The sequence below is a fragment of the Bos grunniens genome, chromosome 5 (genome assembly GCF_055505025.1).
Source record: "Bos grunniens cultivar Pamir isolate PY7600 chromosome 5, Bosgru_T2T1.0, whole genome shotgun sequence".
NCBI lineage: Eukaryota > Metazoa > Chordata > Mammalia > Artiodactyla > Bovidae > Bos > Bos grunniens.
Window position 1 is genome coordinate 35,531,881 of NC_141169.1, and position 547,271 is coordinate 36,079,151.

The window sequence follows — 547,271 nt, forward strand, 5'->3', positions numbered from 1 at the left end:
GCCCACAGGTCACAACTGAGAGCCCATGTGCCACAACTACTGAGACTGCACACCACAACTAGAGCATCCACACCCCACAGTGAAAGATCCCACATGATGCAGCAAAGATCCTGCATGCTGCAACTAGGATCTGAGGCAGCCAAATAAATAAATAAATGTTTTGAAAAGTAAAGGGATGGAGAAAAATATGCCATGCTAATTCTAGTCAAAGGGAAGCAAGCATAGGCATATTAATTTCAAACAAGAAAAATTATGAATAAAGGGTTAATGCTCTAAGAAGATATAACAATTATTAACATGCATGCACATAAAAAAACTATATGCATAAAAACTGATAAAACTGAAAGAAGAAATAGATGAATCCACTATTATAGTCAAAGACTTCACTACTCCCTTACCAGAAATACACCAGCAGAAAATCAGTAAGGAGATAGCTGAACTCAACAGTATCTTCAGGCAACACCGTATAATTGAGAACTATAGTCTACTTATTCCAACAACAGAAGAATGTATCTTATTCTCAAGCTCACATGGAACATCAGCAAGGTAGACCACATTCTGGAAGATAAAATACACCTTAGCAAGTAAAAATTATAACATCTGGTTTCAAATCACAATAGAATCAACCCAGAAATCGATAATGGAAATATACCTGGAAAATCCCCAATAAGTGGAGATTAAATACAATAATTCTAAATAACACAGGGATCAAAGAAGAAACTTCAAGATAAAACTTGAAATGCATTGGACTAAATGAAAATGAAAACACAACTTATCAGAATTTGGAGTATGCAGTGAAAGCAGTGGTTAGAGCAGACTTGATAGAAGTCAATGTGTGTATTAGGAAAGAAGAAAGACCTAAAATCGGTCATCTAAGTTTCCACCTTAGGAAACTAAAAAAAAGAAGACCAAATTGAATCCAAAGTAAGCAGAAGAAAGTAAATAATAAGAATCGTAGGAGAAAACAATAAAATTGAAAACAGGAAATCAGTGGAGAAAATCAATGAAACCAAAAGCTGTTTCTTAAAAAGATCAGTAAAACTGATATGCCTCAGACCAGGGTAGCTAAAGAGAGAGAGAGAGAGAAGACATAAATGAATAGCATCAGGAGTGAAAGAGGGACCATCACTACAGATCCCATGAACATTAAAAGAATAACAAAACAAATACTATGAACTATGCCCATAAATATGATAATCTAGATGAAATGGCCCAATTTTTAAATGGCAATCTGTTAAAGCTTACTGAAGAAGAAATAGACAATCTGACATCTATTAAATTTAATGAATAAACAGCAACAAGCCCAGATGTGTTCAGTGGTGAATTCTACCAAATATGTAAGGAAGAAATGATCACATATATGTACCAGGCTTCCCTGGTGGCTCAGACGGTAAAGAATTCACCTGCAACACAGGAGACCTGGATTTGATCCCTGGTTTGGGAAGATCCCCTGGAGGAGGGCATGGCAACCCACTCCAGTATTCTTGCCTGGAGAATCCCATGGACAGAGGAGCCTGGCGGGCTACAGTCCATGGGGTCACAGAGTCAGACACAACTGAGTGACTAAGCACAGCATATACACCACTGTGTATACAATTAATAACTGAGAATGTACTCTATAGCACAGAGAACTCTGCTCAGTGCCCTGTGGTGACCCAAATGGGAAGGAAATCCCCCAAATACGGGATATATATATGGCTGATTCACTTTGCTGTACAGCAGAAACGGACACAGCAGTGCAAAGCAACTGTATTCTATTAAAGAAAAAAAAAAAAAAAACTGAACAGGAGGATGGGCTTCCCTGGTGGCTCAGCTGATAAAGAATCCACCTGTAATGAGGGAGACCTGGGTTCGATCCCTGGGTTGGGAAGATCCCCTGGAGAAGGGAATGCTACCCACTCCAGTATCCTGGCCTGGAGAATTCCATGGACTGTACAGTCCATGGAGTTGCAAAGAGTCGGACATGACTGAGGGAGTTTCACTTCACTTCACTTCAGGCTTAAGTGTGGCTATATAAATATTTACATTAAATATAAATATACTGATACTTTAATTAAAAGGATGAGACTGTCAGGCTGAATAAATAAGAAAAAATATTTTAAATGTAAAGAAACAAGTTGAAAATAAAAAGGTGAAAAAAGTTATATTATGCAAACACAAAACACACACACCAAAGAAATTATACAGGTTTGGGGCCTAAATTTTTAAAGAAATTGAAGGAACAAACAGAAAACAGCAAGTCCAGATGTGTTCAGTGGTGAATTCCACCAAATATGTAAGGAAGAAATTATACCAGTTCTCTAAAATCTCTTTCAGAGAATAGAAACAGAGGGAATACTTCTGACTCATCAAATGAGGGCAGCATTATGCTAATACTAAATGGAAAGACATTACAAGAAATGAAAACTATTGACCAATATCTCTCACGGATAAATATAAAAATTCCTCAACAAAATATTAGCAAATTAAATTAAAAATGTATAAAAGAATTATATACTATGACTGGTGGATTTATCACAGGTATGCAAGGCTGATTCAATATTTGAAAATCAGTAAATATAATCTATTACATTAACAGGTTAAAAGAAAAAAAAAACACAAAACCAGGTGATCATACCAATCAGATCAGATCAGTCGCTCAGTCGTGTCCGACTCTTTGCGACCCCATGAATTGCAGCACTCCAGGCCTCCCTGTCCATCACCAACTCCCGGAGTTCACTCAGACTCACATCCATCGAGTCAGTGATGCCATCCAGCCATCTCATCCTCTGTCGTCCCCTTCTCCTCTTGCCCCCAATACCTCCCAGCATCAGAGTCTTTTCCAATGAGTCAACTCTTCGCATGAGGTGGCCAAAGTACTGGAGTTTCAGCTTTAGCATCATTCCCTCCAAAGAAATCCCAGGGCTGATCTCCTTTAGAATGGACTGGTTGGATCTCCTTGCTGTCCAAGGGACTCTCAAGAGTCTTTTCCAACACCACAGTTCAAAGCATCAATTCTTCGGCACTCAGCCTTCTTCACAGTCCAACTCTCACATCCATACGTGACCACAGGGAAAACCATAGCCTTGACTAGACGAACCTTTGTTGGCAAAGTAATGTCTCTGCTTTTGAATATGCTATCTAGGTTCGTCATAACTTTCCTTCCAAGGAGTAAGTGTCTTACAAATAGCTGTGAAAAGAAGAGAAGCAAAAAGCAAAGGAGCAAGGGAAAGATATAAGCATCTGAATGCAGAGTTCCAAAGAATAGCAAGAAGAGATAAAAAGCCTTCTTCAGGGATCAATAAAAAGAAATAGAGGAAAACAACAGAATGGGAAAGACTAGAGATCTCTTCAAGAAAATTAGAGATACCAAGGGAACATTTAAGATGGGCTCGATAAAGGACAGAAATGGTATGGACCTAACAGAAGCAGAAGATATTAAGAAGAGGTGGCAAGAATACATAGAAGAACTGTACAAAAAAAGATCTTCACGACCTAGGTAATCATGATGGTGTGATCACTGACCTAGAACCTGGAATGTGAAGTCAAGTGGGCCTTAGAAAGCATCACTACGAACAAAGCTAGTGGAGGTGATGGAATTCCAGTTGAGCTATTTCAAATCCTGAAAGATTATGCTCTGAAAGTTCTGCACTCAATATGCCAGCAAATTTGGAAAACTCAGCAGTGGCAACAAGACTGGAAAAGGTCAGTTTTCATTCCAGTCCCAAAGAAAGGCAATGCCAAAGAATGCTCAAACTACCGCACAATTGCACTCATCTCACACGCTAGTAAAGAAATGCTCAAAATTCTCCAAGCCAGACTTCAGCAATATGTGAACCGTGAACTTCCTGATGTTCAAGCTGGTTTTAGAAAAGGCAGAGGAACCAGAGATCAAATTGCCAACATGCGCTGGATCATTGAAAAAGCGAGAGAATTCCAGAAAAACATCTATTTCTGCTTTATTGACTATGCCAAAGCCTTTGACTGTGTGGATCACAATAAACTGTGGAAAATTCTGAAAGACATGGGAATACCAGACCACCTGATCTGTCTTTTGAGAAATCTATATGCAGGTCAGGAAGCAACAGTTAGAACTGGCCATGGAACAACGACTGGTTCCAAATTGGAAAAGGAGTTCGTCAAGGCTGTATATTGTCACCCTGCTTATTTAGCTTATATGCAGAGTACATCATGAGAAACGCTGGACTGGAAGAAACACAAGCTGGAATCAAGATTGCCGGGAGAAATATCAATAACCTCAGATATGCAGATGACACCACCCTTATGGCAGAAAGTGAAGAGGAACTCAAAAGCCTCTTCATGAAAGTGAAAGTGGAGAGTGAAAAAGTTGGCTTAAAGCTCAACATTCAGAAAACAAAGATCATGGCATCTGGTCCCATCACTTCATGGGAAATAGATGGGGAAGCAGTGGAAACAGTGTCAGACTTTATTTTTCTGGGCTCCAAAATCACTGCAGATGGTGACTGCAGCCATGAAATTAAAAGATGCTTACTCCTTGGAAGGAAAGTTATGACCAACCTAGACAGCATATTGAAAAGCAGAGACATTACTTTGCCAACAAAGGTTCGTCTAGTCAAGGCTATGGTTTTTCCTGTGGTCATGTATGGATGTGAGAGTTGGACTGTGTAGAAGGCTGAGCACTGAAGAATTGATGCTTTTGAACTGTGGTGTTGGAAAAGATTCTTGAGAGTCCCTTGGACAGCAAGGAGATCCAACCAGTCCATTCTAAAGGAGATCAGCCCTGGGATTTCTTTGGAAGGAATGATGCTAAAGCTGAAACTCCAGTACTTTGGCCACCTCATATGAAGAGTTGACTCATTGGAAAAGACTCTGATGCTGGGAGGGATTGGGGGCGAGAGGAGAAGGGGACGAGAGAGGATGAGATGGCTGGATGGCATCACTGACTCGATGGATGTGAGTCTGAGTGAACTCCGGGAGTTGGTGATGGACAGGGAGGCCTGGAGTGCTGCGATTCATGGGGTCGCAAAGAGTCGGACACGACTGAGCAACTGAACTGAACTGAACTGAACTGATCTAGGTTGGTCATAACTTTCCTTCCAAGGAGTAAGCATCTTTTAATTTCATGGCTGCAGTCACCATCTGCAGTGATTTTGGAGCCCAGAAAAATAAAGTCTGACACTGTTTCCACTGTTTCCCCATCTATTTCCCATGAAGTGATGGGACCGGATGCCATGATCTTTGTTTTCTGAATGTTGAGCTTTAAGCCAACTTTTTCACTCTCCACTTTCACTTTCATCAAGAGGCTTTTTAGTTCCTCTTCACTTTCTGCCATAAGGGTGGATCATGGAAAAAGCAAGAGAGCTCCAGAAAAACATCTATTTCTGCTTTATTGACTATGCCAAAGCCTTTGACTGTGTGGATCACAATAAACTGGAAAATTCTTCAAGAGATGGGAATACCAGACCACCTGATCTGCCTCTTGAGAAATCTGTATGCAGGTCAGGAAGCAACAGTTAGAACTGGACATGGAACAACAGACTGGTTCCAAATAGGAAAAGGAGTACATCAAGGCTGTATATTGTCACCCTGTTTATTTAACTTATATGCAGAGTTCATCATGAGAAATGCTGGACTGGAAGAAACACAAGCTGGAATCAAGATTGCCGGGATCATACCAAGAGATGCAGTAAAAGCATTTGACAAAATGCAACAGCCATCCGTAATAAAAACTTTCAGTAATGTAAGAATAGAGGGGAACTTCCTCGAGTTGATAAAGACTATTTACAGAAAACCTACAGGTTACATCATACAATGGTGAAAGTCTCAAAGCTCTCCCTCTCAAATCAGGTACAAGGCAAGGATGGGCTCACTTTTTTTTTTTTTTTTGAATCCTCCTTTTTTGGGGTCAGATACTCACTTCTTACCCATTCAATTGTAATGAGAAGATTTATAGAGTGCACTAGTCAGCAGGAGTTATGGGTAAGGCAGGATATAATGGTATCATAGTCCATCTGGACTGAGACTAGGCAGCTTCCAAACAACAGAAATTTAATTCTGACATTTCTGGAGGCTAGAAGTCTGAGATCAGGGTACCAGCACAGTTAGATGAGAGTCCTCTTCTGGGCTGCAAACTTCTCATTGTATCCTCAAATGGCAGAATGGGGTAGAGTACTCTGTGGGGTCTCTTTTATAAGAACATCAATCCCATTTATGAAAGCTCTGCCTCATGACCTAGTCACCCCAAAGGACCCACCTCCTAATGCTGTCACTTTGGGGGTTAAGTTTCAACTACGAATTTTAGGGAGACAAACATTCATACCACAGCAAATCATGTAGGTGAAAGTTTGAGCTGGGTGACCGCTCTAAATCTAGCTGGAGCTAAAAGACTACAGCTACTTCTCCCTCCAAGAATATAATTGATGGAGAACACCACTAATCTAACCCTGTATGGGGCTTGAGGAGCAATGCAATTCAAGAATGCAACAATCAAATGTGGACAAGGTTTCCATTCACTACTGGCAGACAGAACTATAATATTCAAATCGAGGTGATGAATAATGGCAGCATCATGATGAGTCAGACCATTAGCACTCAGAGAAGTGAGAATCATTGTGGACAGAGGAAAGTCTCCTCTGCTGTAGCAAAATCAATAGTGACTGACGAGATGGAAATTTGAAACTGGGCAATTCAGATGCTCTTAATGTGACTTAAAGCAGTGCTACTCAAGTGTGATTTGGGAACTGGTTGGAAGTGCACATTCTCAATCATAAACTTTGACCTAGTGAGTCAAAATCTCTGGTGATAAGGGACGGATTCCCCAGGTAATTTGGGTGCACACTCAAGTTTGAGAATTACTGGCTTAGAGGATAGAGGCTTCCCTACCTGATGGAAGAATTCTTAGAAGACAGGGTAGGGAGGAACCTGGGAGGAATGTGAGGGGGCTTGAAGAGACAGATCTTCAGAGAAAATAGCAATTTAAAAGTGGCACTCAGGATTTGTAAGGGGAAGCCCATTTACTCTTAAAAGGATGTTGGTATAAATAAGGAGCTGAGCTTCTGGAAAAAGAAAAACTTCTGCAAAAACACCTCTTTCTACCCCAGGAGACTCTGAACTGACTCACAAGGTCAGAAATAATGATGTCCTCCAGTCACGCCCACCTGTGTGGGATCAAGGACATGACTCGGGGGTTCATGGACTTCTAGACACAGATACTGCACTTACCAGTTAACATTCTGTGGGGGCCCCCAGCAGGGTTTGCCAGCTGTAGCAAATGCTCAAGAATTTCCTCTGTAACATGAATTTTTATGAAAGGTGTGGAATGTAAGGCTGTATTTCTTTTTATAGGGGATGATCATTATAAAAATCTTTCTAATTTTCTCTGAGGGCCTGGGAATATGTAGATAAATAATTGTTTAATACTCAGAATAGATGTTGTTTTTCTTCTGCACAAGTTTATTATGTAGAATGAGATGATGTCTATGAACCAGGCTGGGCACTCTCCTTTGAAGCCAGGCTACTTCACAGAATTTTTAAAAGCTACAGGTCACTGCCATTCTCTACTTGTATTTCCTGATCTACCTCACTCCCAAAATAAATTCAGAGGACATCGGATAATATCCCGTTGCCCTTAATACCATGAAAATAAACAAGATGACCCAAAGGCTTCCTACTTTGTATGATTCCATAAACATCAAACTGAATCAGAGCTTTGCTATTTCTACCAGTTACAATTATTATATCTTCATCAGTTCTTCAGTAACATTCTATCCTGGCTTGGCTAATAAAATTGATGGACTTTGACATATAATATTCACAAATGCTAATAAAGCTATGATGATAGCTATGGTTATGATAAATTGTTTTTGAAGATGCATATTTGGGAGGATGCTGTATTGTAAAAATGCTACTCTTTAAGGCCATGTCTACATCTGTCTGCAGCTCAGTCTCAGAAAATATTGATTTTAAATTAAGTGTGACATTTAATCTTTTCTATCAAAACAGAAGACCATATGGAGACAAAAAGGGAGACAGAGGTTGGACTTTTGAAAAGAAATGAAAAGGATGTGACAGTAGCTCTATATAAAACTGGGTGGTATTTTAAAAGTAACCCATTCAAGAAATAGTGAATTTAGATGACTTATCTTTTTAAAAATTAGCTTATAATCTAACTTTTAGATTATGTGAACAATTTTAGTTGATGAGACAGAATATGGAGAGAATCAAATTGCATTTATAATTTATCATTTGAGTTTAACTATCTTTAGACAGTGCTGTATATGAGAGGACATAGAATTCTACTATTGTTTCTCCAAGATCCAAGTAATGGGATCTCAGGCCACAGACATGGCCAGTGGGAAGATTCAGTAGGTCAGTTATCTCCCCAAATCTACTTGATGGAAACCTAAAGTAATACATTATTTTACATAAATAAAATCTTTAAGAACCATATGAAAAATTTTATTCTTCCAGTCAGGCCCACCCAAAAACTTTGCTTTGGACAAAATGACCACTCTTTAAAGCCTTAATGCTGGACTATGACTGACCATCATTAATAATTTGATGGTTCAGTGAAGTTCCGTGCAACATATTTGAGGGTGCAAGACCCAGATATATCATGCTTTAGGCCAGAATCCTTTGTATCAGACTGAGGGAAGCTGGAGCTGGCCATTTTCTCTTCCTGATAAAGGACGTCTGAATATGAATTAGGGAACCATGGTACCAATATCTAATGATCAATCCATCAGTACTTGCCAAACAACTCTACCTGGTGTATGGCCACATGGGTTGTACTTTCTGAAATTTGATCAAAAAAGTTATTGAATCTATACTAAGTGCCGTGTGCTATGCAGGCATCAAATACAATAAAATACACAGTAGGGTTTGATATAATCATGACAAGTTGCTGTTAGGTCCTCATTGTTTTCAAAGTACTGGCACATTCGTTCTCTCATTTGATCTTCTCAACAATCTTACCCCTCACAGTGGAGGATACTGAGGCCTGTGAGGGGTGGAATGGCTTGCAGTGGTCATTGGTGAGCAGTCTTTGATGACAGAACAAAGCCTAGAATAACTCGCATACTTTCTTGCCATCATTCTTATTTCTGCCAAACTAGCAATTGATTTGTTGCCATCTACCCTTTACTGATGAACACCAAGTGGTGGAAAACATCACTGACACAGGATATCCTGGTGACTGGGCCACTCTTCACCGTGGACGTGAAAGATGTTGCCTGCCAAGTGGAACTGCCCTGGAAGGCGAGAGGTTTGCAGTATTAACAGGTGCTTGTCATAGCGTCATCAATCATAGTCACGGCATTGCTCTGGCGCTTTTAACCTTGCTCCAAAGCGTGATGCCTTTGTTAAGACTTGATCTTGAATGGAAGAAAAAGAATGCCGCTCCTGAAGAGAAGCTCGCTTTATCAAATGCATTTTCGGACAGGACAAAATCTACTCCCTGACTTTGTGTGAATTCTTCTCCCTAGAGCAGATTGGAGATTCTTACCAAAGTCCACCAAACATTAAAAATTGTCTTCTTATTAACATTTAATCCCAAACCTAGGAAAACTCTATGATACTCTCTCTTTTATTTTGTTCCCTTTGCTTTTACTTCCTCTTTTTTTTTTTTTTTTGGCTTCACTTTGTGGCATGTGGAATCTTGGTCCCTGACCAGGGATGGAACCCATGTCCCCTACATTGGAAGTGAGGAGTCTTGACCACTGAACCACCAGGGAAGTCCGTCTTTACATCCTTATCTAAGCCATTAATCGGAGAAGGCAATGGCAACCCCCTCCAGTACTTTTGCCTGGGAAATCCCATGGACGGAGGAGCCTGGTAGGCTACAGTCCATGGGGTCGTGAAGAGTCAGACACGACTGAGCGACTTCACTTTCATGCACTGGAGAAGGAAATGGCAACCCACTCCAGTGTTCTTGCCTGGAGAATCCCAGGGACGGGGAGCCTGGTGGGCTGCCATCTATGGTGTCGCACAGAGTCGGATACTACTGACGCGACTTAGCAGCAGCTGCTAAGCCATTAATAAGTCCTTATGGCTCATTCTTCAAAATCTATCCCCTCTGTTTGACCTTGTCCCCTCCTCTCTCATGACCCTCTAAATTCAAGCTACCAATGCCTCAGCCTGCTGTTCTCTGTCAGGATCCATGGTTCTAACAATTCCTTCTCCCTTCATTTGTGGTCCTTTTAATGTCTAGCCTCCAAAAAAAGGGACCACAGAAACACTTTTAAAAATTTGGACTCTGTGGGAGAGGGAGAGGGTGGGATGATTTGGGAGAATGGCATTGAAACATGTATAATATCATATAAAAATGTAAACCTTGTCACTCCCTATTTCCTGTTTAAAATCTTTCACTGACTACCCATTGATATTGAACTTAAAACCTGAATCCCTTATCTTGACCCACCCCAGGCCCTGACTACCCATCAGCCCTAATGGTCCCCACACCTCTCTCTGTGCTGTCACCACAGCTATTAGAAGGCTGAAAACACTCCCTGCCAAATGGCATGTCCTAATCACTGAAACCTGTGAATGTTACCTTCAGTTCAGTTCACTCAGTCATGTCCGACTCTTTGCAACCCCATGGAATGCAATACGCCAGGCTTCTGTTCAGCACCAACTCCCGGAACTTACTCAAACTCATGTCCATTGACTTGGTCATGCCATCCAACCATCTTATCCTCTGTCGTCCCCTTCTCCTTCTGCCTTCAATCTTTCCCAGCATTAGGGTCTTTTCAAATGAGTCAGTTCTTCACATCAGGTGGCCAAAGTTTGGAGTTTAAGTTTCAGCATCAGTCCTTCCAATAAGTATTCAGGACTGATTTCCTTTAGGATGGACTGATTGGACCTCCTTGCAGTCCCAGGGACTCTCAAGAGTCTTCTCCAACCCCACAGTTCAAAAGCATCAATGCTTCAGCACTCAGCTTTCTTTATAGTCCAACTCTCACATCCATACATGACTACAGGAAAAACCATAGCCTTGACTAGATGGACCTTTGTTGGCAAGGTAATGTCTCTGCTTTTGAATATGCTGTCTAGGTTGGTCACAGTTTTTCTTCCAAGGAGCAAACATTTTTTAATTTCATGGCTGTGGTCGCCATCTGCAGGGATTTTGGAGCCCAGAAAAATAAAGTCTGTCACTTGTTTCCACTGTCTCCCCATCTATTTGCCATGAAGTGATGGGGCCAGATGCCATGATCTTAGTTTTCTGAATGTTGACCTTTAAGCCAACCTTTTCACTCTCCTCTTTCATTCTAATCAAGTGGCTCTTTAATTCTTCTTCGCTTTCTGCCCTAAGGATGGTGTCATCTGCATATCTGAGATTATTGATATTTCTCCTGACAATCTTGATTCCAACTTGTGCTTCATCCAACCTGGCATTTCACATGATGTATGTACTCTGCCTATAAGTTAAATAAGCAGGGTGACAATATATAGCCTTGATGTGCTCCTTTCCCGATTTGGAACCAGTCTGTTGTTCCAGTTCTAACTGTTGCTTCCTGACCTGCATACAGATTTCTCAGGAGGCAGGTCAGGTGGTCTGATATTCCCATCTCTATAAAGTAATGTTACCTTATATGGAAAAAAAAGATGTAATTTTTTTGCAGATGTGATTGTGTCTTGAGATGGAGAGGTTGATGATTATCCTGGATTATCTAGTGGGCTTTAAGTCCCATCATGATGTCCTTCTAAGAGGGAGATTCATCAGACAGATACCGAGGAGAATATTTGAAGATGCTAGTCTTAATGATTAGAGAGATTCAGACATAAACCAAGAAAATCTGGCAGCCACCAGAAGCTGGGAGAGGCAAGGAATAGATTGTCCCCAGCACCTCCAGAGAAAGCATGGCTCTGCACACACCTTGTTTTCAGACTTCTAGCCTCTGGAACTGGGAGAGAATGAATTTCTGTTGTTTCAAATCACCAAGTGTGTGATAGTTTTTTACAACAGCTGGTAAAGAACCAACTTGCCAATGCAGGAGACTTGGGTTTGATCCCTGGGTAGGGAAGTTCCTCTGGAGGAGAACATGGCAACCCACTCCAGTATTCTTGTCTGCAGAATCCCATGGGCAGAGGAGCCTGGCAGGCTATGGTCCATAGGGTTACATAGTCGGACACAACTGAGCGACTTTGCACGTAGGAAACTGATACACCATCTTAAGGCTTTTATGGTTCCTTCTGCCTGGAACTTATCCTATGAAACCTTCTGCCTCTCTCGTGTTCCTGAGGACTCAGCTGAAATACTAGCTCTTCAGGGAGGACTTCAACCCAGACATTCTTTATCATGTCACCTGTTTTATATTCTTCATCATTGTTTGGAAATTATGTTTATTTATTCTTTGACTTGCTTATTATCTTACTCTAGCACATAAAACAGTATTTGACATGTAATAGATGCTTACTAAATATTTGTTAAAGGAAAGAAAAAAAGGAAAGAATATTACTAACTGTTTGATAATAAAGAAAATGCTATTTAATAAATAATATCTAGGCTTTCAAAAAATTTTGGGCTACTATGGTGAATGTCAGGTGGTCTGGTATTCTCATCTTTCAGAATTTTCCAAAGTTTATTGTGATCCACACAGTCAAAGGCTTTGGCATAGTCAGTAAAGCAGAAATAGATGTTTTTCTGGAACTCTCTTGCTTTTTCCATGACCCAGCAGATGTTGGAAATTTGATCTCTGGTTCCTCTGCCTTTCCTAAAACCAGCTTGAACATCTGGAAGTGCATGGTTCACGTATTGCTGAAGCCTGGCTTGGAGAATTTTGAACATTACTTTACTAGCGACATGAGTTTGAGTCAACTCCGGGAGTTGGTGATGGACAGGGAGGCCTGGCATGCTGTGATTCATGAGGTCGCAAAGAGTCGGACACGACTGAGTGACTGAACTGAACTGAACTTATGGTGAATGTCTTCTACTAGATAAGGTTGCCCTATACAGTCTTACAGATAAAATACAGGGCACTCCATTAAGTGGGAATTTCAGATATGCACAAATTATTTTTGTTTTAAGTATATCCGCCTAAATATTGCATGGGGCATACTTACATTGAAAATTATTTAAATTTAAAATTCAAATTTACCTAGGCATCTTGTTTTGTTTGTCTAATTTTTACTACATCTGGCACTCTAACTATAAGCCTCTCTGTTGCAGATAGAGATTGTTATCCTGTCCAGGAGATGAAAGGATAAAATTAAAAAGAAACAGAAACCTTCCCTTGAAAATCTTGTCTCATGCAATTATTCTTCAACATCTTAGAACTACACAAATATCAATGTTTATTCTTCTCTTTTTGAAGGAAAACTAAAGAAGTTGTGCTTGTTTACTCACACCATCCAGAGAAAGACAAACACTCGTTCTGCTAGTGGAAAGCCCTTATGGTTTCATATATGAATCTGCATGAGTAACCCAGAAATGGGCACAGAGCAATTCTGCAGAGTGGATCTGTTTCCATATGTGAAGGCAATGTGAGTAGCTGGAATATGTTTTCATTTCCCGTATAAAGGGCTTTGGGGGAAGTTTGTGATGAGATTTTGTGCATTCATCTGTTACTCTCCATCCACTCCAATTTTATTCCCCAGGATCCTGGCTGGTAAATGAGAAAAGATGTGTTGCTAGAGGGGGTGATATATTTCTAGGACTTTCTGATCATGTCTACCTTAGAGACTAGGGCTCCCTCACCACCCATCCCAATGGAAGACAGCAGAACTGCAGAGCATACTCCCACTTGTCCAGGCTGAAAGGTAGAGTAGACATCTGGCAGCCCTGGCAAGGGCAGCTCCCTTGGACCATACTGACCCAGAGAGACTAGAGGAGCAACCCTGTGCCATGAGAGTGGAGAACACACATCACATGTGCAGTGGCTCTTGGCACACCTGGTCCACTCAGTGGAGAGTGTGACCTGATAATCGCAGTCTGATAAGCCAAACTCTTCCCATGGTGAGAAGAAGTCAGAGGAAGATGGCGGGGATGCACCCTCTCTAGCACCTCCTTGTCACAGAGAAGTGTTTGTGGACACTCCCTTCCAGGAATACGAGAAGAGGAACATGAATACTTCTCCCTAAAGAGAGGGGAAACTGCTTCAGGTAAAGGAGGTATTTATAGGACTAGGTTGTCAGTATTACTGATGAATGTGACCAGCCTTTCAGCCTGCTAACATAAGAGATTCACTGTGAGAACCAAAAGGTTTACACTGGGCAACAGAACTATCTGAATATCCCCCAAAGCATACTCCAATAGCTGTGTTCACCTTGAAATTCCTTGCAAATCTAAAAATAAGTTCTGTGGTGAAAGGTTTTCCATCAATAAGAAAACAGAGGATGTCAGCCATTCAAATAAAGAGCCCCAAACGACCTGCCTCAGTTTACCTACTGTTACACAGCAGAGGCTCGCTTCTGCTCAGCTTGTCTCAATGAATTCAACCATCACAATATAGGAAACCATTCTAGAAGAAGAGGTTCTAACAATGACTAAAAATATAAATCTGTCACTAGGGGCAATCTTGTTTTCTTTTAAATTCACAAACAACATTCTTCTGAACCATTTCAGGAGAAAGGACAAAAAAAGTGTCTTAATAAGGACCCACCCCCATTTTTCACAGATTTCCTTGGACTTTTGTTTTAAAGAAGACCAGAGACTCTCACCAATACAGTTTCTTTTCAGCTCAGCACCAACTTAGAATAGGTTTTGTGATCTTTTTGTTTTCTAAAACACATTAACTTCACATTTTAAAGAAGATACTGAGCCCTAGTGGTTACAAATAGAATTAGGTATATTATCAAAGATTCAAACTTCAAGAACTGAGCCTGAGATAAATTCATTCTTCTGGATCATTGCTTAATATTTCCAATGGATAATTTGTCTAACACTACTCATATTCCTCAAAGTAGTAAATGTAAATCTACTGGATGAACCAGTGAAATTGGATCATTTTATTTAATTTAAAAAGCCATAATATCTGGATTGAGGTATGGACAAGAAATTCCTCAAGTTTAGCTTCAAAATACATTTTATATTATTTTTCTTCTAGACATTTTAAGCAATATTTGAGATTCTTTAAAGTTTTACACATTGGAAAACTTTCTATAATGTTGATGATCAGTCTCTCAGTCATGTCTGACTCTTTGTGACCCCATGGACTACAGCACGCCAGGCTTCCCTGTTCTTTATAGTTTCCCAGAGCTTGCTCATGTCCATCGAGTCGATAATGCCATACAACCATCTCATCCTCTGTCATCCCCTTTTCCTCCTCTCCTCAATCTTTCCCAGCATCATGGTCTTTTCTAATGAGTTGGCTCTTCACATCAGGTGGCCAAAATATCGGAGCTTCAGCTTCAGCATCAGTTCTACCAAAGAACATTCAGAATTGATTTCCTTCAGGATTGACTGATTTGATCTCCTTGCAGTCCAAGGGACTCTCAAGAGTCTTCTCCAGCACCACAGTTCAAAAGCATCAATTTTTATCATTTATCCTTATTTATGGTCCAACTCTCACATCCATATGGAAAAACCACAGTTTTGACTGTATGGACCTTTGTTGGCAATGTAATGTCTCTGCTTTTTAATACGCTGTCTGGGTTTGTCATCGCTTTTCTTCCAAGGAGGAAGTGTCTTTTAATTTCATGGCTGCAGTCACCATCTGCAGTGATTTTGGAGCCCAGCAAAATAAAATCTGTCACTGTTTCCATTGTTTCCCCATCTACTTGCCATGAAGTGATGGGACCGGATGCAATGATCTTTGTTTTTTGAATGTTGAGTTTTAAGCCAACTTTTGCACTCTCCTCTTACACCTTCATCAAGAGGGTCTTTAGTTCTTCTTCACTTTGTGCCTTAAGGGTGGAGTAACAGGCAAGTTTGGTTTTTGGAGTACAAAATGAAGCTGGGCAAAGGCTAACAGAATTTTGCTAAGAGAATGAACTGATCATAGCAAACACTCTCTTCCAACAACACAAGAGGTGGCTCTACACATGGACATGACCTGATGGTTAATATGAAAATCAGATTGATTATATTCTTTGCAGCCAAAGATGGAGAAGCTCTATACAGTCAGCAAAAACAAGACCAGAAGCTGACTGTGGTTCAGATCATGAACTTGTTATTGCAAAATTCAAACAAATTGAAGAAAGTAGGGAAAACCACTAGACCATTCAGTTATGATCTAAATCAAATTCCTTATGATTTTACAGTGGAGATGACAAATAGATTCAAGGGATTCAATCTGATAGACAGGGTGCCTGAAGAACTATGGACGAAAGTTTGTAACATTGCATAGGAGGTGGTGATCAAAACCATCCCCAAGAAAAAGAAATGCAAAAAGGCAAAATCGTTGTATGAGGAGGCCTTACAAATAGCTGAGAAAAGAAGAGAAGCAAAAAGCAAAGGAGAAACGGAAAAACATATCCATCTGAATGCAGAGTTCCCAAGAATAGCAAGGAGAGATAAGAAAGCATTCCTAAGTGAAAAATGCCAAGAAATAGAAGAAAACAATAGAATGGGAAAGACTAGAGAGCTCTTCAAGAAAATTGGAGATATCAAGGGAACACTTCATGCAAAGATGGGCACAATAAAGGACAGAAACAGTATGGACCTAACAGAGGCAGAAGATATTAAGAAGAGGTGGCAAGAATACACAGAAGAATTATACACAAAAGATCTTACTGATCCAGATAATCACAATGGTGTGATCACTCATGTAGAGCCAGACATCCTGGAGTGTGAAGTCAAGTGGGCCTTAGGAAGCATCACTACAAACAAAGCTTCTGGAGGTGATGGAATTCCAGCTGAGCTATTTAAAATCCTAAAAGATGATGCTGTGAAAGTGCTGCCTTCAATACGCCAGCAAATTTGGAAGTCTCAGAAGTGGCCCCAGGACTGGAAAAGGTCAGTTTTCATTCCAATCCCAAAGAAAGGCAATGCCAAAGAATGTTCAAACTACTGCACAATTGTACTCATTTCTATAAAGTATAATCAACTAATTGAAAGGATTAATTATAGGGGGTTTCCTTGTGGACCAGTGGCTAAGACCCTGCTTCCAATCCAGGGGACCTAGGTTGGATCTTTGGCTAGGGAACTAGATCCCACATGCTGCAACCTAAGATCCCATGTGATGCAACTAAGACCGAGTGTAGAAAAGGAAATAGATAATAAAAGGGTTAATTATAAAAATAAATCTTATAGATTTCAAATTTTTGTTTCTAATTAAAAATAATATGTATGTTCATTGTAAAAATCTCAAAGTTTTTAAAGTAAAAAATACAAATTTACATTCCTTCTACTCCAACCCTATACTCCAAAGATACCATGGTTAATAGTTTGACATGTATCTTTTCAGATTTTGTTTTCCTATTCCCATAGAAACACATATGTGAATATATTTTAGTTTACTTTAATATTTATTATGAAAAATTTTGAAGCTGAAGAAAGTAGAATATTATAATGGGAACTTCCTTGGTGGCTCAGACGGTAAAGCGTCTGCCTGCAATGCGGGAGACCTGGGTTCAATCCCTGGGTCAGGAAGATCCCCTGGAGAAGGAAATGGCAACCCACTCCAGTACTCTTGCCTGGAAAATCCCATGGATGGAGGAGCCTGGTAGGCTACAGTCCATGGGGTCGCAAAGGGTCAGACACGACTGAGCGACTTCACTTTCACTTTAATGAGCCAATATATACCTATCACCCAGCTTCAACCACTTTCAATTTTTCGTCAATCTTGCTTTATCCATTTTCCCACTTACTTTTTCCCATCCCTCACTGGGTTATTTGTAAGCAAATCTAAGACATAATAATTTATTAACAAAAACCTCAGTATTTATGTCTAAAAGACAGGGACTTTAAAAAAAATATTACCACACCTAAAATTTTCTAAATAAATAATTCTTAAATAACATGAACTACTTCATGTTCAAATATCCTAAATATTTGAAAATATAATTATATATATAACCATATGTATATAACTATATGTATGTCTAGTATATTTAGCACATATGAAACATAGTGCTATATTTCTGCAGAAAAAGTTAAACTTGAGGAATAAATAATAGATCAGTGCTGTTCAGATCCACTGGAAATTTTGAGCTTATGTCTTTTACTCCTACCTATTAATATCTAGAATTCTATTATCTGAGTCAGGCTTAAGACTCACTTCCCCCATAAATCACAAGTAACATCAAATATCTTTTCATATACATATTTTCCATTCATATATCCTTAGTGAAATGTCTCTTAATGTCTTTGGCCCATTTTTGAATTGAATTATCTTTTTGTTTGTTTCTTTGTTTCACTGTAGATTTTTGAGTGTTCTTTATATCTTAAGATATGAATCCTTTGTCAGATATATGGCTTGCAAATATTTTCCTCCATGCTCTAGCTGTTATTTTTGTCCTAACAGGCCCTTTCACATGGCAAAAGTTTTTCATTTTGATGTTGTCTAATAGGGATCACGCTTTTGCTATCAAGTTTAAGCCTTGGATCACCACAGTTACTCTTATGTTATCATCTAAAAGTTGTATAGTCTATGTTTTGCATTAAGGTCTATGATTAATTTCAAGTTAATTTTTGCATATGTATGAGGCATAGGTCAAAATAAACTTTTTCCATGTATATTCAATTGCCACAGTATCACTGGTTGAGAAGACTACCTTTTCAAAAATCGTTTCTTGCATCTTTATCAAAAATCAGTTGACTGCTCTTGTGTGGGGTTATTTCTGGGTGTTCTATTTCATTCTATTGATCTCTATACCTTTTGATTAATATAAATTTTGTGTAGCATTTCTAAATATTTCCCACTATACAGCCTAGTCACCTTCCCACTATAGTTCATTGCTGTCCTCAGCCACGGCCTCTTAATCATTGTATTCCTGGGGTAAGTTTATTTCATTTGTGAAGAAGATACAGAGAATCCTGAATATGATGGATCTGTTCTAATGGTACTGTGTGAATTTCTTTGTGAAAATATCTAATCTGTTTATTAAAAATTTTTTGAAGCTATTAAAAACAAGAAAAATTTGAGTTTATCTTCATGTCACTTCTTATCTGATGTTTACAAAATCCAAATATCTCACATTTCATATCCCTTTAATGCCCAACTTTCTTTTTTTTTTTTTTTTAAAGTTAAGGAATTTTAAATCATGAGTTCATTTCTTTTTTTTTGTTTGTGTTTTTTTTTGGTCTTTCTTTTTCTTTTTTTTATTTTTAAACTTTACATAATTGTATTAGTTTTGCCAAATATCAAAATGAATCCGCCACAGAGGAGGGTTCAGGATGGGGAACACATGTAATGCCCAACTTTCAACAGTCTGAAGCTCCATTTGCCTGTAGAAATTCGATTCTTTCTCTCAGGTCTCTGAGAACACTCTCTCCTGCTTACCTGTCCCAACAGTGTACCCCAGCTATGTCACTTTAGCTGGTCATCTGGTCCTGACCTCTGTTTAGCTTTTCTATAGGCCCCTCTCACTGCCTTGAGATGGGTCTTCTTCTGCCAAAGTTCTCTCTATACTGCTTTGCTTCAGGTATAGGAACAGATGTGCAGGCCAGTCCCTATATTTCCAACATGGTAGCTGGGACTAGGCTGCCTACTTAACAAGACTTTATTAAAAACTGAAGTGTCGTGCAGAAGATTGTGGCATAGACCATTTGAAACACATGAAAATGCCCTTCCACAGGCCCCCTGCCAGACACTCTCTCACTAGTCCCTGGCCTGCCCTGAAGTTGTGAAGGCTCCCTGCTCTTACCCTTGGGCATCTCTCCTTCTATAATTCAAGATACCAAACTCCTTGAAGCTCCAGAAAAGAAACTTTATTTTAGAGCACAGTTTAAGGCCCATCTTGAAGTAATTTTTTCCTGGGCAAGGTTAACATCTTGAAACATCCTACCTTTCTAAAATTTTTTTTCTTTTTTAAAAAATAATTGGAGGATATTGCTTTACACTATTGTGCTAATTTCTATCACACATCAACACGAATCAGCCATAGGTATGTGTGTGTGTGTGTATATATATATATATATATATATATATATATATATATGTCACCTCTGTCTTGAACCTCTCTCCCATCTCCTACTCCATCCCATTGCTCTAAGTTGTCACAAAGCACGGAGTTTGAGCTCCCTGCATCATACAGCAAATGTCCACTGGCCATCTATTTTACATATGATAAAATATGTGTTTCATTTGTTACTCTTTTGATTGTGTGTCTCTCTCTCTCCTTTCCCCACTGTATCCACAAGTCTGTTTTTCTAAATATTAAAAAAAATTAATTACTGTATTTGGTTGTGCCGGGTCTTAGTTGCAGCATGTGGGATCTTTAGTTGCAGCATGTGAAATCTTTGTTGCATGCAGCATGTGGGATCTAGTTCCCTGACTAGGGATCCAACCCAGGCCCCCTGCATTGGGAGTGCAGAGTCTTAGCCACTGGACCATCAGAGAAGTCCCCAAACACCTATTTTTATAAGGAGAACTTATTTTTATTCAAAGGAGTTGGCCCTAAAGGTCCCACAAAAGCTATCTATAGTTTAGAATGTATAATAAGTAGCCTGATTCTACTGATATTTGCAGAACATAGTCTTAAGCCTCATACTTCCTTCTTCTCACATCCCACATCTGGGAAAAAGATGGAGCAAGTCCAGTTGCTCCTTCCTTCAGGATGGTAGGTGGTTCAAAAGATGAGAGCCTTTGCCTTTGCAGGGACAGCCTCACCCCAGATCCATCCCCTAACCACAGTAACTGCTCAAAGTCAGTCCCATTTTCTTGCTGTCTTGAGCCATTTTGGGCCTGCCTGGGATGCCTGCCCTGCTTGCCCCAGAAAGCCTGCAATTATGTAATAATAAATCTCTTCATACCCTTTTGGTGTTCTTGTGACAACATCAATCTTGACAGACAAATCACATTTTGGATGGGGGTCCATCCTGCTGTGGCTGATTTGGATATCATGACAACATCAGAATATGTCTTAAAAACACACCAGAAAATAGCTTGAGTTAAGTTTTGGCAGTTCTTGGTCTTTTGGCAGTCCAGTGCTCTTCATAATCAAGAGGTAAAGATAAGATTTCACACCTTGTTTTGGTTATGCAAGACACACAAACATTTCCAAGAACAAAAATTAAATTTCAGAGCTTATAGAGTCTAAATTTCTATTTAGCATGCACCAATCTTCCTAAGGGCTTCCTAGGTGACTCAGATGGCAAAGAATCTGTCTTGAGTGTGGGAGTTTGATCCCTGGGCTGGGAAAGTCCCCTGGAGGAGGGCATGGCAACCCACTCCAGTATTCTTGCCTGGAGAATCCCATGGACAGAGGAGCATGATGGGCTGCCGTCCATGGGGTTGCAAAGAGTCGGACCTGTCTCTCTGTGAGAGACTAAGCACAATCTTCCTAAAGGACACAGTAGATGGGAATCAACTCTACTCACAAAGAAATGACCTTTTGCATTTTTATACAGATCAAAAACCCTGCCTCCTCTGGAATATCAACTTTACCTTTTTATAACCTACAGTCTTATTAAATGTGCCCCCCCACCACATCAAATCCCTCCAAAAAAAAAAAAACCAGAAGTACAACGTTGAATCAAATCTTTGCCTGTAAAGAAAAAGAAAAATACATTGAAATTTTAAAATAGCAGGTCTGGACTTCTCTGGTGGTCCAGTGGTTAAGAATCCACCTGCCAATGCAGGGGACATGGGCTCACTCCCTGGATGGGGAAGATCCCTCATGCCACAGAGTAACTGAACCCGAATTCTAGGGCCCATGTGCTGCAGCTACTGAAGCCTGAGTGCCTAGAGCCTGTGCTCTGCCACATGAGAAACATCACAATGAGAAGCTCAAGCACCGCAGCAAAGAGTAGCCTCTGCTCTCCGCAGCTAGAGAAAGCCTGCGTACAGCAATACACCAAGTACAGCAAAAAATAAATATGTAAACTTAAAAAAAAATAAATTGTGAAATGAAATAAAATAGCAGGTCTTACTCTGCTTGTGGGTTTCCTTGCCATCAGAGTAACAAGTTGGATAAAACCACCTCCACCAAAAGCTAACCCAAATTCCTTTATCCCTTGACCTTTCACAAAGTACAAAACTACCACATTTAACAAAAAGCGTTATCCTCTTCAGTGAATGCATTCTTAATTTCCCACCTTGTGAGTTTCCTTAAATGATTAATCAAGGCTTATTCAAAGTTGATATAGATAAGATTGAATTCTTTTAAAAGCAAGAGGTGTATAATTTAGGCATTAATTTACACAGAAATTCCAGAAGCATGAATATTTTCCAACAAAGTTGGCCCCTAATAGGTACTGTACCTTGAAGTCTGTCTGTAGAACTTGACTTACTTAAGCTATTACAATGTCATTTTGCTAGGAAAGCTAATGCCCAAACTAGGTAAGACATGAGAACATGGAGTTTAAGAGCTTTGCCCTTAACTGCCATAATCAAGATGCAATTAACAGAAGTAGTAGCCACAGAGAGGATAGTAGGGAGTCTCAGTCACAAAGATGAACACACACAACTAAAAATCATTAACCATGTAAGGAAAGTAACACCTTGAAAGAGATTCATCAAATAAACTTAAAAGTCAATACCTGAGCGTTAATAGAGTGCATAAATATATTTTAAAATGCCAAGATTAATATCTTCAGAGAAGATATTATACCCACAAAACAAGAAGACCCTACAATTAAAAAGAGCCAATTGGGGATACTATAAATATAAATACAAAAATTGTCATGAAGATAAATGATGTATAAATTGTCAGCAGAAGAACAAGATGATTAAAGAACCAATTAGATAGTGGGAATATTGAAAATTATTAAGGAATTCTTCCAGATTATCAAGCAAGAGAGTAAAGATAATATATGAGAGAAAAATAGAGACATGGAATATAAGCCCATAAATTTCAGTATCAGTATGATGCATGTAGCAGAATAGCAGGTGTTACAGAAGAAGAGAAAAAGAATTGAGAGGAAATAATCAAAAGAATAATAGAATATTCCCACCTAGACAGAAATCTTCAGTTTGAGAGTGTCCACTGGAAGCTGGGCAGATGACACATCACAGTAAAATTTTCCATGTCAAAGACAAACTCAAAAAAATTTTCAGTGAATAGCGAAAACAAAACAAACAAACAAAATGAACAAAATATCAGGTTATCTACAAAGGAATAAGAATCAGGATGTTATACCATAAAAACCATACCTCTTTCAGAGAACTAATTTTTTCTCCCCTTTCATCAAAAGAGTTATGAAACCTATCATGTTATTTGCTTTTTGGCCCTGGATGACAGGAAACTATCATAGTGATTAAACACTGGAGCCGTGTTAACCTAATGTGCTAGAGTATTTTAATTTTCTTTTTTGTTTGTTTCTGGTTGTCAGTAGCTTTGTCTATTTTACTAAGATTTTTTTATAAGTCTTACTTTTTTAAAAATTGTAATGAAATATGTAAGTACATAAAATTTACCACCTTAGCCATTTTAAGCATACAGTTCAGTTTTGTTAAGGATATTCACATCATTGTGCAACAAATCTAAAGGATTTGTTTCATCTTAAAAAACTAAAACTGTGTACGCATAAAAAATGAATTCCTTCCTCAATCTCTAGTAACCACTGTTCTACTTTCTGTCCCTATGATTTTGACTACTCTAGGTACCTCATTCACTGCTTCCACTTTTCCCCCTTCTATTTGCCATGAAGTGACTGGATGCCAAGATCTTAGTTTTTGGGTTTTGTTGTTGTTGTTTAATGTTGAAGCCCATGAAAGCTATGACAAACCTAGACAGAGTATTAGAAAAGGCAGAGACAAAAGGCAACAAAGGCCTGTATGGACAAAGCGATCTATAGTTTTTCCAGAAGTCATGTGTGAATGTGAGAGTTGGACCATAAAGAAGGCTGATGGCCAAAGAATTGATGCTTTTAAATTTTGGTGCTGGAGGAGACTCTTGAGAGTCCCTTGGACAGCAAGGAGACCAACCAGTCAATCCTAAAGGAAATCAGTCCTGAATAATTCATCAGAAGGACTGTTGCTGAAGCTGAAGCTTCAGTATTTTGGCCATCTGAGGCAAAGAGCTGACTCAATGGAAAAGACCCCAATGTTGGGAAAGATTGAAGGCAAAAAGAGAAGGGGTAACAGAGGATGAGATGCTTAGACAGTATCACCGACTCTAGACAGCATCACCGACCCAATGGACATGAATTTGAGCAGTCTCCTGGAGATAGTGAAGTACAGAGGAGCCTGGCATACTGCAGTTCATGGGGTCACAAACAGACACAACTTAGCGAATGAACAACAATCAGGTACCTCATATACATAAATTCACACAGTATTTGTACTTTTTTTCATGACTACCTTATTTCACTTATCATAATGTCTTCAAAGTCCATGCATATTTTACTGTGTGTCAGAGTTTCCTTGCTCATAGAGAAAGAATTGTGGATACAGCAGGGGAAGGAGAGGGTGAGATGAATTGAGGAAGTACCATTGACATATATACACTGCTATGTGTAAAATAGAATAGTGGGAAGATAATGTGTAAAATAGATAAAAATAGACATAATACAGGGAGCCCTGCCTGGTGCTCTGTGATGACCTAGATGGGTGGGATGGGGAGTGGGTAGGAGGGAGGCTAAAGAGGGAGGGTATATATATAGACAGTTATGACTGATTCTCGTTGTTATACAGAAAAAATCAACCCAACATTGTAAAGCAATTATCCTCCAATTAAAAAAGAATTTCTTTGCTCTTTAAGGTTGAATAATATTATATGCATATACTACGTCTTGTTTATCCATTCATCTGTTGAAAACTTGAGTTGCTTCAACCTTTTGGCTATTTTGAATAAAGCTACTATGAACTCGAGTATACAACTCTCTCTCCAAGACCCTGCTCTCCATTCCTTGAGGTATACACCAAGAGTTTGGGTTGTTGGGTCACATGGAAATTTTGTTTTCTAATTTCGAGGAGCTGCCATACTGTTTTCCATAGTGCCAAACCATTTTAGATTCCTACCAACAGTGCGCAAGAGTTCCAGTTTCTCTATATTCTCACCAAAATTTTATGTTTCTTTACTAGTAACCATCCTATTGGGTATGAGGTTTTATCTCATTGTGAGTTTGATTTATATTTTTCTAACAATTAGCGATATTGAGCATGTTTTTATTTTCTTCTTAGTCAATTGTATATCATCTTTGGAGAAATGTCACATTTGTATATCTCCTTTGGAGAAATATCAAATGTCTTTTGCCATTTTTAAAAATTGTAGTTGATATACAATGTTGTGCCAATCTCTGCTGTATAGCAAAGTGATTCAGTTACATACACATCGACATTCTTTTTTTAAAATTCTTTTTCAGTATGGTTTATCACAGGATATATAGTTCCTTGTGATATACAGTGGTACCTTGTTATTTATCCATCCTATATATAATAGTTTACATCTGCTAATCTCAAACTCCCAGTCCTTCCCTCTCCCTCCTCCTTCCCCCTTGGCAATCACAAGCCTGTTCTTTATGTTTGTGAGTCTGTTTTGTAGATAATTTCACTTGTGCCATATTTTAGATTCCACATGTAAGTGTTATTATGTGATATTTGTCTCTTTTTGACTTCACTTACCATGATGATCTTTAGTTACATCCATGTTGCTTCAAATGGCATTATTTCATTCTTTTTTATGGTTGAGTAGTATTCCATTGTGTGTATCTCTATGTATACAGACACACACCCACACACCACATTTCTTCATCCATTCATCTCCTGATGGACATTTAGGTTGTTTCCGTGTTGCTATTGTAAACAGTGCAGCTATGAACATAGGGGTAATGTGTCCTTTTGAATTATAGTTTTGTCTGGGTATATGCCCAGGAGTAGGATTGCTTGATCTTATGCTTATTCTATTTTTAGTTTTCTGAGGGATCTCCACACTGTTTTCCATAGTGGCTGCATCAACTTACATTCCTCCCAACAATGTAGGAGGGTTGCCTTTTCTCCACACCCTCTGCAGCATTTGCTATCTTTAGACTTTTTAAAGATGGCTGTCCTGATGATGTGAGGTGGTATCTTATTGTTTTTGACTTGCATTTCTGTAATTAGTGATGTTGAGCATCTTTCAATGTGCCTATTTACCATCTGTATGTCTTCTTTGGAGATGTGTTTATTAAGGTCTTCTGCTCACTTTTTGATTGTTTTTTGTTGTTGTTGTTGTTGTTGAGTTATATGAGCTGTTTGTATATTTTGGAGATTAAGCTCTTGTCTTTTGCATCATTTACAAATATTTTCTCCCATTCCATAAGTTGTCTTTTTCAAATGGCTTCTTTTGATGTACAAAAGCTTGGAAGTTTGATTAGGTCCTGTTTATTTATTTTTGTTTTTATTTCTATTGCCTTGGAGACTGACCTAAGAAAACATTAGTCAGAGAATGTTTTGCTTGTGCTCTCTTCTAGGAGTTTTATGTCTTATATTTAAGTCTTTAAGCCATTTTGAGTTTATTTTTGTGTATGATATGAGCGTGTGTTCTAACCTTCTTTTGCTACTTTTTAATCAAGTTTGGGTGTTTGTTGTTGTTGCTGTTTATGCCACTATCACAATATTTTGATTACTATAGTTTTGTAGTAAGTTTTGAAATGCAGAAGTGTGAAACCTCTAACTTTATTATTTTCAGGTTTGTTTAGACTATTTGGGTCCCCTTGAGATTCTATTTGAATTTTAGGATGGAATTTTCCATTTAAGAAAAAATGTCATTGGGATTTTGATATTGATTTTATTGAATTTATTGATCCTTTGGGGTATATACATATGCAATACATACATCAATATATATATTACATAAGTAAATATGTAAATATGTTTTCAATGTCTTGCAATTCATGAGTATATATTTCCATTTATCAGTGTTTAATTTTTTTTTACCAATATTTTGTAGTTTTTAGTGTAAAAATCTTTTGCCTGCTTGGTTAAATTTATTTCTAAGGATTTTATTCTTTTTAATACCATCATAAATAGAATTGTTTTCTTAATTTCCTTTCAAAAATTATTTATTGTTGGTGTTTATAAACACAACTGATTTTTGCAGATTGATTTTATATCCTGTGATTTTGTTAAATTCATTATTAGTTTTAATAAGCATGTGTGTGTGTACATGTGCACACATATGTTCATTATCTTTTTTACATATAAAATCATATTATTTGTGAACAGAAATAATTTCACTTCTATCTCTCCAATTTGATGCCTTTTATTTCTCTTTCTTGCCTAATTGTTCTGGCTAGGACTGCCAGTACTATGTTGAATGAAAGTGATGAAAGTAAACACTCCTATCCTATTCCTGATCTTAGAGGTAAAACTCACAGCTTTTCACCATTAAGTATGATGTCAACCCTGGGCTTTTCATATGTGTCATTTATCATGTTACTTTAATTCCTAGTTTGTTACATCTTTCTATCATGAAAAGGTGTCAAATTTTATCAAATGCTTTTTCTGCATTCATTGAAATGATCATGGGTTCCTCCCTTCTTTATTCTGTTAATGTGGTATATTCAACTGATGAATATTTGTATGATGAACACTTCTTGCATTCAAGGAGTAAATCCACTTGGTCATAGTGTGTAAGGCTTTAAAATGTACTGTTAAGTTATGTCTGCTGATATTTTCTTGAGGATTTTAGCAGCAGTATTCATCAAAGATATTGGTCTGCAAATTTTTCTCCTAGTGTCTTTGTCAGGATTTGGTGTCAGTGTAATGCTGACATCATAAAATGAGTGTGGTATTGATCCCTCCTCTTCAGTTTTTAGGAAGAGTTTGTGTTTAGAGAATTAGTGTTAATTCTTCTTTAACTGTTTGGTAGACTTCACAAGTGAAGTTTTCTGGGCCTGGACATTTCTTTTTTGGAAGTTTTTGATTACTGATTCAATCTCCTAACTAGTTTTGGGTATTCAGACTTCATATTTCTTCATAATTCAGTCTTGGTAGGTTTTATGATTCTAAGAACTTGTCCATTTCACCTGGAATGTTCAATTTGTTGGTATGCAATTATTTATACTATTCTCTTATAATAGTTTTTATTTCTGTAAAATTTATTTCAGTATCCCTTCATTCACTTACAATTTCCATTGAGTCTACGGTTCTGCAGTCTTCTTGCAGTTCTCAGTCTACAGTTCTGCAGTCTTCTTGCAGCTCTCAGGCCCCACCACTGCTTCCAGAGACGTCCAACATAATACCCAAACTAAGCCAGCATTCCCATCTGTGCTCCAAGTAATGTGAGAAAGAAACCAGAACTCCAGGCATCTCCCACACAATCCAGAACATTGCAAGTAAGCTCCATTCTTTCCTTGCTGTCCCAAGGGAGCAACCAGAAATTGGTCACCTTCCTCCCAACATACCACACTGCCATGAGCAGGAGGTGGGGCGAGAGTGAGCAGAAGTGCCATGAAATTTCCTGCCATTTTAAGTGTGCCATTTTCTTGGTTAGGCATTTGCTTGTGGCAACTTTTTTTAACTTGTTTCTGGAATTCTTACAAAGCTGTTTTGGTTTGTAGGTTGTTGTTTGTTTAATATTGTGGGAGAATGAGGGTGTAGAGCTTACAGTTTTTCTTCCATCTTTTTGATGTCACTCTCCTGTATAAATCTTTTAAAAAGTAAGTAGCCCTGTATCTTTTTTGGAAATATGTCATAAATAAACTGAATAAATAAAATTACATTCACATCATTTAAGAGGGAAACAATTATAGAATATTAATAATTTTGTGTTTCAGATTGTTGAGTAGAAGAAATAAAGATTTTCTTGAGAGTTTAATGCCCAGAGAAAGGGCAAAGAGGTGCCAAAAAACCCAGTAAATTTCGATGGTTTAAATAGCTATAGACCCAGGGACCCAGAAGTTAAAAAAAGAAAAAAAAACTTCCAAATAATCTTCAGTTAAATGGAAAGTAATAAGATACTATTTAGTGACTGTGTTGTAACATTTGGAGATTACTGAATTGGTGCTTAAGAATTTTTATTTTGTAAAGTAGGCTTTGTACCAGTTAGGCGTATGTTCATTTCCAAGAAAAAATATTATCCATCAATGATTTAATAAATCTGGTTATATTTTCTAATATAAGAAGCCTGGAGATGATAGATTCAGGCTTCAGTTCATCAGTTCAATGACGCCAGAATGTGTGTTGCAATTCTTCTAGTCTTACACTCATGGGGGCTAATAAGTTCCCACTACCCCACATTCAAAGTTGGAAGAGAGAAAGTTGGTGCCAGTTATCAGACTGTCAGACTGCTGCTACTAAGTTGCTTCAGTTGAGTCCGACTCTGCTCGACCCCATAGATGGCAGCCCACCAGGTTCCCCCATCCCTGGGATTCTCCAGGCAAGAACACTGGAGTGGGTTGCCATTTCCTTCTCCAACGCATGAAAGTGAAAAGTGAAAGTGAAGTTGCTCAGTCATGTCCGACTCTTCGCGACCCCATGGACTGCAGCCTACCAGGCTCCTCCATCCATAGGATTTTCCAGGCAAGAGTAATGGAGTGCGGTGCCATTGCCTTCTTCAGGAATATACATAAATTTCCCAGGAACCCCTGGGAGACTTCAGGTTACAGTTCATTGGCCATAACACGGTCATATGGGCTTCTTTGCTACAGAGGATACTGAGAAAGTTAATCTCCACATTTTTCAGTTTATGCTGTGAAAAATGGCAAGAGAGGAGAGAAGTGGGGTGGAACTTACCCTGTTGGGTAATCAGATCCAGCAGTGTTTCCCCAGGGGTACTTAATGAGTAAAATCCAACTTGGTCCTCAGGTAAATAAGCAAGTAATTCTGTGCCTTTATTTTATCACAGACTTCCTTACTCTCCAGAGCATTCTTACAGAGAGATGCATTCACAAAGTATATTCCTCAGTGTCGATTTTAAGACGAGGCTTCCTAATTTGGAACAAAAGCATATATTCCTTTTCACACCTACTAACAATTTTAATAATATAAATACAATTTTTATGAATTCATTCAATCAACATTTATGAGGTATGGAAAAAGCAAGAGAGTTCCGGAAAAACATCTATTTCTGCTTTATTGACTATGCCAAAGCCTTTGACTGTGTGGATCACAATAAACTGTGGAAAATTCTGAAAGAGATAGGAATATCAGACCAGCTGATCTGCCTCTTGAGAAGCCTGTATGCAGGTCAGGAAGCAACAGTTAGAACTGGACATAGAACAACAGACTGGTTCCAAATAGGAAAAGGAGTACGTCAAGGCTGTATATTGTCACCCTGCTTATTTAACTTATATGCAGAGTACATCATGAGAAACGCTGGGCTGGAAGAAACACAAGCTGGAATCAAGATTGCCGGGAGAAATATTGATAACCTCAGATATGCAGATGACACCACCCTTATGGCAGAAAGTGAAGAGGAACTCAAAAGCGTCTTGATGAAAGTGAAAGTGGAGAGTGAAAAAGTTGGCTTAAAGCTCAACATTCAGAAAACAAAGATCATGGCATCCAGTCCCATCACTTCATGGGAAATAGATGGGGAAACAGTGGAAACAGTGTCAGACTTTATTTTTTTGGGCTCCAAAATCACTGCAGATGGTGACTGCAACCATGAAATTAAAAGATGCTTACTCCTTGGAAGGAAAGTTATGATGAACCTAGATAGCATATTCAAAAGCAGAGACATTAGTTTGCCAACAAAGGTCCGTCTAGTCAAGGCTATGGTTTTTCCTGTGGTCATGTATGGATGTGAGAGTTGGACTGTGAAGAAAGCTGAGCGCCGAAGAATTGATGCTTTTGAACTGTGGTGTTGGAGAAGACTCTTGAGAGTCCCTTGGACTGCAAGGAGATCCAACCAGTCCATTCTGAAGGAGATCAGCCCTGGGATTTCTTTGGAGGGAATGATGCTGAAGCTGAAACTCCAGTACTTTGGCCATGTCATGCGAAGAGTTGACTCATTGGAAAAGACTCTGATGCTGGGAGGGGTTGGGGGCAGGAGGAGAAGAGGACGACAGAGAATGAGATGGCTGGATGGCATCACTGACTTGATGGACGTGAGTCTGAGTGAACTCCGGGAGTTGGTGATGGACAGGGAGGCCTGGCGTGCTGCGATTCATGGGGTCGTGAAGAGTTGGACATGACTGAGCAACTGAACTGAACTGAACTATGTGATAGTAATTATGATAGACACTGATAATTCAGAGATGAATAAGATAAGATCCATAGCCTCAAGTAGCTCATAGTCCAGAAGTTAAACACTTTGAGTAGATAATTATATATATATATAAATTATAATTTATTTATAAAAGGAGGATTAATGATCATATTTGATAGTATGTTTATCCAGCTTGATGATAACATATTCTGAGTCTGTGGACGGGGCTTCCCAGGTAGCTCTAGTCGTAAAGAACCAGACTGCCAGTGCAGGAGCTATAAGAGATGCATGTTCGATCCCTGGCTTGGGAAGATCCCCTGGAGTAGGAAATGGCAACCCACTGCAGTATTCTTGCCTGGAAAATCCCATAGACAGTGGAACCTGACGGACTATAGTCCACAGGGTCACAGAGAGTCGGACACAACTGAAGCACACACGCATGCAGTCTGTGGAAAGCCTTTTGAGTTTGATGGTTTTGCTAGGAGATCTGGGGAGAAGGAAATGGAAGCCCACTCCAGTGTTCTTGCCTGGAGAATCCTAGGGACGGCGGAGCCTGGTGGGCTGCCATCTATGGGATCACACAGAGTCGGACATGACTGAAGTGACTTAGCAGCAGACAGAACTCAAAGTTCCTTAAGCAAATGTCCTTTTGTAATGACAGCACCTTTGTTTAATCTTTGTATTGTCCCTGATGTCACTGAAGTCTGTCAGTCTTTAATAAGGCTAGCTTACCCAACTTGATGATAATGCAGAGGTTTGAATTTAGGTACCACAGTGAGGGACAGGGAGGCCTGGTGTTCTGCAGTCCATGTGGTCGCAAAGAGTTGGACATGACTGGGTGACTGAATGACAACAACCGGTGATATACATGAAAACTAAGAATGTGATCAGTATTTAGCTTTATATCTTAAAAGAACTGATGAGTTACTAGGTCTAGTTCACTTGATGTACCTGGGTTCTGAGTAGGAAAAAAAATATGAGTCAGAACCGCACCTGGCAGCCTAAGGCACTCCCTTGTAGAGTCATTGAGATCTGCTGCTCCCAAACAGACAAAAGAGAATGGTTCCACCTTTCCTTCTCTTCTTTCAGCAGCTCACAACTGCCTGGAATCATGAGAAACTTTCATTTCTTTTTTTGGCTAGGGATATTTTCCCGTTTGCCCCATTGGATTATAAGAGATTACCACATGGCATTAAACCTTGCTGTCCTTTACCTATACTTGTAACTCTGTATCTCTATGGAAAAGTCCTTTATTTAGAGTAGAAATCCACGAACTTCAGTCCATGGGACAAATCCTGTAGTCATACGCCCTGTGAACCAAGAATGGTTTCTGTATTTTTAATTAGTTGAAAAACTCAAAAGGAGGATTTTTTGTGACATGTGAAAATTATATGAAATTCAAAACTCTCTGTCCACAAATTCATATTGAAGCACAGCCAAGTTCACTTTTTTACACATTGTCTGTGGCTGCTTTTGAGGTATAATGGCCTAATTAAAGAGTTGCAACAGAGATTGTATCATTTACAAAGTATAAAGTGTTTACTAAATGTTTACTAAAACTAAAATGTTTATACAATGTTTACCTTTATAGGAACATTTATAGGAAAATTTTGCCAGCCTCTGATTAAGAAGAAAAATCTCCACTTTTGCATATAGAGTAGGAATCTATAATCACACTGCTATACTTCACTGAGCAAATTGGGATTGTATATCACTATCAGTCTACCAGGTGTAGGGGCATTGGCATCATGGCACAGCACAGCAGTAATCAAACAGTTTTAGCAACAGAACTGTCTTTTGGAAGGGTCTCTAAGGTCCCTCGGGTGGCCTGTAGGTTCTGTAGCTGTATGTTTGCCTGAGTCTCAGCCTCATACCGTCTGTGTGTTAGTTAGGACTCGGTGTCATTGCTAGGAGGAGCTGTTCAACACCCAGAAGTTTCGTTGTTTCCATCTCAGTAAATGCCACTGATCATAAAACGAGTCAAAACCTATTGTCACCCATGACCACCTTTTCTCTCCTTTATCCACCCATTCAGTCCACCACCAAGCTCTCTCAGGACCATCTCCTAAACGTCTTGCTCAAGTGTCCTTATCTTGCCCTTCATATGCTACCTCATTACCCTAAGGTTACTGGCATCTGGACTCCTGGAGAATCCTCCCGATGATATCATTATTCACTCCCACTCACCAGAGCAGAAGTCACAAGCAACCAGTTGTTGTTTAGTTGATAAGTTATGTCTGATTCTTTGCGACCCCATGGACTGTAGCCCACCAGGCTCCTCTGCCATGGATGTTCCGGACAAGAATACTTGAGTGGGTAGCCATTCCCTCTCCAGGGGATCTTCCTGACTCAGGGATCAAACCTGCACCTTCTGCTTGGCAGGCAGATTCTTTACATCTGAGCCACTTGGGAAGCCCAAGCAACCAGTATGGCCTTTTAAAAACATAGATTTGGTGCAAGATTCCCTGGTTTCATACCCCTTGAGTGTTTTCCCATTGACCGCCCCTTCAGGCCTCTCTTCTCTCTCTCTGCCTAGAACCCAACCCCAGTGGTCTCCATGTAGCTCCTTTATTGAGGAGCGCTCTGTTCTCCCTCAGGGCCCATGCACACTGTTCCTTGCCTTCTCATTCCCTTTGCCTAACTATTCCATTTTATCTTTTAGTTCTTGGTTTTCATTTATAAAGTAAAATATTGAATACTTATTATGTTCCAGCCACTGTGTTAAGAACTCACACTACAGGTATAGAAAAGACACAAGTGTCCCACAGACCTTAGAATCTAATAGGGGATACATATGTGAAGCAAATTATCCTCAAATAATGCATTAATTACCAGTGTGATAATCTTGATGTTTAGTCGCTAAGTTGTGTCCAACTCTTTGCAACTCCATGGATTGTAGCCCACCAGGCTCTTCTGCTCATGGGATTTTCCAGGTGAGAATACTAGAGTGAGTTGCCATTTCCTCCTTCAGGAGATCTTCCTGACTCAGGAATCAAACCGGTATCTTTTGCGTCCCCTGCATTGGCAGGCAGATTCTTTGTACCACTGAGCCACGTGGGCTTAGAAAACTGAAACACAGGAAGATTCCAGAGAGTAAAAGAGGGACCTTAGTCTAATCTTGGGGGCACAGAAAAACCTTTATGGAAGTGATATTTAAGCTAAACCTCATAGAATAATTCCCGAGATGAGAGAGAAGAAAATTCCAAGCCAAGAGAAAAGCGTGTACAAAGGTCCTGAGGGTAACAAGAATTGAAAGAGGTTCAGTTCCAGAGCATGAAGAGTAAGAGAAACAATAGCTTGTCATAAGCTGAAAATAGGGGAGGGTCCGACCATACAGGGTCTCGTGGGCCCTGTTAAGCATTTTGGCCAATTCAGGTAATTTACACATACATGTTTCCTTCCTCCAGAAACCTTCCTTCACTCTCCAGTCTGGGTGAGGCAATCAGCCCCATCCACAGTGCTGACATTTAAATACATTGTCCCATAGTTTCTTTTCTTTGCTGGCCTCACTGCCATGCCTTGTTTTCCCTGCTAGTCCAAGAGTTTCATGAAGGTAAAAACCATGTCTGTCTCGTTCATTGCTATTTCCTCTGCGCCTGGCACAGTGCTTGGAATATAACAAGAGCTCAGTGCATACATGTTGAATGAATGACCCTCCTTCTTTTCTGTCTCTCTACAATCATGGGCTCTCCTAGCGCTTCCCAGAAGTATGACTGTCACCAGCTGTTCTGGCAGCGGCCCTACTGATGGCTCATTCACCTTCATATTGGGGTGACCTTTTGCCTGCTCTCCTGATTTCCATCCTCTTGCCTCTCTAGTCCATCCTCCTCACTGCTACCTAAACTACTATCCTAGAGGAAAATTTGGACCATGTCTTAAAAAAATGTTTTTTAATCCCTAAACACCCTCTCTCAATCCTACTGCATGCAGAATAAAATTCAAACTCCTTTGCTGCTGTTCTTAGACCCTCCATGAATTGGCCCTGACCCATTTTTCCAGTCCTACATATTCCTTCTTTCACATGTCCTGAACTCCAGTCATAGCAGACTTTCCATAGACCTTCAGGTATGCTCCACATTGATCACTGTGTCACCAGGAATTCTCTCTCTCTTCTCTGCCTTTCCACATCTGACTCATCCTTTGCCACCCACCTGAATCCTAGCATTCTGTTCTTTTGAATCTATTTCCATAGCGCAGTGGTTCTCAAAGTGTGATTCCTGAGACCAGCAGCAAACGTGTTAGATATGGGAATTCTCAAGTTCCACCACAGACTTACTGGAAAATGCAAAGGTTGGGGCCATCTGTGGCTAAACAAGTCTTCCAGGTGATTCTAATGCACACTAACATTTGAGAGTCACTGCCCTGAACATATTGCTGTATTTCTAGTTTAGGGTTTTATTTCTACTTTATTATTTTTATTTCATAGATAAGAAAAATGAGACTTAGAAAAGTTAAGTACTTTTGCTTAAAATTGCCCAGTTAGGAATAGAATTTTAACCCAGTCCAGGGGATCTGGACTCCATTTAGTTTAGGAGTTTAGATCACATTGAGTTCTGGTTAGTTGTTTATTTGTCAGCATCCCTTATTAGAATAAGTAGCGTAAAGGCAAGGACCACATCCTATCTATTTTATCTCCACCACAATGAAATAAAGTGGTAACAAAGTACCACTGTGTTGGATAGTTGAACAGTCCTTCTACTCCTTACACAATTTAGGGGTTCCTCCACTGCAAATCTCCCAGATTCCTGGGAGAAATATCAATAACCTCAGATAAGCAGATGACACCACCTTTATGGCAGAAAGCAAAGAATAACAAAGAGCCTCTTGATGAAAGTGGAAGAGGAGAGTGAAAAAGTTGACTTAAAGCTCAACATTCAGAAAACAAACATCATGGCATCTGGTCCCATCACTTCATGGCAAATAGATGGGGAAACAGTGGAAACAGTGGCAAACTATTTTGGGGGCTCCCAAATCACTGCAGATGGTGACATGAAATAAAAAGACCCTTACTCCTTGGAAGAAAAGTTGTGAAGAACCTAGACAACATATTAAAAACCAGAGACATTACTTTGCCAACAAAGGTCTGTCTAGTCAAGGCTATGGTTTTTCCAGTAGTCACATATGGATATGAAAGTTGGACTATAAAGAAAGCTGAATGCCGAAGAATTGATGCTTTTGAACTGTGGTGTTGGAGAAGACTCTTGAGAGTCCCTTGGACAGCAAGGAGGTCCAACCAGCCCATCCTAAAGGAGATCAGTCCTGAATGTTCAGTGGAAGGACTGATGTTGAAGCTGAAACTCCAATACTTTGGCCACCTGATGCGAAGAACTGACTCATTTGAAAAGACCTTGATGCTGGGAAAGATTAAAGGCAGGAGGAGAAGGGGATGACAGAGGATGAGATGGTTGGATGCCATCACGGACTCAATGGACATAAGTCTGAGTAAACTCTGGGAGTTGGTGATGGACAAGGAGGCCTGGTGTGCTGCAGTCCATGGGGTCACAAAGAATCAGACATGACTGAGTGACTGAAGTGAACTGAACTGAATCTCTGCAAATAAATTTATTTGGAAAGGAAGAATATATTATATTTATTACATTTTATTGTGTTATTATAGGGGAAGCCCCTATAATGTGGCTCAGTGGGAAAGAATCCACCTGCAATTCAGGAGACACAGGAGATGCTGGTTTGGTCCTTGGGTCAGGATGAGCCGCTGAAGGAGGAAAAGTAAACCCACTTCAATATTCTTGCCAAGAAAATCCCAAGAACAGAGAAGGCTGGCAGGCTACAGTCCATGGGGTCACAAAGAGTCGGACACAACTGAGCAATCGAACATATTATTTTATCAGTATACTACATTACATTACAGTATACTATATTGCATACATATCTCACTATAGCAATTCATTCACCGGTAACATTCTTGATGATGAATCCTGGACTTGAATTTTAAGAACTTGATAAAAAGAAATTGTTCTAAGGGGAAACTGATTTGTCTTGCCTAATTAGACTTTAGGATTTTCAGCAGTGCTTTGTGGACTTTAATGTGAATATGAATAACCTGGAGATCTTTTAAACTATAATTTCCTGACTTAGTAGGTCTGTAGGAGGCCCGAGAGTCTGCATTTCTCACAAGCTCCCAGGCGATGCTACTGGTCTGAGTGGACCGCAGAGGAAATTTTAGAGACTATCTTCTTGCAAACTGGCTCTGTAGTTTCTTCTGGCAGAAGGAGTTTAGTGTATGGTACAACTTCTTTGTGGTATTTTTAATCAAGCGTGGGTCAAAGGCTCCAGCCAATGGTTTTCAACCATAGCTGTACTTTTGAGTCACCTGGAGGTGCTTTTAAAAAACACCAATGCCTAGGTTCTGCTGAGAACTAGATTTAATGAAGCACTGCCCTAGGCAATGAAGTAAAACAGATGCATAAACTTCTCTTATGTTTTACACAGCAGATCTATGACAAGTCTGCCCTTGAGAAGTTTTTCAAAATGATAAGATGGTACAATGCATATTATGAAGGACTTAACATTTAAATTATTAAAAGGAAAAATAAAAGGCAAACCTTGTTTTGCTATAAAAATGTGATAGACTACCTGCTTTTTAAAATGAAAACCAAACTGTAGGCCTGCTATTATATACATCTATCTCTGCAGACACTTCTAAGGAAATTGTTATTAAGAAGAATAGAATTCTTGATTACTTGCCTGGATAATGAGGTAGGTCATCATTATTTGTGTAGCATGGTGAGTTTTCAGATATTAAGCTGTAGATTGGATTATGTTCCAATCCTTTATTCCCTTCCTTGTTATAGAATTCAAGACTTCCAGGCAGTGCCTCCCACAAGAGTAGGGAGAGCATATTTTCTTGTCTCACTGATGTTGGGCAGGACCAATGAAATGTCAGGACACAGAGACTTGAAATGTTCTCAAGTGGTTTTGGTTGGCTTCTTGTACTCCTGTCATTCCACAAGATCACACCCAGGATAGCTGAGGTTCTGATTGACTCCTAAAAGATCTGGAGTACAGCTCAGACATCTGCATTTGTTAGATATTACAAACAGGTAATTCACTGACCTCTGGTTTTGAAGGACTAGAAAGTAAAACAGATAATGTAAATGCATTTTCTCCAGTACACTTAAGATCTCAGTCCATTAAACTTCTGAAATACACTTCATCTGATGATTTTCTATGATGAAGTTGTCACTGTTTAATTGTCAAATAAGGTGGTTATTAGTGTTCCATGAAGTCTAAGTATTTAATATAAAGATTTATTTTGAGAATGTGATTCTTTTGTTTAAATTGTTCTTTCATTTATGAAATGATGGAGATGGTTGGTTAGCTATTTTTTTGTTACTTAGAAAAATTAGAAGTTGGAAATTGAAAGTTGAAAAGGTTACATACATTCCTAATTTTGGTGGGATACAGTGGTGAGTGCAGACATTTTTGGTATATGAATCCAAAAGTTAGGTAGCATCTTTACAAACTATTAACTTGACTCAGTGTGGATAAATCAAATGGAAGCAGAGGATTAGGCCATTCTGTACTCAAGGGTCCCTCCCAGTGGCTAATGGGATAGGCAAAATATGCCCTAAAAGAAACCCATACTAATTAGGTGCTATCCCTTAGGAGCATATTTTGTCATTTGTGTGTGTGTGAACTTTGCGTTAAGATCTTAAGTGGGTGAGGCATCTCTACAGAAATCAAGGATGGATAGACTTTAGCTAAGCAAATGCAGTATTTACAATAAACCATAGCTAATCATATAGAAGTATCAAAATCACTCTTCCTAATAGTGTTATGAAGTGTGATAAAAATTATAAGCTGTTAATTCCTCTTTCTGGGCTTTCTAGCTGACTGTCAAAAAATAGTAATATCACCTGATGTATTTTGAGTATTAAAAAGATTGGCAACATCTTCACAAATGCTCAGGACTGTAGAACTGAGACAAATTGTACCGGTTGGCTATGAAAGCTTCCCCTGTTTACTTTTTGGAGTGGCGTGGACTCCTTCAAAGCCAGGAGGCAGACGTGGTATGGCAGAGCCCACTGCACAGGGCCAGGCAAGACCTGGCCACCTCTGTGTCCTTGGACATGTCACTGAATCTCTCTGAGACTCAGTGTATCTGTAAAAGGAAGGGTTTAGACAGGTGGTTTTTAAGAAATTTACCATATATGAAATTCTATGATACTGTTTTACATTTGTATAGTAACGTCTCCAAGTGAAGAAAAAAAAAAATGAGGTCGTTATTGTTGTTTGGTTGCTCAGTCTCTGTGACCCCATGGACTGCAGCACACCAGGCCTCCCTGTCCCTTACCATCTTCCAGTTTACCCAAGTTCATATTCATTGCATCTGTGATGCCGTCCAGCCACCTCATCCTCTGAAGCCCTCTTCTTCTTCTGCCCTTAATCTTTCCCAGCATTAGGGACTTTTCCAATGAGTCATCTGTTTACATCAGATGACAAAATATTGGAGCTTCAGCATCAGTCCTTCCAGTGAATATTCAGGGTTGATCTCCCTTAAGATCGACTGGTTTGATCTCCTTGCCTAAGTTTGGCCAAATTATTCCTCCCCACTTTCTTGGTAAAGGCAATATTTTTGCAAATGAGGAAACAGAGCCACAGAAGGGTAATTAACATGCCCCAAATCACACAAAAACTTTATACTTGGTCTTTTGAATCTAGAACTTTGAAATATATATAGATCTATTTTTCCAGAAGAGCATCTCCCAAAAAGTGCCCATTATCTAGATTTTACTTTGGGCAGATATTAAAATTATTTTTACCCTTTTCACAGATTATTAGATCTGGGGGAAATTTTCTGTTTTATAATGAAAATAAACTATTTCTAAGTACTAAGTATCCTGACTTTAAAAAGTCTTTACATCTTCTCTTTAAAAGATAAAAACCAATTCAATAAGCTAAGCAACAACTTCTTGTGTTTTTTCCCCAGTTGTTATTACAAGTACATGTATGTATATGTGACAGAGGGGAAGAGGTAACCTTGTTTAAGATAATCTTGTTTCTCCCATCACTTTTTACTTAAAGTCATTATAATATAGGAATTACCTGAGATCTATAAAACATTGCCCAGGTGAAACCCTGCTGCCCTCAGTGTTTGGATAAAGAGATTGAAGCACAGAGGTATTAACTGTGCTTCTCAAGGTTAACTGACTTTCTCAAGGTCACACAGAAAATTATGGTCAAGGCTGGGATTAGGATCTAAGTTTCCTGACCCAGATGCTTTAATTCCATTAGGCTGTTGTTCTTTCCCAGAGGCAGTTTAGATTTCCAATTCCTTTGCAGAACTTAGAGACTCTGAGGAAATGCACCCTTAATAATCACAGAGGCACAAGTGGCATTTCCAGGAACAGATGATAGGTTTTGAACAGGAAGTTAGGAAATTTACAGCATAAATTCACAGGAAAATAAAGGAACATGGAAGGACAGCCTGGATTTTCACTAAGAATCGAGCCAGAACTTTCACATGGATTCAATTTTTTCCCCCTGGGTTGACCATTCCACTTCCACCAAGCATTTGTTTTTAGCCTGGTGCTCATCCTGGGACTAATTCAATGGCATAAAGACCTTGTTTCTTCTGGGTTTTGGAGTTTTTTTGTTTTTGTTTGGCTTAGTAAAAGCAGATTTCTGCATATTTCATAAAAACTCCTTTGACAGTACCACACAAATAGTATTCAAACAAGTTTCCCAACCCTAATTAGAATATTGTTTTATTACATTGCACATTTCCTAAATCTCACACTAATTAAATGTATATTGTACTTACTTATTACCAATAACTATCTGTGCTCAAGATTTATGGTCGTGTACCGTGGTGGTTGACGACTGTATCAGCATTTCAATTTCAAATGTGTTTCAGAGGTTCAGGGCTTATCTGGAAAATTAATTGCAGCTGAAAACCTGGCACAGCCTATTCTTCCACAGACCAGCCTGGGGCCCTCCTCCAGCTCCTGACTTCTTTTTCTGGAACAGCTGCAGGGGGAGTGGAGTGAGGAGTGGGAGAGAGGGGAGGGAAAGAAGGACGATGGGGGAGCGTGGAATGCCATCCCATTCTCAGAGCTTTCCTTCCGATCTCTGGAATCTGTCTGCAGGGGAAATGAACATTCTTGTCTGCCTAATGCACACAGTAAGTGAACAGAGGCCCTGCTTCCCAGCTCTCCATTAGCAGGAAGGCCATGTGTTGGCTGCTGAAAACACTGGTGGCTTTTCCCCTTTATTATTTTTTAAGCAAGGATTTCAGCTTTTTGTTTGTTTGTTTGTTTTTGTTGAGCTCAGCTGTGGGCATTCAAGATATGGATATATTTATCGGCTAAGAATCACACAGATGACCCTTGAAGGCAATTGGATTTTTCCTGCCAGTTTGTCTCTCGACTTTTCCACAGGGACGTCAGGGAACAATAACACAGTTACCCTGGCTAGTGGACTTGCAACACAAGTATTCGACATTTTTGCTTTATAAGTTGTTCTGTTGTTGTTGTTTATGGGTTTTTTTGGCTGAACCATGAGATTTGCAGGATCTTAGCTCCCCCTTGACCAGGGATCAAACCCAGGTCCTCAGCAGTGGAAAGGTGGAGTCCTAACCTCTGGACAGTTGGGGAAGTCCCTGCTTTGTAAATTTAATTATACTCTATGAGTATAAAAGAACAGTTTGAAAAAAGGGACAGTTCACATATTTTTGTTTTCTTACTAATTTACCAGGAAGGTCCTGGTAGTAGACTAGGAACTATCTTAGGTTATCATGAACATTGAAAAGCAAAGAATCCCTGTTAAATTCAGGGGACATTTGGTTACAAGCAGCAGAAACTAATGGACAACAGTTTAAGCAAATGGAATCTGAGACCTGAAAGGACAGCTGAGACTAATGAGAGTCTGAAATTGGAAGCTAGAAGGTGTTCATGAAACAAAATTCCAGTTCTTTTCCTCTCTCTGTCTCATGCCCATGCTTAGCTTCTCTTTCTCTCCATGGTGTGTTTTGTTTCCTCTCTCCTAGGACATCTGCTTTGCCCTCTGCTTCTTCCTGTGGTCTGGCTCTCTTGATTTACTCATCCATCCGCATCATCCCCAAACTCCTAGCCTCGAGGGTCTCCACTTCCACTCTCTGCTCCAAACTATCACTGATTACTACAGTTTTACTTTCTCAGTTTAAATTATTGAGAGGCTTTGATTAACTCAGTTTGGGTCAGATGTACAGCTGATGCTGAATCAGTTTTGATGGCAGTGGTGGCACCATGACCACTAAATCCATTGCTTACTTTTGTAGAATCTATGAGGGCAGCATTGCCAAGGAAGGGAAAGCTGGCTGGGAATCTAGCCATCCATCCCAATTGTGACAGAGTAGGATCCAGTGTTTCTTCCTCTCTGTCTGTCTCCCTCTCACACACAGAAAATGGCTCAATGACAAGTAGGTGGCGTCTCAAAGAAATATGGCTAAAACAAAATACTTGAGTTTAATTGTTCTTAGTCATTTCTCTCTTAAAATTAAAGAGCATATATACCCTAGGAGGGCCTATTAAAAATGCAGATACCAGGGCTTGCTTCAGAGATCCTGAGTGAAACATGTATCAGAGCTTTCTAATAAGCTCTTCAGGAGAGCCCACTTAGAGTGGTCCACACACCTCATTTTGAGGAAGCCCTGGTTTCTCACTGATTCTTAACATGTGTTCAGGTGTAACAGTGATAGTGGTGAAGGAATTTTTGGACACTTAGCTATGGTAGGGCATAAGGACTTCTGACTCGCTCGTAATGACTGTAACAGATTAAGTAGTGAAAATGAATTGCATCGTACATCTAAGCTTCAACTGGGATTTAGTGATGTAGGTGTATCAACAGTTCAGGGGTCTAGTCAAAGAAACCCCAAGTGCTCTCATTTCACTAGACGTAGTTCCTGTCTGTAAAATAAAAGGTAAATTAATTATGAAATAACATGATTGTATTAATAATGCCATTCCAGTCAGCACTGTAGTGAAACATACCAGAACTGATTTCATTAGCTTGCCTAAGAGGATTGACACTAACCTGAGGATTGATACTAAACTGCCAGGATTCTTCCAATCCACGAAGATGATATATTTCTCCATCTATTAGTGTCCTCTTTGATTTCTTTCACCAGTGTTTTATAGTTTTCTATATATAGGTCTTTAGTTTCTTTAGGTAGATATATTGCTGGGCATACACACTGAGGAAACCAGAATTGAAAGAGACACGTGTACCCCAATGTTCATCGCAGCGCTATTTACAATAGCCAGGACATGGAAGCAACCTAGATGTCCATCAGCAGATGAATGGATAAGAAAGCTGTGGTACATATACACAATGGAGTATTACTCAGCCATTAAAAAGAATATATTTGAATCAGTTCTAATGAGGTGGATGAAACTGGAGCCTATTATACAGAGTGAAGTAAGCCAGAAAGAAAAACACCAATACAGTATACTAACGCATATATATGGAATTTAGAAAGATGGTAATAATAACCCTGTATACGAGACAGCAAAAGAGACACTGATGTATAGAACAGTCTTTTGGGCTCTGTGGGAGAGGGAGAGGGTGGGATGATTTGGGAGAATGGCACTGAAACATGTATAATATCATATATGAAACGAGTCACCAGTCCAGGTTTGATGCATGATACTGGATGCTTGGGGCTGGTGCACTGGGATGACCCAGAGGGATGGTATGGGGAGGGAGGAGGGAGGAGGGTTCAGGATGGGGAACACATGTATACCTGTGGCGGATTCATTTTGATATATGGCAAAACCAATACAATATTGTAAAGTTAAAAAATAAAATAAAATTTTTAAAAAAGGGAAAAAATAAAAATAAAAAAATAAACTCTCAGGAGTGACATGAGAGAGGTGCTGCCAAGTCGCTGCAGTCGTGTCCAACTCTGTGCGACCCCACGGACTGCAGCCTACCAGGCTTCTCTGTCCATGGGATTCTCCAGGCAAGAACACTGGAGTGGGTTGCCATTTCCTTCTCCAATTGAGAGGGGTGGCAGTGCCATTATTCCAACCTCACAGGAGCACCATCAGGAAGGATAATTTAATTTCTCTCACCCTTTTTTCTAGGGTTTCATACCTTCCTGAAAATGCTCATTTTGAAGAGCACAGATTTATAATTTTTTATTCCCAAAGTTAAAAATACTCTTCACATTCGCCAGCTTACTGCTTCATGTGTGGCTTTGGGGTTTGCCATTGGGCCAAATATCTACCTTACAACACCCAGGGTTCAGCATGCTTTATTGGATGGAAAAAGCAAAGCGGTAGAGGAAGAATGAAATTAAAAAGAAATTAAGATATGAGGTGTATACAGCCAAGTACATCATCTTTTTTCCACATGAAGCACAGAGGGTGGTTTTTCCAGGCACTCACAGGCGCATGGCACCTGTGTTCATTTAAATGATTACACATTCAACAAAATTTGAATGTGTGATGTGCAATCATTTGAATCACTCATTATACATTAAAATAAACCAACACAAACACAACTCATTTTCTGCTACTTTTGAGAAACTAAGTAAATTAAATGAAAGAACAAAATGAAGATGATGCCAGGCTGAAGATCATTCTTTGACCATGATCAAACTTTTAGCGGTGGTGTGGGGTTAGAAAAGGAGTAAAAGAAAGGAGAGTGTCTCCTCTTGCCCAGAGCCACCACGCTCCCAGACCACTCCTCCTCACGAGGACCATATAGCACAAAGGGAAACAGTAGGAAAAAACAGTTAGGAAAAAAGGCAAGTGGAAAGAATATAGTCTTTTGGAGAAGTGCAGGTGTTTTCCCCAGCTCTCCCATTATAATCGTCTATGGTTGCTGTGTCTTTTTTTTTATGGTTAATGATTTCTACAACCTACTTGAATGGGGCTTCTGTCCACATAAATACATAGACACTGTTTCAAGGTTTATCATCTTGCCAAATACAAATGTCCCTTTCTTATCTTTCTTGACCTGTCAGCATTTGAATGAATGAGCCCCTGGCTCCTATCTGAAACATCCTCTCTACCTTCCACAGTCAACATGATTCTAGTTTTCCTTGTGATAGTTCAAAATCTCTTCCTCCCCCTTCCATGATCACTGTTTAAATGATTGACAAGTGCCAGACTTTGGTTTGCAGTGGTCTTCTTTTCTCCTCCTGGGGGATCATGTTCAGTCTTACACAAGCATGCAGATGAATCCAGACTTACATATCTAAGTTGAAAGTCATCCCTGAACACACAGTCATCCCTGAACCACCACAAACATATATCCAATGTTTCCTTGATATCCTGTCTCAGAAGTCTTATTAAGATCTGAAACTTAAAACCTGGTAAAAACAGAACTCTTAATTTTGTACTGACTTCTCTAAACAGTTGGGCTTCCCTGCTGGTTCAGTGATAAAGAATCTGCCTGCCAATGCGGGAGACGCAATTTCGATCCCTGGTCCAGGAAGATCCCCTGGAGAAGGAAATGGCAACCCACTTCAGTATTCTTGCCTGGAGAATCCCATGGACAGGGGAGCCTGGTCTGCTACAGTCCATGGGGTCACAGAGTTGGACACAACTTAGCTCCTGAACCACAGCTCTAAACAGTATCTTCTTCATCTACCCAGTTGCTCTGGCAAAAAAAAAAAAAGTAAGAGTTTTTCTCAACTCCTGTTTCTCCCTGTATTCATTCTACATCTCATTAATTAGCAAGTCCATTCAAGACTACTTCCAAAATGTTTCCCAAAGCCATTAAGCTCCATTCACTCTGATGACTATGTTAGCAGTCTAACAGGTTTCTCTCCTTCCAGCAGTAGACAGAATATTCTTATTCCTCAATTTTCCCTATCTTTTCTGAAATCCCTCTTGTCAATCCACCACCATATTTTCCCTGACTAATATCCTAACTCTGCAAGAGGTCCTCTAAAAATACAAATTAGTTTTGATGTTTCCTATAGTAGCTTCCTATTACATTTAGGATAAGATTTGAGATTATCATAGCATACAAAGCTTTGAAAGATATATTTCCAAATTCTATGACCACATTTTCTACAATTCTAATTTCACAGAATGTTCTTTGAAAAATTTAAATCAGACTTTATCATTCTCCAGATTAAGAAACTTCAAAGTAGGGTAATCTTTGCCACATTGTACAATGCTACATCTGTTAAGAATCTTTTTGGCTCCAAGTAGTGGAAAAACTGATCAATGACTACTTAAACAAAAAGGGATTAATTTACCTCCCAGAACAAGTAATCCTGAGTAGGAAGTTGGTGCTATTGGTGCAGCTGTTTAATGATTCCACAAAGTACTTAGTTTCTCTCTTTTTTCTCTTATTATGTTAGTATTTGACCTTATTGCCTATTGTCTCATGTACCCAAGATGGCTCTTATAGTTCCAAACATCACATGTACCACATCCATGTTCAAGGTAAGAAAAATGTAGGAGAGATAGGATTGCTGCTGCTGCTAAGTCGCTTCTGTCGTGTCCAACTCTGTGCGACCCCATAGACGGCAGCCCACCAGCCTCCCCTGTCCCTGGGATTCTCCAGGCAAGAACACTGGAGTGGGTTGCCATTTCCTTCTCCAACGCATGAAAGTGAAAAGTGAAAGTGAAGTCGCTCAGTCGTGTCCGACCCCCAGCGACCCCATGGACTGCAGCCTACCAGGCTCCTCTGTCCATGGGAGTCTCCAGGCAAGAGGACTGGAGTGGGGTGCCATTGCCTTCTCCAGCAAACTCATTCCTGATATAGGGCCTTTGCACTTATTATTTCTTCCAGTTGGAATGAGTTTTGCTGATTTTCACACAGTTTGCACCTTATAATTATTAAAGTTACAACACAAACATCATCTCAGGGAGTTGAGTTATTAATTCAATGTAGTTGTTCTTATTGTTTAGTTGCTAAGTCACGTCTGACTCTTTATGACCCCATGGAGTGTAGCCCACCAGGCTCCTCCATCCATGGGATTTTCCCAGGCAAGAATACAGGAGTGGGTTGCTATTTCCCTCTCCAGATGATCTTCCTGGCCCAGGGATCAAATCTGTGTTTACTGCGTTGGCATATGGATTCTTTTTCCTCTGAGCCACCAGGGAAGCCCCAGTTCAAAATAGTACATCCTAATATTTCATGATAAGTATCTGTTTGTTTGTTTTCTTATTGAAATTTTATTAGTTTGGTAGAGCTGCTGTAACAAAGTATCACAGACTGGTGACTTAATGTCTTATTTCAGGCTGCTGTAACAATAAATACCACAGATGGTAGTTTACTAGACAGAAATTTGTTTCTCAGAGTTATGGAAGCTGTGGAGTCCAAGATCAATGTGCCTGCTGATTTGATTCCTGGTGAGAACCCCTTTCATGGTTTGCAGATGGATACCTTTATGCTATGTCCTCACAAACCAAGGAGATAGAGAGGAAGAATCCTGTGTTTCTTTTTATAAAGACACTAATCCCCTCACGGGGGCTATACTCCCATGATCTGATTACCTCCCAAAAGCCCCTCCTCCAAATGTCATCACACTGGGGACTAGGTTTCAATGTAGGAACTTAGGGGTCATTCAGTCCATAGCACTTAAACAATTAAAATTTATTAACTTGTAGTTCTGGAGGCCAGAAATCTGAGATTAAGGATTTGGCAGGGCTGGTACCTTCTGAGTGCTGTGAGGGAAGGAGCTGTTTGGGTCTTTCCCCCCTGGTTTGTAGACAGCCATCTTCTCCCTGGGCTTTCAAGTCATCTTCTTTTTGTCAGTGATCATACCCAAATTTCCCATTCTTATAAGGATATCAGTCATGTTGAATTAAGTTTCATCCTAAATGACTGCATTTTAACTTGATTACCTCAGTAAAGACTCTATCTCCTAATAAGGTCATATTCTGAAGGACTGGGCTTAGTAATTCAACACACAAATTTGGAGAGAGGGCACAACTCAACTACAACAAACAATAAATATGTGCTGAATGGGTAGATTTTGACCATAGCCACCACTTGTTGAGTGCTTGTAATGTGCCATGTCCTACATGAAGTACTTTATCCTATCTTCTTTAATTAGCACAATGATCCAATGAAGAGGGTACTACATGTGTTCTTTTAGAAATGCAAAAACCATAGTGAGAGAGATAGTGAGTAGCATAGCAGGAGTGTGGAGGCAAGGAAGAAAACAAAGGCTGGGATGTCGCCAGCAAAATGGTAAGGAAACGTCCTTTGAGACCTCTTCATTACCTTTGATTGGTCACATTGGATCATAAGTAGACAGAGTCTAAAAGAGAGAGTTTATATAGGGGTCAACAAATTTGTTTCCTTAAAGTACATATTTTAGCTTTCCAAGTCACATGGTTTCTGTCACAGCCACTCTGCCATTGTAGTATGAAGCAGCCATAGATAATACATAAACAAATGACTGTGGTTGTGTTCCAATAAAACTTTATTTATAAAAGCCAGTGGCTACCCAGATTTTGCCTATGGATCATAGTTTACTAAAACTTCGGAAAAGGAAATTTTCACTTGATTTTCTTTCCTTTTGTTTTCCCCAATGTAATGTAAATCTTATGAATTTAGAAAAACTGTGCTGACTTGATGTCTTTGAGATGCCCAGCATTTGCTTCTATTTTTTAGAGAACATTATACTAAACGATACAAAATCTGTGAGGAACCTTCAAGCCAAAAACGCCCTCCTTAATGTTCTCTTCTCTGGGAAATTCTTCGTCACTTCCTGTTACAGTGTGAACTTATGTCCTCAGTGGTGGTGGAAGAGAGGTGTGCAGACAGGGGAGAGATCAGAAGACAGAGGTACAAAGCCTATCAGTCTGGAGTTTCATTCCTGGCTGAGCGATGAATGAACATGTGGTTTGGGTGCCACATTTCAATTCACCATGAGTTGTCTTCTTTCCTGATAAGATCAGAAAACAGGTTTTACATATCTGAGGATGTATTCCTCATTAAATCTTGAGATCATCTGGATAAATACACTTGATAAAAGGGCAGTGTAAGAATGCCCTGATTTAGGGGTGCTGAAGAATTCTCCCCACACCTGAATATTTATATGTTTTGAACTTGTGATTCCCTGTGCCCTTCATCAGCCTAATTTTTCCCTTCTTTTCATGATCTACCCTGCCTCACTCTAGTCTTTAGAGTCCTTCCTTTTTCAGATTTAGACTCATAACAAGATGAAGTTTCCATTTGCTTTACCCTCCATCCTTAAGGACCCAGGCCTATCTCATTTTTGAGTAGTTTACCACTAAAACAACCTGGGAAACAGAGAAGAAATAATAGAAGTGAGCATGGGGGTTAGATGTCTGATAAAGATCTTACAATAGTGGACCCTGATCAGACTCTGCCATGTTTTCATTCTCTTACTCTAAGGGGGAAAAAAACTTCATTTTTTCCTTATTACAACAGTAACTTATGGGCCTATAATTCTGGCCATATGGTAGGCTAAATATCCTGAAAACCCACCCAGTACAAAATCCCTTAACATGCTAGATAAAATACAGCAAACATTCTTTAAACACAGAGCTGAAATCATAAGACTATGAGAGAAATCTCCAGGAGCCAAAAACAAAGAAGGAGCTAGAAACCTGTGTGGCGAGTTCATCCTGAAGCACTGGCTTTCCAGGGAACATTTGCCAATTCTAATAACCAAGAGGCTTTCATTTTAACAGTTGAACAGGGGATAAAAAATGAAGCTTTAGATCCATGCAGATGGGGCACTGGAGCTTATCAAGACCTCAAGAAATACATTAAGAATGGACTAGAAAAAAATCACCTGCCGGCAAAGAGAAATGACAAGGACATTTATTTGTCATGGTCTAAAATGGTTGAAAAAATGGTCCAGGTTGAAAAAAATTTTTTCCTGATATCATCAAGGCCTTTCCACGTGAGGGCTTGGGAATTGAATTTATATTACCTGAATGACTAGGGAACTCTAGACTGAGGAATTAAAGTGGTTCTTGCTTGAGAGGACCCTGGGGCACCTAGCAAAAGCAAATGAACATCCCCCAAGGAGACTTGTCTCCTTACTCAGGCTCTGCAGGATTCTTACAGATTAAACCCAAATATGACTTCACATTTCAAAACACATAGTAAATACACCACTTTGTGTGATAATGTTAGCAGAAACAGCACAAAGCTAATTAGATACCCAAAACCTGATATTGAATGATTGGACACAGGATATCAGTTAAGTAGATACAATATGTCCTTTTGCCAGCACTGATTTCTACACCTTTATAGTTATAGTTTCTTGTTTAAAATCAAGAAGTATGAAGCCTCTAACTTTGTTCTTCATTTTTGAGATGTTGTAAATATTTAGGGTTCCCTGAAATTCTATATGAATTTTAAGATGGATTTTTCTAATTCTGCAAATAAAGTTTTTGGGATTTTCACAAGGATTATATTGAATCTAAAGATCACTCTGGGTAGTATTGACATATTAACAACTTTATATCTTTGAATCCATTAACATGGGATGTCTTTCAATTTATTGATGTCTTTAATTTCATTCAGCAATAATTTCTGGTTTTCAGTGTACAAGTCTTTCATCTCCTTGGTCAAGTTTGTTCCTGAGTATTTTATTTTGATGCTATTATAAATAGAATTATTTTCTTAATTTTTTCTGATTTTTCACTGTTAATGCTGCTGCTACTGCTGCCAAGTCACTTCAGTCGTGTCAAACTCTGTGCGACCCCATAGACGGCAGCCCACCAGGCTCCACCGTCACTGGTATTCTCCAGGCAAGAACAATGCATAGACAGGCAACTGATTTTTGTTTAATTTTGAATGTTGTAACTTTGCTGAATTCATCTATTAGTTTTAATAGTTTCTTTGTGGAGTCTTTAGGGTTTTCTCTGTATAAGATCGTGTCATCTGTAACCACAGATAATTTTACTTCTTTTCTAATTTGAATGCCTTTTGTTTCTTTCTCTTGTCTAATTGCTTGGGCTAGGACTTTTAGTATTATGATGAATGGAAATGAGGAAAGTTGTAACTCTTGTTTTACTGCTGATCTTATAGAGAAAGTTTTCAGTCTTTCATCATTGAGTATGATGTTAGTGCTGGGCTTTTCATATGTGTCATTTATTATGTTGAGGTAGTTACCTTTTATTCCTGGTTGTTGAGTATTTACATCATGAAAAAGTGTTAAATTTTGTCAAATGCTTTTTTTTTCCATTGATTGAAATGATTATGGATCCCCTACTCTCCTTCATTTTGCTAATGTGGTGCATTATGTTGATTAATATTTGCCTGTTGAACTATCTTTGTACTCCAGAAATAAATCCCATTTGGCCACAGTGCATAATCCAGTTAATGTGTTGCTAATTCTGTCTGCTAATTACTTTCTTCAGGATTTTAACAGCAATATTTATCTAGTCTGATATTGGTCTGAAATTTTCTTGTAGTGTGTTTGTCAGGATTTGGTATCAATGTAAATGCTGATCTCACACAATGAGTTAGTATAAAAAATATTCCCTCCTCTTTGGTTTTTTGGTTTGTTTGTTGTTTTGGAAAAGTTTGAGGAGGATTGGTTTAATTTTCTGTGTGTGTGTGTTTCTAGTAATTTTTCTATTTCATCTGAGATATCTAATTTGATGTACAATTGTTCATGGTACTCTCTTATGATGCTTTTTATTTATGTAAAATCTATTATAATGTCCTCTCTTTCATTTCTGATATTGAGTTCTTTCCCTTTTTTCATTACTTTAGCTAAGGTTTTGTCAGTTTTGTTGATCTTTTTGAACAACCAACTCTTGGTTTCATTGATTTTCTCTATTTTATTTATTTCCCATTTTGTTTATCTCTTTTCTAATCTTCACTCTTTATTTCCTTCTGCTAGCTTTGGGCTCAATTTTTCCTCTTTTTTAGTTCTTTAAGGTAAAAATTTGGCTTTGGCTTGATATTGTTCTTATTTTTTAACATAAGCATTTACTACTATGAATTTCCTGCTTAACACTATATTTGCTGAATCCCATAAATTTTGGTATGTTGTGTGTTTTCATTTTTATTTGAGTCAGGATATTTCTAATTTTCCTTGTGTTTTCTCCATTAACCCAAACATTAAACTGTGTTGTTTAATTTCTACATATTTTTAGATTTTCCATTTTCCTTCTGCTACTGATTTCAAATTTCATTACTGTGTTATTAGAAAAGATTTTTAGTCTAATTTCAATCTTTTAAAATTCTTTAAGGCTGTTTCACCTGACTTATGGTTTATCCTAGAAATTGTTCCATGTACATTTTTTAAAAAATTATTGAAAAATAGCTGGTTTACAATGTCATATTTCAGGTGCACAGCAAAGTGATTCAGATATGAATATATATATATATATATATATTTTTTTTTTTTTTGTACAGTTCCCTGTGCTATACAGTAGATACTTCTTGGTTATCTATTTTATACATGCTGCTGCTGCCTCTAAGTCGCTTTAGTCGTGTCTGACTCTGTGCAACCCCATAGACGGCAGCCTACCAGGCTCCCGTCCCTGGGATTCTCCAGGCAAGAACACTGGAGTGGGCTGCCATTTCCTTCTCCAATGCATCAAAGTGAAAAGTGAAAGTGAAGTCGCTCAGTCTTGTCCGACTCTTAGCGACCCCATGGACTGCCCCCTACCAGGCTCCTCTGCCCATGGGGTATTCCAGGCAAGAGTACTGGAGTGGGGTGCCATTGCCTTCTCCGATGTTATATATAGTAGTGCATAAATGTTAATCCCAAGCTCCTAAAAGTTTCACATATATTTTAGGAAAACATATATTCTGCACCTGTTGAGTGAAGTTTTCTATATATATCTTTTAGGTTCAGTTCAGTCGCTCAGTCGTGTCCGACTCTTCGCGACCTCATGAATCGCAGCATGCCAGGCCTCCCTGTCCATCACCAACTCCCGGAGTTCACTCAAACTCACGTCCATCGAGTCGGTGATGCCACCCAGCCATCTCATCCTCTGTCATCCCCTTCTCCTCCTGCCCCCAATCCCTCCCGGCATCAAAGTCTTTTCCAATGAGTCAACTCTTCACATGAGGTGGCCAAAGTACTGGAGTTTCAGCTTTAGCATCATTCCCTCCAAAGAAATCCCAGGGCTGATCTCCTTTAGAATGGACTGGTTGGATCTCCTTGCAGTCCGAGGGACTCTCAAGAGTCTTCTCCAACACCACAGTTCAAAAGCATCAATTCTTCGGCACTCAGCCTTCTTCATAGTCCAACTCTCACATCCATACATGACCACAGGAAAAACCATAGCCTTGACTAGACGAACCTTTGTTGGCAAAGTAATGTCTCTGCTTTTGAATATGCTATCTAGGTTGGTCATAACTTTCCTTCCAAGGAGTAAGCATCTTTTAATTTCATGGCTGCAGTCACCATCTGCAGTGATTTTGGAGCCCAAAAAAATAAAGTCTGACACTGTTTCCACTGTTTCCCCATCTATTTCCTATGAAGTGATGGGACCAGATGCCATGATCTTTGTTTTCTGAATGTTGAGCTTGAAGCCAACTTTTTCACTCTCCACTTTCACTTTCATCAAGAGACTTTTTAGTTCCTCTTCACTTTCTGCCATAAGGGTGGTGTCATCTGCATATCTGAGGTTGTTGATATTTCTCCCGGCAATCTTGATTCCAGCTTGTGTTTCTTCCAGTCCAGTGTTTCTCATGATGTACTCTGCATGTAAGTTAAATAAGCAGGGTGATACTATACAGCCTTGACGTACTCCTTTTCCAATTTGGAACCAGTCTGTTGTTCCATGTCCAGTTCTAACTGTTGCTTCCTGACCTGCATACAAATTTCTCAAGGCAGGTCAGGGGGTCTGGTATTTCCATCTCTTTTAGAATTTTCCACAGTTTATTGTGATCCACTCAGTCAAAGGCTTTGGCATAGTCAATAAAGCAGAAATAGATGTTTTTCTGGAACTCTCTTGCTTTTTCCATGATCCCGCAGATGTTGGCAATTTGATCTCTGGTTCCTCTGCCTTTTCTAAAACCAGCTTGAACATCAGGAAGTTCACAGTTTACGTATAGCTGAAGCCTGGCTTGGAGAATTTTGAGCATTACTTTACTAGCGTGTGAGATGAGTGCAATTGTGCGGTAGTTTGAGCATTCTTCAGCATTGCCTTTCTTTTAGGTTCAGTTAGTCTATAATGTTGTTCAGGTCCACTATTTCTTTATTGATCTTCTGTCTGGTTGTTCTGTTATTCAAAGTGGGATACTGAAATTTCCCACTATTATTGTAGATCTGTCTACTTCTCCTTTCTAACCTGTCACTGTTTGCTTCATAAATTTTGGAGCTCTGATATTTCCTGCAAATATGCTTATAATTATATCTTCTTGGTGAATTAACACTTTTGTTATTATACAATGTCTTTCTTTATTTCTTATAGTAGTTTTGACTTCAAGTTTATTTTGTCTGATATTAGAATGGCATCCCCTGTTATCTTCTGGTTACTATTTGCATGGAATATCTTTTCCATCATCTCGTTTTTAGCCTGCATGAGCTCATGGATGTAAAGTTGGTCTCTTATAAACATCACATAGTTGGATCCTCTTTTAAAGTCATTCTGCGTATCTATGTTTTATGATGGGGTAATTCAGTCAATTTTGGTTTTAAGTAGCTGCTGGTAGTGAAGGACTTATTATTGCCATTTTCTTATTTGTTTTCCAAATGTCTTACAACTTTTTTTTTTTGGTTGCTTATTGCCTTCCTTTTATGGTATTTGATTTTTTTAAGTAGTTACACATTTTGATTCCCTTCTTATATTCTTTTGTTTTGGCTGTGCCATGCAGCACGTGGGATTCTAATTCCCTTACCAGGGGTCAAACCTGTGACCCCTGCAGTGGAAGTGTGGAATCGTAACCACTGAATCACGAGGGAAATCCTAGATATTCTCTTTATGGTTTCCATGGGGATTATATGTAACATCCTAAAGATATAATGGACTTCTCAGGTGACATTAGTGGTAAAGAACCTGTCTACCAATGCAGGAGACTTAAAAGACGCCAGTTCAATCCCTGGATCTGGAAGATCCCCTGGAGGAAGGCATGGCAACCCATACCAGTATTCTTGCCTGGAGAACCCCGTGGACAGAGGAAACTGATGGGCTATAGTCCACAGGATCACAAAGAGTCAGACAGGACTGAAGCAACTTGTCATGCACAAAGATATAACTATATTATTTTCATTGAATTATAATTAACATACAATGTTATATTTGTTTCTTGTGTATAACACTGTGGTTTGATAGTTTTAAAAGTTATTAAATAATCATATAACTATTAGAAACTGTTACCAACTTAGACACATACAAAATCTACTCCTTTATCTCTCTGTTCCTGTTATTTTTCACAAACTAAATCTTTATATAATGTATGTTTATATATATGTATATAATATATAAATATATGTATAATATATGCATATTATATGTATAAGTATCTATAATGTATACATATTATATGTATAATTTATGTTAAAGCTTTATGTAATATGTATATTGAAATAGATTTGTGACTTTTTTGTGTATTTTCTTTTAAATCTGTAGAATAAAAAAAGTATAGTTATAAAATAAAATTATGGTAATACTACTTTTTATATTTGTCCATGTATTTACCTTTAACAGAAAGGTTTATATTTTTGTGTGGCTCCTTTGTTTGAACTCGAAGAGCTCTTTTAGCTTTTCTTATAGGGAAGGCTTGTTGTTTAGTCACTCAGTCGTGTCTGACTCTTTGTGACCCCATTGACTACAGCACACCAGGCTTCCTTGTCCTTCACTGTCTTCTGGAGTTTACTCAAATTCATGTCCCTTGAATTGGTAATGCCATTCATTCATCATATCCTCTGTCGACCCCTTCTCCTGTTGCCCTCAATCTTTCTCAGCATCAGGGTCTTTTTCAGTGAGTCAGCTCTTCACAGCAAGTGGCCAAAGAATCAGAGCTTCAGCTTAAGTATCAGTCCTTCCAATAAATATTCAGGGTTGATTTCCTTTAAGACTGACTGGTTTGATCTCCTTGCTGTCCAAGGGACTCTCAAGAGTCTTCTCCAGCACCACAGTCTGAAAGCATCAGTTCTTCCATGCTCTGCCTTCTTTATGGTGCAGCTCTCACATCTACACATGACTACTGGAAAAGCCATAGCTTTGACTACACAAACCTTTGTCAGCAAAGTGATGTCTTTGCTTTTTAATACACTGTCTAGATTTGTCATAGATTTCCTTCCAAGAAGCAAGTGTCTTAATTTCATGCCTGCAGTCACCATCCTCAGTGATTTTGGAGCCCAAGAAAATAAAATGTGTCACTGTTGCCACTCTGTACCCTTCTATTTGCCATGAAGTGATGGGACCAGATGTCATGATCTGTTTTCTAAATGCTGAGTTTTAAGCCAGCTTTTTCACTCTTCTCTTTCACCTTCATCAAGAGGCTGTTTAGTTCCTCTTCATTTTTTTGCCATTAGGGTGGTATCATCTGCACATCTGAGGTTGTTGGTATTTCTTCAAGAAGCCTTGATTCCAGATTGTGCTTCATCCTGTCTGGCATTCTGCGTGATGTACTCTGCATAGAAGTTGAATAAACAGGATGACAAGACACAGCCTTGTACTCCTTTCCCAATTTTGAACCAATCAATTGTTCCATGTAAGGTTCTAACTGTTGTTCTAACTTGACCCACATACAGGTTTCTCAGGAGACAGGTAAGGTGGTCTGGTATTCCCATCTCTTTTAAAAAAATATTTATTTACTTATTTTAATTGGAGGCCACCTCTTTAAGAATTTTCCATAGTTCGTTGTGATTCACATAGTCAAATGCTGTAACATAGTCTTGAAACAGAAGTAGATGTTTTTCTGGAGTTCCTTTGCTTTCTGTATGATCCAGTGAATATTGTCAAGTTGATCTCTGGTTCCTGTACCTCTCCTAAACCTAGCTTGTACATCTGGAAGTTATCAATTCTTGTGCTGTTGAAGTCTAGCTTGAAGGATTTTGAACATAACCTCAGTTGTATGCGAAATGAGTGCAATTGTGCGGTAGTTTGAAAGTTCTTTGGCATTGCCTTTCTTTGGAATTGGAATGAAAACTGACTTTTTCGAGTCCTATGGCCACTGCTGAGTTTTCCAAATTTGTTGGCATATTGAGTGCAGCGCTTTATCAGTATCATTTTTTAGGATTTGAAATAGTTCAGCTGGAATTCCATCACCTCCACTAGCTTTGTTGCTGATAATACTTCTTGCTATTCTCTGGAACTTCACATTCAGGCAGGTATATCTTTCCCTTTCTCCCTTCCTTTTTGCTTCTCTTCTTTCCTCAGCTATTTGTAAAGCCTCCTAACACAGCCACTTTGCTTCTTGCATTTCTTTTTCATTGGAATGATTTTGATCACTTCCTCCTGTACAATGTTATGAACCTCTGTCCATAGTTCTTCAGGCATTCTGTCTACCAGATCTAATCCCTTGAATGTATTCATCACCTCCACTGTATAACCATAAGGGATTTGATTAAGGTCAGACCTGAAGGGCCTCGTGGTTTTCCCTATTTTCAATTTCAGTCTGAATTTTGCAATAAGGAGTGGATGATTTGATGCACAGTTAGCTCCAGGTCTTATTTTTGCTGACGTATAGAGCTTCTACACTTTCAGCTGCAAAGAATATGATCAATCTGATTTCCGTATTGACTATTTGGTGATATCCATGTGTAGAATCACCTCTTGTGTTGGTGGAAAAGGGTGATTGCTATCACCAGTATGTTCTTTTAACAAAACTCTGTTAGCCTTTGCCCAGTTTCATTTTGTACTCCAAGGCCAAACCTGCCTGTTATTCCAGGTATCTCTTAACTTTCTACTTTTGCGTTCAAATCCCCTGTGAAAAAAAGGATATCTTTTTTTGGTGTTAGTTCTAGAAGGTCTTGTAGGTCTTCATAGAACTAGTCTACTTCAGTTTCTTCAGTATCAGTGGTTGGGCCTAGACTTGGATTACTGGGATGTTGAATGGTTTGCCTTGGAAATAAACCAAGATCATTCTTTTGTTTTTGACACTGTACCCAAGTACTACATTTAAAGCTTTTTTGTTTAAAAGGCTATTCTTTCAAATAGCCTAGAGGGCTATTTCACTATGAGGGCTATTCCCTTTCCTTCTAAGGGATTCTTGCCCAAAGAGGTAGATATAATGGTCATCTGAATTAAATTCGCTCATTCCAGTCCATTTTAGTTCACCAATTCCTAAAATGTCAATGTTCACTCTTACCATCTCCTGCTTGACCACCTCCAATTTACCTTGATTCATGAACCTAATATTTGAGGTTCCTATGCAATATTGTTCTTTACAGCATCAGATTATACTTTCACCACCAGATACATTCACTGAGCATCTTTTCTGCTTTTGCCCAGCCACTTCATTCTTTCTGGAGATATTAGTAATTGCCCTCAACTCTTCCCCAGTAGCATATTGAACACCTTATGATCTGAGGGCACTCATCTTCCAGTGTCATATCTTTTTGCCTTTTCATGCTGTTCATGTTCATGGGGTTCTTGTGGCAAGAATACTGGAGTGGTTTGCCATTCCCTCTTCTAGCAGACCACATTTCATCAGAACTCTTGACTATGACCCATCCATCTTCAGTGTCCCTGCACAGCATGGCTCATATTTTCATTGAGTTATGCAAGCCCCTTCACCATGACATGGCTGTGATCCACAAAGGGGTTCCCTTATTACATCTTTTCTCTTTAATCACTTTGGTACATGATTTATAGCATGTTTAGCACATGCAGTTAGATAAATATCATACAGAATAAATGGAACTCCAGAGCATCTTTTTTATCTTAATTTTTTTAGTTTATTGAGATATAATTGATAATAACATTGTGTAAGTTTAAGGTATATAACATGTTGATTTGATATGCTATATATTGCAAAATCATTATCACCATAGTGTTTGCTAGCATCTCCATCATGTTATATAATTACCATTTTTTCTTGTGTGTGTGTGTGTGTGTGTGTGTGTGATGAGAACATTTAAGATATATTTTTCTTAGCAACTTTCAAGTATACAATACATACTATTAACTATAATCACTGTACTGTACATTAGATCCCCAGAATCTATTCATCTTATAACAGAAAGTTTGTACTCTTTGACCAACATCTTTCTACTTCCCCCATCCCCAGTCCCCAGTCACCACTATTCTAACTTTCAGTTTCTATGTATTTGGCAATTTTCAGGTTCCACAGATAAGTGATATCATATAGTATTTATCTTTCTCTCTCTGACTTATTTCACTTAGCATAATGCCTTCAAATTTCATCCAAGTTGTCACAAGTGATGGGATCTCCCTCCTTCTCATGGCTGAATAATAATCCTTTGTACCATACCTTCTTTATTTATTAATCTGAGGAAAGACAGTTATGTTGTTTCCATATTTTAGGTACTGTGAATATGCTACAGTAAACATGGGAGTTCAGATATCCTTTGAGATCTCATTTTAATTTCTTTGTGATGTATAACCAGAAATTGGGCTGCCGGATCATATGGTTTTTAATCTTTTGAGGATTATCTATACTGTTTCCTGTAGTAGATTCACCAGCTTCCCACCAACAGTACCTGAGGGTCACCTTTTTTCCATATTTATTATTGCCAACATTTATTATTTATTTCTTCCTTCCTTCCTTTTTTTTTTTTTTTTTTTTGATGAAAGCCATTTAACAAGTGTGAAGTAATATCTCATTCAGTTTTGGTTTGCATTTCCATGATGATTAGTGATGTTGTACCTTTTCATGTCCTAGTTGGCCATTTGGATGTTCTCTTGGGAAAAATGCCTATTCAGATCCTTTGCCCATTTAAAAAAATTTAATTATACTTGATTTACAATGTTGTGTTAGTTTCTGGTGTACAGAAAATTGCCTTTGGTTTTCTTTATGGTTATTTTTGCTATGCAAAAACTTTTAAGTTTAATTAAGTTCCATTTATTTATTTTTGCTTTTATTTCCACTACTCTAGAAGATGGATCCAAAAAAATACTGTGACAGTTCATGTCAAAGAGTGTCCTGCCTAAGTTTTCCTTTAGGAGTTTTATAGTATCCAGGCTTATGTTTGTTTAAGTTTATGTTTGTTAAGTTTATGTTTGTTAAGTTTGTTTATGTTTGTTAAAGCTTATGTTAAGTCTTTAATTCATTTTGGTTTATTTTTGCGTATAGTGTTAGAGAATGTTCTAATTTCATTTTTTTATATATAGTTGTCCATTTTCCCCAGCACCACTTACTGAAGAGACCATCTTTCTTCTATTGTATATTTTTCCTCTTTTGTTTTAGATTAATTAATCATAATGGTATTGATTTGTTTCTGGGCTTTCTGTTCTGTTCCATTGATTTATATGTTTGTTTTTGTACAAGTACCATACTGTTTTGATTATTGTAGCTTTGTCGTATATTCTGAAGTCAGGGAAAACAATTCATCCAGCTCTGTTCTTCTTAATCAAGATTGTTTTGACTATTCAGGGTCTTTTGTGTTTCTATGCAAATTTAAAAAGAATTTGTTTTAGTTCTGTGAAAAATATCATTGGTATTTTGATAAAGATTGCATTGAATCTGTAGATTGCCTTGGTTAGTTTTTTTGTTTTAACAATATCGATTTTTTTTTCAATCCAAGAATGTGGTATATCTTTCTGTTTGTGTCATCTTATTTTTTTCATCAGTGCCTTACAGTTTTTGGAGTACTGATCTTTTGCTGCTTTAGGTAGGCTTGTTTATATTCTTTTTGATGTGATGGTAAATGAGATTTTTTTCATAATTTCTCTTTCTGATATTTCATTGTTAGTATATAGAAATGCAACAGGTATCTGTGTATTAATTTCATAACTTGCAACATTACCAAATTTTTTCTGGTGGTGTCATTAGGATTTACTATGTATAGTATGTCATCATTTGCAAACAATGACAGTTTTACTTATTCATTTCCAATTTGGATTCTTTTTATTTGCTTTGCTTTTCTGATTGCTGTGGCTAGGATTTCCAAAACTGTGTTGAATGAAAGTGGCAAGAGTGGGCATCCTTATCTTGTTCTTGATCTTAGAGGAAAGGCATTCAGCTTTTCACTATTGTGTATGATGGAGAATTTTAAAAATCATAAATGGAAGGCAAATTTTATCCAAAGTTTTTTCTGCACGTATAGAGATTATCATGTGGTTTTCTTCAATTTGTTAATGTGATGTATTTCATTTATTGGTTTGTAGATATTGAAAAATCCTGGCACCTCTGAGATAAATTCCATTTGATCATAGTGTATGATCCTTTGCAGGTGTTGTTGGATTTGTTTATCTGGCTTCCTAGTATTTTGTTGAGGGTTTTTGCACCTATTTTGTTGTTGTTCAGTTGCTCAGTCATGTCTGACTCTTTGCAACTCCATGGACTGCAGCCTGCCAGGCTTCCCTGTCCTTCAGTGATACTGACCTGTAATTGTCTTTATTTCTTTTTTTGATTGTCTGGTTTTGGTTTCAGAGTGGTAGTAGCCTCATAGAATGAGTTCAGAAGTGTTCCTCTGTCTGCAATTTTTTGTAATACTTTCAGAAGAATAGATGTTAACCCTTCTCTAAATTTTTGGTAGAATTGACCTGTGAAGCCATCTGGTCCTGGACCTTTGTTTGTTGGGAGTGTTTAAATTACTGATTCAAATTCAATACTGATAATTGATTTGTTCATATTTTCTATTCCTTCCTGGGTTAGTCTTGGGAGGTTGTACTTTCTAAGAATTTGTCCATTTCTTCTAGGTTGTATGTTTTATTGGTATAGAGTTGCACATAGTAGTCTCTTACAACCCTTTGAATTTATGTGGTGTTGGTGATAACTTCACCTTTCCATTTCTGGTTTTATTGTTTTTGGCTATTTCCTTTTTTTCTTGATGAATCTGGCTAAAGTTTTTTCAATTTTGTCTGTGTTTTCAAAGAGCCAGTTTTTAATTTAATTGTTCTTTTCTGTCAACTTTTTCTATTTCATTTTACTCCTACTCTGATCTTTAAGATTTATTTTCTTTACTAACTTGGGGTCTTGTTTGTTCCTCTTTCTCTAGTCTCTTTACATGTAAAGTTAAGTTGTTTAGTTGATTTTTTATTGTTTCCTAGGGTTGACTTGTGTCACTATAAACTTCCCTCTTGGAACTGTTTTTCTGACTCCCATAGGTTTTGGATCATTGTGTTTTTGTTTTTATTTGTCTCTGGGTATTTTTTACTTCCTCTTTGGTTTCCTCAGTGATTCACTGGTTGTTTCCTAGTATACTGTTTAGCCCCCACATGTTTATGGGATTTTTTTTGCAGTTTTTTTCTAATAGTTAATTTCTAGTCTTGTAGCACTGTGCTTGGAGAAGATACTTTGATACGGTTTCAATCTTTTTAAATTTACTGAGACTTGTTTTGTGTCCTAGCATGTGATCTATCCTGGAGAATGTTCCATGTGCACTTGCAAAGAATGTGTATTCTATTTCTTTCAGATGAAATGCTCTATACGTCATTTATGGCCATTTGATCTAATGTGTTATTTAAGGCATAGGTTTACTTATGGATTTTCAGTCTGAATGATTTGTCCATTGATATAAGTGGTGTGTTAAAGTCTCCTACTATTATTTGTGTTACTGCCAATTTCTCTGGAGAAGGCAATGGCACCCCACTCCAGTACTCTTGTCTGGAAAATCCCATGGATGGAGGAGCCAAGAAGGCTGCAGTCCATGGGGTCGCTAAGAGTCGGACACGACTGAGCAACTTCACTTTCACTTTTCACTTTCATGCATTGGAGAAGGAAATGGCAACCCACTCCAGTGTTCTTGCCTGGAGAATCCCAGGGATGGGGGAGCCTGGTGGGCTGCCGTCTATGGGGTCACACAGAGTCGGACACGACTGAAGTGACTTAGCAGCAGCAGCCAATTTCTCATTTAATATCTGTTAATATTTGCCTCATATACTGAGGTGCTCCTGTGTTGGATGCATCTATATTTACAATTTTCATATCTTCTCACATTGACCCCTCAATCATTATGTAGTGTACATGTCCTTCTTTGTCTCTTGAAAAAGTGTTTATTCTAAAGCCTATTTTGTCTGATATAAGTAGTGATACTCTGATTTTCTTTTAATTTCCATTTACATGGAGTACTTTTTTCCATCACCTCACTTTCAGTCTTTATGTGTCTCTAGGTCTGAAGTTTATGGCATCCAGTCCCATCGCTTCATGGGAACTAGATGGGGAAACAGGGGAAACAGTGTCAGACTTTATTTTTGGGGGCTCCAAAATCACTGCAGATGGTGATTGCAGCCATGAAATTAAAAGACGCTTACTCCTTGGAAGGAAAGTTATGACCAACCTAGATAGCATATTGAAAAGCAGAGACACTACTTTGTCAACAAAGGTCCGTCTAGTCAAGGCTATGGTTTTTCCAGTGGTCATGTATGGATGTGAGAGTTGGAGTGTGAAGAAAGCTGAGCGCTGAAGAATTGATGCTTTTGACCTTGAGAGTCCCTTGGACAGCAAGGAGATCCAACCAGTCCATTCTAAAGGAGATTGGTCCTGGGTGTTCTTTGGAAGGAATGATACTGAGGCTGAAACTCCAGTACTTTGGCCACCTCCTGTGAAGAGATGACTCATTGGAAAAGACCCTGATGCTGGGAAGGATTGGGGGCAGGAGGAGAAGGGGACGACAGAGGATGAGATGGCTGGATGGCATCACCGACTCTATGGACATGAGTTTGAGTAAACTCTGAGAGTTGGTGATGGACACGGAGGCATGGTGTGCTGCAATTCATGGTGTCACAAAGATTTGGACATGACTGAGTGACTGAACTGAACTGAACTGAACTGATGCTCTCATTGACATCTTGTTAATTGTTTTGGATTTATTTTTGTAGGTCTCCCCGTGCCGCCGCCGCCCTCCCCCCACCTTTTTCGTTTCTTTTCTTGTGATTTGATGACTATCTTCAGAGCTGTCTTAGAATTCCTTTTTCTTTTTTGAGGGTATATCTATTATAAATTTTTGTTTTGCAGTTACCCTGAGGGTTTTATAGGAGTATATGATTGTTTTATGTTGCTGATTTTTTATTTTTGAATGTCTTTTTAAAAATCTTGTATTTATATTTTCTTCTGCTCATGATTATTGTTTTTCATATCATATTTTACATCTATTTGTTTTGTGTATCCCTTAACTACTTATTGTGGATATAGTTGATTCTAGGACATCTGACTTTTAACCTCCCTTGCAGTTTTGAGTGTGAATGATTTCTTACCTTTACTGTATGTTTGCCTTTACTGGTAAGCTTTTTCATTTTGCAATGTTCTTATTTCTAGTAGTAGACTTTTCTTTTTCACCAAGAGAACTTCCTTTAACATTTGTTGTAAATTTCATTGGATGGTGCTGAATTCTTTCACCTACTGCTTGTTTGTAAAGCTGTTGATTTTCCCACCAAATCTGTATGAGAGACTTGCTTGCTTGAGTACTCCTGGTTGTTAGGTTTTGCCCTTTCATCACTTTAAATACATCATGCCACTCCCTTCTGACCTGCAGGTTTATCACATTTATCAATTTGTGTGTACTGAACCATATTCACATCCTAGGATATATTCCACTTGATCATGGTGTATGATTCTTTTAGTGTGTTGTTGAATTCAATTTGCTAAGATTTTGTTGAGAATTTTTGCATCTTTATTTATCAGGAATTTGGCCTGCAGTTTCTTTTTCTTGTAATGTCTTTAATTGGTTGTGGTATCAAGTAAAGCTGACTTTGTAAAACTAATTAGGTAGTGTTCCCTCCTCTTCAATTTTTTGGAAGAGTTTGGGAGGTGGATACGTGTTAATTCTTTTAAATATTTAGTAGAATTTACCATTAAAACCATCTGGTGCTAGACTTTTCCTTTGTTGTGAAATTTTAAATTATTCCGTCTTCTTAGTTATTATTGGACTTTTCATATTTTGTATTTCTTCATGATTCAGGTTTGGTAAATTATATGTTTATAGGGATGCATCCATTTCCTTTTGGCTATCCAATGTGTTCGCAAAAAATTATCCATTGTAGTCTCTTTTTCTGCCTGGAGAATCCCAGGGATGGGAGAGCCTGGTGGGCCGCCGTCTACACAGAGTTGGACACAACTGATACAACTTAGCAGCAGCAGCAGCAGCAGCAGTCTCTTGTTCTTTATTTATGTGACATTAGTTGTAATGTCTCCTCTTTCATTTCTTACTTTACATTTTTGGTGTTCTTTTTTCATAGTTTACCTGGAGGTTGTCAACTTTATCTTTTCAATAAATAGCTCTTAGTTGTGTTCTTTTTGTTTTCTTGTCTCTGTTTCATTTATTTCTACTCTGAGCTTTGTTGTTTTCTTCCTCTGATAACTTTGGGCTTAGTTTTTATTTATTTATTTTTCTAGTTTCTTAAGGTGTAAAGTTAGTTTGTTTGAGATCTTCTTCCTCCTTACCTCCCTTCTCTTTCCCTCATTTTTTCTTCCTTCTTTCCATTCTCCCTCCGTCCTCCCCTTTCTCTCTCTCTCTCTCTTTCTCTGTTATAGATATTTATCACTATATACTTTCCTCTTTGAATTGCTTTGCAGTATCCGATAGGTTTTGATATGCTATATTTCTATTTTTGTTCATTTCAAGATACTTCTGGATTTCAAAACATTTCTTCTTTGACCCAGTGGCTGTTCAGTAGCATTGTTTAATTTTCATATATTTGTGAATTTTCCAGATTTCCGCTTATCACTGTTTGCTAGCTTCATACCATCGTGGTTGGAACAGATACCTACCATGACTTCAGTCTTAAATTTTGTAAGCCTTGTTTTGTGACCTCTCATATGATATATATGAGAATGTTCCATGTACACTTGAGAAGGATGTCTTTTCAGCTGATGTTGGATGAAATGTTCTGTGTATGTCTCAGATTCATTTGGTCTAAAGTATGGTTCAAGTCCAGTGTTTCCTTCATGATTTTCTGTTTGGATGATCTATTCATTATTGAATGAGGGGTACTGAACTCTTTTACTATTAGTTTATTTTTCTTATTTCTCCCTTTAGATCTATTAGCATTTGCTTAATATATTTAGGTGCTCCAATGTTGTGCACATGCGCACACACACACATATATATATACAATTTTTGTATCTTCTTGATGAATTGATCCCTTTATCATTACATAATTACTTTGTCTCATTACTGTTTTTGGCTTAATTTCTATTTTGTATGCTATAAGTATAGTAACCTGTGCTCTCTTTTTGCTTCCACTTGTACTGAACATCTTTTACCATCCCTTCACTTTGAGCCTATGTTTGTTCTTAAGGCTAAAGTGAGTCTCTCGTAAGTGATACATACTTGGGTCTTGATTTTTAAAAAATGTATCCGGCCACTCTATGACTTTTGATAGGAGAATTCAATCCATTTCTATTTAATTATTGATAGATAAGGGCTTTCTAATCCCATCTTGTTTTCTGGCTGTCTTATAGGTTATGTGTCCAAGATTTCCAACACCACTTGCTGAAGTTACCTTTTGCCATTGTATATTCTTGCCTCTTTTGTCAAAGATTAATTGACGATAGGTGAGTGGGTTTACTTCTGGACTCTCTGTTTCATTGATCCATATGTCTGTTTTTGTGTCAGCACTGCACTGTTTTGATTACTGTGGCTTTGCAGTATTATCTGAAGTTAGAGAGGGTTATCCTCTTGCTTTGTTCTTTTTCCTCAGGATTTCTTTGGTGATTCTGGGTATTTTATGGTTCCATATAGATTTTAGGATTATTTGTTTTAGTTCTGTGAAAAATGTGTCATGGGTAATTTGATAGAGATTGCATGAAATCTTGAGAGAGTCAATTCCTAGGCGGGTTGATAAGAAGTCTGGGGGTCCCTGAGGAGAGAGGGATCTGGGGTTCTCGAGGAGATAGGGGTCTGGGATTCTCAGTTCAGTTCAGTCACGTCCAACTCTTTGCGACCCCATGAATTTAGCACGCCAGGCCTCCCTGTCCATCACCAACTCCTGGAGTTCACTCAAACTCATGTCCATTGAGTCAGTGATGCCATCCAGCCATGAATTCTCAAGGAGGAGGAAAGGACACATTTTTTTTTTCTCTACATTCCCTAGTCATAGTCACACAAAACAGTCTCTTTCTTTTTTCTTCCTGGGACTGATGATTACACAAAAAACAACTCAGTTTAAACTCTTTACTAGGGATTATATGGGCTTCCCTGGTGGCTCAGATGGTAAAGCATCTGCCTGCAATGTGGGAGACCTGGGTTTGATCCCTGGGTTGGGAAGATCCCCTGGAAGAGGAAATGGTAACCTACTTCAGTACTCTTGCCTGGAAAATTCCATGGATGGAGGAGCCTGGTAGGCTACAGTTCATGGGGTCACAAAGAGATGAACACAACTGAGCAACTTCACTGGTTCACTGGTTTAGGGATTATATAATAACAATGTATCCTACTTGAGGACAGTTTCTCCTTCCTGAAAACCTTCTGACTAATACTGATATCTTAGAATGTATATTATGGGAGTAGGTCTGGTAGGATCTTTCTCTTGTTAAGTTCTAACCCTGTAATCCTAAAATGTAAATTGTGGGAGTGGGTCTGGTAAACTTTTTACAACCTGAGACATTCTTTTGATTTATTGTAATAACTAATTAAAAAGTATATAATTCCCTTGCTAAAGATTAGCAAGGGGGCACTCTCCACCCCCCTTCTGATGTCTGTGTCAGAAGCTTTCTCTGTCTCTTTTCTTACTTTAATAAAACTGCTACACAAAAGCTCTTGAGTGATCAAGCCTGGTCCCTGGTCCTGAAGCTAAATCTTCTTCTTCGGAGATCCCGAAGAAGATCTGACATCGTTCACCATAAGCTATCAATTTGTAGATTGCTTTGAGTAGTATGACAACTTTAACAATATTAATTCTTCCAATTCAAGCGCATGGGATATTTTTCTCTTTCTTTGAATCACCTTCAGCTTTTCCTTTATTAATGTTTTATAGTTCTCAGCATATAAGTCTTTCACCTTCTTGGTCAGGTTTATTTCCAAGAATTTTATTTTGATGCAATTTTAAAAGGTATTTTTTTATATCTCCCTTCTGATATTTCATTTTTAGTATAAAGTAATATAACAAATTTCTGTATGTTAATCTTGTATTCTGCTACCTTGCTGAATTCATTTATCAGTTTGGGTGGTTTTTGTGTGGAGACTTTAGGGTTTTCCATATGCAGTGTCAATTGTGATTTCCATTTTAACCTTATTCTACATTCTGGGGTATTTTTCCTAAATTTCTTGAATGGAAAAACTTGGTATCAGGGAAGGTAAGGCATTCATTCATTTATTTATTGATTCATTCAGCAAGTATTTATTGAAATTCTACTGCCACATCTGCTTAGAAACAATGAGTAAGTACACTATCCTCCTTTTTAAAAATATTAAAAGATCATTTTTAATGGCAATTCTCCTTGCATATGGTTTATAGGATCAGTATTCAATCATGTTTTTCCAATGGGCCTCTTAATGGCACCAGGATATGTAGTTCTGGCTACTTTTGGCATCTAGCCCACTAATATTGTTGGTCACACTTCTTCCTCTGGGACCCTGGGATTTCCAAAACAGGCTGGAATCCAAAATATATACAAAAATATGTGCTGAATGTGGCAGATACACAAAAGAAATTGCAGCAGTTCTCATCAAACTGTGCAGCCCAGGACAGACATCTGGGAAGCAAGATCAAGAGTTCTGCAGGTTTCAGGCAAGGATAAAAGGTTTGTCAGAGCAGAAGTACCAATGCAGTCTTGTGCTGGAGCTGGGCTTTAATAGAAGTCATTGATAGTGACCACAAGATGCATTTTACATGCATTGAGAATTGAAAAGGCACACTGTTTTTTTTTTTCTTTTTTCTGACACTGTCACACTTGGAGTTTTACTGTCCAAATCCAACATGAATGTGATGGTTGGCTCTGACTCATATTTTTTATTAGTATAAAGCAGTAGTTCTCATCCTTGTTGATCATCAAGTCTCTTCACAATCTTAAAGTATTATAAAGCAGTTTTTGGAGCTCCAAAAAGCTTTTATGTGAATAACATCTATTAATATTTAATATATTAGAAACAAAAACTGAGAAATTTAAAAAATTTACTTAATTTAAAAATAAAACCCTATGGCATGTTATACATAAAATGTTTAAATGAAAAATAACTATTTTTCTAAACAGGAGAATCTCTCTCTCTCTTTAGTCACTAAGTTGTGTCCGACTCTTGCGACCCCATGTACTGTAGCCTGCCAGGCTCCTCTGTCCATGGGATTCTCCAGGTAAGGAATACTGGAGTGGGTTGCCATTTCCTTCTCCAGGGGATCTTTTGATTCAGGGATTGAACCCATGTCTCCTGCATTGCAGGCAGATTCTTTACTGACTGAGCTATGAGGGAAGCCCTAAAATGAGAGTATAGTATATTGTTTTATAGTTTTCATATCTGGTTTACAGCTGGATGCTCATAATTGCTTCTGTGTTCAATCTGTGGCCAAATCTCATGTTCTGTAGCCTCTGGAAACTCCACTGTACACTTGTAAGAAAATGAGAGTGAAAAGGGCTAAAACTATTTTCACATAATTATGAAAATAGCTTTAATTTTGTAGACTTCATGAAAAAGTCTCAGACTCCCCTAAAGGAATCTAGACCACACTTTGAGAACCATTCTTCTCAAATCTTATGGCTGACAAGGTGCTTTCAAAATATGTCAATATTTCATAGACATTTCCAGCCAAGTTCCCATGAAGAAAGGAAAGTATAGGTATGACCTAGGGGCCTAGATGAAGCAGCTCACCATAAACATATAATTCCTTTGAAGATTGCTATTTCAAATTAAAAATGCACTCACATTTTGCATTCAATGCCATAGCATATCTGTGATTATTTTGATACAATAATTTCTCCCTTAATCATTGAAACACTCACCTCCAAGAAGATGCCTTATATTCATCCTGTGGTTTTTTTTATACTTCCTGGCACACTGAATCCAGTGTGACACACTAGGGACTTCAAAATGACACTGACTGGTGGAACTATTTAGGCCCATTTCATGGCAGGAAGCTAGAGCTTAGGTTAAATAATTTAGTAGCAATAAAGACCACTCAAGAGGGAGAGGGCTTATGTATACCTCTGGCTGATTCATGTTGATGTATGGCAGAAACCAATACAACATTGTAAAGCAATTATCCTCCACTAAAAAATAAAGAAAAGAAAAAGACCAACTAAATGAGAAAAAGCAAAGCCTATTTATTCTGAGCTTGCTGTAGCAAAGGAATTAGTACTGTCACATGTGTTTTGGCAGAGACTCAAAGGCAGGCAGAGGAGTGGTATATAGTGGAAAAACGGGAAGACTTCAGGTGCGCTCTGATCGGAGGCAATTCGTATGGGGAAGCTGGAGGTGGGTAATAGAAGAGGGCGTCCTGCTTGATTGGTGAGAGGTGCATATTTGGCTTTCTCTGGTTGGTCCTAAGACAGAAGTAGGGATAAAAATTAGGGAAGCTGTCAGTTATTAATCAAGTCCTGGATATTTGGGGCTGATTGTTTCAGAGGCTATTGTTTGGCATCCTGGCCTGTCACTAGAAAGAAAATAGTTTGACTTCCTACAAGTCTGGTTGGCTTCCTAGACTGATATTACAGATAAAGGGTTGGTTTCCTAGGCTGGCTGCTGCAGGTGGTGGGTCAGTGTTGTATTTTTATGTATGGTCTGGCCATTGTCCACTTGCACCTTCAGCCTCCCAGTAGAGGGGTCACACGGGAGATCGTGGGTTTGTGAAAGGAATCCTCTGAAGAGATGAGCAGGAGAAAGAAGAGTTTGTAGTTCTTCCACGTATGATTTCTTGGTCATGGTTGCAAAACTGTAGTACTTAGAAAGGAAACAGACTGAACTGAACTTATAACTGTTATTTCAGATAGTTTAAAGCATTTCATTAAGTTTGCAAATGGAGCCAAACATTCAGAAGTCTTTTTAAAACTGGTAAAATTTGCTAAATTTATGAAAAGAATAGGATTTGGGCTCAACTTCAAAGTTTAAAGGAAAGAACTAGCTTTTATGATCTGAAACCTCAACACACTGACTATACTTTGAAAAACAACAACAACAACAAAAACCAAAGAACATCTCTGAAGTCTCTTTTGGGCAAACAGACTGCCCTTGGTGGTCTTAACTCATACTTCCTGGGACCTCTGGGGAGTGGCCTGGCCTGAGCTAGGGTAATAGCAGGACTTAGGTTTCCTGTTCAGCCACCTTGTATAACTTGAGATTTTCTTCTTTTAACATGTGTATTTCTTTTTTGTTTGTTTTAAATTTATTTTTTATTGAAGGATAATTTCTTTATAGAATTTTGTTTTCTGCCAAACCTCAACCTAAATCAGCCATAGGTATACATATATCCCCTTCCTTTTGAACTTCTCTCTCATCCTCTGCCCATCCCACCCCTCTAGGTCGATACAGAGCCCCTGTTTGAGTTTCTTGGCCATACAGCAAACTCCCATTGGCTATCTATTTTACACATGATAATGTAAGTTTCCATGTTACTCTCTCCATACATCTCACACACTCTTTCCCTCTCCCCAAGTCCACAAGTCTATTCTCCATGTCTGTTTCTCCACTGCTGCCCTGTAAGTAAATTCTTCAGTACGGTTTTCCTAGATTCCATATATATGCATTAGAATATGATATTTATCTTTCTCTTTCTGACTTACTTCACTCTGTATAATAGGTTCTAGGTTCATCCACCTCATTAGAACTGACTCAAATGCATTCCTTTTAATGGCAGAGTAATATTCCATTGTGTATATGTACTACTTCTTTATCCATTCATCTGTTGATGGACATCTAGGCCGCTTCCATGGTCTGCTACTGCTGCTAAGTCACTTCAGTCGTGTCCGAACCTGTGCAACCCCATAGACGGCAGCCCACCAGGCTCCCCCTCTAGCTATTGTAAATAGTACTGCAATGATTAATGGGATACATGTGACTTTTTCAATTTTGTTTTCCTCAGAGTATATGCCTAGGAGTGGGATTGCTGGGTCATACAGGGTTTTATTCCTATTTTTTTTTTTTTTTTAAGGAATCTCCATACCTTCTTCCATAGTGGTTTTATCAATTTACATTCCCACCAACAGTACAAGAGCATTCCCTTTTCTCCACACCCTGTCCAGCATTTTTTGTTTGTAGACTTTTTGATGATGGATGGCCATTCTGACCAGAGGCAAGTGGGCCTTAGGAAGCATCACTACGAACAAAGCTAGTGGAGGTGATGGAATTCCAGTTGAGCTCTTCCAAATCCTAAAAGATCAGATCATGCTGTGAAAGTGCTGCACTCAATATGCCAGCAAATTTGGAAAACTCAAAAGTGGCCACAGGACTGGAAAAGGTCTGTTTTCATTTCAATTCCAAAGAAAGGCAATACCAAAGAATGCTCAAACTACCGCACAATTGCACTCATCTCACATGCTAGTAAAGTAATGCTCAAAATTCTCCAAGCCAGGCTTCAACATTACGTGAACCATGAACTTCCAGATGTTCAAGCTGGATTTAGAAAAGGCAGAGGAACCAGAGGTCAAATTGCCAACATCCATTGGATCATTGAAAAAAAGAGAGAGTTCCAGAAAAACATCTACTTCTGCTTTATTGACTATGCCAAGGCCTTTGACTGTGTGGATCACAACAAACTGTGGAAAATTCTTCAAGAGATGGGAATACCAGACCACCTGACCTGCCTTGAGAAATCTTTATGCAGGTCAGGAAGCAACAGTTAGAACTGGACATGGAACAACAGACTGGTTCCAAATAGGAAAAGGAGTACATCAAGGCTGTATATTGTCACCCTGCTTATTTAACTTTTATGCAGAGTTCACCATGTGAAATGCTGGTCTGGATGAAGCACAAGTTGGAATCAAGATTGCCAGGAGAAATATCAATAACCTCAGATATGCAGATGACACCACCCTTATGGCAGAAAGCGAAGAAGAACTAAAGAGCCTCTTGATGAAAGTGAAAGAGCTTGAAAAAGTTGGCTTAAAACTCAACATTCAGAAAACTAAGATCATGGCATCTGGTCATATCACTTCATGGCAAATATATGGGGAAATATATAAAGTGGAAACAGTGGCTACTTTTATTTTTGGGGGCTCCACAATCACTGCAGATGATGACTGCAGCCATTAAATTAAAAGATGCTTGCTCCTTGGAAGAAAAGTTATGACCAAGCTAGACAGCTTATTAAAAAGCAGAGTCATTACTCTTCCAACAAAGGTCCATCTAGTCAAAGTTATGGTTTCTCCAGTAGTCATGTATGGATGTGAGGGCTGGAATATAAAGAAAGCTGAGCCCTGAAAAATTGATGATTTTGAACTGTAGTGTTGGAGAAGACTCTGAGCGTCCCTTGGACTGCAAGGAGATCCAACCAGTTCATCCTAAAGGAGATCAGTCCTGAATATTCATTGGAAGGACTGATGTTGAAGCTGAAACTCCAATACTTTGGCCACCGGATGTGAATGACTCATTGCAAGATACCCTGATGCTGGGAAAGACTGAAGGCAGGAGGAGAAGGGGATGACAGAGGATGAGATGGTTGGATGGCATCACTGACTCAATGAGTTTGAGTCAACTCCGGGAGTTGATGATAGACAGGGATGCCTGGTGTGCTGCAGTTCATGGGGTCGCAGAGTCTACTGAACTGAACTGAATTCTGACTTGTGTGAGGTGATATGTCATTGTAGTTTTAATTTGCATTTCTCTAATAATGAGCGATGTTGAGCATCTTTTCATGTGTTGTTAGCCATCTGTATGTCTTCTTTGGAGAAATGTCTATTTAGGTCTTTTCTCACTTTTTGATTGGGGTCTTTTGTTTTTCTGGTATCAAGTTGTATGAGCTGCTTGTATATTTTGGAAATTAATCCTTTGTCAGTTGTTTCATTTGCTATTATTTTCTCCCATTCTGAGGGTTGACTTTCCACCTGGCCTTTAGTTTCCTTTGCTGTGCAAAAAGCTTTTAAGTTTAATGAGGTCTACTTTGAACATGTATATTTCTTTTTAAATCACGTACTGTCATAATTTTTTAAAGTTACTTAAAATTTCCTTGTAATAAAATCATGCTGGCAGTGAGATCATGTGTAAGTAAACAAACATCTGGCAGAGTACCTGATGGGGTCAGATAGATATCAGTTATTGAAGATTTCACCATTTTCCCCAAATAAGAAGGAGGTGCTTCTAAAGAATTTCTAGTTGCTCCTTTACTGGACTTAAAATATTTGAAGGGACAAGAACATCATCTGTACCTGTCCCAAGAGCATCATTTAAGAATCAGAGAAAACACTTTACCCTGTTTGTCCAGTTATGGACACTTTTTGACTTAGTTTTATTGGAAGCCTAATGAGATTTAAGCTGGTCCAAAAAAAAAAAAAAAAAAATCAAAGGATGGAATGAATTAAAATCTGGATTCTATGTTGTATTATAGGATTAAAAAAAAAGGTTGGTTTTCTAATGAAAAATTCCTTTATATTCTTTCCCATAATTTTCCCTTCTGTACTCAAAGGCCACAGCAGATCCAAACACAACATTTCTGAGCCTTATTAGAGATGTGTCCTGTCTGGGTGACACTGCCTCATGTCAGGTGACATGCCCCAGGTTTAGAATGCTGCTGCTGTTGCTAAGTCGCTTCAGTTGAGTCCAACTCTGCTCGACCCCATAGATGGCAGCCCACCAGGCTCCCCCGTCCCTGGGATTCTCCAGGCAAGAACACTGGAGTGGGTTGCCATTTCCTTCTCCAATGCATCAAAGTGAAAAGTGAAAGTGAAGTCGCTCAGTCGTGTCTGACTCTTCTCGACCCCATGGACTGCAGCCTACCAGGCCCGTCCATCCATGGGATTTTCCAGGCAAGAGTACTGGAGTGGGGTGCTATTGCCTTCTCCGGGTTTAGCATGCAGAAGCACCTTTATACCTTTAACAGGAAGCACCTCTTCCTACTAGCTGATGCAGCGCAACACTGGCACATCTGGTCTCCAGTTGGTGCCCTATGAGGGCCTCAGTCCCAGCAGTTTCTGCAGAAGCCCTGACTGAAATCCTACCCCTCCATTTTCCCCAGAAAAATCATATTTTAAGTAAGTATAGGTTATGAAAAACATAATTTTACATATACGCCACATAAAAGTGCACATGTTATCTGAGTGACATAAAACTGGTAAACAGATACACATTTGCTTTCTTAAAAACATTATGACAGTTGCATACAGAGTAGGCCACAGTATTGTTTTAAAAATGAATTTATTAAAATGCTCATAATTATAAAAAGAATATTAAAATGCACAGAAATTTGCAAAATATTACAAACTTTACATCTTATGCCACAGTGTATGAAAAGCATCATGAATATTTCAGTTTTACTTAAGCTGTTCATACATTTTAACTTTTCAAACATCTTAAAATATAATATGGACACAAGAAAATGGTACAAGAAGTGTTTCAACAAAGAGCACGTCCTGCTCCCCTATTGTGAATTAATGTTTTCTGAAATTCAAGATGCACATGCAATTATAAGGGAAGACTTTCAGTGATAAACAGTTTGCAAGATGGTTTTGTTTAGTTTTCAAACAAAAACGAAAGCTTTCCCATCCTATTGACATAACTAAAATATCAGGGATATTTAGAGAAAAATCTCCTGAGTATTTTGGTCTAATGCTTTGATCTGTTAAAATTCACAGGCATCACAAAAGGATACAAAGTAAAATTTCTCTAGTGGTTAACATGGGGCAGGTCTAGGGCCAGATTTTCCCTTCATGGGTCCACTGCCACACCCCTCCATTTTGCCAGGGGGCTGCCTCTGCTCGCATTTACAGATCCAGCCCACCAGTGCCTGCAGGCACAGCCCCACATGTTCATCACCCGCAAGTCAGCACTAGACTTACATGAACAGCGTCGGTGTCACAGATGACCCTAGGTCTCCATTGCAACCTGGCCATCTGGGGAGTATTGGCAGTGTCATACTTCACATTTGCTGCCTTTAAACACATAGAGGTTTTTTTCCCTCCTGTCCACAGAAGCACATTTTGAACTATGAAGACGATTTATGAAAACAGAAATGCACAATTCAAGTTCTATTTTATATACAAGGAGATAAGGCAAGAACATTTCCTTGTTTATAGTTCCACAAACAGCGAGTAACTGCCAAATCCAACACTAGGAGATAGTCCTACACTTCAGAGAAGAGAAGAGGTAATACGAGAGGAAGAGGCACCACTTTCAGGAGCAGCATCCCAGGTGAGCAGGGAAGGGACGAGAATGCTTCCCCGCTGGGAAGAAATGCATTTCTCGCTCCCTCTGTGACTAGACCTCACGTGGCCTGTCACGAGCACTCTTTGATCACACATACCCTTAACATTATCAAGAAAGTTAGTGAAATGATCCTGATCCACTGGGACAATTCAAAAGTCCAGAATACTGTTTCGCTGAATCCTACATTAATACTTTTTTACCCCCGTGGTTTGTTAACATTCATGGCAGGCATTTAGAACTATGACCTGGAGTGAAGCTGCCATAGCAGCTATTATAGCAAGCCCGTCAATTTGCTCACTGAAAAGTGTTTCCTTGTTCTTCGCTGCTGGGATTCTAAGTGCCTCGGCTCCTGTGGCACCTGGGCATTGAGCAGCATCGTAATGGGTGGCGAGTGGCCCATTTAGAGAGAGCGGGGTGCCAGACGCTCTCTCTGCACCCAGCCCTGCTCTGTCACCAGTAACTGGTGAGGGATACAGGCCCTGTGTCTTCTCTAGAGCCTATAGAGGGCTAGGCATCCAAAAGGCAGTAAAGTGCAGTAAAGTGTGCTGAACTGAATAAACCGAGGGCAAGATGTGCACAGTGGGACAGGAGTTCAACAGGAAGTTACCTACAGCTGACAGCAGGGCTTGTGACCAAACCAATTGGGTTTTTTTGACCCTTAATTGCCTGATTGGCTCAATAGGAGGCTGAAAATTCAAATCAAATCCAGTCTCTCTTCTTGTTTGGGAATAATCTGGGTATCCCGCCGTTTCTCCGTCTCCCTCCCTAAAAACACTCCCCGGGTGCAAACATGCAATTACAAACAAGTTACTGGACAGAAAGGAAGGAGAAGGGAGGATGTGCTGAGCTACCTTCTCTACGGCAGACGCTTTAGTAGGCTGATCACCAGGATGTGCAGAACCCCTCTTAGGAACACGGTGAGGTCACATCGAGGAGACCTGCTGTTCTCTTGACGTGCGCAGCACTGTGCTGTTACGATGGCTGTGAGCCAATCACAAGGGTCCTTGCAATACTGTACTTCCTAGATCTAACAGTAAAGGGCAACTGGTGGCAACTCGATAGGCTCATCTTTTCCAAACCATTATGTTGATAAATATGTAATTTTAATCACTTGATTTCATTTTTTTCAAGATACGACGTATCTTTGGATGTAAATTAATTATCCTGATCAATAGCACAAATATGCTCAGAAATGCAATCTTCATTTCAATCCATTAAGAGTATTTCTCCGAGACGGAAAGATAGGCCAAGATGAAGACTGAAACTATTTCCTCTTATTACCTGAGGTTTCCTTTTCTATAGGAACATGATAATACACCTAAATATTGTAAAGTCTTGGGTCTATCTGCAACTTAATACAGCATTCAAACTGAATTCTGTGTTAGATATTTTTAATCACACAAGAGCTAGCATGTCTAGCCTTTAATGATGGTACTGTAATGGAAGGATAACTCTGGAACAGGTCTAGCAAGAGTGAAGAAACAAAACAGTGCCTAAAAATAAAAAAAGATCATGTGCTTCAGAACAGAAAGGAATGAAAATAATCAGATGAGGAAAAAACTCCACTCTGCTTTGCTAGATGTTGTTTTTTTAAGCACATGAAGAGAATTCCTGTGTATGATTAAAATTCCAATTTATCCCCAAAAGTAACATTTTTGGTCTTTCTGGTGATTAGTTTTATGCCCTTCTTCAACTCAATTTTACATTTTCCAGTTCCTGCATCACTAGCTGAAACTGAAAAATAATCTGCATGAAAATGGCAATAGTTAAGACTCCTATTTGCCAAAGTGATTTAACTTAAACATTCTCATTAGTGATTCATAGTAAATTTTGACAGAGCTAAATTCTTTAAAGTGCTTCTCAGAACATAAAGCTCTTAATCGGATTTTGGTCGTAAATTGTTATCTACGACTGCTCCTATCATCTTCTCAGCTATGACTCCTATATTTTTGGTCATGTCTTTGAGGTGATTCTCATGAAGAAGCTTCTGGGTTAGGTATTTTTCTCTCTTGATCTTGCTCTTCGTGCTTTTTGATACATCTGGAATTGTATATGAAATGAAGAACTTCACAGAATAGATGATATGCTGAGGGAGAGAAAAAAAAATGTCAGTCAGTCACAAAGAGATGGAGGGGAACACAGAGTCTCTTCCATTTATTTTTGCCGGTCGTTACAGCAGTGTATCAGGCAGGGTGGTAGGTGTTCAAGCTCTACCTCCATGGTGCGGTTCTGCCATGGATCTACATTTTGTTACTTCATAAATTTCAACCATACTATTTGCTATGTAGAGAAGAATATATCTCCCTAACATCTAGAACGTTCACCATGGCACAGATGATGTTATGACATTTTTATGTGTGTTTCTTTCCTGTCTTCTTCCCAGGCCTCATCCCCAAAGGTAAACACTAACCTATCTATCTGAGTAGATGTAGATCATTTTCATTTATTTTTGAATAGTTTAACAAAGTATGTATATATCCCCCAAAGAACATCTTGTTTAGTTTTACTCACTTTAAGCCTTATGAAAACAGTAATGGTACTGTATGGTATAATCTTTTGAAAATTGCTTTTTTCTATTCAAAGTTAATTTTTAAGATTCATCAAAGTTACTATGTATAACTATAGTCCATTTTCACTTCTTTATAACATGCCACTGTGCAAAAATACTTTATTTGTTCCGCTATCAAAAGGTATTGGTCTAGTTCCTAGGTTTTGGATTAGAAACAATGATGTTGGGAACACTCACACACTTGGATTCTGGAGAATACCTGTGAGAGTTTCTCAAGAGCGGCAGCTGGGGTGCAACTGCTGAGACCCTACGTTACATGAATGTTCGATTTTACAAGATGGTACCAAATATTTCCACAACAGTGGCACTACCGCCAGCAGTGTGTGGTGATTTCAGTCACTCTGCACTGTTGTCTGCACTTATTATCATCACTTCTTTTTTTTTCAAATGAACATGATGACTATGCAATGAACTTTATTTCACTTTGAGCTTTCCTCACATTTCCCTGATGACTAATGAGCTTGAAAACCTTTTTATTTATGCACCATTCAAAAACCCTAACCTAGCAAGAGGACAGAGATAATACAGAATAGACATAATTAAGAACAAATAAATTACACATAGCCTTAAAATGTGTAAGAACTATGGGGAAAACAAGAGATATAAGCTAAGTAAAGCAGAGTAACAGTTATGAAGAGTGTTATGGTGGGAGATAAAATTTATATAGATTTTATGTAGATCAGTTTAGACAAGCCTCACTGAGCAAAGACTTTAAGGAAGTTAGGAAGTTAAACATCAGGAGAAAAGACATTTTAGGCAGAGGGAATACCTAGCACAGAGTCCACATGGGGGAAGCCTACTGGGTGTATTCCAGGGAGGCTGAGTGAGTTACCATCAGGGAAGTAATAGAGCGTGGCTAGATTGTGCTGGGCTTTGAATGCTATTATAAGGACTTTGGCTTTTACTTGAAGTGAGCTGTGAAGACAACAGGGAGTCCAATTAGTAGACTGCTGCCCTAATTTGAGCAAGAAATGATGGTGGCTCCAACTTGGGGGCAGCTGCAAAGCTGGTAAGAAGTGGTCAGATTTGTGACATATTTCAAAGCAAAAGCTAACAGGATTGGATGTGAAATAAGTGACAGAGAGAAAACAAGCGGGGCTTCAAGAATTCTGGCCTGAGCAACTGTTCAGATGAACTGCCATAATTGAGGGGAGGGGCAGAAACTGTGGACAGAACAGATTTAGAGCAGGGTAGGGGGAGAATATTGAGTGGATTTAAGAAAATATGGGAATCTAGGGCAGTAGATTTGAGGTATCTGTTAGATATCCATGCAGAAAGGTCAAGTATGCAGTTGGATTGATGGGTTGAACTCAGTAGAGAGGTTTTCCCGGGATATCCATTAATGAATCACAGGCATACAGATAGCACTTAAAGTCTGCAGACTGCATGAAATCACCAAGGCTGTGAGTAAAGAGAAAAGACAACCAAGGAATGAGCTCCAGGATCATTAAGAAGAAAAGGAAGGGCTGGCAAAGAAGCTAAAAATGGGACTGCCTAGTGAGGTAGGAGGGAAGGCAAAACATGTGTGTTCCTGGGAGCCAAGTGAGGAAGACTTTCAAGGAGGAGTGATCAGTTGTGTCAAATGTTTCTTTAAGTTAGGTGGTGTGAAAAATGAGTATTTTGAGATGAGAGAGAGATTAGTGAGTGTGAATGATAGAAATCATATAGTAGTAATAAGGCAAAAACTGAAGTCAGAAAGAGATTTAGTTAGGTTTATTTCCCCCCATTTATTTCTGAGGTAGGTAATATTTATGGATATGAGTATTTTCTATTAAACCACGCTTGTGTTTCTGGGACAAAGCCAATGTGGTATGATGTTATCTTTTGAAAATATGTTGCTAGATTCAGTCTGCACATTTTAAAAAGACCTTTGCATTTTATGTATTGAGTAAGACTAACTTATAATTTCCCTTTCTCATTCTATTGTCTGATTCTAGTATCTAAAAGGAGATGGAGAGTATTTCCTCTAACTTTCCACCTGATCTCTGGAGGAGTTTGTATAAGATTGAAATAAAGTATTGTAGAAAGTTTGGTATCATTCTCCTAGAAAGCCTGGCCTGGTGTTTTCACTGTGGTCAAATTTTCCAGTTACTCAAAGTTTTGCTATCACTGGAGTTTACGTTACCATCTTTAGCATTTTGAAGATATTAGACCCCTCTCTTCTGGCTTCTATGCTGTTGTTAAAAAGTCTACTCTCATTCTAACCTGAACTTTCTTTGTCATCTTTTTTTCTCTGGTTACATAAGATCTTCTCATAGGTGTGATGTGTTTTCCTTACAATGCATGCAAAATAAATGTGGGCTTCTTCAGTTAGTACTTCTCCATTATCCTTTTTTTGAAAGTTAGCTTTTCTCCTTCTGTCTTAACTTCTTTTTTTGTATTTCCGTATCTTTCTGTGATGTGCTAGTGACAATTTTTTTCAGATCGGTCTTTCATTTCACTAATTCTCTCAAGCTGAGCACAGAAGAATTGATGCTTTTGAACTGTGGTGTTGGAGAAGACTCTTGAAGAGTCCCTTGGACTGCAAGGAGATCCAACCAGTCCATTCTGAAGGAGATCAGCCCTGGGTGTTCTTTGGAGGGAATGATGTTGAAGCTGAAACTCCGGTTCTTTGGCCACCTCATGCGGAGTTGACTCATTGGAAAAAACTCTGATGCTGGGAGGGATTGGGGGCAGGAGGAGAAGGGGACGACAGAGGATGAGATGGCTGGATGGCATCACCGACTCAATGGACCTGAGTTTGAGTGAACTCCGGGAGATGGTGATGGACAGGGAGGCCTGGCGTGCTGTGATTCATGGGGTCGCAAAGAGTCGGACATGACTGAGCGACTGAACTGAACTGAACTGAAACTTCTGTTTTATCTGTATGTGAATATTTTCATTTCAACAACTATCTATATTTCTAAAAGTTCTATTTAATTACTTTCCAAAATTGCCTTGTAATTTTTTATAGTTTCTTATTGTTCATTTTGGCTTGGTCATTTATTTAAACGTTTTCATATACAGTTAATATATATTCCTTATCTGATAATTCAAACTCTTAAGAGTTACTGAGAGTCCCAATCAGTTTTCTCAGATTTTATTGGCTAAATCTCATTCATTTTATTATTTAAATTTTTCCCTTTGTCATTGTTAATCGTTGATAATTAGTTCATATTTGCTTATCCCAATCTGGGGAAAAAAACTGAGGTCTAAATTAAGGATACTTTTCTTCAGAGAAGATGTACATTTCCATCTGCTCTGAGACAAATCTAGCCTTTTGTGTGGTCCCTGGCTGAATCTAAGGGTCTGAAGTTCAGCTCTTCTGGCTCACTCTGACCCAAGGCTTGGTCTCTTTGAACCTTTAGTTGGAGGCCTAATAACAGAACTTGTTCTCAGAGCACTCCTGGACTTCAGAGGTGCTCACTACTCTATCTTAAGCCATTATCTTTTTTTCCTCTTTTTATATTCTCTTTCCTTCTAGTAAGCTTAAAACTGCAAAGGAAATTATGTTTCTAGCTGGTTCTAAATGTTTTATAGTGAGATGGCCCCTCACAGTATCCAGTCCATCATGATATCAAATGGAGCCGTCTAAACACTGGCAACTACATATTTGAATATAAACTAGTAACTCTTGTCAACATATCAGACACTGCACTCTACTTGTGATACAGTAAACTAATGAACTACTTTCCTCAGTTAATTTTTGATAACTATTTAAAAAAATACTAGAAAAATTATCTAAGCCAAGTAGCCTGTCCCCAAACCAAATACCTCCTGTTTCAGCCTGTTTAGCTGCTAAGAGGAACCATGCGCTTAGTTCTAGTCAGTGAGATGCAGGTGAAGGTCTGCTCCAGGGGCTTCTGGCAAAACTTTTTCTTTCCTAACATAGGCACAGGTATGGCTAGCATCACCCTTTTTCCTTCTTCCTGCCTAGAACATAAATGTGTTATTTGGAGTTGTGGTAGTCATATTACAACCACAGAGTGACATATAATGAAAGTAAGCCTACAGAAGACAGATACATTCCTTACACCAGGGATTTGGAGTTGATCCAGGAGTACCCACCTGCTTCCAGTGAAATCTGCTATGTGGGAAAAAAAATCAACTCTTACTTGTTTAAGCCACTGTAGATGGGTTTTTCTGTTTCCTGCAGTTAAACGAAATCCTAACTGACCACACCAATCAAATAACTTCTGAACCTTTAGAATTTAGTAGTAGTTATTCACTCAGTGTAAGAAGTAAAGTTGGCTAGATCAATTTCAAATTGAATAGCTGCCTTAGTATTTTTCAGAGCTGGTAAATTTCAGGGATGTAAAAAACTATTCTAAGAAGGTTTAGTGTGAAAATGCAATACAAATAAACTATTATAGCCATAAAAGTTTCTCCAGGAAGATATCTTACTTATCTTGAATAAACTTCTTCATAGCCTAATACGGAGCCCAGTTCCCCAAATAAAAAGGCCTTCAATTAATACTGAACTGAAAGGAATTGAATCTCCCTAAGCCCACATGCCAGAGAAGGCAATGGCAGCCCACTCCAGTACTCTTGCCTGGAAAATCCCATGGATGGAGGAGCCTAGTAGGCTGCAGTCCATGGGGTCGCTAAGAGTCGGACACAACTGAGTGACTTCACTTTCACTTTTCACTTTTATGCATTGGAGAAGGAAATGGCAACCCACTCCAGTGTTCTTGCCTGGAGAATCCCAGGGACAGGGGAGCCTGGTGGGCTGCGGTCTATGGGGTCGCACAGAGTCGGACACGACTGGATTGACTTAGCAGCAGCAGCAAGCCCACATGTTTTTAACTTTACAGCAGATAACCAACTTTATTTAATTACTGAAAGCATTATGGGTATTCTCAGGTCAAATATAACAAATGTTATAGAAATAATTATTAGCAAGAGATAAGACATATTATGTATTTTAAGTCAGAAGTGACAACACTTAAAAGTTAATAAATGGTCTGCAAAAACACTGCCTTATAAACTATTTCAAAGTGAACTTTTCTTACCTCCATGACAATGATAAAAGCCAGCTTGGCTGCAATCACATGCCAATAATAGATGTTGTGTTTATACTCTTGTGGGTGTCCAGGAGGGTACCGGAAATCACGATACCTGGAAAAAAGATGGGGGCATTTAAGGAGATCATTTTTTCTAATCAAAAGTAAACAAGGGCCCATTAAAAAGGTCATACTTAATGCAACACTCTTTTAAATTGGTCATCTCATAAATTTTCTCCAAGGGTTTCTGGGTTTGTTTTTTTTTTTTTGGCCATGCCATGTGGAGTCTCAGTTCCCTGGCCAGAGACTAAGCCTGGGACCACGGCAATGAAAGCCCTGCATCATGACCCTGAGGCTACCGGGGAATGCCCAGATTTTCTCTGGGAGTTTAATTTGATGACAAAACCCTGAAATAACTACTCTAGTAATATTTCATGTAACTTACAAGATGGTAATGATGGTTTCCATCTTTGTAAAAAAAGAACAGAAATATCAAAATTTATCCCTGCTTCCTCAAAAGAGTGTAACTAAAACAAATTACCATATTTTCAGAAACATGCTACAGAGAATATTACCTATTTTTTATAGTTTTCTTACCTAATTTCCTTGTTGTCAGACATCATATGCTATTGCTTGAGTGTATCTCCCTTAGGCAGCAAATCTCTAGCTTTCCACCTGTAACCTATTAGACCTGGAAGTTTAATTACTCTTTAGAATTATGTAAAGTAAGAGTAAGCCAGATGCAATGTGTGATTCTGAAGAGGCTTTGCTATGTGTAATCTAGAAACATTTATTTGGGGCTTATTTATGGTTTTTTCATTGTGTTGTAGAGAATGTGAATAGGAGACAGCTTTGAGGAGTTTAAATTTTAAAGTCTCTTTAGGTTTTAGACTTTGATTGAAAAAAACAAAACTACGATACCATACAGTCAACAAACTTATCAATTAATAACTTAGTTGATGTACACTGTCCACAGTTGATCTTATCAGCCATTAAAATCAATGCAGAGAGCTTTGGAATACTTTTAGAGAACACTGCTAGGCTGGGCTGAGGTATCAACTGTTTTTGTCTCTGTATTGCTTTGTTAAGTGATGATACTATTTTGTCATCATTCAGTACCGTCAGGTTGTGGTTGAATAAAATATTAGTTGTAACAACTGAAATATCTTGCTTTTTGGAACTCTCGGAGTTTCTTAATTTCTAAGATGTAAGACTTTCCCCCGAATAAGTCTTTCGGTAATCATTTGAAACTCTCATTTTAACATCGTGCCTTATGGGGGTTTCCCTGGTGGTACAGTGGTTAAAAATCTGCCTGCCAATGCAGGAGACACGGGTTCAATCCCTGGTCCAGAAAGATCCCACATGCCATGGAGCAGCTAAGTCCCTGCACCGCAATGTCTGAGACGGTGCTCTGCAATAAGACAAGCCACCACCACGAGAAGCCTGCACACCACAAGGAGTAGCCACCATTCGCTGCAGCTACAGAAAGTCCAGCAGCAGCAATGACGGTCCAGCACAGCCAAAAATAAGCAAACAAATCTTTTAAAAAGTTATAGGTATACTTTACAATTTGTAAAAAATAAAATACAATCCTGCCTTTAATACAATCAAGACTTTAAAACTTAAACTCCTCAAAGCTGTCTCCTATTCACATTCTCAACAACACAATGAAAAAACCATAAATAAGCCCCAAATAAATGTTTCTAGATTACACATAGCAAAGCCTCTTCAGAATCACACATTGCATCTGCTTACTCTTACTTTACATAATTCTAAAGAGTAATTAAACTTCCAGGTCTAATAGGTTACAGGTGGAAAGCTAGAGATTTGCTGCCTAAGGGAGATGCCTAAGGTTTGGCTTGAAAGTTCTAATCTTAATCTATAGTAACTTTTATATTTTATACTTTTTTAAGTCTGATTGAAAAGAAAGCGAGGAAAAAAGAAATCTAGCAACTTCACTTAAATACCAAATAGAATGATATTACAATGAAAAAGAAGACATGTATTTTTAAACACTTGGAAGTAGAACTTGCCTGCACGTGTCATATTTAGACCCAGCGTATGGGTTTTCCTTGACTCCGCTTTTGAAGTCGGCAGTATTGAAGATGGAGAGGCTTATGTTGATGTATCCTTCCATTGAGTAGTCTAGGTGGTCCCCATATGGCGGGATGGAGAAGGACCAGTAATACACCAGGCGGGGGATCATGTCTGATGTGAATGCAATGATCATGGCCTGTGTTGGAAGAAAATGGTAGAGAGGGTATTAATTTAGAGCCTTTATAGCTAGGGTTAACAGACATGCCAAAATTACATTTTCATCAGTTGAGTGTTTTAAATTAAAAATTCAGGAATTGTCAAATGGATATAAGTAGTGAATGTCCTAAAACTTTCGAGCAGCTGCTTTAAAGTAGTTTGTTTGCTTTTGGTCTTTGAAGGGAATGTCCAGCAGTTCACCTGCAGTTCAAAAGCAAAGCCCTGATAGTTGCCTATTATGTATCTTAAGTACAGTAAGAATAATTGTAGACTAGGGTATTGTGGATAACTCGAGAGCCACTTGCATATGTTACATGTAATATATTTTTTAAAATAGAATATAATAAAATTCAATCAACCCTGGAGCACTACTTGATATAATTTAATTTTTATGATTTAGAAAGTCCTTTTGCATGTGAAATACTAAGATCAATATTATGGAAATAATCTGGCTTTATATGATTCCTTTGTAGATAAATAATTGATAAAAATTGCTTTTTTAATCACTGTCTCTTAAAAATAGAATACTAACTGATAACAAATATTTTCCTTCAAATTTATACTTTCTCCCCTATAGTATCTTGACTTGTTGAGATAACTCAACCCCACAGTCTGATTTAAACTTTCAGTATATACTTATGTCTGTTGCTTCATTAGAGAGCAAGAATTCTTTACTATTCAATAAAATATAGTAGCAAGAAACTGTGTTGGGATTGTTCTATTCACATAATCAAGCAATGATATCTATTTTGTTAGACTTAGTGTCTAAGCCTTTCAACTTCCAAAAGGTTAAATGGATAAAGACAGAAAGATTATAGTTATCAAAAAACTTTAAGAGAGTTTAGTGTGTTTCCAGATTAAAGGAATAAATATGGATCAGTCTTAAATCTGAATCTGTGTCAGGAAGACTTTCATTAGGATCTAAAGCTATTATTAATTACATGAATTCTCTCCAGAGTTCAAATTTGGGCTTCAAACTCTCCAACATGTAACACTGGTGTCACAGAAGGAGAAAGTAATGAATATGCTTCAATCCAAATTCTATGTGAGTAAACAAAGCTAGATGTTTCAGTCATTTCTGAAGCAGAAGAACAGACATGTTTTGCACAACACGATTTTAACAGTATTCATCTGAACATATGGTTTAGACACAGTGAGACCACAAGCCAACAAAGATCTCATGCAAAGCAAGAAAAACAACTGAGGGGCTTTTCTATTGCAAAATTTCCCCTACCAGAACCAGCTTTGTCATTTCCTCTGATGTAAAGTCTCTCTGGGTGTGTATTCTTGCCTGTTGGTGATGGTGGTGGTGCTGTAAGGCAACACTATTTTACTTTTCCCAGAGTTCAATAGATTAAAATTTCCTGTTATCATTTAACTCAACTAGAGCTTTTTACAGAATCACCTGCAGATGTGCTTCAAGAAGCTATGCAAATTCCAATACGGAAGATAATTCTATTGTCTTTTGACAAGATACTTTTTCCTCCTGAATCAGCTGCTCTAAGACACATTGCAGGAGCACAAATAAATGCAGTGTGCTTCATTTCCCATGCTGTTCCAAACACAATTTTCCATTTATATCAAAATAAATTAAAATTGGTCGTCAATAGCAGATGCTCTGGCATGACACAACAATGTCAATTCAGCTTATTTATTGAACCAGCAGCTTTAAAATGAATGATTTTATACCAAACTCTGGCCTGATGCCCTTTCAAATCCTGAGGAGCTGTTCTCTTCTTCCTCCTTCCTAAAAGTTCCCCTATTATGGAAAGCTAGCTGTTACTGAGCATGTGAGGTTGGGAAGGCACAAATTAGGTATGTGAGGGGATAAAATACATGTTTAATTCTTATAGAATTATATGCAAGCGGACCTGCACCTTGGAATCTCTAGCACCTTAATATGGAAAAAAGGACTGTCCATAGTTTAATTAGGCTTCCCTGGTAGCTCAGATGGTTAAGAACCTGCCTGCAATGCGGGAGACCTGAGTTCAACCCCTGAGTCGGGAAGATCCCCTGAAGAAGGGAATGGCAACCCATTCCAGTATTCTTGCCTGGAGAATTCCATGGGCAGAGAAGCCTAGTGGGCTACAGTCCATGGGTTCGCAAAGAGTTGGACATGACTGACCAACTAACGCTAGTCACTATAGTTTAATTGATAATTGAATAAACAATTTTTCTAGTGTATAATAAGCCAGCACCTGAATTATAAGAACAAACAACTACTGGATGAGAACCAGTAGAACCAATCAGTGGGTACATGTGTGCTCACCCACACATGCAGGTAGAGCAGCCTTGAAGATACAGCCAATATTCCATCTGCATTAATGGTGAGGAGCCATGCTTGGTTGACGAGGAAAAGGTGCCTCATACAATTAAGACAGGATGCTTGAGTAATGGGGAGTAGGAGTCAATTGAATTTTCTGGTTAGCTGAAGGTCAAACAAAAACCTTTTAGTTCCAAACCCTGTTGCTAAAAATTTCCTTAAAGCACGTAACTCCACGTTCCAGCCTGGCTTCATGTCATATAGTATATTGAACATGACAGACTCATACTTTTCTGACTGTGGAGCTTGAAAGGCCTCACTGTCGTATTTCTGAACATCAGCCTGTTTTGCAGCGTGGTGGATGCTGAAGGTGGGGGCTATTTGGGTGAATGGAGATGGATATAACCTCACAGTTGTTTTTGTGTGTGTGATTTGCCAACTTTCTCCAAAAAGGAGAGACAGCAAGTGATCCAAATAAACTGAGGGTTCTTGGGGGGTGAAAGCTGGGTTCCACATAACTTATTGTGTAAAACTGTGACCATGGTCTAGACAGTGACATATTGTAAAATTCTTGTGCCTCTAGTTTCGACACCTGGCAAAGCTTATGGAGTTGCTGTAAATGATGCTGTGTGATGAAGATGATAACAGAGTGTGTGCATGCATGTGTGCTAAATCACTTCAGTTGTGTCTGCCTCTTTGCGACCCTATGAACTGTAGCCCACTAGGCTCCTCTGTCCATGGAATTCTCCAGGCAAGAATACTGGAGTGGCTTGTCGTGCCCTCCTCCAGGGGTGACTAACAAGAGTAGCTGCTAATATCCCAAGGACCAGGCTCTGTGCATCCCATGCACTGACTCACTGAATTCCCCATACCCCCTTTGTGGTATATAATAGTCTGAAAATATGTGACAGGAAATTATTCAATCTACAAATTGTAAAATGAAGCTCCGAAGTGTTAAGGTCTGGGCAGACGCCCCTCAGCCGGGAGCCTGACTCACAGGCACTGCCAGACTCTTTTCTCTTTCTACAAGGGTTTGTGGGAAAAGGCAGGGGACTCAAGGCAAGTGGGACTTGATTAAGAAGTTAAAACTGGAATATTATTTTGTTAACCTGGGAGTGAAATTGGCAGTGGAATAAGGCAGGAAATAACCTTGAGTGTCTGGATATTTCTGGGGAAGGAGGTTCCCTGATGGGCTGGCACTGCGAACTGCTCTGCTTGACAGCTCCCTGCCGACCTGTGGGGGCAGCAGTAGGGAAGTAGACAGACTGTTCAGACTGGTCCATAATCAGTACAGACTGCAACAAGTGAGTTCTATTCCCTCATCACTCAGACACATGCAGGACACGAAGGTGCTTAGCTAATGACTAACACTGGACAGCGAAGACCAAGGGTGGGGCGAGGAGGAGAGTTGGAACCTGCCCTAAGTCCACTTCCTTGAAGAACCTCTGTCCCATGACACAAGGAAGGTAAGGAATGACGGGGAATGCACAAAGCACATACTTCTTCATCAAGTAGTTACTAGTTTAAATTGATAATTTGGAATATACAGTAAAATATGGTGGAATGACTGTTCTTATTTTAGGGTCTACAAACTCTAAATGGATAGATTTCTATTTCCATTATAAAAGTACTATTTGATAATTCCTTTTATAGTCATGCGAGGATTAAAAGAGTTAGTACCTACTGTTAATACTATTACCATGCTTCTATTGAATAAAACTAATAAATGAGCAACAAAAGCATAATAGTCACTATTGTTAGCAACGGCCTCTGTAAGAGGTCTTGTAAGTCACCAACAATAATTATAAACAAAATATATTAAAAAATAATAACAATTACATTTACAGCAACTATGTTGTTCATGTGATTGAAAGTATTAGCGTCTTCCTCCACATTATGAAATACCAAACACTGGATTCCTTAGGCAGCAACACTAATGCAGTTTTGGACTTTTCAAGGTTTTTACCCTGCGAAGCCTATTTACTCACATTGGTCACCACAGCCAGAATTGCTATTCCTTGCATGATGGGCTGCCATGCTCCGATGTCCTGGGCTTTTTCTGGCACCATGCGTCTATACTGGGTAGTCAGTTTCCACGCGTCCACTCTTATTTCCAATATATTGTTCACCAGAGCCAACAGAGGGGCCAGTGGAAAAGAGGCCACAAATAAGGTGACGAACCCAAACTGAATAACTGTCAATGGAACGGACACACATCATGGAGTGGTGGATGGATGGAAGGACAACACGTATTCCTTTACTCTTATAAAGAGAAAGGCAAACAGTGAACTCAATCCCAAAGAGAAAAGACTTTCATGGTAATAATAATGTTCAACAGTGAAAGAATCAAAACAAAAGACAAATATAAAGTCTCTGGAAAGAAGTCTAAATATAGCCTGTTTACTTCACAAATATACACAATAGGAATAACATATTTAAAAATCTTTAATCAACCACAATTACTTGTTGGCAATAAACCTGGGGCACTTTAAGTAAATTATTCATTCCCAGTGTAGAAATAGAATGTTGGGAGAGGATTTGTGATTTAGGATTAAAAAAAAAAGAAAAAGAAAGAAAAGGGATATTGTGGAAATATCTAAAGTTAAAAAGAAATAAGAAATGTACCTTTGGGAGAATGTTTAGAGAATGTTGGAGGAAATATACGGAAAATAGGCAAATGAGCAAGTTCCCCTGAGTCTGTGAATGCAAGGGCGGCACACTCTGAGAATTTGTGATACTACAAATCATGGAAATGTATGCAATAAGTGTCTTAATAAGTCAAAATATAATCCTTCAGGAGCTTTTATTTTGATATTGTGGCAGTGTGTGTGGTCCCAGTAAGTTAAAATTATGCTGGTGGCTTAGAGATTCTTTTCTCTTTGTCTGAAACCTATGTGGCTTTGCTATAGGTGGGCAGCAGAGATCAGGGTGGGGGCGGGGCGGGGGGGCAGAGGGGCTGGACCACAGGGAGGGAGCAGTGAGCTGTGATAAGGCCAGGGATCTAACTGGCAGACCTTTGAAGTAAACTACCATAGGTATTTGTAACCGAGACAGTGGATGAGAGGAAAATTTGCAGCCCCTTTAGGACTACTGCTCAGCCAAGGGGCATGGACCACTCTGGCCAAGAAGGGCAAGACTGTGGAGGTATAGCTGGGTAGGAGAAGCTGACATTTGCTTCTGATCTGAGAGGCCAGAATGTATTGCAGAAAAGCAGTCAGGGTTGGAAAGACTTGGCGGATCTACAGGCCAGGCAGGTGCCACTGTATTCAGGGAAATCAGACAGGCAAGGACCACAGCTGGGGACATCACAGAGCGTGGCACCCACAGTGATGCCAACACCCATGACTCACCCAACCCTAAAGGAACTCATCTGCCTCCAGGGGCCAGGCAAGTAACAGAAATGTGTGGCATGGGTACAGTAACTGGCAAAGTGGCAAGTGGATGTCCTAATGAAAGGTACCATATTGGAATGAGGGCCCCATGCTGCCAGGTCCCCTTCATACTCAAGAGAAGTCAGAAATTAGCACTTTATTAGCAACAAATCCAGTTAAAAATCCAAAAGAGAAAAACACAGTTTATAATGAGAACAAAGGCACAGACTACTTAGAAATAAATTAGTGAGAAATGTTAAGATGGTATGATAACTGACTTAAAAATAGAGAAAAACAAGTAATGATGAATGAATGGTATGATACACCATACTCTTAATTGGAAAGATTCAAGTTTGGGAACATATTAAATTCCTTCCCCAAAGATAAAATTTAGAATTTGAATGCAAATTTAGTTAATACTTCCAAGTGGATTTAAGGAACAAAAGCTGAAAGTTGAGGCTAAAGTTCTTCACAAAATGTATACAAGTACCCAAGTGAAATAATGTGGAGGGATGTTTAAAGTAACAGTGTTAGGGACATTTCTGCAAAAGGATAAAATAAGACCACCTCTAACAGATATTAATGTATATTATAAAGCTATGGCAATGGAAACAATTCAAAACTAGTGCATTAATAGACAGTACAAATTAAATAGAATAAATTTCAAGAACATATGGAGGTATTCATGGGATTTCAATATATTATAAAAATGATGTTTCAAATCATTAGATTCAAGTATTGAAGTAATTAGCTAAATCATTAGAAGAGCTGGTATGGAGTCTTCACTCTTGATATCAAAAGGAATTCCAGATGGATTAAACTTTTTTTTTTAACTTAAAAAAAAAAAAAGGCAGAAAAAACCAAGATGGTTTAATCTCTTCTGATATTCAGGTGAGAGGAACTTTCTAAACAACTTTTGAAACCAAGAACAACCAAGGCCTATCAAAGTAGCAAGGCAAAAAACATCCATCGAAAAAACAAAAATAACCCTCGCCTGAAACTTGCTCATGATCCTGAACTGCCCTCTGATATGCTTTCTTTTTTATTTATAAGTCACGTTTCTTGAAGAAGTCCCAACATTGATTATTTCTCTGCCATTCCAAGCTCTACGTCTTCTGCGGCCCTCACCATGGCACTGAGACTCGTCTTGCTCACTCTGTTGGTGGCTGCACACGCCAAAGCCAATGTACATATTCAGTCCTTGTTTATGATTACTAGGCAGTTCTCTCCCACCCCAGACAGCTTTTGACACGGCCAAATATTTTCTTCTCTGTGGAATGTTTTTCCCTGTTGATTTTTGTCTACTTAAATAATTTTTAAAAACCAAGGTAGAAGTGTGTGTGTACATATATACATACGTACACACACACACACATTTTACTTTTAACTGCTGGATAATTACTTTGCAATATTGTGATGGCTTTTTGCCATACATCAACACGCATCGGCCATAGGTATACATTTGCCCCCTCCCTTTTGTACCCCTCCTCCCACAACACATATTTTTAAAGACTAACTATAGTGCTTCTTATATTTTTCCCCATAGTCCTAGCAATTATGGGGCCTTGAGCTCTTGTTTTTTTCCTCCCTGTCCATTTTCATTATGCTCCTTTTAGTCAATGTTCATATCCCTCTCAAGTAAGGTTATAGATGTCTCTTTGTTCACACAAGTCTCCGCCAGTTTTCTCCCAACTGTTCTGCTGTTCTTCTCTTCGTGGATTTCTTTCCCACACTTTACCCTTTAAATGCCCCCTTTCTCCAGGGCCTCCACTCTCCACTTGGCAGGCCTGAATCATCCCAATGGCCTCAGCAATAGCTTGTCTTAGCTCCTGACTGGTGAAACCAACTTAATAATGGACCTCACCTCTCTGATGTCTCATAGACACCTCACGGTCAAAATATCCAACTTAGAACTGTTTCCTCAAAACCAGCTCCTCTCCTTGTATTCCATCCAGGAGACTTGTATTCAGTCTCCTGGAAGTTATCTCAACAATTCTATTCCTTACCTGCCACACTAGTCATCTCTGTAACACCTATCAAATCTGTCTCCTTTACCTAAGCCCATAGACTCCACTTAGGTGCTTTTGTCAGGTTATGGTGTGGCCCCCTTATATATCCTCTTCCCACCAAATATGGGCACAACATAAAATATTATCTTTCATTCTGCTGCCAGAATAATTGGATCTTCTTCACATACACATTATGCAATTTTCTTGCTTACAAATATTCCAAAGTGTCCGTATTTTTTTAAGGATAAGTTCAGGTGTCCTGGCTAAGCACACAAGACCCATCAGGGTACAGCCCTTGCTCACCTGATACTTCCACCTGATATTTCTATGGCTCCTTTGTTCTAGCCATACCTTGTTTACTTGCCGTTCTCTGAACTGGCCAAGCTGTTTCGTGTCTTTGTACCTGTGACTGCATCCATCTCTCTGCATGAAATGTCCATTCTCTCTATCACACTTTTGATAGCTACCTTCCAATCACCCTTCCAAAATCTAGTTTATCACCTGTTCTAGAAGTCTGATCTGTGCTCACCTGCTTAGCAACCCACCAAGCACTTGCTATCCCTCGCTTGGCCCTGGGAGGCCAGACACCAAGTTTTACTTGGCTTGGTATCCCCAGCAACTGATCCAGGGTTTGGCACAGCAGTTGCTCAATGTTTGTGAGATGGATGGATGAATGAATGAATGAATAAGTGATTAAGAGATGAGAGGCCTACAAATAGGTTCCATTTTGGAATGTTTATCCTGCAAAGATGAGGAAGCATCAGGGCAGGTGGTAGGCAGAAACAGAGCAGAGACGGGGGAGTGGGGGAAGACAGGCCTGGCTCTGGAGAGTGTAGGGGACGCTTGGGTGGGTGTCGCACTGTAGAGGGAAAGAAAGGAGTAGGTACAAGGAGATGTTGAAGAACCAGTGATATTAATTATAGTAAATTAGATGGAGAAAATAATACATGAAGGTAAGATCAAGTGAACATGCAAGGATGGAAGAGGTAGTACCAGAGATGAGCAGAGCCCACTTCATCACGGCCCTGCATTTCATTTATTGCACCTGCACACTGGGAAGGCACCACTAAGGAATCAAGAGACTGGTGTTTATGCTGTATAGTGTTCTAAGTACAAAACGGTACCCTATGGCTTTTAGATTTTAAATCTGACACACAATTCTTTCACCTATGTCCTGTGTCTGAGTTCTCAGAAGTCAGGACCATATACTTAGGGAAGCAGTTTTGGATAACAACCGAGAATTACTCTAATCATCTCAAAGGATGGCGGGGAATTCACTATCAAAATAAAAGAATTTCACTAAAAAAAACATGGGCCATACAGAATCTGGTGGGGGCTGCTGGGGCAATGCTACTATTCACCCAGTTAACAGCTGTATTTGTGTGTGTTGAACTCCAAGCTCAAGTCACTTAAATAAATATTCATGAGGGTCCAGGCAGCAGTGCTCCAGGTGAGGACTGGAAGATGCAGAGGCCCGAGTGCTACTTCCAACAGGATCAGTCCAGCTTGGGAGAGAAGCATGCACACAACCACATACCGTCAGGACAAGAGTCAAGTGCTACTGATGCCCAGAGAAGAGAGCAGGAAATCTGTTTGAAAAGTTGATGGCTCCTGCTGAGGCTCGGGAGGAATCTTTTCAGGTAGAAAAGGGAAAAGTTTGTCCAGGCAGAGGGGAGTTCTAGTTCCCTTCATGGGGACCAGAGCTGGTAGCTGGTCGCGAGTCCTAACCAAGCATGAGGGGAGGCCTCCAGGGTTGTCTGTCAGAAGACGGTCCCCTTCAGCAGCTAAAAAGGTAGATAGTGCTATCATTAATGAGTAAACTGTGGGGATGAGCTCACCACCACAGGCACTCTGTGTTAACTTTAGAGCAACAAAAATAATTCAAAAGGCATGTGGAAATTCTATCTCCCATAAACCCAAAGAACAAAACATAGATTTCACTCTGGTTTCGAATACAGAATAACAGACTGCCTATGCTTGGAAACCGATTAATTTTCTAATTCATTAGGAATTATGTGAATAATAGGACAACAATTTAATAAATCTAAAAAAAATTGGGGGAGGGATAAATTAGGAGTTTGAGATTAGCAGATAATTACTGTATATAAAATAGATAAATGACAAAGTCCTACTGTATAGCACAGGGAACTATATTCAATATCCTGTAATAAATCATAATGGGAAAGAAAAAAAATTTAAAAATCTCTCTATAACCACTGTTATTCCATCCTGTCTTATGCAGGCGGGTGAGGCTGAATTATTATCTTTATTATTTTTTTTAATATAGTTTCCTGCATGAAAACAGCAAGACCTTGTTGTTTATTTTATATAAAGTAGTATGTATCTGTTAATCCCAAACTCCTAATGTATCCCTTTCCCTTTCCTCCTTTGGTAACCATAAGTTTCTTTTCTATGTCTATGAGTCTGTTTCTGTTTTATAAATAAGTTCACTGTATCATCTCTTTAGATTTCACATATAAGTGATATATTTGTCTTTCTCTGACTTACTTCACTTGGTATGATAATGTCTAAGTCCATCCTTGAGAGGCCAAGTTATTTAGCTGGTAATTATTTTAATGAGACTATGAAATTCTAAAAGTCCTATCAATTTCTCCCCAAAGCATGACCATATAACTTTTGCCTTCTATACCATTTATTTGACTAACTACAGAAAAATAATTTTTTTCCAAGTTTTTTTGGTGTTAAAATAACAAATGGTATTCTGCCCCATAATATTGTTGTTATTAATGCTGATAATGACTCCAATAAGAAATATTTACAATTATGACTCATTTTGGAATACAGATAATTGTCTTGTAGTCCTTTTGAAAATAAACAGAATAAAGAAAGATAGCTTCTACATTATGGACTGCGGCTACACCCTTAATTGAACCTGGTCATGAAACATAACAAAAGCAGAAATGAAATTCAAATCAGACTTCTTGCTGCAAAGCATTGTTGACTAAAGAAACTACAAGAGGAACCATTCAGAAGCAGATGCGTTTCCACATATAATGTATATTTTTAAAAGCAATTATTTTATATATAGAATGTGACTTAATAAAAACCTCCCTCTATATGCAGACTTATAAAGGAACCACAAAGGGGTGTCTCTGCAAATACACAAACCCGCATGCATAAATGCAAAACCTGTCAAAATCCTTTCCTGTTTCCCTAAGCTTAAAAAACTGTAATTCAATGCAATGGTGAGCTGAAAGGGCACAGATACAAAACATGTCCATTGTTAGCCTTCTAGTAGATAAAAGTGTGTCATGCATAATAGAAAAGATGGTGTTTCCAATGGAAATCTATTTTGAGATGCATTCATTTAAAGGCAACCGACAGCTTAAAATCAAGTTCAAGTGAAGAGAAAGAGAGCCCAAGCAAATACTACAGAAACAGACAGAGACATCCAAGAAGGAGGGAGCCTGTATTAAATCTTAATTCCAGACCAGCAAAACAGTTTCAAATTCAAGCCAGTGAATTGCCATGAGGTCACTCAAGGAATTAGGCAGAAACCACCAACCAGAAGCAATAGATACAATGTCAAAGGCAAGTGTGAGATGTGGAGGGGGTTGGGGGGACCCTGTGACCCTTGTTCCCATGGGCTACTTGCACAGGCTTGCTCACACGAGTCTGTTCAGAAGGAATCAGCCAACAGCTGTGCTGCATGAACTCCAGCCAGGGCTGAGTCACAGCTAATAATAGCTCTGAGTTCATCTTTAGACAACAGCCTAAGTATCCTCAGAATTAATGGTGAAGATGTACCTCAATGAATATTCCATTTCATCACTGTGTAATACATTTTCAGCTTTGTGTAACACAAATATTGACAAAGATACACACAGTCACTGTATTTGAAAGCCTGATGGTATTTTACCTAGTGGAGAAAAATGGACTCCATTTCAATAGGCTAGATAATAATTTGGCTCTATAACCGATGCTTTGGGGATCCAAAGCATGCTCCAATATATTTCATGCAACCCCAAATTTCACTAGTGACTTACTCATTTCAAGATATTCATAAAATAACCCCAGTTTGCCCATGGGCTGCAGATGGTAGTCTTGTTCCCATCGTGGGGTTATCTTTTCTGCTCCTGAAACGGTGCGACACCGTCCAAACACGTTCATGACCCAGCTGCCAAAAAGATCAAATTATCAGTCAGAATACTGTCAGACCAAGAGCATAAAAGGATTACTGACATTTTGAGCTGAACACATCATCTTTCCAAGAATTCAATTTCTTGTTTTCATGCTAAATTTATTTTTATTTCTGCCTCTCTATCCCAAAATATTTTGAAGAATAATATTGACTACATACCTGGTTTTATCACAACTGTAACTATGATTTGTCCTCCTACCTTCTATTCATGTGGGCATTTTAGTTTTTTCAAAATACTTTTCCCCATTTGATTAACTTTAGCTCCGCCCCCTGCCCCCACCATTTTCCTGCTCTTATCCAAAGTGATCTTTGCAGACTGAAAATTACCAGAGAAAATAAACAAGGCATAGAGGCCAGAGTGCGTGTGTGCTCAGTCACTTCTGACTCTTTGCCTGGCAAAATACTGGAGTGGGTTGCCGTGCCCTCCTTCAGGGGATCTTCCTGATCCAGGGATCAAACCTGCGACTCTTGTGTAGCAGGCGGATTATTTACCTGCTGAGCCATCAGGGAAGTCTGGAGGCCCATGTGGTCGAGGGCAAAGAGAAAAGTAAGTCTGTTGATTGTGGGGGTTGGAGCCTAGGAGACCACAGTGAGGTTTGGGCATTATTTTACACTGAAGGAAGTGGGGAATCATTGAGGGCACTGTGCAGAAAAGTGACATCCTTTGACTTTGGATAAGACAGATCCAAGGCCCTATTTTCAGCTGAACAAATTAAAGACCAAAGATGTGACATATTTCTTCAAAGTCAGTGCAGAGCTCGGAGGAATCCTGGCCCAGTGCTGGAAGCTGCCCTGCAGAGCAGTCCTGTGTTTCCTCTTGGGTATGTGTTTTTCTTTCTCAGAAGATTCTGGGCCAGCTGAATGCCCCACCCCCCTCTACCCTTTTTAATGGCAATTTCTCTTGAAAAGAAATTGGAAACAGTTGGCATTGAAACAAGGTGTGCAGCTCTAGCTTATAGGGCTGTTGTCCCCTGAAATAACAGCTGGCTTGTGGTTTACTTGTCGAGTTCATCAGAAGATGCACCACAACAGCAAAAAACGTAGCATCTGGTTAAGCTCTGGCTGATTACACAGCACATTTATAAGGACTTCACTGTAAAGACCACTGTATGTGTTGCACGTGAACACCTGTATGTACACACATACCCACGCACCCACACAGAGTATAAGATGTGAATTACAAATAGCTGACCATGCTGGGTTTCCCAGTGCTCCTGATCTCAGTGTTAACTGCTCACTGACACTTCCCCAGGCTTGCTAAGGGGAGATTTCTCTACAAGCAACGGTGCCCTTGGCTTCACAATCTTTCCCTACTTCTTTCTTCTTTGACATCAGGGGAAGAGCAGGAGGCTGTGGAAGTGGAGGGGATATGGGTTCAGACATATCCCTGGATCTGAATCCACACTTCTTATTCGTTATAACGTTAGTCAAGTTTACATAAAATGGGGTGATAAAACCTACACTGCCCAGGGTTGTTGTCAGAATGAAATGACTCAGAACAGATGAGGATTTAGCAAACTTGCTAACACATCAAAACCCCCTGTGTGAGATTTTCTTTTGACGAACAGAGGCTAATTGGCTGAGGCCAACAGTAAATGAGAGCAAAGTTATTTAGAGTCTTGGCTTGCATCTCACTTCAGCACTTACAAGAATGATGTGGAGCACTTGTTGCTGGTGTTACTTCCGAGGCCGCAACCCGGAGCTCTGTAATCAAGTCTGAGGTTTGGCCGGGAATGCACCGTTCTTCAGACATTCCAAGGGCCCTTGTGGTACACGTGGCAACAAAGACCACACACATCCATCTCCCTTCGTGACACCCAAACTCAAGATCACTGGGTTCTACTGGTTTAGTTTTTGCTCTGCCCTCACACTTTCAGCCTCAGCCTCTCGCGAAATCCTCTCCAGGCTCCAGAGAAAACGATCTTTCACGGTCAGGGACCCAAATCCATCATGACTTGGATTCAGGATGAAACTTCTGTCCTGGCAGCCACTTGCATGACTGACTCATCTGGCTCTTGTTCCTTGTACTGTATTGCCTCCCACCACCAATCCTATTAGGTCAAATCAGAAGTCCCGACTAGCCTGCTTTTCTGAGCTTCACACTCTGAACCTCGTGCTCAGTCTGAGTTGAATGGCTCATCTGTAGCAGGAAATCTTGGTTTGAAGTCCATCTGTTATTGTTCGTGGTCTTTTGGGTTTTTCTATTGGGTTATGATTCTAGTACAGGAATATCAATTTAATTGCCCATGAGAATCACCTATAAAACTTTAAAAAAGTATAGACACACTGGATGCTTCTTCCCCTGGTCAAGGCTGGGGAAAAAGATTCTTCCTCTAAGCGTGGGTTACAAAGTAATTTTCTTAGGAATGGACCATGCATATTAGTCAAACACTATCATAAAAAAAATTGCCCTTTATTGAGTATTTACTACATGTAAAGTGTGGTATGAAACACTTTACACCTCATTTTGTCTTTGTCTCTTTATTACCACATTTTATCCATATATTATAGATCATCACCATTTCCTTTTGACATATTTAAATGGTGTGAAAATAGCCACTAACTTTTGTAAGTTTTCTTTCTCCTTTCTATGTGTTTTTGGAATCGGTGTAGTTCTGATAGCAAAAGAAACTGATAGATCTATGTTAGAATGTTGTATGAAAAAGGAAGGAAGGAAACTGGCACCTTTATAAAGAGCAGAAGCTATTCTCTAAATGGCCTAATTTTTTAAAAAAATAATTTATTTATTTGGCTATGCTTGGTACTAGTTGCAGCACACGGGATCTTTGATCTTCTCTGTGTCATTCAGGACCTTTGTGGCAGGATGTGGGATTTAGTTCCCTGACTGAGGATAGACCCTGGCCCGCTGTACTGGACGCATGGACCCTCAGCCACTGGACCACCAGGGAAGTCCCGAACTTGCCTAACGTTTAGCACTCCCAGTTTTCAGAGAAGGGAAACAGAATTCAAAACACATTACCTAAATATTCTAGGTGAGTAATCAAAATATCTGAAGGCAAAGTTCAGCTCACAAGAATTTACAAAAATATGTTTCCTTAAAGTGAAGGTATAGACAAACCACTGATACTATAATGTATCCTTTATTTTTAACTATTTCACATGAACAAATTCCATTTTGTATGAATTTCTCAGTACTGGTTTAGGAAATATACCCTTCTCCTTGATTGTTTAAATCAGAAAGTAGCTCACTGATGAATTATTCACTAACACTCAGTGTTAGGTAACTAACCTATTTCCTTCAGAAAATGCTTTTTTTTTTTTTTTTTTTTGGTAATCTGAGTTAAGCTTTTCCTCTATTTGATACATTCATTTTCATATGGAAACATAGTATTATTTGCACACAACCTACTTTTACTCATCTGGAAAAAATCTAACTGTGAGCCCAAGGTAAGGATTGTCTACTGCACAGTAGGGCAAAAAAGTATTCATTTCACAGCTAAGATCAGAATCTGTTTTTGAGGGAAATGGATGGAACTGGAGAAAAAAGGATGTCCTTATTTACAGACAGACCCTGATAATTCACACTGAAGACAGAAGATAAAGCTCCAGTGAAGAAATGTGGAAGGACATGCTGAAACCCAAAAGGTTTTGCTCTTCAAAAACAGAAAAGAAAAAAAAAAAAAAGTCAAGAAATTAACTGCTCTACAAAGAGAATAAACAGAAACTTGGTAATGAGGGAGAGAGAAGAAAGGTTAGGAGAGGGAGAAGAAAAGATGAGAAGGAAGCTGGGTGTGGTGGCAGGAAGACAGGGCAGAATGTTCGTGTTCTGGAGCCTACAGAGAAGGGTAATAAGTAAACAGCAACAGCAAGATCCTCAGTAGTACAGTGGGATGAAAGACTAAAGAGATGGAGTTTGCATTTCGAGAGTCAAGTTGCCTAAGTTTCTCCTCCACGCCCCAAATGTCAATAAGGCCTGCTTGTGTGAGTGGTTTTGGAGGACGTTGAGAAGGTTGCATTCAGCATTCAGGCTGGCAGGAGCAGAGTACCGATGTGGGAGCAAGACAAGAGAGGGATCAACAGTTTTGTGACAACAGAAACTCAGAGCCAGAAATCATCTTGAAAAGGGTAGTGTGGCAGGCAGGAAAATAGTCTTCCCAAAGATGTCCACATCCTAATCCCCAGAACATATGAAAATTATGGGTGCAGATGCAGGTAAGGGTGCTAATCAGCTGACTCTATGAGAGACAAGACTTGATTATCCAGGGGGGCCCAGTGTACTCAAAGGGTCATTAAAAGTGCAAGATGGAGGCAGAAGAGAAGGTAGAGAGGGGTGTGGGAGGGAGGTGTAACCACAGAAAAGAGTCAGAGACAGGCAACCTTGCTGGCTGTGAGATGGAGAAAAGAAGTCCTAGGTCAAGGGATGCAAGTAGCCTCTAGGAGCTGGAAAAGGCAAAGATACAGATTACCCTAGAGCCTGGAGGAAGCAGCCCTGCCAGCACCTTGATGTTAGCCCAGTGAGACCTCTGCAGACTTCTGAGTTTCAGGACCCACAGGATATTAATATTCAATTTATTATTTTGTGGGGCTCCCCCCTCATTTCCTTCCAATAATCATTAACTGTGGGGATATTTGTTAAAGCAGCAATAGAATGCTAAGACAGTAAGCTGAAATATGTAGAAATTGCAGATGGCATTGGAATTGTCCACTCTGATATGGGATTGGGTTTCATTGAAAAAAACAGAGTGACCTTAGCTAACATCTGTTCTCATTTCCAGGAAAAGAACTGTAAGTCAAAACCTTTGTAGTTATTTTTGACAACTGTCTTCTAAACTGCTACATAGCATGGTGCTTTAGGACCATAAATGAACCTCTGTTCTTAAAAGCACATGGATTTGGAGCCATGGGGTTTTACACTTGAACCCACAGTAGCCTCTTATTGGCTGTGTGAACTCGGGCAAATCATTTAACCTAATGAAGACATGGATTCTTTATCTGCAGAAGGGAAATAAAAATAAGCATTGTTTGCATGATTAAATGAGAGAGTATATAAAGCACTTAATACACTGGCACATACTTAGAACTCAACAAATTATTATTACTGATTTTTAAATGCATGTATAAAAGGTGGAGAAAGTTGTAACAAGCTGTGAAAAAACTTAGTCTGAAGCTCCAACAAGGGCCATCTCTCAGAGGGCTATGATCCATCAGCCCCCAAGGATGGGCTAATAGGCAGAAACTATAGCAGATGGGGATTTATGTTTAATAGAAAGGTTTTAAAATATCATTATTAAACACTGGATACGTGCACACTGTTGGCTGGATAATAAGCAGAGAGTCTCCTCCAAGTTAGAGGTGGGCGTGCAGCAATGTGGACATGCAGGGAAGTGAGTGTGATGGGTGGGCCGTTCTATCCTCAAGATTACACAACTCGGTACTCACGGAAGTAACACTTCTTGTATGTTATTCCAGATTGCTTTTCCTCCCATGATGATTATCAGCTGCGTTGTCAGTTCAAGTAGACACCCACCTGGGTCACACTGAAATATTAAAGAGTCCCATTTAAATTTTAGATGGATCTAACATGAAATAGTCATTAATTTTATTTATTTTTCTAAAATTCTAGTTTAGGCTAAAAAAGATTGTAAGGAATATACAATGAAAATGTAAAGAATATACTTTTCATTGGGCAACTAAGAGAAAACACGCAACAGCTTAAATTGCCAAGAGAACATAACTCTATGTTCACACCTCTTCATTTCTGTATTTTCCCAGCCAATAAACTGGATCTCCTGGATAACCCACAAATTTGCCCTTAAAGAATGCGATGTAGAAACACGAAGAGTAGTAGTTGACAAACTGGAATAAGAACATCTTCATGGTTAAGCTGTTCTCATAATCAGTCTGGGTCCTTGGGAGTTCTGTAGTTAAAAGAAATGTTAAGATTTTAAAATTGCTAACAGCTTTGAGACCCTAATCAAAATCATACTGATACATGAGTTAACATGATTAAAAAAATACAATTCAGTTTCCATTTCAGCTGTTCTGAATTTCTTAATGTAGCTACAATGTTAATTCCAAGTTTACACATTGTTGAGTTTCCCCCCTAGGAGAAACAATATCCCAAAGGGCAAAAAAGTAGTCAACTGTTCCTTAAAATTTATAACCACAATGATATCAAATAGGCAAGCACTATCCTCTTTCAGTGTAAGACAGAAAATTAATGTTGAACAGTATGCTGAATGACATTCTCTTGTCTTCCTGAACTGCAATAAGGTAGGTCTGTTGGAAAGGGAAAGTTTGCTGGAAGCATTTGGGGGAAGACAAAATGGGTTGTCCTCTGAGTTTAGAATTTAAATCAGTCTTATCATTTTCAGAAGATGACCACTGAACATAACATTTTGGAGAACGACCCAGCCACATGCAGTGTGTAGGAAGCACTTAACTCTGGCTACTAAGCAGCTGCCTGGGATACAAGCCAGAAAGAAGAAACATTTACAACAATCGCCAGAGCTGATGAGAGTGGAGCTATATTAATATGAACAGCGTGGGGGGAAGACGCATAACAATCTAACGGTTTGTCCTCTCGGCAATGCGGGAACAGATTTACCACTGGCATTATGACCCTCTTCCACTTATTTGCAATAAAAAGACTATTTACTTTCAACAATAGGGTACATAATACAATGTAATTGAAAATATTATTCAGCACTGATCTGTTTACACAGAGCTTGGACATCATAATGACTGTCTTTGCTTTGTCCCTTTTACTAATGCAAACCTGGAGATAATTCATTTCTTGGACAGGCTGGATAAAATATGTTTACACTTGAAATTTTCTAAAAATTGTAACATACTGTAATTGGAATGCCTAAAATACACAGTCCCTGTTTTTACTTGGTTCTAAAAATGGCTTAGAAAAGACCCATGTTATAGATATATAGCAGGACCTTACCAAAGTTAGTAATCATGATTGCCACTTTCTCATATATAGTGTTCAGAATCATGATGATGATAAAGCTGATGAGGGAAGCAGTGATGGATGTGGCCATCTGTGGAGTTACATACTTCTGGATTGGGTCTGTTCCATTAGAGATCTTGCGAAGGTTTACAGAAAATATAACGAACACTGAGAGCCTGTAGACAATGATCCCAATAACGGAAGCAATGATCAACAGGATCTGAAAACACAATATATTAACACATCAGTGTGAGACTCGTCAATAATTATACTTTTACACTTAAAAACCGGCCCCATGCTGAAATGGACAACATGTGTTGCAAAGTGATGTAAATCTCACATAAGTGCCACAAGAGGGGTGAAAATCAGAATGTTAAATTTCAAAGAAAGCAGAAGCAATGATAGTAAGTCAAAAGAATTGGCACACCCACTAACGGATGATGCTAACAGCAGGAGCCGCTGTGAGCAGGGAAGGAGGGGTCTGTGGGAACTCTGTACTTTCTGTGACTTTTCCTGTAAACCTGAAACAGTTCTAAAATAAGAAGCCCTAACAAAAAGAGAGAAATAGGGAGAGTCTTTACAGTATCTTCAAAATGGAGTGGTAGCATGTTCTGGTAGAAGAAAAAAAATCTGTGATTGCAGAACCAGTGAAAATATCCCTTCTAGGTATGGAATTACTTAGGTTATAAATGAGCGGTTTTTGCTTAGTTGTAGTCCATGGCAACCCACTCCAGTATTCTTGCCTGGAGAATCCCCATGAACAGAGGAGCCTGGTGGGCTGCAGTCCATGGGGGTTGCAAAGAACCAGACACTATGGAGAAACTAAGCACAGGACAGCATAGCCCAAGAAAAGGATATGTTTCCTTCCAACAGAGAACCTCTCACTGACTCGAGGGGGTGGGTGAGCAGGTGCTGGTTGCTGTCTTCATCCCCACAGCTGAGGAAACCCTGAGGAGAAGCAGTGAAGCTGCAGAGGTGCCCCGAGGTCACTACCGGAAACGGCAGCAGGCAGCTCTCTGCTGACAAACGCTTCACACGCGTTTTATACTTGGATCTTGAGATCTTAAACCGGCAGTTATTTATACCTGCACCTGCACAAGATTCATTTCCCTAATCCATTGTAGTTTGACTGCACAGACCCAGGATCAGTGGGGGTGTCAAACACAGCAGACACTTCCTCACTAGGTGGGTTTTCTCTGGCCTCTGAACGGGGCACGCTGAAGGTTCCATTTTTAAACTGCATTCCTTTGAATCTACCTTCTTGGACACATTCCGGAAGCATGTATTCAGTGTCTCTGATGGCCTGTGATGACTGCCATGATAGAGAAAGCTACAGTGAATGTGAATTACGGGGCCAAGCAAATCATGTTGTTTACAGTCACAGAGGGGAGCTGGTTTCTACCATTTGGGGGCAGTAGAGGGAGCGATCACAAGCCTGGCCGCACTCCAGAGTTCAAATCCCAGCTCCTCCGCCTAGTGCAAATTATTTAGCCTTTGGGGCATTCAATTTCCTCACCCATATAATGGGGGGATAATAACAGCAACTAATCGATAGGATTATTGTGAGGCTTCAGTGAGTTACTACAGGTAAAAACAGAGCATTAAGCCCAGGCACATGAAAAGCACTATCTAAAGTTTAGCTATGATTATGGTGGCCCAAAGAGTTAAAAAGATGTTTTCCTTACTTTTGAAGCCATCAGTTTGTGGGTAAAGCATTATACTTCCTGCTCTAAACTCTCTCATTATCTCCTTTTCTTCACAGTTAAGGCTTCACACTTGTGAAAGGAAATAATACTGTGCGTGTATGTGTGAAAATTAGTTAAGGCTGAGAGAAATGTACAACACACATAGGCCACTCACTGAAATAGTTTTTTTTAAGTCTGCTAGTAATTTTTAAAATTCAGTAATCATTAATAGTTGAGATTCTTTAAATGCTTACTATTGCTTCAGCATCCACATATTTTTTAAAATCCTCACAACTGTCCTGTGAGGTAGGTAGTATTGTATTTCTTTTTACAGATGAGGAAATAGAGCCACAAAGAGATGAAGCAATAAGCTCCCAATTAAGCAACTAGTGAGAGAACTGAGATTCTCAAGTCCAAGAAACAGGAAATTCTATATGGCACTGCCTCCTACATGGTTGAATTCTAATTCATTTCAGAACTTTTACAACCTTGACATGTTTCCATTTTTCTTTAGAGCACTTAATGGGTTCAATACTTCTTAAAGAGACAGGGAAACTTTTCATCCTTCTTCCAGTTTCTTACATTTCATTTTTTCTGATCATGACTTTAATGTATGTTTTTAGAGCAAATTGTAAAGTACCCTGATTGTGGACACTGGACACTGGTTGCTTCTGCTGCCTGGGAGCTATTCCCTGTCTTAGAAAAGCACCTAGTTTTGTTTTAGGGTAAATAACCTCCTCTCTTTTTTTATTCTAGTGGTTTGGGCTCTACTGCCCACCCTCCCTGGGCTCCACACGTAGATCCCAATTGGTTTGAGATAAGTGTCTCATCCTATTGGCTCAGCACCTGATTCAAGGATTGGCAAATAACCTACTAAGAGCCACCAAGATGTGAGGACATAATGCTAGTACCCACATGATAGATGAGCTTCCTCTGTCAACATGGGAAACTGTTAAGTAGACCTTTTTTGGCTTGGATGTGACGTGAGATCTGGAAGACTGCAGCCATCGTGTGCCCTTGAGGGATGCCTAGAAGCACTATACTGGGACGCCACTGGACACAGACTGAAGTCAGAACACAACCAGCCTTGACATCATCTGGGCTACAATACCCTTGACTGAAGTCACACCTCAGACATGAGATTTTTCAGTTATAAGAACCAAGAAATCTCACCCATTCCCATTTTTGATTATTGTTTAAACCAACCGGAGACTGATCTTCTGTCACCTACAATTGAAAGACTCCAAATATCAAAATGAATAAAAGATAAAAATAGGAAAGAATGCATCTATATGTAGGCCTAATTCCTCCAGAACTATGTACTCTTTGCATCTAAAAGTTATTTTACATATTAACTTTGTTCCTAAGCCCATCATAATCTTAACATTTTTAAAGGTCATAAAGTATTTTTGTGGACATACTTTTTCATGGCTGTCCAATATTCTACTGTATGAAAGGTGGAAGGAGGACATTTTTGGCAGAGATTTTATATATGTATATATAATATTTATATATGTACATGAAATATATATAAAAATGTCTGAGTAAATCCATGCTGATTTTTATCATTTTGAAATACTTCCTGATTAAAAGTTTTTAAAAGCTGAATTAGTAGATTAAAGCATAAGAATATTTTTGACTTTTGATATGTACTGCCAAACTGCTTCCTAAGAAGGCTAGAGCAGTGTATAAATCCAGTAGTCTAGGTATGAGAGTAGATGCTCACTTGGCACTTCATCCTTAGAGTCTTATCATCTGAGAGGTGAAAAACTGTATTTCATTTTCATGTGCGTTGATTGAATTACCACTGAGGCTTGACATCTGCCATTGTATCTTTTTCCTTTCTGAATGCATATTCATCTCCTCTGCATTCTTAACTCCCGAGATTTTTGGTGTTATCTTAGAAGTGCTCTGAAGTCTTTATGTATTGAAGGAACTAGCCCTTTGTCCTATTTGTTGACAAATATTTCCTCTGGATGTTCTGTTTAAATTTAGGATGCTTTTGATGCATAGAAACTGGGAAATACTTTCCTCTGAAACTTCTTCCACATCTAGAAATTGTATATAACGACTGAGCGACTGAACTGAACTGATATCAATATTTACTTCTAATTTTTTATGATGTTACCTTTTTAATGTTTCTTTTCTGGAATTTATCACAGAATGTGGTTTAGAGTATGATTTCAATCTTTCCTTTCTTTTTTTCCCAAATAGCTAACAATTGTTTCATTGCCACTTACTGAATAATCTTTACTGATCTCCCTGATTTGTAATGCCTTCCTTTTCATATGTTAAATTATTATTGAGCTCATATCTGGGCTTCATGTCCTATTCTCTAACCTGGTTATCCTTAAGCTAATGTTGTACCATGTGCTCAGTTGTGTCTGATTCTTTGTGACCGCATGGATGGTAGCTTGCCAGGCTCTTCTGTTCATGGAATTTTCCAGGCAAGAATACTGGAATGGGTTGCCATTTTCTTCTCCAGGGAGTCTTCCCCACCCAGGGATTGAACCTGTGTCTCCTGTGCCTTCTGAATTGCAGGCAGATTCTTTACTGCTGAGCCAGCAGGTAAGTCTCTTGAGCTAATAAAACTCATTATGTTACTAATATGATTTTATTAATAATAAGCCCCCAAAAGATGGACAGAAACAGCAAGGACCTAACAGAAGCAGAAGAGACTGCGAAGAGGTAGCAAGAATACACAGATGAACTGTGCAAAAAAGGTCTCAATGACCTGGATAACCATGACGGTGTGGTCACTCACCTAGAGCCAGACATCCTGGAATGTGAAGTCAAGTGGGCCTTAGGAAGCATCACTACAAACAAAGCTAGTGGAGGTGATGGAATTCCAGCTGAGCTATTTAAAATCCTAAAAGATGATGCTGTGAAAGTACTGCACTCAATATGCCAGAAAATTTGGAAAACTCAGCGGTGGCCACAGGACTGGAAAAGGTCAGTTTTCATTCCAATCCCAAAGAAAGGCAATGCCAAAGAATGTTCAAACTATTGCACAATTGCACCAATTTCACATGTTAGCAAGGAAATGCTCAAAATCCTTCAAGCTAGGCTTTAGCAATAAGTGAACCAAGAACTTCCAGATGTACAAGCTGAATTTAGAAAAGTAATAGGAACCAGAGAACAAATTGCCAGCATCCACTGGATCATAGAAAAAGTCAAGAGAATTCCAGAAAAACATCTACTTTTGCTTAACTGAGTAGGCTAAAGCCTTTGACTATGTGGATCACAATGAACTGTGGAAAATTCTTAAAGAGATGAGAATACCACACCACCTTACCTGTCTCCTGAGAAACCTACTTCCAGGTCAAGAAGCAATAGTTAGATCTGGACATGAAACAACAGAATGATTCAAAATTGGGAAAGGAGTACGTCAAGGCTATATATTGTCCTTTTACTTATTTAACTTATATGCAGAGTACATCACGTAAAACGCTGGGCTGGATGAATCACAAGCTGGAATCAAGACTGCCAGGAGAAACAGCAACAACCTCAGATATGCAGATGATAGCCCTCTGATGGCAGAAAGCAAAGAACTAAAAAGCCTCTTGATGAAGGTGAAAGAGGAGAGTGAAAAAGCTAGCTTAAAACTCAACATTCATAAAACTGAGATCATGGCATCTGGTCCCATCACTCCGTGGCAAATAGATGGGGAAATGTGGAAACTGTGACAGATTTAATTTTGGGGGCTCCAAAATCACTGCAGACAGTGACTGCAGCCATGAAATTAAAAGATACTCACTCCTTGGAAGAAAAGCTATTATAAACCTAGACAGCATATTTAAAAAGCAGAGACAATACACTGCCAACAAAGGTCCATATAGTTACAGATATGGTTTCTCCAGTAGTCATGTATGAATGTGAGAGGTGGACCATAAAGAAGGCCATAAAACTGATGCTTTCGAACTGTGGTGCTGGAGAAGACTCTTCAGAGTCCCTTGGACTTCAAGGAGATCAAACCAGTCAATCCTGAAGGAAATCAACCCTGAATATTCGTTGGAAGGACTGATGCTGAAGCAGAATCTCCAATACTTTGGCCACCTGATGGGAAGAGTTGACTCATTGGCAAAGATCCTAATACTGAGAAAGACTGAGGGTAGGAGAAGAGGGTGACAGAGGATGAGATGGTTGGATGGCATCATTGACTCAATGGACAGGAGTTTGAGCAACTCTGGGAGATAGTGAAGGACAGGGAAGCCTGGTGTGGTGCAGTCCATAGGGTCACAAAGAGTCAGACACAACTTAGTGACTGAACAGCAACAATATGATTTTATTAATAATAAACACAAAATTACTTTAAGTTCTGATATTTTAGAAGCACTGTCTTTTTATCTAGAATCATTTAAGATTTCATGTCTTTTAGAAGTTTTATTTTTGATAGTTCCTATTATCTTTATATTAAGGCAACTCTTGGAAAATTTTAGAATACTTGATGCCTCCCATCTGGTCTTTCTATTAGAAACTGGAAAACCTGAACCATGGATCTGACTTAAAGAATAGAGGTAAAAAAAAAGCTGGAAGAGCCATGCGTAGTGGGAGTTACTGTGAAACCTTGAGAGCCACTCCATGTGGTGGCTTAATTGTTCTCTGGAGTCAATCTTTTTTATGAGACTGCACAGTTTCCAGCTCGACTTTTCAGTTTTCTCAACATTTAAAATTAGATACTGAAAAACACCCGTTGCAGACTCTTACCCAGAAAAAGACAGCACTGGCACAGAGGGTTACACGTATACACTTTCCCCATGTGGTAAAGGGAACACGCTCTTCTTCCTAATTAAAAAAGAAAAAAAAGTCAATCAAGGATTTCAACAAAATCATTTTTCTCCTAATTGGTTTGCTGTATCCTAGGTTTAATTTTTTGTATGTAAATGTCACAGAAATTTATTCATAATAACACAAACTAGAAGAATCCCAATTGCCCATCATCAATCTATTCAAAGGATAAACAAATTGTAGTATATGTATGTAATGATAAGTTACTTAGTAAAAGGAGAACTAAGAATACACCAAGCAGTTTGGGTGAATCTCACAAGGATTGTGATAATTAAAAGAAACTAGACACAGAAGACTATATCCTAGTCATTTTCATTTATATAAAAATTCCACAAAAAACAAGACTATAGGAAAAATCACTTTTTCCTATGGCTATAGGAAAAAATGATCAGTGCTTGTCAAGGTGAGGATTTCAGGGAGGATCTAGAATCCAAAATTATTAATATACAAGGGGACACTTGGCATAAAAGAATTGCTCTATGTTTATGTTTGTGGTGGTGGTTACCTTCCTGTATATGTACACGTTTCAAAATTTATCATATTGTACATTTAAAGTTGATAAACACACATACATACACATATAAACATATACACACACACAGTGAGTGTGGAGAATCCTTAAAAAACTGGAAATAGAACTGCCTTATGATCCAGCAATCCCACTGCTGGGCATACACACTGAGGAAACCAGAACTGAAAGAGACACGTGTACTCCAATGTTCATCGCAGCACTGTTTATAATAGCCAGGACATGGAAGCAACCTAGATGTCCATCAGCAGATGAATGGATAAGAAAGCTATGGTACATATACACAATGGAGTATTACTCAGCCATTCAAAAGAATACATTTGAATCAGTTCTAATGAGGTGGATGAAACTGGAGCCGATTATACAGAGTGAAGTAAGCCAGAAAGAAAAACACCAATACAGTATACTAATGCAAGATGGTAACGATAACCCTGTATGCGAGACAGCAAAAGAGACACAGATGTATAGCACAGTCTTTTGGACTCTGTGGGAGAGGGAGAGGGTGGGATGATTTGGGAGAATGGCATTGAAACATGTATAATATCATATGAGAAACGAATCGCCAGTCCAGGTTCGATGCATGATACAGGATGCTTGGGGCTGGTGCACTGGGATGACCCAGAGGGATGGTATGGGGAGGGAGGTAGGAGGAGGGTTCAGGATGGGGAACACGTGTACATCCGTGGCGGATTCATATTGATGTATGGCAAAACCAATACAATATTGTAAAGTAATTAGCTTCCAATTAAAATAAATAAATTAAAAAAAATAAAAAATAAAGATAAAATCATTAACTTATCCCAGCCCCTATAAACAGCAATGATACAAAATTAACATTTGACTTCCAGGAAAAATGCATTTTTGGGTGCTCTTAAAAAACACACGGTCTCAAAAGCCTAGGCTTAATTTTTTTAAAAAATTAGTTTTCAAACTCAGCCTCCTTATTCAAAATTGCATGTTTTTTTTTTTTTTTTTGTTAACAATTTCAAACATACACACAACAAAACCAGTGCAGTGTTTATTTTACTAACAGTTTCTGAAAAGGCAAGTGTGAATAACATACTGTTTAACTGCTATGATTTGAGCTCAACAGTCTGGGTGTCTGACAACGCTATTCCTGAGCTTGTCTCAGATTTCAGAAGTGACTGCAGTGATAGCAAAGAGCCTGTGCAGGACAGAAAGTTTCGCAGATATCTGCAAGTACCAGGTATCCATTGTAAGTTTCCTGACTGAACTTTTGTATTAATACAGTGTAACTCTTGAGTTTTTAGCATTTCTATTTTATCGTTTATATGAATATACTGAGATTGTTTTTAGAGACCCAATCAACCATGTGATCATAGCTGTAAACATATACATGGCATTTCCTTTGTTCCAGGTGTTATTCCAAGTAGGTTCTATTCCTTAACTTCATCAGCTTACCACAATCATATGAGGAAACAACTCTTGTATTTCTGTTTTACAGCTGGCTAAACTATGGCACAGAGAAGTTAACAAATTTCCAATATCACTCAGCTAGTAAGTTGTTGTGTTAGGATATGAATTCCATACGTTTTATCCCCAGGGCCTCACCATAACACTGCTGGCCTCTCTATACAAAGGAGGGTGTGTTTGCAATAAAAGCAAAGTGAGGAATAAGAAGGGAAAAAATGAACCTTCATCTTTAATTTTTTACCAAGCAATGCTACAATGGAAATTTAACTTATTAGCTGGCAATTTTAAATTTAAAATGGGTAGGTTTAAATTTCTAAAATATCTTTTCCTCAGTATTTTTCATACGTTGCCAATAACATAGCCGTTTGTTTTTCAGTACTCAAAAACATGCACATCTGATTTTGTCTAAGTTTCAGCCTTCTTTTCTGAATGTACAATCTTTCACAAACACATGCTTTGACCCCCGTCTTTCATTGTAAACAAGAGAACTATTCATAATGGAAATTATTTGAAGCCTGTTACATTATAAAAGACAACTGTCACCTTCTGTTGAGTAACTGAACCTCACTTTTTTCCCATTTATAAAATGAGGGGGTTGAACTGCTCTCTCCAGACCCTTTTAGTGCCAACATTCTGTAAATCTGTGATTCAATTTATAAGTCTATAGCTGGAGCCATTTTCAGATGCTCTTGGTAAAAAGCATTTTCTTTCCAAGAGTTATTCGTATTCAAAACCTACTGTCCTTATACTGATGACTGCAAATACAATCGGCTCTAAATTTTCTATGTTGATGGAAAGAAGCAATAATGCAGATGATTTTAAAAAATCATCTTTCACTGACTTTGAAATGTTTATACAAAGAGATAGAGAGTCTTATTTTTAAATTCTGCAGCAACCGTAAAAGCAGCATGTTTACCTTTCTAGTTATACAAAATGCCTAATATGGGGCCTGAATATAGTGGGATCTCAACAAATGTTTCCCCTTTTCATCCACTCTCCGGTTTTAGGGTAACAGTCACTCTGTTCTGTGCACATTCCAACCGGAAGGGGGAGCAGTGGCTGAGGCTTAGTGCAAGACAGCTAGTCTGATGAAAAGTGAGCTGTAGGGACCTCCCTGGCAGTCCAGTGGTTAAGACTTTGCCTTCCAATACAGGCTGTGTGGGTTCAATCCCTGGTCAAGGAGCAAAGATCCTACATGTCTTGTGGCTAAAAAACGAAAACATGAAACAGAAGCAATATTGTATCAAATTCAATAAAGGCTCAAAAAAAAAAAAAAAAAAGCGAGAGAGAGAGGGCTGTAATAATGAAGGTACATGTGAAAAATTGAGAATCAACTATGAAAAGCAATGTGTCTATTTTTTTTTTTTTTTTTTTACTGGTATGGAAAGATACAAATCAATACATCTTTTATACATTTCTTTCAGAGTTTATGTATTTTTCATTTTACTGTTATTAAGAAAGAAAGGACCACAGTTGTCTCCTGTGTCCACTATTCTGAACAGTGCTCCTTCACTTTGGTTGTACATTAAAAATCACCAAAGAAGCTTTAAAAAAAATTTTGTGCCAGAATGTATCATGAGTGTACATAGACAGAAGCTGGGCATCAACATTTTATAAGCTCCTCGGTGATTCCAGTGTGCAACCAAGTTTGAGAACCCCAGCAATATATAGATTGAACTGCACGCAGACGACATCCTACTTACCTGAGTGATCTCATTGATCACCACGTGAGTGCACCGTGCCTCGTATTCTGGTCGGGCTTGCTCTTCCTGCTGCAACTCAACGGTGTCCCATTCGTACTCAAGTTCTGCCTGGCGCCGCTTCCAAAACTCCAAAAACAAGGTTACTAACAAAGAGAAAGAAAAGCATCATGTGGTTCTTCAAGGATCAGTGATGCTTCAGAAATCTGTACTGAATAATAGTAATTACTCACAACACTTTTGTACATGGTCAATAAAATCCGATTTTAATTATAGATGACACTAACACTTAAAAGAGAAAAGTGAGCTAATGTTTGTTTTTTAAGGAAAATGTTGATAATTTATCCAACTTGTGAAACCAGGCTATATCATGGGGATGGTAGTAGTGTGATGGTCAGAAGGAATGTGATCGTGTCTACCACTAAAGCATCTGCTACTAGCACATTACTGCCAATAAAAAAACAAAGGCAACTATAATAATTCAAAGCAGTCCATGGTCCATCTTTTAGTCTGCTTCTCCTTGCATTCCTCTCCCTCATTCCCTCCAAAGGGCCTGGGGGATGAGAATACTTTAGTGGTCCCCAAATCTTTATTTTCTACCGCCCAAGTCACCCCAATTAAAATAATGTTCTTAAATATGGAAATATATTTTTCAATTTGTATAAAGTATGAGTAAAACAATTTTTAGAAATCTTTATTATTTTTCAAGACTAGCCACTTCAAATACTAGACAGAAACAATACTAAGTGTTCATTGAAAATATGGTTTCAGGGTAAATCCCCTAGGCACTTCTTCCAATCAGACTGTTACCCATTAGCCTTTTCTACACAGAAATTCTGCAATAACCAGTTACACCCACAAATATTTCTGAGTCTCTACTGAGTACCGAGAATAAAGAGGAAAAAAGATACGGTGTCTGCTTCAAGGAGCTTCTAAGTGTATAGGAATGACAGTGAAGTGCTACTTACAGTGGACTTTTAAGAGGGCTGTGATCTAGTTAAGTGCTGGGTGGTCTGGGCACAGAGTCACAATGTATCGATAGCAAGGCTGTCCCGGAGAAGAGGGCCTCTGGGGTGAGTTCTGAGATGCCACAGAGCTGATCAGGTGAAGGTAGAATGTCAAGGCCATTTCCCCCAGGGAGCTGTGTGTGCAAAGGCAAGATGCTAAAGAGACACAGGAGCACTACTTTCCAGGAAGTTCAAATAGTCCAGAACTGAGCCCAGAGTGTGGTGAGATGGGTGGGGCCGCCAGGTGGACAGATGGCAGGGGAATATCACAAAGGACTCTGTGTGCCTTAAAGATGGAGGAGACATCAAAGGCGGTCAAGAAGGAGTAGAGGCAGCTAGACCCAAGGGCCGGTCCAGGATGCTTCAGCTAGGAGGTGAGAGAAGATGGCATCTTAGCAGGTAGACAGATTGGATGCAGGTGTGATGAAAGGGGACGATCAAGGATGCTTGCCAGGTTTCTGGCTTTGGCAGTGTCCTGAATTCTAGTGTCACTCCCTGAAATAAGGGCAGGAAAAGGAGCAAGTCTGAGAGAGAAGACAACTGATTTGGTTCTGATCAGCTGCCTGCGGGCCCCAGGAGAGATGTCTGGTAGGCAGATAAAAGTCTAGAACTCGGGAGAAAGACCCAGACTGAGCAGAGAATTTGTCCTGTTTCCAGCGGTAACTGGGGTAAGAGTGGACGAGCTCTGCATGGACTATGGAGGGGCAGTTCTCACTCTGGCTGCGGGAGAAGCACTGAGAGCTCTTAAAATGTTTTGAACCTGGGCACCACCCTCAAGGTTCTGATTTTATCGGTCTGGCATTGTTTTTGGTCTTTGGAAAGGTCGACGGGGCAGTCAGGGTTAAGAATCAACCTGCAGACAACAGGGAGCCTTTGGGTAGAGGGCAAACAGAGGCTGTCTTGAAATCCTGCAGACCCTGCCACGGGCAGTTGGACATGCGGGGGAAACCTCGGGATGCGCCATGAGGAAGGTGAACGCAATGCTTCCCGATGGCAAGGACAGCGGAAATGCTCAAAACACCCACCTCCTGGCAGTGTTTGTTCTGACTTCACTGATGTTCCAACAACAGTAAGTGAGAGTAGAGATAATCTGGACATTGGAATCAAGTCTGAATTCTGGTTGTGACAATCACTAGATGTTTGACTACCGGTTACAATGTTTCCACAGCCTGAGCTACTGCTTCCCTCTATGGAAAATGGGGGAAATAGGAAGGAGCTTACAGGCTGTCCTGAGCTAAATGACATAACATTTATAAAGACCCTCATGACCCTCTGAGGTAACTGCTATTACCACCCCCATTTTGGACATCAGGAAACAGAGGCACAGAAAACTTCAAATACTTGCCTGAGATAAGGAGTCAGGTATTGAACCAAGGTATGCTTGGCTTCAGAGCCCAAGCCCTTCTTACAAATGAGCCCAACTGCTCCATATCCCGCCTCCTGCTGGCTCTGTTCCAGCACCCACTCTGCTGAGATGTCATCACTGCTTGCCTGCCCAGTGTCTGATTCTCCTCCTCCAGGACATAGAGCTAGTAACTGCCCTCTGTCCCAACACTGCCTTTGTGGGTACACTAACCCTCATGATGCCACTGCTGTGATCACCTCATGTTCACAAGCATATATGGGTGGCAGCCTGGCTTTTTCCCACAGATGCTGCTGTCAATGGAGGCAAAGAGCACAAAGTGGGGGAGGCCACTAATCATCTGTGCGGTTGGGAAGCTAGAAAGATTTCAACCAGTCCCCAGAGTGGCTCCTGCTTTCAGGACAGGCCCTTCTCCTTCTACATGCCCTTCCCAGAATGAAAGAGTTTGTTCCTCATTTATGGGTAAGACAGCACTTTGTGATTCCTTGACCAGAACCTTCAAAAACAAACCATTTTGCTGAAACGGAAGCATGGTACCACAGCTCAGCTACTCTACAGCCTCGTCTGGGTCAGGGCAAGGGATCCACAGTGTTGAGTGTTCTGTACAGAGAGCGATGCCTCCGCCACTGAGAACCTGCCCAGCCATTCGCACTTTTCCCCCATCCGGGGGGAATGAAGTATCCATGGGATGAAAGCCTTGAGGGCACCAGCTAACTGTGGACTAAGCTGTGACTGACTGGCCCTGCTCCCCATCTGACCCATGCTCGCCTCACATGCAGATACTCCAAAAAGAGACCCCAGCTTTGGGGAATGAGCCAACTCTCCTCGGGCTGCACATGAAGCAGAACCAGCACCCACTTACTAAAGACCCCTGGGCTCATACGACCACACACCTTATCTAACAGAAGACCCCTACTTTTTAATTTGAGAATCCTATTGCCAACATTGCATTACACCTTCCACCCATGAAGTTCTTTCCACTCTGTCTTCCCCTCTGCAGCTATGAAATCAGTCCAGAGTGAGTGTACACTCTGCAAAAAAGGCACACACTTTATTCCCTACGCTGATCTCCACTTGTGCACGTCACAATGGATAGCACTCACACATCCTGACCTTTGTCTGCTCCTGCATTTATCATTTACGATGTCCATGAGGGCAGGGATTTGGTTTAGCCCATGGCTGAAACACTAGCAAACAGCAGGCACTGGGTAAGTATTAGCTCAATGAATGTACTGTGGGAAGTCATTCCAAAAACTGGAGGATGGCCACTGCCTGGGACAGCTGAAGGATGTAATCGTCTACTTGGGGAGCCAAGCTCGCTCCAGCCGCTCCCTGCTATGCCTGACTGACCACTGTCTACCACTCTCTGCTCTGCCCATCTTGAGGGCCTGGAGCAGCTGAGAGGAGGATGCAACTGTTGATGGGTGAGGTTGTGGTGGCTCCGGCCCTTTGAGTGCTGGGAGTTATTCAGGAGAGAGAGACAGAAAATATCACATGTACCATCCTGTCCCATAGTTCACTTGACCCAGGACCACTCGCCAGGGGACATGCTGGCCCTTTCCAACCTCAAGAAAGGGACTGTGGGTGGGTGAGAAGATGGTATCTTTCCTTTAATAGCCACTTTATAAGGCTAGCCTGGAAAAAGCTCTCGAAAGCCACTTTGGATACTTTCCCTGTGTTTATGGAATCTCTCTAAATTTTGTCACTTTAATTGAAATATGAGAAATACAGCTATTTTTGAAATTTTTATTGCTTTTCAATGAAGAAAATTCTTATTTTCTTCTTCTAAGTAAAGAAAATTACTTTTCACTTCATTTTAAAGAGCAGCGTACTTTCACGAATTTGTATCTTCAAGCATAACTATTTGAAAAAAATCTGTGATGCAGGACACGAAAGCCCTACTGTGTTTTGGGACCCACAAGCAGGTGGATAAAATGAACAGGACTGATCTCGTGAGGCTGGGCTTCCTTCCTCCTGATCCAGAAAGAAGGGTTTATACCTGCATAGGTGGGGTAGGACCAAGGTTGTAGAACCATTATTTTCCAACCCATTTCTCAGATCCCCAGATAAGATAGTGCAATTATATCAAATAAATACTTCCATATCCTTTTAAAGGTCTGTTACAACTTTATTACTATTCCCTGCATTTTGTCACTGATTTAAGGGCTGACGACAACCAAAGTACCTACAGAGCTCTGATTCTGTGATTGTCACTTTTTGTCTTTGGGGCCTCTAGTAATTTGCTGCATCTGCCTGAGTGTCATTTTCCTCATCTTTAGAATGGGAGCGTAACAGCCACTCATTTGCTCAGGAACAATCTAGCGACAGTATTAGCAGGAGATGAGTTATGAAAACTTCTCTTTTCACAAAAAGCAAGAGAAGCAATTTAATCAGTTGCTATAAGGAAAGGACAGTGAATACCCTTCCCCTTCCTCCCTGAACTTGAACATAAAATGGATGCTTTTTACCAAATCCTGAAGTTGATGCATTCTGAGTGGAAAGTGGTAGGACTTCTGTGCAAGCCTGAAATGGCCTGACGAAAAATAATGCTGCTGCTGCTGCTGCTGCTAAGTCGCTTCAGTCATGTCTGACTCCGTGCGACCCCATAGATGGCAGCCCACCAGGCTCCCCCATCCCTGGGATTCTCCAGGCAAGAATACTGGAGTGGGTTGCCATTTCCTTCTCCAAGGCATGAAAATGAAAAATGAAAGTGAAGTCGCTCAGTCATGTCCGACTCCTAGCGACCCCATGGACTGCAGCCTACCAGGCTCCTCCGTCCATGGGATTTTCCAGGCAAGAGTACTGGAGTGGGGTGCCAATGCCTTCTCCGGAAAAATAGTGAGTGGGCAGCAAATCCTCGGAACCTTGGAGGGCTGTAGGAATGGGTGGGAGTTTCTTAGTTCCTCATGTCATAGAGCTGAGAACTCAGCAGGGTCTATGACATGTAAGGATATTATACAGCTAAAGAAAATATCCATCTGATGGAAGATTCCAATACACAGTGTAGGTGGTTGTATCCAGCAATGTCTAAGCACAAGGCCCACTCTGTAGCTGGGATCGTTCTGGTTGCTTTAACAGTTTGCTGCTAAAGGCCTGGCAGGTTTTATTGGGTCTTGAAACTATTCAGACTTCTGTAATCACTCACAAAGGTAGATGAGTTTGCTTAGCCTAGATTCCTACTTCCTAACTGAAAGACTACAAGGCTGAAGATACATTTCTCAGGATAAATAACAAGGTCATACTGTATTGTACAGGGAACTATATTCAATATACTGTGATAAACCATAATGGAAAAAATATGAAGAATTCCTGTATATGTATAATTGAATAACTGTGCTGTACAGCAGAAATTAACACAATGTTGTAAGTCAACTATATTTGAATAAATTTTAAAAATTGTAATTCTAAAAAAAAATACATCTCTCAGACTCTCCTGCAGCTAGGATTCCAGATGTGGTTTTTAAAATGCCCATCAGATGCACCTGTGTGTCACCAACATCAGAAATGCAGCTGGATGGAAACAGAGGTGGTCACAGGAGTTGCATCATTTTGCTAGTGTGGATGCTGCCACAGAAGCAGAGACCTGAAACGAACAGTTGTAATAGTCACTTTCTGATCTCCAAGTGAAGCTAGTCAGGGTGACGGCTTCCTGAAATCCCCCTTCTTATGAGCTAGGTGTCTGAGTTTTTCTAGGAATCACTAGGCCCACCCTAGAACTCAAAGGTGAAAATTAAAAATGGCAGTCATGCAGCCAGCCAAGAGGCTGGTGGGGAGCATCAAAGAGAAGTAGGTAAGAAACGACAAGGAATGGGGAGGGGAAAAGGCTTTCAGAACCTCTACTTCCACCGGGAGTAGTTGGTGTTTAGCACTCTAGGAGTCAGTAGGAGCAGATGGACTGGCTTGGCCTAAAAGGGGGGATATTTTTCAAAGAAGTACATGATTTATGCAAAATTTATTATACAAGGTTTTCTCCTTTCAACTTTTATAGTTTCCAGGGAGAAGAAAAATACTCTGCAACATACATCTGGGCACAAGAGATGGTACAGGAGTATGATGATGGTGATATGAAAACTTCAGTTTTGCAATTGCAGGCTTTCTGTAATGAGGTTCCCAGCAGTAGTTCTCATCAGGCAGAGGTAACAAGAAAAGCAATAAGGCATTTAAAATAAAAACTTCATCATACACACACATATCCTTAAAGATACACATATGGTGCCATGAGCAGGGCTGAAATGTTTTCTGCATTCTAAAATCTGATGAAATAAAATCAGCAGCTCAATATGCCTGTCGCTTCTATAAACATGGTGTAGTTTAATGATCACAGAAAGCAGAGCTGGTTAGGAAATTTGAAGCTTTTCTTTTGTGTCAAAGTAATTTTTGCTTCATTTAAGAAGTCTCTTTTAATTAGGGCTATCAGCTCTATTAATATACGGAGTTCAATAGATGTGTTTGAATTTTATAGATTATGAATTAGTGTTGAGACTGAGGTTTGGGCAGTTTAGTTAAAACTGCCTCTGCCCACATGTTCAGCACTCACCCTCTTACAAGGATAAAAAAAATGAAAGGTGTATTTCACAGTGAAGGAGACAGAGAATCTTAATATATGAACTTGATCTTTATTCTTCCGTGTGGCAAATATTAGCTACTGTTTGGTCTCCAGCCAAAACATGCTAAATGTCTGAATGACAATGTGACTTATTAGGTACATTTGGCTATCTTACAGTTTACTTCATGCAGGAGTGGCAACTAATATCTCTTAAAAGTGTCCAAAGTAATTGGCCTGCCTGTTTTGTGATTCATTTGGGGACCCTTCATAGGCACAACCACTGCAAAAGGGAAATACCACCAGGGACACCTATAAACAATGGTGTCTGTATGTAAGGAGCATGTGTTGACAGGCTGTCTTCTCCAAAATAAGAAACTTGGTTCTGTTTCCTCCCCCACCTAGCTACACCCTGAACTGTTTTATCCCAGACTCACACAATGAAATTGGAAATGCATTATCTTTGAAAATGAACATTTTTTTCTCCTATGGTAGAACATTCACATCAATTAAACATGTCAAAGTCTGTATAAAATGATAATTGCCTCATTACATTAATGATGCTTTTCAAGATAAATAATATATAGTGTTAAAGCTTCTATATACAAATTATATTCTTAAGGATCACATCTGTCCTATTTATTAAACAGAATGTTGTTATGATAAGAGTAGCAGCATGTATTCATTATCTAGTTACTCATACAGAAGTATATAAACAAGAAAGCTTACCTGGAATCCCCACGTTGCTGCTTTTCCTGAACCCCTACCCCATGAAAATTAGGTTGGATCACAGCTAGGGATGCTATTACAACAACAGCTGCCAGTGAACCATGCCTCCCTGTATTATCTAAGCCCTTAAGCTGTCCTCCCATCTCTTCACATTGTTGTTGGGTTGACCATGACATGCTTTGGTTGATGGAACATTTGCAAACTAGATGCAAATGTAGGCTTAAAAAATGCCTGGTGTGCACTTTTCCTTTCCTGCTTCTCTTTGGAACCCTGAACTGTCATGTGAAGAATGCTGGTCCAGCTCCTGGAGGTTGAGAAACCATGCAGACCAAGACGAGGTGGCCCGGTTGAGCCCTGTACACCAACCCTGCTTGGCGAATTTCCCACCTGACACGAGAACCATGAGAAATAATACATGTGGGTTTTAAGCCACTACATTTTGAGGTAGTTTTTTTATGCAGTAATTGATACAATGGCCCTAAGAATTATAAATGTGGAGTTCCAGGGGAGCTGAAGCTTGGGCAATCCAAGAGACTGAAAGTGGGTTGTTTTGATAGTCTCTGTATATAAAACCGTATAAAGATGTTAAGTTCAGTACTTATGTGATTTTAGGGTTTTTGTTTGTTTGATTTCAGTTAAGAGGCAAAAGGAAACTGAAAAAAAAAAATATATATATATATATATATAACTTACCCCACACCCCCATAAATACTGCAAAGACTAGGGTTCCAAAACTGTCAAAGATGCACAATTTCTGTAAAATACAATAATGACATTTACATGAATTATGTTCTTCACCTACTAAATTCATCAAATATGCACTGCTTTGTATATCTTACAGTCTGGAAATTTCTTTTAAATCTGTTGCCTAGTTTGACAATCACCATATCTACTACATACTTACAGACGAGATTTCTCATTCTCCTGAAAGCACATAGCTTTTACCAGACTACATTTTCCAAAGGAATCTTTCTGTGTCTTGATAAAGAAATAAGCACAGCTGCTAAGATTCCATTTTGCGGAAAGCCTCTAACATACTTTTGAATAACAGCCTCTTTTTATGGACGATCAGAATGAATTTGAGGAAACAGAATGGCCCAAAGAGTACAATGAACTCCAAACAACTTTGAGATTTATGATTTGCATCTTATCATCCCACCCTGGTCAGAGGGCAAGTTCCCGAATTCCTGGTTTTCTTGTTAAGAGAAGCACAAAACTGGTGTTTACTTTAAGATGGCTCTCCTCCAGAGCTTGTTTTCCTCAAATCCAATGATGACTTTTCTATCATGGCTGACAGAAGCTTTCATCAGGATAAAGATGCAAAAGTGCTTTTGCTGACATTACAAAGGGTACAATGATCACGAATGAATACACTACATACTCTATTTACTAGCTTACTAATTTTCAAATTTTTGCTAATTGTCTCCCTCTATTAATTCCTGAAAAATTTTCCAATTAGCTACCAATTTTTCATCAGTGAGCATTTTTATATCTCCTAAAAAGGTCTATAAAATTAGTAGAAAAAGTGGCAAACACATTATCAACTTTATGAAAGAGCTTATGAAAAGTAAAGAAGACATGCTAGAAAAGGAAGCTATAGGCTAAAAATAAATAAAAGCAAACTCTTCAGTGCTAAAGAAAATTCAAAGCTGCTTCTAAGTAAAGAACTTGACTTTTTAAAAGTTCTTTCTGGGTTGCCCTTATACTGATGCAAAATGAATAAACTTCCATCTAAATAAAATATAAGTTAAGGTTATTTTTGTAAAATAATATCCACCTACCCATCTTCCTTTTTTTTTTTTTTTTCAATAATAGGACTATTTAATTAAACATATGAACGTACTGATTTTGTACAACACGCATTTCTTCCTTTCCTCTGCCCCAGGAAGCCAGCGCTCTAGAACCCCATGTTTATAAAAACACACTTTGGCAGCTACTATGCAAGGTGAAAAGAGTGCAATTCCCAAAGTAACAACACGTAACCAAAGTGGGCAACAGAAAAAGGCAGAGGGGAGTGGGCCCAGTGCTGCTCATCTTCTTCTTTTTTTTTTTTCCTTCTTTTCTTTTTTATTTCTTTCTTTTTTTTTTCTCTTTATTAGGTTGGCACTAGTTCTTTTTTTTTTTTAATTTAATATATTCCTTACAAATTTAAGAACCCATCCTGAACCCTCTCTCAAGAGGAAACAATTTAAGAACAGAAACTCTTGAGCATTATTTAAGCAGTACTGCCCAACTCTCTTGGTAGCATCTCTCTTTCAATTCCATTTATCTTGATGTTGTAACTAACTAATCTGTTACTTCTTTAAGAAATACTGCCCTAGTTTATATCCTTTTCAGTGGCCCACATCCCTTTGAGCTTCAAAAACACAGAAGTCGCTCAGTCCTGTCTGACTCTTTGCAACCCCATGGATTGTAGCCCACCAGGCTCCTCAGTCCATGGGATTTTCCAGGCATGAATACTGGAGTGGGTTGCCGTTTCCTTCTCCACCGATCTTCTTATATATCCTTTTCCAAATCATGTAGATGCCCCTCAATCACACATATATTTCCTGAGCAGAAAGAATAGTCCCAAACTGTCATTCAGTTACTCCTCTCAAAAATCCAGCTTAAGGAAGACAGAATTACCAAATGAGTGATCAATCTGGGGAACAGTGCTCCCCACCTACTCTAGTCCTAGGATTACACAGAACACAGATTTCAAATCTTTTAGCTTTGACTCTCTTGAACCATCTTTTCCAAGCTCTCTTTTAATGTCATGTCTTACCCTTTATTGAAAAATTATTAGAGGAAAAGCCCTATGAAATACAGTTCTGCGTGTTATAATGTTAGTACTAAAGATTCTGTTCAGTGTTACCTCTCTTCTAGGAATCAGTGCAAACCTCTCTCTATGTGATACCTCCCTATTTGCCCTGATGCCTCTACCCTCCCACTCAAGTAAGAGAAAATCTTATTATGCTGACAAAAAGCCACTAAAAGCACATCTGTCAATACCAGAGAAGTGGGAGGGAAAGGAGCAGCAAGAAAAGGCAAGTGTACTGCTAAGGCCAAGCTCACCGCAGCTGCTGAGCTCAAGACATCTTGCAAAGCAAGATGTGCCTTGCACTCCTATGAGAGAGAGTTAGGTGGCTCGGAGGAAGTTACCATTTTTGCCATATGGGTAAGAATCAAGGAACTGAAAGTGTAAGATGGTTGGCCTCTCTGCTCTACATGCCCCAGAAACAACATGGAAGCAGGAAGTAAGGCGGAAGATAAGCAAAGAGTTTTCTTGGTAAGAAGCTTAGCTTAGCTTGCTTGGCAGGATGGCAGAGAGGGAAAGCTGGCTGTGCTAACAGTGGCCTCGAGTCAGCACACTGCTTTAGTCATGTGGAGCAGGAAGGCAGAGAGAGCTGTACATGCGGGCATGATGATTTTAAGTGGATGATAGAAATCTAGAAAAGTGACAATTTGCTATGCTTTCTTCCTGCAAAGGAACAAAATCAAAATTATGTAACAATGCATTTCAAAGACCTAAACGTTATAACTTAACCATATTTCCTCTTTATCTTGCCAGCTAAAAAGCTAAGAACTTTAATGCTCAATCACAAAACCAGTATCAATCCTGATTATTTCCATAACTGTTTCTTCATTTCCTTGATCCTGATTATCTATTTCTAATTTATTAATAATTCTGGCATATATATCTAGTGAATTTTTCATCACTTTCCAAAAGGAAAGAAATGACTATAAATAAATGAAGAAATGATTGAATTAACCAACAAACAGGAAAGGTGTTTCTCTTTTTTCCTTTTTTACCTTATTTTTTCATTTCATTCTTTTATTTATATTCTTTTATACACTTCCCTCCCTTTGTAAATCACTCTGAAAAGACTCAAAGGATTTTTTTTTGAAACTGGAAGAGAATGATTCACTTTTTTTTCCCCAAAACATGAGAGTATGAAAATTTCTTAAAGAAAATGGAATTTCCATTTGTACTCTGTGGAGTACAGTTTGCCTCTGGTCTTATCCCCCGCACTTGCCTTAAATCCTGTGACCTGGGGATACCCACTAAGGCCCTTTATGAGTCAACAGTACTGGAAGGCAGCTTCTCTCTTACTACCTCCAAGTCTTTCACTTTGAGCGACCTCTGATGGTTATTTATAGTCTAGAACTTGTGTTGGTTGAAGGGGAGTGGGCGATGAAATCTAATTTAACTCATAAGGTATAAAAATACATGTGTTGACAAGATCCTGAGATCCTCTTAATTAAGTGGTGGAGCAATTTTTCTGAGTTTGATTCAAGAGTGAAGTGCATGGTCGTACAGTCAGCCAGTGAGGAACATGGTAATAGCAAGGAAGGCAGATGTGTTGTCATTTTCTGGCTTGTCTGTCACTAGGCGGGTGGTTGAGCAAATTATTTAATCCTGCAGATTCAGTGTTCTAATCTGTAAAATAGAGGTAACACCTGTTCTGCCTGCCTCACAGCACTGTTTTGTATGTCAAGTGATAATACAGGTATGAGTATAACTTGGCGAAGTCTGAACTATAAAGTTGCATCACTATATTAGCTGTGTATTCAGTTAAAGTAAGACTTACATGGAGCAGATCAGAATATTCTGAGATCATAGAAATATTCCTAAACTTTCAGAGCAGAGTGAGGGGACAGAGAGATCAAGACAGGGAAGAATTCTATGAAGGTCAAAGTTATCAGGAAAACCTTCTGAAGCAAGCCAACCATCTTTCTTCCTGTCTAGCCTTTCTGGCATGCCTTTCAGGAAGCTCCCTCCAGTCTCAATGCCTTTGCTAAACCTCCTGGATTTTAAGAAGTCATATAGCTCAAGACCATCTATCTGCATGTGTAAGGGGAACCAGATGTGTTTGGTAGGAATGTTTAGAGACAAAGTGAATATCTGTTACCATTTGAAGACAAAACCTTTCTTATGCATTTTTATAAATACAGTCTAAATCTGATCTGCAAAGTCTTTAAAAATCCAAGGAGAGTTTCAGCATACTTTCAAAGTGGAAAAACAAGTACAGATTTCAGGTTTCCATTCACTTGAATTAAGGAAAATACTTATAACAGTAAACCTATTAAATAGTATTTATGAGATAAGCCAGGTTTGAGAAATCTGCTTTGATTACTTGAAACACTCAAGCAGTTTCAATTCCACAGTTCTTCACTGACCTTTCAGGAGATTATTGATAAGGCTTTTCATTTCAATGTATTATTTATAAACAAGGAATAACACATGTATTTTATATCTATCTTTGAAAATGAAGGCTTAGCTGAAAATTACCTTTCTAAATTCCTCAAGAGGAAAAAAATTTAAGCACTATGTTGTACTAAATTTATTAGAAGGCAAAAAAAGCTTTCATTACTTGTAAATGTTTGAAAGAAATACCTTTGAGGACTCGCAAGTAACATTGAGTGACCAGAATGGACACTCATCATCACACTGAGGACACATTATGATCTGGCCGCCAATATTAGGATCACAAACTTCTTTGCTAAAGGAAAGAGAAAAATAAAGTTTAATTTTTAAAAATTTAATGAACAAGACTTTTTATCAGAATGATAAGATCCAACATCCATTCATGATAAAAAACTAACTAAATTCTTATAAAACTAGGAATGGAAATGAACTTCATTAACCTGATAAAATCTTGCCATATAAAACCTATAAAAGACATTATACTTAACAGTAAAAGGTTGAAAGTATTTCCTTTACATCAGAAACAAGATAATATGTCCCACTACCATCACTTCTTTTCACTGGTTGTGATACCACTGCCAACATAGTTAATAAAAAAAAACAAAAAAAACAAAGACAGGGGGAATGGCAAGGAAAAAAACCTGCTATCCCTAATAAATTACATAATTGTTTATATGGACAACTCAATAAAACTTGCATATAAATTATGAGAATAAATGAGTTTAGTAAGTTTGCTGGACACAAAATCGGTATATAATATATATATGTAGGGTCCCAAAAAAGAAATTGTGTCTCTAAAGACCTGCCACAGTTAAGAATTTTAATTTTTTATAACTGTTTTTCAACAACTTAAAAATATGAAGAGCCCAGGAACAAAAATCTAATTCAAAATGTACAAAATTTATATGGGGAAAATGTTAAAATTGTTGTAAAAGAGTGAAGAACCTATATAAATAGGTAAATTATCATGTTCATCATTTGGAAGAATCAATACTTGAAGATGTCATTTCTCCCTTATTTGAGCTATAAATTTAATAGAAAAGAAAAGCCTCAGAACAGTCAAGACATCTCCTAAAGAACAAGGTGCTACTGGGGTTGTTTAGTTGCTAAGGTCTTGTGACTCTACAGACTATAGCCCACCAACTTCTGTTCATGAGATTTTTCAGACAAGAATACTGGAGTGGGTTGCCATTTCCTTCTCCAGGGGATCTTCTCAACCCAGGGATCAAACCCACATCTCCTGAATTGACAAGCAGATTCTTTACCAGTCAATCACCTGGGAAGCCCTTTAAGTTAAGAAAAACTGAGCAAAAGAGAAAAACAGAGTTCAGCAAGAGACCTCTGCATACACCAAAACTGATATATAATAGGCACCATCGACCCAGCAAACCAGTAAGGTAAAAACTGATGTTTGAATAAACAGGGCTGCTGCAGTGGAATATCCATACAGAACAAGGTGAAAGTGAACCCCTAAATCCTATTACATATAAATCAAATTCCAGGTGGAAAATAAAACTGAAAAAGTACCAATTTACAGAAGAGTATCTAGATAACCTTGGGGTAAAGGAAAATACTACTAAAGAAAAACAAAAAAGCATAAATCATAAAGAAAAATATTAATACATTCAAAATCTTTTAAAAGTAAGAACCTCATTAAAGCACTACAAAGAGAGGGGGGAAAAAATAGCCACAGACTGGCAGAAGTTTTGCAATATACAGGAATGACAAAGGACTACTCACAAGTTTAAAAACTCCAGCAAGTTAGTAAGAAAAAACCAGCAAACTATTAATAACAACAGGTTGCACACTGCTCACTCTAGGAGAAGCTATGCAGATTGACTTCAATGTGAATGGGATTGGAATTGCAGAATTAGTTAGCACTGCAAATAACTCAGTAAAAAATAACTGGGCATGAGAAACACTTCAAGAATATCTGAGTAAAGATCTTGGAAAACATGCCCCTCCACAAAGCAAAGAACTTGACAAAATCTGTCAAAATTAACCTCTGCAGAACTGCAGAAACTAAACAAAGGTTTCCAATAGTATGAGAAGTGTTTATTTGAGAAAAAACAACTAAATCTTTTCCATAAAATAGTGAGTTTTGTGGCATTTTAACTTGGCTTATCCCCATCCCCATAACCTCAGCTTCATGTTGCCCATTAAAGCCAACAGTCTAACAACCAAGGTATCCTCAGTTCAGTCCAGTTCAGTTGCTCAGTCATGTCCGACTCTGTGACCCCATGGACTGCAGCACGCCAGGCTTCCTTGTCCATCACCAACTCCCAGAGTTCACTCAAACTCCATGTCCATCGAGTCGGTGATGCCATCCAACCATCTCTTCCTTGTCATCCCCTTTTCCTCCCGCCTTCAATCTTTCCCAGCATCAGGGTCTTTTCCAATGAGTCAGTTCTTCACATCAGGTGGCCAAAGTACTGGAGTTTCAGCTTCAGCATTGGTCCTTCCAATGAATATTCGGGACTGATTTCCTTTAGGATCTCCTTGCTGTCCAAGGGACTCTCAAGAGTCTTCTCCAACACCACAGTTCAAAAGCATCAATTCTTTGGTGTTCATTCAGGTTTCTTTTGGTTCAACTCTCACATCCATACATGACTACTGGAAAAACCATAGCTTTGACTAGATGGACCTTTGTTGGCAAAGTAATGTCTATGCTTTTAAATATGCTGTCTAGGTTGGTCATAGCTTTTCTCCCAAGGAGCAAGCATCTTTTAATTTCACGGCTGCACTCACCATCTGCAGAAAGCTCAAGAAAATAAAGTCCATCACTGTTTCCACTGTTTCCCCATCTATTCGCCATGAAGAGATGGGACTGGATGCCATGACCTTCTTTCTTTGAACGTTGAGTTTAAAGCCAGCTTTTTCACTCTCCTCTTTAACTTTCAAGAGGCTCTTTAGTTCTTCTTTGCTTTCTGCCATAAGGTTGGTGTCATCTGCATATGTGAAGTTATTGATATTTCTTCCGGCAATCTTGATTCCAGCTTGTGCTTCATCCAGTCCAGCATTACTCATGATGTACTCTTTGGCTTTAGAGATCCAGATAAACTGATAGTGAACATAACAACTGCCTGATGGAATGCTGAAGGCATTCGCCAACATGCAAACACAGAGCCACCTGGCAAAGGCTCAATAAAATGATTGATTCCAGGCATTGAAAGAAATCACTGTCCAATCATTAGCAGATAACTAAGCTTTTGTATACAGACCTCGTGGCCGTGCATGATAAACAATATAACTTTACAGAATTTGTTCAGGAAACTAACTAAATAAATCCTATCATCAGCAGCAATGACAATAGAAGCAATAATAAGCTCTGAGGAGGGGTAAAATCTGGTTTTCAGATTGACCACATTATAATTAAAATGCCCAGTTTTCAACAAAAAATTACAAGGTACATAAAGAAACAGAAAAGTTTGGCCATGACACAGGGTGAAAAAGAAGCCAATAGAAACTCCCTGAGGATGTCCAGAAATTGGACATACTAAATGAAGACACAAATAAGCAATTATACATATGTTCAAAGAACTAATAGAAATCACACCTAAAGAAATAAAGTATGTGAGCATCTTACTGTACAGAGAATATGAACAGATAAAAATTACTTGAAGACCAACTAGAAATTCTAGAGATATAAATATAATGAGTAAAACAAAAAATTCACTAGAGAGGTTCCTTTGCAGAATGAACTGGATGAAGAAAAAGTCAGCTAACTTAACATTAGGTCTATTGAGATTATCTTGTCTGAGAATCACAAAGAATAAGGAATGACAAAAAATGAATGTAGCCTCAGAGATGAGTGGGACACCATCAAAAATACACATAATAGGAGAGCCAGAAGGAATGAGAGAAAGAAAGAGGCAGAAAGAATATGTGAAGAAATAATGGCTGAAGAACTTTCAAAATTTGATGAAAGCAAATTAATATAAATTAATTTGTATATCCAAGAAGCTCAACAGGCTCAAAGTAGAATAAACAGAGAAATCCAGACATAAGCACATCAGACTCAGTGTATCAAAAGTCAAGAACAAAGATAGAATTCTGATAGTCGAAAGAGAAAAGTCATTCCACATATACAAAGACTCTTCAGTAAGATAAGCAGTTGATTCCTAATCAGAAACCATGGAAACCAGAAGGCAGTTGGATCATACTGTCAAAATGCTAAAAAAGGAAAAGATTGTCAACCAAGTAGTCTATATGCTGCAAAACCATTTTTTCAAAAACAGAGGAGAAATGATGACACTCCTACAAAAATAAAATCTGAAAGACTCCTTTGCTAGCAGACCTGCCCTACTAGAAACACTAAGAAGAATCCTTCAGGCTTAAATGAAAGTACACTAGGCAGTAAGTCAAACTCACTTGAAAAACTAAGGATCGCTGGTGAGGTAACTACATAGGTTAAAAAACATATATAATATATATAAATACATTTTTACATAATATATATTTATATATATTAAGTGCAACAAGGTGCAGATACCCAAATAACACAATCAGCTATATATTACTATATTGTAATAGGTTTATAATACTTTCACACAAATAAGACATAAAAAACAAACACAAAAATAAAACAAAACATTTTTAATCTTACAGTAATACAGTACAACAGCTGGCATACAGGGGCTGGCATCGAGTAAGCAGATAAAGAGACTGCACTACTGTACTTACTGTACTCTATACAGTACTGTAAGTACGGGAAAGTACTGTAAAGTACCCAAAAGCACCATCACTTCTAGACAACGCATGCCTGTGACAATGTATCCCAGACATGTTAACTAACTTACATGACTGGATATGCAAATGCACGTTTGCATCTTTGAAAGCTCACAATTTGAATGTTCATATGTAGGGGACTTACTGTAGTAAAATGGCAGATTTAACTCCAATGTAATGCCAACTTAATCAGAAAGTGAAGTGAAGTGAAGTCACTCAGCTGTGTCCGACTCTTTGCGGCCCCATGGACTATCCAGTCCATGGAATTCTCCAGGCCAGAACACTAGAATGCCTTCCCCTTCTCCAGGGGATCTTCCCAACCTAGGGATCAAACCCAGCGTCTCTCACATTGCGGGCAGATTCTTTACCAGCTGAGCCACAAGGGAAGCCCTAATCAGAAAGTACTTTGATGTAAATAAATTAAATATTCTAATCAAAAGACAAAAGGCAGAAATAAATGGAATACAGAATAGATAAGCAACAGAGAAAAATCAACAGTTGGTTCTTTGAAAAGATCAATAAAACTGACAACTTTTAAGCTAGACTATTCAAGAAAAAAAGAAAGAAGATTTAAATTCCTAAAATCAGAAATGAAAAGAGGAACATTACTATTGACATTACAAAAATAAAGAAGGCAATGTAAGGGATTACTGTTAATAATTATATGCCAACAAATGGAATAATCTAGGTGAAATGGATAAGTTCCTAGAAAAACATAAATGGTTGAAGTTGACTCAAGAAGAAATAGAAAACCTGAATAGATCTATAATGAGTTAAGAGACTGAATTAATAATCAAAGAAATGTCAAGGCCAATATAGCTTCACTGGTGAATTTTATCAGCCACTGAAAGAAAACTGATACCAATGCTTCACCAACTCTTCTAAAAATAAAGGGGGTAGAAACCTATCTCAATTTATTCTATGAAACCAGTATTACACCAATACCAAAACCAGACAAAGGCATCACAAAAAAACTACAGACTACTATTTCTTATGAATATAAATGCAAAAATCTTCAACAAAATATTAGCATATCAAATCCAGTAAATCAAATCAAGTGGGCTGTATCCAGGAATGCAAGGATTGTTCACTGAACAAAAACAAATTTATATAATATGCCATACTGATAGAATAATGGATTAAAAACAATGAACAGAAGAGAATGTCCTCAGCTCAATAAGGGGAAAAAAACACACATAGCAAAGATTATACTTGACGGTGAAACTCTGAACAGATTCCTTCCAAGTTCAACATTGTACTAGAGGTTCTATTCAGGGCAACCAGGTAAGGAAAATAAATTAAAAATCTCCAGATTAGAAAGAAATAAGGAAAATCATTTCTATTCCAGATGACATGATATTGTACATTAAAATCCAAAGAAATTTACCAAAAATCTGCTAGACTTAATAAGTCAGTTCATCGAGGTTATAAGCTGCTGCTGTTAAGTCACTTCAGTCATGTCTGACTCTGTGCGACCCCATAGACAGCAGCCCACCAGGCTCCCTCATCCCTGGGTTTCTCCAGGCAAGAACACTGGAGTGGGTTGCCATTTCCTTCTCCAGTGCATAAAAGTGAAAAGTGAAAGTGAAGTCGCTCAGTCATGTCCGACTCTTCGCGACCCCATGGACTGCAGCCCACCAGGCTCCTCCGTCCATGGGATTTTCCAGGCAAGAGTACTGGAGTGGGGTGCGATTGCCTTCTCCGGAGGTTATAAGACAAATCAATATATTAAAAGTAATTATATTTGACTTTTTTCTTGTTTCTTGAGGTATGCCTGTATTGCTATGAGCTTTCCCCTTAGCACTGCTTTTACAGTGTCCCATAGGTTTTGGGTTGTTGCATTTTCATTTTCGTTAGTTTCTATGCATATTTTTTATTTCTTTTTTGATTTCTTTTGTGATTTGTCGATTGTTCAGCAGCGTGTTGTTCAGCCTCCATATGTTGGAATTTTTAATAGTTTTTCTCCTGTAATTGAGATCTAATCTTACTGTATTGTGGTCAGAAAATATGCTTGGAATGATTTGCACCTAGATGTCCATCAGCAAATGAATGGATAAGAAAGTGGTGGTACATATACACAATGGAGTATTACTCAGCCATTAAAAAGAATACATTTGAATCAGTTCTAATGAGGTGGATGAAACTGGAGCCGATTATACAGAGTGAAAGTAAGCCAGAAAGAAAAACACCAATACAGTATACTAATGCATATATATGGAATTTAGAAAGATGGTAATGATAACCTTGTATGCCAGATAGCAAAAGAGACACAGATGTATAGAACAGTCTTTTGGACTTGGTCGGGGGGGGGATGATTTGGGAGAATGGCATTGAAACATGTATAATATCATATAAGAAATGAATCGCCAGTCCAGGTTTGATGCAGGATACAGGATGCTTGGGGCTGGTGCACTGGGATGAGCCAGAGGGATGGTATTGGGAGGGAGGTGGGGGGGGGATTCAGGATTGGGAACACTTGTATACCTGTGGCAGATTCATGTTGATGTATGGCAAAACCAATACAATGTTGTAAAGTAATTAGCCTCTAATTAAAATAAATAAATTTAAATTAAAAAAAGTAATTATATTTCTATACATTAATGAATAATCTAAAAATAAAATGAACAAAATAATTTCATTTACAGTAGCATCAAAAATAATAAAAATACTTAAGATTAAATTAGAGAAAAGAAGTGTGAAATATATATACTGAAAAATACAAAATATTGATAAAAATTAAAGATGACCTAAATAAATGGAAAGCTATTGTGTGTTCGTGAATTAGAAGCCTTAGTACTGTTAAGATGGAAATAGCTCTCAAAGTGACCTACAGATTCAATGCAATTCTGGCTTTTTTGCACAAATGAGAAAGCTGATTCTAAAATTATAGAAATGCAAGGTACCCAGAAAAATCAAAGCAATCGTGAACTTATTAAAAAGCTATAACAATCAATATAGTGTGGGACTTGCATGAAAGACTGCCATATGTATTGACAGAAAAGAATTGACAGTCCCTAATAAACTCATGTTTATGGCCAATTATTTTTGCACTTTATTAATACTTTGTACTAGTAATTAGTAATTAATACTTTGGCCACCTGATGTGAATAGCTGACTCATTAGAAAAGATTCTGATGCTGGGAAAGATTGAAGGCAAAAGTAGAAGAGGGAAGCAGAGGATGAGATAGTTAGACAGCATCACTGATTCAAAGGACATGAGTTTGGGCAAACTCTGGGGGATAGTGGAGGACAAGGAAGCCTGGTGTGCTGCAGTCCACGGGGTTGCAAAGAGTCGGACATGACTTAATGACTAAATGACAATAACAATTTTTGACAAGGGTGCTAATGGGGAAAGATTATGTTTACAAAAATGGTGCTGGAACACTAGAATATACACCTGGCAAGAAAGAAAGTTGAATCTTTATTTTATACAGTTTACAAAAATGAAATCATAGACCTAACACTAAAAAAAAAAGAAACTTTCAGAAGATAAACACTGAGAAAATCTTCATGACTTTGGCTTACCAATGCTTTTTAAGATATTACGGTAAAAGTACAAACAACAAAAGAAAAGTCTCAGGTAAACTGGACTTCATTAAAATGAAAAGCTTTTGTGTTTCAAAGGACAACATCAAGAAAGTGAAAAAGAGTCCATGGAATACAAAAAAATATGTGATAAGGGGATTTTATCACAGTAGATCAGTTGGTAAAGAATCCACTTGCAATGTAGGAGGCCCTGGTTCAATTCCTGGGTGGGGAAGATCCTCTGGAGAAGGGAATAGGCTATCCATTCCAGTATTCTTGGGCTTCCCTTGTGGCTCAGCTGATAAAAAACCCACCTGCAATGTGGGAGACCTGGGTTTGATCCCTGGGTTGGGAAGATCCCCTGGAGAAGGGAAAGGCTAACCACTCTAGTATTCTGGCCTGGAGAATCCCATGGACTGTATAGTCCATGGGGTCACAAAGAGGTGGATGTGACTTTCACTTTCACTTTTTTACCACAAAATACATAAAGAATACTTAAAACTCAACAGCTGTACTGAACACTTGTAAGAGATACAATGGCAAAATAAGCACATGAAAAGATGCTCAACATCACTGGGAATTAGGGAAATACAAATCAAAGTCAACAATGACATACCACTTCATACCCATTAGAATGATACACACACACACACATACACATTTACTTGTTTGCTTATTTATTCAAAATTCAGCAATAACAAGTGTTGATGAAGATGTGGAGAAATCGGAATACTTATTCATAGCTACTGGGAATGTAAAATGGTGCAGCCACTTAAAAAAAATGCTTTGGCAGGTCCTCAAAATGTTAAATCTAGAGTTATCATATATCCCAGCAATTCCATTTTTTTATATATTCTCAAAAGAATTGAAAAAATATATTCACACAAAACTTGTACATACTTGTTCATAGCTATTCATCATAGCTAAGAAATGGAAACAACCCAAACATCAATTGATGGTTGGATAGATAACGTGGTATATCCATACAATGGCATATTAAAGTAAAGTGAAGTGAAGTCGCTCAGTTGTGTCCGACTCTTACTGACCCCATGGACTGTAGCCTGCCAGGCTCCTCTGTCCATGGGGTTTTCCAGGCAAGAATACTGGAGTGGGTTACCATTTCCTTCTCCACAATGGCATATTATTTGACCACAAAAGGGAAAAGAGTACTGATCCATGCTATATCATGAATGAATCTTGAGAACACTGTGTTCATGCATGCAAAGCTGCTTCAGTTCAGTTCAGTTCAGTCACTCAGTCATGTCCGACTCTTTGCGACCCCATGAATTGCAGCACGCCAGGCCTTCCTGTCCATCACCAACTCCCGGAGTTCACTCAAACTCACGTCCATTGAGTCGGTGATGCCATCCAGCCATCTCATCCTCTGTTGTCCCCTTCTCCTCCCGCCCCCAATCCCTCCCAGCATCAGAGTCTTTTCCAATGAGTCGACTCTGCTTTAGTAGTGTCCAATTCTTTGCAACACTATGAACCATAGCCAGCCAGGCTCCTCTGTTCATGAGATTCTCCAGGCAAGGATACTGGAGAGAGTTCCCATGCCCTCCTTCTGAGGATCTTCCTGACCCAGGGATCGAACTCACATCTCTTACATCTCCAGCACTGGCAGGTGGATTCCTTACCACTAGCACCACCTGGGAAGCCCCCTTGAAAATGTGCTAAGTGAAAGATGACAAAGATGGCACCACATACTGCACACGCAGTGTGGTTCACTTATAATGAAATGTCCAGAAGAGGCAAATATGTAGAGACAGAAAGTAGATTAGTAATTGCCAGTGGCCAAGGGAAATAGAAGTTAGGGAATGACTTCTAAAGGATACTGGTTCCTTACGGGGTGATGAAAATGTTCTAAAATTAGATGGTGGTGAGGGTTACAGAACTCTGTGGAAGTACATCAAACCACAAATTGTAAACTTTCAAAGGCTGTATTTTATGGTATATGAATTATATCTCAATAAAGTTGCTATTTTAAAGTATGTATAAGCTTTAAGCCTTTTATGGAAGAGGAAATACCTACAGTATCTTCCACTTATGCACAGATATTTTCAAAAGCACACAAAATTATATTTTATAGGGGTAAAAGTACATATGAAAAAGAACATACAGTGTATGATAAAAATAAAAATTTAGTATAGTTATTATTTCCAAAGTGGAAAGTGAGGGGATACAATTGAGCAAAGAACTTCCTGGGTAACAGTTATGTTTTCTTCTTAAACTGGGTAATGGATTATTCTTCCTTACATCTTAAATCTATCTTCTATTCTTGTGAATCTACTCAGTTCATAATAAAATTAACTGTAAACACATATAGGAAGTATGTGGGGTGACTGTATGGTGACTTAATAAAATAAATTATAATGAGAACCACCACCATGCAAGAACTATATAAAAATGCTACTTTTTCACTCTGAAAGCTGAGATACCTTTTTTTGGTTGGAACAATGGAGAAGCCAAAGACAAAATCAGGGAAAAAAATATCAACATTCAGCCTTTAGCTCTAAACTCTTTTTCAGTGAAGAGAGACAAGTACTTCAAGGACCACCTGCAGCTTTCAAGCTAACAGCCATAATGGGCACCAACACTCAGAATCCTTTGTTAAATAGAATGGATAATTACGCCTGTACATCAGAGCTGCCATGTACACTTCTGCCTCTGGAGTCAGGCTCATACGCTGCAGGCTAGAAAAATTTGGTCATCAGCTTGTCACTGTTGCCCAGAAATTCTGATCTGGCTGTCACACCTGGATAGAGGCCAGAGGAACAAGAGAAAAGGCCTGGTTCAGTGCCACACCCATTCTGGAGGTTGAGGTCACCAAAAGCAAAGGACCAGTAACACACTTCAGATCAGAGATGGTGAAATTCAGTGTTTTGGCATCCACATGTTTCCCTTCACACAGTATAGCTGGTATTTTAGTTTCAACGTCAAGCACAAACTCATTCTTTATTACTTTTTTACCCCTCTAACACTGTGGGTTTTTTTTTTTAAAGTAAACAAAAAGTATCATTTACTCGAGTTTTATGATATATACTTAATATATACAACAAAGTCATAGACTTCCCTGTGGTCCAGTGGTTAAGAATCTGGCCACCAATGCAAGGGACATGTGTTGCATCCCTGGTCAGGGGAGATTCCACATGCCAAGGGGCAACAAAGCCTGTGTGCCACAACTAATGACGCCTCCATACCCTAGAGTCCGTGTTCCATGACAAGAGAAGCAAAAGCGATGAGAAGCCTGCAAACTGCAACTAGAGAATAGCCTCCACCTGCTGCAATCAGAGAAAGCCCACGTGCAGCAACGAAGACCTAGTGTAGCCAAAAATAAGTAAATTAAATAAATCTATAATAAAAAAGAAGTAATTTCTAAAAACCATAGAAACAATGGTTTTACCAGTTTTGCCATTGAAACCCTGATGCAATCAGAGCTGCTCTAGGTTCACATCTGTAGGGCTCAATGAAGCATTCCTCAGGGGGCCAAAAGTTCAAAGATGTTCCTCTCTTCAAACCTCCTTTCTTTTTCAAAGTATTGCCTTAAAATCCTGGAGTGTTTCCTAAGGGTAACAGTCTTGTCAGAGGCTGGGCTGCATTATCTAAGAAAAAACTTTTTTTTTTTCCATTTCACTTAGTTATTATGCTCATGACAAAAGAGATGTATCATCCAAAGCATAAGTGTTCTGTAATGAGTCTTCTTTTACTAAAACAGTCTAAGACCCAGAAAATAATTTTATGTCTAAGCAGCTTTTCAGCACGGTAACAAGGAACAGAGAGAGGTTACCTCCATGTACAGTTATCCTCAGTAAAATATCCATAGAGAAAGCAAGCCACTCCCACGATGGCTGCCAGGAGAAGCATCTGAGTGTAATAGCCCAGCCAGGCAAAATAGATCCCGATCTTCTCTCCATAATATTTCCTGAAGGAAGACAGAAGTTATTTTCAGAGGAGACATATGATCCATCTGCAGCTTTATCCTCATATTAATTTCTGATTATAAATAAAGGGGGCTTTAAACTTAAACCTCTGACTCAATGCACATTTAAAAACATATCCATTTTCGTAGCAGGCCCCCGGTTCTACTGTGAAATAAGACGTAGTTTACATATTATGGAAGTACTGACCACTGGTTAACCTCCTGCGGCAAAGTAAACTAGAATAACACAAAGAGGGGAAATTGCTGAATATGGAGCAGATAGAGGATATTATCATCACTCTTCATAAAGACTGGCAGATCTGGTAAGTTTCCCCAAAGATTATTCTTGCCATTTATGAAACGAATGAACATGAACCGTTTGTTCAAACCTGTTTTTGCTTTATTTTGAGAACTTTCTTGGAGCACATGTAATGTAAAATCACAAATAATAAGTAAATGCCAATAATAATAATACTAACTATGAGTGGAATGTCTCTCTAGCCAAACTATTTATAAAACTCCTTTCGAGAATGGGAAAGGGCAGGATGGATATGACTGAGTAATCTACTGTCCCGTATTCTTTGTATGCAGCATTTCTATTTTTCCTAAGTTTTAAAAACTCTTCAATGTTTTTAAATTAATCTGGAGTAAATGGAAGAGAACAGGTAGTCAAAATAAAAAAAGAGGCAGGGCATGAAACAGGGCCAGACTGTTCCTGAAAGGGAGACAAACACAGACAGGCAGAGAAAGGGTTTAGGGATGAGGACAAAGCAATAAGATGGCTGTTTAGGCAACTCTGGCATATACCCTTCCTTGACTCACTTTTCACTTCTGGCTCAGTACAGCCTGTAGATTGGTACAACCTGTAGATTGCCTTAGCTCTGAGGCCTCTATGAGACTTCTGGCTCAGTCTGACACTGAGCTGAGCTCGGTGGGGACTGAGCTCTGAGAACAGCCTGGAGTCTGGAAGACTTCACAGAGGAACATCCCTGAGCTGGACCAGCCCTCACAGGGTAGTTCTGAGACCAGCTCCCTGGTCAGAGGCCTGGGCGTGGGCCACATCCATGGGGAAAAGGAAGGGCTGAGACCGAGATGGGATCACGAGCTGGGAGGAATGCAGTGCGTCCATTCTCATGTGACTGGGCTTTGTGGTCTGGCTCATGGGTGGCAGGCAAATGACAGCTCAGGAGATGGTGTCTGGGAGAGACAGCGGGTTTGAGACATTTTGGACTCTTGGCTATTAGGCTCTTTGTAATACATTTCTATCAAACATCTGCCCTGGAAATGCCACAGTTAAAATTGGAAAGAATGCTAGAAGTTGCCCACTCGAACTGCCCAGTAGTAAAAACACCCTGCAAGAGGGCTGGTCACTCTACTTGGATATCTACAGTGACAGGGGGTTCAGGACTTCCCATGGCACCTTTGTTACACTGCTTAGACAAGAAGCTGAGAAAGAATTTTTGAATCCTAAACAGAAAGCCTGTCTCCTGGTTCTTGTTGAAAGGCTGGGGAAAATGAGGATCCCTTCAAATGTAATATCCTCTGATCATTATCTTTCTCTGCCCCAAACATCCCAATTCTTAACACCAATTTTTAAAAATTCAGCTTTGGTTTTAAAAAAATCAAAGCTATAACTATACAGTCAATAAAGAGTCAGTTCTAGAACACTAGGTATAAAAAGCAGCAGCCCTCAAGAACCACTCCCATTTCCTGGCGAGAAGTAACCACTTTCACTTCTTATAGCTGACTCTTAGAATATTTACCTCCACTTCTGTAAATAATATACTTGTAGTGTAGTTCATAGGAGAAGGCAATGGCACCCCACTCCAGTACTCTTGTCTGGAAAATCCCATGGATGGAGGAGCCTGGTAGGCTGCAGTCCATGGGGTCGCTCAGAGTCAGATACGACTGAGCGACTTCACTTTCACTTTTCACTTTCATGCATTGGAGAAGGAAATGGCAACCCACTCCAGTGTTCTGGAGAATCCCAGGGATGGGAGAGCCTGGTGGGCTGCCGTCTGTGGGTCGCACAGAGTCGGACACGACTGAAGCAACTTAGCAGCAGCAGCAGCAGTGTAGTTCACTGACTTCTCGGTTTTACACATCACCTCCTGATGCTTTACTTTGGATGAGAATTGAGCTCTCTTTCAACCCCCGTCTCATCTACACACCCATAACTCCTTTCCTGCATCCTCTTGACATAGTTACAATATAATTTTGGTTAGAGTAATAGCCTTGCTTTGCATTATTAAGATGCCATAAAGACTGTTCACAGCTGCATCAAGTCATCTGCTGTGCTTACTTTCTCTTTTCTGCACAATATCTCGTTTTCTCTGGAGTTAATAATTGTCTTGGTGGTTCACTGTTTAGTTTTCTGTGTACTTAGCAACAATTCAACCCCAGACTTTCCTTTCAGGTGTAACTTTCTCACTGCTTTCTAACACATAAGTCAGTCTATCAATTTCATCTCCTTGAATTAATCTCTTCAGTCTCCTGCCACCTGGATTAATGGCTTGCTAGTAGTCCTGCCACAGAGCTGTTACCTGGGCTCTCCATGCCCCTCTTTTAGCTGGAAACCCCCATTTATTGAACCCATGTATTTCTCTTTCTGAGTGGAGTACCTCTGTACTTCCTGCATTACTTTGCACATTTAAATTATGAAAATTTCCTCACACTGAATGAAGAATTTGGCCATATATGGGACAGTGAGTTAAAAAAAAAATCATCTTCCTTGGCAATATGAAACTGTTGCTCTCTTTTCTTGTACCTTGAAGTGTTGATGCTGAGAAATTCAAAGCTATTCTGAGTCTTGCTCCTTTGTATGAAGCCTGATTTTCTTTCTGGAAGCTTGCAGGACCTTCTCTCTGCTCCAGTGTTTGAGAGGTCACATTTCAGTGACTTGATGGCTCCCTGTCCATTCTCCAAGCTGGGTGCTCTGCATGCTGTGTCCACACAGAGACTCAGGGTGCTCAGTTCTTCAGTTCAGATATTTGTCTTGAAATATTTCTCTCATTTCCTCCTCACATTTTCTCTGGTCTTATTTTTAGCATTCTTATTTTTTGTTCATTGTGCATCCTGGACTGATTTTTAAATTTTTATCTTTTCCCCTGTGTCTTCATATTTTGACTTCATGTTTGGTACAATTTCTTCAACATCATTTTTTAATACTGCTGCTGGTTTTTTTCCCCCCATTCCGCTCATTTTTGATTCCTAAGAGCTACATGTTACTCTCAGAATTATCCTTTCTTCACTTTTCTTTAAACTAGAACCCTGTTTTTGTATTGTGGATATCATGTATTCTCTTAGCACTCTGAGTGAGTGTTATAGGAAACTTGCTTTTTTTTTTTTTTTCTGTGCAAGGTCTGTTTCCTCCAGGTGTTTTTTCCAGTTTGCTTGACTTGCTTTTTGGGAAAGAGTTCATTTTCCCTCTGCTAATCCCTGGGAACCAGAGAGGAAGGTTTAACATCCTGAGTGCTCAAGGGGTTACTAATGGGAAGTGTCAACTGCAAATTGACACTTGCCATTGGCTCTTGCCATCTACCTCTACAAGGATTAAATCATGCAGCTGCTGATGTTTGGCATCCCCTGAAAGGTGCTCAGGGTAAAGAGCAGAAATGAGGCACTCTGTGCTCTGAGGAAAACTGGCAGAACAGGTCTTCAGATAGTTAAATCTTTTCAGAAGCTGATTTTATGAGCTCAATTCTTATATCTCCTCATATCTAGAAAAGCACTAAAATTCTTCATGGTGAAGATGTTTCCTCATGACTAGCAGAAACATTCTGCAAAAAAGATATGTGCTTGACTGCATGTATTCCCCCTTCATCAAAATCACATATATATATATGGACCTCTCCCACTGCCTCTCTGGAGCAGTTTCTCAGAGCTGAGATGCTGTCTCTGGGCTCATTTTGCCCCAAATAAAACTCAACTCCCAACACTCATGTTGTACATTTCATTTTTAAGTTGACAGAAGCATCAAAGGGGACAGGTGGACCAGGGGCAGGGAATAGTTAAATGTATTTTCCTTAGCAAAAGGTACTTAAAATCCTGGGGAAATTGTTTTCTTCATAGAACCCCTGCCCCCAAACAAAAACCCATAAAGAATGATTAAAAAGCCATCAAACCAATCACTCTGCCAACAGATGCTATAGGTTTAGTACAAAATGAAAATAATGGAATAGAACCCTCATGTAAATATCAGCTTCAAATACTGACATGTATATAAACATCCTTTTCCAAAATTTTATTCTACAGGGTATCTGAGTTAATGAGAGAAACTGTCTCTTTATGATTCTAATCCAACTAGTAAATAAAGGAAGAAATCATACTCTAGTACTTTGGCTACCTGATGTGAAGAGCTGACTCACTGGCAAAGACCCTGATGCTGGGAAAGATTGAGGGCAGGAAGAGAAGGGGGCGACAGGATGAGGTGGTTGGAATCACGGACTGAATGGACATGAATCTGAGCAAACTCTGAGTGATAGTGCATAGGGTAGCCTGGCATGCTGAGGTCCATGGGGTTGGAAAGAGTCGGACACAACTTAATGACTGAACAACAACAAATGGCCAAATAAAATCCCCGAGGAAATGACAAATCTAGACAACATTCATTAATGGCTGCTACCATCACAGAAAAGATAGACAACCGGACATTATATACCTACTGACAGAAATACGAAACTCACACAAGTTTTCTTGTGCAAAGTTCAATCTCAATCAGATCAAGCCTTGAGATGAGGATCAAATGACTTCACTAAAGCAAATACACAGGACAGAGAAACAAGTAACACCTCAGGGGAGAATGAAATCAGCCAGATAGGAAACAGAGAAACAATTACGAGGAAAACAAGAAAGAAATTGGAAAATTATAGATTAGAAGCTATTTGAGAGATGTTACTTGCAACATCTGGACCTTGTTTGGATACTGATTACAACCAAAAAACTGTTAAAAAATGTATTTTTGTGACAGGAAAACATGAATACTGATTATTTTACGACTTTAAACAAAAGGAGTATTCTGGTTATATTTAAAAGAGATCTTGTCATTCTATCAATGAAATGTTATGTTATTTGGAGTTTTCTTCAAAATGACCCAGTAGGAGGTAGAAAAAATGATGAAACAACGGTGACTATGAGTTTAGAATGTTTGGAGATGGGTGACAGACACAGGCAAACTTGCTGTATAATTTATTCTCTCTACTATTGTATATGTTTAAGACTCCCCTTGTGCTCAGTCAGGTCCGACTCGTTGTGGCCCCATGGACTGCAGCTTGCCAGGCAAGAAATTTTCCAGGCAAGAACACTGGAGCGGGTTGCCACTTCCTACTCCTGGGGATCTTCCTGACCCAGGGTTCAAATCCATATCTCATCTCCTGCAGTGGTAGGCATATTCTTTACCACTAGCACCACCCGGGAGGCCCAAAATTTCCCTTAATAAAACGTAAAACAAAATGAAAATTCTTCAGTGTTTTAAAATTCTCACTTTTAAGGTTAAGAGGTTTTCCCCAAGTTCAGGTGGACAGGCAATGAGACATCATGGGAAGAACAGGCACATGGTTCCGGGCCCACCTTGACCCTCCTCTTCTCCTCATGCCACATATCCAATCCATAACCATGTTCTGTCCACCTGACTCCCCAAACACCTTCCATATTTGCCCCAGGACTTCTCATCTGGTTTGTGCTAATAGCCTCTTACTGGCTTTCCCTGCTCCCTGCCTCCCCCATCACTTAGTCTCCATAGTATCTTTGCAAAATGTGAGTGAGATACAATTACTGAAATGGTTAAAATATTGCAGCAGTTTTTCACTGCACTTGTCTACACTCCTTTCCACGTTCCTGATACCCTTCTAACCTTGTGAGTCATCTTTGTCTTTCCCCTTAGCACTGGTTTTCACCATTTCCTCAAGCTTAACAAGTGCTTTTGTGCCTTGAGGCCTCTCTTCCTGATATGACTTTTTCCCAGATCCTTAAAATACTGGGCTTTTTTTTTTCCCCCCACTAGACAAATCTCAGCTCACATGCCAGTTACTCAAAGATAACTTTCTTGATTCACTTTCTTCCCCACTTCCCAGTTCCTCTCCATCTCATCACTGTGTCATTTTCTTCATTTCACTCAGAAATGTTGTTTACTTATTTATGTGCTTAGTTGTTCTTGATCTATTTTTCTCCAACAGCCTTGCCCAAGCAACGTAAGTTTCTGGAGAGCAGCCGACACTGGTGCTTTGAGAAGATGCATGCTGGACATTACGTTCCTGTGCTATTGGAAATGGTACCCAATAGAAGATACAGGAAAGCAGTGAAAACTGGCATCTCTTATCATGGCTCAGGTCGTAAAGAATCGACCTGCAACGCAGGAGACCCATGTTCCATCTCTGGATCAGGAAGATCCCCTGGAGAAGGAAATGGCTACCCACTCCAGAATTCTTGCCTGGGAAATCCCATGGACAGAGGAGCCTGGCAGCCTACAGTCCATGGGGTCACAAGTCAGACACAATTTAGCAACTAACCACCACCATCATACAATTTAAGCTAAATCTAACAATTACTCCTGTTTAATGAAGAATTTGGTGGGTCTTCGGTCCCAGTTCCTGGGAGGTAACCTCATATGCCTTGGAATTTCCCAAGATAAGACTGACTTCGTTATTCACGGTGGACCCTAAATAGTTTGTGCTAATGAGATGATTCAGGATGTGGACTGGCCAGGCCAGAAAGACCAATCACATGATTGGAACCATGTGATATTGCAGGACCACTGGGAGAAAAAGGGGCTGGAGATCAAGCCATGTGGGCAGTGACTCAATCAATCATGCCTAGCAATGAGGCCCCAATAAAAATTCTGGGCAACAAAGTCCAGAGCTGCAGCGAGCTTCCCTGGCTGGCAATACTCTTAGAGGACTGTCACACTTGAAACCACAAGGGCAATCCTGAGCCCTTCCCACTGGAGTGCTCATTACAACAACTCACCTGATAAGATCCAAGGGCTGCTTTTTGTATATGCTTCGAGGATGAGCCCATTCCCTGTACAGAAGGTACCGCTCATTGGGGCAGCTGAGGTCCTCTGATGGGGTGCTGAAGTTGCACTGGGAAGAAGCAGCAAAGAAACGAGCATCACAATCGGTATGTGTTTGCATTTGCATGTTCTGTTGGCTAAATGTGGCCCTAACATGTCACAGTCATTTGTAAATGAGGGGTCTCATTTGCTGGAACAGACCGGGCCCCTCTGTCCATGGGATTTTCCAGGCAAGAGTACTGGAGTGGGGTGCCATTGCCTTCTCTGGGAAATACCATGTAGTCCTTAGGAATTCTCAACTGGGAGTAATACTAATGCCTGGAGGGCCATTTGTGAATGTGGGTAGAAAGGAATGCTTGGATGTTACAATCCCAGGGACCACCGCAGGTACCTTGTGAGAACCCCAAGGATACTTAATGTACTGTAAGTGGACCAGCTCTAAATAATGAAAACCTGGGCTAGCTCAAGGGCCCAAACTCTCATGGCAGAGGAACGCCTGACAGCCCAGTCCCCTCCTTGGACACCGAGAGCAACCAGCTGTTTAGTGACGGCATCAGTTCTAAAACCCAGGCTTTTTTGTCCCTCAATTCAGCAGTAATTCTGTGAAAATACAGAATATAAACAACAAAAAAAGCCTGATGTGATGTTATACATTTAGCTTATTCAAGAAACCAAACTTCCTGCCTCTGCTTAAATGCAATCTCTCTTCTTCCCACCTCACTCACCTTCTTTCCCTCATACTAGAATCAGAATTACCTGGCTCCACCACTTGCTAGCTGGATGACCTTCTGGAAGTCAGTTAGCCTCTCCATTCATCAATTTCCTCATCAATAAAATGGGGATAATAATTCTACCCACCTCAAAGAGTTGTTAAGATGATCGACTCAGCCACAGCAATGTTCAAAGTCCCTGGCATATAATAACTACTGACAGATGTTATTATCAACCAGAAAATTATTAATATTAAAGTTTTAACATAAGTCCTGACCTCTACTTGCCTGCCTTCTAAATACCTCATGAGATCATCCCTTAACCTGGACGTGGGACCAGCGCAATTACAGGAAGATTTAGTGGAAAAGAACTGGGCATGGGCAGATGTCCACTGAGTACTACAGAGCCTTGACATCCCATACTGATAATCACGACAGCTATTTGCAAGTGTACCCAAGTTTATATCATGCTCACTGCTAGTTTTGTTGGTGCACAAATATAAAATACACGGACTGTCAGGTTGGACTGCTCTGTTGGGTCTTTTAGCAGGAAACTCAGCATCTGCTTCCCCATCCAGCTCCCAGTTCTCTGTGCATGCGTATCAAGGAGCATGCCTGCTGTTCCAGTTTTATTATCTTACACAGTACATTTCAATACTGTCTTCATCCACAAATACATGTATTTCACAGTAGCGATTATCAATGAGTCTTTGCTTTGTTTGGCCTTTTAGTTCAGTTCAGTCACTCAGACTGACTCTGTCAGACTCATGTCTGACTCTGTGTGACCCCATGGACTACAGCAGGCCAGGCCTCTCTGTCCATCACCAACACCCAAAGTTTACTCAAACTCACGACCATTGAGTCAGTGATGCCATCCAACCATCTCATCCTCTGTCGTCCCCTACTCCTCCTGCCTTCAATCTTTCCCAGTATCAGGGTCTTTACAAATGAGTCAGTTCTTCGCATCAGATGGCCAAAGTATTGAAGTTTCAGCTTCAGCATCAGTCCTTCCAATGAACATTCAGGACTGATTTCCTTTAGGATGGACTGGCTGGATCTCCTTGCTGTCCAACGAGTTTTCTCAAGAGTTTTCTCCAATACCACAGTGCAAAAGCATCAATCCTTCAGTGCTCAGCTTTGTTTACAGTTCAACTCTCACATCCATACATGACCACTGGAAAAACCATAGCTTTGACTAGATGGACCTTTGTTGACAAAGTAATGTCTCTGCTTTTTAATGCTGTCTAAGTTGGTCATAACTTTTCTTCCAAGGAGTAAGCATCTTTTAATTTTATGGCTGCAGTCACCATCTGCAGTGATTTTGGAGCCCCCCAAAAATAAAGTCTGACACTGTTTCCACTGTTTTCCCATCTATTTGCCATGAAGTGATGGGACCAGATGCCATGATCTTCGTTTTCTTAATGTTGAGCTTTAAGGCAACTTTTTCACTCTGCTCTTTCACTTTCATCAAGAGGTTCTTTAGTTCTTCTTCACTTTCTGCCATAAGGGTGGTGTCATCTGCATATGTGAGGTTATTGATATTTCTCCTGGCAATCTTGATTCTAGCCTGTGCTTCATCCAGTCCAGCATTTCTCATGATGTACTCTTTGGCCTCAGAGATCCAGATAAACTGATAGTGAATATAACAAAGTAACAGAGCAATATAAAACAGGATTTTATTTATTTTAATGACAGACTTTTAAGAGCTTAGGTAAAACATCCTTGCATTTATAGAATCATTAAGCTTCTACAGCAGTCACATTTTAAAATTTTCATTTCATGAGTGATCTTATCAGCTAGAGGAGTGCTCTTGAATTTGAGGAGTTGCTGTCATCTCAGTATGCTGTCCTTAAAAAATGTCAACACTCTGCTGTATTGCCATCCTGACAAGAACCCTGACAGATGCCTTTTTAGAAGCCCTGTGATATTCCAGGACACAGTTTGAAGATGGTTATTTCACAGAAGAAAATGCCTGCCTGAATTCCAGAAAATGGTAAATGAAATGATCTAACATATTTTTCTTACAAAGAACCAATACTTTTCTGGTTGATAATAATATCTGTCAGTAATTATGAAAACAGCTGACAGATATATAGTACTTATTATGTGCCACGAACTGTTCTAACATCCATGTGGATGAACTGATCCTCATAACAACTCTACGAGATAGGAATTATTATTATCCCCATTTTACTGACGAGGAAATTGATGAATAGAGAGGTTAAGTGACTTTCACAAGATCCTCCAGCTCGAAAGGTGTTTGAGTCTGAGTCTATGCTCTTAATTGGTCCACACATTAACTCTGGGAAATGCTGTCTATTCATTCGTTCACTCATTTTAACTAAGGGTTTTTCCCTGTGCCTGGGATTCAGCAGTAAACAATACAACACGATTCCTGCCCTAAATGAACTTACAATCTTGCAATATGTCCTCTTCATTTTACCAAGGAAGAAACAAGTTCAAGAAGGTTAGCCTTTCCCTAACATTAGAATACATTTTAGATATTTTATTTCATTTTTGCCATTTGACTTACATCATGGAGAGGGAAAGCGGCCTTGTAGATTCCAGAGTTTACGAGTTTGTTAATCCCAAACTTTTTAACATTGTCCCTTACTTGGTACATTATCCGAGAAAGAATGAAGTAAACCTAAAAAAGATTCCAAAATAGAGTGTGTAGTTTATACAGTGTAACTAGCCAATCATTGCTTCCTGTCCTAACAGGAATCTGTAGGTGTATTACTTTTCTTTCTTTTTTTGGGGGAGCTTATAAAACCCAAACCAAACCAACCAAATTAAACCACTAATTATTCAACAGTAGGTTTTAAATCACCCCAAGACAGCAGCTAAATTGGGTTTAGACTTACAATGCGGCTTCTGGTGGCTGGATTGAAGAATGTGTCTCTATCTTGAATGTAAAAGTCATTCATGCGGTTCTTCTCAAACGGGGCAGTGAAAAACTCTTGCTCTGGCTTGATGATACTTTCATCCACTTGGAGGAGTTTGGTAAACCAGTTGAAATTATCAAAGGCTGAGGACCGGGTTTTCAGATCATTGGGTTTCAGAGGCAATTTGATGTGCATTATCTCTGCATAGGTACATAGCACCTCCCATGGGGCATGTACTTTTACAAATACAAGCTTGTCATCCACAAGCTATATTGAAAGAATAAGCATACAAACCAGGAAACCAAATCAACTACTGATATTTTCACAAATTTAAAACAGATTATTCTTATGTTTTAGTTCTTTCATAAAATCACCAGTATTTTAGATGAAGAAAAGCAAATGTGTTATTAGTCCAAATTAGTAACTAAACATAAAAACATTATATTGTAGTGTTATTGTAATGACAAGTTTTAAAATTTCTTAGACCAAGGAGAAGGCTGTTTAATTTATTATATATCTGTTCAATGTCATTATGTGATCATTAAAAAGGATTTAAAAGAACTATATTTATTAATATATAAATGCATTTATTATATGATAAAGAGAGAAAAGCAAACTTTAAAACTGTGAAATGATAATTTCCTTTTAAGGGAAAAACGTATATATTTGAGTAAAAGAACATATTTAGAAGGACAAGATTATTTATGGATAAAGTACAGATGATTTTCAATTCCACTATTCTTACATTTTCTAATTTTTGGGGGGTAAACTATCATTTGTATTATATAAAAATCTTTAAAAAGGTTCTATTCATACATAGATTTATTATTAGATTCTTTGGCTATTAAGAAAGATCCATGGTTTTTATCAGCAACAAACATATACTCTATAGTGCAGATTCTGACTGACTCCCGTCCCAGCCTGCAGTTAAGGCGTGGCTGGGGTTACATGTTTCAAATGCCTTTCCAGCACTCTGAGTGACAGGCTAGTTCCCAGGAGCAACAGTCAGTTGGCGGTTGGAAAGGGTCTGACACTTACGGATCTGGTTGCTTCTAGCTGCAGACCATCACAGATGAGGTTAGATTCATATGCTTGCCTTTTTCTCTGCCAAAAGAAATTGGAAATATGTTAGGCCTTCAGTTTTACTGGGGCGGGGGCGGGGGGGGGGGGACCTATGTGTTTTTTTAATTAAAAAAAAAATCAAACCAATTTGAACTTAATGAAGAGATACATTTGCTCAAAACAGCACAGAAGCAACGGAGGTGCTCTGTCTGTTGGCGGCGTGTGAGTTGAGACTCCTCAGAGGCAATGCTGTGGAGGATAACTGGATTCTCCTGCGACTCTGGAGGACCCTTGGTTGTCCTGTAGGTTTCTGGCCACTTGAGGTACATAAAAATCTCCAGCTTTGGCACAATTTCAAAGACTTTTTTTGGCTTATGACAGATTGTATACATAAGTGGAGGTTTTGGAGTCCCGCTCACCCATGGAATATACCAGAGTTACAGTCCAGATCTGACATTCTAGATTATTATAATTTTGTTTCTACATCAGACATTGAAATAGTTTGGTTTTGGATGTATATATTTCATCTTTACATGCCTTGACCAATATTAATAAAACAACACACAATTTTGGTAAAAGGTAAGAAATTTTTCTCTTTGTAAGATTGAAATGTTAGTGAAGCTATAAAACACACACCTAAATCTACAAAATGAACTGATAATACATCTGACAATGTTACAGGGCCATTTATATGAACCACATAGTGAAACATATCTCAACTAAGATGTTAAAAACAGAGGGAGTAAAGGAAGAATATATTTCTAAAAAACAAAAACAAAACCACATAAAATATAAACTAGAATTTCCATCTTTAGTAATCACAGGAGGTGAACTAGACCAATTCTCCCACTGAAGACAACTAAAAATGCTGCATTAAAATCAGTTTTTAACTTCAGCAGTTAACAGGATAGAGAGGAATTACTGGGCCAATGTTCTGTATCTAGTGGGTTGGGCAGTCAGGCCACTGTGCCCATGCTTTGCCCACTGTGGACGGGCAGAGAGGGAGCTCAGCTGCTGTGCCACATACAGCACCTAGAACATAGAAAGCACCTAATAAATTAAAGTGGATGCTGCATGTAAAAAGGTCCAAGGTGAAAAAATACACCTGGCATTTGACTTAATGTGAGTGCCAGTGGAATCCCTAATATATTTTGTGGAAGTATGAGAAACAGAATATTGCTTTATTTTCATATATTTAAAAAAGTTATATAGTATTAATACTTACTGTGCCAGACACTGTTCTAAGAACTTTACAAATATAATACGTTTGTTACACATGAGCACAAAATAGTCACTTAGAGAAAAACATCAAGTGCTATACACAAATAAGCCAAACTTATTATTAGGAAAGGCCAGTGAGATGAGAGCTAGGGGGTGAGATGGGGGTGTGGAGGTACAGCTTTCCCATTGTTCCCAGCAGGTGGCTGCCCCCCTGCCCGCCTCCCACCCCCTATCTCTGCAGTGCACTCTGCTAGGATTTTCAGTCTTCTCTACCCCTCATTCACCATCTGTCCACGTCAGTTGGGAAGGTGGTTCAGACCCACTCTGCTTGGTACCCAAGCAGTATTTCTTCACCTTAGACTCAAACCCTCATACTTCAATTCCTGCATGGCAGCCCAAGCATTGTTCCAGATGGAGTCTTTCTTTACTATTGTGTAAAAGCATTTCTGGTCTTTCCAGCCACACCTGACAGAGTACTCAGCAGGAGTACATGCCCAATACATGTTTGTTGAAAGAATATACTCAACAAACATTAATTTGTTCTACAAACATTTCCTGAGAGCACTCTTCAAAGTGATGAAGATTCAAAGAGGAATCTGAAATGGTCTGCTGCAGAGGATCTACAAAGTCAGCAACCAGGGATCTAGGACTGTGTCCAATACAAAAGGACTGGAACACTCATTCATGGGTCTAAGGCACTGTAATGGACACCCGTCATTCTATATAACCACTCAGCATTTCCACTCCCGCCAGAGCCCCACGTCCCCTACAGTGAATAAAAACAGACACACCTATTCCTTGTCTCCCATGAGTTCGCTACTGGCAAGTGAGTAGCTATTAAGCAGACCACTTAAGACTCTAATCAGAAGCTGGAGATGCAAAGAAGTCAGGCCAAGCAGAACTCCTCCTGAGGCGGCTGGGAGAATGGGAGCCAGTGACAGCAGTGGCAGAGGTCTCAGCAGGAGCTTTCGGGGAGGACTGCTGGTCAGAAGTGACCAGAAGCAGTTCTGGACTGGGGAGCAACCTTGCTTTGTCGCAGACCAGCTGTGAAATGGAATTTGGAGCACTGACTCTGGCTGCCTCGTCTCCAGGTTTTGTTTGTCTGAGTCTTCCAATGAATCTGTGAGCTCCCTAATATTCTTTACTAATAGACTCTTTGTTTCTTTGTCTGCTTAAATTAGAGCTAATTTCTGTTACTTGCCAGCAAGAATCCTAATAGGGTAATAACGATGAACTAGGGAAAACCTGTTAGGCTAAAAGCAAAATCACTGTGCGGTATAGGGAGGGGTGTTCTGTGCAGACCGGACACTCTGACTTCCTCTCTTTCTGGGGAGATGCCTCAACCTGAGGTTGTACAAATGGCGACCCAGCTTGTCCCACTAGAGGTCATAAGTAGAATTCAACTGTCTTCTGGAGTCAGGCAGCAATAATTTCAGTTAGGATGTGAAAGCTCAGACTCAAGGCTTTTAGCTCACATGAACAAATGTCCTTCTAGTTAGATGACTAGGTGGTTGCTGTTCAGTCGCTCAGCCGTGTCCGACTCTTTGCAACCCCATGGACAGCAGCACTCCAGGCTTCCCTGTTCCTCACAATTTCCCAGAGTTTGCTCTGACTCATGTCCATTGAGTCAATGATGCCATCCAACCACCTCATCCTCTGTCAACACTTCTCCTCCTGCCCTCAATCTTTCCCAGCTTTTCCAGTGAGTCAGCTCTTCCCATCAGGCAGCTAAAGTACTAGAGCTTCAGCATCAGTCCTTCCAATGAATATTCAGGACTGATTTCCTTTAGGATTGACTGGCTTGATCTCCTTGCAGTCCAAGGGGTTCTCAAGCATCTTCTCTAGCAACACAGTTTCTAGAAGGCTAGGAGAATCAGTTAAAAGGGCAGCTTCTTGGGTGGCTTAATGGGTGTGTGAACAATGAAGTGATGGTAGTAAGAAACCACATACCTGTGTTAACTCATAAAATTCCACAGTTCCCACCAAAAGCATACCGTGATGCACAACTGTCCCCTTCCTGGCCCCCCTCCTCCACTGGGGAGTGGCTCCAAAACTTTGAAGGTGCTCCTTGCATTCGACACTTCACTTCAGGACGCTTCAAGCGCTGTGGTCTCCTTCCTCAGACAAATGCAGCCACTCACAAAAAGTCCTGTGCATGCCGCCTCTCTTAGGAGGACACCATCTTTCTCCTGGGTATCAGGAGATCACACCTTTTTCCTGTTTTTCCTGAGTTTGCTTCGGCAATACCTTCTCTTTTCAGTCCTTTATCTTCATTGCTCTTATTCAGCAAACAAACACCTTAAATGTTTCTTTTCTTAAAGAATATAAAATCCTCCCTCAGGCCTGGCTGCTCTTTAAAGGGTTATCATTCCTGTCCCTAGGGATGTCTGTCTTTTAATCTTGATATCCTTAGCACTTAGAATGGGCCTAAAGTGGAAGAAACAAGCAACAGATGTCTGATGAAAGAAGGAATGAGTGGATGGTGCATGGATGGCTACCGGTTTTGTGGGAATTGACTGAGGAATGTAGTGTAGCAACCAGGCGCCTCTTTCCTGAGCTCCCCTTCCCCCACAGCGCTCCAAGAACTTTTACTTAGGGGCATTACAGGACATGATGGAGAAAGAGAGATAGAGTTTAATTCTGGAACGTGCTAGCACCAAATAGCTCCAGGGTACCCAGAGCAGGAAGACATCTCTTGATCCCCTGGGAGTCTAAATTACCAGATGACAAAAGGGGGCCAGTTCAGAGAACCTGCAAAGAACTAGCCCCACGAGAGGGCAGTTGCATCATCACGCATACCAAACACAAACTACTCCTGCCTTGGCTGTATCCGCTGCATCAGCCATGACCGTGACAAGCGGCATGGTGCAAACTAGACATGGTTAGATTCCAAGTCAAAATTTAAATCCTGGTCCTGCCATTTGCTAGCTCTGTGACGTTGGGCAAATAAACTCTGCAAGTATCAGTGGCTTCATCTCAAAGGTGGTGTAAGAAATAGCTTCATAAGTATAAAGTGCTCAGCATAAGGCCTGACACATAATAAGCCCATAATAAGACATGTTAACCATTGTTATTTCCTTTCTCTGTCTTCAAATATGCTCAGCCTCCTTTATTCCTTAAAAAAAAAAAAAGTCCTCTCTACCTTGTAAGCCTCAGAGGCTCACCTCTTTTATCTAATGTCAAACACCATAACAAAAACAAGCAACCCGAATCATTTAGCTTCCACAGTGTACACCCAGTGACAGCTTAATCCCTTCCACGGGATACCAATGACATTATTTTACCAGAACTCCAGGAACTGGATCTTAAATCTGAGTCATTTAGCTCACTCTCCTCTTGACTCTATACACTATATTGTCCCAGTCCTCAGGTTACCTTCTTTGATATATAATGGATGTATATATCCTTCTGGACTTCCCTGGTGGCTCAGTCGGTAAAAGTGTCTGCCTACGATGCGGGAGACCCAGGTTCGATCCCTGGGTCAGGAAGATCCCCCTGGAGAAGGAAATGGCAACCCACTCCAGTACTTTTGCCTGGAAAATCTCATGAATGGACGGAGAAGCCTGGTAGGCTACAGTCCATGGGGTCACAAAAAGTCAAACACAACTTAGTGACTTCACTTTCATATATCCTTTTCATTCTCTGAAGAAAGAATTAATACTGTTAAAATGGTCATACTACTTAAAGTAGTATGACAGATTGAATGCACTCTCTATCAAAATACCCATGATATTTTTCACAGAACAAATAATTCTGAAATTTATATGGAAGCACAAATGACCCAGAGTCGCCAAAGCAATCCTGGGAGAAAAGAACAAGACTGGAGGTATAACCCTTCTAGACTTCAAACTATACTACAAAACTAAACTAATCAAAAAAAAAAAAAAAAAAAAGCAAGGTATTGGCTCAGAAACAGACACACAGATCAATGGAACAGAATAGACAGCCCAGAAATAAACCCACTCGTTTATGGTCAGTTAATTTATGATAAAGGAGGCAGAAATATACAATGGAGAAGAGAGTGTCTTCAATAAGTGGTGCTGGAGAAGCTGGACAGCTACATGCAAAACAATGAATTCAGAACATTCCTTCATACCATATACAAAAATAAAAACTTAAAATGGTTTAAAGACTAATTTAAAGCCCTAAGTGTAAGATATGACATCATAAAACTCCTAGAAGAAAATACAAGCAAAACATTTTCAGACATAAATTATAGCAATATTTTCTTAGCTAAGTCTCCCAAGGAAAAAGAAATAAAAGCAAAAATAAACAAATAGGACCTAATCCAACTTAAACATTTCTGAACAGCAAAGGACACCATCAATGAAAGGAAAAGACAATGAAAAGAAAATGAGAAGAGAGATTTGCAAATTATGAGGCCAAAAAGGGGCTAATAACCAAAATATGTAAACAGCTCACATAACTCAATATATTAAAAAGAAATGCTGATTTTAAAATGGGCAGACATTTTTGCAAAAAAGAAGACATACAGATGACTAACAGGCACATGAAAAGATGCTCAACACCATTAATTATTAGACAAATGCAAATCAAAACCATAAGGAGAAGGTCTCCCTGGTGGTTCAGTTCCACGTTCCCAATGGAGGGGGCTCCACGTTCAATCTAAGGCTCCACATTCCCAATGGAGGGAGCTCAGGTTCAATCCCTGGTCGGGGAACTCGATCCCACATGCCACAACTAAGAGGCTGCATGCCACGACTAAAGATCCTGCATGCCACAACAAAGACTGAAGATCCCACATGCCATAACTAAGAGCTGGCACAGCCAAATAAATAAATAAAAATATTTTTAAAAAACACAATGATATATTGCCTCACAGCTGTAAGAGTGACTAATGTTAAAAAGTCAACAAATAACAAATGCTGTCAAGAATGTGGAGAAAAGGAAATTCCTGTACACTGATGATTGGAATGTAAACTGGTACAGCCACTGGTGAAGCCAGTATGGAGTTTCCTCAAAAAACTAAACTACAATTACCATGTTATCCAACAATTCCACTCCTGGGTATATACTGGAAAGAACAAAAACTCTAATTTGAAAAGATACATGCATCCCAATGTTCATAGCAGTACTATATACAAGAGCCAAGATGTGGACACAATCCAGTGATTGTCTTAAGAAGATGTGATACACACACACTTGTGAGCTCAGGTACACACATACACACACACACACATACACACAGTGGAATGCTACTCAGCTGTAAAAAGAATGACATATTTCCATTTGCAACAACATGGATAGACCCAGAGATTATTAGGCGTAGTGAAATAAGTCAAAGACAACTGCTACATAATACCATTTATACGAGGAATCTAAACTATAAGTGAATACATATACAAAACAATTTATTCACAAACTGTTGAATGTTTTAGTTGTTTCTAATTTTTCATAATTACGAAAATTCTTGTAGAATAAGTTTTGTGTATCCTCCTCAGAATAAAGTCCTAGATGCAGAATTGTTGAAAAGTGCATACAACTTAAACTTCTTTAATAGATATTGCTGTACTGCCACTGAGAAAAAGTTATACTATAGCGTATGCAATTTTAGTTCTTATTTGGTTCTTTACAAAGACCTTGTAAGATATTTACCTGATATCTCTTGATAACTGGCAGATCTTGGAGTTGGTTTATAATGCCCTCTGTTTTATTACTAACTATAAATACTTAAATAGTTGAACCAAGGAAAGGGCATTTTTATTTGCTTAAACATGTTAATATATCACCTTGGTGTTACTTTAATAAGACAGTTCTTGTTTTTTCCCTTTGGCATGGCAGTTCACAAAGAACTAGTGGAATATTTTAAAAATTGATCAAACCAGTTTTCTTGGTTTGTCAGGTTGCTAAAGTAAATTAGCATATGTGCTATATTTGTCAAACAGGAATACATCAGGAAAAGACTGCTTACTTAAGAAAAGATTGCTTAAATCTATTTAATATGAGATCATCAGCTTTACTGCAGTGTAGAATTTACACTTGGATAAGTAACCGTGTTCCTGACATTTAAAAAAAATTAGGGTAGAGCTGTCTTCCATGTTAAAAATGAAAGAAAATTAATATTGCATATTGAATGACATACTCATTTCTTAATAAATATTTGCTGAATAAATGAGTATCTGAGGCCACACGGTTTTTAACTAAAAATTATCTATGTACCTTATTGGAAACCTTACAGGTAAGAATCTAAACCTATGTTTATAGTCTATGGTGTGTATTCGGCAGCACAAAATGATTAAACCAGACTGACTGGCTCTGAAAAAAGCCCAGTCATATGCGAGATTATGTTGTAAGTTCCTCTGTCTCTAGGAGAGTAAATTCCCTGGCACTGTAACCTAGATCTCTCTCTTTCTTTTCAACCTACTTCTAGCAAAGCCAAAGAGACTATAATCACTGAGGATCTACGGACATCACAAAAAGAGGCACATGATTCTGCTACTGTCAGTGGAGAATGGTACTTGGGGTTCAAAGTAGAGAAGGACAAGAGCACTTATCCCACCCCAGAAACTGAAATTTTATTCATACCTCTTATGGGAGGTTAATAAAGCTGTCAGAGAAATAAAGAATAAAGCAATCAAAATCACAAAGGACAGACTGGCATAATTAAGGCAGCTTTCTGTCCCCTAAGCACCTGAGATTGCACATCTCATTTGGCTTAATAAAGTCACTGTTGGGAAGGACTTGCTTGTGAATTATACAGTAATAATACTGATTTTAAACACCAATGTCTACCATTTCCTTTATGTTGCTCTGCTTTATTGCATAAAAAGCAGGGGTTGCAATGTCTAAGAAGATTGCTAAATACACTCTGATGATAATATATCAGCATAAATCAGTTGAGATTAATGAAATAGATTTATTTCAAATATTCTTCCAGCTTTGTCAGGCAAAATACTGACGATGCTGTCACTGTACTTCTCAACTTGCCAATCTTTGTTACGCCTATGGAGTTGGGTAAGAAGTAAACCAAAGGGACTTAATTTGTGCAAAAATATTTCTTTCTAATTACTCAAAGTGCTTCTTACTTGGTAAGGTCTGGTAAGCAAGAATACATTATTTAATTGGGACTTAAATTCACGTGTTGTTGATAAAACATTGAATGTTAGTGGACTGATTTAGGTGACATATGTTCATAAGGAGATAGAAAACAGACAAGCGTCCTAAATGACAAGCATAGAAAGGAAGTGAATATGTAGCTGAAGCTTATTTCCAACTTTTCTTTTTAAATTAGCATTTTTGGTGTAATTATGAAAATAAATAAATGGTAACTTAGAAATTTTCCAAGAAGGAAAAAAAAAAAAATCACCTGTTATCAATCCACTGCTAGGATAACTCGGAGAAGGCGATGGCACCCCACTCCAGTACTCTTGCCTGGAAAACCCCATGGACAGAGGAGCCTGGAAGGCTGCAGTCCATGGGATCGCTGAGGGTCGGATACGACTAAGTGACTTCACTTTCACTTTTCACTTTCATGCATTGGAGAAGGCAATGGCAACCCACTCCAGTGTTCTTGCCTGGAGAATCCCGGGGACGGGGGAGCCTGGTGGGCTGCCGTCTATGGGGTCGCACAGAGTCAGACACGACTGAAGCGACTTAGCAGCAGCAGCAGCTAGGATAACTACTGTAAACACTTCAGGGCAGTGTTTTCTACCTGCTTCTATGAACAGCCTGAAGCGCCCTAGTTACAATGCAGATTCTAGGGCCTCTCTTCTCTACATGTTGGCTCAGTACATACAGGACAGGCCTGGATAATCTAGTTTTAACATGCAAAGCAGACTATTCTTATTATCAGGCAAATTTAAGAAATATTATTTTCTTTTTTCCCCCAAACTTTAAACTTTTTATTGTGCATTGAGGTTTAGCCCATTAACAATGTTGTGGTAGTTTTGGGTGAACAGTGAAGGAACTCAGCCATACATATACATGTATCCATTCTCTCCCAAACCCCATCCCATCCAGGCTGGCATGTAACGATGAACAGAGTTCCATGTGCTATACAATAGGTCCTCGCTGGTCATCCATTTTAACACAGCAGTGTGTATGTGGCCTTCCCAAAGTCCCTAACTATCCCTTCCCTCCCAGCAACCGTAAGTTGTTTAGGAAATACTATTTTCTTAGAGCATATCTTTTCTGTGCACATAAGCAAGCACTTCTTTTATGATTATTTATTTTCTTCATGCCTGTTCTGTTTGAGAATTTGGTATAGTTGATGTTGCCCAGCTCTTTACCCTTTTACAGAAAATGAGGCACAAGTACCTGTTTGTCTAGGGCAAATGACAGCTTTTTCATTCAGAACTAACTCAGAAGGACTAATCTGGAAAAGGATTTTTCTCTTCTCCACCTCTTTCTGAGATGAAGTAGAATAAACAGATTTTACTTTTCAGAATTTCACTGTCCTCTGCATTTGTCTGTTTTTAAGGATTAGACCCAAGGACACATCCCATTTTGGAAATACGAAGCAAGATTTGGATTCACTTCTCCTGTGCTGAGTACACAAAAATAAAACCAAATATGCTTATACCAGCAACACATCTTGTAGTTGTAATTTGAAACTGCTGATTCTAATTTAATTTATTCCTTTTAACCTACAATCTTAGTTTAAGCAAGTGGAGTGTAAAGGAAGGAGATAAAAATATAAAGAACTTCCTGCTTTAGTTTAAAATATTAAGGAGTTAAAGCCAAACCTGATTTCATATCCAAAAACAAAAGACAGAACATCTACCAAAAGTTATCTGAGGAGATGAAACCACCCAACAGGAGTTGTCACCAGCATTTAACCCAGCATAATATTTTTCATGGACTATTTGTGGCAAAAATGTCATTTTTAGGAAATTTTTTATACTATTCTGATTCTTCATAATCCCCTTCTGCCATCCCTTTATTTCTTCAATTTGGAGAATACAAGTCGATGTTAAGTTGACTCAATCACACCTTCTCCTTTAGGAGACTCCATGGGATAAATTTCTTTCTGGGGGATATTAGACCAGAAAGATTATATTTCTTTTGAACAACCAGTTTGGTTTTTATTGTGCTGAAACTTTAAACCATGGTGTTGATAACATCCTCTATTTTCTTTGGCTACTAGGAAACTCAAGAGGCAAATTTGCAGCTGAACTCTAATTTCTGAATAGGACTTTATGGTTAATAATAAGTCATTTTGCTTATTACTTTGATACATAGCTTCATTTTATTTTTCTGGCTTTTACATTTTTGTTACCATGATTAGTTCAGTTCAGTCACCCAGTTGTGTCCGACTTTTTGTAACCCCATGGACTGCAGCACGCCAGGCTTCCCTGTCCATCACCAACTACCGGAGTTTACTCAAACTCATGTCCATCGAGTCAGTGATGTTATCCAGCCATCTCATCCTCTCTTGTTCCCTTCTCCTCCTGCCTTTAATCTTACCCAACATCAGGGTCTTTTCAAATGAGTCTGTTCTTTGCATCAGGTGGCCAAAGTATTGGGAGTTTAAGCTTCAGCATCAGTCCTTCCAATGAATATTTAGGACTGATTTCCTTTAGGATTGACTGGTTGGATCTCCTTGCAGTCCAAGGGACTCTAAAGAGTCTTCTCCAATATCACAGTTCAAAAGCATCAATTCTTTGGTACTCAACTTTCTTTATGGTCCACTGGAAAAACCATAGCTTTGATATCCTCATCTAATTACTTTTATTTATGTTATATTCTGTATGTGACCTCAAGTACTTTTTAATGAATTATAAATAAACTATGTTATAACATAGTATTAACATAAGTAGAAAGCTAGTGACTATAAAAATGATACATTGCATATTAAAGCCAATAATGAATGATGTTTGAATATTCTATACTGTTAGCTATCATCTTATGAGCTACAAATAATCATATACTTTATGCACTAAGACTTACTGATAAAGCAATGATGCAAAGAAAGCACATTTGATAAATTTAAAAACCCAATTATAAAAGCTCATAGCAATATCAACTAGAAGAGAACTCCTAACTTTTTAAAAGAAAACTACCAAAAATTTATAGCAAATGTATATTTAATGATGAAATTTCAGAACACTTGCACCAAACTCAGGAACAATATGAGTGACTAGTATGTGCTGCAGGTTTTATTCAAGAGGTCTTAGCCATATCACTTGGACAAGATAACAAATGAAGTATAAAGAAAGGTACAGTGAAGCTGTCAGTTGGAGACAATATGGTCTTCCTTTGAATAAACTTAAAACAAGCATCAGAAACTACTGGAACTAAAAAGTTTCTCAATGTAACTAGATCTTATAAAAAAAATCAATAGACTTCTTTCTTAACACAAAATACTAAATCACAAGCAAAAAAATAAAAAAAATAAATGTGTCTGATAACAGCAACAAAAATGTAATATAATAGTTAATAAAAATGTATAAGATCCTCAGACATTATTATAAAACTTTACTAAAGTATGTAAAATCTTAATATATGGAATAGTGCACTGTGTTCACTTTATTAGAATTTTCAGTTGAACTTTTAACCATTTCCAAAGGGATTTCATCTAGCTTCTATGTAAACCGTTCCAGCCTCATGATAACTCGTATAAAACAACGGATAACAGTTTTAAAAGCTCAAGGGATCTATAAACAATTAGTCAGTTCTTCCACATTATTTGAAGGTTTGGGTGTAATTTAAACACTTATTTTTTGGAAAATTTCTTACTCTGTACTCTCTATTGGCCAGATCCACTAACAAATTCTTAAGGCCTGATATACAAGATAAACTTATACTTCCATAACTTTTCATCAACTTCAAGGAAATATTTTTTCTATCAACTTTTAGGGATGGATTCTGCTGATAAAAAAGCATTACATTCAGGATGACTTATACTGTTCTTGTGCTATCTAGACTTTTCTATTCTCTTTATCATCATCTGCATTATATCATTACTTGGTCATAAACACATCTGTTTAGAAGGGAGGCCAAGTGTCAGACAAAATGAAATTCAGAACAGATCAGTTATGTCATCCATTAACAATTCTAGATAAGGGAAATGGGAGAAAGAAGAATGACGAACAAAACTGAGCAGGAAGAGTTGGAGAAACATATGGAAACATGTTTCATTTAAAACACTTTTGCTCTTCACAGTATGGAGCAAACTTATTTAGATATATTTTAATCATGAGATGTGCCAGGCATTGCTGGCTGCCTATTCAACAGTCATCTTCCCCTTCTTCATTACCAAGAAAAGCTGACAGTTTTTCAGATACTAAGTGATCAGATGATTTAGGAAATGAAAGACTAGTCTTGATTAGTCTGTGCTAATGATGGTAGTTTCATTCATCTTGCCAGTGGTTGGTTTAGGAATAGGCCTGTGAGAGACAATCAACAGTGAAAGGAAGTCTGCCATTCTAGGGGAGATTTCTTCCCCTTTCTAAAAGCGGGCTGAAAGAAAGGGCATTCCTTCTTACTGCCACTGGTGTCTGGAAACACAACAAACATCATGAAACGAAGTGAAGACAGTTTAAGAACAGCCAACATTTGAGGATGGCAGGGTAGAAGGATATAATGAAGCTCGAGTCCTGATGACCCCATTAAGCCAATAAATTATCTAACTCAGAAATGCTCCTATCTCCACACTATTTCTTAAATGAGAGAATTATTTCCTTTTAGCACTTAAAACATTTTGAGTTTGGTTTCCCTGTTACTTCCAGTAAAAGACATTCGAACTGACTCCATGCCATGGACAGCAGTACGGCCTAAACAAACACTTATTCTTGGAACAACTTATGATCGACCCCATCTGTAATATAGACGGTTTATGCTTTTCCAAAGGGAGGTGTGAGATTCTGAGGTATTTTCACTAATACAAGTGGACAAAGTTATATGATATTTGGAGGTCTGGCTAGAAAAATAATTTCTCTTTGCTCATATGCAGATGGAGACTTTTACTCCTGTATGTTTCTGATGCTCACAGCACCATCAGTTTTATCTTTCTCTACCTCTAACAAGAATTTAACAATACTTTTTAGATCAGCCCCTGCAAAGTCAACCTTGGGGCTGTTTTAGGAAATCAATATGATTTAGACATAATTTTTTTTTCCTCTCAAAGAAAAGAGAATTTTGAAATTGCCTTTCCTTGGCATTGTCCTAAATTCTGAATACGGCCTGATAGAGAGTATGATGGAACTTGCAAATGATTTTCCAATTAATAAAAATGTGATTCCAAAGCTGAGCTTCAAATTCTAGTAGAATCTAAATTAAGTAACATGTATACATAGTCTCAAAACACTTAAAAGCATAGCTTATAAATAAATACCAACATCATGGTACATCAATCCATGAGTTTAGATACCAAAATTAATGATGGTTTTTTTTTCTCTTGATTTATGAAAGTTACTTCAGCACCTTTGTTTCTGTATAACTCAAATGCAGACCTTGTTAATAATGTAACCAGCTCTAGGCTCCTTTACCATGGGACAGAGCCCTTATATAAAACTAAAACTGTTTCCTCTATACTGTAATGGATTAGGTTTGTTTAACTTACTTTATATAGTGCTCAATTCAGTTCCATCAGCATGTGGATGCCTAATAAATATTTGATGACAGTGACCCTGACTGCACAGAAGATATCTTAGTGTTCACAGGAAAATGATAAAATACTCTAAGCTAGCTTAGTGACAAAATTATATAATGATCAGAGAGTGATGCCTTTTCATACCAGTGTATACCCCAAATAAAAGAGAAGGTACAAAAATTAACATCTAATTCTAACATGTGCTGAAAATTTATGTAGCTGTATACTACCTAAATTTCTGTATACTATTCTGTATACTACAAATTCTGTATACTACAAAAATTTCTGTATACTATTTTATTCAATCCTAAACATAATTATCTGGACTAGGTATTGAGATTCCTATTTTCCAGAATTTAAGATGCCTCTAGTTGTATGGTGAGCCAATACTTTATGTGCCAATAAAAATTCATCCAATGAAATTATGATACACTTTTTTAAAGATGTACCCTGATTTCAGAGATGTTAAAATGTAAAAATAAAAGGCATCTCCAAATAATAATAAAACATGAGGCTGATGAGAAAATTCATCCAACTCACACAGTTAGCTGGAATCTGTGGCAAACACAAGCCGCTGATGACCAAAAGTTAATGTTCCCCGTCCATAGCATGGAATTCCTACTGAGAAATGTCTGTCCAGCCAGAAACTATACTTTCCACCTTCCAGAGTTCTGACCAAAAGAATGTGAACCCAACTGATGAGGTCAGTTCCAACCCAGACAGGTAAAGAAGCATGAGTGCGTTCTTCATCCTCTCCCTTACTCTACCTACCATTTATTGATGCCCAGAGTGATCTCAGAAACGACCTGCTGAATATGGCAAAGCCTTTGTGTTAGGCTGGGTTCCTGAATGACTGCAAGCAACAAAGCCCTGCCCATACCTCCAAGACACTGTGCCAAACAGGGATGCCATGACTGACTTGAGCCATAAGTAAACTTTTATTTTATTAAGCCACTGTAATTCTAGGCTGGTGTTGCCTCAACTAGAATTACTCCAAACACTACAGTAGCAGAATCAGAATCTGAATATCAGGTTCCAAAAGCTGGGCTCATTCTGTGACACTATGCAAATACAAGCCTCCAAAATTACCCTTTCCAAAACAAACAAAACAAAAAAATAAAAAGGACTGTTTCCTTCATTTTAAGTAGGTTTCATTCTTGGTTTGAAAAATTAGACAGAAATCAATAGATTTGAGGATGACATATTTTAGAGAGAAAGCCCAGAGAGGGACAGATGAATAGTTGTGTATTTGTAACAGCACAAATGTGAGAAAAAACAAAACCAGAATGAAGAAGTGATTTTCAAAGTGGGTAAAAGTCACACTTGTATATTTTCTTTTTTGTCTTGTTTTAGTCTGATACAGTTTGGTAAAGAAGTTCCAGGAAGTTGTTATATATTTAGCAGGTTAAATGGCTTAATATCTTGAGATAAAGATGGCCGCCTTACCTGAAAGAGCCTGATGCAAAGGAAAAGTAAAGCCTGACTGGCAATGAATGAAAGGGAAAGGAAGGGAAGAAAGTGGGAGACGTCAAGAGCACGGGTTCGCGATTCAAGACAAGAGTATGAATTGTAGCTCCACCAGTTCTTACATTAGAGTCCATGAACTTGGGCAATCGTTTAATCTCTCTAAGGGCCGATTTTGTTATCCAGAATGGTATGAAAATAAAAGGCACCTTATAGGTTGTTCTGGAAAAGACCCTGATGTTGGGAAAGACTGAAGGCAAAAGGAGAAGAGGGCTGCAGAAGATGAGATGGTTGGGATGGCATCACCAACTCAATGGACATGAGTTTGAGCAAACTCTGGAAGACAGTGGAGGACAGGGAAGCCTGGCGTGCTGCAGTCCATGGGGTCTCAAAGAGTCAGACACGACTGAGAGACTGAACCACCACCACAACAAGGTTATTCTGAGAATTAAATGAGCACATGCATGCAAAATACACAGACCATCCATGAGTTAGCATACCCTGACACTGGATGGTTGGTATTATCCCTGTTGTCGTTATTTATTATTAGCTTCCTTTCATATCTAGTTGCAAATAGCCAAGTGTGCTTTTAGTGTAAATCTCTTTTACAGATAGAAAGGGCAATTCCTTGGAAGAAAATCTGCCTTCAGCTTAAGAGCCTGAGGAAGTTTCTGTTTAAAACTCAAAAAAAAAATTTTTTTTTTAATGTTTTTTGTTACCATGCCTTGAGGGAATGATGAATAGAGAAAATATAAAGGTATGCCTGACTTGATATCTCAAACACCAGTTTCACTTCATTGCTTCCACAAAAACAGCAGTTTATTTTTTTCATTTTACAATATTATAAAGAATAAAAATAAAAAAAATAGGAAAATAAACTTACTCTTTGTTTTTCATTTGAACCCTTTTTATTGGTCTCTTTTCTACTTTCATCTTCATACACTAGAACAAAGTCAATTCTTCGCTGACCATCATTGAAATAGAGGGAGTCAGGTTTTCCATTAAATTCTTCCTGTGTGGAAAAGAAAAATAAATTTTAATATAGTTTCTTGAAAAGTGTCAGTTCATAAGTGCTTATTTTGTAGCTTTAGTAGGTACATCAGAATGTTTACAGAAAATGAAATACATCCTTTACTAGTCATTTGACCAAGAGGGCATGACCAACATGATCTTTGCAAGCATGGTCTGTTTTTGCTGAAAGAAAGTCCTTGAATTGAGCAGGTTAGCATTATTCTTGGAGAAGGAAATGGCAACCCACTCCAGTGTTCTTGCCTGGAGAATCCCAGGGACAGAGGAGCCTGGTGGGCTGCTGTCTATGGGGTCGCACAGAGTCGGACACGACTGAAGCGACTTAGCAGCAGCAGCAGCAGCAGCATTATTCTAAAATATACAGGGAAATATCAGCATTCTGGATTATCCCAGAATTATTCCCACAAGAACAAGAAAAGGAGTTTCAAGTTTGGAAATAAACACAGTAACCAGAGACACCTATCTGAAGGATTAAAGTTGTTTTAACAAGAGAAAAAATATTTAAGGCATAGCACTGTTTCTGAAAATCTCAGGGCTTCCCTGGTGATGGTAAAGAATGGTAAGAATGGTAAAGAATCTGCCTGCAATGTGGGAGACTCAGGTTCGATCCCTAAGTTGGGAAGATCCCCTGGAGAAAGGAATGACTCCCCACTCCAGCATCCTTGCCTGGAGAATTTCACAGACAGAGAAGCCTTGCAGGCTACAGTCCATGGGGTACCAAAGAATTGGACACAACCGAGTGAATGACTGCATCCTACCTATGTCATATTATCTAACCTTTTCATCAATTTTCATGACTTCTCTCTGAACCACATCACTTTATAAAAAGTATCATTTTATAACCTTAAACAAAAGCCAAAAAATGCTTTGATACACACAAAATACACAGCAGTTGTTGGTATTTGTCTCCAAATCCACACAAAATACCCACTCACTCCTAGCAAAATACAAACAAAAATCCCAGAAACAAGAACAAATAAATGAGCCTTTAATTTAGAGCTTAAAAGCCTTATGGCATAAAAACAAAGTCATAATGCCAGAACAGACCTAATACAGCTTAAAACAATCTCTTACCATATGGATTTGGATAGTATTGTTTTATTTGCTCTAAGGAAAAACTTGAGTTTGTGTTTCTCACATAGCTGGTCAAGATGCTTATGTGAATTTTGCTTTAGTATTGAAATACGTTTTAACTAAGTAATACTTTTTAATTTTTCAAGTTTTTTCCATTAAAAATTCATGGGAAGGTAGGACTTTGCAGTCATTTGCTGAAACCACTTAATTACTAAGTGTGATTAATTCTCTGCACTCAGCATCATTTAGTACATAAATCACCTTATTTTACCACAACCACTTTCTCCTTTTTGTCACGCTTTTGATACGATGTGGTTTTTTGCCAAATGTATACAATTTGATGGGGAAGCCCCAAGTGGCTCAGTGGTATGGAATCCACCTGCCAAGCAAGAGACATGGGTTTGAGCCCTGGGTCGAGAAGATCCCCTGGGGAAAGAAATGGAAACCCACTCCACTATTCTTGCCTGGAAAATCCTATGGACAGAGAAGCCTGGCGGGCTCCACAGGGTTGCAAAGAGTCGGACACAACTTAGCAACTAAACAACAACAACAAATACCACCTGATACTTGTCTTTCCTTTCTTCTTTCCTGCCACAGAGCATTTGAAGATTGTTAACAGTTATTTGAAGTTCCTTTCATTCAGCAAGATATTTCACCTGCAGAATGCACTCTGGCAATGTAAGCTAACTTGCAGCCCTTCACCGAGGTTGCATTTGACCAGGGACCTTCACTGTGAACAGTGTGACCTGTCCTGAGGCCTTGCCCAGCCGGGGCACTGAGGGACCACGGAAACAGACACATCAGTGTCCAAGGCTGAGGCCACTACTCAAGTCTTTTATTTGCAATTTCAGCTCTTTAACATTGGTAAACTTTGAGAGTACTTAAAGTTATACAAGACACAAAAAACAAGATTATGGTCACCAGAGGGGAAAGGGTGGGGGAATAAATTAGGAGTTTGGGATTGACATATATACACTACTATATTTAACACAGATAACCAACCAGGAGCTACTATAGAGTACAGGGAACTATACTCAATGTTTTGTAATAACCTATAGGGGAAAGAATCTGAAAAGAATATATATATATATATATATATATATATATTTATCAGATCAGATCACATCACTCAGTCATGTCCGACTCTTTGCGACTCCATGAATTGCAGCACGCCAGGCCTCCCTGTCCATCACCAACTCCCGGAGTTCACTCAGACTCATGTCCATCGAGTCAGTGATGCCATCCAGCCATCTCATCCTCTGTCGTCCCCTTCTCCTTCTGCCCCCAATCCCTCCCAGCATCAGAGATTTTTCCAATAAGTCAACTCTTCGCATGAGGTGGCCAAAGTACTGGAGTTTCAGCTTTAGCATCAGTCCTTCCGAAGAAATCCCAGGGTTGATCTCCTTCAGAATGGACTGGTTGGATCTCCTTGCAGTCCAAGGGACTCTCAAGAGTCTTCTCCAACACCACAGTTCAAAAGCATCAATTCTTCAGCGTTCAGCCTTCTTCACAGTCCAACTCTCACATCCATACATGACCACAGGAAAAACCATAGCCTTGACTAGACGAACCTTTGTTGGCAAAGTAATGTCTCTGCTTTTGAATATGCTATTTAGGTTGGTCATAACTTTCCTTCCAAGGAGTAAGCGTCTTTTAATTTCATGGCTGCAGTCACCATTTGTAGTGATTTTGGAGCCCAGAAAAATAAAGTCTGACACTGTTTTCACTGTTTCCCCATCTATTTCCCATGAAGTGATGGGACTGGATGCCATGATCTTTGTTTTCTGAATGTTGAGCTTTAAGCCAACTTTTTCACTCTCCACTTTCACTTTCATCAAGAGGCTTTTGAGTTCCTCTTCACTTTCTGCCATAAGGGTGGTGTCATCTGCATATGTGAGGTTATTGATATTTCTCCCGGCAATCTTGATTCCAGCTTGTGTTTCTTCTAGTCCAGCGTTTCTCATGATGTACTCTGTATAGAAGTTAAATAAACAGGGTGACAATATACAGCCTTGACGAACTCCTTTTCCTATTTGGAACCAGTCTGTTGTTCCATGTCCAGTTCTAACTGTTGCTTCCTGACCTGCATACAGATTTCTCAAGAGGCAGGTCAAGTGGTCTGGTATTCCCATCTCTTGAAGAATTTTCCACAGTTTCTTGTGATCCACACAGTCAAAGGCTTTGGCATAGTCAATAAAGCAGAAATAGATGTTTTTCTGGAACTCTCTTGCTTTTTCTATGATCCAGCAGATGTTGGCAATTTGATCTCTGGTTCCTCTGCCTTTTCTAAAATCAGCTTGAACATCAGGAAGTTCACGGTTCACATATTGCTGAAGCCTGGCTTGGAGAATTTTGAGCATTACTTTACTAGCGTGTGAGATGATTGCAACTGTGTGGTAGTTTGAGCATTCTTTGGCATTGCCTTTCTTTGGGATTGGAATGAAAACTGACCTTTTCCAGTCCTGTGGCCTGCCGGGAGCCGGCATATTGTATATTGAGTGCATATTGCATATTGAGTGCAGCACTTTCCACAGCATCATCTTTCAGAATCTGGAATAGCTCAACTGGAATTCTATCACCGCTGGGAGCCAGCGTGAGGAACTCCGCCCATGACAAAAGGTCATGAGGAAGGAGGCTCGGCATACGCAAAGGCGGGATCGAGCCTCAGGAGTCCCCCTGGAAATTCTTGAACATCTACCCCCAAAACCAGAGTCTGCCTACTTTCTGCTTTGTGCTTTCACCTACACCTCTGACTTCACGGGGGGCTGTCCCCCACTACCTCTCTCTGAAAAAAGAGTTAGCTTACAGCTCCAGTTAATAATTCCCGGGCATGACAGTGTTTAACCTACAAACTCCTTTGGAAATCCTCTAGCCTGCCTGAATAGGTTTTTTCGGCCACATGTGATTGTTCAGAGCCTCCCAACTGTGAGAGGCAGGAGATGTTCTAAACTGTCTAAACACAGATTCCTTTGAGTAGTTAAAAGATTGATTAGAAATTGTACTGGTGAAGGGTTTTTTCACTTATTGGGCCAATGTTTGCTGCTAAGTCTCCATACTCCTTACCTACTGTGTCCTTGGCAGTGTATTGATTGATATATGGGTGTATAGAAATTAAGTAGTAGCCTTAATGTTTGTAACCTTGGACCCTTAATTCTTTTCTTGATTGAGCCCATCTCACCTTTGCCCTATAGGAATGCAGCTTTGTCCAATGCTTTTTTGGAGGCTGGTGCCTGACTTTGGAATAATCACCTTAAGAGAAAGATAAGTTTCTTAAAATGTTAACAGGCCTCCTGGCCAGAAGATGATGTAATTCACCTGAACTTTTGCATATGATAAGTTTGAAAGCCTGGCTTCGATTAGGACCAGGAACTGCTGTCCTTGCATGACTCCACCCCTTCCCCCATTATCCTCTATGCACAACTTAAGGTATAAAAACTACTTTGGAAAATAAAGTGCGGGCCTTGTTCACTGAAACTTGGTCTCCCCATGTTGCGCTCTCTCTCAAATTCTGGCTGAGTCTCCATCTGGAGCACGGAACCCGCCATGCTTGCTAATTATGCCTGGGCTTCTAAGATCCAACCGGGGAGGCCTCAGTGTCTCCTCTCCTTCGGGAGAACAGAAGGATGCCTGCGGCCTACGTAAGTGGTGCAAACTTCTTGTCTTGAAATTTTATTGGCCTCCCGCGTAAACCAAGCTACTCAGCCTCTTTTCTCCACTGAATTTTCCTACTGAGCTATCCTCATCCTATTACTCTTTATATCTTTGATAAATATTTAAATAAATAGGTTGCCGAGGCCGTCCCCGCTTCGAATACCCTGGATCAGCCAGGGCTGGTCCCCGGCAGTGGCCACTGCTGTTTTCCAAATTTGCTGGCATATTGAGTGCAGTACTTTCACAGCATCATCTTTCAGGATTTGGAATAGCTCAACTGGAATTCCATCACCTCCACTAGCTTTGTTCATAGTGATGCTTTCTAAGGCCCACTTGACTTCACATTCCAGGATGTCTGGCTCTAGGTCAGTGATCACACCATCGTGATTATCTGGGTCGTGAAGATCTTTTTTGTACAGTTCTTCTGTGTATTCTTGCCATCTCTTCTTAATATCTTCTGCTTCTGTTAGGTCCATACCATTTCTGTCCTTTATCGAGCCCATCTTTGCATGAAATGTTCCTTTGGTATCACGCCCCCATGCCCGAGGCCAGGGGCAGCGACGAGAGGAGTTACCCCGCTTCCCAGGTCAGGGGCGGGGGCCGGGAGGAGATACCCCATGGCCCAAGCCCGAGGCCAGGGGCGACGGGCGGGAGGAGCTACCCCACGCCCCTAAGCCCGAGGCCAAGGGCGGCGGCCAGGAGCACCAACCCCATGTCCAAGGAGCCGTGGCTGTGTGGGCACAGGAGGGCCTAGAGGAGCTATCCCACATTGAAGGTCAGGAAGGGCGGTGGTGAGGAGATACGCCTTGTCCAAGGTAAGGAGCAATGGCTGCGCTTTGCTGGAGCAGCCATGAAGAGATACCCCACGCCCAAGGTAAGAGAAACCCAAGTAAGACAGTAGGTGTTGCAAGAGGGCAGCAGAAGGCAAACACACTGAAACCATACTCACAGAAAACTAGTCAATCTAATCACACTAGGACCACAGCCTTGTCTAACTCAATGAAACTAAGCCATGCCCGTGGGGCAACCCAAGACGGGCGGGTCATGGTGGAGAGATTTGACAGAATGTGGTCCACTGGAGAAGGGAATGGCAAACCACTTCAGTATTCTTGCCTTGAGAACCCCATGAACAGTATGAAAAGGCAAAATGATAGGATACTGAAAGAGAAACTCTCCAAGTCAGTAGGTGCCCAATATGCTACTGGAGATCAGTGGAGAAATAACTCCAGAAAGAATGGAGCCAAAGCAAAAAGAATACCCAGCTGTGGATGTGACTGGTGATAGAAGCAAGGTCCGATGCTGTAAAGAGCAATATTGCATAGGAACCTGGAACATCAGGTCCATGAATCAAGGCAAATTGGAAGTGGTCAAACAAGAGATGGCAAGAGTGAATGTCGACATTCTAGGAATCAGCAAACTGAAATGGACTGGAATGGGTGAATTTAACTCAGATGACCATTATATCTACTACTGCGGGCAGGAATCCCTCAGAAGAAATGGAGTGGCAATCATGGTAAACAAAAGAGTCCGAAATGCAGTACTTGGATGCAATCTCAAAAACGACAGAAGGATCTCTGTTTGTTTCCAAGGCAAACCATTCAATATCACAGTAATCCAAGTCTATGCCCCAACCAGTAACGCTGAAGAAGCTGAAGTTGAATGGTTCTATGAAGACCTACAAGACCTTTTAGAACTAACACCCAAAAAAGATATCCTTTTTATTATAGGGGACTGGAATGCAAAAGTAGGAAGTCAAGAAACACCTGGAGTAACAGGCAAATTTGGCCTTGGAATACGGAATGAAGCAGGGCAAAGACTAATAGAGTTTTGCCAAGAAAATGCACTGGTCATAACAAACACCCTCTTCCAACAACACAAGAGAAGACTCTATACATGGACATTACCAGATGGTCAACACCGAAATCAGATTGATTATATTCTTTGCAGCCAAAGATGGAGAAGCTCTATATAGTCAGCAAAAACAAGACCAGGAGCTGACTGTGGCTCAGACCATGAACTCCTTATTGCCAAATTCAGACTGCAGTTGAAGAAAGTAGGGAAAACCACTAGACCATTCAGGTATGACCTAAATCAAATCCCTTATGATTATACAGTGGAAGTGAGAAATAGATTTAAGGGCCTAGATCTGATAGATAGAGTGCCTGATGAACTATGGAATGAGGTTCGTGACATTATACAGGAGACAGGGATCAAGACCATTCCCAGAGAAAAGAAATGCAAAAAAGCAAAATGGCTGTCCAGGGAGGCCTTACAAATAGCTGTGAAAAGAAGAGAAGCAAAAAGCAAAGGAGAAAAGGAAATATATAAACATCTGAATGCAGAGTTCCAAAGAATAGCAAGAAGAGATAAGAAAGCCTTCTTCAGCGATCAATGCAAAGAAATAGAGGAAAACAACAGAATGGGAAAGACTAGGGATCTCTTTAAGAAAATCAGAGATACCAAAGGAACATTTCATGCAAAGATGGGCTCGATAAAGGACAGATGTATAACATGGAATCACTGTGCTGTACACCTGAAACTAACACAACACTGTAAATCAAGTATACTTGAATTAAAAGCATAAATTAAAACTATATTTTTAAAAAGTTGTACCCACATGCCAAGGCCTGTCTTTTTGCATTTCAGCAATGGAGTCCTTAAGTCCCCTCTCTTCAATTTCTCTTTCTTTCACTGAAGATGTTACTATTGGTGACAACCTGGGCAGTTACTAGAGGAAAACTGTGCGTAGAGGAAAAACTCTGAGGCCAAGGGGAAGTGAGGTAGGGTGGAACACAGTCCCCAAAACCTGGTCATCATCACAGATGTCTGTGTACAAGAGCAGCTCGTGCTCTGGAGCCCACGTTCTGCTGCCTTTCCTTGGTGGCATCCGCAGGTGCTCACTGAAGTCAGGTTGTGAAGAATGACACATGGAAAGAGAATGATGTCTGCATGGGGCCCCCGGCATTCCTCCCTGCATGGCCCTCGCTCAGCACATATGTTGGCAGCCTGCTACCAGACAATCTGGTCTGCAGGCATGTCTCTCCTGTGTGATAGAAGACCATGGCCCTTTGTTGGAGGAAAACCCCACTGGCTTGGCAAAAGCTGCCTGTGTGAAATAACTAGGTCAGACTCTATGGCATTATTAGAATGCAATGCTGGGGGAAAGGAGCCAACTCTGTACTGCTGTGAAATCCAGGTTTCCCATCTCTTGGCAGAAAACAACTGGGAAGAAGGGAGGAACAAAACGCTGGGCTGGAAAGCATTCCTAACAAAGAAGGAAACTGTCCCACATCAAAGAGGCTGACCTATGAACACATCTGTGCTGTTTAAAAAAAAAAGGCTGGATTGTTTTAAGTTATAAGTTCCACTACAGGACTGACTCATCCAACAGGTATTAAAATGACAGAAAACTAAAAACCAAAACAACCCTCTTCTAAAGTTTTGAAGTAAAGTTTCAATAGTTTCCCAGATAAATACTGATCATCTTAAACAACTGATTAATCAGAAATGGATTATTCTAGTCCTGACTCTCGAGGTCAACTCAAAATTTGATCTTTAGTTTTTCTCTACCAACTCAAATGCCATCAAGGTGAAAGACAAAAAAAAAAAAAAAAAAAACCAACCCCTGAAACAATCTTTCCAGTTCAGCAGCTTCAGTTTAAAAACACTTTAACAGATGGTTTAAAATTTATCAGGTCAAATCATCTTAGAGATCAGAGCTTATATATGGGAACTGACTTCTCTACCAGTTCAGTTCAGTTGCTCAGTCGTGTCCAACTCTTTGCAACCCTGTGGTCTGCAGTACGCCAAGCTTCTTTGTCCATCACCAACTCCTGGAGCTTGCCCAAACTCATGTGATCAAGTCAGTGATGCCATCCGACCATCTCATCCTCTGTCAGCCCCTTCTCCTCCCACCTTCAATCTTTCCCAGCATCAGGGTCTTTTCTAATGAGTCAGCTCTTCGCATCAGATGGCCAAAGTACTGGAGTTTCAGCTTTAGCATCAGACCTTTCAGTGAATATTCAGAGTTGATTCCTTTAGGATTGGTTGGTTTGATCTCCTTGCAGTCCAAGGGACTTGCGTTTTCTCCAACACCACAGTTCAAAAGCATCAATTCTTTGGCACTGAGACATCTTTATGGTCCAATTCTCACATTCAAACATTACTACTGGAAAAACCATAGCCTTGACTAGACAGACTTTGTTGGCAAAGTAATGTCTCTGCTTTTGAATATGCTGTCTTGGTTGGTGATAGCTTTTCTTCCAAGGAGCAAGTGTCTTTTAATTTCATGGCTGCAGTCACCACCTGCAGTGATTTTGGAGTCCAAGAAAATAAAGTATGTCACTGTTTCCACTGTTTCCCCATCTATTTCCCATGAAATGATGGGACTGGATGCCATGATCTTCAAGTTTTGAGTGTTGTGCTTTAAGCCAACTTTTTCACTCTCCTCTTTCACTTTCATCGAGAGGCTCTTCAGTTCTTCTTCACTTTCTGCCATAAGGGTGGTGTCATCTGCATATCTGAGGTTATTGATATTTCTGCCTGTGATCGTGATTCCAGCTTGTGCTTCATCCAGCCCCACATTTTGCATGATGTACCCTGCATATAAGTTAAATAAGCAAGGTAACAATATACAGCCTTGACGTACTCCTTTCTCTATTTTGAACCAGTCCGTTGTATCATATCTGGTTCTAACTGTTGCTTCTCCACCAGGAAGCTTATTAATTCTTATGTTCATCAGAGTAACTTACTGTTACCCTAAGGGTCTTAGGCAAATGTCTTGAATGTCAAAAAAGTCAAAAGTCTCTAGTTGTTGCTACTTCTTTTGTCCTGGAAAAATAACGAATAAACTTCTGATTACAGTTTGGGGTCTATAATATGCTTTATCTGTTCATAGCCATTGCCTTCTCTGGTCCCAAGGATACTAGATGCCACCAATATAGCATTCATTTACTCATGTGCAGCAATCTGACCCAAAGCTGTAAAGACTGCAATGGTTAAAAAGACTAGCCATGTTTATTTGTCATTATATCAAAATAAACAAAAACCAACCAGCCAACCACTGCAGAAGAATGACCTGATCACCTGTCTTAGGCTGTTAGCAATCATATTTTACGCTTGAGAAGAAGAAAAGACATGCTTGTTCTGAGCAAGGGGTGAGCTAAGAAATAAGGTCCTGGCAAAGCAATGTAGGAAAGAAGGGATAAGAAAGGTCAGGTATGATGTACCCACGTGATTCTTTCCAGGTCTCCCTGCTCTCAGCTGGCTTCTTTCCTCCTTTTATTTGCAGGGCATCTCCTAGTGGTTCAGACAGTAAAGAATCTGCCTGCAGTGCAGGAGACCCAGGTTTAATTCCCAGGACGGGAAGATCCCCTGGAGAAGGGAATGGCAACCCACTACAGTATTCTTGCCTGGGAAATCCCTGGACAGAGGAGCCTGCCAGGCTACAGTCCATGGGGGTCACAAAGAGTCTGACCCAACGGAGTGACTAACACTTTCACTACTCTCACTTTCCTTCAATGAAGAGCCTTTGGGCCCTTTAACCAAATGCTTAACCAAAACGGGATAAAAATGTAAGCAGCAAAATTACTCTACCAAAATCTGTGGATTCAACCAAACTCAGGTTAAAAAATATTAAAAGAAAATTCCAGAAAGTTCCAAAAAGCAAAGCTTGAATTTGCCATGTGCTAGCAACTGTTCACATGTTATGCAGATTGTATCCACAGCTACTGACAAGGCCTTTGCATTGTACTAGGTATTATAAGTAATCTAGAGATGATAAAAGGACATGGGAGGATGTGTATATGCTATATGCAAATACTATGCCATTATATCTAAGGGACTTGAGCATCCAAAGATTTTGGTATCCACAGGGGTCAAAGCCATCCCCTGTGAATACCAAGGAACAACTGAAATTCCTTGGTAGGAAAACTTCTCTTAAGTAATCTCAGAATCCAATAAGGCATTGGACTTCTTGAACAGGATGCTTCGGGTACACGAAGGGTCACATGATGCTTGCTGCTGCTACTGCTAAGTCGCTTCAGTCGTGTCCGACTCTGTGCGACCCCATAGACGGCAGCCCACCAGGCTCCCCCGTCCCTGGGATTCTCCAGGCAAGAACATGGAGTGGGTTGCCATTTCCTTATCCAATGCATGAAAGTGGAAAGTGAAAGGGAAGTTGCTCAGTCATGTCCAACTCCTAGCGACCCCATGGACTGCAGCCTACCAGGCTCCCCCATCCCTGGGATTCTCCAGGCAAGAACACTGGAGTGGGTTGCCATTTCCTTCTCCAATGCATGAAAGTGAAAAGTGAAAGGGAAGTCGCTCAGTCATGTCCGACTCCTAGCGACCCCATGGACTGCGGCCTACCAGGCTCCTCCACCCATGGGATTTTCCAGGCAAGAGTACTGGAGTGGGGTGCCATTGCCTTCTCCCACATGACGCTTACATGGTGGAAAAAGAAGGGCTGGGGATGGAGAGAACTTTGGGAGACAGCTACCTGGGTGACACTGCTCCATGGCATTTATGCCAGTTAGAGATAAGCAGCTGATCTCACAAAGCACCCTCCTGGAACCCTTGACATCAGCACTTGGTGAGTCCAGGACTTGCTCCTCAACATGTGTCCAACCTCACACTTCTCAAGTGTCTTTAAATAAAAAAAGTGAAAGTGTTAGTTGTTTCTCACTCTTTGCGACTCCATGAACTGTAGCCCACCAGACTCCTCCGTCCATGGAATTCTCCAGGCAAGAATACTGGAGTGGGTTACCATTCCCTTCTCCAGGGAATCTCCCTGACCCAGGGATTGAACCCAGGTCTCCTGTACTACAGGCAGATTCTTCACCATATGAGCCACTAAATAAGTAAACAAAATGTTTCTGCAAATAAACTCTGCAAAACCCAAATTGGAAGTCCTATTTCACAACAGAGGCCATCTATTCCTAGAGTTTAAAATGCAAATGTTAAATGATTTGCCCAACATCTGGATACAAAGCAATCAGATTGTTATCTTTGCTCAAACTCTTGTTTATGTATAATGATGCTAGAAACTTGCCTTACAACAAGTGATATTATCTGACTGTATCAGATTAAAAATTCTAGAGAATTTCCATACCCTCTATTCCTGCCCTGACAGGGTTGTTGTTTACTATGAGATGAGAGAGTATTCCAGCTTTATTGAGATTAATGGTCTCAACCTTTACAGAAAGTAGGACACAAAAAGCCTTATTGTCTAACAATGATAGTTGAGGAATTACATTATGAAAAGTAAACAATATCAAAACATGTAATTAAAGAGCAAGTGATATGTGAATATGGAAAACACATGTGGCTCTCTATAGTCCTTAAGACTAGCAAAACAAAGTAGTTAGTTAATTCCAAGAAGAACACAAAAGACAAAAACAAACTTTAATCATAGCAGAAAACTAAAATGAAAATACAGGATTTTCTGTTTTTCAGTAAACCTTGGATCTCTGCCCATAGCAAGTTATAGGGAAACAAAAATTTAGAAGCAAAAGCCTTTATGTAAATATTTAGATCCCACGAAATCTAGAACATAGTGAAAATTTATTTATATGCCATGTAGTTATAAATGAGGTATCAATATATTCTGGTGTTTTCCCTAACTGTAGCAGAGTCCAGGCAGATTCAAGGCATAAGAATTAGTGGAACATTTTTTTTTTTCTTTAAACAATTGTGCAAAATTAGTGCAAAGGATAGCAGAGACTGGATTAATTCTTATTCCTTTTATTCAGGCCACCTCCTTGGCCCGAAAGAATACTTGACAGTGAGAAAATGCAAAGTACAAAGAAAAACGCCAAGAACTGCAGGTGTGGAGGGCTGAATGCTGAAGGTGGAAGATTAGTATTGTGAGAAGCAGGGACGGGAGTAACACGTTAGTCCCAGGGCTTACTTCCACTTTCACTACCAGGAGTAAGGAGAAGTAAACACACGGATGTACAAGGGAGCCAAAGGGAAGTCAGTCAAGTCAATGGCATGTTATGGGGATTAGTCAACATGTTTCTGATGAGACATTCAAGAATGTGTGGGCTTCCCTAGTGACTCAGACGGTAGAAAAATGTGCCTGCAAGGCAGGAGACCCGGGTTTAATTCCTGGGTTGGGAAGAGCCCCTATGGAAGGGAATGCCTACCTCTTCCAATATTCTTGCCTGGAGAATTTCATGAACAGAGGAGCCTGGCAGGCAAACAGTCTGTGAGTTGCAAATCAAGTCGGACTTCACTGAGAGACTAACACTTTGACTTCACTTTTCATGAACGTGTGAGGGGAAAGAAATGCAGTGGAAAAGTTACTCATTCAAGGAGGAGGTCTCTGTGACAACTACAACTCTGTTAGAGTCCAAGAACATCCCTTGTTAGTCACTCCATGACAATCAGGGGAAACTCGACTCAGGAGTGACCCAGAATGACATTTGTACAAACTACACTGTCTCCTTCTCCACTCAAACACACCATCAACTTCTGAAGGCCGGTGGCCAGTTCTTGTTCACCTTGAGTTCTCTGCTGCGTCTTCGCATTTAGCAGGAGCTCGGTTTGCTTTTCTCCTAGGAAAAAATACCTTTCTTTTTTTCCTGATGATAAAAGTACTATATACTCAGTAACAAAAAAATTCTGAAGATATAGAGAAGTATAAAGGAATAAAAGTCATATGTAATCCCATCTCCCAAAGAGGAGCCACGCTTGTCAATATTTTGGATCTCTCTCTCACACACATGCACATTCACTAAGAGAATACCATGCTATGCACACTGTTCTAAAAACACCCATCACAACCATTTTTTTAGCTTGATATAAAGCTCTACACCATCATGTTTAATAGCTGCAATACCATCTAAACAGTTCCTCCACTGATGAACATGTATAAGCTGCTTCCAATCTGTTGCTTTCATAAACTGCTGCAAGGAGCATCTTTGTACATATATATCTGTGTACATGTTCAATCACTATTTTCTTAGGCTAAATTCTACAAGATTTTAAGTTTTGGAAGTTTTTTGATATATATGTTACCAAACCATCATCCAAAATATTTATAAAAATGAACACTTCCACCAGTAGAGTATGAAGTGCCTTTCCCTCACTGGATTTCATTCTTTCTCACTTTTCCCATGATAAAAAAAAAAAAAAAAAAAATTCATTTTCACCTTTTAATTAGAGAGCACTAACATTTTTGTGGGTACTGCCCAACTGAATTACTGCTTTTCTGAAATGTCAATTACTACTTTCAACTTGGGCTTCCTAGGTGGTGCAGCGGTAAAGAATCTGCCTGCCAATGCAGAAGACACAAGAAATGTGGGTTTGATCCCTGGGTTAGGAAGATCCCCTGGAGTAGGAAATGGCAACCCACTCCAGTATTCTTGCCTGGAAAATTCCATGGACAGAGGAGTGTGGTGGCCTAGAGTCCATGGGATTACAAAGAGTCATATGACTGAGTGCACTGACATACACACACACACACACACACATTCTTGACCTAACTGAACTATCTTATTATTTATAACACATTCTTGACCTAACTGTCTTATTATTTAATCCCTTTCCAGTAGGTTATCTTGGTTTTTACTCATGAGATTCTAAAGACCACACTGTAAGTAAATGCTAATACAGAAGCAGACCATATAGTTACTTCCCAAAAGAAAAAGAGAGAAAGACTCTAGGGCGCTGTCCACCAACTCTGTCCTCAACAATGCTGATGTGTTTTCTGAAATGTAGACATTTAACTGGAATGTGTGAGAGTAGTTTGAGAAGGTCACTGCCCCCTGGACACACTTTCCATTACAGTTTATACGCCTCCTATGCAACTACCAAATATGAGGATATATTTTGACTCATATTTCTTTAGAATATAGAACTTACTGCTTATTTAGTTTACAAATGATTTCTGTTGCTGGTTAAAAACTGATGTACAAATTCTTAAAAACAAAAAAAAAGACTTGCTATTTTATATTTGTAAATGGCTATAGTTTCCAAATAGTACAATTGACTACTTTCAGTCATTTCCCATCAGAAATATATGTAGTTCATTTATAAATAATATTAGATTTTGCCATGAAAATGCTGCTACTGCTGCCGTTTCTTTTTTTGTTGTTATATTGATAAAGGAACGTTCAATGCCGATGGCTCCCTAGTTTGGTCTATGTATTTTGCCTTTGTTTGCCTGTGTTAAAATAAACTCTGGAGTTCTATTATTAGAACATCACGTTTCAAACACAGGATGAGGGTGGAGGCATAATGCCTCAGGCATAACTGTGGTTCAATATTTCCCTCTAGCCTCTGCCAAGGAAGCAGTAGTTTTAGCAAACAGAGTTCCCTATGTTTTTAAATATTACATTCTTAAAATTTATGAACCAGGCTAGAGGAAATATGAAAATAGAACTATGACATGACATTTACAATAAAGCTTCCTTAAAAGGAGTTAAGCAACCAAAGCAGATAATAAGCTTTCCACAGTGGGAAGATGCTTATTAGTTTAGGAGCCTTCCCAGAGCGGAGGGACTCTGAGTTAACTTTTCCTTATACCCACAGTTGCAGTTGGGGTTGGGATTTGCGTTAGCACGATTTCAAACTTGTTTTGCTTTCCTGTTTCCCCACAGGCAGTCCACCATTTTTATAACTTTTGCTTAGCCATCCTTAAAGGTGATCTGCAGAAAACAAGAGGGAAAAAGAAAGGAAAAGGAAGAAAAGGAAAAGAAGAGGGAAAATGTGAAAAAGTCTGGAGTGGCTGTTTTCATACTTCCCCTTTTCCAGAAGAAGCCATCATCTGCTTGCACTGTTCTCATCCAGTAGTGGTAACATTAGAGAAAGGAATGTGGGTGAGATTAAGCTATAAGATATTCCCAATAAAGTCAGGAATGATAAAATGATGGATATGATGAAACAAGACAAGTGTGTGCAATAGGACATTTTTAAGAGAATGATTATCTTCCTGGAGGCTGACCTCTAATTTGATATCCCCTAAGTTTTACTATTCTATTATAGATTTAACAGCATTCCAATTATCTTAAACTTTTTTGAACCTACTAACATTTTCAGTTCGTGTCACCTCTCAAGGAAGATTATGCAATAGATTTTCGATGCAGGCATGATGGCTGTCCTAAATGACATTTTTTGATCTTTAAGAAATAGCTCCCAATCTCATACTCTGGAATCAGAACAAAAATAATATTGCTATAACCAAATCCTTCATGACTTAATGGACTAGCACACTATCCCATCTACAATTTTAAGATCCTTAGACTTAACAATAACTTTAGCTTGACTTTATTACCATAGGTTTTCCACCGCTTACTCTCTAGTTACTCTTAATTAATCTGATTTCAATAGCATACTTAATTTCAGTTTTTGGAAAATTAAGTGGTTATGACTCAGAAATATTAACTGTTAGGCTAATTAATACACCAAATCCACAGTTGTGAACTGCCCCCTCTTTTCTCAGTAACGTGAATTGCATGGGACCTGGGTTACCACTGATATTTCATGCTTTTGAATGAAAGCCTATCTCATAAAATGTGAATATGATCTGAGAATAAACAGAAAAGGGAGTTTCAAGATACTGTTCTTCAGATTTTTGAGCTGAAGAAGATACATAAGGTGTAACTGAGGGCGTAAGTAAGGCAACAGGTGTTCATCTCACTAGGTTCACATGTAATTCTTCTGCAGACTCCCTCAAAATGACAACCCATCATTCCCAGAGAGCTCTTTATCTTCCACAGGAGATTCCCCTGCGCCGTCTAAGAACTGCCCTGAGTTATTTTTGGCTGCTTAGGGTTTGCAGCACAAGCGTCCTGTCTTCCACAGTGACTCCCCTATTGGACTGTTATATCCCCATGTCATAACATGTGCCTTGGGCATAATCTTCTCAGACCATCTCTCTGGGAACCGATGTTTGCAACCTCATTCATAGCAAGAGGAAGAAAAACAAATCAGAGCATCTGGTGCCCAGCAAAGCAAGGACGGTGCCAACTCCTGTCAGTTGGTTAATGCTTTATAAAGATAGTATTTTTTCGGTTGTAACTCAAGACGCAGTTTACAAGAATGGCTGCTCTTCGTGGCATCAAAATGAGGATGCAGAGATGTTTCCAAAACAAAGTTAAAAAACCCAAGTGACTCATTTAAAACAATGGCACAAAAATCTATTAATTGACTACAAATAATAAATAACACCTTAAAAAATCCTCCTCCCAATCAGTTATTGGGAAGTCTTAAGAAATAAAGTGTTCTGAGGAAATGAGTATTCAGATGAACTTTACACCAGTTAAAAGGTGACTTTAACCTTTTGTGCTCAAAATTTCCCCAAATGTAGTACATAACATTTCTGATCTTTAGAGAGGACACTGCACACAACTACTATTACTACTACTACATTATTAGTAAGGAGGTAAAAATGGAGAGAGAGCTTCAATTAAAAATAAAAAACATGGGTTGTGGTATCTGGCAGAGCTCGGTTCAAATCGCAACTCAACTATATACAGCTAGCTAGCTGTGTGCCTCTGTGTATATATTTTATCTCTTTAAACTGAATTTATTTACCTGTAAAAAGGGGGGAAATCATAGAAAGAAATTCAGGGTTCTTAGGAAGATTAAGTGAGATGTGCATGTAAAGCAACTACACAGAGCCCAGAACACAGTAAAAGCTCAATAAATGTGAGATCTTGGTGTTCTTTACTTAACATGAAATAGTTCTTTATTGACTACTTAATTGGTTATGTTAAGTGCATTCACATACTTTACAGTCATTATGAACTTTCACCTGCATCTTGCTGTTTCTCTCTGCTACCACTCAGATTACAAAGTCTCTTATTTTGTTATGAATTTACCAGTTTTTAATAGGTATTCCACTACTCCTTTATGATAGTGATATACTGCTATCATAGATATACTGCTTCTATCTGCTTTGGGCAACCAGATTAACCAAATTTGTTGACTTTCTTTGAAATGGCCGTGGTGCTTTGGTTTTGGATGTCAGAGGCGACTGAAACAAAGGGATCCATCCCAGAAACGAATAAAATATGGTAGAGTTAACATATATTACTCCGCTTATCCCAATCTCTTTCAAAAGAGGTCCTATGATATCTGGCATCAAACAGAATGAAAATAGTAAGATTAATGAATTGTAAATAGAGACAGATTAAAAAAAAAAGAAATTCCACCATCTACAACAACACGGACGGACTGAAGAGAGCATTATACTAAGTGAAATAAGTCAGACAGAAAAAGACCAACGCTGTATGCTATCACTTATACGTGGACTCTAAAAATAAAACAAGACCAAATTGCCAACATCCACTGGATCATAGAAAAAGCAAGAGAATTCCAGTAAAACATCTACGTCTGCTTTATTGACTATGCTAAAGCCTTTGACTGTGTGACTCACAACAAACTGTGGAAAATTCTTAAAGAGATGAGAATACTAGACCACCTTACCTGTCTACTGAGAAACCTGTAAGCAGGTCAAAAAACAACAGTTAGAACCAGATATGCAAAAACTGACTGATTCAAAATTGGGAAAGGAGTATGTTACGCTGTATATTGTCACCCATTTATTTAATTTATGAAGAGTACATCATGCAAAATGCTGGGCTGGATGTATCACAAGTTGGAATCAAGACTGCTGGGAGAGATATCAGCAACTTCAGATACACAGATGATATCACCGTACTGGCAGAAAGCAAAGAGGAACTGAAGAGCCTCTTGATGAGGGTGAAAAGAGGAGAGTGAAAAAGTTGGCTTAAAATTCAACATTCAAAAAACTAAGATCATCTCTATCTGGTCCCGTCACTTCACAGCAAATAAATGGGGAAACAATGGAGACAGTGGCAGATTGTATTTTCTTGGGGTCCAAAATCACTGCAGACGGTGACTGCAGCCATGAAGTTAAAAGACACTTGCTCCTTGGAAGAAAAGCTATGACAAACCTAGAGAGCATATTAAAAAGCAAAGACATCACTTTGCCAACAAAGGTTCATATAGTCAAAGAAACAATTTGATGCTTTCAAACTGTGGGGCTGGAGAAGACTATTGAGAGTCCCTCGGACAGCAAAGAGATCAAACCAGTTAATCCTAAAGGAAATCAACCCTGAATATTCATTGGAAGGACTGATAATGAAGCTGTAGCTCCAATCCTTTGGACACCTGACACATAGAGCTGACTCACTGGAAAAAAAAATCCTGATGCTGGAAAAGATTGAGGGTAGAAAGAGAAAGGGGCAACAGAAGATGAGATAGTTGAGCAAACTCTGGGAAACAGTAAAGGACAGGGATGCCTGGCATGCTGCAGTCCATGGGGTCGCAAAGAGTCAGACACGACTTAACAATTGAACACAGCAGTGAATACAACAAAAAAGAGAGTCACTCACAGAGAACAAACTAAATGGTTACCATAGGGGAGAAGGAAGGTAGGGAGGCAAGATAGAGGTAGGGGATTAAGAGGTACAAACTATTATGTATAAAATAAACAAGCTACAAGGTAATATTGTAAACACAGGGAATATAGCCAGTATCTGTAAATGGAGTATAACCTTTAAAAATTATGAAAACTGTGTTGCATACCTCTAACATATAATATTATATACATCAACTATACCTTAATATTGGAGAAGGCAATGGCACCCCACTCCAGTACTCTTGCCTGGAAAATCCCATGGACGGAGGAGCCTGGTAGGCTGTAGTCCATGGTCACTAAGAGTCGGAACGACTGAGCGACTTCACTTTCACTTTTCACTTTCATACACTGGAGAAGGAAATGGCAACCCACTCCAGTATTCTTGCCTGGAGAATCCCAGGGACAGAGGAGCCTCGTGGGCTGCTGTCTATGGGGTCACACAGAGTCGGACACGACTAAGGCGACTTAGCAGCAGCAGCATACCTTAATAAAAAACAAATAAATAAACATAGATGGAGAATCAGGGCTATTGAACATAGGAGGAAGAAATGCTAACCACAGGAACAATTTTAATTGTTGTGATTTTAACAGGAGACTGGCACAAGGCCTCCTGGCAGCAGAGCAAGAAGGAAGTGTGTTCAGTGATACAGTCCTTGTTATCAGAAAAAAGGAAGCATTCTGATTTTTCAGGGAGGAGAAAGCTTCATGTATGATCTTACACAGAAACACCCACTTTTTATCCATTTTTCTAACAATGTCCTTGGCAAGGAACTGGGGTTATAAAATACAATATACTGGTAACCTTTTGACTTTTTTGTCCTTAGTTCTCATATTGCTTCTACTTTTGAAGCCATTAGTCTGCATTTCACTTAGTTTCATCTATTACCATCACCCTCGCCCATGCTCTTGACCTTCGCTAACTAGATGACAATGAATATCCCAATTCATCTCCTAGTATCCAGTTGTCTTGTCTGCCAATTCAATTTATACACTGTCACTATATGGATGTTCCTGAATCAACACATTCAAATCACAGATTCAAAAACCTTGTTACCTACAACGTCCTCTGGAGAAAGTGCAAACTTTTCAGATAGGTATTCAGATCTCTCCTAATCTGATTCATCTCACATTATATTTATTGTCCCTCTCCATTCCTAACCCTCCAACCCAACCATGCTTTCTCGTCAGACCTTGACTGTATCATGCTGCTTTCTGTCTCTCCTCCTCTGCTCACATGATTTCCCCTCTGGAAACCCCTTCCGTGCTTCTTTCCACTGATACAAATCCTAATTTTCCTCAAAGGTGTAGCTCAGTTCTTCTCTCACGAAGCCTTTCTAACAACTGGCTTCATGTTTCTTTCTCCGGCACCAGACTACTGTCCATGCCAATGGATGTGGGTTCTGTGGACCTCTGGGGATTCCTGAAATCCTTTGAGGGGGCCCATGAGGTCACAAGCTTTTTTATACAATACTAAAATGTTATTTCTTATTCTCATTGTGTTAACATCTACAATGACGGTACAAAAACCAGCACCGTAGCACATCTCAGTAGTGGCACCAAAGTGTGCAAGTCATCATCGTGCTCTTCACCACCAACTCACAGTCTGCAGGACAGACTCCCCTCTCACCCCTGTATTAGCCATCCTACCTTCTCTCCACCACCACCAACTCACAGTCTGCAGGACAGACTCCCCTCTCACCCCTGTATTAGCCATCCTACCTTCTCTCCACCACCACCAACTCACAGTCTGCAGGACAGACTCCCCTCTCACCCCTGTATTAGCCATCCTCCCTTCTCTCTCCCCACTGGTAACCACTTGTTTGTTCTCTATTTGTGAATCACTTCACTTAGGAATGTTCTTCATGAAGCTGAAACAATTACTAACTTTATGAAACCTTGACCCTTGAGTACCTGGGTTTTTAATATTCTGTAAAGAAATGGAGGTACTCAGAAAGCACTCCTGCTGTGCATCAAAGTATGATGGTGGTCTTCAGGAAAATTGCCGAGCAATTTTTGAGTTGTCGGTTTTTTCCACAGACCCTACTTTCACTTGACAGACAACTGACACAAAACGCAGTTATCAAGCTTAAGTGTTTGGCAGATATTTTCCCTAAAATGAACAAAGTGCAACTGTCATTTCAAGGAAAACAGCTGACAATATTTGTTGCTAATGATAAAATTCACGCTTTTGAGCAATTAACGTATTAGAATTTAAGACAACTTGTATTTGCCACTGGGAACTTGACAGGTTCCCAATATTTAATGTATTTTCTTATGAGATTGATGAAATGGAGATTGGAGATATTTTTTAAAATATTTTATATCATGAAATGGATATCATGAAATGGATCAAAATTTGTAAAAGTTAGTTAATTCAATGAACCAATATTTTCCAACTGCCCAATGCACAATAATAAAATCATGCTTGGATAAAGATTCAATCAAAATGCAAGACAGACTTCACCTCCCACCCCTATATTAACCATCCTCCCTTCTCTCTCACCACTGGTAACAACTAGTTTGTACTCTCTATGAATCTGCTTCTTTTTCTTTTATTCACTAATTTGCTGTATTTTTTAGATTCCACACATAAGTAATATCATACAGTATTTGTCTTTGTCTGTCTGACTTACTTCACTTTAGCCAAATACCATCCAAGTCCATCCAGGTTGCTACTATGCCTTAGAAATTGTAATTAATGTTGCTGTAAACATCGGGGTGGATGCATCTTTTCAAATTAGTGTTTTTGTTGCTTTCAGGTATATACCCAGGAATGGAATTGTTGGGTTATATAGTAACTTTTAGTTTTTTGACAAACCTCCATACTATTTTCCACAGTGGCTGCTCCCACCAATAAGACAGGAGAGTTCCCTTTCTCATATCCTTCCCCACATTTGTATTCCTTTATTTATTTATTTTTTGATGACAGCCATTCTGACAGGTGTGAGGTGATTTCACTGAAGGTTTGATTTGCATTTCCCTGATGAATAGTGATGTTGAGCATCTTTTTCTGTGCCTAGACAGCTACTCGTAAACTAATGAAATTAGAACATTCTTTAACCCCCCACACAAAAATAACTCAATATGGATTAAAGACCTAAATGTAAGCCTGGATACTATCAAACTCCTAGAGGAAAATACAGTCAGAATACTCTTTGAAATAAGTTGCAGCAATATCTTTTTGGACCCATATTCTAAAGCAAAGGAAACAAAAGCAAAAATAAACAAATGGGGCTGAGTTACATTTAAAAGCTTTGCCAAGGACAACCTGCTGAACAGGAGAAGATACTTGCAATTGATATGACTGATAAGGCATTAATAATCAATATATACAAACGCTCATACAACTCAACATCAATGGGCAGAAGAAAAGAACAGGCATTTTTCCAAAGAAGTAATGCAGAAGGACAACAGGCATATAAAAAAGATGCAAGACAGGCTTTTAACACACAAAAGCTCACTGAAATGGTTTTGCATTCCATATTATATGCAATGTTTAAGAACTACTACTTATTGAATTTTAATGTGGCATCAAAGAAGAATATTGACATCGACCTGAAAAGGCTTTAAAATACTCTTTTCTACCTACCTATCTCTGTAAGGCTGCATCTATGTCATATACTTCAACCAAAACAACATACTGCAACTTTTAACTAAAGTTAAAAGACTCAAATAGAAGAAACAGCTGTCTTCTCTTAAAGAGATCTGTAAAATATACAAAATAATGCCACTCTTCTTGCTAATTTTTGTTTTAAAAAAGTCAATTTCTCCCATTCTGAAGGCTGTCTTTTCACCTTGCTAATAGTTTCCTTTGATGTGCAGAAGCTTTTAAGTTTAATTAGGTCCCATTTGTTTATTTTTGCTTTTATTTCCAATATTCTGGGAGGTGGGTCATAGAGGATCCTGCTGTGATGTACGTCAGAGAGTGTTTTGCCTATGTTCTCCTCTAGGAGTTTTATAGTTTCTGGTCTTATGTTGAGATCTTTAATCCATTTTGAGTTTATTTTTGTATATGGTGTTAGAAAGTGTTCTAGTTTCATTCTTTTACAAGTGGTTGACCAGATTTCCCAGCACCACTTGTTAAAGAGATTGTCTTTAATCCACTGTATATTCTTGCCTCCTTTGTCAAAGATAAGGTGTCCATATGTGCGTGGATTTATCTCTGGGCTTTCTATTTTGTTCCATTGATCTATATTTCTGTCTTTGTGCCAGTACCATACTGTCTTGATAACTGTGGCTTTGTAGTAGAGCCTGAAGTCAGGTAGGTTGATTCCTCCAGTTCCATTCTTCTTTCTCAAGATCGCTTTGGCTATTCGAGGTTTTTTGTATTTCCATACAAATTGTGAAATTATTTGTTCTAGCTCTGTGAAGAATACCGTTGGTAGCTTGATAGGGATTGCATTGAATCTATAAATTGCTTTGGGTAGTATACTCATTTTCACTATATTGATTCTTCCAATCCATGAACATGGTATATTTCTCCATCTATTAGTGTCCTCAAGCAACCGACAAACAACTAATCTCAAAAATATACAAGCAACTCCTACAGCTCAACTCCAGAAAAATAAATGACCCAATCAAAAAATGGGCCAAAGATCTAAATAGACATTTCTCCAAAGAAGACATACAGATGGCTAACAAACACATGAAAAGATGCTCAACATCACTCATGATCAGAGAAATGCAAATCAAAACCACTATGAGGTACCATTTCACACCAGTCAGAATGGCTGCGATCCAAAAGTCTACAAATAATAAATGCTGGAGAGGGTGTGGAGAAAAGGGAACCCTCTTACACTGTTGGTGGGAATGCAAACTAGTACAGCCACTATGGAGAACAGTGTGGAGATTCCTTAAAAAACTGGAAATAGAACTGCCTTATGATCCAGCAATCCCACTGCTGGGCATACACACTGAGGAAACCAGAAGGGAAAGAGACACGTGTACCCCAATGTTCATCGCAGCACTGTTTATAATAGCCAGGACATGGAAGCAACCTAGATGTCCATCAGCAGATGAATGGATAAGAAAGCTGTGGTACATATACACAATGGAGTACTACTCAGCCTTTAAAAAGAATACATTTGAATCAGTTCTAATGAGGTGGATGAAACTGGAGCCTATTATACAGAGTGAAGTAAGCCAGAAGGAAAAACATAAATACAGTATACTAACGCATATATATGGAATTTAGAAAGATGGTAACGATAACCCTGTGTACGAGACAGCAAAAGAGACACTGATGTATAGAACAGTCTTATGGACTCTGTGGGAGAGGGAGAGGGTGGGAAGATTTGGGGGAATGGCATTGAAACATGTGAAATGTCATGTATGAAACGAGATGCCAGTCCAGGTTCAGTGCACGATGCTGGATGCTTGGGGTTGGTGCGCTGGGACGGCCCAGGGGGATGGTATGGGGAGGGGGGAGGGAGGAGGGTTCAGGATGGGGAGCACATGTATACCTGAAATTTAAAAAAAAAAAAAAAAGTCAATTTCATAAAAAATTTTCATATGTAAAAGATTTTCATATTTTGAGTTTCTTATGGATTGTTTAATTATTTTTTTCAGTTCTAATACTATCAATTATTTAATACAGATAGATATATCCATGTTAAAGATGCTCTTGGGGGTCAATATTTTATTGAGTGTAAAGTGTAAGAATATAAAAAGTTTAGAACTGCTGTTCTATAGCATTCATTCTGGCTCTTAATTTTAGATTATATAAATTGTAATAGTATGATACCATATAGAGTATGTGAAGTCACTCAGTCATGTCCGACTTGGCGACCCCATGGACTATACAGTCCATGGAATTCTCCAGGCCAGAGTACTGGAGTGGATAGCCTTTCCTTTCTCCAGGGGATCTTCCCAACCAAGGGACCAAACCCAGGTCTCCCGCATTGCAGGCGGATTCTTTACCAGCTGAGCCACAAGGGAAGCCCATATAGAGTATAATGCCACCTATTTTTATGTATACATACTATAATTTTAATTGGATTATAATGTGAAGGAAAAGAACTGTTTTTAACCTATAACAACTAGGAAAGTAAGCCAACAGATACTTGCTGAATTGCCTTGAGATAACATATTCAAGTCAAAGTGTTTAATAGACAAGGTTCTGCCTTGTCAGTTTCCAAAGGCTGTTCCAGGTGGTCTGGAAAATTTAAGATTATGCTCTATCCCAATGCAGTTGTCAGCTACTATATTCCATTAACATGTTTTCGTTTGTTTGCTTGTTTTTGGCCTTACCATGTCGCTTGTGTGATCTTAGTTCCCCAACAAGGGACTGAAACTGTGTCCCTGTGGCAATGAAAGTGCAGAGTCCTAACAGCTGGATCTCCAGGAAATTCTCACTAATGTTAACCCTTATTGACATTTTTTTTTTTTTTGAAGTTTGCAAATTCTTTATATTTCCAGCTGTTGAGACAATTTCTGAGAGCTGAGGTTACCTCTAGCGGCGAAACCAGAGCCAGCTATTAAGCCGCCAGAATGCTACAATAATTGAATACATGACCATTTCTCTTTCAGCCCATTCTTTGTTCTCCTCTTTCAGAAGTTGTAGACATCTATTTAGTTTCTCTGTCGTCTTAATCAAGCTGCATCTACAACTGTCATGTCCTCTGAAGTTCCTTCAATCATTGCATCTATATTTGAAATGCCATACCTGACGTTGTCATGATGAGGATGAGAAGTGGTGGCAGCAGACCCATCACACGACACAGGAATGGAGTCAGTTTTGACCAGCTGTCCATTTTGGCGAAGAGCATTTTCACTCATAGAGCGTTCTCTTTTTAGCCTGCCAACTGCACGGATTTCATCATTTTGAGGGGTTGGAGCAGGTCTTTCTAAATCCAGAAAATCTAGCGGTCTTTCACTCAGCGTAAGCACACGAGGTGGTGTTTTTAGAGCCAGAGGCTTAAAGGGAGTTGTTTGACTGTATAAGGTCAAGATCTGCTGGTCTTGAAAATGGAATGTCTTCATTATTTCCTGCTACCACAATTCTCTCTGGAATTTGCATAATCACATTAGCATTTGAAACTCCTTCTTGAAATCCTTGTTTCAGGTCAGCATTTGGTGGTGCTACCTTTAATTTTTCTGGGACCCTCATTCGCTGACTAATACCTTCGGTGTATTCCATTTCATACTGAATTCGACTAATTTCCACCATCTCAGCAGCAGTGGGAGAAGAAAAGGCTGCCCCACTCACTAAATGTGTACCAATTACTTCTTGGTCTTTGGCATTATTTGCTTCTGTGCTTCATATTAAATCCATTAACTTGCCTCAGTATGCACGTGCTGGATTTAGAGCCACTTTTGTCCCCCTGGGCCCGCTGGAGGGTCCGCCAGCTCCTGGGGTGCTCGGGTGGGCGGTCTCAGAGGCCATCGGCCGAGCGCACGGAGGCGCCCGGGCAAATCACCGGCCGGAGACGCACGCAGCCAGCAGGGAAAGAAAACCCTCAATGACATTTTGAATGACTATGTTGTTCCATACAAGTATTTTCCCCTATCTCTGTACCTGTAGTTTCCACCTCCTAAATTTCCTTCTCTCCCTCTCCATGATTCCTGATTCTTCACGGAGCCCTTTCCTGACCTTCCTTGTAGCTTGGGTCTCTCTTTGACTTTCTCTCAGAGCACCTTATATTCATCTTTAAATGTCACTTCACAATTTTAATTGTGTAATTATTTGATTAATGTCTGTCTCTCTCACTGGAATATATGCCCCAAGGGATATTTCAGTGAAATTTCTCAATTGTATCTATTTTACAGGGTTATAGAAATATTAAATGCATAAATATTATTAAATAAATCAACTGAAATTAATTAACCCTTTATCCTATGACATTTAGTAATATGATAGCTAAAGCATCAGGAGGAAAATTTTATTACACGTTATAGAAGAAACAAATTGATCTGTTTTCTCTTTTTAGACAAACTGCTCAGAAAGTAGATCATGGATGGCAGAAGTGTGTACAGAGGGACTGTGTGAGTCCCGGAAAGAGAGGTGGCAATGCTTCTGAGGGGGGCAAGAAGACAGGGACAGGCTCAATCAGCAGGTTTATAAGGGGCTGGGAAGATTCTGAGGTTTCCAGCCCAAATGGCTGAAAGGATGGAGATTACTTTTACCAAAATTCAAAAAGCTGGAAGAGAAATACAATTAGAGGGGGAAGATTATGAATCAGTAATATTTTCAAGTGGAGATGCCACGGGTCTGGGGTTGAGAGAGAGCTGAGGCTGCAAGTATAAACTTGGGAGGTGTTAACACAGAGCTTATAATCGAATCTGAGGAAGTGAGTGAGAAGAGCGGGTGAGTTTGGGTGAGCTCTGAGGACATGGGACAGACAGGAGGGGCTTGGGTGAGAGAGGAGCAGATAGTGGGAAGGCAGAGAAGTGGTGGGAAAGATGGAGAGAGGGGCAACCACATGGTAAACTGACTCCCTTCTCCCCCACTCCCTTCTTTCCCTTCCCACTTTCTCTGTCCCCCCCACCCACCCCCAAACAGGGACTACCAGAGGCTACTAACTGGACAGCTTATGTTCTGTTTCTCCTTCTTATGCCCCCTACATACTCATGCCACACTGATCTCTCTCTGGCTACACTGTTCAATACAGTAGCTACAAGCTGCATGTGGTTATTTAATTTACCTGAATTAAAATGAGACAGAATTACATATGCAGTTCCTCTGTCTCACTAGCCACTTTCAAGTGTCTCCACAACCACGTGTAACTAAGTGGACAGCACAGACACAGAACAGATGGAAACACGGTCAGAGCTGCCCCTAGACATAGCTTTGTCTCCTCAGTTCAAAAGTCCAGACCCTTAGTTGGATGCCGGAGCCAGCCAGCAAAGTCGATCAGGTCCCGAGAACGTGCACGGCGGGGCTAAGAAAGAAACTAAAGCAAGAGACTACAAAGATGGGGTCGAGAGGTTCAGACACGTCACCACGAAGGGACGCAGTCTGACACCAACTTTATTCAACATCTCATATTTATACAGAAAAGCGTGAGAAAGACAAGACAGTTGACATTTTTTCTTGGTTAGCCTATACATCTTACAAACAGTCACAAGAAATCTTGAGAGCATGGGAATGGCTCCCTGTTATTATTTCTTACACCAGATAACATTTCTCTGTGCGTGAGAAGTTTGCACAGAACTCCAGGTGCCTGCAGTAAATAAGCGCCTAATCTCTGGGGTGGCGGGACAGAGAGCTATGTTTGCAAGCAAACCCTCAAGGACTGAGGCAGCTCCCAGAGCTGTGTCCTTCAGACAAAGGACCCCGTTCTCACGGGCAGCTCCCCGCAGTTGGAGACTGCTGCAGTCTACCCAAAACTAACTTTTATATTTTTTTTAACTTTTGATTTTATATTGGGGTATAGCCGATTAACAATGTTGTGACAGTTTCAGGTGGACAGCAAAGGAATTCGGCCATACGTATACATGTAACCATTCTCCCCCAGACTCTCCTCCCATCCAGGCTGCTGCATAACATTAAGCAGAATTCCCTGTGCTATACAGTTGGTCCTCATTGGTTATCCATTCTAAATATAGCAGTGTGTACATAACAATTCCAAACTCCCTAACTCTCCTTTCTCCCCACTCTCCCTCCCTGGCAACTATAAGTTCACAGAACTAACTTTTTAACTTCATTTTCTTCCACTTCCCTAGATCAACCTTGTGCTGGATACAAACTGAGCATACCTCACACACTTCCACTTTCATTTCTTGACTTAGGCTGTGCTATTTGGATACCCTCCAGTAAAATATCTACTGAGACGGTTGGGTTTATGCACCACCTTGCCTGGGTTCTGTGCTATGCTGTGCTTAGTTGCTCAGTCGTGTTGGACTCTTTTTGACCCCATGGACTGTTGCCCACCAGTCCTCTGTCCATGGGGATTCTCCAGGCAAGAATACTGGAGAGGGTTGCCATGCCCTCCTCCAAGGGATCTTCCCAACCCAGGGATCGAACCCAGGTCTACCACATTGCAGGCAGATTCTTTACCATCTTGAGACACCAGGGAACTTAAGCAATCAGACACGAATCTAAGAGTTGCTATGAACTTATTTTGTAGATGTGGTTAACTGATGTGGTAATCAGATTACTTTAGGGAACAGAAATTATTCTCAATGATCTAAGTGGGACTCAGGTAGGCAGCTGGCTGGCCTTAAAAAAACTGAGGCCTCTCTGAGAAAAAGAAATTCCGTCTCGAGACTGCAGTGTCTGCCCCTACCCAAGGGTTTCCAGCCTGCCCTTCCTGCCTCTCTGCACCACAGATTAGAACCCACAGTTGTAGAAGCAGGTTCCTTGAGATAAGTCTCTTTAATAAATATTTCTCTCTGTGTGTGTATTAATACAGATACATACATGTACATTTGTGTATATACATGTATGTGTATGTGTGTGTGCTAAGTTGCCTCAGTTGTGTCCAACTCTTTTCCACCAGGCTCCTCTATCTATGGGAGTCTCTGGGCAGGAATACTGAAGTGTGGTGCCATTCCTTTCTCCAGGGGATCTTCACAATCCAGGAATAAACCTGGGTCTCTCATGCCTCCTGCGCTGGCAGTCAGGTTCTTTACCACAAGCACTACCTGGGAAGCCCATACACACGTACAGACATAGCCAAACACACACATATACATATGCTTACACGCGTGTGTTTGTGTCTAGATATTCTATGAGTTCTGCGTTCTGGTAAAACCTTGACTGGTACAGATTTTAGCACCTGATAAAATGTACTCTTCAAGGTTGCAATACATACCACCTTCTTCAAAAATACAAACCTGATTTTTCAAAGACAATGATGCTAGACCTGGCTGCACATTTGAGTCACCCTTGTAAACTTTATATAAACATACTCAGGTTCTGTATATAAACATAGGCAAGAGCAAGATTAGTACATGAAGGCGGAGCGTGGGCGTTCATGTTTTAAAAGAGTTTCTCCGGTAATTCTGACACACAGCCAAGGCTGAGAACTACAGTCCAAGCCGAACTCCTCTGGCACTTTTGCTGTAAGTGCCACTGAAAATCATCAAACACAGCACACCGTCTTACATTCTTTCAACCAGCCAACCAACCAGCATCAGTTACATGATTTAACATCTGTCAGATAATAATACAGTGTGCAGGGGATACAGGCAACAGTATACCCACTCTTGATCTTGAGGGCAAACCCTGAGATATACAGCTTAATATTATTCTTTGAAGCACACTGATTAATGAATTATTATGTGATGGGATACATAAAAATTTTACTGCAATATTTAGAGAAGCTGATAGTGGTTATTCAAAACAGTGCATAATTTAAGTAGCTCTTATTTCAACTGAAAACTCTATCAGCAAGTGTCAATAAATGCTCTATATATGTATTTATTAACAGACTGTACTGTTGGTATTTGTGATACTGCCAGGCATGATTAATTCTCAACCCAGAGATCGTTTGGTAGGCACAAAAGTGTCTGTAACTACTTTCTTAGCAGCAAAAGCTACAAATGCTCCTGTGAGCTCGATCTAAGGACAGCAAAACCAATTCCTGAGATCAACATAGTCTGATTTAATCTGCAAGAGCAGGAGGAGGGTTTGGCTACACTGAAGAATATGGGTTGGGGCACTGCAAGGCTGGCTAGCCCCGTGCCTGCAAGATGCTTTGCCGACTTGCAATCCATAAATGTTAGGTAAGACTTCTCACTGTATTATTATTTTATGAACACACTTTTCAGATAGCTAAAATGCTTTTCAACCCCTGTGCAGTCACTGAACGACACTCTTGTGAGGAAATCTACTGCTGATTTTTCTGCTTTTATACATTCAGAAAACTAAGATCATCACATCCGGTCCCATCACTTCATGGCAAATGGATGGGGAAACAGTGGAAACCGTGGCTGACTTTATTTTTCTGGGCTCCAAAATCACTGCAGATGGTGACTGCAACCATGAAATTAAAAGACACTTACTCCTTGGAGTCCCTGGTGGCTCAGATGGTAAAGTGTCTGCCTACAGTGCAGGAGACCTGGGTTTGATCCCTAGGTCAGGAAGATCCTCTGGAGAAGGAAATGGCAACCCACTCCAGTATTCTTGCCTGGAAAACCCCATGGATGCAGGAGCATAGTAGGCTACAGTCCATGGCGTCGCAAAGAGTTAGACACGACTGAACGACTTCACTTCACTTCACTTCACTCCTTGGAAGGGAAGTTATGACCAACCTAGACAGCATATTAAAAAGCACAGATATTACTTTGCCAACAAAGGTCTGTCTAGTCAAGGCTATGGTTTTTCCAATAGTCATGTATGGATGTGAGAGTTGGACTGTGAAGAAAGCTGAGCACCAAAGAATTGATGCTTTTGAACTGTGGTGTTGGAGAAGACTCTTGAGAGTCCCTTGGACTGCAAGGAGATCCAACCAGTCCATTGTAAAGGAAATCAGTCCTGGGTGTTCATTGGAAGGACTGATGTTGAAGCTGAAACTCCAATACTTTGGCCATCTGATGCGAAGAGCTGACTCATTTGAAAAGACCCTGATGCTGGAAAAGATTGAAAGCAGGAGGAGAAGGGGACAACAGACGATGAGATGGTTGGATGGCATCACCGACTCAATGGACATGAGTTTGGGTGGACTCTGGGAGTTGGTGATGGACAGGGAGGCTTGGCATGCTGCAGTTTATGGGGTCACAAACAATGAGACACAACTGAGAAACTGAACTGAACTGAACTTATACATGAGGAGACTGAGCTCCTAAAAGGAAAATCAACTTTTTCCCCAAGGGACTGAGAGCAGAGCCGCGAAGGGATGGAGGGCTTCCGATCCCCTGGAATTCCATCATGCTTAATTTCCTAGGGGTGCTTTTAGGACTTTCTTTTATGAAAAAGAAAAAAAATATTCAAAAAAATAAAAACACTTTTCAAAGTTACAGAAGTGCGTCCTCTCATTCACCTCTCTCTTTCTTACTTCCTCTTTCACAAGACAGTTTATTTAGTTTACTTGTTAAAAACACTTGAGGCTCATGAAAGTTCATGAAAGGGTGGTGATACCATTAGCATCAGTAAATGATCTGTCAAAACTTTCATCATGTGTTTTTATTCTAATGGATTTGGACTTCACAGTCAAATTTTAATCCAGCTTCAAGTATGGCCTTGACTTGATATGTTTTAATTCATATTAACGTTGTAAAGATCCATATTATTGGTTTGTCCATTATAATTAATGAAAATTCTCTTCAGTAGCCATTACAATCTGTCAGATCACATTAATCTACATTTCAAAAAGTGGCTTCGGAGAAGGAACTGTAAATACATTTTCCTTTTTTGAAGGAGCCATTAGGGTTTTCAGGGTAAAAGCATATTTATAGTTGGTTTTTTTTTTTTTTTTCCCTCAAACCAGAGACAGACTTAAGGAATATATTTGAGACTTGAGTAAAAATGCACTTTTTATTATTACTGTTGAAATAAGAAAAACTACAGTTAAGTATTAAGACTTCAGGAATGAAAGAATTTTAAATCCTCTTTCCAGAGCCCTTAAGCCTTCCAAATTAATGAAGAGTTCAAAATGCGGGAGGGTCAGCTACAGCTGAAATCTCACTGAGCTCCCCTTTTTAATTTTCTAGGAATCCTGTGAATTCATATTGTGTTTACATTTCCACCAAGTTCTGTGTTTCTCTTTAAATTTTTATTACAACTTTTTTACATTAGCGCTGTTTTTTAGGTCACGGCACGGTCAGGTCATTTACTGGCAGACTTTCAGCTTTAACTCAATTCTTTTGCTTTTGTGGGCTTTTCTGGCCATTACTGAGATATGCTTCTAGATGACTTATAATCAAATGAGTTCCATGGTAAATACTGCTATCACATCTTTGTTCAGAATGTCCAGGGCTCCCTGCTTTCCTCATGCATGTTTTTGTCAAATTAATTTTGACATTCCCCAGATAACAGATAGCTTGCTGAATTTCAAATGGGATGCACTGTGGGAGAGCCATTCACAAAGCATTTTACAGTCAAGGGCTTCTGAAACCAGGGAATAAAACCAGGTAGAATGAACACTGCTCTGTGGAGGAAAGGGTTTTAATTAATTACGTCATTTGGCTGCTGATGACAATAGGCTGAATTAGGGAACTAAAAAATAGAACAAAAGCAACTCAGATGCATCCATGAGCCAAATGTAACTGACTAAATGGTACATTCCCAGAAACAACCTCTTTCCCTCCTTCCCCACTTTCCATCAACTACCAAGTCCTGCAGCACATAAAATATGCATGCCCTTCCTTTCCTTCCCTACTGGCTTGGCCAAGTATTCATCATCTGCCGAGACTACTACCTAGTCTGTCCGTTTGTGAATGACTCCAAGGTAGCTCAATTATGAGACCATCTTTCTACTGAAATGCAATCTGTCTGCCTATGTATACCTTCTATCCCTAGGTTTTAATACCATATTTTGCACCATCATCTACCTATTACCACTGTCAAAGTATGTACCTGCCGTCATTTTCTTGCCTGGGTCAGGATCCACCACCATGCTCACCTTTCTCCTCTCCATACATTTTCCCTTCAAATGGAGCACCCAGATGGGGAGGTGGCTTCACCAATATTGAACAGAAAAAGTCTAGTAATTTCTTGGTTTTGGATAGATAGGTGTGAATACAACCCAGATTCACATAAAATTTCTGACATCGTTATTACATGCTCAATTCATACTGAGTTTAATTATAGCCTCCATGCGATCAGTTATTGGCCTCAGCTCTTGTGATCTTTCCTTAGGCAACTGATACTTACGAATTAGGAGCTGGAGCTGACTTTAATTCATATTGATTTTTGTCTCCTCTAGAAATTGATTTCCATCCTTATTCCGCAGTCTTGGCAAGATCAATTGCCCAGATAAGCACACTCTCACTAGGCCCACATTTCTTCAATCTGTATTTAAAAATGATTATTTTCCCACACACCTCGCTAAACTCAAGACACAAAATGTCTGCAGCTTTCTCCTATTCTAAAAGCCTAATAATGCCCATGAAAAAAAAAAAAGGAAAGAAAAGGAACATGCTGTCAGTTTGACATGACTTATTTTTACTGTTTTACTGAACTCAAGTTGGTTCCTGATGACCTTTTAACAGTCACAACCCATCTGCTTAAAAAAAAAACACCTCAGCTGTAATATCCCTGGAGATAAATGCCCCAGCTTCAATGTCTCCATTTATCAGAATATAGTCCATCATGCCCAACTTCCACCCAACCCCATGCCTTTTTGAAGACCATCATATTTGTCCCTCTTTCTATTCTTCTGGCACCTGTCCTGGTCCCCATATGACCTCAAGATTATCAGCTGTGGTTCCATGAACAAATTTATAAGCTCTTTTAATGCCCTGATAGATACATAATTTTTCTAGTCAGGAAGCTTAAACTGCTTTGGAAAAATTGTATTCCTTTCTAAAACTGTCTAGTGTAGTGTGGGCTTCTATAGCCCCATATTAGAACTTGAGCCATTGCAATCAAAAGATTAGCAGAAAACCTTCATTAGCAAAAAAGACAAAAGTAGTAATACAGAAGCTGATGAGCTCTTTTTTTCTCTGTCATCTTGTACCATTAAATTTTCCTCCTCAGGTGTGGGACTCCTCACTGCTTTAGGGTTTAACATAACTCAAAGTCTTTCCTTCTCTTTCATGATGCTAAGCATTTGTTCACAGGCCTCAGCTCACTCACTCACTCTGCACCTTAGTTTTATTTGCCCTTCTTTAGTAATAATGGAAAAAAATAAGGTTGGAGTATTCCAGAGGATCAGTGCTAATGCACAGAATGAACACTTCTTAGCACTCTGTGTTCAGCTGCATTTAGCAAGTCTGGCCTGGCTGGGTATAGAAGCCTACTCACCATTGATGACTGTTGCTCTGGGAAAATACACTCTGCATTCCAGAGAAGTGACTCAGAAAGAAATTTCTCAGATTTTTGTGTCTTGGACTGCCTTTTGCTCCTAGGCCCCAATCCTAGCAAATCCACAGATGTAGCTTCTGAATCAATCACATAAAACATATGAGTAGATCCTCTTCCTCCAGATTCAGGAAAAACACCATCACTTTATTTCCTCTTGAATGCACAAAAAGCTTTCAACACCAAAATGCCCTGTGAATTTCTACCACAGCAAATGGACCAATTTAGGAAATCTTACTAGTCTATTTACCTTTGATCTCATTTCCCTTTTTGACCATCCTTATGCCAAATTAACATTCCTTTGTTTGGGTGATACCCCTTCTTTTTAAAAGGTTTTTTATTTGAATAGAATTGACATACAATGTTGTGTTAGTTTCAGATATATGGCAAAGTGAATTAGTTGTGTGTGTGTGTGTGTGTGTGTGTGTGTGTGTGCATAGGCTCCCCAGGTGGTGCTAGTGGTAAAGAACCTGCCTGCCAATGCAGGAGACACAGGAGGCCCGGGTTCAATCCCTGAGTCAGGAAGATCCCTGGGAAGAGGCCATGGCAACCCACTCTAGTATTCTTCCCTGGAGAATGCCAAGATCAGAAGAGTCTGAGGGCTACGGTCCATGGGGTCACAAAGAGTCGAACACGATTGAAGTGACTTAGCGTGCATGTACACATATATACACACACACACATATATACACACACCTTCTTTTTCAGTTTCTTTTCAGTTTCATATGGATAAGGCAATGGCATATAAGTTATCACAAAATTGTGAGCAGAGTTCGCTGTGCTATACAGTAGGCTCTTGTACTGTGTGCTAAGTCACTTCACTTGTGTCTGACTCTCTGTGACGCTATGCACTGTAGCCCACCAGGCTCCTCTGTCCATGGGATTCTCCAGGGAAGAATACTGGAGTGGATTGCCATGCCCTCCTCCAGGGGATCTTCCTGACCCAGGGATTGAACCCATGTCTCTCGCATTTCCTGCATTGGAAAGTAGATTCTTTAACATTAACACCAGCAGGGAAGCCCACAGTAAGTCCTTATTAGTTATCTATTTTATATATATTAGTGAATATATGTTAATCCCAATCTCCTAATTTGTCACTCTCTGCCCCATCCCACCCCAATATCCCCTTTAGTAACCATAAATTTGCTTTCAATATATGTGAGTCTATTTCTGTTTTGTAAATAAGTCCATTTGTATTATTTTTTATTAGATTCCACATATAAGTGATATCATATTTATCTTTCTCTGACTTACTTCACTTATAATGATAATCTCTAGGTCCATCCATATTGTTGCAAATGGCATTATTTCATTCCTTTTTTATGGCTGATATTCCATTGTATATATGTACCACATCTTCTTAATTCATTCCTCTGTCAATGGACATTCAGGTTGCTCCCGTGTCCTGGCTATTGTAAACAGTGTTACAACAAACACTGGGGTACATGTATCTTTTCAACTTACGGTTTTTTCCTGGATATATGCCCAGCAGTAGGATTGCAGGGTCATATGGTAGCTCTATTTTAGTTTTTTTTAAGGAACCCTCCATACCGTTCTCCATAATGGGGGGGAGGGGGTATCAAGTTACATTCCCAACAACAGTGTAGGAAGGTTCCTTTTTCTCCACACCCTCTTCAGCATTTATTGTCTGTAGACTTTTCAATGATGCCCATTCTGACCTGCGTGGGGTGATACTTCACTGTAGTTTTGATTTGCATTTCTCTAAGAATTAGTGCTGTTGAACATCTTTTCATGTGATTTTTGGCCATCTGCATGTCTTCTTTGGAGAAACGCTTTTTTAGTTGCGCTTTTTTTGTCTCCTTTAGTTTAGTGAACTTAGTGCCATAAAGCTACAAGGCAAAGCCGGTCTGTTTCTTTATTTGCAGAAGGCACAAGAGAATAGAAATACTTGAATGGAAGCTTTATTCCCAGTCTTCTCAATCCTGAAGATCTTGGAGTCCGAGGCAGTCTTTGGGACTTAAGTTGGGTTTCTCAGGATTTCCAAGGAAGACCCTGGATTGACCATAAAATAAACCTTATTCTCAATAGACCCAGCACCAATTCAGTTGCCTCAGGGTCATTTAGACTAGAAAAAAAAAAATGAAGTCTGGATTTGGGGGGAGAGTGCAGGAAATAAAGATGAAAATTGATCCTTGAGCCCACTTTGAAACAAAACTTGACCAACCATTTTGAATCAAAACATGGAAACAAAGCTGCAGACTCGGCTCGCTCTGATTTTTCCCCCAGAGCGTTCACACCTCAGGGGCAGAAAGACTGACAGTTCCCTGGTTCTCTGTGCCACTTCCAGATCATCACTCTCCAGTGTTCTTGGGGGAAGAAATAGTTCCTTTTAGGTCCATGCAAGTAGAATACACCCCCAGGCTTGCCTAGAGCCTAGCATCCCCTACTTCTTAGCTGCTGCTTCTAGTTCAGTGCAAATCTGGCCCCAACTCACATCGTCCCTCTCTGTTCCAGGTCTCCCATCAGACCAGAAGCACATCTGCATTCACAGATAAGACCAGTGCACACTGGCCTTTCAGTAACTGGACTCTTCATCTCCAATGTGCTTCTCCCTTTCATGTATTAACCTCCAAGGTCCCACCCTGGACCTTGTCATCACTTGAAACATTTTCTGTTCCAAAGTCACCTACTCAAGAACCCCTCTTTCTGAAGACAACAACATCTTCTCATTTCACAGTGACCACAGAGGTCCCATGACTTTTCCTAATTAATCTGCTGATCCTCTTTTTCTTCCTTCTTTCTTAAAGTTCCATAACCAGGTCATCCTTTCAGTAACACTCTTACCAGAACCCTTTCCATCAAGGTCACTGAGCAAAGCTCCAACTCTGGCTAAAACTAGCTATGTGCTTTCTTGGTGTCTGAGTGATGCTGGAGAGAAGCCGCAGCAGGGCAGCTTGGCCTCATCATAAATTGAGGGTCCTCGGCCCCACATGGGCCTTCAGAAAGCCTAGCACTTTTTCCTCAGTTTCTCCAGGTCAGCTTGGTCCCCAGTTCTCCACAAGTACTTCAAAATGCTGACTCCTCACACTTAGCGTTTTCTCCACTCTCAGCAGCTGAAACTTGAAGCAGTCAGATGGGAACTCCCTCAGCTTCTCTCCATCAAAGCCATAAACCAACAGCATCAGCCCACTGCACCTGTGTCTCAGGAGACAATGCTCTTCCTACGGAATGCTGATTCCTTTATATCTACAAGCCATCCACGGCCATTTTCTAAGTTGTACTTTCCTCTAGAGTCAACAGTTCCTCTCATGTGGATCCTTCCTATCACCATTAAAACCTGTTCAAGTTTCTCTATTTGACAGAAAAAAACCATCCCTGGCCTTCATATTCTCCTCTAGTTCTCTGAGCCCTTCAGAGTCAAACCCCTTCCTTGAAAGAGAGCTCAGTATTTTCTACCTCCTTTTCTCCTTCTCGTTCCATGATCCACCCTAACATGGATTATAGGAGCATCTCCACGCTCCCGAGAAGCAGCTCTATCCGAGGACACCAGTGACCTCAATGCCTTTTCAGTATTCATTTCACTCAGTTCAGTTGCTCAGTTGTGTCTGACTCTTTGTGACCCCATGAACCGCAGCACACCAGGCCTCCCTGTCTATCACCAACTCCCAGAGTCCACCCAAACCCATGTCCATCGAGTCAGTGATGCCATCCAACCATCTCATCCTCTGTCATCCCCTTCTCCTCCTGTCCTCAATCTTTCCCAGCATCAGGATCTTTTCAAATGAGTCAGCTCTTTGCATTAGGTGGCCAAAGTATTTGAGTTTCAGCTTCAGCATCAGTCCTACCAATGAACACCCAGGACTGATCTCCTTCAGAATGGACTGGTTGGATCTCCTTGCAGTCCAAGGGACTCTCAAGAGTCTTCTCCAACACCACAGTTCAAAAGCATCAATTCTTCGGTGCTCAGCTTTCTTTATAGTCCAACTCTCACATCCATACATGACCACTGGAAAAACCATAGCCTTGACTAGATGGACCTTTGTTGACAAAGTAATGTCTCTGCTTTTTAATATGCTGTCTAGGTTGGTCATTTCACTCAGTGGCTCTCAAATGGGGACAGTTTTGCCTCCAGGGGATATTGAGCAATGTCTGGAGCTATCTGGCTGGGGAGAGGGTCCTTTGCATCTTGTGGGCAGAGGCCAAGGATGCTGCTAAACATTCTATAATGCACAGGAAAGCCCCCATAACAAAGAGAAATCCAGACCAAAATGTCAGCGGTGCTGAGGTTGACAAATCCTGAGATGACGACCCCTACAAAACTCGTAAAACTACTCACCACTTCATCTGTTTCTTAGCTTCCCTCTGGCCATGCTCCAGATTTTCTTTAGCCTCTCCAGCGCTCTCCTTTTGCAGCCATCTATTGATTCTCGAGTCACTGCCCCTTATTCCTTGGAGACTTAAGCCCTGGCTCACTGTTAACTTCTCCAACACACTACTCCAGACATAATTCTTAGGGATTTCTCTCTCCACAAATGTAATCCTTCCCACACCCTTTCCCTGTGGCTCCACCCTTTCTCAGCCTTGCATTCCCGAGCTCACAGCCCAAGCCTGTTCTGTACCACTTACTGCAACTTCACCTTCAATTATACACATCTGACTCTCCAACTCCAGCCTCCTATCTTTCCAGTTCACTCTCTTCAATACCACAAATTCCAAAAATTACCAAACCCCACTACAGACTAAATCTATTGATCCTACTGTCTCTTCTTCCTCATGTCTGTGGTCTCTACTGTTACAAAGACCCTGCAACTCTCTCATCCTTATCTTCTTTTGCTGAACTGACCCCCAAATAAGTTAAATCAAATTCTACCTACTCCACACCTGCTCCCCGCAAGCTGGACTTGAATAGGAAAAACAGCTGACCTCAAGTGGGCTCTTAGGGCCGCCAGGCCATCATGTTCCATTACCCAGTGCATTCACTCTCAGATGACTGTCTCATAACTTCTCTCTCTTCAGACCTCTTCATCTCTTTTCTTCCTCAACCTTAGCTAGGCTTTGTTTCCCATTTCATTGGTAAATGGGAAGCAATCAAGTAAAAACTTCAACAAGCTCCTACTAGTAAATCTACTGAACTGCTCCACCTGGGCCCCAACAAGCTGGCCTCCCTCCTGTCCCTAAGAATGAACTGTCTCTACAGCTATGGGGGGACACCCACCCCACCACCCCCTTCTTGCCCTGTCAAGGTCATCATTCCAGAAATTCTTCCTCCTCACTCCTGTCTGATTCACCAGGGAAGCCCTCCCAAGGGTTACCCCTGAGAACTCAAATGTTGTCTGCCGTATCAGTAAACAAAGGATGTTCCATCACACGGCAGCCTCCTGGACAGTGAGCCCTGAGGGAACTCGGGATGGAGACAAACTGCCCACTGCCAAGCCCATCGGACAGCCAGCCGCTGCAGATACCCCCGATGGTGTACCTGAGGAGGCGCAGGATGAGAAAACAGAGGATACTGGCCCCAGAGAGCTAAGGTGCATATCAAAGGGGTAGTTCCAGTGAGCCCAGACTCTTACCTTCTCTTACAAAGCAAAGCACTAAATTCGTTAATTTGAGATGTCTGGTATTTTCTCATTAAGACTGACCACTTGGTCTTTTGTTGCAAAAACTTCTGTATATCTTTGCTTGCCTGCTTGACTCTTCGGAGCAGTATCTGAGAGTTACTTGAGTTGCTGTCTCCTGGGCTTGAAGTCTTAAGATTAAGTCCACTGAATAAAACATAACTCTCAACTGTTAGGTTGTGCATTTTTTTTCCCAGACAACATCCTCAAATAAGTTCCCAACTCAGAGTAAAACCAAAGTGTTTGCAATCACCTGTACAGTCCCCACTAGCTACTATTCTCACCACCCTTCACTCTACTCCAGTCACACTGGCCTCCTTCCATTTCCTCAAACATTTCACCAACTCCCACATCAAGACCTTTGTGCATGTTCTTCTGTGTGCCTGGGATGCTCTTCGTCTAGATTTCCAAAGAGTCTGCTCCAGCACCCCTGCTTCAGGCCTTTCCAGGCATCACCTTCTCAGTGAGATATGCTTGTACACCTTGCTGAAAACCATAACCAACTCCCTGCACAACACACACAAATAATCCTTCCTTCTCTGAAGGATTTAATATCATCCTGTGTATTTTATTTTGTGTTTTATATCTGCACTACCAAAACGCAAGCTCCACACATGCAGAATGCTGTTTGTCCACCATAAGCCTTAAAATAGTAGATATCAAATAAAAATTTGTTTAATGAATTAATATCTTAACTCTTCAGGGTCACATCTATCTTCACCTAGTTAAAGACAATCAAACTTGAATTTCAGGAAATCTTACTGTATTTTCTATTAAGTAGTACAGGCATGCTCAGTCATGGTCAAATCTTTGCAACTCCATGGACTGTAGTCCATCAGGCTCCTCTGTCCATGGAATTCTCCAGGCAAGAATGCTGGAGTAGGTTGCCACTTCCTTCCCCAGGGAATCTTCCCCACCCAGGGATCGAACCTGTGTCTCCTGCATTGCAGGTGTATTCTTTAACCACTGAGCCTCCAGGGAAGCCCTAGTGGTAGTATCCTCTCTCAAAAAGAGAATGCAGTTAAACAAAATTCCAAATAGCGTAAGTACTCTTCCCACATCCTTCTCTCTGCATAATCATGAGTGCTGAACTAAGGGAACATACGTGCTCCACTTTAATTCTCATCTTCCTGAGTCTGTCTTTTCTAAATTCTGTGGTTTCTCATCATCTTCCCTGATTTATCCTGTTATAATCCTATACTCTTTTGCCAGTCTAGACTTTTTCGTATTACTTATGCCAAATCTCATAGAAGCTAAACAAAGGAAACATCATCAACTGACATGAGATAAGGGATAATAAGAAGCCTGAAAGTGAAAGTCCTTCAGTTGTGTCTGACTTTTTGTGACCCCATGGAATTCTATACAGCCCTTGGAATTCTCCAGGCCAAAATACTGTAGTGGGTGACATTTCCCTTTTCCAGGGAATCTTCCCAACCCAGGGGTTGAACCCAGGTCTCCCACATTGTGGGTAGATTCTTTACCAGCTGAGCTGTCAGGGAAGTCCTGCCTCTAAAACATCCAGAGAGTCAGACAGAAATCTCAAGTTCTGGAAAAACTTGAACTATTTGAAACTTGAAAAACTTGAAAAACTCAAAAAAGAGGCTCTTATTCTCAAGACTTAAATCTTAAAATGTAATTTTTTAGCCCTGTTATTTCATTCCATGTGCTTCCATATTGACTGCAGCCTGGTTTCTATCCAGCTTGCTGCTGGATAGATCCGTGATTGCTAGATGAGAATTCCTCTCCATACCCTATCCTTCACCCCATGTATACTCAAGCAATCAGGCCCATGTGAGTTCCTGGGTTAGTGCCAACAGAGGCAGGGTTTCTACACAGAGCCTTGACCACTACCCAAACTTTCTGCCTATTAGCCCCCAACCCCCAGGTTTTTTCCTACTCCTTGGGGTTTGGAATCAACCTGGGGTCTGCTGGGCAGTCATGACTGCTGCATCCCTGCACTGAAACATCATATCGCCTTTGCTCTCAACTATATCTGGGAATGGGGACACTAGTGGGAGCCTGGGATGCCCCATGTCTGTGCTGCCATTCTGCAGGGTCACCCTTATCTGCTCCGTCACCATGTGAATGGTTCCCCATCCCTGGTTCTAACCAGACTGCCTAGTGCTGTAGTCTCCACTTCTCAGTGTGAACTCTACACGTTTATCTGGGTCTCTGGTACTCAGTCCCCAGCCTCACTTTGGTTGATCCCCTTCTTCAGACTCTGATACCTGTTATCTTGCACCTCATCTACATTCAGGGTCCGGGTCCCAAAATGATAGTCACCAATCACATGGTCACAGAGCATCCAACCATGCCACCATTTACTCGATGAGATTCCTCTGGAACTAACTGCTTTGAAAATTCATAATGTGATGAATTATAGTTTACTGACACAGTGAACAGAAAATGTCAGCAAAGATAGCAATGTCAGAAACAAAAAACCAGCATGGAGCTGTACAGCTCAAATGTACACTATGCTACACGTCGATTATACCGCCATGAAAACTGGGGAAAGAACAGAATGGGAAAATATTTGGGATAAAATATTAAGTTAACAAAGCAGTCATAATGCAGATTTTTATTGTGCTTGAACAAAAAACCAAACCACAACTGAGGTGGTTTTCCACCACAATGAGGTCACCAAGGGACTCTCTGAAAGGTCAGTCTTTAGCCAAGACTCTTTCACTTTGACCATCACCCACACATGCATCTCACCTCAGAGCGGCTCGATGTCCAGTTTCAACATGTTCCCAGCTCCTCACAAGTTTGGGGTGGCAACAACTCATGCACCAGTGTCCACATCTCCACTTACCCCTTAACATGTCAGCATGGTTCAGCTAACCTCACCCACTTCAACCTGCAGAGTGGAGTGGGAGGTAGGGACGAGCAGCATGAGATCACGAGACAACACGTGATCATGAGATCACAGCCCTACAAGGTGGCCGTTGTCTGCAGGCACAGGAGGGGTTCACGAGAGCATTTCCTACCCACGATTTACACAGACAATACAATGGTACTTTGTCGACTAGTCACATTACAGATACCTGGGCTGGGAAGGAAACCTTTAATGTCCTTACCATGCCGCAAGGAGCACTGTTTTCAGGACTTGTTTCAAATGAAAGAAAGACAACAGCTGAAGGAAACAAAGTAATAGCGATAATAATTCTGTGCTCCCCCTTGGTCAAACGATATAAATACACTCCACTGTATAAAAACACAGCTCTGGAGCCTTCTAAAATCTGAACTATTTGAGGATAAGGCCTGAGTAAACATGGTCTAAGACTTACTTTATTTCAGTTCAACTCAGCAAACTGCGGCTGGACCTTCCAAAATGCCACCCTGAGAAGAACAGAATACGGATTCCTCAGTTCCTTTTATTCTACTCTGCCTTTTCTGCTTTCAGTTTTGCTTTGTCTTTGGGCTCATTTTGCTCCCAAATTTGCACTGCTGTCACTGTCCTAATTTAAGATTTTGGTTTGGGTCAACTTACCCGACTCTGTCCTGGCATGTTCCCAATCGGCCTCCCTACCCAACAAGAGCCACCCATTCTTACTGATGCTGTAACTTTCTGTCTACAAAAGAGGCTTCCCTTAAATATCACACCGGGTTCCCCTGAGAGCCCTATTCTCAAGGTGGCTTCTATATCTCCTGTTTTTTTACCATGGAGACCGCAGTTTGGGGAATAGATGTTTACCGTGGAACTGGGAGAACATGGGCTAGACTGATGCTGAGGAGAAAACACGAACAGCTATACACATGCTACGAAAGATGCAGCAGGTAATGAGCATCAGACATGTGAAAGTCTCAGTTCAGTTCAGTCACTCAGTCGTGTTGGACTCTTTGTGACTCCATGGACTGCAGCACGCCAGGCCTCCCTGTCCATCACCGACTCCTGGAGCTTACTCAAACTCCTGTCTATTGAGTCGGTAATGCCATCCAACCATCTCATCCTCTGTCACCCCCTCCTTCTCCCACCTTCAATCTTTCCCAGCATCAGGGTCTTTTCAAATAAGTCAGTTCTTTGCATCAGGTGGCCAAAGTATTGGAGTTTCAGCTTCAGCATCAGTCCTTTCAATGAATATTCAGGATTGATTTCCTTTAGGATAGACTGGTTGGATCTCCTTGGAGTCCAACGGACTCTCAAGAGTTTTCTCCAACACTACAGTTCAAAAGCATCAATTCTTTGGCACTTAGACATCTTTATGGGCCAATTCTCACATCCATACACGAATACTGGAAAAACCATAGCTTTGACTAGACAGACCTTTGTTGGCAAAGTGATGTCTCTGCTTTTTAATATGCTATCTAGGTTCATCATAACTTTTCTTCCAAGGAGCAAGCATCTTTTAATCTCATGGCTGCAGTCACCATCTGTAGTGATTTCGAAGCTCAAGAAAATAAAGTCTGTCACTGTTTCCACTGTTTCCCCATCTATTTCCCATGAAGTGATGGGACTGGATGCCATGATCTTAGTTTTCTGAATGTTGAGTTTTAAGCCAACTTTTTCACTCTCCTCTTTCACTTTCATCAAGAGGCTCTATAGTTCTTCAATTTCTGCCGTAAGTGTGGTCATCTGCATATCTGAGGTTATTTATATTTCTTCCAGCAATCTTGATTCCAGCTTGTGCTTCATCCAGTTCACGATTTATCATGATGTACTCTGCATATAAGTTAGATAAGCAGAGTGATAATATACAGCCTTGACAAACTCCTTTCCCGATTTGGAACCAGTCTGTTGTTCCATGTCCAATTCTAACTTGCTTCCTGACCTGCATACAGATTTCTCAAGAGGCAGGTCAAGTGGTCTGGTATTCCCACCTCTTGAAGAATTATCTACTGCTTGCTGTGATCCACACAGTCAAAGGCTTTGGCATAGTCAATAAAACAAAAGTACATGTGAAAGTCTATAAAACACAAGAAAATCACAGATTCCTCCCTGAACACAATGTGAACACACAATCAGAGAAAGATACTAGCCAGGACATGGAGATCTTATATCAGCCACTCAAATAAGGAAACTCTGATTAACAATTTCAGCACCATCATGTGGTCTACAGAAATGACTCTAGATATTCTTTAAGGCATGACAGTGGAAAACAAAAATATGGAGACTTAACCTAAAAATCTCCTTTCAGTGTGGGTATTGTAAGACTCATTGTTAAGACAAGGGTCCCCAAAAGGAAGCATAGCCTATGATCTTCGAGTTCCACCCCTGGTCATTCTAGCCTAGTCTCACCAGTCTTCACACTTTGATAAGGGAAAAGTGGTGGGTTAGCAATGAAGGTGGAAGAATATTAGCAGTGTAATTCCCAATAGACTGTAGCAAAGACACTGCTGAGGCATGCCAATTTCAAACATCATTGTTACATACTGAAGTCTGTTTTATTTTCACACGGGGAACTGGTGTGGACAATGTATGTGTTTACCAGGCATACTGACATCTTACTGCACACAGCTCTTTTTAGAGCTGCACACACATTGCTTAAAGATTATCAGTGAAAAGCAGTTAAGAAAATAACAGAAAAGGGCCAACTCCATAAGTCTGTGTGAGTATCATACTCAAACATGAAAAAAAAAAATCTGTGTCAATTCTCCTTTGGGGCCGTAATAGCAGAAATCGGAAAAACCAAAAACTGCTCTGCTACTTTAAGATGTGGGAATATTGGTGAGCAGTCACAATTTTGCTTCGCTGAAAATCTCGCTGAATATAATAGGGAAGTCATTGAATACTATGTCTTTCTATTATATCCAAGTGATTTTCACAGTAGGCAATCTGCTAGTACACCACAGGAGTCCCACACTTTGAAATAAAACGGCACCATGGATAGAGTCTCCTATGTGGCCCCTTTTCAGTCCAGAGCCCTGCCTAGTTTCCTTACTCTTGGCTGAATGGCGGGGGCGATCCTTAAAGAATCAATGAGAAGAAAGAAACCACATCATGAGGTGGGGTGGGCTTTTTTTTTTTTTTTGTCACTATCAATAATAACTGTGCTCTGCCAATTACTGGAGAGGTGATTATATATCGTATTTCAAAAATAAATTTGAAAAACAGATTTTTTTCCATTGCTAATGTGGTGGACAAGCCATGTGCAGCAGGGGGCAAAAAGTAAATCTAGGTGCCTCCTGGCATGCTCTGCTCACACATCTGGTGCAGTAACGTGGTACATGAGTCAGAGAAACGCTTCTTCCCATCCCCCTCTTCAAAGAGCGCAATATAAAATCCAGTCAAGGACATTCTGTACCAAGCATCCTATGTGCTCCATTTTCTTTAAACAAGGCATGAATACAATCCCAGTAGCACCTAATAAGATTTTTAATTCCTTGAGGGTAGGAACCATGGCTGATTTTTAATGAGTCTAATTTAGTGAGAGCATTTAGTCCCCCTCTTAGCAGAAACAACCAATAGAATAGCCCTACAAGACGTACCCATACAGATTGTGTGACTGAAAACTCCAGAATGAAACATGAATCGGACTGGTCAACGTCCTGGATGTGCTCACTAGACTGGTTTCCAGGGTTATTGATAGCAGAAACTGTAGTAAGGGTGCCAGTGAATAAAGGGGGAGTTTTAGAAACATGATGCCATTTTACTGCAGAGTTCTCATTCATCATTACAAGCAGTGTGAAGAGCGGGCTTACGGTGCATGATGCTAAGACACTACTTCAGGAACCTGCTCCCCAGAGGACCAGAGCTTTGCATACACATTCCTACCAGCCAGACCTGGGCCAGACCTAGATCCCCTGAAACCAAGAATTCAGTTTAAGACAAACAAACCCTCTTTCTCTAGGTAACTGATACAAATTTAAGATAGAGTAAGTAGTACTCACAAACTCTGGGGTTCGGAAGTCCTGCTGACTTTTCAATGATCCAAAACCAGAGACATTTGTCTGTTCAAGGTTTTCCAAGGCTGAAAAGAAACAAACGGAAAAATAAATGAGCATGAACTTTCATTGACTTACATACATTTTTTTTTTCACTTTAAGTCAGCAGCATCAGATTAACAATCGTGCCTCTGGCACACTTACAAATTGACATTATTTAATGCTTTCAGGTACCAGGACACTCAAAATCTTCAGCAGCTGTTTCATCTATTGGACAATGCCATGTTTATATTAGGTCTTAAAATGCTCTGGGCTAGATCTACCATGGAAAATCATTTAGCTTCTACCTGTAAGGACACGGCAACTAAATGTTATACAATTCTAGTTCAGGAAAACTTTATCCTACTGATGTCCTTTTTTCCTCTACTATGTCTCAGGAAGCTGATGTGAAATCATTTTAGGGTAGCAATTTCAAAATCTGCTGAAAAGCACTATCTAATAGAAATATACTGGGAGCCAAACAAAATGTTCTAGTAGCTACATTAAGAAAAATAAATAGGTAAAATTATTTTTAGCAATAAGATTTATTTAACCTGATATACCTAGATTATCATTTCAACGTGTATATTCAATATAAAAATTATTAGTTAAATATTTTACATTTGTGGTTATTAGTCTTATACTCACAACATCTCAGCATGAACTAGCCACATTTCAAAACCTCAATAACTTCATGGGACCAGTGGTTACTACAGTGGACAGCACAGTTAGAGAGATAAAGAAGCCAAATTCAGAGAATGGGTCATTCTGCAAGACACTAGTCTCCTCTTGTAAACAAGTTCTCGATGTGAATAAAAGGGACTGTTCCAGATTAAACCACATTAAGAGAACAAAACAATCATCTGAAGTGTTTGGTTCTGGGCTGGATCCTGCTTTAAACGATCCAGATATGAAAGACTTCCAAACAAAATCAGGAAAATTTGAATATTCATTAAGCATTGGATTATATTAATAAGTGTGATTTGCAATTTTGGCCATGTAGGAAAATGTTCTTAGTTAAATAAACTAACATAAATAATCTTAAATATTATTAAGCATTTAAATAATCTCATGTATCAACAGATCCAGCCTCTTCAACAAATCAATGACATGAAATATGTTGAGTATTAGAGATTTGAAGAACCCTAAGGAGCTTCAAACAGTGTTCTGTGACAACCTAGAGGGGTAGGATGAGCTGGGATGTGAGACAGGAACATATGTATACCTATGGCTGATTCACACTAATGTATGGCAAAAAACCAATACAGTATTGTGAAGCAATTATCTTTCAATTAAAAATAAATAAATTAAAAAAAAAAATAAAGAGCCCTAAGGAACAGAACTCCAGTGTGTGTTTTTTCCCATGCCAACAAACAATTAATTCTGACATGATCTATCTGAACTGCACAGCGTATGTACGGCCTCAAGACTGCCCCCACTGCAGATGCCAATTGGAAGTCCAGGTTGCTACCTGTGCTTCTGACTAACCAGCTATATAAACCAGAGGTTCCCACCACCCTCTCTTCAGGTTCAATTAATTTGTTAAGAGTGGCTCACAAAATTCAGAGACACATTTACTCACACTTACCAGTGTGTTACCAAGGATGTTATAAAGGCTAGAGATGCACAGCCAGATGAACAGGTACAGGGGAAAGGGGTGTGGGAACAGGGGCAGAGCTTCCACACCTTTCTAGGTGCACCGCTCTCCCCACATCTCCACGTGTTCCCCAACCTGAAGCTCTCCAAATCTGGTCCTTTGGGGTTTTTATATGTGTATACATGAAAGTCACTCAGTTGTTTTTGACTCCATGAACCCGCAGACTATACAGTCCATGGAATTCTCCAGGCCACAATACTGGAGTGGGTAGCCTTTCCCTTTTCCAGGCAATCTTCCCAAAACAGGGATCGAACCTACCCCCACATTGCAGGCAGATTCTGAGCCACAAGGTAAGCCCAATGGAGGCTTCATTACAGAGGCGTGATTGATTGATGATCAGTGGCCACTGGCAACTGATTCATTTTGTCCTCTCCCCTACCCAGGGGCCAGGGAGGTGGAACTGAAAATTTATATCCTCAAATCACTTCGTGGGTTCCCCAGGTAGCCAGCCCCTTGGTTACCTAGGGGCTATCAGAAGACCTTACTAACATAATAAAAGGCATCTTTATCCCTCTCATCACTTAGGAAATTCCAAGTGTTTTTTAAAAAGGAGCTCCATGGGAGTTCCCCAGAGTCTAGTGGTTTGGGTTCCAGGCTCTCACTGCTTCCATCCCTGGTCAGGGAACTAAAATCCCACAAGCCACAAGGTACAGTCAAAAATAAATAAATTTAAATAAATAAATAAGTTGCCCTTGGGACTTCCCTGGTGGTCCAGTGGTTAAGACACTGTGCTTCTAATGCAGGGGATGACGGTTCAATCCCTGATTAGGGAAATAAGATCCCACATGCTGCACAGCATGACCAAAAAATTAAAAAAAAAAAAGCTCTGTGCCAAGAACCAAGGAAGAGTAAATATACACTTATTACAAATCACAATATCTCAACAACCACTAGCTACAGGTGGTATTCAACTGGATCCTAACTTCAAGAAACTAGCTGTAAAGGTTTTTGTTTATCAAAACTAGGGAGACTGAGCATGGAATAAGCATTAAGTTATGTTAAATTACTTTTAATGTTATGAAATGTAGTGACTTTTAATTGCATAGTAATTTTAAAAAATCCATTAGAGGATTTTGTGAACAAAAAGGCTAGGTTCCTACAGAACCAGAAAAATTCCCTTCAATGGCCCAAAGGACAGCTGGGTATCTATAGGTGAGGGTCACTAAGAGATCTCTAAGTGACTGTTTAACAAAACCAAACTATCAGTCAACAATTCAGCTACTTAGCTTTGGCACTTCACTACCCCAATATCTGGATTAGATCTTAGGTTCACTCAGAATCTTGCCCGCTATAATCCTATGGATTGCAAGAAAATGCCAGTAGAAAAGGACACAAACTATTCTAATGCTTCTGAAAAACTGAGTTCATCACAGTGAACCAAAGCAAAATCAAGAAACAGATGAGGGGAGCCAAGCAAGGCTTACAGAGCTGAGATCTGAGCCAAAAGTAAGGTGCCTGCTCCTGAGAACTCTGGTGGACGACAGCAAGTACCGCAGTCTGTTACACTCAGGGAACTGGAATAAACTGGTTATTTCAACATCAGACCAAGAGTTGTCCAACATAATTATATGCTTGCAGATCACCTTTAAAAGCTGTCAAAATATATGTTTAGACTAGTTGGCTATGAGGATGGGTTATCAACTGGTGTTTTGTAGTTTGGTTTAGAGCAAAAAGAAAAGATCTAACCTTTTCACTGAAGTAAAATAGATATTGAATAAATTATATCTGTGGTATTTATGATTCATCTTTTTTTTTCTGGCAGAACTAGCAAGTCAATGAAACATAATACTACAGGTATTTTTTTAAATGATTACCATCAATCTGATGGAATGACTTGATTTTGCATCTTATCTGTATTCTTTTATAAATAGATGCTCAGTTTATCCATTATGTACCTGGGGTCAGCAGATGGGACAGAGCTGCTATCGGTGATTTTTTCTTTTAAATGAAAGGATAAGCTTAAGAAAGTACAAATTTTGCCTAAACACAGAGAAGAAAGCAGATGTATTACCCAGATGTTCTATCAAATTTAAGGCATCTATGCAGCTTGACAGTATTTGAGGGAGAATATATAGAACTATTTATAGTTTCAGTTATTCTGCTGGTAATGGAAACTAATAGATTCACTAGTTAATGTCAATGCAAAGGAGAAACTGTAAATTTAAGTGAATAAAACAGAAACAGTTACTGAAACATCATCTAGGTAGAACAAAGCTGCAGCTGTTGCTCTCATGACCTAATGCAGTACTGAGAAGCAAATGATTTATGATGCTAATATGATAATTATACTTCCCTACTAAGGGGCTCCGGTTACTGTTTGACATTCTCATTTCTGGTAATCTAACATAGTTGAAAAAGTTCATTTCTCAGCAAAAATAAAATAGTCAAAATCAAGGTGACACTTTGAGGGCTTTTTATCAAAATAGGTGCAAAATCAGAGGGAAAAATTCTAAAAAGGCAAAAATGTTCATTTTGTTTCCTTCTTGATATAAGTCATTTTAAAATGTAATATTTGGGAATGCATTTTTAGCACTGCCATAATGCCTCACTTTGTACTACAGAAGTACCTCCTTGAATGGTATCATGATTAGCTCATTTAGTTCTGGCACTTGGAATATAAAAAGCATGTGGGACTTCTCTGTTATCTGTTCATCAGAGCTGCTGAGAAAACTGGTTATTCTATGAAAAGTCTTTGCTTTGACACGTCAATAACATTTTGTATGGATGTGAAATTAAAGTTCAATTGGAAATCAGGTTCAACAAATATTCATTGCCCGGTTTACACATATTTTGCACAGTCATTGTCTTCTTAGGCCCTGGGGATATCAAGAAGAACCAAAGTTGCCTCTTCTTGAGTAAAGGAATTTGAAGCATGATAAATGCTATTTTTAGGATAATTAGTTAAGTGCTAGGCTAGACAGACTAATGGAGTATTGTAGGACTACCAAAGAAAACACAATATGCACAGATATCAACTGATTTATTACTGGTAAAACTCAAATAATTGAGGATTTGGTCAAAAGAAATCCACTATTTAGTTTTCCTAACTTTATGAATCACATAACAATTAGTTTAAAATTTTAAAAAAATAGTTTTAAAATTTTTATCAATGCAGTTACTATAGTAAGATTAAAGGAATAAAGTCATTGGTGGTACTAGCTGTGACATCCATGAAGGGCCCAATAGAAATGTGTAGAAGTCCACTCACAATAATGGGTTAATAAGAAAACAGTAGAAACCTCAGCAGAAAGTTGCAGGTCACCTGATTACTTGTCCATCAATCAGAAATGGAAATCAGTCCAACTGCAAAATGAAGAGAAAACTTCTACAGCAAAGATGAGTAAGATTTACTTAAAATGTGTAATAAAAAGATCCATAATCTACATTTTATAATTTAGATAATCTATCATCCATCAGAAAACACAAAATGACCTCACGAGAACCTCATGGGTAAGACCCAGAGTGCCTGCTAAGCACTGCCCCTGCAATGAAAGTAATCAGAATTAGGCATACACACAGCATCAGTACAGCCGGTCATTGGGTTCAAATGACATATTCTTTATGGTGACTGGTCATGACTGAAATCATCAGAGAGACAGCAGAGAAAAACAGACCACAGCCAGGTGCAAAGGGCATGAATTAAGGAGACTGACTGGGTTGATCTGCAACTTAGCTGCATGATCCTGGGCAATGACCTATTCTCAGTTTATCTGAAACTAGTGATAAAATTACTACCCCTGGTTATCCCACAGGTTGCACAAGGAACACGAATGACAATTCAAAAACATGTTGTAAAAAAATAAAACATGATCTAAACATAAATTAAGTTCCTGTACACAGAACCTAATCATACCATGTCATGATATGATTATATCATATATAACCATTATATCATATATAATATATAATTATATCTTTATATCATGATATAAAGAAATGTAAACAGAATCTTCCTGGGTGTATTATAAAATGTCTGGCACTTCTAAAGGTTTGATCTTACTTCATCTTCTTTTTATCCTTGTTTTCACAGATGATGAAAAATTGCAGGTTATTAGTTGCCTGAAATCAACCACTAAAACTGATATAATGGGAATCTAATTCCAAAATTGTACATCTTTTTTAATATACTAATGTCTCCTAAACTGCTCTAAATAATTCCAAGAAGCTCTCTAATGCTAAATATTAGTTGATAAGAAATTAAATTAGCACTGTGAGTATAAGTCAGAAGTTTCTTGAAAAGCAAATAATTAAAAAAATGCAGTGAAATTTATTGATATAGCATTCACAATTAGAAGAATTAATAGAAAAGCTCCACAAAATAAACAAATACAATATTCTGACAAGTAATTAAAGATATTCATGTGCCAAGGATGGAGCTAAGCAATATGAGTACAAATATCGGGATGAAGATGGCATAGAAATTGTCCTCAGGAATCCCATGATTTAGTGAATGTACAGTTGAAGAAATGTTAAAAGAATGGCCCATATCACCTTAGGATATGAAGATACATTCACATATTCAGATTGGGCAGGATGTCTAGTGATCTGCCAGGTAGTCCTATACCTGAAACTCTCTTTGCCCACTGGACTACAAGTCTATGAAAACTGGATATTGGCACATATCTAATATTTGACCTGAATATCAACACCCACCAGCCACTATTTTTAAAGCAACCACACACTTGGACCACCATTTCCTGTCACTCCATAATATCCAGATATAATGCAGGCTTGCCCAGTCTCCATCCCCACACCACCTAAGGCTAAGCCTACACCCTACGTCTATCATCCTATGGTATCATACTTGGTCTCCAGGTTCCAGTGTCTCTTCCTCTGGCCTCAGTTTTACAGGATCTACTGAATTTTGATAACAGGTAAGTGAAAATCTCTTTTCCCTATTTCCAGAGGCTGTAAATTTACAGATTATAGGCCTCAAAATATTAACTGCAATTCTAAAATGGGGCCAAAGAGTCATTATCAATGAAAAGAAAGTTAATAATGAAATATAAAACACAAAGACAGGAGAATTTCTTTCCAGGCTAAGATGGCTGTGCTCTACTACCCAGGGCAATGGGCTTGATTCATAAAACCTCTACGCAGTATAACCCTGTGGCTTCAGGCACATCCATCAACCCATCAACCTTAAGTCTCAGTTTCCTCACCATTAAAATGTAGATTATAATACCTACAGGCTCTGGTGGCTCAGATAGTTAAGAATCTGCGTGCAATGTAGGAGACCCAGGTTCTATCCCTGAGTTGTGAAAATCCCTGGAGAACGGAATGGCTACCTACTCTAGTATTCTTGCCTGGAGAATTCCATGGACAGAGGAGCCTAGCAGGCTACAGTCCATGGAGTCGCAAATAGTTGGACATGACTAAGTGACTAACATTTTCACTTTCTATAATACCTACATCAGAAAGTGAAAAATAAACTAACTGATACATATATAAAAGTGACTTGAAGACTGTTAAATATTAATACTACGTAACTACTTTTTAAAAATTTCATTCTTTAATAAATTTTGTCATCCTTTACCTTGTTAGGCACCCATTTTTCCTTCTGACTTTTTAGGTTGATTATCCCTACCAATCATTCTCTTTTTTAATATAATAAAAGAAGTTTAAACATAGAAAAAGGTAACACTAATTCAGCAAATATTTTTGAATGACCTCAATGTGAATCAGGAAATGTTTCCTCACTTTCCTGAATCTGGATGGATCAGTCTCTTACCACAGCTTTTACGAGCATATAAACTCAATGACCATACTATTTAAATGAAAAAAAACTGTGGAATTCTCCTCTAATCATTCCTGGAATGCAAATTCAAAATTGAATTTCATGGATTCATTTAGAGTTCTGGTTTTCTCATCCTCAGAAAGGTAAAAGTGTGCACCCCGACCTCTCAGATAATTCTGGAAGTGAAAAAAAATAGCTAGTGAGAAGAAGGAAACAAAAAAAAACACTCACGGATATGTAAAATTTGTTAGGGCAAGACCTTTCCTTTTTTCTTGGAGTCATGACTGGGACCTAGTACTATTAATACCTACCCATCAAGTAATTTAGAAAATTAATAAATACACTCCCTACATTATGGTAAAAACTGCCTTGTTTCAGAGTTCCCCCTGTTGTATCTGCCTTCTTGATTAATGTATTAGCATCAATTCAACCACCCAAACTAGAGTTGGGCCGTTTTTTACTTTTCTTTTCCCCATTTTTGATATTTGGTCAGTCATCAAGTTTTATCCTTTTTATATTCAACCTTAAAGTACATTTGGTCTAGAATGCACTTCCTCTCAACTCCATTTTACCTTTTGTTTAAATTTTTATTTTAATGTCACTATTTATGTTAAGGTTAAATTAGTTGTCTGAACCTCATGGTCTTACAACATTTTGCAGGTCTCAGTTCAGTTCAGTCACTCAGTCATGTCTTTGTGACCCGTGGACTCCAGCACGCCAGGCTTCACTGTCCATCATCATATTCCGGAGCTTGCTCAAACTCATGTCCATCGAGTCGGTGATGCCATCCAACCGTCTCATCCTCTGTCATTCCCTCTTCCTCCCACCTTCAATCTTTCCTAGCATCAGGGTTTTTGCAAATGAGTCAGTTCTTCACATCAGGTGGCCAAAGTATTGGAGTTTCAGATTCAGCATCAGTCCTTCCAAAGAATATTCAGGACTGATTTCCTTTAGGATGGACTGGCTGGCTATCCTTGCAGTCCAAGGGACTCTCAAGAGTCTTCTCCAACACCACAGTTCAAAAGCATCAATTCTTTGACACTCAGCTATCTTTATAGTCCAACTCTCACATCATTACATGACTACTGGAAAAACCATAGCTTTGAGTAGAAGGACCTTTGTTGGAAAAGTACTATCTCTGCTTCTTAATATACTGTCTAGGTTGGTCATAGCTTTTCTACCAAGGAGCAAGTGTCTTTTAATCTCATGGCTGCAGTCACCATCTGCACTGATTTTGAAGCCCAAGAAAATAAAGTCTGTCACTGTTTCCCCATCTATTTGCCATGAAGTGATAGGATTGGATGCCATGATCTTTGTTTTTTGAATGTTGAGTTTTAAGCCAACTTTTTCACTCTCCTCTTTCACTTTTATCAAGAGGCTCTTTAGTCCCTCTTCACTTTCTGCCATAAAGGTGGTGTCATCTGCATATCTGAGGTTATTGATATTTCTCCCGGAAATCTTGATTCCAGCTTGTGCTTCATCCATCCCAGCATTTCACGTAATGTCCTCTGCATATAACTTAAATAAGCAGAGTGACAATATACAGTCTTGACGTACTCCTTCCCCGATTTGGAAACAGTCTGTTGTTCCACATTCAGTTCTAACTGTTGTTTCTTGACCTGCATACAGATTTCTCAGGAGGCAGGTCAGGTGGTCTGGTATTCCCATCTCTTTCAGAATTTTCTACAGTTTGTTGTGATCCACAGAGTCAAAGGCTTTGGCATAATCAATAAAGCAGAAGTAGATATTTTTTCTGGAACCCTCTTGCTATTTTGATGATCCAAGGGATGCTGGCAATTTGATCTCTGGTTCCTCTGACTTTTCTAGATCCAGCTTAAAGATCTTGAATTTCATGATTCATGAATTGTTGAAGTCTGGCTTGGAGAATTTTGAGCACTACTTTACTAGTGTGTGAGATGAGTGCAATTGTGTGGTAGTTTGAGCATTTTTTGGCATTGCCTTTCTTGGGATTGGAATGAAAACTGACCTTTTCCAGTCCTGTGGCTATAGCTGAGTTTTGCAAATTTGCTGGCATACTGAGTGCAACACTTTCACAGCATCTTCTTTTAGGATTTGAAATAGCTCAACTGGAATTCCATCACCTCCACTGGCTTTGTTCATAGTGATGCTTCCTAAGGCCCACTTGACTTCACATTCCAGGATATCTGGCTCTAGGTGAGTGATCACACCATTGTGGTTATCTGGGTCATGAATATTTTTTTTGTATAGTTCTGTGTATTCCTGCCACCTCTTCTTAATACCTTCTGCTTCTGTTAGGTCCATACCATTTCTGTCCTTTATTGTGCCTATCTTTGCATGAAATGTTCCCTTGGTAACAAAATCACTAAACTTTGCAGGTCTAGTATTAATAAAACCCGTTGTGTCACTATGGAATAAAAAACTGAATTACTGTATTACTAGCTATTAATATTAAAATACAGTATTTTTCAGTTGGTCTTCTCATTAAAGTACAGAAAGATGTAAAATTGAGTGATTATTTTAAATAAATTAATTTGCAGCTTATACTGAACAGAATCTCAATCACACAGTAATGTGTGTGCATGCTAACTCACTTCAGTTGTGTCCGACTCTTTGTTACCCCATGGACTGTAGCCCTCCAGGCTCCTCTGTCCATGGGATTCCCCAAACAAGAACACTGCAGTAGGTTGCCATGCCTACTTTCGCACAAATTGGCTACCTCTAAGAAGAGAAAATCTGGGTGAAAAAAAGAGAGAGAAAAGCTATCCATCTCATTATCACACTGTATGATCATGACTTGATTTTGTTCTCCACTTGGTCTATGAGCTCTTAGAGAGCAAGCCACTGTCTTAAGCTACTTTATTTCCTCAGAACCTGGAACAACACTTAGCATATTAAGAATGCTCCATCGGGCAGTGAACAAATGATGGAATGAATTATAAGCATTTGTCAGTCTAGAAAAGTTACTAGCACTCAGTTCCTCAAAATGAACTTAATTATCTATGTACTAATAGAGATATTTTATATTTCCAGAAATATATTGCAGTGAGCCACACTGAGATATATCCACATACAAAACAGGCCAACAGGAGAATGTCCCTTCAAGACAGCAGTCTTCTAGTGTTTGGACAACATTCATAAAAAGAAGGGACTCTGCCTCTCCTCCACCCTGCCCACTGATCCAGCAAAATGTCAGCCAGACATTTCCTACCTGCAGCACAGAAGACACCATGGAAGAAGGAAACGGACAATTCGGTGAGTCCCTTGGGCATCTCATCCTCCCAGCCTTACCCCAAGTGGCAACTCTAAGGATTTCCTTCATCCACAAATAACAATACTACTCCTGAGAAGAGCTCCAGGAAATACGATTTCTCCGTCTTGTTACGTTCCCAGTGATGCTTGGTGTTGTTTTAGTTCCTCTCAATAGCCTTTCCCTATTCCCACAACCCTCTCCCAATAAGTCAGCTCCAAAGATATTCCTGGAAGGTAAACATGCCTCTTTCTGAACTCACATTATTCATTCTCACATCCCAACCAGATGAGCTAATGCTTTTCTAGGAAAGCCCAATATATATAACAAACCTATCAGATTCTAATTGAGTTTATTAGTTTCTTCATCATCTAAAAAAGTTTTATTGTAGTAACATAATATACATCACAAAAATTGCCATATAAATCATTCTTAAGTGTACAATTTGGTGGCGTGAATTCTGTTCACAATGTTGTGCAATCATAACCACTGTTTCCAAAACTTTTTCTTTTTTTAAAATCACCCCAGAGACTCCGGGAACCATTAAGCAACAACTCCGTATTTCCTCCTTCCTCTAGTTCACAGTAACCTCTAATCTACTTTGTCTCTCTGAATTTGCCTATTCTAGATGTTTCATATACATGGAATCATGATATTTGTCCTTTTGTTCACTTAGCATAATCATGTCAAGGTTCATCTATGTTGCATTGTGTATCAAAACTTCTTTCCTTTTTTTGGTTGAATAATATTCCGTTGTAGGTATATACTGCATTTTGTTTATCCATTCATCTGTTGATGAACACTTGAGTTGTTTGCACCTTTCAGCTATCGTGAATAATACTGCAATGAAACAATAGTGTATACTTATTTGTTTAGGCCTCCTGTTTTCAATTCTTCTGTGTATATACCTAGTAGTGGAATTGCTGAGTCATGCAGTAATTTTATTTTTAGCTTTCCAAGGAACTACCAAATTGTTTTCTGCAGTGGCTGCACCATTTTACATTCCCATCAGCAATGCAGGAGGGTGTCAACTTCCCCATATCCTTGTCAATACTTATAATTTTCTGTTTTTTAAAAATCAGCCACTGTAGCATATGTGAAATGATGTCGTGATTTTGACTTGCATTTCCCTAATGACAAATGATGCTAAGCATCTTTTCATGCACAACTGACCATTTGAAGATCTTTTTTGGAGAAAGATCTACTCAAGTCCTGTGCTCATTTTTTACTTGGATTGTTTGTCTTTTTGTAAAGCTGTAAGAGTTTTTTATGTATTCTGGATATTAAAGGCTCATCAGATATATTATTTCCAAACGTTTTTCCCACCATTATTTTGTTCATTTTCTTGGTAATACCCTCTGTTGCACTGAAGTTTTCATTTTGAAAAGTCCAATTTATCTATTTTGCTGTTGTTGTCCATACTCTTGGTTTTTATCTAAGAATCCACTACCAAATCCAAGGTCATAAAGGTTTACCTCTATTTTCTCCTAACAGTTTTATTGTTTTGGCTCTTATATTTAAAGTTTTGATCCATATTGAGTTAACTTATATATGTGATGTGAAGTTGGGGGCCAACTGCATTCTTTTGGCATATGGAATCCAGTTATCACAAAAACATTTGTTTAAAAAAAGACTCTTTTTTCCACATTGAGCGAACTTGGCACCACTTTCAAAAATCAATTGGTCATTTCCGGGCAATTTCGTAACTCTCAATTCTGTGCTGTTGGTCTATGTGCATGTATCTCACTGTTTTGATTACTGCAGTAGCTCTCTAGTAAGTTTTGAAATCAATAAGTGTGAGTCCTCCAATTTTATTCTTCTTTTTCAAAATCGTTTTGGCTCTTCGGGGCCCCTTGCAATTCCACATGACTACGAGTCAGCTTTTTCATTTCTGCATCCTTTATCATGTTAACAGATGTATTTTTAAAATTTTAGATTTAATAACATGAACAACAGTCTTAAAATTGAACTAATTTTTATTTAATTTTACCAATTTGGTATTATTTTTTAAAACTCTGGCTAAGATGGTTGATGCTCTGTAAAGGACAAGTGGTATCAATTATAGAAGTATGTTCCAACAACAGCTTGGAAAGCTATCACTGTCACTCCACAGTCCAACTGCTTCAAGTCTCTTAAGACCCCCAGGGTTCCCAATGGAACACCACCCTGAGTTTGCTGTTGGCTATGGTTCAGCTGAAACTTCGTTCTAGTCATTGATCTGTCAGTTCCCAGATTATGGTGATTATACATGTCCTGGGGATGAAAGAAGATACCACACATACATTTCTATTGTCTTTAAACGCAAAGCACATGTAAGTCATAACTCCATGCTTAACCTACCACAGTAGGCCTGATTTCAAAATCAGTTTTTTAAAGCCTAGGAGAGATGAGAACATAGAAATACAAGGGAAAAAAAACCCACTATAGGTCCACATTCCCTTATCTAAAACTTTTGATGCCAAAGTTCAGAATTTTTCAGAATTCAGAAAGAAAATAACTCTTCTCTGTATATATTGTATATTACTATGCAACCTCAGTGGGGACTGGGACAGCATCTCTTACTCAACCATGATCATGTTTTGCAGCCAAAAATGTGAACACTCTAATGGGATGAGTAAAAAACATAAGGAGTCTCATGTTGGCGGTGGTCAGGTTTTTTCCATCAGATCTGACAGTTTTTGTAACATGAATTACCAGAAAATTTTTTTTCTAGCACTTTTTGGATTTTTGAATTGTGAGTAAAGATTTATGCAAGTTTAACTACTAAGAGTATATTTAGAACAAAATAACAGAAAAGCTCTATTACAGCAGCTTGTCAGATACACATAGAGCAAAGAACTTGCAACTACCTTAGAATGAAAGACTAAGAAGGAAAGATTCCTAGACTTTCATCACTTCTCAACATCTCACAAACTGGCTGTGGTAGTGGTTTAGTTGCCAGAAGTTGTGTTAACTCTCTGCGACCCCATGGACTGTAGCCTGCCAGGCTCCTCTGTCCATAGGATTTCCCAGGCAAGAATACAGGAATGGGTTGCCATTTCCTTCTTCAATCTCACAAGCTCAGTGTTCAGCAAATCAAAATTTCCCCCAGTAATCAGCTACAAATAAACTCTAACCCAGAAAGTGAACCCTAAATTTGCATAAAAGGAAAATCAGAATTGATATGTTGTTTCTAATTATCAAATTTACAGAAAATAGTTATTAATACCTAACATTAGCAAAGATGCAAGGACAGATATTGCCACCGCTGGATTGTGTAAGTTGCTTGGTAGCAATTTGACAAATGCAGTGACAGTTTCAATACTAGTCATACCCTTATAAATTCTAGAAATAGAATTTATAATTCTATTTCTATGAAACAATACTTGCTTTCTTAAATCAACTAGGACACAGCTCTATGATACATAATGCAATTATTTAATTTTGGAGGAAAATACTCATGACATGGAAAATTTTAACAATGTATTTAATGTGAAAAAGATTATAAAATGAGATTTTAGTACATACCCAAAATAATTGAAAGCAGGAACCCAAATACTTGTACACTAATGTTCATGGCAGTGTTATTCACAGCAGCCAACAGGTAGAAGCAATATAAGTGTTCACCCACGGATAAACGGATAAACAAAACATACAATGCAACTTTGTTTAGCCTTAAAAGCAAGTTCTGACACATGTAACAACATGGATGAATCCTAAGGATATTATAAGTGAAATTAGCCAATCATAAAAGGCCAAATACTCTATGATTCCACCTACATGAGATCCATGAATAGTCAAATACAGAGGGAAAGAATGTAAATGGTGGATACCAGAGGCTGGTGGGAGGGAGGAACGGGAAGCCATTGTTTAATGGGTGCAGTTTCACTTCTGCAAGATGAACAAGCTCTGGAGATGGATGGTGGGGATGGTTACACAACGTGAACTTGTTTTATGCCACTGAACCATACATTTCAAAATGGTTACAATGGTAAACTTTACGTTATATATATTTTACTACAATGAGAGGAAAAAAAAAGGGTAGTTTAAAGTCTGCCAACAATTGTGGATAAGGTTGTAAGGCAGTAGGGACTGGGAGTTCTTAGATGAGCAGAAATAAGATTTGTGTCATGCTCTACCCTCCTTAGCAGAAACTTCTCTAAAGGGACCTCCCTGGTAGTCTACTGCTTAAGAATTTGCCTTCCAATGCAGGGATGTGGGTTCAGTCCTTGGTTGGGGAATCAAGATACCACATGCCATAGGGTAACTAAGCCTACAGCCCTCGAGCTCTAGAGCCTGCAAGCTCCAACTACTGAGCCCATGCACTGCAACTAAAGAAGGCCATGAGCTACAACCAAGACCCAGTGTAGACAAAAAAATTGAAAAAAAAAAACCCTCTCAAGTTCAAAATCTGTGTCGGTGGTAGTGGGTATAGAGGGCTCTCATGGTGCTCTTATTACCTGGCTTGTATTTTAACTCTCCCTTTTGCCATGAAACATTTTCCAATTAACTGTAGAGGGTATTAAAAAAACCCCCAAAACCTCCTATATACACTATGATATTTAAAATTTGTGTGGAGGTAAAAATAAACTTAAGCAAAAGATAATGGGTGGCAGAATATCAGGTGTTTTCTCAGTTCAGTTCAGTTCAGTTCAGTCGCTCAGTCATGTCCAACTCTTTGCGACCCCATGAATCGCAGCACGCCAGGCCTCCCTGTCCATCACCAACTCCTGGAGTTCACCCAGACTCACGTCCATTGAGTTGGTGATACCATCCAGCCATTTCATCCTCTGTCGTCCCCTTCTCCTCCTGCCCCCAATCCCTCCGAGCATCAGAGTCTTTTCCAATGAGTCAGCTCTTCACAAGAGGTGGCCAAAGTACTGGAGTTCCAGCTTTAGTATCATTCCTTCCAAAGAACATCCAGGACTGATCTCCTTTACAATGGACTGGTTGGATCTCCTTGCAGTCCAAGGGACTCTCAAGAGTCTTCTCCCATACCACAGTTCAAAAGCATCAATTCTTTGGCACTCAGCTTTCTTCACAGTCCAACTCTCACATCCATATATGACCACGGGAAAAACCCTAGCCTTGACTAGACGGACCTTTGTTGGCAAAGTGATATCTCTGCTTTTTAATATGCTATCTAGGTCAGGGGCGGTGGCCGAGAGGAGCAACCCCATGCCCGAGGTCAGGGGTGGAGGCCAAGAGGAGCTACCCCATGCCCGAGGTCAGGGGCAGTGGCCAAGAAGAGGTACCCCATGCCCGAGGTCAGGGGCAACAGCCGAGAGGAGCTACCCCATGCCCGAGGTCAGGGGCAGTGGCCGAGAGGAGCAACCCCACATCCAAGGAGTGGCGGCTGCGTGGGCGAAAGAGGGCAGAGAGGAGCTACTCCACGTTCAAGGTCAGGAGGGGTGGCCGTGAGGAGATACCCCTCGTCTAAGATAAGGAGCAGTGGCTGCACTTTGCTGGAGCAGCCGTGAAGAGATACCCCACGTCCAAGGTAAGAGAAACCCAAGTAAGATGGTAGGTGTTGCGAGAGGGCATCAGAGGGCAGACACACTGAAACCATACTCACAGAAAACTAGTCAATCTAATCACATTAGGACCACAGCCTTGTCTAACTCAATGAAACTAAGCCACATTGTGTGGGGACACCCAAGATGGGTGGGTCATGGTGGAGAGGTCTGACAGAATGTGGTCCACTGGAGAAGGGAATGGCAAACCACTTCAGTATTCTTGCCTTGAGAACCCCATGAACAGTATGAAAAGGCAAAATGATAGGATACTGAAAGGGGAACTCCCCAGGTCGGTAGGTGCCCAATATACTACTGAAGATCAGTGGAGAAATAACTCCAGAAAGAATGAAGGGATGGAGCCAAAGCAAAAACAATACCCAGTTGTGGATGTGACTGGTGGTAGAAGCAAAGTCCAATGTTATAAAGAGCAATATTACACAGGTGTTTTTCACTTGTATATATTTTTCAAAATTTCCACAGTGAACATAATATAAATGTGAACATGTCAAGAAGCAGCTCAGCCTTAACATGCTCAAACCAAAGTTGTTGATTTCTGCCCTGCACTCTGCCTTCACTCTATAAAAGACTTGTGAATAGTGAATTATCAATAACCACAGAGAACACTAAACAGCGTTAGTTGCTCAGTCATGTCCGACTCTTTGGGGCCCCATGGATTCAGCCTGCCAGGCTCCTCTGTCCATGGAATTTCCCAGGCAAGAATATTGGAGGAGGTTGCCGTTCACTTCTCCAGGGGATCTTCTCAACCCAGGGCTTGATCCTTGGTCTCCAACATAACAGGCAGATTCTTAACCATCTGAGCCCACCAGAAAAGCCCTCTACAAAAGACTTGCTATACCCCAAGTCTCCCCCATCTCAGTAATTTCGTCAAATTAATCAGACCCAAACTGTTGGAATCATCCCTGACCCCCAACTCTCCTACCCCCACATTTGGCTCCTCAATAAATCACATCAGTTGAATTTTCACAATCTACCCAGAAATCAGCTACATGTCACCATTCCCATTGGGCCTAGACAATAGAGACTAACACTTGGAAAGTGCTTACTATGCTCCAGCGCCTGTTTTGTGCTAAGTCCCTTTTATATATGAACCCATCTCCTCCTCACAGTTGCCCTAAAAAGGTAAAGATAATAGTTTCTTTTATACTGATGAAGAGGCATGGAGAAGCCAAAGATTTTTCCCAAGATTACACAGCTCATAAGCAGGAGAATCCTAATTTGAACCCAGGAGCTCACAGGCTGTGCTTGTACCTATATTATACTAGCCTTGGATACGGAGAAAGCAATGGCACCCCACTCCAGTACTCTTGCCTGGAAAATTCCATGGACCAAGGAGCCTTGTAGGCTGCAGTCCATGGGGTCGCTAAGAGTAGGACGCGACTGAGCAACTTCACTTTGACTTTTCACTTTCATGCATTGGAGAAGGAAATGGCAACCCACTCCAGTATTCTTGCTTGGAGAATCCCAGGGACAGTGGAGCCCGGTGGGCTGCCGTCTATGGGATCGCACAGAGCTGGACACGACTGAAGCGACTTAGCAGCAGCAGCAGCCTTGGATAGCTTGCTTTCCTGCATTATTCAAGTCTCTGTAAAATACCCCTGCCTCCGAGACACTGTCCCTCAAATCCTAAATTACACAGCCCCAGAGTAGAGCCCTTGCTCACCTTTCCTGTGGTACTTAATAATCACTTATTACAGATTGTAAGTGAGGGCTTCCCTCATAGCTCAGTTGGTAAAGAATCTGCCTGCAATTCAGGAGACCCCAGTTCGATTCCTGGGTCAGGAAGATCCACTGGAGAAGGGATAAGTTACTCACTCCAGTATTCTTGGGCTTCCCTTGTGGCTCAGCTGATAAAGAATTTGCCTGTAATGTGGGAGTCCCGGGTTCAATCCCTGAGTCTGGAAAATCCCCTGGAGAAGGGAAAGGTTACCCACTTCAGTATTCAGGCCTAGAGAATTCCATGGACTGTATAGTCCATGGGGTCGCAAAGAGTCGGACACAACTGAGTGACTTTCACTTCAGTTCTTCAGATTATGTGAGTTCCACGAGGGCAGAGATTGTGCCCTGTTTGTAGCTGAATCCCAAGCACCTAGGATAGTGTCTGGGCCACAGCAGACGCTCCGCAATTCTCTGCTGAATGACTGGCCAAACGGATGTCTGACCTCTCCAAGACTGGCTGCCTGCTGGAGTCAGACAGACCCAAATTCAAATCCAGACCCATCACTTCCTAACTCGGTGACTTTCGGCAGCTTAACCAACCTTTCTATGCTTCAGAGTCTACACTGACAAATGGGGCTAATAGTATTGATACTTCCTCTTAAGGCTGTTTGGCAAAAGAAATGAGCTGTAAAATGTTTAGCATGGCACCTGCACAGAGTAAACATTAGATAAATATTAGCTACAAGTATTATATAATGAGAGAGGGGAAAATGTTACCTTTGAACCTTCCTGAAGCTCTTTTCAATTAAAAAAAAAAGGAATACAGCCTTTGGAATATGTCACAGAATAAGAATGCTGACAGCAGTTTATTAAATCTTTGTATCAAAAAATTAGGAAGGTGTTTGTAAATTCAGTCTAATACTGAAAATGAAGAAATGTAAATCCAATTTTTATGCATTCCCTACTATATTAATATTTAGATATTTCTGTGCATTATTTAAAGTTTGAATATATAGACACATTTTTCAAGCCACCAGTTGAATAGCAGGCTGAGACAACAAAAATTTCTTCCAAATGCATCAGTTTTTAATAGTTCAGGACGTTATCTTAGGCTAAAATAGAACTGAAGGTCCACGCCATGAAGGTGACTGAATTCCCATCTAAAGAGCCTCTAGTGCTGCCACCGCTCCAGGAAAATGGGATAAGAAAATAAAGGACAGCCCAGCAACACAAGCCTCATCCTCTTCCTCGTTCACCCTCTAATAGCCAGGGCTGCTCAAAGGTGGGACACCTAGACCTGGGCCCTTCTGTTGAAGGAGTGGCAAGGGACATGACCGTCCTAACTGAGGACCTGGAAACTGTACTATTAACAGGTGGCTGTTTGAAGGAAGCTCCGATTTTGGATGTGAAGGGAGGAATCATAGCAAGAAGTATCTGCCCGAGTCCCAGGGTGCTGAGCTCTTTCTGCAGGACTGCAGCCCTAGCGATGAGGACTGCTCTAGATGGGCCTAGGGACGTGGATGATTCCCAATCCTCACTCTCACAGTCTTCTGAGCACAGTGCTTCTTAGCTAGGAATGTAATGCTTTAGAAGGTTTGAACCCATGCTCTTTGCTCCACAGAAGAATAACCAACTCCTCATGTCTCTTCGTTCATTAAGCTCTGATTGTGTAACTTGAAATACTAGTTCAGTTGCCAGCTGGTACAGACCTCCTCCTCCTCTCCCTGGCAGCTGGGGGTGGGGCATGGTGACAGGGGAGGCAGGCAGATCCAGACAGGAACATTCCACCCCAATTTAGGAGCTCTTTTAATGAGCTGGAAAGCTGTTTCTTTTAGAATCCCATTAGGGACTTCAGCCTTGTGATTATCCTCCAGCTGGCCAGAGGCAGCTAAGATGGCTCAGGCATTTCTACTCTAGAAAATATCACCAGATAGTTCTTTAATGAGACGTCCAAAACAAAGAGATCACCTGAACCCAGGGAAATCACCTTAGAGAAGAAAATATTTAAAATTTCTCAATATATGTATTTAATGTGCTAATAACAGAAATCATAATACAAATTACTGCCTCTCCCTAAGCAGTGATTAAGAATCCTAAGACTTGTTCCAGGATCAAATGTCTTATATTACTGGTGCTCTGTGAGTTTATCTCATGCCTTTTTTTTTCCTGGTCCTTCCTGTCCCTGTAGCAAGTTTATATAAGCATATTTAGTTCACACAAAATAATACCTATCATTTATTTAGCATGCAATGTGAACTAAGCACTACAGCTTAGTAAAAACAGCCATTAAGACACTGGCATGTGGGCTTTACGTAAATAAACACACAAGTGACATCCAGAGAGAACAGATGCCTGCACAGGGTTGGGGAACAGAAGAGATTCCTGAGTCGCTTGGCTGGGCTGGAGGAGGCTGCCTCTAACATGAGCCCTGAGGAAACAGGAGACCATCTAAGAGTCAGCTATGACAACAAAATCCACACTGGAACTAAACTGGAAAGGTGAAAAAGCTCGGTAAGTGGGCGCCTCGTGAGCTGACCACAAATCAAAAAGGTCAAGGTTTTTAAGTGTTGTCTTCTCTTATTCTACGCATCAATGAACCATTTCTCAATTGAATTGTGACATGCGATGGAAAGTGAATTTTATAAACGATGACTGGTGACAACCAGCTCAGTGGCTGGACCGAGAAGAAGCTCCAAAGCACTTCCCAAAGTCAAGCTTACACCAAAAAAAAAGTCATGGTCACTGTTTAGTGCTCTGCTGCCCATCTGATCCACTATAGCTTTCTGAATCCCAGCAGTGAAACCATTACATTTGAGAAATATCCTCAGTAAATCAATGAGATACATCGAAAACTGCAATGCCTGCAGCCGGCATAGTTCAACAGACAGGACCCAATTCTTCTCTATGACAACGCCTGACTGCACATCGATACTTCAGAAGTTGAGCAAATTGGGCTACAAAGTTTTGCCTTGTCCGCCATATTCACTTGACCTCTTGCCAACCAACTACCACTTCTTCAAGCATCTTGACAATTTTTTTTCAAGGAAAATGCTTCCACAACCAGCAGGAGGCAGAAAATGCTTTCCAAGAGTTCACTGAATCCCAAAGTGCAGATTTTTATGTTACAGGAATAAACAAACTTATTTCTTGTTGGCAAAAATGTGTTGGTTATAATGGTTCCTATTTTGATTAATAAAGGTGTGTTTCAGCCTAGTTATAATGATTTCAAATTCATGGTCCAAAACTGCAATTACTTTTTCATCAATCTAAATAACATAATGACAGTAGTAGTGGGAATAAACAGAATTAGATGAAGTTCAGTGATATTAAGGCCTTAGAATCAACAGGCTGATTGGAAAGAAAGATAAGAGATACCTAGACCAGGAGTCCTGACTGACCTGGGCATCTGGGGTCACTAAGCTAGAAGGCCCTTTAAGCTCTGTAGCTCCTCTTTCACCAATTTCAGTAGGAAATCTTAACCTTCTATTTGGGAGAGACAGTGGAAAACTAGATGCTTTCAAATGAAAACATCACTGAGTTCTGTTGCCCCATTAACCAAACTACATTCATTTGTTCATTCAAACAGCAAGTATCTGCTGCATGTCTGCCACATACCAGCACAGGGCAAAGCTCTGGGGATGAGAGTGGCTGCAGACCCTGCCCTCCGGCCCTCTTCACTGTGCCCACCCTCCTCAGCCTAGAGCCTCTCTCATGGCTTGGTTTCCATTCCCACTCAGCTTCTCATGAGTGAACATTCAGCCATTCAGCACTTTTTTTCCGTGATTTCAATCTACTGGTATTTGCCCCTTATGGACACTTTTCATGCTCAAAATTCTTCCATCTTAAAAAAACAAACAAACAAACAAACAAAAAACCCTTTTTCCTTGGCAACATAGCAGGATCAAAATGTCAAATGTGCACGTCCTCTGTCCCCACTTTAGGAATTTGTTAAATGGAAATTTGTGTACACATATGAAAAAATACACAAGTAATATATACAAGTATGTTCTGAGGAAATTATGTGAGGGAGCAAAAATGTCTAAATAAAACTCAAATATCCAGAGAATACTACAGCACAACAGAATACTATATATCTGCTGCATGTAGCCACATGCCTAAAATACACAGATTGTACACCTGAAACTATCACAACATTGCTTATCAGCTATACTCCAATATAAAATAAAAAGTTTAAAAAAATAAATAAAAATAGAAAAAGAATATATGGATAAGAATCTAAGAATACAAGCTTCAGCAGACTATATAGCAATAAACCCAATTTTTAAAAAGTGTATGTATGTGGTAGCACATGCACCAAAAATTCTGAAGGATGTGCCTCAAATTATAAACAGTGGTATAAATGTGACTATGTGAGAGAAATGAGAGAATGTGATTATGGAGGTGAGTCTCAGTCCTATTTTTTTAATTTAAAAATTTTATCATGAGTACATACTGTTTTAGTAAGCAGAATAAAACAATAAAGATAAGACACTACCATAAAAAGGAAACACAAGTTTATCGACCTTTCCCACTGCATCTACTGCATTATACTACTATTACTACTACTACTAAGTCGCTTCAGTAGTGTCCAACTCTGTGCAACCCCATAGGCGGCAGCCTACCAGGCTCCCCCTCCCTGGGATTCTCCAGGCAAGAACACTGGAGTGGGTTGCCATTTCCTTCTCCAATGCATGAAAGTGAAAAGTGAAAGTGAAGTCCCTCAGACATGTCCAACTCTTAGTGACCCCATGGACTGCAGCCTACCAGGCTCCTCCATCCATGGGAGTTTCCAGGCAAGAGTACTGGAGTGGGGTGCCACTGCCTTCTCCGCTACTGCATTATAACAGTCCAAAATCCTTACTTACTCCCACCAGGGCACTGGGTGAGTTGGTGGGCCTCTGGTGGGGATCAGCCTCTACTACCTGGCACCGGGCTCTAGCTAAAGTCATGCATGAGGCACACACAGATAAACTTATGTGCTTTTTTCCCCCTTACCTTAGTGATATCTGAACAGCCATTAACATAACTGACCATGTGACCGTGACCTCTTATGAAGATTCTCTTCCCTTGCTTTCCTTCACTTGGAGATTCTTACATCTCACTGGTCTCTTCTGTTGGTGCCTCCGCCCTAACTGAACGTTCACTTCTAAAAATATCCAGGGCTCTACCTGAGGCCCATTCCTCTGTAATGTACCAGAAGCATCTGTTAACACCTCTAGGCCAAAGCTTCCAAGTGCATCACTCTATTTCCGATGTCTTTTTTGAACACCAGGTTTATACATCCAACTGCCTATGTGATGACTGAGAAATCTCCCAGGCGTCTCAGATGCAGTATTCATACAGAACTTATGTTTACACATGTGTGTGAACACACACAGAGCTATTCTTTCTCCATTACTTCTGGTTTCAGTAAATGGCACCACCATCTATTCAGCTCATCCAGCCAGATGCCTGCGTGTCCTCCCGGACTCCCTTCTCCGCCTCATCCCCACAGCCAACATCACCAGCGTATGGTGCTCTGTGTTTCTTGATGCTGTCTTCCTCTCTCATCTTACACTGCTAAGCCTCCAGGAGCCCTTATCTGGACTATAGCACTAATCTCCTGACCTGCCAGCAACTTTTGTCCCTCCCAATCCTTTCTCCCTAGAGCAGCCAGAGACCTTTGAAAATACAATTCTGACCAAGTACTCTTCTACTTTAAACCCTTCAGTGGCTTCCCATTAACAAGAGATTTTCAAATTTATGACAACAGGCATGTGTTATTTCTGTAATGGAGGAAAATAAGAACAATACTTTTTAAAAGAAGTGTGGTTAAAAAGAGACTGTAAGTACAATGAGAGCAGGGGTCATGTCTATTTAATCTGATGCAGACCTTCTGTGCCTAGTCAAGGTCTCTGCATTGAACTGACCCTAATAAATACTGGACTACTGAACACGGAATAAATGAATAAGATACAGCAGAACTTAGAATGGTCGTAGAGTTGAGGAAGGTATATTTTTGTTTGTTGTGCTTTGTTTTGTAAGATGAAATACATATCCACATGGTATATATTATGTATTAATATACACACACATGTTGATAGGCAAGAGTAAAAGAAAAACACGTAGGAGGGAGCACTGATGGAGAAAGAGGGGTGAACCTCAATCAGAGAAGCAAAGATGAGTGTAAACAAAAAGTTACATGTACATTACACACACACCCATTTATATATGGAAAAGAACGAAAAGCCATAGAGAGCATCTCCTGAAGGCTTCCGCTTCCTCTCTGGTTTACGGAGATGCTCTACTAAGCACGAGGGGAAAGGGTGTGACTAAGGACATGAAGAAAGCAGTGAGGAGTAGAAACCTTATCTGTGATTGATGAGAGCCATTAGGTGTGTGTGCTTCAGTTTCTTTTCTGCTGGCTTTGCCCTGAACTCTTTCAATGCTCAAGATCGTTTTTCTTTTTGACCTCTTGCTCCTGAGAAACAGTTCCCCGGAGTCAGTACTAGAAACAAGTGTTTCATAATAACTGGAGGACTTTGATAAAATAATTCCTACACCCCACTCCATGAAGATCCTCTCTTAGTAAGCGGAGGAGGGGTGGCTCTCATTGCTCTAAGAAGTTTGGTCTCTTGAGACACAAGTCACTTCCCTCATGGACCACATTTTCTCCCTAGTCACTGTACTGACCACTGCTGAGCACACTGGGTTAGCGATCACACCCGTCAGTCAAAACCATACTGACGTGAAATGTCCACTCTGTCTTTCCATCTAACTGAGAAACAGCAACATGGAGCAGAGAGGAAATATAGATGGGCTATTATCTACTCACACATGGCTGGGATGGGAAGGGCACATTTCCTGGTGGGTTACAATCAAGACAGTCATCCTTGCCACAAGATAAAAGGGGAAAAATAGACTTCTTTCTTTATTATCTTTCTTGTCCTCCTGGCTCAAAACTAATACTTTATCTACTTATGAGAACTTGAATCCAAGTATGCTTTGGAGTTGAACTGCTATCGCCTGAAAATAGCAAAGAGGGAAAAAAAAATCAGAATTTTTAACCTTTTAACAGTTTTTTGTTCATGAAATATGGGCTGCAATTTTACTTGAGACTTCAAAGATGTCAGAGTTACAGAAACTGACAAATACAAGGAGAAGCTTACATTCTGGATTTTTTCAGCTGGCTGCTGCAATTTTGTTACTAAATCTAGTGCTCAGTTACACATAAGTATCCATTTAGAGATAAAACAAACTTATGGGTACAAAGAGACCTGACAATTATCTATTTCAATTCCCTGGTCTTCTAGATGAGGAAATAATGATGACAGAGAATGCTCATGATTAAATGCATGCATGCATGCATGCTCAGTCGTGTCTGTCTCTGCCAATCCATGGACCCGCTAAGCTTCTCTGTCCATGGGATTTCCCAGGTAAGAATACTGGAGTGGGTTGCCATTTCCTCCTCCAGGGGATCTTCCCTACCCAAGGATCAAACTCACCTCTCCTGAGTCTCCTAAATTGCAGGAGGATTATTTTATCACTTGAGCAATTGCGGCAGACCCAAGATTAAATGGTTTGCAGCAAATCTGGGGATAAACCCCAAGTCTCCTAAATCCCAGCCCAGAGAACATTCCACCACACACCAGCCCCCAACTTTGACTGCAAGGAAAGATGTGAATGTGGTGAAACTGGAGATTCAGAGCATATGTAGAAATCTGTTTCACAAGCATGATCAAATGCCTCATTAACAATTATTTAAAGAAGTACTAAATATATGCATTTAGTTCTGTTCCCTCTTCAAGTACAAGAACAAAAAAGAGATAAAGACAGAAAACAGAACTAGAGAGAGTAACACAATTTTGAAAGATGGAGAGCAAACAGACAAATGGCAACTGGCTGAATAGACTAGAGAAAGCTCAGTCCCAAACTGGGACCACTTAGAAGCAGCCCCATTTAAATGATAAATCCCTAAGACTCCGAAGCTGGTGGCACCAGGTTCCTCTGGAAATGGTGGTAGAGGTGGGGCAGGGCAACGGCTGAAAGTCTGCTTAAGAAGTTTAAGACCCTCAGTACTCTCCCTCAATCCCTGAAGACAAGTGATTGTTCAACCCCCCAGGTGCCACCTAGGAGAAGACTAGAAATGTATCTCCTGAAAACAGCCAATAAAGGATCTTTGGACTAGAGGAGTCTAGGCATAGTTGGGAAGGGGATTCCATACTGAAGAGATTACATGAAAAATTACTGCTCAACAGAGAGGCCACCAGCCTTCAACTTGGCTTTCTGACTGGTCATGTTTTCACTGGGAATCTGATTAGGCTCATTAAAAAAAAAAAAAAGACATAACTATACTAACAGCAAGATTTCCAAAATAAAACAAACAGCGTAGCTTGGTCCCCATAGAATGAAGCCCAAAACTGCCAAACCCCATTCACTTTCAAAGCTAATCTAAAACAGGAAGAAACAGAAAGACTTCCCAGATATTAAGGTAAGCACATAGCAGAGAAACACCAAAGCAACTTGGAGGAAAGAGAAAGTCACAAAAAGATGAAATCTAAAAATAAAATTAAATAAAAAACTCAAGCATCTTCAGAGATCTGAGAAAAGCATATTCATGACATAAGGATAAAATGTTATTAAAGACAGAAAAACAGAGAATGAAAAAGAGCTCACAGACATTAAAATGAAGGCAGATTAAAAATTCAATAGATGGCCTGAAAGAGAATTCAGGAATGTCCAAGAAAGTTGAATAGGATGACAGAGATGAAAAATAGGAAAGATAGAGAGTTTAGGGGCCAAATAAGGCAATGGCACCCCACTCCAGTACTCTTGCCTGGAAAATCCCATGGATGGAGGAGCCTGGTAGGCTGCAGTCCATGGGGTCGCTAAGAGTCGGACACGACTGAGCGACTTCACTTTCACTTTTTACTTTCCTGCATTGGAGAAGGAAGTGGCAACCCACTCCAGTGTTCTTGCCTGGAGAATCCCAGGGACAGGGGAGCCTGGTGGGCTGCCGTCTATGGGATCACACAGAGTCGGACATGACTGAAGCGACTTAGCAGCAGCAGGACAGCTAACATCCAAATAACAGTGTTCATAGTCAAAGAAAAGAAGTAATTGTGATTTCCAAAATCAAAGGACATTTTCTCCCAGAATTAAAGGACATTGTTTTTCCTTTACAGAAAGAACAGAAGTAGGATGTGGGAGAATGGGGTTTCCATAGTAAAAAGGCCAACTGGGTTTCCAGCATATAAAATGCAGGCAGACCTACACCAAGGTACGTGCCTGAGTGGGTGCTTCCTTGTGTTCAACTCTCTGCAACCCCATGGACTGTAGCCTGCTAGGCTTGTCTGTCCATGGAATTTCCCAGGCAAGAATATTGGAGTGGGTTGCTATTTCCTTCTCCAGGGTATCTTTCTGACCCAGGGATTAAACTGGTGTCTTTTGCATTGGCAGGTGGGTTCTTTAACACTGAGCCACCTGTAAGCACACCCAAGGTACATCATAGTAATTCCCAGAGAAAGAGCTTTCATATGAAGGATTTTAAGTCAGAATGACAGGAATTTCTCAAATGTAACTATGGATGGGAGAAACTTCAAAATTCTGAGAACAGGTGATTTCTGCCTTAGAATTATAAACTTAGTCAAGCCATCAATTAAATGCCAGTGGAGAACAAAGGCAATGTCGGATCTACAAGTCTCAAAAAGTTACCTCTCACATCCACTTTTTCATAAGAAACTGGAGAATGTGCTCCACCAAAATGAAGTCATAGACAAAGAATAAGTCATAAGTTCCAGAGACTGACAGCTCCAAAACAGTAGAGGCAAAAGGAGACCTCAAAAGGGCAGCAAAGGGGAAGTCCTAGCTGTTTTATGACTGAGAAAGCAACTGAGACAGATCAGAGGCTCTGGGAGGAGTTTCCCCCAAAGATGAATCTGGTAGATCCTCTATGTTGGCTAATTTAGGGAGAAGATTTACAACTGGGGTAGAGTCTGAGGCTGAATATTCATAAGTCCATAAAAAATTAAGAGATTAAAAAAGTCAGTATCCGCTGGGCCGTCTTGAGAGGAAAAGTAATCAAACGACATTACAGGGCTCTTCTGTAGAAAGTATCACGAGCTATAACAAACACTGCTTACTGATCTCACCAAAATTACAATACAATACAAAATTACAATATAACACAGCTAAGAGGGTGGGGCCTGGAAAGTGTGTGAGGAGGGGAGGGGGCAAGGGTAGATGAAGGAAGCTAAATACTCACTTTTTCGGCAATCGATAACTCCTCAAAAGAAAACAAATAGATAAGTAACAACACAAATATGTTAATTAAAGATATAGAAGTAATTACTAAAATAATGAGCTAAAGTTGAAAACATGTGCCTCTGGGGAATAGAAAATGAAAGAGGAGATACTGCTATTTTTCATAACAAATCTTGAAATATTAATTTTCTAATTATGTAAAATGCTATAAACTAAACTTTGACAAAAATAAAAGCTTAATTCTTTTCCATTAGAAAAATGGGGGGGAAAAAAAAAGAAAAATGGGGGGGATGGGTGGCGAGAGCTTATGTTAAACATTATGTTAAATATGTGACAGACACATATCACACAAGAATCCATGTTCCAGCACCTACTCTGCATCAGTGTTGTGAGAGAGGCAGAAGATGCAACAGCTAATAAAGCAGAAGTCTCTTTTCAGGGAAATTATATTCCATAACAACAACTAAACATAAATCCTTTATAAGTAACTGATTCTGCTTAGGGATAAAGAAATACAGTGGTCATGGTAGAGAAAATAAGAATTTTTGAGTAGTGCGGTCAGATCAGAGGAGGTTCCCTGAGGAGTGATATTTGAGACCTAAGGGATGAGACAGAGTTGGCTATGCAGGACTAAAAGAAGAACACTCAGAAAGAAAGAGCATTCAGGATTGGGGTGGCAGGGGGACGGGCGGGCGGGTGGGGAAGCAAGCCAAGGGTTCTGAATCAGAAACCTTGCTGTGTTGAAGGATATGACTAAAAGCAGTCAGTGTAGCTGAAGACTGGAGGAGTCAGAGGCTGAGGAATGAAGTGAGGCTGAAAAGGAGGTGGGGGGAAGGGACACACGCACTGCTGGGTGAGCAGAGAATGGCATCTCAGTGTTTCTGAGTGCTCTGCCGATCTCTGAGTTGGGAACGGTCTCCTGGAAAAGGGAAGAGCAACCCACTCCAGGACTCCTGCCTGGAGAATCCCATGGACAGAGGCGCTTGGTACGCTACAGTCCATGAAGTCGCAGAGTTGAACATGACTGAAGCCACGAAGCATGCATGCACACGCCGTGGCAAGACGAGACACAACAGACCAGTTGCTAGACACTGTCAACGGTGAGTCAGGCTGTCGCTGGCACCAACCGCCACCTGTTTCCTAAAGGTGTCACTTGCTCCACAGATGAGCAGTAAGCACTGGTCCTGAGAAGGGCTTGTCCCCCAAACAGCTCCCATAGGGCAGCCTGAGACCTCACCTCACTACCCGTGTGGCTCCCTTTCAAGTAGCAGCTTGTGGAGGGCAAGAAGCTTTTCATTAGGCAAATTCAGTGTTGGTGCAAAGACTCATGAGGTAATGCCAGTGAGGGGTCACACTGTGGCAGAGCAGACACAAAGCTGTGTGACCCTGGGCACATGTGCAACTTCTCTGAGCCTCCATTTCTTCACCATATTGTGACAATGAAACAGGAGGACAAGTCTTTGCTCAAACTATCATACAACTGAACTCATTTCACATGCTAGCAAGATCATGCTCAAAATCCTTCAAGCTAGGCGTCACCAGTATACGAACCGAGAATTTTCAGAAGTACAAGCTGGATTTAGAAAAAGCAGAGGAACTAGAGATCAAATGCCAATATCCATTTATGATCAAATGCCAGATCATAGAAAAGACAAGGGAATTCCAGAAAAACATCTACTTCTGCTTCATTGACTATGTTAAACCCTTTGGCTGTATAGATCAAAACATACTGGAAAATTCTTAAAGATGGGAATACCAGACCACCTGACCTGCCTCTTGAGAAACTTGTATGCAGGTCAAGAAGCAACCATTAGAATCGGACATGGAACAACGGACCGATTCCAAATTGGGAAAGGAGTACATCAAGGCTGTGTACTGTCAGCCTGCTTATTTAACTTCTATGCAGAGTACATAATACAAAATGCTGGGCTGGATGATTCACAAGGTGGACTCAAGACTGCCAGGAGGAATAACAACTGCAGATATGCAGATGATAACATGCTAATGGCAGAAAAGGAAGAGAAACCAAGGAGCCTCTGATGTAGGTTAAAAAAAAGAGAGAGTGAAAAAGCTGGCTCGAACCTCAACAGTCAAAAAATTAAGATCATGGCATCCAGTCCCATCATTCGTGTTGCTTGCTAAGTCACTTCAGTTGTGTCTGACTCTTTGGGACCCCATGGACTGTAGCCCACCAGTCCATGGGATTGGATTGTGGATGGGATTCTGTCCTCTGTCCATGGGATTCTCCAAGCAAGAATACTGGATTGGGTTACCATGACCTCCTCCAGAGTATCTTCCTGACCCAGGGATCGAACTCACATCTCTTATGTCTCCTGCATTGGCAGACAGGTTCTTTACCACTGAGCCACCAGGGGTAGACCTTTGGTGCCATCACTTCATGGCAAATAGATGGGAAAAAGTGGAAGCAGTGACAGATTTATTTTCTTGGGCTCCAAAATCACTGCAGACAGTGACTACAGTCACAAAATTAAAAGACGCCTGTTCCTTGGAAGAAAAGCTATGACAAACCCAGAGAGCATATTAAAAAGCACAGACATCACTTGGCTGACAAAGGTTCATATAGTTAAAGTGATGCTTTTTCCAGTAGTTATGTACAGATGTGTGAGTTGGACCATAAAGAAGGCTGAGCACTGAAAAATTGATGCTTTCATACTGTGGTGCTGGAGAAGACTCAAAGAGTTCCTTGGACAGCAAGGAGAGTAAACCAATCATTCCTAAAGGAAATCAACCCTGAAAATTCACTGGAAGGACTGGTGCTGAAGCTGAAGCTCCAGTACTTTGGCCACCTGATGCCAAGAGCCATCTCACTGGAAAAGACCCTGATGCTGGGAAAGACTGTGAGCAAGAGGAGAAGGGATGGCAGAGGATGAGATGGTTAGATAGCATCACTGACTCAAACTCCAGGAGATAGTGAAGGACAGGGAAGCCTGGCGTGCTACAGTCCATGCAGTTGCAAACAGTCGGACACAGCAACTGAACAACAACAAAGGTACTGGAGCAAAGGAGGACAATTAATAGAAACCCAGGATAATACCCCATTTCTGACACTTTGCAAATGGGGAGGATGATGGTATCAAGATGGGATGTGGAAAGGCAGGTTCAGGGAGATAGGATCTGGAAGTGAATCAAGAGTTCTCCTTGAGCACGAGGCATCCGAAGTGTCCAGGAAGCAGTCAGATGTGGGGCCTGGAGGTCAGAAGAGGTCAGTATTGGACACATACGTACAGTGGGGAGTCATCAGCTAATTGAAGGTGTGTAAAGCCCTGGGACGGAGCAACCCACTCCAGTAGTCTTGCCTGGAAAATCCCATGGATGGAGGAGCCTGGTAGGCTGCAGTCCATGGGGTCGCTGAGTCGGACATGACTGAGTGGCTTCACTTTCACTTTTCACTTTCATGCATTGGAGAAGGAAATGGAAACCCACTCCAGTGTTCTTGCCTGGAGAATCCCAGGGACGGCGGACCCTGGTAGGCTGCCGTCTACGGGGTCGCACAGAGTCGGACACGACTGATGTGATTTAGCAGCAGCAGCAGAGCCCTGGGAACCAATAAGCGTGCAGAGTGAGAAGCAGGTCTAAGCCACAGCTTGAAGAATTCTCCACATTCAGAGGTCCCCAAAAGGAGATGCCAGCAAAGGATCAAATGGCTAGTAGGTAGAAGGGAATTTCAAGAACAGAATGGAAAACTGTGCTAAAAGCTAATCAGGGATCTAGTAAGACAGGATGGGAATGTACTTATTGGAGGCAGAGACACATAGAACTTGAATGACCCTGAGAAACCACACAAGAGTGATGAGAAAAGGTATTAGACCATCAAGGGTAAGGTAACATGAGTAATAAAGAGCTATAGTACATCTAGACGTTTTAGAAATTCTAAAAGGGTACAGAGAAAATGGGGGGAGAGACAGACAGGGATATTAGGGTCTAACAAGATATCTGGCTCTTTAATTTTTAATACAGGGCTACCAAAGAACTAGGGGGCTTCCCAGGGGGCTCAGCAGAAAAGAATCCACCTGACAATGCTGGAGATGCCAGATACCCAAGTTTGATCCCTGGGTCAGGAAGATTTTCTGCAGTAGGAAATGGCAACCCACTCCAGTATTCTTGCCTGGAGAATCCCATGGACAGAGGAACTGGGAGGCTACAGTCCATAGGGTCACAAGGAGTCAGACACGACTGTCATGACTGAGCACACACACCAGAGCATTAATTCCCTATTCCTTCAGTTGTTCAGAAAATGTGTATTAAGCACCAGAACATCATCCTTAGGGATCTTTCCAATATGCCAGAGGACAGAGGCAATAAACAAATACCCATTTGCATATTTCAGATGGGGAGAAATGTTTTGAAAACAAGTAAAGCATGTGAAGAGGACACAGAGTAACTGATATTTCAAATGAGTCAGAGGGCCAGCTCGGAGTGGGTGGCTTTGAGAGAGAACTGAATGAAGTGCAGGAGAAGGAATTCTAGACAGGAGGGGTTTGGGAGGTGAGAGGGGATGACGACAGTGTTCTGGGGTAGGGCTAGGGGGTGCAGCTTGTCAGGGAACAGAGAGAGTCTGGTGTGTCCAGGGCACTTCAAGAGACAGGCAGTGCTGGAAGAGACAAAGTAGGAGACAAAGCTGAGAGTTTGAACTGTACACTATTTGGAGGGAATCCACTGAAGATCTTATAAAAGTCTAACACAGAAGGATCGCTGTGACTGTGTCTGAACTTGGAGCGAAAGGTACACAGCTGAGGCTCACTTAGGCAGTGGTTGCAGAATTCCCACAAGATTTGGTGGTAGTCTGCACTTGGATTTAGGAGTGTGGGTGGGAGGTTAGGAGCACTTGCATTTGGAATGGATGCTAATGGCTCACATATGAGATTGGAGAGAAAGGCAGGGATCAAAGACTTCAGTTTCTCAGCGGGGCAACTGAGATGAGAAACAACAGGCATGCAGGGTTAGAAAAGAAATCAAGAACTGGGTTTTGCACGTGTCAAAATTGAGATGGCTGTTTGACAAACAAGTAAAGAGATTAAACAGGCAGCTGCAAAGCAAGGGAGAGATAGGAACTGAAGATAAGTCTGTGAAGTCAACATGTCAGTTTAAGGTTTTTGAGGCCCTGGAAGTGAAGATCACGGAGGAGTAAGTTAAGATGGGGAATAGGACAGAGAACAAAGCCCTTGGGGCTGCAAAGTTTGAGGACCAGGAATGGGGAAAGACAGATCCAGCAGAAGAGACAGAAGAAACGAGGGAGTTGTGAGCAGTATCAAGATGGAGAAGCATCACGGAAACCAAGGAAAGAAAGAATTTCAAGAAGGAGGGAGTGGTCGGCCAAGCCCAGGCCTGCTGAGATAAGCACAAGCTCCAGAAGAAAGCACAGGGGCCTCTGTGACTCATGATGAATGAACGATGCTCTGAGATAACATTCCTGGAATAGGGACACTTTTATCAAAGTTGTAAGCAGATACACAGCAATCAAGCTGTTACTGTTCTTGTCTTACTGACAAGGAAACTAAGGCATAGAGGTCAGGTCTCTTGCCCACCATCACACAGCATATAGTACGGCCAGGGTTCTCCAGCTCAGGAACTGCAGGGCAAAGCATAAACCATCAATCATTTTGCTTTGCTGCCTCCCTCAAATCAAAGGCATGATGTCTGAGAGAGATCACAAAATTATATCTGACACTGTATGTCTTGTGGCTAAAAATAGCCACTGCTGACCATTCCTTTCCTCCCTTTAAAATCATGACAATGAATACAGTGGAACTCTTGAGGGTCACTACAATAACGACATGTCATTTTAAAACCAGAACTTTTTAAGATATTGTGAGGACGTGCTTTTAACTGTGTCACGTAAGTCTGTAAATGTTAACTTACTGGTGTTTAATAACAACTCTAGGGGAAACTAAGGCCAGCCTTCTTCCACCAGCACAGAAAATGCTCAGAGTTAATAAACAGGCTCTTTTGGAGATATCGTCATTCTCATGAAAGGCCATGTTAAGGGAAAAATACAAGGACTCTGGAATCAGACAGACAGGATTCAGATTCTGGCTCTGCTCCCTAGTGGAGAGGTGAGTACAGACCTCTTCACATGCAAAAATCAATGTGAATAATTCCTAATTTGCTGGGCAGTCATATTTGATGGCACAATATGGATGAAAACATGGTGTCTTACATATTTAGTAGACTCTTCCTTTCCCTCCTTCCCCTTGGATGTACTCCTGAGCCTTCAAAATTGGTGAGACAGAAGTTGGTTACTTAGCAAAAACCTATATTGGTTTAATTTTTCATCCAAATAGCAGCAAAGAAGAGCCTGGAAAAGTGGTGCTTTAAAATTTCTTTAAAATTTTAAAGAAATTTAAAATGGTTCTTTTAAAGAACCACTTTAAAAGTGGTTCTTTAAAATTTCTTACCTTAAAAAGTTATACAAATGTTGACTTTTATTCCACAATATAATGAAATTATAATATAAAATGTTGTATATTTACCTCCAGCTAAGTAACTTAGCTTTCTCCAGAAATTTTTAAGGACATTAGTTTGAGGAAGATTTCCCAATGAACAGTGGCTTCACTTATACTCTGCCACATGCCACTTACATGGAATATGAAAACTCTGAACCTATGAAATCTTAGTAAGACTTCAGAATGGTTTCATACACATGGGTCATTACTGGCTACTGACTGCAACCTCTCTACATCCATCTTAACATCTACCCAACAATGTAGCCCAGTTGGTAGCTAAGTGGCTAAGTCACATCAGTCATGTCCGACTCTGTGTGACCCCATAGATGGCAGCCCACTAGGGTTCCCCGTCCCTGGGATTCTCCAGGAAAGAGTACTGGAGTGGGGTGCCATGTTGGTAGACTTGACTCCAAAAACTTTAAACTCTAAATTCTCCAAATGAGAAAAACAGCAACTTTCTGCTACCCTATGTAGAGCCTCCAGGCCACCTATAAGGTAAAAAGATACGGACTATATTCTAAGACAAATTTCTGTAATGGCTATAATAGTAAACATAAATAATGAAAATCTGGAACCAATTTTCAAATAACAAGGTAATAGGATAAACATGACCTTAAGCAAACTGAGATGACAGAAGAGTGATGGTTTTTCATTGTTATTTTCATTTTTTATTTTTCAGGTACATATATATATTTTTTCAGATTATTTTCATTATGGTTTATTATATTGAATATAGTTCCATTGATTTTTATGTCCATTTCTGTGCCAACACCATTCTGTTTTGATTATTATACCTTTGTAGCACTGTCTAACGTCTGGAAGGGTTATACCTCCAGTTTTGTTTTTCTTCAGTACTGCTTTGGCAGCTCTGGTTTTTTTGTGGATCAATATAAGTTTTAGAATTATTTGTTCTAGTTCTGTGAAAAATGTCCTGGGAATTTTGACAGAGGTCATATTAAATCTGTAGAGTGCTATAGGTATTAGGAGCATTTTAACAATGCTACATCCTCTTCCAATCCAAGAGCATGGTATTCCCCTCATTTCTTTGAATCACCTTCAGTGTCCTTTATCAATCTTTTGTAGTTTTCAGCAAAGAGGTCTTTCGACTTCTTTGTTAAGTTTACACCTAGATTTTTCTCTGTGTGTATATGTATGTGTTTGGTGTGATTATAAATGAGATCTTTACTTTTGCTTTCTGATATTTCATTGTCGGGCAAAGAAATGCTACAGGTTTCTATATATTAATTTTGGATCCTGCTACCTTGCTTAATTTATCAGCTCTAATAGTTCCCATGTGGCATATTTAGGCTTCTCTATAAAATACCATGTTATCTGTAAATAATGACAATTTTACCTCTCCGTTTCAATTTGGATACTTTCATTTCTTTTGTTTGTCTGACTGCTGTAGCTAGGACTTCCAATACTATGTTGAATAGAAATGGTGAGAGTGGGTGTCTTTGTCTTATTCATGAATTTGGTAAAAAAGCTTTCAGCTTTCACCTTAAGTATGTGGGTTGTGGGTTTGTAATAAATTGCTTTTATCATGTTGAGAAATGTCCCCTCTATACCCACTTTGGTGAGAGATTTTTATCATGACCGGATGTTGAATTTTATAAAAAAATGTTTGGCCTCTATTGAGATGATCATATGATTTTTGTCTTTTCTTTTGTTAATGTGGTATATCACATTGATTTGTGTATGCTGAACCATCCTTGCTACCCTGGAATGAATCCAACTTGATTATGGTGTATGATTGTTTTTTTTTTTTTGGATTTGGTTTGGTAATATTTTGTTGAGAATTTTCTCATCTATATTCAAAGGTATTTACCTGTCATCATTTTCTTTTTTCATGGAATCTTTGTATGGTTTTGGTATAAGGGTGATGGTGGCTTCACAGATGAATTTGGGAGTATTCCCTTCTCTTTAATCTTCTGGAATAGTTTAAGAAGGACTAGTTTAAGTTCTTCTTTATATGTTTGGTAGAATTCCCCAGTGAAGCGTTCTGGTCTTGACTTTTGTTTGTAGGGAGCTTTATTATTATTATAGATTCTATTTCATTTTTAGTGATTTGTGTGTTCAAAGTATCTTTTTTCTTGATTCAGTTTTGACAGAGTATATATTTCTAGAAACTCATCCACTTCTTCTAGGTTGACAAACTGTTAACAGCATTTTCTTCAGATTTTTTGTATTTTGGTGGTATTACCTGTCTTTTCCAGTGAGTCAGTTCTTCACATCAGGTGGCCAAAGCATTGGAGCTTCAGTTTTAGCATCAGTCCTTTCGATGAATACTCAAGATAGATTTCCTTTCAGATTGACTGGTTTCACCTCTGTGTAGTCCAAGGGACTCTCAAGAGCCTTCTCCAACACCATAGCCCCAAAGCATCAATTCTTTGGCACTCAGACTTCTTTATGGTCCAACTCTCACATCCATACATGACTACTGGAAAAACCATAACTTTGACTATACAGACCTTGTCAGTAAAGTAATGTCTCTGATTTTTAATATACTGTCTAGGTTGGTCATAGCTTTTCTTCCAAGGAGCAAGCATCTTTTAATTCATGGCTGCAGTCACCCTCTGCAGTGATTTTGGAGTCCAAGAAAATAAAGTGTCATTGTTTCCATTGTTTCCTCATCTATTTCTCATGAAGTGAGGGGACTGGATGCCATAATCTTCATTTTCTGAAAGCTGAGTATCAAGCCAGCTTTTTCACTCTCCTCTTTCACTTTCATCAAGAGACTCTTTAGTTCCTCTCTGCTTTCTGCCATAAGGGTGGTGTCATCTGCATATCTGAGGTTATTGATATTCCTTCTGGCAATCTTGATTCCAGCTTGTGCTTCATCCAGCCTGGCATTTTGCATGATGTACTCTGCATGTAAGTTAAATAAGCAAGGTGACAATATACAGTCTTGACATATTCCTTTCCCAATTTGGAACCAATCTGTTGTTCCATGTCCAGTTCTAACTCTTAAACTGCTTCTGCTACATCCTATAGACTTTTGTCATGTTGTGTTTTCATTGTCACTGAACTTGAAGAATTTTCTTATTTTTTCTTTAATTTCACCATTGATCCACTGGTTTTGCTGAAAAATGTTGTTTAGTCTCGATGCATTTTGTTTTCCTGTTTTTCTTTCTGTGGTTGATTTCTAGTTCCATTCCGTTGTGCTCAGAAATGATGTTTGAAATAATTTCTATCCCCTTAAATTTGTTGAGGCTTGTTTTGTGTCCTAATTTGTGGTCAATCCTAGAGACTGTTTCAGGCGCACTTGAAAAGAATGTGTATTCGGTATTTTTTGGATGTACTGTCCTGTATATTAAGTAAGTTAAATTGTGTCATTTGATATCTCTGTTGACTTATTAATTTTGTCTGGTTGATCTGTCCATTGATGTCAGAGCAGTATTAAAGTCTCCAACTCTAACTGTATTTCTGTCAATTTCTCCCTCTATGTCTGTTAGTATTTGTTTTACAAATTTAGGTGCTTTTATGTGCTCTGCTTAAGTCACTCAGTTGTATCCAAATCTTTGTGACCCCATGGACTATAGTCCATGAGGCTCCTCTGTCCATGGGGATTCTCCAGGCAAGAATACTGGAGTGGATTGCCATCACTCCTCCAGGAGATCTTTCCAACTCAGGGATCGAATCTACGTCTCCTGCACTACAGGCAGATTCTTTACCATCTGAGCCACCAGGGAAGCCCAAGAGTACTAGAGTGGGTAATCTATCCCTTCTCCAGGGGAACATTCCAACTCAGGAATTGAACCGGGGTCTCCTGCAATGCAGGCAGATTCTGTACCACCTGAGCTACCAGGGAAGCCCAGGTGTTTCTAAACTGGGTGTACATATGTTAATGAGTGTAAAATTCTCTTCTTGTATTAATCTTTATTGTTATGTAGGGTCTTTTTTTGGTATTTTTAAATTATTTATTTTAATTAGAGGCTAATTACTTTACAATATTGTGCTGGGTTTTGCCATACATTGAAATGACTCAGTCACAGGTATACATGTGTCCCCCCATCCCATTTTTGTCTTTCTTTATGGACTTTGTTTTGAAGCCTACTTTGTCTGATATGAGTATTGCTAACCCTATTTTCCTGCAGATTCTATTTGCATGAAATATCTTTTTCCATCCCCCAACTTTCAATCTATGCGTGTCTTTCAGCCTAAAATGAGTCCTTCATAGGTAGTATATTGTAGGTTCTTGTTTTTTTTTTTTTTTAAATCCAATATGTAACTCTATGTCTTTTGTTCAGAGCATTTCATCCAAAGACATTTGAAGTAATTCTTGATAAATATATAATTGCCATTTTAAACCTTATTTTCTAGTTGACTTTGTAATTCTTCTTGTTCATTTCTTCTGTTTGTCCTTTTGTGATTTGATGGTTTCCTCCTGAATTATTCTTGAGTTCCTTTGTTATTTATTTTTGTGAATCTACTATATAATTTTGATTTGTGGTTACCTTGGTTTTTAAGTATGGTGATCTGTAACTATAATGACTGGCTTTAGACTATTAGTCATATAAGTTCAAACACATTCTAAAAGATTTTTTTTTACTCCCTTCCCTCCACATTTTGTGATTTTGAGGTCCTATTTGATTTCTTCTTGTTTATCTTTTCTATTAATTGTAGTTATAACTACTTTCACACAAAAAAAATTCTGATTTTTCTTTTTAATCTATGTACTGGCTCAGCTAAATGATCTTCAGTCATTTTATATATTTGCCTTTCCTATTATGATTTTTCCCTTTCCTATAGATTCTTGCCTCTATTTCTATGCAGGAGATGCTGGAGACATGGGTTTGATCCCTGGGTCAGGAAGATCCCCTGGAGGAGAAAATGGCAACCAGCTCCAGTATTCTTGCCAGGAAAATACCATGGACAGAGGAGCCTGGCAGGCTACAGTCCATGGGGTTGCAAAGAATCAGACATGACTGAGGGACTGAGTACATCCATTCCTGCATAGGGTGTCCAATATTTTTGGTGCTGGGGCTATTTCTGGTATAAATGCCTGCCACATCTTTCCTCAGAGCATGCTGGGCATTATCCCCTTGATAGGGGGTGTGACTGACATTCTAGTGTCCAGTTCCTGCACTGGATATTGGGCAGTGCCTCCTCTTTGCTCCATGGCTGTCACAGCCCTCTCAGTTGTGAGGTCTGCTCCACAGCTGTTGGAGCAGAAATCCTGAGGGTCAGGTTCAATAAAGCTCCACTGCCCTTAAATATATAATTTGCCCCTAAGGAGGTGAGCGCTGAAGCAAGTGAGACGAATGTCGTCACAGTGGACTTACGTGCTTCCCATGCAGGTATCCACAATTTTGCCCAAATTAGCCCAAGGTCACATTCCGTTCTCTGGTATATTCATCCCAGACCTAGTGCTAAGCTGGTGGAGGGGCCAGAGCACTGTGGCTCCAAAAACTAAGGTGACTGAACCGTGGCCTGGGACCTACGTTGCCTCTGTGTCAGGTCTCTTCCTAGATCTGTCCACCCCAGATCTAGCTCCAAGCTTTGGTGTGAAGTGGGTGAAACACTCCTACTGAGAAGGAAACTGCGACACACTCCTGCCTGGGACTGTCCACCGAGGACATGGGATTCTGTGATGCCATCAGCCATGTCACACGCGCATGAACAAAGTCCACTGCTGTTCAAACCTGCCCCCACTCTTGGACGGCTAATAAGTTCAGATGTCAGCCCTACCCCAACCCTGTACATGCTTACAAAAGCATAAAGCACCAAAGCCGAGCCCCGCTATGAGGTAGCTATCAATAACAATGGAGCTCCACTGGTGGACCCATACCCTGCCCTACTCGCACTAACAATGGACCACACTTCAAGTCCTCCAGGCTGTCACCATGAAGCTAGACCAAGTCTTCTCCCAGGGTCCCTTCGCTGGAGTTTTAGGACTTTAGCACATACTAGCTGCCCCACCTAGCATGCATTTCAGGCTTGGAAATGCAGTGAGGTGGCAGTCCTCAGTGTCAGTGCTGGACTCACTCTGTCCTGACTGCTAGCAGGCCAGCATGTGCATGTTCCTCAAGAGCAGAGTCCCCGCCCCCCCAGCTGCCTATCAGTCCTGGCAGGTGTCCCAGCAGACAGAGGAGTTTCACAAAGCAACCTGCCTGTGCACACACTCTCTCCTTTATAGATCCCTGCCAGGGAAGCTGGTCTCATTATTTTCAGTCCTACTCAGTTCCATGGGGATCTTTCTTGAGCAGCTCTGGTCATTTAAAGAGATCTTCCCCGAGTGTCTGGCTGGTTTTTTGTGAGAATTATTCTATTTGTAGATATAATTTTTGATATGCTTATGTGAAAAGTGAGTTTTGTATCCTTCTATTCTGCCATCTTGATCTCCCCAGTAGTCTTTTAATCAGTTGAACAGACTTTAAAATACTAACCCAGAGAAGCCAAAGGATTTAATTCAGCTATGCTAGTAGATGTGGTTAATCAGTTACATACACAACATGATAAAGAAAATTAAAAAAAAATTTTTTTTAGGTAACGCTAGGTGCTCCCTTTCACTGATGCTACACACACTTGTGTGTAGGGCTTCCCTTGTAGCTCAGTCAGTAAAGAATCTGCCTGTAATACAGGAGACCCAGGTTCGATTCCTGGGTTGGGAAGATCCCCTGGAGAAGGAAATGGCAACCCACTCCAATATTCTTGCCTGGAGAATCCCACGGACAGAGGAGCCTGGTAGGTTCCCAGTCCATGGGGTTGCAAGAGTCGGACACGACTTAGCAACTACACCACCACCACCAACCACCACATACACTTGTAAGTATGTTATTTGGAAGTCCCTAGATGTTATAAACACGCTTTACCCTGAGCAACAGGTAAAGTCACAGAAATCTTGCTTTCATTACTTTTTCATCAAAATCTCCTTGATAAACTCTCCCCCTCCCAAGTCTCTCTCTTGCAAGGCAAGGGTGGGCAGTCTTTGTGTTTGAGATCCTGACCCACAGCAGAGTGGGCGGTTGGAGAGGAAACAATAACATTTGCTCTCAGAAGCTACTTTCAAAAGGAGTAGATTATTTTTAAAAACTCATGAGGGCTAACTGGCAAATAAAGAGTTAGGGAACTTCAATTCACCAAATATTATCCTCAGACTGTCAGCTCTAGAAGGACAAGGCTGCTGTCTTTGTCCTTTTGTCAACTTGCTAGCGTGTGAAGACACTACGGAGCATGCACTTCTTCATCCCATGCCAGCAAATTACCAAAAGGACAAGAAAGACATGGATCTTTCCTTCTAGAGCTGACAGTCCGAGGGGAATGGTAAGGAGGGTGCCATTAAATATAAAGGACGGACATCTTACCCAGGCTGGATGGGAGAGTGGGAGGAGCCATTAAAGGCCTCTTGGAGGCAGGAACATTACCTAAAGGATGAGGAGGCATCAATAAATAAAACAAACAAATATACCTGGGCCAGGCTAGGCAGCAGACAAACCAGTCAAAGGCATCAGACCTGAATTCCAGACATGCCTGCACAACAACCAGGATCCGACCTTGAGCAAGCCACCTGACCTTTCCAGTTTCCTTTCCCTCATCTATGATATGGAATGGTTAGATTGTGTCAGTTGACCTTAACCCTTGCAGGGCGTCAGAAATAGTCTGGGAGCTTTCTAAAAATCCTGGATCCTGGATCCCCCACAAAATGTGGTTTTGATTTTGCAACAGCTTTCCAGGTGATCCTTACCTGCAGTCCAGGCTGAGAACCACTGGGTGAGATGAGCCCTCAAGCCTGCGGTTCTCAACCCTTAGTGCACCGTCACATCCTCGCAGTGTAGCCTGCGTTCCCAGAAATTAAGCAAGACTCTCCGGGGTGGGAGCCTGGCATCAGTATTTTTGAAGGTTCCCAGGCTGATTCCCCGGTGTAGCTCAGGTTGAGAACCACTGTTCTAGGCCTTCTCGCAACTTCAGTTTCCGATATGGCCAGTGAAAGATGGAAAAGGGAAGGAAAGAAAAGCCCATTTCTCCCATAAGAATAAGACTTTTTGTGTTAAATTAAAAAAAAGAACTGAGTGTCAAAAGCTACCAATAGATTTTATACAGAGTTGTACCCCACAGTAAGGTTGATTTTGGATATGTGTATAATTCACATTGATGCATGACAGGTAGACAACGTCCATCCCAAAATGCTCTCAGTTCTAAATTCAAAATTCCATGAACTGCGTCTTTAAAATGACTCCATGGTGTGTTCTCTGCAATACTCTGAATCTGATTTGCATGGTTGACTGTAATATGAACATTACATTCCCTACCCCCAAGGTTACTTAAATCCACTTATTAGGCAATGCTGAACTAAACAAACAGTAATTAGAAACGCTCCAGACTACCTTTTAAATCTGTTGCTAAATTATATTTTGCCTGCACCAAGCTCATACACACAGCATGTCTACAAGCGTCATGAAACCAAAGTCTCAGAAATATTTACATTAATAAGAGCATAAGCTACCTCTGGGCCCTCACATGGGATTCTTCAGGGATGTAAGGGCTACTTCAGATGAAGGCTGTTCATTACTGTTATTTCCCACATCTGGGTAAATAAAGCACTGCCCACATGTGGTTAGAAATCCCAGGAGAAAATGAACTCTCTGGAGGTCTGGAAATGAAGAGCACTTCTGATAGACTGCCTCATTTCCTGAAATGAGTCAGAAATGAAAGTAATTCTTCAGAAAAGAACATCTGCATGGTGGCACAGCTTATAAAATAACACCAGATGATACCTGTGGCCAGGAGGCTGGGTCTGGGGACAGAGAGAGGGCCTAGAGAACAGGGCTGGGGCCCCTGCTCTGCACTTAATCTTGGAGCTGCTGCTGTTAGCTTGGAGGGTCTGCAAATCCAATGAGCGACTGGTCATCCTGGTCTCAGCTGTAAATCTTGATTAGCAGCAAGACTGTTCGCATTCCATTAGAAAGCTGGCCCCTGTCCAAAGGGTCGGAGCAGCCAGAAAGGATTCATGTGTCATTGCGGACACAGAAACAGCAATTCTTGCAAGAAAAATGGTTTTGCTTAACTAGAAATAGCCTATGACTGTTGAGCTGGGAGAGCCTTTCCCCCTGAGGAGGAAGGACCACTGTACAGAGATGATCCAAGGCCACCCAGAGAAGGTCCTCCCTTCACATTATGCAGGAAGAAGAGGTATTAGCGTAAGGTCAGGGACTGGAGGGTGAGAAAGACAAGCACCTTTCACAATAACAATCCCAGTAAAAACCAAGAAACAGGAAGGTGATAAACATTGGCTGTTGTCACCAAAATCGGGCGCCAGTTATTTTTATTAAGTGAACTGTTACTATTCTTTCCACAATGCGTATTTAAAAGAACCCCATTGTTTATAAAGGGGGGGGGGGGTGGGGCGTGGTGGCTGGGGAGGTTGGAAACAACCTGAGTGCCTATTAATAAATGACTAGTTAAATTAAAATCTGGTATGCACACAACAGAATATTGGATAGCCACTTAAAAGAAGGCGAATTCAGAGCATGTGACATAATATGTACTCTGGATGATACATTAGGGCCGAGAAAAAAATGCTCCTGGACTCCATATAGTAAACATGTATTGGTGTAAATGTTTTTAAAGAAGCTGCCTTAGAGTAGGAGGAGGGGGCTAGGAGGGTGTCATTCTTCCTTTTACAACCTCAATACAGTCTGAGTTATCTTTTCCTGTACCTACCACCCCAACGCTTTTAAATAACAGGCATTAACTAGGAAGGCTATTTTTGGTTTTCTCTTTGTACTAGTCTCTAAGTAATTTAAAACAAATGAATGCTATTTTAAATAGATATCATGGGCTGAACTGTGTCTCCTCAAAATTCATCTGTAGAAGCCCTAATTCCTGATACCTCAGAATGTGACTCTATTTGGAAACAGGCCTCTAAAGAGATGATGAAGTTAAAACGACATTGCTAGGGTGGGCCCTACTCCAATCTGATCGGTGTCCTTAAAAAAAGAGGAAATATGGGTACGGAAAGACCTTGGGAATGTTCACACACACAGGAAGGACCATGTGAGGACACAGTGAGAAGATGAGGTCTGCAGGTCAAGGAGAGAGGCCCCAGGAGAAACCAAATCTGTGACACCCTGACCTTGGACTTCACAGGCTACAGAACTGTGAGAAAATAAATGCTAGTGTTCAACCCTCCCAGTCTGGTATTTTGTAGGGAAGTCCTAGTACACTAACACAGTACAAGTAGACCTAATTTTATCGCACTTCATTTACTGCACTTTGCAGATTTTTTTTTTTTTTTTTTTTCAATTGAGGGTCTGGGGGAATCCTGTATTGAGCAAGTCTATTGGTACCATTTTTCCAAAACAGCATTTGGTACTTCATGTTTCTGTGTCACATTTTGCTAATTCTCACAACATTTCAAACTTTTTCACTGTTGTCATATTTGTTACAGCAATCTGGGATCAGTGATCTTTGACATTATTATTGTAATTGTTTTGGGGCGCCATGAACTGCACCCACATAAGACAACAAATGATACATACTGTGTATGTTCTGACTGCTCCATTGACCAGCTGTTCCCCATCCTGCTACTTTGCCCTGGGTCTCCTTATTCCCTGAGATACTTACCACAATATTGAAACTAGGCTAATTAATAACCCTACAAGGGCCTCTTAAGTATTCAAGTGAAAGGAAGAGTCAAGGGATGTGGCAAACTCCATTGCTGGGTTATTTTAAGAAACTGCCACAAGAAACCACCACCCTGATCAAAAGGCAACCATCAACATCAAGGCAAGACCTTCCATCAGCAAAAAGATGCTAACTTTCTGATAGTGAAAATCAGATGACTTTCTGACTTTTAGGTAATGGTTAGTATTTTTTAGCAATAAAATAGTTTTAAATGAAGTTATACACATTGTTTATAGGAAACAATGCTATTATATACTTAATAGACTACAGAATAGCGTAAAATTTTATATGCAGTGGGAAATCAAAAAATGTGTGACTTGCTTTATCACAGTATTCACTTTATTGTGATGTTTGCTTTGTTGCATTCTTTGCTTCACATGGTCTGGAACTGAGCCCACAATATCTCCCAGGAATACTTGTATATACACAAATAGATGGATGCAATTTAGACTAACGTAAAATGGAGAGGTACCCGCAAGTCTTCAGTGGTCAAAACCCCACCATGTCTGCAATGATGTAGATGGCCTCATCTGACATGTGAAGAAACTGAGGCTCACTGTGCTTCTGACCAAATCAGGGTGACCCCGTTTAGTGACTTGAGCCAGGACTAGAACAGGTTTCCCACCTCAGTCAGGACTCAGACCATCTATGTCATTTATCTTTTACGATATTTTTAACAACTCCCATAACTCAAAGGACTACCTCAAAGTTCAAGATATTTTACTAGTGTCTTTTAAAGGCTTAGCTTATATTCAACAGGCTTTCTTCTTGCGCCGATAACTAATGAAGAAGAAGGTGTAACCATAATACTATTAATCAATTAAAAAAATAAAAGATGTGGTATCTGGGTTTCTAAAAAAAAAAGTCCAGAGAAACAGCCATATGACATATTTAGGCGCCCATCTAATTTTTTATACTTTAATACATGTGGTCTCAGGTCACAATGCAATATATTTTATTAAAAGTATGATATTCCAAGACTAAAATTTATGAAATTTTATATATTTTTATAGATTAATCAATCCTTTCTTTAAAAACTAGAGTTTAGTAATCAAAGATAAGCTGAAACAGACTTTACTTATAGATTCCATAACCCAGAAGTAGGCTGAGATTCAGGCACATGAAAAGAAGACCAAAACTTGAAGGCAGATATCTGGTACAATCAGTGGAGGTCTCATTCAGAGGAAGGCAGACTCACTGTTGCTTTGACTGGTTAGGGAAAGTTTCACCAAGGGCAAGAGTTGGAAACCAATTTGGGATTAGACATGTAGAGGCTAAGGAGAGGTAACGTGTCCAGGTCTGCCTGGGCACTGAGTATAAAATTTTGAACCAAGAACTGTGTACCTAAGATCCTAACAGAGTGCTTGGCACACAGGGGTTTGCCTGCGTGGGGGCAGTGGGGAAAAGACACAGTATCTCACCCCGGGGTCTGTGAGGCAGGTCCTGTAAGGAGGTTGTGGGATATAAAGGAAAAGAAGTTGGGGCCAACCTGTAGACTGATTATCTCACCCCGGGGTCTGTGAGGCAGGTCCTGTAAGGAGGTTGTGGGATATAAAGGAAAAGAAGTTGGGGCCAACCTGTAGACTGATTAAAGTCTGGGGAGGCTTTAAAGGTGTTTCTAAAAGAGAATATTAAAGAACACAGATGGGACCAGCACTGACGTACAGACTGGACCAGAGGTGGTAGGGAAATGACAGGAATCAATCAATCAATGGGTTACTCAAAGGAGATAATCAGGTGACCTCCTGGGAACCGTCTCAGCTTCCTAATCTATAAAATGGGCATCACACTACCCTATCTCCATACCTATGCCTGTGAACACTAAAGTGGGCACAACACATGGCCTGACAGTAAGCACTTAAGAAAATGCAATTGCTGTTATCATCATGAGTATTCCATGCTAGAAGCTAGACAAAGAAATGAGTGAGAGAAAAGCACCATGTGCAGAAGCAGGGTATGTCTCCTTGGATTCTCAAGTCCCTTAAACAGAGGATGGATATGGCTATTTTGGAAGTGCAGTGTACAGTATTCATTCCTCATTTCTCAAGAACTTAATATATCAAATACAGGAGACCTAACACAGGAAAATCAGATGTCTGAAATGATCTTTAAAAGTCAAGATACTCCAAAATCAATTTTTAAGTTGGTTTTGTATAAAAGTAATTATACAGGTTAAGGCTAATCAGTTTTCAAACACTAAATTAACAGTTCAGTTCAGTACAGTCGCTAAGTCGTGTCCAATTCTTCACGACCGCATGGACTGCAGCAAACCAGGCCTCTCTGTCCATCACCAACTCCCGGAGTCCGCCCAAACTCATATCCATTGAGTTGGTGATGCCATCCAGCCATCTCATCCTCTGTCGTCCCCTTCTCCTCCTGCCCAACATCTTTCGCAACATCAGGATCTTTTCAAATGAGTCAGCTCTTCGCATCAGGCGGCCGAAGTATTGGAGTTTCAGCTTCAACATCAGTCCTACCAATGAACACCCAGGACTGATTTCCTTTATGATGGACTGGTTGGATCTCCTTGCAGTCCAAAGGACTCTCAAGAGTCTTTTCCAACACCACAGTTCAAAAGCTTCAATTCTTCTGCACTCAGCTTTCTTTATAGTACAACTCTCACATCCATACATGACCACTGGAAAAACCATAGCTTTGACTAGACAGACCTTTGTCAGCAAAGTAATGTCTCTGCTTTTGAATATGCTGTCTAGTTTTGTCATAGCTTTTCTTCCAAGGAGCAAGCATTTTTTAATTTCATGGCTGCAATCACCATCTGCAGTGATTTTGGAGCCCAAAAAAATAAAGTCAGCCACTGTTTCCACTGTTTCCCCACCTATTTGCCATGAAGTGATGGGACCAGATGCCATGATCTTAGTTTTCTGAATGTTGAGCTATAAGCCAACTTTTTCACTCCCCTCTTTCACTTTCATCAAGAGGCTCTTTAGTTCTTCTTCACTTTCTGCAATAAGGGTGGTGTCATCTGCATATCTGAGATTATAGATATTTCTCCCGGCAATCTTGATTCCAGCTTGTGCTTCATCCATTCCAGCATTTCTCATGATGTACTCTGCATATAAGTTAAATAAGCAGGGTGACAATATAAAGCCTTGACGTACTCCTTTTCCTATTTGGAACCAGTCTGTTGTTCCATGTCCAGTTCTAACTGTTGCTTCCTGACCTGCATACAGGTTTCTCAGAGGCAGGTCAGGTGGTCTGGTATTCCCATCTCTTGAAGAATTTTCCACAGTTTCTTGTGATCCACACAGTCAAAGGCTTTAGCATAGTCAATAAAGCAGAAATAGATGTTTTTCTGGAACTCTCTTGCTTTTTCCATGATCCAGTGGATATGGCAATTTGATCTCTGGTTCCTCTGCCTTTTCTAAAACCAGCTTGAACATCTGGAAGTTCACAGTTCACATATTGTTGAAGCCTGGCTTGGAGAATTTTGATCATTACTTTACTAGCATGTGAGATGACTGCAATTGTACGGCAGTTTGAGCATTCTTTGGCATTGCCTTTCTTTGGGATTGGAATGAAAAATTAACAGACTTAGCTATAAATCCAGAATAAATATTTTCATAATGAAAATGCCAATGCCTTTTTAATTAAGGATGGAAGAGACAACATAAAAGACTTCAGATAAATGAAGAATTGTTCTTTTCTATCATAAATTAAAAGACCTGATAACTAAATTATTTTGAGATACTGATTACCAGAAATTGTTTAGAATCTAAACTACAGAATTTTCCAACTGCATAATAATTTTCACCTCATAGTGGGGCTGACAGCCTCAGACCAAACTTGGTGCTCTGGCTTTTTAAGATCGTTTTCTGGACCACAGCTCTATAGTCCATGGGGTAGCAAAGAGTCAGACATGACTGAGCGACCTTCACTTTCACAGCTCTATATTTTGAGTCAATAGATAGATGAAATTCTACTGAAGATAGTAGCATTTAGTCCAGCACAACACAATGTTAACTTTTTTTTTTTTTGGTCAAGTTGACCTTAGAGGGAAGAGTTATTACACATAAAAAAATATACCCACATTTACATAAATATGGTTCGCTGGTGCCTTAGACAATGGTAAAGAATCGGCCTGCAATGCAGGAGACCCAGGTTCTATCCCTGGGTTGGGAAGATCCCCTGAAGAAGGGCATGGTAATCCAAAGAAGTATTTTTGTCTGCAGAATTTCAGGGACAGAGGAGTCTGGTGAGCTACAGCCATAGGGTTGGAAAAGAGTTGGACACAATTTAGCAACTAAATAACAACATATATATTCAATACTAAAAATGAGTAAAATCTTGGAAGAAAACAGCAGAGAACAAAATCAGGAATTTAGGAGTGGGAAGAAGAAAGGGTTCTTGTAAACAGAAAAACAAAGGCTTAGACAACATGGTCAGGTAATGGGGCGACCACCAGATAAATCAAGAGAACGAGTTGAATTTCTCTTCTTTGTCCACCCAACTGATCTCCTTTAGAATGTATAACTTCTCTAAGCCCTTGACTCTTCATCTGTGTCTGAACAGGGCAATACTGCACCATATCCAAAAGTCTCTTGTAGCTTGGATAACAGACCGGAAGTTTTCTGTCCAGATGATAAACAGATGCTTTTTTTTTAATAGGCTATTTTTATTGCACAGTGGGTTTCAAGTGTACTTGTCTAGAGTTTCACAGAAGAGAGCCAAGCTTGTCAGCATATACACAGAGCACAGCCGTGAAGCCTGATCCAAACCAAAGCCTCTGAAATGAGTACAAACAGCCAGACAGTCCAAATGTTCCCTGTGCGATGTCTACTTCAGCCATGATCCCTCTGCCTCTGCACTCCCAGGCTCTTCCCAGTGAGATAACACTCTTCACTCAACCCCAATGCTTCACACAATCCTGCCGAGTGCAACAAGACATACATTCATTAAAAAGCTGGTAGAGTTCACCAGGTGCAATAGGCAATGAAAATGTTAGGTCACCATTCTCTACCTTGAGAATGGCACAGTGATTGACAACAACCAGAGATCTAACAGAACACGCTTATGACCCTGTCACAAGCAGTAGTCCAGTAGTTCTCCTCTTCAAAATCTTCGTAAGATAATCTGAAATGTGAACAAATATTTATACCTACACTTATCTCACAGTATTACTCATAACAGTAAAATAATCTGCCATACCTTAGAGATACAATAATCAAGGGATGATTGTGTAAATGGTACCTCAACTTACCACTGAAAGAGGAGAGTGAAAAAGTTGGCTTAAAGCTCAACATTCAGAAAACTAAGATCATGGCATCTGGTCCCATCACTTCATGGCAAATAGATGGAGAAACAGTGGAAACAGTCGCTGACTTTATTTTTGGGGGCTCCAAAATCTGCAGATGGTGACTGCAGCCATGAAATTAAAAGACACTTGCTCCTTGGAAGGAAAGCTATGACCAACCTAGATAGCATATTAAAAAGCAGAGACATTACTTTGTCAACAAAGGTTCATCTAGTCAAGGCTATAGTTTTTCCAGTAGTTATGTATGGATGTGAGAGTTGAACTATAAAGAAAGCTGAGCACCGAAGAATTGATGCTTTTGAACTGTGGTGTTGGAGAAGACTCTTGAGAGTCCCTTGGACAGCAAGGAGATCAAACCAGTCCATCCTAAAAGAAATCAGTCCTAAGTATTCATTGGAAGGACTAATATTGAAGCTGAAACTCCAATACTTCAGCCACCTGATGCGAAGAGCTGACTCATTTGAAAAGATCCTGATGCTGGGAAAGACTGAAGGCGGGACGATAAGGGAATAACAGAGGATGAGATGGTTGGTAGCATCACCAACTCAATAGGCATGAGTTTCAGTAAACTCCGGGAGTTGGTGATGGACAGGGAGGCCTTGCATGCTGTAGTCCATGGGGTCACAAAGAGTTGGATATGACTGAGCGACTGATCTGAACTGAACCTCAACTTGTAAACTCTCCTCCACAGCCCCATGCTTAATCTCTACAATAATCAAACTGCTGGCTGGTAGACAACCTCTTCAGTAGACTTAAGATCCAGGAGGCAAAAATTGTTTTGTTCACAGCTTCACCCATAAAGTCTACCTCACAGTGAGCACAGTAACTATTTGTGACATGTTTGCTAGCAAAGGTTTCTACATCAATTCTGCCTTGTGGAGTATCTTGCAGCTATTAAATGTGTTTAGGGAAGCATTTTTTAATATAAGTAATGCTGATGATGAAAAGATCCTAAAACACAAGAGCAGTGAATGTATATAATGCCACTGAATCATACATCTGAAATTGGGTATGTGTGCTCAGTCAAGTCTTGTCCGACTCTTTGAGACTCCATGGACTGTAGCCCACCAGGCTCCTTTGTTCATCGGATTTTCCAGGCAAGAATACTGGAGTGGGTAGCCATTCCCTTCTCCAAGGGATCTTCCCGACCCAGAGATCGAACCTGCATCTCCTCCATTGGTAGGCGGGTTCTTTATGAGCTACCTGGGAAGCCTGAAATTGGATAAAAAGGTTAATTTTATGTACTGTATACTTTGCCACAGTGAAAAATAAATATTAGGAAATGCTTATGAGGCAATTTAAGTGAAAGACAGGATACTGTGTGTCTAAACTCTATATAAAATTATGTGTTTTAAAAAAACTGGAGAGAAGTACATTAAGGTGCTCATGTTTGGTTTATCTTTGAGCAGTAACATTATGGGTGATTTTTGTTTTATTTACAATTTTCTGTTTTTTTTTTTTTTCCCCCCCAAAATATCTACAATGGTCCACTTACAGTTGCCCCCTGGTCTCTGCAGGTGACTAGTTCCAGAATCCCCTGAAGTTACCCAAATCTAGGATTCCCAAGTCCCTCATATAAAATGGTGAAGTATTTGCATATAACTTCCACATATCCTCCTATATGCTTTAAGTCATCTCTAGACTACTTTGCTTTGCCAACAAAGGTCCATCTAGTCAAGGCTATGGTTTTTCCAGTGGTCATGTATGGATGTGAGAGTTGGACTGTGAAGAAAGCTGAGCGCCGAAGAATTGCTGCTTTTGAACTGTGGTGCTGGGGAAGACTCTTGAGAGTCCCTTGGACTGCAAGGAGATCCAAACAGTCCATTCTAAAGGAGATCAGCCCTGGGTGTTCTTTGGAAGGAATGATGCTGAAGCTGAAACTCCAGTACTTTGGCCACCTCATGTGAAGAGTTGACTCATTGGAAAAGACTCTGATGCTGGGAGGGGTTGGGGGCACAAGGAGAAGGGGACGACAGAGGATGAGATGGCTGGATGGCATCACCAACTCGATGGACATGAGTTTGAGTGACCTCCGGGAGATGGTGATGGACAGGAAGGCCTGGCGTGCTGCGATTCATGGGGTCACAAAGAGTCAGACACGACTGAGTGACTGAACTGAACTGAAGACTACTTATAATACTTAATGCAGTGTGCTGCTAAGCTGCTACTGCTGCTAAGTCGCTTTAGTTGTGTCCAACTCTGTGCGACCCCATGGACTGCAGCCTACCAGGTTCCTCTGTCCATGGGATTTTCCAGGCAAAGTGTACTGGAGTGGGTTGCCATTGCCTTCTCCTAATGCAGTGTAGATACTAAGTAAACAGTTGTTGGCTTGTGGCAAATTCAAGTTCTGCTTTCTGGAACTTTCTGGAAATGTTTTTTGGAATATTTTTGATCCATGGTTGATTGAATTTGTGGATGCAGAGCCTGTGGATATAGAGGGCTGACTGTATAACACTCACAATCAGAAAAATATGTGATATGGCAGCTGTTGGGGATAGGAAGGTTTGGATATCAACAGGTTTCGTCTGGATGGGAATCATTCACCTTGCTATGATCCTTGATGTGCTTGTATGCTGCATACCATCTGTGCTTGCCTACACTGTGAAGACAACCCAAAAGGCATGCAAACAGGATTAAAATTTTTAACTTTATTATACTGAAATGTCTTTTTCTTCTTGCTATGCTAGAAAGCACGTATTACAAATTTTCTTCTCCCTAAGTATATTTTGTCCTGGCTGAGAAATAGCAACAGATGATTGTTTTTGGACATTCAAGTGCCAAACTGGATCAAATGCACGGATGTTTTCAGAGGTGACATCTTTCTGGACCTGGGATGGGCCAGTCTGGAACGCCTCATAGAGAATGAGGCCTCAGTAAACATGAGATTCATCACATTTACAGATAAATTAGAAGCAAGGCCTCTGGAGTTGCACTAACTCAGGACTGAAGTTAACATATAACAAAGACCTAGGACTGCCACCTGTGATTGTCATCTTGAGTGTTCCTGGCCTCAAATAAATAGCAATAATAATACCTGCCCCTTGAGTATTAAATGGGATGATATCAACAAATCCAAGACATAGGAAAACCCAGAGCAGAGCCTGCGGTCAGTAGGTGCTCAATCTGTATCACTGGTTTTCTTCTATTTCCTTCTTTAGATAAGTGTCTAATCTGGGAAAGCAACAGTATAAATGAAATAATCAACTGTCTATAACTCATCGAGTTAACATGACTGGAGAACAGGAAGATAGTTTCAACAATCTTTTAGTTTATCCCATTAATTCAGAAGCCCTCATGATATAGTTCAAAACAATTTTCTATTCTCTGTTCCTTAGTAATATGTGCTAAGTCGCTTCAATTGTGTCCAACTCTGTGCGACTCTATGGACTATAGCCTGCCAGGTTCCTCTGCCCATGGAATTTTCTAGGCAAGAATATTGGAATGGGCTGCCATTTTCTACTCCAGAGGATCTTCCCAACCCAGGCATCAAACCCACATCTCTTGTATTGGCCATCGGGGCGGCGGGTGGGGAGCAGGCAGGGTGGGGGGAGCGGGCGGGGTGGGGTCCTTACCACTAGTGCCACCTGGGAAGCCTTCTTTAGTGATAGGAAAATATTAATCACTATACTCTGTGTACTTCATACACCTGAGATCATGAAGCCACCCTTCAATTCCTTCTTCAATGTTCCCATCTTAAAATCTTTGATTGCTTTAAACACGCTGTGGCTCCTCGGGGCCTTTGTGAATTCTCCCCACACTATAAGGAATCCTCTGAATTCTTTCACACAAGGCAGTCACCTGTTCTATGCATACCAGTGTTGCCCTTGGAAAACACAACTAATCATTATGTTTCTGAAGGTCACTTGACTTGGGGTAACTGATGGGGGCGTGTGGGTACTCCCGAGACAGATCCAAGTGTGACCAAGAGTGCCCTCCACGTCTGCTTCCATTGTAACCTTTGTCCCTTCCTTTGCTTCATCATTATCAACAGTGTTCAGCAAGCTGATAGCTTCTGAGATTGTATCAGATTCAACAATGCATCAAATCTCTTCCTTCAAGAGCAGTCTTATCTATGCAGAAGATCTGCTCTCTTTCTTATCGTCTCTTTTTCTTCAGTGCCTCACAGGGCAAAGGAGGAAAGGAACCAAGCAAAGATAATGGAGATCTTCAGTTGTTCAGGTTTTCCTTTGTGCAGGCTAAACTCTGAACCCTACTACCCTCAGGCTAGAAAGCTCAAGTGCATTCTCTCAATAAACACGTCCTGGGCCTAGCACTAAAACCTGGGCATTCAAAAAGAAGCTAGTCTTGACTTGTGGAAGAAAAGAGTATTACCAAGTTCACCACAGTGCGACATGTTCTACAACAGAGGTATGCCCAGGGTGTTACTATAGCTGAAAGGAGCAGGAGAGGAGGACACTGGGCCTGCCCGGACGGGCTTCTAGGAGTCAGGCAATTCACACACCTCTTTACTGGCTGCTGAGCAATGAAGGAGCTGACCCTACAGTGTCTCTGGGGGGTTAATGATGTTGCAGTCTGTTAATGCAGTCTGTTTAACACCACTGTCACTGAATTGCTTTGGTTACTGCATATACATGCACATTCTCCTCACATATTCACCTCTTTATTTTCAGAATAAAACATATGGTGCTTCCATTCCCTTCTGAGGCTTTCAACCTCATCGTGCTTCCTGCCCTGGAGAGTTGCTTTGACTATCAGGAAAAGAACACTGTAATGACTTAGATGGAGCAAACAAAGAGGGAAGAATGGCCTGCTTGCTGAAAGGAACTAGAAAAGCAGGTGCGGAGCCACTACCAGAAGTGCCCATGGTGACCAGGCCCTTGGTGGTCCCAGCTGGTGAGTGACTGCCCTGTGGGTGCCCACATGCATCCCCATCAGCTGCAGCTAGGTGCAGTTTATCTTCTGATCATTTTTCATCCCCCACCCCTGGCCTCACCCATTTCTAGTGGTAGAATACTCATCAAGAATGGTTTTTAACCTTTCACAGGCCAAGCAACTCTTTGGAAAAATGGTGAATTTCTAGGATCCCGTCTCTAGAAAATTTCTCAGAAGCACATAAACATAAAATATTATACACACATTTTGGACATTCACAAACTCCTGAAGCCCAAACATGGATTACGAGGAGGGGCATACTGTTCAGTTTGAATGTTTTTGAATTTCTATCTTGTGCCAAGCACCTTGGAGAACCCACCTCAGACTCAACTTGTCACCATTCTCAGTGTCGAACTCTTTTCCATGCCCAGCTACATTATCGGCAACCAGAGGGTACGTATGGGTTGTAACTTAATCATCTTTTGTTTCCAGCTTCTAGTAAGTTCCTTATTCTGGAGAAAAAGAGTCCACTGAATGAAACAGACACAAATTCACATAATTTTATCACTGAGATCCTGATGGTCAACATTATGGGATGAGTGACTTTAAGCTAAATCCCAGAGTAGGGACAGCAGTAAATAAGAAAAGTTAGAGGTGGACGTTACAGGCAGAAGAGCACACAGACAGGAAACAGCATGTACAAGAAATGAAGTAATTCAGGATTCACGGTGACTAAAAAGACAGGCAGGAGGAACCTGTAAGAGTTGAGGAGGAAGCAGTAAAGAAAGCTGAGGTTATAGAAGGCACTGAAGGAGGTGTAAGGGAGCCCAGATTTATTTTGTAAAGGTAGGAAGTCACTGAAAGACATTTTTTTCCTTTCCCACTTGAAAGTAATAGATGATAGTTGTAGAAAATGGGGGGAAGTCATAAACATTTAGAACCCTACCATACTGAGCAAACCACTAACACTGTTCTTTCATCATATATACGTATGGTTGCCTAGTGGTTAGGATCACTGGCTTTCACCCTAAGTCATGTCCAGCTCTTGCAACCCCATGGATTGCAGCCTGCCAGGCTCCTCTGGAGATGGAATTCTCCAGGCAAGAACACTGGAGTGGGTTGCCATTTCCTTCTTCAGGGGATGTTCCTGACCCAGGGATCGAACCCAGGTCTCCTGCATTGCAGAAAGTTTCTTTACCAACTGAGCTACCAGAGAAGCCAATAACCTAGATTAAATCCCTGGTTGGGGAACTGAGATCCAGCAAGTTGTGCAATCAGAGAGAAGAAAAGAAAGAAAAAAAAAAAGAGAGAGAGTAAGAACAAAAGTGCACCCAGATTGATACTTTAAGTAACACTAGGGTTTCAAGTCAAGCAGAGGAAGAAGGAGATCAAGAAGGAAGAAACAGTCAGACACAGAGCAGAAAGAATACTAAGACCATCCTGCCCTTGAGCTTTTTAGGAAGAATATTTTTTTTTTTTTCAATTTGAAGGTCGTTCAGTCAACGTCAATGATTAAACAAAATCAGATTAAAAAGTCCATGATAAGGATAAGAATTTACATCCCCTGGCGGCCTCTCCGAGCTTTACCCACCAGCCATATGGAGTTGACAATTAATATTCAGTAGGAAGTAGATTTATAATCATGTGCCTGCCATTCAAATGTGAGAAGAAATGTTTTCTTCTCAGTACACCCAATAATACATTAATACATCTCCAGTTTAAAATACATTTATGAATAACATTATACATTTTATAAGTTTCCTGGCAAGAATGATAATAGAACAATCTATTTTCACAGCTATGTGAAACAAAAAAAAAGGAATGAAAGGTTCAGTTAATCAAGGAATTTAATATGCTTTATAATAAATATCAAACAGTCATTACTTGGCCTATACAAAGGGTGGCGGAGGTCAAAAGACAATTATAACAGCAAGAGTTTGTGCCCATATTTATTCTCTGTCAGTTGCTTACATTTGCATAAAAAGTCTCCTCTACTCATGAATTTTTTACCACATTAGAATGCTAGAAATCAAATTTGTTTTTTCTGATTTATATATGGGCAATAATAATAAGATTTTGTAGTGATTAACAGTAGGAACAATCAAATAAATGGAAAACACCAGCCCTTCCAAGGTGCCAACACAACGACCAAAAGACAGATATGAAAATAAATTACCTTCACTGCCTTAGGTAAAGACTGGAAGGCTCAGAAAGCCAGGAAAGGGACAGAATTTGAAAGGATTACTGTGTCAGTTTTTGATACAGCCAGGAAAGGCCAAATACTGTGAATTCTTCATCTTCTGTCGTTTTTGCCAATAGTAGGTATGTGTACACAACATACGCACACTCAACTTGATGGCAGTATGATCATAAAAAGAGAGGCAATAACTTCAAGATTATAAGTGGCGAGATGTGGGCTAGAAGGAGATGCAAGCACTATCTATCCAGGAACTGAAGGAGTCACAATTTCCTCTCTTGATAACTACGTGGAACTAGAGGTCACAACTAGTAGATACCAAAATGTAATAAAATGACTTGTACAAGTGAGCTTATTTACAAAGCAGAAATAGAGTCACAGATGTAAAACATAAATTTACAGTTACCAAGGGGGATACCAAAGAGTCAGGCATGCCTGCATGACTAACACACAAGGGGGATGGGGGAAAGAGAAATTGGGTGATTGGGCTTGATATATAGACACTACCATATATAAAATGCTATTGTGTTGTTATTTAGTCACTAAGTTGTGTCTGACTCTTTGCAACCTCATGGACTGGAGCCCACCAGGCTCCTCTGTCCATGGGGTTTCCCAGGTAAGAATACTGGAGTGGGTGCCATTTCCTTCTTCAGAGGTCCAAATCCAGGGGTCAAATTCTGTGTCTCCTGCATTGGCAGGCAGGTTCTTTACCACTAAGCCACCAGGGAAGTGCCCCCATATATAAAATAGATAACTAATAAGAACCTACTATATAGCACAGGGAACTCAATACTCTAATGACCTATAAGAAATAGAATGTAAAAAAGAGTGGATATATGTGTATGTATAACTGATCCACTTTGCTGAACAAACTAACATCGTAAATCAACTACACTCCAATAAAAATTAACTTTAAAATAAATAACTTTAGGATGATCTTCCTAAACTGAGAATCCTATGATTCCATGATGATTCCTTTAGGAATAACATCTGTCACATTTACCTCCAGCAACATTTCTGCTTTTAATGAAGGAAAGAATTTCAAAAAGAGGCAAAATATGGTAATGATGGCTAATCATCTCTAAGTGTTCAAAGGTGAGCAAGATTAAGGGCTTCCAATATATTAAATACTCAATAAATACCAGAATAATAAAATCAAGGAAGGAAAGAATAAACAACTAAATGATGGGGCGGGGGGGGCGGGGGGGATGGGCAGGGGGAAAGGTGCTAAAAATTAAGAACACTCTAGTAAACAGGAATAAAGTTTTATTGAGTTTGATGATCTGGACAGGCAACTTAATTTCCACTGTCTACAATCTAAGAAACATCTATCATGGCAAGTTTAAGTAAAAAATGAGCTTACTCTAGTATGTAAAGCAGTTACTAGTTTGATAACTTAAATCTTGCCAGGGTTATTAAATATGATTATCTCATGGCATAATATTTAGATAAAAATATACACTAAGATCACAGAACTAGGAAACTTTATGCATTCAAATATATTGAGTTTATCTGTTTATAGAAGAACTTGGTCATAATGGAATTTCTACTTCATCTTCAACTGATAACTGGGTTTCATTGTTTGTATTTATAATTTTGAAAAATATCCACTATTCATTTAATCATAAGTATAGCTACTGAAGGAAGGAAGGAGCAGGAAATGGCAACCCACTCCAGTGTTCGTGCCTGGAGAATCCCAGGGACGGGGGAGCCTGGTGGGCTGCCGTCTATGGGGTCGCACAGAGTCGGACACGACTGAAGTGACTTAGCAGCAGCAGCAGCATAGTTACTGAAAAGAGTTAAATGTCACCATTTTATGTTCACTCCAAAGTGTGATAAACACTTGATTAGTCAAACTAAAAAAGAAAACAAAACAAAACAACACAAATTACTGATACTAAACTACACTTATTTTCAAAAAAAACCTTAAAATCTGACAATAAAGAGAGTTGGTTCTTTAAGTACAAGTCATTTTAGCATTTTCATGCCTTCAACGAACCTGCCCAGTCCTGTGTAGCCCGGTCTTCTGGGAAAGAGCTTGCACCATGGTCAAAGAAATGGCCTCTGGAGCCAGGCGGCCTGGCTTCAATTCCCAGCTCAACCACTCGCTGATATTATGACCTTATGACCAAGTTACCTCATCATTCTGTGTCTCAGTTTCTTCACCTATAAAAATGGAATCATAAGAACACCTAACCAACCAAAGCTGTGTGAGGAGTAAATACATTAACGTGAAGGACATAAAAGAGCTCCTGCCATACAGCTGTTGTTCAGTCGCTCAGTCGGGTCTGACTCTCTTTGTGACTCCATGGATTGCAGCACGCCAAGCTTCCCTGTCCTTCACTGTCTCCCAGAGTTTGCGCAAACTCATGTCCACTGAGTTGGTGATGTCATCCAACCACCTTATCCTCTTTCCCTCTTTCTTCTCCTCTTTCCCTCAATTCTTCTCCTCTTTCCCTCAGTCTTTCCCAGCATCAGGGTCTCTTCAAATGAGTCGGCTCTTTGTATCAGGTGGCCAAAGGATTGGAGCTTCACCTTCAGCACCAGTCCATATAAAGAATATTCAGGGTTGATTTATTTTATGACTGGTTGGATCTCCTTGCTGTCCAAGGAACTCTCAAGTCTTCTCCAAAACCACAGTTCGAAAACATCAATTCTTCGGCATTCTACTTTACGGTCTAATTCTCACATCAGGATGTGACTACTGGAAAAACTATACCTCTGACCATATGGACCTTTGTCAGCAAAGTGATGTCTCTGCTTTTTATCATGCCGTCTAAGTTTGTCATAGCTTTTCTTCCAAGGAGCAAGCATGTTTTAATTTCATGGCTGCAGTCACTATCCACAGGGATGTTGGAGCCCAAGAAAATAAAGTCTGTCACTATTTCCATTGTTTCCCCATCTATTTGCCACGAAGTGATGGGACCAGATGCCATGATCTTCATTTTTCATATATTGAGTTTTAAGCCAGCTTTTTCACTCTCCTCTTTCACCCTCATCAGGAGGCTCACAGTATATACTCAATAAAGATTGGCTTATTATTATAGTTTATTACAATTATTGTTATCATCATCATTATTAAAACTATTACCTATTTTGTGGGCTTTCCATGAAACAAAAATCAACTCAGGTCTGAGTACTCTGGTCTAACTAATAAGCAGTTCTCACAGAATACCATATGTCCACCACAGCATAATTAGTGTCTAGGACCTGTACATGCTTTCGGTGAACTGTAAGACACTTATTAGTCAAAGGCTAGTGAGGGGTAGATACAGGTCTGGACTGGGTATTCTGACTCTTGATGATGCTCCTGTTTCTCATGGTGGTTTCTAATCTTGCTAGGCTTTCAGTAAACCACAGCAACAGGCTCAAAAACAAAGCTATAAGTAAATAAATAACCCACCAACGAACATATTTCTCCACAGACCACAATAAAAGCAAGGGAGATATACTGAAAACATCCAGTTGCAAGTTTTACGGCCTCAATTCTTTGGCCATGTGTGTTCTCCATGTGAAAGTAAAACAGGAAAAGTAGTTATCCCTCAGCCAAAGCCATGTTCTAGCACGCACCGCCTGCAGGCAATCACCAGTAACACCCCATGTTTCACTCCTACTTCTTGGCCTACTTCCAAGAGGTGTGGCCAACTGTGTTACAAATCTGAATTTCCAGAATCTTGGAGTAACCTTCCCCAACTCTTCAACTATAACTCATAAGTCTTTCCCTACCGACTTCTCCTTTCTGTACCATCCAGTATGCATCAACCCCCTCATTCATAAGACAGGTGAGTGTTCTGGAATAATAACATGCAGAGTTCTGAAGTGCTTTTGAAAATCTAAAGTGTAAACCAATATCACTAGCCTCATTATAGGAGTTATTAATGCACAATTATGCAATCAGCAAGCTGGGGTGGAGTATTATCTAAACTCCTTATTGTATAGGTAAGGAAACTATGATACTGCTCATTTAGAGCCAAAATAACAACTCATTCAAAGCAACTTAATGTGTTCATATAACTTTTAAGGCACTCATTAAAGAAAAACTTATTTATACACTTTGACACTTTAATGTTGTGAGAGGCTAATCATCTAAATCCAGGTTGTTAATAATACTGTATACCTTATAACTTGTAATCATGTGCAGATTTAGAATAATACTTTAACTTTCTAAATCCTGGGCTTCTTCCATGGACCCACATTTCACATTTTGTCATTACTAACGGCATCAATGTACTTCTCAAAAATTATTTTCAAACAATGAATAACTGTGTGTTTAAGCTTTCTGAATTCTGTCTTCTCTTCTCTGCAACTGGATCAGGGCAGGAACTTGGACGGACATGAGATGCACGGTCTGGACTCCTGACTTCAACCAAGAAAGCCCAGCGGGACACAGCAGGGTAAGGACATTTTACAAGATGGTAAAAGTATCTGCCTGCAACGCAGGAGACCTGGATTTGATCCATGGCTTGGGGAGATCCCCTGGAGAAGGGAACGGCTACCCACTCCAGTATTCTTGCCTGGAGAATTCCATGGACAGTCGAGCCTGGAAGGCTACAGTCCATGGTGTGGCAAAGAGTTGGACATGACTGAGTGACTTTCACTTTCACACATCTTTTCCTAAGATGTTCTCTGCCTTTAACAAGATGCACATATCCTCTTACATTTACTAAAGGGAACTTTTTCATTATTATATATTTGGCAACCTATGCACATGCTAAGTCGCTTCAGTCATGTCCGACTCTTTGTAACCCTATGGACTGTAGCCCTCCAGGCTCCTCCATCCATGGGATTCTCTGAGGCAAGAATACTGGAGTGGGCTGCCATGCCCTCCTCCAGGGGATCTTTCTGACCCAGGGATCAAACCTGTGTCTCTTATGTCTTCTGCATTGGCAGGTGGCTTCTTTAGTGCCACTTGAGAAGCCCAAGGTAAGTCAAAAGTAAATTCATAGACAAATAAACAAGGAAAACATTTATTTTTCAATTCTGTATTTCTTACACACAAATTGAAGTTGGTAGAATCAGACTATGAAAACATTCAAACGCTTTTAAGGGGCAGAAGAAAGCTAATTGTTTAAAATATACAGCAAGTTTACATATACATGGGGAAATATCCAGAGAGATATAACCCAAGACCAATTTTAACCAGACAATATAGATCATGAAAGATCAGTCCACTCTGATTAGCTGGGGCCTGTGCCATACTGGCTCTTACATATTTTTTATTTAATTTATATTTTATTAAACATAAATGTTTAACTCCTGATATAAAGAAAATGTTGGTAAACATTTGTAGCTGCTATCATTTTGAGTCTTCCTCTGTGTTTTCTCATCTTCTTCCAGTGACAATGTAATTTTTATGCCATTAAGCAAATGTGATGTTAAATAATCCACACTATAGAATGTTCTCTACTCGCTGAAAGGATCTTAATTTATGTTATGCTCATCTATATAACATCTCACTATAATAAAGCAAAGAAATTTTTTTGACAGAACAAGGAAGGGTGGCCACTTTTAAAAACAGACACAGAGAGCTTTTCATAAAAAGCTAATTACTAAAAGACAATAAGTGTTAATAAAAGGTTAATCAATAAAAGGCTAATAAAAGTGTTGATATCTTCAGTATCTGCAGAGAATAAAGCAAGAACAATACAATGGTAACTTTTTTCCCTGAGCAAGTCTCATGAGAAAGACATCCACATCTGAATGAGCCAGGAATCCCATTATGTGAAGTTTCCACAAATCCCCAAAGCTAACTTAGAGAAAGAGATTATAAAGATCAGGTCCTTACTGTAATTTGTCCCCTCAGGGACAAAATTTTTATTTATATTTAGGTGTGTCAATGAACAAACCATTATCTATAAAGTGTAATGAAATAAGACAACATAACATTTTTTAAAAATAATGTAAATGTTGTTTCCCCCACTATTTCCTTGGACAGAGGAGCTGGCAGCCTACAGTGCAGAGGGTTGGAAGAGTTGGACATGATTTCCCAACCACCACCATCACCACCACCATCTCCTAGTTCACTTTGAGTCTCAGTAAAAATGGGAGAGTTCTTTGGGCTCACAGTGGGTGAATGAATGCCCTGCTGTGGTGGCTGGTGCAAGGGCCCTGCTCTCAGGTTTTTATGGGCCTGGGTAACAAAATCCCTTCACAGCAGCAAAATGAGTATTTAATGAGGACACTGACTGTCAGCCAAATTTCAGCATGTGCCTCTGTCCAGGAAGCAAAGGAGAGATGTCATTTCTTATACGTTATAGCTAATAAAAACAATAGCTTAAAAAAATAACCAAAATATAAGATTAAAATTTAAAAAATCACTTCCAAAAAAATAAGCATCTTTGGAGATACAGATAGGTTTGTGTTTAGAGATTTCTAACCACTTTCCTATAATATCTGGCTATTTATTTCTTTAAACCCTTCACAACATCACCTGTTATGTTCAGAATAAATACAGGTATCCAGGTGAGATGAGTTCAAAGTGTTTCATTTAAGTTCAATATTACAGAAACACGATGCATCAGATCACGCGGTTTGGCTGTTGAACAACAAATTACCCTCAGTTTTCCAAATGCTGAAATAATCTCTTCATGGTTATTTGTGTGCTCAACCAGATAAAGCCAGAATCTCCCCCCAGGTTCTCTGCTTCAATTAACCACACAGAAATAAGAAGGCTGTATCCTTAATGATTAGAGAAATGCAAATCGAAACTACAATGAGGCACCACATCACACAGGTGAGAATAACCTGCATGAAACACTCGAAATAACAAACGCTGGAGAGTAGAGAAAAAGGAGCAAACCCTCCTATACTGTTGACATGAATGTAAACTGCTGCAGCCACTATGGAAAACAACAGCATGGAGGTTCCTCAAAAAAATAAAACGAGTTACCATACGACCCATCAATCCCATTACTGGGCATATATTCAGACAAAGCTATAATTCAGAAAGATATACGCAGCCCTACATTCACAGCAACACTACTCACAGTAGCCAAGACATGGAAACGACCTACATGTTCATCAACAGATGAATGGATAAAGATGTGGCACATACAGACAATGCACTAGTACTCAGCCATAAAAAGAATGAAATAATGCCATTTTCAGCCACATGGTTGGACACAGAGATTATTATACTAAGAGAAGTAAGTCACAAAAGAAAGACAATACCATAGGATACCACTTACATATGGAATCTTACTGTGATACAAATGAATTTGTCGATGAAAGAGAAACAGACTCACAGACACAGAGAATAGACTTGCCAAGGCAGAGGGGGTGGGGGAGAGATGGATTGAGAGTTTGGGATTGGCGGACACAAATTACATACAGGATGGATAAACAAGATCTTACTGTAATAAGCGATACTGAAAAATACGGAAAAGAAGTATATATGTATAACTGAATCACTTTGCTGTACAGTAGAAATTAATACAACATTGTAAATCAAATACACATCAATAAAATAAATTTTTTTAAAAAAGAAAAAAATAAGTTTGGGAAACACCTTGTTCATTTCACCCCATGTCAAGCCTTTGGAAATATGCTCTCAAGCTCCACTTTTCAAGATCTTAGTACTCTTTATATTGTATAATAATAATAGTAAAGTTTAAACAGTGGTTGAGGGACCTTAAGATGTAAACTGAACAAATAAATGTTTATAAAAATTAAAAGAACAAGAAAACATTTCCAGAGAATGGTCAAGAAAAAAATGAATGGGCAACAGGGTATTAATTTTGGTCATCAGCATTCTCTCCTAGGGCATAAGGATGATTTTTCTATCCTGCCAAGATTTTGAGAAGGCTAAATTCAAAACAGCAAGTTTTTACAAAAAGGATTAAAGAGCATCAGAATAAAGAGATTGTTAGTAGTATATGACCTAAGCAAGTTTTACTCTAGTTGATGACAATAAAATTTTTTTTTTAACCACACACACAAAAAAAACAGCAAGTTTTACAACAGGTGAACAAACTTTACCATCCGTGGTGAATGGGACTATAGCAACTTTGAAACATGGCCGGCCATTAATTCTCTGAAACTTGTCTCATTAGGTGATGGAGGCTGTGTCCCCTCCCCTTGAATCTGGGTGGAATGGTGACTGCTTCCTCCAAATCGAGTATGATGGAAACAGTGCTTGTGAATTCAAAGGTCACGCAGGTCCCTTCTCATCCACGGGAACATGGGGCTCTGAGCCCTGAGTTCCCCTATCATAAGCCCCACTACCCTGAGGCTGCCAAGCTGATGGACAGCTCCAGCTGAGATCAGCCTTCCAGACTCCCTGCCAAGGTTAGACAAACATGAGTGAAGCCGTCTAGGACATGACTATCTGCCAGCTGGGCACTACTCACAGAGCCGTGGCTGAATGTCTGTGTAAAGTCACATGGCTATTGTTCTAAGTCACTAAGCTTTAGGAGAGTTTGTTATGTAGCAGCTTGTAGAGAACCACAGAATTTAGAAGGTGCTTTGAAGATCTCCAGGTGAAACACTGTTTGCTATTTGCTTTCGAGGAAACAGATCCAGATTAGTTAAGTGTCCAAGGTTTCTTGTTAGCAATTGGGTTAAAACTAAAAAACAGGTTTTGGGGCTCCCAGGTCTGTTCTTTCAAAGAAACCACCTTGGTTTCATCACATCCCATCTCCACATTTTTATTCTGTTATTGTGGGAACTCAAAAAGTAGTGTTAGGGCCATGCCTTTAGAAGTTGTGTCTTCCATTAAAAATTAAGGACAATCTGACATGTTTTCTTTCTCATGCCTTTATCTTAAACAATTTCCTTGGGTGAAACTGGGAAGAATTACTATTTGGAGAGTCTGAAATAAAAGTTCTAACCAGAATTTGCTTCAGTAATGTGGATAGTAGTGTTAGCTTCAAAAGGTATGCCTAATATTTCAGCTCTATTCTCATTTCATGTGAAATATCTTCAGGGTAAACCTTGGTGGCACTTTTGATAAAAGAAATTTTCACATATTGTGATACAGGAAAGATATTCTGGCTTCTTCATGAGTTAACTTGAATTTGATACTAATCAGAACAGCCTGTTTGTAGCCTATCAAACACACATTGTACATCTGCTTTAATTATTAAAGAAAAGGCACAATGACCAGAAGTAAAGAATGTCCATGTCAAAAATAAAGACTAAATGCCTTCCTTCCTGAGATGCAATGTTGGTCCACCTTCGATAAGACTCCCTTCCCAGTTGCCAAAGCCATACTGATATACTGTGTATATGGTAATCTGTTTTTTTGTTGAAACCTTAAAGGACGGTGTCCTGGACTTGTTTGATGTTCTGTTCTGACAAGATACAAAGCAAGGCTGAAATCCATTCATCTTCAGAGCAGTCTCTCATAGTTATCTGAGAAGCTGTCTTCCAGGCTGTAGTCCTCAGTTTGGCCCCAGTAAAAATCTTTCCTACTTCTATTATAGATAGATCATTTTCACTGACATTTTCTTCTAGTATTTATATAGTCAATGCTTTGCTCCAACTTATTAAGATAATCAATGACCTGTGATTAGCACTAGTAACCCAGTTCTTGAGCTTTACTTATACCTTTTCAGTTAGCTGAACTAGATGTTAAAAGTCAACAAACACTAAGCTTCACAAGGGGCCTTTTGTGTGGTATTTTCACAAGTTCTTCAGGCTCCATATGAACCTGAAGGTACAGATCAACAATCTGCTCAGTCAGAAGATTTCTCATTAAGTACTTCAGTCTTTTGGATGCTCTGGTTCATTAAACTGTTAATTAGCAAGGAAAAGAAGACAATACAAAGATAAAGAAACAGGCACTGGCAGCCATTTAAAAGGAAAAGTAGACAAGATACTGACGTGTAGGTAACTGGCACTCTGTAAGTATCTAAAGGTCACTGTAAGTACCAAAAGGTCAGACAGTCAAAAATAACTGAATCATCTGGAGGATCCTCAGTATCATTTTCCTCCAGAAGAAATTTACTCTACAATTCCATGAAATATCATCCAAATTTTTGAAAATCAAGTTTAATATTTGACCAAGTGCCTCTTCTTTCCTTAACAAACCTATATCCTCCATGCCTTATCCCAAACAAACAAAAAAGAGATCCCTAAAATGCTTCAAAATGGGAATATCTTGCCTTGCCAATGCATTTGTCCTGGGGGAGAGGGGAACCTTCTGATTTTGCAAACCTTTATAAACTGGCAGAATGCTTAATAAATCAAATTCAAAATGTCAGACTGTTACAGTTACTTACTCTTGGCCCAGGATGTTACAGCAGTTGGGATAATGCTCTGTATTAGCTTCAAATTTAGAATTTTTTGAAGCAGTTTCACACCTACTCTATCAATTCATTCCTACAAAAAGTCCTATGTGGTACCACCAGTAAGTATTATTAGAGTTTTAAGACAACCTAAAGCTCAGTGAGGCTGAGCTCCATCACCAGACTAACAATCCTTCCATCTCCACAACAGATGCATTCTCAAAAGTGTTATAAACGGCAGGTCTTACTTTTGGCTTAAGGCTGGCCCAATGAGCCCTGACCGGATATCCTTGGAGTAGCATCAGTCAATGAAAAAATATTGCCTGCCATATCAGTAAACAAAGAGTGTTGCAGCCATCAAACCATCACATTACAGCTGTCCTATGGTGAGCCCTGAGGAGCCTCAGGATAGAAACTGGATACCCATCATCAAGCCATCAGTCAGTGATGTACCCCAAGGAGATTCAAGATGAGAAACCACAGGATGCTGGCCACAGATAGCTGAGGTACATATCAAAGGAACGATTTCAGTAAGCCCAGACTCTTGCATCTTCCCATACATAGCTAGTGGAGGTGATGGAATTCCAGTGGAGCTATTTCAAATCCTAAAAGATGATGTTGTAAAAGTGCTGCACTCAATATGTCAGCAAATTTGGAAAACTCAGCAGTGACCACAGGACTGAAAAAGGTCAGTTTTCATTCCAATCCCAAAGAAAAGCAATGCCAAAGAATGCTCAAACTACTGCACAATTGCACTCATCTCACACGCTAGCAACGTAATGCTCAAAATTCTCCAAGCCAGGCTTCAGCAATACGTGAACCGTGATCTTCCAGGTGTTAAAGCTGGATTTAGAAAAGGCAGAGGAACCAGAGATCAAATTGCTGACATCTGCTGGATCATCAAAAAAGCAAGAGAGTTCCTGAAAAACATCTACTTCTGCTCTATTGACTATGCCAAAGCCTTTAACTGTGTGGATCACAATAAACTGTGGAAAATTCTGAAAGAGATGGGAATACCAGACCACCTGACCTGCCTCTTGAGAAACCTATATGCAGGTCAGGAAGCAACAGTTAGAACTGGACATGGAACAACGACTGGTTCCAAATAGGAAAAGGAGTACGTCAAGGCTGTATATTGTCACCCTACTTATTTAACTTATATGCAGAGTGCATCATGAGAAACTCTGGGCTGGAAGAAGCACAAGCTGGAATCAAGACTGTCAGGAGAAATATCAATAACCTCAGATATGCAGATGACACCACTCTTATGGTAGAAAGAGAAGAATAACTAAAGAGCCTCTTGATGAAAGTGAAAGAGGAGAGTGAAAAAGTTGGCTTAAAGCTCAACATTCAGAAAACTAAAATCATGACATCCGGTCCCATCACTTCATGGCAAATGGGTGGGGAAACAGTGGCTGACTTTATTTTTGGGGGCTCCAAAATCACTACAGATGGTGACTGCAGCCATGAAATTAAAAGACACTTACTGCTTGGAAAAATAGTTATAACCAACCTAGACAGCATATTAAAAACCAGAGACATTACTTTGCCAACAAAGGTCTGTCTAGTCAAGACTATGGTTTTTCCAGTGTTTATGTATGGATTTGAGAGTTGGACTGTAAAGAAAGCTGAGTGCCAAAGAATTGATACTTTTGAACTGTGGTTTTGAAGAAGTCTCTTGAGAGTCCCTTGCATTGCAAGGAGATCCAACCAGTCATCCTAAAGGAGATGAGTCCTGGGTGTTCACTGGAAGGACTGATGTTGAAGCTGAAACTCCAATACTTTGGCCACCTGATGCGAAGAACTGACTTGTTGGAAAAGACCCTGATGCTGGGAAAGATTGAGGGCAGGAGGAGAAGGGGATGACAGAGGATCAGATGGTTGGATGGCATCACTGACTCAGTGGACATGAGTTTGGCTAAAGTCCGGGAGCTGGTGATGGACAGGGAGGCCTGGGGTGCTGCAGTCCATGGGGTCGGAGTCGGACGTGACTAAGTGACTAAACTGAACTAATACATGGAAAAATATTAAATTCCTCAACTTGAGATATCTGGCTTTCTTTTTTTTTTTTTTTACTTTTTATTAGAGGATAGTTGATTTACAATGTCAAGTCAGTTTCAGGTGTACAGCAAAACGAATCAGTCATACGTATACATATGTCTACTCTTTTTAGATTCTTTTCCCATATAGGCCATTACAGAATATTGAGTAGAGTCCTCTGTGCTATACAGTAGGTTTTTCTCAGGTATCTATTTTATACATGGTAATATGTATATGTCAATCCCAATCTCTCCATTTATTCCTCCCTACCCACCTTAACCCCTAGTAACCATAAGTTTGTTTTCCACATCTGTAACTCTATTTCTGTTTTCTATATAAGTTCACCTGTACTCTTTTTTTAGACTTCACAAATAAGCTATATAGATTGTCATACTGAGTGAAGTAAATCAGACAGGGAATAATGCACAACTTTAAATGCTGAGATTAACTAACTATAGCAGTAAATGCTGGAATCATCAAAATCCTCAAGATAAAAAAAAAAAAAAAATCCTCAAGATAACGTTACAGGCCATGACTAACACACATTTTTTTTAATTGGAGCATAATTGCTTTACGATGCTGGTTTTATGGGTTTTCTCCAACAGTAATCTTTTGATGTCTCAACTACCTGGTCTTTGCTGCAAAAACTCCCATAAACAGTGGCTTCTGCCTTACCTCTTTGGAGCAGTCTCTCAGAGTGACCTGAGGGGTTACCTTCTGGGCTTATGTCCTCAGTTTTGTCCACCAAGTAAATTATAATTCTCAACTTTCAGGGTGTGCTTTTTTTTTTTTTTTTTTCCAGTTGACACATTCTAAGACGGACTCAGTGGGGGACCCATAATACCAGCTATTGGTATAACCGTTTGCTAAAATGCCTTTTGCTAGTGTCTTCTTCCGTATTCCTTCAGGTCAACTGACTCCAAATTCTTTTTTTCTTTTCCGAAAAAGTTTACTTACATGAAACACATTTACTTTACTATCTCATGTATCTTCCCTATAGACACACACACACAAAAATGCAGCCACACTATTTGGCAAAAGGTTTGTAAACTGAGCAACACAACAGTGTGGTCACAAAAGTTCAGCGTAACATGCAGGTGGGTTTCATCATCCATCAAACAGATGTCCTGCCAACGCTACATGACTGTTTTAAGAATCAAGTAAGACTCAAGCGCTGTGTTAACTGTAAGTGCCACAGTTACACAAAGTGAAGTCATAACCATTACATATGCCTGCCAAGGGGGGAAAAAAGTAACTTTATACCAGTATTTATCAAACTCTTTCCTTCATTAACTCCAAGGACTCACTATTATATCCAGATCAGACATTATATCCTTCTACCTAGGGAAAAATTAGCAGGGTTTTCAAGCAGAAGAAACAAAATTAATGGCAATGAGATTCCTTATGAAATAAGATCCATAGTCCTCCAGTACATTAGCTAATCAAACATGTATACTGTTCGTATTTCATTTCCATTTTGGTATCCATAACTATACTGTCTAGGAATCAGCATAATGATTGAGCCTAAGTTCCAATTCTGCTTTCTTCATTTACTTGCTGTGTGACTTTAGTGAATTACTTACCTTTCCTGACCCTCTTTTATCATCCATAAAAAGGGTATTATAATAATAGCACTTATCTAACAGTGGAACGAAGCAGAACTCTGTGGGCCCTCCACGCCCAAGTACAAAGGCCCATCCATGTCTCCTGCCTCTTGTTTGTAGAGAATCTGAAGTCTCCCAGGCCTCCCTGAGTCACAAAGGACCAGGCTCAAGCAACTAATGATTAGGTCAGTAGAATCACAGTATCTGATGCACATACCTGAGTTGTTTTACAAGTACTTTAACTGACATCAGAGGAAAAGGGCTGACTGCATGATGACCAGACCACAGCCATAATATAAGCTTCCCCATCTTGAGCACTGTCAGTGGCTAGCACAATTCCTAGGACTGGCCTTAAAAGAATGGGATTAACACTATTGCCCATAATAATCTACATTTTTGTGCACATCAAAATAATCATAGCTTGTCCTGCCTGTATAGGGTACAGCCCTATGTCAATACTTCACACTCAAAGAAAATGGTATCCTGTGTCAGCAGGAAGAAGTTACTGAAGACAGATCTCTGCCCATTATCCCATGGAAATGGAATGATATTCTGACAAGTGGGGGTTTGTAAGCAACTTCAGGGAGGAAAGAGCTTTTTGCAGAAAAGAGCTCTCTGCAGGAGGCTTCTTTGTCTTGTCACTAAACCTTAAACCAGACACTGGCAGGCTCTACTCATCTCAGGTCCAAGCACACCTTTCAAATCTTTCAATCACACAATAGTTTGCCTAACTTGTTAGGTCTTTCCACAGACCAAAGAAGTAGAAATGAAAAATAAGTAATTAACAGATAACCAGATCTCTTCCCCAGTTCCCCCTTCAGTAGTCTCGAGAACAAACTGTGTGAATAAGATAGAATCTAAAGAAAAAATCACAAGCCTGCACACAGTGGGAAATGGAGATGACTCTGACCCCCTATTCAACGATTAACTGAGATTACTTTCCTTTTTCCTTTTAAAAGCTTTTATAGCTGAGGGACTTTCCTGGTGGCCTAGTGGCTAAGACTCTGTGCTCCCAATGCAGGAAGCCTGATTTGATCCCTGGTCAGGGAACTAGGTCCTGCACGCCGCAACTAAAGACTCCTCATGCCACAACTAAGACCTGGCAGAGTCAAATTAATAAATAGATAAGTATTTTTCTTCAAAAAGCTTTCATGGACTAGCAGAATCTCTGAGGGTGGTTTTAAGGGAACGTTGAGTCCACTATCTCCCCAGATGGTCAGCATTTTGATTAAAAGCAACTTTCCTTTCTATCAACATTTCTTTCTCCCTCCCTCTCCCTCTCCCGTATTGATTTTCAAGCAGCTAGCAGCCAGACTTGATTTGGTAACAGTAGCATTATTATAACCAGTAAATGTATTAATACCTATAAAATATGTGTAATTATACATGGTGCTTAATATATGTTCCTCTTTTTATACAACTGCTTAGTGTTTAACACTGATAGGCATACAGCAGACAATTAAATTCCGGTTGATGGATTTCATTAGAAAGCGGGATGGAACAAATCCACATGGAATCATCTGGTATACCATCACAGGCAGCAAGGCTGTAACAATCAGACCAACCCAACTCCTGCTTGGTCTACTTTTAAACATTCTTAGGGAAAAATCTATATTTGGAACACGTTAAGTGTTTAACAATCTATACCACTATCTTAATTATAGGAACGAATTCCCTGAATCTGCTAGGATTCCCTCTTTATGCATTTTCCATAGCTGGCCTCTCTACATGATTACAGGCTACTGGTCAGCTTTCTTTTTTAAAGCCCACAACCTCAGCCCCATTACTCTGCCCTCAGGGTTAGCAATGTTTATTTTGTTTGAATTCCCAAGTGTAGAAATGTTTCAGGCACTATACTGACCCAGGTTAAAAAAATCCTGAAAAACTCAAAGAGGATTACACTGGAAAGTGCAAGAAACCCCAAAACCACAAAGTAAACTTCCAATAGGTTTCAGTCTTGTACTCATCGGCACCAAGGAATGTCGCTCATACAACAATTCTGATCAAAACTATTTCCTGAAGAAGGTAAATGAATATATTCATTTTTATTCATCCCTATTACGATATTATGAAAAGTGAGCCCTAGTACAAACTGAATAAAGTCCCCCGAGGAATAAAATCAATTATAGACGTACTGTGTACTTACACTCAGACTTGGAAATTCAGCACTTTTAGCTAATTTCCCTCTTGATATTTTCAAATTTAGTTCAATAACCAAGTACTGCTTATTAGTAATATTAATGTACCATATGCTATCTCTGTCATCTTAACAATCTTCTTGGTTTTTTTTTTTACTAAAATGTCAATCTAATCCTACCCAAGAGAATCTATGCAATGAACATATTCATTCTATAGACATAATAATTAGCCATGAACCCACGCATGAATGCCTATAATTAATTTCTTGTATACATTATAATAATTTTACTTAAAATTATAAAATTTGCATAATTTGGCTAATATAAACAGCTACTAGTCTAAGGCACTGTACAAAGTCCTTTAAGTACATTTTCTCATTTTATCTTTACAAAGAGAGAAAATAGTTCAGGGAATCACCAACTTACTCAAGTTTGCACAACCAGTAAGCATCAGAGTAAAGATTTTAATTCAGTCATCCTAATATCAGAAAACCTTCCCAACAAGACTTTTCTGCTTCTTTACACTGGAGAGGTATTTGAAAAGCATTTGTGGTAACACAGGAAAAAATCAGATTAAGCCAGGGAAATATCTTTTCTATAAAGAGCTGTCACCACCACCAACACAAGGAAAGAGAGGAGGGCTCCAATGAGCCTCCTCCCTCAAAGAAAAATCAGTTTTACTGTTTTGTTTGTTTTTAAGACAGAACTATAGAAAAGGTATTATGACTTCAATTTTTATATTAAGAAAAAGCAAACATAAAACTATTAAGTTACTGTGACTATTAAAAATTACACTTCAGTGCTGTGAACTGATTATTTCACCACAGTTTTAGTTTCAGAATTTAATGATACAAAAGTTCAAAAGAAAGTTTTCTTTATGTGGTTTAAATACCTCCACTCTTGGGGGCTCATCAACAGACCCTGTGACTCATGTCCACAATGGTGATTACAGAGGTGGTTATATAATCTTATCAGTGTTATCTGGTGGGATTTCTAGGGCTAAGAAGTTACCTGAATGCTTTCTTTCTGTGGATGATGCGGTAAAAGGTGGGAAACCACCACTATCCTCAGCTACAGCGGGAGAGCTGGTGCAGCTGAGAGTCCCTTCCATAAGACCCGAGGGCAAGGTTGGCTCCTGGAACTAAAACCACCCCTGAGCTTTTCACTTCTTGTACGAATAAATTGCCTTGATTATTCAGGCCATTTGATTAGACATTCTGTTCCCTGTGACCAAAGATTCCTAATTAAAACAGAAAGTCAAAAGTCAAGAAACATAAAAAACACATATATAAGAACATCCTCTATTCCTTCCCTAGTCTTCCCCCAGTACAGCCACACAAGGGAATCCACTGTCATGAACACATTTGAAACCAGGTGGACCTTAGGATTGCCAGTGTGGGAGCAGATGATGACAGCACATTCCGAAAGGCAGCACTGTTCGTGAACTTACAGCCTGTGCAGTTGACAAACCTTAATGCACGACTTCTCTACCATAATCCTCCCCGTCTCACTCAACTGGCAATTCAGTCCTTTTGGATCAACAAGTCCCTTAAGAGTCTGATGAAACCACAATGAGGCACCATCTCAGGCTGGTCAGATGGCTGCCATCAAAAAGTCTACAAACAATGCTGGAGAGGGTGTGGAGAAAAGGGAACCCTCTTACATTGTTGGTAGGAAAGCAAACTAGTACAGCCACTATGAAGAACAGCGTGGAGATTCCTTAAAAAACTGGAAATAGAACTGCCATACGACCCAGCAATCCCACTGCTTGGCATACACACAGAGGAAACCAGAATTGAAAGAGACACGTGTACCCCAATGTTCATCACAGCACTGTTTACAATAGCCAGGACATGGAAGCAACCTAGATGTCCACTAGCAGATGAATGGGTAAGGAAGCTGTGGTACATATACACAATGGAATACTACTCAATTGTGAAAAAGAACACATTTGAGTCAGTTCTAATGAAGTGGATGAAACTGGAGCCTATTTGTGATTATTTCTATAAAACACAGGACAAAAAAAAAAAAAAACCCTTGGTACAATCTCCCTTTTTATACTATTCCTACAAGAAAATAAGCTTCCAATTTAAGTTATTTAAATATTTCTTTACAACACACTCTTCCAGGGGATTAAATGAAAGTGTACTATGTCTGAATCTCTCTTATTTAACTGCAGTAATGAATTACACCAAGAAGTGCATCTATAATCACTCTAATAAAACCAGAATGCAGGTAAACTCAATCACTCTTTTATATTTGAGGAGAGAGATTCATAGAAAAATAAAATGCTTTATTCCAGGTTGTCATGAGCAGATAACATTAAGAAAGTGGTGCTTTTAAAAGTTCAGAATGTGGGACTTTCCTGATGGTCCAGTGGTTAAGAGTCCACACTTCCACTATAAGGGGCACAGGTTTGATCCCTGGTCAGGGAACTAAGATCCCACACGCTACATGTTCTGGCCAAAGTAAAAAACAAAAAAAATGAATGCACGGATGGACAAGGTGACTCCTATGTACGATAAATTCATTTAGACTTCAAAAAGTTACAAAGCAATTTGTCACCATATTTTATTATCCAAATAATCTCTTACTACTTGTGGACAAATAAAGTCACGGATTATGGATTTTCTACATGTGTTTACAAAATATTAATACATACATCTCTATTCCAGTAGCAGATTAAAACTCAGCAGTCACATCAGCTTTTTTCAAAGGCATGTGAAACACTGTAACCTTAGATATGGTATAAAATTTTAAATTCTGAAGAGAATCTTTCTCAATCTCTTTTCAGCTTCACATGTGAAAGCTTAATAAAATGAATGACAAGGACACACACTAGTGTCATCAGAAGTCTGATAATAAACCTTAAACAGTCTGCCTATTCACAGCATTTATCACTTTTCTAAAACAATTAAAATGTGAACCTGATGTCTTCTAGGTTCTGTGCCAACAAGGTTAGGGCTGTCTTGCCTGTGTGTTTACCTTAGCTAATTTCCCTACCAAACGCAGGTTAAGAACCCTCTTTCCATCATATATAGCCTCTGCCATTTCCAAAGACAGCCTGGCCCAGGGAGATTCAAGATGAGGCTGTGGAGGCGGCCTGGGAGGAAGCAGGCCTGGGAGGAAGCAGGCCTGAGAGCAAGTGCCTGGACCAAGCCCAGGGCAGGAACCAGGAGGCAGGCCACCTGCCAGAGGATGTGGTGACCAAGGAACGTGAAGGCAGACAAGCGCGCTGGCTCAGAAATGCCATCAGCACCAGGGAGGGAAGGGGAAAGCTCAGAGTGCTTCTCTACCTTTTAGATCTTCAGCACATTTTCAAATACTGGAAATTTTGACCGGGGACTTTTCTTAAAAGTGTACATGCACAAGACTGAGAAAATATCCACTTTTCATATCAAAGAACAGGGAAAGAAGGTTTCCAGCCCCAGCTATCACACTCTCAGCTGAGTACCAGCTCAGCTCAGTTACCCCGATGCTTAACCTGGTCCCTCCTCAGCCCTGGGAATTGCTTTTGAATAGAACTGTTTACTGCCAGGCACAGACTTCTACCAGGCCCAGAAGGTGGTGTGCCCACATTCCAGTAAACACTTGATTTCTTTCTTAGGTGCTGGGCTGAAGTTACATCTCCTATCTCTTATTGCAGGAAACTGTATCCCACTCTTACTCACAGTCAGCATGCATGACTAATGAAATGGAGTGAAAAGAAATACATTTTGATGGAAAACTGCCAAGATTTAAGGTACCACTGGTAAAACAGCTAAAGAAAGGGACAGAGATACAGCTCGTGTTATCAAATCTGAGGATAGACGCAGGCCTATGGGGGCCTGGCAAGGGGCAGGGGGCACCACACAGGAGGAGGAAGGCCTTCACTTCCCACGAATGGGAGAAATGAAGAGATGCTGATGAGACTAAGACAGGACCTGAACAGCTAGAGAGACTGGCGTTCTAGGCATGCTTCTGAGAAGAGTTTAGGCAACTAGGGATAAAAGACTGAAACGAAACACAAGCACAAGTTGACACTGCACTGATACTAAAAGTTCAGTTATAAAATCCTGCTTGCCTGGAGTCAGAATTGGTTCCAGACTGCGGAGTGGCTGAGCCAGGAGGTGGGAATCAAGGGCGTGGGAGCAGGGGCGGGCTGGGGGGAGAGGGGGATTGGTATACTGTGAAGGTTGGAATCCGGCGGAATCTAACAGCCTGCTTTAATCCAAGCAGTGTGGATGACTAACAGTGGAAACCAGACTCAAGAAATCATGAGTCACCCTTAAGAGGAACCAAGGTCAGTGTCAATAACTTCTCTGGGAACTTGGAACACATCTGCTAGAACAAATATTTTGGAACTGAATATCCTGCACCAACACTGAATCACTCCTTCATTTTGGATAGATCACTATAAATGTCCTTGTTTTCAGAGCTCTTCAATTACCAAATGAGGCTAATAATATCTGTTTAGATATTTTTACCAGTAAAAAAAAGTCAGTAACAACTGACCTTTTAGAAAAATGAATTATTACACTTGAACTTCTTACCCTGGAGAAAAGTGCCCACAAACAGTCCACTCTGGACTGAAAAATTGTTAGTGGGCTAATGCTCAGAATGAACACGCTGTTTGTTTTCAAACCACAGCAGGGTGATTAAAATCTGAATTTCTATAAAATGAGATATGAGTTCATTTTCCTCACACATTCTCTCCCAACTTAAAGAAAACATTTGCTAATTCCCTATTACAGGCAAGGCATTGTATGAGCTTCTAAAAAGATTACAAAAGTACAAAAATAACTAAGATTAAAAAATACTTGACCTTAGAGTAAAGATAGAATCAAAAGGTTAAGTATTGTTAGTTTGCTCTTTATCAGAGATGTAATATGTTAAGACTTAAATCAAAATATTTTTCCAGATATTCTTACAGTTAAAATATACTAGACATTCATCCACAACATGGACGAACTTTGAAAAGTACTATGCTAAGTGAAAGAAGTCAGCTACACAAAAGACTAAATTCTCTATGATTTCATTTATATGGAGTTTCAGAACAGGTGAAACCAATTTATGTAGCAGATATCCTTAAGTGTTTGCCTGGATTGTGGGAGGGGGTGGTGACAGCTTGAAGTGAAAGGGTGATGAAAATGTCCTCTGTCTTATTTTGGGTGGGTGGTTATACAATTGTCAAAACTTACCAAACTGAACATTTAACTGCATCTTACAAGATGTGAAATATGTCTTTTACATGTTAAAAAAAAAACACTACTGAACTAAGTAAACATGACCAGGAGTGGAGCGTTCAGATAAAAAGCATGGCAAAGGGTTAATGGCATCTCTAGATCTCTAGATCTCAATGGCATTTATAAGAAAACAGTCTCCATCTGAAAGGAACTAGTTGTAATGGATATAACAATAAGTTTAACAATACAACCATACTGCCTACTAGATTTCAGTCATGTATGAAAGATTCTAACACAGAAAAACAACAGGATGTTTTAAGAGTAAGTGGAAACAATTTGCATCTGTTTCTTTCCGCCCTATCAACTGAAAACACAAAAGTAGTTTTAATTTGAATCTTCCATACCACTCCAGTAATTCAGTTGGTAAAGAATCTGCCTGCAATGCAGGAAACCCAGGTTCGATTCCTGGATCAGGAAGATACCCTGGAGAAGGAAATGGCAACCCACTCCAGTATTCTTGCCTGGAGAATTCCAAGGACATTCCTGGCAGGCTACAGCCCATGGGGTAGCAAGAGTCAGACACGACTTAGCAACTAAACCACCACCACATGCTACTCTACTATCAGGGTGCTTTGGCTATTCACAGGGAAGGAATTCTAGAGAATGTTTCTTTTTTATATTTATTTTAGGTTCAATATTTTTTTATTGATGTGTAGTTGATTTACAATGTTGCATTAATTTCTGCTGTACAGCAAAGTGATTTTTTTATATTCCTTTCCATGGTTTAACATAGGATATTGAATGTAGTTCTCTGTGCTATACAGTAGGGCCTTATTTATTAGAAAATGTTACAGGAGACCTCCTGCAGTGCAGGAAATCCAGGTTCAATCTCTGGTTTGGGAAGATTCCTTGGAGAAGGAAATGGCAACCGACTCCAGTATTCCTGCCTGGGAAATTCCATGGACAGAGGAGCCTGGCAGGCTGCATGCAGTTCACAGGGTCACAAGTGTTGGACACAACTTAGTGACTCAACTGCCACCACCACCACACTAGTTATAGGATTTGTCAGGGGGAGAAATTCTTGAATATGTACCTCAGAGTCTCTGTGGGGCTTTTCTACCATCATACAAATTCTGATTCATGCCTCAGGGGCTTGGTTGACTCCCAGCTAACATTGGTCACTTCCAAACAGGAATGAGTCACACCCCTCAGCTGGTGGGGCAGGAAGACAAGAGAACCAGTTTCTGGCTGAGAATCTAGAAAAGGAATTCTTGCTAGCTCCCCGCCCCTCTAAGTCAGGAGAGGAAACGGTGAGGCACGGGAACAAGAGGTACGTGCTCCACCTCCCCATCCGTCCTCCTCCTCTGGAAGCTCAAGGAAAATACACAGAATTGCTTGGGCCATATCTCACCTTCTCCTTCAACTTCCATCAGAGCACTATGCTAAACTGAGCTAAAAAGAAAGAGAAAAGTTTTGCTCCTGTCCAATCCAGTGCTTGGGCTTCCCTTGTGGCTTAGCTGGTAAAGAATCTGCCTGCAATGTTGGAGACCTGGGTTCGATCCCTGGGTTGGGAAGATCCCCTGGAGAAGGGAAAGGCTACCCACTCCAGTTTTCTGGCCTGGAGAATTCCATGGACTGTGTAGTCCATGTGGTCACAAAGAGGCGACACGACTGAGCGACTTTCACTTCCACTTGACTTCTCTGGTGGCTCAGATGGTAAAGAGTCTGCCTGCAATGCAACGCGGGAGACCCGGGTTTGATCCCTGAATTGGGAAGATCCCCTAGAGAAGGAAATGGCAACCTACTCTAGTATTCTTGCCCTGGAAAATCCCATGGATGGAGAAGCCTGGAGGGCTACAGTTCATGGGGGTCACAAAGAGTGGGAGATGACTCAGTGACTAACACTTTCACTTTCAATCCAGTGCTAACATTTTAGCCAATCTACCCAGGGGTACACAGACACAGGCCCACTGGCACAGTAACAATGCTACTTGCTCACTTTTGCAAGGTGCATTTACAGCTACTGAAATCCATACCAACAAAGCTCCCATATGGAGGATTCCCCCCCAGTACAACTGGAGTTGTAAGCCTGAAACCACGTGTGCTGTTGTACACATTAATCTAATGTACATCTTGAACCTTCTCGAAGACGTGCCTTTTAAAGACTGTAGTCTAAGGTCGTGCTATTTTTAGAATTATGAGAACAACAGCTGCACTTGTCAGCCATCCCCCAGGGAGGGCCCAGTCCTCTGACCAGGCTTCGGATATGCCCCACTTCTGTTCTTGGCTGTGCTGTCCTGGTTCTGCCTCTTTTTTCACAATCTTTAAGTATAAATTTGATGGTGACTGGTTGGCATGTTTGTCTTCCCTGCCAGCGGGCCTATTCATTGAGGGCAGAGGCTGTTTCTTCTGTCTTGTGTATTGAATTCCTAGTGCCCAGCACAATGCCTGGCACAGAGAGCGTGCTGAATAGACATTAGGTAAATAAATGGATTTCCATGTGCATGTGTGGGGGGGTAGCATTTGATTATTAGACTATAAGCTCTACCAGAGATGGGGTCTTCTCTACCTGGTTCTGTGCCCTTAGACCTTAAACAGCACATGACCTATAGGAGGTCTTCAGAAAATATTTACCAAATTACTAAAAATTGTGAGATGAGATCAAGCCAGCTCGGAGCTAAATGAAATCCTGGCACATGACTTTTTAAAAAAAGCAACAAACCTGATCTGATCTATGAAGGCCACTGCTAGCAATACTATGATCAGCTTTCAAAGGGATTTTTGTGTATGTGCCAAATAAGTTAGTCAAGACTGTGATTGAACTCTTCAAAATAAGCGTTTTGAAGTACAAAACAAGCCACTAGCCACAGTTTTGAGGCAACTGTAAGCCTCAAGAAAACCATGATTACCCCATTGCTCAAAAGCCATGTGCTCTGTTGCTCACCATTAAGAGTGGATGGCAAGGCCTGTTAGAAATGTTCCCATCTCCTCTGTGACTTGGAAGCTGCAATATGCCTGTTATAGAAGCATGTACCCAGAGAGCACCAAACACTATCTAAATTTAAATGGGGGCAGGAAATATGAGCCAGTCAGGCATCTTGTGGAGGGAGCATAGGCTGAAACCCAGGGGACAAGAAACACAGTTCTAAGTGCAGTAACTGAAGGATGTAACTCTGGCTTTTATTGAAAAGTCACTTCTAGGGAAGACTTACATATAACGCAAATAACAGTAAACTCTATTTGGGGATCAAAGCAGCCTCCCCCTTTTCCTTTGCTCTCGCCTACCCAAAAGGAATGGAATGTCTAACTTTTCTTAGGTCTGATGCTGCTGGAGGGGGACCTGGCAGTGTTCCATTTCTAACAAACGGATATGGGCTGACTCATTCCCAAACGTCAAGCTTATAAAATGAGGAACCTTGTTTCATATACCTATTTTGCAAATTATATATGGTCTATTTCCTTATTTTATATCACTAAATTTAAAGCAATTCAAACCATAAGGGTAACAATTTCTTTACGTGTTCATGTTTTGTCATTTTGAGCTGTGCCACATCCATCTCTTTCAATAGGTTTTTTAATTTGACTTCAAATTTTTCAATAAAACTCAACTAACAGAAATTTTAGTCTTGTGGGAAAATTAAACATTTTAGAATTTTCCCATTAAAAATAACTGATCATTCACATGATAAGTAAAATTACATATTTATTTAAAACTACGTATCTTATTAAATGTTTATTTTATTAAAAGTTCACATGATCAATATCAACAATTACCTTTTAGGCCTTGATGAAAGATACTTTCAAAAATCTTAAATTTGTTGGATTAAGAGACACTCTTATTTCTTATACATTTTTTTAGTGTAAAGCTTATCAAAGTATCACTTAAATTTCATTATGAATTTTTATCCTATATTCTCCTACCTTTCTTACTAAAATTATATATATTCATGATATAATTCTACTGTGAAATGCATCTACTGGAAAATCCAACTTAGGTTATGCTAGTCACTTATATTTCTTTCAGTGGCTCAGTAGTAAAGAATCAGCCTGCAATGTGGGAGACCCAGGATTGATCCCTGGGTTGGGAAGATCCCCTGAAGAAGCGAATGGCAACCCACTCCAGTCTTCTTGCCTGGGGAATTTCACGGACAGAGGAACCTAGAGAGCTATGTATGGTCCAGAGGGTCACAAAGGGTCAGACACAACTGAGAGACTAACACACTTTTTATATTTCTCCATTTTTAATTGTTTGATAATGAATGCCACTATTATGTATTGGCCTATTATGTGCCTGGAACTGTCCCTCATCCTTTTGCATGTCAGTTTTAAACTTTATAAAAATCTTATAAAGTATATAGCATTACCCCTTCCGTATTATTATCTCTACTCATTTTTCTGATCTGGAAACCAAGGCTCCAAAGTTACATGAGCCTATCCAAGGGTCGATCTGTATCCAACATCCCACCTTTCCAATTATACCATATCACTCTTCAATAATCAATATCTTTCATTCATTGCCTAACTCATTCACCGAGATTGTATTGATCACCTACTCTGAGCCAGGCATTATGCTGCTCACTGAGACAATAGCTCTCAAGATGCCCTTAGTTTAATGAAAAAGACAAAAACAACAAGCTGTATAAATGGAAGAGTAGTAAAATCTCTAATAAAAAGCAAAAGAGATACATCTGTGTTAAAATACAGGAAAAAACAGCTATCCACAATACTAACATCATCTCCTAATTATGGAGGACTTTATTCTATGAGACACCACAATCCTGCAAAGTAAGCTTTTTAAAATTATGTCATTTTTTACATAATCACCTTTGAATAGGTTCTATATTTTACAGAGGAGGAGAAAGTTACATTAATCACTCAAGGTCACCCAGCTAGTGAATTTATAGGTTAGAATTTGAACTTCTATCTGCATAAAACTTAAGGTTAAGTAGTGGTGGCCTCCATCTCTGCAGACCCAGGCTAAGGGCCTGATGAAAATACAGGGGCAAGACAACAGACCCTGAGGAGATTAGAATGACAGCAGGAGAAGCTGGTGTGGGATAAATTAAAAGGACCACAAACCAGCAGAGTGGCCCCTTTGTCCTTCATTACAGACATTCGCAGTCCAATAGGAAGCAGGTCCACAGCCTTGGCCAAGGTCAGGCTATCTGTAAAAGATGGTGGAAATAACCTTTCAACACAGGGAAAAGTCATCCTCTTTTACCTTCAACATAAGTACCTCTAATGAAAGTGAAGTTTTCATCTGCAAATCCAAGCCTCAAGTAAAGACCACTTTTACCTGATCCCTAATACCCACACTTATCCAGGGCTTTGTTGGTGGTTAGGGATCCTGGGGCCTCGTCTCTCCTCCCCTCTGGATCAAAGTAGATGTCGATTCCCAAGGCATCCCCCAACCCTGTGAGAGTGGGTTTAAGTATGCCGGGCCAACAAAGGCCGAGAAGGTCCTCTCTCAGAGACTCAGGGATAATCTCCGAAGATATTAAGAGAATGTGGGGCCAAGACTGACAGTGCCTGCAAACACAACGGTCAGAAATTGGGAGAGGGCTGGTGGGAAGAGTGTCAAAGAGGGTTTTTGGTTTTCAGTTGTGCTAGGCCTTCTTTGTTGCACTCAGGCCCTCTCTAGTTGCCATGAACAGGGACTTCTCTTCATTGTGGCACACGGCCTTCCCACTGTGGTGCCTTCTCTTGTTGCCAAACACAGGCTCAAATGCATTCAGGCTTCAGTATTTGCAGCACATGGGTTCAGCAGTTGTGGCACACGGGCTAAGTTGCTCCGCGGCATGTGAAGTCTTCCCAGGCCAGGGACTGAACCCGTGTTCCTTGCATTGCAAGGAAAATTCTTAACCACTGGACCATCATGGAAGCCCTCACAGAAGTTGTTAACATGAGGTCAATAATCATTCCTTCACTGCCTTGTGACTGCCCTTTCTCCAAGGAATGCTGAACTCTCTGAAATGCTCCAGTATCTACCATTCAGTAGAGACAAAGTAATCATGGAGAACGCTGAGCACCAATAATCTCATCATCAATCATTCCCTCCTCAGTCCTCCTGTGATCTTCTAAAAGCTCAATTTGTAATAAAAGCTATTCACCTCTTGAAAGTCTTCTTCCTCTCTTCTTGTGCATACAATTACATGGTGACACACGGGGGCTGACGGCAATTGGGAGAATGGGAAAAGCCACAGGTGCTACCGATGAAAATACCATCTTACACTTATGAGTCATTTATCGGGAGCCCACAAAGTGTCAGCTGTTGGAATCTTTTGCTAAGATTCCCTGAAAGAGATTCCCCCTGAAATAGGTTTCCTGGAATCTGAAGAACATTATCATCCCGTCTGAAGATCAGTAAGGATATAGGAAAACACATAGTAATTATCTCTTTGCAGAAACCACATGCTATTCTTCAACTCTTTTATCTTTAAGTACATGTGTCTGCAGCACAGCCACGGTCATGATCTCCCTTAACCTGACACTAAGTGGGCAGTTCCTGCACGCATAATGTGACACAGACAGCGGGGAAGGACTTGGGGCTCTCCGAGGTTAAGAGCAGCCGTTCCTATGACTGCTGTTAAGGAAAATAATTCATTATGATGGTGATATTGTAACTGCCACTCAGGTAGTATGAGTGAAAATGCCCCATACCCAGCACAGTTGGGGCTTCCCAGGCGGCACTAGTGGTAAAGAACCCGCATGCCAACGCAGGAGACATGAGACGTGGGGGAGATCCCCGGGAGGAGGGTATGGCAATCCACTCCAGTATTCTTGCCTGGAGAATCCCATGGACAGAGGGCCTGGCTGGCTGCAATCCACAGAGTTGCAAATAGTCGGACACAACTGAAGCAACTTAGCACACCAGCAGTATACCAGCCTCCTTGCCTCTTCTTAGCAACCCCACAAGGCCGAAAACACAGGCTGTGAAGTCAAGAAACTTGCTCCGATTGATAGATTCTAGGGGGCCAAAGCCAACCGCTAATTCAGGTCTTCCGACTACAGGCCTGTCTTCCCTCCTCACGACTCTGTATTAGCACAGGCTTCATAGGCTCTTTCTTCCTTTTGCTTTAAATTGTCCTCTTTAGGGAATAACTCACTCCAATGAACCCAAGAGGCTCTGTCTTTAAAATCTTCTACTTTCCCTAAGGAGCATCTATGATCAGTGAGCTTACACTCTTTCTTCACTATCTGTATTACTTAGAAACAAAAGTGGGTTTGATTTGTTGGTTTTTCTTTTTTTGCTTGTTGGCTTTAGAAAAATAAAAGTATCTTATGTTTTACATAGATTGAGCATTCAGGACTTGTTTTATAAGTAACAGCAGAAGGAAATAATACAACAAATGAATGCAATTGTTTAAAATCATAATATAAATTATAACAAAACATTTAAAATAATGTTAAGGGTTTATATGTGGGGAGGTTGTATTATTTTTGTTTTAAACTTAGTGGGGAATAACTTTTATTAGAAACTTCACACAAATCAGAAAAAAGTAAAAATAAAAACATGTTTTAGTTTATGTCCATGTGATGCCACAAGAAAAATCTCACCATCATCTTGTCTGTGCCAAGTCAAAGATTATTTTTCAAACATCTAGATAGAATGTCTGAAGAAATCATAAAAAATAAATTATGTAAACACAATGTTAGTTTATATAAAACAAGCTTTATAAACAAACCTATAATTTGCATAATTGCACTTTGTGAAAGAACATCTATTTACATGACTTTGACCTTTGGCTTAAGTTCTGCCAAAGTTAAAATAAAAATTATAGAAAAGAGAATTTTAATGACTAATATCCTTTTTTCCCCCAATTTCAAGTATTTGTACTTTCAAATAATGTAGGAAACAGTAGAGTTTCAATGTTCTAGATTGAAAGCATTAAATATAAAAGTAACATCTGGACTTCACAAAAGAATACATTTTCTTCCATTTGCATTTTTGGCTGCTGAACAACTTACTGTAGCAAGTTCTTTCAATTAATATTCAGACATGTAGCCAGGGCAGTAATAAGTACCATGGCAGAGAAAGTTGCCTATTAACCCTTCAACTTGTCTTCTGTGCAAAACATTCCATCTGATTTGGGGCTGAACAGTATTTGGATTGCTCTTCGGCACATGTCCAAAATATTCTATTGTTGACATTTTCATCAAGCAGTCTTTAAACTGGCTACTTCTTAAGATGGGTGCTAAATAATTTTAGTTGCATTTTAAAAGGCAAGACAAAACTAAAGGAAAAGCAATAATGACATAAAACAATGACTATTCTGTATTAAATTCTCACAATCTCTACATTTACATATGAGTTACCGATCAGTCAAGAAGTACATTTCCTTGGTTGAAGGTGACTGGAAATATATTTTTCTGTTCTAAAACTAGTGATTTTTGCATAGATCCAAACCCTGAATGATTTGTATCAAAAGCAGATCAACCAGCTTATAACTTGTAACAAAAAAAGCTTCGCATTACAATCTAAAATACCATATCTTAACAAATATTTGGACTCTTGGAAAAGCATTATGATACTTAGGTTGTAGGGTACAAAGGAAATAAGATAGCACTTCCCCTTCTAAGGCTATAAAGTTTGCTAAAATGTGCTAAAGTAACTGGAATGCAAAACACAAAGTGATGTGTACGATAAAAGAAGAAAACCTAAAGAATTAGCTACAGTGGAAACTTCTATAAAATACAGTGATTTTAATTTAACTTGCTACAAATAACACTGAGAGTGCAAGACCATCCTTTAACTAAACATTAGACTGGGACTTCCCTGGTGGTCCAGCGGTCAAGACTCCATGCTTTTATGGCAGAAGGAACAGGTCGGATCCCTGGTCAGAGAACTAAGATCTCACATGCTGCTTAGCATGGCCAAAAAATATAAATAAAGCTAGACTGTGGAGTTCTTAACATATTATAATCTTCCTCCAAGAATGTCAGAATTTAAATAGCATCTCTGAGGGTAATCTTTACAGGAGTCTAAATTTCTTGGTTTCTAAAAGAAAGAAAAAAAAAAAAGAAACACATGGCCATCAACCTATGTGATTGTTGCAACCTCTTGAGAAAAAAAAAGGGGTAGGGTGTGTGTGTGTGTAGAACTCTTTCCCTCTTTTAGAGCTGCTTGTGTCAGATCCAAAGAACAATGAGACAGGTAAGAGAAGACTGGGGAATCTTTTGGAAAGCAATTATTTGACTTGAGAGTTAGAACATGGAAGATACATTATGACTGTGGATTTGAAATTAAAGATAACAAAAGGTTTACGCAACAGGGTAAGACTGACTATGCTCAAACAAAAGGACTTTAAGAATAGTTTGCTTTTTAGCCATCATACCCTGGTAGAGAATACACACATACACATGCACACCATATTCATAAGAGCCGCTTGTCAGAGCAAATAAGGCCAGGACAGCATCGAGGATGATTTGCTGAGAAATCAGGCCACATTTAGGAATGCTCAGAACACTCCACTATTTTAGTTAGCCCCATCCCCTCACCTATCTGGCCATTCCTTGAGGGCCAGCACTGCCTCTGTAGAGCCATCCTGGATTGTTCTAAGCAAGGTTACATATTTTGTCCTTGGTGCCACCATGACACTGGTACACACCTTGATCCCAGTCTAGCATTAATCACAGATGACTGCAATTATCTATTCACATATCTGCCTCCTTCCCAGACAGTGAGGAACTGGAAGGTCAGGGATGGCAGAACCTAGCAGAGAGCCTGGAAGAACATGTACAATCAGCACTTTTATAATAGATGATTGTGGGCATCTCCAAGTGCCAAAGAAAAGAACTGCACAAGGGCCATAAAAACCACTAACCATTATGCTTATTATTTACTTAATTAAATTTACTTAACTTACATAAATTTATTTATTTTAATTATTCAGAGTAATTAATTTCTTCTTCCTTTCAACAATAATTTACTTGGTTTCCACTGAAGATATCAAGCATCATTCTAGGCACTGAAAGTAACCCAGTCGTGTCCGACGCTTAGAGACCCCACAAACCATACAGTCCATGGAATTCTCCAGGCCAGAGTACTGGAATGGGTAGCTGTTCCCTTCTCCAGGGGATCTTTCCAACCCAGGGATTGAACCCAGGTCTCCTGCATTGCAGGAGGATTCTTTACCAGCTTGAGCCACCAGGGAAGCCCAAGAATATTGGAGTGGGTAGCCTATCCGTTCTCCAGAGGATCTTCCTGACCCAGGGTCTCCTGCATTGTAGGAGAATTCTTTACCAGCAGAGCTACCAGGGGACTAACTTAGAACAGAAAACACACAAAACACCACAGAAAGTTTATTACATTTTAGAGGAGGGCGAGGAAGAGAGAATTTTCTTAAATTATAGGAATGGAATGTCTATAACATTTGGTATATTCTACATGACCTAGTCTCAGCCCTCAAGAAATTTACATTATTTGTTGGTGGAATTAATGCAAAGATAATGAATAACAAAAATACAAGGTGAGTGCTAATTATGTGGAATAGAAGAATTAGGGGTGTGAGCATGCTCTGGTGGCCACTTTGGGCTTAGAGAGATCAACAACAGCTCTCTGGGATTGTGATGGGTTTGGAAGGAGAGGGAGCTGCTGAGAAAGAGAAGGAGAGTCTGGTGTTGCTGGGAAGGGGAATGGTCTGAGCTACAGCAGAAGAGAAAAATGTAAGGCTTGCAGAACAATGCAAAATTCTCCCCTCCTGTACATCTGTTCTCCTCCTGCTGCTATTACTTTCCACCTAACCTCTCAGCTCAAGTCCCCACCTTGGACTCCTCTCTGTTTGCTGGAAGCCTTCAGTCTCCAAGACCTTAAAGGTGCTGCCTCTCTCACAAGCTCTCAGTTTCACTTCTCTCTATTCCCATGACCACCACTGGCCATTTCTGAACCTGACTACCAGAAAGGCTTACCTCGACCATCTTCCCTCTCCAACCCATTTCCCAATGCACTGCCAGGGAGACCTTTCCAAAAGCAAATTTGATTCTATCACTCCTTTCCTAATCATCTTTCATGAGCTCCAGATCACCTACAGCTGGGGTCCCCAACCCCAGGGCTATAGACCTTCCTTTGCATTACTGCCTGAGTTCTGCCTCCTGTCAGATCAGCAGCAACATTAGATTCTCAAAGGAGCATGAACCCTATTGTGGTGAACTGCGCGTGTGAGGGATCCAGGCTTCATTCTTCTTATGAGAATCATCCTAACTATCATCCCCCACCCCATCCATGGAAAACCTGCCTTCCGCGAAACCAGTCCCTGATACCAGCTGGGGACCACTGACCTACAGGGTAAAATCCAAAACCCTTAAAATGTTTGGAGGATTCTTCATGGTGCCACACTTTCCTGGCTCTGCAGACTTGTCATTGCTCTCCTCCACCACAGGCAATACTTGGAACTCCAGACTTTCTGCCTGCCTGCTTCTTCAACACCTGGCCTAGCAGTCTCCTCTGTGCAGCCGTCTCCTGTCCTCCATGGTTGTGGACAGACTTCAATAATAGCACTTACTGCAAATGGCTGGTTCAGTGGAACCTACTCTCTACGGCCAGGACATGCATCTTACTCTCCCCACAACAAGCTCAGCACTTAATCCTCCAACTAGCACAGGTTTGCTCAACTAATGGTGTCAAAGCAAAACCGGTACAAGAATCAGATATGCAAGTGACTAAAGGTAAAGTTTGTAGTGAGGGGACAGAGATAGTGCGGAAGATATGTCTATATAAAAATGCAACAGTAAAAGGAAAGCTAACAAAGATACTTGAGAGGTACAGCTGGACCATTGCCTCTCAAAGCTAATAGGCCTCTTCCCACCCATCCCCCACTCCAGTGAAGGACTATTAACCATGGGCTCAGAGAGTAAACTCTACCATAGGTAGTCTGGAATCCAAAGCAGTCAAAAAATGTCACCAGCCTTTCAGTAAATAAAGATGTTACTGCCATAAACTCATCAACCATTGCAGCCACCCCATGATGAACTCTGAAGGGAACTCAGGATGGAGGGAAAACAGGATACTAGGTCCTAGATAACAGTTAAGATGAATATCAAAGGAATTATTTCAATAAGCCCAGATTCTTGCATTCTCCCATACACAGAAAAGCACTAAAACCTCTAACTTGAGATGTCTGGTTTTTGTGATTAGCAGGAATCTTTTGATGTTCAACTACATGTTTCTTGTTCTTCATGCTTTTAAAGCAAAAAAACTCCTATATATCCTGGCTCCTTCCTTGCCTCTTTAAAACAGTCCCTCAAAGCTACCTGAGAGGCTGTCATCCCAGGCTATGGTCCTCAGTAAGCTCCAGAACAAAACATAATTCTCAACTTGCAGGTCATGCTTTTTCTTCTAGTTGACACAACCAACCATCTAAACAAAAACCTTTTGCCTGAACTATCTGAAGTGTTCCTGATAAGCCTTTTTGGAGAACAAGTTTCTTCCCTCAGCTAAGTCTGAACAATGGAAATGCAAGAAACAAAACAGCATACTAGATATCTACATTCTGACTATAAAAGATATTTCTATCACTTTCTACACCAACAGGAAGAGATGTTAATTCAATTCACTGCTTAATGAGGTGGCAGGATGTGGGGGTAGTGCAGGCAAGGCAGCTAAGGACCAGCACACCAGGCACACAGAACCCACCTCAACTGTGATCTCCATCCGCACCAGTGCAATAAAGGCCACGACCCAAATACCTCCTGCCATCACTGCCCGGATGTGACATCTGTGGTTCGTTGTTAGAAATGATTTAGAAAATAAGTGGCATTTTGCAAAAATGCTCCCGTGCCATTAGGCTCTTTCACAGACCTCTGGCGATTATTTCATGCTAAACAAGGAAGCAAGCCCTACACTTAAAGCACTCAACAATGCTTTGAAAGTAAGCAGAAACCCACACGTCTAAAAAAATGGGGGACAGTGCAAATCTCAGTCTGCTAGAAGGCACACTTCTAGTAGAAGTATCTAGTTTAAATAGCTTTTCTTTTTGTCTCTTGCCAATTAATTGATGACAGAGTTTTACTCAGGAAATTGCGTCAAAATAACTCTTCTGCTCTGAATTATAAAGTTAATAGCTATAGAGAAGTTTCATAGAAACCTTCAGTAACTGAGTGGGTTTTAAATTATTACACAACTCTCAGTAGTGACAAGTGATGGGAGAAATATGTTAGTCAATAGGTTTAGCAGAGCCCTGCATTACAAAACTAGAGGTAGAGGTTAAAATTATAATCTTCATATCACCAGAGTCTTCTATGCCATAGTTGGCAATTATAATTATTTCATAAAAGGTTATATACCATTAGCCTACTTCTGGTAAGCTCTAAAAAAGCTTATTTTACAATGACAAACTTTCCACTGATGTGGTAAACATCTCCTGATATAAAACCACTGCAACCCACATTAAATTTGTATAACAACTCCAGATTGTTGAAACCTGGTATTTGTTGACTGACACAAAATATGTTGACTTGACCCCTATATACAATAAAGTATTAATATCAGTAGACTCTGAAGGGTGGGATGAAAGAAGAATAGAGATGTTTATTTTCTTAAATACACCTACACTGCTTGACTTGATACAACCATCAGGTAAATACAGAATAGCCCAAGTTAGGTTTTTTCCCCCTAAAGTGAAATCTCTTGATGGCATGGTTAACAAAGCTCAGTCTTGCTTACTTTAATTTTTATTTGGGTTTTCACCCTTCTTTATTTACAACTGTCAATGTAAACAGTGACACCTCACTATAACAGGCAAAAGTGTTTTCCTATGAAACAGACTGTGCTAATTTTATTATAACTTTTTAAAGTTTGCTCCTATGATTCATATTTGTATGTAATAAGAATTTGGGCTTCCCTGGTGGCTCAATGGTAAAGAATCCACCTGCCAATGCAGGAGATCCAAGCTCAATCCCTGGTTCCAGAATATCCCCTGGCAAAGGAAATGCCAACCTACTCGAGTATTCTTGCCTGGAGAATCCCATGGACAGAGAAGCCTGGTGGGCTACAATTCACGGGGTCGCAAGAGTCAGACACGACTTGGTGACTAATTAGTACTAGTATACTGAGGAAATTGGGTCAAGCTGGAGGAGTAGAGGGATATGTGCTCATCTTCTCCTGCCTGAGCACCAACTCACAACTAGCTGGTGAACAAGCATTGACAGGAAGACACTGGAACCCACCCCAAAAAAGATACCCCGCATCCAAGGACAAAGCAGAAGACACAACTAAATGGTAGGACAGGCAAAATCACGATAAAAACAAATCCTGTATCTGTAGGTGGGCAACCCACAAGCTGGAGAACAATAATACCAAAGAAGATTTCACACTGTTGTGAAGGTTCTAGGCCCCACATCAGGCTCTCCAGCCTGCAGATCCAGCCAAGAGACTAGGAATCCCCAGGGAATCTGACTTTGAAGGCCTGCAGGATTTGATTACAGGACCTCCACAGGACTGCAGAAAACAGGATTTACTACCACAGCCTGCTAAACAGTAGTATAAGACCCAGACAGCTGGAGCGACAAGGTGGAAGGGCATCAATCTGCACAGGTCTTGGAAGTCAGAAAACCTGGGTTTGAATCTTAATAAGCTGTGTGAGAAGTTCGGCAAATCAACCTGTGAGCTTCAGTTTTCTCTCCCATAAAAATGAACACATTACTATCTGCTCCCTCCATATGGATGAATACCTTATAAATTATTCTCAAGTAAATGAAAGTATGGAGTATATAATACCTTCTATTCAATTTGGCTTTGGATTTAAATGAGCAGTGCCTACAATACCTAAGATATGGAAAGAGAATAATTATCTGTCTACAGGTGACTGAACAGAGATGATGTGATATGTATAGGTATGCTGCTGCTAAGTCACTTCAGTCGTGTCCGACTCTGTGCGACCCCACAAACGGCAGCCCACCAGGCTCCCCCGTCCCTGGGATTCTCCAGGCACGAACACTGGAGTGGGTTGCCATTTCCTTCTCCAATGCATGAAAGTGAAAAGTGAAAGTCAAGTCGCTCAGTCGTGTCCAACTCTTCAAGACCTCATGGACTGCAGCCCACCAGGCTCCTCCATCCATGGGATTTTCCAGGCAAAAGTACTGGAGTGGGGTGCCATTGCCTTCTCCATGTATAGGTATACATACATGCATATACTATGGGATATTAGAGCCATGAGAAAGAAGGAATCCTGTCATTTGCAACAACACAGATGGAACTTGAAGGCATTATGTTAACTGAAATAAGTCAGAAAAAGAAATACTGTGTAACTTACATGTGAAATATCTTAAGAAGGTGAAGCACAGAAACACTAAAATGAGGGGGAGAGTGGGGAGATGTTAGTCAAGGGTACACTTCCAATTATAAATTGAGTAAATTCCAGGTATCTAAGCATAGTGCTTAAGAGTTAATAACATTGTATCTTATACTTTGAGATTAGATCCTAAATGTTCTCACCACAAAAAAGACATGGTAATTAAACGACATGCTGGAGGTGTTAGCTGTCCGGTGGTGATCATTTTGCAATATATAAATGTGTCAAACATGTTTTACCTTAAACTTATGCATTGTTAAATGTCAATTATATCTCAATAGAGTTGAAAACAACAGAAAAATAAATACATGAGCAGTACCCAAAATGTGAACGAAAAACCACACCGAACTCCTAAAATTAAGTTACTACTAAAGTTATTACAGAAGACTATGTTAGAATATATTAGAGAAGAGTGTTAGTACGTATGCAGGAACTGTTACGTTATTGAAACTGATTTGGCGTCCAGGAAACTGAGTCGGAGTCTGCCTTGTAATTTAATTGCCAGTCTTCCGGATGGGCTCTATCTGTCATCATTAGATGACAGTGTTCTCTTTAGGGACCTGACTTTGTCTCCACTCCAACTGCTTTGCCCTTCCTCACTTCCTCCCACCCCTTTCGGTTAACTCTTAAACAACTCTCCCTCGGCTCCGTGCACCACTTCTACAGAATTTTTAACCAGAAATAGGGCACGCAGGGCTTCCCCCCCGCCCCGAGCTACGGGGCCCCCTGGACGGGTAGGAAATGCCCAACAGTCCACCCTGCCTCAGGGCTTCCTCCACCGCATCACTTCCCCCGCCCGCGCCGCGGAAAAAGGATCCCGGCCCACGCCCAGCGGACTCAAATCAGTCCCGGGCCGCCCCACCCAGCCCCAGCCCTCCGAACTAGGGCCGCGCGTCTGCTTTCACCTAGAGGTGGCTTCAGGCGGGTCACAGCCCTGCTCTCCTAACCAGGGCGCGCTCCTTGAACCCCACCCTCGGGCTCGCAGCCCGCGCTGGCTCCCCGGAATCCCCCGCGCCAATTCGAGCCGGAGAAAATGACCCAAAGTTGGTGTCCAAAGTCAAGACTTCCCGCGCGGGGGGGCTTCCCCGTATCTACGATGCCCCCGATCAGGGCCCTCGTCCCTCGCCCTTCCCGAAAGTGACACGGAGACCCGCGCCTCCCAGGCCTTTCCCGGGGCCACCCTCTCGCCCGCCCTCCGCGAGCTGAGCCGGGAGGCGGTGGGTCAGCGGCTGAAAGCGACCGCATTGCGGCCGCTGGCGGGCGGCGCGGGCTTCCTTCTCCTGGTCCCTCTGCCCCCGACCTGCTGCGGGTCCCAACAACCTCCCTCGCCGAGAAGGGTGCGGCGCCCACGCGCAGTCCCCGAGTCCTTCCTGCCTGGGCTGAGGATTTCGGGGACGGGCGCCCGGCCCCGCGCCGCAACCCCCCTACCCTGTGGAAACCCCTCGCTCACCGATATCCCCATCTTCTTCGTCGTCCTCCTCCAGCTCCATTTCTAGCAGAACGTCCCTGGTCATCATGGGCATGTCTCCCCCCGCAGCTCGAAACTTGGCGCGAAGTTGGGGGCTCCTTGGAGTCCGGAACTTCGGCTCTCTGACCCGGCGGGCACCCTGGCAGGGACGGCAGGGCGCGTCTCACTCCCGGCTCAGGGGCCGCTGTGCTCAGTCCGCTCTCGGTGAATCCGGACCCGAGTGGTGCGTCCAAGACAACCTCTGGCTGCCGGAGCCGTCCGGGCCACTGAGCATGCCCAGTGAGCGCCGTGGCTCGCTGCGGAGTGATTGAACTGCCGCGGGTTTAAGAGCTCCCAGAAGGAAGTCAGGGGAAGAGAGAAGGGAGTAGCTGGTATTCACGCTGTGCCGGCCAGTGAACTCGCCGAAGGGGGAGGCGAGAGCGTGGACTCCGAACGAGGCAGCTCTCTGTTTCAAGTTCATATATGGGCACGTCCTGGGCTCGCTTTCTTTGATATCTGCTACGCGAGAGGGGAGAGACGCTGCTGCAGCTCCCAGGAAAGACCCTTTAGGCGAGCGAGTCTGGATGGTGTTTAAAGGGGAAGTGGAGCCCATGGCGGATCTTAAAGTATCAATTACTCTGACTCCAAGTGGGGAAACATGTATTCTGTAGGGGAATGGGGAGGTGGCAATTACAGAGAAGAGGCCAAACTCGTAGATAAGAAACAACAGAAGAAAACAAGACCAAGAGAGCGAGATCCAAAGACACGTTCACAAGAAGCAGGATTTCCGCATCTAATGGGGTTAGGTTAGGGAAGGGAGAAGCTTCCCCTACTCCCGCCCGTAGGGGCGCATTCTGGGAGTGGTCGGATGATTGACAAGAGATCATCTTGAAAGCTTCATCCTCCGTGTCACAAGGGCAAAGGAAGCGAAGACCTACATTATGGTTAGGTGTGAATTCTACTCTGGAGCAATGGTTAGGCGTGAATTGTACTCTTGAGCAATGTGAAAAACCATCGTAACCAAAGGAAACAAAGTCCTGAAATAAAGTTGAGGCAGAGAGTATAAGAATGCATTCCTGGTGACCAGAGGGAGCAGTAAGACAAATACAAAGGGATTTCTGCTTTCAGACAGATGGGGTAATTTGAACTGCGGGTTCCTGGGGTTGTACATCAGCAGAACTTTTTTCCAGAGGAGCTGGTGTGTTCCCGTGGGTCCATTTTGACTTCTCCAAAGGGCTGCTGCTGCGGCTAAGTCACTTCAGTAGTGTCCGACTCTGTGTGACCCCATAGACGGCAGCCCACCAGGCTCCCCCGTCCCTGGGATTCTCCAGGTAAGAACACTGGAGTGGGTTGCCATTTCCTTCTCCAATGCATGAAAGTGAAAAGTGAAATTGAAGTCGCTCAGTCATGTCCGACTCTTAGCAACCCCATGGACTGCAGCCTACCAGGCTCCTCCATCCATGGGATTTTCCAGGCAAGAGTACTGGAGTGGGGTGCCATTGCCTTCTCCACTCCAAAGGGCTAGAAGGTGCATTTGAAATCCTTGTTATATTCATTGTTTCCCTAAAACTTATTGAAACTTTTTGTATTTTTTCCACTTAAGTTCAAAATTGTTATGATGATGAGAATGAATATTCAGATGACAAATGTGCATTTTATTCTCCTATATACTTATTTCTCATGTATTCTTATGAAAGAAATAAAGCATTGAGATCAACTGTCAGTGGGAGTGGGAAAACAGCTATGAATATGCATTATAAGACAAGAAGAAATTACTTTTAAGAAAATATCCAGGAAACATATTTGCTTCTTAAGGAAACTTTTGGTGGAAAATTATTTTTAATATAAAGAGAAACCAACACAGCATTTTAAAGATAGGAGGCTGAAGGAAAAAAATGAGGAGAAAAGATTATTTTCTTTTAGTATACTTTGCCCCTAATGCTTATAATATGGTTCCTACTAAAATGGAAATTTCAGAAGTATTTTGGTTACATGTGAATGTGATTAACATTCACAATTTTCATTTAAAAAATGCATACAGTAGTTTTTATGTGCTAGGCACAGTTCTAAATGTTCTGTTGTTGTGCTTGCTTGCTTGCTCAGTTGTATCTGACTCTGCGATCGGATGGACTGTAGCCCGCTGGCCTCCTCTGTCCATGGAATTCTCTAGGCAAGAATACTAGAGTGGGTTGCCATTTCCTACTCCAGAGGATCTTCCTCACCCAGGGATCAAACCCAAGTCTCTTGCATCTCCTGTATTGGGTGGCAGATTCTTTACTCCTGTGGCACCTAGGAATCACTCTAAATGTTTTACATTCAGTGGTTACTCTTCATAATAACCCTAGGATTCACCACTCCTTCACTCAAGCACAGAGCCATTGAGTAGCTTGTCCAAAATCACACAGGAATTAAGTGGTTGAGCTCGGAGTCAACAAGCAGCTTATTCCAGAATCTGTGTTCGTAAGTCACTTTGTAAACCCCTTCAGAGACATTTTTAAGCCATTTTTTAAAATCACTTTTTTTCCCACCAATTTTTAAAAAAATATTTATCTATTTATTTCTTTGGATGCATCAGGTCTTAGTTGCAGCATGCAGTATCTTTAGCTGCTCCATGTGAACTCTTAGTTATGGTATGTGATATCTAGTTCCTTGACCATGAATTGAACCTGGGCCCCCAGCATTGGGAGCATGGACCATGAATCAAACCTGGGCCCCTTGCATTGGGAACATGGAGTCTTAGCCACTGGACTATCAGGAAAGTCCTTCCCCACCAATTCTAAAGCTTTAAAATCCTCATCAACTCCCTGCAATAGTTCTTTCACCAAATAGTCTAGTTCTTTGGGCCTAGGATTTTGTTCAGTATTAATCAGTAGTTAGAAAACTCTTGTGATTGATTTTCCATTAGGTTTCACTGAGTCATTTGAAATTCTCTGCAGATTTAAAGTTTACATTTTTCTTGCCTGATAAATGTTGCAGAGACATTGCTAGACTTATATGTAAAGGTGACTGTTGCTAGAAGGGAAATGAATTATTTACTTTGGTTATCTGTAAATTTATTATTAGTAGTCAGTTATTTCATTTAATCCATTTTATTTCCTACAGCTTCTTTCATGCATTATTTTTTTCAACTGAGTAATATATGCTTCAAAAATAATCAAGGTAACAGGCCTGGGTAAGAACCACACCTTTGACTCTGAAAAATTATCATCTATATCATGAATAGTTTATGAAATAAAATGTGCGTAACAATCCGTGGCCAGGTGATGGGACTGGCAAAGCTTTTCCAAGTCAGGAATCATAGACCAAGTATCTTCCCCTTCATTGATCTTCTGATTAATTGCAAGCTTTGTCTGGCCACAGAATGGCCCATCTTTCTCTGCCCATGCCTTAAATGTTGGTACTTTTCTGTCTCCCATCCTCAGACCTCTGTTCTTCTCATTTTTCCCTACTTAACTTATTCAGTCTTATAACTGTATTATCTTTTCCTAGCAGGGCTAGTTTCATGGGCATACCAACAGTTCATTCACACAGGGCCCTGCACTCAGAAGGGCTTAATATACTTGAGGTCTTGAGGTCTTAATGCTCTGTGGTTGCTAGCTTAAAGATCTTACTAACAGTATCTTTGGGTTTTTGTTTTGTAAGTGAAGTCCGTTGACAGAGTGGAGGATGCCTCCTGCCATTTCTCTGCCTCCCTGGGATAGGTTCAGCTGCCAACTCCTCTCATTTTCTGGCATTTCACTCCTAATCACTCTCCCCCTCACCTCATCCAGGACCAGGGAGAGACTTGGGCACAGGTGCAGGGACGGTGAGGTTCATTTGTGTGCAGGGCATGGTGGCAGCTGTCCTGGACTGTCAATGCCATAGTGTACCTAGGGGTGACTTGTTAGGAATGAGCCTCTGACCCATGCGCAAGTGCATCCTAGCCTGAAATTTTAGTCTCTTGGAGGTGTGCCTCTAATGTGGTTTAGAGATTAGGGGCCATAGGAAGGGGCTCAACTTCTCCACCTCCATCCAGAGCATTCAGTTCTACAGATTTTTGGGAGGAGGACCAAGCAGCTCATGGATCTCAAAGGCTCTTTGAACAAGGGACCCTGAATTTGCATTTTGCATTGGGCCCTCCAAATTGTAGAGTTGGCCTTGATTTCAGGATATTTATTTCCAGCTCAGCTTTCTGTGTTGCACATGGTGTATCTGCCTACTTGCTTGAACATCTTCACTTGGATATTTGTTAAGACATTTCAGATTCAGCAGGTTTAAAACTAAATTTATAACCTCTGCCCCATATCTGTTTCCCTAAACTAGGAATGGCACTACTAGTTACACAAGCCAATGATTTGAGCCTCACTTTGACTCCTTCCTCTCTCTCTTTTCCCTCCTATTCAATCAGTTGCTAAATCCCATGGCATCCACCCTATTTTCAGAATACCTCAAGTACATCTTGTGTTTGTTGCCTATCATTACATTGTTGCATAACCACACAGCCTGACATTTTAGCAGAGACTTGAAGAAAGTAAGAAATCAAGACATAAAACTGTCTGAGGGAGTAGAGTTTTAGGCATAAGAGAAACCAAATATAAAAGTTCTAAGTCAGTTCAGTTCAGTCACTCAGTCATGTCCAACTCTTTGCAACTCCATGGACTGTAGCACATCATGCTTCCCTGTCCATCACCAACTCCCAGAGCTTACTCAAACTCATGTCCATCGAGTTGGTGATGCCACCCGACCATCTCATCCTCTGTCGTCCCCTTCTCCTCCTGCCTTCAATCTTTCCCGGCATCAGGGTCTTTTCCAGTAAGTCAGTTCTTCACATCAGGTGGCCAAAGTTATGAAGTTTCAGCTTCAGTGTCATTCCTTCCAATGACTATTCAGGACTGATTTCCTTTAGGATTGACTGATTGGATCTCCTTGCAGTCCAAGGGACTCTCAAGAGTCTTCTTCAACACCATAGTTCAAAAGCATCAATCCTTTGGTGCTCAGCTTTCTTTATAGTCCAACTCTCACATCCATACATGACTACTGGAAAAACCATAACTTTGACTAAATGGACCTTTGTTGGCAAAGTAATGTCTCTGCTTTTTAATATGCTGCCTAGGTTGGTCATAGCTTTTCTTCCAAGGAGCAAGCGTCTTTTAATTTCATGGCTGCAGTCACCATCTGCAGTGATTTTAGAGCCCAAGAAAATAAAGTCTGTTACTGTTTCCACTGTTTTCGTGTCTATTTGCCATGAAGTGATGGGATTGACACCATGACCTTCGTTTTTTGAAAGTTGAGTTTTAAGCCAGCTTTTTCACTCTCCTCTTTCACTTTCATCAAGAGGCTCTTTAGTTCTTCTTCACCTTCTGCCATAGGGTGGTGTCATCTGCATATTTGAGGTTATTGATTTTTATCCTGGCAATCTTGATTCCAGCTTGTATAGTTCCATGGAGAACCACAAAGAGGTCATGGCAATGGTGGCATAAAAGCTTAGCCTCAAAGGTAGTGACTTAGAGTGAGGTGGAAGCTACAACATCTTTTGTAACTCATACATTATCATTTCTGCTGTTGGTCATACAGATCAGTCAGCTCTAATCATTGAGGGAGCTTATACAGAGGATGAAGACCAGAGGTGGGGATCTTCGGGAGCTATCTTGGAAGCTGGTTGCCACCCATCTCTATTGTCACTGTTCTGATACATACCACCATTCTCCATTCTTAGTTCCTGAGAACTAACTATTTGCTGGCCACTTTCCTGGATGTTGGGGATTTAATAGAAAAAAAACAAAACAAAAACAAAGACAGATGACATCACTGCCCTCATGACCTTCCATTCCAGTGGATGAAGACAAATAATACAAATGTACTTATTTATTTGTCTCTTTCAGGAAGCAACAGTTATAACCCTGTATGGAACAACTGATAGGTTCAGGTCTGAGAAAGGAGTATGACAAGATTGTTTGCTGTCACCCTGTTTATTTAACCTATACACTGAGCACATCATGAGAAATGCCAGGCTGGATGAGTTACAAGCTAGAATTAAGATAGGCTGGAACTATTTACAATTGCTAGACGTGGAAGCAACCTAGATGTCCATTGGCAGATGAATGGATAAGGAAGTTGTGGTAGGTACATATACACAATGGAATATTCCTCAGCTATGAAAAGGAAACACATCTGAGTCAATTCTAATGAAGTAGATTAAACTGGAGCGTATTATACGGAGTGAAGTAAGTCAGAAAGAGAAAGATAAATACTGTATATTAACACATATATATGGAATTTAGAAAGATGATAACAGTGATCCTACATGCAGGTCAGCAAAAGAGACACAGATGTAAAGAACAGACTTTTGGAGTCAGTGGGAGAAGGCGAGAGAGGGATGATTTGAGAGAATAACACTGAAACATGTTTGTTACCATATGTGAAATAGATGACCAAGGCAAGTTAGATGCATGAAGCAGGGCGCCCAAAGCCAGGGCTCTGGAAGAACCCAGAAGGATGGGGTGGGGAGGGAGGTGTGCAGGGGGTTCAGGATTGGGGGACACATGTATACCTGTGGCTGATTCATGTTGATGTATAGCAAAAACCATCACAATATTTTAAATTAATTATCCTCCAGTTAAATTACTTAATTTTAAAAAAAGATAGGCTGGAGAAATATTAACAGCCTCAGATATGAGGATTATATCACTCTAATGGCAGAATGCGAAGAGGATCTAAAGAATCTCTTGGTGAGGGTAAAGGAGGAGAGTGAAAGAGCTGGCTTAAAACTAAATATTATATATATATATAAAAAAAAACTAAGATATGGCATCCAGCTCCATTACTTCTTGGAAAATAGGAGGGGAAAGGTAGAAGGAGTGACAGATTTCCTCTTCTTGGGCTCTAAAGTCACTTTGGATGGTGACTGCCACCATGAAATCAGAAGACGGTTACTTCTTGGCAGGAAGGCTAAGAAAAACCTGAACAGTGTGTTGAAAAGCAGAGACATTACTCTGCTGACAAAGGTCCATATAATCAAGGCTGTGGTCTTCCCAGTGGTCACGTACAGTTATGAGACCTGGACTGTAAAGAAGACAGAGTACCAAGAATTGATGCCTTCAAACTGTGGTGCTGGAGAAGACTCCTGAGAGTTCCTTGGACAGTAAGGAGATCAAACCAGTATCTTAGGGAAATCAATCCTGAATATTCATTGGAAGGCCTGATGCTGAAGCTGAAGCTCCAGTAATTTGGTCACCTGATGCAAACACCCGACTCATTGGAAAAGTCCTTCATGCTGGGAAAGATTGAGGGCAGAAGAAGAAATACCTGTCAGAGGAAGAGATGGGTGGATGGCATCACCAATGCAATGGACATGAACTTGAGCAAACTTTGGGAGATTGTGAGGGACAGGGAGGTCTGGTGTGCTACAGACCATGGGGCCACAAAGAGTCAAACACAATTGAGTGACAGAAAACCACCCACTGGGATTCCCAAATAAGTACATGTGTTTTATTTGCCTGGGCAAGAGTAATAGGGAATGATGGTTAGGGGATGGATTTACAGAATGGTTAAGGAAAACCTCTCCACTAAGGTGACGTTTTTAGCAGAGATCTGAAGAAAGTGAGGGAATAAGACATGTAAGTATCTGAAAGAACAGTTTTAAGGGGAGGTAAATGCAAGTGCAAAAGCCATGATGACAAGTATGTTTAGTGTCTTCAAGAAAAACACAGAGGCCATGGTGAATGTAGTGTCAGTGATGGAAGAGGAGAGAGGTAGGAGGTCAAGCTTAGTGGGGAAGGGGGAGTGCTGCAAATCACTTTTGCCATCAGAAGACTTGGGCATTTACTATGAATAATGTGGGAAAACTTTGGAAAGTTTTGAACAAATGGATGGCAGATTTGGACTTATATTTAAAAGGATCCTTCTGACTTTATCAGACTATGCAAGAGGAAGCATACAAGAAAGAAGACAGAACTTCATTTTAAAGACAGAACTTCAAAGAGACAAAGTTCTTTAATTTTGACAAGGGGTGACAGTCTTGAACCAGAGTGGTAGTGGTAGATGCGGACTATAGATATTTTTTAAGGTAGATCTTCAAAGAGTTTCTGATACAGTGAATATGAATATTAGAACAAAAGGGAGTTAAGGATGACTCCAAAGTTTTGATGTGAGTAACTAGGGGAATGGAGTTGTTGTTTTGAGATGTGGAAGGACTAGAGGGCAGTAAGGGATAAGGGAGTTTGAGTTTGGATCCATAAATCTGAAGTCAATATTAGATATCCATGTAGATGTTCAGTAATCATGGGTCTGGAGCTTGGAGGAGAAATCTGCACTGGAGATATAAACTTAGGTCTGGAAAAGACTGCTTGGAAAATTAATCTATATAAAGAGATAAGTCCATGGGATTGAGCTCTAGGACTCTCCACTCCAACACTTGCATTGCGAAAATGAGGAAAAACCAGCAAAGGAAACAGAAGGAATGAGAGTCCAGTGAGGAATGAGGAACAAAAGAAAAGGGTGAGGTTCACTTAAAATTTTTTTTCAAGAAAAAGGAGACATGGGGAACCCAATGCTAAACCATTCATAGACGATCTGCTTCTGGATAGGGGTTTCGTATGTAGCAGAGCAGTTCCCTTGCTGCAATCTATTGAAAGTCAGCCCTTGACACAAGGGTTTGAAGAAAAAAAATTTTTTAATAAAAATGAGAAAAAAATTTTTAAGTAGAAAAAATATTTTAAAAATGAGATAAAATTAGAAAAAAAATTTTTTAAAGGATAAAATGACCTCCTGTGTCAAATAAACCTGATAAGATGACTTTGTAAAGACTTCCAATTTTTCTGTAGCTGGAATCATTTTCTTTGGGTGTGAAGAGAATTGGTCATTGGATTTAACAATGGGAGGTCAACAGTGACCTCAGTTGAAAATAAGTGGTAGGGGACAAAAGTCTGAAACTGGTTCCCCAATAGGCTTTGTCCAAACCACAAGTAAGTCTGAAGTTCTCAACAGGCACTTGACTAAGTGTCCTACAATTTACTCAATTCTGACACTATTTACCTAGAGAGAGCATCAGGTCACATAAGTTAAGTGTTTAGTCCCACAAAATCGCATCCCCTCCTCCATTTCAGATGCCAGTCATAGGTCCAGGTTGTCACCTAAGCTTCTGGCCAACCTGACGGACTGGAGGTTCCCACACCCCCAACTTGGATTTGATTAATTTGCTAGAACTGCTCACAGAACCCAGAGAAACATTTATTTACATTTACCAGTTTATCAAAAGAATTTCTAGAGGAAACAGATAAACAATCAGATGAACAGGTGCACAAGGCAAGATCCAGAAGCACCCCAAGTGCAGGAGCTTTGGTCCCCATAGAACCCAGAAACTCATCAAATCTTGTTTTCAAGATTTTTTATAGAGCTTAATCTGTAGCACTTTCCTTCACCTCCTCAGAGGTTGGTTGTTGGGGCTGGAAGTTCTAACTCTAATCACGTGGGTGACTAGCCCCATCCTAAGGTTACCCAGGAGTATCACCCTAAGTCACCTCATTAGCATAAGCTCAAAAGGGGATCCTCAGGAAAGACAAAGGACACTCTATCACTCAGAAAATTCCAAAAGGGACTTCCCTGGTCATCCAGTGTCTAAGGTTCCACATTCCCAAGCAGAGGGCCCAGGTTCGATCCCTGGTCGGGGAACTAGAGCCCGCATGCCACAGCTAAGACCTAGTGCAGCCAAATAAAGAAAAAAAAAAAAAAGGAAAGTTCCAAGTATTTGAGGTTTGTGCTAGGAATTAGGGACAAAGACAAAGTGCATTTCTTAACATACCACAAGTGCACAGGGGAAGGAGGAAAGAGGAAGTGATAATGATGACTGCAGACAGCCCTCCTGAGGAGATGTGAAACTTTCTGAGACACATGAACTCTAGACTTCTATATCCACCTCCACTTGGATTCTAACAAGCAGCGAAAACTTCGTATCCAGTGTGGAACTTCTGATCTTCTTCCAAACTCTGGTCTACATATGATCTCCATCTCAAATAATCAGTTCATCCTCTGCTTGTTCAGGCCCCAAACCCTGGAATCACTTTCAATTCCTCTCTTTCTGGTATACCCCATATCCATGCCATCACATTCTTTTAAGTCTATTAAAATATACATCTAGAATTGAACCACTAAACACCACCTTTACCACAAACATCTCCTCTAACATCATCCTCTCTTCCTTGAATTATTTTTCTACCTCGTTTCCCCGCTTCCACCTTTGTCTCCCTGCAGTCTATTCTCAACACAGTAGTCAAAGTGATGCTGGAACCATCACCAGAGTCAGATCATATTGCTCTCTGCTCAACAACAGCTCTTTATTCTAACACTAGGAAAATCGAAGGTATTTACAAAGCCACTCTATTTAAATTGCAAAATCTCCAGAGTCACTCCACATGGTTGTGCAGGATGTTTATTCTATACAGGTGCCTGGTCAAGGGAAATAAAGTGAAGCCTGAATTCTACCTGAGGCTTTGCTTGCCAAATCATGTGCCTTGGTATAAGGCTCTGTCTGTACAATGTTTCGTAGAGGTTGTTAACACACCTGGATACATCTACACACGTACTCCCTCCTTCTTACTTTGCTATCTTTTCTCTTTATTTCCTAGCTTCCTCTTGTACGTTATTTGTTTACTTATTTTGTTTATTATCTGTGTTCACCAAGTAAAAGATGAGTTCCATGAGAGTGGTGGTTTTGTCTTTTGTTCATTACTAGATCCTCAGCACATAGTAGGTATTCAGTAAGTATTTCTGAAATTGAATTGGGTTTTTTTGGAAAAGGTAGTGGGAAAATGCATCAGTAGATAGAAAGGTATGTGGGCCAAAAGAGGGAAAATTTTTCATGTGGGAGAGAAAAGGAAAAATTGCTGACATAATGTCCTCAGGTAAGTGAAAGTGATAAGCTCTGCTAAATCATGGAGACAATGACTGTACAAAGCAAAATAAAACTTCCATCACAAAAACCACAGGAAAGACATAGCATATGAATGCAGATGCAGGTGTGTTGGTAAATGTTTAGGTAGGAGCTGTAGAAGCTATCATTTTCCCCTCAAATGTTTATTTGGAAAGCTTTCAGACATACAGAAAAGTTGAAAGAATAGTGTAACAGACATCTCTACATTCATCACCAAGTGTCAGCAATTGCAAATATTCTGTTCTATATGTTTTATCTGTTTGTCTTTCTGTGTATATTTCACTGACTCATGTTATTCCTGGAGACCTCATAACATATCATCCCTACATAAATAATATATTCACAAAGAAGATACTTCTCTCACACCAACTAATACGTAATCCATATTTAAATCTCAGAGATTTCAATGGTCAAGGCTTTTTATACATCTTATACATTTCACACATGCAACTGATTATATTCCTTGATGTTTTCAGGAGAAGAGAATGTGAATGATTTTTTTCCCCTAATGCTATTCAATGTCTAGCATTTGTTGTAAACTGGACATTAAGTGTGGAGAAGGCAATGGCACCCCACTCTAGTACTGTTGCCTGGAAAATCCCATGGATGGAGCAGCCTGGTAGGCTGTAGTCCATGGGGGTCGCTAAGAGTCGGACATGACTGAGCGACTTCCCTTTCACTTTTCACTTTCATGCATTGGAGAAGGAAATGGCAACCCACTCCAGTGTTCTTGCCTGGAGAATCCCAGGGACGGGGGAGCCTGGTGGGCTTCCATCTATGGGGTCGCACAGAGTCGGACACGACTGAAACGACTTAGCAGCAGCAGGACATTAAGTGAGAGGTTATTAGATTCAAGCAAAATATTTTTGGCGAGAATCTGTCATAAGAGATGCTGTTGTTTCCATGTGGCATTACAATAGGAGGTATACACTTGCAGATTATTCTACCATTATTGGTACCAAGTTAGAACACCAAGCTACATAACAAATGCCAGATCTTTCCATTAGGTCAAGGCTTGAACCCAAACAGTGTGACTCCAGAGTCTTTGCCTCTAACCACCTTACTGTAGGGCCTCTTGAGGTAAGAGCACTGGCCCCAAGGACCAACAGCACATACACAAGTAGCAAGGCTAGGGTGCGAAATTGATGGCTCCACCCACTCCACGTGGAAATGACCTGTCAGTTTATAATCTTCAAAAAGGGCCCTGGGAACTTGTAGCTCCTGGTGAAGGTAAACTCCTTCACGTGTTCTCTATTTATTGAAGAAAAGACAAATACATGTGTCAGCTTCCAAGCTAGTACCAAGGATTGGGTTGATTTGCTCCAGGGAAGAGAGAACTCAGATTGTAACTGATTTTCTGGATTCTATATCAATTTATTATCATTCCCCAAGATCCATCTTTCTTATGTACAGAAAAATGAGTAAATGAAGTGGGAAAGTGGCCTTTGATAAGGGTATTAATCTCTTTGATTCTGTGATAACCTGAGTTCTGAGGGAAGAGTGTTCTAATATTGGCAAAGCAGAAATTTGAGATTAGAATTGTTTTCTTAAGGGCAATTTAGGCCAGATTACCTGTAGCTCTGCTTAAAAGCAATGAATTAATCCAGATAATTTTTTAAAATATTTATTTATTTGAGCTTCCCTTGTGGCTCAGTGGTAAAGAACTTGCTGGCCAATGCAGGAGATCAGGGTTTGATCTCTGGGTCAGGAAGATGCCCTGAAAAGAAAATGGCAACCCACTCTAGGATTTTTGCCTGGGAATCCCATGGACGGAGGAGCCTGGCAGGCGCGCTACAGTCCATGGGGTCACAAAGAGTCAAACACAACTTAGTGACAAAGCAACAACAATAAATCTATTTATTTATTTACTATTCTGGGGTGTATGGACTTCCCACTGTGGGGCTTCTCTTATTGCAGAGCATGGGCTCCAGGCACATGGGGCTCAGTAGTTGTGGCGCACAGGCTGAGTTGCCCTGGGGCATGTGGGATCTTCCCAGACCAGGGGTCAAACCCATGTCCCCTGCATTGGCAAGTAAATTCTTAACCACTGAGCCACCAGCAAAATCTGATAGCTTTTTGGTTACTAAATTTTCAGAGGTAGGTATTTTTGATTTTATTTTGCTAGGGAAGATCGACAAACGGACTTCACTTGAAGAGGCTGGAACAAAGTGAGTTAAGTGCCTCCCCTCTGGCAGTCTCCAAAGCCCCAACACAGGGCTGCTTCACTCTCCTGCAGTGGCAGAAGGATCACAGCAACAATTAGGATAAGGATTACCCACAATACTGGCTTAGATTGGAATCACAGCATCAGGACAGGTAGATTAGAGGTGGGCAGGACACTTTCTTAAAAAAGAAACTTTCCTACTTGGCTTTTGTTCTGTTTGTTTTGTTTATGTTCTTTGCCTATGAAACTGAGTGGAGGCTTCAGCTTGGCCTATAGCTGGTCGTCAGCTGCTGTACAGGATGGAAAATACCAAATATCCCTAAATGTTCACACAGCCGGTTTGATACTACAGAATCTAAGTCATTGCTGGTGAGGAGGGGGATTTCTATAACAAAATTTCAAAGTTCTTTTGATTTTAATCCCATTTTTAATGTTTGTTTGGGGCTGTGCTGGTCTTCGTTGCTGCACACTGGCTTCCTTAGTTGAGCAAGTGAGAGCTACTCTTTTGTTGCGGTGCGCTGGCTTCTCATTGTGGTGGTTTCTCCTGCTGCGGAGCCTGGGCTCTAGGGCTGGAGGGCTTCGGTAGTTGCAGCCTACAGGCTTTAGTGCGTGGACTTAGCACTGTGGTGCATGGGCTTAGTTGCCCCATGGCATGTGGAATCTTCCCAGACCAGGGATCCAAACTGTTTTATGAGTGTAGTCAACTCATAGAATTATCTAAGCCTTCTTGGAATCATTTAATGAGTCTGCTGCTGCTGCTAAGTCGCCTCAGTCATGTCCGACTCTGTGCGACCCCATAGACGGCAGCTCACCAGGCTGTCCCTGGGATTCTCCAGGCAAGAACACTGGAGTGTGTTGCCATAGTCAAATGGCCTGCAAATCTGAAAATATTCACCTTTACAGAAAGTTTGCCAACCCCAGTTTATACTCTCCCTTCTCTTGACCCAACATTTGGAAGGTGCATTTTACTTCTGAGACAAAGCTGTTTCAGCAGGTAAAAAATCTGCACTAATGGGTATCTATAAAGAAACATTTATTTATGTGTTGATTTTCATGTGTTATTTTCAGCAATTACACATTTTTGCCCTGTAGATTATCGTGGAAGAAATCACAAAAGATGTCCTAGAATTAGCAGCCAATTTAAAGTAAGTGCTCTGCTGGGATGTTTTTGACAAGTGCTAAATGTCATTCTGCTTGCATAGTACAAGCAACGAATACCTGCCCACGAATGGAGTGGTGAGTCCAGCTCAACATTAAATTTTCCCCCAAAACTGGACTTGAAGCCCATCAACATTCTTGAATTAAAAAAAGCCAGATACTTGGGTCTTGGCTCTATCCTCCAGGCGTTGGGGGAAGTCAGTTCTCATCCACCCCGAGCAGCACACACGTTCCCTTTCCTCCACTTCTTGAGTTCCCTGGCATAGATTCTGGTTGGTAATGCTGAGATTTGTTACTCACTGTGATGTCCTGGCCAGTCCTCCTTCACCTGCATTCCATTCTTAGTATCTTCCTCAGACTTCTTCAGGGGTCCCAACACTTCTTCTTTCTGACAGGCTCACAGGGCGACTTCCTCTGTAGTCTGGGCTGCAGCCTGAAAGTTCTGAGACTTTCCGCTAGATACCTTCACGTTTCTTTCTGTATTGGCAGGGTTTTCTTGTGGCAGTAGCTCTGCACAGATATCTCTGTTTTGTTTTCATTGGCACCTCTGCTTGAATATGGAAGTGCCTGAGACCAGATGGTAGGGGAGGCAGTGGCCAGGGACAAGAAACCTGGGGTGAACACCATGCACTGGACTGAGAGTGGATTACATTGCAGACTGAAAGATTTTTTTTTCCCTTTAACTGTAATAAAGACCATGTAAGGTAAAATTTACCATCCTAAGCATTTCTAGGAGAAGGCAACGGCACCCCACTCCAGTACTCTTGCCTGGAAAATCCCATGGACGGAGGAGCCTGGTAGGCTGCAGTCCATGGGGTCGCTAGGAGTCGGACACGACTGAGCAACTTCACTTTCACTTTTCACTTTCATGCATTGAAGAAGGAAATGGCAACCCACCCCAGTGTTCTTGCCTGGAAAATCCCAGGGAAGGGGGAGCCTGGTGGGCTGCCGTCTATGGGGTCGCACAGAGTCAGACACGACCGAACTGACTTAGCAGCAGCAGCAGCAAGCATTTCTAAGTGTAGGTTCCATAGGGTTACATATATTCACATTGTGCAGCAGATCTCTAGAATGTCTTCTTGTAAAACTGAAACACTATGCTCATTAAAAAACTCCCATTTCCCCTCCCCCTAGCCCTGGCAAGCACCACAGAACAGAAAGTTCTATGAATTGAGTTACTTTACATACCTCATGTACATAGGATTATATAGTGTTTGTCTTTTTGTGATTGATGTAATACAATGTGCTCAAGATCTGAAAACTATCAAATAATTTCTATTTACTTGTGCATGCTGCATGCTAGCGTGCTCAGTTGCTTCAGTTGTGTCCTACTCTTTGCTATCCTATGGACTATAGCCCACCAGGCTCCTCAGTGCATGGGGTTCTCCAGGTAAGACTACTGGAGTGGGTTGCCATGCTCTCCTCCAGGGGAGCTTCCTGACCCAGGGATCGAACCCTCATCTCCTGCATTGCAGGTGGATTCTTTACCCACTGAGTAACATGGAAACCCCTAAAATAGAAAACACACGTCAGTAGCAAGCATAAGAATGTGGAAGGATGTTTAAACAAGGAGAAGGTTTGGAACACTATCTAAGAGAGCTGGAAAGTAAATATACTAGTGAAACAGCATAGGATCACACTAGAGACCCATATGAGGTCAAGAATCTAAAGTAAAACCTGTTAGCATGCTCATATTTTTTTTCCAGGCACATTCTGATACTCAGGTCCATGTATCAAATAGGTGGACAGTTTGATATAACTAGGATGGGGTTTTAGAAGTAAGTTCAACAGAGGGAAAGAAGGGGTGGAAATTGATGGTATAATCAAAGGAATGCTTCTTCATTCTGCTATTTTTCTCACATCCATATCCTATCCATTCAATAGATCTGATTTATTCTACTTCCAAAATGCATTAAGCGTCTTATTATCTCCCATGATGCACCCTGATCCAAGTAACCATCATAGATGACTAAAGCAGTCAGCAAAATTTTATCTGATCTTCTTAATTTCCCTTTTTGCTACCCTACAACCCATTCTTCATTCAGTGACTAAAGAGATTCTGTGAAAATCTCTAGATGAATATATTCTGTCCCTGCTTAAAACCCTCCACAACTGAGGAAACTGGAACACTCCCTAGATATTTAATCATATTAAGACATAATTATGAGGTAGTTACATACGGATGTGAGAGTTGGACCATAAAGGAGGCTGAGCCCTGAAGAATCGATGTTTTCAAACTGTGGTGCTGGAGTAGACTCTTGAGAGTCCCTTGGACAGTAAGATCAAACCAGTCAATCCTAAAGGAAATCAGTCCTGAATATTCATTGGAAAGACTGATACTGATATTCAATACTTTGGCCACGTGATGCAAAGAGCTAACTCATTGGAAAAGACCCTGATGCTGGGAAAAACTGAAGACATAATAAGAAGGGGACAACAGAGGATGAGACAGTTAGATAGCATCAGTGATTCAACGGACATGAGTTTGAGCAAACTCTGGAAGATAGTGAAGGACAGGGAATCCTGGCATGCTGCAGTCCGTGGGGTCGCAAATAGTTAGACTCGACTTAGTGACTAAACAACAACAAAAACAACAATGAATTTTTAAAGTGTGATAGTAGTATTGTAGTTAAAAATTTTTATGTGCATACAACTTTATAGATAAATGATATGATTTCTGGGACTGTTTCAAAATAATCCAGAAAGAAGGGGTATTGATACACAAACTGGTCAGGGACTGAGAATTGATGCAAGGTGATGGGGAGGGGTCAGTATGCTCTTATCCTTATTTTTTGTGTTTTAAATTTTATTTTTTTTTAAAGGAGGAAAATCCTTCAGTGTTTTTTTCATCCTCTCTTCTCTTCCCTTATTTTTGTCTTTAAATAAATTCATTGCTTTCCTTCCCTTTCCTTCCTTAGAGGTAGCCATGGCAGACCTCTCCCTAGCATGGAGCTGTATCAGAGAAAGAAGGGCTGGAGAAGGTGCTTCGTGCAGCTGGGGCACATGCTGGGTTGGCACAGGAAACCGGCCAGAGCTCCAGGTCATTTCTTCTTCTCAGTCATCCTCCCAAGAGTGAGCAGTTATGTGTGTGCATTCTTCGGGAGTGGACGCTTAGTTTCTGACAGCCCTCCTCTATGTCCCACTGGTTTTCAAGTCAGCTAGGATGACTTTTCTTCCAGGGCTGGGCTTCTCATTATGTGGCTTGAACCCCTCATTTTTCAGGGAGGATCTCTGAGCCCATGATATTCCCCTTCTCTTCTACATCCCCTGCTAGGAGCACAGGTACCTACCTGATTGCTACTTCTCCCTTCATACCTGATCCCATGTGAATCTTACTTTCCTGCCTTGGCTGTAGGAAAACCTTTCTGCCAGTCTCCAGCTTGTTTACAGTGAGAGCGGCTCCACATGTAGATGCATTTTTTGTTGTTGTCAAACTTTTTATTTTATATTGGAGTATAGCCGATTAACAATGTTGTGATAGTTTCAGGTGAACAGCAAAGGGACTCAGTCATATACGTAAATGTATCCATTTTCCCTTAACCTCTCCTCCCATCCAGGCTGCCACATAACATTGAACAGAGTTCCCTGTGCTATATGTAAGACATTGTTGTTTATCCATTTTAGATGTATTTTTAATCAATTATAAAATGTTTATTAGTAAGATACAATTTCTGTGCATGTGTTAGTCACTCAGTTGTGTCTATTTGCGACTATGACATTTTCCAGGCAAGAATACTGGAGTGGGTTGTCATTCTCTTCTCCAGGAGGATCTTCCCAATCCAGGAGATGAACCTTGGTCTCCTGCATGGCAGGCAAATTCTTTAGTGTCTGAGCCACCAGGGAAGCCCTACAATTCCTGGGCAATATATAAAATTAATCTTTTGGAAACCATCCCCCTAACAGAGGAACATAATTTTTGATGTTAAGAAACATACAAACTCCTCCCTGATACAAGTCCCCATTACCAACCCCATTAGTGGGGGTACTCCTTTAGAGCATGGAATTGTCATAACTAAGATGATGATCCGTTTGTCTTCCAGTGTATTTTTGATGTGCTCATGGGGGGAGGTGAATTCAATATCCTCCGTTCTGCCATCTTGCTCGCCTCCCAGAATGCAACTAATAAGTGTTGAATGAATGGTGAAATTAGGAAACCACCACTTGGCAACCCCAGTGATAATGATTCAGGCATAAATCATCAATGGATCCAATAAAACCAGGCAGTAAAAGATTATTGAGGAATGGGATATTTATATAATCTGAAAGTTTTTCTTTCACAAGATAACTTATTACCTGGGTTAAAAATACTAATTTTATAGTGAAGAAATAGGAATAGATCCTCCTTAATCAAAATCAACATTATAGGAATGAGACAAATTAATGTCATGAACTCTCTTACATGTTAGCTGAGAAGAATACAGCACAACTTGTGTGAATTTCCTACCAAAAAAGCATAATATGAATCTAATTTTGAAGAAACCTCAGAGAAACCCAAACTGAGGAGCATTCTGCTGAATAGTTGGCCTGCAACCTTTCAAAATGTCTAGGTCTTGGAAGACAGGGAAAGACAGAGGAACTATTCCAGGTTGAAGTAGACTAGACAGATATGACAATTAAATTCAACCCATGGTTTTACATTGAATCTTCTACCTAAAGATGACAATTTTCTGTAAAGTATATTATTAGGAATATTGTAGAAATTAAATGGGGTCTCTTAGCTTATAGGTTTGTATCAATTTCCTAATTTCAATAGTTACGGCATGGTTTTGAGGGGCACATGGGCGGAAGGTATATGGGAGTTATTTGTATATTCTTGCCTCTTCTCTGAATTTTGAAAGTAGTTCAAGATAAAAAATGAAAAAATGATAACAAATAAACAAATCCCAAGCAAGAGGGTCCAGTGTCTTATTGCCACATTTAGCTGGACAAATATATTCCCTTACTTGGCCCTGCTGGTCACTGCCTTTGTCTCCCTTCACTTTACTCTTGTTGGAACCACTCCAGCCACTTTTTCTTCTTTCACTTCTACAAACATGAGTCAAATGGGTTTCCATGTCAAGGTTTTTATATTTGCTGTTCTTCCTTCCTCAAAGTACTCCTTCCAGTCTTCACACGGAAGACTTCTTTTTCATTCAGCTGTCAGTTCAAATGGATCCCATAAGGCTCTTTTATCTTCTGCACTGCTCTTGTGAAGCTTCCTTGTTTATTTGTTTGTTACTCATCTCTGTTCAGTAAATGTAAGTTCTCTGAGGGCAAGTACTTTGTCTATTTTAACCCCCTGGGCTTCTGGGATGGTGCTAGTGGTAAAGAGCCTGCCTGCCAATGCAGGAGATGTAACAGACACAGGTTCAATCCTTGGGTCAGGAAGATTCCCTGGAGGAGGGCTTGGCAATCCATTTCAGTATTCTTTCCTGGAGAACCCATGAACAGAGGAGCCTGGCTGGCCATGGCCCATAGAGTCACAAAGAGTCAGACATAACTGAAATGAGTTAGCACGCATGCATACACCCAACAGCTAGGATAATGCCTGATGAATAATAGCTGCTTATTCTTCATCATTGTGTCTGACTGATTCTGAAAGGTCTGTTGAATCATTGACATACAGAGACTTTAAAACAGTCTTTCAGTTTAGTATTCCAGTCCTTTGACATGTCCTGGTTAAAAGAGAAAAAAAATAAAAAACTAAAAAGACAAAAAGAGACTTTGGTGGTTAAACACGTGAAGGAAATGCCCCACTCTGTGCCTCCCTTAAAAACTCACAGAAGCCCTACTGAAATGAATTCTGCTTCCCTTTATTTACCAAAACATGTCTTAATTGTATTTGAGCATGGGATCCTTTTTTTCAATTTGGTATGAGAATATAAAACACTGTGCTGGGATCTTTCTGTCCTCCATTTAATATGCTCCAGTAATGGAGGCAAAACCTATGGTGTATACATATGTGAAGTGAAGTGTTAATCTCTCAGTTGAGTTCAACTCTTTGTGATCCCATGGACTGTCGCCTGCCAGGCTCCTCTGTCCACGGGATTTTTCAGGCAAGAATACTGGAGTGGGTAGACATTCCCTTCTCCAGGGGATCTTCATGACCCAGGGATTGAACCTTGTTCTCCTGCATTGCAGGCAGATTCTTTACTGTCTGAACTATCAGGGAAGCCCATGGTGAAAAAAATGAAAAAAAAACCAAAAAACAAAAAACCTGAACATATTAGAAGATGTCTCCTGTTTGACCTTACAGTGAAGCCATGGATGCCACACTGTGTTCACTGCCATCTGGGGCTGCCTCGTCTTTGACAACCAGATGTACTATGTCCCTCCCTCCTCCAGCAGCTCTCCCCAGTAAAGCTGTCACTAGACGCTGTGCCAAAAGGTCATGAGAGCAAGCGGGGGATCCCAACCCAACTGCCAACACCAGTGAAAGAAATGTGCAGGCAATAAGGAATTATTGCTTATCTCCTGGATTCCAGAAAAGAGAACTCAACAAAGCAACATAATTAAAATGAATTTTGTAACCAATAATAAAGTTTTTGCTTAGTAATTTATGAAAGGTGTAGTGTTCTTAAATAATCATAACTGTATTACAAATTTTATACTATTTTTGGAATGAATTTTGATAGTATTCATTCTCTTCCTACATGCAGATTGCAAGTGTGGATTACTAAGGAAGTTTATTTTATACCCAACTAGTACCGCATTGGAGAAGGCAATGGCACCCCACTCCAGCACTCTTGCCTGAAAAATCCCATGGATGGAGGAGCCTGGTAGGCTGCAGTCCATGGGGTCGCTAAGAGTCAGACACGACTGAGCGATTTCACTTTCACTTTTTCACTTTCATGCATTGGAGAAGGAAATGGCAACCCACTCCAGTGTTCTTGCCTGGAGAATCCCAGGGACGGGGGAGCCTGGTGGGCTGCCGTCTATGGGGTCGCACAGTCGGACACGACTGAAGTGACTTAGCAGCAGCAGCAGCAGTACCGCATTTGGCACGGTTTGGTTTTACTAGCTGTTTGGTACTTTCATATCTCCTTCAAGTAGAAAACTGACTACATTTTAGAAATGAAGTGTTAAAAGAAGACGTTACATAGCTTCTTCTCCACGAGGAATTTCTCTAATCTAAATCTGCTTCCCTTTACTCTTCTGTCCTTGGGCTATACCCAAGCTGCCCTATCCACTCTTCCCCTGCCCCACTCCTGTCTCCCATAACAGCAGTAAGAAAACAGAAAGGAGGCTTAGTGTTTGCTACCAAATGCCTACAAGTTGCAAGATCATTGCTTTCATAAATTTTTTTTTTCCCTTTTTCACTAAGTCAACAATTTAAAGTCCCTCCTCCCCAAGGTCTCCCTTCCTCAAATACATTTCTGTTCCCTTATTATCTTTCCATATATGTTCTAATGTGAGAAAAACATTTTTTCTATCAAGATATAATACAAATCTTAAAAGACCCAAAGTTCAGGTGAGGGAAGGTTGTGTAGGGTAGGATCTTCCTTATCTGTATACTTCATCACCACTGGGGTAGCTGTGGGGGTAGACTTGATTTCTAAGTGGGAGCAAAACTGTATAGGTACAATCATTGCTCCAGAAAAGCAAGTGGGATTGAACACAAATTCTACCATTGTTCTTTGCAGCTACAATTTCTCACAAAAGAGTGTTCACCAGTTAAGACTCATGATGGCAAAATCTAAGAATATTTTTCTATCCCCACATCCAGGGGCAGAACTGGAAGGGTACTGAGATGGTTTCCAAACACTCACCCTGAACAGAGTCCACCTTTGTTATTCAGGTTAGAGAAAAAAGGAGTGAGTGGTAAGAGAAGGAAGGGGTAAAAATGAAAGAATGAAGACAGGAAGAAAAAAGTATTAAGTCCTTATCATCATGAATATCTGAGACCCAGTACAATATTTACAGATAATACTTGAAGAACCTTTCGAACCTGGGCATACATACAATATTAAATACAAATAAACATTAATTTCGTTTATTTGAGTTGAGTGGATCCTAAGAAGAAATACAGAAGGATGGTCAATTATAAGTTTATGTTTTTCAAGTTAGTAATTCAGAGATAGCATGGAGGAAGCGCTTCTGAATCTAAACAGAGAAAAAAAATTCATCTGGAATTTTTCATTCTCACCTGATTTTTAATATGCAAATATCACTGCATAAGCATCCAACTATAATGTACTTAAGCCAATATCTTTCATATCAGTTGCAAAAAACAACATACCTCTAAAAATAGCAATGGCTTATAAAAGTAGAGACTTTGGGAGGGAAAGTACGTTGGGAAGAAAAACTCTGCCCCTTTCTGAATTCTGAGTCTTGAGTCAGTTATAACTAGCTCTTTATAATCAAAACCTCAGTAGCCATCAGCACAGAGAAACTAGTTCCGGTTATCCCCTCGCTGAAGAGCAGCAACTAATCTGGTCGAGGATCGGTGACTCTTCAGTTGCTCTGATACTCATAATAAAAGTATAAAGGGTGTTGCAAATGAACTCCAGTTAGAACATGATAGCTCTGCTGGTGGCTTCTCTCTTTTTTCTTTCCTCTCTAGAGTAAATACCACCCAGGATTGAAGGCTGGAAATTTGCTAGTCTGGCTATTTAACAAAGATCTTTTTCGAGAAAATTCAATAAACTTTTTTTCCCATAGGGATCCCAAAAGTTCAAGTTATACTATAAGATCATTGGACTAAGATGGGAGGGGTACTTTAGAACAGTTTATACCCTCTAAAAGTAACTAGTAGGAAAAATGACCACTGCTGTAGGGTTATATAGTACCTAGAGAAGTTTGTAAAATATACACAAATACTTGAAATGCTTTCTCCTTAAGGTTGTTTTTCTTTCTCTATTAGTGCTCAAACATATTTCTTGTCTCAAAGTCTGCTCTCAAAAAAAAAATTTATCTAGATTGAAAGTGCAAAGATCTTAAAATGTGGAGCCACTAAAGTCCAGGTTTGGGACAAATATTGACTCTGCTACTTAAAAACCAAGCCAGCTTGGAAAAGTTGCTTAACTTTGTATGTCAGTTCCCTGCTTCCTTGGGTTGGGGGGAGGGAAGAGAAGTGATGAAGATCAAAATAGCCAACTCATTTTATAATGTATCAATGTTCTCTACACTCAACAAATATTGAGTCTTACTGTGTGCTATGCACTTGGGATTCACTGGAAAAAAGACACAGTACTGGCCCACAAGAAGCATATGGTCTTGCTCCTTAACAACCAAGGTCTGAGATATCTGGACTTAAGGAAGAATGACATCAGGCTCAATGGTATACTACTCTTGCCGTTAAGCCATTAAGAAACAAGCAGAAAGCCAAGGACATGCTGGAAAAGAAACATAGCAATGGTGTGGATATGATGAGAAGGCTGGAGGGCTGGTGGTGAAAAATGAAATCTTGAAGACAGTTTAGACTAGAATTTTGACTGCTATGATGGGACATCATGGATGAATTGACCTGGTGACCCCTAGATCATTTTTTTCCTGATGAAAAATTAGGATATGGTTGCCTATTCTGTGGACCATTCTGAGTCTAGAATGGCTCAGATAGTTCTGGGAAATTGTGGAGGGCATGACATCCGAACAGCTACCTTGGAGATATTAAGGGTCACATGTTATACATAGATTAGTCACTGAATTGCAGGCACCACAGTAAGGAGACTTCCAGTTCAGCTGTACACTTAGCTTCTAGATGTCTTTGAATATGCCATGTTAATGTTGTCTCTGGAATATATCTTACCTGCCTACTGGGGTATTGGGAGAATTTAATTTAAAATGTGCATGAATGCAAAAAAAAAAAAAGTTGGGGGGGTGGAGCTTACTGTGTGATGAAAACTTCTGAGTGCTTTTAAAAAGTTTTTTGATTTGCCAGGGACTTTCACACATACGGAGAAGGTGATGGCACCCCACTCCAGTACCCTTGCCTGGAAAATCCCATGGACGGAGGAGCCTGGTGGGCTGCAGTCCATAGCGTCACGAAGAGTCGGACTCAACTGAACGACTTCACTTTCACTTTTCACTTTCATGCATTGGAGAAGGAAATGGCAACCCACTCCAGTGTTCTTGCCAGGAGAATCCCAGGGACGGGGAGCCTGGTGGGCTGCCATCTATGGGGTTGCACAGAGTCGGATACGACTGAAGCGACTTAGCAGCAGCAGAGACTTCTGAGCACTCACAGCTTAGAATTTATCTAGGGCCTATCAGGGGCCAGTGTTGTGCTAGACACTGGAGATTTAACAGGGAACCTTGTTGCTGGACCAACTGGACTTCATCTGATTAACTCAATGATTTCCTGAATTTATTCAAACAACACTTGGAGTGTCTTAGACTGGAGTGTATTTTGTACTGTGCAAAATATACAACTGTATGATTTAGCTGTATCATTAACTCTGACATTCAGTCTCTGTACTTTAGATTCATTGAAAAAGTACAAGAAACACGTGTTCCTAAGTTGTTGAAGGGAAGACAACAAATATTTATCATGCTCCTTTCATTTGCCAGACTCCAGTCCTCCTGTGTATTTCTCACTTAGGCTTCATAACAAAGATGAGGTGTAGGCATTATCCTGTTTACACAAGAATTGTTGAAGTTACAGTCTGAATTGCTGTAATGAAGAAACCAGAAAATATAGTGGCTTAATTAATTAGTGAGGAGTCAAATTTGCTCAGTTGTGTCCGACTCTTTGCAACACCATGGACTGTAGCCCACGAGGCTCCTTTGTCCATGGACTTTTCCAGGCAAGAATACTGGAGTGGTGTGTCATTCCCTTCTCCAGGGAATTTTCCTGACCCAGGGACCGAACCCAGGTCTTCTGCATTGCAGGCAGATTCTTTATCATCTGAGCCGCCAGGGAAGCCCTTACTTCTGTTTATTTCTTAACAGCCCCATTGTGAGTGTTCCAGGTTGCTGGAGCAACTCTACCCTATAGGGTTATTCTGGGGCCCAGATTCCCTTTCTATTGCTACTGCCATCTCCTGCATGGCCAAAGCTCAGTCACCAATACACAAATGTTCCAGGTTATGGGAAAGGAAAGAAAATAATGTGTTGGCTAATGAATTTGTTGGTTTTTTCCATAAAATGGCTCTAGGAACACTTAGTTTTCTTTAACTTCAATCAAAACAATTGTTAGATTGTATTGTGACAGCTGCCATATCAGCATACATTTAAAAAATTGTCAAAATTGGTGAATTTTGTGTAGCCATTTTAATATTGGTGATGGAAGAAAAAAAAACATTTAAAGCATATTATGTCTTACTATTTCAAGAAAGGTAAAAATGCAACTGAAATGCAGAAAAGGTTTGTGCAGTTTATGGAAATGTTCTGTGACTGATCAGATGTGTCAAAAGTGGTTTGCAAAGTTCTATGCTGGAGATTTCTCACTGGACCAATCTCTACCATCAGGTAGACCAGTTGGAAGTTGATAGCTCTCAAATTAAGACATTAACTGAGAGCAATCAACATTATACCATGTGGGAAATAGCCGACATACTAAAAATATCCAGATCAAGTGTTGAAAATCTTTTGCGCCAGCTTGGTTATGTTAATCACTTTGATGTTTGGGTCCCACATAAGTTAAGCGAGAAAAACCTTCTTGACTATATTAAACCTTCTTGACTGTATTTCTGCATGTGACTCTCTACCTAAACATAACAAAAATGTACCATTTCTAAAGCAAGTTGTGACAGATAATGAAAAGTGGATACTGTACAATAATGTTGGATGGAAGAGATCATGGGGCAAGCAAAAGGAATGACCACACCAAAAGTTGGTCTTCATCCAAAAAAAGTGATGTTGTGTATATGATGGGGGTGGCAGAGAGTCCTCTATTATGTGAGCCTTCCAGAAAACCAAAGGATTAACTCCAATAAGTACTGCTTCCAATTAGACCAACTGAAAGCAGCATTTGACAAAAAATATCTGGAATTAGTCAACAGAAAACACATAATCTTCCATCAGGATAACAGAAGACCACATGTTTCTTTGATGACCAGGCAAAAACTGTTATAGCTTGGCTGGGAAGTTCTGATTCATCCACCATATTCACCAGACATGGTACTTTAGGGGTTCCATTTATTTCTGTCTTTACAAAATTCTCTTAATGGAAAAAATTTTCAATTCCCTGGGAGACTGTAAAAGGCACCTGGGACAATTGTTTGCTCAAAAAGATGAAAAGTTCCAGGAAGATGAAACTATGAAGTTGCCTGAAAAATGGCAGAAGGTGGTGAAATAAAATGGTGAATACTTTGTTCAATAAAGTTCTAGGGGAAAATGAAAAATGTGTCTTTATTTTTACCTTAAAACTGAAGGAAACTTTGGCCAACCCAACATATTGCACAAGTGGCTTTGTCCTGAAGGTGATAACCCAGAAACGGGAGCAATCTTTTCTGCTCATATCCTTCTAATCTGAATTTAGATGCATGGCCACATCGAGTTGCAAAGGAGGCTGAGAAATGTAATCTATAGATGGGTAGCCTTGGACTCTGCAAAACGTAGTGCGTTCTACTTTATACAAGATAGTTAGTGGGAAGTTGCTCTATAAGACAGACAGCCCAACCTGAAGCTCTGTGATGACCTAGAGTGGGGTGATGGGAGGGGAAGGAGGCTCAGGGGCAGGAGAATAAATCTAGAATTATGACTGATTCACGTTGTTGTGTGGCAGAAACCAACACAATGTTATAAAGCACTTTTCCATCAATTAAAAAAACTTTAAAAATAGAGTGTTTATGTTCAATTAAAACATAAATTGACAATGAACATTTAGAGTAGTTAGTAGACTCTGGCATAGGTAATAGGTAATGAAACAGGAATTCAAGCTTAGATTTACTTGAATCCAGTACCTTGCCACTCTCCCTTAAACACAAGAGCTAAAGAAGTCTGCCTCACCATCCATTTATCTGCAGAGGAGAATAATAATAATATTTTGCTATTATAGTTTATGCATGAGCAATTAAAATTAGGTGTCAACTTTTCAGAAACATAGGAGCATTTTTCTAAAATATTAATTTGTCTTCCTATAGATGCCAATATCTCCCTCTCCCACCCCTTCAATTTTCTTGGAAATATCTTAAATTTTAAGCAGCCTGGCCTTGTGACTCATGTGAACTACTTGTTGAATAAGTTACAGAAGAAAGAAAGGAAAATGCGGTAACTTCAAAAAATTTCCATTTCTTTGCCAAATCTATCAGAGGAGATACTTTAAAGATAATACAGTGTAGCAAAGTATAGGTTTGGTCAAAACTGGATAATGTGTAAAATGTCAATAAGTGAAATGCCTTTCTTTAAAAAATGGTTTCTTTGCTCCCATCACACTTACAAACAGAGATCCTTGAAACTACTTCTGAGGATAAAAAAGGAATAAACCATGTTTTCGTATCCTTGGCAAAGAAAGAAACAGTGGTTTCTTTTTAAAGGGAAGAAAAACTGTCTGTAGTTCAGAATGAAAAAAAGATGCCATGTTCATTGTAAACTATTGTTTCTATAAGGGAGAAACCATTGTTTGTTTTTACTTATTTTTTTATCTTTATAAGTAAATTCAATTCTTATATAGAATGTATAGGGTGAACAAATAGCAACCTTTAATGCTGGCCTTCTCAGTGTAAAATACATCCTTTTTTGTTTCCCTTTCCCTCTGCACTTGATGGGTAATCACTAAGCATAAGGTAGTTGTCTGGATCACAGTCACCACAAATCCTTTTTCCTTCTTTTACTTTTTTTCAGTCCCTGAAATCTTGGACCTCTATCTTTGATCCAATCATTCTAGAATGCTTTCGATAAGAGCTTCTAATTGGCAAATGTAACATTTGTGCAATCCTACTACACTTTGCTTTCTTGGTGGCTTAGATGCTAAAGCATCTGCCCGCAATGTGGGAGCCCTGGGTTCGATCCCTAGGTCGGGAAGATCCCCTGGAGAAGGAAATGGCAGCCCACTCCAGTATTCTTGCCTGGAAAATCCCATGGACAGAGGAGCCTGGTAGGCTACAGTCCATGGGATCATAGAGTCAGACATGACTGAATGACTTCACTACACTACACTTCACTTCACTACACTACATGCAGCTTTGATTCTACTGACCACACTTTTTCTTTTTGCAACTCTCATTTTTTCAGACCTTGACTTCTAAAATATTTTGCCCTTGACCCTCAGTTCTCTCTGTCTTTCTCTCCAACAGCCCATTCCCCCATCTGATCTCACCTCTCCTATTGCTTCAACCTGCAGCTTTACACTGTGGTTTAGGATTTAATATCGAGTTCCTGGACCATGGAAAGAATGAAGTTGCTAACACATGTCTTGTGTCAGATATCTTTCCTTTTCCTGCACTTTGCTTCCACCTGAATCTATTCTGCACTGTATTCCCACTCGAATCTTCTTAAAGCACTACCTTCATTCAATCAATCACCCTCAATAAATCTTCAATAACTCCCTGATGACTAAAATCCCAATACCTTACTCTACTTTTAATTTCAGCATATGCCAGACATGCTTTTAACCATTAGGTGAAGGTATCTTTCTCATCCCATAGCAAAGTTCATGAACTTCTTTTTACATTCACAGCTACCACCATAGTCAAGCAAGCATCAGCCCTTACCAAGATATTGCTAGTAACTCCTGTTTCTATTTTTGTCTTACTGTACTACACTCTTCAAAGTCAGAAGGGTCTTTTAAAAAGTGAATGGCTTGTGCAATAACTGGCCTATGTGCTGACAGTTTTGGTTTGTTTTTTTGTTTTTTTTTTTGGGTTACTGATTCAACCTCCTTACTGGTAATTGGTTTACTCATGTTTTCTATTTCTTTCTGCTCAGTCTTGGAGCTTGTAATTTGTAGAAATTTGCCCATTTCTTGAACGTTGTCCATTTTATTGCCATATAATTGTTGTAGTATTCTGTTATGATCTTTTCTATTTCTGTGGTGTTGGTAGTAAAATTGGTTTATTCACGTTTTCTATTTCTTTCTGCTTCAGTCTTGGAGCTTGTAATTTGTAGAAATTTGCCCATTTCTTGAACATTGTCCATTTTATTGCCATATAATTGTTGTAGTAATCTCTTATGATCTTTCCTATTTCCATGGTGTTGGTAGTAACTGCCCCTTTTTTATTTCTGGTTTTATTGATTTGGGCCTTCTCTCTTTTTTTCTTGTTGACTCTGGCTAAAGAGTTATCAATTTTGCTCATCTTTTCAAATAACAGCTCTTAATTTCACCAATCTTTTCTATTTTTAATTCCCCCCCCCCTTTTTTTTTCAGTTCTGATCTTTATGAATTCTCTCCTACTTACTTTGGGTTTTATTTGTTCTTTTTCTAGTTCCTTTAGGTGTAAGTTTAGGTTGTTTGAGATTTTTCTTTTCTCCTGATGTAGCCTTGTATCATTATAAACTTCCCTTTTAGAACCAGTTTTGCTGAGTTCCAAAGATTTTGGATCATTATATTTTCATTTTTACTTACCTCCAGTTATTTTAAAAATTTTTTCATTTGATTTTTTTTAGTGATTCATTGACTGTCTAGTAGCATATTGTTTAGCCTCCATGTGTTTGTATGTTTTGAAGTGGTTTTTTTCTTGTAGTTGGTTTTTAGTCTTGCAGTGTTATGGTTGGAAAAGATGCCTATTATAATTTCAATCTTCTTAAATTTACTGAGATTTATTTTATGGCCTAGCATGTGATCTGTCCTGGAGAATGTTCCATGTGCACTTGAAAAGAATGTGTATTCTGCTTTTGTTTGGAATGTTCTACATATACCTATTAAGTACATCTGATATAATGTATCACTTAAAGTCAGTGTTTTGTTATTGATTTTCTGACTGGTTTGGTCCATGATGTCAGTTGGGTGTTAAAGTCTCCTACTATTACTGTGTTATTTTCAGTTTCTCCCTTTTTGTTTGTTAATATTTGCTTTATGAATTTAGTTGCTCCTATGTTGGGTGCATATATACTTACAATTGTTTTATTTTCTTCTTGTATTGACCCTCTGGACATTATGTAATGTCCTTTTCTCTCTTATTACATTCTTTGTTTTAAAGCCTATTTGGTCTGGTATAAGTATTACTGCCCTGGCTTTCTTTTAATTTCCCTTTACATGGAATACCTTTTTCCATCCCCTCACTTTCAGTCTATATGTGTCTTTACATCTGGAGGTGGTGTGTAAGCCTGCTGGTGGGCAGGGGTAGGGCCAGGATTCAGGGGTTCCTGGGGCTGATGCCTGCCCACTGGCAGGTGAGGCTGGTTCAAGGGCTAGTGATTGTGCACTGGTGGGTGGATCTAGTTCCATGATCTCTGGCTGCAGGGTCCTGCAGTTCCCAGAATAGGTTATCAGGGCCAGGTCCTGGTCCCTCTGGTGGGTATAGCTGGGTCCTGGGGCAGCTGTGGTCTCAGGTGGTCTTAAGGCATCAAGCCTGTTGGTGGGTGGGGCTGTGCCCCTGCCTGGCTAGCAGTTTGGCCTGAAGCGTCCCAGGATTGGTGTCAACAAACCGGTAGGTAAGGCTAGGTCCTGGAGCTAGTAAAGTTAGAGGGAGCAACCCAATCTGGCAATTACCAGCAGCAGTGTCCTTGCGGTGGAATGAGCTCCCCAAATTGGCTGCCACTCATGTCTATGTCCCCAGGGTGAGCTTCAGCTGCCTCCTGTCTCTCTGGGAGCCTCCCCAAGATGAACATGTGGGTCTGATTCAGGTTCCCTTCAAATTATTGTGCCTACCCTGGGTCCCCAAGCATGAAATTTTGTTTGTGCTATTCAAGAGTGTAGCCTCTATTTTCCACAGCACTCTGGGTCTCCTGAAAGTAATTTCTGCTGGAATTTAAGCCAAATGTTTTAAGGGCTTATCTTCCCAATGCGAGACCCTTAGTCTTGGGAGGTCAAAGTGAGACTTGGACCCCTTACTCTTTGGGAAGAATCTTTGCAAATGTAATTATCCTCCCATTTGTGGCTCACCCGACCAGGAGCATGGGTCTTGGATATAATGTGACTTAGCCCTCCTATCTGTCCTGTTATGGTTCCTCCTTTATATCTTTAGTTGTTGAAGATATTTTCTGCTAGTTCTCTGGTCTTTCTCATCAGTAATTGCTCCATAATGCCTATAATTTTGTTGTGCCTGTAAGAGGAGGTGAGCTCAGGGTGTTCCAGCTTGGCCATTTTGGCCACTCTCTCTTTATATTTAATTTGGTATTTGTAATTTTGTACTCTTTTTCTTAAAGAAGGATCTTCATATTGTTTGAACTTCAAGCCCCATACAATCTAGCTCCACCTTTGTTAACTACTGTTTTCTTGGGACCTGGAATTGTTTGCATCTTATAATAAATACTCAGTAAATGAAAGAAAGATGCCTTGCATTTTATAGGAATAACTAATATGTCTTCCCATTCCAGGGAGGTAATTTCCACTCCTCTCACATTTATTCTGTACTTTGCTTCTGCATTAAACATCTTAAAATACCACCGTCATCCTGCCACTTCCCTATTCTAAACATCTCCAATAACTCCAACATCAATGGAGAATAAAATTTAAATCTCTTAGCCTGCCATTCCAGACTTGAGACAACCTGAGTTACCTCCTACTTCTTGTCTTCGTGAATACCGCATTATAGGCAGACAGATCTATTTACCACTTCAGGAACATCTTTACTCCTTCTATTCCCAAGTCTTCACATTAGCCATTTATGTTATCTGGAGGAACTTTCCTCTAATCTTAGTGATCTGGAAACCTTATTCCTATGCAAGACCCTTTTCCATGAAGTCTGCCCAGATGCCAGCAGATCCAGTGTTCTCTGCCTTTCCTGAACTCTGGCCAAACATGCCATTCTATTATTCAGAATTGTCTTTTATTACTAGTTATCTTCTCTTGTCTCTGGTTCTATCTACACATATGGATTATTCAAGCACTTTTCTCATGGACCATAATCTCACTGGAGCTATTCCCAGCTTAGAAGCCTCAGTGGAGACTGAAGAGGTCATAGGGAGCCAGGGCTACCCAGATGGTGCTAGTGGTAAAGAACCTGCCTGCCAATGCAGGAGACACAAAATATGCAGGTTCAGTCCCTGGGTTGGGAAGATCCCCTGGAGAAGGAAATGGCAACCCACTCCAATATTCTTGCCTGGAGAATCCCATGGACAGAGGAGCCTATTGGGCTACAGTCCATGGAGTCACAAGGAGTCAGACACAACTGAAGTGACTTAGCACACAGCACAGCACTGGAAGAAATAATAGAATTTTACAGCTTCCTTAGAACCAAATAAAATCACCAAAAATATAAACAGAAAAGAAATAAAGTCTTGTAAGAATGGCAATATAATACTTTAATCTAAGTTCCTAAACCATAAACTCTTCATGGGCAGCTATAAACCGGAAAAGTAACTGGAGCGGGCTGCAAAATTACACTTCCAAAGATATTACAGTATAGCAGTTGGTAATGTGATGATCATGGTGGTGGTGATGATAATAGCAATGTGAAGAAAGCTCTTGTTCTTTAAGCTGTATGAGGCATTGGTATTGCTTAATGGGGTCCTGCATGAGAAGAATTTACTCTTTTATTGCTTTCTATGTAGGACACCAAAGGAAGCAAACTTTTTCCAAAAGAAAGAACACTTTATATGTCATTTTTAAGAAAATGGCTACATTTTCCCTGAGGCATAATGGAAGACTCTTCTCCAAACAATACACTTCTGGAAAAGAAAGTACTTTTAGGAAATGAAGAGCTTTTGTTTCCTGTTAACATCAGGCTTCTTTGTATTCTTTTATGTGTTTCAATGATAGGCAAAACAACAGTACCTTAGTAGAAGTTAAAATTATAACTTAAAAAAATCTACTCAAATATTATACTTTATTTCAGTGTAGACTCATTTCCAATTGTGCTTAATCTTTTCCAGCTTTGTTATTGCTTTCTCTTAGAGTTTCCACTGTGAAATGACATTTTTGGTCTCTTTTGCCCTCTGTTGAATTGCCCTGGTAATAACAGTAACTAGCAAAATGCTAGTTCTGTAGCACATGGGGGAAGACATAAATATTTGATTTCAGATCAGTGGTGTGTGTAATTGTTACTATAGAGAAAATTTTTGATTGCTGTCCAAAACTGGAATCCTATTAAAATTTGATTTCTGGGTCTTCTTCATATATATAAAGTACAGGACATTTCATAGCATATAAGTTAACCCTTGGCTGGTCCTGTGACAAACTATATTTTATTTCTACAGGGATTGAAAAAGAAGAAACACAACTCATGTGCAGGAATACTATTTATATATTAGAGAGTAATATTATCTTTAATTTTTTTAGGGTTCCTTCAAAGAATCCTAAAAGTCAAGATTTAAATATCAAAGGAAACTGTAGATTGTCTACTGTAGATATAATTATAGACTCTCAATTTTTTGCATATCTTTCTGTTACTAATATTGCTATTTTCTACAAAATCAAAGAAAAGCAAGATAATAGAAAAAATAGATATTTTAAAGAAATTATGTATTAGCTTGGGTTTCAGTTCAGTTCAGTCACTCATTCATGTCCGACTCTTTGCGACCCCATGAACTGCAGCACGCCAGGCCTCCCTGTCTATCACCAATTCCCGGAGTTCACTCATACTCATTTCCATCTAGTCAGTGATGCCATCCAGCCATCTCATCCTCTGTTGTCCCCTTCTCCTCCTGCCCCCAATCCCTCCCAGCATCAGAGTCTTTTCCAATGAGTCAACTCTTCGCATGAGGTGGCCAAAGTACTGGAGTTTCAGCTTTAGTATCAGTCCTTCCAAAGAACACCCAGGACTGATCTCCTTCAGAATGGACTGGTTGGATCTCCTTGCAGTCCAAGGAACTCTCAAGAGTCTTCTCCAAAACCACAGTTTAAAAGCATCAATTCTCAGCCATTAAAAAGAATACATTTGAATCAGTTCTAATGAGGTGGATGAAACTGGAGCCTATTATACAGAGTGAAGTAAGCCAGAAGGAAAAACACCAATACAGTATACTAACGCATATATATGGAATTTAGAAAGATGGTAACGATAACCCTGTATACGAGACAGCAAAAGAGACACTGACGTATAGAACAGTCTTATGGACTTTGTGGGAGAGGGAGAGGGTGGGAAGATTTGGGAGAATGACATTGAAACATGTAAAATATCATGTATGAAACGAGATGCCAGTCCAGGTTCAATGCACGATACTGGATGCTTGGGGCTAGTGCACTGGGACGACCCAGAGGGATGGTATGGGGAGGGAGGAGGGAGGAGGGTTCAGGATGGGGAACACATATATACCTGTGGTGGATTCATTTTGATATTTGGCAAAACTAATACAATTATGTAAAGTTTAAAAATAAAATGAAATTAATTAAAAAAAAGAAAAAAAAGAAAATACATAAAGCAAGGGAAAAAAAATAAAAGCATCAATTCTTTGGCACTTAATCACTTTAAAAAATTGAATCAATACTACAAAACTAGGAAAGCTATTATTTAACAGCAATTTAATCATAATTCATAAATCATATTTACAGAATTTCATTCTTAAAAAAGAAACAAAATGTGAATGTTCTTAGGGCAAAATGGCAGAAATATATGAAGTTTTACCCCCAATACTTAACATCACAGTTGTAAGTGGGATTTGGCTAATGGCTAAGTCATCTCATTAGATCCAGATGAATGAAGGACTAAAGAAGTAGATAATCCTGAAGCTTAATTTTGTACATTAGTTCCTAAGTCTCTCAGCTGTACCCAAAGCTGTTATGATAACACAAATAAGTGATCTATCTTCCACCTCTTCTAGGTCCCCTTCTTTGATAGCTGTGCTTAGTCGTTCAGTCGTGTCTGACTCTGTGACCCCATAAACTGCAGCCTGCCAGGCTCCTCTGTCCATGGGGACTGTCCAGGCAAGAATACCAGAGTGGGTTACCATGTCCTCCTCCAGGGAATCTTCCCAACCCAGGGACTGAATCCAGGTCTCCTGCATGGCAGACGGATTCTTCACCAGCTTAGCTATCAGGTCTCAATTTTATAGTCTGTATAATGAGAAGGATAAGACTTCACAGAATTTGGGAGGCAGTCCTAAGATGGTGGAGGAGACCACTTTCTCCCCCACAAATTCATTAAAAGAACATTTGAACGCTAAGTAAATTCCTCAAAACAACTTCTGAATGCTGGCAGAGGACATCAGGCACCCAGAAAAGCAGCCCATTGTCTTTGAAAGGAGGTAGGAAAAAATATAAAAGATAAAAAGAAAGACAAAAGAGGTAGGGACGGAATCCAAATGGGGAAGGGAGTCTTAAAAAAGAGAGATGTTTCCGAATACCAGGAAACACTCTCACTGGCAAATCTTTGAACCTCAGAGGGCAACATAACCGGGAGGAAAAAATAAATAAATAATTAAAACCCACAGATTATGTGCCCAACGGTAACTCCCAGTGGAGAAGCAGCGCAGACGCCTGCATCCACCACTAGCAAGCGGGGGCTGGGCAGGGAGGCGTTGGGCTGCATTGCTTAGGGTAAGGACCAGGCCTGAATTCCCCAAAGGCAATCTGAGGGAACTAACTTGAGATAGCAGCCTAGATTGTGGGATAGCTATCCCGCCAAAGCCCTAACCTAAGACACTGCCAGGCTCACAGAACAAAGGACTGAGCAGAGCTAGCCAGCTGCAGACGGGCCCATCCCCTGCCAGAGAAAGGCAGGCGAGGGCAGTCAGAGCCAAAAGGGGGCAATCACGGCCCCAGAGAGGCATCACCTACCAAACTGCAAGCAGGCTTTGCTGCTAACCAAGACTTCTTGGGATTCTGGATGGTCAACATCTGCCGAAAGGGTCGCAGCCAGAGATCAGCTCCCCAGAAGAGACACATGGCACATCTGAGAAGGTGCGCTGGTTGTACACCCAGAAAACTGAGCGGCAGGGATGGGGGGAGGTGATAAGTTGTAGCAACCGCAGTCACCAAGCACCTGGTCACCTGAGCTGCTCAGACCAGGAAAAGGCACAAAACACAGGCCCATTCAAGTCTGCGCCTTTGTGGAGTACCCGAGAACCTGACCCTGAACGGCTTAGAACTGGGAAATGCACTCGACCCAGGGCCCGCCTCAGACAGTTTCCAGCAGAGCAACCTAGAGCCTGAGCAGTGTAGACTGGGAAAGCATACATGCCGTGAGCAGGGGAGGGGGAGGTTGGAGAGGTGGTGCAAACCCAGTGTGGCTGAGACACTGGGAGCACATGCCAGTGTTATTTGTTTTCAGTGTTTCTCCCTCCCCACAGCATGACTGAACAAGTGAGCCTAAAAAAGTGTCCACCACCCCACTCCTTGTGTCAGGGCAGAAATTAGACACTGAAGAGAACAGCAAACAGAAGGAGCTAAAACAGAGGGAACCACCTTGGAAGTGACAGGTGCAATAGATTAAAACCCTGTAGTTATCACTGACTACATAGGAAGGGGCCTACAGATCTTGAGAAGTATAAGCAGGATCAAGGAACTATCTGAAAATGAACTGACCCCACACTGCCCACAACATCAGAGAAAGTCCTAGATACATTTTTACTATTATCTTTTTTTAAATTAAAAAAAAAATTTATTTTTAAGTCCTCTATTACTCCTTTAATTTTCATTTTTATAACCTATTATTTGCGGGGAAAAAAGACCCTGTTTTTTAAAGCAAACTTCATATATATATATATTTTATAATTTTTGTGAATTTGTGTTTTTCTTTAATATTGTATTTTTGAGAATCCAACCTCTACTCTAGATTTTTAATCTTTGCTTTTTGGTATTTGTTATCAATTTTGTACTTTTAGGAACCCAATCTTCAGTACCCATTTTTACTTGGGAGCAAGATTACTGGCTTGACTGCTCTTTCCCCCTTTGGACTCTTCTTTTTCTCTACCAGGTCACCTCTATCTTCTCCCTCCTCCTTCTCTTCTCTACCCAACTTTGTGAATCTCTGTGTGTGTTCTGGACTGTGAAGAACACCTAGGGAACTGATTACTGGCTGGATCTGTCTCTCTCCTTTTGATTCCCCCTTTTATCCTCCTGGCCACCTCTGTCTCCTTCCTCCCTCTTCTCTACTCTGTATAACTCCGTGAACATCTCTGAGTGGTCCAGACTCTGGAGAGCACACAAGGAAGTGATTACTGGCTAGCTTGCTCTCTCCTCCTTTGATTCTCCCTCTTCTCCTCCTGGTCACCTCTATCTCTCTCCTCTCTCTTCTCTTCTCCGTGTAACTCTGTGAACCTCTCTGGGTCCCCCTCACTGTGGAGAAACTTTTCATCTTTAACCTAGATGTTTTATCATTGGTACCTTATAGATGGAGAAGTCTTGAGGCTACCGTAAGAAGAAGACTGAAAATCAGAGGCAGGAGGCTTAAGTCCAAATCCTGAGAACACCAGAGAACTCCTGACTCCAGGGAACATTAATTGGCAGGAGCTCATCAAACACCTCCATACCTACACTGAAACCAAACACCACCCAAGGGCCAACAAGTTCCAGAGCAAGACATACCACACAAATTCTCCAGCAACACAGGAACATAGCCCTGAGCTTCAATATACAGGCTGCCCAAAGTCACTCCAAACCCACTGACATCTCATAATTCATTACTGGACACTTCATTGCACTCCAGAGAGAAGAAATCCAGCTCCACCCACCAAAACACTGACACAAGCCTCCCTAACCAGGAAACCTTGACAAGCTACCCATCCAACCCCACCCACAGCAAGGAATCTCCACAATAAAGAGAACTCCACGAACTGCCAGAATACTGAAAGGCCACCCCAAACACAGCAATATAAACAAGATGAAAAGGCAGAGAAATATCCAGCAGGTAAAGGAACAGGATAAATGCCCACCAAACCAAACAAAAGAGGAAGAGATAGGGAATATACCTGATAAAGAATTCCAAATAATGATAGTGAAAATGATCCAAAATCTTGAAAATAAAATGGAGTTACAGATAAATAGCCTGAGGACAAGGATTGAGAAGATGCAAGAAATGTTTAACAAGGACCTAGAAGAAATAAAAAAGAGTCAATATATAATGAATAATGCAATAAATGAGATCAAAAACACTCTGGAGGTAACCAAGAGTAGAATAACAGAGGCAGAAGATAGGATTAGTGAGGTAGAAGATATAATGGTAGAAATAAATGAAACAGAGAGGAAAAAAGAAAAACAAATTAAAAGAAATGAGGACAATCTCAGAGACCTCTGGGACAATGTTAAATGCCCCAACATTTAAATCATAGGAGTCCCAGAAGAAGATGACAAAAAGAAAAACCATGAGAAAATACTTGAGGAGATAATAGTTGAAAACTTCCCTAAAATGGGGAAGGAAATAGTCACCCAAGTCCAAGAAACCCAGAGAGTCTCAAACAGGATAAACCCAAGGCAAAACACCCCAAGAACATATTAATCAAAGTAACAAAGATCAAACACAAAGAACAAATATTAAAAGCAGCAAGGGAAAAACAACAAATAACACACCAGGGAATTCCCATAAGGATAACAGCTGATCTTTCAGTAGAAACTCTTCAGGCCAGGAGGGAATGGCAGGATATACTTAAAGTGATGCAAGAAAATAACCTACAGCCCAGATTACTGTACCCAGCAAGGATCTCATTCAAATATGAAGGAGAAATCAAAAGCTTTACAGACAAGCAAAAGCTGAGAGAATTCAGCACCACCAAACCAGCTTTCCAACAAATGCTAAAGGATCCTCTCTAGACAGGAAACACAGAAAGGGTGTAACTCAAACCCAAAACAATAAAGTAAATGGCAAAGTAAATGGCATATTTATCAATAATTACCTTAAATGTAAATGGGTTGAATGCCCCAACCAAAGACAAAGATTGGCTGAATGGATACAAAAACAAGACCCCTATATATGTTGTCTACAAGAGACCCACCTTGAAACAAGGGACACATACAGACTGAAAGTGAAGGGCTGGAAAAAGATATTCCATGCAAATAGAGACCAAAAGAAAGCAGGAGTAGCAATACTCATATCAGATAAAACAGACTTTTAAACAAAGGCTGTGAAAAGAGACAAAGAGGGACACTACATAATGATCAAAAAGATCAAGAAGAAGATAAAACAATTATAAATATATATGCACCCAACAAAGGAGCACTGCAATATGTAAATGCTAACAAGTATGAAAGGTGAAATTAACAATAACACAATAATAGTGGGAGACTTTAATACCCTACTCACACCTTTGGACAGATCAACTAAATAGAAAATTAACAAGGAAACACAAACTTTAAATGATTCAATAGACCAGTTAGACCTAATTGATATCTATAGGACATTTCACCTCAAAACAATGAATGTCACCTTTTTCTCAAGCACACACAGAACCTTCTCCAGGATAGATCACATCCTGGGCCATAAATCTAGCCTTGGTAAATTCAAAAAAATTGAAATCATTCCTAGCATCTTTTCTGACCACAATGCAGTAAAATTAGATCTCAATTACAGGAGAAAAACTTAAAAAAATTCCAACACATGGAGGCTGAACAACATGCTGCTGAATAACCAACAAATCACAGAAGAAATCAAAAAAGAAATCAAAATTTGCATAGAAACAAAACGCAACAACCCAAAACCTGTGGGACACTGTAAAAGCAGTGCTAAAGGGAAAGTTCATAGCAATACAGGCATACCTCAAGAAACAAGAAAAAAGTCAAATAAATAACCTAACTCTACATCTAAAGCAACTAGAAAAGGAAGAAATGAAGAACCCCAGGGTTAGTGGAAGGAAAGAAATCTTAAAAATTAGGGCAGAAATAAATGCAAAAGAAACAAAAGAGACCATAGCAAAAATCAACAAAACCAAAAGCTGATTCTTTGAGAAGATAAATAAAATTGACAATCCATTAGCCAGACTCATCAAGAAACAAAGGGAGAAAAATCAAATCAATAAAATTAGAAATGAAAATAGAGAGATCACAGCAGACAACACAGAAATACAAAAGATCATAAGAGACTACTATCAGCAATTATATGCCAATAAGATGGACAACTTGGAAGAAATGGACAAATTCTTAGAAAAGTACAACTTTCCAAAACTGAATCAGGAAGAAATAGAAAATCTTAACAGACCCATCACAAGCACAGAAATTGAAACTGTAATCAGAAATCTTCCAGCAAACAAAAGCCCAGGACCAGACGGCTTCACAGCTGAATTCTACCAAAAATTTAGAGAAGAGCAAACACCTATCCTACTCAAACTCTTCCAGAAAATTGCAGAGGAAGGTAAATTTCCAAACTCATTCTATGAAGCCACCATCACCCTAATACCAAAACCTGACAAAGATGCCACAAAAAAAGGGAACTATAGGCCAATATCACTGATGAACATAGATGCAAAAATCCTTAACAAAATTCTAGCAATCAGAATCCAACAACACATTAAAAAGATCATACATCATGACCAAGTGGGCTTTATCCCAGGGATGCAAGGATTCTTCAATATCTGCAAATCAATCAATGTAATACACCACATTATAATGGAAAAATAAAAGCCATATGATTATCTCAATTGATGCAGAGAAAGCCTTTGACAAAATTCAACATCCATTTATGATAACCCTCCAGAAAGCAGGAATAGAAGGAACATACCTCAACATAATAAAAGCTACTTATGACAAACCCACAGCAAACATTATCCTCAATGGTGAAAAACTGAAAGCATTTCCCCTAAAGTCAGGAACAAGACAAGGGTGCCCACTTTCACCACTACTATTCAACATAGTTTTGGAAATTTTGGCCACAGCAATTGGAGCAGAAAAAGAAATAAAAGGAATCCAAATTGGAAAAGAAGAAATAAAACTCTCACTGCAGATGACATGATCTTCTACATCAGATCAGATCAGATCAGATCAGTCGCTCAGTCGTGTCCGACTCTTTGAGACCCCATGAATCGCAGCACGCCAGGCCTCCTGTCCATCACCAACTCCTGGAGTTCACTCAGACTCACGTCCATCGAGTCAGTGATGCCATCCAGCCATCTCATCCTCTGTTGTCCCCTTCTCCTCTTGCCCCCAATCCCTCCCAGCATCAGAGACTTTTCCAATGAGTCAACTCTTCGCATGAGGTGGCCAAAGTACTGGAGTTTCAGCTTTAGCATCAGTCCTTCCAAAGAAATCCCAGGGCTGATCTCCTTCAGAATGGACTGGTTGGATCTCCTTGCAGTCCAAGGGACTCTCAAGAGTCTTCTCCAACACCACAGTTCAAAAGCATCAATTCTTCGGTGCTCAGCCTTCTTCACAGTCCAACTCTCACATCCATACATGACCACAGGAAAAACCATAGCCTTGACTAGACGAACCTTTGTTGGCAAAGTAATGTCTCTGCTTTGAATATGCTATCTACATAGAAAACCCTAAAGACTCCACCATAAAATTACGAGAGCTAATCAATGAATATAGTATAGTTGCAGGATATAAAATCAACACACAGAAATCCCTTACATTCCTATACATTAATAATGCAAAAATAGAAAAATTAAGGAAACAATTCCATTCACCATTGCAACGAAAAGAATAAAATACTTAGGAATATATTTACCTAAAGAAACAAAAGACCTATCTATAGAAAACTATAAAACACTGGTGAAAGAAATCAAAGAGGACACTAATAGATGGAGAAATATATCGTGTTCATGGATCAGAAGACTCAATATAGTGAAAATGAGTATACTACCCAAAGCAATCTATAGATTCAATGCAATCCCTATCAAGCTACCAACAGTATTCTTCACAGAGCTAGAACAAATAATTTCACAATTTGTATGGAAATACAAAAAACCTCAAATAGCCAAAGCAATCTTGAGAAAGAAGAATGGAACTGGAGGAATCAACCTGCCTGACTTCAGGCTCTACTACAAAGCCACAGTCATCAAGACAGTATGGTACTGGCACAAAGACAGAAATATAGATCAATGGAACAAAATAGAAAGCCCAGGGATAAATCCACGCACCTGTGGACACCTTATCTTTGACAAAGGAGGCAAGAATATACAATGGAGAAAAGACAACCTCTTTAACAAGTGATGCTGGGAAAACTGGTCAACCACTTGTAAAAGAATGAAACTAGAACACCCAAAAAAGATGTCCTTTTCATTATAGGGGACTGAAATGCAAAAGCAGGAAGTCAAGAAACACCGGAGTAACAGGCAAATTTGGCCTTGGAATACAGAATGAAGCAGGGCAAAGACTAATAGAGTTTTGCCAAGAAAATGCACCAGTCATAACAGACACCCTCTTCCAACAACACAAGAGAAGACTCTATACATGGACATCACCAGATAGTCAATACCGAAATCAGATTGATTATATTCTTTGCAGCCAAAGATGGAGAAGCTCTATACAGTCAGCAAAAGCAACACCAGGAGCTGACTGTGGCTCAGACCATTAACTCCTTATTGCCAAATTCAGACTGCAATTGAAGAAAGTAGGGAAAACCACTAGACCATTCAGGTATGACCTAAATCAAATCCCTTATGATTATACAGTGGAAGTGAGAAATAGATTTAAGGGCCTAGATCTGATAGATAGAGTGCCTGATGAACTATGGAATGAGGTTTGTGACATTGTATAGGAGACAGGGATCAAGATCATCCCCATGGAAAAGAAATGCAAAAAAGCAAAATGGCTGTCTGGGGAGGCCTTAAAAATAGCTGTGAAAAGAAGAGAAGCGAAAAGCAAAGGAGAAAAGGAAAGATATAAACATCTGAATGCAGAGTTCCAAAGAATATCAAGAAGAGATAAGAAAGCCTTCTTCAGTGATCAATGCAAAGAAATAGAGGAAAACAACAGAATGGGAAAGACTAGAGATCTCTTTAAGAAAATCAGAGATACCAAAGGAACATTTCATGCAAAGATGGGCTCGATAAAGGACAGAAATGGTATGGACCTAACAGAAGCAGAAGATATTAAGAAGAGATGGCAAGAATACACAGAAGAACTGTACAAAAAAGATCTTCACGACCCAGATAATCACGATGGTGTGATCACTGACCTAGAGCCAGACATCCTGGAATGTGAAGTCAAGTGGGCCTTAGAAAGCATCACTACGAATAAAAGCTAATGGAGATGATAGAATTCCAGTTGAACTATTCCAGATCCTGAAAGATGATGCTGTGAAAGTGCTGCACTCAATATGCCAGCAAATTTGGAAAACTCAGCAGCGGCCACAGGACTGGAAAAGGTCAGTTTTCATTCCAATCCCAAAGAAAGGCAATGCCAAAGAATGCTCAGACTACCACACAATTGTACTCATCTCACACGCTAGTAAAGTAATGCTCAAAATTCTCCAAGCCAGGCTTCAGCAATATGTGAACCGTGAACTTCCTGATGTTCAAGCTGGTTTTAGAAAAGGCAGAGGAACCAGAGATCATATTGCCAACATCAGCTGGATCATGGAAAAAGCAAGAGAGTTTCAGAAAAACATCTATTTCTGCTTTATTGACTATGCTAAAGCCTTTGACTGTGTGGATCACAATAAACTGTGGAAAATTCTGAAAGAGATGGGAATACCAGACCACCTGATCTGTCCCTTGAGAAACTTATATGCAGGTCAGGAAGCAACAGTTAGAACTGGACATGGAACAACAGACTGGTTCCAAATAAGAAAAGGGGTATATCAAGGGTATATATTGTCACCCTGCTTATTTAACTTATATGCAGAGTACATCATGAGAAATGCTGGACTGGAAGAAACACAAACTGGCATTAAGATTGCAGGGAGAAATATCAATAACCTCAGATATGCAGATGACACTATCCTTATGGCAGAAAGTGAAGAGGAACTAAAAAGGCTCTTGATGAAGGTGAAAGTAGTGAGTGAAAAAGTTGGCTTAAAGCTCAACATTCAGAAAACGAAGATCATGGCATCTGGTCCCATCATTTCATGGGAAATAGATGGGGAAACAGTGGAAACAGTGTCAGACTTTATTTTGGGGGGCTCCAAAATCACTGCAGATGGTGACTGCAGCCATGAAATTAAAAGACGCTTACTCCTTGGAAGGAAAGTTATGACCAACCTAGATAGCATATTCAAAAGCAGAGACATTACTTTGCCAACAAAGGTTTGTCTAGTCAAGGCTATGGTTTTTCCTGTGGTCATGTAAGGATGTGAGAGTTGGACTGTGAAGAAGGCTGAACGCTGAAGAACTGATGCTTTTAAACTGTGGTGTTGGAGAAGACTCTTGAGAGTCCCTTGGACTGCAAGGAGATCCAACCAGTCCATTCTGAAGGAGATCAGCCCTGGGATTTCTTTGGAAGGACTGATGCTAAAGCTGAAACTCCAGTACTTTGGCCACCTCATGTGAAGAGTTGACTCATTGGAAAAGACTCTGATGCTGGGAGGGATTGGGCGCAAGAGGAGAAGGGGACAACAGAGGATGAGATGGCTGGATGGCATCACTGACTCGATGGACGTGAGTCTGACTGAACTCCAGGCGTTGGTGATGGACAGGGAGGCCTGGCGTGCTGCGATTCATGGGGTCTCAAAGAGTCGGACACGACTGAGCGACTGATCTGATCTGAGAACACTTTCTAACACCATACACAAAAATAAACTCAAAATGGATTAAAGATCTAAACGTAAGACCAGATACTATAAAACTCCTAGAGGAAAACATAGGCAAAACACTCTCTGACATAAATCATAGCAGGATCCTCTATGACCCACCTCCCAGAATATTGGAAATAAAAGAAAAATAAACAAATGGGACCCAATTAAAATTAAAAGCCATTAAAAAGAATACATTTGAATCAGTTCTAATGAGGTGGATGAAACTGGAGCCTATTATACAGAGTGAAGTAAGCCAGAAAGAAAAACACCAGTACAGTATACTAACACATATATTTGGAATTTAGAAAGATGATAATGATAACCCTGTATGTGAGACAGTAAAAGAGACACAGATGTATAGAAAAGTCTTTTGGACTCTGTGGGAGAGGGCAATTGTGGGATGATTTGGGAGAATGGCATTGAAACATGTATATTATCATATGTGAAATGAATCGCCAGTCCAGGTTTGATGCATGATACGGGGATGCTCGGGGCTGGTGCACCGGGATGACTCAGAGGGAGGGGATGGGGAGGGAGGTGGGAGGGGGTTCAGGATGGGGAACACATGTATACCCATGGTGGATTCATGTCAATGTATGGCAAAACCAATACAATATTATAAAGTAATTAGCCTCCAATTAAAATAAATAAATTTATATTAAAAAAAAGACTTCACAGAGTTGTTCTGAAAGTTAAATGTAACAATATCTATAAAATATTAGGGAAGATTTGGCCAGAAGAGACTTTTGATTAGTGTTAGTCATTATTAGTATCATCACGATGATTATAATTCTCAACATTGTCATTATTATTTTTAGCATTAATAACAAAAATAACAGTGATAGCATTAACAGGGAAAATTGCCCTAGACATTTGCTGGAAAAGAAAGCTGAGAGGAAGTTTGACTTCTTTGCATGCTTCTTCCCAACTCAATATTGTGTTTGAAGCTGTGACCCAGAATAGGATTTACAGGATTCCTTGGCATCACCCAGGAACACCGTCTGGTCCTATGCCTCCTATACATTTTCTAAGCAGGGCTTAGAGCTATTTAGGTATTGATCAGCCAGGAGCCACAGAGGCCTTGAGCTGTCAGCTAAGCAATTCTTTATTTCTGACATGCACAGTCCTGGTTTGGGCCAAGAAGTAGAATAAGAGAATTATTTGACTTAAAAATTTTTTTCACATGGAAAAATATTGCATAACCCTAGGCCCCGAAAGTCAAACAGGATGAGATTTGTACTGTCAACGCACATGTATAATTCTGCAGTAACAAGTAGCATTTTACTTCAAATATAAAAATTTATAAATTGGAAATGGATTTTTTTTCCTTTTCTTTTTTTCTTTTCGTGTTGAAGATACCAGCCATCCACATTCACTTACCATTGCCTTTTTTCTTTTGGGGGGTCAGGAGAGGGAGATGTGTGGAAATATATTGTCTTCTCCATGGACCATTAGCTGTTCTTTCAGATGCTCTTTGCGGATGATATATTCAAGTAAAGAGGAAGATTCTGAATTTGGAAGTGATTTTCTCCAAGAACAAAGAAACTGTTATTAATATGTAACTGGAGACACTTGGGGAATCTGAGCAAGGTGACTAGGGTTGAGTCTCTAATGCCAGTTATTATGTAATCTCTCTAAAGAAAGACTAACTTATAAAGGGAAATGAACGCTGAAAACCAAGGAGGCTAAAATAATCAATGTGTTTTCTTTTTCTCAAGAGACAATATGGAATCTGAAATACTGGTATGACTAGTATTAACTAGAATATAAAAGGAATGTTTTTCTAAGGAGGTGGGACGGAATACCAAGCTTTTATGATTTGAAATAATCTCTTCTTCAGTCTTACTCCCTTACTCTCTTTCCTTTTTTTCCCCCTTGTTTTCAAAAATTTAGTTAATACCTATTAAATGGCTGCTACGTGCAAAAGAGCACATAGGCACCTTGGTCACACAAATGTGACACCATCCCTGGTCAGCTTGGATATTATGGTAACAGGAAAGAATGCGTGTTTTTTCACAGCAATCTAATTAATTAGGATTTTGATTTATGCATCAATCAGGGATGATTTGGTTAATGTGAGTCCCAAAGAGGCTGATTATTTAAACACATTGACCAAACTGAGCTTCTGAACCTACAGAGCAGAAGCTCAAAGTAGGGAACCAAAGAAGCAGAGAACCAAACCTGGTCCCTGGAGACCCACTGAGGCACTGTGACCCAGGGTGCTGCCTCTGGTTGGTCAGTGGGCATCCTTCTCTCTGAAAACTCTAGCTCGTTCTCATTAATTTCTCCATGAGGGAGTTCCTATGCCAATTCATGCATATCACCATTCAGATACCCGTGTTGAAAAAGAGGAAAAATGGACTTGATTTTTGTTTTAGTTTTTAGTGGCAGTATATGTTGACCTGCCCCTCATGGTATGTATGTGCAATTCTAGAAGGATAAGATGATGGGTAGAATGTACTAGAAACAGAGGAAAGTGAGGGGAATTTTTTAAATTGCAAAAATTGGCATTGAGGCACTGGATATAATCCAACAACCAAAGAAAGTATTATTAAAACAATGATTTCACAGCATCAATCAAGCTCTTTAGATCCCATATTTTCAATAATTTGTTCTATAATATTTTTATTATTTTATATCCTGAAGTTACCCAAGTTGTGGGTCTAAATCTAACCATGTGATTATAAATTTCCTGAAAAGTCATGAAGTCCTTCACGAATTATTCATTTACTCAAGATTAAGTGTTACATTGGCTATTATATTCTGTAATAAATCCTAATATTGATTATTTGTACAAATGATTTACACATTTAACTGCAGTTTAGCTTGTTGTTTGTTAAGTCTTAAACCCTTAAAAGGAGAGAAAAAAAATTGCTTACGATAATATATTTTACATGGATTAAATGATTTAAAAATAACTTTAAAAGAAGTAAAGTCAATTGTATCTACTAAGAATAGCAAAGTAATGCTCAAAATTCTCCAAGCCAGGCTTCAACAGTACGTGAACCATGAACTTCAAGATGTTCAAGCTCGATTTAGAAAAAGCAGAGGAACCAGAGATCAAATTGCCAATATCCGTTTGATCATTGAAAAAGGAAAAGAATTCCTAAAAAACATCTGCTTCTGCTTTATTGGCTATGCCAAAGCCTTTGACTGTGTGGACCACAACAAACTCTGGAAAATTTTTCAAGAGATGGGAATACCAGACCACCTGAACTGCCTCTTGAGAAATCTGTATGCAGGTCAGGAAGCAACAGTTAGAACTAGACATGGAACAACAGACTGGTTCCAAATAAGGAAAAGGAGTACGTCAAGGCTGTACATTGTCCCCGTGCTTCTTTAACTTATATGCAGAGTATATCATGAGAAATGCTGGAATGGATGAAGCACAAGCTGGAATCAAGATTGCTGGGAGAAATATCAATAAGCTCAGATATGCAGATGACACCACCCTTATGGCAGAAAGCGAAGAAGAACTAAAGAGCCTCTTGATGACAGTGAAAGAGGAGAGTGAAAAGGTTGGCTTAAAGCTCAACATTCATAAAACAAAGATCATGGCATCTGGTCCCATCACTTCTTGGCAAATAGATGGGGAAACAATGGAAACGGTAAGAGACTTTATTTTGGGCGGGCTCCAAAATCACTGCAGATGGTGACTGCAGCCATGAAATTAAAAGACGCTTGCTCCTTGGAAGAAAAGCTATGACCAACCCAGACAGCACATTAAAAAGCAGAGACATTACATGGCCAACAAAGGTCCGTTTAATCAGTTCAGTTCGGTTCGGTCACTCAGTGGTGCCTGACTCTTTGTGACCCCATGGACTGCAGAATGCCAGGCCTTCCTGTTCATCACCAACTCCCGCAGTTTACTCAAACTCATGTCCACTGAGTCGGTGATCCCATCCAACGATCTCACCCTCTGTTGTCAGCTTCTCCTCCTGCCTTCAATCTTTCCCAGCATCAGGGTCTTTTCAAATGAGGCAGTTCTTCACATCAGGTGGCCAAAGTATTGGAGTTTCAGTTTCAGCATCAGTCCTTCCAATGAATATTCAGGACTGATTTCCTTTAGGATTGACTTATTGGATCTCCTTGCAGTCCAAAGGACTCTCAAGAGTCTTCTCCAACACCATAGTTCAAAAGCATCAATTCTTTGAACTATGAAGCTCAGTGTTCTTTATAGTCCAACTCCCCATGTATAGTCATCCATACATGACTATTGGATAAACTGTAGCCTTGACTAGCTGGATCTTTGTTGGCAAAGTAATGTCTCTGTTTTTTAATATGCTGTCTAGGTTGATCTTAACTTTTCTCCCAAAGACTAAACGTCTTTTAATTTCATGGCTGCAGTCACCATCTGCAGTGATTTTGGAGCCCGCCCAAAATAAAGTCTGACACTGTTTCCACTGTTTCCCCATCTATTTGCCATGAAGTGATGGGACCAGATGCCATGATCTTTGTTTCATGAATGTTGAGCTTTAAGCCAACTTTTTTACTCTCTACTTTCCCTTTCATCAAGAGGCCTTTGAGTTCCTCTTCACTTTCTGCCATAAGGGTGGTGTCATCTGCATATTTGAGGTTACTGATACTTCTGGCAATCTTGACTCCAGCTTGTGCTTCATCCAGCCCAGTGTTTCTCATGATATACTCTGCATATGAGTTAAAGAAGCATGGGGACAATATACAGCCTTGACATACTCCTTTCCTTATTTGGAACCAGTCTGTTGTTCCATGTCCAGTTCTAACTGTTGCTTCCTGACCTGCATGTAAGTTTCTTAAGGGGCAGATCAGATGGTCTGGTATTCCCATCTCTTTCAGTTTTCCACAGTTTCTTGTGATCCACACAGTGAAAGGCTTTGCCATAGTCAATAAAGCAGAAAGATGTTTTTCTGGAACTCCCTTGCTTTTTCGATGAGCCAGTGGATGTTGGCAATTTGATCTCTGGTTCCTCTGCCTTTTCTAAATCCAGCTTCAACATCTGGAAGTTCATGGTTCACATATTGTTGAACCCTGGCTTGGACAATTTTGAGCATTACTTTACTAGCATGTGAAATGAATGCATTGTGCAGCAGTTTGAGCATTCTTTGACATTGCCTTTCTTTGGGATTGGAATGAAAACTGACCTTTTCCAGTCCTGTGGCCACTGCTGAGTTTTCCAAATTTGCTGGCATATTGAGTGTAGCGCATTCACAGCATCATCTTTTAGGATTTGAAATAGCTTAACTGGAGTTCTATCACCTCCGCTAGCTTTGTTCATAGTGGTGCTTCTTAAGGTCCACTTGACTTCACATTCCAGGATGTCTGGCTCTAGGTGAGTGATCACACCATCATGATTATCTGGGTGGTGAAGATCCTTTTTGTACAGTTCTTTGTATTCTTGCCACCTCTTCTTACTATCTTCTGCTTCTGTTAGATCCATACCATTTCTGTCCTTTATCGAGCCCATCTTTGCATGAAATGTTCCCTTGGTATCTCTAATTTTCTTGGAGAGATCTCTAGTCTTTCCCATTCTGTTGTTTTCCTCTGTTTCTTTGCATTGATTGCTGAGGAAGGCTTTCTTATCTCTCCTTGCTATTCTTTGGAACTCTGCATTCAAATGGGTATATCTTTCCTTTTCTCCTTTGCTTTTGGCCTCTCTTCTTTTCATAGTTATTTGTAAGGCCTCCTCAGACAGCCATTTTGCTTTTTTGAATTTCTTTTTCTTGGGAATGGTCTTGCTCCCTGTCTCCTGTACAATGTCATGAACTTCCTCAGGGACTCTGTCTATCAGATCTAGTCCCTTAAATCTATTTCTCACGTCCACTGTATAATTGTTAGGGATTTGATTTAGGTCATACTTGAATCGCCTAGTGATTTTCCCTACTTTCTTCAATTTAAGTCTTAATTTGGCAATAAGGAGTTCATGATCTGAGCTGCAGTCAGCTCCTGGTCTTGATTTTGCTGACTGTATAGAGCTTCTCCATCTTTGGCTGCGAAGAATATAATTGATCTGATTTCGGTGTTGATCATCTAGTAATGTCCATGTGTAGAGTCTTCTCTTGTGTTGTTGGAAGAGGGTGTTTGCTATGACCAGTGTATTCTCTTGGCAAAACTCTATTAGCCTTTGCCCTGCTTCATTCTGTACTCCAAGGCCAAATTTGCCTGTTATCCCAGGTGTTTCTTGACTTGGTATTTTTGCATTCCAGTCCCCTATAATGAAAAGGACATCTTTTTTGGGTGTTAGTTCTAGAAGGTCTTGTTAATTCTAGAAGGTCTTCATAGAACCGTTCAACTTCAGCTTCCTCAGCATTAATAGTTGGGGCATAGACTAGGATAACTGTAATATTGAATGTTTTGCCTTGGAAATTAACAGACATCATTCTGTCATTTTTGAGATTGCATCCAATTATTGCATTTTGGACTCTTTTGTTGACTATGATGGCTATTCCATTTCTTCTAAGGGATTCTTGCCCGCAGTAGTAGATATAACTGTCATCTGAGTTAAATTCACCCATTCCAGTCCATTTTAACTCTCTGATACCTAAAATTCAACATTCACTCTTGCCATCTCCTGTTTGACTACTTCCAATTTGCCTTGATTCATGGACCTAACATTCCAAGTTCCTATGCAATATTGCTCTTACAGCATCAGACCTTGCTTCCGTCACCAGTCACATCCCCAACTGGGTGTTGTTTTTGCTTTGGCTCCGTCTCTTTATTCTTTCTGGAGTTATTTCTCCACTGATCTCCAGTAGCATATTGGGCACCTACTGACCTGAGGAGTTCATCTTTCAGTGTCCTATATTTTTGCCTTTTCATGGGGTTCTCAGGGTAAGAATAGTGAAGTGGTTTGCCATTCCCTTCTGCAGTGGACCATATTTTGTCAGAACTCTCCACCATGACCTGTCTGTCTTGGGTGGCCCTACACAGCATGGCTCATAGTTTCATTGAGTTAGACAAGGCTGTGGTCCATGTGATTAGACTGATTAATTTAGTCAAGGCTATGGTTTTTCCAGTACTCATTTATGGATATGAGAGTTGCACTATAAAGAAAGCTGAGTGTCAAAGAATTGATGCTTTTGAACTGTGGTGTTGGAGAAAACTCTTGAGAGTCCCTTGGACCACAAGGAGATCCAACCAGTCCATCCTAAAGGAAATCAGTCCTGAATATTCATTGGAAGGACTGATACTGAAGCTGAAACTCCAGTACTTTGGCCACCTGATGTGAAGAACTGACCATTTGAAAAGACCCTGATGCTGGGTAAGATTGAAGGCAGGAGGAGAAGGGGATGACAGAGAATGAGATCATTGGATGGCACCAATGACTCAATGGACATGAGTCTGAGTATCTCTGGGAGTTGGTGATGGACAGGGAGGCCTCATGTGCAGCAGTCCATGGGGTTGCAAAGAGCCGGACACAACTGAGTGACTGAACTGAACTGAAGAATTGCAAAATGAGTTCCATCTATGTGGTTTAAAACTCTTCTCTATTCTTATTTGACAACTTTTATCCAGTACTTAGGAATGATTAGTTTTCCTTAATTACTCTGACCCTACAGTGGGAATAGGAATAAGAGCACAAACAAACCCTGACACATTTCTGCAGAAAGCTCACCTTGGACTTGGTTAATGCATGCAAAAGAGCCTTCAAGGGCTTTCTTTTTTCTGGTCTCTTTTTCTCTCTGGCACAATTCTGGAAGTGATCAATAGATTGTCTCCCTTTGAAGGCCATGGTTCTAGTTGAAAAAGACTTCAGCCAGGAGTAGCTATCTATCTTCTTTGTGCCTGAGGAATACATGCTCATTAATTTAAAAAGAAGTTTTATTTTAGTGCTGCTACATTGCTTCAGTCACGCCCAACTCTTTGTGACTCTATGAACTATAGCCTGCCAGGCTTCTCTGTCCAAGGGATTCTCCAAGCAAGAATATTGGAATGGGTTACCATGCCCTCCCCCAGGGGATCTTGCCCACCCAGGGATCAAACTCACGTCACTTTATATCTCCTTTCATTTGCCACTAGCACCACCTGGGAAGTGCACAATGTTAATATTAATATTAATATTACTGTTAAAAAATTAACTATGTCAACCAGGTAATCAGCTTGAAAGTGAAAGTCACTCAGTCGTGTCCCACTTTTTGCAACCCCTTGGACTACACAGTCCACGGACTTCTCTAGGCCAGAATACTGGAGTGGGTAGCCTTTTCCTTCTCCAGGGGACCTTCCTGATCTAGGGATGAAACCCAGGTCTCCCACGTTGCAGGGGGATTCTTTACCAGCTGAGCCACAAGGGAAGCCTTATGGATATAAAATACTTCCTACTAAAAAACTGGCTATGTCAACTGATTAATCAGCATGTAAATATTAAGACTAAATTGTGTTATAGCACACCTTGTTTTGAAATATAGTCTAAATTTTAGACTCATTAAGTTCACACACACAAAAAAAATTACAAAGAAAACAGGTAAGTGCAATCTCAAAACAGTTAAAATTGAGGGACATGCTATGTGGCTGGCACCATGTCAAATGCTTCATGTGTTAAATCATCTAATCTTGATGACAATTTTGGAACATAGATACTATTATTCTTCCCATTTTAGAGATGAAGAAGGTGGAGTCACAGAGATATTAAGTAATTTAATCAGCAGGTATAGCAAGCCACAGCAGCAAGATCTGACACCAGGCAGTCTGGCCAGAACACGTTCACCATTCAGCTGTGCAAAGTCTTGGTGATACAAACTCATAAATACTAATTCAGAAGGGAAGTCAGGGATCATTAATTCAGATTCTTTTTAAGACATGTAATCACTGTTTTCCAAGGCCTGTGGGAAAAATTAATGTCAAAAAACAGCACTTGTGGGCAGTGCGTATGCCATACCAAGAGCAGACAGTGGGCTTTAGCTGTCAGACGTCAAATGTTCTGGTCCCACCAAGTCTGTTTGTGGAAGACAGATGCATCAGACCCAGATGCTATGGAACAGTTGTCACCTTATGATGTTCTGGTTGCTGCTTGCTTTTCCTGTCAGCCTGCCTAAAGGAAAAGAATGCTCTGACCACGGAGAAATGAGTGTTTTGATCCCTGAGATGTCCAAGTCTTCTTATAAATTATCAGACTGATATTTATTTGCAAATGCCCTGCAGATAAAATTGGCCACATATCCAGCTTTAGATGTAAGGGAAAGTAGCACACCCTTGGCTGTACTCAAAGTCACTCCCTTTCCCATCTTCTCAATGTCCTTGGACCCAGACACTGAGCCTCGGAATGGAGCCTCCTCAGGAGCTTCCATCTTTCCTCAAATATACACTGGTGTATATTCCAGCCCATGTCCCCCAGCATGTCAGGCTCTCCAAGTGGATCACTGTCTCAACAACATCCTGAAATAACAATGCTGCTGCTGCTGCTGCTAAGTAGCTTCAGTTGTGTCCGACTCCGTGAGACCCCATAGACAGCCACCAGGCTCCCCCCGTCCCTGGGATTCTCCAGGCAAGAACACTGGAGTGGGTTGCCATTTCCTTCTCCAATGCATGAAAGTGAAAAGTGAAAGTGAAGTCGCTCAGTCATGTCCGACTCTTCGCGACCCCATGGACTGCAGCCTACCAGGCACCTCCGTCCATGGGATTTTCCAGGGAAGAGTACTGGAGTGGGGTGCCATTGCCTTCTCCAAAAACAGCAATCGATATATAAAAATTCTGGCATGGCTCTGATAAGGAAACAGAAGCTCTTTGTTTAGATGACGATTAAGGAGCATTGATGAGTTAATGAAGAGCAGGACCAAACCCCAGGGTCCTGATTCCCAGTTCTGTGCTGTCGCCTAGTGGTCTAATGTTAATAGCCCTCTTACCCACGGTAGGGAACAGCAGTGTTCTTCCCTTCCTCTCCTCCTTTCCCTCAGAAGAACTAGAATAAATGAACGGATTCACAGAACAGCGCAGGAGTTGGATCAGAAAGAAATCTCCTAATTTTAATAGAAATGACGACCCTATCAAAAATTCTTCTGATTTAACTAAAATGGCATGACTGCTTTACAAATAAATTTAAAAGGCTCATTTGAGGATTATTTGGTGCTTTAAAGGAGATTGGTCCTGGGTGTTCTTTGGAAGGACTGATGCTAAAGCTGAAACTCCAGTACTTTGGCCACCTCATGCGACGAGTTGACTCACTGGAAAAGACCCTGATGCTGGGAGGGATTGGGGACAGAAGGAGAAGGGGACGACAGAGGATGAGATGGCTGGATGGCATCACTGACTCGATGGACGTGAGTCTGAGTGAACTCCAGGAGTTGGTGATGGACAGGGAGGCCTGGCGTGCTGCGATTCATGGGGTCGCAAAGAGTCGGTCGGACACGACTGAGCCACTGAAGTGAACTGGTGCTTTAAAAGGTCAGAACAGTTAGGATAGTAGCTTTTGAAACACATTGTCGTGTGTGCCCCCCACAAATCATTTTCAAGGGATAGGCTAGAATCTTAGAATTCTGCCTTTCTAAGCTATACTGTTTGTGAATTTTTATTGACTTTGAAGTCTGTGAGAAGGAAGCAAATATTGGTACATAAAATGCCAAATAAAAATATTGTTTCTCTTTAAACTGTTTCAGAGGAATGGACTGCATTTGGTACGTATTCTTTTCATTCTCTCCTGATATGTTCCTAATAATGTATGTGCTTGCAAATACCATGTGACAGTATGTTCAGTGGAATTGGCAGTTTCAATCTGAAGTTTCAGTAATGTGTCCAAAATCTTACATATATCTATATATACACACATATACTCACACGTATCTATGTATGTATATCTGATTATATATTAATTACTGTATTCTACAAAACATTACACAGGTATGTGAGGGGGAAAATATTCTGCTCAAAAGCAAATTCACATATTGTGATTCGGGTTAAAAACTTGAGTATAACCTTTCCAACTTCACAAGCCAAGAACAAATTATCAGTGTCCTGTTTCTTCAGTTTATCCTAAGAGACAGAGGGTTCTGATCACTTAAAACTTGGCAAAATTGAGGTTTAAATCAAGTTTCACAAAACACTTGCTACAGCAATAAATTTGAACCCATGAGGAAATAGCAATTCTGTAAATGCCAACTCTTGATTGCAATCTACAATATGGTCTGGGATCGACTTTTGTTCACAACAGGTGCAACAGATGGTGTCGCCCTCCGGCAGTCCCCAAGATGCCTTTGTTCTGCCCTTTTACTGTTGTTGCTGTTTGGTCACTAAGTAATGTCTGACTCTTTTGTGACCACCCCCAGGCTCCTCTGTCCATGGGATTTCCCAGGCAAGAATCTTGGTGTGGGTTTCCATTTCCTTCTCCCTTTTAATCAGCGGGCAAAAAAGCCACCACTTAGTTTGGTGAATTGTGTTCATCTTGGAGGGCAGAAGACTTTACTTTTGTCTCCATTTTCAGTGGCTTGGTGGTCCACAGTGAAGCAGCCAGGAAGTGGTGAGGTCATGCTGCTCTCTCTTGGCTAAGAGAGAAAAGAATACAGCATTCTCTGCAGTGTTGATTTGGGATCTGTTGAGATGGGCTGGGTTTTGTGTGTTTTTGTTTTTCTTTTATAAACTCGTTGGAATGTAATTTCCTCTGCTTTGGAAATATTGATGTCTGTCATATGGGATGAAAGACTTTTTACCTATTCAATCATGGTGACGTTTGCAGAATGCTCTGAGCAAAATCTGCTAAAAGGAGGAGTACTGAAAATATATGATAAAGAAGCTCCAATTTAACATGATAGAAAAATCCAGGTCATTTGTCTAAATGGTCAAAATAATCTTGAGGAAAGTGAGTAGAGGCTTAAAAACAGGATTTATTTAAAAAGTGAGAATTTAGAATCCCTGATTTGACGTCTGAATGGTGACTTAAATGATTTTAAATACATGAACTGTTTTAATAATTTCAAGATGTAGACAAGCACCTATTTTGCATACCCATTACTTACAGATTATAGCAGGGAGGCTTCAGGATATGAACTACACAAAGAAAATCTTTCTTACCATAAGCAGTACTATACTTCATTGATTTACTAAAGGAACAGGCAGTGCAGGGACACAGCACAGAATTTTCGCATAGTTAAAATGCCTAGTGAGTTTGCAGGAATCCCTTATACAACTTGCTTCATGGATGTCAAATAGCTTTTCCCTAAATGCTTTCAGTAATAAGAAAATCACTATCTTAAAGGGCACGTCATTCTGTTTTCAAATAACTTGAATCATTAGGCTATTCTTTCTCATTGTAAGGTGAAATCTATCCCTGGAAATTTCCATTCCTTGGTATTCTCTCTGGAGCTATAAGAATAAGATTTGTAAGACAAATCCTAACAAGTATGAAAGGAGAAATTAACAATAACACAATAATAGTGGGAGACTTTAATACCCCACTCACACTTATGGATAGATCAACTAAACAGAAAATTAACAAGGAAAAAAAAAAACATGTATCTATAAAGCTCACTAAAGCAAAGCACAGTAAAATGAGGTATGGCAATAAAGGCATTAAATTTATCAAATTAAAAAAAAAATAAAGTGCTGAAAAATTAAAAAAAAAAAAAAAGATCATATCCCAACATAAAAAAAAAAAAAAAGAATAAGATTTGTTTCCCTTCTGTAAAATAATCCACTAGATACTCAAAGTTCACCATTATCAATATATTTAACCCAACTCTCTCCTCCTTCCTGGATAAATACCCTATTTTCTCAAAGGATCCATGATTTAATCAATAATTTTTTTCTTACCCATCCTTTCCTGATTGCGTTCAAATTTAATGTTTGAAATCTCTAATGTATTTGCCTTTTCATACTGTTCATGGGGTTCTCAAGGCAAGAATACTGAAGTGGTTTGCCATTCCCTTCTCCAGTGGACCACATTCTGTCAGACCTCTCCACCATGACCCACCTGTCTTGGGTGGCCTCACACGGCATGGCTTAGTTTCATTGAGTTAGACAGGCTGTGGTCCATGTGATCAGATTGGCCAGTTTTCTGTGATTATGGTTTCAGTGTGTCTGCCCTCTGATGCCCTCTTGCAACATCTACTATTTCACCTGGGTTTCTCTTACCTTGAACATGGGGTATCTCTTCATGGCTACTTCAGTATTCTTGCCTTGAGAACCCCATGAACAGTATGAAAAGGCAAAATGATAAGATACTGAAAGAGGAACCCCCCAGGGGGGTAGGTGCCCAATATGCTACTGGAGATCAGTGGAGAAATAACTCCAGAAAGAATGAAGGGAAGGAGCCAAAGCAGAAACAATACCCAGTTGTGGATGTGACTGGTCATAGAAGCAAGGTCCAATGCTGTAAAGAGCAATATTGCATAGGAACCTGGAATGTTAGGTGTGTGAATCAAGGCAAATTGGAAGTGGTCAAACAGGAGATGGCAAGAGTGAATGTCAGCATTCTAGGAATCAGTGAACTAAAATGGATTGGAATGGGTGAATTTAACTCAGATGACAGTTATATCTACTACTGCGGGCAGGAATCCCTTAGAAGAAATGGAGTAGACATAATAGTCAACAAAAGAGTCTGAAATGCAGTACTTGGGTGCAATCTCAAAAACGACAGAATAATCTCTGTTCGTTTCCAAGGCAAACCATTCAATATCACGGTGATCCAAGCCTATGCCCCAACCAGTAATGCTGAAGAAGCTGAAGTTGAACAGTTCTATGAAGACCTACAAGACCTTTTAGAAATAACACGCCCCCAAAAATGTCCTTTTCATTATAGGGGACTGGAATGCAAAAGTAGGAAGTCAAGAAACACCTGGAGTAACAGGCAAATTTGGCTTTGGAATATGGAATGAAGCAGGACTAAAGGCTAATAGAGTTTTGCCAAGAGAACGCACTGGTCATAGCAAACACCCTCTTCCAACAACACAAGAGAAGACTCTACACATGGGCATCACCAGATGGTCGACACCAAAATCAGACTGATTATATTCTTTGCAGCCAAAGATGGAGAAGCTCTATACAGTCAGCAAAAACAAGACCAGGAGCTGAGTGGCTCAGATCATGAACCCTTTATTGCCAAATTCAGACTTAAATTGAAGAAAGTAGGGAAAACCACTAAACCATTCAGGTACGACCTAAATCAAATCCCTTATGATTATACAGTGGAAGTGTGAAATAGATTTAAGGGCCTAGATCTGATGGATAGACTGCCTGATGAGCTGTGGAATGAGGTTCGTGACATTGTACAGGAGACAGGGATCAAGACCATCCCCATGGAAAAGAAATGCAAAAAAAGCAAAATGCCTGTCTGAGGAGGCCTTACAAAAAGCTGTGAAAAGAAGAGAAGTGAAAAGCAAAGGAGAAAAGGAAGGATATTCCCATTTGAATGCAGAGTTCCAAAGAATAGCAAGGAGAGATAAGAAAGCCTCCTTCAGCAATCAATGCAAAGAAATAGAGGAAAACAATAGAATGGGAAAGACTGGAGAGCTCTTCAAGAACATTAGGGATACCAAGGGAACATTTCATGCAAAGATGGGCTCAATGAAGGACAGAAATGGTATGGACCAAACAGAAGCAGAAGATATTAAGAAGAGATGGCAAGAATACAAAGCAGAACTGTACAAAAAAGATCTTCACGACCCAGATAATCACGATGGTGTGATCACTCATCTAGAGCCAGACATCCTGGTATGTGAAGTCAAGTGGGCCTTAGGAAGCATCACTATGAACAAAGCTAGTGGAGGTGATGGAATTCCAGTTGAGCTATTCCAAATCCTGAAAGATGATGCTGTGAAAGTGTTGCACTCAATATGCCAGCAAATTTGGAAAACTCAGCAGTGGCCACAGGACTGGAAAAGGTCAGTTTTCATTCCAATCCCAAAGAAAGGCAATGCCAAAGAATGCTCAAACTGCTGCACAATGCATTCATCTCACACGATAGCAAAGTAATGCTCAAAATTGTCCAAGCCAGGGTTCAATAATATATGAACCGTGAACTTCCAGATTTGAAGCTGGATTTAGAAAAGGCAGAGGAACCAGAGATCAAATTGCCAACATCCGCTGGCTCATCGAAAAAGCAAGGGAGTTCCAGAAAAACATCTATTTCTGCTTTATTGACTATGCCAAAGCCTTTGACTGTGTGGATCACAAGAAACTGTGGAAAATTCTGAAAGAGATGGGAATACCAGACCACCTGATCTGCCCCTTGAGAAACTTATATGCAGGTCAGGAAGCAACAGTTAGAACTGGACATGGAACTACAGACTGGTTCCAAATAGGAAAAGGAGTACATCAAGGCTGTATATTGTCACCCTGCTTATTTAACTTATATGCAGAGTACATGATGAGAAATGCCGAAATGGATGAAGCACAAGCTGGAATCAAGATTCCCAGGAGAAATATCAATAACCTCAGATATGCAGATGACACCACCCTTGTGGCAAATAGCAAAGAAGAACTGAAGAGCCTCTTGATGAAGGTGAAGGAGGAGAGTGAAAAAGTTGGCTTAAAACTCAACATTCAGACAACTAAGATCATGGCACCTTGTCCCATCACTTCATGGCAAATAGATGAGGAAATAATGGGAGTAGTGAGAGACTTTATTTTGGGGAGGCTCCAAAATCACTGCAGATGGTGACTGCAGCCATGAAATATAAAGACGCTTGCTCCTTGGAAGAAAAGCTATGACCAACCTAGACGCATATTAAAAAGCAGAGACATTACTTTGCCAAAAAAGATCTGTCTAGTCAAAGCTATGGTTTTTCCAGTAGTCATGTATGGATGTGAGAGTTGGCCTATAACGAAAGCTGAGTGCCAAAAAATTGATGCTTTTGAACTATGGTGTTGGAGAAGACTCTTGAGCGTCCCTTGGACAGCAAGGTGATCCAACCAGCCCATTATAAAGGAGATCAGTCCTGGGTGTTCATTGGAAGGACTGATGCTTAAGCTGAAGCTCCAATACTCTGGCCACCTGATGTGAAGAACTGACTCATTTGAAAAGACCCTGATGCTGGGAAAGATTGAAGGCAGGAGGAGAAAGGGATGACAGTGGATGAGATGGTTGGATGGCATCACCGACTCAATGGACATGAATTTGAGTAAGCATGGGAGTTGATGATGGACAGGGAGGTCCGGCGTGCTGCAGTCCTTGGAGTCTCAAAGAGTTGGACATGACTGAGCAACTGAAATGAACTGAACTGAATTTTTGTTTTCTCTGTTTTTTTCTTTTAAAAATAAACAAGCACATGCTCAATCTCCATTACCTTCTAGCTTTCTTTCTATTTCTTTTCTTTATTCAAGTTTTTGAAAAAATATTTGCACTCATTTTCCCTACTTTCTCACTTCCAAAGCCACTGCAGGCTGGCTTCTGTCTTGATATCCTGCTGAAATTGTTTATGATTATATCACTAATGACCCTTGAAGGTGAGTTGGTAAAGTGGTCTGAGAATGGGCTATGGTGTCAGACAAATGTGGTTTCTCAGATCTACCACTCGCTGGTTGTGTGACCTTGGCTATGTATTTAATGTCTCTCAATCCCAGTTTCTTCATTGATAAAATGGATTGTTGTGAGGACCAAATGAAATGATGTAAGAAAAGTGTCCAGTGGCACAGCCCACGGTTGGTGATCAGCTTCTGTGGTCGTCATCATGATGTTCCTATAACTGCTCACATCAGTGGGTGTCAGATTGCAGTGCATATCAGAATCTCATGATACCTTTCTTTTGATTTCTATTTGCATGGAATACCTTTTTTCCATCCCCTCACCTTCAGTCTGTTTGTGTCCCTAGGTCTGAAGTGGGTCCCTTGTAGACAGTATATGTATGGATCTTGTTTCTGTATCCATTCAGCTAATCTATGCCTTTTGTTTGGAGCATTTAATCCACTTACATTTATGGTGATTATTGATATGTATTTTCCTATTGCCATTTTCTTAATTGTTTTGGGTTTATATAGGCCTTTTTTCTTCCATTCCACATTTGTTCTCTTCTCTTGTGGTTTGATGACCATCTTTAGAATTGAGTTTGGGTTGCTTTTTCTTTTGTGTGTGTATCTTCTGTAGTTTTTTGGTTTGCATTTCCCTTGATGCTTATATGTGGCATCTAAAAGATATGGTACAAATGAACCTATTTGCAAAACAGAAATAGAGTCTCAGATGTAGAAAACTAACTTCTGGTTACCAAAGGGGAAAGAGGGAGGGGAGGGATAAATTGGGAGATTGGGATTGACATATACACACTACTATAAATGAAATAGACAACCAATAACAACCTACTATACATAGGCGAATCTACTCAATACTCCAATGACTTACATGGGGAAAGAATCTAAAAAAGAGTGGATATGTGTGTATATAAATATATAACTAATTAAGTTAGCTCTGCAGCTGAAACTAATAGAACATTGTAAATGCACTACATAATCTAATAAAAGTTTTTTAAAAAGAATTGCATGGTAGATTTGTTAAAACAGATGTCTGTGTCCCACTCCTAGGGTTTCTGATTCAGGAGGTCTGGGGTGGGGGGTAAGAAAGTTCATTTTAAGCAAGTTACCTGGTAATGATGATGCTTCTGGTTCAAGAAGCACACTTTAAGAAGCATTCTGGCCTCAATCTTTGCCTTTCAAGTGTACCATCAGCATTGACACTACCGAGGGGCTTTTTAAAACTGCCGCACCCCAGACCTCTTGAATCAGATTCTGCATGTTAACAAGACACTGAGTGATTCCTTCACATGTTAAAATTGGAGAAGCACAGGCCTACCATGTGATATTTCTTGGTTCTTACAGCAGTTGATCAAGTAATACCTAGTGCATTGTTTCTCCCTTCTTTTAGTTATTTCTTTAGCTTTTCAGATAAAATTTTCTCCTGGTTTTCTTCCTATCTCTTCGATTATTCATTCTCAGTCTGATTCCCCCACCTCTGTAGCTAAAATCCTCTCTTGGGTTCTGCTGCTGCATCTTCTATTTCCACTCACTGTTCTTGTATTGTTTAAGATTAGATTCAACAGCAAGTAATAGTAATGCCCCCCCCTCCCCCGCCCAAAGACAGTGGTTTAGACAGGATAAAATACCACTTCTTTCTTATGTTTAAGTCCAGATATGGGCAGTCCACTGTTGTGTAATGTCTCTGCTCCTCCAAGCTTTTGATTACTCACTCCTTTTACTCTGGTTCTTCATCCCTCATGGCAGCCACTCCTGATGTCACTCTTGGCTTAAATACACTCATCACATCTGCATTTCAGTCACCAGATAGCAGGAAAGAATGCAGAAAAAAAGGGGCAAAGGACAGCTCTCAGCTGTCTACTAAGGAATACCACTGGAAGCTGCCACCAGATACATCTGATTATGGCTCATTGGCCAGAACTTAGTGACCTGGCCAAATGTAGCTGCACTGGAGAGTGAGAAATGTATATTACTTGGCTCAGCTAAAAAGTGAGGATGTGTTTAATATGAGATAGATCAACTAGCAGCCTGCCACAGGTGCCACAATTCACCTGTTTATTAGCCATCCTGCTGCACATAGAATACACTCAACTTCTCCCCAGGGGAGATGTATTAGCTTGTGAGGGCTGTCATAAAAACGTGCCACAGGCTGGGCAGTTTAAACACTAAAAGTATATTGTCTAGCAATTCTGGAGCCTGGAAGCCTAAGGTCAAAGTGTTGGTAGGATTGGTTCCTTCGTAAAGTTACGAGAGAAAGAGCTATTCCAGGTCTCTCTGCTTGGTTTGTAGGTGATCATTTTCATGTTCATATGGTGTTCTTCCTGAATGCCTGTCTATGTCCAAATTTGCCCCTTATGTAAGGATATCAGTCATATTGGATTAGAGGCCCAACCTACTCCAATAGGACCTCATCTTAGCTTATTACATCTTCAATGACCCTATTTTCAAATAAGGTCACATTTTGAGGTATTAGGTGTTAGGGCCTCAGCAAATGAACCTGGAGGGACACAATTCAATCCATAGCAAGATATAGTTGCTATTTTCTATGCAGTTATTGACATCAACCCCAAATCTAGGATACCTTGGGTCAAATGTCCATATCTGGTCCACATGTTGAGGCTGGCATGCTGGAAGAGAAGGTAGAAGATATTGCCGTCATGACTGCCTATATCTTCCAGATGGTCAGTCATTATGTTCAAGGTGGTTCCCTTGGAAGGGATGGGGTTGGACACATCTACACCATTGATGTGATGGCTAAAGCTATCAATCCTGCCATCTGCCTAACATCTCCCCTTTCTTTCACACAAACATATTTGCATACTTGCTGCTTTCTCTTCTTTTCTTTTTTTAATTATTGACTCATTTGTTTTATTTATTGATTTTTCTTGAAGCATGATTTATAGTATTATATTCAGTTCAGTTCAGTTCAGTCACTCAGTCGTGTCCGACTCTTTGTGACCCCATGAATCGCAGCATGCCAGGCCTCCCTGTCCATCACCAACTCCCGGAGTTCACTCAGACTCACGTCCATCGAGTCAGTGATGCCATCCAGCCATCTCATCCTCTGTCGTCCCCTTCTCTTCCTGCCCCCAATCCCTCCCAGCATCAGAGTCTTTTCCAATGAGTCAACTCTTCGCATGAGGTGGCCAAAGTACAGGAATTTCAGCTTTAGCATCGGCCCTTCCAAAGAAATCCCAGGGCTGATCTCCTTCAGAATGGACTGGTTGGATCTCCTTGCAGTCCAAGGGACTCTCAAGAGTCTTCTCTAATATCACAGTTCAAAAGCAGCAATTCTTTGGCGCTCAGCCTTCTTCACAGTCCAACTCTCACATCCATACACGACCACAGGAAAAACCATAGCCTTGACTAGACGGACCTTTGTTGGCAAAGTAATGTCTCTGCTTTTGAATATGCTATCTAGGTTGGTCATAACTTTCCTTCCAAGGAGTAAGCGTCTTTTAATTTCATGGCTGCAGTCACCATCTGTAGTGATTTTGGAGCCCAGAAAAATAAAGTTTGACACTGTTTCCACTGTTTCCCCATCTATTTCCCATGAAGTGGTGGGACTGGATGCCATGATCTTCGTTTTCTGAATATTGAGCTTTAAGCCAACTTTTTCACTCACTACTTTCACCTTCATCAACAGGCTTTTTAGTTCCTCTTCACTTTCTGCCATAAGGGTGGTGTCATCTGCATATCTGAGGTTATTGATATTTCTCCCGGCAATCTTGATTCCAGTTTGTGTTTCTTCTAGTCCAGCGTTTCTCATGATGTACTCTGCATGTAAGTTAAATAAACGGGGTGACAATATACAGCCTTGACGAACTCCTTTTCCTATTTGGAACCAGTCTGTTGTTCCATGTCCAGTTCTAACTGTTGCTTCCTGACCTGCATACAAATTTCTCAAGAGGCAGATCAGGTGGTCTGGTATTCCCATCTCTTGAAGAATTTTCCACAGTTTATTGTGATCCACACAGTCAAAGGCTTTGGCATAGTCAATAAAGCAGAAATAGATGTTTTTCTGGAACTCTCTTGCTTTTTCTAGTTTTTTTTTTAATAGAATATTGAATATAGTTCCCTATGGTACACAGTAGTACCTTGTCGTTTATTTTATTAATAAAATAGCTTTTACCTGCTAATCTAAAACTCCTAATTTATCCCTCTGCCATCCTCTTTCCCTTCTGGTAACCATAAGTTTGTTTTCTATGCCTGTGCGTCTCTTTCTGCCTCATAAATAAGTTCATCACATTTTAGATTCCACATATAAGTGATATTCTATGGCATCTGTCTTTTTGCTTATTACTTCACTTAGCATGTTAATCTCCAGATATATCTGCTGCTGCTGCTAAGTCGCTTCAGTCGCGTCCGACTCTGTGCGACCCCAGAGACGGCAGTCCACCAGGTTCCCCTGTCCCTGGGATTCTCCAGGCAAGAACACTGGTGTGGGTTGCCATTTCCTTCTCCAATGTATGAAAGTGAAATGTGAAAGTCAAGTCACTCAGTTGTGTCCGACTCTTTGTGACCCCGTGGACTGCAGCCCACCAGGCTCCTCCATCCGTGGGATTTTCCAGGCAAGAGTACTGGAGTGGGGTGCCATCACCTTCTCCGCCAGATATATCTACGTTACTGCAAATAACATTATTTCACTCTTTTTAATGGCTGAGTAGTATTGCATTGTGTGTGTGTGTGTGTGTGTGTGTGTGTGTGTGTGTGTGTGTGTTGTGTATACCACATCTTTATTCATTTCTCTGTTGATGGATATGTAGGTTGCTTCCATGTCTTGGCTATTATAAATAGTGCTGCTATGAACATTGAGGTGAATGTATCTTTTCAAATTATAGTTTTCTTCAGATTTACGCCCAGGAGTGGGACTGCAGGATCATATGACAACTCTAATTTTAGTTTTTTGAAGAACCTCCATACTGTTTTTCATAGTGGCTTCACCAATTTGCATTCCTACCAACAATGTAGGAATGTTCCCTTTTCGCCACACTCTCATCATTTATTATTTGTAGACTTTTTAGTGATGGCCATTCTGGCTGTGTGAGTTGGTAACTCATTGTAGTTTTTATTTGCATATCACTAATAATAAGTGATGTTGAGCCCCTTTCAGATGACCTATTGGTTATCTGTATACAGAGTGATTTGTACCTGTCAGTCACTTCCCCTATCTTGCCCCTCCCCTTTTCCTCTCCCGGCTGGTAAACCACTGGTTTGTTCTCTGTATCCGTGAGTCTGTTTCTGTTTTGTTATGTTCATGTTTGTTTCATTTTTAAGATTCCTCATGAGAGTGAGAACACGCAGTATTTACCCTTCTCTGTCTGACTTATTTCACTAAGCACAAAGCCTTCTTGATACATCTTCACAGAGAAGACTTTAGGGACCACCCTGTCTGCAACAGCCCTTTCCTCTCACCACTTTCTAGCCCCTTACTATGTTTCATTTTTCTTTTGAAAAATTTATCACTGCCTGACACTGTATTTTACTTATCTGTTTTTTTCTCTATATCCTCACTAGAAGGTAAATTCTATGAGGACAGGAATTTTGTATATTTTATTCACTTCTGTAGTGCAAGCATCTAGAATGCAGTGCTCAGTAAATCATTAAAGGAATGAACAAATCCTTCAGGATTTTGTTTCCCTTACGTAATGCAGATTTTGTAATCTGTAGATGAATAATATCCTAGAGTGAGAGAATGAGTATCCTAAGTTTTGCCTCTATTATATTATACATAGAGTTTCTATTATATAGAAATATAATATTTCTATAAGTTTATGCTTCTGTATAAGTTAAATAGGTATGTAGGCATAATGGCCATTTGACACTTCACCTGGTTTGCAGATTCCTCTGTTTTCCTATCTTATTTGATAAGCATGTACTAAACCACAGGTTCTCATTAGAACAATGTTTTCAAACTATGAGTCATGACCCATCTGCTGCTGCTGCTAAGTTGCTTCAGTCGTGTCCGACTCTGTGCGACCCCATAGACAGCAGCCCACCAGGCTCCGCCGTCCCTGGGATTCTCCAGGCAGGAACACTGGAGTGGGTTGGCATTTCCTTCTCCAATGCATGAAAGTGAAAAGTGAAAGTGAAGTTGCTCAGGCGTGTCCGATCCTCAGCGACCCCATGGACTGCAGCCTACCAGGCTCCTCCACCCATGGGATTTTCCAGGCAAGCGTACTGGAGTGGGTTGCCATTGCCTTCTCCGAGCCATCAGGGGTCATGAAATTGATTTAATGTATCACAACCATTATTAATAAAATGAAAAGAAAACAGATTATATGTCAGAGTTTGTCGCCTGTTTCTAGAATAAATACTGTTTTGTGAAATTTCTCCTTTGGTTTTATGTATCTGTGTACATATGTACTGGGTTACAAAGTATAATGTATTTCTTACTTTGGGTAATGGTCGAAAAACAGTCACAGCTTCTGTCCTTGAGTGACAGAAATGCAAGCTTATCTTAATGTAATCTTTAGTGATTGAATTTTAACTCACTTCTTCAATTCAGGTCTTCTGAGGCAAGAACAATGGATTTGGTTAATACTTTTTGTTTTTCAAAACAACCTTTGCCCTTGAAAATCTTAAATTGTAGCAAGGAAATCTTATATTGTACCATACACAGTATGAGAGATTCAACATGAAGCAAAATCTTATAGGAATCCAGAGCAAAAAAAGCATTGAATTTTGCCAAGAGAGTTCTCTAAGAAATATGTTCACAGTTTAGGAGATGTAAAGTGCTATGATATATATATATATGATATATGATATGTGATATATCATATATATATATATATATGATACATGATATATGATATCTAGCACTCATGACAAAAATATGGGAAACAAGTTTTGTCTCCTTCATGCTTTTGATTAACTCCATCCTGGGTGGAGGAATGGTCTTGGACGACCAGCTGTGCATGAGTACTCAGTCACTCACTCATGTCTGACTCTTTGTAACCTCATGGACTGTAGCCCACCGGGCTCCTCTGTCCATAGGATTCTTCAGGCAAGAATACTGGAGTGGGTTGCCATTTCCTCCTCCAGGGGATCTCCCCAACCCAGAGCTAGACCCTGCGTCTCCTGCATTGGCAGGCAGATTCTTTACCGCTGAGCCACCTAATCTATTTTGCTTGGAGCTTGATAGCATTTGGATGCATTTTAATATCATAAATATATTCTCTTTTCATAGTTTTGTATACAAAATTCTCCATAGGAATAGTCAGATAACATATTTGTTCTGGTACCCATGGGAATATAATAACAATCTTAATGTAGATTTTAGGCATTGCAGTTTAACTAATTCTTTTCCAATTCAGAATTATTTTCATTTATGGAGGAGAAGTCCAATTATGTGTTTTTCTATACGATATCTATTGCTTTCAGCACCCGAGATCAGGGCACCCATACTTCCTGGGTTTTTCCAGGAAGGTTATCCTCACCATCATACAATTGCATTCTTTTGTAAAACAATGAAACATTAAATATTTGACAAAGTATCACCAAGCATTTATACATTTGTAAGAATTTGATATAGAAGAATCACAAACATGAGAAATCCTTTATCAGGCTAAGTCTTGATTTGGGATCTCTCAATCATGGTCAATACACTCAACAGTACAATTTATCATGTGTTGAATTGTTACTTGATGTCAGTGTATATGAGCCAGAGCTTTGGGTTGCAAGTTACAGAAGCTGGGACTCTAGCTGGTTTTAGAGTGATGGGAACACGGACTTGGCAGTCACTAGTTTGTTCTATCTTCTTTCTGCTCTTCTCTGCATATTGCTGGCTTTCATGACACAGTGGGAAACATGTCAATAACTTTTCTCCTCATTCTTGCCAATGTACCATTGAGGAGGGGCCAAGATGCTCTCTAGTCCCAAGTTAATAAACAAACAAACAAAAACTATAGCCTAAGGAAAAGTTTGAATGACCTTAACAGATATCATTTTCCCCATCCCAGACCAGTAAATTGCATGCAGGGTGTGGGATACACTTTCTGTCTGATAAGCATCTGTCAGTCAATCAATGGTGCTGACTAGTTGGGGTTTGTAAGAAAATGGCAATTTCTTTTTTAATCATGTGCCTAATTCCAAAAAGAGGTATTATTTTGAGTGGATCTGAACTTCATTTCTTACTTATATGTAATGCTATGTATCTTAACGCATATTACTTCAGAGAATCCAACCACATATGCAAACAATCCTTAGGATTAAACTCAGCTTATTATCAAATTGTTTTGTCTTCAGGTATAAAAATACAGGTGCTTTGGGGCCCCTCTATGTGGGTCATTCTGGAAGAGAAGTCTGATAAAATCTACCCTACCTGGTCTTATTTGCTAGTGGTTTGCAGTGATGGAAGAACAGATTTTAGATGATATAGCAAGAACTATCAAAAAACACTGTAAGAAGGTTTACCTTGAAATTTTCTGTGCAAAAATGCTGATTTGACCTTTTTTTCCCATATGGGCTGACCCATTCTCTGCTGTTCTTAGCAGTTTCTCTGAAGGTTACAGAGTCTGTTGCTTACAGTTGCTTTAGCAGAGAGTGGCCAGACTGAGCTCCAGCCTTCGGTTTGTTAACCCCTTATCAGTGAGTTAGAAATCTAATAAGGGTTACTTATTTTATAGACAGGCATTTCTGTTCCAGTTCAGTTTTGACCAGAGGAGCTGATGAAAAGGAAAATTCTTATTTCCTTCCTTTTTTCTTTCCCTTGTTTCCTTCTTTGCCTCCTTCCACTTCCCATTCCTCCCCCTTCTTTTCTTGCAATTACCATTTATTGCAAATATGGGATAATAGGTTGATTTTTTTTTAAATGCTACCTGGTATGCCCCTTCTTCCCCTATCACAATTCTAGACTCAAGATATTTTCACTTTACTTTTCTCCCTTAGCAATATTTTAATTAAAAAATTTCTTTAACATTAAAAAATAAGCTCTGGTGTGATATGACTTCTTTTAATATTTTATTTACATAAGGGAAATCATAACTCAACTTGTCAAATGTTATTGCTAGAAATGCAAAAAGGAAAAGGTAGATTGTTAACTGTCATTTCAGACTCGTGACATCTTTAGATGTATTGTAGTGACAAGAATAGGAGAAATAAATTGAATTCTAGAAAGACATGAATATTGTCTATTTGAGCAAAACAACCTGCAATTGAAGGACTTTAAAATACAACTTTATTGACTTTATTTGCTATAAATAAATACTGCGTAACTACTCTTTTAGTATTCTCTAATCAAAGAACTGTGAGTGGCTCAAGTTGTCTATTCAAGTATTTACCATATTTAGCATGTACTAGTCATGAAGGAACAGAAGTAAATAAGACTGACATTGTCCTTGATATGATGGAGCTATTTAGTGTAAGAAACATTAAATACACATTCCCCAAGTAACAAATTACAATTTGTATGAATGTCATGAAAGAAACGCACAGTGTGAGGTGGAAATATGTAATATGGGGATGGTTCCTAGTCTGGTGTTTGAATGCAGAAGCATTTTAGGGCTGGTGTCTCTGAGGCAGGGACATATAAAGATAGATTGAAGGTAAGCAAAGGCTGGCTAGACCAAGAAAGAGAAATAATATACCATTCAAGAAAACAACATGTGTAGAGACTCCAGGCTGGAAAAGGGGTTTGGCAGATTTGAAGAACTGAAAGAGTGATTACAGCATAGTGTGGGGAGGAAAAAGAGGGAGCATGGTATAAGGGCATATTAAAATTTTTAAGTTGATTTTACTGTCACTGTATCAGTTAGCTATTGCTGCATAACAAACAACCACTGAATCTCAGGAGCTTGAGACAGGAAGTGTTTATTTCTTGTTTACACATATCATTTGAGTTGGGTTGGTTTGGCTAGAGGCTGCAGGTCTGATGGTCAGCTAAGAGGCTCTGCTTCATATGGATTGTTCTAGAGCAGTGGTCTAAGGGTCAGCGACTGAGGAAGTTCTCTTCATGGTGATGGCAGAAGCACAAAAGAGCAAGCCTGGAAGCAAACAATAGGCAAAAATTTGGCTGTCACATGACTAATATTTCATTGGTTAGAGTAAATCACATGGTCGTGCTCAACATCAAGGGGGCACAAAATGTAATCTTCTAAAGGAGATGATAGGAGAGGGAGTGAGGATTTTTTTTTAAAATAATATAATCTCCTATACAGGACACAACAACTATAACCTGGAAGTGGAGTAAACAGATTTGTTTTTAAAATGGGCATATTAGGGAGTGTGGAGAATGGATTAGAGGCTTCAGGAATAACTGTAAGAAAACAAATTAGGAGATTATCATGTTATTATAAGAGACATACAATGGTGACTTGAGCTAGGTGGTGCTAATGGAGATGGATGTGATGGATTCACATAATATATGGATATAGATTGTAGTTATAATAAGATGTGCTTAGAGTACAGGAAATGTCAAGACCAACACTCTTGTCTTCGTCATAAACTCCTGGGTGGATGGACATACTTCTCATTGTGATAGAAAAGAAGATCTTTAAGGGGCAAGATGATGAGTTTAGTTTTGTACATATTTAATTTCAGTAGGACAGTTTGATATCTAAGTCAAACATCATCTATGTCATCCTTGTGAATCACATCTTAATCACCCCATGTTTATTTTCATAATTTCTCCAATAATAGTACATGTTGTACTTATATTTCTAGTAACTAGAAGAAATTGCGAGTGGATATTTCAATAGATACATTTAACAAATAGCAAATAATTTTATGGTTTTGAGATAACTTAGTCTAACTCCTTCACTTGACAAATAAATTAAAAAAGACCTAGAGAAGTATTTTATTCTCTCTTATTAGATGCATTATTTATGAAATCATAGCCTACATGGGTCAATCACTAAACAAAATTTTTTGTTGGACATTTTTGGAACATTTGTATTTTATTCATGATTTGTGGTATGAAAATAATTTTAATAACAATTATGAACATTAACAATATAAAATATTTCTTAAGTGCTATATGCAAAGCATTTACAAAGTATTTTTCAAGAATTATCTCACTGATTCTTTATTAAAAGAGTGCATTTATTAAGAAACCAAGACTTACAATGGTTAGTAAGTTATCTGATGCCCATGTTCTTAACCACGATATTATTTTGGTCCCTGACTTACAGCAGTTAACAACATGATGAGAGGGACCAGTAATGCACAAACATAGAAAACTGTAGAGAAAATATAAAATACTATTTATTAAATAGTACGTTTGGAGGTTACCAACTAATAACTGCTATAAAATTGCATAGATTAGAGAATTCAATTTAGAGGAATAATAATGTAGGCTTTATGTGAAGTTCATTCACTTTGGAATCAGGATGGATATGCTCGCCCATGAACTACTCTAAAGTATGGTTTCTCACTGTTACCCTTCCAGAGAGTTTGCGTGTGCTGAGCAGATCCATCCAATAACCTCTTTAAGATTATCATCCTGATTTTGAGATAATGCTTTCAGCCTTGCCTGACTTTCCCTTTTCTATCACCCTCGTGGCTCGTGGCTTGTTCCTCTTGTATAAAAAATTAGCATCTTAATCTGTGCTTTAGATTCTTGTTTCCTAGAAGATGTGGGTGAAGACAATGTTTAAGGTTTCAACTCCTTGACAGTGACACAAAGTTTTCATTGCATGCACTGATTTTTAATTTTGTCAAGGCAAGAGGATAAAGCATAAGCTTCTCAAAGGTGGTGAGCTTCTCAAAGATGGTGGGCTTCTCAAAGGTGATGAATGGGATCAAGTCATTTAGAAGTGAGTGAACACTAAAAAGTACCAATAATCCATATCACAGTGGCACTTAATTAGTTTATATTTTTTCCTTAGCACATTTGGGGGGTATAAATCACCTACTACATTGTTTGTATAAAGTATGAGGATACATCATGCCCACAATAATGCAAATGACTGTGAGGCATATATAACTTGGGGATCCCCAAAACTCCAAAGTCTTTAGGATGCTGCAGTCATTTTAACTATCTTGGGATGATGGAATTCTGTATTTTATATGGTAGAATTTTGTGGGTCCCATTTAGAGCACTATGGCTGGGTTTTAGTGTATTTCATTCAGCTGTGACATACTGAAATAAATGGGCATGTTACGAAGTGGAATGCAAAAATATATGTGAGTTTTAGAAGACAAAATTCAAGACTTCAAAGAAATAATATGCTTGGCATAGGCTGCTTTGAGATAACATGCCCAGTTCCTCCTGGAATTCTTGCTTGTTAGGAATAATTACTTTGGAAATTTGAGAAATGCTGTGTGGGTGTATGTATAACTTTCTCCCCATCATATATATTTGTACATCTATAAAGCGAATAAAAATGTTATTTCAAAAACTTCCCTCATGTCTGGGCATGTAGCAGAATTATCTTTCAAAGGAAGATTACTTTTTAATTTGGAAGAAATCATTGCAGTGGGCCTCTTGGTTTGCTACGTTAAGTAAATCCCAGGGGCCAGTCTGGAAGGGAAAGGCTGAAACACAGAAGGTTAAACTCCTTCCTCTAGGAGTGTAAATAGCTGCTGTCATTCCATGTAGGTTGTCAACTTTTACAGATTATTATGGGGCTCCCTGGTGTAGCCCCTACTGGTTGGGCTTAAGGGAAAGGAATGTGTGGGCTGTGGACATGGAGGGAGAGGTTGGGCAAGAGCCAGACCCTCATTTGAACTGACGTTGGTTCCAGCAACACAGCAGCTGGCTGGGGGCCTATGGAGAGCCTGCCAAGAGAGGACCCTACTTCTAGGATATGATAACAGTGAGAGTTGATAACCCAGTTGAAGCTCTGTCTCTCTGCCCTGCAAATCTCCTCTGTTCTTGAATCCTCATTTGTGCTTTGTGGAATAAAGGGGGTCTGCGTTTGGGGGCAATGTGCACCTGTGAACTGTTGGGTAGGCATATAAAAGTGATGCTGCTGCTGCCAGAAATGATTAGGGAAATTAGGGGAGCAGAAGTTTGCATAAGAGGACAACCACAGTGGAGTGTGAGCATTTTCTGGGTATTCTCAGAATTATGCAGAGGAGTTTAAGTTGGCTTGTTTGGACACAATAAGTATCGAGTCATTTCTGTTTGTGTTCTCTGTTAGATGCAGCTCTATGGCAGAGAACATATCTGTCTCATTTACCATTTTATATCCCAGCACATGGTATTGAGCATGGAACACTACAGATGCTTAGCAAATATTTGTCAAATGAACGAACAGTATAGAAGCTGGAGATTCACTGGGGCTCATCATATCTGTAAGCTGGAGATCTTAAAACACCTTGATGGATAGTTTTAACACAGTCAATGGCATGAAATAATTTATCAAACTTGGAAAGCTACAAAACTTGCTAGGAATTATGACTGATGTAAAAAGGTAGCTTGGCCTGATAGGGGAATACATTTCAGGTTTTTTAAGCCAAATATTGATTTTAAATGTTTTAGGAGGATTTGATGTTAAGAGAGTAGGAGGACCCAAGAGCAAAAAAGCACATGGCCCCAGTGACTTGTCAGAGCCTTGGCTGGCCTCCACAAATGCTTACTGTAGGAAGCATTTTTTAAAAATCTTATGCTTGTTTGAGGGCAATCTACAGTTGTAGGATGTTTAGAATTTTTATTTCTTTTCTCTCTGTATCTTTTGGCATGAGAGAATGGGAAAACTAATTTTTCTTTCAAAAATGGATTAACACATTCAAGATTAACACACACACTACTACTATATATAAGACATATAACCAGTAAGGATATAGTGTGTAACACAGGGAATTCTACTCTATTTTCTGTTATAACCTATATGAGAAAAGAATCTGAAGATGAAGGAACATATGTATAACTGAATCACTTTGCTGTACACCTGAAAATAGCACATTATAAACCAACTGTACTCCAATAAAATTAAAAAATGAATGCATTCTTTTGAAAATTAGTTTTCAACTACAAATAAATACTGGTTCTGAATGAGAAGTTTGAAAGAATAAAATAACTAATTCTAGACAACAAATTCCTTGAGGACAGGACATACCTTGAGTATGAGGAAATACTCATCTTTAAGTCCTCAGTACTGAGCATTCAGGACTTCCCAGGTGGCACTAGTGGTAAAGAGCTTGCCTGCCAATGCAGGAGACTTAAGAGAAGTGGATTTGATCCCTGGGTTGGGAAGATCCCCTGGAGAAGGGAATGGACACCCAGTCCAGTATTCTTGCCTAGGGAATCCCAAGGAGAGAAGAGCATGGTGGTCTATGGTCCATAGGGTCACAAAGAGTCGGACACAACCAGAGTGACTCAGCAGACACACACACACTGAGCCTTCAGTCTTGGCAATAATAAATTATTCAGAAGTATTGCTTTCTCTTTTCATGAATGAAGAAAGACAGTATCTTGAAAAATCAGTCAAACTGCTTATTTTGGTTAGCATAGAGACCAAAAATTTTAATAATTGATAGATTATTTTGATGTTGTAGATATAGCCAGAAGAAGTTAATCAAAATCAGTCGAATATTTCAATTAGGTTTCATCATAATGTTTATTTCCAGCCTATCTATCTCCATAAGAAAACCATAAATACAATGAAGCAAAACATACAAAACAAAAGCCAAACAAAGAAAATTACATTAAGAAAATTTTTTTGAAAAAATTCATAGCAGTTAAGCAAGACCCTTAGCTCTGAGTTTCCTGTCAGCCAATGCCAAGAGGAAGACACGAAAGAATACATACGTTTCCTTGTCCAGCAGAAGGAAACAGCTTATTTCATCAGGAGAGACAAAGATTTTCCTGCTTCTGATATAATTTATAATATGGGTCTTTGTAAAAAAGTGAGAAAAAGCAGGGACAAGATCTTTAATGCCAATATTACAAATAAATATGAAAAATCAAGAACATAATTAAATCATGGTTCTATAAAAGCTATTACTGAGGGTGAGATGAGTAGATTTATGTTTCTAAGGAATGATGTGGCATAAAACTTGGAGAGGATTAAGAACTGAGTATTTTCTGTCGCCCTTAGTTCTGGGTATCTCAGAGTTCTAGGGTCAATAGCAATGCATCAGAAGTAATTGGTGGGAGGACCCTGTGTGATTTTGGGGGCCCAGGAGGACCAGGCAATGTGGGAGAATTCTGAGCCTTCACCCCAACTCTGCTTCAACCAATGATGGTCCTCAAATGCAGGTTTTACATTTTAAGTTTTTTTTTAAATAAATTTTCCTTTGAAAGTTCTGCTAGGAGATATGCAAATAGATTACATACTTTTATTGATGAAGCCTGTTCTGAATACATGATTTAAGAAGCACCCACCTGCCCTAACCCACTACATCTCATCAACTTTCCCTGCTTTGTTTTTATCAACAGCGCTTACCAACATTTAAATTACTATATAGTATATTTCTTTGTTTAGTGTTTTGGTTATAATAGGAAACAATCCCCTTGAACTTGGTGATCCAAGGACAAGCTAATAAAGGAAATATTAAGCAAGTGTGGGCAAGGTTTACAGAAACCTGTGAGTGTTACTGTAGTGTCATGGGGCCACAATGGTGGTCATGGTGGTGGGGAGCCATTGCCACTCCTAGGAATGGAGAGGCAAAGTGAAGGAGCAATTTCTAGAACAGAGAGAGAAATTTAGAGAGGATAGAGGCAGGAGGAGGGCTGCCTTTGAGAGAAGGATGTGGCCATTCCACAATGAATAAATGCCCCAACTTTACTCTCATTTTTTGTCACAAGTGCCTCCCTTTGGCCAAATGCAACCAGAGGTCAGAGGGTGAGTCTGTTGTGTGGTCTGTACGGACTCATAGATTGGGGTGAAGAAGGTTAGAGAGTTGATCAGGTGATGTGTACAGAAAATAGACACTGTATATTTTTTGTCATCTTTCTCCTCCAACTAGGACCTCAGTTCTGTGAGGGCTGGAATTTTAAAAAAATTTTTATTGGAGTATAGTTGATTTACAATGTTGTGTTAGTTTCTGCTGTACAGCAAAGTGAATCAGCCATATACATATATATATAAATATATATATATATGTATCTCCACTCTTTTTTTAGATTCTTTTCCCATATAGGTCACTACATTATATTGAGTTTCCTGTGCTATATAGTAGGTCCTTATTATGAAAGTTGCTCAGTCATGCCTGACTCTTTGTGACCACATGGACTGTAGCCTACCAGGCTCCTTGGTTCATGGAATTCTCCAGGCAAGAATACTGAAGTGGTTCGCCATTCCCTTTTCCAGAAGATCTTCCCGACCCAGGGATGGAACTCAGGTTTCCTGTGTTGCAGGCAGATTCTTTACCATCTGAGCCACCAGGGAAGCCTAGGACCTCATTAGTTATCTATTTTATATATAGTAGTGTGTATATGTGAATCCCAGTCTCCCAATTCATCCCTCCCCTCTTTTCCTCCCTAATAACAATCAGCTTTTTTTCTTACATCTGTGACTCTATTTTTGTTCTATAAATAGGTTCATTTGTACCAATTTTTCTTAGAGTCCACATATAAATGATACCATATGATACTTGTTTTTGTCTGACTTACTTCACTCAGTATGACAAACTCTAGGTCCATCCATTTGCTGCAAATGAATTCGTTCCTTCTTTTTTATGGCTGGGTAATATTCCATTGTATATAAGTACTACATTTTCTTTATCCATTCCTCTGTTGATGGACATTTATATTGCCTCCATGTCCTGGCTATTGTAAATAGCACTGTAGTGAACATTTGAAAGCATGCATCTAAGGCTGGAATTTTTATCTGCTTTCTTCTCACTCTATCCCTGGTGCCCAGAACAGTGCCTGATTCATGATTGGTGCTGAGTAAAGATTTCTTGAATGAAACAATATCAGTTGTTTTTAATGTGAGTTTAAAAACAACTACAACAGTCCAGCAGTTTTGAGGCTATGTTGGACACAACTGAAGTGATTTAGCAGCAGCAGCAGCAGCAGCATAATATATCACTGTGCTTCTGCTGCTGCCACTAAGTCGCATCAGTCATGTCCGACTCTGTGCGACCCCATAGACAGCAGCCTACCAGGCTCCTCCGTCCATGGGATTTTCCAGGCGAGAGTACTGGAGTGGGTCACCAGTGCCTTCTCCGATATCACCATGGGAGACACTTTTTGAGTGAATTTTCTTTGTCTCCCTGATTTATATGAGTTATAAGTGCATGATGCTCAATAAATTATACATATGTGTACATATAATTTATGTGCATGGTATCCCAAATGGTATATTTAAAATTGTTATATTATTAACATTTTGAAATGGTTTTAAACTAGTAAATTTTGAATAATCATATTTAGAAAAAGAATTTTCTGCACGAGCATTTTCTGTATATTAACATAATTCAAATCATTAAATCATCTTTATTTCATATGTGCCTGATGTTGCTGAGGACTGCCTTATCTTCTTAAGTCCTTTACATTTTAATGCAGAAATAATCATAGCATAAAACGTCAAGCTTAACAACATTTATACTACTAAACTGGTAAAGATTTATCACAGAGACAACTGTTTTGAACACCCTTCTACTAGGGCAAAAAAAAGAGAAAGGTCAGTGATTTATTTGAATGGACAGATGGGTCATAATGTATTCCTTCAAAGTGATCTAATTTGGTCTCTGTCAGGCTGACTCAGAGTGCAGTGTCCTTCACTGGCAGAAATGCGGCCTCCGGTGGAGGAATTTCTCTAGCCACTCACTCTGACTCCGGGGGCTGGGCAGGGGTTGAGGTCTGCTTCTTTAGGTACTGGGATCTTACACAACCTAGGAATTACAAAAACCAGGAGCAACACCTTGACTCGCCTCAGGGACTCTCTAAGAAGAGTGCCATCTGTCAGTGTCAGAGGAGCTGAACTCAGTGTGGCCAGAGTGACTGAGAAGATGAGCAGGTCTCTGCTGTCCTGGCAGAATCTCATGATGTCTTGAGACTGTGGCTTCACAGGTGATGCTTCTTCCAAGGGAACTTGGTGATGTTGCACCAGGTCACCGTCACAGTGAGGGTGGCAAATTGTGTTAACGCTCAAAACATTTGCTGCCCCTCTATGGGATGCTGCACCTTGAAGGAGGGTTTCATGTTCCCTAGCTGTTGGTATCCCCTGAAGGAGGGCATGGCAACCCACTCTAGTATCTTGCCTAGAGAATCCCACCTACAGAGGAGTCTGGAAGGCTATAGTATATAGGGTCGCACAGAGTCGGACACGACTGAAGCAAATTAGCATGCGTGCACACACGCTCTGTTGGTATCGGAAGTGGCCATATGATTGCTTTGTTGATGGAGTGAGGACAGAAGCTTTAAGAATGAGCTTGTGCTCTGTCATGCTTCATTTGCCTTGCCACAGACTTAATATTCCCCAGAGTGACTGCTTCATTCGCTCGGGTCCTAGAGTGAAGAGGACGTGGTGCAGAGATGAAGCCAATGCACAGTGGGCATATAACACAGATGACACCTCTGTTGTTGTAAGGTGCTGAGGTTTGGGCTCATCTGTCACCACAGCTTAACCTAGCAGACCCAACCGATACAAGGAAGTCACACCTCTCACTGTCCCTATTTGCCCAGCCTGTGGCAAGAAATGGCTGTTATTGTGGGCAGTCAGCTTGTAGGGCTCGCCCAGCTGGTGAAGGTAAAGCAAGAACTGTTGGACAAATGGATAGTAAGCAGTACACAATGCTTTGCTTCCTGAGAAACAATTTGAACTTGGAAGTTGCCTGAGCAAGGCTGTGCTGGTTTGTTCCAGAGGCTGACTGCTCATGCTGGTCTCTCTGGGCTTCCTAGATGATGCATTGGAAGGGGGCCAACCAGGGAACTGTTCCAGCAAGACTAAACCACTGGCACATTTGGGCTGTTAAGTGCTACCATGATGCAACAGTAACACCTGGAATTGGCATTCCTGAAGAACAAGTATTGGAAGCAGCAAGAGGCAGGAGCATTAATAACTGTCAAGAGCAGGGCAGACTGGCTGACTTAATGGGTGAGCTCAGTCCACTCGGGGCCTGACGTGCCCCATCACTCTCCCTTCCACAGTCACTCCCCTAGGAGACATATAAATCATCCGATGACCTAATAAAATAATAAGGTTTGTCTGAGTTTTGACAACAGAAAATAATAGAGGACCTCAGATTCAGAGGGAGAGATATAGGAGGCGTTTTAAAATTGCTTTCTCACTGGAATAGAGGAAGTCTAGAGATGGATAAAAAGTTATGCTCTGTTCACACAAAATTGTCAGTTTTCTGAAAATGCCCACAAATCTACAACACTTTACAGAGCTATAGAAAAGAGTAAGGTTAAGTGACACTTTTCTGCTGGATATTGTCTCTGTTAGGTATTGATACCTGAATGGTCTCTTTCTGGCATGCAATTAATTTACTGGAAGTTAAACTTTTTTCTTCATTGTTGCATTGTTACATGTGTTTAAGTGAAGCAGGGCTGAGTTTGCATTCCAGCTCTGCTTTCTAGATCCATGATTTTGGCAAAGCACTTAATTTCTCTGAGTCACTTTCTTCAATAGTGTTGTTGTGAGGAATTAAATGAAACTGCAGTGTATTAGGGTATTTGGCATAAAGCCTGACACTGAAAAGCTCAATCTTTGTTAATTTCCTTTAATCTTTTAGAAATATTTAAAGGTGGGAGGGGAGGCATTTGTGCTTCTGCTTCAGGTTAGTCCTGGAATGTAGATTAGTGTGATGCATTTGGTAATCATTATATTTCAAGTAATGGGCAACTACTGAGTGTCCCATTTGCTCTATTAAGTGAACGCATGGCTGATCCAGCCCAGGGTTCTGTTCTAAATATCTATTGATATATTGCATTTCCCTGTAGCTGATTCCTGGATATTCTGTTTCAATGACACTTTTTCTTATTCACTAGGAGCTGGTAGGTTGTGTTAACAGCTACGTGTGTGCTAAGTCACTTCAGTTGTGTCCGACTCTTTGTGACTCTATGGACTGTAGCCCGCCAGGCTCCTCTGTCCATGGGATTCTCCAGGCAAGAATACTGGAGTGGGTTGCCATGCCCTCCTCCAGAGGATCTTCCTGATCCAGGGTTTCTTGTGAATCTGCATCAGCAAGCGGGTTCTTTACCACTAGCGCCACCTGGGAAGCCCAGTTAACCTCTATTGAATTCAGTATTTGAGTTCCTATCACACACAAGGCACTGTAATCTTTTCTCTAAGGCTCTCCTTGGCCCCTGCTTTCCTGACTTCTCTCCATTTAACAGAAGAAAAAATGATGCTATTCCTTTCTACCTGTGTTCTCAATTCTATTTTTTCTAGACCTTCAGGGAACTTGCTTTGTCAAATTATTTCTTCCTTTGATTACTGTCATTCACCTTTTTTTCTGCTGCTTCCTCCTCTGCTAGGGCAGAAAAGAGAAGGAAAAACACCACCCAAAATACCCATAAGGAGCATCTTCATACAACTCAGTCTCCTTCCTCAGGAAGCCTTGGACAAGCTCCAGCAAAGGTCCAGACACTATGAAGAGTGGGCAGGGTGTTGAGGGCAATGATCAGGATAATTAATTGCGACTGGTGGAGCTGACCCCTTTTCTCACCCCCATACTGTGTAGTTGGCAGCAAGCAAACTCACGGCCTCCAGATTACAGTTCCGACTACTTCTGAAATAAAGTGAGTATAATTCTTGGTGCTGGTCTAGCATGAGCTGTGGATGCAGAGAAAGAGTTGCAGTTGTCTGGAACTCACAATTAGGGGGAGGAAAGAGGGAAGGGAACAAGAGACTTTGGCATGTTCTCATGGCATAAAATCTTAATAGAGTTCAGTAGGCTTTCTGACAGAGGGGACATTCAGCCGGATGTCAGCACCAAAGAAGCGCAGGGAACTCCCCCTTCCAGTGGACTAGCCACCGGTACTCCCTGCCTTATGGAAAGCTGGACTCCTCTTCCTTTCAGAGGAGGTGAAGAGTTGCAGCATTTGGGTGTTGAGTTTTTAAACAGATCCAGTATTGTCATTGTCTTTTTTGGACAGCTGAAGAAAATGTTCAAGTAATGGGAAAGAGCCCAATGTACTACAATTTTGTGCTATTTGTTTTGTCATATTAAACATTCTGATATCTTCACTTCTGATATCTTATTAAAAATTCTGGTATGTGAATTTAAAATATGAAATGAACCTATCTGCAAAACAGAAATAGACTCACAGAGAACAGGCTTGTGCTTGCCAAGGGCGAGGCGGGAGGGAGGGGTTGGTAGACGCAAACTACTACATTTAGAATGGAAAAGCAACAAGGTCCTAATGGATAGCACAGGAAACTATATGGAATATTCTGTGATAAATCACAGTGACAAATAATTTTAAAAAGAATATATATACCTGTATAGATGAGTCACTTTGCTGTACAGCAGAGACTGGCACAACATTGTAAATCAACTATACTTCAATAAATTATTTTTTTAATTCTGATATCTTTTTTCTCTTTTAAATTAATTTTTATTGGAATGTAGTTGCTTTACAATGAGATAGTTTCTACTGTCTGAAATCTTATTTTCTACATATTTAAGTCCTAAAATGTTAGGTTCAGGCTATTCAAGAAACATACCTATACTGTACCAATCATTCAAAATCATAAAAATATTTTAAAATTAATAAAATAAATCCTATTCTTTACTGAGACAGTTTTGACTTCTGTAGATTGTTTGTATCTCCATGCACATCTTTGAATCAGCTTGTCAATTACTGTCTTAACCTTCTTACCCCTTAATCTAATACTCTTGACCCACTCATCCATTTTGTTGAACTTGAGTTCTAAAGCAAAAAACAAAATGCAAATATGCCAAATGTAAACAGCATGCAAATAATGCAAATATGCAAATGATGTGCCAGTGATGTGGAAAAATGCTCGCTTCCGCAAGTAGAGCACACAGAGATGACAGGTAGATGATGTCATGACTTTAGAGGCAGATGGGCTTCCTACCAGCTGCTGAGTATGGGGGAGAAAATAGAGTCTAACTTGTCCAGCTCCTTTGGATTAGGTCTTTTAATTAATGAAAATGTGCAAATATGCAATTAATATGAAAATGAGTTAACAGAGAAGAATTTCATACTATTATTACCTGAGGTGACCTGACATGACCTTTAAAAAAACACAACAGTTTCTAGATAGTGATGGGATTTCTGTAAAAATCATTATTAAATATAATATTTCAAAGTGGGGAAATGTATGTGAACAAAATGGTTTCATTATTTTTCTCATCTAAAATTGTCAAGCTACTGGAACATAATTTGATAGACCCCTGGAGACCACCAGTTATCTATAAGCCACACTGTAAGAAATATTAAACGTCTAGGTGACAGTGGAATTCCAGACAAGGTGGAATTTAAGGTTGAGAAATACTGCACTGGAAGAATAAAGATGTATAATTTTCAACTAATTACAGGAAATGAAATGATTAAAGAACACTATTTCATAAGCATTTTCTCATGTCATAAAAATCCCTTTAGACCCTACTCTTTAATTGGCTGTTTAATTTTCTATTGTGCTGTTGGGCCAGCAAACAGAATTCAACAGTATAGAAAAAAGATTTTCACACCACAAGAATGCAGCAATGATGTTATTAGAATTTTTATTAACACTATAAATCAAATCAATAGACTCAGAGAAAAATAACATCAATGGATAGTGAAAAGGTACTTGATGCAATTCAACAAAAATTTCATGTTTTCCTATATTCTTAATAGTTTTTGTGCACAAGAGACTTATATTTCCTTGAAAGTTAGAAAGAACTAGTAGGAAAAATCCTGAAAGTTTTCTGTTTTTTAAAGTAATGATTTGGTAACCCTCCATTTCTTGGTTATAGATGATTATTCTTCTATGCAGATTTTGTTGATTTTCTTAAATTTATATTTTCACAGAAAAGTGTCTGTTTTTTAAGACTAAATTTTATAGGCAAGGAATTAGAAATGGACCACTACCATCATTAATTACTCTTTTTCTAGCTGTTATAATAGCTTTTTTTGTCCCTAGTTTTGTTTTTTTGTGGTTTTCAACTTTTCTTGATTAGATTTTCTAGAAGTTTATCCATTATATTTTTTCACCAAGAGATTCTTCATTTAACTGTTCAACCTACTTTTCAAAATTCATTAATTACTGTTTATTTTTATTATTTTTCTCTTCTTTACTTAGATATTTTATTAGATAATTGAGTATACTTTATCTCTTTCAACTTGAGTTGGGATTATTTATTTTCATTTATAGTTTTAATAATAATAATTAAAATATGCATTTGCCTTCAGAGGAATTATTTTTTTTTTCAGACAGAATATTTTAATTTATTCTGTTGTACTTAATTTTTTTTAAATTCATGAACATTAAAAAGTAGGAAATAAGGACATTTAATATCTTAGAGTTGGGAATTCCCTGGTGGTCCAGTGGTTAGGACTCAGCACTTTTCACTTCAGGGACCTGGGTTCTTTTTTTTTTTTTTTTTTTTATTTTTAAACTTTACAAATTGTATTAGTTTTGCCAAATATCAAAATGAATCCGCCACAGGTATACATGTGTTCCCCATCCTGAACCCTCCTCCCTCCTCCCTCCCCATACCATCCCTCTGGGTCATCCCAGTGCACTAGCCCCAAGCATCCAGTATCGTGCATCGAACCTGGACTAGCAACTCGTTTCATACATGATATTATACATGTTTCAATGCCATTCTCCCAAATCTTCCCACCCTCTCCCTCTGCAACAGAGTCCATAAGACTGTTAATTCATTTAACAATTTTATTGAAAGTCTACTGTGAGCCAGGCAATATTTCAAGTGCTGGGAATTTAATACTGAATAAAACAGACAAAATCTCTGGCTTTGTGACATTTACATTTTAGTGGGAGAAGGTGGAAATTAAGTAAAAGATAGAGTAGATTATGTAGTATATGAGAAAGTGATAAATTTTAGGGAAAAAAGAAAGCAGAAAGGGTAGAAAAAGAATTCTAGGGAGTAGAATTGGTAATTTATTATATTTTGAGAATTCTCAATTTAGTACCTTAATTTTATTTTAGTCCCAGTATAAATTTGCATGCTTATTTTCTGCTTTTCCAGTCATCATTGAGAAGAATACTCTAAATTTTATAATTGATTTTAAAACTCTTATTTATTTCTAGTTTTCTTGAATTTAGTTAGAGACTGTGTACAGAAAGGTTTTGTGTTGGTGTATTTGTTGATATTTCCTTTGTAGCCATTTAAGTTAGTGTTATACCTAGCAGCAAGTACCAGAAAACACAATCAAGGAAGAGGTTGACTTATGTTCCAGAACAAGGGGCTGACTTATATCCTGGAACAGTAGGAAGTTCAGGACAACCATGAAGGAACAAAGCTCTCTCTCTTCCTGCTCTCCTGATCTGCAGAGATGGTGCTGCCATCTTGGGCATTCCATGTATGGGCTAGACAGTTAGGAAGAGTGAGGCAATGAGGCAGCCCTAGGAGATTCATGCTGCTGGGTCTTTGGCCAGAACAGAACCACATGGGCACCCCCAGCCACAAGGGAGAACACAGATAGGTTTCTGTTTAGTTTCTGGTCTCAAGTAATAAAATTCAGAATGACTGTTTGGTAGGCCAACCTAGTGAATACAGTACACTATCAATTTTTATAAACATATTAGAAAACTATATATTTTTTCCAATTAAAAATTTTTTTAAAAATGGAAATATAGATAATTTACCATGTTGTGTTAGTTTCAGGTATATAGGAAAGTGATTCAGTTATATATATATATATATATATGATTCAGTTATATATCTATATATATGATTCAGTTTTTTATATATATATATATATATATATATATGAGAAGGCAATTGCACCCCACTCCAGTGCTCTTGCCTGGAGAATCCCATGGACGGAGGAGCCTGATGGGCTGCAGTCCATGGGATCGCTAAGAGTTGGACAGGACTGAATGATTTCACTTTCACTTTTCACTTTCATGCACTGGAGAAGGAAATGGCAACCCATTCCAGTGTTCTTGCCTAGAGAATCCCAGGGATAGGGGAGCCTGGTGGGCTGCTGTCTATGGGGTCGCATAGAGTTGGACACGATTGAAGCGACTTAGCGGCAGCATATATATATATATATATATATATATATATATATAGTTGTTGTTCAGTCCCTTAGTCATGTCTGACTCTTTGCAATCCCGTGTACTGCAGCATGCAAGTCTTCCTTGTCCTTCACCATCTCCTGGATCATGCTCAAACTCATGTCCACTGAGTCAGTGATGCCATCCAACTCTCTCGTCCTCTTCATCCTCATCTCCTCCTGCCTTCAATCTTTTCCAGCAACAGGGTTTTTTCAGTAAGTCAGCTCTTTGCATCAGGTGGCCAAAGTATTGGAGCCTCAGCTTCAGCATCCGTCCTTCCAATGAATATTCAGGACTGATTTTCTTTAGGATTGACTTATTGGATCTCCTTGCAGTCCAAGGGACTCTCAAGAGTCTTCTCCAACACCACAGTTCAAAAGCATCAATTCCTCAGCACTCAGCTTTCTTTACGGTCCAACTCTCACATCCATACATGAACACTGTAAAAGCCATAGCTTTGACTGGATGGACCTTTGTTGGCAAAGTAATGTCTCTACTTTTTAATATGCTGTCTATGTTGGTCATAGCTTTTCTTCCAAGGAGCAAGCGTCTTTTAATTTCATGGCTGCAGTCACTATCTGCAGTGATTCTGGAGAGCAAGACAATAAAGTCTGATACTCTTTCCACTGTTTCCCCATTTATTTGCCATGAAGTGATGGGGCCAGATGCCATGATCTTCATTTTCTGAATGTTGAGTTTTAAGTCAGCTTTTTCACTCTCCTCTTTCCTCTTCATCAAGAGGCTCTTTAGTTTTTCTTTGCTTTCTACCATATGGGTGGTGTCATCTGCGTATCTGAGGTTATTGATATTTCTCCTGGAAATCTTGATTCCAGCTTGTGCTTCATCCATCCCAGCATTTCACATGATGTAGTCTGCTATAAATTAAATAAGCAGGGTGACAATATACAGCCTTGACATACTCCTCTCCCAGTTTTGAACCAGTCAGTTGTTCCATGTGTGGTTCTAACTGTTGCTTCTTGACCTGCATACAGGTTTCTTAGGAGGCAGGTGAGGTGATCTGGTATTCCCATATCTTTAAGAACTTTCCGTGGTTTGTTGTGATCCACACAATCAAAGGCTTTAGTATAATCAATGAAGCAGAATAGATGTTTTTCTGGAATTCTCTTGCTTTTTCTATGATCCAACGGATGTTGACAATTTGATCTCTGGTTTCTCTGCCTTTTCTCTTCTTCTTTTTTTTTTTTTTTTTCCAGTTTTTAAGCATCTTTATTGAGGTATAATTACACAACATGAAAGTCATCTGTGTTAAATTTACAATTTCATGAATTTTAGCTTGTTAACAGAGTTGCACAAATGTCACTATAGTCAACTTTTAAAATATTTCCATCACCCCCAAAAGATCCCTTGTGTCCATTTACACTCAAACTCAAGAAAAACACCATTTTCTCTCCCTCTAGATTTGCTTTTTAGGGGGAGTAGTCCTCTGCCTTTTCTAAATCCAGCTGGAACATCTGGAAGTTCTCAGTTTAAGAACTGTTGAAGCCTATCTTGGAGAATTTTGAGCATTTCTTTGCTAGTGTGTGAGATGAGTGCAATCGTGTGGTAGTTTGAACATTCTTTAGCATTGCCTTTCTTTGAGACTGGAAAGAAAACTGACCTTTTCCAGTCCTGTGGCCACTGCTGAGTTTTCTAAATTTGCTGTTGTATTGAGTACAGCACTTTCACAGCATCATTTTTTTTAGGATTTGAAATAGCTTAGCTGGAATTCCCTCACTTCCACTAGCTTTGTTCACAGTGATGCTTCCTAAGGCCCACTTGACTTCACATTCCAGGATGTCTGGCTCTAGGTGAGTGATCACACCATTGTGATTATCTGGGCCATGAAGATATTTTTTGTACAGTTCTTCTGTGTATTCTTGCCACCTCTTCTTAATATCTTCTGCTTCTGTTCGGTCAATACCATTTCTGTACTTTATTGTGCCCATCTTTGCATGAAATGTTCCCTTGGTACCTCTAATTTTCTGGATGAGATCTCTAGTCTTTCCCATTCTATTGTTTTCCTCTATTTCTTGGTATTGTTCACTTAAGAAAGTTTTCTTATCACTCCTTACTATTCTTTAGAGCTCTGCATTCAGATCTTTCCTTTTCTCCTTTGTCTTTTGCTTCTCGTCTTTTCTCAGCTATTTGTAAGGCCTCCTCAGACATCCATATGCCTTTTTGCATTGCTTTCTCTTGTGGATGATTTTGATCACTGCCTCCTATACAATGTTATGAACCTCCATCCATAGTTCTTCAGGCACGCTGTCTATCAGATCTAAACCCTTTAATCTATTTGTCACTTCCACTGAATAATTGTAAGGGATTTGATTTAGTCATACCCAAATGGCCCAGTGATTTCCCCTACTTTTTCCAATTTAAGTCCAAATTTTGCAATACGGAGTTCATGATCTGAGCCACGGTTAGCTCCAAGTCTTGTTTTTGCTGACTGTATAGAGCTTCTTCATCTTCAGCTGCAAAGAATATAATCATTCTGATCTTAGTATTGACCATCTGGTAATGTTCATGTATAGAGTTGTCTCTTGTGTAGTTGGAAGAGGGTGCTTTCTATGACTAGTATGTTCCCTTGGCAAAACTTTGTTAGCCTTTTCCCTGCTTCATTTTGTACTCCAAGGCCAAGTTTGCCTGTTACTCCAGGTATCACTTGACTTCCTATTTTACATTCCAAAATGACATTTTTTTTTTGGTGTTAGTTTTCTAAAGGTCTTGTAGGTCTTCATAGAACCATTCAACTTCAGCTTCTTCAGCATTAGTAGTTAGGGCATAGCCTTGGATTACTGTGATATCAAATGGTTTGGCTTGGAAATGAACAGAGATCTTTCTGTTGTTTTTGAGACTGCACCCAGGTACTGCATTTCAGACTCTTGTTGACTATGAGGCCTACTCCATTTCTTCTAAGGGATTATTGCCCACAGTAGTAAATATAATGGTCATCTGAATTAAATTTTCCCATTCCAGTCCACTTTAGTTCACTGATTCCTAAAATGTCAATGTTCATTCTTGCCATCTCCTTTTTGACCACTTCCAATTTACCTTGATTCATTCCAGGTTCCTGTGCAATATTGTTCTTTACACCATTGGACTTTACTTTCACCACCAGATACACCTACAATTGGGCATTGTTTCTGCTTTGGCTCAGCCTCTTCATTCTTTCTGGAGGTATTTCTCCATGCTTCTCCACTAGAATATTGCGGACCTCCTGACCTGGGGAGTTCATTTTTCAGTGTCTTATATTTTTGCCTTTTCATGCTGTTCATGGGGTTCTGAAGGCAAGAATGCTGAAGTGATTTGCCATTCCTTTCTCCAGTGAGCCATATTTTTTTTCAGAATTCTCTACCGTGACCCATCTGTCTTGGGTAGCCCTACATGACATGGCTCATAGTTTCATTGTGTTAGACAAGGCTGTGATCCATTTAATAAGTTTTGGTTAGTTTTCTGTGATTGTGGTTTTCATTCTGTCTGCCCTCTGGTGGATGAGGATAAGATGCTTGTGGAAGTTTCCTGATGGGAGGGCCTGGCTGTGGGGAAAACTGGGTCTTGCTCTTGTGGGCAGGACCATGCTAAATAAATCTTTAATCCAATTTTCTGCTGAAGGGTAGGGCTGCATTCCCTCTCTGTAATTTGGCCTGAGGCCAAACTATGGTAGGGTTAATGGTATAATCACAAACTCCTTCAAAAGGACTTATGCCAGGACTTATGTTCCCAGGACTGTTGTATTCAGTGCCCCTGACTCAAAGGCAGGCCACTATCAACCCATGCCTCTGTTGGAAACTCCTGGACACTCACAGGCAAGTCTGGTTCAGTCTCTTGTGAAGTCACTGTTCCTTTCTCCTGGGTCCTGGTGGGCACAAGGATTTGTTTGTGCCCTCCAAGAGTTTGTTTCCCCACTCCTGTGGAAGTTCTGTAATCAAATCCCACTGGCCTTCAAAGTCAAATTCCGTGGGGTTCTCAGTCCCTTTGCCGGATCCCCAGACTGGGAATATCATATATATATATATATATATATATATATATATAATATATCTTAAATGTGGAATCTAAAAAAATTAAATGAATCTATTTACAAAACAGAAAGCCACAGATGTAGAAAACAAACTTATGGTTACCAAGGGAGAGTGGGATAAACTGGGAGGTTGGAATTTACATATATTCACTCAGTTCAGTTCAGTCGCTCAGTTGTGTCTGACTCTTTGTGACCCCATGAACTGCAGCATGCTAAGCCTCCCTGTCCATCACCAACTCCCAGAGTCCACCCAAAGCCATGTCCATTGAGTTGGTGATGCCATCCAACCATCTCATCCTCTGTCGTCCCCTTATCCTCCTGCCCTCAATCCTTCCCAGCATCAGGGTCTTTTCAAATGAATCAGCTCTTCGCATCAGGTGGCCAAAGTACTGGAGTTTCAGCTTCAATATCAGTCCTTCCAATGAACACCCAGGACTGATCTGCTTTAGGATGGACTGGTTGGATCTCCTTACAGTCCAAGAGATTCTCAAGAGTCTTCTCCAACACCACAGTTCAAAAGCATCTATTCTTTGGGGCTCAGCTTTCTTTATAGTCCAACTCTCACATCCATACATGACCACAGGAAAAACCATAGCCTTGACTAGACAGACCTTTATTGACAAAGTAATATACTCACTGCTGCTGCTGCTGCTTCTGCTAAGTCGCCTCAGTTGTGTCCGACTCTGTGTGACCCCATAGACGGCAGCCCACCAGGCTCCCCCGTCCCTGGGATTCTCAAGGCAAGAACATTGGTGTGGGTTGCCATTTCCTTCTCCAATGCATGAAAGTGAAAAGTGAAAGTGAAGTCGCTCAGTTGTGTCTGACTCCTAGTGACTCCATGGACTGCAGCCCACAAGGCTCCCCTGTCCATGGGATTTTCCAGGCAAGAGCACTGGAGTGGGTTGCCATTGCCTTCTCTGAATATACTCACTACTATATATTAAATAGATAAATAATAAGAACAGGAAACTCTACTCAATACTCTATAATGACCTACATGGGCATGCATGTGTGCCAAGTTGCCTCAGTCCTTTCTGACTCTTCACGACCCTATGGACTGTAGCCTGCCAGGCTCCTCTGTCCATGGGATCCTCCAGGCAAGCCCTGACCTATAGGGGAATACAGTCTTAAAAGGAGTGTATATATGTATATATATGGGCTTCCCTAGTGGCTCAGCAGTAAAGAATCCACCTGCCAATGCAGGAGACATGAGTTTGATCCCTCGTTGGGAAGATTCCCTGGAGAAGGAAATGGCAATCCAGTCCAGTATTCTTGCCTGGGAAATTCCATGGACAGAGGAGACTGGTGGGTTACAGTCTAGGGGGTTGAAAAGATTCAGACATGACTTAGCAACTGGATGACGGCAAATGCTTATGTATAACTGATTCGCTTTGTCATATAGAAGCAACTAACACAAAATTGGCAGAAGGAAATGGCAACCTACTCCAGTATTCTTGCCTAGAGAATCACTCAGACAGAGAAGCCTGGTGGGCTGCTGTCCATAGGGTCGCACAGAGTCAGACACGACTGAAGTGACTTAGCAGCAGCAGCAGCAATACAACATTGTAAACTAACTATACACCAATAAAACTGATTTAAAAATAAAATTTTCAGATTCTTTTCCATGATAAGTTATTGGAAGATACTGAGTATAGTTCCCTGTGCTATACAGTAGCTCTTTACTGTTTACCTATTTTATATATAGTAGTGTGTATATGTTAATCCCAAACTCCTAATTTACCCTCCACCTTGCCCTCTTGGAAACCATAAGTTTGTTTTGCATGCCTGTGAGTCTGTTTATGTTTTGTAAATAGTTCATTTGGATCATTATTTTAGATTCCATAAGTGATATCATATGATATATTCTCTCTCTGCTTAACTTATTTTACTTAGTATCATTATTTCTAGGTCCATCCATGTTGCTGCAAAGGCAACAGTGAACTACATGTTTTTTATAGGGCTCCTTTTCCCCTTGCTAAAGCTGATACTTTGGCCACCTCATGTGAAGAATTGACTCGTTGGAAAAGCCTCTGATGCTGGGAGGGATTGGGGGCAGGAGGAGAAGGGGACAACAGAGGATAAGTTGGCTGGATGGCATCACTGACTCGATGGACATGAGTTTGAGTGAACTCCAAGAGATGGTGATGGACAGGGAGGCCAGGCGTGCTGCGATTCATGGGGTCGCAAAGAGTTGGACACGACTGAGCTACTGAACTGAACTTTCCCCTTGTATTGCAAATGCCATATGTCATTGTTTATTTGTTTGTACTTGATCAGTAAAAGGTTAAAAATGATCTTCTAGAATAACATGTTTTTCGTTTCTGCTTTTATTTTTACTAATCATTATTTTCTTTCTTCTTCTTTTTTTTTTTTTGGCCCTACCTTGTAGCTTGCGGTTCCCTGACCAGGGATTGAAACCACACCCTATGCAGTGAAAGCACTGAGTCTTAATCATGGGATTGCCAAGGAATTCCCCTCATTACTTTCTATATTTCAAAGCTATTTTATTTACAGCTTAAAGGTTAATGATACTTTTTTATTGTGAACTGATGCCTTTTATGTTATTTATTTCTTTTTTACTTGAACTTTGCAAAATTTATCCTGCTTCTTCTGCTTTTTTAATTTCCCCTTGGCTAGAATATCTTGGTCCATCCTTGTATTTTAACCTTTGTCATTTTGTTTTAGGGCATCTCTTATTTGCATCACATACTTCCTCGTTATTACAACTATTTGCCCTGTTCCTATGATGGGCCTGGCAGTTCTTGATACTGGAGAGATAACAGGAAAGAGAACAAAGGGTGCAATTGTGGGACCATTACATACATTGGACAAGTATAACCCTTGGAATGTAATTATTGAGCAACTTTATTTTTATTTATTGGCATCCCTTCAAATTTACTCATGGAATTAATTCATCTTTATGCTGATTTCCTTTCCTCCTCTAAGTTTCAATAAAATTGAGTTCAAAAGAAAAACTACATTAGAAGATGGGAAGGATCAGTAACAGTGCCCAAACAGATTTTCTCAGAGGGTTAATTTGTAAAAGGCCTGAGTTGGGGAAGGGGGTTGTCTTTAAATAGTGTTTAAATTTTAATTATTATTTGACATATTAATTATTACCTGAAGGTAATGAGGAGAATCATAGATTTTTTTTTTTATTCTTTTTTTATTTTTTTTAATTTCAGATATATGCATGCTCCCCATCCTGAACCCTCCTCCCTCCCAACCTCCCCATACCATCCCCCTGGGCCTTCCCAGCGCACCAGCCCCAAGCATCCAGCATCGTACACTGAACCTGGACTGGCATCTCGTTTCATACATGACATTTCACATGTTTCAATGCCATTCTCCCAAATCTTCCCACCCTCTCCCACAGAGTCCATAAGACTGTTCTATACATCAGTGTCTCTTTTGCTATCTCGTATACAGGGTTATCGTTACCATCTTTCTAAATTCCATATATATGCATTAGTATACTGTATTTATGTTTTTCCTTCTGGCTTACTTCACTCTGTATAATAGGCTCCAGTTTCATCCACCTCATTAGAACTGATTCAAATGTATTCTTTTTAATGGCTGAGTAATATTCCATTGTGTATATGTACCACAGCTTTCTTATCCATTCATCTGCTGATGGACATCTAGGTTGCTTCCATGTCCTGGCTATTATAAACAGTGCTGCGATGAACATTGGGGTACACGTGTCTCTTTCCCTTCTGGTTTCCTCAGTGTGTATGCCCAGCAGTGGGATTGCTGGATCATAAGGCAGTTCTATTTCCAGTTTTTTAAGGAATCTCCACACTGTTCTCCATAGTGGCTGTACTAGTTTGCATTCCCACCAACAGTGTAAGAGGGTTCCCTTTTCTCCACACCCTCTCCAGCATTTATTATTTATAGACTTTTGGATCGCAGCCATTCTGACTGGTGTGAAATGGTACCTCAGAATCATAGATTTTGCATTAAATTTCACGTCAGGAAGAAGGAAGAGCCAGACCCATATGCATACACTTCTCTCTCCTTTTCACGTAATCTGGGGTCCAGATTGCATTTATTATTAAATTATAATTTTTACAAACCTTCTGTTTTGAATTGTTCTTACCATATCAATTTGATTTTGTAACTATATTTTCAATGATTATTTAGAATGAGTTTCATTTTTAATTTCTTTTTAAGTTGCACCACATTTTTTATTTTTTTTGCAACCACATTTTTTATATCACTTATTTTCTCTTCTAAATTTTGATTTTTTTCTCTGTAGGTTAGAACATAAGTTTTTACATATCTGAGATAATGTATCTACGGCCTAAGTAAATTATAAGAAATTTATCAGGTTATTACATTCTTGAGCCTCACAGTCTCGCCCTTGTAACTTGTGATCTTTGATTCAGTGTCTTCCGGCATTAGTGGTACATGAAATTTGAAGTGAAGCTGGCTTTGTTCCTCAGTAGGAAACTAAACGGTTTGTGTGAAAGGCTACAGAAATTTTTCATTATCCTTGATGTTCAGGAAACTTGCCAGAATAGTTGACGGTTAATTTAATTTATTTTGTCTGGGATGTAGTGTGCCTTTTAAATCTGCATACTTAGCACATTAATAAAAATTTCCTTAGTTTTGGTTCCGATCTTTAGTTTATTGTTCCTGTAGATTTGCAATTAGATTGAAGAAGAGTCTCCATCAAATTTAAATTCAAATACATGCTGCATAATTTTTCCACATTCATTTATTTTTGTATAGAAATATTTGAGTAATAAGAGTGATTTAATAATTTAGGTAAGTATTTTTTACATACAAAGCCAAATTTTAAAAAGTATCTAACAACCTTTAATGAAGTCTAAAATTCTAGATAGTATTATCATGACAATTCAAGATAAGGGTGTGGTAGGAGAGACAAAAGGACAGTTAGAGTATGTTACAGTACTTGTCTTATTTAGGAAAAATAGATCATAAGTTTAAGAAATTTACAGAAAAAGAAATCTAAGAATGAGTACTCACCAGAAAAATAAAAATAGAATGCATAATTTTCACATCAGACAAAATTTTACTAAGTAGAAGACAGAATATCAGAAATAAAGTACAGTAAAGTATAGAATAAGATAGCAGAGTAAGTTTGAACACAGCACAAATTAAAATGAATATAAATGTGTTGAACCGATGATAGTTCACATACTCTCGGATAGAATAAACAACAACCAAGATCTAGCAACATTTGCTCCATATGTTACTGGGGACTTGTGCCAGACTCATTGTGTGTAACAGGAAATAGGGACTGCGGTAGGTTCCCCAGACTGTAAAGATAAAGCTAGGACATCTACCAGACCTTTATAATTTATGGAAGGTGGTTTATATGGGGAGGCAAGGGAAGATGAGAAGAAGAGAATGGCAATCCACTCCAGCATTCTTTCCTGTAGAATTCCATGGACAGAGGAGCCTGGTGGGTTATATGGGGTCTCAAAGAGGCAGACACGAGTGAGCAACTAACACACACACACGAGGGAAGATGAAGTGTTACTTGCTTAGTATGGAATTCATGGGTGAAAGTGAAAGTGTTAATCGCTCAGTTGTGTCTGACTCTTTGTGACCCTTTGGACTGTAACTCATCAGGCTCCTCTGTCCATGGAATTCTCTGGGAAAGAATACAGGAGTTGGGTAGCCATTCCCTTCTTTAGGTTCAGTCCACACCTAGGGACTGAACCTGGATCTCCTGCACTGCAGGCAAATTCTTTACCATCTGAGCCACCAGGGAAGCCCCATGGAATATGTGGGTACCCAGTGTAAATATAACACTGCTCTTGACTGTCAGGCAGATGCTAAAGGGAAAGGAAGATGAAAGGGCTATTTTTTGTTTGTCCTGTGTCACCAAGCAGATATCTTCTCCATCAGTCTGGTGGGGGAGTTATGTGAGAGGGCAAAGAGAGGCCTGGAGTGTTCCTTTAGAAAACTCCCTCCACAGGACAGGAAACATTGAGAGTAAAAAGAGGTTTTCCTTATATTAGTCTCCTTTTTAAAATGCATTTAAAAATTGTGGTAAAATTCACATAATATCAAACATACTGTTTTAACCATATTTAACTGTACAGTTCAGTGGCACTAAGTACATTCAGACTGCTGTGTAACTCCCACCATTATCCATCTCTCCAATTTTTCACCTTTCTAAACTGAAACTCTGTTTCTGTGTTAAGCACCAAGTCCTCTTTTCCTTTCCCTCCTCGGGCCCTGGCATCTACCAATGTACTTTCTGACTCTGAATTTGACTGTTTTAGGTATCTTATGTAAGTGGAATCAAACAGTATTTGTCTGCACCTAATGTATGCAGCAGCAGCATCAGTGTATGTTGGAACACATTATTAAGATTAACAATATATGTCCTACAGATTGTACCTTCTTCCCCCACCCCCTGTGCTACACAGTAGGCTCTCATTAGTCATTTTGTTTATTCACAGTAGTGTATATATGTTAATCCCCAAATTTCCCAATTCATCCTACCTCCTCTTCTCACTCTTATTCTCCTTTTGAAGTCGTTTCTCATACTTTCCTACTTCTCTCTCAATCTTCTGGCTTGTTTTAATATCTTGTCTGCCACTTGGAGGACCCCAAACAGGGTCTTCTGCTTTTCCTATCATTCACCTGTGCCTTTCATCTCATGTCTGGTTGGGTCTCTATTGAACCATCATTTGCAATCTTGTGTGTTTATCCTCCTCTTCTTGGACTTGAGGACTTGTGAGGTGCATGCAGGGGAAGTTAGAGGAGATAGTACCTACAGTGCAAATTATGACCACAAGCAAGCACTACAAAAATCACTTCACTACCCAATCTATTCCTTAAGCAGGCTTGTGAAGTTATTGTATGTATGTGTGTATGTGTGCTCAGTTGTGTCCAACTCCTTGCAACCCCATGGACTAAAGCCTGTCAGGCTCCTCTGTCTATGGAATTTTCCAGGCAAGAAATACTTGAGTGGATTTCCATTTCCAATCAAGGGGATCTTCCTGTCTCAGGGATTGAACCTGAATCTCTTGCATCTCCTGCATTGGCAGGTGGATTCTTTACCACGTGTGCCACCTGTGGAGTTATTAGCACTCTTATTTTATAGAAGCAGAAACTGAATTTTAGAAAAATTAAATATCTTATCCTCAACCACTCTCCAAAGTGGAAGAACCAGAATTCTAAGCTAATTTTTTTTTTTTTTTTAGTCCTTTGCTCTGCCTACTATAACATGGTGGTTCATTTTTTAAAAGTGTTTCTTTTTCAGCATTTCTTGACTTGCTAGCCTCTTTCTCTTTAGCCTGCAGATAAGAGAATGCCAGAGTAATTCTAGAAAACAGACATATGCGAGAACATCTTTTCTTATATGTTTGAGAGAATCCATACAAAAGTACTTTAACAATTAAGCATGCACACATTCCGTCCAAGTGTGCACACATTCCGTGTTAGTTGGTGCTGTTATCTTCCCAATGCCCAGTCCCTGATAACCCACATTTGACTGATTATCTCTTTAATCCCCACTTGTCAAATTTGGAAAGTAGGTTGGAGCAAGTGGAACAGTCCATTTCCTAAAGATTCTTCTTTCAACTGGTAAATCTCTCTGGGAGGACAGACATTATTTCCTTTTCACTTTAGGTAGAATAAATTGGTCAACCGTGCTCTTTCCAGCTGGAGATCTTAGTGCTAACATCAGCTTCACTTTCTCCTCATCTACACTCTCATCTGGACCCAACTCCCTTAGTTTCAGGTTCCATATTGCCCAGTCCCAGAATTATCTTTTCAAACCATCAATTGACCTTTTAAGGAAAAGGTATCATAGAACATTTCAAACATACACAAAGGCAGAATAGTAAAATAAATCCCTCTATATCCATCATTCAGCATCAATAGTTATCAAAACTATACAATGTTGCTATATATATTTTCTTTGCTGAAATATGTAAAAGAATACCCCAGGCTTCATGTCATTTCACTCCTACATACTTCAGAATGAGTTGAGCTCAGGTTTTTAAACATCATCAACACTCCTCTAAGAAGTATGGATCTTATTCTCTATGTTCATGATTCACCAAATTATTTTGTAAACACCCCATGCATTTGGTGTTCAAATTTCCAACTCAACTATATAAAATAATTTAAATGAATCCATCGTTTGTGTTTACTTCAAAATCTATGAGGAAAAAAAGTCTGCATAATTTAAACCAGTGGATCAGTGGCCAACAGTTACGTGGCGTAATGGCTCAGCTGGATGGAGGGGTAGGAAAATCTAGTTGGAATGGCTGCTCCCCAGCTGACTCCTGCAGAGCAGGAGGCCCTGACCTCCCTTCCCCAGCCTTGCCTCCAGAACGACTGCCATCGGCTCTGCTCCCTGCTGTACGATTGGCTCAGCTGTGCAGCAACAGGCTGCCAGCCACAATGAAGGCATTCTTTAAGGTCAGCTGGAGTCCCACCTGCTCAAGGAAGGCTTTCACAGATACAGTTTCCAGTTGGTACTCTCACTTTCTTTCCTTTTTAAAAAATTTGGCTGCGTTGGGTCTTAGTTGCAGTGCGCAGGATCTTCACTGCAGTGTGCCTGCTTCTTCAGTTGCAACACGGGAGCTATTCTTTAGTTGTGGCACTTTGGCTCAGTGGTTGCAGTGCTTGGGCTTAAGTTGCCTTGAGATGTGTGGGATCTTATTTCCCTGACCAGAGACTGAACCCTTGTCCCCTGCACTGGAAGGAGATTCTTAACCACTGGACCACCAGGGAAGCCCCCCAGTTGGTAGTCTCTTTAGCACACAATTTAGCCACTGTTTCGCACATATATCTTGTCTTCCTAGGTAGACTGCAGCTACATCAAGATAGAAACCATGTTTTGTTTTCTGCCATGTAACTACCTGTACTCAATAATGATGGCAAGCAGGTGCTCAATAAATATTTATTAAGGAGCAAACGGAGTTCAATTTGAATTTTCATTTGGGCTGAAGTTTTTAGTGGCCATTTTTCTGCTCAGCATAAAAAGAGAGAGATAGAAAAAAACCTGCAGAGGCCCTTCTGTCTGAGAATGTAGATAAAAGCCAAGTTGAGTTGGCCCTCACCCATCTACTTGTTCAGCTTGCCCTACAAGTCCTCTTAAATCCTGCCTGTTCTCTGCTTGAACAACCGACAAATGCTCTTTTCTTTTTCTTCCCTTGCGCAAATGACTAGGGCAATTTTCTGTTGTTGGCACACATTGTGGTATGACCACATGTTTAAGAATCATGAAACCCTACGTAAGAGATCAGTCCCTAAATGAACCTTTACCCATATCAACAGGCTCATTCCTGCGGCAGCACCATGGTGCCACCAAGTGGACTGTTTTCAAACAACCCAAATCATCGTGAACTGGCAAGTCAATTTGGAGTTGGAGCACGGGTGGCCAGCACATTTAGGGAACTGCAGCTTTTATTCTCTGCATTCGTATGCCTTGAATTTTTGATGAATTCTGAAAACTGCTTCACTTAAACTTCTTGAAATTTTATTGTCTTTAACTTCTGCTTGATTTCTTTAAGAAAATTCCTAACGAAAGTGTCATGGCATACAATATCGTGTGTGCTTACCTTTTATTTTACTATATTTTGGGGAAAAAATCAGATCCTCATGATTTGGGGGAGAACTTTTAAACACTATATCTCCTAGAGAGGTCTATTTAAAGGCTATGACCACATGTTTAAGAATCATGAAACCCTACATAAGGAATCAGTCCCTAACTGATGCACGTTGCCTATGTACAGTTTTGATGTTTAAGATTTTCTGGAGTTAGACTATCTTATTATTCAGAACAGCAAACAAATGGTGCAGGAAGAACTGGACACCTGTATGCAAAAAAAACTGAATCTCAAGTTGTACCCTGCAGCACATACAAAAATTAACTTGAAATGGATATGATTGTCACAGATATCTCAAGCCTCAGCTGACTGCCCAATTTGAGAAAATCCTTAAAGAAATTAGATAACTCTAAGATGCCTTACTCTCTCCTACTCTCCAGAGGCTAAAGATCTCTTACCTGTATTTTTTTCAGTAAAGTCCCAAATAATGAGTTTTCTTTCTTTAAAAAAGTATTTGGTTGATTTAATATTTAATTTTTCTAAAACTGCCTCTTTACAGTAGTGTAGTAGGGAAGTGTATTGGACAAGAAACCAGAAGCCTTGTATTTCATGCCTCTAAGCACCTGATTATGGGGAAAATCACTTAATGTGTCTAAGTCTCTGTTGTATTATCTGCAAAATGATAGTAGTCAATTACCTGAATATGTTTAGTTATTCTAAGGTTCAAGTGAAATAAGGTTTGAAGTTGTTGTTATTCAGTCCCTCAGTCATGTCCAACTCTTTGCAACCCCATGGACTGCAGCACACCAGGCTTCCCTGTCCTTCACTATCTCCCGGAGTTTGCTCAAACTCATGTCCATTGAGTCAGTGATGCCATCCAATCATCTCATCCTCTGTCATCCCCTTCTCCTCCTGCCCTCAATCTTTCCCAGCATCAGGGTCTTTTCCAATGAGTCAGTTCTTCACATCAGGTGGCCAAAGTACTGGAGCTTCAGCTTCAGCATCAGTCCTTCCAATGAATATTCAGGGTTGATTTCCTTTAGGATTGACTGTTTTGATCTCCTTGAGGGACTCTGAAGAGTCTTCTTCAGCACCATGGTTCGAAAGCATCAATTCTTTGGCACTATTTAATATTCCTCAAATCATTCTGAAAAAATGTTATAAATAGGTAATCTGGGTGAAAATATATGTATATTCTCTGTGCTATTCTTATTTGTGCAACTTTTCTGTAAGTTTGAATTTATTTCAAAATAACAACAATTTTTAAAACGTGAGACAAATATTTTAATGAAGTCTTCCATTCAGTCTCATTATTTTTAGTTATTATAAAACTAAACATCTGCATGGCTCCTAACCATTTAGAGTACTTTCACACATTTTATTTATTTAATCCTCATTAAGAAAGTGCCATTTTAAATGCCATTTGGAGCAACATGGATGCAACTACAGATTATCATACTAAGTGAAGTAAGTTAGAAAGAAAAAGACAAATATATATGATATCACTTATATGAACTTATCTATAAAACAGAAAACCCGGACTCACAGACATAGAGAACCGACTTGTGATTGTCAAGGTGGAGATAAGAGAAGATACGTATTGGGAGTTAGGGGTTAGCAGATGCAAACTATTATATACAGAATGGATAGAAACAAGGCCCTACTGTGTAGCATAGGGAACTATATTCACTACTCTGTGATAAACCATAATGAAAAAGAATATGAAAAAGAATGTGTGTGTGTGTGTATATATATATATATATATATATATACGCATGTGAATAACTGAATCACTTTTCTGTAACAACAGAAATTAAAACAACATCTTCCATAAGATCTTAAGAAAAAACCTGAATGAACGTTTTGGCCAACTCAATAAATCTATTGTACTTCAATAAAATAAAAATTTTAAAAGCCTGATTTAATAGATAAAGAAACAGTCAGAGGCTTCTTGTGAGGCCTTTACTAAGTCATCTTTATATTTTCACTGCCTTGCCCAGTGAATGAATGAAGGGAGGAAGGCAGGGATGGTGAACTGACTTGCCCTAAATTTTAAACCTAGAGTTGCATGAACAGGACTGAGACTCAGCGCCTGGGATCCTCTTGCTATTTTGTGGCTATCAGACATCATAAAACACACTTAAGTCTTAGACCAGGATTAGCCATTATTTAATTACTCTTTGATGATTCACAAGTCACATACTCTTACTGTGCCCTAGGCTAACTTTTATATATGCCATTTATCATCCTGTAGCTAAGGGAAATAACAGTTGGAAAAAATGTTAATCAAATCCTGGAAGAGTGAAAACTACCCTGTAGTAAATTCCAATATATTGCCTTTATCAGTGATGCTGCTTAACCTAACAGGAAAACAACAACAAAAAAATCTTATATAGACATTTTCTTAAACATGAGAATAAAGAAGATGCCATCAAGATACCTACACTGCTTATTTTGATGGCAAAGCTCACCCCTAATATGAAATTTTGTGTACTCTTACTTGGAGCTCTTGAAATTTAAAAAATATTTTTAGTATTTTTTCCCCCCTGCATTTAAGGTGAAAATCCTGGAGAGCTAAAGGAAATTTGCTCTAACAGGTGAAGAAGAGACATGTTACCAGCAGTAGAAATAGTTTCTGGGAACAGGTTATTAATCTTCTTGGTTTTAATCCCTGTGAAATATTTTTGACGTTAGCTGAATTCAGTTTTTTTTTTTTAAAGTGTAAAAAGTTATACTAATTAAAAGCAACAGCAGCACAAGAATAAAGAAAAACAGAAATGTTAAGAACATGAATGGAATCCTAGGCTGCTGGTACTGCAAAGGATTTCCCAGTCTGAATGCACCTATCTGGTGAGAAGAAAATTTAGTATCAGTGGCAGTTGTGGGAATACATCATGACCAGACTTCCTTTCATGACTGGGCCTTTAGTCAGCCTGAATTGACTTCTCTTTTGTTATGTGAGTACTGAATCTAAATCTGGACACTCATGTGTAGAGAGGTGTTATGGTTGGGAGATGACAAGGGTGTCATCTAGGGAGGATAGTTGTCCACTTGACCCAGCCTGAAAGGTGATTAGACAACTGATTATGGCTTATTAATCACCCCTCCCTAATCGGGCCTTTGGGACAAATAGACATATGACCCCTCAGTCTACATTCAGCTCTCCATCTCTTTTCCATGTTGTATCATCCTGCTCATCAGTGAACTGAAAATCAGATGCAAGTTGATTCTTAATGCTAAGGCAAAAGAAAATGGTTTGCAGTTATCCTCATACAGATTTCTATTGGCATAATTCATAGCAAGAGAATCTCCTCCTGTGAGTTATCCATCCTCCATGAATGCTCAGTTTGGTAGATTATGTGAGCAGATTATGTGATTATGTGAGCAGACAAGCCTACCATTGTCATTTTAGGAACAACAAATTTACTCCTCAATTCTTTAGTCAGTATATTGTTATTGAGCACATTTACGGACTGATGGTTCAAAGATGAATAAAGCTGTCTCTCTGCTTTGGGGGAAACATGATCACCAAAAAATAATGTGCAGTAAGATAGAATGGGGGTGAGCACAAAGTTCTACAGTACAATTTTTGAAGTGAAGTTGCTTAGTCGTGTCCGACTCTTTGCGACCCCATGGACTGTAGCCCACCAGGCTCCTTGGTCCATGGGATTTTCCAGGCATGAATACTGGAGTGGGTTGCCATTTCCTTCTCCAGGGGATCTTCCCGACCCAGGGATCAAACCCAGGTCTCCTGCATTGTAGGCAGATGCTTTACTGTCTGATCTAACAGGGAAGCCTAACAGTACAATTTTTAGTAGGCTCCTAATCTATTCTATGATAGTTACTTGACTCCTTTATGGAAGTCAAGTAAAACCTCCGGAGAAGAAGATAACTAAGCAGAGCATTGAAGGACTCATAAAGGATAGCCACAATAAGGAAACCCAAGGGAAGAAGGGAATTCAAGTGGAGGGGCTAAAATATGTAAAGGACTCGAAAGAGAACAGGATAGATTAAGGAAATAGCAAGAAGTTGGTACAGCTGGAGTTAAGAAAGTGTCAGATCATGAAGTTAAGGAAAAGTCAAATCCTTATACAGCACTTCAAGAAGTTTGGATTTTATACTGATGGTTTTAAGACCACACTGAAGGGTTTAATGGATTGACATGTGGGTGAGTCTGGAAGCAAAAATTCTAGCTAAGAGGCTATTGTGCAAATGCAGACTAGGAAGCATGGTGGCCTGGCCCCAACTCCAAACCCAACATGGCACACCTTCTTACAGCTGTGTGCTGTGGATTGAATGTTTACCGAGAAAGAAGAAATGGGGGTGGAGAAATCTGGAACCCATTTGTGCTCTCCATCCTTTTAAGAATTGTTAAATCATGTCATATTCAGTTTTAAAGAATCACATACTTAGAAGGCTGTGGTCTCAATAACGTAATCTGATAGAGGGTAAAAGTCTTGCTATTCAACACTGAAACACTGAGCGCTGACCCATGAATACCTAAAAGATGGATGAAACCAGGTAGGAAAATTATTAGAAAATTATGGTGTCATATTTCACCAAAACTTGTTATTATATCTTCTCATAGTTATTCATATTACTCCATGAATTCTACATGGAGTATCTTCATGAAGTACATGTATTCATCAGTTTAGTTCAGTCACTCAGTTGTGTCTGACTGTTTGCAACCCCATGAACTGCAGCATGCCAGGCTTCCTGGTTCTTCACCAACTCCTGGAGCTTGCTCAAACTCATGTCCATTGAATTGGTGATGTCATCCAACCATCTCATCCTCCATCGTCCCCTTCTCCTCCTGCCTTCAATCTTTCCCAGCATCAGGGTCTTTTCCAATAAGTCAGTTCTTCGCAGCAGGTGGCCAAAGTATTGGAGTTTCAGCTTCAGCATTAGTCCTTCCAATGAATATTCAGGACTGATTTCCTTTAGCATTGACTGGTGTGATCTCCTTGCAATCCAAGGGACTCTCAAGAGTTTTCTCCAACACCACAGTTCAAAAGCATCAAATTCATATATTCATAGGTTAGAGCTGAAAATTATTCCTTTGTTAATTCTTAGTTTTGAATCAAGAAGACTGTATTATGTTCATTTTAGCACACTCAGAACCTCAGACAGGGACTGCTATATAGTAAGTGCTTAATAGGTGGTTGAAAATCAAGAATTAAAAACACATTGACTAGAACTGATTTTCTAGGACCTTTGATGATCTTCATGAAAATTCTAAAAAACTTATTTAACACCAAATAAAATATTAATTGGAAGTAAAATAAATAAATACCATATTCATTGATGATAAATACAGCTTTTGAAGTGTTTAATACAGTTTACAAAAAAGCAGTGGGAATCGTGTGGGTGTAACTGAGTGAAGAATTTGGTCTTTTGTAATTCTGAGCTATTTGAAATGAGAAGGGTTGAATAGTTTAAAAAATGGATGGGAGGAGCTGGGGGTTTAATTGCACCCTGCAATTTTCTTCTCATAACTGTGACTACAGAAAGAACACTTTCTAATTTTTTCTAATGTTCACAAAGATGATTCTGGATCAAGGACTGTGAGAACCTTTGAATATAAGAGCTAGAAAAGCTTAAATGGATTCATGCACCTACCTCTTCATTGCATCCAAATTTTAAATATAATAAAATAATAATCAATATATATATCACTATGTAATTGTAATTTATAATTATATAAATCCTTTAGCTTTAGGGAAAAAAATCACATTATATACTTTTTAAATACTAGTATTTCATTTTCCTTGGTCATTTTGAGCAATGCTTTGTAATATGAAGCCTCTGTTTTTGCAATAAAAGCAAAACTTTTCAGCAAGTAGAGTGCAAATTATGCACCTTGTATCCTTACACCATAGTACAGTCATGAAATTTATATTATACCAAACAAATTATTTACTAAATGCATGCTAGTACTTTCTTTGTCTTTTTCTTTGTATTTTAGTCATGCAGATAAGGAAGAATATTTTCATAGAGATTCCTTACTAAATACTTGTTAACAATAGTGACCAGTCACTACAGGCGAAGCCCATACTGTGCCTATACCCAGAGCACATACCTTTGTGTCTATTATCCCAGGAGGCCTCCTCTTTTTTTCTTTTTTCTATTATAAGATGCAGTTTTATTATTTTTTTAAGTTTCATTCATCTAAGGAGCTCTCTTCCATTTTTTCCTGTTGTCCATATTGTGCTTTAGTTTATTTCCTAAGAATTACAAGTAGAGGAAATGGAGAATTTTGGTTTAAGTGGAGGCACGGGAACTTGCATTTTCCTGTTGGTGGCAGCACTGCCTTTGTTTTCTTTGTCCGTACAAGGAGGGCTTGCATTGAGAACAATCATACTAAACATGCAGGGGAGCTTTGAGTACAGAATGTTTTGAACGAATCAGAAGAACAAAAATGAAACTACCTTATATGTACAGTAAAGCAACTTCATTTTAAGAAAACCAAATGAATTAAATCCGAAAAAACAAATTTACATTACAAAAACATTGCAAAATCTTCAACTAGTGAATTTTTTTTTATCAAATATACATTTTTTATACTGATAAAATTTTTACTTAGTCATTCTACAGAGTACTGTATGATAATAAAATATTTTGTGATAATAGAACATTTTGCATTTGATAGGATTTTTTAAGTTCTCAAAGCTTGTGACTAGTTCTTATCTCACATCTTCTACTGACAATGTGTAATATTCTATAGCACAAGAAACACAGCATAGTATCGAACGTGTAACTTCTAATTCAGCACCCCTTTCACAAAACTCCATTCCTATGAGGTGTTTTTTGTTTTTAGTCTGTTGGGCTTTTTTTAGTAGAGGCATATGTCTATTAAAAATAACATAAAATTGTTTTGAACCCCTGGCTATATTAAAATACTGTGCATTTAGCAGAATATTGAGATATATCATTTAAACTCTTAAATAATGGACGTATTGTAACATATTTTAAAGTTACTTCCCTTTTATTTGAATATGTTTTAAGCAAATCTATAACACGCTGTATGGTAAATTTAGGAGATACCAATCTTCTTAGTATGTTAATGAACATTTTACTGGTATTTTATTTTATATTCTGGAGTAATAATTTGACATTACTTCTATGTGTAATGAAAATTATTGGCTTATCAATTTATGCCAGGCCCCTGGATTTTTTTTTTTTTTTTTTTGAGGAAATAGTATAAGCATGTCTTTGATCCAATAGTTTAAAGAAATAAGCATAACACACAAAAAGAACGAGTAGAAAATTTGCCCTCAGCACCACCACTTTAATTTTACAAGAGGGACAGAATCTAATTTTATTCTGTTGAGAACAAAAGGGGGTGGAGGTGTGCAAAAGCACCAAACACTGGTGATTTGCATCCAAGATCAGTCATTAAATTGAGTGCTTTAAACAAATCTGGTGTAACTGATTTTTCATGTAGCTGGTGCTCAATAGTACTGACTGATCAGTTAATTGACTTTGATAAGTTATTAATTTGGCTGGTTTAGTTCATAATTTGTTTTCCTATTTGCTGCCTGATTGGTCCATCTCTTATCAATTAGCTTCAGACTAGGTTTTTTTCCTTGAAACTAACCTTCTTCTGTTGTTCCATATATTTTTTTCTGAAATGGCTTTCTTTTCAAAAAAGGGCTTTGTTTTTGAGCAGCAGAGTTGAGAACTGTGACCAGGTTTCCTGTTAAGAAAAATAGTAGCTGCTCTGGGACTTGGAAGTATATCAGTGCCACTGATGTAGGGAGGCAGCCAGCCAATTTCTCACAGGTAATTTGCTTCCTTTGTCGTCTAGTGTCTGGGTGTGTGCTCAGTTCCTCAGTTGAGTCCAACTCTGTAGCCTCACGGACTGTAGCCCATCAGATTCCTCTGCCCATGGAATTTTCTAGGCGAGAACAGTGGAGTGGAGTGCCATTTCCTACTGCAGGGGATCTTCCTGACCCAGGGATTGAACCTGTGTCTCTTGTGTCTCCTGCATTGGCAGGCAGATTATTTACCATTAGTGCCATCTGGGAAGCCCTCTGGACAGTAGTTCTTAACCCAAAGGAAAGTGTGGAGTATCTACATGGCCCCTTGCCTCTTGCTCTGCCCTGTCTCCCAGTTCTTGAGTCTTCTGGCACTATTTGCTTTTCAATCTGTCCACCTTTCCAAACTTCTCCTGGCCTCTAATGCTCTACTTAACCTTGACTACTCCGAGGTGGTGTCCCATTTTCCGAAACCATTTCCATATCCTTGTCTCAAGATCAAAAATTTATTTTGATAGAGATTTTGCTACCTGGTTGTTAAAAGAGTAGCAATTAAACCAATTCATAACAACAACTGCAGTAATCTTTATAAGGGTATTAACATTTTAGAAGAATAAGTTTTTAAACCAAAAAATAAAGCTGTAATGACAGAAGTTCATATCAGTAAAGATGTGTTTAAGCCAGGAATCTCCAGGTTCTTATTAAGTGGAGGTTTATTCTCATTCTTATTCTATCTAGATCTTTTAAAGAATGAGAGACAGTTTGTTGCGATAAAAGCTAACAGTTTGCCTATAAACCGGCGCCATACTTGGTCAAGTTCTACTTGGGCCTGACAGCCTTGTAAATGGTTAAGCACACTTGTAGTTTAGTGAAGAGAATCTCAGTAATTTAATTTATCACCTTCCTTCTCTGATATGAACAAAAGAGGTGACTAATGTTGTAGAATTTGCACCAGAGATATATCAAGGGAAGTTTCTGTTTTTTGCTGAGTGTATGGCCTTGGGCAAGTTTCAGAAACTTTCTAACCTACAGCTTTGATATTCACCTCATATAGTTGATGTGTGTGATTCCTGGATAGGGAAAATTGCTAAAATTCTCAAGTATGTGTTTAAATTTGAAGTAATTTGGATCAGAGTGCCATTATTGTTATTGTTGTTTTTAACTCATCAAAATAATTCTAAAGTTAATATGGAAGAGAAAGTGTACAAATATTCTCAAGAAAATTAAGAAAGATACAAATAGTGAAGGGGAAGCTGTCATATCAGCCAGTAAAACTTCCTGTAAGAGTAATACAATCAGAAATTATGAATATTGGCTCAGGAATGAATGAATTGATCTATGAGACAGAGAGCGCAGAAACTGATTCAAGTATTCTTTAAAGTAAAAACTTAGTGTATGGGGATGCTAACATTTTACTTTAGTGAGAAGAGGGAGAATTACCTTATAAACAGTGTTAAAGTAAAGGAATATTCACCTGGAAGGGAAACAAAACATATTTGTATCTTACAACAAGTATAAAGAGAATGTTAGAATATAATGAAGGTGATTATGAATCTTTAGGGTAGGGTTGAGGGATTTATGGGCAAGACAAAAATTCATAATTCATAAAAAATGGACAGACTTGACTCCATAAAAACCTAAAATTTCTGAATGGTAAAATGTACTATTACAAAGTTGAGAGGCAAATGATAGACTAGAAAATAATATTTGCAGCATTTATAACAAGGTGTTAATTTCCCTCATATATATGAACTCCTGTGAATGGATAAAAAACAAGAAATATAATTTAAAAATAGGTCCTCAAGATGATCTAACAAATCTCAAAAGAAGGATACAAATACCCAATAAATATTTTGAAAAGATACTGTACCTCAATGGTAGTTAAGGATATTAATATTAAATAAATAAAAGATACATTATTTTTTAGGTATCAGGGAGATAGAATTAAAGAAAAAACTTTTCAAATTGACTTTGGCAAAAGGGTGGAGAAAATTGATATCTCTTAAGCACTCTTGGTGAATGTGTGAATTATTAAAACATTTTTGAAAATCATCTGGTAACATGAATTTAAATGTGCTTATCTCTGACCTAGAAATGCATTTCTAGGAAGCTAACTTACATAAATCAAATCAGCAGTTTTAACGAAAAAGCTGAGTGAAACTTCATATTGCTGCTTTTAAAAATGGACATTTCCAAACCCTGGGAATACCCTGAATATTCACCAATATTGACAAGTGTTTGCATAGATTATTATTCATACATACTATAGAATATTGTGCAAATATTTACATAGGTTTATAGTTTACAAAAATTTCCATGATTTATTACAAAATGAAAAAACCAAGGGGCTAAGCAGTATGTGTAGTATGATTGGATTTTTATAACAGGAAAAGACTATATATGTGTGTGTCTAAACATAAGATGAATATGTGGTGTGTATGAGCATGTGTGAGTGAGTGTGAGTATGTGCATGCGTGTGAAGACATCGAAAAACTTATGTAAGGATACATTACAAATGTTAAAAGCAGAGGAATGGAATTGGATTACAGGGAGAGACCACTAATTTTTTTTTTTTTATTTCCATGTTGCTTGAATGAGTACACGAAGCTTTATGACTTATGATTTGAATTGTGTTCCCTCTCCAAATTCATAAGTTGAAGTCATAACTCCCAGTACTCAGAGTGTGATATTATTTGGAATTAGTTACAGATGTAAATTGGTTAAGCTAAGATGAGATCATATTTGAATAGGTGTCCTTATCACTGCTGTCCTTATAAAAAGGGGAAATTTAGATACAGAAACAGCCAGGCATAAGAGAAAAGACAATGTGAAGAGATACAGGGAGAAGATGGTTATCTGTATGCTGAAGAGAGAGGCTTGAAAGTCATCTTTTCCTCACAGCCTCAGCAAGAGCCAACTGTTGCTGCCAGCACCTTGATCTCGAACTTCTAGCCTCTAGACTCATGAGACAACAAATTTCTGTTGTTTAAGCCACATTGTCATGGTAGCCCTGGAAGATGAAGATAATTGCTGTGCAAATTAAAAACCAATACAGTAGGACTTCTCTGGTGGTCCATTGGTTAAGAATCTGTAGGAAACATGGGCGGAGAAGGCAATGGCACCCCACTCCAGTACTCTTGCCTGGAAAATCCCATGGACAGAGGAGCCTGGTAGGCTGCAGTCCATGGGGTCGCTAAGAGTCAGACATGACTGAGCGACTTCCCTTTCACTTTTCACTTTCATGCATTGGAGAAGGAAATGGCAACCACTCCAGTGTTCTTGCCTGGAGAATCCCAGGGAAGGGGGAGCCTGGTGGGCTTCTGTCTATGGGGTTGCACAGAGTTGGACAGGACTGAAGCGACTTAGCAGCAGCAGCAGCAGCAGGAAACATGGGTGCAGTCTCTGGTCCAGGAAGATTTCACATGCCGTGGAGCAACTAAGCCCAATGTGCCACAACTACTGAACCTGTGCTCCAGGGCCCTCAAGCCACGATTACTGAGCCCACGTGTGCATCTACTGAAACCTGAATGCCTAGAGCCTGTGCTCTGCAACAAGAGAAGCCGCAGCAATGAGAAGCCTGCGCACTGCAGTGCAGAGTAGCCCCCACTCTCCACAACTAGAGAAAGTCCATGTGTAGCAGTGAAGACCCAGAGCAGCCAAAAATAAATAAAAATAAAAATTAAAAATCTGTTGAAAAGAATCTGCCTGCCAACGCAAGGGACGTGGGTTTGACCCCTGGTCCGGTAAGGTTCCGCATGTTGCAGGGCAGCTAAACCTGTGCACCACAACTGCTAAAGCCTGCGCGCCTCGAGCTTGCATTCCACAAGGCACCGCAGTTAGAGAGTAGACCCTGCTTGCCACAGCTAGAGAAAGCCCGTGCACAGCAGCAAAGACTCAACACAGCCAAAGATAAAAGAAATAGAAAACAAAAAAGCACAGAAGCTTAAAAAAAAAAAAAAAAAAAACAAAACCCAATATAGTATTTTTGAAAAGGCAAGGAATAAAAAGTTTATTCATTTAAAAAACACTTATTAAAGGTATTCCATTTGGAGAATCATGGATTCTAATACATAGATTGTATGGATCTAATACAATATTGTAAAGTTTAAAAATAAAATAAAATAAATAAAAAAAATAAAAAAATAAAGGTATTCCATATTAATTCTTTTACTTAATTTTTTAGAAATGTTGAAGGAAAAGATATAGTGACCACATTTTATAGAAGCTCAGTAACTTTTTCAGAGTCACATAGTGAATACATTTGTGGGTAGGAGTCCAGCTGACTTCAAGTGCCTGGGGAACAGTCGCTTTTCTGTGCTGAATCCCACTGCTGAGTGTTTGATCTCTTCATTGCCCATTTCAAATCTAAGGTGAGCATTCAGGGAAAAATTAGTTCTCCCCTTCGCATCTCTATAATGTCAACATGAATTGCAGAATAAAAATGTCAGAATGACATTGCCCATAATAAATGATACCCAAGTGGAATGATTTTAGGGCATCTCGCTTTATTGTATCATCTTGAAGGGAAAGACAGTGAACAATGGTCATAGGCTTTTCTTGGTTGTTCTCAACATTTCATGTTCATTTTTATCTTGCTAGGTATATAAACTGGAGAGCTTAAAATCCAGGAGGCTGGAAGAAAGGAATATTTCACAAATCGTAAGACTTAATCACAGATATATGTTTGGCTCAATGACATGTTTCAGAGTTTTATCAAGGATAAATCAAAGAGAAAACATCCATGACCTTGTGATACAGACGTTATACTTTCCATATCTTTTAGTGTAGGATTTCTTTGTTGCTCTAATTGCTTGGGAAGGGAACTTTGATTATCTTATCTGTCAGTTCTAGTGATAGTAATTATCCATGTTTAGATGCTTATTGTTTTATTGTATCATTTATAGAGAAACATTTAATTCACCCTTAACATCCAGCTCAATTATCACTTTCTGTCCTACTCTCTCTGGTCAATTAGTTGTACCCACCTCTTTGCACAAGAAACACATTTTTAGATACAGAGTATGTAATGTGTTCTCAATGACATGAATTCTCTTGTATTATTTATATATCAGAATCTCTTGCTAAATTACAAATTCATTAGGGTTTGAGGCCACTCAATCTCTATGTTTATTAGCATTTTAAAAACTTTCATGTAAGAAGTGACCACGAGAGCAGAGGGAATTAAAGGTACAGGACGGGTCAGGAATGAGATGGTGGACAAGCGTCTTCACTATCTGGGCCTTCATCGTTCATTTATCACATGTACTTCACCTTCAGTTGGCATGATCACAGCTCAGTAGTTTGCATTCCCTCCTCAGAATGTACTTTTTCCTTTCTTCTTTTGTCTCCTTTCTCTGTGGCAAAAACAGTTATTAGTAGTAATATCAGTACCATTACTAATACTGGTAATACTAACACTTAGCATGCATTGTGTCTGGCATTGTCCTAAGTGGTTTCAGTTCAGTTCAGTTCAGTTCAGTCGCTCAGTCGTGTCTGACTCTTTGTGACCCCATGAACCACACCACGTAAGGCCTCCCTGTCCATCACCAACTCCCGGAGTTCACCCAAAGCCATGTCCATTGAGTCGGTGATGCTATACAACCATCTTATCCTCTGTCATCCCCTTATCCTCCTGTCCTCAATCTTTCCCAGCATCAGGGTCTTTTCAAATGAGTCAGTTCTTCGCATCAGGTGGCCAAAGTACTGGAGTTTCAGCTTCAACATCAGTCCTTCCAATGAACACCCAGGACTAATCTTCTTTAGGATGGACTGGTTGGATCTCCTTGCAGTCCAAAGGACTGTTGAGTCTTCTCCAACACCACAGTTCAAAAGGATGAATCCTTCAGCACTCAGCTTTCTTTATAGTCCAACTCTCATATCCATACATGACCACTGGGAAAACCATAGCCTTGACTAGATGGACCTTTGTTGGCAAAGTGATGTCTCTGCTTTTTAATATGCTATCTAGGTTGGTCATAACTTTCCTTCCAAGGAGTAAGTGTCTTTTAATTTCATGGCTGCAGTCACCATCTGCAGTGATTTTGGAACCCAGAAAAATAAAGTCAGCCACTGTTTTCACTGTTTCCCCATCTATTTGCCATGAAGTGATGGGACCGGATGCTATGATGTTTGTTTTATGAATGTTGAGTTTGAAGCCAACTTTTTCACTCTCCTCTTTCACTTTCATCAAGAGGCCCTTTAGTTCTTCTTCACTTTCTGCCATAAGGGTGGTGTCATCTGCATATCTGAGGTCATTGATATTTCTCCCGGCAATCTTGATTCCAGCTTGTGCTTCATCCAGCCCAGCGTTTCTCATGATGTACCCTGCATATAAGTTAAACAAGCAGGGTGACAATATACAGCCTTGACGTACTCCTTTTCCTATTTGGAACCAGTCTGTTTGTTGTTCCATGTCCAGTTCTAACTGTTGCTTCAAGACCTGCATACAGGTTTCTCAAGAGGCATGTCAGGTGGTCTGATGTTCCCATCTCTTTCAGAATTGGCCACAGTTTATTGTGATCCACACAGTCAAAAGCTTTGGCATAGTCAATAAAGCAGAAATAGATGTTTTTCTGGAACTCTCTTGCTTTTTTGATGATCCAGCAGATGTTGGCAATTTGACCTCTGGTTCCTCTGCCTTTACTAAAACCAGCTTGAACATCTGGAATTCATGGTTCACATATTGTTGAAGCCTGGGCTTGGAGAATTTTGAACATTACTTTACTAGTGTGTGAGATGAGGGCAATTGTGCGGTAGTTTGAGCATTCTTTGGCATTGCCTTTCCTAGGTGGTTTACCTGTGCTAAATAACTTAACTCTTAGAAAAAATCTCTTTGGTAGGCACTATTACTAGCCTCATTAAAAATAGGTGATAAAACAAAAGTATCAATACCTGCCTGATTAACTTGCCTGCAGTCATGTAACTCCTAAATGACAAACCTATAATTCAACTCAGTCAATCTGGTTCCAGAGTCTGTGCTCTAAAGCACTACGTCTTTACCAGGAATATCATACCTGTAATTGTAATGTGGTAGAAAAGGGGGATAACATTCTTTCTTCCTATCTATCTGTGCTCAGTCATATCCGACTGTTTGTGGCCCCATGGTCTGCAGCTCACCAGGCTACTCTGTGCGTGAAATTCCTCAGGCAAGAATACTGGAGTGGGTTGCCACTTCCTACCCCAGGGGATTTTCCTGACCCAGGGACTGAACCTGTGTCTCCCGCGTCTCCTATCTACCTATCTATCTATAGCTGTTTATGTTAAAACATATAAATGCCTCATTTAGTTGCCAAACTTTAGTACAGGGCCAAGACTTTTTCTTTGAGAATGATGCTGCTGATTCAAGTTTCTGCTGGTTCATCTTGCATTATCTCTGTTCCTTCTGCATTGTTCTATAATTTTAGTTTTGGTTTCATTAAACAGGAAGAGAAATTTAAGCGCATTTACAAAGGAATCTAGGCTTAAAATCCATCTAGATGTTTTTTTTTTAATTTTATTTTATTTTTAAACTTTACATAATTGTATTAGTTTTGCCAAATATCTAAATGAATCCGCCACAGGTATACATGTGTTCCCCATCCCGAACCCTCCTCCCTCCTCCCTCCCCATACCATCCCTCTGGGTCGTCCCAGTGCACCAGCCCCAAGCATCCAGTATCGTGCATCGAACCTGGACTGGCATTTTAGAGTGTTCTTCCAGTGATTTATAGGTGTCTTACCTACACCTAATGCAACACCAATTTCATTTTTTATAGTGACTAATTTATGAAGCCTTTCCAAAGCAATCATTTTTATAGACAAATCATTCTCTTCCTTATCATGCAAAAATAGAATGTTTAATATTTAATTCAATTCAGTAATTACAGTAATAAGTATAATTGGCATAAACACTGGAGAATAAATGCCCCTGACTTTTGATAAGCACTTAAGTCATCAAGTGAGAGGGCAAGGCTGGCACATTCTAGAGGGCGGTTATTGCCACCAGCAACCTGTAGCCATGATCATCAGGAAGTATGTTTACAAAGGGAATGGGAGGGAGTGTCAGTAAATCTGGTGTTGAGTGGAGGTGGTTGAGCAAGTGCTAATGTGTTCTGTATCTTCTGAAGCCTCACTCAACTATTTCCTCCTCTGCAAGCCTTCTCTGGGAGTCTCTCCACCACACACAGAGGTGGTCACTTCTTCTGTGACTACAGTACATTGTTTATGTTTCTATTATATACTTATCGGAGAAGGCAATGGCACCCCACTCCAGTACTCTTGCCTGGAAAACCCCATGGATGGAGGAGCCTGGTAGGCTGCAGTCCATGGGGTCACTAAGAGTCAGACACGACTGAGCAACTTCACTTTCACTTTTTACTTTCATGCATTGGAGAAGGAAATGGCAACCCACTCCAGTGTTCTTGCCTGGAGAATCCCAGGGACGGGGGTGCCTGGTGGGCTGCCGTCTATGGGGTCACACAGAGTCAGAGACGACTGAAGGGACTTAGCAGCAGCAGTATATACTTATAATTTAAAATATACTTTTCTCAATTGTTTATGGTGATAAAACACATGCAGTATAAATTTACCATTTAATTATTTTTAAGTCTACAGTTCTGTGGCAGTAAGTATGTTCACTTTGTTGTGCAACCATCATTACCATCAGTTCAGTTCAGTTCAGTCGCTCAGTTGTGTCCGACTCTTTGTGACTCCATGAACCACAGCACGCCAGGGCTCCCTGTCCATCACCAAGTCTCAGAGTTTACCCAAACTCATGGCCATCAAGTCTGTAATGCCATCTAACCATCTTATCCTCTGTTGTCCCTTCTTCTCCTGCGTTCAATCTTTCCCAACATCAGGGTCTTTTCCAGTGAGTCAGCTCTTCCCATCAAGTGGCCAAAATACTGGAGTTTCAGCTTCAACATCAGTCCTTCCAATGAACTGATCTCCTTTAGGATGGACTGGTTGGATCTCCTTGCAGTCCAAGGGACTCTCAAGAGTCTTCTCCAACACCACAGTTCAAAAGGATGAATCCTTCAGCACTCAGCTTTCTTTATAGTCCAACTCTCACATTCATACATGACTACTGGAAAAACTATAGCCTTGACTAGATGGACCTTTGTTGACAAAGTAATGTCTCTGCTTTTTAATATGCTGTCTAGGTTGGTCATAACTTTTCTTCCAAGGAGTAAGTGTCTTTTAATTTCATGGCTGCAGTCACCATCTGCAGTGATTTTGGAGGCCCCCCCTCCAAATAAAGTCAGCCACTGTTACCATCCATATCCAGAACTTTTTCCATCTTGCAAAACCAAAACTCTGTGCCTATTCAACAATAACTCCCATTTCCTCTTTTCCCAGACCATGGCAACCGTCATCCTACTTTCTGCCTCTAGGATTTTGAGTGTTTAGATACCTCATACAAGTAGACTCACACAGTATTAGTTTTCTTGGTGTGATTGATGTATTTTAATTAGTATAATGTATTCAAGCTTCTTCCATACTGTAGGATGTGCTAGAATCTTCTTCCTTTTGGGGACTGAATATATACATTGTATGTATATACCACATTTTGCTCATCCATTCATCTGCCCACAGATGTCCAAGTTGCTTCCACATTTAGCTCTTGTGAATATTGCTACTATGGGCATGGGTGTACAGCCATCTCTTTGAGATCCTGCTTTCAATTCTTTTGGGCATTAAATGTATCTTTTTTAAAGGTAGCTCTTCCCCAGTAGAATGTGAACCAAATTTTCCCTCTTCAGTGGATATCACATTTCCTGACACATAGTACTGTAATAAAGGCTTATTAAGTAAAACATATTCCACACATAAGTGGAGGTTGTATCTAAGACAGATCTAGAGCTATGATTACTAGCTGTTTGCAATTTTGTACCTTGAGAACTATTCAAACTTGAAGTGAAATTGCTTTGTGAACTTTACATAATTTCTGTCCTAAATCCTAAGGTTTGCTTTCCTCCTTTCTTCTTTTCTCCATAGGTAATGGTGTATAGACTTGAACAATGTGTTTTCCTTCTAAAACTAGGTCTACTTAATTTTTCTAACTGTAGCTTCCTATATTTAAATTCAAGGTGACAGAATTTCCCCAGGAAGCCACAAAACACTATTAATTCTTGATGTCTGTTTACAGAAGAGTCTAAGCCTTTAGAATACAACATGAAATCTCATATTTTTTACTTAACGTTTGATGCAGACATGTTGGATAACTACTGAGTGTTTATATCAGTTAACTGATCATCATTACTGCCACTCAAAGAGTCAATTTCTAACTGCTGAAAAGACTGTATGTAACTTCTATAGGGAAGGCATACATTTTAGAGTTTAAAAAGAAGAGAGAAAAGAAATGCTTTGAAGCATAGGCGCACACAAACAATTTAGTGGAGAAACATTTCAATAGAGAAAAGGAGCCAAACTTTGATGAGGCTGATCACTGTCAGGAGCTGTTTCAGCTAAACTGCTGACCTAGTGAGGTCGATGGTGTAAGTGAAGTGTAATTAATCATGTTTTTAATGGGATAAGTCCTGCATTTCTTCTCCTTTGCTGCTATTCTAAGGAAAGTATATATTTTGTACTTCAGTCATGGTATAGTAACTTTATTTTTACAATGACTTCCTGTATGTACATTTTTACTGGTATAGTCTACAAGTAATTGTTTGAGATAAAGAGATTAAAGGAATGGAAAAAGAAAAAAAAGAAAAAAAGAAAAAAGATCAGGAAACACAGTAGCCTTATATTTATGAGAATTCTTCACCAACAAAACCATTTTCTTTTTGGTTTGTGTTCAGATTGTAGTTATCTAGCCAATTGTTTTTCCATTTCAGTCTTATTGGGCTAGAACAATAAACTTATCTTTAAAATTTAACATTTTATTATTTAGCAAATGATATTTTTGTATAAATATATTTGAAAGGATAAGGGCCTGATTTTAGTAATGTGCTTATATTCTCATTCAAGGAAACAAGCTGAGGTGGACCGCAGAAGGTGAAAAAGACCTTCAGAGGTTTCCCTCATGTTCTAATCACAGAAAACTGAAGACATCTGTCAGCAAATACTTTTTATTTTTCTGCTCCCAAATTAAAATTATATAAGATTTCCCTAGTTTTAGTATTTAATTTTAATATGTACATAAAAATCTGGAAAACACTTATACTTTGTGGTATTTGTCAGACATATCCCCAGGCAACAGTAAATTGGTTAATTTTTCTGCAATCCCTGTATGTCCTTCTTTCTAGCCAATGCTCCCTTTCTCACCCCAATACGCACATCACACACTGCCCAGCAGTGACCCAGAGAAGAAAGGAGAAAGGGTTATTATTTACAGAGCTTGCAATCTAGTTGGGGAGACAGGCAATAAAAAATTAATTTCTAACATATGTCAGGAAAGGATGAGTCCACCGAAGAAAATTAAATCTGGAAGAGGAATTAGAGAACCATGAGCATCAGAATGTGTTTTTTTAAAAAACATTGATTTTATTATTATTTTCTAATAGTGATATCAGTACATTTCCAAATTAAAGTATCTCTTATTTATCTTTGGATAAATACATATGCAAAACATTAAAAATGTAATCATCTCAGGCATGTTCATAGATAGGAAGATTCAATATTGTCAAAGTGTCAGTTTTTCCCAATGTGATCTATAGATTCAATGTAATCTCAATCAAAATCCCAACAAGTCATTTGTGGATATTGATAAGCTGATTCTAAAGTTTATACAGTGAAACAAAAGATCCAGAATAGACAACACAATGTTGAGGGCAAAAAAAAAAAAAAAAAAAATTGGAGAACTAATGCTACCTGATTTAAAGACTCACCATAAAGCTATAGCAATTAAGACAGTGTGGTACTGACAAAAGACAGATCAATGTAACAGAACAGACAGCCTAGAAATAGATCCAGACATTTAGTCAACTGATATTTGATGACGGACTAACAAAAGTACAATGGACAGAAGATAGGTTGTCAAGAAATGGTGCTAAAACAACTGGATATCCACACACAAAAAAATGGATCTAGACACAGACCTTACATTCTTCAAAAAAAATGAACTTGAAATGGAATGTAGAATTAAATACAAAGTGCAAAACTGTAAATCTCCTGGGAGATAGCATAGAAAAAAATCTAGATGGACTTGAGCAAGGTGATAACTTTTTAGATACAATGTCAGAGGCTCAATCTGTGAAGAAATAATCAACAAGCTAGATTTCATTAAAATTAAAAACATCTGCTTCACAAAAAGCAATGTCAAAAGAATGAGAAATCAAGCCACATATTAGGAGAAAATATTGGCAAAAGACGTACTAAGTAAAGAAAGGATCACTATCCAAAATATACAAAGAACCATTGAGACTCAAGAGTAAGAAAACAAATAACCCGATTGAAAAATGGGCAGAAGACCTGAACAGATGCTTCACCAAAGATATATATATATGATAAGCACATGAAAAGATGCTCAACATCAAATGGCATTAGAGGAATGCATAATTAAAATAATAATGTGGTACCACTACACACCTACTAGAATGGTGAAAATCCAAATCATTGAAACACCAAATGCTGGTGAGGATGTAGAGCAACAGGAACTCTCATTCATTGTTGATAGAAATATAAAATGTTACAGCCACTTTGTGAGACATTTTGGCAGTTTCCAACAACTCTAAACATATTCTCACCATATGAGCCTGCAATTGTGTTCTTTGATATTTATCCAATTGAATTGAAAACTTATGTTCACACGGAAACCTACACATGGATATTTATAGCAGTTTTATTTATAATTGCCCAAAACTTGGAATTAACCAAAACATCCTTTAGTAGGTGAATAGATAAATGAACTGTGGTACATCTCAACAATAGATTATAATTCACTGCTAAGCAGTTCACTCAGACTCACGTCCATTGAGTTGGTGATGCCACCCAGCCATCTCATCCTCTGTCATCCCCTTCTCCTCCTGCCCCCAATCCCTCCCAGCATCAGAGTCTTTTCCAATGAGTCAACTCTTCGCATGAGGTGGCCAAAGTACTGGAGTTTCAGCTTCAGCATCATTCCCTCCAAAGAAATCCCAGGGCTGATCTCCTTCAGAATGGACTGGTTGGATCTCCTTGCAGTCCAAGGGACTCTCAAGAGTCTTCTCCAACACCACAGTTCAAAAGCATCAATTCTTCAGCGCTCAGCCTTCTTCACAGTCCAACTCTCACATCCATACATGACCACTGGGAAAACCATAGCCTTGACTAGATGGACCTTTGTTGGCAAAGTAATGGCTCTGCTTTTGAATATGCTATCTAGGTTGGTCATAACTTTCCTTCCAAGGAGTAAGCGTCTTTTAATTTCATGGCTGCAGTCACCATCTGCAGTGATTTTGGAGCCCAATAAAATAAAGTCTGACACTGTTTCCACTGTTTCCCCATCTATTTCCCATGAAGTGATGGGGCCGGATGCCATGATCTTTGTTTTCTGAATGTTGAGCTTTAAACCAACTTTTTCACTCTCCTCTTTCACTTTCATCAAGAGGCTTTTGAGTTCCTCTTCACTTTCTGCCATAAGGGTGGTGTCATCTGCATATCTGAGCTTATTGATATTTCTCCTGGCAATCTTGATTCCAGCTTGTGTTTCTTCCAGTCCAGTGTTTCTCATGATGTACTCTGCACATAAGTTAAATAAGCAGGGTGACAATATACAGCCTTGACGTACTCTTTTTCCTATTTGGAACCAGTCTGTTGTTTCATGTCCAGTTCTAACTGTTGCTTCCTGACCTGCATACAGATTTCTCAAGAGGCAGGTCAGGTGGTCTGGTATTCCCATCTCTTTCAGAATTTTCCACAGTTTATTGTGATCCACACAGTCAAAGGCTTTTGCATAGTCAATAAAGCAGAAGTAGATGTTTTTCTAGAACTCTCTTGCTTTTTTCCATGATCCAGCAGATGTTGGCAATTTGCTCTCTGGTTCCTCTGCCTTTACTAAAACCAGCTTGAACATCAGGAAGTTCACGGTTCATGTATTGCTGAAGCCTGGCTTGGAGAATTTTGAGCATTACTTTACTAGCATGTGAGATGAGTGCAATTGTGCAGTAGTTTGAGCATTCTTTGGCATTGCCTTTCTTTGGGATTGGAATGAAAACTGACCTTTTCCAGTCCTGTGGCCACTGCTGACTTTTCCAAATTTGCTGGCATATTGAGTGTAACACTTTCACAGCATCATCTTTCAGGATTTGAAATAGCTCAACTGGAATTCCATCACCTCCACTAGCTTTGTTCGTAGTGATGCTTTCTAAGGCCCACTTGACTTCACATTCCAGGACGTCTGGCTCTAGGTCAGTGATCACACCATCATGATTATCTGGGTCATGAAGATCTTTTTTGTACAGTTCTTCTGTGTATTCTTGCCACCTCTTCTTGATATCTTCTGCTTCTGTTAGGTCCATACCATTTCTGTCCTTTATCGAGCCCATCTTTGTATGAAATGTCCCCTTCTTAAATGCATATTGTTAAATGAAAGAAGCCAACCTGAAAAAGCAACATAGTATATGATTTCAACTGAATTGAAATATATGATGTTGTGGAAAAACCATGGAGACAGTGAAAAATGATTTGTTTTCGGGGGTTAACAGGAAGGGATAGAGGAATAGGCAGAGCATAGAGTAATTTAAGGTAGTGAAGCTGTTTTTTATGATACTACTGTTATGGATACATGTCATTACACATGGGTTAAGACCCACAGAATGTACAACACCAGGAGTGAAAATGTAAGCAATGGACTTTGGGTGTTAGCTGATGTTGGTTAGCTACATCAGCGAACCAACTGATGTAGGCTCATCAGCTGTAGCAATCATATCACTCTGGGGTGGGATGTTGCTAGTGGGAGGCTGTGTGAATGGAGGAAGATGAGGATATATAGGAACTCTGTGCTTTCCACCCAATTTTGCTGTGAACCTAAGACTACTCTAAGAATAAACTCTATTTTTTAAAAAAATCATTGTTTTGAGCATCATTGTCCTTAATCTCCTAATGTTCAGTGTCTAGAAAATCACTGTTTCAATCATATATATTTATGATGGGAGGGTTAATCTGGCCCCTGTTACTTCATCTTAGCTGGAAGTGAAAGTGTCTCTTTTCCAACATCTGTGTTGGTCTCACTTCTAAAATTAAATCAGAAGAAACAAATTACACTTACTTTAGTGTAAAAATTACACTTTATATGTTTTAAGCCAGAGAGTATAAATGCAAATTTCTTTAAGAGCCATTAATTTAAGGAAACATTTAAAAACACTTCACTAATAGCCATAAGTAGGCTTTGTCCCCAGTTTCATAAAAGGCAGCCTTGAGCATCACCCCCAACCCCCACTCAGTTCAGTTCAGTTCAGTTCAGTCACTCAGTCATGTCCGACTCTTTGCGACCCCATGAATTGCAGCACGCCAGGCCTCCCTGTCCATCACCAACTCCCGGAGTTCACTCAAACTCACGTCCATCAAGTCAGTGATGCCATCCAGGTATCTCATCCTCTGTCGTCCCCTTCTCCTCCTGCCCCCAATCCCTCCCAGCATCAGTCTTTTCCAATGAGTTACCTCTTCTCCAAACTCCAAAGTACTGGAGTTTCAGCTTTAGCATCATTCCTTCCAAAGAACATCCAGGATTGATCTCCTTTAGAATGGACTGGTTGGATCTCCTTGCAGTCCAAGGGACTCTCAAGAGTCTTCTCCAACACCGCAGTTCAAAAGCATCAAGTCTTTGGCACTTAGCTTTTGTCACAGTCCAACTCTCACATCCATACATGACCACAGGAAAAACCATAGCCTTGACTAGATGGACCTTTGTTGGCAAAGTAATATCTCTACTTTTCAATATGCTATCTAGGTTGGTCATAACTTTCCTTCCAAGGAGTAAGTATCTTTTAATTTCATGGCTGCAATCACCATCTGCAGTGATTTTGGAGCCCAAAAATATAAAGTTTGACACTGTTTTCACTGTTTCCCCATCTATTTGCCATGAAGTGATGGGACCAGATGCCATGATCTTCGTTTTCTGAATGTTGAGTTTTAAGCCAACTTTTTCACTCTTCTCTTTCACTTTAATTAAGAGGCTTTTTAGTTCCTCTTCACTTTCTGCCATAAGGGTGGTGTCATCTGGATATCTGAGGTTATTGATATTTCTCCCGGCAATCTTGATTCCAGCTTGCATTTCTTTCAGTCCAGCATTTCTCATGATGCAGAGTTCCAAAGAATAGCAAGAAGAGATAAGAAAGCCTTCCTCAGCGATCGATGCAAAGAAATAGAGGAAAACAACAGAATGGGAAAGACTGGAGATCTCTTCAAGAAAATCAGAGATACCAAGGGAACATTTCATGCAAAGATGGACTCGATAAAGGACAGAAATGGTATGGACCTAACAGAAGCAGAAGATTTTAAGAAGAGGTGGCAAGAATACACAGAAGAACTGTACAAAAAAGATCTTCATGACCAAGACAATCATGATGGTGTGATCACTCACCTAGAGCCAGACATCCTGGAATGTGAAGTCAAGTGTGCCTTAGAAAGCATCACTATGAACAAAACCCACTCAGAGGTGCCTTATTTCTCTCTCTGTACAGTGCCTTAGGATGACCTGAATCTCCACAATTCCTTTCACATCCTACTTTACTCCAGTCTGCACACTTTCAGTTCAAACAATCTGCTCTGGACTGTGTCCTGTTTGTTTTGTTTTTTTTTTTTTTTTGACTAATATATACTGGAGAGAGAATGGATATTATTGGGTAAATATACTGTGTGTGCATTTTAATGGGCCTTCTGTGAATGTTTTGTGCACAGAAATGACTCCAATGATGGAAATTCTAGGTATTTTGGCAGGTTCGTGGAAGTGATATTTTAGGTAGGTCAGAGTTTTGATGTTCCTGCATCACACACATTTGGCTGGCTTGTACTATCCCTTCTTTAGGGTCAAACCCATAAACAGATACATGCTTCCAGATTTATCTTTATTAATAAATGTTAGTTGGTTTCTACTTCTAAATTTCTCTGCATTGCCTTTAAAAATAGCAACAAGTGAAAGTAAAATGAGTATGTCATTCTTTCCCTTCCTGTTAGTCAAAGAAAACAGTCGAAGAGCTGTGACAGCAATTAACTATGTATCTTAAAGAGTCCAGGAGTATTTCCGGTCTATAAATGTCCATTCTTTATGGCCTTGAACATTGAAACTAGTTATCTGAAGCCTAAGAGGTTTTTCATTTAATTGAACCTGGTCTGATTTTACAAATATGAAAGTGACATTCAAGTTACCTTTGGAAATTAGTGGATGGGGAAGAGGACTGAAAATCAGATCAATAAAGTAAAGTACAATGGGGGAGCAGAGTTACTATCTGCTGAAAGTGACTTCCTTTGTGGTCCAGTGGTCAAGAACCTACCTTTCAATGCAGCAGATGTGCGTTTGATCCTTGGTCGGGGAACTAAGACCCCACATGCCTCGAGGCACTGTGCCATGCTAGATATAAGCCCACATGCTGCAAGTAAGATCCAGCACAGTCAAAATAAAAATAAATAAATAATATGAAGTAAAAAGTAAAAAATATATAAGCTGTTGAAAGTACATGATGGCATATGTGTCTTCTGATCTAGTTATTAATAGTCTGACAATATACTGCCTGAATCGGACATTACTGAGTGACTGAAATGAACTGATACTGCCTGAACTTCCTGAATAAACACGATTTGCTACTTTTGTGGTAATCAAGTCATGGAAAAAAGAGGAGTTGGTAAGTAATGAGTTGTTGGTATCTATCAACAATAGCATGGCTTTATCTTTGGTATTGGGAATAGTAACATGAAGCAACAGAAGTAGAGTGTGTGTGTGTGTGTGTGTGTGTGTGTGTGTGTGTGTGCTCAGTCATGTCTGACTCTTTGTGACCCTATGGACCGTAGCCTGCTAAGCTCCTCTGCACATGAAATTTTCCAGGCAAGAACACTAGAGTGGATTGCCATTTCCTAGTCCAAGGGATCTTCCCGACCCAGGGATCGAACTCACCATCTCTTGAGTCTCCTGCCTTGGCAGGCAGATTCTGTACCACTAGTGCCACCTTGGAGGCCCAAAGATAGAGTCCTTGTCTTCAAATGATTTATAGCCTATGTGAGTCAGATTCAAAGAAAACTATTTTACCCAGCAGAGAATAAAAACATGGAAGGTGCATAAACACATAAATATTTTTACTGGCTCATACCTTCAGATCTTCCATTTTCACCCATGTGAGAGAGTGATGATGCTTTTAAATGTTAACTTATGAACAAAAGCATGGAGTGTGGTGCTCTTAGGCCTCAGGTCTGTGGCTTACATTGCATCATTTGAACTGAAGTTCATTGTAATAACAGACCAGGTTTGTTGTGATGAGCCAGCAACTACATGGACCAACGAGTCTGCTTAAAGTGTCCTATATTTACACAAGTTGTTCTCTTCATGACATCATACTCAGTGTGGTTATGTTTTACTTATTTCAAACCAAGGGACACCAGTCTTATTTTTCAGAAACCAGACCACTAGAGGAGAAAAAAATTTTCTGTTTCATTTAGAGAAAGTATATATTTAAGTGTATGAACTGTATAAGCAACACAAAAAGTAAGTACATTTTATTCCCATTCAATGAATATTAGATACTGAGAGTATCATGTTTATTTCTATGGGCAAGAGATTGTCAATGTCTAAAAATTATAGGTAGTCATTGCAGTTGCATAATTTTCTATTCTAATATTCTTTGTGGTTGGGAAGCAAATTCATGTATTGTAACCAACTTAAAGATGTGTTACAGGGTTATTTCATACATGGCAGATTTTCAAAGTCCTGCAATGATGACACTGATGTAGTGCTGCTACTCTGTTATAACCTTTGTATATTCTTTAAGTGTAACAAATACTTCATTCATTGCTTGCCCTAAACTTTGCATTTGGTGACATTCTTGCTGCTGTGTTAATATCAGGTCTATTAAGCTGGACCTCATGGTCCATTACCCTTTCTTTAGATTTGACCCCGTGACGTTTAGGGGTCTTGAGCACAGTGTGAAAAAGCAAAGGGTTTCACTCTCACCCAAGGAGCTCATTAGGACTTTATAGAAACACAATAAATACTCACACAGTACTAACATTTGCACTGAGGGATGCTCACCAGACGCACAGCCTGGTGTCAGGAGGTGTCCATTGTTCCCTTTATCTAGGCCTGCACACTAATTTAGCCCACTAACTAAAGAGAGCACTTATTTGTAATCTGGCATTTTTTTCTTTGAAGGAAAGATTCACTTACTGGTATCCTAGCTTTGTGGGATTTTTTTGGTACATTTCCCTGTCTTGCTTCCTTTCTTAAGGCTCTCACATACATTTTAGACTGCATAATTAAAATCAACTCCCACAGTTCATGAAAGAATTACACTGTGAACTGCTGGCAGCAATATCTGGACTGGAGGCCTTCATTTGGTCATAAACTACATTGTAGTACATTAATCCATTTGCCTTATTAAACACAGTTTAATCCAGGAAAATACTATTAGATCAGTTTAGGGGAGACCTGTCATCCACAGTACTACTTTAGCTTTAATTTTAAGGTCTAGTTGCATTAACTCTTTGATATGCCTTCTAATATTTTCAATTTTATAGTAAAGAGTTATGTCATTACAGAGGCCAACATTTGATTTCATCATATTATTATGCCCAATCACTGCCATAAGCAGGTTTCCCTCTTTGAATTGTATTTCAGTCTGAAAATGTCATGTCTTCCAGGGGCTTGCTGGCTGCACAAAATGGGATTTCTACCCAGAAGTAGAAGTAGCCTGTTAGTGCAAAGGAAGGCTCCAACTCCACTATTCAAATTAATCAGATTTTCTTAGGCAGAATGCCTCTGGAATCCCCTACAAACACTCTTCTCCTCCCCGCTACATTGCAAATTACTTAATGAAAACACTGGATTATAGGAAACAAAAGGGTTTTTTCACTGATGTCAATCAAGACACGATGGCTTTTTTTGTTTGTTTCTAAAACAAGAAAATGAAGGGACAATTTTGTTTCACAAAGTCTGGATGAATCATCTCACTGCATAACTTTCCAAGGAAATTTCACTGAAGACTTGAAAAAAAAAACTGGCAACTCAACAATTTCCAATTCAAGTTCATGTGATAAGATTCAAATATAAGCCAAAATGAATCATCTTCTTTTACCAACCAGCTACTCTTTTTTTTTTTTTAATGTTTTCTTATTATGGTAAAGGTCACATAATATAAAACATACTTTTACCCATTTTTAACTATACAGTTCAGTGGCACTAAGTACATTCATATTGTTGTGCAACTTTCACCATCATCCATCTCCTGAATCTTTCACCTCACTAAACTGCAACTCTGTCCCCATTAAACACTAACTCCCCGTTCCCCACTCCTTCCTCCCCTCCCTCCAGCCTCTGGCATCCACCAATATACTCTTTGACTCTTTAAATTTGACTGTTGTAGGTACGCAACCAACTCTTTAAAGAGGAAACTGATGTAGAAGATGGGGTATGCTTTGCTTTGGCATATGCCAAGAACACTCACTAATCCTTTGCTGTGTATTAGGGACTCAGTTACTCATATTATAGATACAAAAATGAACAAAACTACTCTAGGTTTCGACAGCCTAGTGGGACAGATTCAACTAATCATCATACAACACAGAAACATGCACCAATAGTGGAGGCTGTGCTGAGGAGGGGAGAGGTAAGGAGATAAGGAGGACAGGAAGGAATTGATATTTCTATTGGTGACACTGAAAGATTTTAAGGATCCATTAAAATTTTTTAAATTTTAAGGATTTTGATGGAGACGAGGGAAACCACTCATATGGTCAGATCAATGCTTCAGGAATATAATTGATGGCAAGGAGGAGAATGATTTGGAGGAGTAAGTAATTCATTCCTGGCTAGATGTTATTTTAAGAATCCAGTAGGCGGTCCCTGACGGTCCTACCTAGAAAGGTGGTTAAGGGTAAGAAGTCACATATTTAAGAGACATTTAAGAAGTAGAATTAATGTAACTTAATGATCAAACTCTTATGGAAATGAGCAGTGAGAGATAAGAAAAAGAGATAAGCCTAAAATCTCTAGGCTGGATGATTCCCAAGTAATTCCCAAGAGCAGGTTTTTGGAAAATATAATAAGTTTGATTTTGAACAAGCTGAGCTTGAAATACTAAGTGGACAATGACTTTAGGTTATTGGAAATACAAAACTCAAACTCAGGAAAAATGTCAGGTAAAGTCTTGGAACCATCTTCATAGGTGTGAATGTTGAAGTTGTAGGAGGAGACAAAATCATTCAGGAGAGAGGTGAAAAGGAAGTAGATTTCCTGTTGCATATCATCCAAATGACAGAGCTTTCTGAGGTGTTGCATTGAGAAACAATTTGAGGTCACCTTCAGGTATGGTAAAGCATCCGTCTGCAATGCGGGAGACCTGGATTCGATCCCTGGGTTGGGAAGATCCTCTGGAGAAGGAAATGGCAACCCACTCCAGTATTCTTGCCTGGAGATCCCATGGACAGAGGAGCCTGGCGGGCTACAGTCCATGGGGTCACAAAGAGTCGGACACGACTGAGCGACTTCACTTCAGGTATGGTGGAAAGAGTGCCATTAATTATGGGCAGGATCTACCATTGGTTCTGGAGATGTGAGTGACTACCTGGGACAGATGTTAGCCATCCCCGGTAATCGAAGGAGGAGATTCAAGAACAAGTCCCCACAGGACACCAGTTTCTCAGGGATGGTGGGAAACTTGTGGCTGCAAAAGTAAACAACAACTGTCAGAGTTAGGAGAAAAATGAGCCAGTACACAGTACTGTACTTATCTCAGTATCTCAGACATCATACCCAATAAATATTTATGGAAGGAATAAATGAGTTAATAAAGTGAAGTGTTGACAGCTATACTGCAATTGGAGCAACATAAAAAGTCAGCACATAATTCATAGCAACACTAGCAATATACCCAGGTGTTGTTGGTTAAGGATATTAATGTTTTGGGTAATTTCTCCATAAGAGCTTGCTTTTTTCTGACTTTTCACGTTAAGATGGAACTTATTCTATTGCATAACCAATTGGAATGTTTGGAATAATTATAAAATTATCAAAATAGTAACATGGAAAAGTTTGTATGATTTGATGTAGAGAATTAAATTGAGAAATTAAGTGTAGAAAAATAGTGGTTAATGAAAAAAGGAAATGAAGGAAATACCTTCACATATCCAGGGAAGAGTGAGCTAAATTCTCTCTTTTATACCCTAAAAGACAAATTCTTAAAAAAAAAAAAAAAAAGATGCTCTATCTACCTAGATAATACACAGATTCAATCAATTACTTGTAGCTTGCAGCAGGCAGGTAAATATCACTATTCTGCTATTCAAGTATTTTTAATTTGAAAAGACTTTGCTCGTGAAATTGGGGCCTAAAAATAATTAACCACTCACCCATTCAACACTGTACTTTTTCTAAAGTATTAAACCTATGGATGACACTGGTCAACTTGTTATGAGCATGTGGCAGAGTAAACAAAAGGATGCAGGCACTTAGAAACAAGTGGAAGGTAGTTGTTATCATGAAGAGACAACTTTTTGGAGTTGTATTATGTCTGCTGAATTGTGATAGTATATGCACAGCAAGTGCCAACACAAACCCACGAATAACTAGAATATTCAGCAATTATAATACATGGGCTTCCCAGGTGGTACTAATAGTAAAGAACCCACCTGCCAATGCAGGAGACATAGGAGACACGGGTTTGATTACTGAGTCAGGAAGATCCCCTGGAGGAGTGCATGGCAATCCACTCCAGTATTCTTTCCTGGAGAATCCCATGGACAGAAGAGCCTGGTGGGCTATGGTCCATAGGTTTGCAGAGAGTCAGACACAAAACCAGGAATAACTAGAATATTCAACAATTGTAATACGTAGGATGAGATAAAGTCCAAAGAAGGAAGCCATCCCCTTTATTTTATCACAGGAAGGAAGATAATCTGAAAAGCTTCTTTGGAGAATGTAGGATCTACACTGAGTCTTAAGGAAAAACACATATAGTTTTAGTCCATGGGCAGCAGAAGTAAAGGCAAGGCAGGTAATTTGAGTGAGGGCAAAGGAAGAAAAGTCTGGTAAGTTCTGGAAGAGGGAATGAACCTGTTGAGCCAGAGAAGACACCTAGGAATCTTGAGTCTCTGACTGCTCTTAACCTCCCCGTCTTACTCAGGCCACCTCTCTATTTCTCCTCTGGCTTTGGGTCAGGCTTTGGCTGTCTAAGTTCCTCCCAAAGGAGAGAAAAGTCTGAAGGTGCCTTCATGTCTGCTTCCATTTCTCATCTCTCCTGATGTGCTGAGATGATGCCAGCACAAGGTTTTGTAAGCCAGCTTCCTCCAGCTGTTGGAACAAGAATTTACTGATGTAGTCTCAAAACCTCAGAGGACCTAAAACAAAAGAACACTGACTAAACATGGGAAGGCCGAGCTAGTTATCTTACATGTGTTGTGAGGAGGCGCTAGAGGAGGGACTCCAATATTTCTGAACTTTTGTAGCTTTCAGTGTTGGAAAATATGATTTGTATTTGGATAAAGGTTTCAGTTTTTTTCTGCGAATAATAGAGTTGTTTTTTTTTTTTTTTTTTTGAAGCTGTTTAATCAGGCAGATGTGATGCACTCTACTTATTGTTTTAAGAGAAGCCCTGAATGGGTAATCTAAATGCGGCTGTTTTTGACTGAGAGGCAATGCAGCCTTGCTTTGATTAAATGCTGAACTTTTGACTTTCATTTCCCAGAATTTGGTATAAGTTTCTTGATGACAAGATCTTTATTTTGTACTTATTTATATCTGCCACATTTTATTTTATGTCGCTTACTACATGATTCTGTGTTGAATGAACATTGCCTGTCCATCTACTTGACTCAGAGTTATTTAAACACATCACATTGAGATAGAGGAAGCTCTGAGAAAGATTTTCATTATCCCTTAAGGCTTTTAATAGCTTTAATAAAACTTACTTTTTAAAATATAAAATTAATTCATATGTCACAATAGTCAATAGTTAGATACAACCAATTTGTCCACTAACAAATAAATGGATAAACAAAATGTGGTGTGCACATATAATGGAATATTATTCAGCCATTAAAAAGAATGATATTTTGATACATGCTCCAACATGGATGAGCCTTGAAAACATCATGCTAACTAAAAGACATCAGACACAAAAGGTCACATCTTGTGAGACTCCACTTACATGAAATGTCCAGAACAGGCAAGTCTATAGAGACAGAAATAAGATTAGTGACTTTCAGGCACTATGGAGAGTGGGGTGTGGGGAGCGAATGCTTGATACGTACAGAATTTCCCTTTGAGGCAATGAGGAAGTTCTGAAACTGGGTAGTAGTAATGGTCGCACAACACTGTGAATGAACTTACTACCACTTAATTGTACACTTTAAAATGGTTAAAATGTTAATTTTATGTTACATCTATTTTACTACAAAAAATAAGTTTGAAAATTAATTCATGATCTTTTTAGAAAATTTATCCTCCACTAAATTAAACTCCTTGAGAGTTAAAGTTGACAGATAAAATATTATACTACAAAATTATTATTTGCTTAAAGTTCAATTTTAATTGGAGGTCCTGTATTTTTTATTTGGCAACCCTGTTTGGAGCAGGAAATGGCAACCCACTCCAGTATTCTTGCCTGGAAAATTCCATGGACAGAGGAGCCTGGCAGGCTACAGCCCATGAGGTCACAAAGAGTCAGATATAACTGAGCAGCTGAGCAGATATTAATTTATATGCACTTATTATAGATCAGAGAGATGAATTCATTACCTACCACTTTTTAAACAAATATTGTTTTCAGTTTATTGTTAAATTTTGGTTGTTCCTTTTGTGAGAGAGGCTTTACTCAAGAATAAGACTGCTGGTTTATCTGTCACTGTATCTTATGATTTCCTTTGGCCTGAAATATAGTGGCAGGGTCAACATCACCTTCAGTTCTCTGGATTTTGGAAGAAGACAAAAATAATGAATGCAGAGAAAAAGCAAGATAATTTGATTATTGGAGAGCAACATTAGCCAGCTGGCTTCCCTGCCTGCTAGGGTTTTGTTTGTTTCAACCATAGGCTGAAGCCTCTACCTGTTTCACTGTGTGTAGCTTTTCCTTACTGAAAAATAAAAATTTTCTCAATTTTTTTATTTTTAAGAAAATTCACTTTACTTGTTTGATTCTGTGTCTCATTCAGTGTTTTGGGGAGCTACAACGTTTCATGGCACTTACACAATTGGAGAATTCAAATGCCTTATACCTAAAGTTTAGAACTGCCCTTTAGGACACTCAAATTGATATACTAAGAACAACTCAGCTCAGACAAACTGACAGTCTTGTAACAATAGGCCAGTGTACAAGGTGACCACTGGGGTGTGTGTGGGAAGAAAATACAGCTTCTAGTTACATTTAGTGTAGACTGCATTTTAAAGGTTTTATTATTTATCCACCTTATAATATCTTTCAGTAAATAAACATAAATTGGAAGAATGTACTAATTTTTTAAAGATAAAGATGAACAAAAACGCCTTGGAAATGACTGTAAGAGGTGATTGGAAAGTGTAAGCATTGCATTAAAGAGGTATCAAAGAAAAGAGTAAGAATGAATGTAGAACTGAGTAGGGCTTCATTCACTTCTATTGGTCCTCACAAAGCTGAATGGATCCAAAGGTTATTTTTTGTCAGATTATTTTCCACTTCTTTAGAGAGTATCTGAATAAAATCTGATTGCACTGAGGAGACTTACTGAGGCAGAAAGTCTGAACTCTGCCAATGGTGAATCATTAGTAATTTTACAGTAAAAAACCTTTATAAGCTCAAACAGAGTGATGTTATTTTAAACCAAGTCAACTAAGTTTTATTTCTAAGAGATGTCTTGCTTAGCAATTAAGGCAGACAAATAAGTGAACAATTAGGCTTCTGGAATAAGGGTTCTGATATTCACTGGAAAGTGAAAGTCCGACTCTTTGCGACCCCATGGACTATCTATATAGTCCATGGAATTCTCCAGGACAGAATACTGGAGTGGGTAGCCTTTCCCTTCTCCAGGGGATCTTCCCAACCCAGGGGTCGAAGCCAGGTCTCCCTCATTGCAGGTGGATTCTTAACCGGCTGACCCACAAGGGAAGCCCTGATATTTACTAAAGTGGAAGTGAAGTCGATCAGTTGTGTCTGACTCTTTGCAGCCCGTGGACTGTAGCCTACCAGCTCCTCTGTCCATGAAATTTTCCGGGCAAAAGTACTGGATTGGGTTGCCGTTTCCTTCTCCAGGAGATCCTCCTGACCCAGGGCTCAAATCTGGGTGTCCTGGATTGCAGGCAGAAGCTTTACTGTCTGAGCCACCAGGGAAGCCAATATTTACTAAGTACATTGCATTTTGTGAATTATAATTTTTTTTTATCATTCTGCATGTTTTTATCACAAGTCTAACCTCAGCATGCAACAAGATATCCAATACTTCTCTCATTCCCTCTTCTGATTTTGTCACAGGCAAAACCTAGGGACATGGTGCTGTGTCTGCTTTGAGCCAGTCCCTTCTCCAGTGTCTGCTCTGGCTCACAGTGACTGCTTCATTTCCCTCCTATCCTGCTGAGGCGGGGTCCCTAGCAGCCATGTTGACTGCCTTGCTTCCCTCTCATCCCACTGAGGCTGGGTCCCTGGCAGCCATGGTGAGAACTATAACCTTATCTTTCAAATAAAGCTTTTATTATCTTTACAGTGCTGACTGCAACATGGTGGAAAGCTATATTTCTCCATGCATATTAAAGGAGCAGATGAAATGAATGACAAAAGAGGGGAAAAAAATGATACAACACAGAGTGAAGGAGAGGTAGGGAGAGCAGGATGATGGATTTTCTCCAGATTCCCTTTTACAGTACTCAGTATCCTTGTCTTCCCTTGAATTCCGAGAATCCCCTTGAATTCCCCTGAATTCTGTTGAATCATTACACCCTTGTAATACAGTCCTCTTTATTTTTGTTTTTTAAAAGCTAGCTATGATTGGCTTCAGATGCCAGCGAGCAGAGTCCTAGGGAGCCTACTGTGTATATCTTGGTCTTCACAACTGTAGAACATGGAACTATGTGCTGGCAGGGAGAAAGCTGTTCATTCTTCTGTTAGAAGTCACGCTGAACACCCAAATGTGGCCTCTGCTTGGCTTAACTCAGCAGTCACAGTTTCCCCACCAGGTCTTTCACATACCTGTTCGTAGTCTGTGTGATTGATAAGACTGTAGTTGCTAAAGGGCTGAAGTCGCTGACTTCATCCTGATGACAGTTACATTTTAGTGTATCACATGGCCAGACCCTTACTCTCTGTGATTAAACAACTGTATTGTTTTGAATGTGTCTGTAGTTCTGTGGGAGCATTTTTCCAGTGAAACTGTGGGCTCTTGGGATTCTTTTTTTTTTTTTCCTGCAGAAGTTGAGGAATGGAGATTTGACAGTGGCCAGGCTTGAAGATCATAAGGGTTTCTTCTCTGATGAGGTCATGATCATAGGTGATGATAGCACCCTCAGAGGAGCACCCTCAGAGGAGCAATAAGTTCCTTAAGGGCAACTGGGAACTCAACTTAGGTGTGACTTGGGTGCATAGGAAATTACTTTGTAGTCAGAATGGTGAGCTCTGAACATACTGGTTACACTTCTGCAAATAAGAAACTCTGCTTAACTCATCAGCAGACAGCTGCTCACATAATTTGATTTGAAGAATACTGCAAAGTTTCTCTCTCCAAAAAAAAATTTCCTCAAGGAGGACATCACCCACCCCTACAGGAAATTCCAACCCTCTTTGATCAGACAATTTAAGGAGAGCCAGGGTTTGTCCCCAGAAGGTTAGTGTTAAACTGCAGATGTTATCTGGGAGCAGAGGAGAATCCTGGGGGTTCTATTGATCTCATTGTACAATGTCAAGCATTGGTTTATTATTAGACTAACAAACCATTGCCTAGGAAACTAGAAGAGAGACGAGGTGGGGTGAAAAGTGCGGATGAGGGATAAGGTGAGAGTATGTTATCAAATAGCTTGGGCTAGACATGCATCCTCAGGGCCAAGCATGAAAAGTTGGCACAAACAGCGCCCACACAATGACCCTATTGTGGTTGGGATGCCAGAGAAACAATGAAAGAAACCAAGGGCAGTGTGAAAAAACGTCCTGGGTGAGGATACAAAGGCAGAATGTCTCAAAGACCTCAAAGGTTTCCCTTGGCTATCTTGTTGATCAAAACAACCAGCTATTTGAAGAATTTATATTAATACATGAAAAATTTCTCCTGGGTTCCTCATATAGCCACTATAATTGTAAGACTATAAGACTCAAGCTATAAATTTGTTCTTCTGCTCTTTTTTTCTCCCAAAACATTACCTTCCCCTTAACACCAAGAGGATTCATGGTGGCTATACACATATAGCCACGGGACTTCCCTCATAGCTCAGTAGGTAAAGAATCTGCCTGCAGTGCAGGAGACCTAGGTTCGATTCCTGGGTTGGGAAGATCCCCTGGAGAAGGAAATGGCGCTCACTTCAGTATTCTTGCCTGGGAAATCCCATGAGCAGAGAAGCCTGGCGGGCTACCATCCATGGGGTCGCAAGACTCAGACACAACTTAGCGATTAAACCACCACCACCATACACATATTGCAATAGCAGAATCGGATGTGAACAGATTCACACCCACACTAATTCACTATTGCCCAGAAGTTAACACTGACAGTGGTGAAACTGTCACGTGTTTGGACTGGGGATGCCAGATTTAGCAAATAAAAATATAGGACCTTCAGTTAAACTAGAATTCCAAATTCAAATTTACCTGAATGTTCTCTATTTTACCTGGCAACTCTACTTTGGAACTAATTAGGACTGTCTTTTTCTCATAAACTTATCATAATGGGTTGCCATTTCCTATTTCTGGGTCTGGAAGATCCCCTGGAGGAGGGCATGGCAACCCACTTCAGTATTCTTGCCTGGAGAATTCCATGGACAGAGGAGCCTTGTGGGCTGCAGTCTATGGGGTCGCAAAGAGTTGGACATGATTGAGTGCGTACACACACACACTTACAGAAAGCAACTAAAACTGGTAATTAAAGATTCAATTCAATTCAGAAAACAAATACTGAGCAGGCATTTCCTTTTACAAAGTATTTATTGTGTAGATAAGCTGTGGGGAAATCAAAGGTGATAAAAATACAGTCACTGTTTCTCATATGCTTATAAGCATGAGTGTGAATAACCGTCATTACAAGGCAGAAGGAAAGATGCCAAATACAGTGTGTCTTAAGACCCCAGAGGAAGGAGTGATTAAATTTGATGGAAAGAATTTGGGTAGGATTTTTGTGACGAGAGAAGTAAAGAAGGGTAATCTAGGCTAATGGAACAGTAAACATGAGCAAAAACTTAGAGGAATGAATAGTCATAGTACATATTTGAGAAGTGGTGAGTAAACCAATGTCTAGAGTGCAGAATGTACAGAGAAATTAGATGAAGTTGATGCTGAAAAAGGTAGGTTAGGGTTGGATGGAGAAGGGTCTCGGATGTTGTGCTACAAGTTTCATGGCAAAGATGTGGAGGTGTAGGAAGAGCCTAAGTACTTACTCTGAGAGGCGCATAATCCATCCTGTGTTTCAGGATGAAACACGTCTAGCAAAGTAATGATGTTTGGTGAAGCAAGCGTTTAGAGGTAGAGAGCTAGCTTATCAGGATGAATGCAATTATTAACAAATGATATCTTAGGATTTTAGTAAAAGGTAATCACTCTCTCTTTAATGTGCTGAAAAGCCTACTTTCTGCTTCTGAAGTGAAAAGAGTCCTCTCATTGCCACCTGTTGTTGGTCCTGGCCTCTGATGTCTCCCTCGATCCATATCAGCATTTCTCTGCCTGCAGGGCTTCCCGGGTGGTGCATCCACCTGCCAGTGCAGGCGATGCAAGAGGTGTGGGTTCAATCTCTGGGTCAGAAAGATCCCCTGGAGAAGGAAATGGCAAGCTGCTCCAGTATTATTCTTGCCTGAAACATTCCATGGACAGACGAGCTTGGCAGGTTGCAGTCCATAGGGCTGCAAAGATTTGGACACGACTGAACACAGCACAACACGGCATAGCTGGCAGCTCTGTGGATCACAGGCTGCAACACTTCCCTACACATCCAAGTGGTGCACAGGCCTGTTCCTGGGATAACGTATTCCTGGACATCTATGGACTCACCACTCTGTTACCAAGTAAGGGATGTTCTTGTGATGGTCACAGGGACTGGGAGAGTCATGGATAGATTACTATCCAAGAACATCTTCTTTCCATAAATTTGTGATTTCAGGTTCTTTATAGAAGTGATACTTTTATTTTACAATTATGCATGTATCCTCAGAGTAATAATAATGTAATCTTAATTTGAGTTTTTGTATTGACCACATTTATATCTATAATAAGAGATAAAACAAATCAAAACACATAATTATAACTAAAACTCACTGGACACAACATTTTGCTGTATTGAGATGGGAATACCAGACCACCTGACCTGCCTCTTGAGAAACCTGTATGCAGGTCAGGAAGCAACAGTTAGAACTGGACATAGAACAACAGACTGGTTCCAAATAGGAAAAGGAGTACGTCAAGGCTGTATATTGTCACCCTGCTTATTTAACTTATATGCAGAGTACATCATGAAAAATGCTGGGCTAGAAGAAGCACAAGCTGGAATCAAGATTGCCAGGAGAAATATCAATAACCTCAGATATGCAGATGACACCACCCTTATGGCAGAAAGTGAAGAGGAACTAAAAAGTCTCTTGATGAAAGTAAAAGTGGAAAGTGAAAAAGTTGGCTTAAAGCTCAACATTGAGAAAACGAAGATCATGGCATCTGATCCCATCACTTCATGGGAAATAGATGGGGAAACAATGGAAACAGTGTCAGACTTTATTTTTTTGGGCTCCAAAATCCCTGCAGATGGTGACTGCAGTGAAAGTAGAAGAATGAAAATTATGAAATGAAAAAAATGAAATTAAAAGACACTTACTCCTTGGAAGGAAAGTTATGACCAACCTAGATAGCATATTCAAAAGCAGAGACATTACTTTGCCAACAAAGGTCTGTCTAGTCAAGGCTATGGTTTTCCCAGTGGTCATGTATGGATGTGACAGTTGGACTGTGAAGAAAGCTGAGCAATGAAGTATTGATGCTGTTGAACTGTGGTGTTGGAGAAGACTCTTGAGAGTCCCTTGGACTGCAAGGAGATCCAACCAGTCCATTCTGAAGGAGATCAGGTCTGGGATTTCTTTGGAAGGAATGATGCTGAAGCTGAAACTCCAGTACCTTTGGCCACCTCATGCGAAGAGTTGACTCATTGGAAAAGACTCTGATGCTGGGAGGGATTGGGGGCAGGAGGAGAAGGGGATGACAGAGGATAAGATGGCTGGATGGCATCACCGACTCAATGGACGTGAGTCTGAGTGAACTCCGGGTGTTTGTGATGGACAGGGAGGCCTGGCGTGCTGCGATTCATGGGGTCGCAAAGAGTCGGACACGACTGAGCGACTGAACTGAACTGAAGATATCATTAAAAAGCCATTTTAACTTATTAATTCTGTAAAGATTAAGAATAAATTACACGAAATGCTGGTTTTGATATAGTCTTATGTACTACTACTAAGATGAAAATTGGTAAGACTTTTACGGAAGGCCGTTTTTCAATAACTGAAAGTTTCACGCTCCAGAATTTCTAAATTATATGTGAGGGAATTCATGCCAAAGAAATAATTTTAAATATATATCAAAGATTATGGTATAGTTACATTCATTACAATGCTAGTATTGGGAAATGAAAAAGACCTAATTGCTTAACAATAAGAGATTTGTGAACTGTTTTTTTGAAATTTACTCTACAAGGATATTTGGTTAGGAAAATAAAAAGTTATGACTTTCTTATTCATTCTTTAAATTTCTTTGGAAAAGTTATCAAAACATTTAAAAATGTTCCCTATGTTAACTAAGACACTACTTATTTTTCTTTATACTCTATCCAAACAGTGGAAGAATAAATAAGGCTAAAGATTCAGCAGTTAATTTTTTGTTTCTTCAATTAGCAGTCATTATTCTTCAAAGCATAAATTCTAGAAACTATTATATAAGTATTTGTATTTATGTAATTAAACCCATCAGATAAGTCTTATATCATTAATGATTTATTCTCTTCAAATCTTTTCTCATAGGTTTGGTTTAGGCTGCAGTGAGCCAGTTTTTTTTTTAAAAATCTTTTTTTCTTTAAAATGTGTTTTATTTTTCAATGAGAAAAGAGATTTGCGTATCTAGCCAACTCATTAAATTCTTTTTCGTTTGCTTAAAAGAAATACCAAGAAAATTTTTTCTTGAATTCTATTGCTGATTTGATTTTCTCCTATTGAGTCTTTAGCTTTTATTCCCCTCTCAACACACAAATTTGGTTTCATTTGGTCTTTTCAAGTCTAGTGGGATCTCAGTCTAAATTTTTTTTTATCTACCTGACAGTCAAAAGAACTCCTGGTTTCTATAAGGATTAAGTCAGGAAGCAGTTTCTAACTACAACAAATTGAAACGTTTGCACAAGGAAGTGTTGCTTTTATAAGTGATGGGAAACTTCAAATTTGATTACAAGCAACCTTTGGCTTCCTATCTGTTCAACAATAGGCCATGTTGTTAAGGGCAATTTCCATGCACAGCATGTGGGTCCCATTTTTTCCATCCTTAGACATGGTTGTTTACTGTTCAGCACTGTTTATGCATTTTAATCAGGCTTTTTCAGTCTCCCTTAATAAATCACTACAAAGCGAATGTACCAAAACAAGAACTATTATGCAGTATTGGTTGCCCTTACACATTATTTGTTGCCCTGGAGTTTCACTCAGTACCCAAATTTAAAAAATAATGACCACAAGAACAAAATCCATAGCTAAGAGTATTATATTTGGAATTGCAACATTTCTGGCTAAATACCCTCTTAGAGCACCATTCTTTAACAGTAGGAGCCTGACTTTAAAATTCAGTTCAAGCAAGAATGACTTAACAATTGGAACCTGCCATCAGTCTTGGGGACTGAAAGTCTTTCTGATGGGATGAAGCTGACAGCCTAGTTCCTGCCTGGCAGGCATTCACATGAAATGTGCCTGTATTAGTACAGATAAATGTTTAGACATTCAGGTATCTTGCTGTCTGAGAAGAGTATTACCGATTAAGGCAATGGTAAGCAGGAGAAAAAGGAGTTCTCAGGCATTTATGCCTGAGTGAGAAAAAACAATGACGTGTTAGCATCATCTGGCAAGCAGGCAAAAGAAAGAGTGTGGCCTATCTCTCTTCCCTTTTTAAAGCTAAACTTTCATTTGCTTCTAAACAAAGACAAAAGCACAAATTTCCCTCCAAGAATTTTTTGTTGTTGTTGAATTAAGTAGGTTTTTTTAACTTTGGTTTCCAGCATCAAAGACAGGTTATAATAAGCTACAATATTTTAAAGCCCAGGCCAGAGGTAAGAAAGCCTTAAAGGAAAAAAGAAAGCAAGGAGCATTGTACAATGTAGATTTGCATTTTAAAACATGACAGCACTTAGAATTTAGATCCGCTGATGTATTTCAGAATAGTCACTGGAAAATTAACAGCATAAATATGTATTACAATTTCTTGGGAACTCGGGAGGAAAGTTTATAAAAAATAGGAATTCCCAGAAAATGTTTTAAATGAATAGATGGTCCCCAAACCAAGTAATTATTTGGAAATGTGAATGCTAACCTACTTTACAAAATATCTTGTATTTCCCTTTGACATTACTGTGTAAAATCCACTTGAGTCCCATGGAATCCAGCAGAGGCAGGCGCTGTGCATAATTCCTTACAAACCCAGCCAGCCGAAGTGCTGTTTTGGACATGGCCGGGAGAGAATATTTCATGAGTGAGAAATCGGACTGTCATCTGTTTAATTAAGAGGCAGAATAAAGTGTTTAAGGACCTTTTCTGAAAGTATTCATCATGAAAGCAACAGCCACACTTTTAGAGGTGTTTTTTAATTTTTTTTTATTTTTAAACTTTACATAATTGTATTCGTTTTGCCAAATATCAAAATGAATCCGCCACAGGTATACATGTGTTCCCCATCCTGAACCCTCCTTCCTCCTCCCTCCCCATACCATCCCTCTGGGTTGTCCCAGTGCACTAGCCCCAAGCATCCAGTATCGTGCATTGAACCTGGACTGGCAACTTGTTTCTTACATGTTATTTTACATCCTTTGCATCCAATGGTATAGTACACAAGTATTCTGCCTGAAAAACAGAAACGTGGCATTTAATTGACAAGTTTTCTAAATTGTAGCAAAATCTCCAGAAATTCACTCTTTACCTCTTTCTTTTTGACTATAAATTTTTAGTCCTTTTTCTTTTCTGAAAAATGTTGTTTTTTTTTCTTTCCAGCCCAGGTCCTCAAGCATTGATTCCTTTCCTCAAGATGTCCCCCTGGCTGCTGGTTGCAGTAAGGATAAAGTAACCTGGAAAATATCTTTTCACAACAACTCAATTTGTCTTTCAGGAAATTCATCACAATTCTCTTTATTTCTTTGTCCATAGAACTTTGAAGCACAGACTTTTAATTTGTGACCCTGATCCAGCCCCTTCTCTTTAGTGAATAAACGCACTTATGCATGGGTAAAGGACTATATTTCCCAGTCTTCTGTGGCTAAGTGTGATGATGTGACTATGTTTCAACCAATAAAAGACAAACAGGAGTATTGTGTAGACTCTCCAAGAAGTCTTCCTAAAAGGAGTTTCTTTAGCCTCCATGCTCACCTCAAAATCCAACTGCTTAGAATATACATGTGATGTTGGAGCTCTAGCAGCCATATGGACCCTGAGGATTAGAATCACATCCTATAGGTGGCAGAGTGGTATACTGCAAGGATTCTGAGTCTTGGATAACTTTATGGAACTTTGAGTCCAGTCATGAGCAGTGTTAGGTTTTTCTGTTATACACAACTGAAATAATCTTAATGGATACACCTAACTGAAATAGAGGGAAGTTTTTTTAAATGGTGATTTTGATATAATTAGAAGAAATGTATTAAACTATTTTTTTAAAAAGGTCACAAAAAAAGACAGCTTAACACAGATGGAATTTTTATGCTCAGGAATTTTCCTTTTGAGTATATGTTTTTGATAGCTAAGTATCTATTTGAACCTGTAAATGTTTATGATTTGGACAAATTCTCCCTCTGGCCTATGGTAAAGTCATTGATTGGCCAACTATATAGAATTATTGGCATAAGACTTTGAATCTAATGCTGCTAGACATCTGGGGAACATGTTGGAGATGTAGGGTTTATATCTGGTTTGGTAAGTACAAAGCATTTCTTTAAAGTTCTGCTTGCCTTAATAGTTCTGTCTTGGACTGCTCATGGCTAAAAAGAAACACATTTCCCAAATATATTAATCAGAATGATGCTATGATTATTTTATTATTATTATTGCAACATTTACTGAGCACTTACTACATATAAGTACTTTACTAAGAATCACTTTATCTGTGTAATTTTATTTAATTCTTTCATCTATAAGATAGAGATGTCATTGTTTTTATCATTTTACAGCTGAGGAGATCAAAGCCCAGAAAGTAAATCAGCAGTTTTAGGAACTGGAAGATAGGCAATTTAGACTTATCTCAGACAACTGGAAAAGTTGGGAGGAACCCCCAAAACATTTGCTTGAACATAACATTGCTGATACTGTTCATGGGGTTCTCAAGGCAAGAATACTAAAGTGGTTTGCCATTCCCTACTCCAATGGACCGCATTTTGTCAGAACTCTCTACCAAACCCATCTGTCTTGGGTGGCCCTAAATGGCATGGCTCATAGTTTCAATGAGTTATACAAGGCTGTGATTCATGTGATCAGATTGGTTAGTTTTTTGTGATTGTGGTTTTCAGTCTGTTGGCCCTCTAATGGAGAAGGATATACAAAAAAGATCTTCACGACCCAGATAATCACAATGGTATGACCACTCACCTAGAGCCAGACATTCTGGAATTCGAAGTCATGTGGGCCTTAGGAAGCATCACTACTAACAAAGCTAGTGGAGGTGATGGAATTCCAGATGAGCTATTTCAAATCCTAAAAGATGACGCTCTGAAAGTGCTGCACTCAATAACCGGCAAATTTGGAAAGCTCAGCAGTGGCCACAGGACTGGAAAAAGTCAGTTTTCATTCCAATCCCAAAGAAAGGCAATGACAAAGAATGTTCAAACTACTGCACAATTGCACTCATCTCACACGCTAGTAAAGTAATGCTCAAAATTCTCCAAGCCAGGCTTCAACAGTACATGCACCGTGAATTTCCAGATGATCAAGCTGGATTTAGAAAAGGTAGAGGAACCAGAGATCAAATTGCCAACTTCCACTGGATTATCGAAAAAGCAAGAGAGTTCTAGAAAAACATCTACTTCTGCTTTACTGACTATGCCAAAGCCTTTGGCTGTGTGCTGCTAAGCTGCTAAGTCGCTTCAGTTGTGTCTGACTCTGTGCGACCCCATAGACGGAAGCCCACCAGGCTCCCCTGTCCCTGGGATTCTCCAGGCAAGAACACTGGAGTGGGCCGCCATTTCCTTCTCCAATGCATGAAAGGGAAAAGTGAAAGTGAAGTCACTCAGTTGTGTCCGACTCTTAGCAACCCCATGGACTGCAGCCTACCAGGTTCCGCTGTCCATAGGATTTTCCTATGGACATAGGCAAGAGTACTGGAGTGGGGTGCCATTGCCTTCTAGCTAGCCTTTGGCTGTGTAGATCACCACAAACTGTGAAAAATTCTTGAAGAGATGGGAATACCAGACCACCTGACCTGCCTCTTGAGAAATCTGTATGCAGGTCAGGAAGCAACAGTTAGAACTGGACATGGAACAACAGACTGGTTCCAAATAGGAAAAGGAGTACATCAAGGCTGTATATTGTCATCCTGCTTATTTCACTTACCTGCAGAGCACATCATGAGAAATGCTGGGCTGGATGAAGCACAAGCTGGAATCAAGATTGCTGGGAGAAATATCAATAAGCTCAGATATGCAGATGACACCACCCTTATGGCAGAAAGTGAAGAAGAACTAAAGAGCCTCTTGATGAAAGTGAAAGAGGAGAGTGAAAAAGTTGGTTTAAAGCTCAACATTCAGAAAACTATGATCATGACAACTGGTCCCATCATTTCATGGAAAATAGATGGAGAAACAGTGGAAACAGTAACAAACTTTATTTTTTTGGGCTCCAAAATAACTGCAGATGGTGACTGCAGCCATGAAATTAAAAGATGCTTACTCATTGGGAGAAAAGATATGACCAACCTAGACAGCGTATTAAAAAGCAGAGACATTATTTTGCGAACAAAGGTCCATCTAGTCAAGACTATGGTTTTTCCAGTAGTTATGTATGGATGTGAGAGTTACACTATAAAGAAAGATGAGCACGGAAGAATCGATGTTTTTGAACTATGGTGTTGGAGAAGATGCTTGAGAGTCCCTTGGACTGCAAGGAGATCCAACCAGTCCATCCTAAAGGAAATCAGTCCTGAATATTCATTGGAAGGACTGATGTTGAAGCTGAGACTCCAATACTTTGGCCACCTGATGCAAAGAACTGACTCATTGGAAAAGACCCTGATGCTGGGAAAGACTGAAGGCAGGTGGAGAAGGGGACAACAGATGAGATGGTTGGATGGCATCATTGACTCAATGGACATGAGTTTGAGTAAACTCTGGGAGTTGGTGATGGACAGGGAGGCCTGGTGTGCTGCAGTCCATGGGATCGGAAAGAGCTGGACACGACTGAGAGACTGAACTGAACTGAACTGAACATTGCTGATGAGGTAGTGAATAATTATAGCCTCCAATCCAGAAGAATACAGAAACAGAGAAATATGAGTTTAGTATTTGAGGAAGGGTATACAAGAAGATGGGAACAGTTCCCCTGTTGGAGCTTGAAAGTTTGCAAAGGATGGCTGAGGAGTACTTTTGATAGGTTCATAGGACTAGGGCAACAAAAATTGGAGTCAAGGACTTGTTAATGTTGAGTGCTCAGGTGAATACTTTGGCTTGGGACCCTGAAGGGCTACACTCTACTAACAAAGGTGAAACATAAGCAATCCAGCCCTTCTGTGTGTCCTAGAGAATTTCAGTTCTTGAAATTGATTAAAGGTAATTCTTGATTGCTAAAATCCTTAGATGCCTGGCAAAAGCAGATGGAAAATCTTCTCTGGAGAATGGTAACATTACCCCAGGTCTCAAAATCATTTCACAAACAAATTTTTATACACAATGTGTGGTACACAATAAAAGATAACATGACACAAAATGAGTTAGTTAGCATAGAGAGAATTAGTAGAAACAACAGATCAAAAACAAACAAACAAACAAACAAAAAACCCCAGAAGCTTCAGATATTAAATTAATAAGACACTGTTTTTAATATAACTTCCTTGCCAAGTTCAAGGATATAAAAAATAAAATTAAAAAATTCAGTTGAGAGCTAGAAAATACAAAAAATATTGACATTTGACCTCTGCAAAATATCCTTATCCAAATAATTTTATAAGTAAAAAATATGGCAATTAAAATCAAGAAGTTAATGAATTGATTAAACAGTGTATTAGACACAAATGAAGAAAGAATTGGTGAACTGAAAAGAGAGTTCAGAAGAAAATATCCAAACTTCAGATGGAGAGATAAGGCAAAAGGTGATGAAAAGAAAAAGGAGAAGGAAAACACAAGGAAAGAATGTAAGGGTATAATCTATATTTAAATGAAGTACCAGAAAGAGATAAGAAAATGAAAAGAAGCAATATTTGAAGAGAGAATGGCAGACTTTTTCCAAAAGTTGCTGAAAGACAACAAAGGTTTAAGAAAGAACAACAGGTTTAAGAAACTGGATATAACTGGATTCAGGATAAATAAAATGATATTCATATCTGGATACATAATAATAGAAATGAAAAAACAAACAATTAAAAAGAAGGAAAATAGCCAGGGGAAAAAAAGATAACCACTAAAGTAATAACAGTCTGAGATGTGATCTATCAACTGTAACAGTGAAAATCAGATGGCAATTGTATGAAACCTCTAATGTGCCAATCTAGAATAATTTACCCAATCAAAATATCCTTCCATAGTAAAGATAAAATTTTAAAAATGGAGAGAACTTATTACCAGCAGATAGTATATGAAACCTGAAACTTCCTTTGCTAAGTCACTTCAGTCGTGTCTGACTCTATGCGACCCCATAGATGGCAGCCCACCAGGCTCCCCCATCCCTGGGATTCTCCAGGCAAGAACACTGGGTTGCCATTTCCTTCTCCAATGCATGAAAGGGAAAAGTGAAAGTGAACTCGCTCAGTCGTGTCCGACTCTTAGCGACCCCATGGACTGCAGCCTACCAGGCTCCTCCACCCATGGGATTTTCCAGGCAAGAGTACTGGAGTGGGGTGCCATTACCTTCTCTGGAAACTTCCTTTAGGAAGAAGGAAAATGATGGTAAATAAAGAGTCAGAGACTAAGGAAGATAAAAAGGAGAATAGAAATGATAAAAATTTGGATAAATATAAGTAAATACTAACTTTATAAAATAATTATCATGACTCAAGTAATTAAAAATATATATGGAGTTGAAACATGACAGTTTCATATATAGCTTATATATTGGGAACAGAGTTAATGGTGTTCAGTATTCCAAGATTGTTTCATTATCTCAGAAGGGAGTAAAAGCATCAACTAAGATTAGATTTTGATAAATTATGTATGAACATTGAAACCTCTGAAAAATCACTAAAGAATAACAAAAGAACTAATTTCCAAGCTAGTTGAGGAAAACTATGAAATAATAAAAATAATTGATCCAAAATAAAGGAAGAAAGGAGAGAAGGAACATAGAAGAGACAAGATGAATAGAAAAACTGAGTAAAATGGCATATTTTTATTTAAGTAAACCAATGCTTACCTTAAGTAGTAATGAATTGAACATCCCAATTAAAAGAAAAATATTGTCAGGCTGAATTAAAATATACAACTATGTATCTTTATAACAGATTCATCTAAAGCATGTGTGCTATATATTCAGAAAAATTAAAGGTAAAAGAACAAAAGAGGCTCATTTTTACAGAAAGATAAACAATTATAAAAATGTATGAAATTAATCGTAGCCTCAGGAACTTCTTCAAATGCAGGGTGTGCAGGTTCAGTCCCTGGTCAGCAAACTAGGATCCCATATGTTGTGTGGTGTGGCTAAAAAAAGCGACCTCAAAATATACAAAGAAAAAAATTGACAAAACTACTGGAAAAAAACCCCATGATTATAATGAGTAACTGTTATAAGAGAGCAAGCAAAACATAAAACAAAATGAAGCAAGGATATAGAAGAATTGAACAACACAACTAACAATATAGACATGATGGAAATAGATGTAACACTTTACCCAACAACTGCAGAAAGCACATTATTTTTAATCACGTACAGAATATTTACAAAGATTGACCACACACAAGCAAATTTCAAAAAATTTCAAAGGATGTTTTCACACCAAAATCGAGTAAGCTAAAAAATATGATGAAAAGATAATTTGAAAATCCCAACATATTAGGCAACTAAAAATACACTTGTAAGTAATCAATATGTCAAAGGAGAAATTATAATACATTGGAAATTAGAAAATATTTTTAAACTTAAAATTTTTGGTAAAAGCAGTGCTTAGAAAATATGCAGTCTTAAAATGCAAAATACTTGGAAAAAATTCTGAAATTCATGACCTAAGTATCTATCTTAAGAAGTTAGAAAATGAATAGCAAAATTAACTCAAATAAAGTAAATAGTAGGAAATAAAATAGAAGCAGAAACTAATGAAGCAGAAAGCAAAAAGATTAAGAAAAAATGTAAAAGACTTGACTAATATGCTAAGAATAAAAAGAGCACAGTTTTGTAAATCATGCAGATATAAAAAAGACAGTAAAAGGGTGGTAAAAATAATTTTATACCAGTAGAATAACAAATGAGGGGAAATAGGTATCAACACATTTCTGAAAAACATATTTAGCCCAATACTGACCCAAAAAGAAAATTTGAGTATTCTTACAATTGTTTAAAAATTAATTTTAAACTCAAAATTTTCCTACAAAGTTCCAGGCCCACATAGTATAAGTGGCAAATTCTAAAATATATTTAAAGAAGAAATAGTTCCAGTTTTGTAAAACTCTCCCAGAAAAGTAGAAAAACACTTTTGTGAACTCATTTCCACAAGTTAGTATAACTTTAATCCAAAAGTCTGACAAGGACACTATGAGAAAGGAAGATTAAAGTCAATCTTATTTATAAACATGGATGGACATAACAAATCAAATTCAACAATAATATCCAAAATATATAATAGATCAATTATATCATAAACTGGTTGGGTCTTCAAAAATTCTAGATTAGATACAATTTGCTAATGAATTAGTATAATTTGTCACATTAATGAAGTTAAGGAGAAAAATATCATTGCAATAGATGCAAAAAAATGAAGCTTCCACTGTAATTTAAAATTCTTTTAGTAAACTAGGAGTGGTTTATTGATAGAGGGTTTCTAAAAACCCTTATAGATATCATCAAATTTGATGATGGTTAAAGGTTGAAAGCTTTCTCTTAAAATGAAAAACAAGACAAGGGTATCTGCTTACAATTGTTTATCTGTCTAATATTGAAATGGAGAGTATACTAGGGAAACTCTTATGTGCATGTAACAGAAGGCCCTATAAAATATGGGTTAAATCATGAGAAAAAATTTTAATCTAACATAACAGTTCAGTTCAATTCAGTTGCTCAGTCATGTCCGACTCTTTGCAACCCCAAGGACTGCAGCACACCAGGCTTCCCTGTCCATCACCAACTCCCACAGTTTATTCAAACTCATGTCCATTGACTCAGTGATGCCATCCAACCATCTCATCTTCTGTCATCCCCTTCTCCTTCCACCTTCAATCTTTCCCAGCATCAGGGTCTTTTCCAATGAGTCAGTTCTTCTCATCAGGTGGCCAAAGTTTTGGAGTTTCAGCTTCAGCATCAGTCCTTCCAATGAATATTCAGGACTGATTGATTTCCTTTAGGATGGACTGGTTGGATCTCCTTGCAGTCCAAGGGACTCTCAAGAGTTTTCTCCAACACCACAGTTCAAAAGCGTCAATTCTTCGGTGCTCAGCTTTCTTTAACATAACAGGAACTCTGCTAAAAAGTGCCTGGATTTTCCCAGAGGCTTAGTAATGTCATAAAGGATCCAAACTCTCCTCTGTTCCGCTCAGGTTGGTTCTTTAGCTTACCCTTTCATATTTTTCAAGATGACTGCCACAACTTCAGGCATCAGAGACAGAACAATATTTGGCCAAAGAAGAACTGCATTGCACTCATTACCTCCTATTCTCTATTTAACAGCGAGGGAAACCTGTCCTGGGGTATCTCTAGCAGGCTTTCTTTACAGCCCATTGGATAGCATTGGATCACAGGCCAATACCTAACCTCAAGGGAAGCCACAAGAATCATCAGTATTTTTGGCCTCTATAGGGATGTAAAGGCTCTGTCAACCAGAAAAAGGCAAAGGAGAATAGGTAGAGAATGTCTTTTGTATAGTGAACAATAATGTCTGCCATAGACAGCTTAAGTAACTCACCCAAGGTCACATTTCTAGTAAGTGGCAGAGCTGGGATTTGAACTGAAGCAGCCTGACACACTCTGAAAGCCTATACATTCTTGGCCTAGTATATGACTTTGAAAACAGTGTACTTTAACTTAATTCTCCATCCAGAACCCATGAAGTCATCTGAATACATTGACTCTCAGTGCTACCCTCAAAGTCTTTATAGTACTCTATTACAGTATTCACAGAAATTGACAGTCATTGAAAAGCTTAAATAAGCTAAAATTCATCTGTTTTTTCACAGGAAAGTTTTAATTTCACAGAGAACTTTTTTAGAAATAATTATTTATAACATTTGGGAATTTTAAAATCAATCTATTATGTGTTTGAAAGAATGTGAGAACAGCTCATCAACTTTGAAAAGCAGTAATATGCATACAAATCACATAAAAGGTTTATAATAAGATTAAGTATCACTAAGCAGAAAAAGAAACACAAAATACAAGCACACATTTAAAAATAAAATGGGTACATCTTAAAATAAATCTTTTCAGCAAAGTTAAAGTAGTAGAAGATGCTTATGCGGGAAAAAAAGTTTTTAAATTGTGAAATCATATTTTTACTTTATAGAACACAAAATTATATGAATACTATTAAAATTACATTATAACAGAACAATTGTACCTATTTATCACCTGTTGTAATAAAAGCAGATACAGCTAATTGATTTAAAATACCCTCAAGTAGTTTTAATTATATAAACAAAAATTAGCTTCTATAAACATGTGTGTGTGCATGTGTATATTTAAAATTGGTAAGCAAAATAACTTCATGAAATTAAGTTACTCAGCCCTAATCATTATTATGAGGCCAGCATCTTTTAGCTTCCATAGTCTATAGTTGTATTTTTATACTGAAACAAGACCACATATTGCAATAAATAATAATTTTTTTTCCAATTTCCAGTACAACTTGGGCAGTATTTTATCTTCACATCTTTGTGGGTATTTCTATGGTTTACAAGTCAAAAATGACTACTCAGCTCTATGCTGTCTATCCCCAAAGGCACTGGCCAGTCTTGCTTGAGATGAGGGAGAATGGGGTAGAAACAGGAGGACTCCTCTACCTGGTTCCCTGCAGGTTATTTTCCACCATCCTAGGTACAGTGCTGAAGTCTGGAGGCCCCAGGGTGAATAAAGGGGAGAACTCAATAAATGGGTCAGTACATTTCTATTGACCTTTGACAACAGTTCTAGGTACTATGGAGAATAGAAACCACCCTATATCTGTGGTTCAGGGGCTCACAATCTATTGTGGGAGACATAATTATATATAAGTAAATAGGTAAGTGGCAGATTACATTAGGCAATTATAGTGATATGTGGAGAAATGAATCCTGACTTGGTAAGAACATGGGGAAATTTCCTAGAAGCAGCAGGAGAGAGTAGCGATAAAGCCATACTGTGCAGTAGGATCAATTTGAACTAACAAGTATATTGGTGTGTAGAAGGTTTTAAATTGAATGGGTAGAGGATTTCAGAGGAGTATGCTTGAGATCAGACTGGAAAGGTAGGAAACAAACTCCTTACTAAATCCCTTTTATTAATATGTCATGTTTCCCCAATTGAAATCATCACAGGAAGTCTAAGCCCTTACGGTCTTCGTGTATTGCCCGAACACTTGCTGTCCCTGTATATCCAATAGTCTAACCCAAATCCCACCCATCCTTGATCTCCAAATCCTTCCATGATGCCCTTTGGAGCTTCTCATTGCCATCAGCAAAGTCCCCTCTATCCTTGATTTCTTTCTCCGAAGGCTCCATCCACATACTTGCTCTAACACAAATCTTGTACTTCTCTAAGAGTAGAGCATCACCCAAGCCTTCTCAAGTGATGGCTGCTCCCACCTCCATCTTGCAAATCACTGGACCTGAAAGTGAGATGGTTGCCCTTTTACTCCTTTTTGTTATTTCCCAACAACCGTTCTTACCTCCTTGTTTAAAAATTCCTCTTCTTTTGATGAATTATATTGGTTTATCACCCTTCACTCCACCACACTGCAGACATCCATGATCCTTCTGGTCACTTTTCCTTATTCACTGAAGATTTTAGCACATCCCTCACTGCTTTTCAAACGTCTACACATGACTCAATGAACTGTCATCATTTTTGGTCATTTCTGTTTCCACACGACTGTTTCATCCCAAATCCTGAAATTTCAGTTCCTCCCTGACCTTCTTCCTGCCTGTGATCTTGTCTTCACTCCTCCTGGTACCTACTTCCATAGAACTTGTCATTATCATACACCCACCACCACCACCACCACCATCCAAACCATCTTATTAATCAGTTTAGGCTTCTGTCACAGAATGCCGTAGACTGGGTGGCTTAGAAAAAAACATGCATTTCTCACAGTTTGGAGGCTGTGAAGTTCAAAGTCAAGTCCCAGATCAAGGTAGATCCAGTGTTTGGTGAGGGCACTCTTTCTGGTTTGCAGAAGGCATCTTCCTCTTGTATCTTCACATGGCTGAGAGAAAAACCATCTCTCTGGAATCTCTTCTTATAAGGATACTCATCCCATTCAGGAGGGCTCCATCTTCATGACCTTATTCATTTCCAAAGTCTCTACCTCCTAAGACAATTACATTGGGAGTTGGGATTTCAAAGTATGGATTTTGAGGGGACACAACATTCAGTCTGTAGCACTCCCAACAGCAAGCGTTCTACTCTCTAGAGAGCACCACTTAATATCCTTTTAGTTCAGTTCTTCAAACACGAAGATTTTCACAATTCTTTGAGCCCATGGGAACTTTTTTGAGCCCATTGACCTCACCAACTTTTTCAGTTCATCACCCACCTATGTACTCACAACTCTTTTTACCCAGCTTAGGTTCCATTGTTAATTATTTTAAGTCCCTTCAACCTAAACTCAGCTTCTTGCCCTTCTGTCCCCCTGCTGTATTCACTGGAAAAAAATACAAACCATGTTTAAGTCAAATTCTCCATCTTCTCTGCTCCTAGTGCAGCTAAACCCAAAATCATACAGAATGCTCTCGTTTTAAATTTACAGCCACAAATCTTAAGTGGGATCTCCAACATCTGTCAATTCACTTCCTTATTTTCTGAGAATACTTTACAAAAAAATAAAAAAACAGTTTCCTTTGTCCTCAAATGTAAAATTGACTCCTGCTCCACTCATTCACTGTTGGTATCTTTATTTATTTCATTATATGGAAAAGTAATTGGTTAAGAACTTATTTTAAATCTATTAACCAATGACATCTGCACTTACAGCTTTTGCCTTTCCACCTGTTGAAATGGATAAATCGTCTAGACTCCCTTGTAAGGTCAAGTAATCCAGTTGTACATGGACCAGTAGCCCAGGTATGCAGGTGAGGATCTTCTCACCTACCCTCAGACTTGGCTTCTGTCATTAGCCCTTCTTTTTTCTGAATTATCATTTTTTCCATAACACTTTTCTTATTCTTATTAGTGTCTTAGAAAATGAAGCAAAACAAAAAACCTTACACATTCCCATGCAGATACTGCTCCCCTTTATAATAAAATTCTTCAAGAGATGTCCTTAAATGCATTGCCACTCCTTCATCTCCTATATTCTTTTTTTAAAATTATAGTTGATTTATAATGTTGTGTTAGTTTCAGGTATACAGCAAAGTTATTCAGTCATATATATTCTTTTTCAGATTATTTTCTATTATACGTTATTACAGGATATTGAATAGAGTTCACTGTGCTATGCAGTAGGTCCTTGTTGGTTATCTATTTTACATACAGCAGTGAATATCTATTCATCCCAAACTCCTAATTTCTCCCTCACCCTTTCCACTTTGTTAAGCATTAGTTTGTTTTCTATCCCTGAGTGTATTTCTGTTTTGCAAATAAGTTCATTTTTATCATTTTTTAATATTCCACATATAGGTGATATCATATGGTATTTGTCTTTCTCTTTCTTCACTAAATATGATAATCTCTGGGTCCATCCATGCTGCTGCAAATGGCATTACTTCATTCTTTTTTATGGCTGATTTATATTCTATTATATATATATACGTATATATATACCACATCTTTCTTATACATTCATCTATCGGTGGACATTTAGGTTGCTTTCATGTCTTGGCTACTATAAATAGACTTCTATATTCTTTGACCCATTACAATCAGGCTTTAGTCTTTAGACCAGGTCTAAAACAAGGTCCTTATAAACTCAGTTTTGTCAAATGTAGTCATTCCTTTTAAAAAGTGTATTTCCAATTTAAAAAGTAAGGATAACTTGGCAGTAGAGTTTGGTCGAGAAGAGTCTTGCTACTAAGTATGATTCATGAACAAGCAACATCTACATCTCTTGGGATCCTACTAGAAGTGCAGACTCTCACGTCCCATCCAAGACCTTGGGCAACCTCTCTGAGCCTCAGTCTATCTCTAAAATGGATAACAGTCAAGTCTCGATCCCTGCCTTACTCAGTCTTGCTGCAGAAGCTGACTGGTTGGTTCTTTCTTCTTCAACTGCTTGGTTTACTTGGCTTCTAGGATGACACATGGTCCTAGCTTGCCTCTAACCTTAACTGCAACTCTTAGTCAGACTCTTTTGAATTCTTCTACGTCTTGACCTGTAATTGTTGGATTGCTCATGATATTCTTTTTCACAGTTGTCCTAACCATCACGAACACACAAACTATAAATATTTCCATGATGTGATTCCTGAAGTCTCTGGACCATCACTTGAAGCTTCAGGCAATACTGTCTATTTGCTTTTTCACGTGTGTGAGTGTGTGTGTGTGTGTGTGTGTGTGTTCCATCACCAGGTTGTTTCCAGTTCTTTGCATCTCCATTGACTGTAGCCCACCAGGCTCCTCTGTTCGTGGAATTTTCCAGGCAGGAATACTGGAATGGGGTTTTCATTTCCTCCTCCAGGGATCTTCCCAACCCAGGGATCAAACCAGCATCTCTTGCATCTCGTGCATTGGCAGGTGGATACTTTACCACTGCTCCAGCTGGGGAGCTTGTTTTTCAAGTGTACAAGTAGTATAATTTTTTATGTGGGCCACTGCATGAAAATGATTAGAAAGTACTTTCAGGATGATCACACCCAATTGCTTGGTTTTAAATACCATTTATAGGGAACTCCTTGGCAGTCCAGTTGTTAGGAGTGCCCACTTCCACCACAGGGGGCAAGAGTTTGATTCCTGGTTGGGGAACTAAGATCCCCATGCCACGTGGCATGGCCAAAATAAATAAATAAAAATAAGTAAATACTATTTATATATTGATGATTTTCAAATTTGTATTTCTAACCTCAACTTTCCCCTGAACTCCAAGCTCCTGTATCTAGTTTCCTATGAAATACCTTCACTTCTATGTCTAATAGGTCATCCCTAACTAAAACTACCAAAACTGATCTCCTCGCACCTCATGGAATCTCATGGGATTCAGGGAAAATGAAAAAAGGAGGAATTCTTGACTTACATATTTACAGAAGCAAATATGGGAACTAAATTCAAAACAGTCCCCAAATATGACCACTTCAGGGGTTTCCTCATAGCTCAGTGGGTAAAGAATCCGCCTGCAACGCAGGAGACCCCAGTTTGATTCCTGCGTTGGAAGATCCTGTGGAGAAGGGAAAGGCTGCCCACTCCAGCATTCTGGTCTAGAGAATTCCATGGACTGTATAGTCCTTGGGGTTGCAAAGAGTCAGACACGACTGAGTGACTTTCATCTTCAGTTTCATGACAACTTCTCATTGCCTCTACTACCTCTACCCTATTCCACACCACCATTACCCTTACTTAAATGTATACGATTCCCTTCCAGTTTCCCTACTTAGAGGATTGAGTGACTATTGGACAATGTAAACAAATCACCTAATTGCCCTGCTCCTGACTTTTCATTGGTTGCCCATCACTTAGAATAAAAAAGTCCTTTGGATGCTTATTAATCTATACATGATCTGGCTTCAGGTTCTCTCTCCAAGATCAATTCCCCTCTCTCCCCAGCCAACCACGTCCCATCCATACTGGTCTCCTTGCCTGTGTGCGTGCTTAGCTGCTTCAGTCATGTCCAATTCTTTGTGACCCTACAGACTGTAGGCCACCAGGTTCCTCTGTCCATGGGATTCTCCAGGCAAGAACACTGGAGTGGGTAGCCATGTCCTTCTCCAGGTGATCTTCCTGGCCCAGAGATTGAACCTGCATCTCCTGCACTGCAGGTGGATTATTTTACCCACAGAACTACCTGGATAGCCCCACTGTTCTCCTTGCTGCTGCTGCTGCTGCTAAGTCGCTTCAGTCGTGTCCGACTCTGTGTGACCCCATAGACAGCAGCCCACCAGGCTCCCTCGGCCCTGGGATTCTCCAGGCAAGAATTCTGGAGTGGGTTGCCATTTCCTCCTCCAATGCATGAAAGTGAAAGTGAAGTCGCTCAGTGGTGTCCGACTTGTAGTGACCCCATGGACTGCAGCCCACCAGGCTCCTCCATCCATGGGATTTTCCAGGCAAGAGTACTGGAGTGGGGTGCCATTGCCTTCTCCCACTGTTCTCCTTACTGTTCTTCAAAACCAAGTGTGCACTCATCTCAGGCCCACGTTCCTTAGCTGCTAATCCTTTGTCCTAGATATTTTCAAGATTTGTGTCCATTCAGAAATTTGTCGAGATATTATCACCTTCTTAGATTGGCCTTTACAAAAGTCCCAACCAAAATAACTTGGCACTCCTCCCCTCACTTTGCTTTATTTTCTTAGTAGCGTCAATTTTACCTGCCAACACAATTTATATTTATTTATTTTTTGTTGTTTGTTTTCACTTGAGAAAGTTCTGAGATACAGGAAGCACTTGTTTTGTTTACTTCTGAGTTCTCAGTACCTAGAACAATACCAGGCTACCAATGCAGCTCAGTAAATGTTCATCTAGTTAATTTTGAGTGAAGAAATGTTGTATGATACATTGGCATGGAGGTGTGGTTGGAGAAAATACAGGTAAGAAGCAAGGAATGTGGCTGGGATGTTTTTTGCAATAATTCAGGTCAGGGATAAGACTTGGTGCTAAAACAGCGCATTGGAAATAGTTTTCAAAAGAAAGCAGGAAAAAACATACAAGCTTGAAAACCCAACACGAGTCATTTTGATGCCCTCCTGGGATTAAAAAGTTGAATGAGGTGTCATGATGAGGTGACACTCAGGTAGTTAAACATTGTATTCAACATGTATATTATCATATATAATGTGGCATATATGGAGAGAATAATATAAGTTTCCTCTTTGAGAAAGAAAAAATATGAAATCAGAAATCTGAGTCTCCCTTTAAGAACCAAATCAGCTTTTATTAAAGGGAGGTGATGAATTAAAGAGTACTTTGTTTATTCAGATACTTTCTTGTAAAATGTGTATGTATTAAGGAGGCTAAATTTGGCTAGCTAACTAAACACATTTTAAGATTAAATTTGAATGCTCTGTACTTTATCATAAGTGACATATTTCTTTGTTAAATTTCCTGCCATTCAATGTAAAGAAAAAGGAACTTTTTAATTAGATGTTATCATCATTATAACAGAGCTTGTCTTTTATAAACTGTTGTTCTTAGCTTTTTAATAGATGCCAAGATTTGAGAAATATAAATAGTAAAAAAGTAATAACAATGGCTACTGCAGGCAATAGGAATAGTCTATAAATTATACTTATTAATGGTTACTTCAGAAACAATGGAATTTAACATAAATTACTTTATAAAAATATTTTCCTGTCTAGAATTCAGCTCTTCAGTCTCCAGCACTCTAAGAACTTCCACACAATTCCTTGTATCTGAAACAGCAGTTTGATTTACTGATACAGCTTTTTGCAGCAAGTTCATATTAAATAAAATGTTCATCTGTTTCAAAACATGTTATAAAACACAATAGTAAGCTTTGTTTTTTTTACTATTCAACATAAGCAATGTACCTACGGGTAGGAATGAACAGAACCGACAGACTGGCATCATGCACATGGAGCTATATATTCACATGAACAGAATTGATGACCAAGCTGCATTCACCTGGAGCTTCATAAGGTGCAGAGGACAGCCATTAAATGAAAAACAAATCATCTGATTACACTTAAATACAATCTTTGGGGTACTCTGAAAGTGGATAACATGAGTTTAACCTCAGCTGACTGTAAGATTAGGGAACTCAGGGAAGGTTTCCCAAGGAAGTGACACTTAAGCTCAGACTAAAAAGGCAAGCCTGCATTTTCTAGGTGAAGCTGAGAATGAGGCTTTCTGACAGCAGGAAGAGAATGTGAAAAGGCTCAGGGATAGGAAGGAAAAAAAAACACCTTCAAAGGAACCAAAGAAAGAGCAGTAACCCAGGGGAAACTGATTGAGATGCCAGGAGGCAGATCATCCAGGGCTTAGAAGAACATGTACCATTCTGAAAAAGAGAAATGAAAACCATGAAGAGTTTTAAGCAGGTGAGTTATATAACTAGATTAATACTTTATAAAAATATTAATCTGGTTCCTATTGAAAAACAAAGCATTTCCATTTTTGGTATACAGTGTCTTAAAATCCCTACTCCTATAAAACAATTAAAAATTATGGGATAAAATATGACCTGTTCACTTGAAATATATAGCTTGGGTTTCAGTTTCAATTGCTCAATTTGCATCTTCCCAAAGTCTCATCTTAGCAAGGCTGGAAAAATTGGAACAAGCAGCCACAAAGTATCTCTAGAGTGATACACATTAAAGTCAGATCATAGTGGGGGCTTCCCTGGTGGCTCAGACGGTAAAGCGTCTGCTTGCAATGCGGGAGACTTGGGTTCGATACCTGGGTCGGGAAAATCCCCTGGAGTAGGAAATGGCAACCCACTCCAGTACCTTTGCCTGGAAAATTTGATGGATGGAGGAACCTGGTAGGTTACAGTCCATGGGATCGCAAAGAGTCGGACACTACTGAGCAACTTCACTGGTTCATAGTGGGTTTCTCTAAGACACAACTCCGTTAAAAATGACCTCATGATCAAATGCTGCAATACATAAGGAAGCAATCTAGCAAAAGCAAATTACATGTGACACATTAAAAACAGATATGGAACTTTAGGATCTTCAGATAACAGAATTATTAACAGAACCCATAAAATAAGTATTCTTAAATTGTTTAAAGACATTTAAAAGAATGAAAATATAAGAAAAGATCACTACAGTATTACAAAAGACCATGAAGATTTAAAAATAGAATTTTAAAAATTAAAGTTGAAAATACAATCATTTAAGTAAAAATTTCACTAAATCAAATAGCAAATATTTAATTTGTTGAAATAGTGTCTAGAATATAGATATAAGGAAATTACCTAGAAGACTGAAGAAATGAAAAGATGAAAATGTAAATAAGAGAAATGGAAAATCAAGCAAAAAATGTCTGGAATTGATCCAATAGGATTTTAGAAAAGACAGATTAAAGAACAGCTTGAAGAGAAGTTACATTTAATGAGATAATAGCTGAGAATATTTTAGAATCGATCCACTATATGAATCATCATATTCAGGAAGCACTACAAGTTCTGAAAAGGATTTTTCAAAAAGGGTAAAAAGTAATCATTAGATATATTATAGTGAAAACTTAAAAGCAAGCAAGCAAGAAAAGATAGATTATAAGCATACATTAGAGATATTACAGATTCAATTCCAACCACTGCAATAAGCAAATATTTTAATCAAGTGAGTTTCACAAACTCTTTGGTTTCTAAGTGCCTATAAACATTATGTTTACACTATACAAACTAGTATATGAAGTGTGCAACTATAAATTCAAGGTTTGTGGCAAGCTTGAATCAGGCAAATCTATTGGTGCCATTTTAAAAACAGCATGTGCTCCCTTTGTGTCTCTGTCACATTTCGGCAAACTGCAATTTTTTAGACATAATGCTATTGTATACTTAATAGACTACAGTGTGGTGTAAATGTAACTTTTATATTCAGTGGGAAGCCAAAAAATTTATGTAACTTATTTTATTGCCTATTCACTGTATTGTCACCACAATGAAACTGAATCCACAATATCTCTGAGGTATGACTGTAATTCTTTTAGTCTGGTAAAACAATCTATTTCTTAACTAACAAAAGGCAGTCTGGCTATTTAAGAAAGACATAGGAAATTGTTTCCTTAATTAGGAATTATTAAGGCATTATTTCTTTAACTAGGCCTAGCTTTGAGAAATCTTCTAGTAAATATACTTTTACTTATATTTATTTGTCTCTGTTGGCCTTCCCTGGTGGCTCAGCTGATAAAGAATCTACCTGCAATGCGGGAGGCCTGGGTTTGATCCCTGGGTTGGGAAGATCTCCTGGAGGAGGGCATGGCAAACCACTCCAGTATTCTTGCCTGGAGAATCTCCGTGGACAGAGGAGCCTGGTGAGCTATAGTCCATGGGGTCGCACAGAGTCGGACACAACTGAGCGACTATGCACATTTGTCTCTCAGTTGTTTGATATGTTCGTCCAGAGTCTTAAATGTTCCTGTACTTCTAGATTGTCCAATTTGTTGGTGTATAACTGTTACAGTATTCTGATTTTTTTTTCTGTGTTATTGGTTGATATTCTATCTCATTTCTTACTTTGTTTATTTGGATCCTCTCTTTTTTCCCTTAATGAGGCTGACTATAGGAATACTAATTTTATTTTTAAAAAAATTACTGGTTTCATTGATTTTTTCTATCATTTTTTTGTCTCTTTTATTTACTTTTTTTCTGGTCTTTACCATTTCCTTCCTTCTGCTGACTTTGGGGTTTGTTCCTTCTTTTTCTAATTTTTTAAAATTGTAGGTTAGATTGTTCATTTGCAATTTTCTTGTGTCTTGAGGCAGGACTGTAGTGCTATAAAATTTTCTCTTAGAACTGCTGTATCCTATATAGAACTAACACCCAAAAAATATCCTTTTCATTATAGAGGACTGGAATGCAAAAGTAGGAAGTCAAGAACACCTGGAGTAACAGGCAAATTTGGCCTTAGAGTACAGAATGAAGCAGGGCAAAGGCTAATAGAGTTTTGCCAAGAGAATGCACTGGTCATAGCAAACACCATCTTCCAACAACACAAGAGAAGGCTCTACACATGGACATCACCAGATGGCCAACACCGAAATCAGATTGATTATATTCTTTGCAGCCAAAAATGGAGAAGCTCTACAGGGTCAGCAAAAGCCAGACCTGGAGCCAACTGTGGCTCACATCATGAACTCCTTATTGTCAAATTCAGACTTAAATTGAAGAAAGTGGGGAAAACCACTAAAACCATTCAGGTATGACCTAAATCAAATCCCTTATGATTATACAGTGGAAGTGAGAAATAAATATAAGTGACTAGATCAGATAGACAGAGTGACTGATAAACTATGGACAGAGGTTTGTGACATTGTACATGAGACAGGGATCAAGACCATCCTCAAGAAAAAGAAATTCAAAAAAGCAAAATGGCTGTCTGAGGAGGCCTTATAAATAGCTGTGAAAAGAGGAGAAGTGAAATGCAAAGAGAAAAGGAAAGATATACCCATTTGAATGCAGAGTTCCAAAGAACAGCAAGGAGAGATAAGAAATCCTTCCTCAGTGATCAATGCAAAGAAATAGAGGAAAACAATAGAATGGGAAAGACTAGAGATCTCTTTAGGAAAATTAGAGATACCAAGGGAACATTTCATGCAAAGATGGGCTCAATAAAGGACAGAAATGGTATGGACCTAACAGAAGCAGAAGATATTAAGAAGAGGTGGCAAGAATACACAGAACTGTACAAAAAAGATCTTTACGACCCAGATAATCACAATGGTGTGATCACTCACCTAGGGCCAGATATCCTGGAATGTGAAGTCAAGTGGGCCTTAGGAAGCATTACTATGAACAAACCTAGGGGAGGTGATGGAATCCCAGTTGAGCTATTTCAAATCCTGAAAGATGATGCTGTGAAAGTGTTACACTCAATATGCCAGCAAATTTGGAAAACTCAGCAGCAGCCACAGGACTGGAAAAGGCCAGTGTTCATTCCAATCCCAAAGAAAGGCAATGCCAAAGAATGCTCAAACTACGGCACAATTGCACTCATCTCACACGCTAGTAATGTTCAAAATTCTCCAAGTCAGGCTTCAGCAATACGTAAACTGTGAACTTCTAGATGTTCAAGCTGGATTTAGAAAAGGCAGAGAAACCAGAGATCAAATTGCCAACATCCACTGGATCATCGAAAAAGCAAGAGAGTTCCAGAAAAACATCTATTTCTGCTTTATTGACTATGCCAAAGCCTTTGACTGTGTGGATCACAGTAAACTGTGGAAAATCCTGAAAAAAACGGGAATCCCAGACCACCTGACCTGCCTCTTGAGAAACCTGTATGCAAGTCAGGAAGCAACAGTTAGAACTGGACATGGAACAACAGATTGGTTCCAAATAGGAAAAGGAGTACGTCAAGGCTGTATATTGTCACCCTGATTATTTCACTTACATGCAGAGTACATCATGAGAAACACTGGGGTGGATGAAGCACAAGCTGGAATCAAGATTTCAGGGAGAAACATCAATAATCTTAGATATGCAGATGACACCACCTTTATGGCAGAAAGTGAAGAAGAACTAAAGAACCTCTTGATGAAGGTGAAAGAGGAGAGTGAAAAAGTTGGTTTAAAGCTCAACATTGAGAAATGTTCATGGCATCTGGTCCGATCACTTCATGGCAAATAGATGGGGAAACAGTGGAAACAGTAACAGACTTTATTTTTGGGGGCTCCCAAATCATGGCAGATGGTGACTGCAGCCATGAAGTTAAAAGACGCTTACTTCTTGTAAGGAAAGTTATGATCAACCTAGGAGGCATATTAAAAAGGAGACACATTACCATGTCAACAAAGGTTTGTCTAGTCAAGACTATTGTTTTCCTAGTAGTCATGTATGGATGTGAGAGTTAGACTATAAAGGAAGCTGAGCACCAAAAAATTGATGCTTTTGAACTGTGGTGTTGGAGAAGACTCTTGAGAGTCCCTTGGACTGCAAGGAGTTCCAACCAGTCCATTCTAAAGGAGATCAGTCCTGGATGTTCATTGGAAGGACTGATGTTGAAGCTGAGACTCCAATACTTTGGACACCTGATGCGAAGAGCTGACTCTTTTGAAAAGACCTTGATGCTGGGAGGGATTGAGGGCAGGAGGAGAAGGGGATGACAGAGGATGAGATGGCTGGATGGCATCACCGACTCAACGGACATGAGTTTGGGTAAACTCTGGGAATTGCTGATAGACAGGGAGGCCTGGCTTGCTGCAGTTCATGGGATCGAAAGAATTGGACACAACTGAGCAAGTGAACTGAACTGAACTGACATAGATTTTGGAAAGTTGTGTTTTAATTTTAATTTTCTCAAGGTAGTTTCTGATTTTCTTTTTGGTTTCTTTGTTGACCCTCTAGTTTTTTAGTAACATGTTGTTTAGTCTCATGTTTGTTTTTTTCCTATTTTTCTTTCTGTAATTGATTTCTAGTTTCACATCAATGCAGATGTAAAAATGCTCGATATTATTTCTATCATCTTAAATTGGTTGAGACTTGTTTTGTGACCAATCATTTGATTATCCTGGAGAAAGTTCTGTATGCATGTGAAAAAAATGTGTATTCCGCTGTTTTTGGATAGAATGTGTGATAGATATCTATTAAGTCCAAATGGTCTTACGTGTCATTTAAGACCACCATTTCCTCACTGATTTTCTCTCTGGAGGATATGTCCATTGATGTAAGTGGTGTGTTAAAGTCCCTACTATCATTGTATTACTTTCAGTTTCTCCCTTTATGTCTACTAATATTTGCCGTATATATTTACATGCTCCTATATTAGGTGAATGTTATATGCTCTTCTTGTACTAATTCCTTTGTAATTATATAACACTCTCCTTTGTCTTTTGTTATAGGTTTTGTTTAAAAGTACATTTTGTCTGACCTGAGTATTGCTATTACAACTTTAATTTGTTTCCACTTGCATGAAATATTTTTTCTATCCTCTCATTTTCAGTCTAAATTTGTCTTTAGCTCTAAAGAATCTCTTGTAAGGAGCACACTGATGGGTCTTGTTTTTTCATCCAATCAATGACTATATGTCTTTTGATTGGGATATTTATTCCATTGATATTTAAAGTGATTGTTGATAGGTATATACTTAGTGTCATTTTATTACTTGTTTTTTGGTTGTTTTTAATTTTTCTCTGTTTTTTTCTTCTTTTAGCGTTTTCCTTTGTAGTTTGATGATTTTCTTTACTAGTATGCTTGTGTTCATTTCTTTCTATTTTTGTGTGTATCGTAGGTTTTTGACTTGTGATTACTATGGGATTCAGAGCGACTGAACTGAACTGATAACAATATTTACTTGTTCTAAAGTGATTTAGAAGGCAATGGCACCCCACTCCAGTACTCTTGCCTAGAAAATCCCATGGATGGAGGAGCCTGGAAGGCTGCAGTCCATGGGTCACTGAGGGTCTGACACGACTGAACGACTTCACTTTCACTTTTCAGTTTCATGCATTGGAGAAGGAAATGGCAACCCACTCCAGTGTTCTTGCCTGGAGAATCCCAGGGATGGGGGAGCCTGGTGGGCTGCCGTCTATGGGGTCGCACAGAGTCGGACACGACTGAAGCGACTTAGCAGCAGCAAACTGATTTTAACTTCAAACACATTTTAAAAGATCTACCTTTCTGGCTTACTTCACTCTATATAATAAGCTCCAGTTTCATCCGCCTCATTAGAGGGAGAGGGTGGGTTGATTTGGGAGAATGGCATTGAAACATGTATAATATCATATATGAAATGAATCGCCAGTCCAGGTTCGATGCATAATACTGGATGCCTGGGGCTGGTGCACTGGCACAACCCAGAGGGATGGTACGGGGAGGGAGGAGGGAGGGGGGTTCAGGATGGGAAACACGTGTGTACCTGTGGCAGATTCATGTTGATGTATGGCAAAACCAACACAGTAATTAACCTCCAATTGAAATAAATAAATTTATATAAAAAATAACAAAAATAAAAAATAAAAGACCTTTTGTTTTACTGCCCTCTCCTGCATTTTGTGTTTTTGATGTCATATTATACATCTTCATCTTTATCCCTTACTATTTATTATAGCTATGGTTGATTTTACAATTTTTATCTTTGTCCTAGCTTTTCAAAATGGTTGATTCACAATCTTTACTATATATTTATCTTTACTTTTGGGGTATATCTTTACTATATATCTATCTTTCCTTACTTATAAATCTTTGTTATTGTAACCTTTTCTTTTCCACTTGGAGAAGACTCTATAGCACTTCTTTATGGTTTAGTACTGAGGAACTGTTTTAGTATTTGCTTATGTGAGAAGTTCTTTATCTCTCCTTCAATTATGAATGATAATCTTGCCGTATAGAATATCCTAGGTTATTGGATTTTGTATCAAGTCTCTTGCTTTTGTCCTGTAAAGTTCTTACAGAAAAATCAGCTGATAGTCTTATTAGAGTTCCCTTCTATGTGATTCTTTGTTTTTCTCTTGTTGCCTTTAGAATTCTCTCTTTAACTTTTGGTATTTTAATTATGTCTTGGTGTGGGTCTTCTTGGGTCCATCTTATTTGGGGTTCTCTGTTTCCTGTACCTGGATATCTCTTTCCTTCTTCAGGATCAGGATGCTTTCAGTCATAATTTCACTGAACGCATTTTTGACCCTTTTCTCTCTTGCTCTTCTGGGACTCCTATAACGCATAAGTTGGTATGCTTGTTGCTGTCCAAGGGGTCCCTTAAACGTTTCTCATTTTGTAAAAGTTGTTTTTCCTTTTGCTATTCTGATTGGGTGAGTTCCATAATTCTACCTTTTAGAGCATTTATGCATTCTTTTGTGTCATCTAATCTGATGTTAATTCTTTTAGTTTATTTCTCATTACAGCTATTTTACTCTTCAGTTCTGACTTGTTCTTTTTTTATATTGTCTAGTTATTCTCACTGTGTTCGTATATTATTTTTCCAAGTTCAGTTAATATTCTTATTACTGCTTTGAACTCTTTATCTGATAAAATTTTTATCCCTCTTTCATTAGGGTTTGTTTTTTTTTTTAATCAGGTTTTCTTTCTTGTTCTTTCATTTAAGAATATCTTCTGTCTTGACATTTTGTTTAACTTTCTCTGTCTACCTATCCTAGTCTTAGAGAGGTGCCCCTCTATGGGAGCTTTTGATGCAGTCTGTGTGTGCCCACTGGCTTTGGAGGAAAGCTAATTATGAAGTGAGCACAGGTCACATCTTCCCCGGGGTGTGCTGTCAGCTACCACCTTGGTGGGAGGCAGCAACAAAGATGGAGGGGCTAGAGCTACAGCCAGGTGTGATCCAGGGCTTCTCTGATGCCCAGTGGTAGTCCCTATCTTATCAAGTATAAGGGCAGGGCTCCAGGCTCCTAAAGGAACTGGATTTCTCTTATGTTGGTGATGGCAGTCTCTACCTTAGCTGATTAAGTGGCAGTGGGCCTAAGGGCATGGGACTCACTTCTGTGTTGGTTTCACTTTTTCCCTGTTGTGTGTGCTTTGGTTAGAGGTTGGGTCAGGACCTCAGGGGTTGATGTCACACTACTGAGCTGGTTTCACTCCTGCTGGCGAAGTCAGTCTCTGTCCTGGAGCTATGTGCACTCCTCCTAAATGCAGGTAGGGATGTGTGTGCTGGCAATGGCTACCTTCTCTCTGATAGGAGATAGGGTCATGTCCAAGCTGGCTCTGTTCCCTCTAAGTTTACACACTGCCATTGGCAATGGCAGCCTTTGCCCTAATGGAGAGCAGCACTGGGAGCAAGATGGGCATGATCATGTGCTTGGTACAGGCTTAGAGGCATGCTGGGGCAGTCCTGACAAACCAGCCAGAGCACCAGCAGTTTTCAATTTGCTGCTTCTGCATTGTTGCTGGGAGTAAGGAAGCATGCGTATGCTCTTCAAGAGCAGAGTCTCCATTTCTTAGTAGCTTCTGGTAAGCCTCACTAGTTTTCAGTCCAGCTAAGGAGATTTGCCTTCTAGGTGTTGGACCCCAATGCTGGGGTGTCTTATATGTGGCCTGAACCCCTTGCTCCCTGGAGAAGATCCCTTAACCTGTGGTATCCCTCTCCTTTCCTGGGTCCCCCATCAGGTGTGCAGATTCCAAGCAGATTGCTTCTCTTCCCTTCCTCCCAGATTCCATGGGAATCTTTCTGTAGGGCTTTGGTTAGAGAAGACCCTTTCTGCCAGTCTCTAGGTTGTTCCAACAAGAGCTGCTATGCATGTTGCTGTATTTTTGATGAATTCATGGAGGGAAAGGAGGTCAGTGTCCTCCTAACTCTGTCATCTGGCTCTCTACCTGCCCTGACATTAAGCCTAAATTAATAGGATTCTCCCTGATGGCTCAGAGGTAAAGAATCTGCCTGCAATGCAGGAGACTTAGGTTTGGTCCCTGGGTTGGAAAGACCCCATGGAGGAAAGGGCAACCCATTCCAGTATTCTTGCCTGGGAAATCCCTGGCAGGCTGCAGTTCATGGAGTCAGGGTCAAAAAGAATTGCACATGACTGAAGCCAAAAAAGGTCTGTCTATGGTTTTTCCAGTGGTCATGTATGGATGTGAGAGTTAGACTGTGAAGAAAGCTGAGTGCCAAAGAATTGATGCTTTTGAACTGTGGTGTTGGAGAAGACTGCAAGGTGATCCAACCAGTTCATTCTAAAGGAGATCAGTCCTGGGTGTTCATTGGAAAGACTGATGTTGAAGCTGAAACTCCAATACTTTGGCCACCTCATGCGAAGAGTTGACTCATTGGAAAAGACTCTGATGCTGGGAGGGGTTGGGGGCAGGAGGAGAAGGGGACAACAGAGGATGAGATAGCTGGATGGCATCACCGACTCGATGCACATGAGTTTGGGTGAACTCCAGGAGTTGGTGATGGACAGGGAGGCCTGGCATGCTGTGATTCATGGGGTCTCAAAGAGTCAGACACGACTGAGCGACTGAACTGAACTGAAGGGACTAAACACAATAACAACAATAAAATAGGGTCAAAATGCCAATTTAATATTTTGTGAAAATTAATAAAAGTTACTAACTTAGCAAGACTAATCAAGAGAAAATAAAAAAAATAAAAAGATTTATTTAAATCATATTATGAATAAAAAGAAATATACTTAGAAATTTCACAGAATATAAACATAAAAAAGTATATTATATTTTTTGCCTATAAAATTGCAGTTAATACATTTCTAGGAAATACAACTTACTAAAGGTGACTCAAGAAAAATATAGAAAACCAGTGTAATCCAGTAGTTAAAATCTCCCTCCACCAAACACACACAAAAACACCTGATCTATTAAGTTTACGGAAAAGTCTTCACCAGGCTTTCTTAAAAAATAATTTCAATTCATATAATTCCAGAAAATAGAAAAAAGAAGAGAGAATCTAAAAAGGGCAACATAGGAATGCAAAATCATTGGCCACTGACTCATGAATATAGGTACAAAAATTCTAAACAAAATATCTGTAAACTAAATCTAGCTATGTATACAGCAGAGTTGAGTTTATCTTGGGAATTAATTGTAGTTTTGGTCTCATGGATCTCTTTAGCAGTTTATCATAGGTAAAGCCTATGGAACTATTCTCAGAAAAATGTTTCATAAAGTAAAGTCTATAGGGTAAAAAAGGAAAATAAGTATGTTGAAAAACAGTTATCAAAATATAGAAAAGGAAACCTGTGATATAGGAAATATATAATTTTCCTATTATATATTAAATAATGACAGGGCCTAGTAGTGAGTCTAATAACTATCAAAATTTTGAGGTAGCAGTAAGTGTAAGTCATATTTCAAGATATCTACAGCAAATGCATTTTGATATAAAAGTATTTGTGACTTCTATTGACACAGATACTGATTGTTTCATTGTGGTTTGTTGCTTACATTGATAATTGAAGGAAATGCTAAATTTCAGTTAAAGAATAATGAGAAGAAAGATACAATTTTTTCCCACCTAAGTTATTCTGAGTTCTGCAATGAGCCTGAAAACCCCAGGTTAAAATTATAGTTCAGATAGGAATCTTGGCTAGAGACATTTGAGGAATCTCATCATGGAGCTAGAGGTTGCGCAGAGATGCATATTTAGAGCAATCAATGAGAGTGTAAAGTATTAGAAAAGACATTCCTATGGAACACTAAAATTTAAGAGACCCTAATCCTATCAGAGTTGGACTGAGAGTTGGACTATAAAGAAAGCTGAGCCCCAAAGAATTGATGCTTTTGAACTGTGGTGTTGGAGAAGACTCTTGAGAGTCCCTTGGACTGCAAGGAGATCCAACCAGTCTATCCTAAAGGAAATCAGTCCTGAATATTCCAATGAATATTCATTGGAAGGACTGATGCTGAAGCTGAAACTCCAATACTTTGGCCACCTGATGCGAAGAGCTGACTCATTCGAAAAGACCCTATTGCTGGGAAAGATTGAAGGCAGGAGGAGAAGGGGATGACAGAGGATGGGATGGTTGGATGGCATCACCGACTCAACGGACATGAGTTTGAGTAGACTCCGGGAGTTGGCAATGGACAGGGAGGCCTGACATGCTACATTCCATGGGGTTGCAAAGGGTCAGACATTACTGAGTGACTGAACTGAACTGAACTGAATCCTATCAGAGGAAGGGACACTGATGAATAGAATGAGATGTTCAAAATGTAAGAGGAAAATTAGAAGAGACTGGAACCAAAATGTTAAAGAAGGAACTGTTTCTAGGAGAAGGAAATGGTTATAAGCATCATCAGCTTAAAAGAAATCAAGAGGATTTCAAGAAGGATCCACTTTGACCATTGGGTGTAGAAAAAAAAATCACTGATGACTCAGGCATGATCAGGTCTGTAGGATAAGAGAGGAAATCAGGTTACAGTAGTTTGAGAAGTGAATGGGGGTGGGGAGAGAGTTAGAAAGTACACAAGCCTTTCTAGAAGGTAAACTTGAAGTCAAAAAGAGAGAGAAATGCTAGAGAAGAATCTCTAAAGTTAATGATGAGCTTTGTTTTGTCAGATGGAAGAAACCTGAGCATGTTTAAATATAGATAGAGAAGACTCCAAAGAAAGGGACATATTAACTGGACATCCAAGATGTTTCATTCACACGTCTACTGGTCTGTATGTGTCTTAGTGTCTATCTGTATCTCTCTGATACTGCCTTCTGTCAGCTCTCCTCTCTCTAAACGGCACTGCATTTTCTAGATCCTCTTCACATGGCTTGAGCTTGTCTTGCATGAAGGTCTTTGGAAGGCACACTTCTATGATGACTTGTTTCCAAGAAGCAAGAAGCAGGAAGCACAAGTTTCCAGCCAACTAAGGGCTACACTCAGCCCCACTGTCCCTCAGCAACATCTGGGGTGATTGTTAACGATGCTGATGCTAATTCTGAATCAGAAAGTGTTGAGTGGTGCCTGACATCTGATTTTCAGCAAGCTCTACACAGGCTTAGCATATCCAGGTTTTGAAATTACAGGGTTAGGAAGCTAGAAGAGAAACACTGATTGCTACAGTTGGTTCTCAACGTGAACCCTCCCCTCTCCTTCCTTGTCAAACCTCCCTTTCCTTTTAAAGATCACAAATTTCCATTTTGATTTCATGATTGTGTGAAACACTCCTTTGTTTTAGGATCATATTTCTTAAAGGAGAAAACCTCCTTTCTTTCTGACTGATTCAAAATTACCAAATCAAACTAATCCAAAGTTGAACACAGATTTCACCTGTCAAACATCCTCTTACTTAGGAGACTTTATTTACATGAAGAATTTTAAATGGTCAACTTTTCCTTTGAATCTCATGTTTCTATAAATCAGCATCCCATCTCTGTTTTTTACCACTCTCCCACTGTCAGACTGGCCTGACCGTCTATGGACTCATTTTTGATTCTCTGGTTCCCTTACAAAATACAAGGATGGCCTCTTCTCTTCCTCCTCATAGTACATGTCAGCAAAACCTCAAACTATCCATTTTCTCCTACTCTAACTTGAGCAGATGGAAAGGTACTATAGAAAATCATATCATCAGGCTGACTGATTGACATTAGAAACATGAACACAAAGCTCAATCATGCCAGGCAATCTTAAGACTACCTGTAAGTTCAGTTTTGTACTTTTCAAAAATTAGTGTTCTATTTCATGTCTATACCTCCAAATCAGTTTGCAACATCTCACTTTTCTGAATATGTGAAAGCCATCCAGGAACCTCCTTATCTTTCTACCATCAAATTAACAAGCTGTCTGCAATGATATCTGCAATGATATCTTTTCCCAGGTTTTTCTATGTATTTACAACAGAAGTTGCCTCCTTCTTCCCACCAGAGAACCATACTTGCATGAGTAACCTGGATTTCAACATCTCTGTTCTTAAGGACAGTTCTTTGGTTTTTCTTCTCTCTTGCCTCAAGAATTTCTTTTTCTACTGGATTATTCCTATCAGCATACAAGCATGCTCTAGAATGGACTGCCTTTTTTTTTTCCTTAACCCCTCCTTACTTCATATATCTCTCTAGCAACTGCTTCATTTTAGACTCTTCCTAGCAAAAATTCCTTTTTTCTTACTTTTAATTGGAATATAATTGCTTTATAATGTTGTGTTAGTTTCTACTGTACAGCAAAGTGAATCAGCTATACATATACAGATATCTCTTTTTTGGATTTCTTTCCCATTTAGGTCACTACAGAGCACTGAGTAGAGTTCTCTGGCCATAGGTAGGTTCTCATTAGTTACCTATTTTATACATAGTATCAATAGTGTATATATGTCAATCCCAACCTCCCAATTCAACACACTCCTCCAGTCCCCCATGGCATCCATACATTTTTTTCTCTATGTCTGTGCCTCTATTACTGCTTTCTAGCAAAAACTCTTGAAAATGGCCTTCGTAAAGTATTACTTAACTCTCCTGCAATTCATTCTTTGTATCAATCCCTTATACTTAATAAATACTTTTCCATTATCTTTCTAACCCTTTAAGCACATTGACTACAGTTGACCACGTCTGCATTCTGAAATCACTCCCCTTTCTCAGCCTCTGTGTGTAATACCACATTCTCCTAGCAGGGGACAGCTTCTAAAATAACTCCCAATGATCCCCACTTCTGGTAGTCATGCCTTTGTGTGATCCTCTGACCCTGAGCATGAGCTAGACCTAGCAACTTGCTTCTAAATGAATGTGTGTGTGCTAAGTCACTTCAGTCATGTTCGACTATTTGCAATGCTATGGACTACAGCCCACGAGGTTCCTCTGTCCATGGGATGTTCCAGGCCAGAATACTGGAATGGGTTGCCATGTCCTTCTCAGGGGGATCTTTGAACCCAGGGATGGAACCTGCATCTCTTATGTCTCCTGCATTAACAGGCAGGTTCTTTACCACTGGTGCCACCTGGGAAACGAATAGAACAGAGCAAAAGTGATACTTCTGAGACTAGATTACAAAAGGCTCTGGCTTCCAACTTGCTCACTCTCCCTGGTTTGCTCTTTTTCATTTTGATGGAAGCTTGCTGCCATGTTGTGAACTTCCCTATGGAAAGGCCCATATGGTTAAAAAAAAAAAAAAAAAAAACTAAAAGAGGTCTCTGGACAGCAGGCAGTGAAGAACAGAATCCTGCCAACTACGACTGGGTGAGCCTGGAGGCGGACCCTCCCAGTGAGTCTGGCAGCGACAGCCTCAGCCAGCACCTCAGTGGCAGCCTTGTGAAAGACCCTGGGCCAAGGACTCAGTTAAGCTGAGCCTAGATTCCTGAAACACAGGTATCACGAGAAAATAAATATATGTCCTTTTAAGCTGCTAAATGCTAAGGTAACATGTTGCACAGCCACAGATAACTAATAGAGGGGAGTTTCCCTCAGGGTTCAGCAAACTACAGCAATGGGCCAGATCTAGCCCACCACTGGCTTTTGTCCTATCTGTGAGCTAAGGGGCTTCCCAGGCGGTGCTGGTGGTAAAGAACCTGCCTGCCAATGCAGGAGACCTAAGAGGTGTGGGCTTGATCCCTGGGTCAGGAAGATACCCTGGAGGAGGGCATGACAACCCACTCCAGTGTTCTTCCTGGAGAATCCCCACAGACAGAGAAGCCTGGCAGGCTACGATCCATATGGTGGCAAAGAGTTGGACATGACTGAAGTGACTTAACACATACACCCATGTGAGCTAAGGATGGTTTTCATATTCTTATATGGTTGAATTTGAATAAAAAGGATAATAACATTTCATGAATTGAAAAAGTTACATGAAATTCAAATATGCCCATAAATAAAATTTTATGGAACATAGCTACATTGTTTATACTGTCTTTGGTTCGCTTTTGTATTACAACTGCAGAGTTAAGTAGTTGTTCAATGACTTGAAGATAAACTATTTACTATCTGACCCTTAACCGAAGACATTGTCCACTCTTTTTCTATCTTCTTTGTGGCTCCACCTCTTCTGGACTATCTCTAAATGTTGTACTCTGTCTCCATCTCTCTTTCTATACACACACACATATAGAAATATTATGCACATTCTAACATACGATAACATTCTATATTAAACATATTAGATGTTATATATGTTACTCTCTTCCTATTTGATGCTTGTGCTTCTGTATCTAATAAGCTTCTCAAACTTAACATGTCGAACATAGGAGCCCTCTGCTGCCAGCTACCTCCAAAAGTTGATTTCTTCTGTTCTTCCCCATCTCAGATGATGACACTATCATCTACTAATCTGATCTAGATAGACATTGAATGACCCTTGATTTCTCTCTGTTGTGCATTTTGTACATACAATCCAGCAATAAGATCTATATATTTTATTTCCAAAATATATTTTGGAATATATTCAGTCCGTATCAGTTAGTTCCCTAAACACAGCATCCATTTCATTTTTTTCTTATAATTTATCAACGTGCATGCGTGCTTAGTCACTTCAGTCGTGTCCAACTCTCTGCGACCCCATGGACCATGGCCTGCCAGGCTCCTCTGTCCATGGGATTCTCCAGGCAAGAACACTGGAGTGGGTTGCCATTTCCTTCTCCAGTAATGAAGTATGAAGTGAGTGAAGTAGCTTGGTTGCATCTGACTCTTTGCAACCCCATGGTCTGTAGCCTACCAGGCTCCTCCGTCCATGGGATTTTCCAGGCAAGAGTCCTGGAGTGTGTTGCCATTTCTTCCTCCATCATTTATCAACAGTATATACTTATTTACTTAATTAATAATGTATTCTCTATCTCTTTAACTAGAATTTAAACTCCCTGAGGAGAGACCATCTCTGTCTTATTCCCTATCATAGCTCTAGGGCGTTGTCCACTGTAAGTACCAGGGCAGTTGATAAATATTTTTGAATAAATAAAGTGGGAGATACTTGCTATGTGGCTATAGTTCAAAAGGGCATTAATTCACCTTTAAAAAGTTGTACTTATCTTTTGGTTAACTATAACTACATTTAACAGAAGGAAGCAAATAGCTTCAACTATTAAAAAATGGGTAATGCTATGAGGAAACTAAAATTGAAAAAGACACATGTACAACAATGTTCTTTGAAACATTATTTATAATAGCAAGAACATGGAGTTCGATTCCTGGATCAGGAGGATCCCCTGGAGAAGGGACAGGCTACCTACTCCAGTATTCTTGGGCTTCCCTTGTGGCTCAGCTGGTAAAGAATCCACCTGCAATGCGGAAGACTTGGGTTTGATCCCTGGGTTGGGAAGATCTCCTGGAGAAGGGAAGGCTACCCACTCCAGAAGGGTTTTCCTCATAGCTCAGTTGGTAAAGAATCCGCCTGCAATGCAGGACACTCCAGTTCAATTCCTGGGTCAGGAAGATCCCCTGGAGAATGGATAGGCTACCCACTCCAGTATTCTTTGGCTTCCCTTGTGGCTCAGCTGGTAAAGAATCTGCCTGCAATACGGGAGACCTGGGTTTGATCCTTGGGTTGGGAAGATCCCCTGGAGCAGGGAAAGGCTACCCACTCCAGTATTCTGGCCTGGAGAATTCCATGGACAGTCCATGGGGTCCCAAAGAGTTGGACACAACTGAGTGACTTTCACTTTCACTTTCAGGACATGGAAGCAACCTAGATGTCCATGGACAGATGAATGGATAGAGAAGCTGTGGTACCTTTATACAATGGAACACTATTAAGCCATAAAAAGGAACACACTTGTGTCAGTTCTAATGAGGTGGATGAACCTGGAGCCTATTATACACAGTGAGGTAAGTCAGAAAGAGAAAACCAAATATCATGTATTAGTGCATATATATGGAATCTAGAAAGATGGTACAGATGAACCTATTTGCAGGGCAGCCTTGGAGACACAAAGAGAACTGACCACAGACACGGGCAGTGGAGAGGAAGGTGAGGGTGAGATGAATGGAGAGAGTAATGTGGAAGCATATACACTACCATATGTAAAATAGATGGCCAATGGAAATTTGCTGTTTGACTCAGGAAATTCAAACCAGGGTCCTGTAACAACTAAGAGGGGTGAGAAAGGGTTGGAGGTGGGAGGTGGGAAGGAGGTGAAAGAGGGAGGGTATATAGGTACATCTATGGCTGATTCATGTGATGTATGGCAGAAATGAAACCAATATTGTAAAGCAATTGTCCTTCAATTAAAAAAAAACAGTGATAAGGGGAGAAGATTGTTCCTCTATTTTTAACTAGAGTAGTTCACTAAACAACATATTTTGGGAGAATAGTTATGTTATCGTAATGACTGAAGAAGTAAAGACAGTAATTTATACAGAAATATTTGTGCTATTGTGCAAAATATCTAAAAATCTGATGTCAGTGATCTGTGCCATACAAAAACATCACTAAAAATTATTCAGTGCTATCTCAGTTTAACAATTATATTAGGCAAAGCAAGAAAAATCCAGATAATTAACAGAAATAAATGAAAAAAGCTGCATGGGTATCTAATAATTGCATTATTATGAGGTTTTGTTACTACTCACACAAACCAAAGATAATTCCTTCTATGGTCAACTGAGTTTATCATATTTTTTTTTATTTTATTACCCAGTAGTAGTATATGTATGTTTTGATTTCTAATTAATGCAGAACATTATGTGATTAGGATACTGCAGTGTACTTTCAAACTATTCACATGTGCACACTGTCCCTCCTTACAGGAGGATTTCATTTGCTCACACTATTGAAGGCAAGCATGGCCACATGACTTGCTTTGGCCAGTGAAAAGTTGAGCAGGGGTGACATGCGCCCACTTTGGGCAGAAGCTTTAAGGGTCAGTATATGCTTTGCTATACTTTCTTTTCTTTCAATCAAAAGGCCAGAAATACTTCAGATGGAGGTTGCTCCATCGGTTTGAATTCTTGAATAAATTCTACATGGAGGACAGCTACGGCCCACCAGAAATGGACATAAGCTTTCACTGCTCTAAGCCATTACAATTTTACAGTCATGTGTTACCACAGCAAAACCTAACCTACCCCTATCTTTGAACATTATATACATTTGTAACAAATACGGTAAGATCGTACATTGACAGAGTGTTGCCTAGGAGAAGCCATTTTGGATTAGTAAGAAGTCAGAGCGATAGAATATTTTAAAGAAATCAAAACTCATTATTTGCAAATCTAACATTAACCTAACCAGAAGACTAATGAGTAGTTACACTCTATTAAAAAGGCGAGACTTTGGCAGAACATGTTTAATCAAACAATGCAATCTATAATGAAACATTGCAATGTAAGAAGAAAGGAAAGACCCTGGTGTGTCATTCAGTTAAGTGGTGTGCCATTTCACACGTTTATCGCTGGTCAAAGTGCGTAGCTAAAGAAAGAACGTGTAGCTAGAGCACAGGTGTTGGATTGGGGCTGGGGGTAATTAGTAGATGGAATGATGGAGAGAGTGTAGCAACTGGAAAAACAGGGAGAGTACTGAGGTGACATAAGGAATGTCACTGGAGAATTGTACCGTGTGATTTATATGGTTGACTTTCAAGCAATGCTTACTCTAGAAGCTTTGTAATATTACTCTAGTTTCCAAATAAATCAAAGCTATGGAACTCAATAGAGGATGGGCGGAGGGCTAGAAACAAACTCTAGGGATTAATTTTTGTTTACTGCCCTAAAACACTTGTTACATTTTACATGAAACAAATTCTCACCAGAGAAATGACACTCTGAAGCAAGGTAATTAACATATCTAAATTTGGTCCAGAGAGTTTGATTCATAGCCTTAGGTGGAGCTTCACCAAGGGATTAAATGCTCTGTGTGTACTTCATAATTTTGGTAGCAGATGCAAACAACTTAATACTCATTGGAAGGGACTACTGGAAGGGTCTACTGTGGTGTAAACATTGGATAATATGACAAAATTCACCATGCAGGGTGCATCCATCCTTTTGTCCAAAGCTGTAATTCAGGGCCAACCAGAAAGCTTTGCAGGATTTCAATATGAATGAGAGGCACCTGTGTCTGTGAGGACACTGAGCTAATGAGAGACGGTTGAAAAGCCACTGCTCAGCAGCACTCAGGGTAATTTCCTCAAAATCTTTCAGTGGTTCTCACATTTCACTTCAGGCCAAACAGTACAAGCGGAGATGTGGTTAGAAATGATCAATGAGCGAGGAATGCCAGAGAAACTGAATGGCCTGGAAAGAAACTGGGAAGTCTCCCAGTTACAGAAGAAAGTCAGTAAAATAGAGCTTGGAGGTAGAATGCAGGGCACGGAGATGAACAATGCCCAAGGCATGGCAAAATAATATACCAACGCCAACAGAGCCAGCCAGGAAAGACATGTGCAGGAAAAGCAGGACAATCAGAGCACAAGTCCTGCCAGATCAACACTGAAAACATATTTATAAATGTGTGTCAGACTTTTAGAATTTATTTCAAAGATCAGAGAAGTGTATAGGAATGAGATGGGGTGGAAGGAGTGGGAGAATATTTAGAATTCAATTGAGTAGTGATTATTGAAGTGGTTGAATATGCCTACCTCTTAACATATTCCTGTAGTTTTCTTGAAAATATTTTTTTCCTCTGCCTCAAGGATTAGGATGTAATCTGTCCAAGACTCTGAGTCAGGAGTGGGTATTGAGCTACAGTTAGCAGTTACTGGGGAAAACCTGTTTTTCCTTGAGTAACCCTGTACCAGCGAGGTTTCCAGGTTACTAAAAGGGCTACGATGGGTTCCTGAAGCTTCCCTTTTGAGAACAGAATCTAGCTCCTCACTGTGACTTTTTTTTTTTTTGGTTGCACCATGTGACATATGGGATTTTAATTTCCCTACTAGAGATCCAATCTGTGTCTCTGCATTGGAAGCATGGAGCCTTAACCACTGGGCCACCAGGGAAGTTCCACATCGTTTTTAAGATGTTTGATTGTTGGAGTGGGTCCTCAGCGTCTACCAATGAGAGGTCAGCAGTTCATCCTAGACTTCCACCATATCTGTGAAACAGCTATGAAACAGCTTCTCTTTCCACCAAGCACAGAGACACTCCTGCTCAAAGGGAAGAATTGTGCTGATTATGGAGGGATGGGAAGAGCTTCTTCAGATGCCATTGCAGAGGTCCTGGTCTTAACGGAGCTGTTGTAAACATGTGTTTAAGAGAAGAGATTTACCCGTTTGTTGTATTTGTTTACTACTTAAAGGCTTTGAGGAGACAGACTAGATGGATATACATACCACAGAGGAATTAAATTTAACATAAAAGATGTAAAGTGAGCTAAGGAGAGGATGGAGATGAGGGAAATGCAAGCTGAGAGAGTTACTGCCATTGAGCTCTAAAATTAGCTCAACTTCTTGGCATTGAAAACACATTAGGAAACACAATGGCTATATAGTTCTCACGGTCTGATAAAATTAAGCACACTGGCTCCTTACAAGAGACAAGACTTCCTCAGGCTCTACATTCACAGGTGCCTTCTAGATAGCTCTCAAATTCTCCTCCTTTCCATCATCATTGCCACAAACCCAGCCCAGACTCCTGACTGAATTACTTTAATCATCTCCAATCACAGTCTTCTCCAACTCTTAGCATAGCCTCCGTATCGCAGAAGTGGTCTTTTTGAATGCAAATAGGAGATCACATCTCATTGCTTTTTAAAAACTGACATACAGTGTTCTGTTTTAGGTGTACAGACATAATGATTTGATATAGGGATATACTGAAAAATTATCACCATGATAACTTTTGTTAATATCTATCATCACACATAGTTATAATTTTTTTTCCCTTATGCACACCTCATTAACGACAAAGTCCAAAATCCCGAGTGCTGCATACAAGACACAATCTGGCCCCAGCCTACATCTCTAGTCTAATGACAACATACGTCTTACTTTTCCCTATGAACTCTCTCCCCTCGTTGCAACCTTCTTTAATAGATAACTCACACTCACTATTTTACACAAGGCTATCGCATAGGTTTTACCCATCTGAACTTGAAGGCATTCAAGTTCTTTTTTTTTGGACCAGATTTTAGCATAGGCCAAGGTGGTTCTTTAAGGAATGACAGCTCTGTAGCAAAATGGCTGAGACTCAGTGTATTGTCAATTATTAGGTTTTTGTGTTTTTTTTTTTTTTTTCATAAATATCAGTAGCTTTTAATAGCTACTTGGGCTTCCCTGGTGGCTCAGATGGTACAGAATCCACCTGTGATGCCAGAGACCTGGGTTAGATCCCTGGGTTGGGAAGATCCCCTGGAGGTGGGCATGGCAACCTACTCCAGTATTCTTGCCTGGAATATCCCTATGGAAGGAACCTGGCGGGCTACAGTCCGTGGGGTCACAAAGAGTCGGACACAACTAAGCGACTAAGCACAATAGCTACTTAAGCAAATTAAGGAATACAGAGCCATTCCTATAACCTCACTACCACCACATGTGAAAGCAAGAGTCAGGCTGAATTCTACAACACACTTAAACATTTATGTGCAGGCAGGTACAGAGACAGTCACATAATATGTTTTGGAAGCTCAGTGATGCCAGCTCTTGATCCTTTCAATTTCACATTCTCTAAGAGAGATTTGCTTGAGGAAATGTGACAGTGTTCTAGTCCTGGGATGCTGCTAATCTCAGCTGGGTTTGGGCAATACGTTCTCTAAATTAGTAGCTGAAGACAAGAGTGGTTCAGAATTAAGCCTTACACTCCATTCTGGAGGTTACAGGCTTTCATGTAAAGGTGTAAAGGATTCCCTCCACATCTTAAACACTACTTATTGATCTCCTGAAAAATAATTTGTGATGTCCATTGTACTAACTAAAAAAAGTCCGGTGTTAATTGAAGATAAAGATAAATGTTGGGAAAGGCAGTCTTTCATCCTCCACTTGGCTGCATAACAATGGGCCTGGGGCCTGGAGCACTTCTTTCCCAGGAGAGAAAGAGCCCACTCAGCCTGTGCTGGGCTCATCGCCTCTCTTGGCTCCATCAAACAGCCCCATCTCTTTTTAACCTTCAGCCTCTTGTCCGTAGCACCTCTTTTTTTCTCATCATATAGACATAGTCATCTCTTCTTTTAACCCATGACTTTCTTTAGCTTTTCCCCCATGTTTCTTCAATCTCTACTTTCCTATTTTCTATGGACCCTCAATCATCCACAAACAGGTTTCCGCCTCTCTTTGCTCTCCATGAAAAAGTCTCTTGCCCAAGTCACTTAGAATCAAGTTATTTTTTTGGTCTGAAGCAAAGAGTTCAAGTTTACAGAGTTGCATATTATTAACTAAGGTAGGTGAGAATTTGCCGTGGAAATCAACTCTTTAAATTTTAAAGGTATTACATAATAAAGATTGATTTTTTTGCTTAGTAAAAGAATCCACCTACCAATGCAGGAGATGCTGGTTCAATCCTTAGGTCAGGAAGATCCCCTAGAAGAGGAAATGGCAACCCACTCCAGTATTCTTCCCTGGAGAATCCCACAGACACAGGAGCCTGGTGGGCTACCATCCAAGGGATCGCAAAGAGTCAGACACGACTGAGCACACTAGCACACATGCTAGGTTTGTCATAGCTTTCCTTCCAAGGAGCAAGCGTCTCTTAATTTCATGGCTACAGTCACTGTCTGCAGTGATTTTGGAGCCCAAGAAAATCTGTCACTGCTTCCACTTTTCCCCCTTCTGTTTGCCATGAAGGCATGCGACCAGATGCCATGATCTTAGTCTTTTTTTAATGTTGAGTTTCAACCCAGCTTTAATGTATTAAACACTGGATAAATGGTGGCTATGATATGGGAATGGTGGTGATGATGTAATCTCTCTATTCCTTGTTAATTTCAAAGGTTACTGATTCACACCTTATTTCTAACCACTGTTCACTTTTAAGACTCAAAGTAGGGGAGACTTCTGGAAGTTTTCTCACACTTTTCCCTTCAAATTTCAAGTCCTTTTTCAGATGTTATTTGTTTTTCCGCCTCACTAGGCTGTGAATTATTAATACAAAGCAAGGACCAGATCTTTCTCTTCTCTATATATTCCCAGGACCACCACTAGGGCTCAATTTATATGAAATGCTCTGTAAAGGTGTGCTGACTCAATCAGTAAGTGAATGAATATTAGTAACACGTACCAGGCTTGCCAGTAATTTCTCTGTCATTTGGCAACATGTGGGGGTGTGGGCCTTTAAAAATCTTTGGACATACCAAGTGCAAATGAAACACAAATCAACCAGGTGAATTTTCAAGAAGAAATCTATGTAACAAACCTGGCCAATATTTTAGGAACAAAATTATTCTTAGGGTAAAAAGTAAAACAATACATGTGACCCCAAACTTTGAAGACATCCTTTAAAAACCACATTCTAAATAAATGCATCTAAATTTGCATAGGAGAGAGGCAGTGGGAAGTATGAATTGACAGAAGTCACAGTTTGAACTTATTATTATCAAGGTAAGACAGTTTCCAAAATGAAGTTGCCTTGTGGTTAACTGGAACACTTAAAGACACACAAGCTTGTTTCATCTGTCCAGTCTCTATTTAGCAGACTGTTAATAAATTGAAAAATACCCACATTTCTAGGAAAAAAGAAAAAAAAAAAGTAGCTGTAATCCTAAGGAATTCAGAGTTCTCACCCTGGTCTCTCTGAGGAGTCCCTGGCCACCTTTGCTTTGGTGGTGGCTCTCTTCCTGGAATTTGGACCCAAGCACCTGTTACTTGCCATTTAATCAACTCCAACTAAGATCCCTTTTCCTAAATCAAAATTTATTAGATCACCTCTTCTAAAGTGACTCCTAAATAAAATTTTACCAAAAAAGTGACTGGACATGAATTGCTGGAAACAGAAATTTTGTAAGGGTCTTCCAAAAAAACTCATTTCCTTTCCTCTTAAAAACAAACAGGGGCCACATTTCATACACAAACAACGCATTCTTTAAAAGGTGCCTTTTCATCTGCACAAGTCTCAGTAACACATGTGACTTTCTCTGATGATTATACCCCTCCAGGACACTAGTGACTCCCATTCACTTCCCCTGGTGGCCCCGAAGTGATGTCAACCCCGGAGAGCCAGGGGTAGTCCAACAGGTGGTCCGCCGAGCGCTCTCCAAATGTGAGCGCCGTCCGCGCTCTGTGCCCGGCTCCAAGCTCCCCCCGGGCTCCGCAGGCTCCCGGACCACGGCCGGGATCCCCTCGCCCCCGCACCCCTCCTCCTCCCGCTACGCGTCCCCTCCCCTCGCCAAAGTTCGGACTCTCGGGTTGCCCTTATTGTTGGCCGCGTCTGTCACTTTGTGGACTGGGTGACACGAATGGATGGGTTGGACACACCTTCCAGCCTACTAGGAAAAAAAAAAAGTCCGGATCTGCATAGACAGCGGGAGGGACTCCCCCGGAGCCCTCAGAGCCTACGCCGCGGGCCGGGGAAAAGCACAGCTCCCCCTCCCACATTCACTCCTCCCCGCCTTAAAAAAAAAAAACAACGCTCAGCGCAAATAAATAATATCGTTCCCAGCCCGCCAGGGTCCTCGGTGTCCTCGCCTCCTCTGCCGGCTGAGCGCGTTCCAGCGCGGCGGGAGGCGGCGGCGGGAGGCGAGCGCGCAGAGGCCCCGGCGCGCATCATGCTCCCCAGCGCCGTGGCGGCCCACGCCGGCGCCTACTGGGACGTGGTGGCTTCCTCCTCGCTCCTGAACTTCCCCGCCGCTCCGGGCTTTGGCAACCTGGGCAAGAGTTTCCTGATCGAGAACTTGCTGCGGGCTGGGGGCGCCCCGCCGCTCGGACTCCCACCGCCCCAGCACCACGGCTCGGCAGCGGCTCTCGGCGCGGGCGCGCAGGTCCGGTCCCTGCCGGCCAGCCCCGTTCCCCTCAAGTTGTGCCCCGCGGCAGAACCAGTCAGCCCCGGCGGGGCGCCCTACGGCACACGGTGGGCGTTTCAAGTGCTCAGCCCCTCGGCGGACGGCGCCCGGCTGCCGGGCCGGGCTCCGGGGGACCCGGACTGTGCCTTCCAGCCACCAGCCCCAGGTGAGCCCGTTCTCCCCTCCCCAGCCGCGCCCTGCGCCTCCCGGGCCGCGGGCCCACCCGCCCCAGTGCTCAGGAATCCTCCCGGGCTTCGAGCTTCCGAGAGCATCTCGAGCATCAGTGGAGATGCGGCCTCGGGAGTGAGGAGGGTACCACCGCTAATCGTGATGTTCCTCCCCATCCCATCCCACCAAGCTTCCTCTTCTCCCCTTCTTTCTACAAGTGGTAGGGCTACCTTGAATTTCAGGCCTTTCTGTAGAAATCCTGAAGTCACCTCGGGCCTTAGCCGAAAGCGCAGCCCCGCTCCGCTTCTCTGGGCTCGCTGGACCTATTCCACTGGGTTTCCAAAATTCAGCGTCTCTACCCGCCCGCTTCTGTCTCGGAGGCCGAGAGATACCCGCTCCCTGGAAAGTTCTTGGCTTGAAGAGCCTCGCGCTCTCGCTTTGGGGGCTTTTGCCTCTCAAACCTTAGCGTCGGTCGGGGAGGTTGGAGAACACGCGCAAAGATCTTTGGAAAAAGAGTTGCGCCAAGTTTTGGCTTTCTCCACTCTTAAATTTTGGATTGCTAAGGCACAAGAAAATCGACGCCGGCTTTTTCTTCGGGCTGAGCTAGAACAGTTGAATTGGCACCTGGAGTAGGAAGTTCACCAAATAAATGAGAATTTACCCCAGCTGTTTTAGTTTGCTTGTTTTAATTCCCGCATAAAACCGAAGTGTTGTGACTGGGAAGAGAATGCGGACAGTTTAATTCTATATTAGCTAAAACTTACGGAGGGGCTGCCGAAGTTGGCCTTGAGAAAGGGAAAAGCGTCTTAGTGACTCAAAAGCTGAGATCCAGTCGGATTAATTTTTTTTTTTTTTGGCTGCGTCCTTAGACGATCTTAATTCATTCTTTTAATACTGATGGGTTTGTCCAGAATGACTAATCGACGCTTTTTCAGCAGATTTCATTGTCCCAGCAAACTGCCGGATCAAATTTATTGCTAATGACTTTATAGAATTGAACATGTTTAGAACCTGTCCTGGTCTTTCACTTTGAAATGGTTACTAACAGAATGGAACAAATATAATTACATGAGCACCGGTCTCATTCACACAGTGTAAAACCTAAATTCTAAGCAGCATTTTTGCACCCTGGGAGAGGAACAAATACAGTTAAAGGCAAAGTTTATGTGCCTTGGAAATCTGGGCCACTCTCTCCTTTTTGAAGTATTCGGAAAATTAGAAACATGTATAGCTGGTCCGTTTAGACAAGCACTAGTAAATAATGTCTCATAAAAGTAACATTTTCAAGAAAATTTAGTGATTTCTGTGGTTTACGTTCATAGATGTTACTTTTCAAGTATTCTTAAGTTGCTGTTGATCGTGATTGGCTACTCCAAAAAGCTAATTTCAACCTTTGTAGATTTTACAGGTTAGATTTAAGTAAACCAAATGCAAATCAAATACAGATATTTCAATAACTCTGAAAAATTATTTTGTATACCTACTCTTTTCATTCAGAATATTGCAATTATTCAGTAAAGGGTTTAACTACATTATTTTTGTTTTCAAGAACATATTCATTCTGTACACTTATTGAAACATCAAAATGCAAAAATGCTTTTTGGAATAATTGAGAATGTGAGAATTTAAATTTCACTTTGAAGTATTTTAATATAGCTTTAGGCCCGTATATCTCCTAATATTTTATTCAGTCCTTATTGAAGATTTGATGCTTTCTGAAGTTAATTTTTATTTGAACAAATAACTTTTTATTTTAAAAAATCATTCTTGTAAAGAGTGCATTTAATTTTTGAAACTCGAAAAATATCTTAAGAAGAAAATTAAAACCCTGTAAATTTGTGCCCACAAATATGCTTAAAAACATTTTTTAATAATTTGACAGAGAATACAGTTTTGTGAGCGCTGCTCCAGTTTTGTCCTTCCAAATGACAGATTCTTGTCCTGCCAAATGTTGTGGGAATTCTTTTGTACCGTGTAGAATTATAAAGTTATAATGAGTGCTGACAGTGTTCGCTATCACCTGAAAATTAGATGAGAATGAAATAGTGATTGACGTTCTATAAAGAGTGGAAAGGAGATTTAGAGAAGGTACTGTTTTTAGAACGATAACAGTATTTCTCTCTGAAACATCAGTGAACAACCAGTTCTGATCTGTGCATTAACTTAGTGGATCACCGAATGTGATTTTTAATGATTTCAGTGTATTGATTACCTGTTTTTTCCCTCAACCTTAATTTGTTGAGTGCACCAATCTAAATATCGAGTAAGGAAGCCTCAGAGTTGTTTTTAAGTGCATTGGTGAAAGACAGCACCATTTAACTAGGGGATTTATGCCACTGCATGCATTTCTGCTTCATTATTTCTGTTACCCACTATTAATTATACCATATAGTTCATTCATTCAGCAAATGCTTACTGACTGTCTCCCATGTGTCCAGACTTTGTTCCAGGCCATTGGGATAATCAGGGAACAAAACAGATGACCGTCTCTGCCCCTGTGGAGCTTACAGTCCATGTTCTGTCCTACTTTATGGTTTACCAAGCATTTTCATAATTGTTAGCTGCTTTAATCCTCATAATAGGCCAATTTTTTCTACAATGATTATTCCACTTGCTAACTTTTTTTGGTCCGAAGTATCAATTAAAAACCCTGTGATCTTGTGATAAAGAAAAATATTGCCCCCAATTCTGTGACCTTGTGAAAGAGAAAACTATTGCCCCAAATATTCCTTACACTAGTTTTTCCCTGAATAAGAACTAATGAGGGCTTATGGGATAACCAGTTACATGTATCTTCATAATAAATCAGATTGGGGTGTTATATCTGAGCCCATAGGAAATTGGTCTTTCCCTTCATCTCGTTGTGTGTCTGAAAGATGGTGACAGGTAAACAGTAATGCAGGTTTACAGATTATGAATGAAATTTAGCTGTCTGTGCTTCATTCCTAAAAATTGGCAAGTCTTTAAGTATTTAGAGTTAAAAAAAAAAAAAGAACACTCCATAGCTATATGTTGTCAAGTTGTGTATATAGAGTAGTTTAAAAACTTTAAAAATCAGAGCACATTCTCCAAGATTTGAGAGGGGCATGTTTACTGTGATCACCGGTAGTGAGTAGATTCACCTCCAGACATTGTATGTGAAAAAGAGAAGCTTGAATGTCTTAGTGTATTGGTGGAAATCAGGTCTGTCCAGTAAATCCTAATAGTCATCAGAGACCCTTCCCCAGAAGTTCATTTATGTCATCATTTGGTGGCTGTTGTACTAGATTCAGATATCCATGCTTTTGTATATTAAAGAAGGTCTTGAAAATGTGAAAATCTGAACAATTTAAATTTCTTTTAGTTATGCAACCTATTTTCTTCAAAGTGGAATAAATAGCCTTGCTTTTCAGTGACATTTGTTATTTTAAACATTTTAGATAATGTTTGAAATAAAGATAATTTCCTGAATGTAATTTAGTGATTATTAAATCTACTTCTTGTGCTGCATATAAAAGGATTAGAAAGCAAGTTTTTTTATTCTGAAGAGTTGAGTTAAACTGTCCTTTTTTAAAAAGTAATTTTGTCCAGTAGGTTGTACCATATAGTAGTACAAGCATGGAATCAGATCCATCTTATTTTTTCTGGTACCCTGTTAAGTTTCTTATTACTAGTAATACCTCATGTGCACTCATTTTCTTGTCCACCTCACAGTGCCAGCTAGTATTTACTTACTAATCTTGACTCTGTCTTAAACTACCCAAACTTGTATTTTGTGTCCCAACTGGTAGTTTTTTTCTGTTTTCACTGAGATGTAGTGAAAGTGTGACATAAAATAGCTTCTCTTACGCCTTAGGCACTTTGAGGATGGAGGAGAAAATGGAGCATCTTGTATTCTAGGTGGGGATTCCAGTCCAGTTGAACATTTTGCGATCTAATTTATGAAGCTAGAGTTTGTTATTTATTTTAGCTAATGCTATGCTCTAGTTTTGTTTTGGCAAATTAAAATCACAGAATCTTGACTGTTGATAATGCTGACCCAGAACCAAGACAAAGACAATGGGGGATCTAGAAAAGGATAATAATGGGGCCCATGCTAGTACTTCCTTGCTCAGACCATCACCCTAAAAACACCCTTTGGTGGAATTGTAGATAACACCCATCAATATTCTTATTACACTTGTATTTTTTAAATAAGCTGCTTAACATATCTTTGGATTTATATTAACATATTAATAACTTTTGCATAGTTTATAAGGAATCAACTCTGAACAAATTGCTATATGGTCTCAAACTTCATAAGGTTCTTCAGGTTCAGGAAGGTTTTGCAGTGAAGAGGACCAGTTGTACTAATAGACAGTCTTTTTACTTCCAGCTTTGGGTTGAGAAAACCACATTGTCTCTATGTCTTGAGTTGAAATTACAAAATGATAGCAATTTATGTGCATCATATTTGCCTCTGACATTAGTATCTGTCCCTCTCCCAGTCACTAAAATATGCTTCTCTGCTTTGCTTTAACAGCAAGAAATCTCAATCTGTTCACATGTATTGAAGCTTTATTATTGAGGTTTAATAATAAAACGAGTAAATCCAGGAGGCAAGTAGGAACATTTTAGAATTTTCCCTTTACCTCTTACTCACGTTAGGGATTTGAGGATTATTTTAAGAGGCACAGTGGTTTGAATGCCCAGAAACTTGTGTATGGATTTAAGCAGAAGTAATTGGAGGATCTAGAGAGTTCAGAGTCATCAGGATGCCAAAGGATGCCAAATGTTGTTATATGTTGTAGATGTGTGACACCATATGTTCTGGACAGTTTAAAAGAATTGTCAACCGTGATTTTAGCTATGTTTGTTTACTATCAGTGTGGCTCAGATACTGAACCCAACACTGTACATTAGAGTCTGGTGTATTGCTCTTGGAGTGTGCCACCTCCTTCCTCCCCTTTGCCCAGCAGAAATAGCTCTTTTTGCTGTAAGAAAACATCTTATGGTTAGTTTTGTCATTGGTCAGTGGTAGAAATTGTAGCAACTTGAAAGTAAGAGAACCAATATAGGTAATAGCTGCATTGGTAAAATACTTTGAGCTTCTTTGCTATGAAAGTTTTTACAGAAGCAAAAATGTTACCATCTTTCAAATATTTAAACAAATGTGTTCTTACGTTAGAATTGGGAGGTAAATACATTATTTACTCTTCAAGCTACTTTCCGCCATCCTATTTCCTTTGTTGATATCATGCATAACTTTTGAATCTATCTTATTCTATCTTTTGAGGAGATTTGATTTGTGGTTCTTAAAAATAGTATTTGTCCACTTAATCATGGGCTAACAGAGGCTCCAAATAAAGTTTTTTTTTTTTTACCTTATTACTGTGATTTTTTTCCACAATGAAGGTACATAATTTTTAAGTCAGTTAAAGAACTTTGTTTTCATTCAAGTACACCTGGAGTCTGTCAGAAACAAAAAGGCAAATTGTAAAAAGAAACAGTATGATTTCTATGTAGGAATGCTTGTTAGAATTTCTCCTTCTTTAAGACTTCATTAGATCATGCTTCCATTTTACACTCTCTTAGTAAAAAAATTGGATTTTTGCCTTAGCTTCTAATGTGCTTACCAGACCCTTGTATATTTTATTCCAAAATATTTTTATTTTACTTTCAGTAATGTTTCCACTTTTAATGAAATCTCTCCCTTTCATTCCTTTTAGCCTCTGGTCAGTATCTGATTTAGCAATGCTGAGTGATTCATCACTTTTATATAAAGTTACCATAACCGATTTTATTTTTAATAGCATTATTCATTTTGTCAGCCAGCTATTAGTTGGGAATGTTTCAGGGGCACACTCTTTATGTGAGTTATATGAACAGTAAACTTAAGGCACTAAAATTCTCTCTGAAGTCAGAGATCAAAAAGTCTCTGTAAGTTTTTAAACTTTTGTTTCAGAATCAAAGCATCTGGGAAAAGGAAAGGGAAAAAAAAGCAGGTCTTTTTTCTATATATTGCTAAAATATTTAATTGCCTTCTTGTTCTTAAATATTCCAAAGATGAACTGGGTTTTTCCCTTTTCTTTCACATGTTCAGACACCATGCATGCCATAGCCACCTTGATTTCGTTAATTCTGTGGCCATCAGAAATAGCATGTACAATATATACATGTCTAACGGTCCCCTTCTTGCTTGGAGAATCCTGTGGACAGAGGAGCCTGGCAGGCTACCGTCTATGGAGTCGCAAGAGTTGGATGTGACTAACCACACACAGCATGGCAGTCCTCTGGAGAGAGCTCAAAACTTCTTGTTCCTTAAAAATTTAAATCTCTAATATTTTTAAAATTAAATTATATGAAGGAAATAGCTATTCTTTGAGAAGATTTATGTACATTAAAAGGCAATAAAAACCATGATGGCTGGTGAATTTTTTTTTCTAAGATTTATTTATTTGTTTGGCTCCGCTGTGTCTTTGTTGCTGCACGTGGCCTTTCTGTAGTTGTGGTGAGTGGGGGCTGCTCGCTGGTTGCAGTGCGCAGGCTTCTCATTGTGGTGGCTCCTCTTGTTGGGGAGCATGTGGACTCTAGGGCTTGCGGGCTCAGTAGTTGTGGCACACAGGCTTGTTTGTTCCAGGGCATGTGGGATCTTCCGGGACCAGGGATCGCACCTGTGTTCCCTGCATTGGCAGGGGAATCTTAACCACTAGACCACTACCAGCAAAGCCCTGGTGAATTTTTAATAGACTAACCTAGGACTAGATTGAGTTTAGGTGTGTTGAACCTGTGCTGTGCTTAGTCACTCAGTCGTGTCTGACTCTCTGCAGCCACATAGACTATAGCCCACCAGGCTCTTCTGACAATGCGGATTCTCCAGGCAAGAATACTGGAGTGGGTTACCATGCCCTCCTCCAGGGGATCTTCCCAACCCAGAGATTAAACCCAGGTCTCCCAAATTGCAGGCGGATTCTTTACCAGCTGAGCTACCAGGGAAGCCCGTATTGAACCTACTCTAGAGTTATATTGGGTCTGAAACCAAAAGACAGTCTGATCCTTCAAAGCAGGAAAAGAGTCATTTCTGTTTGCTTATTTCTTCTTCCTTTTTTTTTTTTTTTATTTCTACAGGTGCTTTTGCACTACAAATTGAACAGATGCACCAGAGACCACATGACCTGCAAAGCCTAATGTATTTACTCTCTGGCCTTTTATAGTAAAAGTTTGCCAAAACTTTCTCCAAAGCAAAAATGCATATTGAGTCAATTTTAAAATAATATATAGTTTTCCGAGCTGGTTTTAGCAGCATTTCTTTAATTTTAAAACCTAGATTCAAGTCAAGATCTTTAAATGACTGATTATATAATCCTAAGCAATTCGTGTAACTGCGTTGAGCCTCATTTCAAAATGAGCACAGGTGATAGGCTCACCATGGGACTTTCAGCCACACATCTCAAAACCCTGTTGGTAACATACAGGGAAAGATGTAAAAGCCAGAGTTCCACCATTCCGCCACAAACAAAATGCATACTGGTAAAAGGGGTATTGCTGTGTAGGAAACCATCTCAGAACTTAGAGGAACAATCGATTATTTTTGCTCACGGTTTGTTGGGCTGTCTAGGCTCAGCTGGGTGGTTCTCACTTGGAATCTCATTGCAGTTATAAGTCAGCTGCGGTCATCTGCAGGCTCAGCTGATCTGGATGTCCAAGATGGATGTCCATGGACTCACACGGCAGTCAAGGATGCTGGCTGTTTATGGGGTGCTCAACTGTGAGCTGTTCTAGCATCCTTTGATGATTGCAGTGAACTGTGATTTCAGGGTACCCCAGCTTGATGAGAAGCCAGACTCCAGACACTTGTTGGTGTTGTGAGGATAGGAGAGAAGGTGTCAGTGGGAGTGTCCAGACAACTGGTTGTTACCTCTTGCCACAACATATGACCACAGCAGGATCCTTCCATATAGTCCCTTATTATTCAACCACAGCTCATCCGCCATGGTTAGGTGGATGAGCTAACCGGATGAGCTAAAAACAAATGAACATGATTTGTTTTTTAAGTTGCTCTGATCATATAATCAAGTTATTTATGAGAACATTAATTATTCCTATTTGACTATCAGATCAAATAAAAATATTCAGTTTGTCCTTTAAGACCTTCATTCTATCAACTGCATTTAGCTCCTCTAACCACATTCCTTTTTTCAGTTATACATAAATATATATTTATATATATCTTCTTATATTCTTTCCCATTATAGATTGTTATAAAACATTGAGTATATTTCCCAGTGAACATCCTTGTGGGTTATCTGTTTATGTATAGCAGTATGAAAGTATGAAAGTGAAGTCGCTCAGTCGTGTCCAACTCTTTGCGACCCCATGGACTGTAGCCTACTAGGCTCCTCTCTCCAAGGGATTCTCTAGGCAAGAATACTACAGTGGGTTGCCATTTCCTTTTCCAGGGGAGCTTCCCAACCCAAGGATCGAACCCAGGTCTCCCGCATTGCAGGCAGATGCTTTAACCTCTGAGCCACCAGGGAAGCCCTGTATAGCAGTATGTGTCTGTTAATCCCAAGCTCCTGATTTATTCTTCCCTACTGCTATCCCCTCTGGTAACCATACGTTTCTTTTCTGTTTGTGAGACTATTTCTGTTTTGTAAATAACTTTGTATTATTTTTTTAGATTGTACTTTCAAGTGATATCAAATATTTGTCTTTGTCTGACTTACTTCACTTAGTATGATAATCTCTAGATCTATCCATGCTGCTGCAGATGGTATTATTTCATTCTTTTTAATGGCTGAGCAATATTCCAGTGTGTGTGAGAATGTGTGTGTGTGTGTGTGTGTGTGTGTAGCAGCCGACTCTAGTATTCTTGCCTGGAAAATTCCATGGACAGAGGAGCCTGGCAGGCTACAGTCCATAGGGTTGCTCAGAGTCAGACACAACTGAAGCAACTTAGCACAATACACACACACACACACACCCCTTATTTATCCATTCATCTGTCAGTGGACATTTAGGTTGCTTTCATGCCTTGGATTTAGTAAATAGTGCTGCAATGATTGTTGGGGTGTCCAACCACATTCTTAATGCTCACACCTTTGACCTTGGTCCAGCAGTCAGGCTGGTCTTAACCCGCCCTGTGTGTCACCATCATCCTTGCCTTCTTTCATTTTTTTCATGCCACCTTTCTTTCCTGGAATGCCTTATTTCTCTTCTTGTGCCATTCAGATACTTTCCCAGTCAAGTTTCCAGATCAAGATGCTTTTCCTGCTTAAAGCCTTCTTGACGGAGGCTTCCTGACAATACTCTTTACTTTTTACTTGCTCTTATGTTTTAGTGCAGGTCTGAACCATGCTGCTTCTTTTTATTTGTTGTCTTAGAATCGATCCCAAATTATGTAATAATGGTAGGAATAAAGGCTAACATTTATTGAGTGCCTGGTGTGTGTCAGGCATTGTTTTGTGTTCTAGTCAGTGGTCTCATCCTGATTATGCATTGTAATCATGTGTGCAACTTTTGAAAAAATATTAATAGTATGTTGGTGGACCCACTCCTACCAGCCCGATTTAACCCAATTGCTGTGGGGTTCAGGCTCTGTATCTTTGAAAAGCATTCTAGATCATTCTCATGTGTATTCAGGGTTGGAAACAGTGGTTAGGGGAAGGTACTATTTTTTTTTAAGATCTTATGGCCATGGGAAATGCCTCAGATTTTATAGAACAAAATTGAATTTGGAGTGTGGAAATATTTGTATTTCATTTATTTGATCAGAAGATTCAAATTTGTAAGTTATGGAACATTTAAAAATAGAAATTCTCCCAGGGAGGGAAGCTATCCTATTGTAATCTTTGTCATCCAGCACACATGCATTATTGGCACTTGATAGATAGTAAATATTATTTGCATGGAATTAAAAGGACAGAATCAAACAAGTAGACACTGCACTTGACTTATTTTCTCATGAACTGTACCAGACTATTAAGACCTTTGCTTTCTGTCTCTGAAATACTCAAAGCAAAAAAAAAAAAAAGAAAATGTGGACTTCTGTCATTTTTTGATGAGCAGAAAGGTAAAGGATGACTTAACTTGCTTTGCCTTGTGATGGAAGGCATGTTTGCATGTGGATCGCATAAATGAATTACTTCCAGCTTGTGTGATAAAATAAATCATACCTTATTCAATAACTGATATTTCTTAGGTTTTATAACTCATGACAGATAGTTGTCATTCTTTAGAGATTTTTTTTGGGGGGGATCCTCTTAAGATAGTCTGTTCAATCATGTCATATATAAAGGTCAGAAGTTTAGATTTCTTTATTCCCAGTGCCCATATACCCAGCAATTGAAGGAGGTCATTCAAATCATCTTTTTGAAATTATTTAATTCCCTGTTATTCTTTCCCAGAGGTATGTTTTGATCCCTTGGTTGCCTTTGTAAGACATCTTGGAACCTTTTCTCTTTTTTCTTCCTCCTCCTTAAAATGTTCTGTCCAGTCGGCATACCATCACAGTGGCTCCTGAAATGTATTTGAAGGTTTTATTAGTGGTCTTTAAGATTCTTCCTTTGAAATGTCAGCCCGCATCAGTTAGTACCACAGTTTGCTATGACAATAAAAAGAATGTGGTTTCACCCTATTTAGATACACTCTGTTCTTCTCCATTGATAAAGAAAGTGGAAAAAAAAAATGAAATGTTTTGCTTGCTTTCTAGACCACAGAATTTTGAAAATGATTTCTCTGTAACTAGGCTTGTAACCATCCTTGACTGTGGGGTGCTTTTGTCACAGAACCATCTAGTTAGGTTTAAAAAAAAAAATCAGGCCAGTTCACCATTAAGTTGGCTCTAAGTTCCCATCTTAATTAAACATTCAAAATAATTAATAGTTTGATTCTGTGTTTTCAGATAAGTCAGAACATGTGATTAAGAAGTGAAAAGTTCACAGAGTTTTCTCTGAATAAGCATGTTTAGTCATTTGGATTCAGACAGTTTTGTTCTAGAAATTTTAAATCATTTGTTTGTAACTTGAAACAGATTCCCACAGAACCCGGAAGGCAGATTTTTTGGCAGAATACAAAATGTGGAGTATCCTGAAGTGGTGTGCTCAGAGAACCTAGCATCTTGCTGCAGGACCTGACAGCATGCATCCCCCCCCCCCACCCCCATGGGGAAAGCCATTGGCTTTTCTCTTATGGAAAGCTGGGGAGATTTGGAAATGTCTGCCTCTTACTAAGTGACTGCCAGTATGTGTGCCTGACGTCCTTCTCTCTCATGGCTGCTGCTGCTGCTAAGTCGCTTCAGTCGTGTCCGACTCTCTGCGACCCCATAGATGGCAGCCCACCAGGCTCCCCCGTCCCTGGGATTCTCCAGGCAAGAACACTGGAGTGGGTTGCCATTTCCTTCTCCAATGCATGAAAGTGAAGAGTGAAAGCGAAGTCGCTCAGTCGTGTCCGGCTCTTAGCGACCCCATGGACTACAGCCTACCAGGCTCCTCCATCCATGGGATTTTCTAGGCAAGAGTACTGGAGTGGCCTCTCATGGCTAAGAACTATTAATACATATTATGCTAAAATACCTGTGTTTCCCCTGTCTGCTGAGAACAGTCATCATCACATTCCAGATGCATGCCCATTTGAGGATGAATATTAATAAATGAAATAGCAAGTGTTAACTTCATACCCATGTATGAAGTCTAGCGCCCACGTAGAGTAGGCATTCCTGTCATATATATTGTTCGGTAAGCTTAAAACAAATTGTTCCTAACATGATAAATGATAAAGGGACTGCATCTAGATTGCACTGATGGGCTTTGAAATGCATATCATGGTCTTGAAATTGCCTTGTTTTCTGCCCCTTTCAGAGAATCTCCCAAGTAGTTCTTAAATGGTTTGCTAAAGTTTTAACATATCTGTTAACTTGTTACTTTGTTTTTATCATACTTGAGTTTCCATATTTTGCTCACTGCTTGAAAAAGTATGTGATTGACAAACATTAAAATGTAATATATATCTTTAATGCATTGCGTTGTTTTAAATGGCTATTTCTTCACACCATTCAACATCCTGGCCATCACATGCTCCGTTAGATTAACATTTGACTTATGTCCAAGTAGGAGCATGTAAAAAATGGAGTACTTAATTGAAATTTCACAGTGATTTCCACATAAACCAGATGTATTTATGCGTAGAAATTAGGAATCAACTAATCTTCTGTGTAAATACTATGTGTCAATTAGGTGATTTTAGATGGTGAGAAAATACTATGCAATGGAGCTTTAAGCCTGGTTATGTCACATGGAGTTCTTTAGCCACTATAGAGTTGCTACAGTAGACATAGCAACTGTCATTTTGATTACAGATTTATTATATTAAGATAGAATAGTATGGAGGAATATAAAAAACTGTTCAATTAAACTTTTTTCTGGTTAAATTTAACACCAAGAGTCTATATCTCAGAACCTCATTTATCACAATTGAATTTAATTGAACACTTGTCTCAAATGAACCGTACTTTTTTTTTTTTTAAATTGGAGGCTAATTACAATATTGTGGTGGTTTTTGCCATACATTCACATTAATCAGCCATGGGTGTACATGTGTTCCCCATCCTGGCCCTCCCTTCCATCTCCTTCCCCATCCCACCCCTCAGGGTCATCCCAGTGCACCAACCCTGAACACCCTGTCTCATGCATCGAACGTGAACTAGCGATCTATTTTACACGTGATAATATATGTGTTTCAATGCTATTCTCTCAAATCATCCCACCTCGCCTTTTCCCACAGAGTCCAAAAGTCTGTTCTTTATATCTGTGTCTCTTTTGCTGTCTCGCATATAGGGTCATCATTACCGTCTTTCTAAAATTCCATATATATGCGTTAAGATACTGTATTGGTGTTTTTCTTTCTGGCTTACTTTGCTCTGTATAATAGGCTCCAGTTTCATCCACCTCATTAGAACTGATTCAAATGCATTGTTTTTAATAGCTGAGTAATATTCCATTGTGTATATGTATCAAATGAACCATACTTTTAAAAAATTCTTTGTTTTCATTTTTAGGGCTGTAGGATTAAACTGAGAAACATTTTGGCTAGAATAGTAAAATTTGTAATTTGTACCTAGCCTGCATTGTTATATTGATATCAGTAGTATCACCATATCATACTTATTTTCTACACTAGATATTGAGCAAAAAAAATTTTGTGTGTGTGTTTCCAACTATTATGATAGATGCTTACATGCACATATATAAATGCAACATGGCTGAGCCTTTTTCTTTTACCTCAATTTACAAAATGCCAAGCAGCACAGTAGCTGTAACTTAAAATACCTATGGAGTACTTAGTTTGGAGGTGAAGTAAGTAAACAGAAATACTTGAGAATAAACATGAGACAACTTTTATTATATATATTAATATCTACTTTTCAAAGTGCTTCATATATTCATCAGATCAGATCAGATCAGTCGCTCAGTCGTGTCCGACTCTTTGCGACCCCATGAATCGCAGCACGCCAGGCCTCCCTGTCCATCACCAATTCCTGGAGTTCACTCAGACTCACGTCCATCGAGTCAGTGATGCCATCAAGCCATCTTATCCTCTGTCGTCCCCTTCTCCTCCTGCCCCCAATACCTCCCAGCATCAGAGTCTTTTCCAATGAGTCAACTCTTCGCATGAAGTGGCCAAAGTACTGGAGTTTCAGCTTTAGCATCATTCCTTCCAAAGAAATCCCAGGGCTGATCTCCTTCAGAATGGACTGGTTGGATCTCCTTGCAGTCCAAGGGACTCTCAAGAGTCTTCTCCAACACCACAGTTCAAAAGCATCAATTCTTCGGCGCTCAGCCTTCTTCACAGTCCAACTCTCACATCCGTACATGACCACAGGAAAAATCATAGCCTTGACTAGACGAGCCTTTGTTGGCAAAGTAATGGCTCTGCTTTTGAATATGCTATCTAGGTTGGTCATAACTTTCCTTCCAAGGAGTGTCTTTTAATTTCATGGCTGCAGTCACCATCTGTAGTGATTTTGGGGCCCAGAAAAATAAAGTCTGACACTGTTTCCACTGTTTCCCCATCTATTTCCCATGAAGTGGAAACATTAAAAAATGTAACTCTTAACTCTGCCTAAACAATGCCATATTATTATAATGTTGTTGCTGTTTAGTTGCTAACTCATGTCCAACTCTTTTGCAACTTCATGGACTCAAGCCCACCAGCCTCCTTTGTCCATGGAATTTTCCAGGCAAGAATACTAGAGTGGGGCGCTATTTCCTTTTCCAGGGAGTCTTCCCAACCCAGAAATCAAACCCACCTCTGCATTGGCAGGCAGATTATTCTTTACCACTGAACCACCTGGGACGCCCTATTCTTATAAGATATTAGGTTCAAATAAAGTGATTTATCATTTCTATGATGGCTTTTCAATCAACATTAGAACAACTTATGATAACAATGACAATTTTTTTAAAGTTTTATAGAACTTACTGAATACCAAAATGGATCTCTTTCATACTTTGGTTAGTTGCCATGTTTTCAAAGTAGCATTGACATTTTATTATTTGAAAGTTCAGGTATTAAAAAACTAAAACCATTGACATTGACAGCTTTTCATCATATTGTTACCCCATGGACTATAACGCCTCTGGCCTCTCTGTCCGTGGAATTCTCTAGGCAAGAATACTGGAGTGGGTAAGCCATTTTCTTCTCCAGGAGATCTTCGCAACCCAGGGATTGATCCTTGGTCTCCCATATTGCAGGCAGATTCTTTACCATCTGAGCCATCAGGGTAGCCATATTATAGAAAAGACCCTCCATTATGGTTAATTTGCAGTTTGACAGCGTTAAGGACCATAAGACCATAAAATTATTTTATGTACTTATATATTTATTTTGATATGTCCTTCAAAGATCTTGGTAAAATAAATGAATGCTTATCAGTTGGTTAAAATATGAGTGCGAAATTACTCTGTTCTTGAAAAAGGCGTGTATTTGCAGCAAAATTATATTCACTGTATATGATTAAGAAGTGAAAAAAGTTTCCATTGAAAATAAAGAGAGAATAGTGAAAATATTTATTTTCAAGTCATCCTCTAGATTTAAAAGTTATCTGTTATAGAAGATACTATGTTTCAGAGTGTCAGGGGAACAGGGAAAAGATTAATTCCTGATTTCCTATTTCTTAGTTTTAAGATTATTCGTTCATTTATCAAAAATCTATTGACTATTTAGAATGTGTCAGACACTCTGATGGTTATGTGATGGTAAAAGCAAGCTGCCCACCTAAGGAAATCTCACCTGTGTTTGTATTATATTAAAGCCTACTGTGCAAAAGGACATCTTGTATTTAAGGTACTACACTTAACCAAAGCCTGGCATAGAGTGCGTGAAAGTCAAGTTGCTCAGTCATGTCCGACTCTTTGCCACCCCATGGACTGTAGCCTACCAGTCTCCTCAGTCCATGGAATTTTCCAGGCAAGAGTACTGGAGTGGGTGCCATTTCCTTCTTCATGGGACTTCCGAACCCTGGGGTCGAACCTGGGTCTCCTGAATTGCAGGCAGACGCTTTACCATCTGAGCCATCAGGGTATATAGTAAATGTTCAGTATAGGAGAGCTACTAATATTCTGTGACATCCGTTATAGCCATTTTTCATCTGCTGAGGAACAGAGTTTAAAATTTCTTTTACAAGATATATCAAGTAATGAAAACTATTCTGTATATATGTATTAAAAATGTTCTGAATAGCAGAGTTTAATAAAGTGAGCAGAGCAGAATTACATGGCAACTCCCTGTACTATAAACACACGTGCTTTCAGGTTAACTAGATGTCACTTGAGATTAAATGTTGTTATTATTCTCAAATACTTTTAAGCATGTAAAATGATCAGAAAAACCACTGTTATCATTGAATTACTCAGTAAATTAACTGTTTTCACCTTTGGAATCCAGCTGTCTATATATTTCAAAGCACCTTCTGAAAATAAAAAGTGGAGTAATATAATCTCTTTAAAAACTAAACTGAAGCGTGTAACATACAAACTGTCTCTTGGTAAGTATTTTATCTAGAACTGTGTTGCTCAGTGTGTTAGCCCCTAGACATACGAATCTACTTAAACTTTAAAAAACTGAAATGAAGAATTCAGTTATGCAGACATACTGGCCACATTTCAAGTGCTCAGTGGCATATATGACAAGTAGATACATATTGGACACAGAGAGACAGAGGATGTGTCCATCATCACAGAGAATTCTCCTGGGCAGTGTTGCTCTGGGCAAGTTTAAATAAAGCACTATTTGATATTTACTATTTATAACCACACAGAAAATGAACAATTAAGTTTGGTTTTGATAATTCGAGTGTTTATACCATAACTTCCAAACCAGGATTAAGTTATTCAGCAAGCTCTGACAGATGAAGACTACTTTATTTACTTTTAAATTTTATGTATTTATTTATTTTGAAGGAGCATTGCTTTTCAGTTTTGTATTGCTTTCTACCAAACATCAGCATGAATCAGCCATGGTTTACCCATATCCCCTCCCACTTGAATGTACTTCTCACCTCCCTTCCCATCCCACCCCTCTAGGTTGTTAAGACTACTTTAAAATGACTTAAATTCCAGTAAAAATTGTAGCTAACTAAATGCTCCGAAGATGTAGGGCTTTACCCCGTGACTTTGGGAAAACTGGGATTTTGAATATTGTGTAAAAGAAATGGCTAATCAATGCAATCAATGCTTTCTCTGCAGCGCCTTCCAAGCCTTTTTTTCTGAGCGCCCCGCCATTCTACTCAGCGTGCTGCGGTGGGTCCTGTCGGCGCCCCGCATCCCCCACTGCTTTTGCAAGTAAGTTTTTATGCTTCATCAGCAATGCCTCAGTTACTCTGTAAACCAAAGCAGCAGGATTTAATGTGCTCTGGAAAACTAATTGGTAATGCAATGACAAGGAGCTAATTCCTCGCTAAAAATCACAGCGTTCCTATTCAGGAGGTTTCCAGAGATTTATCAGACCTCAGCACACTGTGCGATTGTGAGCAGTTTCTAACAGCATTGAAACCCAGGGCTGACACATCAAGGAAAGCAACTTGTTTTCCATTTGATATAAAAGATCTCAGAGGGACCCGTTTGGCTTTTGCTGAAACATGTAACGATGCTCATTTAAAGAAGAAGAAAGAAAGGAAGGAAAACTAAGAGATTGTGTAAAAATTTCCATTCGGTTTAAAATGTGACACAGAAAGTCACTAGGTGTCCATGGAAAATAATCTAAAATTGCCAAAATTGTAAAAGGAGATAAATACCATCTCTTATGATCTTGAAGAAAACCAGCCAGGGTTGTAGGAAGTGTTTTCAAGAGAACTTTTCTTCAAACATTACATCATTTTAATAGTGTCTGAGATAGAGGGAGAATGACAACCTTTGAAATTGAAGAGCACACACACATTCACATGCACAAAGAAAAAAAATGTCTAAGTGAAAATAAAAAGAAATAATATTCACAATAATCTTGAGATTTTTGGTCAACTAAGAATCTGTAGGCAGGAGGACTCAAGTTTGTGATAAAGAAGTCCAGCAGAGGGGTACGTGGACTTCTGCTGCGGAAGAGAAAATGTTGATTCAGGTTAACAGCTCTGTCAGGTGAAGAGTGAGCTAGGAGTACAGTCAGGCTGAAGTCCAGAGCTGCATCATGGTTGAATTCAGATCTCTGTTGCCTGTCTGCATGTGTTTTATGAATGTTTTAGGAGAGCAGTTGCCCAACAGAATGATTCCTGACAAGTGAGGCAGCAGATGCTGGCCGTTTAATGAGCTGCAGGCTTCTGAGCATCTCTTTAGGGGGCTGATACTTTCCCACAGGGCACTTTACATGGCCGAGCCCCGGCCACAATGGGTGGCAGACCCGTGACCAATCGCCACTTTCACTTGACTCATCCACACGCGACCTCACCACGATTTTTCACTGTGCAGATGAACTTTCGGAACCATTTCACAGGGAAAAGGCTCGGGCAAGGGTCAGTTGCCCTTTTGTATGGTCATAAAGTGAGGCTCTGTGTGTCAGCCTTTTCTCCTGTCTCACATTCCAAGTGAATTTCTGGACACCATTTAAAGCACTTGGCTGAAAAATAAAGCAGTGAATGAAACTGACTTTTATAGACTCGTTCCAGCTCATCTTCCCATATAACCCTGTCCACCTGAAAGGGGATTTAGTGGATGAGCTGAGTGTATACAGGGCTTGCTGAATACATAGGGCCCATTATCCACTGTGGGGATCGTTTATTAACCAGGACTGATACACTACTATTTTGGAAGTGACCTATTAATTGTCCATTTAACTAGAATGTATTGATTCAAATAGAAAAATAGAAACCATGACTAAACCTTTTACTCGCTCCTTCAAGGTGGTCTCCTATGAGGGTAATTGAAAAATGTTGTACAGATTAAGGAAACATTTATCACCATATATTAGAGTATCGGAAAAGAACAGCTGGAGCAGAGACTTACACCCCAAACATCTGATAGCGCAGTGTGGTGGCATCTCTGTGGAATTAATCTTCAGTGTGGTATCCCAGGGGTGGAGATTGAAAAAGTTCCCACACCTAGTTTCAGTGATTTCAGCTTGGTATAACACTGGTCTTCTACTTTAGAAAGTCTCTGGCAGTGCAGTTTAGGTAGGAGGCAATGGATCAAAACACTCCATGTGACAGGTGGACATTTATGTGTGTGTGAGTGTATTCATTTTATAGTAGTGTTTTGATGGATTCATTTTGATATTTGGCAAAACTAATACAATTATGTAAAGTTTAAAAAAAAAAAAAAACTCAATGATGTGTGAAAAAAAAAAAGAGTTTCTAGGCTGTAAAAGTATTCTGGTGCCCAGGCCAGTTTAATAAATAAAGCCCATAAAAGTGAGTCGAAAGTTATTTCCTAGACAACTTAATCTTCTCGATTGTTTGAAAAAAAAAATCACTCTAAGCAAGTCTCTTTATTCTCCATCTGGTTCTCGGCCCTTCCCACTTTGTGCCTTTAGTATGGCTGTTGTAAATTGTGGTGTTTATTCCTGGAAGCTTATAAAGCCCTGTGTTTATCTCATTTATTTAATAAAACATACAAGTGGAAAATCAGTGCTGCTCAGACTGACATTTGTCTCCATTTCTAGGTTGCCATTTTAAAACAGCTTAGAGATGTCACCAGTGTTCTTAATAAAAAGGATGGCACCTCATTAGTGATAAATCTGAAGTGAATTTCTTATATTCTTATGTATAATGTTCATTGTATTAGGAGCAAATAATAATGAAATGGTAGATTTCAGCTGTCAGTAAGAATTTTACATAAATACTCATGATACCAAGGAACAGTTGATAAAGCTTACAACTGCCCAGTAAGGTTTTTATTTAAGGCATGTTTTGGCTTTTCTTTGGAGAAGGCAATGGCACCCCAATCCAGTACTCTTGCCTGGAAAATCCCATGGATGGAGGAGCCTGGTAGGCTGCAATCCATGGGGTCGCTAAGTTGGACACGACTGAGCGACTTCACTTTCACTTTGGCTTTTCTTCTTCTTGTTTTTAATAATAAGAATGATTTTATGCCCAGGAATTTAATTTTTTTTCCATTTGCACAAAAGAAGGAAAATGAACTGTCCAAGTAATTTTGTATTTAGTTTCAGCCTGGACAGCCAAAATTATGGTTTATACTCAAAATTTTAATAAGTAGTAAAATCAGTGGCCCTCATCATTGTTCCACAATATTGATTTCACTATTTCTAAAAGTTTAGGATTAGATCAACACATCCATAGCAAGAGAAATATCTTTTTGATTCTTTACATGATTCACTTGTTTAAAATTGATTTAGTTTTTCTTGTTAACCTGTTAGATTTATGATTGACTTGTTGCAATGTGGAAACAATCATTCATCCAGTGCCCTTCTCACATATAATAAATAGTTTAATTAGCTATTTAAGCACAATCCTTACAGTGGGGAAAAATTAAAAGGCAGTGGTAAATTCTCCTCTTCCCCAAAGCAGTGTAAGGAAAATCTTTGATAGTGTATTCATAAGGTTCCTTTCAAAATAGCATACAGCTCAGCTAAAATGAAATAGAAAGTTGTAGAAATTATGCAGAGAATGACTTTAAGAAAAAGACTACATGAAAATGTGTAGGTGTCTTAATTATGTAGAATATCTCATTGAATTAAATCATTATTTCTTTGTCTTTGAATACCCAACTTGAATTTAACCTTTCAAGAATTTTATGCATTAAAAAACAAAGTTTAAATTTGGAGCAGCATTATGAAGATATGAGTGAGGAAATACTATTCTGGAATAAATTGTTTTAGCTTTCTTGGTTGATGAACTTAGATTCTGCATTTAGAAATAATTTTACTATCTTCCCTTCCTTGTTAAAACTTAAAAGAATATAATATACTCTTGAAATTTGAATTTAGAATTGTGTTGAAGGCAGCAGGAAAGGGACCTTGTTATTATTGTAGGTTGGTCCTAAGAGTGTCACTTTCAAAGGTGGCGATGCTCTGTTGGGCACACACCTTGATAAACACACCTGTCCTGGCTGTGTTCTGCTCTCAGCTGGAGTGGTCAGTAGGTGTGGGGAACTGAACAAGACCTATGCATGCATGCTAAGTTGCTTTAGTCGTGTCTGACTCTTTATGACCCTACATACTATAGCCTGCCAGGCTCCTTTGTCCAGGGATTCTCTAGGCAAGAGTATTGGAGTAGATTGCCATGCCCTCCTCCAGAAGATCTTCTTGACCTAGGGATCAAACTTGCATGTCTATGTCTCCTGCATTGGCAGGCAAGTTCTTTACCACTAGCGCCACTTGGGAAGCCCCATCAAAACCTATGGAAATCCATAAAAGCCTGCCTGAGAGCTTCTTTTATGAGGATTTAACTTTAGAACTCTAAGATTTTCAGAAGGATGCAGCATATTGTGATAATAGATAACTAGTCTAGTTATTGTGCTGAACATGTAAATGAGTTTGTGTGATGAGTTGAACGTAGGTTTTGACTTCTCAATAGTGAAGGGAGGGTACTCTATAGATATATGACAGTCAACCAGGAAGAAGGTTTAAAGGCATCAGAGACTCAAAGACAATAGCTTTTCCAAGTTGATGGCTCTATTCAACAATTCCACAGAGGCAGTGAAAAGTATTCAAGTAACATTTCTAGAATGGAGTTTTCTTTCTCCCCAAATGTTTATAAGTAGTAGTAGTAGCCTACCCTGGCCTAGACAGAGACCGCCACCAATTTATCTACTGCATGTTTCTCTATTGTTCATCACCCTGTATCATTCACAAACAGCACACCTCCATTTGAAGTGCCTTTCGTAAGGCTCACGTCACATAGGGATTCCCCGGGGGTGGAGGTGGTACAGGGGGCCCGTCGCAAGATGCTGGGGATTATACCTGTGAAAACTTTGTTATCCTAGGTCATTCTGACATTTTAATGACTCTCCCCACCTTCTGACCTCTTTCCACGACCATCTGTAACTTTGACCATCTTCGGTATAGTTTTAAAGGGTGTTGGTTGGGCTCACTCAGCTTGCATGTGAGGTCTCAATTGCAGAAGTTGTCTTTTCAGAGCCTCAGTTTTTTTTTCCTATGGAAATGAGGATGCTAATATCTTCTTCTTGGGATTGTGGTAAAGATTTCATGACATACTGCTTATTGTTGGCACATATAGCATCACATACTGAGCCCCAAATATATATGGAAATCACACTATAAAATAATATACTGACATCTGCAAATTGGCAGAGTCTCTAGTACCTTGAGTTGATGGCCCTGGCTTCTAAAGCCTCTTATCTAGGCATGCTCTAATCTTTGTATCTGTTCATTGTTATTTTATAGTATTTATTTATTATTGTCACCTATAAGTTTCCATAAAAATCAGATTTGTGTCATGAATTTAGGAATAATCAGAGGTATTCGTTGCTTGTAACTTTTTAATAGCTCCTGAGAGACTTTTAAATCACCATCCAGTTCTTGAAGTCCCTATGTCTGTTTTGCAGGTGTAAATTTGAGCTCATATTCCTAGATTTAGAAGGTAGGAAAATGGGGTAAGTTCATCATTGGTTTATGGTTAGATCCAGAGAAAGCCCACAAAAGACTCCCAGGGGAGATGTGGAAAGAGGCAGCCATTGTGGAAGCAGCATCTTGTCTCATGCTTCTTGTAGGAAACTGAGCCACGTCTGTTTATGAAAACAGTCATGATTCATGTATTGAGAGCAGAACTTTGGAAAACCAAGCAACTAGCAGACAAAGGAAGAATGGAATATTCTTTATATTTGCTGTGGCTTTTGTCCAGTGGTTGTATTTTTGCTATAGAGCACCGAATCCTGAGGACCAGACCAAGGAGTTAACCCTCTGATCCTCACAACTACTCTGAAGGTCTCTCTTTTAGAGATGAGGTCTGGTCTGTGTGTATTCTCACCCTTCACACTGGTGAGAATATTGTATTTGTAGATCTCTTTGGTGGGGCTCTTCTTTCTATTCTTAACATAGATCAGTAGAAAACATAATAGGAAAATCTGTGGGTTCCTATTAAAAAGTCTTAGGGGAATTTAAAAGTGTTACCCACATTGTTTTATGTAAACATTTAGATTTTAGTGAAGAAAGTACTAAATGAGTAGAATTATGACCCCTATCTACAAAACCTTGATTTATAACAAATGTAGGAAAAAAAATTTAAACTAGCTTATATTGGGCCATAAATTTGTTTGTATTTTTATATAGATTTAAGAAGTTGTATTATAAAATATGCGGCTTCCCAAGTGGCTCAGTGATAAAGAATCTGCCTGACAATGCAGGAGATACAGGAGACCTGGGTTCAACCCCTGAGTTGGGAAGATCCCCTGAAGTAGGAAGTGGCAACCCACTCCAGTGTTCTTGCCTAGAAAACCCCGTGGACAGAGGAGCCTGGCAGGCTACAGTCTATGGGTTACAGTAGTTGGATATGACTGAGAGACTGAGAATACACACACACATATATGTGCGTACATATATGTGTATGTATGTGTGTATGTGTACATACTGGCTTCCCTCATAGCTCAGTTGGTAAAGAATCTGTCTGCAATGAAGGAGACTGTGGTTTGATTCCTGGGTCAGGAAGATCTGCTGGAGAAGGGATAGCTACCCATTCCAGTATTCTTGGGCTTCCCTGGTGGTCAGCTGGTAAAGAATCCACGTGCAATGTCAGAGACCTGGGTTTGATCCCTGGGTTGGGAAGATCCCCTAGAGAAGGGAACAGCTACCCACTCCAATAATCTGGCCTGGAAAATTTCATGGACCGTATAGTCCATGGGGTTGCAAAGAGTCGGACACGACTGAGTGACTTTCACTTCACTTATGTGTACATACATATGTGTGTATAACTGAATCATTGTGATGTACACTTGAAACTAACACAACACTGTAAATCAACTATATGTCAGTTAAAAATAAATAAGAAGTTGTATTAACTCAGAAAGTATTGACCTTCTGAAATGCAAGGTCCTCAGAAGACTTTTCACTGTGGCAAGGTATATCCTAAATTTGTTTGAATCACTCCTGGTCCTACTCTACCTCCCAGCTAATGTCCTGTGTTCCTCCTGCTCATCCCCTGCATCCTCTAGAAGCACCAAGCTCTGAGCTTCCTGGATTCACCATGTCTCGCCCTTGTCCTCACCACACTCAAACTTCTGCAGATGTCAGTTGTTCTCTCTGCCCCATTGTCGAAGTTTCCCACAAGAGGAATTGCTAGTCCTTTGGTAGCACATCCCTCTCAGGACTTACTCTGTTGGCCTCCAAAACTAAAGGGCTTCTCAGCTGGTGCTTAAAAGTTCTCTGTGCAGTGGTCTGTGGGTGTTTCTCTCATTGTACTATGTCTGATCCTAGCCTTCTCACACTTCTCCTTATCAAATATGAACATCTGAAGGATGGAGTGGGTTCATCAGTTGGGTTTTCAGTTGTCACTCAGTGATGATTCAATTACTTGGCTAGATTCTCCCCCAAAGGTTGCTACAATGTTTGCTTGTTTTCCTAATAAAACTGAATCAGAGGTAAAATGTAGAGTGGAGATGCATTATTTGTCTATAACGGTATGATGATAGCCTCTCTTAGTTTTTATTTTTGCTTTATCAGTCTTTTTCCTCTGCATTTTTACTTAGCTTGAGCATGATATGTATCTTATATACCATATAGTGTATTTTTCTTGCTGCTGCCTGATCTTCCTAGTCATCTTTAATGGTTCTTTAAATTTTCACTTAGTAGGTATAACATGATGTGCTTATGCATTTCATTACTTTTGGGTATTTATGTTTCTTTCCCTAATTTTAATATGTATGGCTATAATAATGGTAGATTGGATACATTTATAAGTTAAGAATTCCAGATCAAAATATGAAGTGAGAAGGGCACGCTGGAATTTGAGGACACCGTTGCCAGGCTATATCGGAGATGCCATGTGGTCCTGACCAAGGACAGGGAGCAGAAGCCCATAGTCACAAGCAGAAGCTCTGGCTGTGTTCCTAAATGTTCCTTTCTTCACAATCTTGACCCACCAAGAAACAGTGGGGGACAGAGGAGAGAGCCAAGAATTTGGATTCAAAAGGTCTTGCTACCATTTAATTCTATCTTTTGTGCCACATTGAACCTTCACTGCTTTGAACACTTTTTCATCTCATCAGATGTCTTTAGCATATGGTGATCCTTATTGTGGGCTCAGCACTGAAAGTTGTCTTGTGCTATTTCATCAGATCCTTAGAACAACTCTGTAAAGTAAGCTGAAAGAGTGAGTAACTCTCTCTAAATCACACAGGTATGTGCCGAGGTCTAAACCTAGTTTTCCCATCCTCCAGAGTCCTCTGTCCTGAGGCTTCCTAGAGAGACACCATCTCAACAGATGAATCTGTGCTCTGAAATAAAATGCAGAGGGCTAATTCTGTGGTATCTATACCAAGGATAGTTCAGAGAAGAAAAGCATTTAGAAATACATGAACATATTGATATGTCCATACTATTTTTATCAATATTATTGACCAATATTGCGTGTGTGTGTGTGTGTGTGTACACCCAGTCATATCTGACTCTCTGTGGCCCTATGAACTGTATAGCCCGCCAAGCTCATCTCCATGTCCATGAGATTCTTCAGGCAAGAATACTGGAGTGGGTTGCCATACCTTCTTCCAGGGGGTCTTCCTGACTCAGGGATTGAACTGGTGTCTCCTGCATTGGCAGGTGGATTCTTTTACCACTGAGCCTTGACCAGTATTGCATAAACCTATTTAAGCCTCTGAGAAAGAAATAGTGAATCCAGTTGCCAAAGCCTGACTTTAAGATATGACCTTGGTGTGAGGCAGGCAAAAGTAACTGGTGCTATAGATGGAGAATTAACCAAGATCCCACACTTGGATGAATCGAAAAGGCATCAGTAAAACTAGAACTTTGTAAAGAATTGGGCTTCATTACATCCCAAGGATTATGGCATTTCTATGGAGATTTTAATGAGTGTTGTAGAGCTCAAAGAAAGAGAGAGAGGCCAGTGTTTCTTCTGGGAATGTCAGGATGAATGAGAATGAGACGTAACCCAGAGCTGAGAGACTAGCTGGAAGTTGTTTACGAATCTTTTAGATAAATAGGAAAGAAAGCAATTATATTACGAAGGTAAAATTGACAAGATTTATCCATTTATTGACATTTTTCTTCTAAAATACAAGTCAGTATTGTGTCAGTACTGTGTAGGTTTAAGAGCATTTGTTTTGGAATAAGTCTCTGGACAAAGTTCCTTAAGCTACCTAAGCTTCCTTTTATGCATCTTTAAAATGCAGAGAATAATAGTAGCATTCGTGGCATAGTTAGGTTTGGAGAATTAAATGGAATAGTGCATATCAGCTGCTTAATACAGGACAAGTATGAGGACAGAGGAAGTGCTCAGTGTATGTTTATTATTATCATGTCACATCCTGCTTAAACATATTCTGTTGATCTTCACCACCTATTGGATAATGTTCCAGACCCTTGTAGACCTCTTCAGTCTGATTCCACTCCATTCCATAACCTCTACACCACAGGTCCAGATGTCTTCAAGAGCCTGAAGCAAGTTAATGAGGCTATGACAAACTGGGGGATCACGTGCTTCCTGTAGGGGGCATCTGCCACTCACCCTGGTAACTCTTTGCTCTGTGGGAAGGTAAGCTCAGTGAGGTTACCTTTGAAAATATGTTGAAAACCTGAGCTTCAAATAAAACCTCCCAATTATTAATTACGAATAGCTAAATCAGAATTTTTTTACCAACAGTCTAAGACCAAACAAAGCACACCTCCAGGCTGGATATGGTTTCTAGCTTGTACCCTCTGCTTTATGCCGTTCCTTGGCCTTGCTGACTGTTTACTTTTCCTTGTTGTTGATCAGTTGCTAAGCCACATCCGACTCTTTGTGACCCCGTGGACTGCAGCATGCCAGGCTTCCCTATTCTTCACTGTCTCCCAGAGTTTGCTCAAACTCATGTCCATTGAGTCAGTGATGCCATCCAACAATATCATTCTCTGTTGTCCCCTTCTCTTCCTGCCCTCAATCTTTCCCAGCATCAGAGTCTTTTCCAATGAGTCAGCTCTTTGTGGTCAGCTCAGGTGGCCGAAGTTTGAAGCTTCAGCATCAGTCCTTCCAATGACTATTCAGGGTTGATTTCCTTTAGGAGTGACTGGTTTGGTCTCCTTGCAGTCCAAGGGACTACTTTTCTTTGGCGACACTTTATTCCCTTGTGCCTTAGTACTTTGAAGTATGCCTGGGTTGGCCTTAGTTCCTTTTCTCTGGAACTGAATTGTTCTTTTAGACTTGATTCAGCCTGTTTTCTCTGAACGCATCACTTCATTTTTTGTAATGCCAGAGCATTTTTGAGATCATTCTATTCTAGTACTTAAGACATTCATTTGCTTCTTTATTTAGAAATAATTATTAAGCACCAAAATGCATACCAGCTACAACTGTAAGCTGGAGACCCTGCTCTCCTAGTGCTTGTATTCTGGAGTGATGTTCGTGTGTTGGTCCTGCCATGAGAAGGTGAACTCCTAGTGGCAGGGACCACGTACTTTTTGTCTGGTTTCCTCGGCAGTTAGCCCAGTGAGTCTGATACCCAGTGTCCTAGTGTCTTCTTGCTGCTGTAACAATTTCCATAAACCTACATCTTAAAACAACACAAACTTACTGTCTTACAGTCACAGAGGTCAGAAGCCTGAAATGGGTCTCACTGGATTAAAATCCAGGTGTCGGCAGGGCTGCATTTCTTCTGGAGGCTCTAGGGGAGAATTTGTTTCCTTGCCTTTCCAGTTTCCAGTGACTGCCTGCATTTCTTGGCTTATCACCCCTTCTTCCAATATTCAAAGGAAGAAGTGTGACATCTTCAAAACTCTGACTGTGACTTCCTTTTTTGTCTCCCTCTTCCACTTACATTGGACCTACCTGGATTCTCCAAGATACTCTCCCAATTTCAAGGTCAGCTGATTAGCAACCATAATTCCATTTGCAACCTTAATTCCCCCTTGATATTTAATGTAGCATATTCATGTGCTCTGAGGATTAGGACATGGGCATCTTTGGAAAGGACATAATTCTGCCTACCACTACTAGAAAACTGAATGAACGAATGAATGGTGAATGATGAATGAAACTCACAGAGGCTGGGAACCAGTGTTGTACCAACCAAAAAAAGGCAGAAAAAGTAGTGTCTCTGCCCTGAAGGAGTTGATAACCAACTGAACTGAGAAGGTAGGAGGTGATTGGAGGTCTTCCAAACCTTCCTTCTCATATTAAACATCTCCGACTCTTGCACGCTTTCCCTGACATCCCAGATTAAGGTTAGACCCATTGTTTTGTGTTCCTAAGGAACCCTCCTTAGGAATACTTCATCACACTTGTGATGCTAGTTCAGTAAATGCCTCCCCTTGATTTTATAGGTAATGAGTATGATAAAACATATGTCTTACTTCTCGTTGTGTGGTATTGAGCAGAGAGTGCCTGGCATATGGTTAAGTGCTCAACAATTTGAGACAATAAATGAATAAATAAATGAAGAATTAGAGAAAATCAAGTATTTAAACCATCTATCACTTGTTCTACATTGGAGCTTTGTAACTGGGACCGTGGACTTTCAGAGATGGCATGCAAAATTGCGAAGGCAAGCGTCTGTATGTTGTTTTTGTTCCCCCAGTGGGGAGCAAAGAACTTTTATCAGATTCTCAATGGAGTCCATGACCAAAAAGAGGTTAAGAAGCACTCTACGTGTGCAGAGTTCAGAGATGAGATAATTTGGCCATGGCAAAGAGGTGGAGGATACGGTTCTGGGGAATATGAGTGGAATTCTCCTCCCAAAGCTAACGGAGCTTTTTGTATTATTTTTTCCCTCTAGGAGAAGAGAGTGTACTGCCTCTTCTGACCCAAGAATCTACTTCCAAAGTTCGGAGGGGCATTTTAAGAAGAGCTGTCTTTTCTGAGGACCAGAGAAAGGCTCTGGAGAAAATGTTTCAGAAGCAGAAATATATCAGCAAAACAGACCGAAAGAAACTTGCCATCAACTTGGGACTAAAAGAATCACAGGTACTGATGAGCAGGAAGATGTGTGATCAGCACACAGCTCCTGATTTCTGAAGGAATCCAATGAAATCCATTCATTTGGCAACTGTTCCTTGTACTAAGCATAATACAGGACCCCAAAGCATTATTGAAATGATTCTCATAATTTTTTAGTAAGTGGAAATATGTACAACAATTCCTGTTTGGAAATTGGTCCATTTGCTGAGAAGTCTAGGTTTTTGCCTGATTAATTCTTCCCAAATGAAAAGCAAAGGCTGTGGCATTTACATCATTACATTGTTTGCTCTGTTTTCAGAGAAACTGGCTGCATAATTGCCTACAAAAGCAGGAACCAATTTTCCTGTCTTTTTCTTCATTTCCAATCCAACAGTCAAGGCATAAATGAATGACTCATAAGTACCTCTTAATAGATGTCATTATTTTGTACTGTGGGCTTATGTCAAGTACAGTTAAGTAATTTCACGTTTGCAATCTTTACAAACCTTTCTTGTACAATGACGTTTCATATAATTTTGAAAGAGACTTCCTGACCTTTGGGGAAGTGCAGCATACTTCATTTAAAGATTGGCCTACTTATAAATAATTAACAGTATAAGGCACTGGCATTTTCCTATTTAATCCTTGTTATGAAATATCCCCATTTTCTAGATGAGGAAATGTAGAGAAGTAAACAGAGATCCAGTGTCACAGAGTGAAACTGCTCTGGAGCTGAGCTCCCCACCCCAGGCACCCTGACTCTGGAATTTGCTTTCTCTTTAACCTGGAACCACCATGTACATTTGTGCAGGCTGTTCACTGCACAGGGGCACTTGGCTCATGGGGATGGCAGCAGCTGAAATGCGGCAGGTACTCGTTTGTCTAACTGGCTTTCCTGGTGCAGGGCTCCATCTACCTGAATTTTTTGAATCAGCATAAAAGCTTTAAAGGGCTAGCAGAGGCTCTGTGTTAACCACCGTGTTCTTCTGTATTTCCCCTCAATACAAATGACCTGGTTTCTAACTTCAGATGTTACTAAACTAGTTATTTTTGGATGAAACCTTTCTTAACCTTGCTTCCTTTCCCCAGGGAAGTAATCTGTCCCCCTGACCCCTGACTTTTTGAAGTCATAGGAAGCCGTACAAGGTGTGGTTGAGGGTAGCTGGCCTAGATCAGCCAGTATGTGTTTTCCTCATGTGTGGTACTGGTGAGCCCATGCCCTTAATTGCTCTGTGCCTCAGTTTCTCACTTTTATGTAAGACTCAGAGCTTCCCAGGTGGCTCTCATGGTAAATAATCTGCCTGCAATGTGGGAGACACAGGTTCAACCCCTGGGTCAGGAAGATCCCTGGAGAAGGAAATGGCTACCCACTCCACTATTTTTGCCTGGGAATCCCATGCACAGAGGAGCCTGGTGGGCTACAGTCCATGGGGTTGCAAAGAGTCGGACGTGACTGAGCAATTAACACACTCTGTGCTAGGTAAGAGGGAAAATTGATAAGTATTGATTCAGGTAACACTCCTTGGATCCCAGGAATGTTTACAACGAACTGAGAAGACAAAGCAGAAGCTTACAAGCAATTAGATAAGAATATAAAACAATAATATAGGAAACAGTGCCTGGCAGGTTAGTTATACTGCCATATAGGAGCAGGATCAGTAGTTCTTCTAAAACTTATATATCTCTCTGGAGCCTTACACTAATTCCCACCTCTGGAAGGGACGGTCATATGACTGGTCCATATATCCTTGGGGAGTCTAGTGATGGGAATTTTCTGGTCCTCAGAGGAATTGTTGGGTCTGAGAAAGGACCACGTGAGGGCTCAGTAGGCCTGGCCTGCATTGCATTGGCTTGGATGAGTGTGTAGTTTTGTAAGTTTGGGGGCCTCTGGTTGACTTGGAACTTGAGGTAGGTGTTGTTTAGTTGCTAAGTCACGTGAGACTATTTTTCAATCCCATGAATAATAGCCCACCAGGCTCCTCTGTCCATGGGATTTCCCAGGCAAGAATACTGGAGTGGGTTTCCATTCCCTTCTCCAGGGGATCTTCCCCACCCAAGGGTCAAACCAGCGTCTCTTGCAAATGTATTGGCAGGCGGATTCCTAGGTGTTAAAGAGCAACAATGGCTAGGATTAATCTGACAGTGCTCTGAGAAAGTGTGAAAATCCATAATAGTACATAGTATCTTCTTTAAAATGAACTATTGAAAAAGGATTGCATCAAGCCTATTCAATAATATTTATGAGGAGTTGACTGTAATATTTCCACTCTGAGAAAACAAACTGTTTCCATATTTTTATGTTATCTCTCAGTTCTTATCCATAGGCACATAGTTGTACATAGTTGATTATATTGGTTTTAAAATTCAAATGCCTCAGGAAAGAATGTTTTTTATCTCATTGAATTTGGTGAACAGCTCAGAAGTAGGTTAACATTTTCTTATTTCATATGTTGTCGTTGTTGTTGTTCAGTCACTAAATTGTGTCCGACTCTTTGTGATGCCACGGACTGCAGCATGTTAGGCTCCTCTGTTCTCCACTATCTCCTGGAGTTTGCTCAAATTCAGGTCTGTGAGTCAATGATGCTATCTGACTTTCTAATCCTCTGTCATCCCCTTCTCCTCCTGCCCTCAATCTTTCCCAGCATCAGGGTCTTTTCCAGTGAGTTGGCTCTTTGCATCAGATGGCCAAAGTATTGGAACTTCAGCTTCAGCATCGGTCCTTCCAATGAATATTCAGTATTGATTTCCTTTAGGATTGACTGATGTGACCTTCTTGCTGTCCAAGAGACTCTCAAGAGTCTTCTCCAGCACCACAATTCAAAAACATCAATTGTTCGGCTGTCAGCCTTCTTTATGGTCCAACTCTCACATCTGTACATGACTACTGGAAAAACCAAAGCTCTAAGTATACAAACCTTTGATGACAAAGCGATATCTCTGTTTTTTAATACACTATCTAGATTTGTCATTGCTTTCCTTCCAAGGAGTGAGCATCTTTTAATTTCATGGCTTTAGTCACTGTCCTCAGTGATTTCAGAGCCCAAGAAAATAAAATCTGTCACTGCTCCCACTTTCTCCCCTTCTATGTGCCATGAAGTGATGGGACTGGATGCCATGATCTTCGTTTTTTGAATGTTGAGTTTTAAGCCAGGTTTTTTTTTTTTTTTTGCACTCTCCTCTTTCATCCCCATCAAGAGTCTCTTTAATTCTTCTTTGCTTTCTGCCATTAGAGTGGTATCATTTCCATATCTGAGGTTGTTGATATTTCTCCTGGCAATCTTGATTCCAGCTTGTGATTCACCCAGCCCAGCATTTCTCATGATGTACTCTGCATATAAGTTAAATAAACACAGTGACAATATATAGCCTTGTCATACTCCTTTCCCAAATAAGCTTATATGTTTCTCATATATGCACAAACACATAAAAAACACATGCTAAGTCACTTCAGTTGTGTCCTACTCTCTGTGACCCTTTGGGCTGTAGCCTCCCAGGCTCCTCTGTCCATGGGATTCTCCAGGCAAGAATACTGGAGTGGGTTGCCATTTCTTCCTCCAGGGAATCTTCCCAACCCATGGATCGAACCAGAGTCTCTTACATCTCTTGGATTGGCAAGTGTGTTCTTTACCACTAGTGCCGCTTGGGAAGCCCTGTTAAAAAAAAAAAAAAAGGTAGACTCTTGCATAATGATTACCACATCCCCTGACATTTGATGTCATTTACAGATAATAAAATAGGTACTTCTGTTATTTCTGTTTTACAGATGGAAGAAGCTGTGACCTAGAAGCACATATATGTATTTTTAGGTAAAAATGGGATCACACTCTGCACATATTTTGATGTTTTCCAAAGGACAGTACGAATCACCTGTGTGACCAGCACACAGCTCAGGCAGTAGAACTTGACCATGGGGCCAGGTGCCCCCGGCACACCCGCTCCCAGGCACTACCTGCTCCTTCCTGACTGAACTGCATGGATTAGTTTGCCCATTTTTGTGCTTTGTATAAATAATATCACTCAGTTCATATTCTTTGGTGTATGGCTTCTTTCACTGACCATATCTTGTGAGATTCATCCCTGTGGCTGTGTTGTAGCAGTAGCTCATTTACACTTATCACTGTGTAGTATTACATGGTACACCACGATTTATCCATTCTAACGGTGGCCATTGGGATTGTTCCCATTTTTTGGCTATTATGAAAATGCTGTTGACAATGACTGTTGTTTTACACTTTGCTTCCCCCCTGCCCACATTCAAATGTCATGAGATACATCCTTGCATATCTGCATACATATTTACTTCATTTTTCTTTAGTGTCTTAGAACTGACCATTACATGGATATACTGTAATTCACTTAGCCATCTTCAGCTTTAAGTTACCTCCTAGTTTTTACTATTACATATCTTTATGCATTTAAAAATATTAAAAGTAAGATAGGAAACTAGGAGTGGGACTTATAGGTTAAAGTTTATGTACATTTTAAATTGCGATCAATTAAAAAATTCCTTTCCAAATATAATATTGTATCAAGATATTGAACTGTGTCAGATTTCACTTCTACTAACGAACAGTCCCCTTTTTTTAAATAGTCCCATTATTTAAATTTTTGAAAATGTTGCCACCTTCATTGGCAGCTTGTATTTGTTATTTTTTTTCCTAGTTATCAGAACTTGGGAATCTTTTAATCACTTTACTGGTTATTTTCATCTGAATTTAGACTTCTCATGGCTATACCATTTCATTTCTATCATATTGTCTTTTTGTGGATGGATATGCAGCAATTACTTTGTCTGTTAATCAAAATATTTGAAATATTATGGTTAGTAACATTTTCCTGTTAACAGCTGTCACAGAAATCCCTTCCAAGTTTGTGGCTTTTTTTTTTTTTATTGTGGTAAAATACACATAACATAAAATTTACCATTTTAACCTTTTGGAAGTGTACAATTCAGTGGCATGAAGTACATTCACATTGTTAGGCAGCCATCATCACCATCCATTCCAGAACTTTTTTAATCGCTCAAAACTGAAATTTTGCACTCATTAAACAATGACTCCCTGTTTCTCCCTACCCCAAGCACCTGGCAACCACATTCTATTTTCTGTCTCTGTGAATTTGACTACTCTAGGTACTTCATATAAGTGGAATCATACTGTATTTGTCCTTTTGTTACTGGCATATTTCACTGGATATAATGTCTTCAAGTTCCATCTGTATTGTAGCATGTGTCAGAACTTTCTTCCTTGTTAGGGCTGAATGATATTCAATTGTATATATAGACCACATTTAATTTATTCATTCATCCATCAATGGTCATTTGTGTTGCTTCTGCCTTTTGGCTAATATAAATATTGCTGCTGTGAACACTGTGTGTACAAATACCTCTTTGAGTCCCTACTTTTAATTCTTTTGGGTAATTTGTGGCTTTTTCATATGTTTATGGTCATCTTTATTTGTCCAAAAGTTTCTCCTTTTTATGTAGTCAGATCTAGCTTTCCTTTTGTAGCCTTACTGTTTTGTGTCATGCTTAAGAAAACATTCATCTCCCTAAGACTGTAATGATCATCTCTTATATTTTCTTCTAGAACTTTTATAGTTTTGTGCTCATGTTTAGCTGTTTTATCTATCTGATATTTTTATTGAGAGGCAGAACTTTTATGCATGTATGTGTGCTAAGTTGCTTCGGTTATGTCTTGACTCTTTGTGACCCTGTGGACTATAGCTCACCAGGCTCCTCTGTCCATGGGATTCTGCAGGCAAGATTAGTTTAATGAGTTGCCATGCCCTGCTCCAGGGATCTTTCTGACCCAGGGATTGAACCCAGGTCTCCTGCATTGCAGGCAGATTCTTTACCACTGAGCCACTGGGGAAGCCCAGACCTTTTATGATTTTCCCCAAGTACGTACATTATTTCTAGTATCACTTATGGTACTCTTGTCCTGATACCACTTATGAAAAAACATCTTTTATGATTTTCTTCAAATTGATATTACTCAAAAATTTTCTAGACAGAAAAGCTAACAAGAGAAGAAAATAATTGATGTGATGGAAAGGCAAGAATCACTAATGGGAACACGTAACTGTCTTAGTAAAGACCCATTAGAAATACTTGGCAGATTTTCTGGGAGTAAATGCCTACTGCAAATAATAAACGAGTTTATGAACAGAACCAAATGCTCTGGTATGTACACAGTAGTACTGTTTTCTTATTAAAAGCCTTGTAACGGAGACGGCTGTGTTTCGGACTCAGCTGCCTGCAATAAGCTTCTTTTGCAGCCATTTTGGACATTGCCACTCACTTTGAAAGAATGTTTTGCCAATCTGGAAAGACCATCTCAGTTAAAGTTAGAGTTTTACTTCATTGGGAGAAGTATTTGGTTTGTACACTTTAATAATTATTTCTTTAGGTAAAAATTTGCCAGTTTTTGTTTTAAAAATAGAAAGCTACTCAGAAGGATGCAGTGTAATGCGCAGGAAAGCAATGTGATTGAGTTTTCAACCACCAGGAAACCAATTGTGGTGTTTTCTTCTCAGGTACAGTTGATTACATAGTAGGTAAAGAGGGAAGTTAGTAGAAAAGACTCAAGTGGGATGGGGGCAGATATGGCTCAGATAAGAAACTACCATCATAAGCACTTTGAGGTTCGTTACAATCAGGTGTAATTTATTGAGCCTAATTCTTTGAAGTTGATAAGCCGTGGGAGTACTCGAACTTGGAAATTATAGTAAGCCTGCAATTTATCTAAGCATTATGAAATATAGTCTTAATTTAGTCTCCAAAAGTTTCTGATGAAGTTTGAATGTTTATAGGAGCCTCAGCACTGGAGTGGGACTGGCACTGAATCTCGTCTAAGTACTTCCATTTTACAAACTGTGTGACCTTGAGCTAGTTCATTGCTTTGAACCTCAGTTTTCTTATGTGAGCAATAAGGACTTCTTGCAGTCACTGTGAGGATCAAATTTTAAAATCTATGTTGAGTGCCTGGCTTGACACCTGGCACCAAAAAAAAAAACCACTCAGATGATATTACTAGCTGATAACATTTCCTTTGGATAAATAATTTAGCATAGACTAAATGAGGTTTTAAAATATTGAAGAGAGTTAAACCAGTCTTGAAAGATGTCCGACTTATAGGATGTCACCAACTTAACCACAGTTGTTTTGTTTCGTAAGTGTGTGTGGAGATGTTATATTAAAGTAATTTCTCAGATGTTTCTGGACTGAAAAACTACAAGGACTTTGCTAGGCTGGCTCTCATAATAAGGCATTGTGTGGAATGAACAGTGGGGAAAATTACAGTTTAAAATGCTGAATTGAAGCAATGTGGAGTTAAGTGATCATTTTGTTCAATTACTTTATTACTAGGTGAAAATCTGGTTTCAGAACAGAAGAATGAAATGGCGGAATTCCAAAGAAAAGGAAGTACTTTCCAACAGGTGTCTCCAAGAAGTAGTCCTTCAAGAGGACCCCCTCTCGCGATCAGCTCTGGGTTTCCCTTCTCCTTGTGCTTCACTCTGGGAAGTCTCCCAGCAGCACCCGAGTCCAGGATGGAGGGAGAATTCTCCTGAACCTTCAGAGAGACTAATCCAGGGGAGTCCAGGGGCAGAGGCCCTGCCCCCAGAAGCAAAGTCACTGCAAGGTGCCTTGTATTTGTGTTCTGAAGAGGACGCAAGAGACAAGAGTGTACTTACTGGCACAGTGTGAATGGACACAGTCTGCCACGTTAACTTAAAAGAATGCTTGATTAATAACATTCGGGCTCTAAAGCCTGCTAGCTTGTGCCTCATCAGTGCCTAATACCTAATACCTTAGGAGTGAAACATGGACTAATGTTTTAGGAAACCCTCTCCAGTGTTCTCTTATTTGGGTCCTAGACTCAGACTTAATTTGTAAGTGGAACAGAATCTCCTGGAAATTGCGATGAAGCTAAAAAAAAAAAAACAAGAGTAATAGTTGACTCAGTCACTGCTCCGAGTTTGTGCATATAAGCTTGTGTCTCTATGTGTGTGTATATATATATATAAATAGTCATTAAAAATACATTAGTAGAAACTAGTTCCTTTCTATATAGTGCATTGAGCAAATTCACTTCCTTTTATATGAAGGAAAACCAACGATGGACTGAATGTTTTTAATTTTTTAAAAATTATGTGAAATTTGGACTTCAGTGCAAATTTTCATATCAATAGAACATGTTTTTAAGAATTCTCTTTTTTCTGGCTTCTTTCAGTATCCAGCTATAAATGTTTTTTTAACAACTCAGCTCAGCAGTCCTAATTAAATGTGCCACTGTTAAGCATATACATTGAAAGTATGTATTTAAAATTAGTCCAGTAGGCAAGCTGGAAGAATTTCTGAATGTGACTGTTAGTATCTTTAATTTTCCAGGCTCTGGACTTCAGGCTGTCAGTGATGGAGGTACCTATTTAACTGCTGATTATCATATGATCTCTTTTCTGTAATGATGGGCCTTAATCAGGGTTTGCCAAATAAAATGCCTTTAAGGGCATGTCAGGAAAATAGAGGGCATGGCCCACCTAAAGATCTGTGAGTTTAATAATTGTTGAAATACTGTGATGGCTGAACAAATATCTGTGCCAAGAAGTCTGTGACCTCTGGCTAAGACTTCAGTGTCACAGTTCTTAAATGTTCCCAACAGGACTTCAAAACCCAACACAGATGGAATCTATAGGGATTTCTATTTGCACTTCTGGTTATAGACTAAATTTTCCACTTAGGTGGTGTACACGATAATATTAGGTTATTTTTATGTATTAACAAATACCACACAGATGTTTTATGTTTTTTGAATACTGTGAAATAGTATTATTATAAAATTTCATTTCTGGTAATGATTTGCTTAGTTCAGCTAGAATTTTTTATTCTAGGTCCAAGAAAAATTATGCTTCACTTTGAAGGAAATGAGGCAGAAAAAGGAAATGATGTGATTTTGAAGTAGGTTATTATAATCTGTGGACAAGAAACATTATTAGAAGTTCATGATGTGGAATTTTGTTAGAAAGCTACACAGAGAGAGTGACTTCTAATTTGCTTACATTCTTAGCTATTGGCTTTGAGAGTTTAGAGTTTTTAGCAAAGGTAATATTTTCGAAGATAACAATTTTGTCAACATGAGGAAATTATTTTGTGTGAATGGAATTTGATTTGGTGTATGATAGCTTATATCTTTATCTTTTGCTTGCAAGTCATCTCAGAAGACTCAATCCCTCTTTGTGGGAAGTGAAGGCAGAGGTCTGCTGTCAACAATTTCAGTTTTAAAACCTGTCTTAAAATGAGTTATAGTATGATTTCTTTTATTTATATAATGTTAACCTCATTTACATTTATTGGGTCCTTTCTATGTACTGGAGACTGTGCTAAGCCTTTAGGGTGAATTAACTCATTTAATCCTCATGACAATGACCTAATGAAGTATAGGGACTATTACTGTTAGGATTCTTGTTACCTAGACAAGGGACCTGGAGCAGTATGGTTAGGGTAATTTACCTGAGGTCATGAGGTTAATAAATGGAATTTGACCCCTGGCAGTCAAGTTTCAACTCTTGAAATTTAACCAACCATTTGGGGTTGTATACCACTGTGAATGTATTCACCTAGTTATGGGATGCATTGTAAGACATACATTTTGAAGACTAAAGTGAAATTTATTAAAGAAGTTCAGAAATATACCGTACTTTTAAAAAATATTTATTTTTAATTGGAGAATAATTGCTTTACAATATTGTGTTGGGTTTCTGCCATATATGAACATGAATCAGCCATAGTTGTACATATGTCCCTTCCCTCTTAAACCTCCTCCCTACATTCCACCCCTCTAGGACATTTTACTTTTTAGTATCTTACTTGGGGAATGTTTTTCTTTTCAGTATCTTCTCTATTAACTTTGAAATGTTGGGAAAGTAAAGAATCATGAAAGTCTTCAGTTATGAAGCCTTCTCCATAGAGAATAGTCTCATAGGAGAACCTAAGTGTGAGATGAAAGAGTATTTTTCTCTCACTCTGCTAGAAATCATAGAGAGCTTATCCATGGATAAGCTGTTTCCATGGATAAGTGTTTCTTGAGAATAGCTTGAAAATCAAATGAAAGAAACCTGCGTCCTGGCCATCCAATTACCCAAGTTTTAGAAGTGGGACTCTTGGTGCTGAAATGATCTTTCCCTACGGTTTAACCTCGAATTCTGAGACCCCGTGGAGGCTCTGTCTGTGTGATTGGCCTGATAATCATATACACAGATGCATCTTTTAATTGTTTTATACTTTGGATATGTTAGGAGCTTCCTTGGTGGCTCAGATGGTAAAGAGTCTGGCTGCAGTGCGGGAGACCTGGGTTCAACCCGTGGGTCAGGAAGATACCCTGCCTAGAAAAGGAAATGGCAACCCACTCCAGTATCCTTCCCTGCCAAATTCCATGGATGGCAGGCTACAGTCCCTGGGGTCTCAAAGAGTCGGACATGACTAAGCAACCTCACCTTTGGATGTATTAAAGGCTTAGGAAAAGAACATCTTGGATGAATATGAAAGTGAAAGTGTTAGTTGCTCAGTTCTGTCTGACTCTTTGCGATCTCCTGGGCTAAGCCCACAAGGGTCCCTCTGTCCATGGAATTCTCCAGGCAAGAATACTGGAGTGGGTTGCCATTCTCTTCTCCAGGAGATCTTCCCAACCCAGGGATGGAACCCGGGTCTCCTGCATTGTGGGCAGATTCTTTACAGTCTAAGCCACAGGGAAGCCCCTTGGATGGATATATTAGGGATATCTAGGAAACATGCCCAAACACATATGCATGGTCCACAGGCATATGCTCGTTGTACCTTGACTTTGCCTTCAATTTACCCAAATTGTTGGCGAGAAGTGCTGAGCTTCATAGTCTAATTGACAAGGGTCTCCTTTCTCTTTTAACTTGTGCTTAACCAATGTTCCCTCCACCTGCGGTGTTCTTACACATGCATTGGGTTAGCCAAAAAATTTGAGTCTTTCTGTAATTTACAGAAAAACCCAAATGAACATTTTGTCAAACCCAATATTTTCCTCTGCTTTCAGAATGCAGATTACTTTTCTCCACATGATCACATATGAGTATTTTTGCTATCTGCCTTCCAGACAAACACTATTATATAAAATACCAGGAAAATAGAAGCCTGAAGGCAAGAGTATTTAAAAAATTTTAAAAACATGCCAAATTACCGTAAGTGGAAAAGAAGAAAAAATTGTAAATACCATCCTTCAGCTTTTATGAAGAAAAATATAAAGCTAAGTATAAAGAGTTGGAAGTATACAGATTAGGAATGGTCATGAGGTCTGGAGATAGTGAAAGCCATGATCACTGATATTTAAAAGGCAATTCTATTTTCTTAGTGCTAAAGTGGTTTGAATGGGTAACCTCGTTATTCAAGCCAGTGGTTCAGTCTTTAAAAATTCATACCTGTAATGCCATACCTTCCAACCAGTTTTGTATATGTGCTCAGATTGGAATATACTTCGTACATGCTCTTCAAAAGTACCCACACCTCCCACTCCATCCGCTGAAAATCATACATATACTTACTTCACTTTTCAAATATGCTATGCTAAGTCACACAGTCCGACTCTGTGTGACCCCACAGACGGCAGCCCACCAGGCTTCCCCATCCCTGAGATTCTCCAGGCAAGAACACTGGAGTGGGTTGCCATTTCCTTCTCCAATGCATGAAAGTGAAAAGTGAAAGTGAAGTTGCTCGGTCATGTCCGACTCTTAGAGACCCCATGGACTGCAACCTTCCAGGCTCCTCCATCCATGGAATTTTCCAGGCAAGAGTACTGGAGTGGGGTGCCATTGTGTAAACCACACATGTCATTTCTGGCCCCCGTATTCCCCATTCTGAAGCATCTTTTGCAAAGGTACATACTCGCCAGCTTGCTCTGTAACCCATTCCTTGACGAACAGTGATTTTATCAAATTCTGCTAACCTTTAATAAAACAAAGCTCATTAGACACTGCTTCTGCACGCCTTTGAAATCCACAAAAAATTTTTTTTCTGGATCTCATACTTCTTAGGTATTATGTATGAGGCACTGTCTTCAGCTCTATGTAAATAAATATGAAGGAGCTCATGGTCCTTGCCCTCAAGGAAACTTAAGATCTAGTCTACTTGCCAAACATTTTTTGAAATCTTCCATGTTACCAGTGACTGGATCCAGTAGTTTTGGGGTAAAAAATAGTGTCCTCCAAAACCCTATCTATCTATTTGCAGAAGTAGTGGCAGTTTTGTTATTCACTTGCTCAGTTGTGTCCAACTCTTTGCTACTCTGTGGACTGCAGCACATCAGGATTCCCTGTCATTCACTGTCTCCCTGAGTTTGCTCAAACTCATGTCCATTGAGTCAGTGATGCCATGGAACCATCTCATCCTCTGCTGCCCCCTTCTCCTTCTGCCTTCAATCTTTCCCAGCATAAGGGTCTTTTCCAGTGAGTCAGTTCTTTGCATCAGGTGGCCAAAGTATTGGAGTTTCAGCATTGGCATCAGTTCTTCCAATGAATTTTCTGGGTTGATTTCCTTTAGGATTGACTGGTTTAATCTCCTTGCTGTTCAAGGGACTCTCAAGAGTCTTCTCCAATACCACAGTTCAAAAGCATCAATTCTTTGGCCCTCAGCCTTCTTTATGGTCCACCTCTCACATTCATACATGACTACTGTAAAAACCATAGCTTTGATTATATGGACTTTGGTCAACAAAGTGATTTTTCTACTTTTTAATATGCTGTCTAGATTTGTCATAGCTTTGCATCCAAGAAGCAAACATTGTTTAATTTTACGGCTGCAGTCACTATTCGCAGTGATTTTTCAGTGCAAGAAAATAAAATCTGTCGTTACTTCCACTTTTTCCCTTTCTATTTGCCATTAATTGATGGAACCAGATGCCATGATCTTAGGTTTTTTAATGTGGATTTCCAAGCTACCTTCTTCACTCTCCTCTTTCACCCTCATCAAGAGGCTCTCGAGTCTCTCTTTACTTTCTGCCACTAGAGTAGTATCATGTCTATATATGAGGTTGTTGATATTTCTCCTGGCAATCTTGATTCCAACTTGTGATTCATCCAACCCAGCATTTTACATGATGTTCTCTGTATGTAAGTTAAATAAGCAAAGTGACGGTATGGAGCCTTGTCATGCTCTTTTCGCAATTTGGAACCAGTCAGCTGCTGCATGTCTGGTTTTAACTGTTACTTCTTGACCTGTATACAGGTTTCTCAGGAGACAGGTAAGGCGGTCTGGTACTCCCATCTCTTGAAGAATTTTCCATAGTTTGTTGTGATCCATACAGCCAAAGGCTTTTAGCCTAGTCAGTGAAGCAGGTGTTTTTCTGGAATTCCCTTGCTTTCTCCATGATCCAACAAATGTTGGCAATTTGATCTCTGGTTCTTCTGCCTTTTCTAAATTCAGCTCATACATGTGCAAGTTCTTGGTTCATGTACTGCTGAAGCCTAGCTTGAAGGATTTTGAGCATAATCTTGCTACCATGTGAAATGAGTGCAATTGTACAGTAGGCTGGACATCTTTGGCATTGCCCTTGTTTGGCATTAGAATGAAAAGCCATCTTTTCCAGTCCTGTGGCCACTGCTGAGTTTTCCAAATAAATATGCTGACATATTGAGTGCAACACTTCAGTAGCATCATCTTTTATGATTTTAAGTAGCTCAGCTGGAATTCTGTCACCTCCACTAGCTTTGTTTGTAGTAATGTTTCCTAAGACCCGCTTGACTTCACACTCCGGTATGTCTGGTTCTAGGTGAGTGACCATACCATCATGGTTATCCTGGTCACTAAAACCTTTCTTGTGTAGTTCTGTGTATTCTTGCCACCTCTTCTTAATCTCTTCTCCTTCTGGGAGGTCCTTACCATTTCCGTTCTTTATTGTGCCTATCCTTGCATGAACTATTCCCTTCATATGTCCAGTTTTCTTGAAGAGATCCTAGTTTTTCCCAGGCTATTGTTTTCTGCTATTTCTTGGCATAGTTCATTTGAGAAAGCTGTCTTATCTCTTCTTGCTGTTCTCTGAAACTTTGCATTCAGTTGGGTATATCTTTTCCTTTCACTTCTATTTGTAAAGCTATTTGTAAAGCCTCCTCAGAGAACCACTTTGCCTTCTTGTATTTCTTTTCTTGGGGATGGTCTTGGTAACTGCCTTCTGTAAAATTTAACGAACCTCCATCCATAGGTCAAAGCTCTGGTAGACAGAGTGCCTGAAGAGCTATGGACGGAGGTTCATTAAATTGTACAGGAGGCAGTGACCAAGACCATTCCCTAGAAAAGAAATACAGGAAGACAAAGTGGTTCACTAAGAAGGCTTTACAAAGCTGAGAAAGAAATTTTCCCTGGTAGCTTAGCTGGTAAAGAATTTGCCTGCAATGCAGGAGACTCTGGTTCAATCTCTGGGTCAGGAAGATTCCCTGAACAAGATATAGGCTATCCACTCAAGTATTAGAAATTTTCCCTGGTGACTCAGATGGTAAACAATCTGCCTGCAATGTGGGAGACCTGGGTTCAATCCCTGGGTTGGGAAGATCCCCTGGAGGAGGCAACCCACTCCAGTATTCTTGCCTGGAGAATCCCCATGGACAGAGGAGCCTGGAGGGCTGCAGCCCCTACAGTTGCAAAGAGTCATACACGACTGAGCGACTAAACACAGTACATACACACCTGAATGACCTAGTGGTTTTCTCTACTTTCTTCAATTTAAGCCTGAATTTTGGCAATAAGAAGCTCATGATCTGAGCCACAGTCAGCTCTAGATCTTGTTTTTGCTGATTGTATAGAGCTTCTCCATCTTTGACTACAAAGAACATAACCAATCTGATTTCGGTATTGACCATCTGGTGATGTCCATATGTAGAGTCAGAACTCTTCACTGTGACCTGTTCATCTTGGGTATTCCTGCACTCCAAGACTCATAGCTTCATTTAGTTATGCAAACCCCTTTGCCATGACAAAGCTGTGGTCCCTGAAGTAGGGTGGTGGATTGGGGGGTTGTTATTGAACGCTCCAGTTTTCAGAAAAATACAAGGTACTTGGCATTGCTGATGTTCTGTGCTCTTTCTCCTCCATTTGGGCTACACTGGTCCCAAGAGAAGTCAGAAAGAATCTAAGGAAATAATATAGTAACTTTTTGTTTATAGTGCACCCTACCTTCTACTTTCTTCTTTCTACCTTCTCAGCCTCAGATCAGCTTTCAACCATGATGAATAGGAAGAGTGAAGAAAAAGTAAGTAGCACAAGTAAGGTGAAATCAGGAGTATTCGCCTGGTGAGTATGGTGAGTATTTTTGAATATACTGGAAAAATCTTGCAGAATTAATTTACATCCTTTATGAACCAGTTCTAAAATAAGCACCTACCTGAAGGACAAAATGCTAGCCGCCCCCCCCCCGCCCCCGCCACAATGGTTCTTAGCTTCCAGCTGTTAGTTGGGTTCCATTACATTATTATTTTTGGTTATAAAAGCTATATATGCTCATTATAAAAAGCACACTGGAAAATATAGCTGACAAAGAAAAATTTATGTGTAATTCTACCATCTGGAAATAGCCAATTTAGCTCTTTTGTGAAAATTTTCCCCTTTTGAATGTATTTATATGTAGATGTGTGTGTGTCTAAACAAATTTGGATCATAGTGTATGTCTAGGTTATCTTGCTTTTTTTTTACTCAACTTTATAGAGAATAGTTTCCCATGCTGTTAGAAATTCTTTAAACTTTTTATGACAGCTGTATGGTATTATTCCTTTATAATTCCTTCACTTCTTGAGGTGGACCAAGGGATGGGGCCAGGAGATGGCAGGTCATAGAAAGAATGATCATGGGCTCTTGTACCAGAAATTTACTTAAGAAAAACAATCTGATGCTTATTATTTCTTTTAACTATTAATAAACAAAAGCCCAGCAAACATAAGACATAGAATGAAAATCGAGGAGTTAGGGCTTATGCTTTCAGTGGTCTTTAATATCAAGGAGTATCAGATATACAAGTGGAGAGCCTCTTCCGAAAAGCCACCGTGATGTTTATCAAAATGTCCTCCCATCCATGCAAAATCAAAGGGATTTTTTGCACATGGGTTTCAGCAAGTAGCCAGCTACAAATATAACTAATATAAGGTAACAGTTTACCTCTCTTTAATCATGTTTTATAGTCACACTGATATATTATTTAACTTGAAAAAATACATCCTTTTGTTCACAACATGGGCAGAAGCCCAGTCAGCTGATGGGTATCTGACATGTGTTACCATTTTGAAGGCTTGGATGATAAGGCATTTTTGCCTATTTAGTCTAGAATCTCCCAGCTCTCACAGCTCTATGGATATTCTCTCAAACATGCTTGAACAACAGGAATTATGGAGAGAATCACTTGAGATCAGAACATTCCAAGGTTAAAATACAGCCTTGAATGTTATTTAAACCCAAAGCAGAACCATCAAGTGCTTGATGCTAATCAAAAGTCAAAAAATTAAGCATGTTAAATCTGAATAAAGTGCAGTGATACAGTTAATTCATAATATGTATCTAATCCTATTACAGGAGCTTCCCTGGTGGCGCACTGGCAAAGAATCTGCTTGCCAATTCAGGAGACATGGGTTTGATCCCTTGGTCAGGAAGATCCCCTGGAGCAGAAAATGGCAACCCACTGCAGTATTCTTGCCTGAAAACATCCCATGGGCAGAGAAGCCTGGTGGGCTACAGTCCATGGGGTCACAAAAGAGTTGGACATGACTTAGTAACTAAGAAACAACAACAATCCCATTACAATGGATTCCCATTGTGGTTTCCTAGGGATGTTGTAACAAATTACCACAAACCATAGCTTAAAACAACAGAAGTTTATTCTCTTGGAGTTGTGGAGGCTAAAATCAAAGTCAAGATGTCAGCAGGGCCTTGGTCCCTCAGAGGTTTTAGGAAACCACCTCTTGAGCTTCTGGTCCCTCTAGGAATTCTTGGTTGGGGCTGTGTGACTTTAATCTCTACTTCTGACTTCCTGTGGTTTTCTGTCCTATGTGCTTGTGTCACAAACTTCCCTGAGTCTTTCTTTTATGAGGACACTTGTCATTGGATTTAGAGCTGAGGTTCAGCAATATCACATCTCAAGATCCTTAACTTAATTGCATCTGCAAAGCACCGCACCCACCTCCCCCCATGTTTTTTCAAATAAGGTCACATTCACAGGTTTCAGGAGTTATGACATGGGCATACTTTTGGGGGGAGCTACTATTCAACTCACTGGTCCTCCCAGATGGCTCAGTGGTAAAGAATGCTCCTGCCAATACAGCAGACAAAGGAGATGTGGGTTCTATCCCTGGGTCTGGAAGATCCCAGGAGAAGGAAATGGCAACCCACTCCAGTATTCTTGCCTGAAAAATTCCATAGCAGAGGAGCCTGGCAAGCTGCAGTCCACGGAGTTGCAAAGAGTCGGATACGACTGAACAGCTGAGCACATTCAACCTACTACATCTATATTCCACAATATCACAGCATAAGATCTAGAATAAATAAAAACAGGAGACTTAGATTTCTGCTTCCCTGATAGCTCAGTCGGTAAAGAATCTGCCTGTAATGCAGGAGACCCTGGTTTGATTCCTGGGTTGGGAAGATCCCCTGGAGAAGGGAAGGCTACCCACTCCAGTATTCTGGCCTGAAGAATTCCATGAACTGTGTAGTTCATGGGGTTTGCAAAGAGTCAGACACAACTGATCGACTTTCACTTTCACTTTAGACGCCTGTGGCATCACCTATGATGGAATGTGGCTATATTGCTTTGACGTAGGCTTTTGTATCAACCAATGCAAGGATATTTGGGGCAAGGAAATTTTTGTAAAAATTGCCTCCATTTTGAATTTCTTTCTACACTGGGAAAATATAAGAAAATACAGCACTAATTTTTTTAGAGCCCTCACATGGATTCCAGATGTTGACCATTTAATCCAAGAAGGTGTTTCCTTATTATATGGATGTGGTGCACATCAAAAAATTGGCATTGTTTAATTTATGACTCACACGTGAACCATTGTTTTTTGTGATGTAGTTATTTTAAGTGATTCATAAACTAAACAATGCCAATATTTTGGACACGTACCATATTTGTGTAATGAGGAAACACCTTCTTGCATTAAATGGTCAACATCTGGGATCCATGTGGGAATTTCTTTGAAATTTTAAGTCAAGACAAATTAGCATGGCAACATTTTCTCAGAGAGGCAGCTAGCTTGTAATCAAAATGCAGAGTGAACTTGGTACTATATTGTGGTTAAGAAAATAGGAATATTTTTGACAGAAAACCCAATGTTGTTTTTACAGCATTATTTTGAGGATGCGTAAATGGAGGTGTGGAGTGAAATACAGTATGGGCAGCATTGAGTCATCAATGAAAAAATCAGCTAAAGTGTACTTTCTTAGTAGTGGTGGCCCATTTGGTAACACAAAGTTGTTAAATGAGCATACCTTTTGACCAGACAATTCCATTTACTGGAATTTACCTTATGGAAACAGTCAGAAATGTGCAAACAGATTTGCACACAAGGATGCTCATCATAATACTGGACTTTATGTTTTAGAGCAGTTTTCGGTTCACAGCAAAAGTGAGCAGAAGGTACAGAGATTTCCCATATGTCTCCTGTCCCACGTATGCACAATCTCCCTTACTATCAACATCTCGCACAAAAATAGTACATTTGTTACAATGAAAGAATCTACATTGACACACCATTATCACCTAAAGTCCCTAGTTTACATTAGAGCTCATTCTTGGTGTTGTACATTCTATAGGTTTTGAAATATGTGTGACATGTAACTACAATTATAGCATTATACAGAGTAGTTTCACTGTCCTTAAAGTCCTCTCATAATATGTTTTGATAGCAAAAGCAATTTGATAGCAACAGGGGATGGTTAAAATCAGTTGTAACAAATTTATGCAATGAAATCCTAAGCAGCCATTGAAAATATTGTTGAAGAACAATGATTAATAAAAATGGCCATGATTCATTGTTAAAGGGAAAAACAGATTACAAAACAATGTTTTAATACCTAATTTACTTATGTTTGTGTGTTTAAAGAAAAGCCTATACACCCATGTTTTAACTGTAACAGTCTCTGAGTAGTGGGATTAAAGATGACATTTGCTTTTTTTTTTTCACCTCCATTTTCCAAATAATCTACTACAAATACATTACTTTTTAAAAATTTATTCATTATTTTAAAAATCTTTAAATTTATTTTTGGCAGCAGCACATGGCATGTGGGGTCTTAGTTCCCAATGAGGGATTGAACCTATTCCCTTTGTAGTGGAAGTGTGGAGTCTTAACCCTGGACTGACATGGAAATCCCCCAAATCATATTACTGTTAAAATTAGAAAACACATGTTGACTTGAAAGTCTCACAGACATCTCAAATTTCAACAAGCTCTTCTTTGACCTCAAATCTTTACTGGTATTTCCTTCTTTTGGTGAAAGTAAAATAGGACAAACAGTTGCTGAATTCAGCAACTTGGGAGTCAGCTTGACTCTTTGCTCTCTGCCCCCCTCATATGTAATTAACTACCCAGTTCTGCATATGCATTCTCCTAAACATCTCTTCAGTTTGTCCCCATTCTAGCCAACTCCATAGTTGCAAATGCATTCCAAATCACCACTCCCTCTTGTGTGCGCTTGTTTCCTAGACGTCTCTTTGCTTTTCTTCTAGCTCCCTTCCAGCTTCTTCCTCGGGCTGTAGTCAGAAGGATCCTTTTTAAAAGTATAATCAGACTGATTATATTCTCTGCAGCCAAAGATGGAGAAGTACTATATAGTCAGCAAAAAACAAGACCAGGAGCTGACTGTGGCTCAGATCATGAACTCCTTATTGCCAAATTCAGACTTAAATTGAAGAAAGTAGGGAAAACCACTAGACCATTCAGGTATGACCTAAATCAAATCCCTTATGATTATACAGTGGAAATGATAAATAGATTCAAGGGATTAGATCTGATAGATGGACTGCCTGAAGAGCTATGGACGGGGGTTCATGCCATTGTACAGGAGGCAGGAATCAACACCATCCCCTAGGAAAAGAAATGCAAAAAGGCCAAACGGTTGTCTGAGGAGGCCTTACAAATAGCTGTGAAAAGAAGAGACGTGAAAAGCAAAGGAGAAAAGGAGAGATATACCCATTCGAATGCAGAGTTCCAAAGAACAGCAAGGAGAGATAAGAAGCCTTCCTCAGTGATCAGTGCAAAGAAATAGAGGAAAACAATAGAATGGGAAAGACTAGAGATCACTTCAAGAAAATTAGAGATGCCAAGGGAACATTTCATGCAAAGATGGGCTTAATAAAGGACAGAAATGGTATGGACCTGACAAAAGCAGAAGATATTAAGAAGAGGAGGCAAGAATACACAGAAGAACTATACAAAAAATATTTTCACAACCCAGATAATCATGATGGTGTGATCACTCACCTAGAGGCAGACATCTTGGAATGTGAAGTCAAGTGAGACTTATGAAGCATCACCACAAACAAAGCTAGTGGAGGGGATGGAATTCCAGTTGAGCTAATTCAAATCCTAGAAAATGATGCTGTGAAAGTGCTACATTCAATATGCAAGCAAATTTGGAAAACTCAGCAGTGGCCACAGGACTGGAAAAGGTACATTTTCATTCTAATCCCAAAGAAAGGCAGTGTCAAAGGATGCTCAAAATACTGCACAATTGCACTCATCTCACATGCTAGTAAAGTCATGCTCAAAATTCTCCAAGCCAGGCTTCAACAGTATGTGAACCATGAACTTCTAGATGTTCAAGCTGGTTTTAGAAAAGGCAGAGGAACCAGAGATCAAATTGCCAACATTCACTGGATCGTTGAAAAAGCAAGAGAGTTCTAGAAAAACATCTACTTCTGCTTTATTGACTATGCCAAAGCCTTTGACTGTGTGGTTCACAACAAATTGTGGAAAATTCTTAAAGAGATGGGAATACCAGACCACCTGACCTGCCTCTTGAGAAACCTGTATGCAGGTCAGGAAGCAACAGTTAGAACTGGACATGGAACAACAGACTGGTTCCAAATAGGAAAAGGAGTACGTCAAGGCTGTATATTGTCACCGTGCTTCTTTAACTTATATGCAGAGTACATCATGAGAAATGCTGGACTAGATGAAGCACAAGCTGGAATCAAGATTGCTTGGAGAAATATCAGTAACCTCAGATATGCAGATGACACCACCCTTATGGCAGAAAGTGAAGAGGAACTAAAGCGCCTCTTGATGAAAGTGAAAGAGGAGAGTGAAAAAGTTGGCCTAAAACTCAACATTCAGAAAACAGATCACAGCTTCTGGTCCCATCAATTCATGGAAAATTGATGGGGAAACAGTGACAGACTTTATTGTTTTGGGCTCCAAAATCACTGCAGATGGTGATTGCAGCCATGAAATTAAAAGATGTTTACTCCTTGGAAGGAAAGTTATGACCAACCTAGACAGCATATTAAAAAGCAGAGACATTACTTTGCCAACAAAGGTCCGTCTAGTCAAAGGTATGGTTTTTCCAGTAGTCATGTATGGATGTAAGTGTTGGACTATAAAGCTGAGCACCGAAGAATTGATGCTTTTGAACTGTGGTGTTGGAGAAGACTCTTGAGAGTCCCTTGGACTGCAAGGAGATCCAATCAGTCCATCGTAAAGGAAATCAGTCCTCTGAATATTCATTGGAAGGACTGATGTTGAAGCTGAAACTCCAATACTTTGACCACCTGATGTGAAGAACTGACTCATTTGAAAAGACCCTGATGCTTGGAAAGATTGAGGGCAGGAGGAGAAGGGGACGACATAGGATGAGATGATTGGATGGCATCACCAACTCAATGGACATGAGTTTGAATAAGCTCTGGGAGTTGGTGATGGACAGGGAAGCCTGGCGTGCTGCAGTCCATGGGGTCGCAAAGGGTGTGACACAACTAAGTGACTGAACTGAACTGATTCAGGGCATTTCTACCCATTAAAATCTTTCCATGGATATTCCTTAAGTGCAGGTCAAGACTAACCTTTCTCTCATAGTTACGGTGTTCTCTGAAATCAGATTTCCGCTCATCTGGAAAAGACTCTGATGCTGGGAGGGATTGAGGGTAAGAGGAGAAGGGGACGACAGAGGATGAGATGGTTGGATGGCATCACTGACTCGATGGACGTGAGTTTGAGTGAACGCCGGGAGTTGGTGATGTACAGGGAGGCCTGGTGTGCTGCGGTTCATGGGGTCGCAAAGAGTTGGACACGACTGAGCGACTGATCTGATCTGTCTCCACTTCTCCTTTCCTAAATTCCAAGCATGCTGAATTTTCTTTATTTACTTCAGTGTGTTCAGCTCTCATAACTCTCCCACATCTTTACCCAAGCTGATCCCAGGGTGCTCTACTGCTATTCTCCCCACATTTCTCGTTACATGTTCTTACTTATCCTTCAGGTCTTCCATGCTGTCCCAGGTTCAGCCCCTTACCATAAACTTCCTACTTCCCAACACCTGTACTGCCTTTATAATTGCCTATTCATTTTTTGTCTTCCTAATCTTACGAATCTAGATAGACTTTAAGCTCTATAAGGTCAAGAAACCTGTCTGCATTTTTCCTCTTTCCATCACTAAAAGCTAGCAGGGAGCCTGGGATTGGATTTGGTAATTCCACAATAAATATTTGTTGGTTTGATTTGAAATTAAATAATATTCAAGAGTTTTATCTCCAGTTTTCCCCACCATGCACTTGTCTTTTATACAGCTGTCTTGTTAAATGACAATAATGCATACATGAGGAAAAGAGTAGTAAGAGAGGCATGAAGAGCACCTGCTTCAGCATCTTAGAGATGGTTGTGACAATGTCCAAAGTGTGACAGGCTTAGTGTGAAATGCTTGTAGTTTTCATTTGTATCTACTTATTTACCTGGCTGCATTGGGTCTTGGTGCAGGATTTTTCATTGCTGTGTGAGGGCTTCTCTAGTTGCAGTGCATGGGCTTCTCACTAGTTGTGGCGTGGGCTGTAGAGTGCACAGGCTCAGTAGTTGGGGCATGCGGGCTTAGTTGCTCTGCGGCATATGGGATCGAGTTCCTTCACCAAGGACTGAGCCCACAATCTCTGCATTGGAAGGTAGATTCTTAAACACTGGACCACCAGGAAGGTCTCTGCTTGTAGTTTTCTGAAATACAGTCTTTTTCTTCTTGAATTGTATAACTGAGCACAAACTCAATTTATGAAGGAATATGTAAGCAATTTGTAACATAATAATAGCTTTCTGATAAAGGCAAATTAGAAAGAATATTTGTATTAGACAGCTTAGGCTATCATGACAGAATACCACACTGGATGGCTTAAACAGCAAAAATGAATTTTCTCACAATTCTGAACGTTGGAAGTTCAAGATGGAAGTACCCGCAGTGTTGGTTTTCGGTGGGGCATCTCTTCCTGGCTTGTACATGATCAACTTCACACTTTGTGCTCATAGGGCCTTTCTTTTGTGTGTGTGCAGGGAGAGAGAAGTATCTGGAGACTCTTCCTTTTCTTATAATTTTTTTTTAAAGACTTTGAAAGTTGCTCAGTTGTATCCAGCTCTTTGCAACCCTATGGACTATACAGTCCAGGGAATTCTCCAGGCCAGAATACTGGAGTGGGAAGCCTTTTCCCTCTCCAGGGAGTCTTCCCAACCCAGGGCTCAAACCCAGGTCTCCCGCATTGCATGTAGATTATTTACCAGCTGAGCCACCAGGGAAGCCCATAATGATACATCCTATTGCATTAAACCAACCCTCCTACCCCACCGCTGCCACTTAATGGCCTCATTTAACTTTAGTTTACTTCATCTCCAAATATAGTTACCTTGGGGGTTAGGGCTTCAGTGTAAGAATTTTGTGGGGAACACAATTCAGTTCTTAACAATATTACCTACATCCCATTCTATTCTATATTGATAATATTATAAATATTTTAACATATAGAAGTATATAAAATACTTTCAAATTAGATTCCTATGGCTGCTGTAATAAGACATAACTGCAAACTTGGTATCTTAAAATGGCAGAAATGTATTCTTTCATAGTATTGGAGGCAAGAAGTCCAAAATCAGTATTAATAGGCTGAAATAGCAGTGTTGGCAGGGCTTGATTCTTCTGAAGGGTCTGGGGAGAATATGTTCCTTCCCCCTTCCAGCTTTTGCTGCCTCCCAGCTTTCCTTAGCTTGTGACTGTACCACTCTCATCTTCCTCCATGGTCATGTGACCTTGTCTTGTCTGTGTTTTCTCAACTTCTGACTGTGTCAGATCTCCTCTGCCTCCTGATTGTAAGATTACATGTGATTGCATTTAGGGTAACCATAATTCAGGATAACCTCCCAGTCTCAAGATCCCTAAGTCAATTACATCTACAAAGACCCCTTTTCCATATAAGGTGAAATTTACAAATGCCAGGAATCAGGATCTGATATCCTTGTGGGGAGCATTTCTCAGCCTGCCACAACCAGTATTTTAAAATAT

General features: G+C 39.7%; 2 protein-coding genes, 3 long non-coding RNA genes, 1 other non-coding gene and 1 pseudogene across 12 annotated transcripts; 3 read left to right on the forward strand and 4 right to left on the reverse strand.

The window, feature by feature from the left end:
- The first annotated feature begins 41,079 nt into the window (after positions 1-41,079).
- LOC147371764 (uncharacterized) lies at positions 41,080-72,282 on the forward strand. 2 transcript variants are annotated; one of them, XR_015163744.1, is made up of 3 exons: positions 41,080-41,218; positions 69,221-69,296; positions 72,084-72,282. It is a non-coding gene; the product is annotated as an uncharacterized LOC147371764 (long non-coding RNA). The 2 variants fall into 2 exon arrangements; XR_015163745.1 differs by lacking the exon at positions 41,080-41,218 and adding an exon at positions 66,469-66,561.
- A 2,981-nt stretch (positions 72,283-75,263) lies between these two features.
- On the reverse strand, positions 75,264-310,924 carry ANO6 (anoctamin 6). Of its 5 annotated transcripts, XM_086399801.1 has the most exons (21): positions 310,685-310,924; positions 257,154-257,213; positions 215,313-215,392; positions 167,742-167,870; positions 151,597-151,662; positions 150,538-150,825; positions 150,207-150,320; positions 146,918-147,033; positions 139,823-139,957; positions 127,972-128,077; positions 123,288-123,348; positions 114,956-115,098; positions 111,209-111,286; positions 104,811-105,036; positions 103,607-103,776; positions 103,298-103,395; positions 97,743-97,873; positions 90,344-90,549; positions 85,873-86,072; positions 83,849-83,954; positions 75,264-78,374 (listed from the first exon to the last, which is right to left on the reverse strand). In XM_086399801.1, the coding sequence occupies exons 1-21, from the start codon at positions 310,755-310,757 to the stop codon at positions 78,165-78,167; spliced, it is 2,796 nt and encodes a 931-aa protein (XP_086255927.1). In that variant the 5' UTR covers positions 310,758-310,924; the 3' UTR covers positions 75,264-78,164. The 5 variants fall into 5 exon arrangements, with proteins under 5 accessions (XP_086255927.1, XP_086255928.1, XP_086255929.1 ...); XM_086399802.1 differs by lacking the exon at positions 257,154-257,213; XM_086399803.1 differs by lacking the exons at positions 215,313-215,392; positions 257,154-257,213; positions 310,685-310,924 and adding an exon at positions 187,206-187,487.
- Positions 156,257-156,330, forward strand: TRNAR-ACG (transfer RNA arginine (anticodon ACG)). Its single transcript has one exon. It is a non-coding gene; the product is annotated as a tRNA-Arg (tRNA).
- Positions 193,223-194,322, reverse strand: LOC147371767 (mitochondrial fission factor pseudogene; annotated as a pseudogene).
- LOC147371768 (uncharacterized) lies at positions 204,781-207,332 on the reverse strand. The gene is made up of 2 exons (XR_015163746.1): positions 207,206-207,332; positions 204,781-204,921 (listed from the first exon to the last, which is right to left on the reverse strand). It is a non-coding gene; the product is annotated as an uncharacterized LOC147371768 (long non-coding RNA).
- Positions 310,925-462,398: 151,474 nt separating the features above from the next.
- On the reverse strand, positions 462,399-494,892 carry LOC147371769 (uncharacterized). 2 transcript variants are annotated; one of them, XR_015163748.1, is made up of 3 exons: positions 494,475-494,892; positions 463,229-463,447; positions 462,399-462,745 (listed from the first exon to the last, which is right to left on the reverse strand). It is a non-coding gene; the product is annotated as an uncharacterized LOC147371769 (long non-coding RNA). The 2 variants fall into 2 exon arrangements; XR_015163747.1 differs by lacking the exons at positions 462,399-462,745; positions 463,229-463,447 and adding an exon at positions 492,465-493,941.
- DBX2 (developing brain homeobox 2) lies at positions 493,534-532,435 on the forward strand. The gene is made up of 4 exons (XM_086399807.1): positions 493,534-494,242; positions 510,945-511,040; positions 522,582-522,769; positions 530,112-532,435. The coding sequence occupies exons 1-4, from the start codon at positions 493,534-493,536 to the stop codon at positions 530,448-530,450; spliced, it is 1,332 nt and encodes a 443-aa protein (XP_086255933.1). The 3' UTR covers positions 530,451-532,435.
- Positions 532,436-547,271: the final 14,836 nt, after the last annotated feature.

Excerpts from the sequence above, each read along its gene's own strand:
- ANO6 (XM_086399801.1), bottom strand. The coding sequence starts at position 310,757 with ATGCCCATGATGACCAGGGACGTTCTGCTAGAAATGGAGCTGGAGGAG. Across the intron at positions 139,958-146,917 it reads CAGCCCTTGGATCTTATCAG|GAAATATTATGGAGAGAAGA; the intron begins GTGAGTTGTTGT and ends GTCTTCCTTCAG. Across the intron at positions 128,078-139,822 it reads GAGGATAACTGTACATGGAG|CAAAGAAGTTTGTGATCCTA; the intron begins GTAACCTCTCTC and ends TCTTTCCTTTAG.
- DBX2 (XM_086399807.1), top strand. The coding sequence starts at position 493,534 with ATGGATGGGTTGGACACACCTTCCAGCCTACTAGGAAAAAAAAAAAGT. Across the intron at positions 494,243-510,944 it reads CTTCCAGCCACCAGCCCCAG|CGCCTTCCAAGCCTTTTTTT; the intron begins GTGAGCCCGTTC and ends CTTTCTCTGCAG. Across the intron at positions 522,770-530,111 it reads TGGGACTAAAAGAATCACAG|GTGAAAATCTGGTTTCAGAA; the intron begins GTACTGATGAGC and ends CTTTATTACTAG.